We start from the raw sequence: 540,000 nt of genomic DNA, 5'->3' as shown, positions 1-540,000 counted from the left end.
TAGGTCAACACTCAACCATTGAGCCACACCAGCCGGGCTCAAATCAATTTTAAAACTCATGGTATGCATATATGTATAACCCATGGACACAGACAATAGGGTGCTGAAGGCCAGGGAAGGCGGGGAACAGGGTTGGGCTGGAGGGGCCAATGGGAGGAAAAAGGGGACATATGTAATACTTTTGACAATAAAGAATTACTTTAAAAAATAAAACTTGTGGAAATAAAAATTAATATTTTAAGGATGTAGGTTTCCCAGTTATTAGAAAATATTTTAAGCTACAGAAATTAAAACAATGTGTTATTAAGACAGGAATAGATAATAGACCAAGGTAACAGAATGGAGTCCAAAAGTAGAGACAAGTGTATTTGGGAATGTAGCTAAATAAAAGTTAAAATCAGTGGGGAAAAGATGAATTGTTCAATAAATGCTATTGGAACAAATGGCTAACTATTTAGGAAAAAATAAAGCTAGACCCATACCGCTCAGTTTATACCAAAATGAATTCCAGATGGATTAAAGAATTAAATGCAGAAGAATGGAATCATGAGAGTTCTAGAAGGAAAACAGGATAGCACATTTTATAATCCTGGGGTAATGGGAGATTTTTATAGGCTTGACATGAAGTCTTGGAACCCAAAAGGAAAAGATTGATAGATTTGACCATACACACAAAACACACAAATGAAAGCAACTTCTGTATGTTCTGCATGGCAAAAATTACTATAAACAAGGTTGAAAGACAATTAACAAATTGGGAAAATATTTGCTACTCATGATAAATAACTAACTTCTTAAATATACAAAGTACTTTTACAAGTTAATAAGAGAAAACTAATTACTTCATGGAAATAAGAATGAATAATTTATAAAAGAAAGACTGAATGGTCAATAGACATATGAGAATATGTTTAATCTCATTAGTAATCAAAGAAATACAAATGAAGCCAACAAGGAGATAGTATTATTGATTACTAAATTAATAAAGAAAAAATTATGACACCCAGAATATGGATCCTCTTACACCTCTGGTAAAGGTATAAAATGGTATAACTTTTCTGAAAGGCATTTTTGTCTCATGGATCAACATATTAAATGGACTTACTCTTCAATACAGAAATCCCACTATTATGACTTTGTCCTTAAGAGTTAATAAGAGAAGTGAACAAAATATAATGGGTGAAAATTGGGGGGAAACCTAAATGTTAATCAATAGAGGATTGATTCATACTACTGAAATACTATGTAGTCATTTAAAATAGTGTATACTTTGAGAGATGTACCATGATATATTGTTAGTTGAAAAAAGTAAGTTGTAGAATCACATTACACTATACTATAACCTCATTTTTATAAAAAAATTAAAAGCTATAATTGATTATTTTTGTTTGTATTAAAAGTAAAAAAAGTCTGGAAGGATTCATATCAAACTATTAATAGTAGATATTCCTAGAAGGGAGTGGGAAGATGAGGGGAAGAAAAATTTTAGTTTGTACATTTCTATAGTGTTTTAAAGCAAGCATGTATTACTTTTATAGTCAAATAAAATAAATTTTAGGATTTATTATAAGTTATAGAACATTTGCATAAGAAAACACTTCAAAGAAATATAGATAGATAGACCTAGATCTACATAAAATATTGTCTGGTGAAATATTGTCTGTTTCACAGTGTGTCTCCCATCTCTTTTATAACATCATCCTTGAACTTGTTAAACATGCAAATTCTGGGGCCACACCCCAGATTTATTCAACCGGAAGATATATATATGTGTGTGTGTGTGTGTGTGTGTGTGTGTGTGCGTGTGTGTGTGTATGCATACATATATATATAGAGAGAGAGAGAGAATGAAAGACAGTGAGAAAAACGTATTCTTATATATTATGCTCTCCTTCCTATAAAAAAACTGATGTAAACCCAGGATAGTAGCTTCTAAATTTATGGATAAATATCTAATTACTTGTCAAGAAATCTGATCTACATGATGCCAAAACCATCTAGATGAAAAATGAAAATTTTTGCAAATAAAATATTTGGTGCTATGTAAACTTAAAAATGTTAGTTTTGAAAACTTATATTTTATCTCTTAAAAAAAACCCCACAGTATTCATGTAGTTCCACATGCCTCACATTTTACTGATCATTTTCAAAAGACCTCAGTACTATTCTGGCTAGCAGGAAATTATCTCAATGATGGACGATTATGATAGTGGTTACATGAGCAGATAATTGTTAAAAGAATATGATGCCTTACTACAGACTTAAAAACAAAGTGACTGTGATGTTATAAATGTCAATTTCTTCAGGAGGCAGCAAATTCTAGAGTCAGCTCTGGCACCCCCAGCTCTGTGATCTGGACTTCTCTGAAGTTTTTCATGTGTACATTTAAGGATTGGGTGAAATGATCCTCAAGGGCCCTTTCAGATCTAATATTATGCAATTCTGTGGTTCTAGTAATTTGAATTTTGCTATATTCTATTTTGTGAGAAAGAAAAATGATAAACAAAGCTTTCAGGAAGTAATTTTAATTATATATTGTTAACTGAGTCCAGTCTCATCTCATCTGTAGCTCCAGTGCTGTACAATTAAGAATTCAGAATCTATCCTGAGGGCACTGTAAGAGACTGAATCAAAAAGTTTATCCTGGCCAGTGTGGCTCAATGGATTGAGCATCATCCCATGCACCAAGAGGTTGACTCCCTGTCAGGGTACATGCCTGGATTATGGGCTCGATACCCAACAGGGGGCATGCAGGAGGCAGCCGATTGATGATGTTTCTCATCGCTGTTTCTATCTATCCCTCTGCCTTCCTCTCTCCCTAAAAATCAATTTAAAAACTGCTTATGTTATGGTTATCATAATTCTACTATTGGGTATTTTATTCTTTCCTAATTACATAAATACTTGCTGATATTTACATGGTATATAACAACTTCCATTTAACCAACATATGGAATACATTGGAATACTTCATTTCTTGCTCATTCTGATTAAGTGGGAGTTCAATCAATCTCTCTCTCGTTTGAGGAATTCAACAAGTTTTTATTTTTGGCAGTTCATTAACATTACTCAATCTTTGAGGCTAGAGTTTATCGTCTTTAGGTGATAGATGGGGATGTGGAATCAGAACAATTTAGAGTTGGAACTTTAAAGGTTGACTAATTAGACCCTTTATTTACAGATGAGAAAAGTAAAACCCAGAGAAGACAAAGGCCAGAAATTTGGAGATTGTCTGGACAAGAGCTGGAATAAAACATTAGGCCACTCGATCTTCAGCTTATTTTCCAATGGGAACCTCCCAATAGATTTCCCTCTTGATGCCCAATATTTTACGATGTGCTACATATTAAAAGCCAGGCTGTTTAGGGCTTACCTATGTGATAGGTGGTTCCTGTCTCTTCCCAACCCCAGCCTAGGGCCTAAATTCAACTCAACTATAGAATCTAAGGAAAGAGTTCTTAAATGAATAGAGATGTAAGACCCTTCCTTAACTTTGACAATGAAGTGTGGTTGAAATGGGGAGCAATAACTCTCAGTGAGTCCACTTTTAATCATTGATATTTACATCTTAATAGTGTTCAAGGAGCTTGCTTACAAAGTAGTTCATATTAGAAAGTTATATAGTCCTAAATATAATCAGTAGAGCAAGGAAGAAAGGATGAAGAAGGTGATGTGCATAGGGTGGGACTGGGAGTGGGGATGGGATTGGGCGGGAGGGTGGGGGCGCGGGGTTGAGAACTCCAGACTAGTGCAATCTATTAAGAAGTGATGCCACCAAGGCCGGTTTGGCTCAGTGGATAGAGCATCAGCCTGCGGACTGAGGGGTCCCAGGTTCAATTCCGGTCAGGGGCATGTAGCTTGGTTGTGGGCACATCCCCAGTGGGAGGTGTGCAAGAGGCAGCTGATCGATGTTTCTAACTCTCTATCCCTCTTCCTTCCTCTCTGTAAAAAATGAATAAAATATATTTTAAAAAGAAGAAGAAGAAGTGATGTCATGGGTAGAAGGAGCATGTTAGGAGGGAAAGTCATAAAGAACACTATTGCCAAGAACTGTTATCAATTAACATTCTGGAAACCACAGCCATACTTCTCTTCTTTGAGATCCTATAAAATGAGACCATAAAGATTCATTGAGCCAACAAGGCTCTGGCTGCGGGTGGTAAGAAATAAGGATCAAGAGGCTCACAAAGGAATCCAGACGTCTGCTTCACTGGAGTGGAAAAACCATAATATGTGGCAGGACAAGTTGCTTAGAAGCCAACTAAACTAGCTGAGAGTAGGCATAAGGTGTGGAGAGAGAGAGAGTGTGTGTGTGTGTTTTAATTCAAGGTGTGGTGCTGAGTTGGAAAGAAACAGCCAGCCCTAAACCATAGAACAGCCAGCTCTAAATCATAGGCTCACCGCTCAATCTGATGGAAATGCCAGTCCTGGGTTCTCTTGTCCTCTGAGAAGGAAGGCCCTACCTTTGGAGAAAGAAGCTATTGAACATCTCTGTTCCCTTTTGCTGGATCCATAAGTTCCTTGTGCAGTTCTAGGAAAACAAGAACATTTTGGGCTCACCTCTTTGTAGGTTAAATAATGCATTAGGTCAAATTTTTTAACCCCAAAATACTACTAATATTTGGGCAAGCAGTTGGGCCTAAAAGCTACGTAAAGGTTAGGAACAAAGAGTAGGAGCACGTTAAAAGTAGAATAAAAAAAAAAAAAAAAAAAAAAAAAAAAAAAAGTAGGATCCCCTCCCAGGGAGTATGTGGCAGCTGACAGTCTGGAACTTTTTCTGCAAAGGGCCAAATAGTAAATATTTTAGACTGTAGACCATGGGGCCCTTGTCACTTTTCTGCCATTGTATAGCAAAAGCAACCATAGACAATACATAAATAAATGAGTTTGCTCATATTCCAATAAAAGCTTATTTATGAACAACAAAACTTAAATTTCATATAATTTTCATATATAATGGAATATCATTCTTTTGTAGAAAAAATATTTTCAACCATTTAAAAATTTAAACTATTCTTAGCTCATGGACCATATAAAAATAGTTAGTAGGCCAGCCCTAGCCAGTGTGGCTCAGTTGGTTGAGCATTATCCAGTGCACCAAAAGGTCACCGGTTCGATTCCTGGTCAGAGCACATGCCCAGGTTTCAGGTTTGGCCCTTGTTGGGATGCATATGGGAGGCAACTGAACAATATTTCTTGGGAGGCAACAGATTGATGTTTCTCTCAATAAAAACATATATATTTTTTTAAAATATATTTTTATTGATTTCAGAGAAGAAGGGAGAGGGAGAAAGAGATAGAAACATCAATGATGAGAGAGAATCATTGATTGGCTGCCTCCTGCACACCCCTTACTGGGGATGGAACCTGCAAGTTGGGCATGTGCCCTGACCGGGAATCGAACCATGACCTCTTGGTTCATAGGTCAACACTCAACCACTGAGCCATGCTGGCTGGGCAAAATGTATTTTTTTAAAAAACAGTCAGTAGGCCAGGTCTGGCCTACAGACTATAGTTTGCAGACTCATGGTCTAGAATAATGCTGTCCACTAGAAATATAATGAGAGCCACATATGTGACTTACCATCTTCTAGTAACCTCTTGCAACTATTAAAAAGAGAAACGGGTAAAGTTAATTTTAATAATATACTTTATTTAACCCAGTATATTCAAAATATTATAATTTCAATATATAATCAATATTAAAATTACTAATGAGATATTTTACACTCTTTTTTCATACTAAGTCTTCAAAATCCAGAGTGTATTTTACACTTATAGCATATCTTAATACATTCTAGCCATATTCCAGGAACTCAATAGTTATGTATGGATGGAGGCTACCTTGTAGGACAGTGCAGGTCTAGAACACTATTTTCAAACTTCAGCTTGCATCAGAATCACCTGGAGGGCTGTTAAATTATAGATTATTGGGCCCCACCCCCAGAATTTTTCATTTAGTAGTTTTGGGCAAGGCCCCAAAACTTGCATTTTTAACAAGTTTCTAGGTGGTTTTGATGTTGTTGGTCTGGGGACCATGCTCTGAGAACCACTTATCTATAAGGTGGGGTAGAAAGAAAAGTAGAGAAGCAATTAGGAGCCAGGAATGCATAAAAGCATGAGGTAAAAAATGAATACTGAACAATGAGATACCATTATACACCTAATAGAATAGCCAAAATTAAAAACACTGATGACACTAAATGCTGAATGTGAAGCAACAGGGACTCTCATTCACTGCTGGTGGGAATGCAAAATGATATAGGCACTTTGGAAGACAGGTTGGCAGTTTCCTATAAAACTAATCATACAATTCAGCACTCCTTGGTATTTACCCAAATGAGTTGAAGACATGTTTATACAAAAAGCTGCATATGGGTATTTATAGCAGCTTTGTTCATAATTGCCAAAAGTTAGAAGCAACCAAGATGTCCTTCAGTAGGTAAATTGATAAATAAACTGTGGTACAGCCAGACATGAAATATTATTCAGTCCTAAAAATAAATGAGCTATGAAACCATGAAAAGACATGGAGGGACCTTAAGTGCATATTACTAAGTGAAAGATGCCAATATGAAAAGGTAAAATATGCAGACAGTAAAAAGACCAGTGGTTACCAAGGATTAGGAGGTGAGGGAGGAATGAATAGGTGGAACATAGGGGATTTTTAGGGCAGTGAAACTATACTGTATGATATTATAGTGGTTGATACATGTAATTATATATTTGTCAAAACCTATAGAATGTACACCACCAAGAATGAACCCTCATGTAAACTATGGACTTTGGGTGATAATGATGTCTGAATGCAGGTTCATTGATTGTAACAAATATACCATCTGCTGCAGGATGCTGATATTGGGGTAGGCTGTACATATATGTATAAGAGGAACTCTGCATTTTCCACTTAATTTTGTTGTGAACATAAAAATGCTCTAAAAAATAGTTTATTAAAGAGAAAGAGATAGAGTACAGAGAACCAGATTATTAAGTCAGAAAAACATTAGGATTCCAGTGGTAAAAGACCTTGAAACAGAGGTTGGGCCTTCCAACTGGGGAAACCTCCCTACTCTGCCTCCAAAGCAGGAATCAAGGAAGTTGCTTCTCCAGATTTCAATTCTGTAGGTGTCCTGGGAAAGGACAGGGCTGGAGAAACCTGCCTAATTAGGGGCCAGCTCAGAATGTGAGCCATTTTTAGAAGCAATGAAACAACTATCTCCTAGCTCTGACAAACTCCAATATAGATACCCAAGCCTCTTATTTAACACAGTGATTTACAAAACAAACCAACTTCCGGATTGAACCTATAAGTAGGTCCTGTCACAGAAAGTGAGACAGGCAGCTTCAGGGGTGTCTAGGAGTCAGCAATATGGCAGAAGACAACAAGATCAAAATCAAGAACTACCAGACTGCCCCTTTTGACAGCCTCTTCCCCAACCAGAACCAGACCAGGAACTGTTGGCAGAACTACCTGGACTTCCACCCACTGTGAGAAGGCAATGACTGCTAAACGGGTGATGTCTCTTTGTGCAAATGGTAACAGCATGTGTACAAGTAAGTCCCTTTGCCCCATATCCTAGATGTCAGCCTGGGATAACCATTGGGCAGAAGGCATGTCTACTGGGAAGATCTGAACTGGCTGGATTCCACTTGTCTTCTGTCCTCCATCCTTCTCCCATGGAAGTAAAGGGGGACCTGGGTATATCCCACCCTAGGATCCTGAATCATAGTTTAACTAATAATAAATACTTGATGTGCCCTAGCCAGTTTGGCTCAGTGGCTTCTGGGCAAACTTTTTGACTCGAGGGCCACAATGGGTTCTTAAACTGGACTGGAGGGCCGGAACAAAAGCATGGATGGAGTGTTTGTGTGAACAAATATAAATTCAAAGTAAAGGAGCGGAGGGGAGAGCAAGAGAACCCTCCGCTCTTTCGGCTCTGCGGGCCGGATAGAACAGCTGAACGGGTCGGATCCGGCCCGCGGGCCGTAGTTTGCCCACGGCTGGGCTAGAGCATTGGCCTGCGGACTGAAGGGTCCCGGGTTCAATTCCAGTCAAGGGCACATGCCCGGGTTGCAAGCTCGATCCCCAGTAGGAAGCATGCAAGAAGCAGCCCATCAATGATTCTCTCTCATCATTGATGTTCCTATCTCCCTCTCCCACCCTCTCTGAAATCAATAAAGAAATACAATAAATAAATAAATACTTGTTGAAAAAGTGTAAAAAAAAAGTGAGACAAAATAATAGAGAAATTGGGGCTGCTCAAAAATTGCAACTATTAGGTGGGCTGTGCATTTTCAGGAAGATTCTATAAATCCAGAATCTATTTTGCACCATAAGAGTATATAATCATCCAATTTGGAAACCACATCTTTCATGAATGTCCTTTGATTACCCTTTGGTAGAAAGCTTGCTTGCTGTGATATATTACAATGTGCAAAGCTTTCATGGGCCTTTAAAAATAGGTCTCCTCATAAGTCCTTGAACTTTGTGACCTAAATTAAAACTCTGGATCATAATTTTTAATTGGTAAAATATTCATAGTAGTTTATTAAAATTATGAAGCACTTTAATATCTATACAGGTATATCTTTATTAACTTTTTAAATTTTTTTAAAAATATATTTTATTGATTTTTTACAGAGAGGAAGGGAGAGGGATAGAGAGCTAGAAACATCGATGAGAGAGAAACATCGATCAGCTGCCTCCTGCACACCCCCCACTGGGGATGTGCCCGCAACCAAGGTACATGCCCTTGACCGGAATCGAACCCGGGACCCTTCAGTCTGCAGGCCGACGCTCTATCCACTTAGCCAAACCGGTTTCGGCAACTTTTTAAATTTTTTAAAGAAGCTGTTTTCTGGTCCATTTATGTCAGAAAACCCCAAATATAGTTTGGGAATCTCTCAAATTCAGGAGAAACTTAAAGGCCTAAAGAAAATTACTTGTAGACATTTTTCTATGGTGCCTTTTTCTGGTGGCACTGCTATGAACCTTTTCTAACATCTGGTTCCAATCAACACTGAGAAATAGAAACTCAGTTTTGGAGGGCAATGAAACAGATATTCAGAACTCTTAATTTACAAAAAAAACCCTAGTTCAATGTCTAATTCTTTGTTTAAATATCAAATACAACCCCATAAAAATTAATTCAATAAATGCTATATTTAGAAAAATATCACCCAACCGGCGTGACTCGGTGGTTGAGCATCGATCTATGAACTAAGAAAGAGGCCATAGTTCAATTGCTGGTCAGGGCACATGGGTGTGGACTCCATCCCCAGTAGGGGACATGAAGGAGGCAGCCTATCAGTGATTCTCTCTCATTGATGTTCCTCTCTCTCTCTCTCCCTTCCTCTCTGAAATCAATAAAAATATTTTTTTTAAAGAAAAATATCACACACCCCCAACCTTGCAGGGGCCTGAACCCTCAACCCGTCTGAGGGAGGTCCCCTGCCCCAATGGCTGCTTTGCTTCCCACGCCCAGCTCAGATCGGGACACAGGTGACAGACAGTGACTTGGCCCAGCTCAGATTGGGACTCAGGTAACAGACAGAGACTTGGCCGACAGTATCTGCCCTATCTCTAAATCCAGCCTAGCACCAGGAATGCTCAGGGCTACTCAAGAATGCAAATAATTCTTTCCACTAATATTTACAGGGTAAACTAAGATTGTTGGTAGAGTATTAAATTTGACAGTAAAATAATAATCAAGTTTTCAGATTAATTTAAATAGGCTAATTGAAATAAGTGAATATTCAAAAACATTTAATTGTACTGGACAAAAAACTGTTCCTAAAGTGTTAACTAAAATTTCTATTGGTAGTTTATCTCATGGTAAAATTCCTGAACATGCAATGAAACTAAAGCAGTCATATTTTTGTGCAAAAAATTAAAATTTAAAGTTATCAAGACTGCATTATAAAATTTACAAAAGCCTCCATTAATAAAAAAAAAGGGGGGGGGATAGTAGGGTAATATCATGTAAGGAAAAATATCCTATAAGTAAATTATACCTAGAAAATTTTTACTTTACAAAATTAATTTTCATTTGTAATGCTAACAGCAAGACACCCATGAAAAACACACATGGTGTCTAAATAAGACAAAGGAAAATCGTTTGGGCAAAAATAAAAAGGATCCCAAATCAATTATATAGAAAAGATTCCTTTATTAACTTTTGGTCGAGAATATGTTTGCATATTTTCAGAAAACAACTCCAAGACCATGTGGATTCATGCAACAGAGAGGAATTGACAGGTCTGCTCCAACCACGAAGACAAGAGGAGAAACAGTCCAGAGATGGAAGACGCTGATGACGCCTTGCCACGCTAGCAGTCAGCAGCTGTGCGTCGCAGCAGGTTGCCTACGACCAAACCAGAGAGGGTCGGACCTGCATTGCCACCATGTGCCCACCATCCAGATATCATTGCTGACATGTACACATAAGGAACTGTTTGACATTGAAACGGGGACTCAGAACTGTTGGACATTGAAATTGGGACTCAAACATTTTTTGTTATTATATGTTTATTTCTAGTCTGCAGAGGCAAGATTTTTCAAAGGAAAGAAATGGGGAAAAAATAGATACAGAGGCAAAGAAGCATTGAACAGACTGTCAAACTACAGCGGGAGGCAGGGGCGGTTGTGGGGGGGGGGGGCTGTAAGAGATCAACCGAAGGACTTGTACGCATGCATATAAGCATAACCAATGGATACAAGACACTGAGGGTGGGGCAGGTAAAGGCATGTACTGGGGCGTAGGGAAGGCCGGGTGGGAGGTCAATGGGGAAAAAAAAAAAAAGGAGACATATGTACTACTATTTGTAATACTTCAAACAATGAAAAAAAATAAATAAAAGCAATGAAGATTAAAAAAATTTTTTTTAAAGAAAAGAAAATATCAAAATATAAAAAGATAAGAAAGAACATTAATTCTGGCCTTTAAAGAGATGATTTTATCATAGGAAAAGCACAATAATATCTCCAATAAATATTAATCAACTTAAGTATCTTCCCCCACTCCAAGCAGAAAAACTTACTCAGCAAAGATAAATGCATAAATCTTTCAGGATCTCATCTCAAACTATGTAGAAACCTACAAGTTTCCTGGAACACAGATTAGAGACAGTAACCTGGAACCCCATCCAACCAGAAGGGAAAAAGCAGAAACAAGTTTACTTCCTACAAAGGAAGAAACTATAAAAATAATTCAAGAGGACCAGAAAAACACTAATTTGAGTATCTAAAAAGGGAGAAGTAGTTGCAAATAACTCTAAAAGGAGTATTTTGTAAATCTCCCAACAAACTATTAGAGGTTGAGAAACCATGTCTGGCAGCCCAGTTAATTTCAGAAAGAATAATGAAAGGAATTTAGTCCCTTGAGTCAGAGAAGTCTGAGAAGAATCCTAAGTTTGAATCACAGCAGGTTTGCAGCCCATTTAAGTCATTGGACCACTAGTCCCTTAGGAAACTGGAAAAAAACTTTTTTAAAATACAGATGTGAACATATATAATAATCCTGCAGAGATTTAGTTGTATACTGCCTTGGAATTATATGATTGCTTTCTATGGAGGATTAATTCAGTTCTCTCTTTGGCACTGAGGTTATGCCCACAGTACACTAACCTTTCAAAAATAAACGCTTTATTTAAATTTAAAGTTTTATTTGGAAGAATAATGAAATTATATTTATTTTATCACTCAAAACTGTAAAAATATAAAAAGGACTTCATTAATGTAACTAAAGAAGTACCACATTGTACATTGTCTTCCAGAGTTGCAAAAGAACAAGGAGGGCCCTGCCAGTGTGGATCAGTGGATAGAGCATCGGCCTGCAGTCCAAAGGGTCCCGGGTTCGATTCCTGTCAAGGGCACGTACCTTGGTTGCAGGTTCCTCCTCGACCCCAGCCCTGGTCGGGGCTCGTGCAGGAGGCAACCAATTGATGTGTTTCTCTCTCATTGATGTTTCTCTCTGTGTTTCCCTTTCTCTTCCACTCTCCCCAAAAATCAATGGAAAAATATCTTCAGGCGAGGATTAACAACAATAAATAGATAAATAAAGGTATTTCTCATTTAAAAAAAAAAAAAAAACAAGGAGGAAGAGGAGGAGGAGAAGGCAGCCTTTAAATATATTTTGGAGGTGAAAGTCTGTCTTCTGCACTAAGTTTTCAGGATTAAATAGGTTTAAATTGTTCCCAGTTCTATCAAAGAATGTTCTTAAATAAATATCTTTTTTAAAAATCCAATCATAAATTCAGATTAATTTAATTATCCCCAAAATAGCAAGAAAATAAATGGGTTTGTTACTAAAGGATACCATCATTCTGAGTTGAATCAAGGCTACTGAAATGTGATCTACCAGGGGTCCTCAAACTACGGCCCTCGGGCCACATGCGGCCCGCCGAGGACATTTATCCGGCCCGCCGGGTGCCGCTGCCTGTCCTGCCTAGCAGCCGACTTGTCCCGGGCCGCAGTGCGCATAGGAATTTGTTCACAGTTTTTTTTTTTTAAACTATAGTCCGGCCCTCCAACGGTCTGAGGGACAGTGAACTGGCCCCCTGTTTAAAAAGTTTGAGGACCCCTGAATTCTTATCTATAACAATAAAAGCACAATATGCCAATTAGACCAGTCAGCCAAATGACCTTCCAGACGACCTTCCGAGCAAAGCCGGGGCTGCAAGGGCCAAGCCCCTTGCACGAATTTCATGCATCGAGCCTCTGGTTATATATAAAAATCTTTCATTATTGCTCCTATATAGGGACATTCAAGAAATGGAGAAATTTAATTCTGATAAAGGCAAGGAAGATATAAAATAGCTATTTGAGGGGGTTTTGTGTGTGTGTGTGTGTGTGTGTGTGTGTGTGTGTGTGTGTGTGTTTTGTTGTTGTTAATCCTCACCCGAGGACATTTTTCCCATAGATTTTTAGAAAAAGTGAAAGGGAGGGAGGGAGGGAGGAAGAGGGAGAGAGAGAAAAAGAGAGAGAGAAAGAGAAATGTGAGAGAGACAAATCGAAAGGTTGCCTCCCACACACACCTTGACCTGCAACCCAGATACATACCCTTGACTAAGCATTGGACCAGAGACCCTCTGATTGGGCCGACGCTCTAATCACTGAGCATTGCTGGTCAGAGCTATTTGAGTATTTCTAATGCCTTCTCACTTTAATCTGAGATTTGTCTATATCTTCGGGTAAGATTGTGAAACCAATTCCAATCACTTCTCAAAATACATGTTCAACAGTAGAGAACTTCCAAAAAAGAAATATAAGAGCTGGCCCTAACTGGTTTGGCTCAGTGGATAGAGCGTCAGCCTGCAGACTGAAGGGTCCCAGGTTCGATTCCGGTCAAGGGCATGTACCTTGGTTGCATGCACATCCCCAGTAGGAGGTGTGCAAGAGGCAGCTGATCGATGTTTATCTCTCATTGATGTCATTGATGTTTCTGGCTCTCTAGCTCTCTCCCTTCCTTTCTGTAAAAAATCAATAAAATATATTTTTAAAAAAAGAAATATAAGAGCTGAAAGAAAAAGCTAACTATATACTAAATACTTGCTCCATAACACAAATATTCCCTTTACTAATGTAGTCACATGAGTTCAATATTTTGTTAAATTGTGCTATAATGTTCATTTCCAAAACAACCATACCAATAGTAAACAAAACAGTATAAATGAACAAAGGACTTGAATAGTTCTCAAAGATGATATACAAATGGCCAATAAGCACATAAAAAGATGCTCAACATCATTAGCTATAGGGAAATGCAAATCAAAACCACAGAGATACTGCATCACACCCTCTTGAATGTTTGTGTTTGTTGTTTTTTTAGCATCTTAGGTGGGGTTTTTATTTATTTATATCAGACAGAGAAAGGGAGAGGAAGAGAGAGATAGAAACATCAATACATCAATTTGCTGCTTCCTGCACATCCCCTACTGAGGATCAAGCCAGAAACTTGGGCATGTGCCCTGACAGGGAATTGAATGGGCAACCTCCCATTGAGGTACATGGGATGATGCTCAACCAACAGCCACACTGGCCAGGCTATTTTTTTTTTTTTTTATGAAATTAAGTGTTGGTGAGGATATGGAGAAATTGAAACACTGGCACATTGTGGTGGCAATGTAAAATGATTCGGGTGCTGTGAAAAATAGTTAGGTGCTCCTCAAAATGTTAAACAGAATCACCATATGACCCAGCAATTCCACTCTTAGGTATATGTCCAAAATAATTGCGGGATAAGAGAATATCAAACAAATATTTGAACACTAATGTTCATAAGCAGCATTAATCACAAGAGTGAAAAGGTGAAAACAATCCAAGTGTCCATCAACAGATGAATGAATAAACAAAATGTGTTATACACATATAGTGAATATTATTCAACTATAAAAAGGAATGAAGTTCTGACACATGCATGAACCTTGATATTATGCAAATGAAATAAGACAGTCACAAAAGGACAAATATTGTCTGATTACACTTATATGAGGTACCTAGAATAGGCAAGTTCATAGTGACTAGAGGTTACCAGGGGTTGGGGGTAGAGGAATTGGGGAATTATTGCTAATTGGCTACGGAGTTTCTGTTTGGGATAATAAAAAAATTTATGGATGCCCAGTCAGTATGGCTCCGTGGTTGAGCATTGACCCATGAACCAGGAGGTCATAGTTGGATTCTGGGTCAGGACACATGCCAGGGTTTCCCGCTCCATCCCCAGTAAGGGGGCATGCAGAAGGTAACTGATCAATGACTCTTTCTCATCATTGATGTTTCTATCTCTTTCACCCCCTTCCTTCCTCTCTCTGAAATAAATAAAAAGATTTTTTTAAATTTTTATGGAAATGGATAGTGGTAATAGTTGCACAACATTGTGAATGTACTATGTGCCAATGAATTATATTCTTGAAAAGGATTAAAATGGTAAATCATATGTATATTTTATTACAGTAAAAATACATTAAAAGATTTGTAGTTTTTCAAACTTTTGTGGGTACTATGAGAGAGAGAGACAGGCAGAGAGAACAGTAATTTCTCAATGCAAGGAGGGGAAATGAGTTTCACGTCAGTAATTTTAAGGGTGAGGTAGGAAAAGCCAGGTCACCTGGTCCACTTTCTAAAATCAAACTGAGTAGAGATCCAAAATAACTATCAGGTCAATATGAGCCAATAAAACTTGTCCCTTTTCTATTTCTAATTTGTGCCTGAGTTAAAAGAACATCCTCCACTTAACTGCTTCTCAAGTTTTTTGGTTGTTTTTTTCTTAATTTATTTCTTATTTATTGATTTTTTTTTTTTTTTTTTTTGGAGAGAGAGAGAGAGAGACTGATTTGTTGTTCCACTATTTTATGCATTAATTGATTGGTTCTTTTTAAATTTTGTTGTTGTTATTGATTTCAGAGAGGGAGAGGGAGAGAGAGAAACATCAATGATGAGAAGCATTGATCAGCCACCTCCTGCACGCCCTCTACTGGGGATGGAGCCCGCAACCTGGCATGTGCCCTTGACAGGAATCCAACCTGGGATCCTTCAGTCCGCAGGCTGACGCTCTATCCACTGAGCCAAACCGGCTAGGTCCTAGGACAATTAGCTGGTTCTTGTGTATGCCCTGACCAGGGATTGACCCCGCAACCCTGGCGTATGGGGACCGTGCTCTAACCGAGTTGAGCGACGCGGCCAGCGTTCAAGTTTTCGTTTTAAATCTAAACACCCTAAAATGTGCTTATTGTGTTTACTTTTATCATCTTCAATATTTCAACGCACACCAATTTTTTTCAGCATTGTCTCGGAACAAAAACTTGTTTTTCTCTGAGATACCACATCTCTAAACGGGACTGCCCAATGGCTTGTCCGGTGCATATAGAAATGAACTTTGTTCAAAAGTTAACACCAAAATGCCTTCACCCCTCACTTCCTGGGACCTAGGACCGAGGGCGGCTCTCCCTTGGGAGTTTCCCAACAACACCCAATTCCATAAGGGTTTTCTCACCCTCTGTAAACGGGCATAGGTCTATTATTCTCCAGGCGGCTCCAAAGGATTCTGGGAGTTGGGGGAGGGGCTTGAGGGACAAAAAATTAAATGTTGGCAACAGATGGGCAGTGGATAGGTTTACGATTATCAGCCAGTTGCTGAGCGATTTCTCAAATCTTTCGACCAGTTCCCTCACTTGTCTCACCCGGTAAGCTCGCGTTCTTTCCCTTCCACGCCCCGCCCCTCAACTGCCCCATTAGCCAATCATCGGGCTGGTGCTTGCCAGTCCGGGCCAATCCCTAACCCGTTTCCTCTGAGCGGGAAAAGCTCAGAAGCTGCGAGAGAACGAGGTCGGCTAACCGCCCTCTCTCAGCCTTGTCTCTGGGGGGTGGAAGGTAACGGGCCCTGGAGGCAGTTGCCCATTGGCTAGGCAGCGGGCCAATGAAGGGGGTGCAAAGCGAGGGGCGGGTCTCACAGAAGGGGGCGGGCCGGGGCGGTTCGGTGCCGGGTCGCGAGGCGGGGGTCGGCAATATAACGGCCTCTCCCCCCCGACCCTCCTTCCCCGCTCCGAGCCCCCCACCCACGGACCCGCTCCAGGCAGCGCCCGGGGCGGCGGCGGCGGCAGCGGCGGGGTGCGGGCTGAGGGAGCCGGGCCTCGACGCCCCCCCTCACCCCGGTGCCCCAGAAGCTGTAACGAGTCCCGGAGGGGCTGAGGGTCCCATGGAGGTGAGAGGCGGACACCCCTGGCAGCTCCCTCACCCTCCAGGCCTAAGGGAGGGACTTGAGGTAACCTGTGGGGATGGTCAGGGTCTGGGTGGCGACCGGACTTGGAGGATGGCGACCGTGAGAAGAGGCTGAGGAGAAGGCGCGTCCCTAGACGCTATTCTCTGAGGAAGTCGCCTCAGGGCAGGAGAGGGCAGGTCGCTATTGAAGAGCCTCGACGGGGCGCCCAGGCCGCGCCGCGGGAAGGGGCTGAGGGCGCGGCGACAGGTCGAGCGGCGGGCGTGGGGTTCGCGGCGCGGCTGACAGGACTGGCCGGGAGGCCGCGACGCCCGGGCTGCCGCTGCGGCCTCCACATCGGGCGGCGGCGGCGCTGAGGCGATGGTTGGCGGTGTAGGCCAGTCAGGGCAGGCGACTGCCGCGCCACGGACGGCTAGAGGACTGGGAGGGAATCTGAGGGACGCAAGCCCGGGCCCCAAGTTAGTGTCCTCGTCGGGGATTTGGAATTAAGTTAGGCTGTTAGGGGAACGGCCGAGGTGAACAGTAATGCCATTTCAGCCATGGCTTCGCACTGCGTGATGTCTCTCTCTGGTTTCCTATTCCTGCTCGTGCAGCCCAAGGTGGCGTTCCGCGGAGGTGCGAATCGCTGCTGGAACCTCAGTGCCGACACCAGCGGTAGACTAACGGATGTGTTCAGCGGCGTGATGTCCGGCTCCTCTTCCTTCTATGATTGCTACAAAGCGCAGGTGCATTAATCAGCTCTGCCCTGTGTTAGAGGATTTATTCTAATGAGATTCATTTACCTGAGCCGATTCATAGGGGTGTTTAAATTGCTCCAAGTTTAAGACCAGAAAGCCATAACAACATTTCACAGACAAATTTGCAGAATACGTACTTTGCTTTGAAAACAAGTTAAGGAATAAGATTTTTAACTGATTGTTGTTTTCGTCTTGTCTTCAATGATGTCAGAAATGTACGAAAATACATATTTATTTAGTAAGACCTTAAAAATACTTTTCCCCTCAAGCATTTATTGTAAATCCGTACAAACATACTTTTGATAATTTAAAGATGAAATTTTTGTCACTTCTTTATTCTCTGGCTTCAACAGTGTCTTTCAATACTATCTTTTACCTCACCTAAAACATTTAAATTTTGTTAGTCATATTAAATTGGTCTTAGGATAATGTAAGTCATTTTCATTTGAAATTATTTAACCAGGACACCAATGTTGATGTTGTTATACTTTGAATTATAACAATATCCTGAAATAAATTATTTAATCTACACATAGCCTTACAAAGTGTTATGCCCACTGTACAGATTGAGAAACTGAGGCTCAGAAAGCTTAATTTGTGTCCACAGTGACAAAGCCCAAGTGGAACCCAGGTCTTTTCACTGCCAAGACCAGCATTCCACTGCTCTCTATAATGTTGACATCGCTACTAAAATGTACTTGAATTTATTTTTAGTTATCTTAAGTATATCAAGTATATAGCCCTGACCAGCTTGGCTCCGTGGATGGAGCAGTGGCCTGCGGACTGAGGGGTCCCAGGTTCAATTCCGGCCAAGGGCACATGCCTGGGTTGCTGGCTCAATCTCCCGTCGGGGTCGTGCAGGAAGCAGCTGATCAGTGATTCTCTGTCATCATTGATGTTTCTCTCTCTCTCTCATTCTCCCTTCCTCTCTGAAATCAATAAAGAAATATATTTTTTTAAAAAGAAGAATATAAATGGTAAATTTTGTAGTTACCTGGATCTAATTAATATGCCAGCCTCAAGTATTTGCATATTTAATTTCTGTAAATGTTTTAACTGAAAGGGATCCATATATTTAAAGTATAATTATGTTTGAATTCACCACATTACTTTAGTTGCTTGTTTTATCCTGTAATATAAAATTTAAATCAATCTTTAAAAGATTTAACTTTTCTAATACTTAAAATTTATTTTAAAATATGAAATGTACTTGAAAGAATTCCCAAAATATATTTGGTTTCCAGTACTCTTTACCTCATTTGATATTTGAATATGAAAATGCTCTTTTTGTTTAAGCAACTATTTAAAAATTATGAACAGCCCTGGCCCATGCGATCAATGATTAGAGCAACTGCCTGTGCACCCTAAGTTCTCGGGTTCTCCTGTTTGCTTCCCAGTCAAGGGCAAGTACCTGGGTTGCAGGTTTGATCCCTACCCCTTGTGCTGGAGACAACCAATTGATGCTGATGCGTCTCTCTCACATCATGTCTCTCGCCCTCCCCCCTCCCTTTCACTCTCTGTATCAATGGAAAAATATCCTCCATTAAAAAAAAAAGATGGACAATTACTTATGGCACTTTGGATACTTCACACCTGAAAAAGAGTTAAGGTGGGCCTATGATAAAAACTTCAGAACTAAAGGAATAAAGTTATGAAAGGTTCTAAAGATAAAAGTTACTAACATCTAGAAAGATAGTTTTTAGTGGCACTCTTAGCAAAATGGTTGTAAAATATTTGAGATTCTTGAAGATGGATAATTGGGAGGTATTTTCATATTTTATTAAAGTATAAACTCAGTATTGTATGTTTAAAATTATTTCAATTATGTCTATAAAAACAATTTAGGAATAGAGGAATGCTTTATGTCTTCTCTTTTTATGTAAATTTTTTTCAAATAGGTTTTTATTGATTTGAGAGAGAGAGAGAGGAAGGGAGAAAGGAGAGAGACAGAAAAATGATGAGAGAACCATTAATTGGCCTCCTATACAAGCCTGGTGACCTCTGGGTTCATGGGACATGCCCAACCACCTGAGCCACACTGGCCAGAGCAATGTAAATTTTGCTTAAGAGAGTAAAAGCAGCCCTGGTTGCCCTAGCCAGTTGCTCAGTGATTAGAACATCCACCTTCGGACTGAAGGGTCATGGGTTCAATTTCCAGTCAAGGGCAGTACCTCAGTTGCAGGTTCCCCAGCCCAGTAAGGGCGCATGGAGGAGACAACCAATCAATGTTTCTTTTTCTCTCCCCCTCCTCCCTCCCACACTCTCTAGAAATCAATGGGGAAAATATCCTAAAATATATCCCTGGGTGAGGATTTTTAAAAAAAGGGAATAAAAGCAATTAGAAAATAATTTTAGTCAGGATTATATTCTTCTGTATTTGTAAGTACAGAGTGGGACAAAAGTAGGTTTACAGTTGTTTATATGGAAAATAATATAATAATAATACAAGAATAAACTCTGTGTTTTGCATACTCACAACGGTAAACCTACATTTGCCCCAGCTTGTATAAAAAAATCATTTCTACTGTGTTATACCTGGATATTTGTAGTCATTATATCTCAGGTTTTATTAGTTCCTTATTTGGAGAGTTAAAAATTGTGAACCTATACTTTCAGACTTCTTTAAAGCAGCATTTTCTAGAATAAAATGCATCTAAGTGTTTAATCTTTGCCCTAGCCAGTTTGCTCAGTGGATAGAGCCTCGGCCTGTGGACCAAAGGGTCCCGGGTTTGATTCCGGTCAAGGGCACATACCTCGGTTGCAGGCTCCTCCGGGCTCATGCAGGAGACAATCAATGTATTTCTCTCACATGGTTTTTTCTCTCTGTCTTTTCCTCTCTCTTCCACTCTCTCTAAAAATCAATGGAAAAATATCCTCGGGTGAGGATATATATATATACATATATATATATGTTTAATCTTTTATTATTATATTCATTCTATAATACTATTTCAAATATTTTAAATTATTTTTACTGCTCAATTGTTTTTGGAAGGAGACAGGATTTTAAATCATTAAAATCTTAAAATTTAAACTTTCACCTCATTTACTCAGAGTTCATTATAGAAATGTTCACGCAAAAAAGAAAAATTAACTGCCATTTTTCTCCTAATTGTAGTAATATCTAAATTTTCTAAAGAGATCATAATATTTTATATATCATCACATTTTTATAATATCTCTTAGAAATAAAAACGAGACTGAAAATTAAAGATACTGTTTTAAAATGCCCTAGAGCCAGTTTTCTCAATGGGTAGAGCATCGGTCTGTGGACTGAAGGGTCCTGGGTTCAATTCCATGTTCAGGAGGCAACAAATTGATGTGTGTCTTTCACATCAATGTTTCTCTGTCTCTTTCTCTACCCCTCCCTTCCACTCTCTCTAAAAATCACTGGGAAAATATCCTTGGGTGAGTTTAACCAAAAAGAAAATAAAAAAGAAAATGCCCTAGAATAAGAGTAAGAAGGCCTTGAGTTTAGGTTTTAGTTTTGTCACCTTGGGCTCGGTAACTTGTAGCCTCAGTTTTCTTATTTTTCTATTTTAATAGAATACCCATGTCACAGGATTGACTGAATACAAGAATATATATGAAGTTTGTTTGAAATTCTATATAAATGTACATTAACTTTTTTAAAAAATTGGGAACATTAAGACTTTTGTAAGTGATATGTGAAATATAACATTGCTAGTGTCCACATTATGTCCAACAAATTAAAACTACAATAATTATAGGTGTTTTAGACTAGGTATAAGCAACAAGTACCCCCAGGGGTCAGATTAGAACTGCCAAGTGCCTGTTTTTTGTTTTAAAAAAACAACAACATTTATTGGAATACAGCTGTGTGCATTTGCTTTCATGTTGTCTATCTATCGTTGTTTCCTTTGTTCTTTCCTTCTTTTTTTTTTTTTTTTTTTTTTTTTTTGTAACCCTCATCCACAGATATTGTTTTTCCCCATTGATTTTTAGAGAGATTGGGAGGGGGAGAGAGACAGACAGACAGCCAGCCCTGGGATCGAACCTGCAATCTATGTACCTGCCCTTGACCAGGAATTGAACCTGCAAACCAGCCAGGGCTATCTATGGTTGCTTAAAGAGACCTTAACAGTCAGTAAACCCTAGTACTTATTATCTGGCTCTTTACAGAAAAAAAATTTGCCAATCCCTAGTATAAAGTAAGCTTAAATGGCTAAGTCTAGACTTGATTTTGTCTCCCAACTCTTATGCATGTGTTATTTCCTCCTATTTCTTACTATACCACTAATATTCTGTAATAAATGTAGTTTTAATATGGCTGATACATAAGCATTTCTTTAAAATTTCAGAGTGAAGACAATGTTGACCTAAGGCAGACCTATACTCCACTTTCTTCATCAACTGAATATGCAAGTTCTGTAGATTCTTCAGTTTTCTATGCACCGTGGTCTACTTATGGAGATGATATTAAGCAGCCTTCTAATTCTCAGATTAATGTAAAGAACAGGTAAATTAATTGTATTTTTCAGGCTAAATAAAGTGTTTAAGTTTGATTACATGGGAACCCAATTGTATTAGCTCTTTGTTCCCTATATCAGCATTTTAATTTTATGTTATTAATTTTTGTTATGACATAATTTTGTGTTTATCAAACTTTTAGGAAACCCTAAACTGGCCAGTTATCTTATACTAGAGGCCTGGTGCACAAAATTCGTACATGGGGGGGGGTGTCCCTCAGCCCAGCCTGCACCCTCTCCAATCTGGGACCCCTTGAGTGATGTCCGACCATCCGTTTAGGCCTGATCCGGCTGGGATTGGGCCTAAACAGGCAGTTGGACCTCCCTCTCACAATCCAGGGCTGCTGGCTCCCAACTGCTTGCCTGCCTCTGCCTGATTGCCCCTAACCACTTCTGCCTGCCAGCCTGATCACCCCCTAACTACTCCACTGCCAGCCTGATCAACGCCTAACTGCTCCCCAACCGGCCCGATTGCCCCTAACTGCCCTCCCCTGCCGGCCTGGTCACCCCTAACTGCCCTCCCCTGCCGGCCTGGTCACCCCTAACTGCCCTCCCCTGCTGGCCTGGTCACCCCTGACTGCCCTCTCCTGCAGGCCTATCCCCCCCCGACTGCCCTCCCCTGCTGGCCTGGTCCCCCCAACTGCCCTCCCCTGCAGTCCTGGGTCCCCCCGAACTGCCCTCCCTTGCTGGCCTGGTCTCCCACAACTGCCCTCCCCTGCAGGCCTGGGTCCCCCCAAACTGCCCTCCCTTGCTGGCCTGGTCTCCCACAACTGCCCTCCCCTGCCAGCCATCTTGTGGTGGCCATCTTGTGTCCACATGGGGGCAGCCATCTTGTGTCTTGGAGTGATGGTCAATTTGCATATCACTCTTTTATTAGATAGGATAATAAAAGCCCAGCAACCATAACAGCAGAACAACCACTCGGCCAATCACTATGAGGTGCACTGACCACCTCTTGGTCCCTTTCCCCAGCTGGCCGGCAGGCTCCCATTGCCTGGTGGCGAATGGGGAACTGGGGTGGGTGGTGGGGGTGGGGGTGGTGGTGGGGGGGGACTGGTGAGTAAGTGGAACAGCCGGCCTCTTGATCCCTCCCCCTGGCCAGCAGGCTCCAATCTCTCGATGGCGAATGGTGACCTCAGGGGTGGGTGGCGGGGGATACGGGTAGCGCCAGGCCAAGGCCCCAGCCCCGCCAGTAGCCCCACACACAGAGGGCGACCCACAGCAGGGGCAGGGCCACGGCCATGATCAGGTGGGACCAGCAGACCTCTTGGTCCCTCCCCCATTTCCTCCCCCCAAGCCATCAGGTTCTGATCACCCAATGGCAAACTGGGAACCTGGGGTGGCTGCTGACAACTGGGGGAGATGGCCCTGATCACAGGCTAGGCCTAGGGATGGTACCCATGCACAAATTTCATGGGCTGGGCCTCTAGTGTATATATAATTTTAGCTTATTGCTATTTTGTATTCATTAGAGGCAATCTTTAGTGACTAGATCTTAAGTTCCTCTTTTGAAAGATATATAAATGAATTACAATTTTTAGATCTGTTTTTTTATCCATTCTAAATTTTCAGTAATTTCTTCCTTCACAAGTACTCAATAAACAAGATTTTTATCCAATATAAGAGACTTTTAAATTTTTTTATCCTCACCCGAGGATATGTTTATTGATTTTAGAGAAAGAGGAAGGAAGACAGAGAAACATCCTTGGGTTGCCTCCCAGTGCACCCTGACCAGGGATCAAACCCGAAACCTAAGTATGTGCCTTACCCAGGAATAAAACCCTCAACCTTTTGATTTATGAGATGATGCTCCAATCACTGGGCCACCTGGCCAGGGCTTAATTATTTTTCTATGCAATTCCACAAATAAGGGCCTACTCTGTGCCTGATTCTTTCCCAGTGGAGATATTAGCATTAACATGGCAAATATTTATCCCTGCCTTTATACATTTTACAATACTGATGATAACTTGACAGGCACTACAAGTATAGTGAGGTTAAAAAGAGAAAGTATAGGATATTATAGGAGCCTAATGCAAAGAGAAGCCTAGGTGGAGTGACATCTACCTTTATTTTAATTACATATAGGGGAGCAGTTGATAGAAAATGATGCATCTTTAGTTTAAGCAGAAAATAATTATTTTTTCAATAATATTAGTTAAAAAATTATTAAAATTTTTAAATATGTGGTAAGTTCTCTATAAAATAGTGATTTTATTAGAAAGATTATATAATTTATAATTCTATCAAAACATTTTTAACTTGATATGTGTTCATTAAAAAAATTAAAACTTTACAAAAATATATAAAGAAAATCAGAAATCCACCTTAACCCTGTCTTCACACCTCCCAATAACAACTATTAATAGTTTATTATATATTACATTGAATATTTTTAGATATATACTAATACATTATTATATAAAAAGCTTTATATTGAATATTTGTGAAACAACATGATATAGTGGAAAAAGACCATTTGTTTAGCAAGTAGAAGTTTGGCAAGTCATAAATCCTTGCAAAATAGGTTTCTTTTTTCATTTTTTCTTTTCTTCATATATGTTTATTGATTTCAGAGAGGAAGGGAGAGGGAGAGAGAGAAACATCAATAATGAGAGAGAATCATGGATTGGCTGCCTCCTGCACACCCCACACTGTGGATTGAGCCTGCAACCTGGACATGTGCCCTTGACTGGAATCAAATCCAGGATCCTGAATCAAATCCAGGATCTGGAATCGAACACAGTACAGTACCAAGCATCATAAGTCGATCTGCAGGCCGACGCTCTATCCACTGAACCAAACTGGCTAGAGCTGTTTCTTTTTTAAAAATATGTTTTTATTGATTTGAGACAGAGAGGAAGGGAGAAGGATAGAGAGATAGAAACATCAATGAGAGAGAAATATAATCCATCTGCTGCCTCCTGCACTCCCCCTACTGGGGATTAAGCCCTGACTGGGAATCAAACCAGTGACCTCTAATACACTTTTCTTTTAATATATTTTTATTTATTTCAGAAAGGAAGGGAGAGGGAGAGAGAGATAGAAACATCAATGATGAGAGAGAATCATTGATCGGCCGCCTCCTGCACGCCCCCTACTGGGGATCGAGCCCACAACCTGGGCATGTGCCCTGATCAGAATGGAACCAGAGGACCCCTCAATCTGCAGACTGACGCTCTATCCACTGAGCCAAACTGGCTAGGGCTAATACAAGTTTCTTAATATCTCAAATGATCATTCATTCAACAGCTGAATGATTATTAGTACTTGCCCATCTTATGTTAAGAAGATCAATGAAATGTTTTGAGTGTTATGAAAATATAAGGTATTTTTATTTTTAAAATGCCCTAATACTATTAAATGTTAGAAACAAAATATGAGAAAACAAGAAGTTACAATTTAAAAAAACATATTACTGCCGAAACCAGTTTGGCTCAGTGAATAGAGCATCGGTCTGCGGACTGAAAGGTCCCAGGTTCGATTCCGGTCAAGGGCACGTACCTTGGTTGCGGGCACATCCCCAGTAGGGAGTGTGCAGGAGGCAGCTGATCGATGTTTCTCTCTCATCGATGTTTCTAGCTCTCTATCCCTCTCCTCTCTCTTCCTTTCTGTAAAAAAAATTAATAAAATATATTTAAAAAAAAAAGATTTTAAAAAACATATTACTTCTAGGAACAAATTACCCAAAATCCATAGAGGGTAAAAATGCACCAATTTTTCATCTACTTATGGTTTTTACATTTTGTATTATTTTATTTTATTTTATTTTTAAAAATATATATATTTTATTGATTTTTTACAGAGAGGAAGGAAGAGGGATAGAGAGTTAGAAACATCGATGAGAGAGAAACATCGATCAGCTGCCTCCTGCACACCTCCTACTGGGGATGTGCCCGCAACCAAGTTACGTGCCCTTGACCGGAATCGAACCCGGGACTCCTCGGTCCACAGGCTGACGCTCTATCCACTGAGCCAAACCGGTTTTGGCACATTTTGTATTATTTAGACAGTGTTGGTCACCAGGTAGCATTTCAGGTACATGGAACTCTAGTCACTTCTTTGGCAAGGATTTAGAGATAGCCCCCAAGTTTGTTACATTTAAGGGACAAGTGCAATAGTGCTGTGTTATCTAGGATGACCATATCACATTTTACTTTATATTCCAATATAAAGAGACACAAAAATCAAGCAACAGGTTCACATGGTTTTCAAATTACAAATGAAAAGTCTGAGTAAGTGTTGATGGGAAGGATGTATAATAGGATCGAATATGCTTTCAGGAGCAGCCACAGTACAGTACCAAGCATCATAAGTCAGAGATTTGTATTTTGGTCACCTAAAATGAATTGTGTTTTGGAGAAATAAGAGGTAAGCATACATTGTGAACTAGACATAGGATTTGAAATGAAGGAGAAATATTTATGTAACATAGTAAGCTAAAGTGGAAATTATTCTTGAGTTCTTGTTTCTTCTTTATTTAAAATTATGGTATAGATTCAATTGAAATATTTTATAGAAAATAATGGTAGGATAAATCTAGAAATAGAAATAAATATATTTCAGTGTGAGTAAAATTTGTCGTGTAATATTTATTTTTTAGGATTCAAACAGAAAGAAATGACTATGGCAGTGAAACAGACTTATATGGACTTGTATCTAACATTTTGGAAGAACAAGATAAGTCACAGCCATATTTTGCTGACGGGTTAGTATATCATATAAACTATACATTGTATAGTGAGCTTTTAAATTCACATAGAAGATGGCGCAAAAGTAGATTTACAGTTGTGAGTACACGAAACATGGTTTATTCTTGCTATTATTAATTATTGTATTATTTTCCATGCAAACAACTGTAAACCTGTACACTAGATTATCCTATTAACTATTTTTAGTTAATAGAGGATCATCTAAGAGTAGACTTCTTAATTCACATACTTGTTTTTAGGAATTGATTTTGCTGAGATCGTTGCATACAATTAAAAGTTTCAATCTAAGGTTTAATTTGCTATTAAGAACTTTCATTTGGAAAATTATTCTTGCATAATTGAGCTATTTCCCTTGAGTTCATGAGCTAAAGTGTAGCTTAAAGAATATAAATTCCAAGGTATATATATATATATCTCAAAGAATAAAACTAGCATTTCTCCTGTGCAGAAATGCATATAGATTTTATTCATTTGGTAAAAATTTTTTAAATATACATTGTTTTATTTGGGTATGGAAGCCATATTACCCAAATGCTTTATTTCATAAATAGGGAAATATGCAGCACATATGTAAACAAATAAAATATTTTAATTTCAATAATAGTTTCAACAAAACACATCCTTTTTCATTGAAAAAACTGTGGTCAACAACACTTTGTATTATGTAATAACCTAATTAAAGGAAAAACTTAACTTTGTTTTCTGTTTACTATAGATAAAATATTATGTAAGACTATGCAGTCATCAGCCTCAGGCCTTAGTTAATGCCTCTTGGAAAAGATATATTAAGATTAAAATACATATTTATATAGCACATTTCAAGCAATAGAGAATTATTTGAATGTAATGGTAGCATATAAGACAAAGTTGAAAAGGATTGGAGAACGGGGAGGTGGGCGAGATAAATGTTTTTGAAAACCTTTCCTACCTTTTCCACTAAGGACATAAAATCTTTTAAAGTCTAAATTGTAATTAAATATATTTACTTGTTCTAGGACCTGCTCCTCCAATTTAAAGTCAGTTTGGCCAGTGAACACAAGCAGATTTGCAGATCACCATGACCTGTTAACAGAAACCAAAAGGCCAATAGATACAGCCATCTCTCAGCAAGCTTTTTATACTGGTGAATCTGTGTCAGCAGTGGAAAAGCAATACCTGCATAATAGTAATCTCACACCACAACAAAAAATAGATGAACTTTATCATGGATTTACTGGTTTAGACCTTGAAGAACAATGGATGTACCCCTCACGAAGTGATCATTCTAATTGTTACAATATTCAGACAAATGATACAGCTAAGACAACATTCCAAGAATATCCATTTGTCAAAAACTGTTTTACACCACAAGCTGGCCTCTCTGAGGTCATGAAAGAATCAGGAGCTGATACTTACCCTTATGGAAGAGAGAAAATGTGTGTTAAAAGTCTTGAAGCGCCATTACAGCAAAAAAGAGCAGAGATATTTCTTTCCCAGTTTAATAGATACAATGAAAGTGCAGATTATTGTAGATACCCAGAATATGCTCATCCTAATAAGGCTAAACTTACTAAGTGTTCGAATTTTAGTGTCCAAGATAGTAAAAAATTAGCCAATGGCACACCTGAAACACCAACTGTAGAAGCAGACAGCTACACAAAGTTATTCCAGGTTAAACCAGCAAATCAGAAAAAAATGGAAGAGACAATACCTGACCAGCAGAATTTCACATTTCCAAAAACTACACCACACCTGACAGAAAAACAGTTTGCAAAGGAAGCAGCGTTCACTGCTGATTTTGGCTTAAAATCAGAATATGGACTAAAACCTCATACAGTTTGTCCAGCTAATGATTTTGCTAATGTCACAGAAAAGCAACAGTTTGCTAAAGCTGACCCCCCAAATTCTGAGTATTTTAAATCAGTTACTTTATTGTCAAACTCAGCAACATCTTCAGGAGGTATCAACTTAAATAGGCCAACTTGGATGAATGTCCACACAAAAAGTAACACTCCTATTCCTTATCGAAATCAAGGTAACTTGATGAAATTAAATAGTCATTTAAATGCAGCTTCAAAAGGTTCTAACCATTCTTCAGATTTCCCCCAACTATCATCCACAAATTTAACTCCAAATAGCAATTTGTTTCAGAAGTATTGCCAAGAAAACGCTTCAGCATTTTCTAGTTTTGATTTCAATTATAATGGTGCAGAAAGAATTCAATCTGTCAATCACATGGAAGGACTGACAAAGACTGCAGAAGAAAATCTCTTTGAATTGGTTACAGATAAAAAAATAAAGCAGCCAAATGGATTTTGTGATAATTACTCAGTTCAGCAATTTGGGATCATTGAAAATGTAAACAAACATAATTTTCAAACTAAGCCTCAGAGTGGACATTATGATCCTGAGGAAGGTGCAAAGCATTTAGATGGATTATCTCAAAATACATATCAAGATCTGTTGGAGGCACAGAGTCATTTTAATAGCCACAGACAGGGAAGTGGAGATAACAATATTAATAGCCGTGTAAATCGCACACAGGCGTCATGCTTTTCTAATTATATGATGGGAGATTTAAGACATAATCAGAGTTTTCAACAACTTGGTTCAAATGGGTTTCCCCTAAGATCCACCCACCCATTTGGCCATTCAGTTGTTCCACTCTTGGATTCCTATGATTTGTTTTCTTATGATGACTTAAGCCACTTATACCCTTATTTTAATGATATGATGTATGGTGATAATTCCTTTTCTGGTTTTGTGCCAACTTTTGGATTTCCAAGACCAATTAAAACCCGTAGTGGACCAGCCAGTGAACTTCATATTCGTCTGGAAGAATGCTATGAACAATGGAGAGCATTAGAAAAGGAGAGAAAAAAGGTAACACAAAGCTATCCAGTTAGGAGTAACTTAGTATGTCCCCTACATCTTTTGTTTATCTTAGTGTGCTTTGAGTACTTGCTTTATTTCTAAGCTGAATTCTTCTCTAATGGGTAGTATTTGTTAAATCCATGACTATAAGGAATTAAGTGATTTAAAGACAAAAAAGTTGGGAGTGGGAGGAATGGAGACATCTGTAATAGTGACGCCAATAAAAATAAAGCTTAAAATAAATATGTAAAGAATAAAAATTAAAAAGTTTGGGGTTAAAAAGAATTGTTACTTATGTAAAGTTTATTTTGCCAATGAAGTAGACTTTCTTCTTAATGGGTTAAAAGTTAATTTCTTTTAATTTTTAAAGTATTAAACTGTTGGAGTATCCAGGTATTTTATTTGTATTAAGTATGACAGAAAAATACTGTGGTTTGTATTTGTTGCCTTTTGATACCGAAACGAATTATTTAAAGGAGTAATTTTCAGTTTTTTGCTTAGGCCTAAGAAAAATATTACTATTGAATCATATTTGGGAAATTCATCATCTAAAAATTACATAACTTTTTTACAGACTGAATTGGCCCTTGCCAAGAATTACCCAGGAAAAAAAGTATCCAGTACTAACAATACTCCAATTCCAAGGCTGACTTCCAACCCATCTAGAGTTGATCGCTTAATTGTGGATGAACTTCGAGAACAAGCCAGGGTAAGTTATAAAAACTTCCAATAGTATACTTTTAAATTGCTTGATAAATTCTTATAACATTTCAGTAAGTTAGAATTCTAAAGGATTTTTAAATCACACTTATGTGTAACTCTCTGAAGTATATTCTTTTCCATGTTTGGTCCTAGAACTGATTAATATTTAGGAAAGGGAAAATAGCCCCACTCAATTATTTAAAGCTAGTTTTAATAACTTAAATGGTTCCTCTTCAAACCCAAACTGGCAGTGGAGCTAATCAACAGAAAGAATTTTTTAAAAACAAAACCATTTTGAATATTATTTACAGGGAAAGTCCCATTTCTTAGTCACAAACATTTGTTTTCTAGCTTGATGAACAAGCTGTGCTTGCATTATACAGGATGATAAATTAATAGGGAATTACCATATTTCATTTCTTAAACCTGTATTAAGTTATTCAACAAATAAGTATACACAGCAGTGTATTAAATACTGATAAACTGATGTATGTAGGTATGCATACTTTTATACATTAGCCTTGTTTGGGGAAAGTAGTATGTCACTTCAAATAAAATGTATAAAATACTGATATTAAGTCCTTTTGTAATTTAAGAAATGATTGTTCCTATTATCTCTTGTAATTTCAGGATTTTCTAATCAACTTTACTAGAGTAAGATAATTTTTTTTCTTTTTTGATATTCCTCTCTTTAAAAGTCTCAGCTTTCTAAGTAAAATCTGATGAAGATTCCTGAGAAAAAGCATGCAAGGAAATAGGTTGCTTCTATGATTGAGTGAAAGCCACTTTAGGAATTAGAAAAATCAACATAAGCCTGTTTTATTGAACATCAGCTTCTTACTTTGTACCATGCTGCCTTTAAAATATAGATATGAACTATTTCAGTGGAAAATATTGATTTTTACCTAGCTTTCAGCCTAGGTCAGTTGAGATTCTTTTATCAAATTTGTAAATTTGGCCCTAGCCAGTTTGGCTCAGTGTATAGAGCACCGGCCTTCGGACTGAAGGGTCCCAGGTTCAATTCTGGTCAAGGGCACATGCCCAGGTTGTGGGCTCAATCCCCAGTGGGGGGCATGCAGGAGGCAGCCAATCAATGATTCTCTTATCACTGATGTTTCTATCTCTCTCTCCCTCTTCCTTCCTCTCTGAAATCAATAAAAAATATATATTTTTTAAAATTCATACAATGGAATTTATCAATGTGTATAGTCAAATACTGACATGGATTACAGCCAGATGTTAATAAAAACTTCAGTCTTTTATTATATTTTCTTAATACCATTCCAAGTTAAAACTCCTTTTTCTCAGTAATACATTTCTCAGCAATAAATCAAAGGATTACAAACTGTGGTTGTTAAGAAATATACTTTTACCAGCTTTTTTAAAAAATATATATATTTTAAATTGATTTCAGAGAGGAAGGGAGAGGGAAAGAGAGATAGAAACATCAATAATGAAAGTCCCCCACTGGGGACTGAGCCCACAATCCAGGCATGTGCCATTGACCAGAATTGAACCCAGGATCCTTCAGTCCACAGGCCGACGCTCCATCCATTAAGCCAAACCAGCTAGGGCTTACCAGCTTTGGTAATGTGTCACATTAAGTTAGAAGGTTATGTTTATAGCTGCCATAATTTTTTTATCTATATTTAGCAACATCCAATCTAATAAAGAGAGTAATATGCAAATTGACCATCATTCCCACACACAAGATGGCTGCCCCCATGTGGTCAAAGATGCCTGCCCCCATGTGGACACAAGATGGCCACCACAAGATGGCCAGCAGGGGAGGGCAGTTGGGAGGGACCAGGCCTGCAGGGGAGGGCAGTGGGGGGTGATCAAGCCTGAGGGGAGGGCAGTTAGGGGTGACCAGGCCTGCAGGGGAGGGCAGTTGGGGCAAACAGGCTGGCAGGGGAGCAGGTAGGCATCAATCAGGCTGGCAGGAGAGTGGTTAGGGGGTGATCAGGCTGGCAGGCAGAAGCGGTTAGGGGCAATCAGGAAGGCAGGCAGGTGAGCAGTTGGGAGCCAGCAGTCCTGGATTGTGAGAGGGATGTCCAACTGCCCATTTAGGCCCAGGCCTAAATGAGCAGTCGGACATCCCTTGAGGGGTCCCAGATTGGAGAGGGTGCAGGCTGGGCTGAGGAACACACACCCCCCCCGTGCACGAATTTTGTGCACCGGGCCTCTAGTTAGAGCAATAATATACAAAGGGAAAAAATATTTTCACATGTACTATTTTCTAGTATGCTAGTTTTATAGAATTCTGAAAATAAATCTTTTTAAAGTTTATTAAAAATCACCAGTGCAAATTTCTTTTTTACATTTATCACTTATTCAAAGTGATTGTCTTATTTAAAAAATATGTAATTGAAAGTTCATTGGAATATTTTATATTAAGAAACTTGATAGGAATGTGAGGGTAGAGGCATTGATTTAGGTGCCTTCAGCTTCTTGAGAGGTATTTTACTACTCTTCCCAATCACTGAACACCAAGTGCTTATGTGAATTTTAAAGATTTTTAAAATTGATTTTTGGAAAGAGTAAGGGAGAGGGAGAGAAACATCGACTGGCTGCCTCCTGCACGCCCCTCATCGGGATCAAACCTGCAACCCTGGGCTTGTGCCCTGACTGGAAAACAAACCTGTAATCCTTCCGTGTACAGGACAACACCCAACCAACAGCCACACTGGCCAAGGCAGTTTTAAATCATTTAGTTCCCAAGGGCAGTTATTCAAAAAGTTCTCTTTCCTCACACCTTCCAAGGTTAGAATTTGGCAAAGAAGTTAGGAATATGAAACATACTCCCCTTACTGATCTAATATACCAGTGCCCTTTTAAAAGTGTAATTAACCACGCCGAAACTGGTTTGGCTCAGTGGATAGAGCGTCGGCCTGCGGACTGAAAGGTCCCAGGTTCGATTCTGGTCAAGGGCATGTACCTTGGTTGTGGGCATGTCCCCAGTAGGGGGTGTGCAGGAGGCAGCTGATCGATGTTTCTAACTCTCTATCCCTCTCCCTTCCTCTCTGTAAAAAATCAATAAAATATATTTTAAAAAAATAAATAAAAATAAAATAAAAGTGTAATTAACCACAAGATTGAGAAATTTCCTAATTTTTCTTAGCAGTTCTGATAATTATAAGATTTTTTTTTATTATTTCAATATAATTTAAGTCAACATTTTCTGGATTATGGATTCTTTAAAACTGCCACTAGCTCAGTACCATTATCTGAATGTTTCTGATTTCCAAAAGGAGAACACTGGAGGCCCATAAAGGACTTGAAGTGAGGATTAATCAGTCTAGGATTTCTCCCTTTTAGCTTATTTTTTTCCCCTTTAGATTACAGTACCTCCTAATAACACTATTTGCCAAAAACAGTGTTGGATCATGTATTTGCACTTCCTGTTAATGACATGGGAATGTTATAAGATTTGACTTTTCCACTGTTTATTCCCATTAACTGATTACCTAAAAAGCTTTTACAATTAACAAATACAAGTAGGCACAAAAGACAGACTTTCCATCTTTGTTACCCCCAATATGGTGTCAGGACATAATAAGCATTCAATTATTTATTGAATGACTATTATTACTCTCATGTCTATTCTGTTTTTTTGAAGATTTGTTTTTAAGTTAATGACAGGGCAATGTGGTTACATGCCTTATCAAAATTTAAAATCTTTCCCTCAGGTTGTAACTTTACTAGGCAAGATGGAACGTCTTCGAAGCTCTCCCCTTCATGCCAATATCTCTACTGCTCTTGATAGACACTTGGAGTCCATTCACATTGTACAGTCACGTAGAAAGGATGAAATTGTTAATGCTTCAAATCGTCAAAAGCAAGGAGTTCCTAGATGCCAAGATGACAGAGGTACAAATATTAATGCATATTATTTTGATAAGGCAATGAGATCATTTGAATGTTAATAGAATTCTGACCTTTAACCTTAGAATCTGATTTTAAGATTTCACTTATCTAAAGAATAAATTGGTAAAGATGCCCACATAATCTACTCCAAAAGTACCTTGATCTGTTTTGTTAACTTGATCCACTTAATTATAATTCCATCAAAGTCTGTGTTCTACCAAAAGCATAGTCATCATACAAGTAAGAATAAAGTGTCAACACTTTTAAGTACGTATTAAGTCAAGAACTTGGGTTAACTCAGTCAACAGAGTGGTTTGCCGCTCTGTTGACTGAGTTTGCTGACCACTGACCTAGACTCTCAATTCCAATAATTACAGGCTGTTGTTGTTCCTTGTGATTAAGCCCCTATCCCAGTGGTTGGCAAACTCATTAGTCAACAGAGCAGCAAACCGCGGCTCGGCTCACAAGCCACTGTTTGCTGACCACTGACTTAGTCAATACCTACCCTTCTTTTATAAAAATTACTAGAAGCCCAGTGCATGAAATTTGTGCACAGCTAGGGTCCCTAAGCCTGGCCAGTGATCAAGGCCGATCGGGGCCTTCCTTGTTCCACGCCGCACCCTGGTGGTCAGCACACATCATAGCGAGTGATCAAACTCCCGAGGGGACACTCTGCATATTAGCCTTTTATATATATAGATGATGTTTGATCATGTAGTAGCTCAGCACTGGGCTTTAAGAGGTAAGGGAAACTTAAAATGGTATCTAATGTGAACTGACTCTAAATGTTTCTTTTACAGATGTTTTTGCCCTTGCTGCAGCAATTAAAGAGATGTGTGTGGCTACTCGGAAGGCACGCACTACTTTGTGGTGTGCACTGCAGATGACCTTGCCTAAAACAGCCAATACAACTGGCCAAACAGATGTGGAAAAGGCTTTACAAGATATAGTAAACTGTGAAGATAAAGTCCATGAAAGCATAAATAGTAGCAATCCAATGAATCAGAGAGGTGACACAAATAAACATTAAGGAAATCCCAGCAGAAATAAAAAGCTAATAAGTAAATGTATCAAGACATGCTCAACAATTGTAATGAACTTGTCAAACTTGAAAATTTCAATGCATTTTTTCAGACTTAGAGTTTAATACCTTAATGAAGTCTAACTTCAATTTAAAAATCTATTTGGAATGAATCAAATATATTTTAAAGTGAACTCAAAGGGAAAGTTGACTACTCAGAATTCTGAGTAGTCGAAGATGAGTTTAAGTAAATTAAATATTTCCTAACAGCTAAAATATTGCTTAAACCTATTCTGCAGTACAGGTAAATGCAAATGTGAAATTCTTCTAGAAGATAAGTTTCATTTAGGTCTGCCTTAGTAAGTATAATTCCAAATAATGAATCTAAATGACTGTAACCCAATTATGGCTACAGTCTAGTAACCAAGACAAGTTTTGATTGTGATTTAAGTGTTTTCCTTACAAAACTGGATAATACCTAGGAAACAGAGGAAAACAAGAATGAACCCAATATTCATGTAAAATTTTAATATTTAAACTACTACCATATTTATAATTTGAAATCTTAGTACCTAAGTATATGGAGGGAAATGCATCTGATTCTCCTAAATTAGTGATAAAAGTGCCAGTGTAAAAACCATGCAAGTTACTGAATATAAAATCTGTTCAAATCATTTGTGTATATTCTTAAAATTTAATTATACTATCAATTATTAAATATTTCCAATTTTAAAGTATTTACATTGAATCGAAACAAAACATTTCCTTTACCTGGATCTTTTAGATTTGATGCACAGTAACTAAAATAATGACTATTGTTTTAATACCCTTAGTTGCTGCCTTTTATGAGGGTATCACGAAGTTTTAAAATGTATTTTTTTAAGGTTAGCCTTTAACTAGTTTAGTTTGCAATTGGTTAGTGTATATTTTGTGTAGTTGTGTTCATAAGTTTGCTTCTGTATTTTTTAAGAGCTCTTGAAAGCTTGGCTTTTGCTGTTTCTCATCACTTAATATCTTTGTATGGAACCCAAGTAATTTATTCATTAATATGAAATGTTGATATTATGTGACTCAGATCTTGGGTTTTAACATTTCTAGCATGAGTTAAACTATGATATAATGTACTGATGAAATTTAATTGAACTATCCTTGACTAGAAACACTGATGTTTTAAATGTTGGTGTTTTTCCTAGTTTTAGAAATCCTGGTATAAAAAGAGTGTAATCACACCACATAAATTTTCTTTAGATGATGTGCGGAAGAAACTGATTGAGAGAATTCAGGAGTAACTGTGGGGAGAAACATTTTGATCACTGATATGCCTTAGAACTACCAAATTAATTACATTGAAGGTAGTCAAATAAAATAGATCACCCACCACAGTCACTGCATAGAAAGTGGTTAAGTTTGACATAAGACATGTTGGATGTTATAATAACAAATATTGTACTAATTTAGTCTCTCAGGAAAATAAATTATTTTGTTGAAAATATTTCGTTTTATTTTTTACATTTGTATTAGTTTCTAACTTGAAGAGTCACTCATGTCAGAAAACCAAATTTAATTTAACTGATAAAAACTGGTGCTAAATTTTCAATTTCATTACAATTAACACATAAGTAAAAATGTTGGTAGATAAATCAATACCATTCAGATACCTTTGCATCTAACCTTACCTCCTTCAAGATGAAACTTCTGCTCCCACTTTATGCTGATCCAGGCAAACTAGGGTAAAAATTCTGGGGAAGCTTTGACATGACAGTGGTCAAAATGAAACATTAGTCAATTAACAAAAACCAAACATAAAAATTATTTGAAATTTCGTTTATCATGTCACCCTGTAGATAATTCTCAAATTAGTTGGTTGTCCCTTTCTAATGGATGGCTCTTATGCATTGTACTTCTGAATTAACAACCTATGAAAACCTTATAAACTTAGTATCACACAAGACTTGTAGTGAAACTGATAAAACTGATGCTCCCATCATTTCTAACCCAAAAGAATTTGGCATATACTCAATTTAAACAAAAAAATAGAAAAAGCGACATAGACACATGGAACAGACTGTCAAACCTCAGAGGGAAGGTGGGGAAGGGTAGGTGAGTGGGAAGAGATCAACCAAAGAACTTGTATGCATATATGCATAACCCATGGACACAGACAATAGGGTGGTGAAGGCCTGGGGTAGGGGGTAGGGACAGGCTAGAAGAGGTCAATGAGGGAAAAGGGGGGACATATGAATATTTTCAATAAAGATTTTTTATTTTTTTTAAATATATATATTTTTTAAATATATTTTATTAATATTTTACAGAGAGGAAGGGAGAGGGATAGAGAGCTAGAAACATCGATGAGAGAGAAACATCGATCAGCTGCCTCCTACATACCTCCCACTGGGGATGTGCCCGCAACCAAGGTACATGCCCTTGACCGGAATCGAACCCGGTACCCTTCAGTCCGCAGGCCGACGCTCTATCCACTGAGCCAAACCGGTTTTGGCTATAAAGATTTTTTAAAAATAGAAAACGCACTTTTTATAAAGGTGGTTGAAAACTACCTTGAATTATATCAGTGTTCTTCCCATTTGAATGGGAATTAATATTACGATTGAAATCCCAAATGTGGCTTTAAAGTATCAATCATACCATGTGATATTGTTTAAAAGTTGTCCTTTGCAATAATGAACATTTTAGACGTAAAGATTTATTAGCTCTTGAGTTAAATGAATAAACTTAAAGCCTAATGAACTAAAAAAAGAAAAAATAAAAATAAAAGCTTAATGAGCTGATCTTTTTTCTGTTTAAACATTAGTTCAAGTGTACACTTAACATACATTGAGCCAAAAGACATTAACGGGTTCCAAAAATTGCCAGCGCTGGGGCTCTAATCAAAAACCATGGAAGAGCCCTGACCAGTTTGGCTCAGTGGATAGAGCATCGGCCTGCAGACTGAAGGATACCGGGTTCGATTCCAGTCAAGGGCATGTACCTTGGTTGCGGGCACATCCCCGGTGGCAGGTGTGCAGGAGGCAGCTGATCGATGTTTCTCTCTCATCGATGTTTCTAACTCTCTATCCCTCTCCCTCCCTTTCTGTAAAAATCAATAAAATATATTAAAAAAAAAAAAAAAACCATGGAAGATTCTGCTTAATTCCACACAAAGAACCCAAAGAGCAACATGCCATAGTCTAAATGGGCTTGTGCCATACCACTTTAAAAGAGTAGATATGAGCTAGCAAACGACAAAAAGACTGGCCATGCTAATGCATACATAATAACATCCCAGAAGAAAGAATTAACTGCTGTTATAGCAGATTGAAACAAGTACCCTTCAGGGGTCCATGGATATAACCCAACACTGCTTTAGAGACCCAATCAAGGTGAGAATCAACCAAAAATAAGAATTTACTAAATTAAAATACTCTCATACGCTATCTGTAGACACAGGCTATTGCTACTGTCACATAAAGCTCTAAGATTACAACAATACTTCAAAGCCAATTTACTGACTTTCCAAAACACAAGGTAATCTTTCTGATCTCCCAATACCCAACCTCACAGAAAGGAAAACTGAGGCAGAGAATTTATGGATTTCAGGAAGTTCTACTTGTAGAAGAAGTTATTAGGGCTAAGCATAAGGTAAAATTCAACACATTCCTAAGCACAGAATTCATCTCCATAGGTAGCTGAAAAGAATCAGAATAAATCAGAAGACACTGCTTTAAATAAAATTTATTTTTTAAAAAGGTTATTATTTTTTTTAATTTTGCGAATGCCACGGTTATAGAAGTGTATAATGGTAACACATCTTTTCCTTAACCATGCTTCTTTTAACCTTCTGCACAAAGGTAAAAACTTTTGTTAATCTCAATGGTATAAAACAGAGGTCAGCAAACTTTTTCTCTGAAGGTTCAGATAGTAAATATTTTAGGCTTTACAAGCCACATAAGGTCTCTGTCATATATTCTTTATCAACCCTTTAAAAACAAAATCCATTGTTAGCTTGCACCATACAAAAACAGACTAGGCCAACTTTGTCTTGCAGGCAATAATTTGCTGACCCCTGGTATAAAATATCTACTGTTTTGTTGGAGAAATTGTTCTCTTCAGACTTCTTGACAATCTTGCCTGAAGGAGAAAGGCCTGATTTAAAATTGAATGTAATTTGTGACAAAAGTAGAAATAGAGAGTTCCTGCTCACTTTTGACTCTCCCAAGCAATTTTACCACTCACTCATTCAATTAATTTGTTGAGCACCTACTATGTACACTCTTAAATATCTGTGTGTTAATAGAGATTTCCAGTGTTTCTTCCTGAAAAGGCAGTTCCTCTAAACCAGTAATTATCAGGTCTTTATACTCATGTTTTAGGGCAAATCAGGACTAAAATCTCTACTAGCAATCAAGAGGAATCTAGCTAACAATGATATTCTTGCACACAATACTGACACACCCTTCTTAAAATCACAACCTAGGAAAATTATAACTATTGTTACTTTAAAAAGATACTTCCTTTCCTCCCATAGGGTAAATTTGTATTTTAATTCTCAAATCTAGAACATCCATCAAATAATTTCTTCTCATTTTCCTAGTTTGTTGCCATGCAACATAAGGTCTGACTTCATTAGCTTTCTATTTGAGTCTTAATATATTTAGGAGTGAATAGTACTTCTGAAGCAAATTACACTCCCACATTTCATCTCAGGGAAGGAGTGGTCATGATTCTGCTCCTTCAGGATAAAAACTGTAACTGTCAACTTTCTGAATATTCCTGCTGTTTAACCAAGGTGAGGGAAGACTTTTAAAAGTGGCCAAAAGGAGCACAGGACTTCGGTACTAAAATATAAAGGTTGCCCCCACTCCAGATCTTTGGTACTGATATCAACTACAACAATCTGAATACTCACACCACAGAAACATGGCACATTTTGTAATTAGAAGTGTTTGTGATTTTCCTTTTGACCATGTAAACAAAAGGGGAAATGCCTTGAGAAACCACTCTGCATGTTCTCTCATTTCTCTTAAATTACACATGTGCACAACCAGTTCTCCCTTTGATCAGTTCACGAGGAGAAAGAATAGAGTTGACCAAGGTTATCGCTTTCGTTCCCCTTTTTGTGTCCTTTTCTTTTCCTTTTCCTTGCGCTCCTGCTTGGCTAATTTGTCCTTCTCCCTCTGCAGCTTGTCCTGTTCCTTCTTCCTTTGGGACTCATCTCGAAGCGAGTCTCGCTCCAGTTTTCGGGCATTGAGGACATCTTCCACATTGGTATTTCGGAACAGAACTACAATGAGTTAAGGCAGTGGTCAGCAAACTCATTAGTCAACAGAGCGGCAAACCGCGGCTCGCATGTGGCTCGCGAGCCGCGGTTTGCCAACCACTGAGTTAAGGCATGAGGGTAGAGGTCACACAGGCCCAGCTACTGCTCTCTCTCTTCATTCTTGCTGTTTACTCTATATGCTGAGTCTTGAATACTTTCTACCTATTCCCAGTTGTTTGTTTGTTTTTTTAACATATTTTATTGATTTTTCCCAGAGAGGAAGGGAGAGGGATAGAGAGTTAGAAACATCGATGAGAGAGAAACATCGATCAGCTGCCTCCTGCACACTCCCCACTGGGGATGTGCCCGCAACCAAGGTATATGCCCTTGACCAGAATCAAACCTGGTACCCTTGAGTCCGCAGGCCGACACTCTATCCACTGAGCCAAACCGGCTAGGGCAGTTGTTTGTTTGCTTTTTCTTAATTCTTTTGTTTATCTTTGGTCTAATGGGAAATCCTATAACTATCATTACAAAAGTTAAAAACTAACCCTCAGAATAAAAATCTATTTCAGACTTATCTAAATCTAAATATTTTATGAAAATAAAATTTTATTCTAGAATAAGTACCTATATCATTCAATGGCAGGATACTGTTGTAATACCTATGCTAGTTTTAGTGAACAGGGTATTAATATAAATGGCAAAATATGTACTTGGCACTGTTAAAATGCTTGAAGAGTAAAATAAGTTGTTTAATCTTATTATATCAATTTGTTTTCCTAGACCACTAAAGCATTAATGAAACCATGTTCTATTAACTACAAACTCTGAATTTATAAAATAGTAAGTTTAGCCACAGTTAGAAAATACCCAGCCAAAAACTTTACCTTTCATTTCTTATGAATTTAAAAACATAACCTGTTACTACCAGACAAGCTCCTCTCTACTCTTAAAACATAACTTTCCTGCCCTAACCAGTGTGGATCCATGTTTAGAGTGTTGGCCCATACACTGAAGGATCTTGGGTTCGATTCCCAGTCAAGGGCACGTACCTAGGCTGCAGGTTCAATCCCTAGCCCTGGTGGGGGCACATGCAGGAGGCAACCAACTGATGTGTCTCTCTCACATCAATTTTCTCTCTCTCTCCTCCTCTCTCTGTCTACCCCCCACTTCTTTCCACTCTCTCTAAAATCAATGGAGAAAATATCCTTGGGTGAGGGTTAACCAAAAAAAAACAAAACTTTTTCTGCTTTAGTGCTTTAAAGTAAATGTCTCCTTAAAATACCCAGGTCCCCCAGATAATCCACCATATTTCTCACCTTTATGAAGGGGGATTTCTAAATCCACGTTCTCTGGGAAGCTTCTCATAAGTGATTCTGCTCTTAGGGACTTTCCTTAGCACATATGTCTCAATCTGTCCATATTGGGTTGGGGAAAGTAGGTTAACAATTGTAATACTAATAAATAATAATACAAGAATAAACTGTCCCAGCCAATATAGCTCAGTGGTTGAGCCTGGACCCGTGCCCCAAGAGGTCACCGGTTCAATTCCTGGTCAGGGCACATTCCTGGGTTTCCAGCTCTATCCCCAGCAGGGGGCATGCAGAAGGCAGCCAATCAATGTTTCTCTCTCATCAACGTTTCTGTCTCACTCTCCCTTCCTCTCTCTCTAAAAATTAATAAAAATGTATTTTAAAATAAATAAATAAACTCTGGCCATGGCCGGTGTGGCTCAGTTGGTTGAAGCATCATCCCATAACCAAAAGGTCTTGGGTTCAATTCCTGGTCATGGCATATACCGGTTGTAGGTTCAATCCCAGATTGAGGGACATACAGGAGGCAACTGGTCAATGTTTCTCTCTCACATTGATGTTTCTTTCCCTCCCTTCCTCTCTAAAATCAATAAAAACATACCCATGGGTGAGGATTAAAAAAAAGAATAAACTCTGTGTTTTGAGTACTCACAACTGTAAAGCTACTTTTGCCCACCCATGTTTTTAGCTTAAAAGCATTTGGTATTTATGCTCTCTTTCCAACAAATAAGATCTTTGAGGACAAAGATCAAAACTTCAATGTTATTTTAACTGCTTCCACAGTGCTGGGAAACCAGTGCTATATCCAGAGAGTACAGATTTTGATTTTCCCTTAGAAATCCTCCCTCTAAGCTAACCCCTCACAGTACATGTTAACATGTCTTCTTTGGGGCAAGTTCTTGCTAAATTGACCACTTAGAGCTGTACTAGAAATGGGGCTCACAATGCTGACCTGACATGAGTGCCCCCAGCAATGACAGCAAAATAAAAATTGAACCTCAAGAGGCATCTGTGGAGAAGCACATGGGTATGGACACAGAGAAGGATACGTTTGTCAGAACCGATGTTCATTGTGGTGGCACCTGAATCATCCTTCTCATCTGCTTCGGTAAGTGATGTTAAGGAAAATCGGATGGAAAACAAAGGTTAGCACATCCCAGCCCAACATGAGAAAACATTCAATAAACTGATGGGTAGGAAAGGCACAGTGAATGGAAGGACACTGTCGGGGATGTGGTAGTAACTCAGGGGAGTCATCTTTAGAAGTCTCAACTTAGGGAGGATTGTTCAGAGCTTCCATAAGATCCTTCTCTTGGAGGCTGAAGAGAAACTTAAGCTGGTGTGGGTGACTGCCACATCACCTGGAAGCCAGAGGATGAAGAGATGACCTCTAAAACAGTGCTCAAAACTCCCTGGAAGCTTGGTAGGAATACACATTCTCGGACCTGATTCCAAGAAAAATCATGAGGAAAAACTAGAAGAGAAGTTGGCCCAAAAGAGCCTAAGAATTCTTTCCTAAACTCATGCTTAGGTGGCTGACATTTCTGGTATGATGTCCACTCCATTCAAGAGGGCTCAGTAAACAAGCTTTTCCTACACAAATGTCAAAGTCACAGGGAGCCAAATCTGCTCCTACCAGCAACACTTCCTTTTCATGCAGTAGCTATTCAAATCCCAGGTTTCTCCTGGTGTTACTCGGGGGTTCAGTCTCACTTTCAACTATGTGGTCACTGGAATTTTTTGTTTAAGATTCAAATGAAACTGCTCCAGCCGAAACCGGTTTGGCTCGGTGGATAGAGCATCGGCCTGCGGACTGAGGGGTCCCGGGTTGGATTCCGGTCAAGGGCATGTACCTTGGTTGCGGGCACATCCCCAGTAGGGGGTGTGCAGGAGGCAGCTGATCGATGTTTCTCTCTCATCGATGTTTCTGACTCTCTATCTCTCTCCCTTCCTCTCTGTAAAAAATAAATAAAATATATTAAAAAAAAAAAAAATGAAACTGCTCCAAATTTGGGAATCCTTTACCCCAAAATATCCAGGTTCTAGTCCTGGTTTTACCACTAACTACATGAATGTCTCTGATCAGCCATCCATCTGTTGGGCATCAGTTTCCTTATCAACTGTGAAAGAAATCCTATCTAATAAAGACGGAATATGCAAATTGACCATAACTCCTCGACAAAATTGGTGGCGCCCACAGCCAATAAGGAGGGGATATGCAAATTGACGCAACAAGGTGAGAGGTGGAAGGCAGCTCTGGCCAGAGCGAAGGCAGAAAGTACTCTGGCCAGAGAGAAGGCGGTGCCGGCAGCCAGGGGAAGGAAGGCCTATTCTTGCACGAATCGTCATGTATCGGGCCTCTAGTAAAGACTATAAAGTGATGTGTAACTTTCTGTGCAGTAAGTTACATGGTACTGCACAGAGAAGTAAAGAACCACAGCTATATCTTATTTTCTAATAACACAATATAAATGGTCCATTACTAAGGCATTATTTGTTTTACACTGAAGTTTTCAGAAACATACTTAACTATGTGATAAAATATGTAAGTCTGGTGTCAGCTATTCCAACTTCATTCCTCACACCCACACAAGGCCACAGATCACGGCCATTTCAGAGAAAATTAAGCTACAGAGGGGGATTGGCAGCCTCCCAAAGCTCATAATAAACCAGCAAATGCTTCTGGTTTGAGCCACAGGAAATGGTGCTGAGACTCCAAAAAGGATATTCTTCTTCATCTGTCACATCAGCATACTGGGCCAGGAGGGCAGCTTTCCTCTGCTTCTCCTCTTCTGACACCATCCTGGGCTTTACCACAATCTGTGCCTGTTTCTCAATTAGGGTAGCAATGGCCTGTACCTCGTCTGGGAGGTGGTGGAAGGGGAGAGAGGGACAACAAGGTTGTATGTGAGAAAAAACAAGCTCACCGAGCCACTAGTCCACCCAGGTAGTGCTTGGAGTAAAGGCAATGGCATCTGCTGACTCCTTAGAGCCCTGGGGTTCAAAGGAGGTGTCGATGAGAAAGGCAAGGAAAGGCCATGCAGGCCAGGCTTTAGGTCTTGTATCTGTCTTCAATCAGAGCAGCCCTGCTTTTACTTGTTTTCTATATTGAAGTTCTGCTGCTTTAAAAAAAAAGAGGTTGAAAAGCACTACATTAAAACCATAGGAAATTAAGCCTCTAAACATGCATCTTTCTCCCCTCTCAACCCAGAAACCTCAGAAGGATCTAGAATCAACTTAAGCTCGTCCCTTCCAGGATGATAATTATGCCAGGTGAGGTTCTTGGATTATTTTAAATGAAAATCAACTGTTATGTTCTCCATTCTCAAAGAAGGAGGAATGGGTATCAAGTAGTGGTTCTCATGCTTGGCTACATATTAGAATCATCTGGGTGGAACTGGAGAGCCTTATGCTAAGCGAAACAAGCCACTCGGAGAAAGATAAATATCACATGATCTCACTCATATGTGGGATATAATGATGAACGAAAATATATCCAGAGACAAATGGTGGAGGGGAGTGGCGGTTAAAGAGCAACCAAAGGACTTGTGGACTTATATGCATGCATATTAGCATAACCAATGGACACAGACACTGGGGTGGTGGGGGCTTGCCCTTGGGGGTGGGAATGGCTGGAGGGGGGGCGTCAATCGGGGGAAAAGGAGACATATGTAAAACTTTAGACAATAAAAAAAAAAAAAAAAAGAATCATCTGGGGAAACTTTTAAAAAAATACCAACACGTGAGACTCAACACCAAAGATGTTTATATAATTGGTTCATGGTGTGGAGCAGGCACCAGCATTTTTAAAAGTAAATCAAGTGATGCTAAAATACAGCCAAGACTGAGAACTACTAGTGTAGAGAGTTTAGAATAGATTCTCTTTACTAGTAAGTTTGGCTTTAATTATTTGAGTTTTCTGCATCCTAATGCTAAGTAAATTCACTCACTTCTTTTTTCATTTTAAAGGGTTAAGGGTTTAGCTGAATAAAGCAAAAGACCAATTATAATTTGTGTTATGAAATGAGAATATAAAAAAGGTGATCCTATGCCTGCAATGCAAATCCGTAAGGGGCAGTGGAAAGAGAATTAAAAAGAAAAAAAGAATAAACTACAATGAAGATAACTGTGGTCAGCTGAAGTGAAAAATTAGGAAAGGGAAAAGGGAACCAATATTCAGTTAAAAAGTTAAAGCGGTTTGCCAGGTTAAACTACCTTAGGGAAAATGAGTCTTCAATGGAGAAAACTAAAAACTCTCTCCCTGACAGCTGTATAGTAAAGGTTATTGGAAAACGCAATAGAGGCTAGACATCAGAACTACCTTCTTTTTTCACTTTGGTGACAACATTCTGAGTTTCTGACCATCGTTCCACAATCTCCTTGCATATGTTAAGAAGGGAATCTTCTTCCTGGGTGGAAAAGTAGACGGATTAATTAATTTCCTAGAGAACCCTCAACCTGAACAAAGCCTATGCAGAGGGCACAGCTGGTGATGAGAAGAAACCACGAAGAGGGTTTGGGAACCACAGAACAGAGTATGTTTCTCTTTCGAGGCTCTGGATGCAGAAGTAATCCTGTGTGTGAGTCCCAGAATCCACACCTGCCAGGTCAAGGGTGCCCACTTCATCCTGCCAAGACCCAGAGGAAAGGATTCCCACCAGCTCAGGGCAGTCTTCCTCGTGCTTTTGGAGCAAAAACCTGTTGCCTAAGTCAAAACCTTTCTCCTCTGTGAAATCTTCTTTGGCCAATATATCCAACTCAGTACCTTCTCCAAGGTTTATTACTTTCATGCCAAGAGACTGTTAATAGTCTAAGGCAAATTCATGCCTGTCTTTACCAGCAGACATACAGCTCCAAATAATGACACCACGAAGATCAAGAAGTTGGTACCAGTGGGTACCCAAGTTACTTCAACTTCTTTTTCACAGAGTCTTTAGAAACTTCCCAGCTGGAAATAAAAACTAACTTAAATTGCTTACCCCCTACTCCTTCCCTCTACAACCTATAATGTCAGGGTCCAAGAAAAGAATTTATTCTACTGTGTTGTATTTCCACTGAACTTATGAGCTGCATCACAAGCTGTGTTAAGGCTTTCCCAAAAATAAGTCAGTCTCACCAGAGCATGCTCTGGGGCCCTTGCCAGAAGGTCCCGGGACAGCTGCTTTAGTGTTATATTTCAACCATGTACCTAATCCATACACTACCCTTTCACCAAGTAAGTGTTAGTAGAGATGAAGGCAGCAGAAATGATCAGGAAAAGCAGACAATTTGGTGACTACTTAAACAGAGCTTAAAGCACACACTTCTGAATTCTTGAATCTGCCTCTAAGAGGCTACATGCCAAGTTTATCTTTCTTTTTTAAAACTCTGATCTTTTATTCCAACTCCAACTCACTCCCCCACCCCACCCCCAAAAACAATAATGAATATTGCATTTGTAAATTTATAAAGGATAAAGCACAATATTTGTTTCAGTTTTGCCTAGGCATGAAAAGACCGCTACCGCGAGCTTACCTTTTTTGGACTCCTACCTCCAAAATAGGAACCGAGACAGGCTTTTGTCATGGGACAGTCCTGGGCACTGCCTCTTAAAGGACAGACACCCCAGAGCACTTTTTTCCTCCCCACAGACCCTCTGCACACTGTCAACGGATGGGAATGAAACTGGTCGTTAGGCGTTTATGGTAAAACTCCGATTTAGGCATTTCAACGCCTTCCGAATACTCACCCACAGGCATCCGAGAGAGCCTTGTCCCCAGGAATAAGGGAAAGCCATTCCTCTCTCTAAGGACCTATAACCTTCCTGGTTCCCCAAACCCTGGATAGGGAATAGCCCCCTTCCCCGAACTCAAGAAGAGTATTCCTCTCCCAGGTAACACCCACCAATCCTCTGGGATACTGGGTAGGGGAACGGGGATACAAAGTACCGACAGGGGCTGGCCAGAAATGAGTTGGGGCTTCTCACCAGGAAAGCAGAGAGGATACCCTGCAGAGCGTCCAGCTTCTCTTCTTCCTCCTCCTCCTGCAGCACACCCAGGATGTAGGCGCCGTAAACAGCTCGGTCCACTCCCAGCGACTCCAATCGTCCATCTAGCCAGGATCCGAAACAGCAGCCCTCACCATTGCCTTGGCCGGAGGCAGGTGCGTCCACTTCACTGGGCGCCGCCATCTTGGGGTCAGGGTCCTGCCAACCCCTAGGGCGCCTACCGCAGTGCCTGACGGGCCGCGCCGCGGGCGCACTGCGCATGCTCACAAAGGAAACTCACGCTCCTGCGTCTGGAGCTTAGAACCCCGTAGTTTCATAGTGACTCGCCTGGGCGTTTTGTAACTTCTAAATAGAGCGCACCTTGGCGAACAGTGTCGGGTGGTCTCTCCAGAACCCTGGCAGGTGGGTGTTCTTAACAGACTTTTTCACCTTTGGGGAAGTTCAGAGAGATTCAGTATCTTGGCCAAAGTCAAGCAGCTTATAACTAAACAGGATGGAACTCAACTTCGATTCCAGCGCTTCGGCCCACCTCACACTCCCACGCAGCTTTCAAGCAGGAACCTGCTGACTGTGTCCAGAATACCCACCTTTCCAAGCTGCTTCCCTAACAATACTCAGATTTCAGGAAACCTTCCTGATTCCGTGCCACCTGTTTTAAGACCACCACTCCAGTGTGTTGGGATTGCTTCTCTGCACTTAACATGGTGTATTTACCGCAGACCCCGACATATGGTGGGTGCTCAATAAATGAACAGGTAACCTCAAGTCATTTCTGTCAGTCATTCAACACTTTATCCTTTGCCAGACACTGTGCTAAGAGCTTTGGATGCATTATCTCTTGTAGTCCGTCCTTCCAACAACCCTGAGGAGATGCTTTCATTGTCCACTAATTGAAGATAAGGAAACTGAGACACAGAGTCACAACCACAGGAAATCTCACCAGAGACAAGAGCTTGAGAACAGCAGCCAGAGCCCTGCTGACTCTGCAAAACACCGGGCTCTGGGCTGAAGTGAATTACCCCAGAACCTGGGTTGGCTTTCCCTGAACTACTGGCAGGTCACTGACCTGACTCCTTTATTGAGTGAATGATTCCCCACAGCATGTTACTGCTCTTAGGCACTGAGAATATTAAAATGAATGTCACAAAGTCTCTGCTCTCAAAGGATCTCCAATCCAGTGGGAATAGACATGTTCAAACTAATAATGACAATATAGTGAGATAAATATGTTAATGGAGCTTTTTCTAATGGAGGTTGCAGTATGATGCCTGGGAGAAGATTAGATTAAATTTGCCTGTTGGAATAGGGTTGAAAGCTGTGAAAGTGGGGAGTCCAGAAAGCTTGCTAGTGGAGATGGGACTTACACTTTTTGAAGAATATGAGTTCTTTAGACAAAAAGACTGGAAGAGAAAAGAAACAGATCCATATACAGGAAGCTGTGTTCAAAGATTTTTTTAGGTGGCCTCCAGAGAATCATGCATGGCTTGGGCAACAGAGTTCAGATAGAAGATGTTCAGGGGATGGCAAGGAAAAAAAAGGGAGGGGCTCGTCTACCTCGCAAAGGGCCTCTTGAGAGAGTTCTCTACTGGTATTATCATTGTTATAATATAAATAGACATGGAACCCTACAACTCAGTAGAAATATAGGAGGGAGCATTTAATTTCTTGCTTCCTGGCATTGTTAGTTTTGGCTCAAATAAACTCTTAGAAAAATTCTCTAATCAAAGAAAGAAAAGACAAGAATTACAGGATAGGGTGAAATTAGCCCCATGACTTCTTGTGCTTAGAGTTAGAATGTGACAGTAATAGAGTTAGAAGCCAGAGTCAGACCCCAAAGACTTGCTCCTGTTTCAAGTCTTCAAACTACTAATGCGGTGGCTGTCTCACAGGTGGGGCTTGTCAGTTGACAGGCCTGAGAACCATCACAGCACAAGGATCATAGCTGAGGTCAGGTCATAGCCCCCACAACCATAAAAGTTGCAAAAAATTTTAGTTGTTTTTTTTTTACTCTTTATTTTGAAATAATTACAGACTCACTGGAAGCTGCAAAAAGAGTACATAGAGGCCTGTGCACGTTCACCTAGTTTTCCTCAGTGGTAATATCTTACATAACTATAGTTCAATATCAGAATCAGGACATTGACATTGCTACAATGCACAAAGGTTTTTTGAAGGCATCACAGGCTTCTCACAAACCTAAGTGAAGGCTCTCCAGCCCCTGCATTTAAAAAAAATCCTCATTGGCTATTTTATTACAAAAGTAATTGCTCAGTGGTTCAAACATTTTCATACAACTGGACAAATGACAGAACGCTTACAGAAAAATCAAAATGGCTTTTTACACTATAAAAAAGGTGCTGTCGCATTTATAATTTTTAAAATATGCAAATTAACTTCTGATGAGATACTATGTTTGCTTCTTAGCTCAAAATTTTATAGGGAAAATGTTGGAACAGGAAGTAAATTGATACAATCCTGTTGGAGAGCAATTTGAAAAGACCCAGCATTTCTACCTCTGTGAATTTATTATAACACATATGTCTGTGCGGAATGATATATTTATAAGGATATTCATTGCAGTGATGCTTATTATAGTGAAAGGACAGAAACAGTCTACATTCTATCTATAGGAGACTGGCTCAAAAAGCCACAGAAAGTACATATTGTGAGGTTATAAAAATGGAGGAACTCCTTATGTACTGCTGCATAACAAAATGTAAAATACATTGTTAAGGAAAAAAGTGAGCTTCAGAACAGTATGTAATTTCTGCTGCCATTTGTATTTCAAAAGATGAGGCAAGGTGGGGGAGATACATATATTTATGTGTCCTCGAATGTGCATAAAATATCTCTGGAAAGATACACTAGGGATGTGAAGGTGATTGTCACTGAAGAGGAGAACTCAGGGAGACTAGTTTTAAAACATTTTGTTTTAAAATTATGAGCTGTTTATTTACCTTGCATTTTGTTTTAAAGAAATAAAACCTACTTGAAACCTTTCCTCCAATCTCATTTTCTCCTCTCTCTCCCTGGAGGTGAATTTGGTGTTTATCTTTCTCTTGAATATTTTGAAATATAATACATATTGTACATATGTAATACATATTACAACATATGTATATGTATGTATTCATCTATGTGTATGTATCCATAAGCAATATCTCACACTGTTTTGCATGTTGGACTTTTCATTCTGCAGTATGCTTTCTTTTCCACTTAATATTATTTAAAATATTTACCCATGTTGATACACATGTAGCTCTTATCCATTCATTTAAACCACTTGTTATATTCCATTGCTAAGTTCCATTTGATCCTTCCCTCTGCTGATGGACATTTAAGTTTTTCCCCAGTTTTCTAAACAGTGCTTTAATTCACATTCTTATGTGTTTCCTTGCCACCTAATCTTAGCAGTAAAAACATTTTCACCATACTGCCCTAACGTATGAATATGCATTTGTGAATTACATATGTGGACCAATATAGCACATTAGTATTCCATCATTAGGCATACAGAAAGATAACTATACAAAGAGCAATTAAAAAGAGAAGTAAGCCCAGCCGGCGTGGCTTAGTGGTTGAGCATCAACCTATGAACCAGGAGGTCACGGTTGGATTCTCGGTCAGGGCACAGGCCCTGCTTTCTGACTGGATCCCCAGTAAGGGTCGTACAGGAGGCAGCCAATCAATGATTCTCTGTCATCATTGATGGTTCTATCTCTCTCTCCCTCTCCTCTCCTCTCTGGAATTAATAAAAAATATATTTTTAATGTTAAAAGAACATTCTGACTGTGCATGAAGAATGGATTATATTGGGGAGAGATCGGAATCTACTCAAGAATATAAGTAATGTTAGAAATTGATCCAGTACTTTGGACAAGAAATGATAGTGGCCTGGACTAGGGTATAGCAGTGGTCTAAAGATGTCCTTTGGAGTTGATAGAACTTGTTTTTAGAGTGGGGGTGGGAATAAGGGAAAGTACTAAAAGATAACCTCTAGGTTTGGGGTTTGAGCAACTGAGTGTAATATTTACAGAGATGGGGAAGACTGGGAAGGGGCAGTGGAAAAAATGTTCTGTTTTGAACATGTTAAGAATGAGATGCCTATTAGGTATCCACGGGGAAATGTCCAATAGACACTTGAATATATACGACTAGAGATCAGGGGAGAGGTCAGAACTTGGGATAGAAATTCTGCAGGCATTAGCATAGGGCTGAATTGTAAAGCCATGGAGTTGTATGAAGTCATCTAGACAGTGTTAATGGGGAAGAGAAGAGGGCCCAGGGCTAATGGCTAAGGGCTAAAGCCTTGGCTACTCCAATTTTTCTAGGTGAAACAGTACCTTTGGATCCAGCAATGGAAATTGAGGAGGAGCCACTAAAGTAAGGTGAAAAAGGTAGAAATGGAAGCAAAAAGAAGAAAGTGTTCAAGAAGGAGGAGGAGTCTGTTTTAGTGTTCTAAAAGTCGGGTAAGATGAGAACACCAAAATAACCATATAATTTGGGACCATGGAAGTCACAGTTGACCTGCATAAGTATAGTTTTATAGGAGAGGTGAGGATCAAAGTCTAATTCGATGAGTTGGGGAAAAGATGGGTGGTGAGAAATGGAGACACCTCTTCTGAGAAATTTTTGGTTGGATGGGTAGGTAGAGAAAGGGAGGGAGTCAAAGATGTGAAGGTTAAATGTGTATGAGAAATCTTCATTTAAACTCTACATGCTCGGTACGTGTTAGGCTTCTTTTATTATTTATCATCGAACTCCTAAGGATTTCAAAGTAGCTTGTGGGAAAAATCCAGCTAGAGCCCAGCTTGCTGGCTATTAAGGCTCGGAGTATCTCCAGCCAATGATCAGACCAGAGAGAAAGCGGAAGAAAAACGAAGGGAGCTGGGAAGAAGTTACAGAGATAAGGTTGTCCTCCCAGGGCCACCGTAGGGCAGTCTCAGCGCTATTATATTGTTCTAGGGGCGGAGCCGAGAGGAAATTTAAAACGAAGCGGCGGCGGAGGCGCCTGGAGAATGGTACCTGCTGTAGTCGCAGGTCCACGCTGGGGCTCGGGGGCTGGAATGAGCTCATGGAGCCCGCGATGGCAATAGAGCAACCTTGAAGAAGGAGCACGGAGGCCGAGAAAAGCCGAATATTTGGGGGACCCGGGAAAGGGTACGGATGCCGGGTAAGGGAGAAGGGGTAAGAAGGAAAGCAAAAAGGGGTCAAAAGAGTTGTAGAGAGGCCCCACCAGCGTGGTTCCGTGGTTGGGAGTCCACCTATGAACCAGGAGGTCACCGTTCGATTCCTGGTCAGGGCACATGCCCGGGTTGTGGGCTTGATCCCAGTAGGGGGCGTGCAAGAGGCAGCCGATGGATGATTCTCATCATTGATGTTTCTATCTCTCCCTCTCTTTTCCTCTCTGAAATCAATTTAAAAACGTATTTAAAAAAAAAAAAGAGTTGTAGAGAGGATAACGGGTCGGAAAGTGGAGCGGACAGATGCAGAAGCTGGGAAGGTAGTGGGGCCAGGAGGGGTCACAGGAGTTGAGTGGACAGAGATCTAAAGGAGTCGGAGGAACTGAGGTTACCATTGCCTGCAAGGTGTCTCCGGAGTTGAAATGGAATGTGGGTAGGGATGCAGTTGAGTCTTGCTATTCCTGGTACCCACTTTGGGGATTGTGGGGGTTTGGGAGGTGAGGTGGGGATGGGAGGGAGGGGATTGTGGGGGTTTGGGAGGTGAGGTGGGGATGGGGGGAGGGGATGGTGGAAGGTCGTAGGCTAGTGAAGGTGATTCAGCTGGGTTTTTGTTTGTTTGTTTTTAAACATTTTTATTGATTTTTTATTCTTTTTAGAGCGAGAGGAGGGGAGAGGGTGAAAGGAAGGAAACAACGATGTGAGCGGAAGGAACATCGATGGGCTGCCTCCTGCACGCCCCCTACCGGGGATCGAGCCGGCAACCTGGGCGTGTGCCCTGACTGGGAACCACCAGCGACCTCTCCGTGCACCAAAGGACACCCGACCTACTGAGCCACACAGGCCAGGGCTGCTTCAGCCGTTTTGTCCTTCTTTTTCAGGGACCATTGCCTTGAGCTGGAGAGTTCAATGGCTGAGAGTAGGCTCTGGGCTCCGGACCTAGGTAGGTAACAGGTTAGAACTAGGGATGCAAGGTCAAATGTGCTACTTCTGCCCCAGAGCCTCTTGGGAGGAAAAAGTCGAGAGATGTTAGCCCTGTTGGGGTTTTTTAATGATTAGTGGGTTTGTGTGTGAGTGTTGTACGTGTTAATGGATGTCATGGATCATTTAGGAATTTGGGAAGAGGTCAAACAAGAGCTTTCAGTCTGATATTATGAACAAGATTGGCAGACAGATGGGGAGTCATGGTTGAACAATCACGAATATTTAAACCCATATTCACGGTAGTTTTTATCATAAAATAGTAAGTTTATCTTAAACACCCTCCAGTCGGTTATCTAACTCTTTTAGCACCTACCTAGTCACTTCCCTCAGTACTCTCCTCACCTCTCTTTTAGTATCATCTAGTTTTAGTGCTGGGATGTTACAGATACGCTGTTCGGTTTTTGCCTTTTAAACAGTAATACACCACACAGAGGCTGTCGGTGAGAGCGGCTTGACTTACAGGACTCTCTCTTAGCTCAAGCTTCTCACTTTGTTCTTCTTTGTTGTTGTTTCCTAGGGGCTCAGCTGGGGGTTTCCAGTTGTCTGAAAAAATGCCAGAAGAGCTCGCCAGATGCTAGGAGGCAGCAGCCCTTTTCTGGAAAGTCCTTTTACTTGGATCTGCCTGCTGGCAAGACTCTCCAGTTTTTGACGGAGGCAATCCAGCAGCTGGGTGGGGTATGCCAAGTGCTTCTCTCCTGGGATCCCTGGGTTGTAGGGCAGGAGCCGGAGAAGGATTATACCTGTCTTCCAGGTATCTTCAGTGGTATTGCTACATTTTCCCAAAGCAATTTTTAGTATAAGCCACTTTTTAAAATAAAGCTATTATTTTTCTTCTAATTAGGGGGAAAAATAATCTGCTCCTTCTAGAAATGTTAGAGAACATGGAACTGCTGCAAGTGACAACCATCATTTTGATGTATTTATTTTTTCCTGGAGTCTTTTTCTCTTTCTTTCATTTTCTTTCACAACTTTATTGAGATACAGTTCACCCATTTAAAGTGAATAATTCAGTGGGTTTTGGTGTGTTTTTTTTTTTGTATAGTCACAGAGATGGCCAAGTGTGATTATACAGTCAATTTTAGAATATTTTCATCACCCTAAAAAAGAAACTCAGACCATGTCAGTCACTCCCCATTTCCTCTCAATACTCCCAACCCTGAGTAACCTTTTATCTACTTCTGTAGTCTATCCTTTTTTTTTAATGCTTATTTTCTGTGTAGCTATGATCATAAATACATTTTCATTACCAACTTTTTGTTGGTACTTTCCTTAAAACATTAGCACTTTCCTATCATTATTGTCCCTCATATGCATTATTTGTAATGAGAATATAATATTCTTTTGAGTAGATTGTTAATTTACTTAACTTACCCTATGGCCATTTAGATTATTTCTAAATCTGAGCTCTTACAAATAACACTGTGGTGAACAACTTTGGGTAAAGAGCATTTGCTGTGTTTGAGTCCTTTAAAATCTTTTTAAAGCAGATATATGTCATGTGGTACTTTTATTTTTTTTTATTTTTTTTTTTAAATATATTTTATTGATATTTTTACAGAGAGGAAGGGAGAGGGATAGAAAGCTAGAAACATCGATGAGAGAAACATCGATCAGCTGCCTCCTGCACGCCCCCTACTGGGGATGTGCCCGCAGCCAAGGTACATGCCCTTGACCGGAATCGAACCCGGGACCCTTCAGTCCGCAGGCCGACGCTCTATCCACTGAGCCAAACCGGTTTCGGCTGTCATGTGGTACTTTTAGTCAGGGTGGGCATGGACAGCTCTTGTGTTTAGAAGATAGGATGATAGTGCTTGGCCCAAGAGCAGTGGGTCACTGGGGAATGCAGAGACTCTTTGCTGTCAATCTAACAGAAACTCAGGGATGTAGAGACTCAGCAGCAGGGATGGACTGAATGACCATCATACACCCAAACTGGCCCCAAAGTACATTTTGAACTTTTAGTCTTCCCTATTATTTAGCCTTTGCTATACAACAAACAAACAAACAAAAACACCCCAGGATTTGGCCTTAACACAAGTTATTTCTCACTATTCTCTGGGTTGGCATGGTGGTTTCTCTTGCAGCTACATTTGGCTGGAGGGTCAGCTGGGCTGGAAGGACCAAGGTGACCTCACGCACACTTCTGGCAGTTGGTGCGGGCTGCCTCTGTGGCTTCTCATGCATATGAGAAGCTTCTTACATGCATTGTATGAATGTATACTATCATGTGCATATACAGTAAGCTAGACCAGCCTGTGGTCTCAGGGTCTTTCCAGAAGGTGAAGGGAGAAGCTACAAGGCCTCTTCTGTGGCCGAGGCTCTAGAACCCACACATATTATTTACGCCATTGTATTCGACAACAGGAATCCTATCCAAGGGGATGAAGAATAGGCCTCTCCCTCCTGATAGAAAGAACAGCAAAGTCAGATTGCAAATGAGTTGGGAGGAATGTACAGCCATTAAACTGTCCATCAGCCCTGGCCGGTTTGGCTCAGTGGATACAGTGTTGACCTGCGGACTGAAGGGTCCCGGGTTCAATTCCAGTCAAGGGCACGTACCTTAGTTGCAGGTTCCCTGGCTCTGGTTGGGGTTCGACATCGATGTTTCTCTCTCTCCCTCTCCCTTCCACTCTCTCTAAAAATCAATAGAAAAATATCCTCGGGTGAGGATTAACAAAAAATAAATAAAGTCTGGTACAAGCATTGCTACCCCAGATTTTATATTTCAGGACTATGTCTACTTGGGGGCCCAGTGCAGAACTGCGCTTGGTCTATTTATTTTTATTTTTATTTATTTCTTTAAAAATATATTTTTATTTATTTCAGAGAGGAAGGGAGAAGAAGAGAGCGATAGAAACATCAATGATGATGCCCTGACTGGTTTGGCTTAGTGGATAGAGCGTCGGCCTGCGGACTGAAACTGAAGGGTTCCAGGTTTGATTCCGGTCAAGGGCGTGTACCTTGGTTGCGGGCACATCCCCAGTGGGGGGTGTGCAAGAGGCAGCTGATTGATGTTTCTCTCCCATCGATATTTCTGACTCTCTATCCCTCTCCCTTCCTCTCTGTAAAAAATCAATAAAATATATTTTTAAAAAAAAAGAAACATCAATAATGAGAGAGTATCATTGATTGGCTGCCTCCTGCACGCCCCACAATGGGGACCGAGCCCGCAACCCAGGCATGTGCCTTTGACCGGAATCAAACCTGGAACCCTTCAGTCCGCAGGCCAACGCTCTTTCCACTGAACCAAACTGGCTAGGGCTATTTATTTTTATTTTTTAAAAATATATTTTATTGATTTTTTACAGAGAGGAACGGAGAGGGATAGAGAGTTAGAAACATCAGTGAGAGAGAAACATCGATCAGCTGCCTCCTGCACACTCCCTACTGGGCATGTGCCTGCAACCAAGGTACATGCCCCTGGCTGGAATCGAACCTGGGACCCTTGAGTCTGCAGGCCGATGCTCTATCCACTGAGCCAAACCAGTTAGGGCGCATTTGGTCTATTTAAAGACATTGATTCTGGAACTTCTAGCAGCCAAGATTTCCTCTCCAGCCTCTCAGTATCGATGATTCCACATCTGCCTTTGGTTTTCAGCCACCTCTGTGATCTGGTTTCAGGTAATTGAGGGTTTTCTGAGCAAAGAAGTAAGTTACATCGTGTCCAGCCGCAGGGAGGCGAAGGCAGAGAGCAGTGGGACAAGCCACAGAGGCTGCTCCAGCTCCAGCCCCAGCGAGGTCAGAGTGGAAACACCGTCCATGGCCGATCCAAAGGGCAGCCACACCAGGCCTTCACAGAAACCGGTAGACTTGGTAAGAACCTCGTGGAGCCCTAGCCAGTTTTTCTCAATGGGTAGAGCATTGGCCCCGCGGATTGAAGTGTTGCAGGTTCAATTCTGGTCAAGGGCATGTACCTCAGTTGCAGGCTCGGTCCCCGGCACCGGTGGGAGGCAACCAATAGATGTGTCTCTCTTACATATATATATAGGATAATCATTGCCCCACTCCATGGCTCTAGCATTTGTTTTTGCCATATAACAGAAGGTAGACAGAGGTACTCCTTCAAGCCATAACTTTTAAGATGTTTTAAAATTGTGGTAAAGTGTATATAAAAATATGCCATTTTAACCATTTTTAAGTGTATAGTTCATTGGCATTAATTATATTCACACTGTGGTGTAACCATCACCACTTTTTTGTTTCCAAAACATCACCCCAAACAGAAACTCTATAACCATTAAGCAATAGCTTCCCATTTCCCTTCCCTACAATTCCTTTCTGTCTCTATGAATTTGCCTCTTTTAGATACCTCATATCAGTGGAATCACTGATATTTCTCCTTTTGTTTGTGGCTTATTTCACTTAGCATGTTTTCAAGGTTCATCCATGTTGTAGCATGATTAAAATGGCAGCTCTTGTGTTGAGTGTCTGCCCCCTGGTGGTCAGTGTGCATCATAGCGGACGGTTGGACACTTAGCATAGTAGCCTTTTAGATAGATAGATGATAGATAGATAGATAGATAGATAGATAGTCCCTTTTTATGGGATTGCAGAGTCAGGGGTTCAGAAACAATAGGAGGGTCCTCTGAACCAGAGGGGGCTTGTTCGAATTGGCCTACACTTATCTGTGGAGAGTGCAGAGACCCTTAAAGGGAAGTCTTAGAACATTTGTAACACTTTGACCTCTGGTGAATTCAAAATGTCCTTCTCCACCAGGGTCCAGGCCTCAGCTACCCATGGATTATCTGAACTTGGGTGTGGCTCTACCTTTACCTCCAAAAGGTTCTAGGCTCTCATTTCGGCCACTTCTGAGCTGTGGTTGCTCCCAGTTTTCCAAGACATGTCTCCTGGCCAGCACCTGTGTAAATACCTATTTCTGCACAGGTGGTTTATATAACATCTCTCATTGCTCTTCCTGTCAGGTACCTCTGAGCAGAGGGAAGGAGCTACTGCAGAAGGCCATCAGAAATCAGGTGAGCTGAGGGTCCCACGGTTCTTCTGAAGTACACATGACCCTCAAACAACACAGGCTTGAACTGTACAGATCCACTTATATGTAGGCTTTTTTTTTTTTTCCCCAGTAAATACCTGTAATGTTTTTGATCCATGGGTGGGAGTGCGCAGGTGTGAATGGCCAACTGTATTCATTGATCTATGCCGTTTTATATAGGGTACTTGAGTACCAATGGATTTTGGTATCTGTGGGAAGTCATGGAACCAATCCCCAATGAATACCAAGGGACAAGTTTTGTGTGGATTTTCAGCTACACAGGGGTCAGAACCCCTTATTGCTGCATTGTTCAAGGGTCAACTCTACTAACACAAAACACCCAACCTATGAGATGTATTGTTGTTTTCTTCTTAGAAATGAAGAATTGGAGCTCAGAGAAGTTAAGTAATTTGTCTAGAGTCACCTAGGGCTGTGGTCGGCAAACTGCGGCTCGCGAGCCACATGCGGATCTTTGGCCCCTTGAGTGTGGCTCTTCCACAAAATACCACGGCCTGGGCGAGTCTATTTTGAAGAAGTGGCGTTAGAAGAAGTTTAAAAAATTAGGCTCTCAAAAGAAATGTCAATCGTTGTACTGTTGATATTTGGCTCTGTTGACTAATGAGTTTGCCGACCACTGGTCTAGGATGTCAGTGGTATAGCCAGGATTTGACTCCTTGATTTTTCCGACTCAGTGTCTACCAAGAGAATCTTGGAGGGATGCTGTGGGATGTGAAGCTAGACTTTGTAAACCTATTTTCTTAAAGATTTTTAAAATTTATTTATTGACTTGAGAGAGAGAGAGGAAGGGTGGGAAGGCAAGAGAGAAACAAACATCAATTTGTTGTTCCACTTATTGATGCATTCATTGGTTGATTCTTGTATGTGCCCTGGCCAGCGATCGAACCCACAACCTTGGCATATCGAGACAATGCTTTAACGAACTGAGCTACCCAGCCAGGGCCAGACCGTAAACCTTTTACAAAGTAGCTGTTTATACCTTTTGTGAGAACCCAGAACCATTCAAGTTAAGTGGCAGGAGAGGAATTAATTAACGTGATCTTGTGAGAGGAGTCATTAAAGTGACATGAGGATGGATGCATTGGCTGTGATGAGGGAGGGTGATGTCAGATTTGGGCAGCAGGGCAGGAAAAGTGTGGCCAGCATAGCTTCCTACTGGATGATGGTGATTGTCACCGGTATTCATTACTTACTGTGAGCTTTCTTCACAGAGGCCCTCCCAACAAGCAGCTCTCTTACAAGCATGTGTTCCTTCCTGGTCACAAGGTGGCCGGAGCAGGGTGTGCAGGTAGACCAGCACTCCATCCCGTCCAGATGTGGCCAGCCCACATGGAAGGCTGGTGTCCAGAGCTCACAGAAGCCAGGACAACGTGTCCCCGTAGTGTTCAGGCCCTGTGGCGGCTCCTGCTCCTGCTCCTGCCTGACTCTGCTTCGTCTTTCCAGGGGAGCAGCAGCGGAGGAGGCAGCGGGAGCCCCAGCAGCCTCCTGACCAATGCCCGCTCCTGGGGAGTGAAGATTCTGCATGTGGACGGTACCATTTCTGCCCAGGGCTCCTACGGAGGGCAGAGTTGGTGACTGACTGGGAATGTCTGCTTTTAGAGGGATCGGAGTTGTAAGCTGGCTGGAAGCCAGGCATGCTCAGTTACCGTGTTGATCCACAAAGGTGGGAGGGTGTGGAGATCAGCTGTAACAACAGCAGAGTGTATGTACTAGAAGGTGCTATCCTGTTTAACCCACTCAACAGCATGCCTCAAGCTAACGTAGTAATCTTGTTTTACAAATAAGGAAATAACCCTAATATCCATGACCACTTACCGGGTATTTACTCCGTGCTAGGAATTACCTCTTTTAATCCTCACCACAGTCCTCTGCCTAGTGCACTGATTCGAAGATTGAGCCTTAGGGGGATTAAGTACATTATCCATAGTCTCACCAGGAATGAGTAGTGTGATCCACATTCCAGCCTGGTTTGGCCCAATTAAACCCCATGTTCTCTCTTTTTCATGGGGTTGCCTCACACCCGTTTGCAGGTTGTAATAAGTTTGCAGCAGAACAGCTGTCCTGAGTGGGCTGGCAGTGACCGGCCCTCATATCCAGCTCCATTATGTATTGGCTTTCCTCTGATCCTTGAAGGGGACTGGTCCAGATCCAGCCTGAGATCTGCCAGAGAGATAGAAAATCAATCAACTGCCCTGGCCAGTTGCTCAGTGGTTAGAGCGTCGGCCCACAGACCAAAGAGCCACGGGTTTGATTATGGGTCAAGGGCATATACCTTGGTTGCAGGCTGGATCCCTGGCCCCAGTTGGGGCATATGCAGGAGGCGACCAATCAATGTGTCTCTCTCACAGAGATGTTTCTCTATCTTCCCCTTCCCCCTGCTTCACCCTCTAAAAAATAAAAAATAAAATCAATAAACATATCCTCCTCAGATGAGGATTTTAAGAAAAGGAGCTGTACTCAGTGCTACCAAAGAGCATGAAGCCATGCTAGGTTAGGTCCTTTTCCAGGGATAGAGGACCCAGCCATTTCTTTTATCAGCAGGTGCAAAGGTGACATGTAGCCAGAAGGTGGCAGGCAAGGCTGGTGTGATCCAATGTGCCAGGCCTGGTGAGACTAGTCCCCAGGAAGGGGCTTCGCCGGGGAAATGAGGAGTGGAAACCTTTAGCCACGGCCCTCTGTTTTCTCCACAGAAATGATGATGCAGGTGCAGCAGCTCTCTCTAGATGCTTTATGTGTGAAGAAACAAGGGCCAAAGAAGCCAGAGGTAGGTCATCCTGCTGAAATGGACGGTTTGCAAGCTGTTTGCAGCTTTAGTAAATCTATGGCCCACCCAAGCCCTCTGTCCCTGGCCATTCTGGGAAAGTAGGAGGAGTGCAGCCTCTGGGTTAGCTCATCCCTGGGGTGCTTAGCCTGCAGATCCCCTGTGACACACCAGGCATTCAGTGCCGCCTGGCCTCGGGTAGTCCTGGCCTACAGAAAACAAATGCCCACGGCTTCCTGGCCAGCCTGCCTTTTTGGGGACATCTCTTAGCCTGGGCATGAGCCTACAGATAGCATGGGTGGGGGCAGGGGTGGCAGGTGTGGTTTGAAATAGCTGCCACAGTCCAAATTCTGGTTTGGCTTTTCCTTCCTTTGCTGCAGTTAGAACTGTGTGTATCGTATCCAGAGAGTCCAGACTAACTTAAAGCCACAGAGCTTTCACCGACCAGAATCGGAGGAAGGACTAAGCCCTGCAGGTCCACTCAGGGCCTGGCACCTAGGAGCAGGACCAAGAGCTGTAGGAAACCACATGCACCCCCAGTGGAGCACTCAGCCTCAGCGCCCCTTGCCCTGCACCCTCTGGTCTAGGCATCTGTGGGAAGCAAAATAGATGGTCAATAGATTTGTGTTGTCGTAATTGGAAAAGGTATATGGTGAAAGTCTCTCCAACTTCTGTTCCCCAGCCACCGCCCTCCTTGAGATAAGCAGTGTGAACAGTTCGCCAGGTGTCCTTCCAGGACTCTGTGCATGTGCAGCAAAAATTCTCCCCTTTGCCCTAACTGGTTTGGGCAAAATAGAGCGTCGGCCTGCGGACTGAAGGGTCCCAGGTTCGATTCCAGTCAAGGGCATGTACCTTGGTTGTGGGCACATCCCCAGTAGGGGGTGTGCAGGAGGCAGCTGATCGATGTTTCTAACTCTCTATCCCTCTCCCTTCCTCTCTGTAAAAAATCAATAAAATATATTTTTTTTAATTCTCCCTTTCGTGCAAATGCACAGTATTTTTACTTGGCTCTGTCCACTTAATAATCTGTTGTGTAGATGCTTGGGAGTCTTTTGGAGTGAGTTCTGGGTACAGTCTGCTGATATATGAGGGGATGTGGAAGGCTACTGTGGGTGTCTTTGCCCCGGATGTGTGGCCTGTAGGAGGTTTTGCAGTCATGGATTGACTGGCTCTCGAATCTTGCCCCATCCCCAACCCTAAATGATTTCTTATTTTTTTCCATTTAGTTTTTAATATTAGCTTTGTTTGACTTTGGCCTAAATGTTGGTTTTGACCACCAGTTGGGTGGCACAGGAAAGCAAAAGGCATTGTCTTCACCCTTGTCCTGGAAGCTGACCTGGGATGGCAGCATGCCTGGATGGCCTGGATTTACCTACCAGCTGCCATTTATTTTTTATTTATTTTATTTTATTTTTTAATTTCAGAGAGGAAGGGAAAGAGAGATAGAAACATCAATGATGAGAGAGAATCATTGATTGGCTACCTCCTGCACGCCCCCTACTGGGGATCGAGCCCACAACCCAGGCATGTGCCCTGACCAGGAATTGAACCAGGATGTCCTGTCCTGGTTCATAGGTTGGTGCTTAAGCACTGAGCCACACCGGCTGGGCAGCTGTTTATTGAGCACCTACCTGTGTCAGGTCTGTTACCTGCCCCTGCCCATTTGTGCCACATCCAAGGAGGTGGTGCATGCTCCTCACATCACAGGCCTGTGGGGCTCCACAGCGCTTGCTGTTGCTCCAGCCTGCATTCCCTCCACAAAGCCAGCTTGAGATTCGCACACAATGCTCACCACTCATTGTGTTCCTGGGGAGGCGGAGGGAGCCATTGTACTCAGGTCAGTTCTAGCTCAGAACCCAGCTGACAACAGGAAGCAAAGTGGGGCAGACTCACAGCGACTCAGCTCACCAGCCCGGTTCCCCGACCCCCTTAACCTATTTTCCCTTTCCATTTAGGGAACGTGTCCCGCAGAGTCAAGAACACGGAAAGGTCAGTGTGGGAGCTGTTCCCTCATCTAATTGCAGTCCCTCCCTTCCTAAACGCTTCCCTGCAACTCCCTCTGTGGCAGCATCTGCTCACTTTTCTGCGGCAGGAAGCAAGTCCAGGTTGTGTTGTCCCATCGTGTTTCCAGGGCCTGGGCTTGGGAGAGGACACTGGCAGAAGAGGGGCATCCATGAGCAAATCTAGAGCTGCTGGGCTGGGGCTTCTCCTGAGAGCCAAGACCCCATGCGGTCACGCTGGCTCCTGCGTCCTCTGGCTGTTCCTGGCCATCCGCTGAAGTTCCACATCCTTTTCCTTCTGATTCAGTTTGGAGTGGGCAGTTGAACAGCTGCCTACCACTTTCAGAAATGCCAACTCCCTGAAATTGACAAACAGGCAGATTGACAGGCCCGGCTCCCAGCTCCTCTTGGACAGCAGGAGAGTTTCTCCTCCTGGATGTTTCTCCCAAAGATGCTCTTTAAGTGGCATTTATTCGTGCACAAGCAGGAGCTAAGAAAAGTCACTTGGCACCTCTCGTGCTCGAAATTCAAGGAAACCTGTGGGGGAATTGATTTTAATAACTGTCTCAGTTAATTAGACAAGGACTCGCCCCGAAAGAAGTAATTACTGGGAGAAAGGAAGCTTTTTTTTTCGCTTGGGCGCTGGTGGCCTCTTCGAACGGGTCTAGAAGCTGTGAGGTGCCAGCCTCTTTGGAGATTTGGTGGCTGTTAGTTCTGCCCAGGCTTCCAGCCCTTTTGACAGGACTTCTGGTCACCGTGGGAGGGTAGAACTGGTTTGCCTACGAGATTTGGTGCCCTGTGAGGCTAACTAGCCAGGCGGGGGTGAATCTCTTGATTAACTGACTCCAAATTTGTCCTCCCAGAACCCCTTTGCCCTATTTTGTTCATGAACCAGATTTCACCTTTGATGTTTTTTTTACCATCCTTCTGCTAAGATCTCTAAACACTCTTTAGTTCTCTCCCTCACTGCTCCTCCCCGCCCCCTCCCCCGCCCCAAAATAAACCAGGGTCCTCATGGGAATGCTGGGAGTGTCCGCAGGCCCCTCAGGATTCTGACCCTGGGAGGAAAGGTCTGGGAAGCAGCTTTTAGCAGAAAGCAGCAGGGGCTGGATCTCCCGCTCAGCTCGGTTTCTGGTGGTCAGTTACAGTCTCCAGGACCCACATGCAGGAGGCTCCTCTATCCTGCGGACGGAGGGCATGCCTGGGACCCCGGGCACCCTGCAGCCTCTGCCCCAATAATGGAACTCTTTCTCCCGGGGCGGAGGCGGGAAAAGGTGGGAGTGGCCGCCTCACGTCTCCCACATGGAAAGGCGCACCTTGGGGCAGCACGTGTTCCAGCTCTGAGAGGCCCTTAGGCTTTGGCAGGGCCATGCCTCTCAGCACTTCCTGTGTGTGCCGCGCGGGCCCTGCACTGGAGCAGACAGATGGCTAATGTGTGCACTCTTCCTTTCCAGTGGCCAGACTGAAGGCACCGTTCCTCAAAATTGAAGATGAGAGCAGGTAAGTGGGGCCTCCCCCCTCTCCCCTCACCCCCACCAGGCCCACACGGAGGCCGGGTCCCACGCTGACGTGGGGTCATGGAGCCCCTCAGCCCTGCACCCGTGTCTTCCCAGAAGCCACATTTCTCCCGTCGTGAAGTCTCACATAGACCAGGGGGGACCTCTGAGGGCGCACTGCACAGCTGGCACTCCTCTTGGTATGAGTCAGAGGTCAATGATCCCGTGTGTGAATTACCTCCTCCTAACGCTCTGCTTTTATGGTCTCATTTACTCCTAGGTGTGTGCTGACACTCCTATCCAATGGTGGTTAGACCCAGTGCAGGGCTAGCGCAGTCGTCTTGGCGGAGGTCAGGGTGCTGGGGGTGGTGCTGCGATTCCCTTGCACTTGAAACCCTTCTGTTTTGCTGTGCAGGGCCCTCTCCTGGCACGTGCCATCTCACGACGGCTCTCAGTGGGAGAGTCCATCCTCTTCCTAGTGGGGAAACTGAGGTCAAGGAAGGAAGGACTTGCACATACCCACTTCACTAGCTGAGGCTAGACTCCAGGTGTCCTAACTGTCCCATCCGGCACCCTTCCACTCTGCCCTGTCCACCATTGGGGCCCCTTTTTACCTGGAGCAGGAGAGTCCATTGATGTTAACCTGACGAGCTGTTAGCCACCTGGGTTATCGCTGACTCTTCAGTAAGTACTAGATCAAAGTCCATGTGAATCTATAATTCTCTCAAAAGAAAGGGTTTTGAAAAAAGAAAAAGCTCATCTGGACCTGGGACCAGAATTTTCTGGGCCTCTCAGCCCCATGCAGAGCAGCTAGAGACCCAGCCCTGTGAGCCTGGCATGCCTGCCCATCCTCCAGGTGGGCCTGAATTCCCTTCTCAGCCGCTGCACACAGTGCAGACGTGGCTTTGGTGGCCCAGAAATGAGTGGAGAGAACGTAGGGTTGGCAATGAGGTGCTATTTTGTCTAGTTCCAGTGGGATGGGGTCCATGTCTGTCAATCCCAGCCCCTTCACAAGCAGTTAAATATAAGTCGTCATGACTCATATTCGGCAGCTGAGAGATACTGTCAATGCCTCAGGATCTCTCCCCGCACATGGCAGGCACAGGTGATGCCACTGTCGCTGGAGGGGGTACACGTACTTGTGTGCCCCTAGCATCATAGGCAACAGAGGAGATCCAGGCGGAGCTGAGGTTTCTTGTGATTCTTCTTTCTTTTTTTTTTTTATTGATTTTTTACAGAGAGGAAGGGAGAGGGATAGTTAGAAACATCGATGAGAGAGAAACATCGATCAGCTGCCTCCTGCACACCCCCTACTGGGGATGTGCCTGCAACCAAGGTACATGCCCTTGACCAGAATCGAACCTGGGACCCTTCAGTCCGCAGGCCGATGCTCTATCCACCGAGCCAAACCGGCTAGGGCTCTTGTGATTCTTTTTATGTGCCGTTCTGAATCAGGTGCTCTTCAAAGCCTGGTAACCTTTCCAACCTCAGCATCCCAGCCTCCTAAGCAGGAACAAAACAACTTTGAAGAGAAAGAAATGGGGTACCAGGGCTGTGGAGGGCACCCTTTTCCCTTTAAGGGTCCAAGGAATCTGTTCACTCCTGAGGCCACAGGGCTCTCACTGGACCACCCAGGAAACCATGGCCTGCACTGGCCCTGGAGCACAGGCCAGGGCACCAAACACAGGGTGCCCACAGTTATGTCACGGGGTTTGCTGAGTGTCCACACATGATCCGAGCTGGAATGTGGGCAACCTGAGGCAGACCACCAAACCACCCAGTGTGGGTCTGACACTCCGGAACCTGCACTGGGCCTGCTTTCTGTTCGGAACTCTCCCCTGCAGAGGGTGCCGAGGACCAGCCCAGAGCAAGTGTTGCTCTTAGTGGAGCAGGGACATCACTGCTGTGGTTCAGACATCCTTCCATTTAGATTCTGTGAGGCTAGAGTCTCCCAAGATTGTTCTAGGGTCGAGGAACAAAATGGAAGGGTCGGGAGATGTGACTTCGGGTCTGATGTTGACCACATACTGGCTGTGAGGTTTTGGGCGAGTTCCCGAACCTTTTGTGCTTCATCTACCCCACTTGTTCCCTCAGCTCAGAGCTCAGGGGGTGGCTGTAGCATTCAGCTGAGTCAGTAGAAAGTAGACAGGGAGAGCATAAGTAATTTCACCCACTAAGGCTGATGAGAATTTTGTTCTAGAACCTAAAAGATGTGCGGGTGAGAGTCCACTTTATCAGGATTGGAACTCTAGGGAGTTGGCTGGCACCCCTTCCTCACCCTTTCTTTCCCACTATAGTCAACGTGGAAGTTTTCTGTGTTTCAGGAAGTTTCGTCCTTTCCACCATCAGTTTAAATCCTTTCCTGAAATTTCTTTTCTGGGACCCAAAGATGCAAGTCCCTTTGAGGCCCTGACAATGCCGAGCAGCTCGCGCCATACCAGGTGGGTCTTTCTGGTTCCTGATTAACAAGGGCTGGTGACAGGCCAAGGTCCCTCCCCTCGGGGGCCTGCTGCTCAGGTTTGGGAATGGCCATGTGTCAGCTCCTTAGGCGAAGTCTATTCTGGGAACTTAGCCCAGAGAAGAGAGACACAAGGAGTGTTCACCCGTTTTATTTGGTGTTCTCCAAATAAATTCTTCCTACTGAAGGATTTGACTGGTGTCCAGAGGACAATAGGCTGGTTTCTGAAACTCAAATCTATAGACCACCTTCAATCAGAGTTCCCTGAGGTCCCATTAAAAATGGTTTCTGGACCCCACTTCACACCTACAGAATCACGGTCTCTGATTATGGAGCCCCAAAAGCTGCATCCTCGCAAGCTCCCTGGGCGATTTGATACATCGAAGCGGCTTACAGGCCCATTGGTATTCCTGCTCTGCAGATGTGTGACGTGAGCCTCACTGACCAAAGTGCAGAAGGAATGCGGCTTGGTGCCTGGACTAGGTGCCTTCTCAGACCCTTTTAATTTCTGGGCCACAGAGTCATTAGTTCATAGACCAGGAGAACAGGACAAAGTAGACTCGGGCCGAGGAGAGCCTGCATGTCCCACCAGCACACAAAGGAAGTAGTGCAAATGGGAGGAAAAACAGAACGGAATGTGGCAGTAGGCAGAGGGGAGGAAGAAAAGAAGGAGCTGAGGTGAAGTTCAGATGCCCTTCACATCTTTCCTAGAAGGCGCAAGGGATACCCGAGAGAGCCAGCTAGGGGGCTGCGGGCTGGGGCTGGTAGGTGGTGCTAGACCTGAGGTGGCCTGGGAATCGCAGAGCAGCCGAGAGATTGTAAAAGGAAGATGGTGAAACAATGAAGCTTTGGTACCTGCACGTGAGAAACAGAGGGAGGGCTTTGGCCAGGGTTCCGTGTGTGTGTGTGTGTGTGTGTGTGTGTGTGTGTGTGTGTGTGTGTGTGAAATCTGGGAGGAAATGTTTGATTTTTTTAATTTAAAAATGATTGTTTTGGCCTTGGCCAGGTGGCTCAGTTGATTGGAATACCATCCTAGACACCAAAAGGCTGCAGGTTCCATTCCCAATCAGGGCACGTACGGGAGGCAACCAATTAATCTCTCTCTCTCTCTCTCTCTCTAAACATATCCTTAGGTGAAGATTAAAAAATAAAAGATTATTTTGGTTCAAAATTCAAGCATTACAAAGGGTTTAGAGTAAAAAGTCTCCCCCAACCGTCCTCTAATCTCCAGACTGTGGGTCTCTCTCCAGAGATGGCCTCCGTACACAGAGGTACATCGTGTCCTTTGTTCCCTCGTCTTACCTAAGGAGCAGCATAGTATTTGCTGTGCTGTCTTGCTTTGGCCACTTACTGTATCTTAGATTAATTTCCTATTAGTACTGAAACAGCATCCTTATTCCCTTTAAGGCTGTAGTGAATAGCCTTGTTAAAGAAAAGTTGATTGTTTAAGTATATTTGCAGAATAAATTCCTAAAAGTGGAAATGCTGGGTCAAAGGGTACTGCATTTATAATTTTGATAAATGCGGCCAAATTGCTTTACATGGAGATGATGCCAGTAACCGCTCTGACGCCCACCCGCCTTGGAGAGAGCCTGTTTCCACATCCCCGTGGCTAATACTGAGAGCTGTCAGGCTTGTTGGCTTACACCAACCTGATAGATTAAAGACTGTTATCTCGGTGTGATTAGAATTTTCATTTTTTCTCATTATGAATGAGGTTCAATCTGTTTTGTTGGATCATTTGAATTTCTTGATGTGCATCTTCTGCATATCATTTGTCCATTTCTCTATTCAGTTATTAATCACTTACGGATTTGTAAGGAGCCCTTCATGTAGCAGGGAAATGAGCCCTTTGCTATATTGTTAGTTATAAATAACACGGCCCCCACACCCCCCAGTTTGTGGGTTGTCTTTTAACTTTGCTTGTTTTCTGCCGTGCCTATATTTTTTAAAACTTGCATGTAGTTAAATTTATCAGGTTTTTTTTCCTATTTTTTCCTATGTTTCCTGGGTTTTGTGTCATACTTACTTGTCCCAGCTGTGCAAGGGACAAGTAAGCATGAGGGACAGACGGAGTCAGGGGACATTTAAGGTGGAGGAGGTCAAAGGCAGTACAGCCCCCTTGTTACTGTTGGGGCCTGTCCCCTTTCATTTTTAGGTCAAATGAACGAGGGTTTGGGTATGAGCACAGAGCTGGAATTGTTCTTCCAAGAGTTCTCGCTGTCAGCCGCCACCACCAATTCTCTCCAGTGGTTTGAGATGTGTGGGCGGAGAAAGGACAGAGCTAGGACAGGGTGCCCATGGGAGGTCTCATCTTCCTCGTCGCCTCTCCTGCCATCCTTGGACAAGTGGTGCTAAGTGTAGGCAGGCCTGCCTGCACCTGCTCAGCTCCATGGCGGTTTCAGTTCATCTCTCTGGCCTGGGCTCCAGGCCCTGGAGCAACAGTTTCGCTCTGAGGGCTCCAGCAGTGACCACTTGCCCCCCTGTACCCTCCCCAGAGGACCCAAGGACCGAGAGCCACGCCCACGATCAGCCACCCGCACCATGCCCAGGAGGAGGAAAGGCTACTGCGAGTGTTGCCAGGAAGCCTTTGAGGAGCTCCATGCGGTGAGCCCCTTCCCACTAAGCAGTTGCTTCCCAGACTGTTCTGAGAGGGCCATTCCTGCCCAGTCTCTCCCTGGTGCGGCGGGGAGGTGTGCTGGCATCCTGCTCCTGTCTAATGCCTTGTGCCTCCTCTCACCGCCGGACAGCATCTCCAGGGTGCCCAGCACCAGGGCTTTGCCCTAAAAGCCCACCTGTATGCAGAAGTCGATCGTATCATCACCCAGCTCAGCCACAGCTTTGCGGAGATCCCCTTCCCCGCCAGCCTCCCCAGGTGAGCACCGCGCTGCCGCCCTGCCAGGGGCCGGGGGGGGGCATGGCTCCGCCCTCACTCCTCTGCTGCTGCCTCTCCAGGTGGGAAGGAACCTCAGTTGGTGACAGCATGGGCCAGGCTATGCTGTTTTTCTCTTTCCTCACCTTTCTTTCCAATCATCTTCTATTTTGTTTACTTTAGAAGTGAGTGGGTGGGAAAGACCTCCATGTGTGTTGAGCCAGTTGGGTTGGAGCCAGACCAGAGTGCGGCCAGACAGGCACATGACCAGGAGTGTACCTGTCTGGCCTTCTAGAAGTGTGGAGGGGGGACTCTGGGTAGGTGAAGAGCAAGGTCTTTCTGCCTCTAGAAGTTACCCCCAGAAAGGGATTGCAGGCGGTTCAGTGGAATTCCAGGGTTCTCTGAGCTTCCACCAGGGAAGCTCAGCCCAAGTCTCCACCTCAGCCTCACTTCCCGGGCCCAGCTTGGACGGCCAGGCTCTGTGCTGCCTCCTCCAGCCGCCAAAGGGCACAGCCTCCTCTGGGAAGTTATTAAATGGAACGGCCTCTAACTTCAGGCCATCCCTGACCACAGGCCACAGAGCCAAGACAGGTGCAAACAGCACTGGCCACTGCTGCCGGTCAAACCCAAGGAGAGAGCGTTTCACGGGGACCCCAAGTAGGCAGGTCTCTTCAGCACCCTAAACCCCAGCAGGGTAGCATGATGCATGCCCCGCCCTGCCCTCAGCCGGCCCGAGAGGACCCCAGCTTACTGCCTGCTTTGGAATTGAGCCTGTGGCCCACAGGGTATGTCTGTCCCCACAGGCAGCCAGGCTCCCCGGCTTCGGATCGTGACCCTCTGTCTCCTGAGACTGTGCCTCCCGGTCAGCCCTCCTATGGCGGGGCAGCATCTCCCAGGAGGAGGAAGGAAGACGACCACCAGGCCCCTAGCATCCACGAACAGGATGGGCTGGTGGGCAGCAGGAAGTCACCAGCTGAACGCGTGGGGGCTGGTGAGATGCTCGGACCAGCAGCAAGCTGCCAAGACCTGGGGGGCTCAGTTGATGTTGGGGACCCCCCAGGGACAGTGCTGTCCAGAAGCCCTACTTCCCGGTGCCTCCTGACCAGCTCTGACTTGGCGGACCTCTCCTCTGGCCCAGACCCGACACGTATCGGCCACAAGCGGAAGGTTCGGTCCCCCAGTGGCAATGCCGAGAAGAGGCCAGGGGTCTCCTGGCCACAAGCCTCACTCTCTGTCTCAAGAGCCCTCAGCCCCTGTGGCACCAGGACAACTGATGGCAGACATCTCTTCTCCCTTCCCCTCCCAGGCCCTGAGTCCAGGCCTCTGACCTCCCCCCTGCCCTTGTGCGACCCACAGACCAGCCTCTCCCTCCCAGACCCCTTCCCCTGGCAGCCCTCAGACAGGCCAGCAGAGCTCTGGGCCACCCAGCACCCCTGGCCTGGGAGAGGATATTCCCCAGGATCTGAGGGTTCTGAGTGTGCAGCCCCTGGCCCTAGCTCTCAGCAGACTGACCGACTTTCCAGCTGCTCGGCAGCTCCGGGCCAGCTGTCAGCCCACCTGCACTCAGCTGCAGGCACATAACCCCCAGGGGGGCCTGCAGAGAGCCAGGCTACCTCCCCCTCCCTCAGCCTGCCAGTGGGGGAGCCAGCCTCTCCAGCCCCTGCCTCCCTGTGTCCCAGCACCAGCAGCAAACTGCTCCTGTGAGACCCCAGGGGCACGCAGCTCTTCATGAGGCCGGACAGCTCCCAGCTCGAGGGCCAGGAGCACAGATATAAGTTATACCTCTGCTGACTGCTGCTCACCCAGCCAGGGCAGCCCACACACACCGAGGAGCAGCGCCCCAGGGCCTCACTGATGGAGCCAGAGGAGCCCGAAGCCTGGCCTTTGAAGTCCAGGTGAACAGCTGTTGTCATGGCCAAGTGTAGGGTGGACAGATCGAGTCCTCCCACCCACCAGGTCTTCAGGTAGAACCAAGCGAGTCAGCTTGAGGGCTGCCCTCTTACCCAGATCTCCAACCACGTTCCTGACTGGGCAGTGATCTGTGATGGGCTAGTCTGGCCATAGCCAGCTGCCCACTTGCCAGGAGGCAGAGGCAAGGTTGGCACAGGAAGGGATCACAAAGAAGCTGGAGCAGCAGGAACCCTGGCCTGGCTTCCTGCCCCTCCGCAGAGCCCAGGGTAGGTGTTCCCCACCCCCACCCGCCCCTCCTTTCTCACAAGCATGTGGCTCGCTCCTGCTTTCCAAAATGCCTGTTTGTGTCCCCTCCCCCGGCACCCCACGCTGTGCACACAGATCTCAGGAACATATGAAGCAGAGGAGGGGCTCGCTGCTGCACTCACAGAGCTCCCTCCCTGCACTCAGAGTGGGCCCAGCGCTGACCTTTCCCCTGAGCCCAAGATATGGCCAGATGCCCCTCTGGGGACAGACCCCTCTTGGCTCTGCCCTGCCTCAGTCTGGGCTCCCCACCCGGGGTTCTGCTCCAGGGTCAGTGGTTCACCTGCCAACTTCTCCATCACCTACTTTCCTCCCTCCCCAAGGACCTCCCCCATTTCTTTTCAGCCAAGCCATTAATCTGGAGATGGGGATGAGTTTGCTATCGATTTTTTGGCCACATTTTTTTTATTACGTTTTGTACTGTGGTTCTTCTCACCCTTCTCTGCTTCTGTGTGTTTGTCTCTTTAAATGTTGGAGCTACCAGAAGCCTGGTGCTGTTCTGTTCTCATTTTGGAGGAAGAAGTGGGGGCCTAGCTGCGGGTGAGGACCTGAGTTGTTAGTTTGGAAATAGAGCAAGTGTGTGTACAACCCTCACAGAGGTCATGTTGGGCCTTTTTATGCCATTCCTGTTAAATCTCACAATCTTGATTCAGGAACTGTAAATAAATTTTTAAATAACAAATAGCTAAGAGATGGGGCTGGAGAACAGTGTTGGGCTGTCCTCTGCCCTCCAGTGACCTGAGGCAGGGCTGAGGGCCCAGCTGATGGGGACAGAGTAACTGGCTAGCAGGACAGGAGCCTCCTGCAATGAGAGCCTGTGAGTGCCACCCTCCCCAGAGGCCTAGCCCCTAAGGGCTGAGGGCAGGTGGCCCTGCGTCTTGGGGTCACTCACTTGGCTCTGCTGTTCTCGGAGTGGCGGCCTGTAGAGGGCATGCTCAGCACCCCCTCCCAGGGAACCTTTGCTCTGCCAAGGACCCTGCTAAGGGCCCTTTCCCCTTCCCCGGGGCCTGGACAACAGCTTCCTCTGGTTCCTGATGTGACACATGGGGATGCCTCGTCCCCCACGATACAGCCACCCTGGGTGAGAGGTTCCCCCACCTCTTTCTCAGACCATACGTCCACGTGCTGCTTATTCCAGGACACCAGGTTCTGACACCCTTGTCACCATCTGCCCAGGGCCTCACATCCAACTGTGTGACTTTCCCCTTCCATCTCACCGCTTGTGACCTTGGATATCACATCTCAACCAGGTCAAGCCCCAGGGCTACATCTCACCGTAGCTGTGTCTCTGTTCCGGCCTCCAGGATATAAATGTAGAGGGGACCCAGGACAGAAGGGTGCTACTTGACATATTGGACCCCTCAGTGGCTCCTTGACATGGAGACTTAAAGCCTCCTACCCCCTCCCTCTCAACCAGTGATGTTAACTCGCACTCAGCAGGCTCTGCCTCATCCTACTCTCAGTCCCTCTTCAACATCTGACTCAGAGGAAGCAGTGTCCCTCCCCCCAACCCCCAAGTCAGGCCAACCCTGAGTCCACCCCAGCCCTGCTGGCCTTGTCCATTTCCTCCTCGGATTCCCCAGCTCGCCTTCCCTCCCCCTGAAAGCTCCAGCCTGGAAAACACTCGCATTGATCCAGTAGCTCGAGGAAGGAGTGCTCCCTCCTGTTCTCTGGCTACTTCCTTGGTCTATAGCCATAGCCTCCTCCTCTCACCCCCCTCCCCCGCCAGACCTTCATCATGGAAGCACCGCTGGGATTGTCCATTCCAAGGTCACTGGATAACCTGCTAATTACCAAAGTCGGGTTTCTTTTCTCCTTTCCCATTTTCTTGAAACCTCGCTCCCCCATTCCTAGCAGCCCCAGATTAGCCAGGTCGCCCTTTCTCTCCAGCCTCCCCCTCTTTACTAAGTGCACCCATTCAGCCTAGGCTGAGATGTCTGCCCTGAGTCACTCAGCTCTAATGAGCCCTCCAGCCCTCACTGCTGCCCCAGAGGAGGGTCTGGGATCCTTGTCCTTAACCTGTAGACACAGGTTCTTTCACTTGAAGTTATGACCTGAATGGGTAGCTCTGGCCTTGACCTCCTGAATTCTCATCTTCACCTGGGCTGGGTGGGAAGGCAGATCTTGCCAACACCCCAACCCACACTGACTGGGCAAGTTCCTTCACTATGATCCTGTTTCCTTATCTAAGAAAGGGGCTTGGAGGACATGATTTCAAGGGTCCTTCCTTCCAGTCCCTCACACCCTTCCCATCCTGCTGCCAACAGACCACTTACCTGGTAACTCAGTCCTGGTCCTAGACTGGCTCCCCTTCCCGCTGCCCTAGCTTTCCTGGCATTCGCTAACACCTGCCCCCTGGCCAGCCACTCCAACCAATCCCACGTCCTCCTATTCACTCTCTGCTGACTGTCCTCACACCCACCCAGCGTCCTGGTATTCTCTGCCATGCCTCCTCTCCCTCCGCCCGGACCCCATCCAGGCAGGCTGATCCGCTTGTGTCTGACCATAGTGAGTCTTTTGCTCTTGGTCTCTGACCTGGAATGCCCCTCTCTTCAAATTTATATTCCATATTCTCTATGAACCCTGTAGTGTAAGCCTTCAGGCCACACAGTTCTGAGTTCAAATTTGGATCCCCACTTTGTGACCTTTGGCAAACTCCTGAAACTCAGTTTTCTTAATTGGGAAATGGAGGTAATAGTTGCTGCCTCACTAGGAAGTCACAAGAATTAAATCAGATGTTTGTGAGGTACTGGGCCAGAGCTTGGCACACTGCGAACACTCAGTAAACTAACATTACCACCACCTACACACACACACACACACACACACACACGTACGCACACACCTGTGACCTCCTAGACATTTCAATAGAGTTCATTTTCACTAATCTCCCACCTTGGATGGCTCTCTGACTCGCATCCTCATCTCCAGGGTAAATCTGTAGATGAAGCTGCTTAGGGCTCTGTGAGTCACCTCCTACCTGGGTCCCCACTTTCTGATGGGTGGTTTCCCAGAACTCTAGGAGGATCCCTGAGGTGGGAGAGGAAACCTGCACACCCTCCCCATAGCACGTCAGGCCCTCAGGGGCATGATTACCTTTGTGCCACTACGAAGCTCTCAAAGGATGGGTATCCCCCCAGGATTTTGGCACCCTGGATGCCTCCAACTCCCTGAGGCAAGAGCTACAGAGACTAAAGAAGGGGGCCAGTCAGAAAACAGGGCGGGGGGTGGGGGCATGAGGCTCCCTCAGAGGAATATTCAATCACAAGAGTGGTCCTCCACTGGTGGAAAGGGCAGACACTGCTGGGATCTGGGTGAAAACAATGAATTCCCTGTCCCAATACTGTGGGCATTTCTGCTGCTCTCCACCCACCAGTACCACGTCACCAGGCATAGTCTCTCCATGCTCTGGGTAGAGAGGGCCCCTAGGTCCCCAAGCCATAAAGGAGTCCCTTGGGTCCTGGACTTTCTCCCTGGCACCTCAAGGTCAACATGGAGCCCCTTCTGTGCACCAGGCACTAGAGGATAAATTAATCCCATAGCTCGAGTTCGAGTCCCCCAGCCTCTCTGAGGCTCATCAGTTCGCTGTGAAGGAGGGCTTTTCATAGATAAGGAAATTGAGACTCAAAGAGGTTGGGGGACTTGCTCAATGTCACACAGCCATTAACCAGGATTAGAATCCCAGCCCCCTCACCTGGTGTAATCTCTGCTATAGGCCCCACAGACTGGGCTCAGGGCATGAACATCCTCCGTGGGCAGGAATCACCAACCATCACTTTGCCCCAGGACTGAGGCAGCTGAATCCCCACCGCCACCCCTTCCCTGCAGCTGCTAGACTAGCTAGGTGTTGGCTTCACATCAACCCAACATGGCCCCTGTGCAGAAAAACTGGAGGGAAGAATCGGCTATAGGGCAGGAAGAACTAGGAGAAGGAGGCCCCAGAACTCCTCGTAGCGGGGCCTAATGGAGGTCGGGACCAGAGCCTAACAGCTTCCTCAGCAGGAGTGACCCTGGGGGTGACAGCAGACAAACAGTGACCACCAGCCTCTACTTTCCGGAGTTCCCAAGGCCTTCTCTTGGGAGAAACAGGCAGTGGGGCAGAGGGACCAAAGGAGCCCGCCATCGCGGTGGGGTTGGGTTGGGATCCCCCCAGGACCCCTGGTTTGGTGCGTGAGGGAGTTGCAACAGGCTTCCAGCTAAGGAGAGGCATGTGCCTGTGGCAGAGGTGACATGGAAGACAAGATGGGGGGCCTCGGGCTGAGGAATGGGATGTGGTCAGATGAGGGCCAAGATGCCCAGTGGACCTGCTTAGAGCTGGGAACTCAGGAAGATAAGGAACTCTCGGGGGCCAAGGACCATAAGATTGAGCCTCCACTGGAGCTGGCCCAGAATGCCAGAGAGAAGACCTTCTTGAAGGTCTCCCCAACAAGAAGGTCAAGAAACCCGGGACACAAATGGTAGGAATGTGCCTCAGTCTTGGAGGCCCAGGCCACAGATTGGGCTTGCTGTGTGGTCCTGGGCATGTTGGAGGAGGGGATCCAGACTCCCCCATGCCCAGGGTCCTCCATTGTGAAATGACAAACCCACCTATCCTTTTGGGAGCCACATCGGATCAGGGCTTACTGACTTAGCCCTGGAACATGGCACAGGTGGGGCAGGACTGATCCACCCTGGTGCTGTGTGTGGGGAGAAGGGGAAGAGATGGACCAGAGGGACCAGTCTCCTCTAGATCCAAGATAAAAGGCAGAGGTGGGGATAGAGGGGGCCAGAGAGGAGTGGGGCCCTGCAGTATGGAATGCACCTCTCTGACCAGCTAGTTATATGACTTTGGGAAGCTCCAGCAGCCTCTTGGAGCCTCAGTTTCCCCATCTGTAAAATGAGGAACACAATCTCTCCCTCCTGGGTAATTGTCAGGGAATGTCACATAGTAGGTCCTCATCTCTGAGAGCCCCCTCACCCCTAAGAGGTTCCCAGAGTGAAGGAACAATTGTCTCAGCTTTCCTGAGCACCTGGGTCTGGAGTGGCAGGTGGTTGGAAGGGGAGTCACCCGTTCCCAGCATTGATGTCAGTGCCGCCCTCCTGGGAAATCGCCTTCTCACATCTCCTGAGCCTAAAATAGAATGAGGGGGGGCTGTCACCAGCCGCAGGCAGCTCCCCCATTCCTGGTGGAGGCCCTGGGTCCTCAGGAAAGCAGAGGACCCAGGAAGGGGTTCCCTGCCTCCACTCCTATTCCTCGGTGTCCTGTGGTTTCCCAGGGTGGGTTCAAGGAGCCTCTGGCTTTGGGCACAAGGTCAGAGCGGGGGGCCTCACCAGGGGTACCCACTTCCACCACCACTACCTCATCTCAGTCTCTGGCTCCTGGGATCCCTAGCAGTGGTCAGAGATCCCAGCCCCCAGTCAGGGACCCATGTTGCCCAGGGACCCAGTAGCTGGGCTGGGGTGCAGGGCAGTTCCAGTGGTAGGTTGGTAGGGCAGGTGGTTTGCAGGCGAGGCAACCTGGTCTGGCTAGAGAAGGAAAGCTGGGGGGCTCCACAGGTATCTTCTGCTCCTCAAAGATTTGGGCTGACAAGGGAGGAGCAGAAATGGGGCATGATAGCAGCATGTGAATGGCCTGGCTACTTAATAGGATGTTTAGGGGGAAGGATTGCAACGCCCTGTGAGGGAGGCCAGGGGCAGGGAGGGGGGCAATCTGTCCTCGTGGCTCAGTGACAGCAAATCCTGAAGCCCTCCTGGAGGCCGGGTCATCTTTGACCAGGAAAAGACGCCTGTGGGTGGGAAGGGATCAGGACCGAGGGTGGGGAGGACTTCACAGCGACCTGCTTCTCCAGGTGGTCGAGAGATCTTAGAGGCTGCAGCGGGACGTTAGCCAAATGAGCCTCTGCCCTTCAGTCGAGTCCCCCCTGGCCCCAAACCTTTCCAGCTCCAAAAGCCTTCTGTCGGTCGACTGGGGATTTGGGGGTTTTCCGGGCTGGTCCCTCCTAGGTATAAAACGCCCCGGGGGGGAGGGGGGAACCTGGGCCGGAGACAGCCACGCCCCCGCATCTCGATCTCACAGGTTCCCAGACCGGTCACCAGGTCAGAGCCCAGGGGTTCCTGTGTACCCTGCCTCCTTCCCCCTAAAAATCTGCCGGTCCTCGGAGCTCCCCTAGCAAGAGATTGATCGCCGAGGAGGGGGTCGCGAGATGGGAACCGGTGCGCCCAGCCCCGCACCTGCCGAGGAAGGCCGGGGTGGTGCGGGAAGGCCGGCCCCGGGGCGGCGCCTCTTTTGTCCTCCCATCGCGGTGGCCCGAGCCCTGCCGGGCTGGGGGGGCCCGGGGGGCGGGGGCGGGCCCTCCGCTCACGTGCTCGCCGCTCCGCTCTTAACCCGGTCCGCCGCCCCGCCGGGATGGCCGCGGCCGGAGCGCACTGAGCCGGACGCCCTCCCTGCCGCCGCCGGCCTCGCCCCCCGTCCAGCCGGCGCCCCCGCCCGCGGCTCCGCAGCCCGCGCCCCCGCCCGCGTCCCGCCTCCGCCCGCGCCGAGCCGCTCCGCCGCAGCCCCCGGACCAGGAGGATTATGAACGAGCCATGAGGCGGCTGCGGCGCTGGGCGATCGCGGCGCTGCTGCTGCTGCCGCTGCTACCCACGCCCGGTGAGTGACCCCCGCCCGCCCGGCCCGCGCCCCCTCCCTGCCCCCGCCCCGGGTTTTGCGGCGGTTTCTGCTGCAGCCACATTTCCCTGCAGTGCTGGGGATGACAACCGGTCCAGAGCGCGGGAGGGTGGGGGCGGGGGAGGAGGGAGGACGCGGACACCCACCTGTCCCCATCTGGCCCGCCCCACCGCGGCCATCCCCCTGCCTTTGGCCAGCGGGTTCTGTAGGTCTCTGCGGGCTGGGCTGGACTGGGGGGGGGCAGTCGTGACAATTGGACAGGAGTGAAGCTCCCGGCCCCCTCCCCATCCCTTCGGACTCTCCTTCTGCAGAGCAGCGTATCTTCTCCCCCAGGCCGCCCAGGGCAATGCCAGAGTGGAGGGTGGGGGTGCCCAACCCATTCCCAAGTCTCTTGCCCCACGGTGGGCATCTGCCTATAGCTATGGCCTTGTCTCCCCAGGTCTTGGGACCTGGGGTCCTGCTGGAGTTCTGCGTTGGAGGGTCGCACCTCAGTTGTGGGGCCCAGAAGTGCCTGAGGTCACAGAGCCCAGCCGTCTGGTGGGGGAGAGCTCGGGGGGAGAAGTCCGAAAGCAGCAGTTGGACACCAGAGTCCGCCAGGAGCCACCCGGTGGCCCAGTGAGTGGGGCTGAGTGGGGAGGCCAGGGGGCTGGAGCAGGCCTTAGAGCCCAAGGGAGGCCAGGGGTGGCCAAGGTTTGGGTGCCTCCCAGGCAGCTGGCTCCGGATGCTTCCCTTTTGTACAATGGACACCATGGAGCCCACTAGTGGGAGCACCCACCTGCCCCGCTCCCGGCCTCTCCATCATCATGGGGATCCCCTGCCCTCAGCGGACTGAAATGCCAGGGCTCAGTCCAGTCTTGGTCAGCCTTCTGCCAGCCCCCACTCCTCTCCTGCCAGAGCAAGTGGTTCTATTCCAAACGGGCCTTGGGTAGGGCAGGAAGGGCAGGAAGAAGCAGCTAAGAGCCTGGGATCAGGGTTCCTGGGTTCTTGCCACAGCCACTCGTAGTGGGATTTTTCGGAACAGCTTAGTGCTTGCTCCTGCCTCAGTTTCCCCCTTGCGCTGATAGGCATGTTGTTCTCCTTCCTGCCCTCGCTGAGGGTGGGGCCTTGGAAAAAGGTTCCAGGCCCCAAGCACACCCACAAATGCCACCACCCCCTGTCCCTTTCAGTTGCCAGGCCCCTCCTGCCTCCCAGAGGAAGGTTAGGAATGAAGGAGATTAATTGCAATTAATAATTAATTAATATCATGTGAATAATAATCACCCAGATGGAATATTCATTCAGCACGACTTGCCTCAGCTCTCCAGGAGCTCAAAGCTGAAAGTTAGCCAGGCCTACGGGGGCGGGCGGAGGGCGGGATGGGATGGTGAAGGGCTGGCAGAAATAGAAGGAGACTCAGAGGAGGCTTGGAAGTTTGGGCAACTGAAGTCTTGGAGTGGTGGGAGGTCATTGGGCTGGCAGAGGGAGGAAGGAGGGAAACGGAGGCTAACACTGTGGACATCTGTCAGACTGGCATCTGGCCCTGCCTAATGTACTTGGTTAAAAGCCCTTAGCGGGGGGTGGAGGGGGCTGTGGGGGTGCAGGGGCGGCACTCGGGAAATGGAATGGAGCAGGAAGGCAGCATGCATAATAGATGGACCATCACTCAGGGCAGTGCAGAGTGGGGGAAGGGGGATTAATGGTCCTGAGCAGGCAGGCCTGGGGGAGATGGGGGGTGGGAGGGAAAGAGGTGGAGGCTGCCTTCAGCGCCTACCAAGGCTCCCTGGGAGGTGGTAGATGGGCAGTAGGCATGGTCCCAAAGCCAGGGATGGGGTGTCCTGGCTGGGTGTGGCCATTAGTCTGACTCTCTGCCCTAGTGTACCCCCACCTGTGAACTGTACACCCCACAGCTATGTTGGCCAGGAGTTGACTGCTGGGCCTGAGTGCCAGGACTCTTGTCTGGTGCTTTGGGGGATGTCCAAATAGGACAATGGGTGATACTGCAGGTGGGGTCAGAGGACAAAGGGAGAGAAAGCATAGGACTAAGTAGGGAGGAAGAGTGGGTGCTCCTTCAGCATAGTCCACCAGAAAGGGGGGCTGTTCTGGGGGATGGTGGTGCCTGTGAGTGTGGGGAGAGCTGGGTGGGCCCAGCTGGACTGAATGGATGGGTACGCAGAGGAGGAAGAGTCTCTTCGGGTGTCGCTTTGCTGGTGAGTGACATGTGTGATGTGTGTATGCGTGACCAAGTCTGCACACGCCCCAGGGGTTTTCTGAGGAGGAGGGGGTGGAGGGTTCTGTGGATCTGTGAGGCAGTGGTCACCTCCAGTGGGGGAGAGTCTCTCTGGGATTCAGCCTTCACAGTTACCCCACGGCAGCCTCCCCAGGGAACTTACTCAGAGGCTGGCCTCAGTTTCCCCTTAGGTGGGATTCTTACAAGTCTGTAAGGCAGGTGACTTTTGTCTGCCCGTTTTGCAGATCAGCAAACTGTGGCTCAGACAAGTGAAAATAACTTGCCCAAAGTCAATCAGACCCTAGAAAAACAAACAAACAAGCAAAAGAAACAAAGTCAATCAGATCTTAAGAAGCAGAGTCCTTTTCTCAAGACCAGCTACTGCCCACTGCCCCCAGGGACTCTGGACTTTGGCACTGAGGGCAGGTCCCCAGCCCCACCCAATGCAAGGGGGAAGGCCAGGGGAGACAAAAGGACATGGCCGGAGTATTTCCCCCTGACCAGAAGGAGACGTTGCAAACCCCCTGTCTCCCACCTGGCGTCTCTCCCTGGAGCACTTGTGGCCTCAACCTCGGGGCTGATGGTGGAGACAGTGCAACCTTGAGCCCGAGTGTCCCAGCAGGAATGCCCCACCCTGGCGCCCTTGGGCTTTGTCCGAAGTTCCTGCGGTGGTTTAGGACCTCAGGCCAAGCAAGGCGATGGGTCAGCAGCAAGATCCCCATCTGCTTTGGGTCATGTGGGGAGTGTGGAGGCACGTGCTGGCTGGCAGGGCCAGCATGGTGGGGCCTGGAGTGCTAACCAGCTCTGGCCTTGGGCTGCTCCTGGCCCCTTTCTGAGCCCATGGTAAAATCAGGACGACGATGATGATAATCTCAGCCCACCCCCCACCAGGAACTGGTGACAGGGAAGGGTCTGGTGTGCGAGGACTCCTGCTTTGGTGAGGGGGGACTGCGAGGAGGGAAGGTGACCAGGCAGGAATTAGAAGCTAGAGAAGTTACAATGCACTGGGAACTTACTGGGGCAGGCACTCTTCTGCCTTTATGTGTATTAATTTTTTAAATTAATTTTTAAAAATATTTTTATTGATATTTTTAGAGAAAGAGGAAGGGAGAAGGAGAGAGAGAGAAACATCAATGGGTTATCTCCCTTATGGACCCCGACCTGACAGGACCAAACCCCCTACCTGGGCATGTTCCCTGACCAGGAATCAAACCCAGTGAGCTTTGGGTGCATGGGGCAATGCTCAACCAACTGAGCCACACCGGCCAGGGCTACGTTTATTAATTTATTTCATCATCACAACTCCAGGAGATGATGCTATTACTGTTCCCGTTCCACAGATAGGGAAACAGGCACAGAGAAGTGAAGTAACTACCCCAGGTCACACAGCACTTAAGTAGCAGAGTCAAGATGGATACCCAGAGAAGCACTCTTTTTTTTTTTTTTAATACAATTTTATTGATTTCAGAGAGGGAGAGAGAAGCATCAGTAATAAAAGAGAATCATCGATTGACTGCCTCCTGCACTCCCCTTACTGCGGACCGAGCCCACAACCCAGGCATGTGCCCTGACTGGGAACTGAACGGTGACCTCCTGGTTCACAGCTTGCCCAGGCTATGCAGTCAGAAGCAAGGCACCTGGGACCCACTGAGGCTCAACCTCTAAGCCACACCGGCTGGGCTCCAGAGAAGCACTCTTAACTAGTGCACTGTCTGCTTCTCGTTCAGGGGTATAGGGAAGAGGGGCATAGGGGACCCATTTTCCTCTTTTTTTAAAAAAAAAAATATTTTATTGATTTTTTACAGAGAGGAAGGGAGAGGGAGAGAGAGTTAGAAACATCGATGAGAGAGAAACATCAATCAGCTGCCTCCTGCACACACACACCCCCCCCCCGGGGATGTGCCCGCAACCAAGGTACATGCCCTTGACCGGAATCGAACCCGGGACCCTTGAGTCCACAGGCCGACGCTCTATCCACTGAGCCAAACCGGTTAGGGCCCATTTTCCTCTTTGCAGCTGCTCTCAGCACCTCACTTCCGTCCAGAGATGTAGGGTTCTGGACGTGCAGAAACCTGTGGTCACAGGGAGCCTGCCGCTGAGGGGTGAGGCAGGAGGACAAGCAGGGCCACAGTGGGCCAGGGGGCTGGTTGTTCGGAGCACAGGGTGCCCGGTCAAGTGGGCTGGATGAAATCAGTGGGCTCGTGAGGCTGCTGCATTCTGAAGGGGACCCTTCCAATCCACACTAAACTGCTGTGCGGGTTGTACTTGCCCCTGGGAAACCCAAACTCCTTCCGAACCAAGGAGCGGGCAGGATGTGGGTAAGAGCACAGGGCTGTTTGAGTGTAGGGTCCCAGGCCCAGGAGACAGACCCTCAGCTGAGCCAGCTGGGGGCAGGACCGCAGTCACTGGGCTGAGCTCCCAGGGGAACTGCGCAGACCAGCACTGACTGGAAATGCCACCCTGCCAGCCTTCCGGCAACGCCTGTGAACTGAGCACTGCCGTGAGGTTGGGCAGAGGGAGAGGTCACGCAGGAGGCTAAACAACTTCTATCGGAAAGGCTGCCCCTGTGGCTTTGGAGCAGGACAGGCTCGGTGAGTCCCAGCTCCCCTGCTTCTGACTGCATGGCCTGGGCAAGCCGCTGATGCCTTCTGAACCCCACCTTCACCACCCATAAAATGGGGATCATCGTCACCTCCACTTTGCCCTGGCTGCTGTGAAGATCAGAGATGATGTGTGTACAGGTGTCCTGCCTAGGTTCCAGCAAGAGCAGATGCTCAACATCTGTGAGGCCTGCCCTCCCTCCCGAGTGTGGGGGCCAGGTGCTGGCATGAGGCCTGGGTGTCAGAAACAGGAGCCAGGGCATTTGGGGGTTACCTGTCAGGCTCTGGGTGGAGTTCAGGGGAGCAACGTGAACAAGAGTCTTGCCTCTCCGGCCAGACTCAGGCCTGTGGGCTTGACCTCCCTGCTGGCTGCCTAGAGGGACCCAGCTGTCCAAAGTCTGTCTTCAGAGGGACTAATGACCTTTAAGGAAGTGACTCTGTCCTCAAAAATGTAGGCCAAATCTGGTTATCAGAAATTCATCCGATTCTTCTATCTGGGACTCTGCTCTGATCATGAGTGGAGCCTCATTGCATCTTGGGGAACTTGAGGGGCGTTGAAGCTGGTGGAGGGGATTTCTCCCAGGTGGGCCCCTGCTTCTCTGGCTCCTCCCCATCTGCCATCAGCTCATGCAGTTTAGCCAGTTCCTCAAAGCCCTGTTCAGCTGGACCATTTACACTTCCTTCTTTTCACTTAGTATTATTACAAATCCTTGTGATAATAACACATTAAAAAGGGCTTTCATGCCCTAGCCCAGCCGTGGGCAAACTACAGCCCGTTCGGCTGTTCTTTCTGGCCCGCGGAGCCGAAAGAGCAAAGGGTTCTCTTGCTCTCCCCTCCGCTCCTTTACTTTGAATTTATATTAGTTCACACAAACACTCCATCCATGCTTTTGTTCCGGCCCTCCGGTCCAATTTAAGAACCCATTGTGGCCCTCGAGTCAAAAAGTTTGCCCACCCCTGCCCTAGCCGCTTTGGCCCAGTGGATAGAGCCCCGGGTGCAGACTGAAGGGTCTGGGTTCGATTCCGGTCAAGGCACACACCCGGGTTGCAGGCTCGATCCTCAGTGGGGGGTGTGCAGGAGCCAGCTGATCAATGACTCTCTCTCATCATTGATGTTTCTATCTCTCCCTTCCTCTTTGAAATCAATAAAAAAATATTTTTAAAAAGGGGCTTTCATTTAATCTTCACAACAACCCTATTTCACTGATGGAGAAACTGAGGCTCAGAGAGGTTAAGCAGCTCACTCAGGCCTTCGGATGCCTTTCTATTCAACGTGAGTGTTGAGTCCGGCGGGGAAAAAGGCAGGTGTAGCCTGTGCTCCAGGGACTAATGGTCACCCAGGTGGAAAGCTGAATGGAGATGGGAAAACTGCCTAACGGCCAGGAGCAGAGGGGCCAGCTTTGGGTGCCCCTGTGGGTTGGCGGGTGCAGCTTTGCAGAAGAGGGTGAGGAGGAGGAGGTCGAGGCAGGAGGTGGAGGTTCTGGAGGAGGATTCAGGGTGACTCTCTGGGGGACAGTGCCTGGATGTTCAAATTTTCTAGGGCGTTAGGGAACCCTAAAGAGCTTTTGTCTCCCCCTTCCCGAGACTGATTCTGTAGATCTGGGGTGGAGGCCTGACCTTCGTATTTGTATTTTGGGATTTCAGCGGGATCTTTGCCTCCTTCCCTCTTCACTCTATGTCTGGTCAGGTCCGACACCGGGTGCAAGCAAGTGTCAGATGGCCGGATGAGCTGGCGACAGGGAAGCCTTGGGGAGGGCATGTCACTCCAGCCAGGTGGCCACAGCTGCCTTGGCACCAACTCCAGCCTAAGAGTGAGACTTGACCCTGTATCTCCCCAGCGTGGCCCTGGGCCAGTCACCTCCAAGTGTCTTTCCCTGAGCCTCAGCCTGGCATTTGTAAGATGAGCACCAGACATCCTGGGCAGGTTGAGATCAAATGAGCCGCAGCACGTGAGAGTCGGATGGCCGGGGAGCAAAGGGAGCAAGAAGCAAGAGCAGGGCATAGGGTCGAGGCCTAGCCGGCCGGTCACCAGCTGTGCTGAGCTGGGCCCAGAGGAGGGAGGGGGACAGGGGACAGGGGAGGCTCCCGAGGAATGATGTGAGGAGTCAGGGGCAGGTCAGGGGCAGGAGGCGGGCCAGGAGCAGTTTGGCTTTGATCGAGCATGGGCCTAAAGCTTGCCTGGGACTCTTAGGACTCTGGTCCAGCAGGAGCCCCCTTCCCAGGTGCCTGGGGTACAGAGAGCTTGGGGACCGAGGTGGGTTTGCCTGGTCTTTCTCATCCTTCTGAGAGGGATAACCCCCTGCGTCTCCCCACCCCCTGTTTGGGTGGGAACAGACAAACCTGCCCAGTTATTTGGTCTCCTCTGGGGTGTGTGTGTGGGGGGGGCTGGGGCAGAGCAGAGATGGTCCAGGCCAGTGGGGAGGAGAGGGAAGCAGTGACTACTTGTCCTTGACTTTCTATTTCAAGTGTGACTGATGCTCTAGGGCAGTGGTCGGCAAACTCATTAGTCAACAGAGCCAAATATCAACAGTACAACGATTGAAATTTCTTTTGAGAGCCAAATTTTTTACACGTAAACTTCTTCTAATGCCACTTCTTCAAAATAGACTCGTCCAGGCCGTGGTATTTTGTGGAAGAGCCACACTCAAGGGGCCAAAGAGCCGCATGTGGCTCGCGAGCCGCAGTTTGCCGACCACTGCTCTAGGGGTTCAGGGTGGAGCTTGGAGCCTCAGTCAGCCTGGGATAGGGTGAGTCAGTGTCCTGAAGGCTCAGAGGGCTGTCTACCCAAGCTCTGGCCCTTTGCCCCCACCACACCCCCTCTCCCAGGGTCTCTCAGGACCCGGGCCATTTCCATCTTACCTCACCTTTGGGGTCAGAAGGCCCTGGACGTTGATTTGCTAGGCTTGAATCCCAGCTCCACCACTTCTTTGTTTTGTTGTTGTTGTTTGTTTTTAAATATAGTTTCATTGATTTCAGAGAGGAAGGGACGGGGAGAGAGAGTTAGAAACACCAGTGATGAGAGAGAATCATTGATCGGCTGCTTCCTGCACACCCCACACTGCAGCCGGGGCAAGTGCTCTGAACAGGAATCAACCCGTGACCTCCTGGTTCATAGGTCGATGCTCGATGCTCGGCCGGGCTCCACCACTTCTTAGATGTATGACCTTGGGCAAGTTAGTAAGCATCTCTGTGGCTGTTTCCCATCTGTCAGATGAGGAAAGCAGTAGTATCTACCCCACTGGGTTGTTGGGAAGATCAAATCTGATAAGACTTGTAAAGCATTTGGAGCAGTGCCAGGCACATAATAACTGCTCAGTAGAAATCTAGGTGGTTGATGAGGAGGCCAGCTAGCATGGGACTATGGGATTTCATGACTCAGGGCTTCCTTCTGTCCTGCAACCTACTCCTCCCAAAAGAAGGGCACAAATTCCTCACCTCTTCATGGCCCAGGGGTGGGACCCTCATGTGGGGCCTGGATTCCAGTCTTCTTAAATGGGCCGGGTAGGAAGAAGGCTCCAGCCTCTCCCGTTCTTCCTGATCTTTGTAGGACCTGAGGCTTGGGGTGGGGATCTAGGGGCTGAGGAGGCCAACTCCCCCTCAAGCCAAACTCTCCTGTCCCTTCTTCTCTTGGGGTGGCTTCCCTCTAGGCACACTAGCTTCAAGTCTGGAGTCTCCAACCCCCACAGTAGCTTGTTCAGGCCTGGTGCGTTGTCATGACAACCTGGAGCCTCCCAGCCCCACTGCAAAGGCCCCTCTGAAAAATTTATCAGGAAAACTTCCGTGTTTAAAAATTAACCATGGGATTGAAATATTAAAGATGAGCTGCTTTGGGCCATGGAATTGGGGTACAGGAGCCAAGTTCTTTTGTCCTGACAGGATGGCATCAGCCCATCGCCCCAGCTTCCAGGGGTCCCGTGACCAACTCCTGCCCACTCCACCCCTGTCTGCAGAGTCCAAGGTTCTCCTCCTTAAACTGAGGCTGGGCCAGAGTAGGGAGGCAGGAAGGAAGGCACCGCTTCAGCAGGTTCCCAGGGTCACACTGCACCCCGTCTCCTGTTTGCCCCTTACCTGTAACACTTCTGAGGGCCTCCCTTTAGTCCACCTGAGGGTGGGGCGGCCCTGCCAACATCGGGGAGGGCCTGGCCTGAGGCAGTGAGCAGGCCAAGCTGCCCTCTCCATCCCGGCTGCTCCCGAGACTGACCCCAGAGAGGGTGGGCTGGCACACTGTGCCCTGACCCAGAGGGCAGAGTGGGCTGTGCCCAGGTGTGCACACTCCCCAGGTAAGGAACAGGGTCTTGTGCAAAGCATCTTCCCCCCAAATCAGTGGTCCCCACAGCTGCTGGACTGGGCCCTCCTTTCCCCAGGGCTACTCCCTGTTCTGGGGTTCCCCTGATTCCCCAATTCCCACCTTCAGGCCTCCCCAGGTTGACCCTCCCTCTGCCCTCTCCCCACCCCCAGCCTGTCCACCTGGCCCAGGTGAGTTTCGTCATTCCAGCCTTCAACTCCAACTTCACTCTGGACCTGGAGCTGAACCAGTGAGTGTGGCCTTGAGCCTGGGAGGAGGGGCTACAGGCGGGTGAGCAAGGCATGGCCTGGCCTTGGCTGGCTGGATGGGTGGGGTAGGGAGACTGAGCTGGGGCAGGGGATCTGGATCTGAGCTGAGGCGGGACCCACGCCTGACCCAGACCCACCAGTGACCCATTCCTTCTTCCTGCCCATTCTGCTCCAGTCACCTTCTCTCCTCCAAATACGTGGAGCGCCATTTCAGCCGCGAGGGGACAACCCAGCATAGCACGGTGCGTGACTCTGGAAGGGGACAGGGCAGGTGGAATGAAAGGACAGGAGGCCATTGAGCTGGGGTCTGGAGTATACTTTACGCCTGGGATGGGCCTGGCCCCTCAGGACCCTCCGTTTCTCCCCACCTTGAGGTTTTGAGGGTTGCAGTCAGGGTGGCATGTCAAAGGGCATGTGGAGCCCTGAGCTCCTCTTGCTCAGCTCCAGAGGCCTGAGCCCAGCCAGCTCTCTGCCCAGCATGGAGGCATTCCAGCACCCTCACTGCTCCACGCCCAGACATTCTGGGAGGGGGCTGTTGGGGAAATGTCCTTTTGCTCAGCACCAAGGCCCTGGGAATCCCTGGCTGCTTGGGATACTAGGGTGCCAGCCCTGGAGGCCCCGGGACCCAGCCAAGATGAATGAGGAGCTATAAATAGCCTCCCCCCCCCCCCCAGCCTGTTCAGTAACTGGAGCACAAGTAATTCTGCAGGAAGCAGGGGGAGGGGCTGCTGGTCCCCTCTGACCCACGAGCCAGGCCAGGAGGACACATGCTGCTCACAGTTCCTCAGACACAGACCAGGTGTCCAGGGGTGGTCCACGGAGGCAATGGCATCTGTGAACACACTATGTGTGAAATTGTGTGGCACATAGTAGGTGCTGTGTGAATGCTGTTCTTCTCAAAGGAGTCTGGGGTCCCTGCATCAGCCCTAAAAATGGTTAAGAACCACAGATGTAGTCCAACTTCCTCATTTTGTAGGCGAGGTGAAGGAGGCCCAAAGAGGGCTAGGAAACTGCCCAGGGTGAAACAGCCCGTTAGGAGTAGAGCCAGGCGTGAAACCCAGGTGTACCCAGGCCGCAGCCACCTGCACACGGGGCACCTCCAGCGGCCCTCACCTGTCCTCCCGCCTTCATGCCGGGGCAGGGGGCATGTCCACTTATGCTCTGCTGCTCCTCCAGGGGGCTGGAGACCACTGCTATTACCAGGGGAGGCTCCGAGGGAACCCCCACTCCTTTGCTGCTCTCTCCACCTGCCAAGGGCTGCAGTGAGTAAGGGGAGGGGCTGGGCGGCCCGGAAACGCCTCCAGCCCGGCCTGGGGACGGTGGGGAGCTGCGCCTCTCTCTCTGCAGTGGGGTCTTCTCAGACGGGAACTTCACCTACATCATGGAGCCCAAAGAGATGGCCAGGCCTCGGGAAGCCCCCCAGGTGAGCCATCACTGTTCCCTCTGATAGCCCTGCCATGCTCATCCTGATGGCTGTCCCTGTCCCCTCCTCCTCCCTTGGTAACTTCAGCCTCACTGCCCTCGGTGACCCCAGCTCTGATTCCCTTCCCCTGCCCCCAGCTCCAATGTCCCCCCTGTCCTCCAAGTAACCTTCCATTGGGATCCAGTGTCCTTTGCCCCTATCTCTCAGGGCGCCCCCAGGTCTTGACCCGGGAATCTGAGCATCTGGGAGATCAGATCTGACATGGGAGCTCTGGCCAGTTCTGGGTCACTCTGGGGTGGGCTGCGGGGGGTGGGGGGTGGGAGGAAGGGCTGGAGCTGTCCCCCTCCTAGCTGGGCTCAGAGCCGACCTGGTCAGCCTTCTAAGAACTAATCTCCCCTCATTACAGGGACCACATCCCCACCTCATTTACCGGACCCCTCTCCTCCCAGCCCCCATTGGATGCAGGGAACCAGGTAAAGGAGGAAAAGTGGGGCTGGAGAGGGGACTGGTTGTGCCCCCCCCTCACCTCTCCCTTCCCCCAGACTGCCTGTTCGCTGCCCCTGCCCATTCTGCTCCTCCGGACCGGCCGAGGCTGAGAAGGAAAAGGCAGGTACGGGGCCCGCACAGACCTCGGGCTGTGGTCCAGAGCAGGAGGACACCCCCAACTATGGCTGGGGCAAAGAGCTCAGACTGATGTGGCTGGGGCCAAGGATCTATCTCTGGGAGGGAGCCCCCCGCCTCATTCCTGTGTCCCCATGGTGGGTTAACAAGGGTTGCCTGCCCTTATATCAAGGCTGGGGAGGAATGGTACCCCTGCCCGTGGGGGCTGGCATTGTCCCTGGATGGAGTCCAGCTCCCTCAGTCTGTCCATGGCTTGGCCATGACGCCAGGCATGGAGGGGACTGATTCCAAGTGCCCACCCACCCCCCAGGTCCGCCGGGGCCACCCTACAGTGCACAGCGAGACCAAGTATGTGGAGCTGATCGTGATCAACGACCACCAGCTGGTAAGTTCCCAGGCTGGGGCGACTCTGGGAGGAGAGGCCAGAAGCAGCCTGGCCCTCCACCCCTCCTCCTCCAGTTTGAGCAGATGCGACAGTCCGTGGTCCTCACCAGCAACTTTGCCAAGTCCGTGGTGAACCTGGCGGATGTGGTGAGCAACAAGCCTTTCCCCTCCCTCTCACCCCAAGCCCCCCAACAGCCACATATATCCTTGGGGTGAGCAATCGAGGGCACTGTCAGCCACTGAACCCCACTTCCTGGAAGCACAGACTGAAGCCCTCCTCTAGCCTTACTCCCCCCACACCCACTCCCACCCTCCAGCTTTCTCCCCATCTTCTCCCATCCGGGCCCAGATGTACAAGGAACAGCTCAATACCCGGATAGTGCTGGTTGCCATGGAAACATGGGCAGATGGGGACAAGATCCAGGTGCAGGATGACCTCCTGGAGACCCTGGCCCGTCTCATGGTCTATCGGCGGGAGGGCCTGCCTGAGCCCAGTGATGCCACCCACCTCTTCTCGTGAGTCCCCCACCCCATGCATCCTGCCAGCCTCTGCCGGTGGCTGCGTGCTCAGGGTTACTGAACCCCTGCTCTGTGCCAGGAGATCGTGCAGGGTCTGGGACTAGTCGGTCTTATCTTGTGCCTGCCCCCAGCCACTTGCAACAGGCCGGGCATCCTCCCCTGCATCTTTAGTTGATGCCCCTTTTCCCTATCCCTGGCCACTTCTGCCCGTCTCCTCCCCTTCATTTGCTCTTCCCTTTTCAGACTGTCCCAGCATCCCTTCCTGGGAGGGAGGGGGAGGATCTGATACAAGGTCCTTGCAATTACCGATGATCTAATGCAGCCGTGGGCAAACTACGGCCCGCGGGCTGGATCCGGCCCGTTCGGCTGTTCTATCCGGCCCGCGGAGCCGAAAGAGCGGAGGGTTCTCTTGCTCTCCCCTCCGCTCCTTTTCTTTGAATTTATATTAGTTCACACAAATACTCCATCCATGCTTTTGTTCCGGCCCTCCGGTCCAGTTTAAGAACCCACTGTGGCCCTCGAGTCAAAAAGTTTGCCCACCCCTGAATGAGAACTTCTCATTTGGCTTATGGGCAAACAAACCCAAAGAGGGGAAAGGGTTTGCCTGAGATCACACAGGCTGGCGTGAAGGGCAATACTGACCTCCCCAAGGAAGGCTCCCTGTCTGCCCCTCCCGCCCATGGGAGCCACTATGGGAAGGGCAGGAGGTTTTGCTGACAACTCTCTCCCTTCCAGGGGCAGGACTTTCCAGAGCACCAGTAGTGGGGCTGCCTACGTGGGAGGCATCTGCTCTCTGTCCAGGGGCGGGGGTGTGAATGAGGTGAGCAGTGTGGGGGCACAGCTGGGGTAGAGGTGGGAGGGCTGAGGGCATGAGCCCTGTGCCTTTTGAAGGGATGTAAACATCTCTGTGCTCCATATTTCTCACCACAAGTACGACAATATGGGGGCCATGGCAGTGACCCTGGCCCAGACGCTGGGGCAAAACCTGGGCATGATGTGGAATAAACACCGGAGCTCAGCAGGTATCAATGAAGACCCATATGGCCCCATAACCAGCCCAGACCCACACCCAGCAGTTCCAGAAGTGAAAAGGGTGCCGGGGGGGAGGGTTGTTATCCACCCTCCTTTATATACACCTGGCTCACCTCTTAGGGGACTGCAAGTGTCCGGACAACTGGCTGGGCTGCATCATGGAGGACACTGGGTGAGTTTTGGGGAACAAATCAGGGGAAGGCTTTGGACGAGGAGAGTCCCAGAAGAGGACTGGGTGACATTCTGGACTTGGTGGCCTCAAGAGGTCCAGCTGTCAGGACCACTCAGGATTCCAAGAAACCCAGTTTTCTGTGGGACACTGCACAGGGAGACCCAGATTCCCCTGCGAGACACCAAAACTAACCAGGCTGTAGTGCCCACTGTCGCCACTAGGCGCCGCCAAAGCCTTGTTCCCTCCTGGCGCTCCAACTTCTGACTCTCGGAGTCCTTGCAGGAAGGGGACAAGAGCGACGTCGCCCAGCCGCTCCCGCTTGACGGGCAGGCAGGATTTCTGTGCAGTCTCCGTGCACACAGATCCTCAGCCTCCGCGACAGGGTGACCGAGGCCCCGGTGCAGCCCATCCCCAATCTGGAGAGGGGCTGAAGAGGGGGCTGGAAGGGAAGGCGCGGGCCGGGACCCAACGGCACCGGCTCCTCATGCCTGCCCAGGTTCTACCTGCCCCGCAAGTTCTCGCGCTGCAGCATCGATGAGTACAACCAGTTTCTGCAGGAGGGCGGCGGGAGCTGCCTCTTCAACAAGCCCCTCAAGGTACCGGCCCAAGGGCGGGGAACGTGGGAGCGAGGCTTGGGTCGGGTCCCAGTCCGACCCCTGACACACCGTCCCCGTCCAGCTACTGGACCCCCCCGAGTGCGGAAACGGCTTCGTGGAGGCAGGGGAGGAGTGTGATTGCGGTTCTGTGCAGGTGAGCGACCTGCGCCTGGTGGCAGCCAGGGAACTCGGGGGTGGGCGCGAGGGAGGATCTAAGTGGGGAGGGTCCGGGCTCGCCGGCCTCCCTCCCCTTCTCCCCGCGTCCCTCAGGAGTGCAGCCGAGCGGGCGGGAACTGTTGCAAGAAGTGCACCCTGACTCACGACGCCATGTGCAGCGACGGGCTCTGCTGTCGCCGCTGCAAGGTGAGGGGAAAGGGGGCGGGACCAGGAGGGACCCCGCTGCTGACGATCGGATCAGGGGTGGGATTAGAGCCGAGGAGCAGCTGGAGGCGGGCAAAACGAATGGGCGGGGCTTGGTGCGAAGAAAGCGCCAATGGGGAAGGAGAAGGGCGGGGCGTGCGGGTCTGTTGCGGGCGGGGCACCTGCCGAGAAGGAGCGGGAGGGGCGGAACCGTGATCGGGCCTGGGAGCGTCTCTGAGTGCGGGCCGGGCGAGAAGAGCCGGGAGGGGTGCGAGTACAGATCTCGGGGCAGGATCATGGGGAGGGGGGCCATCCCTGCCTGAGCCCTGAAACATACCCTTTCTTTCCTTAGTACGAACCGCGGGGTGTGTCCTGTCGAGAGGCCGTGAATGAGTGCGACATCGCGGAGACCTGCACGGGCGACTCTAGTCAGGTCTGCCTGCCCCGGCCGGCCGCCCTGCAGAACCCCGGGGCGAGGCAACCCCTAATCCTATCGTTTGGGCTGTGTCGGGGCGACGACTGTTCTCCGCACCCCTCCGTTCCATTGCTGGCGTCGCCGCCGCTGATGAGCCTCAGTTTCCTCATCTGAGAAAAGCGTTGTTCGTGCCTCCTGGCTTTCCTCTTTCCATTATAACCAGTATTTGTAGTGTGACTGGTGTTCCGGCGCCTGCAGCGGTCCTGGTGTGTGCCAGGGGTTGGAGTGGATGATGACATTAGCGAACATCTCTTAAGTCCTCCTTATGCCCCAGGCATTTCGTTCTCCCGCCCTGGGAAGGAGGGGCAGGACCCAGGGAGCCTGGAGAGCTATGGGACTTGCCACCTGTACCATCTGAGTTCCAATCCAGACCTTTCTTTGTTCTTGACATGGAAGAACCCTGACCATGAGCCCCACTTGGGGGGCATTAGGCCACCCCTTCCCTCCTCCCTGGGGCCAGCCTCACCTCTCAGTCCTGGGACTGCTCTGCTCAGTCCAGTCCCTCTCTCTGCAGTGTCCCCCCAACCTACACAAACTGGACGGTTACTACTGCGATCATGAACAGGTATGATGCTGTGGGGCTCCGCCCCCTTGGAGCTTTGGGCTCAGTACAGTTTGTTGCCTCCACTCTGACCACTCAGTGTGTCAATCCCTTTTGTCTCTTGTAATCCCTTAGGGCCGCTGCTACGGAGGTCGCTGCAAAACCCGGGACCGGCAGTGCCAAGCCCTGTGGGGCCACGGTGGGTCTGGCTGGGAGTAGGAGAGGGGACTCTGGAGAACCCAGAATCAAGAGTCTGAAGAGGGGGCAGGTTCTGGCTAAATATGCCCTCCACCAGCCGAAACCGGTTTGGCTCAGTGGATAGAGCATTGGCCTGCGGACTGAAGGGTCCTGGGTTCGATTCCGGTCAAGGGCATGTACCTTGGTTGCGGGCACATCCCCAGTGGGAGGTGTGCAGGAGGCAGCTGATCGATGTTTCTCTCTCATCGATGTTTCTAGCTCTCTATCCCTCTCCCTTCCTCTCTGTAAAATATCAATAAAATATATTTAAAAATAAATAAATAAATATGCCCTCCACCAAATGTGTGGCTCCCCAGGCTCTCAGGGTCCTAGTCGGACGGGGGGGGGGGGGTCAGCCATAGGGTTGGAGGTGAAGACCTGAGGTGCTGGGGTGGGTTCTGTGACTGGGGTGACATCTCACATCATCTTTTTACAGTGGCTGCTGATCGCTTCTGCTATGAGAAGCTGAACGTGGAGGGGACAGAGCGTGGCAACTGTGGGCGCAAGGGGTCAGGCTGGGTCCAGTGCAATAAACAGTGAGTTGCCAAGGCTCCTGGTTGAGGCTCCCCAGCTCTGGGGCCCGGGGTTATTTTTGTTTGTTTGTCTGTTTTCAGAGATGGAGCAGTAGGTTCTTCTAGGGTATGCCTGTGAGTCCCGATGGATGGGAGAATATGTAAAAAATCAGCGTGTGGGGAGAAGGCAAATCAAGTTGGATCAGAGGTCAGACTTGGGACTCACCGTCTCCACCCCACCCCAACAGGGACGTGCTCTGTGGCTTCCTCCTCTGCGTCAATATCTCTGGAGCTCCTCGGCTGGGGGACCTAGGAGGAGACATCAGCAGTGTCACCTTCTACCACCAGGGCAAGGAGCTAGACTGCAGGTGTTGGCTGGGACCCTGGCTGGGGAAAGGGAGGATGCAGCTGTGATGGGGTAGGGAGCATGTGCGGAGGCTGGCTGTGCTGTTTCCCCAGGGGTGGCCATGTGCAGCTGGCCGATGGCTCAGACCTGAGCTACGTGGAGGATGGCACAGCCTGTGGGCCCAACATGCTGTGCCTGGATCACCGCTGCCTGCCAGCCTCAGCTTTCAACTTCAGCACCTGCCCGGGCAGTGGGGAGCGCCGCATCTGCTCCCACCACGGGGTGGGTGCCTGGAGGCCTGGGATGGCAGGAGAGCCTTCCCAGAGGGCACAGGGCCCTGCTTACCGTGACTGGCCCTACCCCACCTCTAGGTCTGCAGCAACGAAGGCAAATGCATCTGCCAGCCAGACTGGACAGGCAAAGACTGCAGTATTCACAACCCCCTGCCCACATCTCCGCCCACGGGGGAGACGGAGAAATACAAGGGTGAGGCTGGCACTGGCCAAGGTGGGGCTCTATCTTTGCTGTTTGCCATGCCTGTCCCTGCCAACCGAGCCCTGCCTTCCTCCTCAGGTCCCAGCGGCACCAACATCATCATTGGCTCCATCGCCGGGGCTGTCCTGGTTGCAGCCATCGTCCTGGGCGGCACAGGCTGGGGATTTAAGTAAGAGACACCTGCCCCCTTCATCCCCTGTGTCCTGGGGATTATCAGAACCCCAGGCTGTTGGAGCAGAGGGGGCCTCTCTGAGAGATTGGCTAAGTCAGAGCTCATTCATCGTGGTCCAAGCCAGCCACAGGGTCTTGCTTTAACATTTCAAAAGATTAGTTGCTCACGTTTTAAAAACCCAAAGACTTTATGTTAACAATGCTGATTTCCAGCTTCTCTTGAAAATGAGACAATGGGGCCCCACGGTGCCTCAGTGTGTTCCAGCCACAGAGTTGCTGAGCCGCGCTGCCCAAGACAGGGCCTGTGTCCTCCTCTCTAGACCCCACCCAGCCTACGGGGTCCGTGGGCACCTGAGTCAGGGGCTCTGGAGCTGGTCTCACACCCTCAGTGTGCTAAGGAGGGACCTGAGGCCCAGGGCCACGCAGTGCGGGAGTTGCAGAGTCAAGACTCAAACCCGGTCTCTCTCCCTGGGCCTGTCACTGGTGTCCAGCCCCAGGGCCCCTCCCTGAGACGGGGAGAAGGTCGCAAATGGCCTCTTTTCCTTTCTCTCTCTGCCTGTCCTTTCCTTGTCTCCTGAAGAAACATCCGACGAGGAAGGTATGACCCGACCCAGCAGGGGGCAGTGTGACGCTGGCCACGTCATCCCTCCGCTGTCCCTGTCTCCATCTCATTTGTCACCTCGCATTCTGTTGATGGGAGCTAAGGGCCGATTCCCCCACCCCCACTGTCCCTGCTGTCACTGCAGGGGTGGGAGAGGCCCCGCTCAGCTGGGGAGGGAAGTCCTTAGCCTGCCCTTGCCTCTTCCTCTGGCCCAACCACCCCCTCAGGCCCTGGTCCATTTGCTCCTGCTTTTCCTATGGCCACACCACTCTTGGCCAGGGAGACGTGGAGCTGTGCCCACCCCTGCCCCCCCTCCACCCCCACTCTCCGCAGCCCCATCCCCTGGAAGAGAGCTACCTCTGCATCCCATCTGTTTTGTCTTCCATGTCACCGCTGTCTGACCTCCTGCCAGCTCCCCTCCCTGGCCAGCCTTTAACTTGCTGCCCCAGGGCCCGGCTTGGGGCCTGAGGAGTCTCTCTCTGGGCCCTCCTTCACACGATTCCTTCCTGCCCCCTCTCCCTTCCAGGTCCGGAGGTGCCTAATGCCGCCCCCTCCCTCCGAGCCTGGCACCCACATCTCAGCCATGAACTAGGAGGCTGCCTCCACCCAGGGAGGCACCATGCAATGTCTCCCGGGCCCAAGCCTTTCAACTCCTGGCCCCATGGGGTGTGGGTCGGGGGCTGTGGCCCTGCCCTTCACACCATCAGGGTGGACCGTGCCAGGGCCATTTCCCTCACGGTCCCCCACCCCACCTCCTGTGGCTTTGGCCTTGCACACCACCTCCCCCTGTGTGAATGTAGCTTCCATCATCAGATTGCCACAGCTCAGGCGGCGAGGGAGGGCTAGAGGGATGCCCCGGGGGCATGGCCTGGGATGGCCCTTCCTCAAAGCCAGGCAGCTGGGACAGGGTTTTAGCTTTCTGGGACTTAGGGAGAGGGGGCTGAAATCTACTTTAAAAAACAAAACAAAACTGAATCTTAACTGATGAATGTAACTCTGGGGGTGCTGGGGCCAGGGCAGTGGTGGGGATGTTTTGAAACCCGTGGGAGGGACTGGAGGAACTGAGGCATGGCCATCCCCTGGGACGACCACACCTGGATTCTTCTCACTGAACACTGACGTCCCCAAGCCAGGTAGGGGCCGGCATCCTTGCTTGCTCCCTCCTCTCAGCCCTGCTGAGCTCGGAGAGAAGTCTGAGTGCTGATTCAAACCAAAGCTGCCTGTTCCGTGTCCAAGCCTAGATTATGGGCACAGCGACCACATGTCCCAGGTTGTCTTTAATTCTAAAATGACCATCCTGCCGTCCTTGCCAGGATGCATGTATCTGAGGGTCTACAAAATAGTCCCTGGAATAAAATGGCACCTTCCGCCTTTCAAGAAGGGTGATTCTGGGGCTGACTCAGGGTTTAGGTGCCCCCTGGTGTGGCCCAGAGGTCCCAGGCTGGGCCACCTTTTCCTGGGAGGACTCTCCCAAGTAGGGAGGCCAGAGGTGGCCCAGTGCCTGGAGGGTTAGGGGCTCTGCCTGTGATGTGCATAAGGAGGTAGGAAAAGGCAGGTCTCATGTATGATCCTGTTTCTAGAAAATTCCTCAAGGCCCTGTCAAACCCATCCCACTGCTTACCCAATTCCAAGGCCCAGTAGTAAGTTTACAGTTTTCCCCCTGATGTCCTCTGACGCCCCGCCCACTGCAGTGACAGACAGGTGGAGGCCAGGCAGAGTTCCTCAGTCCTCCAAACCACATCCTGCCCATGGCCTTCCCTCATGACCCTCGCTTGGGACAGAGGAGCTCTGGCTCCTTGACTGTTGAAGACCAGCTGGCAGGGGCAAGATGGGGGTCAAACTACCTATGGATGAAAGCCACAAATGAATGGAGCCCCTCTCCCCAAGGATACCCACCCACACTCAGCAGGGATTTCCGAACACCCCCGGGCCTTTGAGCTGCCTGTTTCAGTCCCTCTGCTTCTGGGGCATCTTTGAAGAGGAATCATGGAGGCTCCCTGTTTATCTGCACCCCCCCCTCAGGGCAAACTGGGACTGAGACCCATGGTCCCCCTTCGGGTGGCTGGGTCCTCAGTACTGAGCTTCTGCTGGCACTACCCAAGCAAGGAGGATGTGTGGAGTACCCCTCTAGCCAGTCCTGCTACACCAGCACCCCCAAGCTGGGGCAGGAGGGCGAGGGTTGGGTTTTGCACTATTGCTGCGATACCTTAAGGCGCCCTCTGGTGGTGCACACGTGCGCACAGGTGGCCGATGCATCTGGCACAAGCATTTGGAGCCGCATCTCCGCACAAGTGTGAATACCTCTGCACACATGGACATGACTGTGTGCGTACGTGGGGGTGGGGTGGGGTGGGGTGTGGGGGTGGAGAACTTAAGACTTCCTGTGACCAGTCCTCGTGGCTCCCAGCTGTCTGCATCCTCCTGTCCGGACCCTGGCAGCGCCCAGGGACGATTAGAGGCTGCGTTGGCCTGGGCCTGGAACTGGCTCCATACAGCATCTTGTAAATATGTCATCTGGGGTTCGGGGTGGGGAGGCAGGGACAGAAACATCAATTAAAGATCCTGTCTGGGGCCTCACACCAACCTGTGCCTCTCTCTCCTTTGTGTCAATGACCGCACTGTGACCGGGGGACCCTTCCCTGTCCTTCCTGGCCCTGGAGGGAGGGTGAGGATGATGGAGGGGGTGGGGGATGGACACTGAAGGCAGGAAGTTAGCACCTAGGACTGGGCGCTGGGAGGCCAGGAGGCAGGGCATACTTTTCCATCCACAGCCAGGAAATAGACACAGACTGGGTGGAGGGTCTGGCCCTTCCGCTTCCTCTGCTCTCCTAAGATAACTGCCCTCTGGTTTCAAAGCAGAGCAGCGGGGAAGTGAATTGGGAAGCATCTTGCTAAAAGGTGGGAGACCAGAGAGGCCAGTCCTCACCTCAAGAGATTCCAGAAAGGGGGCTGAGACTGCCGATCTAAGGGCACAGTGCTCTTGGGCCCACAGGGAATTGGTTCTTCTCCCACCTCTGCTGCCTCCTGCTGCACCTGGGGCAGGAAGGAGCTGGGCAAGGCTGAGTGCTCCTCCGGCACTGGGACCCAGTGGGAGCCAGAGGGTATTCTTCTCATCTTTCCCTCCAGACCACGGTGGGCCTGGGGGACTGTGGCTCTGGAGTCCTGCTAGTTCAGGGGAAAGATAAGTGAGAGAGGTGGGGACAGGGACTAGGACTGGAAGGACAGAGAGGAGATACTGGGAGCAAGAAGTAGCGGCCGCAGGCAAGGGCTGGGGAGAGGAGCAGCTGGAAGCTCCCGGATCATAGCCCCACTCCCCGTGGCCAGGACCACATGGCAAGTGCTCAATAGCCACGTGCAGCCGGTGGCTACCATGCTGGATGGCGATAGTATAGACCAGTGGTCGGCAAACTCATTAGTCAACAGAGCCAAATATCAACAGTACAACGATTGAAATTTCTTTTTTTAAAAAAAATATATTTTATTGATTTTTTACAGAGAGGAAGGGAGAGGGATAGAGAGTTAGAAACATTGATGAGAGAAAAACATCAATCAGCTGCCTCCTGCACACCCACTACTGGGGATGTGCCTGCAACCAAGGTACATGCCCTTGACTGGAATCGAAGCTGGGACCCTTCAGTCCCCAGGCCAACGCTCTATCCATTGAGCCAAACCGGTTTCGGCTAAAAAAATATATTTTATTGATTTTTCACAGAGAGGAAGGGAGAGGGATAGAGAGTTAGAAACATCGATGAGAGAGAAACATCAATCAGCTGCCTCCTGCACACCCACTACTGGGGATGTGCCCGCAACCAAGGTACATGCCCTTGACTGGAATCGAAGCTGGGACCCTTCAGTCCCCAGGCCAACGCTCTATCCATTGAGCCAAACCGGTTTCGGCTAAAAAAATATATTTTATTGATTTTTCACAGAGAGGAAGGGAGAGGGATAGAGAGTTAGAAACATCGATGAGAGAGAAACATCAATCAGCTGCCTCCTGCACACCTCCTACTGGGGATGTGCCCGCAACCAAGGTACATGCCCTTGACCGGAATCAAACCTGGGACCCTTAAGTCCCCAGGCCAACGCTCTATCCATTGAGCCAAACCGGTCAGGACTGAAATTTCTTTTGAGAGCCAAATTTTTTAAACTTAAACTTCTTCTAATGCCACTTCTTCAAAATAGACTTGCCCAGGCCGTGGTATTTTGTGAAAGAGCCACACTCAAGGGGCCAAAGAGCTGCATGTGGCTCACGAGCCGCAGTTTGCCGACCACGGGTACAGACAATAACTGATGCTATTAAGTAGCAATAGCTAAACTGAAATAAGGCGGGACAGACGAGAGGGCACAAACTGTAGCAAGAAGGATTTGGATCAGCTGCCACGGACAAGACCTTATTAAAGGCAGAGGGGACCTGTGCGTACTTTCTAGAAGGCAAGCGAGGAGCCAGGACGACTTGGGCAGGATCGGGGAATTGTAACTTGACTTAGTAAGAGACTTAGATGTGCCCCGCCCCGAATGAGGCTCTGTCCCCCCACCCCCACCCCCACCCCGCGCCCCCAGGAACTTGCTGTAGATAAAAGGAGATTTCTATTAACCTTTTCCGAAGGAAAACAGGGGAGGAAGCCCTGGCCCCACAGCTCGGTGCTGAGGAAGCCTCTTCCGGCCTAAAGGACTTTGTGGGCGAGTCAGCAACGGCTTCAGCGTCAACGTTTGGTCTTTGAAGGTGGAGATTCAGTCTCACTTCTTGAGAAACCACAGGTCCATTCACGAGACCTGCATACCACCTCACACATGACCCCGAGGACCTCCCACCAAGCCCAGAACCCCTCGGAGGGAGCCCGCAACTCGGCTCTAGTGTTCCCCGGGGGCGGGGGGGGGGGCTGTTAGGCTTTCTGGGGTTGACAGCGAAGGCAGGACAGAAAGTTGGTGCGTGTTGTGACTCAAGCTGTTGCTATCGCGTCCTTTAGGAGTCCTAGGATATGACAACCCGGAGGTCATCCTTGGTGACAATGCCAGAAAGGCGCCCTGGCAGCCCTTGCAAAGGGCAAAGGCGCTCAGGAGGGCCCCCGGTCCCAGACCTTTGGGAGAGACAGGTCTCGCTGCTTCAGGAGGTGGGCGAGCCCTGGAGGCCATGGAGAATATCCTCCGCGCAGAGCGCTGGCGAGAGCCTTCCACCCTGTCACCCGCTGCATTCCAGCTCGGCTATTTATAAGGGGACAAGGTGCCATCAGCCGCCCCTTAGAACGCCGACACAGCACCCCCAACGCTCACTGCCCCTTGCTCTTCCACAAAGCTCTTCACGTGGTCCATCTGGCCACGAATGGAGACCAAGCCTGACCCACCCCCTGGGGGAGGGGGAGGGGGCAGGACGGCAGTGCCCAGCGCACTCACTGGCTCTGTGCTGTCTCGGGCAACCCTGGCCGTCGCTGCCTTCTTAGGCAACGCTTCGGTTGGGCTCTGTGTCTTCACTGCCCCACCCCCCACCCCGACCCCTCGTGCACAGTCCTGGCCTTCTGCCACCTGAACCCCTGCCCACTTGGCAGCCTACAGGCTTCCTGACAAGTGTCTGACCAGCTGCCAATCTCTATTCTCCTCAAGAACCGTCTGCTTCTCCCTGGCAGCTGTAGTGCCCACTTGGGTTTAAAAATAAACTCTGTCTGCCTCTCTCCAGCCTGACCCCAGGAGCTGCCTCTGAAATAAGGAGCCACCATCCCTCCAGAGGCCCCTGCACGGGATCTGTCCCAGCGCCTCCCCCGAGGACAGACTGTATGAAGTTCATCCCAGGAAACTTCATTGGCCATGAGGCGCCCGTCCCTCCTGTCATCTGAGGGTCATTTCTGGTTGCGGATTTCAGCACAGGAGTGGGGTGGGGGGAGGCAGGGCTGCTATTAGGGGTGAGACTCTCGGGGTTGCCCAGACGGACGTCATTACAGAACGGTAATCTCCAACCTTTCCTGGGCGCTCACAGCAAGGACGCAGGGGCACCTGCTTTTCCTGGTGGGGGTGCCTCCCTCTCCGGCCGTTTAAGTCCACCCTCCTCACTCCACCCCACCTCTGCTCACCCAGATAACTCTCCCTCCCACTCCACTCTCAGTCTGAAAACCCACTCTTAAGGCCACGGGGAGCCCCACTTGCATTCTTACCAGTGCCCTTGGGTCCTCCCCGCAAAGGTCAACCCCTCCCCTTTACATTGAACCCCAGGGCCTCCTACCTTCTGAGGACATCATCCTGCCCCTTACCAACCCTCTCCCCTGCTATCTCCTTCTTCCCATAGCCCTAGACCTTTCCGGCCTCAAAAACAAAAACAAAACCCACCTCTGGCCACCAGCCCCACATCTTTACAGCCACATTTCTTATTTTTTTTCTTTTTTTAAATTCTCACCCCAGGATATTTTCCCATTGATTTTTAGAGAGAGTGGAAGTGAGGGGGAAAGACAGGAGAACTGTAAGTGTGAAAGAAACACATCGATTGGTTGCCTCCTGCAGGTGCCCAACCAGGTTCCGGGGAGGAAGCTGCAACTGAAGTATGTGCCCCTGACTGGAATTGAACCTGGGACCTTCAGTCCGCAGGCTGATGCTTTCTATCCACTGAGCCAAACCGGCTAGAGCACAACCACATTTCTTGATAGAAATGCCTGCGGCCATCACATTTCCTCAGCACTCATTTGTGCCGAGCCGGCACAGCCATGGGAACCTGAACTCAGGCCCCTGTTCCCCATACTCAGCCCCGCTATGGGTGCTATATGTACCGCGCCAGCACAGCCAGGTTCGGTGAGCTGGAGAGGGGGCGGTGAAGGATTAAGAAAAGATTAAGAAAAGACAGGCAAGAGAAGAAAGCGGGGTCTAGGTAGGACGCTGCTTCTCTGATGGAAAGACAGCGCCATGGCCTGCGAGCCGAGTCTTTATTTTACAGCCGGATTCCACGAGGCAAAGTAAGGGCGTGGTCAAGATGTTTACAATGTTCTCGGGGTTTTGAATCTACTCAATTACATGCACCTGATCAAGCTTTGTTTACTTGCTGCACCTCCCACAGCCCATATCACTCAGCCACGTGGGTCCACAGGTTCGGACCATAAGGTCTAGGTTACAACTATAGCCTTTGGCTATAATTGTGCTGGGACTTGCACGTGGCTTTGCCGCAAGAGGTTCGTGCCCTCTCATTAGTCCCAGGCTTGACCCTGTCCAAACGCTGTAGCCGCTCTCCACACTCACCCAGTCCTTGGGGCAAACTCTCAAGGTTGCCACCTCCAAATACATCTCCTTGTCCATCCCATCATCGGGATCCTAGCAACGGTCACGCCGCTCCTCTGGCTGTTCCTCCCCAGTCCCTCCTCACCCTGGAGCTCGGGCTCAACTGTCTGTCCCCTACGTGCCTCTCCAGCTCATTTTGGGCCCATCTTCCCCTTTCGGTTCCAACCTTAGGGATGTCTTTTAGGTCCTTGATGGTTCTCGCCCTTGGACCTTGTCCTCATTTACGACTTCACCCCCACTGTACCTGCTAACATCCTCTAGGTCTCAGCTTATGTCCCTCGGTCCAGGAAGCCAGCCTGGGTTGGGGGTCTCCCCCACAGAGCACTCAGCACCCTTCCTGGTGAGAGCCGCTCTGCCCCCCACAGGCATCGTCAGGGCCATGAAGGGGGCCCTAGGGCTGCCTTTGACAGTGAGTAATCTGGTGCCTGCAACATTCGTGGTGTTTAATGTTAAATGAAACAGCAGTGCCATCCTAGACTACAGCAGGCTGGATGGTTGTATGTTGAGCTAGGAGAGGGGAGAAAGTAAACATAACACTGGGCTGGCTCACAACTGTTCTGTGTAACGAGTTGAATCTGGAATTGGGCTGATTTGGGGGGTGTGGGAACCAGTTTCAGCTGAGACATGCCCCAGGGCATGTGGTCCCTGTGGGAATTTCTTTCCAGCTGCACAATGAGAAGAATCATCCAGAGTTTGGATTATATCCCCAATCCAGCTGGATTCCTTCTCAGCCTTTCTCCATGTATCAGTGGAAGCATCACTCTTCCAGCACCAGCCACCCCATCTATGATGCCTTAGAACTCACACCCTAGTTATGGGGCTTCCCGGGGGCTGGGCACTGACACAGCATCACAGGGGACCCTCACACTCGCCAAGTGTGCCAGGGCTATGACTAGTCCCACTTTACAGGTGAGGAAACGCGGTCTTGGATGTGTCCCCTGAACTGTTTGCTTGGAACACTCACCTGACCATATGTAAAGGCCTTATTTTCTGCAACTACATAATACCACCCAGAGTTTTGCATCCTCCACACGCGGGACCATCTAACACCTCCTTATTGGTGAGGACGCTGATGCAGGCCGTTCTGCGGCCCAGAATGGAGACGCTCTGAGGCAGAACAGGCCAGCTGCTCCAAAACAAGAGCCAACCACCCCTTTGTGAAGGACTTTTATGGGTTCTTCCTGTTCTGAGTATTTAATAAATGTCAGACTTACAGTGTTTACTTACTAAAATACTTGCCCAGACTCTCCAGAGCCTTAGGAGGAAAGAATAAGAGATAAAGAAAAAGCCCTAATAATCAGTGTTGTTGAAAAGGGGATGGAGCCCAGGATCCTGTTCACCCAGACAGAATTGTGGAATCTGAAGAGCAGATCCTAAGAAAGTATCAACATCTCACTTGATTCCTCCTGCAAACCGCCCCCTCCTTGACCTTTGTGTGAATTCCTACAATGATGGGAAACACACCTCAAGCAACAGATTCTTTACCAGAAAATTTAAAATTGGTCCTGGCTGGTGTAGATAAATGGTTAGAGCATCACGCGCCCGCCCCCCCCCCCCACACACACACACACACCCTGAAGGGTCTCAGGTTCGATTCCTGGTCAAGGGCACATACCTGGGTTGCAGGTTTGATCCCCGGTCCATCAGGGCACATGCAGGAAGCAACCAATGTGTCAACGCATCTTTCCTTCCCTCCCTCTCTCCCTTCCACTCTCTTTGCAAGAGAAACATCAATCGGCTGCCTCCTGCATGACCCCTACCAGGGACTGGGCCCAATCCGGGAATGTGCCCCAGCAGGGGTAATCTAAATGGTGACCTCTAGGCGCACAGAATGATGCTCAACCAACTGAGCCACACTGGCCAGGGCTACTTTTAAAATTCAACAAGGATTATCTAGATGAGCATGGAAATTGTGGGCCACTTTTATTTTCTACATACTTTTGTGTTTTTAGATGAATAAATGCATGTGTGCTTTTAAAAGTGACAATGGTAATAATGGCTTTCTAGGGACTGGGCAATTACTGATGTATTTTGCTTTCTATTTTCTGAATTATCCAAGTTGTTTTCTTTTATAAGGAGCATGTAATAATACCTTCAGAACCAGAAATAAAGTCAGAAAAACAGCAGGCAATGATAATTGTGTTTAAAAAAGACACCAAAGTTATTGAATTACACCCTGAAAAAGGGCACATTGTCTGCTAATTACTCCCCGTAATTTTAAGAACTTAGAAAAAGCTGTAGAGCTCTTACATTTCATTTTACGTAGTCTGTTATAGTGCATAAGCAGTTTGTGGAAATTATTTAGTACTGTAATAATAATACTAGCAGTAGACGTTCCTGTCCAATTTCTGTGTTCCCAGTCAAGAAAGTTAAATTTAAGTAAGTTATCTACCTTCGGTGCCTCCAATTTTGGATTTGGGGTCCTGTAGCCTGCTGTTACTAAAGGTAATTTAATTGTTGAATAAATATTTGCTAAGCAAAGAACAGACATGTGTATGTATATCCTTGTATGTGTATAAATGATTCTGGGAAGAAATGTTAAACAGTGATTACCTCTGAGGAGTGGGAATAGAAAGGAATATGAGGAGGACTTTCACTTTTTTATATCCTTTAGTATTGATCAAAATTCTTTTATTATTTTATTTTACTAAGTTTATTATTTTTTAATTGTGGTAAAAAAAAAAAAAATACAGCCGTGGCCAGGTAGCTCGGTTGGTTGGAGCATCATTCCAACATGTCGAGGTTGCGGATTCAATCCCTGGTCAGGGCACCTGCAGGAGTCACTGATGGGCACGTGAATAGGCAGAGAATAGGCCAATGCTTCTTTTTTTTTTTTTTTTAAATACATTTTATTGATTTTTTACAGAGAGGAAGGGAGAGGGATAGAGTGTTAGAAACATCGATGAGAGAGAAACATCGATCAGCTGCCTCCTGCACACCCCTCCACTGGGGATGTGCCTGCAACCAAGGTATATGCCCTTGACCAGAATCGAACCTGGGACCCTTCAGTCCACAGGCCGACGCTCTATCCACTGAGCCAAACCAGTCAGGGCCCAATGCTTCTCTTTCTCTCGCTCTAAAATCATTAAATTAAAAAGTTTAAAAAGAAAACAAAAACCTTCCCTTAAAAAGTCACAAAATTTATCCAGAGTGGGAGAGAGAAAAACGTCACTGATGAGAGAGAAACACTGATCACCTGCCTCCTGCACACCCCCCACCGGGGATCGAGCCCGAAACACAGGCATGTGCCCTGACCAAGAATCAAATCTGTGACCTCTTGGTGCCTAGGACGACGCTCAACCAACAGAGCCACACATTCTAGGCCAGGGTTGCCAGTGATAGCAAATAAAAATACAGGACACTCAGTTAAATTTGAATTTTGGATAAAAAATTTAAAAAAAATATTAGTATGTTCCACACAATATATAAAAATTATTCACTGTTGATCTGAGATTCAAATGTAACCAGGCATCCTGGATGCTGACCTATTCACCTTCTTCAGCAGTGCCTCGCTGTGCTATGGCATTCCATATTCCCACTCACCACCACCACCACCACCACACACACACACACACACGCCCTTACCTTGTATCTATCCTTCCTTCTAGCAACTTCCCAGAATCTTAGCCCACTACTCAGAAGAGCTGGCTTGAATGGCCACACCCAACATTGTCTCTTTTAAGTTAACAAGCCCCCAGAAGCAAACCACTGGAACTGAACAGACACATCACCAGCAGGTCTGTAATCAGGACTGCTCCGACGCTGCAGATCCTCATCCATGGCCACGTCCCATCTGAATGTGAAGCAAACAATCCGCCGACAGTTTGCACTTACCTTGTTCCCAGGGCTTTGCCATTCAAGTTGTCTTAAGGCCTGCCACTGCTCTCAACCGCACCTGGGTACAGGATCGCGCATGTCTCTGCCTGCTGGGCAGGAGCCACAGCTGCAACATGCTTTCGAAGAAAAAAGGGCCACGCCCTGGCTGCTGTTTCTGTGGCGAGAGCATCAGCCTGCACACCAAAGGTCCTCAGGTTTGATTCCTGGCCAAGGGCATGTTCCTGGTTACAGGTTCAATCCCTGCCCTGGTCCAGGCTCATGGAGGCAACCAATTGATGTGTCTCGCTCACATCAATCTTTCTCTCTCCCTTCCACTCTCTAAAAATCAATGAAAAAAAAAAAAAAAAAGTCCTTGAGTGAGGGTTTAAAAAAAAAAAAGCCAGGCCAAAGGATCTCTCTTTCCATCTTTTCCAATGTTCCCAGAGTAAGGTAACATGTCGCTTCCACAGGACTACATAAACTAAAAATAAAACTTTAGAAAGCTTATCTCGTTCTGTACCATTTCCCCCACGGTCAGGTCCCATTCAGGTCACTGGTTATGTGTGCACACAAACCGGTTATGAACAGTTGCTTGGTTCTGCTCTGCCTGGAGCTTAAGGCTGTCAGCCAGCCATGCCCTGTGTGATGGCCCCGAGAGCAGAGTAGACAAGGATACTCGTGGGAGGTTCAGCCGAGGGTGAAGAGGGAATCCGGTCAGTTTTTCCTCGAGGCACCAGCAGCGGGCTTCCTTAGGTTCTCTCACAGTCCCCGCCCGAATCTAGTTTAAAGGCGGCACAGTACGTCAAGGACAGGGCAAGGAAATGCACCATTTCCTCAGGATCGAGGGGGCCAGGAGAGAAAGCCAACTGGTGTCAAATGCTTGTTGCCATGGCATCGTCCATTTTCCCAATTCTGAGTCACTTCCTTATTCCTCAAAGATGTCATTAACGGTAGGGTGGAGGGACCTAACCGGTTTGGTTCAGTGGATAGAGTGTCGGCCTGCGGACTGAAAGGTCCCGGGTTCGATTCCTGTCAAGGGCATGTGCCTTGGTTGCAGGCACATCCCCAGTAGGGAGTGTGCAGGAGGCAGCTGATCGATGTTTCTAACTCTCTATCCCTCTCCCTTCCTCTCTGTAAAAAATCAATAAAATATATTTTTTTAAAAAATAAAGATACGGTGGAGAAATGTCTACGTAATGACACCAACTCGTTTACGTGTAAGGTGCAAAGGTTCCTTTCACCTGGGCTGCGTGACCATAAACCAGAAGTCCTGAATCTACAGTGACGAGTCTGAATCTTCCGTCAGTCATTCTGAGCTGGCAGATGACACCCATTTGTTACATCAGTTCTAAACCTCCTTGAAACAGAGGAAATCATTTAAAACAATACCTCTCCCCCTTTTTAAAAAAATATATTTTTATTGATTTCAGAGAGGGAGAGGGAGAGACAGACATATCAATGATGAGAGAGAATCATTGATCGGCTGCCTCCTGCACACCCATACTGGAGATTGAGTCCAAAACTAGGGCATGTGCCCTGACCAGGAATTCAACCCATGACCTCCTGGTTCATAGGTCAATGCTCAATCAAGCACTGAGCCACGCCGGTTGGGTCCTCTGCCCCTTTTATCTGCAAACCTTAATGGAAGAATTACCGAGAGATAATTTTTGGGTAATGCAATTACTCTCTATCTTCCGGTGATGGTTACTCAACTATACACTGAAAAGGGTTTTTAATCATCTAGAGAGAACTTACTAATTTTGATTATGTAGGTCTGAGATGGGTCCAGGGAACATTTTAATCAGCATTCCTGTTACTTCTTACACAGGTGGTCCAACAGTTACATTCAGAAAAAAGGTTGTAGCACACACCGCCGAAACCGGTTTGGCTCAGTGGATAGAGCGTCAGCCTGCGGACTGAAGGGTCCCGGGTTCGATTCCGGTCAAGGGCATGTACCTTGGTTGTGGGCACATCCCCAGTGGGGAGTGTGCAGGAGGCAGCTGATCGATGTTTCTCTCTCATCGATGTTTCTAACTCTCTATCCCTCTCCCTTCCTCTCTGTAAAAAAATCAGTAAAATATATTTAAAAAAAAAAAAAAAAAGGTTGTAGCACAGCAAGGTCCACCGAGCAAAGACCCACCCCGCCCTCCGTGAGAAAGCCCCAGACAGCTGCCTCTGCACTCACTAGGAAAAGAGCAAAGCACGCTGGACTGAGCACTGGCAATCACTGTGCACACCTGGATTCTGCTCTCAGCTCCGCCTCCCCGTCCCTATTCCTCATGCCCCTATGAAACATGCTTCCAATCTGAGATAACTAAAGGAGGCAAACCCTACAAGTATTGTGTATTAACATAAGCCCTTAAAACTTAGAAATAGTGTTTTAAATCCTATGTAGCAAACACATTTTACCTTTGATGCCAACACCTTTTCCAGGTATCAGTCTCTGTTCTGATGGTAAATCTGACCCAAAAATGCACTTTCAAAACTAGCAGTGACTAACTGCTCCAACAGTTTTCAAGCAGCTCGGAAGTGTATTACCAAATATGGTTGGCTAGCCAGTTTCCAATCTGTGCTGCTGAGGGTGGGCTCCATGCGTGAACTACCAGTCAGCCATTCTGTATCTGGGGGAACAGAGGGCATTATTGCAATAAATTCGACCTCTCCCACATTCTCTTCTCAGGAGGTACATTAGATTTACCAAGACTGGTCTATGTCTGGGGGAGCATCCCTCCCAGAAGGCACTCCTCGGGGAGAAAAGGCCTTGAGAAACAAAGGGAGCCAGAGACAGGGTGTGTTTCTGTGCCTGGACCACCTCGCACACAAGGCCACCTCCCCTCGTCATGATGCCACGAATACACAGACCCATTCAGCCACAGCGATCCCAGCGGAGTGCTAACCAGCTGTGAAGAAAGGCAGATCTTGAGCTCAAACCTCTACTGGGAAAGCTTCCTGCTCACGCATTCCCACTGAGATCGGCTTACAGGTGGACGTAGCAGAAGAGATTTTTGTATCATGTTTTCTGTGTAAACCATTAAGCGCTCGAGTACTATTTTATACAAAGAATGGGGTAAGATCCTCCATATGACATTTCCTGGCAGCTGAGTTTTCAAGTTTGGGAAAAGATGCACAGACCACAAATGAATCTTCTGAACTGTATTTGGAACTGACAGAAATCTTTCTAGAGACAAGGCCCTGAGCACAGAGTCTGTCCCCAACCATGAAGTTTTACATCAACTGTACAAAACAAAATTAGCAACAAGTGATCTTTGGCACTAGAATGGGTACTCCTTAGCTGTTCATACAATATCCAAACTGCATACCACATGATAGGAGATTGCTGGTTAACAGTTGTTTACATTTAAGTTATCTTAAAAAGTTGGAAGTCCTAGCTAAGTTTTTCAGTATCAATACCCTAACCATAGCTAACACTTAGTGCCTGAGGTAGAGACTTCTGTAAGAGATTTATTAGAGAGAACACAATTGAGAGTACAATAAAGAAAAAGATTTCCAATCTTGGAAGCATATATAGCCAAATGTTTTTGCTGATTCAACAAGCCAACCCCGAAATGCACAACTCTTCCTTCCTTTCTTTCTGTAGAGATTTTGCTTGGGAATGGGACTTTCTTTTGTTTGAACTCCTGGATTTTGGAATCTTATGGATTGCTTCTTTAAAAAGTATGGTTATTAACATGAAATGTGCACAACGCAAACTGACTTAACATTATTCAAAACACAACTGCATTAAAGACATGTGAAATCTTGTAAATTCTCCATGATGTGTGGCCAGAATGAGTGAAAAGTATGCAATTCAACCTAATGATTCTACTACTTGATGGTGACTGTGAATTATTACAGACCTATGATATATCGGTGAGTTGCAATTTTGTTTCCAAACTCTGTACTGGATAGGCGAGGGGCTTTATTATTTTCAGGTAGAAAGACTCTTCATGAGATTACATGATTTTATAAGGATCATCTAGAACCGGGAACCTTCCTATTAAAATGACCAGCAACTGGGTAACTTTGACTTCAGGTACTTTTCTTCAGTCAGGAAAGACCTCTCCTTTACAGAAAGGCGTTTCTTTTTCTTTTTTAAAAAAATATATTTTATTGATTTTTATTTTTTAATTTTTATTGATTTCAGAGAGGAAGGGAGAGGGAGAGAGAGATAGAAACATCAGTGATGAAAGAGAATCATTGATTGGCTGCCTCACGCACGCCCTCCACTGGGGATCGAGCCCGCAACCCGGGCATATGCCCTGACCGGGAATCAAACCGGTGACCTCCCGGTTCCCAGTTCCTGGTTCCCGGGTCGACGCTCAACCGCTGAGCTAAACCTGGCTGGGCTATTTTACTGGTTTTTTAGAGAGAGGAAGGGAGAGGGATAGAGAGAAACATCGATGAGAGAGAAACATCGATCAGCTGCCTCCTGCACACTCCTTACTGGATATGTGCCCACAACCAAGGTACCGAACCTGGGAATCGAACCTGGGACCCTTGAGTCCGTAGGCCGACGCTCTATCCACTGAGCCAAACCAGTTAGGGCCAGAAAGGCATTTCTTAAAGTAGGTTCAAGTAAAACATAGTCACCTTCTACTGAAAGCTGGCTGGCTAAAAATTTATCATAAACTAAGGTATTATTTTTAGAAGTATACTGTCTCCCAAGTGAGACAGGAAGCATAAAGATGGATATTCATAAGCTTAAGGGTAGAGCACAGGTATAACGAAGGGAATAACATTTACTTCCATCTTGGTATAAATGGCTTAGAGCAAATATTTTAAGCCATCACTGATTCTGTGATAAAGAGCACTGAAGGACATCTGACTACCATCACAGTTCTTTTCAACTTTTTTTTTTAAGCTCTAAGTTCAGATAAATAGCCAATAACCATAGTTGGTCTTCTGATACCTTTACCACAGGCGCGGTCCAACTACTTCATAACACTTTTGAGAGGTAAGTGGTTCCTGAAACTTGGAAAAGTAAAATGAACTGCCTAATAACATACCGAGAAGAAATGACATAATTAAGGTACCTAAGGATGTTTTTCTTTAAAGATATAGCTGTCCTTTTAAAAGACTATTAGTAGTCCTGACCTCTAGAAACATTTTAGATGACAAAGTTCATTTTTATCAAAGTAATTCTACAGACATTAGACATTCATCAAGGAAAATCCCCAGAAAAACTGACTTTGAATGAGAACACACTTGTGGTTTTAAATGAAATATCGAAACAGGCAAAACTAAGTCATCTAACAAACTTGAAACCACAAAATGAACATTAACATTTCTTTAGGAGAAAATGTTATGAAATCATCCCCTCAAATTTGAACTAAGAAAAAAGCCTGTTCCTTTTACAAATCTCTCTGAATAACAGATTTTAAGGAAGACAGCAAAGGACACGCCACATCTAAATAAATCCAACAGGATGCTAAGGTATATAAACATGATTGTATCCTGATTCTCAGATGTGAAGAACTAAACACTCAACTTCTATCTAGAGTAGCAAATATCCTATGACCGAGCATGTCTTACACGGCAATTCAAAGGAATATGATTCTGACAAGAAAAAATGTGGACACACTTTTCATACAAATTCCTGCAAGTTCCAGAATAGCTGGAATGATATTTTTATAGATTCAATGCAGACCAAATCAATGGATTAACCTAGACTCTGACAGAGCCGTTTTCTTAATGTAGGTTCACAGATGTCATTAGGGGGAAATGGCTTTGGCAAACTCTTATGTTCAAAGGCTGAAAGAAATATACTAAGAAAGCAGTGAGAGTTGAGAAACGCATGTCCCAATTAAAACTTTAGTGATAGAATAAAAATAGATTTTTAAATGTGTATGCACATGTGAATATTTCTCTACCTACTTCAAGAAGGTGAAGAATTATCCAGACACAAAAGGTAACATTCTCATGAGAACAAGCCAAGATGAAACGCTAGGGGCACCATTTGTAGGAACAATAGATACTTCTGGCGCCGAATGTCAGGCCTGGCATTTCCGCCTGACTCCCTCCCTCTCCATCACTTTCAAACCCCCAACCTTTCTGCTGGCAAAGCCATGCTGTTCTTCAGGCTCTGAAGAGACAGATGAGAGTGTGTGCATCTTCCGTCCTTCAATTATGAAGCTCTAGTAACGTAAGAATTAATTGATAGTTCCTTATCTTAGCTAGGCTTCGGTATTTAACATTTTGCCTGCTTTTGTAGAGTAGTTATTTTAATTTCCTTATTATACATTTGGTTTGAAGGAAATTGCATGTCTATTAATTATCCAGGATACATACATGTATAATTTTCCGAAATTTCCCCTTTAGTCTCACCTGAACTTACTTTGTGCTTAAGATGTTTAGAGATCCTGAGGAACTTCTCTAAGTCAAAATTATATATATAAAAGCAGCAAAATGAAAGTAAATGCATGGTTAGAAAATAAGCTTAAATTTTCTACTGAGTTTCTTTTGTTTGGGGGTAGGAGTGGGAGAACTGCAATGGAGACCAACAAAGAAAAAAGAAAAGAAAGAACAGCACAAAGATGCTGTTCTAGGATTCTCGTTTTAAAATTAAGACATAAAAAAATAACACTTTTAAAATTTCAAAGTCAGAGGTGGCTTGTGACAGCTTCCTGTTGGAAAAGAGGACATCTGACTACCATCACAGTTCTTTTCAACTTTTTTTTTTAAGCTCTAAGTTCAGAAAAATGAAATATTCCAAAATGAAATATTCCATAGTGAAGCAAAAGTCCCTCCCTTTAAATCTTTACCAAGCTCTTACTCAGAAGCTCACCAACTATAAGACAAACGATGTGAACCTGACAGGAGAGCAAAGCTCTCCAATATAATACAAGGTTGAAAATGGCAATAAAATACTGCAAAGTATGACTGTTACATGAACATTAATGTTTGTCACTGACAAATTGATATGCCTACAAATACTTTTGTAGGTAATAAATACTGAAATGCTCTTTAGATCTATTTACAGATAAAATCCCTGGTCTGACTGGTCTTCCAGGCAGAAAACGACACTGGCAGAAGTATGCAAATTATAAAAGTTCCATGGTAAATTATAAAAAATAAGGAATTTGGATTTAGGCCTTCCACCATATGCAGCACAAGGAGCTTTGAGTATTCTTAGCTTACAAGGGAATTTTTGTATTTCTAATGTTAACATATAAAGAAACTATCCATCACTGGTTTCTTAAGAAACCAGAGAGAGGCAGGTTTCTGGATAGAGACTTAAGGCAAATCAAACAGGTCCACAACTAAACACCCTATTAGGGCTCATTTTCCAGGCGTGGCTTTGCTTTGTGGTAGAGGAATCTCAGTAACTCTTGACAGTCTCCACACTGCTACAGAACTGGGAGGATCAGCCTTTTGAAAGAACTTAAATGATATATCCATCAAAGCATACACTGGCAATGCTTGATATTTAAAGGAATCCTGCAGTGAATCACGTCTCTCCTTTGAAAATACCAGTAGGTTTTCAAAGACTAGATACAACTCTGGACACATGAATGAGATTCAAAGATTTCTCAAGTTAAGAAGAGATCTCAACCTGCTTCTACTGTGGACTTTCTAAGACTGAAAACTGATTCCTCCTCCTCCTCATATATTTGAAGTTATCCCTGCATCACGAGAGGCACTTTTATTAGGTGTAGCATCTATTAAAACATTAAACCCAGGGTAGAATATGCTGAAGAAAGTAATAACATAGCCTAACAGGCATTGCCTTAGGATTTCCCCCTTTAATATAAAAGTATAACTACAGTGGTCCAATGTACAAGTACAAAAAAAAAGTTCTCATACTAAAAAAAAGAAAAAGTTCCATAATACTGTACATACAAAAATTGTTCAACAAGAATGATTTAAATATATGTTCTTTTCCAGATCTGGAAGACACAAATGTAAAGTCTACAACTGTATTACTGCTGGAACACGTGCCCAGGAACACTATGTTTCCCTTCTTTTTCCTCTGTCCCAGCCCCGCCTTCAGAGTCCCCTGAGCTTGGATCACAAGCCAGCAGCATCCCTGAAGATAACCAGAGCCAAATGTTTACTCAATGGAAGTCATTATTCAGCGAGCCGCTGCTTACCATAAGCTACGAAGAGCACAAGCTTTAAGCCCGGCCAAGATTAAATCCAGACGGAGGTCTTCCCATTCCCTGATTTGCTACTCGTACTGCTTTTGTTGGACCCAGCTTTAGACCCCACTTTGGCTTTTTTCTCCCGGGGAGCAGAGGGGTGGTTTTGGTGATGGTAGGCCTGGATTGCTAGATCCAAGCGTTCCTGAGCCATTCTGATCTCCCGCTGCAGAGTCTCCAGGTCAGCTGGGAGGTGCTCCTCGTGGCTGCCGTACTGTTGTTCCTGGGCAATGTTGGCCTTGTTTTGCTTGTAGGCGATCTTAGCATTAGACAGTTCGGTGTACTGGATTTGATCTGGTTTGACGGCGATGTTATAGCCAGGGGGAGCAGATGGTGTATTCCAAGTGAAAGGATAATTATAAACACCCGGGTCTTCCAGTTCTCTCCTTTTACTGTTTAGTGAGTCTCGAATTGTCCCAAAGCCTAAATGAAGCATCTCCCAAATGTTAAGCAACAGGCAAAGGCCTGTAACACCATACATTATCAGAAGGAAGATGGTCTTTTCAGTTGGTCTAGAAATAAAGCAGTCTATCTTATGAGGGCAAGGAATTCTACTACACACATAAGATGGGTGGACTTGGAAGCCATAGAGAAAATATTGCCCTATCAGAAAACCCACCTCAAACACGGTCCTGGCCAGCAACTGCAGCACATAGATTTTCATGAGACCATCCTCCCGAATCCGCCGTCGGCCATCATGCTTGGGTTTAGGTTGGTTTTGCTCTTTATTTTCTTTTTCACTTTCTAATTCCACTTCTGGATACATCATGGGATCCTCTTCATGGTCCTCTTCTGTTTCTTCCAGAGCCCGATGCTGTTTCCAACGCATGGCATAGGGCTTGCTCCGAGCAGCCTTCTTGTCTGCTTCACCATGCTCCATTTTGGCGATCTTATGAATGGCGTAGCCCAGGTACATCACTGAGGGAGTCGCCACCAAGATGATCTGGAACACCCAGAAGCGCACATGGGAGAGGGGTGCAAAGGCATCATAGCAGACATTCTCGCAGCCTGGCTGCTCTGTGTTGCACACAAATTTGCTCTGCTCGTCGTAATAGATGGACTCTCCTCCGACAGCTGTAAGGACAATCCGGAAGACAATCAAGACCGTGAGCCAGATCTTCCCCACAAACGTGGAATGGTTGTGGATCTCCTCTAGCAGGCGAGTCAAGAAGCTCCAACTCATGGTGATTGAACTGGTTTGCCCTGATAAAAATACCAAAGGAAAAATAATCAGCAAGTATTAAAATCTTAATTTAACTTTTACTGATATCTCTAGGAACTACTTTTCTACCTACTTGAAATCTAACTTCAAGGCTCACACTAGAATGATTGTTAAAATAAACAGCATCTCATCTACTACCCTCAGGTAGGACGTTCACCTCAGACTATGAGCACTTGTTTGTGCCCCCAACCTAAAAGTCTGGTTTGCTTTCATCTTCCCTGGTTTAAAAGGTAAAATTATAGCTATAATTTCAGATGTATTTCTCAGACAAAGTATACTGATTCTTTACATATACTATTATTTCATAAGGCCTTCAGAAGTTTATGAAATATAGATAAGAAATAAACTATTTGGTCCAGGCATGATAAGACCTGGTGACAAAGTATTAAAAATAATTTAAAAGATGGTATGGCTGCAAATAACGGGCAATGATCAAGAACTAATATCAGACAGAAAGGCACTAGGAAAGCTCCCTAGCTAGGATTCTGCATTATGTGTCTGTATCACGTTTATGGTGAAAATGTCTGCAGACTGAATCGTGAGGACATTACATCCAATCAATAGGCAAATCCATTTAAAACAGCACTTTGAAGGATAGTTTTATTTTGAGATTCTTAGAACTATGTCCAGAATCCTGGTAAAACCATCTAAAAAGGGTAATGCATAATATAAAATTCCTAATGCTACCCCAGACACTAAGTACACCTAGCTTTTCTCCTTCTCTTCTTCCCTCTCCCAGTTTACTTCTGCAGATTATAGGTGATTATCCGCATCATCAAAGAAGTTTAAATACACTTTACCTTTTATCCAGAACTCCTGCTATCCAAAATTTTCTTACAGAAATGATGTCTTGCTTACAACTTTTCCAGACTCCCTCTGGAAAGGGGGGGAAAAAAAGAGGTCATAAGCTTCCTCCCACAGAAAACAATGAATCACTAAAATGTGCTTTTCAGGAAGAAATCATCAGGAATCAATCAGCACGAGATGGAAACAAGCTTAAGTTTGAATATTACTGTTTTCTCCTCCCAACAGATGCAGTAGGATAAACTTCATAGCAGTGACCCAAAGAGTCTTAAGTCATTGCAGTCTAAGAAAATATGACAGGAAGATGAGTCATTCATGAAAATCTGAAGTAGAAGAACTTGGGCACCTATAGGAAAAAACCAAGGCAGAAAAATCTCAACAACTTTAAACTGGTCACTGAAGGCCTTGCGAAAGTCCACCAGCATGCTCTCTTCCTGCTCTGTCCTGGAGCAGTCAATACTTCTCACTGGGATCTGAGCTGCCCACTAGGAGCAAGCTGTTTAGTTAAAACGCCCAACAGCTGTCTGTCAGTCACTGGGACACTCCTGTCCCACAGAAGGTGATTTACAGATTCAACTGCTGGCAAACAGCTGCACCTGTAATGTGGTCAACAACAACAACACCCCAAGCCCGGACCCACGTTGCTCAGTGGTTAGAGCATCACACACAGAATGGTCTTGGGTTTAATCCTTGGCCCCGATTGGCAACCAATCGATGTGTCTCTCCCACATCCATGTTTTTCTCTCTGTGTGTCCCCTCCTTTCTCCCTTCCTCTCTAAAAATCAACAGAAAAAATATCCTCTGGTGAAGATTAACAAAAAATGAAACAAACAAAAATCCAAAACAAATTTTTGCTAATTTATCAAGTTCTGCCAAGTTTGAATAGCTATGGCCAAGATTCATTCATTAGGTGCCAACTTTGTTCATTTATTAATTTAATAAATGAAATTTAAACAACTCCTGGGTGTTATATGTTCATAATAGATTAAAAATATTTTGGGGGGAGTTAAATACAGAAAAAAAAATCCCTCAGAACAATTTTCAAAAGGTCAGTGAAAAAGAGAAAAAGAAGTGTAGGCACCTCACATGTAAGTATCAAGATTTAGTACAAAATCTGACCACACAAAGATCTCATCACAGGATTGTGAGGTCTGATCAAATAATTGAATCAATACCTCCTCCCCTGGGAACTGACCTTTAGACCACTTCACAGCCAACATTCCCTTTTGCTTAGACCACATTCCACTTGCTAAGACCATGATCTTCCTCCTCTGGACTTTCCCAGGATTTGGAACCCACAGAGTTCCCCGAAAAAAGCCTGCCTACAGTCCTTTAAAACCTCTGACTCCCCATCCCTGGGTGCTGGTGCCATGGGGGCTCAGCCCATTTGGTCTCCAACATGACCTAATAAATCTTTATCACTCTCGGCCTGTACATACTTCCTTTGGCGACCCTAACAAGGACTTCAAGGACAACTCCCATTTTCAGCCCTGATATTTGACTGAGTTCACCACTTCTCCTCTTACTGAATACATAAACTATAAAACCACAAAACAGGAAGTAATATGCAATCGTCAAATGGTGACGCAAATTAGGTTTCTCCATAATTATTCACACTCACAAGTTCAGACTCAGATATCCCCAAACACCACATCTAAAGCATTTCCCCGAACCTAAAAAAATCAATAATCAACAAATTCTACTTGTTCCAATATGCCAAGATCATGAAAGAGCAATTGTTACTTGCTTAGAAAACTCGTTCTCTACACTTTCATCCATACAAAGATATCTTTTAAAATAATTATTGCTATGAAAGAATTTCAAGGGTTCAGCATTGGCCTTAGCCAGTTTGGCTCAGTGGATAGAGCACTGGCCTGTGGACCAAAGGATCCCAAGTTCAATTCTGCTCAAGGGCATGCACCTTGGTTGCAGGCTCCGCCCTGGCCCTGGTTGGGGCGCATGCAGGAGGCAACCAATTGTGTTTCTCTCACATCAATATTTCTGTCTTTAATCTGTCTTCCACTTTCTCTAAAAATCAATGGAAACATATCCTTGGGTGAGGATTTAAAAAAAAAAAAAAAGAGTCCAGCATCTCATGCAATAATCTAACATTGGGGGGTGGGGGAGGGAAGAAGAAATTGGTGATAAGCTCTTCAAGGTTTATATAAGTTATAAAGCAGCTATTTAAACACACCCAGAAGTACACATTGAATACCAGTTATGCTGTAGGCCTAGAAAATGCTGAAACCTCAGACCCTGATTTTCCATGGCGTTCGTAAGTGCCATAGCTCCCTATTATCCAGATCTTGAGCATAAATGATGTATTTAGGAACTTAGCTCCAGCATAAAATGGGAGGTGGACAACTTTCTTTCTAAAATAACCATGGGTTTCCTAAACTCAGTGGCAGCATCACCAGTTTCTATCTGCTGCGGAGTTAGTGGGTTTTTCTTTGATATTCTTCCCTTTCCTCTCCTTACAGGCATTAAGAAAATGGTTTAAATATCACAGAGTATATTATTCCAATAGGATGGTGGAGGTGAGAGGAGGGGGGTGGGAGAGAGAGGGGGGTAAAAACTGAATGAGACTGGTGGGTTCTGGAATTAACATTTCTAAGCAGAACTGTGTGGTCTCCTAGTGTTCTTGCTCCACTTACATACCGAACCTTTTCTTTTCTGCTCTGCTATCAGAAGCCCAAGATTCAGGACATAGTCTTCTCTGGCTTCCAAACAGACTTGTTATAGAGCAGGGAGAGAAGAGCAAGCAATTAACCTGTAAACTGCTCTCGTGAAAAAATAAAAACCACTTCCATACTCCCATCTATGAATGGAAAACGGTGTGGGAACATGTGACAGGTGCTGGTGAGAAATGGGGGAGTGAGTGCCAAACACTCAAATGTTTAGGAAAGCCCCAACTGATTTATATGTACTTTTATGCTTAATGTCTTCTTGAATGTATCCTTTGAGCTTTGGTTGGGTTTATCTACAAATTCTAGGAAGTGGTATTATTAGGCCCAAGAAATGTAAACCTGCATGGTTCTTGCTTTGTACTGTTATTTGACATCCTAGCCTGGCAACAAATGATGACAGCTTCACCTCAACCTCATCAGCAGTCTGTTATGCTACTGTACTGGGTGCAAAACTATAGAAATTTGTATGTTTTTAATACAACGGACACACATCCTCCATATTGCCCCCTTTGAGGATTAGTTCTACTAGTATACTTTTGCCCATTTATCTGCAGAATGTAGTCTTAATATAGTAAGACATAAACCATTTGACATTTAACATAAACACCTCATTTTACTGTCTTCCTTCAAATTTTATTATTTTTATATAGTCACATCAGTCAATTTCTTTAATAAGAAAAAATTTTTAATGTTTTTATTGATTTTTTAGGGAGAGGAAGGGAGAAGGACAGAGAGATAGAAACATCTCTACTGGGGATCAAGCCTGCAACCTGGGCATATGACCTGACTGGGAATCAAACTGGTGACTTCTTGGTTCATGAGTCAATGCTCAACTGCTGAGCTATATGGCCAGGCTTGAATAAATTAAAAGATGGAAAAGTTCTTCTTTCAAAGAAGGCTTTAAAAATATATTTTTTTATTGATTTCAGAGATGAAGGGAAAGAGAGAGAGATAGAAACATCAGCGATGAGAGAGAATCATTGATCAGCTGCCTCCTGCACACCCCCTACTGGGGATCGAGCTCACAACCCAGGCTTGTGCCCTTGACCAGAATTGAACCCAAGACCCTAGAGCAGGGGTGGGCAAACTTTTTGACTCGAGGGCCAGAATGGGTTCTTAAACTGGACCGGAGGGCCGGAACAAAAGCATGAATGGAGTGTTTGTGTGAACTAATATAAATTCAAAGTAAACATCATTACATAAAAGGGTACGGTCTTTCGGCTCCGCGGGCTGGATAGAACAGCCGAACGGGCCGGATCCGGCCTGCGGGCCGTAGTTTGCCCACGGCTGCCCTAGAGTCTGCAGGCCAATGAGCTATCCACTGAGCAAAACCAGCTAGGGCTAAAAAATTTTTTATTGATTTTAGAGAGAGAGAGGAGAAAGGGGGAGGGAGAGAGAAACATCTATCAGCTGCCTCCTGCACGCCCCCTACTGGGGATCAAATTGGCAACCGGGGTATATGCTCTGACAACGCTCGACCAGCTGAGACACACGGGCCAGGGCGGTAGGATGGTTTTTAAAATAAAGAACATGCAATTCACTGTAGCGCATCATTCAACATACACACAAAACACATACTGAAGAAAATCATGTTTGCTTATATAACATTTATTGGACAGAAACCAACTGTGCTATTTTTAGTCTATTTTCCAAATAACTAAAATTACTATCTGCCTTGTCTTGCACTAGAAAATAGAATTTAAAAATTAATTGGCATCAACATGGTAATAAATTATTTAATTCCCTCCAAAATTCTTTATATTTGAAGACTTTTTCTATCAGTTACATCCTAACAAAACCAAGTCAAAGTTATTGCATTTTTCTGTAAAACAGAACTCATTGGACTTTTGAAGATTAAATGTAAAGCACATTATTTGGATTACCTAATGAGATCGATTATATAATTAGACCCATTTTATCTATTATTATTTTTTGTTTTTTAGAGGAAGGGAGGAAAGGGGGAGGGGAGGAGAGAGGGAGAGAGAGAGAAAAACCTCAATGTGTTGTTCCATTTATTTATGCATTCATTGGTTGACTCGTGTGTGTGTGTGTGTGTGTGTGTGTCCTGATTGGGGATCAAACCCATAACACCTTGGCATATCAGGATGATGTTCTAACCAAATGAGTTACTGGGTGACAGCAAATTAGATCCATTATAAAAATGAATACATGAGGTCCAGAAAGTTTACAAAATTTGCCTAAGATCATCCAATTTTGCCTGTTTTTTGTTAATCCTCAATGTTTTTCCACTGATTTTTAGAGAGAATGGGAGGAGAGAGAGTGAGAGAAACAGTGATGTGAGAGACACATTGATTGGTTGTCTGCTGCATTGACCTAGATCAGGGCCGGGGATTCAGCCTGCAGTAAGGTAGGTGCTCTTGACCTGAATTGAACCAGAGACCTTTCAGTCTTCCAGCCAACTTAGCATAATGTTTTCAAGATTCATCCATGCTGTAGCAGCATGTGTCAGAATTTGCTTCCTTATAAGGCTGGATAATAATCCATTGTATGTAATCTCTCATCAAAGTTTCTATCTCTCTTCCTCTCTCTTTAAAAAAAAAAAAGCAATAAAAATATGTATTTTTTAAAAAGCAATCTGGTAGTTTATAGGAAATTTATACTTTCTAAAAACAACAGTTGTGTTCAAGAGGTATTTAATGTACAATTATATATGCTACGCAACAGAAGACTAGAAGGTAACTGAAATCATCTGTTGAAGTTGAAACATTTTTATAGCATAGCAACTCTACAGGGAAATGTTTTACTTTCCAGTTTATCTGATTCATTTTTTCCAATCCAAAAATATCACTTTCATATATATGTTTGGAAAAGTCTAACAGACTCATGTAAAAAAAAAAAAAAAAAAAACCTCTCAAGAGTTTCAGACCAACAACTAAAAAAACTCCCATAACTTGTCCCGTCAATTTTTATTTTTATTTTTTTTTTCTTCTTTTTTTTTTTTTTTTTTTTTAGAGAGGAAGGGAGAGGGATAGAGAGTTAGAAACATCGATGAGAGAGAAACATTGATCAGCTGCCTCCTGCACACCTCCTACTGGGGATGTGCCCGCAACCCAGGTACGTGCCCTTGACCAGAATCGAACCCGGGACCTTTCAGTCCGCAGGCTGACGCTCTATCCACTGAGCCAAACCGGTTTCGGCGTGTCCCGTCAATTTTTAAAGCTCACTAAATTAAAATCAGGAAATTAAAATTTTCAAAATTAGCGTTATTCTGAATATTTTGCAAATGCAACAACCAAGTCCAAATGGGTCAGAGCCAAATTTTAATTTTCTTCTAATTAAATACACACACAAAACCAACCTAAAACCTACAATAGGTAGACCATATTTTAAAATCTTAATTTCTTTTCTAAATAACAAAATCAAGGATGAACTAAAATCAATATTTTAAAAAGGGATTTCTAACGTTGAATTTTGTGAAATAAACAGAGAAAGCACTGATCTAGGAGTCAAAAGATTCTAAACATGTGCTTCAGGAGTAAGTATTTCCATTTTTTCATTTGTGAAATAAGTGGGGAATATCAGATTAGATGATTTCTAAGGTCCCTTCTATTAATGTTTGAGGAAAATCACTCCACACAGAAAAAAAATCATAAAACAACCAACAAATTATGTATATGGAAATAAGCAAAGTAATGGCAGTGAAATCAAACAACAGCAAAATGTCAAATTTTCAAGAAGGCATTTCCCAAACGTCATCCTAGAAAATCTATGGTTGGACTAAAGAGTCTCAATATTGACTCACCATGATTCTGAAGTATTAACTATCTGGGTCCCCCAGATCATGAGCTGAGCAATCCTCTAAGAATGGTGCTAGTGACTCACACTTCTGAATGAGGCTGCTTTGTATGCAGAGACAAGGAATCAATTAAAGGGTTTATAATGAAGTTTTGTTTCAGTGGAACATTTTAAGTGGAAGTTAATTCTGCATGAGCGATAATAGATGTTTAATAACTAGCTAGTGACAATTTCTAAGCAAAAGCATTATGGCAGCTAACTAGCAAACAGTAATTTATATATTACAAACATGAAAACAACTTGTTTTTCAAAAGAGCTCTTAGCTATGGACAATATTTGAGAAACATAAAATATACTTTATTGTGAATCAAATTATAAAACCTAATGGAAAAAAGTAGCTTAAAATCTTGGCTCTATGAACCAATAAGGAAACAGAATACACTCTTGTGGGTTGAAGTGTCAATTTGTGCTGGCAAAAAGTTACTCTCTTTGAACTTAAGTACCATCAGGAACCAGTTGGAGAAATATGGGGAACCTGGGATAATGCATTCATTCACAATGCATCATGAGTGGTACTGTCTTCATGTAAAAAAAAAACAACACACAAAAACAGTACTGGCACACTTGTCCCAAACTCAGCTTAGATCAAACCAACTGTCTGAACAATGATCAGTCTAGGTCTAGGAAAACAAATATATCTAAGACAAAATAAAAATAAATGTATAATAATTCCATATGACTAGGCTCACAACAAATTTGCAACAAAATAAAGCACTGGCATACAATGATGGCAAGGGTGGTCTGGTAGAATCTTTCTGGAAGATTGTGGTGATAGTTATCAGGAACTTTAGAATGTTTGTGTCCTTTGATCAGTAATTCTGTATCTAGTCACTTATCCTAAATAAATGCCCAATAAAAGAATTTTACATCATTTATGATATAACCTGTATGGTGAAACATTACACAACCATTAGAATCTTGTTTTAGAAGGAAGATCACAAAATTCAAATGTCTATAACTAGATAGAGATCCAAGGTAGATTAGTGGTTACTAGGGATGGGGAGTAATAGGGAATGACTGCTAATAGGTATTAAATCTCTTTTGGGGGGAACAAAAATATAAAATTAGATTGTGGTGAGGGCTACACAACTTGTAGAATACTGAATTATAAATTTTAAATAGGCGAACTGTACGGTATGAATTAAATCTCAATAAAGCTGTTTAAGATGTTTTTTATTTTTTTATTTTTTTAAAATATTTAATTTTTATTTATTTATTTATGTTAATCCTCACCCGAGGATATTTTTCCATTGATTTTAGAGGGAGTGAAGAGAGAGGGAAAGACAGAGAGAAACATCCATGTGAGAGAAACACATTGATGGGTTGCCTCCTGCACAAGCCTGTGGCCAGGGCCCTGGTCCAGAGAGGAGCCTGCAACCAAGGTACGTGCCCTTGACCGGAATCGAACCTGGGACCCTTGGGTCTGCAGGCCAACACTCTATCTACTGTGCCAAACCGGCGAGGGCTAAGATGTTTTTTAAATGTCTAGATACCAGCCGAAACCGGTTTGGCTCAGTGGATAGAGCGTCGGCCTGCGGACTGAAAGGTCCCGGGTTCGATTCCGGTCAAGGGCATGTACCTTGGTTGCGGGCACATCCCCAGTGGGAGGTGTGCAGGAGGCAGCTGATCGATGTTTCTTTCTCATCGATGTTTCTAGCTCTCTATCCCTCTCCCTCCCTCTCTGTGAAATATCAATAAAATATATTTTTAAAAAAATGTCTAGATACCAGTGAGGTGATACAATGTAACTGAACAGGAAAAGGGGGCCTGGAGAACACAAGCACAACTAAAGGGGGTTACTGGCCAGAGCTGTGGGAGTTAACAAACCGTCATATCTTTTCAAAGAAGTCTTCAACCTGGGTTTTTATGTGAAGTCTGATTTTTTGGTAAATTTTTAATCAAAGTCTAAAATACCTAAGGAAATGCACACAAATATAAGTGTGCAGCTCAATGAATTTTCTCAATCAGAACACACCCATGTAACCAGCACTGAAATCAAGAACAAACTATTACTAACAACTCAGAGCCATAATCATGCCCCTTCATATTCAAGAGAAACTACCATCCTCACCTCTAACAGCGTAGTTTATCCCAGGGCCAACTTTGGTACTGTTGGCATTTTGTATAATTCTTCCTTGTGGAAGACTGTCCTATATACTGTAGGATGTTTTGGAGTATCCCTGGCCTCTTCCAGTTGTAACAACCAAAGATATTTGTAGACATTGCCAAGTGTCCTTTGGGGAACAGTATCACACCACACTAAGACCCACCGGTGTAACCTGCTCTTGAACTTTATATAAATGGAATCATACAGAATAGACTCTTATACTGGAATCATAAAAAATACACTCTTTTGTCCTAGCCGGTTTGGCTCAGTGGACAGAGCGTCGGCCTGTGGACCGAAGAGTCCTGGGTTCGATTCCAGTCAAGGGCACGTACCTTGGTTGCTGGCTCCTCCCCGGCCTGGGCCCTGGTTTCTAGTCTATTCATTTGCTTTACTGTATTGCCATTCTGTGAATACATAACAATTTATCTATTCACTGCTGGTTGATAGATTTTGAGCAGTTTCCAGTTGGGGGCAAATATGAATAATGTTACTATGAACATTCCACATATGTCTTCTGGTGAACTTATGTATGCATTTCTGTAGCATACCTAGAAGCAGAATAGCTAGCCATAGGGTATGTATATGTCAGCTTTAGTAAATTAGTCCTCTTCCAAAGAGGGTTATATCAACTTACACTCCTACCTGCAGTCTCCTTTATTTTTTAAGTTGACAATTAATAAAATAAAAAAAATTAAATAATATTGAGAATGCCTGGCTAGAGTGGCTAAGTGGTTGAGCATCGACCTATGAACCAGGAAATCATGGTTCAATTCCCGGTTAGGGCACATGCCCAGGTTGCAGGCTCAATCCCCAGTGTGGGACATGCAGGAGGCAGCTGATCAATGATTTTCTCTCATCACTGGTGTTACTATCTCTCTCTCTCCCTTTCCTTTCCTCTCTGAAATCAATAAAAATATATTTTAAAGTAATCTATATATATAAGAGACTAATATGCTGTGTCTAACCGGTCGCTATGACACGTACTGACCATCAGGGGGCAGACGCTCAACGCAGGAGCTGCCGTGACGCACACTGGCCATTTACAGAGAAATAGCATCATGGACCTGGCGACGACAAAGCAACACTCAGTTTCCCCCAAGTGGGACACAGGCCCGCCACCACCCTGGAGCGACAGCCCACCAAATCGCAGTCAATGCTGCGGAGACTTTATGGCACAAAATGCGGCCCACAGCCCAGCCCAGAAACGGTGGCTGTGGGCTCCAAGTAATGACATCACATAGCAACACCCAGGTTCCTCTCCCTAGCAACTAGCCTCCTTGGAGTTTCTTTAGCCCAGGAACACGACTTGCTTTACAGCCAGGTGGAAACATTTTACACTTTAACCAAATGTCTGTGAAGCTTTTTCCCATGCCTCATCTAATTGATCCTCACAAAAGTCCTGGAGTAGGTAGATAGGAGACTCGGTGGAATCCTATTTTCTTTTCATTAGCTGGAAAACAGAGATTTAGAAAGCTTAGAAACTTGACCCGACTGAAAAGAAGTAAGAAATGGTGGACCCGCCGAAACCGGTTTGGCTCAGTGGATAGAGTGTCGGCCTGCGGACTGAAGGGTCCCGGGTTCGGTTCCGGTCAAGGGCATGTACCTTGGTTGCGGGCACATCCCCAGTGGGGGGTGTGCAGGAAGCAGCTGATTGATGTTTCTCTCTCATCGATGTTTCTGGCTCTCTATCCCTCTCCCTTCCTCTCTGTGAAATATCAATAAAATATATTTAAAAAAAAAAAAAAAAGAAAAAAAGAAATGGTGGACCCTGAAAATGACTTCAGGTTTTCTCACTGTGCAGAATATAGTCAAACACTGCTGCAGTGAAATATTTTACCCTTTGTTCTCCCTGCGTGATCTACAATAATAATCTGCTTCGTGTTGATATTTACTGCTGTGTTGCTGACAATTACCTGAAAGAGAAGTTGGGGTGCTTCACTGAGCTGGAAAAAGTTTAGCTAAATCAGAAAGCAGGTCTAATTAAGTAAGTTTATTCTATATATATAAAAGGCAAAATTGACTCGCACATGCGCAATACATATAAAGCTCTCGTGGGTGCCATTCGCATGCATGTGTTTTGATCTGTCATTGTCAATTGTGAATGTGGTTGACACTTCTATTATAAAGGGCGAATGGCAATATTAAAATATTTCTTCTAATTAATTTCCTTTCAATGTGCATGAATTCGTGCACTGGGCCACTAGTAATAATAATAATAATATTGAGCTAGAGATCTTACCAGCTGAATAAAGCCTGCCAACTTGTGACCTATTTTAAAAAGAATAGTTCATTATTGTGGGAAAATGCTTTTATATAATAAAAAGACAAAAACAAACAAACAAAAAAACCCCAATAAAATAATATGCCTGAGCAGAAATACACCAATATTAACAATGGCTTATGGACAATTTTTCTTTTATTTGCTTTTTAGTATATTATACAAAAAAACATGTAATAATGGAGTTGGCAAAGCTTTACTATGCAGGAAAAGCCCCGAGAGAAATTTAAAAGTAGGCCAGGGTACAAATTTCATAATATTTGCATATATTCATAAAGACCTAGTTAAGTAATGGATACAACACAGAAAAGTGTTAACTATCTCACAGAACCTTTGGTACAATTACACCCACTTGCATAAGGGGATCCAAGACAGAACTTAAAATTCTATTCCAGATTAAAATGTAAAGGGTGACCCTAGAGAGTAATTCTTAATCTGTAAGGATATATCAAAAGATAGTAGTACTCTGTTATGATGTCTTATATAGCAGCTTACTATCATAATGCTGCTCTTCTAATTTCTTTAGAGACTCACTCTCAAATGGTCCAAAAGCAACATAGAAAATTAATATAACTAATATTTATTTGAAATATATCATTGTTGCCTCTGCTACCTGCTAGTTATTTTTTTTTAAATATATTTTATTGATTTTTTTTTACAGAGAGGAAGGGAGAGGGATAGAGAGTTAGAAACATCGATGAGAGAGAAACATCTATCAGCTGCCTCCTGCACAACCCCTACTGGGGATGTGCCCGCAACCAAGGTACATGCCCTTGACCGGAATCGAACCTGGGACCCTTCAGTCCGCAGGCCGACGCTCTATCCACTGAGCCAAACCGGTTTCGGCCCTGCTAGTTATTGAGTGTCTGATATTCAATATTTTGGAAGGAGTTACCTTTATTTGATAAATTGATTATTGAAACAGCCACCAAAAACCTACCATTCTCTGTTACAAGTGAGTTCTATTAAATGTTTACTTGCACCCAGCTGATGTGGCTTACTGGTTGAGCATCAACCCATGAACCAGGAGGTCATAGTTCGATTCCCAGTCAGGGCACATGCCAGGGTTGCAGGCTCAATACCCAGTAAGGGGCATGCAGGAGACAGCTGTTCGATGCTTCTCTCTTCATTGATGTCACCGTCTCTCTATCCTTCTCCCTTCCTCTCTCTGTAAAAAATCAATAACGGGAGGGGGGGCCGCAATGGGGGGATAAGGACACATATGTAATACCTTAATCAATAAAGAAAATAAATTAAAAAAATAGAGAGAGAAAAAAAATCAATAACCAAGGTATATGCCCTTGACTGGAATTGAATCTGGGACGCTTCAGTCCTTGGCCTGATGCTGTATCCACTGAGCCAAACCAGTTAGGGCAATAAAAACATATTTTTAAAAAATAATAAAATAAATGTTTACTTGACATATGAGAATGTTACAAAATTCATACTTCCTGTCCTAATCACTCCACTTCATTTTCTCTCCTTCATATCAAGGGTTCTTCTATTGGGATAAGAATACGTGGCTGCTTAAAATTTCTCATTGAACTAATAACTATAATTAACTGTTAATCAAAATAAATCTATTCAGTAGAACGCTTTGTAAGCTATGTATATAAATTTTCCTCCCATATTCAAATCATAAACATATTTTCCTATTCTCTTTTCTTTCCCAAGTTCAGGTATAATGGAGTGCACAATTCAGTAAGAGAACTGAGACAGCCCATGCGGTTTGGCTCAGTTGGTTGAGTGTTGTCCCATGCACCAAGAGGCTGCTGGTTTGATTTCTGGTTCACAACACATGTCCCAGTTACAGGCTGGATCCCCAGTAGCACAGGAGGCAGCCAATCGATGTTTCTCTCTCTCCCTCTCCTTTCCTCTCTCTCTCTAAAAACCAACAAAAAACGTCTTTTAGATTTTTTTTGAAAAAATAAAAACTGAGACACTCCCCCAATTCCTAATCATTTTTTTCCAAACTCAAAAGAAAGCTTTCCTTTCCAAGCGAATCTGAGAAGAGCACATCTGCTTGAACCGTTCCACCTATAATACAAAGCTTTCACAACGAATAACATGAACTTGTACTACTGAATTGGAATATGAGGTCAAAGCAAGCTATTTGATTTAGACACACAAACAACAAACTCCCTTTCAGAAAGTACTACATTGCCCCTCTCACTAAAACATTTTCTATCTAAGTCTAAATAGTTAATCAGATCTTTTAAAAATAGGTCTCAAGAACTAACATTTCTGACATTATAAGCTTAAAAAGGTCACTATCTTAAGAAAACCCCCAACACCTTTATCATCCAAATCTTCCACAAGCACACTTACAGTTTCAAAAGTTCACACACTGTTAGTTGTAAAAGAAACATTAGCGATTGCCTAGTCCCCAACTTTTAGAGTCTGAGGACCTTTAGGTAAATTGTAAGATTTCTCAAGAGCCCTATATAATAGTAGTTATATGTTTATTATCTGTACTTGGAGAAAACACATAAAGATAAAACTCTATCATAAACTGGTAATGTTTTAAAATAAAACTGCAGGGAGTGTTTTTTAATTTTTCTTTGTTAATCCTCACCTGAGGATATATTTCCATTGATTTTTTTTTTTTTTTTTTAGAGAGAGTGGAAGGGATGGGGAGACACACACACACACACAGAGAGAGAGAGAGAGAGAGAGAGAGAGAGAGAGAGAGAGAGAGAGAGAGAAAGAGAGAGAGAGAGAGAGAAACATCAATGTGAAAGAGACACACCAATTGGTTGCCTCCTGCACACGCCCTGACCAGGCAGGAATCGAGCCTGCAAGTACATGCCCTTGATTGGAATCGAACCCGAACCCGGGACACTTCAGTCCTCAGGCAGATGCGCTGAGTTTATTTACTATAAATAAACTGCATATACATTTGAAAAGGTCACACATACCATTAGTATTAGTTACAGTTCACAGATAAAACTAGGTTATCTTTCAACTACTCTGCCTGCAGTGGCTCATTGTTTGACACCACAATATGAGACTAACATCCTTATTTTACTGAAGAGGATATCAAAGATCATGATGACTTACATACAAATTAGCTGTAAGGTCTAGAATACAACTCAGGACCTAAGGACCTTTTTGCTATACCATGTGGGTTTAGTGTTTTATTTGAAGACTACATAGGCCCTGTCAGGGTAGTTCAGTTGGTTAGAGTGTTGTCCCAATATGCCAAGGTTTCAAGTTCGGTCTCTGAGAATTTCAGTTCTCAATTTTATCTAACAGATATATAAAATAATGTACAGGAATATTACCTGCAGCACTGTTTATAATGGGCTGGAAACAATATAAAAGACTATCAGTAAGGAACTGGGTAAACAAATTATAGCCCAACTATTGACAAAAAGAATAAGACAGCTTGCCCTAGCTGGTATGGCTCAGTGGATAGAGCATCGGCCTGCAGACTGAAGGGTCCCGGGTTCGATTCTGATCAAGGGCACATGCCCGGGTTGCAGGCTCGATCCTCAGTAGGGGGCATGCAGGAGGCAGCCAATCAATGATTCTCTCATCATTGATGTTTCTATCTCTCTCTTCCTCTCCCTTCTTCTCTGAAATCAATAAAACATATATATATATTTTAAATATATTTTACTGATATTTTTACAGAGAGGAAGGGAGAGGGATAGAGTTAGAAACATCGATCAGCTGCCTCCTGCACACCCCCTACTGGGGATGTGCCTGCAACCAAGGTACATGCCCTTGACTGGAATCGAACATGGGACCCTTCAGTCCCCAGGCCAACGCTCTATTCACTGAGCCAAACCGGTTATGGCCAATAAAAATATATTTTTTTTTTAAAAAAAGAATGAGATAGCTCTATCTGTAATGATATGAAACTAAGGTGTATTAGTGAAAAATGCAGGCTGTAGAACAGTGTGTATAGTGTGCTACCACTTATATGTGTGGGGGAATAATAAATATATGGTTCGTTATCTCTAGAATTCACAAAAAAGTTAAACAGTAATTGCTTCCACAGAAAAAAAATGTGTGACTGAACGAAAAGAGAACAATGGAAGACTTATTTTTCACTGTATATCCATTTATACCTTTAGGATTGTGTACTACATTTTATATTACCTATTCCAAAACACATTTTTTTTAAAAAAGTCAATTAAATGGTCAAATACAAAACTGTCAATGTCAGCTTTAATGTATAACTATAATATGTCTGGTTTCTTAGGACATATACTAACCGTTGGCCCAGCAAATGGGAAGAAAATAAAATTAGAACTAGGTGCAGTCTGTCAAGAAAAAAAAAAAACACCTAATCTTCCATTTCTTTTTTTTTTTAATATATATATATATTTTTATTGATTTCAGAAAGAAAGGGAGAGTGAGAGATAGAAACATCAATGATGAGAGGGAATCATTGACTGGCTGCCTCCTGCATGCCCCCTACTGGGGATCGAGCCTGTAACCTGGGCATGTGCCCTTGACCGGAATCGAACCCAGGGCACTTTAGTCCCCAGTCTGACTCTCCATCCACTGAGCCAAATCAGCTAGAGCTAATCTTCCATTCCTTTTTTTTTTTTTTTAAATAAATTTTATTGATTTTTTACAGAGAGGAATGGAGAGGGACAGAGAGTTAGAAACATCGATGAGAGAGAAACATCCATCAGCTGCCTCCTGCACACCCTCCACTGGGGATGTGCCTGCAACCAAGGTACATGCCCTTGACCAGAATCGAACCTGGAACCCTTCAGTCCGCAGGCCAATGCTCTATCCACTGAGCCAAACCGGTTAGGGCTAATCTTCCATTTCTTTATGTCATCTGATAGCCTACTTAAGCCTAGCTGTGATTATCTTCCTGTGAGGCAAGAGTCCCCATTGTGTATACCATACCATGGGTGATCACTGTATTTTGTGGTCTGTTAAAACTGCTAAAAACTGCCCTGACAGGTATGACCCAGCAGTTAGAGTGTCAGCCTAGGGAGTGAAGGTTCTTGGATTCAATTCCCATCAAGGAAATGTACCTGGGTTGCAGGTTCCTTCCCTGGGGTGCATGCTGGAGGCAACCAATCCATGCGTCTCTCTCATTGATGTCTCTCTCTCTCTCTCTCTCCCCCCTCCCCCCTTCTCTCTCCTCCCACTCTCTAAAAGCAATAATGAAAAAAAAGCACACACACACAATAATGAGGCTCCTAGTTAGAACAAAAGCTTTGTCAGAAATTACTATAGTACAATCAGCAACTACAAATAAAGAAATTTTAGTAAGCACTTATATAATTGTTGAATATATAATGAACTATGAGTTAAGTGCTGGGGATACTGGCCTACCCAAGATAGACATTAATACTGACTTTACAGAATATACAGTATAGCCTAATGGTGAAACAGGCATATACAAATAATTAAGACTGTGATAAGTCCTACAAAACAGAAGTGCTCGGTGCTATGAGAGTGTATTTATAGGGTCCCCTAACCTAACTGAGGAGAATCAGAGGTTTCTCTGCAGATGTGCTTACTTAAGCACATTCTGATGAATGAGGAGCTGCCTTCCAGACAGAGGAATTAGCTACAGCATGTACAAAGGCCCTTGGGTGAGCTCTGAACCTTCAAGGAAGAGGAAATACATCGGTATGGCTAGACCATACATAACAAGAAAGTACAAAGAAATGATGCTGGAGCCTGGCCAGGGTGGCTCAGTGGTTGAGCATAGGCCCACAAACCAGGAGGTCACAGTTCAATTCCTGGTCAGGGCACATGCCGGGGTTTCCAGCTCAATCCCCATTAGGGGGCATGCAAGAGACAGCTGATGCATGGATGTTTCTATCTCTCTATCCCTCTCCCTCTAAAACCAATTAAAAATTTTTAATATATTTTATTGATTTTTTTACAGAGTGGAAGGGAGAGGGATAGAGAGTTAGAAACATCGATGAGAGCCGAAACCGGTTTGGCTCAGTGGATAGAGCATCGGCCTGCGGAATGAAGGGTCCCGGGTTCGATTCCGGTCAAGGGCATGTACCTTGGTTGCGGGCACATCCCCAGTAGGGGGTGTGCAGGAGGCAGCTGATCGATGTTTCTCTCTCATCGATGTTTCTAACTCTCTATCCCTCTCCCTTCCTCTCTGTAAAAAATCAATAAAATATATTAAAAAAAAAAAAAAAGAAAAAGAAAAAAAAAGAAACATCGATGAGAGAGAAACATCTATTAGCTGCCTCCTGCACACTCCCCACTGGGTATGTGCCTGCAACCAAGGTACATGCCCTTGACCGGAATCAAACATGGGACCCTTCAGTCCGAAGGCCGACGCTCTATCCACTGAGCCAAACCGGTAGGGCTAAAAAATTTTTTTAAAGAAAGAAATGGAAGGAAGGGAGGGAGGGAGGGAGGGAGGGAGGGAGGGAGGGAGGGAGGGAGGAAGGAAGCTGGAGAAGTAGGCAAGGCCAGATCATAGCTTGTTAAATGAAGATAAAAGAAACAGAAGTTTTCAGATAAGTGACTTGATTAAATTTGTTTTATAAAGCCAATTCTCTCGACTGTGGAAAGAGTAGATGAGGGTACAGCAGGTCCTTGAATAACATGGTTTTGTCAGGGGCCACTGTCGGTGGCGTTTGCACCTTCTCCCCATGTCTGCCTGGATTTTTCTCCAGGTACTCTGGTTTCTTCTCACATCCCAAAGATGTGCACATAAGGCAAATGTGTGTGTCTAAACTGTCCCAGTCTGAGTGTGGGTGTGTGGGAAGGTCATCCTGGTCCAGGGTGAAGCCTGCCCTGAGCTGAGGGTATAGGCTCAGGCCACCCTCGACACTGAACTGGAATAAGCAGGCTGAAAGATGAAAACAATTATCTTATTTGTTTTTATTAATCTTTCTTAAGTGTATGTATAGCTCACAGTTTAATGTTTAATATTAGAAGTGTTTTGAGTATTTAGAAATTTGGTGATGTTTCTGTGACCAGAAATATGTAGGAACTTAACTCTTGTTTATATCAATTAGCCTATGGTAAAATTGGTTTCATTATACTAGTACACTGTTTTGCTTCAAGTTGCAGTTTCCAAGAACCTATTGCTATTAAGTGAGGACTTGTTGTATATGGCTTGAGGTATATACATGATAGTAAAAGATAAAGAAATGCAAGGGAATAATAAGTTCAAGTTGGCAATGACCTCTGATTTTAAAAAGCCTACAAAGGAGGTGGCGGGGAGCATACAATCAGGTGGAAAACACAGAAGACTTCAAGTGTACTGGTAATATTTTATTTCTTAAGCTGCAAGGTAGGTACGCAAGTATTTATTGTGGTATTATTACTTTTTCTGTCTTAAATATTTCATATTACTTTTTCACTCTTTACAAATGTGAACAAGGAACACATTTAGAATTGCCTATAATAGACTTAGGAAAAGGTGGCCTAGACCAAGATGGAGAGACAGTGGTGGAGAGAAATGGCAAGAGTGTGGGCTCCGTAAGCTGTTGACAGAGCCACTTAATAAAACAGGGTACAGTGAAGGTCTAGGTTTGCAGCCAAGATCAAGAGCTCAGTCTGGGGCAACTCAATTTAAAGTACTGAATATCTAAGTGGACATGTTGAACAGACAGCTGGAATCAAAAAAGGGATCTGAACTACAGATAAAAACTGGGGCATATTCAAAATATATACAGTAACTGAAGCCACAGAGATAAAACTAGAGTGGGAAGAGAGGAAGACAAAGAACTTGAGAAAGAACAATTAAATAAACATCTGATAAAAGAGGGCGGAGGGAGCCTGAAGGAACACCCAGAGAGCAAGGAGGGAAAATTAGAACCCAAGAGAACAGAGTTATTTCAGGAGGGACATTTTTGAATCTAAATAAACACCCATTCTGGAGAATGAGTCAAAGAGAATTCCCTAAAAACAGACGTCGAGACCAGATCTACTTTACTCTGAACATTCCCAAAGGAAATGTTAAATCAAAGTAACAACAAATTCAGTTAAAACTGGTAACTCCTACAAAAATAATAATAATCTTTTTAACTATCTGAGACTTGAATACAGTATTAGAGATTGAAGGGTAAGAAGAGAGGTGTGAGAACTTGATTCCATTTTATAGAGATAAAGCATCAAAACTTACTCTTTTATACATTTCTTTTATTTCAAAGATTTTAGATAATTTCCAGACTGCTAACCCTTTTTAGCATGTTAAGCGATAAGCATTTTCAGAACAAAAAAATCACACACACACACACACACACACACACACACACACACACACGCCGCCCCCCCCCCCCCTTTGGGCAACACATTCCACAGGTCTGAACGATAAACCCAAGTGCTGTCAATCAGTGCAATATCTGCAAAACTCAAGGATGTATGTCAGTGCCGTCTGGTCATTCATTCTTGAGAGTTGCAGAAAATAGCAATGCTCAGACCTAACAGAATTGGTCCTTACTTCCACACAAACTAAACTCTGAAAAACAATTGTTGGCACTTAGCTGATATTAACAATTCAAAATGGTTTCTATGTGTAAGTTTCAGGTTAATGATATCAGCTAAAATCTATCTTGTCATATGTATTCTCAAAAGAATGGTCTACAAAAGCAAAAAAAGTAAACCCATCCTTTCTTTGACTTTTTTATCAGATATTCTGGATAGGAGCCATATAATGTTTCTACGCTACAAGAAAAGCATGAGCTGCCTTCGCTGGTGTGCTCCAGGGTTAATGCCTTGGCTGGTGCACCACGGGGCTGTGGTCCCATTCCTGGTCAGAGGCAGTGCCTGGATTGCAGGTTTGATCCCAGACCCAGGTAGGTTGGGGCACATGCGGGAGGCAACCTAACTCTGTGTGTCTCTCACATTGGTGTTACACTGATACTTCTCTCTCTCCTGCTCCCTCCCTTCCACTCTGAGAGTCAATGAAGAAAATATCCTCGGGTGAGAATTGAAAAGGGGAGGGGGAGGAGAAAGCATGAGTTAGAAACAAGAATTAGACCCCCGTTGCATTTAACTATCCAGATTAATAATAATAATAAAAAGAACATATCTAATTTATTTTAAAATGTGAACAAACTTCAAGTAAAAAAAAAACACATGTTGGAACTTATCACTTTACACTTATTTAGGCATGGAACAAACTAGATATTAAGAGAATGAGGCTCTGTATTATGTATTTTGTATTCTAGGATCCCAATTACTGAATTGATAGGTGAGCCTGGGGTGGGGGGGTGGTGCTGATCAGAGACAGATCTTGTGTCCCTTCCTTTGGCTAATTTATATAAATGTGAAATAAGAAAAAATAATCATTAAGGGGTAACAGAATTTGTAAGTAAGATTGTTATGTTCAAGAAATGTTAACTTGTTAAATCCTTTGGATTAGACTAAAACTAAAGTCTACCTTCATGAACTGAATAGAAAGTTACTTTGCTTCTTTTTAAGAAAACTGTAGTAACTACCTAGCATAAGTAGAAAGCCAATTCTAAAGTCACACAACCTAAAAAAAAGTTAAAAGCACTGACTTTTAGAAACGATATTTGAAATGCTTTGGAAAAATGCACAACAGTTTAAGAAAAGTAGTAAATAGTAAACCATTACAAATCAGGACTAATAATAAAAGAACTTCCATAGATTCTGCATATATTCTCTTCAAAATGTCCTTCACCTACAACACTGTTCACAAAGATCTGGCCAACACTAAGACACAGTCTTGCTTACCAGACAGAGCTTATCTTTTACCCAGAAAAGTTATTTCATGTTTTTTAAATTCTGCCATTACATTGCACTTAAAGCAACTATAATACACAACTCTATGCTAAATTCCAAAAAATAAAACCAGAAAACCCCAGCAAACGTAACCACAATTCAAAATATTTTTAGTCAGGAGCCCTGAAATTACGTTTTTTTCTTCTACATTCTTTATGAATATTAATACCTAAACCCTCTGGGGGGAGGGGACAAAAGATTTGACCCCTAAATTACATTATTAACTCCCTTTTCTACAGATATTAATGTACTCCAGATAGGTTACTCTCCTTTATCAGGGAATTAAAAATCCCTTTCATTTGTCGCTTGGTTTTTATAGCGCTTTCCCATGTACTCACTTTACTGTATACACAACGCACAATTTTAGTTACCAGGCATACAAGATAACGCTTACGAGAACTTTAACTTATCCGATTCCAAAGTGTTATCTTGATGCTAACAAAATAAAGCATGAGCACAAAGAAATCTGTAACAATGCCACTTCTCAATGAGCAAAAACTCTTACAAACGGTAAAACCCAACTCACCCATTTCCCAAAGAAAAAGTAATACCAATTTTAGGAAGAATCGCCAAAGAAAGGAAAAAGAACCAGAATTCTAAACCACACATTTACACAAATCTTTTTTCAATTGAAAGCTCCAAACGCTGCGGCCAACCACACAACCGCCCACAATCACAGCGGGAGTGCCTTCTCTTAAATTCTGAATCCGGAGATGGAAGTGGGGAAAAAACACACAAAGCCAACACAGTCGTCCAAAGTTTCCAGAAGTGGGAAGAAACCATTTGAAGTTTGAAAAAAACGTGTTTATCAAGAGGCAACTATCCCATTTCCCCGCCCCCGCTCCCTCCCCCTTCCAGCCTCCGCACCGTCTTCTCTGAAACATCTGCGGGAGGCTGGAGTCCTGGCGCCGAGGTGTTGGAGGGACGAGTCCAACGAACCCGAGCCGCCGGGAGAAACGTCAGGGGCCGGCGGCCGGAGACAAAGACCAGCCCGCGGAGCGCCCGGCGCCCCTAACCGCCCCGCGGAGTTGGGAGCACGGCCGGAGCGCCGCCCAAGTGCGTGTCCAGGGTCCCCCGGGCTCCCCTCCCGCGGCCGCGGCCGGGACCCACCCCTGAGTCGTTTCCCTCCCAATTTGGAAACCGCGCGCCTGGGGACAAAGCGGGAGGGCGCGCCTGCGACGGCGGAGGGCCGCGGGTGCCGACGCCCCTCGGGCTTGGCGGGAACCCCCCGGCGGAGCCCCAGTCCCCCCCCCCAGCCCCTCCTCTTTCCCGGTCCCCCGTCCTCCCAGTACAAGTTCTCCCGTCCCCATCCCACCCCGGGCCCGCCCCTTCTTAGCCGGCCCAGCGGTCGCCCCTCACCGGGCGGCGGGGTCCCCCGGAGCCGCCTCCTCCGCCGGGCCTCGGCCCGTCCCGCCAGCCGCCGCCTCATGTGCCCCGCGTCGCCATCGCCTTCGCCGCCACCCTCGCTTCTCCTCCTCCTTCTCTTTGGCCGCCGCCTCCACCTCAGTCTCCAGCCGAGGCCAAAGCCGCTCCCGCCGCCGCCCGGACCCGCGGGGAGGCGCCTGCGCACTACGCACCGCGATGGGGGCGGGGGCGTCCCGCCGCGGCCTGGGAGAGGGGGCGCGCGGCGCGTGGCGCTCGGGTGAGAGGGGGCGTCCCAGAGCGCGCGGGCGTGGCGCGAGCGCCTAACTTTCTGCGGTCGGGGCCGTGCTCGCTCCCGGGCGGCCCGGGACACGTTGCAGGCGCGTGCAGACCCACCCGCGCGGAGTCTGCACCTGGGATGGAGCTGACCTTTCAGGGCCAATACATCCCTCCGGCTAGATTCCCAGGACGGCCGGCAGGGTCTCCCCTGGAGCGGCGACTAACGGCGCGGTGAGGACGCGCCCTTACCTGGATATTCTGAGTGGGTCTAACCAGTCCCGGAGTTGTCCGAGCGCTCGGCCAAGGCCTTGGTCCTGTGTAACGTAGGATGCTGATGCCACTTTCTAGGTTCTGCTAACTCGGAGCCCTTGGTGAGCTAACCATCCTAGCTCCTTTGAGTCATTGAAGTCCTGGACTTCTAGAGTTAGCGAAACCCTAAAAGGCCATTTCCTCTTAACCCTTTGCATCCCAGCAGCCTAGACTTCCTAAAAGTCTAGGAATCTCCATTCTTTTATAGATAGATAGATAGATATCAGAGAGAAAGAGAGAGAGATAGAAACATCGATAAGAGAGAATCATTGATTGGCTGCCTTCTGCACGACCCTTACTGGGGAATCCACAACCCCAGGCATGTGCCCTTGACTGGGATGGAACCCCGGACCCTTCAATCCACAGGCCAACGCTCTATCCACTGAGCCAAACCAGCTAGGACAGGAATCTCCAGTCTTAAACTGTCAGGAATCTGAAAATTTCTCAAATACTTTTAAGAAGGGTGAGTTAGTGTGAAACAGAAGATGTACTAAGGAGATGGGAAAGTCCTCTGTATAGTGTTTGACAACTTCCAACACCCACACTCCTAAATCTTCTCTTTTGACCATCACTATGCAAAAAGATAGGTGTTAATTTTTCCCTTTTGACCAGAGAGGAAATTAAGCTCTAGCAAGTGAGGTAACTTGCTACAAGTCAACTCCCCACCTCCACCCTGAAAGCCGTGTGGAGCCCTAACAGCTAGTCCAGAGGTTGAAAACTTGAGGGCTAGGCATCTGGCCTACTGACAGTTTTATTTGGCCAGTACGATGTTTTCCCAAAATATGAATGAATCGCCAAATTTTAAAAACCTGTATTTCTGGCTTCCCTATAAAATGTCAAAAAATTTGCTCACTTTGAGCCTCTATTTTCAAGTGGCAGCTACTTCTGAGTAACATCTGTTTATCCAGGGCAGGCACTGTCCCCACTCAGCTCCTTGAACTCTGTAACTTCTCTTCCCTTTGTTCTTGCCATGCCCCAGTTTCCCTCAACCCCCCATGATCACATTACCTCTACACACGTATTGAAAATGACAAGTGTGAAGAATGTACATTTATGAAAACTTGAATAAAGAACATGTTAGCGGAAGTAACACTGGTAACACATCATTGTATATGCTGATTGAAATATTAGACTTCTCACATATTGCTCAACCAAGTATAAATTAGTACAAATCACTTTGGAAAACTGGCAATATCTATTAAAGCTGAACCTGTGCCCTAGCCGGTTTGGCTCAGTGAATAGAGCGTCGGCCTGCGGACTGAAAGGTCCCAGGTTCAATTCCAGTCAAGGGCATGTACCTTGGTTGCGGGCACATCCCCAGTAGGGGGTGTGCAGGAGGTAGCTGAGGGATGTTTCTCTCTCATCGATGTTTCTGGCTCTCTATCCCTCTTCCTTGCTTTCTGTAAAAAAATAAAAATAAAAATCAATAAAATATATTTTTTAAAAAAAGATAAAGCTGAACCTGTGGCTCTACTATGACTGCAATTCCAAGGGAATTCCACAGAAATGTGTATACATGTTCACCAAAATACTTGTACTAGAGTATTAATAGCATCACTATTTGTAAGAGCCAGAAAACTGGAAACTACCCAAAATGCCTATCAATGGTAGATAGATTGTATTATATTCATGCAAGGGTACATTATGCAGCCATGAGAATGAACAATCTACAATTATACACAATAAGACAGGTAAATCTCACAAAACCATTTATATCAAGTTCAAAACAGGCAAAATCAGCCTGTGCTATTAGAAGTAAGGGTAGCAGTTAACTTGAGGGAAGAATAGTTCCTGGAAGGGAACATGGGGGGCTTTTTGGGAGCTAGTCCTATTCTGTTCTTAATCTGGATGCTTGAATACACAGATGTGTTCAGCTGCCACATCTGAGCTATACACTTGTGTGGCATATTAGGAGTTCAATAAAAACCTTTAACATAAGTATTAAAACATTTGATTATATATGTATATATAGCATATACAGAGGCAGCAAAAGTAGGTTTACAGTTGTTCATATGGAAAAATATACAAGAATATACTCTGCCCAGTGTCACCCCAATAAAAAAAAGTAATGAAATGTTACATCGGATTAGGTTTTGTTTTTTTTTTAAAAAAAAGAATAAACTCTTGTGTTTCATGTACTCACAGCTGTAAACCTATTTTTGCCCACCCCTGTATATAAAGAATATATATAAACAAGTATGTACAGGGTGGAGCAAAAAGTAGGTTTACAGTTGTATGTGAAATACAGTTTATTCTTTTTTTTAAATTTATTGATTTGAGAGCGAGGGAGAGAGAGAAATATTGCTCCATTGTTCCACTTATCTATGCTTTCATTGGTTGATTCTTGTATGGGCCCTCCTGACCAGGGATCGAACCTACAACCTTGGTATATCATGAGGACACTCTAACCAACTGAGCTACTCGGCCAGGACCAGTATTTATTCTTGTATTATTGTTTATTAACTATTGTATTATTTTCCATATTAATGACTGTAAATCTAGTCTTGCCCCACCCGGTATTATGTATTATATGTATAAATAATCTATTATCAAATATTTATGAATTACCTTTCTTATCAATTCATGGATGAACCTTCCGGGGAAGGCTTCCCATATCATAGCTTTGCCCATTCATGGCGATTAGGAAGGATACACTTTCTCTATCTGTTACCTTGTTACGGGAAAGGGGCAGTCTGCCTAGGGCTGGCCGACAGTGTGTGGGTTCTTGACTTCCTTTGTGCAGGAAAAAATTTGCAACATGAATCCAGGTGACTATGAGGGAACTTAATAAGCTGGGGACAGTAACACAAAAAAGGACTTAGCATAGAAGAAGCAACAGGAGAGCCTAGCTCTCTGGGAAGTCAGGGAGAAGGGGACATGGGGACAGGCTCAAGGGATTAGTCAGGGATGAGCTGCTGCTGCCCATTTCTCCCCTGGCTGCAAGTCTCTTGGGGTCCTTAGAGTTTAGGAGCTCCATGCCTGTGGGGGAAGGAGGAGGGAGAGGGAATGGCAAGGGCTACTCCCCAAAGGGAGAGCCCGCATTGGACCTTAGTGGTAAGGGGTTTTAAAGGCTGGGCTTTTAAGAAAACAAAGTAAAATAATAATGGCTGGACATTTCGGGGAGGATCTTAATAGAATATTCATCAGTTTTATGCTGAGGTACCAAAATGAGGTTTTTTCTCTCTTTTTAAAAGAATATATTTTTTTATTGATTTCAGAGAGGGAGAGGGAGAGAGAAACATCAATAATGAGAGAGAGTCATTGATCGGCTGCCTCCTGCATGCCCCCCACTGGGGATCAAGCCAGCAACCCAGGCATGTGCCCTGACTGGGAATCGAAATGTGACTTCTGGTTCATAGGTCGATGCACAACCACTGAACCACACCAGCCGGGCCAGGTTTATTCTCTTAACTGCATCTGTCCTCAGGTGTGGTTGGCAAGTGGCATTACTTGGATTTCTGCTGTCTGTCTCCCTAAGTAGGATGATTAAGCTAGTTACCCTCTGGTTGAGGAGAATTGCAAACCATTTACTCTTAAGTGTCCTGTTTAGGGACGATAGGATTTTCTAGATGACTGCAAACTGCTGTATAACTGTCTGTCAGTTTCTCTATTCCACTTGTCCTGGCTGATTAGCCTGTCTCAACCTTACTACTGAAGGGATTCAGAACTAGCCTCCCCAAGATGTGCCACTTTGACATGTGAATTATTTTGACCTGAAGGCAGTCAAAATCCTGGGGTTCAAGAAACTTTTACCTCTCCCTTAAATTTAAATTAGGGCATTACCCATAATAATAATCACCAGAAATACATTTTTATGACCCAAACATAGGGCAGGGCAAACTTTTAATTACTGAATATCTGCTTTTCTCACTGTCCTGCGAATGACCTTCCCTCTGCGTTACTTCATCTTTAGCTCAGAATGCCATATAGACCTAATTTTCCCTTTCTATCTCTCTGAACCTCTCCTGTTTGTGGGATTCCCATATGTACGTACATAATTAAATTTGGCTGCTTTGTTAACCTGTCTCATGTCTATTTGATTATTAGACCGGCTGAAAGAATCTAGAAGAGTCAAGGAAAGTTTCTTCCCTCCCCACACCACCAAGCTTGCAGTCCTGTCTCTCTTCTGGTAAAGCAACCTTTTTAAAGATGGAAATAATGAGACCCAAGGCAGCTAAGTTGTTTTACCTGCAGATGGTTAACCAGAAGTATAACTAAAGGCTCTTGTCTCCTACTCAGGACTCTTCTTTCGCTCCTGTCACCCTGCCAGCTAGTGGCATCCTTAATCCAGTTACAGGTGGGAAACTGAGGCCAGAAACCTAAGCCAGAGGATTTCAGACCAGGCATTCACCAGGGTCCGGAACAAACCAAGGTGTCTGCTAGAATGTGAGCTCCTGGAAGTCAGGGCCACAACATCCAACCCCACTTCTAGTAGATGCTTAGAAAGTATACGCAGTGAATGAGTGAAGGAAGGCTCGCCATTCCTAGCACAGAAAGGCTACTAGAGGGAAGAGAAAGAAAAGCCGGTTTCATACCGGGAAATGGGTCTAGTTTCCAGCCTCTGGCAGGGATTAGCGGAGCTCAGTGCTGTGAGAACATCGCTTTTTATTCACATGGGGCCCAGGCAGGAAAAGATCAAAACCCATTTGAGAACTCCGAGACTCACCCTGGGGCTTTGTGGTTTGGGAACTGTAGGGTCAACTTGAAGACTGCAGTGTGTCACTATTTCCATTGCACATTTTCCAGGGTCTCCACTTGGCTGGTAAACTCAGAGCAGATTCTTCTGTGCTGGGGGATGGGAGCAGAGGCCCGAAGAGGTAGGATTTGAGAAAGTTCCCTATTGGCCACCGGAAGCCCCGCCTGCCCGGCCCATAAAAAGAATTGTTAAAGAAGCTCTTGATGACTCTACTAATGGGGGGAGTGGGGGCGGAGTATTAGTAACGCAGCTCCTCCCCCATAATCCCCAGCAGTTCCAGTTAACCTGTGAGACACATACTGCTTCTCCCTGTCCAAGGGGATGTTGGCTGAAGCAGATTTTTTTGTTGTCAATTTTTTAAAATATATTTTTATTGATTTCAGAGAGGAAGGAAGAGGGAGATAGAAACAGCAATGATGAGTGAGAATCATTGATTGGCTGCCTCCTGCAAGCCCCCCACTGGGGCGGGGGGGGGGGTACCGAGCCCACAACCGGGGCATGTGCCCTTGATCAGAATCGAACCTGGGACCTTTCAGTTCGCAGGCCGACGCTCTATCCATTGAGCAAAACCGGCAAGGGCTCAATTTTCTTTTTTAATAAGTAGCATAGAATGAACAATCAGATGAGCCCCTACCAGTGTTTCCCAGAGCCTGGTTAGCAGTTTCTTGTGTATTAATGCTGACTTTTAAATTAAGATCAATGTACTTGCAAATGAGTAGGGGAAGTCTGTGCTGGAGTTGGGGTGGGAAGAAGGGTGTGGGAGGCCCTGGGTTCAGAAGTCCCTTCTGTCCAGCTGATTGTACTCGTTTACTTATATTTCTGAGATGGTGTGAGAATGAGATGATGAGATGTACACGAAATTACGTTATTAGTTGTTATTGTTAATTTTCTATTGTCAGGTGGTTTATAGTGATTATCATTATTGATTAAACAGCTCAGCATTTACTTGTGTGATCTGGCTAAGTTACTTAACCTCTGAGCTTTGCTTTCCTCATTTGAAAATGGGGATAATGAGATCAACCTGTTGGGACTATTGTAAGGATTAAATGAGTATGTAAAGTATCTAAACCTTGTAGGCTGTTAAGACAGTAGTGTTAGGGTCTGGGAAAGAGGTACTCACGAGGCCAAAAGGGGTAAAGAATTATAAATTTATTAGGTCATCTGGAAAACCAGATGGGCTGAACCCCAAAATGGTGCCAGCACCCACGGACAGGAGTCAGAGATTTTAAAGGACTCTAGGCAAGCCCTGGCCGGTTTGGCTCAGTGGACAGAGCGTTGGCTCAGGGTATGTACTCCAGTTGGAGGCTCCTTCCTGGGCCTGGGCCCTTGTCAGAGCTCCTGCAGGAAGCAATCAATGTGTTTCTCTCACGTCAATGTTTCTCTCTGTCTTTCCCTCTCTCTTCCACACTCTCTAAATCAATGGAAAAATATCCTTGGGTGAGGATTAAAAATAATAATAATTAAAAAAAATAAAGGTCTCTAGGCGGGCTTTTTAGGCGGGGAATTCTCTGGGTGGTCGGATCCTGGGCAAGTCCCAAAGGGAAAGTTACCAGTCCTGCCCTGGCGGGTTTGGCTCAGTGGTTAAAGTGTTGACCTTCGGACCAAAGGGTCATGGGTTTGATTCCCAGCCAAGGGCACATACTTCGGTTGCAGGTTCCATCCCCACCCTGGTCCAGGTGTGAGCAGGAGGCAACCAATCAATGTGTCTCTCTCACATTGATTTCTCTTTCTCTCTCTCTTTCCCCATCTCACCCCTTCCACGCTCTCTAAAAAAATCAAGGGAAAAGATATCCTTGGGTGAGGATTAAAAAATAAATAAAATAAAAATTTTTTTAAGAAAGAAAGTTACTGGTTTTAGCAAATGGAATGTGGTCTTAAGTGAAAGGGAATGTCAGCTGCGAAATGATCTAAAGGTCAGTTTCCCAGGGGAGGGGGTATCGATTCAATTACTTGATCAGACCTAACAAGTAGTCTCTTCCCCTAGTGTGCTTTAGAGGAAGCTGGGTATTTGGGTATTCAAAAGCATCCAACACAAGGACCTTAGCAAAGCATTTCAAATCTCTGCATCATCCATTTGTCATCTGAGAGAGGTCTCTACTGGAGTCTTTTGCAGCTCAGAACTGTTCTTCACAAGACATGATTCTATAACATCAGCATCACCTCAGTCTGATTCAACCTTCTAATTACCATTATCCACACCCTCTTAGAATTTCTTCAAATATGTGAGCAGTCTCCCCAGAGAGGTAGGATTTGAGAAAGCTCCCTGTTGGCCACCGGAAGCCCAGCCTGCCCTGCCGATAGTGGGGACCAAAAATATTTTCCTGGCCCCAGGCCTGTGGCTCTTGGGACTGTCCTTGGACAATTGCTGCAAGGTCCTTGGAACTCAGTGCCCGTGTTTAGAAGGAGGTGCTACCCTCCCCACCTCAGGCACTTTTAGAGGCTGCCTCCTAGCCACATATCTGGAAACTTCCACTGCCCCTGCCTGTTCCCACTCTCTGCCTCTCTGGTCCTTGAGACATTAGTATATAGCCTAATGTTTTCTCCCCTGCAATTCCCCCCGTTGGCCTGGGCTCTTTCCATTCCAACCCCAACTTGGAGCATCCTCTGTTCCTTGTCCAATTCATTCTTCGTCACCCGCACTCACAGCTCTCTGTAGCTCAAGAGCTCAAGGCAAAAGCTGCACGTCCTCCCTTCCCTGTCTAGTCACTCAACTCCCTTGGGCTATATATAGCACAGCTGTGCCTTAGATTGTAGAGCTTCAAGTCCTAGTCTCCCCTTTTCCTCCCCCAACACAACAGGGAGCCTGAAGCTTACAGGCAGTAGGGAAGCCCAGCAAGAGGAGGCAGGGAGGCGTTGGAGAAGGACAAGAAAGGGTGTGCTGCTTTGTGGACCATCCAGAACGTGTAACCTTCCCATCTGTTATCAGGGACTTGCCACTTCTCTCCCAGCCTGCTAGCCATTCCCTGCCACTCTCTCCTCTAGAGAAGGAGGAGCAGGCAGTGTGCTGGGGAATTCTAACAATCATCTTATTTAACCCTTACGATGATCCTATGGGTACCTATTATCTCCATGTCACAGAAGATATAGACTCACGGAAATTGAGTGGCAGAAGACCAAGTATTTTGAGGGTGGTTGGTCAAGCAACTAACTGACCCCACATCTAACTCCGGCCTGCACTCTGGATCCCCTGTCTGTCAGCATCATTCATTGAAAGCCTTGTAAAATAGAATGTCTATCAGTGTGACCTGATCTGGAAGGAAGAAGTTTACTAAGCAAATGACTAATGTAGAAATGCTGAAACCAAAATAATTATTAAAGACTTGGCATATTAACAAAAATGTTATAATTTTATCTTATCTGTGTACTAAAGCAGGATGCTCCAGAAATTCGTTCCTTAAAGATTTCTGTGTGTTCTCAGAAACTTTTGAAAATAAAAAGCACCCCTAACCGGTTTGGCTCAGTGGATAGAGTGTCAGCCTGCGGACTGAAGGGTCCCAGGTTTGATTCCAGTCAAGGGCATGTACCTTGGTTGCAGCTGATCAATGTTTCTCTCTCATCAATGTTTCTAACTCTCTATCTCTCTCCCTTACTCTCTGTAAAAAAATCAATATTATATATAATATAAAGGAAAATAAAAAGCAATTTTTTCTTCTATTTCAGGACTTCCTCTCCACTTTACATTCATTCTCCTGTTAGTCTAGAGTAGTGAGATTTGACTTTAGGAATGGTGAGAAGTCTGGATCTTTTTCTCACTTACTGTGACCTTTGGTAACCCAAGCCTCAGTTTGTTCATCTGTGAAATGGGGAGAATAATAGTAATAGTACTTACTTCATAGTTATTGTAAGGATTAAGTAAAACAACCTACTTAATGCCATTAGCACACTTTTTGGTTCCTAGGTGCTCAGTAAATCATAGCAACTATGGGTATTTGGGTATGCTTGTGGAGCATCAAACATGATTGCAACAGGGAGAAGTTGAACTTCACTCTCTAGAGCTTAGTCCCTGTTCCCTAAAGGGCTTGGAGTTGATCTTGACTCTTGCCGTCTCATCCAGACATTTCCACCCGCCCTCCCCACCTCTGGACAGGATCATCCTCCTCTTGAGAATTCAGGCCACTGTTGGGAGCAGGAAAGGCGGCACGGAAGAGTGTGTGAATGCCTGGGAGGAGAGTTCCCATGGACGCTGGGGATATGTGAAGAAGGCCCAGGGGAGTTGCTGTGACCCTGGGTCTCTTCCTAGAGCAGTGAGTGCTGGGGAGAGAAAGAGACATCAGCTGCTGGACAAATTTCCAGTGCAGAAAAGCCCCGTTAGGACAGGCACACGGGGGCTGAGAGTAATCTAGGGAAGGAACAAAGGCTTGGGATGAAGTGGGACCCTCCAGAGTGCATCCCAATTTTTCTCCATCTGCGTAGCCATCAGGTACTTTTCTTTTCCTAATCAAGGGTGGATGATCAATGAGCATTCCTAAGCTTCCATGTCAATCTGGTGAGGCTTTCAGCTTGGCCAGCCTACTGGAAAGCAGAGTAATTGTCCAGGGATGCCCACTGGAAAGCAATAGGAGTACAGGTTTTGGAGCCAGCCAGACCTGGGTTCAGATCCCAACCCTGCCATTTACTAGTTGTGTACCCTTGGACAAATCCTTTAGCCTTGGGGAAGCTCAGTTCCCTGGTCTGTAAACAAACTGCTACTTACCCTACAGAATAGTAGAGGTTTAAAATGTAAATACCTAGAACAGAGTAGGCACTAATGCTAGTAATTGTCATTTCTGTAACCCCCCAGGCAGTATAAAGAGCTCTGGAGATGAGAGGGAAGCCCCAGTTGCTTCAAACTCCTGAACAAATCTCCTTGGTCCAGAAAGCATCTTTGAAGGTATCAAAACCAAGACCCGAGAGCCTGCCTCCCATAATTGGAGCATTATATTTACATCTCACATTGTTCATAAGGATACTTGAGGCCGTATAATTCAAGGAAGAACCTAGGATTTCTAGCCTTCCTTGCCTCTCTATTTCCATCTCTGATCCAGCCACTTATGTCCATGGGAATTAAAATATTAAACCCAGCTAAGGGGCCTTTTCCATTTGGTCTTTCATTACTCTCCAGTGCCTGGAGTCCATCCTGAAACTCAGCAGATGGGGGGTTAAGACTGATGCCCTGTCCTATCTCCTCCCCTCTCCATTCCTGACTTCAAAGTCTACATAAAGCCCGCTATTGCTTCCCTGACCCCGTAGTGGCAGCTTCAGCATCAGCTCTTGGCCAGTTCAAAACAGACGCTGAGCCCTGGCCCGGCTGCTCACAGTCCACTTTCAGGCCATCTGCTGCGGTAAGCACCAGCATGCTGAGGACCTATAGGGCCAAAGGTTGTTGCTCCTCGGGGAGAGGAGGGACAACTAGGTATAGAAGTTGCCTCAAGCAGGGAGTTTGTTTCATGATTAGACTTAGGAAGCAGCCCACAGGCAGAACCCCTGGTTTAAGGACCAGGACTCTATCTATAAAGTTGTGATCGGAGCAGACATTTACAGGGGTTAGCAGGTAGAACAATAGGGTCACCAGCCCAGGGGTGGAGGCAGGGGGTTGGTATTTGCAAAGAACATGTTAAGAGTTGGACCTGGAAATGGGAGCAGCTCAGGGACGAGCCTTTGTTCCGTCAGTATTGTCTGAAACGTATGCTCAACCATACACAAATCCAGGTCCAATTATTTTCATCTCTGGCTCTGGTGATTGGATAACCATGGTGTAACACTGTCTGGGATGGCTCTGGTTCCCTGGGGCCAGATCCTGCTCTGTAGATCCCTCAGGAGTAACTGTCACAAACTCAAGACCAGGGGAGGGTGGGGGGCCCAAGGCTCAAGGCTTTTGTCCCCACCATCATCTGTGGATTTTTCCAGCTGCTTTTCTTGGCCCAAGGATGATACCCACAGGGATGCAGATGGGGGAAGGGGAAGCAGAGAAAACAGTGAAGTCAGAACGAGCTAGGGAAGAGAGATATTAAGATGGAGAAATGGCGCTAGTAGTCCAGCCATCTGAAACAGGACTTTTTTTTAAGTAGTGACTGTGTAGGGAATGGTGAGAAGGTCTCAGCAAGCAACTTTCTCCTTTCCACCCCAGACTGAGGAGCACTGGAGTCCTGAGTGTGGGGTGCCTCCTTCTAGGACTGGGCTGAAGCCTAGGAACCCTGCTGCCAACATCTGGGGATAGGATCATGTCTGCTAACAAAGGCTGGTGGGTGCCACCCAAAGGTGAAGACAGCGTGTCTGATAAGTTCCTGAGGAAGACCAGGGAGTCTCCACTGGTGCCTATAGGTGAGTGGGGAAAAGAAGGGATGGGGGCAAGAAGGGGCCTTCTCTTAGAGAACATTTCTCCCAGTCCTTTCAAATGAAGCAGAGAACTCAAGTGGTCCTACCCATTGAACAATCAACAGCTAGAGGAGTTACCAATAGCAGAGGGGCCAGAAGACAAAGGGACACCGCCTTAAAATGAAATGAGGGCGTCTGGATGGGTGGAGGTGGAGGCCAACTGAGTGCATGGGACGTAGGGAAACACAATGTCAGGAGGGGAAGGAGCCGTTTGGGGTCCCCTAGGGCTTCCTTCCTCTAGGCCTTGGGAAAGTAGGAAAACAGCTGTATCAGATGTGGGAGCCAACGGGGGTTAGAGAAGGGCCCAGAGCAGACCTAATGGGGGTAGGGGCGTCCTGATGATGGGCTATTTGTATGTGGGGGAAGGGAGTCATTGGAGGGAGGCAGCTACTTGGAAAACGCCATCCAGAGGAAAACTCAGTCGTCTAGTAACCCTCCCACCCCCAGCAAAGCAGCTGTTCATCCGGATGCCCAGTCTTCTTATCATCTCTCATCAAGTGATGAGCTTGGTAGATGAGGTCCAGGGGTCATGTTCTCTGACTACAGGCTTAGGAGGCTGCCTAGTGGTGGCAGCATACAGGATTTACCGGCTGAAGGCTCGTGGTTCCACCAAGATGTCCATACACCTGATTCATACCCGAGTGGCAGCGCAGGCCTGTGCTGTGGGTGCAATCATGCTAGGTGAGTGGCATCACAGAATGAGAGCTGTGAGTTCTGGCAGTTAAGGGACCATGATTTCAGGCCCTATTCCCTATACAAGGCTCCATATCAAGTCCTTGGTGAAACCCCCATACCGAGACATTTTCAGGGTTCCGTTTAATCTTCTGTCCCAGGCCTGTGGGGACAATGTGGTCTGTTTCATGACAGTTTGTCCTAGAGGTGAGAAAAATCACGCAACAAAACAGAGGCTGAATTTCTCTTCCTCTTTGGATCAAAAGGCAGACAGCTACTTACTGGCTGTATGACAGTGGACAAATCCTTCTCTGATCCTTCGTTTCCCCATGTGTAACGTAATAACCACCTCTGGCTTGCCTGTATCACAGGTTGCTGTGAGGTTTCTTAGATAGAAATGCACTTGCAATGCTTTGCAAATTGTCAAAAGGGTTGTTCCCCAGGTTGTGCGGTCGGGTGCTTGTAGCAGCTGCTAAGCCCTAGGGCAGAAAGCTGGACTCTCAAGGGATGGGCTGGAGCCAGACCTCGGGGGCTCTGCAGTTGTTACTCCTCTCTGGGACACCTGGGAATCAGAGGAGGGGTGAAGCTTTCGATGCTAAGGGGTATTTTTCTTTCTCCCTCACACAGGTGCTGTGTACACAATGTACAGAGACTACATCAAGAGAGCAACACAGGATGCGGGGGAGAAGTAGGTTTCTACAGCCAAGGGCAGTCAGACCCTCTCACGTCAATCCCTGGTATGTTCCTAATAAAGGAATTTTGCAGAAAACTGACAGTCTCTTTTTCACCTGGGAGAAGATGAAGGAATTGGCAGTGGCTGGTGGGGGAGCTTAGAGCAAAGGGTTGGAGATCAGAGTTGTGGCCCTGAACTTCAGGACAACAGAAACTCTCAGGGGGGCAGAAAGAGAGGTGTAATAGACCTCCGATCCCAGAAACACAACAGTTCCCAAGCCAGCTCAGGCCCACCTAGAAAAGCATGGTAGACAGGACGCCAGGAATGGAGTGGGGGCATTAATAGCCTCCATGCTCATGGGAACACTGGATTAAAAGGCTGCTTCCCTGCCCTGACCGGTTTGGCTCAGTGGATAGAGCGTCGGGCTGTGGACTGAAAGGTCCCAAGTTCAATTCCAGTGGAGGGAATGTACCTTGGTTGCAGGCTCAATCCCCAGTAGGGGGTGTGCAGGAGGCAGCTGATCAATGTTTCTCTCTCTCATCGATGTTTCTAACTCTCTATCCCTCTCCCTTCCTCTCCGTAAAAAAAAGTCAATAAAAATATATTTTAAAAAAATAAAAGGCTGCTTCCCTGGAGACCCAGGCAGGAAGTAGGCTGCAGCTGGAAGCAGAGGCAGCGAAGCCTCATGGGAGACAACATAGATTTAGAACCCAAGGGCCAGGACTGGACTGTGCTGGAGGAGAGGGGGTGCCGGGGTGGGGATGAAAGCAATAGAGAAAGGCAGAGGTTAGAATGTTCTGTTCACTTATAAACCATGTCTAAGGTCAGACTTGTAAAAAAAATTCCATGTAAATTCTGAGGACAGGGCCTCCTGGGGTTAAACACTTCCATCCCCTCCTCCTTCCCTGAGCCAAACTGCTCTCTGTTCCCTGGGAATGGAGCCAGGCACAGGCCACAGAAGAAACTAGGAGGCCGAATGGGCCTCCTGCACTGGGCTCTGGGTTGGAGGCTCTTGGGTTGTTCAAGACGGCCACAGCAGCTCCCACACTCCGACAACATGGGGTCCAAGTCACATGAGGTCCCAGCTTCCAGTCCAGGGTGCAGCCCACTGCAGGGAGCAGGAGCTGCTGGGAGTCCTGGCATTCACATGGGGTAATTGAGTACAACATCTTGCTTGGCGAGCTCCAGCAACATAGGATCATCGAAGAACTTGCTGATGCTCACGTCTTCACTCAGGCCCTGCAGAGGGTGGGGGCAAATGAAAGAACGAGTCCTGTGTGGTGTCTGAATGAGGTGGGGGCCATCTGAGACCTGTGGTTGAGTAGGAAGCTGGTGGTGGTGGGGGATGGACTGTTAGCCGTGCTGTTTCAGGAGCCCCGCCTTTAGGGCTTTGTCATTGGGGAGCAGGCCTGGCTGCCTGAGGCCTGTACAGACTGCATCTCTAGGTTGTACAGTAAACTGCTTAGTCTTTGGGAGAAAGGTCCAAGAGTAAGAAATGAAGAGAGAGAAAACTCCGGCTGAAACCCCTGGGGGTCGAGGGGTGGTGACAGGTCTGAGGGCACACACACCTTTCTACGACGGGTTTTGATCATGAATTCCCGGGCCAGGTGAGGAGCTGGCTGTGGCTCCAAGGGGCGGATGACAATGCTCTTATCCAGAGGATCCCCAGGAACAATCTGAAAGGCAAAGGGGTTTCAGAGGGTCCAGGCAGACCTCTATTTGGTTCTGGAAGCAGGACTCTCTTTGAGGAGGTTGGAAAATGTCAGTCAGGACTCGGAAGGGAAACAGGTCATAAGGGATTGGCCTTGTACAGGTGGGAGGCCAAGTCGGCCAGCCGGCACCATCTTCTCACCTGCCAATGGTGAAAGACGGACAAGGAAAAGGCCTGCCCCTGGGTGTGAGTCCGCAGATCAGTCTCAAAGCCAAAAGAGTCGATAGCCGGGATGAAAGCTTTGATGGTGTAGAGAGGGGAGCCTGGAATGGGTGCATCCTGAGTCACGTGCCCCCTGAGACAGAACAAAGGCCGAGTCAAAAGCAGAGAAGCAATCTGCCCTCAAATACACCCCAAACCAGAACTACCATAAAAGAAAGAATGACTGTGAATGCACTGCAGGAGACAGAAGGGGCTGGGGTCCTCAGCCTAACACCCAGTGGAGGCCAAAGCGGCAGCAACCTCTGGGCCAGAGTGGGAACGTGGATGCATAAGGTTTTATAGACGTTCCCGCCACGGACACACTGCAGGACTTTCCCCAGGAGCTCTCTGAGGAGGGCTGCCCAATAAGGAATCTCAAATCTTAATCTGCAGGAAAGCGGGGGACTTCCTCATTCCTATTCTTACTTCCTTCTGAAAAAAATCGGCTCATTAGATTTCGGGAGTGGAGAGCGTGGGGAGGCTGGTCCCTCCATGGTAGCCGAGTGACTTCCTGCTCTGCTCGCCCTCTGTGTCTCCCTAACATGCGGGGGCTGCTCACCTGCGCCGGGCCAGGACAGTATAAACTGCGGAGACACAATCTGCAGGGGCCTGGACCTCTACAAAGTAGTAAGGCTCCATCAGGCGAGGAGTGGCCTGCAACAGAGCAACAAGAAGGGTCCTCAGCTTGGGGAAGGCTGAGGACTTAATGCCCTGGAGTAGCAGAGCCCCTCTCACTTACCATGAGGAAGGCAGAATAGACAACTCGCCTGGCTGTGGGGATGATTTGGCCCCCGCCCCGGTGCAGGGGCTCTTGGGCAACCACTGCATCTAGGATCTTAAACTTGACATTTCGAATCACTGAAAAGGAGATGGACAGCTGATTAAGGAGTGGCTCACGGCCAAGCAGCAAGGAGCCTCTTGTAGCTCTACAGCTATCTTGTGGCCACAAAAGAAAAGGTACAAAATTGCCCTACAGATGGGTATTCTGATAGGATACGCAAGGTCTATAGCAAAGAGGTCAGCAGTCAAGCATTACATTTACAGTGTTTGTTTCAGACATCATGAAGTTTCCCAGAAGTTTATGTGCTTCTTCTGCAGACATGTAATTATTTTTTGATATAGAATAAATTCTAGGAATTGCATATTTGTTCCCATTAAGTCCAATCCTGGTCTATAAACCACTCCAATCCCATCCTCCTTTTGATACAGCTCCTCAAACTTACTCCTTCTCAGGAATGAGGAACGAATGTCAACCTAGAAATGACTTCATTTCTAGGATGTACTAAGTGGTAGCAAAGGATAGGGAGGGAGAGGCAGGAAACTGGCTCAGGACATGGCATGGCCCTGCTGCTTCTCCTGCCAGGTCCCAAAGATAAGCCGAGCCCACCTCCTACACCCAGGAGCAAGGGCCCTGGGGCCCTAGAGGACTAAGGTGGGAGAGGTGGAGAAACTGGTAGACTTACACTCATCACAGAGGGGTCCCTCCCTGGTTCCCCACTGGAAACCTTGAACAATGCTGTCCTTCACTGAGCCAAGAAGAGCCTTGTCCACCTGCACAGAACGTAAGGGTTCTTTAGTAGTGATCCTGGCAATAGCCAAAGAGTTTAGAGGGAGGAGAAGGCAGGTACGCTGCTAAGAGGATATTCTCCTTCATCAGAATACACAAAATACTTTCAGGAAAATAAAAAAACTCTTTGTAGTTTCTTCCACTTGAGCTCACAGACCATCACCAGGCTCCCATCAGTTCTCCTGTACCTCAGAGGGCAGGGTATCATCCACCAGGATGTTGGGGCCGGTGGCATCAGGGCCAAAAGCCCAGATGGAACGGGCGGCCAGCAGATCCCAATCGTATTTGGTTTGGAAGAACTCTCCCAGCTTCTTCCTGGGGAAGGAGGAGGAGACAACGGAGGGCTCAGCCAGCTCTGTGATTGCTGGCTCCTAGGGCCACGGATCCTGCATCTCTGGAGACAGTCACCTCACCCCACCCACACTGCGCCCAGGACAATAGCAAAGTCGGAGAAAAAATTACTTCCCAGAAGAATGTGGGGTATTAGAGATCCAGCAGGTAAGTTATGGTGCCCTGCTCTGTCTCCCTTTAGCCCTGGAATGAGAGCTGTGTTCTTGCCTGTTCCACGTGATCTGGACCACCTCATTCTCGATGTCTTCAGCAAGGCCCTTTTCAAGAGGCTCAGCAATCATGGTGATCTTGTTCCTAGTTAGAGAGGAAATGAGAAAGGAGGTGGGTGAGCATGACTAGCAGAGGGTCATTTCTAAGAAAAGGGTGACAAAGGAACAGAGAAGGCAATGACATCAGTGAAAACCACAGGAGTAGAGCCAAAGGAGCTTATCTTTTTTTCTCATTAGAATCTACTTCTCTCTCTCTTTTTAAAAATATATTTTTATTTATTTCAGAGAGGAAGGGAGAGGGAGAGAGAGAGAGAAACATCAATGATGATAATCAATGATTGGCTGCCTCCTGCATGCCCCACACTGGGGATTGAACCCACAACCCGGGCATGTGCCCTTGATCGGAATCGAACCCAGGACCCTTCAGTATGCAGGCCAACGCTCTATCCCCTGAGCCAAATCAGCTAGGGTGAATCTACCACTCTTTATGAAAGTAAGGTTTGGGGCAACATTTATATAGAAAGGAAAAGTGACAATTGCAAGTCATCCTGGCACAGAAAGTCTTATGGCAAAAGGACTCCATAGGATCATGTCCAAAGGTATAATGGATCACAGGCCTGGGCTAAAACTCAAGTATGCTAAGCACCCCATCCCAAGACTGCGGGGTCTCTATTTCCACAGTGTTTGTGATTGTGGTGGAGTTGGTGGGGAGGTGAGAGTGTCAGTCCAAGGACACAATGACCCACAGCTTACTTCTTATTGGGTGTTTCAGCAAAGCACTTGAGAGAGGATGTTTCTACCACAGTCTCACAAAAGGTAACAACAGGGTCAGCCACCTGTTGGGAAACAAGATAAATTATTAGGCAAGGTCTCATTTTGTTGGAAGGATGACCTCCTGCCAAAGGGAATTCCGAGGGCCTCTTGACATCACCTCTGTGAGAAGCCTCCTTCTTAATCAGCATCAGTGACAAATACAATAGCAGGCTAAAAGTCACCATCACTAAGAAGCCTGAGAAAAATTAGTGTAGTGCGGTATGTTCTGGAGTCAAAAGTACATGGGATCAAATCAAGATCTGAATTATGGTCCCCCAAGGTATCCTTCACCATCCATTTGGCCGTCCCTCCACCATTCACTGAAATCACTCCCGCAGGGTCTGTCAGAGCTGGTACTAGAGACCGCCTGGGGAATACCCCTTCTGTTCTCAACCTGGGACTTCTCCCTGAAGCTCCCACTGGCCCTGGCCTGTACCTGGGAAACCCAGCATCTTATATAGCACCAGTCCTGGGCACATCAGTAGAAGAATCTAAGAGGGGTACTTGAGGGTACTCATTCCCATCACCCTAGGGCCTTGGAGAAAATGTGTCTCTCAACTGGGACACTGAGGCCATGAAAGGGCAGTTTAACTGAGGGGCTGTGTCAAGGCTTGACAATGTATCCAGGAGAGCCAGGCCCCACTCTCACCTGAAACCACACACTCTGAGCCTTAATCACCACAGACAAATTAATTGTCCAACTTTTTTTTTTTATTTAAACAAATAACCAAGAATAATTTTGGCTTGGGAGCATTGACTTTAAACACTGAGAATAACCCTGCAAAAGGGGGCAAACCAAATCTCAAATACCTTCCCATTTAGGGAGCAACAGATCATGCTTTTCTGAAACCGATCTCCTCTAGAAGGGTACCCCTCTTCCCTTGGATCTTCCAGGGGAATCTAGGGTTTAGTTGCTTGTAAAATCAGCCTGGAGCTGTGAGCCAAGCCTCCTGGCCAGGCAGGCACTCAAGAAAGAAAGGGGCTGCTGCTTTACCTTGATGTCTATCTCGGAGTACATCTTCCGCAAATCATGCATCACACAGTCCAGGTAGAGCTCTCCAGTCCCCAGAATCACGTGCTCACCAGACTCTTCCACCTGAAACACACAGCCCTACTGCTCACAGCCTGGACTCTATTGTGCCAGCAACAGCAGACAGACACAGAATCAAGGCTGGAACCAAGAAGGGGGTGCCTGAATCCACTATCATACACAGCCACTGCTCACGGTCGCATCCAGCCTCTTCAAGAAGGATCAGTGACCTATGAGTAAGTCCTCAATACTCCCTGACCACCCAGTGCTACTGGATGTGATGAGGTCACCAATACTCCCTGACAGTGCTACTGGATGTGATGAGGTCACCAATTTTACTACCATCTTATAAATTTAGGGAAAACCGTTTCCTATGTCTGTGGACATAAGCTGACCTTTTTTTTTTTTAGCCCTGGCCAACTACTCAGAAAGGTATGCTGGCAGGCTCAAGAGTGTAGAAGGGTCAGAGTGACTCACTCTTTCCTCTCTATTTTCTGGAAAATTAATTCAAAGTGTACTCTACAAGAAACATCTCTTTCCTATCTATACACTTGTGAAAGCTGCACACATACACACACACACGTCCCTTCCCCCCACCCACAAACATGGGTCTCATCCTGCCTTTAAATGACAGCAACAGGCAGCACAGACCACTTAGCTGGGGCAAGTAGGGCTTGGCAGCTGCAGGCCTCCGGCCTACCTTGGTGGTGAGGGACGGATAGCTCTTGTTGACCTTGCGCAGACCGTCCAGCATCTTGGGAAGCTCTGAGGGGTTGACTGGCTCCACAGCAATCTTGATAACAGATGTGGTGTTGAACTTCAAGGGCCGGAAAATCTGAGCCTGAGATCCAAAATGCAGAAGAGTGAGGACACCCGGCCTGAGTAGGCACACAAAGTGTGGACGTAAGAGAAGCTGAGGACCTACTTAGGAAGAGACTCTTCTCCAATCAAGAGCCTCTGGGCTGCCTGCAGGCAACCTGAAGGGCCATTTATTACTGTGTATTTTGGCAGAACAGAGAGAAGGGAAAGAATAAAAGGCATTCCTCCTAATGCCTAGCACCTGAGCAGAGACTCCAGCAGGGTCAGATCTAGAAGGCTGAGCCTGGGCTGAGGCCTGGAACCAGGAAATGGCAGTGACCCTGGGTTAGTTCCCTGCCAGTTCTGCTGCTTACTGCTCACATGTGCCGTGGCCTCTTGAGAAACTTTACCTCCTCATTGCCTCGGGGTTCAGTTATGGTTGCCGTCTTCACGATGGGTTGATCAACACCTTCAATCAGAACCCAGTTGCCAGCAGGAACTCGGTTCACCTCAATGTGGTACCTGGAGCAACATCCAATAAGCAGCGATGACACTTGGGCAGAATATTCATTTCATAAAAGTGTACCCAGTGCCTGCTGTGTGCCAGGCCCTGAGCCAGGAGCAGCGGTCAGCCGAACAGATACTTTCTAGCAGGGAGGGGAGCAATAAACAGTCACATGACCGCACATATATGTAGTTACAAACTGTAAGTGCCATGAAAGGAAAGTACAAGGGACTAAGAGAGGACAAGACAGGAAAACCTAATTCCAGTTTGATGTTGGTGGTAAGCAAGCCACTCTCAAAGGCACGGGATGTAAGGAGACGCCAAAAGCACCACAGAACCTATTGTAGCTGTCCTAGCCCTTCAATTGTCTTCTGCCTTCTAGTGAACGGGGTGGATTTGGAGGAGGGAAAGGGGCCTCGGCGAGGCCCAGCAGCCACATGAGGCACAGGACTGCCCAGTTCTGCTTCCTAGCTGGGATGCTACATTTAGGAGCCGACAAGCTACCCAGAAGCCCAAGCTAAATTTTATTCTGCAGATGAGGACGCTACAAGGAATCCAGCAGTCTCCTCTCTTGGTTAAAGAATAACCAGTGGAGGATGGGAAACAATTCCTTTTGGGAAGAAACGTAACAGTTGTGACTTAAGGAACACAGAAGAGGAAGAGGGGATTAAAATGAGTGAAAACAGAAACGCTGCTACAAAAGTTCATGTACGCCATCCAGACACAAAGGCAAGGCTCTTGGCATTACCCCAACAATAGCTGCCTTCTGGCCTCGCAACGCTGGGTAGTAAGAACTAGAAGTCAATGGATCTGCTGAGGGAGGGTCAACTTAGCCCCTGCTGGAGGGAGCCGGGCAGCAACTGTGTTTCCAGGGAGGACCACCCCTTGCAGCTGCTTGGGGCAGTTCCAATATGGCGGACAAGCAGGCCCCCAGAGGCTCTGGTTAGCAGTACCTGGCCACAGAGATCCAAAGGCGGCCCACGGTGCATATCTGGGAGTCTTCCTCATCCTCCAGAGTGTAGTTCTCCCCCAGCACCTTCACAGGCTGCCCAGCATGGATGGTACCACTTAGCACCCGGCCAAAGGCATGAAACTGAACCCCATCGTCTGTGCTGTACATCTTGGTAGTGTGGCACATCAAGGGACCCTGGAAGAGGGGACAGAGTGCAGCCTCACCCACACACACTCTCTAGGTAAGTATCACTGTTTCCACCTTCCCTCATAGCAATGCCATGAGCTCTGTGAGGTAGTCTAGACCTAGAAGATTTGGCGACCTCCTAGGAAAATTCCAACCACGCTTTTCCCCCTGCTTATTAATAGGTGTCAAAGGCATAAGAGAAAAAAACTATTTTCCTCCCCCCCCCCACCCGGGGAGGTGAGGGCAATAGGGAAAAAAAGCAGGTTTAGGATAGCAGATTGGCACTGTTAACTTGCAAGATTATAAAACGAATTTGCCCCAAATTTCCTCCAAAGATGTAACTCACAATTCTCAATTGTCTGTATGTTTATGCTGAGAAACTAGACTGCTGAAGGAATGGCTGGGAAAGAGCTAGGGCTGATCAGATTAGCAACCATTTGTTGAATCTTTAATAACTGGTAGGCACCATAACATTTTCTTAACCTTACTTAATTCTCATAATGACCACACATATTATTACCCTCATTTCACAGATCAAGACTCTCAGGCTGAGAAAGACTGAATAATGTTGCCAAGATCCTATCATGAGCAGTAGTAACATCAGGCTTTGAATTCAGGTCTGTCTGGGCTCAGGTGGAGGGGCAAGCAAAAAAGGGGGAAGAAGGCATTATTCCTGTAACCAGAAAACACTATCCCTGCACAGGAGGGAAGAGTCAGAGAGTTGGGGAGCCACATGCCCTTACATCAGGGTCACAGTCGCTCATGGCCTCGCCGAGGTCGGAGTCCACACCGCCGGTGTAAGTGTGCTCGATCTTGGGCTTGGCACCCACCTTTGGAGAAGGGATATGCTGCACACACATGTCCACAAAGCCTGTGGAGGAGAGAAGGCCATTACTCTATACCCTCACGGGGGGGGGTGAGCGGTGACGTACTCACCCACTCACTACACTATGATTTTAGGGGGAAGTGATACCCTATTTCCTGGGCGTATGATGCTAAAAGGCTGGAGTCACACTGGTGCCAGGAAGCACAAGCAGCAGGTCTCAGTGATTCCTTGGAACTCAGCTGACAAAGATTTTCCAGTATCTCTAACAATCCATGACCTTTTATTGAATATAAGCACTTACTGCCCACTTACACGAAACAGTAAGCACCCCATCTCTTCCCCTTTGGCAAACATTGCATATGTTTCTGTTCAGTAAGTTATCCTGGTTTTCTAACAGTCAATAAGTCATGCAAAAGAGAAGCTCCATTAGCACCTTGGGGTAGGCATATCTGCTTTTAGTGGTGTCTCCCATGTTAGACTGAGAGCCAGCCCAGAATGACTATTAAAGTTATGCACTCTGCAGCCTCAGACACCTATATCCCACCAGACTCAGACTCAAGAAATGGCTGAGGGGCCTCTTTGCCATCACCTTTTCCTCTCCTTTATTTTACAGATGAGAAATCAGTCAAGAGAATGACTGGCCCAGGGTCATCCTATGGAAGAGCAGGATCAAGATTCAGGTCTTTAGTAACCAGTCCAGGGCCCATTCTGCTATATCACCTGCCTTTCGTGTAACTAAAATACAGAAGAGACAAGCTCAGGGGAAAGAGAAATCTGAGTCTACAAACTGTCTCCCACATCCTGCCTGGTGCTTTTCCCACTATTGCACATCACCGACGAGTCCTCTCTCCTGACTGTCCCCTGGCAAAAATACCAGAACCTCAGTACCTGCTTCCCCATTTCCTTTACTTGCATGTTCCTCTTGGTAGGGAAATGTAATTGCTTTTGCTTCCCAAGACAGAATTCTTGGTACCATCCATTAAGGAAAGCAGCTAGGAAAAACTCAGGTGCTCTGTATCCCGACCTTATTTAAAAGGGCCTCAGATCTTTTACCCACTGTGGGTTAGGAAAAAGTTCCCATGACACATGTGGCAGGACATAATGATAGTGACGTTAAGGGGGCCAGGAGCGCTTTATTACCTGTGAACTCGCCAAAGAACTTTTTGCAGACCAGCCTGAGCAGGGGGCGGATGTTCAGCTTTAGCTCCTCCTTGGTCAGGTGGATGCCAAGCTCGTCCAGGGTCCTCGGGAGGCTGGTGTCCACATCCCCCACAACCTGTGATAATACCAGACACATCAGCTGTAGTGATAGTCCCACTGTGGAGCTATGGAGGAGAAGGGAAGGCCAATGGGCAATCTGAAGGGTAACTGTACTAGGTTCTTGTCTAAAGGGGGAGCTTTTGGCAAGAACAATGTAGTTTCAAGAAAACCTTTGGTACCAACCCTTCAAACCAACCCTGGGTGAAGCAGGCTTGGTTAAATGCCCACACCAGCCAATAAACCTTCAACTCTCAGATGGATTGTTATCAGTGCTGCCCCCTGGTGTCTGAAAAGCAGCATCTCATCCCACTCAGGAAATCCCTTATCCCCCCCATTTAGAGACTTCTCAGATTGAGGATCACTGCACTGGAAGGAACCAAAAAAGGTCACCTAGCATTCCATCGGCTGTCAGGGCAGGGCCAAGCTAAACCATCCTCAGCAGACTCAAGGTCTCTACCAAGACAGACGCTATAAATTTCTTTTATTAATCCATTCCAGCCTGACACAAGATACTAAGTATTTTTAGCGCTAATAAATTTGAATCATGTTATTTTTGTCTTGATGCTATGTTTTACTATTTTAAAGGTGGAATGACCACACACATTTTGTGTATATGCATGTGTTCACTGTGCACAGTACTTATTCAACACTTGCATATTTTATAACTGTCTGTATGAAATTTCTTGTACAAACTTATTACTTTTATTTCTGCCTTTTAGGGAGCAAATTCATACAAACATAACATTATACTCTTTTCGCTGGAGCATCCCATATGTTTAACTGTCTGGTGCCTCCTGTTCAATCTGACAAACATCACATACATATGTGCCCAGAAGAGTCATTAAATCCAAGCCCATGCTGCCATTCTTCTAATGGCTGCAAAATACTTCATTTCAGGGGATGTACCATAATTCATTTAATCAGATTATAACTAAAGAACATTTAACTGATTTCCAGGTTTTAAATTTTTTTCTTACTGTTATAAATAATGCCATAACAAATAAATATATATAAAAACTGGAGGACTTTCACAATTATATCTGTAAGTTAAATCTCCGTAACTGAAATGGTAAGTTCTCAAGTGTCACGTTCTTTTAAGTAGTCAAAATCTTTGCACAAATCTGTTTAGGTCGTGCGTTTTCTTTCTTTCGTACACTGCTCCTTCACTCTCAATTCAACAGCACTTAGAGGACTACAGTGTTCCAGGTCCAGAAGACTGGTGACCAACCACTTTCAGACTTAGTAATACAAAACTGATCAGGTCGAGGGGCCGAAAGAAGTTCAAGTTCACCCTGTGCTTACTAAAGGGCAGACCTAAACCAGGTGGCCCGACACACTTACCTGAGCGAGTATCTTATACAGGGGCTCCAAGATAAACTCCACAAAACTCCTTTGTGAGCTGCTGGTTGGGGCCTTTTTGGTGAACTTTCGCCTAAAGAAAAAAAAAAAAAAAGAGTATGGGTGATCCAGGAAGACGGAGTCACTGACTTCCAGGGTGTATTTCCCAAGTTCTGAGCAGGGCCCAGGGGAAGAAACGTGTGTGAGAGAGCATAACATTTCCAGACTCCTGACAGGGCATATGGATATGACTCTCATGAGCGCCTGCACTGAGCTGTAACAACCTCAAGAGAAACAACCTCTCACCTTGTTAGAGCTCATGAAACCAGCTCTCTTAGAGGAGGAAACATGGTAGCTCACGTCTAAGAAAAAAGTAGGTTTTAATCTTCAGAACTCTGTCTGTCTGTCTGTCCTCACTACTGGGAAATGGATAACCCCTCTAGTGTCACTTCCCACACCCTACTTACGTCTTAGGGTTGAAGTAGATGTCGCCCCAAAGTCTTTTAGCAAATTCCTGGTAGTTAATGTCACCTATGAAGAGAACCATACAATTATAATCTACTTAGCAAAGCAAACTATTTTTCAAAATTTTCTTTCAGGTGCCACAGGTGGTTTGTAGCTGAGGAATTCTAGCACCTTTGTTTCCAAGGTCCAGACATTTCCTTCTACCCAGGCAGGCAGACAAGGACACAGACACAAAGGACAAGGCTGGCCCAGAGTTGACACGGCTGTGCTGGAGCCAAAACGAGCACCCAGGTTGCACTCCATCTCCAGCAAGCACAGCACTGAGCTATAGACAAGGGCACAGTTTTTATTCTTCTTTTGATGGAACAGGATCAACTGCCTATGTTATCCTCTGCCTGCACCTGAACACCCTCCCTTCCAGAAGTGGAGCCCACTGGGTCCCTCATTCTTTCCCGATCCACTGAAGCTCTATTCTGCTGCCAGTGAGGGCAACCTCCCAGCTGCAGGGTCACACTATGGCTCTGACTAGCCCCAAGCCTCCGGAAGGCAGATACCTAGCCATCTGGAGAGAAAACAACAAAGCCAACCTTTGTCTCATCTTTTCTTTTTTTTTAAAATATGTTTTTATTGATTTCAGAGAGGAAAGGAGAGGGAGAGAGAGATACAAACATCAATGATGAGAGAGAATCATTGCTCGAGCTCACAACCTGGGCATGTGCCCTGAATGGGAATTGAACTGTGACCTCCTGGTTCATAGGTTAATGCTCAACCATGAAACCACATCTTTGTCTCATCTTTTTTTTTTTTTTTTTTAACATATTTTATTGATTTTTTTTTTATAGAGAGGAAGAGAGAAGGATAGAGAGTTAGAAACATCGATGAGTGAGAAACATCAATCAGCTGCCTCCTGCACACCCCTTACTGGGAATGTGCCCACAACCAAGGTACATGCCCTTGACCGGATTCGAACCTGGGACCCTTCAGTCTGTAGGCCGACACTCTATCCACTGAGCCAAACCGGTTAGGGCTGTCTCATCTTTTAACAATACCTTTAGTTTGACTGCAACTGCTAATCCTGGTCTGACTGAACCAAGCAACTGTGGCCTTTAAAATTCAAAATTTTCTGAGTCAAGAACTCCTATAACATTCAAATATGTCACTGATATCACCAACTACCTGGTGGATATTTCTACCCAGACATTGTGTTCTCTCACTTGAGATGGCATAAAAGGTATTCATCACCTTTTCCCGAAAGTCCCATTCCCCTTCAGACTTCCCTATTTTCAGTGGGGCTACCACTGGCACTTCATCCAGGCTCAGACCACTTTGTTAATGACCACATTATCAGTGACTAAACTCTCCCTCCTCTGTGAACCACCATGTCTTTTACACACGTCCATAACTGCACTCAGCATATGCTGTATTATAATCTGGACTGAGCTGCTTGAGTACTCACAGGAACTAGGCCTAGTGCCTAACAGAAGTTGAATAAAAGTTGAAAAAATGAGCAAACATCTCTCTAATTAATTTCCTCCTTCTCAATCTCACAGATAACATTAACCCAATATTTACAATCCTGTGCCTGAATATTGGCAAAAAATGTTTAAACAGGTGTCCCTGTTTGCATCCTTTCCTGTGTCTGGTCTATCTTCCATCAACTTTGCACACGTTACCCCACCCCAATCTTTAATATTTAATAGCTCCTAACTGCCTACAGGTAAAGTCTGAAGTCCTTAACTTTACATTCCAAACCCTCCTCAATGTGGTCCCAGCCTAGCCTGCCAGCAGTGTTACTCAAACTCTTCTCCTTGGTCAAAGTGTCCAGTTACTCAACGGCCCAGGCCTTGGCCTAACACCACCTGCCTGTGCACTCCTTTCCCAACCCTGTAAGTCTGGAATTTCTGGCTCCCCTGCTGTCCACTTGTTTAAGCCCCATGTCCTTGAGGCCTTCCCTGACCCCTAGGTCATTGGAGCTGATTCCCTTCTGAATTCCCTACCGCAGCTACCTGGAACTCAGCCCACACCGCCTTACACTGCCATCCAGTACCCACAGGACCAAGTTCCTAGAAGTCAAAGCTATTCATCATGCTTTGCTGTATTCCTAGCAGGAGGACATGGTATCAATTTGGGCAGTATGGGGCGATAGACAGAAAAAGTACCAAAGTAGATTCTAGTTCTGACTCCATCAATAACTTCCGGGCATTGTTTTCCCACATGTAAATGAAGGGGGAAACTCAATGATCTCTGATATTCCTGCCAGTGCTGACTTTCTGAAAGTCTACACATGGCTTTTCATGATAACGTTGGAGCACAGAGATGGCTCCTTCATAATAGTGGCCTCAAAGGATGAGTAATCCGTTCTCCTGAGGCTTTCTCCATTTGCAATCAGAAATTGAATCACTAATACATTATAATTATAGAAAAGGTCTTGGATTTTGCTTTACGTGCTGATACAAAAAACATTCAGAAACATAAACTGGAATCCTGTTCAGATGAATTCACTTATTGTCCATTTATCCTTTTTTGTTTTTTTAAAGAATCATCAGGAAACAATAAAAATATATGTCTAATGATGTGAAAATTGTTAAGTTATAGTACATCTAGACAGTGGGCCAATGGGCAGTCACATAAAATAATTTTATAAATAAACTTCAATAAAACAGGCAAACTATTATGATCTAATGCTGTGTGAATATTTATTCTGTGCTAGTGTATGTAAAATATGACCTCATTTACCTAAGACACTAAACAGAGAAAAAAACTTTTAACAAAATGTGTATAATGGTTATGATAATGAGGCTATGGGTGAATTTTGCTTTCTTGACTAGATTTTACTGTATTTTCCACTTTTCTGCAATGAAAATGTGGTAAATATGTATGCATATATTCAAAAGAAAAAAAAAAAGACCAAGTTTTATTTGCCCATTTTTTTTCACAAGAGCAAGCATATGCACACTCAGTGTGAGGCAGGACAGCTGACTGGCGGGAACAGAAACCCTGGCGCTCCAGCACCTGCCAGCTGTGAGACCTCTAACAGAGAGCCTGTCTCCTCAGCTCTAAAAACAGGATGACAGCCTGGCCACGTGGCTCAGTTGTTTGGAGTGTCGTCCCGTGGAACAAAAGATTGCGGGTTTGATTCCCAGTCAAGGTACATACCCAGGTAGTGGGCTCTACCCACAGTTGGGGCGTGTATGGGAGGAAACTGATTGATGTTTCTCTCTCACACTGATGTTTCTCTACCTTCCTCTCTCTCTAAAAAATCAATGGATACATATTCTCGGGTGAGGATTAAAAATAAAATAAAAACAGGGTGATAATGACCCTTCTAATGAAGTACAGAATTTGACACACGACATAGGATGTGGTGCCTAGTGGAATCTGAAGGAACTGGGGAGGCACAGGTACAGAGGAGTGCAGGAGCCTCTTGAGATGGGAAGCTATAAAATCATTCAACTGGGCATCCCAGCGGAGAATCACCTGCACTGATGCATAGCCATGAGTTCTTAAGTAGGTCTACAAAATTTCTACCTGCCTAGACATGGCTGGAAAGAGGGAGGCTTCACCTTTGAGGAAGAGGTCTGAAAGGGCTTTGTGAGCATAGATAATTCCTCTAGCAGTCTTATTCCCAAAGGAGCTCTTTCTTCATTCTTCCTAGTTACCTTTCTTGTTCTATTGTTTGGAAACCACTGAGCCTAAAGAAAGGGTCTAGGGCCAAAAAGAGCCCGAAATGTGAGAATAACAGTTGATTGAATGCTCCCGCAACAGGGGACTCTGGCATGAAGCCAATTTCTAAACCATTCAGCAGGAAAGGCACACAGGACTCTGGGGAAACTGGCGAGACAGACTGCCAGCCAGGGCTTACCGAACGTGTCAGCATAGATCTTGGCAAAGGAGCCCAGTGTGAAGCAGATGCTGTACTGGGAGCTGGAGAAGCAGACGTTGCCCAGGAGTGGGGACAGGATCAGGTTCTCATCAGTGGAATACATGCTGAAACAGAGACAGCCATGAGTGCACAGCCAGGCTGACACACACCAAGGATCAAGGGCAGAGACTTAGCATCACAGCCTCTCTCCAGCCCTTGCCCTCCGATGGCGCTTACATAACACAGTCAGCTTTGCCAACAGCCTGATCCAAGAAAGTGACATGATGAAGTTGTCCCCTAACTCAGTCACAAGCGGACTTCCCAGAGCTGGGAACACTCTGCACGATCTTGGAGAAGTTCACTGCACCCGACAGACAAGGGAAAACTTGGAGGACAGAGACAAAGGTCTTAGAACACAGGAAATGAGTCTAATGTGATGGGAGAGAAATACATTCTGGAGAAATCTCAATCTTACAAACACAAATAGACATAAACACTAGTATAAATGAATGAATGCATGAGTAAAAGAAAAAGTAACTTTGCTCCCCATTCCCACCACGCTAAAGATCTTTCTTCTGTTTTGTTTGGCTTGTTTTATTTTTTAAATATATTTTTATTGATTTCATAGAGGAAGGGAGAGGGACAGATAGAAACATCAATGATGAGAGAGAATCATTGATTGGCTGCCTCCTGTACGCCCCCCATGTGCCCTTGACTGGAATCAAACCCGGGACCCTTCAGTCTGCAGGCTGATGCTCTATCCACTGAGCCAAACCGGCTAGGGCTTGTTTGGCTTGTTTTAAAAAATTTGTGTTAAAACTTTGTGTCTTATATTCATAACCCATTGACACAAACAATATAGTGTTGAAGGCTTGGGGTGAAGGGGGGGCACTGAAGGGGGCCAATAGGGGAAGAAAGGGGATATATATAATTTCAACAATATTTTAAAAAACTGTGTCTTGAAAAGTCATGCAGAAGCAACAGCATCACAAGTTCACTAATATTTATAACAAAATTAGTTGTACAGGCATCAAATCCACAACCCTAGCTTTACTACACAATGTTTTATGGAGTTTCTTAATTTAGAAATATAAGTATTGTATTTTAAAGAGCATCCCCCACTTCACTCCCAAGTTATGCTCTCCAGAGGCAACTGCTTTCAATTCTTTTAAAGCTGCTTTTAGAGCATTTACCTCCATATTTCTAAATAATGTTTAATATGGCTATTTCTTGTTTAGAAGCCGAGACATGACTTCGTGACTTCCTATTTTGGTTGATCGGGATTTAGTCCTATCTCACCCCATCTCTCTTTTTGAAGAAGTTTATCATTTCATATTTTGGATTCCTGATATTATTTCAGGCTCTAGTCATTCTCAGCCCTCCCAGAGACAGGGAGAGGATGTGCTGGTAGTAATCAGTGCTGCATATTATTTCAGGCTCTAGTCATTCTCAGCCCTCCCAGAGACAGGGAGATGTGCTGGTAGTAATCAGTGCTGCATATTATTTCAGGCTCCAGTCATTCTCAGCCCTCCCAGAGACAGGGAGAGGATGTGCTGATAGTAATCAGTGCTGCATATTATTTCAGGCTCCAGTCATTCTCAGCCCTCCCAGAGTCAGGGAGATGTGCTGGTAGTAATCAGTGCTGCATATTATTTCAGGCTCTAGTCATTCTCAGCCCTCCCAGAGTCAGGGAGAGGATGTACTGGTAGTAATCAGTGCTGCATATTATTTCAGGCTCTAGTCATGCTCAGCCCTCCCAGAGACAGGGAGAGGATGTGCTGGTAGTAATCAGTGCTGCAGCCAGAGAGGCCCCTGAACGTAAGCTGTCTCTGGCCATGTAGGTAGTGCCCGTAATCCTCAACCTCAGGTTACTCTCAGTAGGACCGTCTCTCAGTAGGTGTTCTCTCAGTAGGACCGTCTCTTCTGGGCCCTTTGAGGGGCCTCAAGAAGTCATCCAGTACATTCTTCAGCCTACAGATAACTGTCTTTAAGACACCTTTAACCTACTCCTCAAAGCCACCTTGATACTGTATTCTAAGTCTTCCAACCATCACTCATACTTAGTAATGTAAGCCCTTGTAAACCTATCTCACAAAGCAGCTATATCCAGAAACAAGAGCCAACAGTTCCCTCATTTACTGAGTGTGAATAAGATAATAGCAGCTAGCATTATTCACTGATCAGTTACTGCTAAGCACTGTGCCAAGTGTGTTACATCAGATATCTACTTAATTTCTTATAACATATAATAAGGCAAATATTATTATCCCCTTTTACAGAAGCAGAAACTGAGGCTCTAAAAGCTTAAGTAATTTGCCCAACTTTACATGGCTGGTATGAGGTGAAGATGAGACTGTTTCTAGAGCTCAAGGAACTGACAACACTAAATTGAAGATGTGTGAAGATGTGTGCACAACTGGGTAAGGCAGAAAGTGAAGGAAGCCAGGCTGTGGAGTCAGTCCCAGTAGAGCCATGGAATGAGCTTCTAGCCCCGTCCAATAAGCTCAACACATGCCAAGAAATCCAAGTTGCCTCCAGAGTTCAAGGTTAAGAATTATAAAAAGCAGAGTCCCTGAGGACACTGCCAAGGTCCCTATACCTTATCAATCCATTGACCTCATCCACAATGTGGCGCAGCTTATAATATGCGTCTGTGGGTGGCAGCTTCAGCTCCAGGATCAGCCGGTCGATCTTGTTGATGCACACGGTGACCGCCAGCCTCTCCTGCACCGCATGCTTGATCAGCCGCTCTGTATTCAGCATCACCTGGGAGACACAAGGTGGTAAGAGCAAAGAGGGCAGAAAAGTCCAGAGCAGTCAAAGAAGGCACTAGTTTAAAACAGGAAGCATGAGGAAAAGAGGGCCTGGGGACCTAGACTGTTGGGTGCAATCAGATGGCATCTTGCCCGAAGGCAGACTCGTGAGTAAATACATTGATGATGTTGGGAGCCAGGTTTCTCAGTGCTAGAGAAGGAACAGGAGAATTAGAAAGAAAGAATGTGTGCTGCTAAAACGGAATTGCAGGCATTAGGATAAACTAATTCTTTCTTTCTTTTTTTGTTGTGTCAATGATTTTTTAATATATGAGTAAAAATAGTTATAGATATGTATGATGTATATTAGTTGTGTTCAGTGAAAGGACCAAGAAGCAATGTACCCTAGTAGCAAGGAACATATCCTGATGTTTCTAAATACCAGTCCCCACTATAAAGAGCCAGAGATCCTTGGAGAAATGATTCAAGGATTGGGGCAAGGAAAAGTACAAGATGAGTCTAGAACAGCTGTGGGCAAACTACGGCCCACAGGCCGGATCCGGCTGTTCTATCCGGTTCTCTTGCTCTCCCTCCGCTCCTTTACTTTCAATTTATATTAGTTCACACAAACACTCCATCCATGCTTTTGTTCCGGCCCTCCGGTCCAGTTTAAGAACCCATTGTGGCCAAAACCAGTTTGGCTCAGTGGATAGAGCGTTGGCCTGCGGACTGAAGGGTCCCGGGTTCGATTCCAGTCAAGGGCATGTGCCTTGGTTGCGGGCACATCCCCAGTGGGGGATGTGCAGGAGGCAGCTGATCGATGTTTCTCTCTCATCGATGTTTCTAGCTCTCTATCCCTCTCCCTTCTTCTCTGTAAAAAATCAATAAAATATATTAAAAAAAAAAAAAAGAACCCATTGTGGCCCTCGAGTCAAAAAGTTTGCCTACCGAACATCTTTTTGTGCCTAAAAGTAAGGAAGTACTTTTTTAAAAAAAAGGATGGGACATGTCAAAAGGATAAAGAAGTCTGCCTGAAGGAGCTCTCACTAGCCAAATCTGGGATAACTAGAGTATCAAACATATAAGGATAGCAATGGATTATAACCACAGAGTAAAATAAAAATCCATGTATCCACACTGATAATAAATGAGCAAATCGGGGAGAAGAGAAAGCTCTTCCTTACAACAGAATTCCAACCAATAAATACAGAAGGAATACTAAAAGTTAGATAATCACCACTTGCAACTATTATAAAAACAAGCTAGGAATGATCAATAAATGATAAAAACTGTAGGAATAAAACGTATAACAGACTCAAAGTATCCCTCCACAAATTATGTATTACAAAGGGGAAAATTGTAATTTTACACTGAAGAAAGCTGATAGATCTGTCTTAATCAAGTGATCAAAGTTAACATCACCAATGCGATAAGGTGACATCATGGGCCTCCTGATGGGATGGACTCTAAGAACACAACCATACTTAGGTGGTATTCCTGCCAAAAGTAACCTGAACATATCATCACGAGGAAACATTAGACACACCCAAACAGACATTCTACAAAATAAATGGTGTGTATTCTTCATGTCAATGACATGAAAGACCAGGAAAGGTAACAGAATAGTTCTAACCAATTAAAAGAAACTAAAGAGACATGAAGACTAAATGCTATGCAGCATCATAGACTAGGGAAAATATTTTATAAAAGACATTATGAGACAATAAGTAAGACTATGTTTTGTAGAAAAGGATCTGTACAACAATAATGTATCAAGGTTAAAGTCCCTGATTTTGGTAACTGTACTATGGTTATGTAAATGAATGTCTTTGTTCTTAGGAAATACATTCTGAAATATTTTACTTTCAAATACACACACGTGTATGTGTATACATGTACAGAAAGAATTACAAAGCAAATGAAGGTGAGTTCTTTGTACTTGCAACTTTTCAATAAATCTGAAATTTTTCCAAAACAAAATCAATTTAATAAAGGCAATTCTGGCTCACTCTGCTGGCTATCTCATTAATGACAACATGAATGAGGTTAGCCCAGTGGTTGGCAAACTGCGGCTCGCGAGCCACATGCGGCTTTTTGGCCCCTTGAGTGTGGCTCTTCCACAAAATACCACATGAGGGCGCGCACGTACAGTGCGATTGAAACTTCGTGGCCCATGCGCAGAAGTAGGTTTTCGGCTCTCAAAAGAAATTTCAATCGTTGTACTGTTGATATTTGGCTCTGTTGACTAATGAATTGGCCAACCACTGGGTTAGCCAATTTACCTAATCTTTCAATTTAAAAATATAAGACACTCGCCAAAACCGGTTTGGCTCAGTGGATAGAGCGTCAGCCTGCGGACTGAAAGGTCCCGGGTTCGATTCCGGTCAAGGGCATGTAGCTTGGTTGCGGGCACATCCCCAGTAGGAGGTGTGCAAGAGGCAGCTGATCGATGTTTCTCTCTCATCGATGTTTCTGACTATCTATCCTTCTTCCTTCCTCTCTGTAAAAAATCAATAAAATATATTTAAAAAAAATAATAAATAAAAAAAAATAAAAGTAAAAATATAAGACACTCTGGGTCCTTTAACTCCAATTTCTCTTATGATTAAAAACATTCATTAATATTTAAAATCCATTTTTATGAACATACCTCCCTTCCTTTTATTTACATTTGTCATTTTATCTTTTTTTCTGAGTAGCAATGGGTCCTATCATTCATTTTAAACTTCACTGGACTGAGAACTAATTTTTTTTTTAATTTTTTTTATTATTTTTTTATTATTATTATTTTTTCCCCCTGTGCAACCTGCTTCAGTGCCTGCAGCCTATGGGCAGAGGCTGGGCAATGGTTCGAGGCCACAGCTTGCTCTGGCACGGGGCATATGAGAGACCCAGGGGGACGGGCCTACCATCCATCCAAAGCCGTGCTGAGAACTAATTTTGAACTTCATTTATTTCCTTAATTTTAGAGCAAATATGAGCCTTAATCCCACAGACTCTTATGTTCTTGTTCTCTGGTTCCCAGCTTGCTCAGTGCTCTGGGCATTGTGGGTGGGGCAAACCAAACAGGGAGTAGGGGTCCAGACTCACGCCCTCAGCAGCATCGATGAAAAGCACCACTCCATCTGAGATGCGCAAGCCAGCCGTGACCTCATCAGAAAAATTCACGTGTCCTGTAAAGCAAATACCAACTAAGTCACTAACTAAGTTGCCTCTTGGGTGGTGGCAGGATGAGGCACAATAACTGGTAAGTGGTCTGAGGGGTACTGCAAACTCCCAGTTTCCCTTCCCTTCTCCCCACAGCAATCTGTGGTGAATAAAATTCCACCGTTAGAGTCACATCCTTGGATTAAACTTCTATATAGGAGGTCCCCAAACAAAAAGAAGGACGTGTTTTACCTAGGAAGGCATAACATATTCACATTCACATTAGTCTACTCAGCAGTAAGCAGAGTTCTGTGGAACAGAATACAATTTGGAGGCAGGAGAAAAGGCAAAGGAGGGCCAGGAGCAAGGGAGATAGTACCTGGCAAGATGCTGGTGGGGGGCAGGGCTGACAGGTATTGAGGGCCTTGGACAAGGAAGACCAACCTGTTAAAACTCAAATTTTCCTGTTTAAAACTCTGTCCCACTTGGTCTTCTCCAAAAGATACGGAGTCAGACACGGGCAAGGCACACTGCTATGGTAACCTGCGTGTCCACCAGTAAGCAGTTGGTGTGTTGCTACCATAATCTCCTTCAAAAGATTGAGAGTGCCTGAGGCAGGGAACCATGTCTGACTCACCTTTGTTACCAAAGCATCTAGCATGGGGCCTGAGCAGGCTCAAGTGAATAAATGAATAAAATTTCCTAAAATTTAAATATTCCAGAGAAGAGTAAAGAGAGGAGCAAATGGAAAGCCTGGAGCACAACACTTGCTAATTAACTAGGCAGAAGCAAAGAAGGATCAAGGAATGTCCTACCTGGAGTGTCCATGATATTGAAGAGGTAAGATTTCCCTTTAGTATCTGGCAAAACCACTGTCACAGGAGTGCTTTTGATGCCAACACCTCTCTGAAAGTCACAAAAAGAGAGTGTTCAAGTCTTCTTCCCATACAAGAGGGGTTCATTCTGCTCTTGGGGTTTGCCAGTTGCTAGTAAATTACACCGATTTATCTCTTTGTAGTACGTATGATTTGTATCTAGCCATCCAACCAGAATGACCTTGAAGATGAAATATCCTAATGTTAAACAGCATTTGGGGAGGGGGGTTGGTTCAAATACAAAAAAAATAAAACAAGTTTTATCCTCCTCACACACTGGAAACAAAAATAATAACCAAGCATTAGGTAAGTAAAAAGAAACAATCTGGGGGCATTTTAGGCTAAAAACATTTAAAAAAAAAACTGTAACAGGGACCCTAGCTGGTTTGGGTCAGTGGATAGAGCATTACCCTGCGGACTGAAGGGTCCCAGGTTCAATTCCGGTCAAGGGCACATGCCCAGGTTGTGGGCTTGATCCCCAATGGGGGGCGTGCAGGAGGCAGCCAACCAATGATTCTCTCTCATCATTGATGTTTCTCTTTCTCCCTCCCTCTCCCTTTCTCTCTGAAGTCAATAAAAATATACATATAAAAAAACTATAATAGGGAATAATTATTAAACTCTAGTCAAATAAATATATTAAGAAACAACAGCAGTGTCCAGCTGGTGTCGCTCAGTGGTTCAACATCGACCCATGGACCAAAAGGTTGCCGGTTTGATTCCTGGTTAGGGAACATGCCTGGGTTCCAGGCTTGATCCCCGGTAAGGTTTTTTTAAAAAAAGAAAGAAGCTACTCCTAGAAAGGCATTGTCATATGGGTGAAGTAATCTTACAGATTTTAAGCATGATATAATTTTAAAAATCATGTTGGCTTCTGCATAACTTACCAATGTACATATCTCTTAGTATTTGCCCTATTAGACCACATTAAATCCAGTCAAGGACAGGAGGGTTCCTCCCTTTTATCCTATAGCTTGCCTACCCAGCTCTCTTTCAAGTTATAAATCATGGGATGACTGGTAGGTAGAAACTAGGAGATAAAGAGGTGAGAGCGAGAGAGGGGTTTGCGGTATGGACCAAAGTGTTATCATGAAGACTCCCTACAAAACTATTGCTGGGTCTGGTGTGGGCAACAGTCAGAGTTCCCAAAGCAAACTTACCTCTTGCTCTGTGAAGAGGATGTCAGTGTAGCATAGCTGAAAAAAATAAACTGTTGTTACCAACTGAATTCAGACTCCTCTCCCACACAAACCATCAATCACTTTCCCCCACCACTTCCCAACTCAAGGTTTCTGCCTTGGAAGAAAATACATGAAAAGAGGAGAGACTCCCTACAGAAATTCCAGACAACGAGACCAGTGCCTTCACAGATGGAAAATGCTCCTGGATGTGTGTTTTTGGGGAATGGGGGTGAAGACCAGGTAGAGCTGGAAAACTAAATTATAATCAAATGCACCCAATTCTTGCGTGGTAAAGGGAGACACATCCAGCCTTCATGGAACCCCCACATGCCAAAACAGTCCATCTGGCAGAGAATGAACAATTATTACACTGAGACTCGCAGCAACACTTGGCCTCACTCACAGGCACGTAAATTTATCATGAAAACAACAAAGTCCAATTGTATTATATTTATAGAGGAAGCTTTTAATATTATGACAGGAAAAAAGAGGCTATAGCCGGCCAGTGTAGCTCAGTGGTTGAGCATTGACCCATGAACCAAAAGGTTGCTGGTTCAATTCCCCATCAGGGCATATGACCGGGTTGCAGGCTTGATCCCCAGGGGAATGGAGCAGCGTTGGGGGGGGGGGGGGGTGTATTTGGGGGCAGAGGGACGTGCAGGAGGCAATCGATTGATGATGTTTCTCTCTCATTGATGTTTCTATTTAGCCCTCTGCCTTCCCCTCTCTCTAAAAATCAATAAAAAAATTTTAAAAAAAAGAAAGAGAAAAAGAATTGGCTATAAAAGCCCTAGCTGGTTTCGCTCAGTGGATAGAGCGTCGGCCTGTGGACTGAAAGGTCCTGGTCAAGGGCATGTGCCTAGGTTGCAGGATTGATGCCCAGCCCTGGTCAGGGTGCGTGCAGGAGGCAACCAATCGATGTATCCCTCTCACATTGATGTTTCCCTCTCTGTCTCTCCCCCTCCCTTCCACTCTCTAAAAAAATCAATGGAGAAATATCCTCGAGTAAGGATTAACAACAACAAAAAAAGTCAGAACATATCAGAAGAGAGGAAGGATCCTAAGTGCAGAACAGATCATCCAAAAATACTGCAGATTAATATTCTTTATGCTCCCAAGAAAGTTGTAATTATTTTCTTAAAGGCAATTAATAGAGATTACAACCATAAAGCAGCACTTTGAAGACGTCATTATTGATAGTGAGTGAGAAGGCTGAGGGGAGGGGGAGAGAGAGACACCCTGTATATTCTGAATGGCTTATCCTAAACCCTCAACAGAATTTCTACTTACATCCTGGTCATAGCGCTTTCTGATTTCCGGATGAGTCTGCTCTATTAAACAATCTACAAAACACGTCTGAAAGGAAAAAGGAGGTTAAAACCTGCCAACCACAGAGTAAAATATATTCTACTCTTCCCCCAGCTCCCAATACAACACATCATTTAGGGATAAGGAGAGGAGGGAGAGAACAAGGAGGATTATGGGACAGCAAAGGATCAACATTGAAACCACAGGATTATTTTCAAATGAAAGATGCAATCTTTCTTGGACAAGCATCCCCAGGGAAATAAAGACATATAAAATCAGAGTAAGGCTCATTTTTCCCTTTTCTGTCCAGCTGTAGACACAAGTCTTGGGCATGCAAGCAGCTTACTAATAGGCACCACATGCTGATTAGGAAAAGCTAGAATTTCACATAGAGGTTTCACAATAAGCACAGAGGCCCCCAGAGTCAGGAGGTCCAGCCTTATGGGCTCAAACCCCAACCTATGACTCTGAGGGCTGAAAAAATGAACAGGAACGAAGAGAAATCCTGTTCCAAGTAGCTAACAGTTCTCTCACCTTGCCATGATGGAGATGGCCACAAAGGGTCACATTTCTGATGAGTTCTGAGTTATCCATCAGATCTGCCAAGAAACTGAAAGGAGGAAGGAAATTGGGGAAAGTTTTTAAGTGGGAAGGGGTGCAAAAATGGTATTTTTAGTTGTTCAGGAACTACTTTCAGTCCAACAATGCTCAGAGGCAGATGTGAATTTCTATACCTATATAGTTCTGGCTTTGGGAATGGAACAGACTTATCCATGAGAGTGACACAGTCTGTGAAGTCTCATGAGGATTTCAACAGCAAAATAATAAGATTTAAAAAGCAAGGAAAAAAATACACAAAAACCAATACCAGAACTAACACATATACACAAGTACTATCCCTTTCAAAATCTTCAGACTAATCATTTAGAGATAAGGAGAGGAAGGACTTAAAATAACTTTGGGAGTTTCTTTTTTAAAACTGTCATCAGAGCTACTTAACAAAACAAATACCATCTCACTAACAATGCTGAGCAGAGAACATCCATCTTTACCAAAACCAGCATTGTCTTTCTTGCTTATCACCCACATTATTTATGGCAAGTAGCCTTCAGATGACTTTGGCTCTTTAAAAAGATCAAGTCTGCTTTCAAAGATTGGAGATTTAAAAATAATCACCATTGAGAACAGAAAGGAATATGAAGCAAGTTCTGAAGATAACTGAAAAGTTGCTTCAAAAATGTCTAAATGATGTAGGTGAGCTGAACATTTGATGAGGGACTCCCATTCTTTTGAACATACGAGATGACAACGTGGCTAAAAAAAGCTTCATTATCTAATATTGAGCTACAAACACTTCAATATACGAGGGCCATACAAGTGAATTAATCAGTTTAAATATTTGCAAAAACAGTTTGAAGAGTCTAAATTATTCTATATATACAGGGTTAGGCAAAATTAGGTTTACAGTGTTTGTATGGAAAATAACATAATAATCAATAAATAATAATTCAAGAATAAACTGTTTCTGGGTGAGTGGGAGGTAATGAACCAAAGACCTTGTATGCATATTTGCATAACCCACGGACACAGACAATAGGGTGCTGAAGGCCTGGGGCAAGGATGGGGGGAGGGGAGGGCTGGAGGGGTTAATGGGGGGGAAAAAAGGAAATATACATAATACTTTCAACAATAAAGAATTATATATATAAAAAAAGAGGGAATAAATTGTTTCGAATACTCACAACTATAAACCTACTTTTGCCCCACCCTGTATACCTACCTACTTTTGCCCTCCTTTTCAAAATAGAATCATTATGCTTCCAAACACTTAGCAATTTTGCTGAGTCAAAAGAGGCTCTGGTGGCCCAACACTGACAATTATAATACTTAGTACTCTCTGAGTACTAAGGCTGGCTTTCAATACCAAACTAGAAAATTGGAAGAAGAGAAAACAGCTGAGATATGGATGAGAGCCAAGAGAAAAGTTAAGAATGCAACTAAATATCCCAGAAGCCATATAAACTGAAAGGAAATCTGGGCAAATTGTAGGGAGAGATTTTGCTTTTGAAATTCACTGGCTACTTCAACCACAAATCACTTCCTATACCCCCATGAAATAATGAACCTACACTATTCATGGAGAGAGGCTGAGAGACCTTATAACTTACTCCATTTCATACACCGTGACAGGTAACGTTTGCTCCATCAGAGTGAATTTCTTGGTTTTCACTGGCTTAATAATAGGTTCTAGGGGGAAAAAAAAGTAGTGATGTGCAGGCAGGCAGAAAACATAAAAATACAGAGCTCTATTCCATTAGGCTGGGCTTTCAGAATGTATGATACGTGATATCAAGTTATGTTATTCTCAAGGATCACGCAGATGTTGAGGAAGTTCTGGGAATGCTGTTTTGCACAAGACAGTAAAGGAGAATTGTGGACTGAGTTTGAACTTCAGTTTTGTGGGACACAGGGAGAGGGACTAGATATAGGCTGAGGTCAATGTCAGTTCAAAACCTCTCCTTGCACTTACAGAATGGAACTACTTAGAAAATAAGCATCATGAGGATTGGTTCAAGGAGTTGAGATTATTTGGTGGGAGAACTTAAATACAGTCTTCAAGCACCTAAATAGATATTAGATAAATGAAGAAATAACTCCTATTTCCCTAGAAAAAAAGCTATGAGTTTTATTGAATATTAAAACAGGATTGCCCTAGCCAGTCTGGCTCAGTGGATAGAGCGTTGGCCCATGGACTGAAGGGTCCAGGTTTTATTCCAGTCAAGGGCACGTACCTCGGTTGCAGGCTAGATCTCTGGCCCTGGTCGGGGTTCGGGTGGGAGGCAACCAATTGATGTATCTCTCTCACATAGATGTTTCTCTCTGTCTCTCCCCCTCCCTTCCACTCTCTTTAAAAATCAATAGAAAAGTGCCCTGGCCGGTTTGGCTCAGTGGATAGTGTTGGCCTGCGGACTTAGGGGTCCCGGGTTCGATTCCGGTCAAGGGCATGTGCCTTGGTTGCGGGCACGTCCCCAGTGGGGGGTGTGCAGGAGGCAGCTGATTGATGTTTCTAACTCTCTATCCCTCTCCCTTCCTCTCTGTAAAAAAAATCAATAAAATGTATTTAAAAAAAAAAAATCAATAGAAAAGCATCCTCAGGAGAGGATTAAAACAAACAAACAAAAAACCAGGGTTAAGTGACTCTCAATCCAGAAATAGTACCTGAAGGTAGTAAAGAAAAATTAATCAATTCATTCATTGAATTCTCAAGTTTGCTGATGGCTATGAAATGAAGTGTTCTAGTTTCATTGTTGCCTCTCACAACTCAGTGCCTCCTGACTTACCTGTGAGGGGCTGGGTGTCTTCCTCCTGAACTATGGTCTCCACCTCAGGACCATACACCTCTTCAGCTGTGGGGTAGTACTTTTTGTCTTCATGCAGCACCACCTCCATCCCAGGGTGGTCTTCATCGTGGTCGCCTACATCATCATCATCATCATCATCATCCATCTAAAAGCAAGAGAGGCTGTATGAGGCACACACTTTTCCTGCTCAATAACTGACATTACATGAGTTAAGAGCAATGGTTTCACATGTGTGACAGCCTCTGATTTTGAGTTCTGTGCTAGAGTCAGTGGGGCTGGTTCTACTCTTGCATGATCCTTCACAAAGAGAAGACTATAAAGCTTCTCATTCAAATGAGCTCCTTCCTAAGTGTGAGCCACTGGTCACAAGTGGATCAAGATTGGAGAAAACAAGTGGCTTATCACAACACACCCTTTTAAGGGAAAAAATAATTCCTTCCAAGGGCAGAAACCAGGAAGCAGAGATAGAAACTGGGAATAAGTCCATAACTTTAAGATGCTCACTTAGATTCACTGAACTGTTTTAGAAAAAGACTTTTCTTACAGAAAACAACAGGTGTTAGTGAGGATTCGGAGAAACTGGAACTCTCATATACTGGTGCTAGCGATGTAAAATGGTGCAGCCACTTTGAAAAACTATTTGGCAGCTCCTTAAAATGTTAAACACAGAATTACCATATGACCCAACAATTCCATTCCTAGGTACAAATGAAAACTTATGTTCACACAAAAACATAAACAAATCCTCAGAGCAGCAATGTTCATAATAGTCGAAAAGTGAAAATAACCCAAATGTCAATAAAATGTGGTATATCCACACAATGGAATATTATTTGGCAATAAAAATAAATACTTATACATGCCACAACATTGATAAATCTTGAAAACATTATACTAAGTTAAAGAAACCAAATACAAGGACAATGGTTTTCAACCCAGGGGCAATTTAATAACATCTGAAGATATATTTGGCTGTTATACTGGGTGTGTGGGATCTAGTGGGCAGAGACCAGGGATACCGCTAAATATCCTACAAAGCACAGGACAGCCCCCACAACAAAGAATTTTCTGGCCCCAAATGTCAATGTTGCCGAGGTTGATAAACCTGGCTCCAGTGGTTCTGAGCAGAGGGATAATATGATCAGACTTTTGTTTTAAAAAGAATCACTCTGGTTCCCGTACTGAGAATATACTGGAAGGAGGGAGATTAGCAGGTAGTGAGGGGAGGTTGAATCTGGGTATGTTCTAAAGGTAGAGTCAAAAGTGTATTCTAGCCGAAACCGGTTTGGCTCAGTGGATAGAGCGTCAGCCTGCGGACTGAAAGGTCCCAGGTTCGATTCCGGGCAAGGGCACGTAACTTGGTTACGGGCACATCCCCAGTAGGAGGTGTGCAGTAGGCAGCTGATCGATGTTTCTCTCTCATCGATGTTTCTAACTCTCTATCCCTCTTCCTTCCTCTCTGTAAAAAATCAATAAAATTTATTTTTTTAAAAAAGTGTATTCTAATCACTTCTTGGCCTTTTGGATAAGTTCAAGCACAATATCTGTTCCTGTCAGTTTAATATCTGATATGTCCTCTACCTGAGGACAATAGATATATTACATGGAATGTTGGAGCAGGGAGGTGGAATAGGAGCTTTAAAAAAAAAAGTGCATTCTAATGGTGGGGGGTGGGATAGGGAGGTGGGGAGGCTCAGTATTTAGGTCCTAGATCTGCTAAGTTTGAGATGCCCTATTACAGTGGTCGCCAACCTTTCAGACCTCACGGACCAGACTGCTGCCCAATTATTAGACATCAAGTAGAGAAGCTAAGAAGGAAGTTGGACATACAAACCTGGGGTTCAAGAGAAAGGTCCAGGTTGGAAATATAAATTTGAGAGTCCTCAGTGAATAAAGTATTTGATAGACTGGATGAGATCATTAGGGGACTGAGTAAAGACAGAGAAAAGGTATAAGGAATGGAGCCCTGGGACCTGTTGACAGTTACATGTCAGGGAGATGAGGAGAAACCAGCAGCGAAGACTGAGAAGGACCAGCCAGTGAAGAGAAGGAAAACCTGGGGATTCCCTGGAAGCCAAAGGAAGAGGAAATGATCAACTGGGCTAGTCAGATGCTACAGAAAGGCCTAGTAAGATGAGGACTGGATCCAGAACAGAGGTCACTGGTGACCTTGACCAGAACATTCACACATAGTCTAATGATATGGTTTTGTTGCTCTAAACAGCTTTAGTGGGATAAAATTCACATTTCTCTCAACTCACCAATTTTAAGTGCACAATTTTAATGGTTTTTTTAGTATACTCAGAGTTGTACAATCATCACTGCAATCAGTTTTAGATCCTTCAGCCATCACTTCCCAATTCCATGCCCCAACCTAGACAATCATTAATCATTCTACTTCCTATCTCTACAGACGCCAACCCTTTATTTGGCTTCACTTTGAATGTGATTTCCTTAGATATTTTTCTTGGTCATCGCACCAGGAATAATCTCTCCTTATATCCTATTACCATGTATATAAGTTAATATGTCATAAATGGCACTTGTCCTCCTTCCCTGTCTTATATTAAAAACACTTTTGTATGTACTTCATCTCCCCTGGCAAGCAGTATGCTCCTGGAGGGCAGAGATAATGCTTGGCTCTCCCTGCCTCAAGATTCCTTGCAAATAATAAGTGCTCTATAAATTCTTAATGAATGATTTCTTGGGCTTTATTTAGCCTGCAATTCAAGTTTGTTGGGATCATTTTGAATTTAGATTCTGTTATCCAATAGATTAGTTTATGTGATGTGCAAATTTTATAAACTTCTTTATCTTTACCTAAGTCATTGACAAAAAGGTTGAAAAGGATGGGACCGAGCACAGATGCCTGGGGCATGTCGTAAGAGCTCTGGCAGTGACTCATATCAAAACTCTTTCCGTCCCATTATTCAATGGCTGTGACCTTGTCTCCTCTTATGACCCAGCCCATATACTTTCCACAAGGATGTCATGAGTTACAGTGGTTACTTGGGAAGGGGAGTGAAATGGAATAAGAACCAAAATATACTTTCTATTTGGTTTGAATGAGAATGTGTTCATTAGTTACGTGTATAATATCTCTTTAAAATAATATTTTAAAATATATCTTTAGAAAATCATTGATTGGCTGCCTCCTGCACTACTGGGGATCAAACGTGCAACCCGGGCATGTGCCAACTCCAGGAATCAAACCAGCAACCTTTTCATTCATGGGTCGACGCTCAACCACTGAGCCACTCTGGCCAGGCTAAAGTAATATTTTTAAGAAGAAAATAACTGATTTATAAGAAAAATAAGATATCAGATGCCTTGCTCAAATCAAGATATATAATATCCACAGCATATTCCTGACCTATATCTCAATCTAGTAATTGTATCAAGAGGAAATTTTTATAAAACTCACACGAGCTTTCTAAGTGTTTAAAGTCGTCTGTTTTAAAACTCCTTCAATAATTTTTACCATGCATGCACATCACACTTACTAGCCTGTAGTTTCTGACACGCAGTGCCTTACCTCCATCTCTGAAAAGCAGGACAAGTTGCCTGATTCACTTTCTAGCACCAAAGCCAGTCCTGTTTCTTAAAGATGACCACATGGCTCTCAGCTTACCTCTCCAAGGTCTCCCCCATCCAGGACCTAATGCATCTGGACTTGGAGACTTGAACACATCTAAGGTCCCAAGATGCTCTTTTCACCTCACACATATGGCTTCAATTTTCTTTTCCCAGTGTTTTTTCTATAGTTTCTAGTTTGAAGGACATTTTTCCTGATGGAGAATACAGATGGTAGCCAGGACTGTTATTCTGCTTCTCTGCTGTTTTATTAATGTCACACCTCCATCGATGAGCAGTGGGCCTATCTACTTCTTGTTATGCTAAAACATAAAAGCATCTTCAGTGTCTTTTGCAAGTCTCAGACCACTCTGGACTTCATCCTCCATAGCTCTCCTGAAGGGGAGTCATAGGAAGCTGCACCTTCTCTTTCTACTGCTTTTATTCGTCTTTCGAAACCTGAGATTATGAGGGAGTTCCCAGTGCAGCTGCGTTTGGAAAAGGTGACTACCTTATATTTTCTTTTGGAACTTTAGTAGCTATGTTTTCTTAGGGCAGTATGAGACCCCAGTAGGTCATATTATAATGTACAAAGGTATATTATGGGAGCACAGAGGATTCAGTACTTTATTGTTGTTTTTTTTAAAAAAGAGAGAGAAGAAAAAAGCAATATATTTGTCTTACCTCATCAAGATCTTTGGTCTCTCTGCCCAATTCATCATCATCTTCATCAGAATCTAGCTCTGGTCCAATATAATTCCCAAACTCATCATACAAGTCAGTATCCATGATGCTAAAATTAAAGAAGAGGAGTCAGATTCAGACAAGGTAATCAAGGCCTCCACAACATGGCCCCACATGCAAATTTATAAACTTTATATGTCTAGGCTTATAGTTGACCATATCCCTTCACACATTTCCTTTCCAATTACATCAACTCACAGTCTCTGTTTACATACTCTTCTTCTTTTAATACTAAATAAAAGAAATAACTTAATAACAGAAGGCTTCAAAACTAGTATAAATAACTTTCTTTTTCCTGAATTATTTGAGAACTAGAGGCCCAGTGCATGGGATTCATGCACTGGTGGGGGCGTGGCCTGCAGGGATCAGCCTGCTGTGGGAGTGCCGCTCATCCCAATGAGCCCAGCGGCGATTCCACTGTGGGAGTGCACTGACTACCAGGGGGTAGCTCCTGTGTTGAGTGTCTGCCCCCTGGTGGTCAGTGTGCATCATAGCGATTGGTCGACCGGTCATTCTGGTCGTTCTGCCATTAGGTCGCTGGGCTGTTATTATATAGGATAGGATAGGATAGGATAAGTTGCTGACACAATGCCTCATCCCCACTTGAAAGTTTACTGTAGGAGTTGGCACATTATGGCCTGTGGCCAAATCTGGCATGTTGCCTGATTTTATAAAGCCTCAAGCTAAGAATTTTACATTTTTAAATAGTTGAAAAATCAAAAGAATAATATTTCATGATATGTGAAAATTAATGAAATTCAAATTTCAATGCCTATAAAAACAGCTTTATTGGAACACAGCCATGCACAATCATTTATATTGTCTATGGCTGCTTTCACACTGTAACAGCAGAGCTAAGTAGCTGCAACTGAGCCCATATGGCCCAGAAAGCCTAAAATATTTACTATAGAAAAGGCTTGCCAACTACTGCTTTCGTGTGTGTGATTCCTACAAACAAGAATATTCCCCTACATGATCACAATACAACCATCAACCCCTGGCCGGTGTTGCTCAGCAGTTGGAGTGTCAGCCCTTGCACCGAAGGGTCTCAGGTTCGATTCCAGGTCAAGAGCATGTACCTGGGTTCCAGGTTCAATCCCCATGCGGGAAGCAACCAATCAGGTATCTCTCTCACATCGATGTTTCTCTCTCACTTTTCTCCCTTTCCTCTCTTCCTTCCACTGCTCTAAAGATCAATGGAAAAATATCCCCAAGTGAGAATTAACAAAAACAAAACAAATACAACCATCAAAATCAGAAAATCAGACACATTATTATCATCTAATTCACAGACCCCCAAACTTTCACAAACTGTTCTAACAACGTCCTGCACAGCAAAGGATCCAACCCAGAATTGCATGTTTGCATTTAGCAATCATGTCTTTAGTCTCACTCTGGAACAGTTCCTATCTTTCTTTGACTTTTATGACTTAACACTTTTGAAGATTACAAGCTAGTAAGTTTGTAGAATGTCCCTTAACTTGGGTTTGCCTGATGTTTCCTAATGATTAGAATGAGGTTATGCATTTCTAGCAGGAACATCACAGATGTAATGCTGTGTTCTTTTGTTTTTAAATATATTTTTATTGGTTTCAGAGAGGGAGAGGAGAGAGATAGAAACATCAATGATGAGAGAGAATTAATAATTGGCTGCCTCCTGCACACCCCCTACTGGGGATCGAGGCTGCAACCCAAGCATGTGCCCTTGACTGGTCTCGAACCAGGGACCCTTCAGTCCACAGGCCGATGCTCTATCCACTCTGCAAAACCAGCTAGTAGGGCAATGGTCAGCAAACTCATTAGTCAACAGAGCCAAATATCAACAGTACAACGACTGAAATTTCTTTTGAGAGCCAAATTTTTTAAACTTAAACTACTTCTAATGCCACTTCTTCAAAATAGACTCGCTCAGGCCGTGGTATTTTGTGGAAGAGCCACACTCAAGGGGCCAAAGAGCCGCATGTGGCTCGCAAGCCGCAGTTTGCCGACCACTGGGCAAGGGTGATGCGGTGTTCTTTTTAGTGCATCTCCTATCAGGTGGTATCTGATTTTAATTTGTCCCATTAGTGGTGATATTACCTTAATCACTTGATTACAGTGGTGTGTGCCAGGCTTTTCTATTGTAAAGTTACTTGTTTTCTCTTTTTAATTAATAAGTATTTTGTGGTTTTCTCTACTTCAATTACTGAAATTCTATTCAAAGTACAGTTCAAATGCCACCCCTTTCAAGCTTTTCTGGATCCTCAATATCTCACTCCCCTATGCTGCTATTGTCTTCTGCAGCTTTACCAGCATTTAATTGTTTTGAATGGCAGCTAACTGTACTGATTACCCTCACCAACAACTCTGCAGCTTAGAAGTAATAAGCAACAGATCAGAGCATGGGTTAAGGGCTTGGGCTCTGGAATTGGAAGACTTGGGTGTGAGTCCTAACTTTGTCACTTAATAACTATGTAACTTCAGGTAAGCCACTTCGACTCTAAACCTGTTTCCTTAACTGGAAAATGGAGTGCATAATTTCCATTGCATAAAAGGTTAAGAGAATTAAACAAAATAGTGTGTGTAAAGAATTTATCAGAGTCCCAGACTCAATAAATGGTAGCCAGCATTATTTTTTTGTCTATTTTAAAAATATATTTTTATTGATTTCAGAGAGGAAGGGAGAGTGAAAGATAGAAACATCAATGATGATAGAGGATAACTGACTGGCTGCCTCCTACATACGCCCCCTGCCCGCCCCAATGGGGACCAGGCATATGCCCCGACCAGGAATCGAACCAAGACCGCCTGGTTCATAGGTTGACACTCAACCACTGAGTCATGCCAGCTGGGCTGCTATTCTTTTAAAAAAATTTATCTTTATTGTTAAAAGTATTGCCGAAACCGGTTTGGCTCAGTGGATAGAGCGTCGGCCTGCGGACTGAAGGGTCCCAGGTTCGATTCTGGTCAAGGGCATGTACCTTGGTTGCCGGCACATCCCCAGTGGGGGGTGTGCAGGAGGCAGCTGATCGATGTTTCTCTCTCATTGATGTTTCTAGCTCTCTATCCCTCTCCCTTCCTCTCTGTAAAAATATCAATAAAATATATTTTAAAAAAAGTATTACAGATGACCCCCTTTCCCCCCATTGACCCCTCAATTTTTTGCTTTTTAAAAAACATATTTTTTAATTGATTTCAGAAAGGAAGGGAGAGGGAGAGAGATAGAAACATCAATGATGTGAGAGAAGCATTGATTAGCTGCCTCCTGCACGCCCCCTATTGGGGATCGAGCCCACAACCCGGGCATGTGCCCTGATTAGGAATTGAATGGTGACCTCCTGGTTCATAGGTTGACACTCAACCACTGAGCCATGCCGACTGGGCATTTTTGGCTATTCTTAAATTCAGTAATCCTATGTTCTTTGTGCCTACCTGACAATGCATAAGTAGGCACTGTTAAATATTAAATAAATGCAATGTTTAATTTTGAGAAACTGTTATTTCTTGCAATAGGTTAATCCCTCTACCTCCCTCAATGCAACCTGTTGAGAGTGCTGATTGTAGACAAAATAGAGAAGTAAGAGCCCCAAGGACCAGTAGCTAACATAAACTATTATGATAACTTTAAATATGCATAGAGATTCTTTACATTTCCAAAGAGCTATCACATCTGTGCTCACTTCATTCTCCCAAATCCAAGAAGTGACAGCAGAAATTTTTACATAACGATATTCATGGGACAAACCAAGCTAATTTCTACTTCAGGGCCATTGTACTTGCTACCTCCTCTGAAATGCTCTTCTTTTGGATATTTATACCTTGTTCCTTCATTTCTCTCAGGTCTCTATGAAAATGTCACGTTTTCTGTGAAACCTTCAATTGTCACTCTATAAAAGTCCTCCATACACACTCTGTTTTATTATTATTATTTTTAAAAATATATATATTTTATTGATTTTTTTACAGAGAGGAAGGGAGAGGGACAGAGAGCTAGAAACATCCATGAGAGAGAAACATCGATCAGCTGCCTTCTGCACACCCCCTACTGGGGATGTGCCCGCAACCAAGGTACACGCCCTTGACCGGAATCGAACCTGGGACCCTTCAGTCCGCAGGCCGACGCTCTATCCACTGAGCCAAACCGGTCAGGGCTGTTTTATTATTATTAACATTTATCACTAGCTGAAATATACCTATCTATACATGTGTTTACTGTCATCCCCCAACTACAATTTAAGCAAGGACTCCATTTCACTTAGTGCCTGGCACAATACAGGCACTAAGTATTTGCTGAATGAATGAATGACTCAATAAGTATTTGCTGAATGAATGAATGACTCCAGCAAGGCACAGAGAAGATAGCTGACTTGCCTACAGTTGCACAGAACTAGTAACTTCAGGCATCAAACCTCACTGCAGCTTCCCGCTATAATGCAGGCTCTCAAAGGAACACAGAATAAGCACGGAGAGAGTTTGGCACAGGGGTGAAGATGGCACAGATGGAACCGGAGAGAGGGGACTGAACAGTGAGAGAATGACTCCTGCCTAGGGAAGCGGTTTTACCGGTAGACGGCATTGAAGGAATCCTGGAATCTGGGAGTGTGTGTTGGAAGTCGGGGGGGGGGGGGGCGCGGGGAAGGGGACCTTTCATTCCTTTCCCGTTCCAACCTCAATTTACCCATTTGTAAAGTGAAAAAGGCAGATAGCATATAAAGTCTCTTCCAGATCTGACATTAGTTTCCTTCCCACCCGGAGCAACTTTCCCATCCCGTTGCGCGTCAACTCACCTCCCTCCCGCTCAGCCAAAACCTCCAAGCAGCCCAACGGAGCCCGCGTTTCCGGCCCACGCTGCGGCACTGCCTGCGCCTGCTGTCCCGAAGGACCCCGCAGACGCCGCGGTCGCGTTTCTGCCGCGGACAGCCCTCTGCCTGAGGACTAGCTCGGAGGAATGGCGTCCGCGGACACAGGAACGGGAGAGGTGGAGATGTAGGCCCCCAAACTGAGGCGTGGGCTACTCCAAACAGAGTGAGGCCTGAAGGGGCCTGAATCTGATCAGGCGCCTCGGGACCACACTGAAAGAGGGCCTTCGAGCCGATCACGTGGGCAGGCTGTGGGAGCAGTTGCTAGGCAACCACAGCGGCTGCGTCTGGTCTACACTGAGCTGTTCTGTTCCGGAGTATCTGAGGGCCCCCAGAGAAAGCAAGGGAACCAAGGCGAACCAAGGCTAGGGCTGCTGGGGTGACAGTCAGGCGGGCAGGAGGGTTAGTTCTATTTATTCAATTACCGGGTAGGGCTCAGAACTGGACAGGAGCCAGAACATGAGTTCAATTCCTGGTCAGCCCAGCCCCCTTCTTGGTTGGGGTGGAGAGGGAGGGCTATTGGCTTGGTTGCAGACATCCCACTACCCTGCCCTAGGGCTGTTGATGATGACTCAACCATAACATCTTGCTCAATGCACCGGGAATCTGAGGTTCAAAGAGGTCTCACAACAAGGAAAAGCAAGAGCCAAAACTAGAACCCATATAGGTGATCTTGCTGTAGAGCAGGCCAATCAGCCTCATACGCGGAGGCTACAGAAGTACAGTGGCTGAACTAAAGAGGGCTCCCAAGTACCTAGTCCTCCAGCCCTGGGCTGGACAGAGGAATTTGGGACAGGGATCATTTAAGCCTCTTCCTCTGACACTTCTACTTGATTTCCTGCTCAGTCGTTGCATTTGGTTTGGGTGAAAAGTATTCTTTCTCATTAAAGACATTTAATGATGGATGAAATTTTATCCCTGGGATCAAGAGTAGCTAACAATAGTTCTGCTTTTGTGTGAGGTTCTTCTCACAACAACTTGCTATGTAGAAGAGTGAAGGGACTGAATTCTGAGATCCATATGCTTCCTCATTGAAAGCGCCAATTCTTAGAGGCAGAAAACGAAATTAAGATATGGCTTCAAACTGCAAGTCATTCTATTTTCAGTGACAACAAATCTTAAGCACGTCCTCACTGTGTAACTCTATAAAGTAGAGAACTAGATTTTTGTAAACCCCCCAAATATAAGTGACAGGATATCCGGCAGTGCTTTTGGGTCATTTTGTGGGCTAGCAAAGAATCCACTTTCCTTCCCCTGTTATTGACCTTCCAATGATGTCCATTCTCTTTTCCTTCCCAGGCACAAGCCATGGAAAGGAATGACATCATTGACTTCAAGGCTTTGGAGAAAGAGTTGCAGGCTGCAGTTACTGCTGATGAGAAGTACCGAAGGGAGAACGCTGCCAAGTTTCGGGCAGTGGAACAGAGGGTGGCTTCCTATGAGGAGTTCAGGTTGGCTTAATGTCATTTTTCTCAGGTCCCCCTGTTATGGGGACTGTAGTGGATAAGAGCACGTGCTTTGGACTCAGACAATTCTGGACTTAGTCCTGGTCCTGTCCTCCGCTACCTGTGTCATCTTGTGCAAGTTATTTAACATCTGTGAGCCTCTATTCCTCATCTGTAAGAGAGAATAACCATTACTATGATCAAATGAGTTATTACATATAAGATTTTTGAGCAGAATGTCTGGGACATGGGAAGTACCTAAAAGCTGTCAGCTATTGTTGCTGTTGTTGTTATTGTTATTGCTGTCATATTGACCTGCCAACAGGTTCAGCCTACATCATGCAAAGTCCAGCCACCTCACACCCACAGACATCATTAGGTCTGTCCCTTAATCTCTGTCCTTTGCCTGCAGGGGTATTGTCCTTGCATCACACCTCAAGCCACTGGAGCGGAAAGACAAGACAGGAGGAAAGAGGACTGTGCCCTGGAACTGTCACACTACCCCAAGGAGGACCACTCAGGACGAAACCACTGAAATCTCCCAGGTAGGTGAGGCCCAGCAGGATTCTCTGCCGTAAAGCTCCAGTCCTGTCTTCTTACAACACATACTTTTTCTTATTTCTCATGTTAAGCCAACAGAGGCAGGTTTCTTCCTCTGATCCCAGGAAGAACCACCATCGGATAGTGAGGGGAGTTAAATTGGGCAGAACAAATCAGAAAGTTGAGCTAGGCAGGTCCCTTTCAGTCAGTCCTTTAACTTGCATTCACAGATCAGGTTGGGGTTGCTCTGGGTTATATGGTGTATACCGTAGTATAATGATCCTATGGCAGTGTTGGGAGGGAGACCTAGCCTGTCAGATCCTTAGCACTCCCCTGGAGTTCTTTCTCTCTTCCTGAGGTTTTCAGTCGTCCCCTCTGCTCTGCTCAGAGCAAAAACCCTTACTGTCACATTCATCAGTAGGAATATCCTGGGACAATTGAGAATCTCAAACCAGGCCTGGGTTCTTGGAGACCCTCTCTCATCTGAAAAGGCGGCCACCATGGACCACAGCCTTTCCAGTGCTCAGAGAGAAGTAGCAGAGTTCAGCTGAGAACCCATAGGCTTCCCTCACTCTCACTGTCATAGAGCAGCTGGAAAAGCTCTGGGTTCCCTTTTCTTCTTTTGCTATCCAGGAGAAAACACTCCTGCAGCCTGAGACCTCAGCAGAGTTCTACCGTGATTGGCGGCGATACTTGCGGAGTGGGCCAGAGCGCTACCAGGCCCTGCTGCAGCTCGGAGGTCCCAAGCTGGGCCACCTCTTCCAGACGGACGTGGGGTTTGGACTTCTAGGGGAGCTGCTGATGGCACTGGCTGATCATGTGAGGCCGGCTGACCGGCTGGTGGTGCTGGGGATCTTGCGCAGCCTGGCCAGTACTGGACGCTTTGCCCTGAACCTGAGCCTGATGAGCCACGCAGAGAGAGAGAGCTGCAGAAGCTTGTTTCAGAAGCTGCAGGCCATGGGCACCCCTAGACCCATGAAGGAGGGGCTCGGCCAGGAGGAGCAGGGTCTGGAGGAGCAGCCTGGTGGGCTCCAGGAGGAGGAAAGTCTCCTACAAGAACTGCTAGGGTTGTACCAAGTGGATTGATGGGGCCAGTTATCTTCAGAGGCCCCCAGTGGTCACGGGCAGCATGTTTTGGTTATCTTGGGGGCTCTGCAGAACTATAATAAGAAGCCCACACCGAATTCCCTCCTCAACATGAAACCTTCAGAGCAAAAGCTAGAATCTAATCTTCCCCTCTTCTCCAGCCCCTCTGTGGCCTCATATTCTGAACTGTGTAGATCCACAGGATGGTCAAGGGCCCAGAAAGTTAAGAGAGCTTTGCTTCCCACCCTCACAGTCTGTCACAGCTGTGACTCCCAGCCCTGAAAGATGCGCGTGTGCCCCACCAAATGCTGGCTACACTAGTAAGGCCTCTACCCAAAAGGGGGAAAAGGAAAATCATTAATCTTCCCTAATAAACCAGTACTGATCTCCATAGCTTTTAACAAGAATATTCATAACGTAAACCCAATGAATGGACATTTAATCAGCAAATGGTCAAATGCTACCTCATTTGAGATGTATTTTTTCCCCAGGGGCTGAGGTCCTGTGCAGGTTGGTTCTGGGAAAGCCCCAAGCCATCCATTTAGGTCTGGCCAACCTCCCAGGCTTCTTCCGATGGCCAGATGTGAAGGAGGTGGGTTTCCTTCGACTCCTGGATTAACCAAAGGGAAGACCTTTCCACCAGTCATCAGGGCAAGGCCTGGGGCAGGGAGGCAGAGATTTCCCTGACTAGCTCCTAGCTTTGCTTCTCATTCCAGTTTCTCCTGACCCATTCTTGGGCGAGTGCCAGGGTTCTAGAAAGCGGGGAGAGGGCCAGGTTCTAGAATGGTTTTTCCTTGAGATCACATGAGAAGGGCCTCTTGTCACATGAGAAGGGCATCCTGTACACTGGCTGGGAGTAAATCGCCTTGCCTTCGGCCACTTCCCCTGCAGATTGTTGCTTCTTTTCTTGGCTGCTTCATCCTTTCCTCCAGCAGTGAATCCCAGCAGCCTCACAGGCCTTTGGTGCCTTGGTTTCCCCCCTCTGACCCTTCCCCCCTTCAGGCATGAACCTGTCACACATCACTGTGCTCCTGTGGGCATGGGGGAGTCTCCAGGCCTTTGAAATTGTGGAGAAGGAGAACATTTTTCAGAGGACCCCCTGCCCTGCTTTCCTGATGTTTGATAATGCAGCCTACCTGGCCGACATGAGCTTCGAGCTGCCCTGCCACTGTAAGCCCGAGGAGGTGTCTGCTGTAGTCTGGTACTATCAAGAGCACCTGGGCAGCAGCCACACCAAGGTGCTGACGGACTTTGATGGGCAGGTGCTGACAGCGGCATCCCACATACGGGTGGGCAGTGACCTGCTGGTCCGCTTCAGCATCCGCATGTTCAGCCTGTTGGTCTTCCGGGCCCAGCCTGAGGACTCAGGCTTGTATTTCTGTGGCACCCGCAAGGGGGACTACTTCTATGCCTATGATGTGGACATCCAGAGCAGTGAGGGAATGGTGGCCGCCTTCAAGGACCTGGGCCAGGAGCCCTTTGCCGACGAGTACCGTGGGAGCCTCCATGTCTTCACCACCTTCTGGGAGTGGACCCCCTGTGACCGCTGCGGGGTCCGCGGGGAGCAGTGGCGCATTGGCCTCTGCTATCTGCAGAGTCCAGACCTCTCCCCACGCTACCGCAAGACAATGCCGGACGTGGTGTCCTGTGGTTCACGGGCTGTGCCAAGGAAGCTTCAGGCCAAGGCCAGGGACCACACACCCGAGCTGCTGGTTCAGAGCTGCATGGTGCCCTGCAAGAATACAACGAAGATCCGGGGGAAGTTGATGGCCATTTTAAACTATGTGTCCAAAGTGGGCAGACGGCCCTGGCTGCCCCAGGTGCCCATTCAGTATCACCAGCAGAGGCTGAGTCATGGGCTCATCATCTCCTGTCCTGGGGCCCGGCCAGAGCAGGCCGTGGCCTGGGACAAGGACCGCCAGCACTTGTACCGCACACAGTACTTGAAGGGCACCAATAGGTCCATGAGGGTGTTCATCGACCATGGCAACCATCTCCACATCCGCTTCACTCAGCTGGACGACAGGGGCATCTACTATTGCTGGCGGCAGGGCGAGCGGGTCGCTGGGTTCCGGCTGGGTGTGGCCTCTCAAGGGCGCTACAAGGTCTCATTCTCAGACCCCGAGGTCCGCTCCGCCCTGGAGCTCACCCTGATAGGGTACCTGCTCATCACAGCAGTCTTCGTCACCGTTCGCCTTTGTCATTGCTGCTGTTACGTATTTCGCTGTTATCCCAGCTTTTCTCACTAGGTTCTCTCTCCACGCTCTCTGAAGACCAGTGGTGCTCCAATGTGTTTGTTAAATGATTCCAGATGCTTCTAGGTGGGCACCCTGGGCCGGGACGTGTGGCAAGGGAGTGCGAACAAGTTTGTTAGTTACATCCTGCTCCCTATTTTCGTGGGCACATCTGGGACCTGATCTGGGAAGTGGAGAAACCTGAGGCAGGTGGGACATGGGGACAGAGGCTATGATGGAAGTAGCCGAGGTGTACATGTCTTCTAACTTCATCAGGTTAGAGAAGGAAGAAGGGAACCTCATATTTATTAAATGGCCTATTCAGTATTGAACAGTGTTTGAGGTGCTTTCTTTTCTTGCCTTTGAGGACTGCCAAGTGGGTGCTGGTTAAATTGGGGGTATCATGGAGATGAAGGAAGAAGAGAGTGGGGGAGCCACGTATATGTCCTCTCTGCCTTCCTCCCAGCCTTGTCCTGGGACCGGCTGGTAGAAAGGTAAAGACTAGGACAGGGGAAATGGGTGAGGAAAATGGAGGTCAAATTCAGGGCTTTCCTGAGAGACTGCACCCATGCTGGAGACTGGGGGTGAGAAGAGGTGCTGGGAGCAAAGGCGGGGTGGGGGCAGGACTGTTAAGGCAGAGCAGGGTTGGAGGTGGGATCTGTCATGTGGCCGCTGCTATGGGGGGTGTTGAGCTCTGGAGATGATGAGTGACAAGAAGCAAGTTGGGTCTTGTGCAAGGTTCCTTGCTGCTCCCTTCCCCCAGCCCCAGCTTCTCCTGAACAGATCAGAGTCCACTCGGAGGGAGGCCACAGCAGTTGGCTTTATTTACCTCAGTAACTAAAGGCATCAGTGGGTGGCAGGAGGGAGTCAGAGAAAGGGCACCAAGTCTTGGAAAGAGATTCCCATCTCTCCCTCCCATTAGCCTTAGAGGGAAGAGGGGGACCCTGGAGTGGGTCCTCTCAGTCCCATTTCTGGGCACAGATAATCCCATGCTCCCCACAGTCCTCCTGTGGAAAGCAGAGTAGATGCTCTGGGTGGAAGTGTGTGCCCCCTCTCCAGGCTGTAGCAACTCAAACCAGGGTCTTCACTCTGCTCATATCTCCATTTCCTGAATTATAAAATAGAGTGCTACCTAGAATACTGGGTACATTTTGCATTTGAGTAAGAGGGGACCGCAGGGCCCTTAGTTTAGGGGAAAGCATCAGGTCCCTGTGGGGCGCAGACAGGCAGAGGGGTTGCAATGGCTTCACCCAGCAGTATTTGCTGGGTTGGGAGGCAGCAGCTGCAGGGGCTCAGAGGCTTTGGGTGGACAGGGATTATGCAGCAAGGAAGGGGCCCTTAGACCTGGAACAAAGTGTGCCCTGCCCCTGTGGACAACAGCCCCCTTTTCTCTTATTTCGGTATCTTCAAGAGGATGCATCACTTCCTTAATCCCCACGACCCAGAGGCCAAGTATAGCTGGTCATCCACAACCCCAACTCTGATGTCTAGCATCATCCTACTCCCTCCTCCATCTCTGCCCGCCTCCCTCCCCCAGCCTATATGGGGGAAGTCCTCCTGGGCTTGACCTCTATGAACTGACACCTAGGGGCCAAGCAGCCCCCTCTCCTCCTTCCCAGCACCACTGCCCTCTCTACGTAGACTAAGATCCCCTAGTGCTGAGAATCAAGCTCCCACCTGCCCACATGGCAGCTCAGTGAGGCTGAGACACTTGAATCAACACTGACTCCTCATTCCCTCTGGAATCTGGGCAGGCCAGGCATTCTGTCTGCTGAGGACGCCAGGTGGCAGGATACCCCCGCCTACTATCAGACTGGCCAGGGTCGGTCTAGATTAAGAATGAGCTGCTGGCCAGGGCTACCTTGTCTGTGAGGACTTCCCCTTCCTGTCTCAGAGTCTCGATTTTCCTCCAGCAGCCCGAGGAAACTCCGAGGCCCATTTCCCAGATAGCCCAGAGACCTCCAGCTCTGACAACGGTTGCCATGACAACAGGGATTAGACTACGGAGAGTGATTTATTAGGTCTCTAGGCCCTCCCCAACTTTTTTCTTCCCTTCCAATTCTAACTCAAGCTTCTGGCCATGCCCCTCCAGGCTGCCCCTTTGGGGTGAGTGCCCTTTTAGATGGAGTTGCTGGGAGTGGGGTGGGTGCTATCTGGTGGGCCTACTGCTGATGGAGCCTAGAGCAGAAGCTGGCATAGAGACATAGTGGGGAGCAGCTGCAGTGGGGTGGTGGGAACCCAGGTCTGGGGAAATTAGCTATCAGAGGAGGGGCAACTATTCTGTTTACTGCTGCAGGCCCCTCCCGATATGGGACAGGGGCCTCCAGATGGTTCCCGCCTCACATCACGTCCTTGTGCTCCTGCTTGGACTCCTTAATGACCTGCAGGGGACAGAGAAGGTGCACAGTGCCACCGTTAGGAGCTCACACAGACCCTGGGCCCACCACTGCCAGGCTATGTGACCTTGGGCAAGTCCCCAGACTCCCTGGGTCTTTCCTTCCTATGGTAGGAACCAGAACTCCCTCATGCAGCAGTCGGAGGGAGGATGAGATCACACCGGTAAATCACTTAGCACCATGCCAGGCACATGGTGAGTTGATGGTGTGAAATTAACTAGTGCTGTTGTTGGTGTGCTGGGGAGTGGGTTATGCCAAATCCCCTTTTCCCATTCCTCTAGAAGGTTCCTTTAACCAAGCTGGAAATGGAAAGTTGGTAGTGAAAAGTGCTAACTTCTTTAATTTTCTTTCTCTCTGCCCCAGGCCTGGCGCTGGGGATACCTGAGTTAGGGTGAGAAAGGGAGAAAGCCCAAGTCAGGACCCATCCTGTGGGCTAGGGCAGTGGTCGGCAAACTGCGGCTCGCGAGCCACTTGCGGCTCTTTGGCCCCTTGAGTGTGGCTCTTCCACAAAATACCACGTGCGGGCGCGCACGTCCAGTGCGATTGAAACTTTGTGGCCCATGCGCAGAAGTCGGTTTTCGGCTCTCAAAAGAAATTTCAATCATTGTGCTGTTGATATTTGGCTTTGTTGACTAATGAGTTTGCCGACCACCGGTCTAGGGCCTCCCCTTAGAACTGCCAGCGGAGGGGTGGGGAATTTAATGACATCCAGGTTCCTTTTCCTCTTTCAGAGCCTCCCTGGAGAGCCCTTGTGAGTTATCAAGAACCTTCTATGTGCCAGTTTGGGCTTCATTCCAGAGCCTGGCCTCAAAAATTCCTGGGGGCAGCCAGAGCCTGATGGGGCCAGAATCTCAGAGCTGCTGTCCTCACCTCTCCATCCCGCATCTCCACAGTCTTCACCACGATGTTTCTCTTGAGATGGCCTTCTGACACGGACTTGGTGTCCAGGCTGGTTTCTGTGGATGTGAGGAGAGGAGGCCTCCTGGGGGCTCTCGGGGCGCTAGACATCCTCTGCCGCCCCTGGCTCCCTGCCACACCCAGAGCATGAGTACGGAAGCCTACCCAACCAGGCAGGGAGGGCCGAGGCTCTTCCAAAGGGGCTGGCGACTCCCAAGTCCCCACTGTGTTGGGCAAGTCCTGGCTACTCTGTCCACTGCCCTGCTGGCTCTCCTTGCCTGGCTGCGTTTCAGTCCCTCTGTAAGCCCTTGCCCGGGACCTGGCTTTCTGACAACACAACACTGTGTCGAGGAAGGAGCACATGGGCTTTGCAATCAAGGCAGGCCAGAGCTCGAGTCCCAGCTCAGCCACTAACCAGCCACACAACTGTGGGCACGTTCATTTACCTCTCCCAGCCTCAGTTTCCTCATCTGTAAAATAGGGACATGGTGCCTACTTCTCTAGGTGGGAGTGAGAAGTCAGTTAGCTGAAATAATGTATGTTAAGTGATTGGCTCAGTACATGTAGGTCCCTTTCCTGTCCCTCTTCCCCTTTCCTACTTCTCTCTGCCACTTCTCTGGGCCCTAATGGCCCTTTACTGTCTGGGACTTGGCAGTATTACCTCTAGGTGGTTCTTTCCCCCCGCCCCCCCCCCCCACCGCCCCAGTTAACTTTTCTGATGCTGAACTAAGTCCTGGGACACATATCTGCTTCCTAAATGTCTAGCCCAGAAGAAGACTCCCCCCCCCTCCCCGCTGTCCCCGTAGCTGAGAATCATCTGAGGGCCACATACAAGTAAGAAGTAATTTAGCTTTTCCCCTCAGAGAGAAAAATATAACACTAATATTTAAAATTAAGAGCAGGGAATGTAAAACTTTATTCACTACAAGGGCAGCAGTCCAGGGGGAAATAATCCTTTGGGTTGAATCAGCATTGAGCTGAGCAACGGAGCCTCGGGGACAGACGAATCAAGCAGAGAGCTTGCCACTGGGCACAGAGAGACCCTAGGGGCCCTCTCAGATGGGTAAGGAGTGAGGCAGAGGCTGGCATTTGCTCAGAGGCCCCAGAGCATCTCCTCTGAGCACCTGAGGACATATCACCCCGAACACCAGCCAGTATGCTAGTTTAACCTACATTTACCCTGTGCCAGGTCCTGAGCTGGGCACTGAGGTTGCTGGGAAGATGGCATAGGCTGGCCCTTTAGGGAAACCTGGGAGGAGGGAGCCCAAGAGGACGGAGAACATGGACTTGGTGAGGCTCCCTCCCTGCCAAGTGGAGAAAAGCACCGTGTCTGAGAGGCAGGCAGCTAACCGAGAGCCGGCGGGGCTCCGTTTACAATCTGGTGAGCCTGAATTGGTATAACTTGTACTGTGAGGCTTTTGAGATGTCTTGTGACCTTGTGACTTTCCCCTTCTCTGGTGCCTTTGCCCCCTGTAGTGACAAGCAGTTGAAAAAACAAAAACATAAATCACTCAGATGGGCAGAGGATCTGCAAGTGTTCAGGGATCTGCAGACAGGACAGAGGTTGAGACCCTCACCCAATTCTGTAGGGAATGGGGTGCAGGGATGAAAGCGGACACAGGGCAGAGCAGGACAGGAGTGGCTGCAAGCCCCACCTGAAATGCCCTGGGATGGTGTGTTCTGGCCAGAAACTCCACAATGAATCATGAAGGTCCTCAAGGGGAGCCCCGGACCCTTTTACCCAGGTTCTCAGCCCCAGGCCAGAGCAGCAGCCCATAGGCCTGGGGGAGGGGCCATTAACCCAAGACCCGGGCCACTCGGCCCTGCTCTACTGACCTCGGATCTGCAGGTTGGAGAAGGTCTGCACAGGAATGGTGATGCTGAAAGACAGCAGAGGGAGAGCAGTGACCAGGCCATCCCAGGCCAGGTCCTGCCTCAGGGTTATCATGACAGCCTCAAGGAGCGCCTTTCCTAATTTCCCTCAGCAGCCAACGTGCTCCATGGAGCTCCAAGAGTCTGCAAGGGGCTTGGATGTTATCTGTGAACATCTCCATTCGATGGAGGATGCGGACTTGGAGGATGGCAGAGGGGAGGGCAAAGACAGTTCCGAGGAGGCACAAAAGATAGGTCAGGGGAAAAGAAGTCCAATTATTGTTGGGAGGGTGGGGCGATGAGCCTTTTAGTTTAGTCCTTGCCTTGGGACCTAATCAACATCGGTTGAATTGAACCCATTCACTCATTCATCAAACATTTATTGAATGCCTACTGTGTGTTATGGGAGCACTGCGCTGGGCACTGACTGGGTGAGGAGGGGGCTGGACAGGGCTCACCGGTTCTCCTCGCCCTCCAGCAGCTTCCTGTAGGTGGCGATCTCCATGTCCAGGGCCAGCTTGATGTTGAGCAGGTCCTGGTACTCCTGCAGGTGGCGGGCCATCTCGTCTTTGAGGGTCTGCCCCTCCTCCTCCAGCCGGGCCAGCGTCTCCTGGTAACTCGCTACCTCCCGCGCGTGACGCTCCTCCTGCTCCCGCATCTGCCTCTCCAGGGACTGGTTCTGTAGGGTGGAAGCCAGCCGGTCCCTGGAGGCACCGTCTCGCCCTTGGATGGGACCAACTGGGGAGACCTTTGAGGCCCCGCCCCGCCTTCGCTCTGGCCCCGCCCCCAGTCCCGGTCCCACCCTTGGCCCCTCTCCTCTAGCATCCCTGGGGCTGCCATGTCCCCTCCTCCCGCTCGCCAGCCTCAGTTCGCTGCCCCGTCCACCCGCCTCCGGCTCTGCTCACGCTCACCGTGCCACGCAAGGACTCCAGGTCGCAGGTCAAAGCCTGCAGCTGGTGCCGGTAGTCATTGGCCTCATGCTTGGCCCTGCGGAGCAGCTCCGCGTTGCGGGCAGCGGCGTCTGTCAGGTCCGCAAACTAGATGGGGAAGAGGGCCTTATGCTGAAAGGCGGGTTGCAGCCGCCTATGGGGAGCTGTGTGGGCCCGAGGGAAGGCAGGTCTCTGGGAAATCAGGGAGGTGGGCAGGACCCCAGGGTTGTGGTGCAGGTCACTCCAGGACACTGGCCCTGGGTGGGATTATTCCCAGAGACTGTGACCCCTGGGTAGCAGACACAGAAGCCACTGCTACGTCTTCAGCACCTAGCACAATGCCTGGTCAGGGAATGAATGAATGAAAAGGATTGCCACAGAACCCAGAATCTCCTGCACTGGAACCTCCATCTATGGGCCTGAACCCTGTTTCCCCCACCTGGACAGTAATGGGTTCTAACAGGCCTCCCGCCCCCAGCTGGCAGCGAAGCCCTCAGGGCTCCATCAGGCCGCAGTCTGCTCAGAACCATCATTGGCTTCTGCTTCTCTCCTCAGCTCTGCACCCTGGGCCAGCATCTGGGGGCCCCACCTCTCTGTGCCTTCCTGCCTCCAGGCTTCCGCACATGCTCTGTCCTGCACTCAGAATGCCCCTCCCCTCTTCTCTTCATGGCCTGCCAGGCCTGCTTAGGCCAATTACCCTCCCTTCTATGATACCCTCCCTGGTCCCCACATTGTATGTAGATTCTGCCCTGCAGTGTTGTCGATAGACACCATACTTGGGTGCACATCACATCTTCCTGGTCAGACATGTCTCTGTAGCCTGGGCAGTGCCTCAATAATCCAAGACACAGATGGCAGAGGCATCAAGAATGCAGGCTCCCAACTGAGCTGGCTCGGGTTGGAAACCTAGCTCTACCGCTTAGAAGCTGTGTGACTTTGGGCAAATTAGTTAACCTTTCTGGACTTCAGTTTTCTCATCTATCAAAGAACAGTACCTACTTCATAGTAAGATAATCTATCAAAGCACAAGGCCTGACACACAACAGTGTTGTCAAATAATAATAGTAATAGTAGCCATATGTTTTTATTAGAAGTAATATTGACTCTGGGCAAGTCACCTCACTTGTCTGGTGAATGTCAGTCACCCAGAGAGGATCCTCTCTCAGCTTCCTCCACCCTCCTTCCCTGAGTGTCTTGTATGGAGCCAGGAGGACTGCCTGGAGGAGGCAGGCTGGCTCACAATCAGGGTTACCTTGGACCGGTACCACTCCTCTGCCTCGTGCATGTTGCTGGATGCCACTGCCTCATACTGGGTGCGGATCTCCCTCAGGGCTGCTGTGAGGTCTGGCTTGGCCACATCCAGCTCCACGTGGACCTGTTGCCGGGCCAGCTGCCCCTGGAGCTCCCGCACTTCCTGACCCGGTGAGAGAAGGGATAGCAGGGCTCAGAGCCCAGGCCACAATTGGGGTTTCCCGATTGTCTGCCTGTCGGACATCGATGATGGCTAAGGGAAATGGGATAGCCCTAGTCGGAGGAAGTGCATGGCCTAGGCTACAGCTGGGGGGGGGGGGGGGAGAGGGGAGGGGTTGGGGCCTCATGGTGCCTCTCGCAGGCCTGGATAGGCAGGAGCACGGTAAGTGTACCCGTGTCATTATGAGAGAGTGTTTGAGCTCCTGTGCGTGTGTGCCCATGGGTTCCCAGGTTCCATGGGGTCATGGATGCTGAATCCATGATCTGAGGTCAGAGCTAATTAGGATCTGTTTGGTTATGAATGGTTCTCGGTTAAATGGAGACAGATGGAAGAATGAATGGAGTTAGAGAGACTGTGTGATTTTTAGCAAGTTCTTTAACGTCTGGGCTTCAGTGTCCTCTGTGAAAAGGAGATTATACGGAAAGGTCCCATCCCACAGGGCTATAGTGAAGAAAAAAAGAGGTCACAAAGCTTTTGTAATTCTCAATAAGTGGAGTGTGTATCTGTGTGCATTTTACCAGGGGCTGTTGATGCTCTCTTGTCTGTCTCTATTTCTGTCTTCCTCAATTTCTCTTTGTTTTTAATCTCTCTTTTCTTTCTTTTAAAAAAATATTTTATTGATTTTTTTACAGAGAGGAAGGGAGAGGGATAGAGAGTTAGAAACATCGATGAGAGAGAAACATCGATCAGCTGCCTCCTGCACACCCCCTACTGGGGATGTGCCCGCAACCAAGGTACATGCCTTGACCGGAATCGAACCTGTGATTCTTCAGTCCACAGGCTGATGCTCTATCCACTGAGCCAAACCAGCTAGGGCAATCTCTCTCTCTTTCTCTCTCTCTCTTCCAATCTTTGTGTTGGGTTTTACCTCCTCATGGATCTTCCTGAAGAACTGGATTTCCTCCTCCAGAGACTCAATCTTCCTCTCCAGATCCAGACGGGCCAGGGTGGCTTCATCTGCCTCCTAGAGTAGGGAGGAGGCAAAGGGCTACTCTGACCCCAGACGCTTCCTCCCCATTCCCTGGCCTTGTCTGTTCCCCGCTTGGGGGGCTGGGAGAACAGCACATTGCTCAGGAGGGCTGGTGGGGGCCCGTGTTTGGGTGAGCTGTCATCAACCCTTTCCCCCCTCCTGTGCCCTCCCCCCCACCCCCTGACCTGTCGATAGGCAGCCAGGTTGTTCTCAGCCTCCAGCCTCAGGTTGGTTTCATCCTGGAGCCTAGGGTAGGGGGACACATCCCTGGGTCCATGCTCTTCTGAGGACTCTTGGACCCCTGTCCCAATCTCCCTGGAGGTGGCTGCCAGAGAGCACCCCCAACCCAGGACTAATGGAGGGGCCGAAGGAGAGCCTTGGCCAGGAATGTGAACAGAGGAGGGCCTGTGCTTTAACTCATTACTGAGGTGCCTTATCAGGGTTGCTGCACCTGCTCCTGCTCACATAGGTGCTTCCACCAACACACTCACTGCTACTGGCACACACACACACGTCCTCCTGCACTTGAGGGCACACACGTGCCCAGCTGGCTCAGCAAAGCACCAACCCCTGGGGTTCCCCCTGGCTTTTGGAAATGGGTGTTATTAAGATCTCTGCTTCACACCTGTGCAAGTTGAAGCCTTGACTAGGATCATAAGCTGGTGACAGACAAAGTCACCTGTGCTCTGAAGCCAGGCTTTCCTGCTCTTTTCCCCACTCCCTTTTCCCCAAGCCCAATCCTCCTACGGCACACCAACCTTCCCTTCCATTTTCTCCCTTCTATGAACCCAGGCTCAGAATAGGTGTGCTCCCGGCCCACAGTCACAGGGCCCCAGAGTGAATGAAACACACACATCCTGCCTGCTGGGGCCCCTGACTGCTCTAGTACAGACTTCCCCCGGGGGGCAGGTGCTGAGAGTACTCTTTTTCCTGGCAGAAGGTATTGGGGAATCAAATCCCTGAGGCCCTGAGCCTTCTCCCAGTCCCTGCCATCATTTGGGGAGCAAGGATAGCCCTCCCTTCCCAAAAATGTGGACACCAGTGAGCAGGGAGGCAGAGCCCCGGGCCTGAGTCTCTGCAGGCCTGTGGGCACTTCCTCGTGGGGGCTCAGTCCTCTCTGCTCATGAGGCCCCTCTCCCAGGCCCCCTCCTCACTTCTGCCTCAGGGTGCCCAGGTCCTGTGCCAGATTGTCCCTCTCGACCTCGAGCCGGGTGCAGTTGGCGGTGAGGTGATCGAGCCGCAGGCGCAGCTCACGCAGCTCAGCCTGGTAGACGTCAGCCAGCTTGGTGGGCTCCTTGGCCCGCAGCTGGTTCAGCTCCGCAGCCAGTGCCTTGTTCTGCTGCTCCAGGAAGCGCACCTTCTCGATGTAACTGGCGAAGCGGTCATTGAGCTCCATCATCTCTGCCCGCTCGCTGGCCCGTGTCTCCTTGAAGCCAGTGTTGAGTGCCCCGGCTAAGGAGAAGTCCACCCGGGCCGGGAGTGGGGGTGGCATTCGAGCCAGGGAGAAGTGGGTGCCAGGACCCAAGCGGCGGCTGGGAGTCAGGCCCCCCACCACCATCTCCGAGGAGGAAGCATAGGAGCGGCGGGCAGCTGAGGTGACCCGTCTCCTCTCCATCCTGGCCTGGCTCTGCCGGCTCCTAGGATGCGAGGGCTTTATGAAGGAAGGGGCTGTCTTGACACAGCCCAGATTGTCCCTGGAAACACCCCCTGGCATAGTCTGAGGAGGTGGGGCTGGGTTGCAGCCCAGCCATGGGGAGACTTCTTCTCACCCCACTGAGGTCATTGTGCCCAGAGGCAGGGCCTCCTGGGTGTGCCAGCCCCAGCCTGGCCACAGTCAGAGGTACTGGTGGGCAGTGCCTGGGGCCAGATGCTGGGTCTGAGGCCCAATCACTGGGCAAGGAGACCCTCTCTCTAGGAAGGTGGGTTAAGAAAAGGTTGGACCAGGTGACCTTTGACCTGCCTTCTCACTCTTGGATCCCATAACCCAGGCCTTCCCTCACTCAGCACTGCTCCTTCGAGTGCCTGATAGGTGCTGAGAATTTGACAAAGAACAAACCTGTTCCATACCCTTAAGGAACAGTCTATGTTACAGTTTCTTGCCAAGCCAATTCCCAACAGTTTGCTGGAGTCCATTCCTCTGAATACAGGCATCCCACATTCCTGCTTTCTTCCCATTCTCTAGTTCTGGGGCTGTGGACTGAAACTGATCACCGGCCTTTTGTCTGGAGCAGCAATTGCCAAACGGTAGTCTGCAGACCACTGGCGGTCCGTGAGGTCCAAAGGGTTGGTGACCGCTGGTCTGGAGGGTCAATTGAGGCCACTTTCTTCTTCTTTTTTTAAAAATATTTTATTGATTTCTTACAGAGAGGAAAGGGAGAGGATAGTTAGAAACATCGATGAGAGAGAAACATTGATCAGCTGCCTCCTGCATACCTCCCACTGGGGATGTGCCTGCAACCCAGGTACATGCCCTTGACCGGAATCGAACCTGGGACCCTTCAGTCCGCAGGCCGACGCTCTATCCACTGAGCCAAACCGGTCAGGGCAATTGAGGCCTCTTTCTAGCAGTGGGGGATGATGAAAGGAACTTGGGGGTCCTGATAGAGCAAGAGGGGGCAGGCACTGGTCTCTCTGGCCCTTTCCCTGCCTCAGTCTCACAGGGCTCACCCTTCCATGCCCAGCTTCCCTGCACCCCCTCCCAGAGCACAGGCCTTGACAGCTCCACAAAGCAGTTATGAATGAGCTGGCTGTCCCTACTCCCATCTTTGTTCCTGTAATGCCCTGTTTCCCTGGCCACCCCTCACCTCACTCTCACACTGGAGATTTATCTCTTCGAGTTCCCACACATCAGGTTGAGAAGACGGGGATAGGCCTCTAGGGATAGGTGGGTTTGGAAACCCATCAGCCATTGTTTCCAAACTGGGGACCTGGGCCCGGGCCCTGTTGCCCCTTGAGACTTCAAATCCATCTACCCCTTTTACTCTGGTCCCGCAGGGTCAGCACCCCATCCAGGACCCCCACCCATCTGTGTCCTTGGACTTCTGGGAAGTGGGCAGCCTTCTTCTTCCCACCCCCAATCTGCCTGCTGCCCATGCCTGGGCCTCTGATCCCTTTTCCTGGGCACTTGCTGAATGGAGCCTTGTTCTCCGCCGCCGGTGAGGGCGCCGCACAGTGAGGGGCAGCCCGCAGGGGGCTGTGCTGCTTTTATCCCAGGATGTCAGGCTGTTAGGCAGGGTGCAGCCCAAGCCCCTTGCTCAAAGAGCTTCTCAGAAAGCAACTGATGGGGCTGGAGTGGAGCGGGAAGCAGGCTCCGTGCCCACCCCTGACCATTGTGTCTGTGCCAAGGTGAGTCATTCAGTGGGCATGAGGGGAAGGCCCTGGGGGTGGCCAAGCCAGCACTGCCAGGTCTCCAGCTCTGCAGACAAGGCCTGGCTGCTCACCCCCTCCCCAGCTCTTAGAGGCAGCTCAGGCCCCTAAGCTGGGACTCACAGGGGGAAACCCCAGCATGCAGCCCATAACATGCCCCCATGAAAAGCATCTTCCCCAGCATCCTCTGTGTGAGTCCCAGCACAGAGAGAGGAGGGAAGAGTCCCTAAGTCTTAGCCACATCTGACCCCAGGGCTTGAGCAGTTTCATGGTGAGGGAATCCTGAAGGGGGTGCTAGTGACTTTTGATCTTGTCACGGGTGGAGGAGCTGGGGAAGGACAGGGCTCCTTAAAGGAAGAGCAAGACTGGAGACAAAACTTTGTCCCAACTCTCCTCTCTGTAGCTAGGAGTGGCTGCTTCTCCAGCTTGCTGGGCAAGTCACAGTGTGCAGCCGCCTCTTCCTGTGCATGTGAAATCTAGTTGAAATGAGCACGGAGCAGTCCTAAAGGGAAAAGGCCTGACAAGAGCAGGAAGTGCTTGTCAGTGTCGCCCAGTGAATTGTACCTGTGTGTGTGAGACACGGGAGGGTTTCAGCAGCAGCAGTTGGAGGCCCACCTTCACCCCCTTCAGGCACCTCCCTGGGCCCCTGTCATAGGCCCAGGCTTCTTGCTCCATCTTTAACCCCCACCTGATCCTCAGACCCATCCCTGCACTCAGCCCTACCTACCTAAAGATGTCCACACAGAGAACCAGCGAGGGAGACAGACTTGGTCGTGGTTGTGTGTGCAACTTGCATTATTTTTATTGCACATTAAGTGTAGAAAAATCAGAAAACACAGATACTCAAAATAAAAAAAAATTAGCCATAATTTTGCCACCTAGAGATAAATACTACCAGACACGCCCCCCCCCGACACACACATATAAATTCATGTTTTTACAAGTAGGGCTTATGTTGTACAACTTATTCTATAATTTGCTTTTTTCACTCAATGTGCTGTGAACATTTTTTCCATATAAATAAATATGTATCTAGCCTGGCCAATGGTGCTCAGTGGTTGAGCACCTATGAACTAGGAGGTCATGGTTTGATTCCCGGTCAGGGCACATGCCCAGGTTTTAGGCTCAATCCCCAGTAGGGGGCATGCAGGAGGCAGCTGATCAATGATTCTCTCTCATCATTGATGTTTCTCTCTCTCCCTCTCCCTTCCTCTCTCTGAAGTCAATAAAAACATATTTAAAAGTATAAATAAAAAATAATATTTATCCACATCTGAGAAGAGCGGCTACAGCGTTTGGACAGGTTCAAGCCTCAGACTAATGAGAGGGCACGGTCCTCTTGTGGCAAAGCCACGTGCAAGTCGTAGCACAATTGATTTAGCCTTCCCAGCACAATTATAGCCACAGGCTATAGTTGTAAGCTTGACCTTATGGTCCGAACCTGTGGTCCCATGTGGCTGATATGGGCTGCGGGAGGTGCAGCAAGTAAACAAAGCTTGATCAGGTGCATGTAATTGAGTAGATTCGAAACACGGGAGAACATTGTAAACATCTTGACCACGCCCTTACTTTACCTCGTGGAATCTGGCTATAAAATAAAGACTCGGCTTGCAGGCTGTGGTGTTGTCTCTCCATCAGAGAGGGCAGCGTCCCCCCTAGCCCCAGCTTTATTCTCTTGTCTGTCTTCTCCATCCTTCACCACCCCCTCCTCTCAGGTTCACCCATGGCTGTGCTGGCTCGGCACATACATCATCATTTTAAGAGCTGTATGGTTTTCTTCTATATGCATTAATTTAATTAAGTCCTATTGTTAGGCAGTTGTGTTCTCTCTCTCTCTCTCTCTCTCTCTCTCTCTCTCTCTCTCTCTCTCTGTGTGTGTGTGTGTGCGCACACACACACTGTGATGCACATCTGCCCCAGGCAGACACAGCTCCCAGCCTCCACTGCTATTTGCATCCTCCTGGACTGGCTCAGGTCCCATCTACATGGTGTTTCCTCTCCTGCTTCACCAACATGAGGGCCTCAACATCTAAAGCCGCAGGCCAATCCCTAGACCAACTTCTTCACTAGACAGCACAAAGCTGTGGGCCATGGGGAGAGAATGCCCGAATACCCCTCCATACGGCCTTCAGCCAAGCCATGCCCCACTTCAAGTTGAAGTAGATATAAGATGACCTTCTACCCCCTTCACCCCCACCCCTGTGTCATAAATCTGTCAAGATGCCCATCTGCCCACAAGGCCCAAATGTCTCTCAGGACAGGACAACACGACACCTGGCCTCGACCCATACATGAGGTGCCCAGTGTTTTACAGATTTGCCAACCTCTAATTCAAGTGGCTGTTTTGCCACTAGACTGCCGCCCACTGGCTCCGCTTGAGTCCCTGCTGCTCTCCCAGTACCCGCACAGCATGGTAGGCAGCAAGTGTAGGTGGGATGAAGAGAACATGGGTCTCTTCTGGCTGACTCCTTGTGCACCACTCAGTGTATCCATTCCCTGACCCATCTCTGAGGAAGGGAACCGGGCCCTGGTGGCCACTAGATGGCAGTGCTCAGCTTACCAGGTCTGGAGGCAGCGGGGCCGCGGCAGTTCAGAGGCAGAGAAAGGGGGACTCACCCAGAGGCATCACCCCCTTTATTTTCCAGAGCTGCCTCTGATTGCTGCGGCAATGCCCTCTAGGGAAAGAGCAAGGCTGTGGCTACTCAATAGCAGTATGATCTTGGCTGATTTAAGGTCCCGTCTCTGAGTCTCCACTTCCACATCTGTAAAATGGGGACTAGCCATACTTACTTCCAAGGTAGTTGTGAGGATAAAATCAGTGAAAGCTGCATGCAGCAGGTGCTTGATAAATCATCGCTCCCATTTAATAACACCTACTAGGTGATTTATATATCTACATGTTAGCACGTTTGTGATGGGGTGGGCCCAGATTGGAAGCTGGGTCCACGGGGAGAGGGGCTGCCATGTCCTGTTGACTTCATGGTGGGCGGAGCAGGGACAGTGTGTCCCCACCCCCAACACAGGGCAGTTAGTTGGCAGTGTGGACAGGACGCAGGTGGCAGCAGCCAGTGAGGACAGGGTGGGAGTCAGCACTGTTTGCCCCTCGTCCAGCACCGTTTGCCCCTGGCTTTGGGTTTGCCAGGGGACACGTGTAAGCTATCTCCAACTGCCCAGGAGGAACTCAGAGTAGAGGCTGTCTCCCAGTCTTTCTGGCCTCCCTGACTCCTCCATCCTTGCCCTTCCCCAGCCCTGGACTAGAGGTCCCAACTCCATCTAGTTTGAGAAGCTCCTGGTGTGGGGCTGGCTCTTCTGTACCTCAGCCTGCTTCCTAAGGGGAAGGGCCACGTCTTCCCCCATGGATGGGGGCTTCCGAATGCTAGGGCCTGGGATCAGACTGGGATCACCCTAAGGATAAGGTCTGCTTCCCCCTCAGACTAAGGTACCCACAGGACAGGAGCCACCCTTTCCCCTTGGGTGGGAGCTCCCTGATATGAGAACCCATGGTTCACTGTCAGCTGGATGCCCCTTGAGGGTAGAGGTTATCTCCTTCCAGGTGGAGGATGGCTGCCATCCACAGCCTGTGCCCAGCCAGCCTCTGCTGGTGAGAAGCACCCAACTCCTGTGGCTGCAGAAGGAGTCCTGGCTGCATCCCCCCCTTCCCCGGTCTCCTTCCCCTTCCTCTTCCCTGCCTCCTCTCACCACGTCGTCCTCTGAAGCATCATCAATTCACTCACCTGCACAGACCCAGGGGCCAGGCTGCTTCATTGGGGTTAATAAGCTCGAGCTCTTTCTTTCCAGTTTCTCCCCCCTCCCAGCCAGGGCTCACTCCAGCCTCCCCCATCTCTCACCTCTAACCCCGAGACCCACTTTTTAATTGCTTTCTCCCCGATCTGCTCTGCTCCTCGCTCCCCTCCATCTCCCTGCCTGACTGCATCCCTCTGGGAGGGTGAGAGGCGGGGACCAGATGTGTCCCCGGCTGGAGAGGGCTGGCGGGCAGTCTGTTATTTCCAATCCAGTGGTCCTCCAAATGGACAGGATGAACCGGGGACCAGTGGTGGGAGGGCTGCGGTGAGCTGAGGGGAGCCCTTGTGGTGGCTGGAAAACAGTTTACAGGGCCCTCGGGGTGACTCTGGTCCCTTCTACTCCCAAAACCTCCATCCCAACCCTCCTGGGTCCCCCTCCCCAGAAGAACCATGGAGGAAGGGAAGATGGCCATGAACTAGGATGGCCCTGGGAACCGGGATCCCTCCAAACTTAGCAAAGGGTCAGGACATTCCTGGGGGAACCTGGGGGCATAGAAGCGGAAGTCTGGGAGGCAGGACTTCTGTGGGGGCCAAGCAGATGGCTGCGGTGGGCAGGCCTAGAGGAGAAAGCCCAGTCCTCTCCCTTTGACAGGTCTCAACACTGATGCAGGGTTGGCTTACACTCAGGGACAGGAATCAGTGCTATCCTGATGTCCCGAATGAAGGGACCATGTCTTGCTCCCTGTATGAAGCTCCTGGCACTGAGCGGGGTTCTCTGAACTGGATAGGTGTTTGTGCCCCAGAGTGGGGTCCAGACCTGAGCTGCGGGGCCTGAGGTGGGTGGAAGGGCCTGGAAGAGAGTACTTCCAAACTCCCAGAAGTGGAATTAGGGGTTCTGCCCAGATCAACGAGGCGGAAGAGGCAGGGAGAGGGACCTTAGCGCAGGCTGGGCCCGCAGTGGACCGGGGAGCCATCGAATGCCGTGTCTCGGGGTTGACTCTCTTTATGTAAGAACAATCCAATCTTAGACTCTAGTCCCCGCCCACGGAGGTCAGCTGGGAGCTGGCTGTCAGCTCCCTGCTGCCCTCGGCACAGGCCAGCTCCCAGTATACTGGGACCAGCCAGGCTGCCTTCTGGGGAGTGGTCACTCTCAGCCCAACCACCTGTGATTGAGGGCAGGAGCCACATATGCTTAACTCCATCAGCAGAGTCTTTGTACATTTAATGGGCCACCCGAGAGCACATTTTGCACCACGGAGCCACAAATGTTTGCTGAGCGAATGGCCATCTGCAGAACATCCTTGTCTAGAGTGACCTCTTCCACTTGTTTGAGCTGCCCCCAGCCCAGGTGAATTCTGCCTCGTACAGTGGACTCTCCTGGCCCCGATTGCCAGCCGCCTGCCTTGCCCTGTGCCTGCTGCCTCTGCACTTGCAGGGGTGGTGGTGGTGATCAAATGAGATAATATATGTGAGGGCCCCAGGAAATGGGAAGTTATTCAATTTGAATCCAACCAGCACTCAGCAAGGCCTCCTAAGGTCACGGCACCATGCCAGGCTGCTGGGGGCTACAGATGTGAAGCTGTGACTGCTTCTGTGGGAATCATGGTACACAGTGGGGAAAAACTCATTAAGACTAATTGGAGAGGAGAAACCTCAGGCATGCAGAAAAAAATGGTGCCTGTTCACTTCTAAAGGGAAGCAGCTTGGTGCCATGCAAAGGACCAGACTTCAGTTTGAATCCTGACATGCCATTTGGTGCCCAATTCTGGGCATGCTTTTTTTTTCCTTTTAAAAATATATTTTTATTGATTTCAGAGAGAAAGGGACAGCGAGAAAGGTTTACAAATATCAACGATGAGCCCTAGTCGGCTTGGCTCAGTGGATAGAGCATCAGCCTGCGGACTGAAGCATCACGGGTTTGATTCCAGTCAAGGGCACACGCCTGGGTTGCGGGCTCCATCCCCAGTGCGGGTGTGTGCAGGAGGCAGCCAATCAATGCTTCTCTCTCATCATTGATGTTTCTCTCTCTCCCTTCCTCTCTGAAATCAATAAAAATATATTTTTAAAAAATCAATGATGAGAATCACTGATCAGCTGCCTCCTGCATGCCCTCTCCTGGGGATCGAGCCCACATCCTGGGCATATGCCTTGACTGGGAATCTAACCATGACCTCCTGATTCATATAGGTTGACGCTCAACCACGGAGCCACGATGGTCAGGCTGGGCGTGTTTTGTTAGACTTTTTGAGTCTGTCTCATAGGATCTCAAAGTTGTGTGAAGACACCTGCAGCTGGTAGGAACTCAGGGCTCGGCTCGGTGTCCTCTCCACTCCTCCAAAAAGGAGGCAAACCCGAGCAGGGAGAAGCTCACCAGAGTGGAGGCTGCTCTCCCCAAACAGCCAGGACCCATTTGAAGTTAGCAGCATTATTTACACACCACTCACAACGTGTTAAATGCCATTAACATGCTTGTTTTCAGAAGTGGGTTAAACACAGACTCCTGTAATGTTGTTTACTCTATGAACTCATTCAGACAGCCATGTCTTCCCTGAGAGACAGAGGTAAACTTGTGTTGAACTGTCACAATCCAAGTGAGTAAAGAGGAAAGCCACCCATGAGGGTGGGGAGTGGGGCTTTTGGGAGCAAGTGGGAGGAAGGTTGCCCTGGGTTCAAGCCTGTTGGGACTTCGCCTGGAACCTCACCTAAGACCTGGGGACCACTAAGATGCTCTCCCTGACTCTCCTAGCAACCCACACCCACACTGTAGGACAGACCAGGCCTCCAGGTGTAATTGTGTCTTCACCCACTGGGGAGCAGACCTGAGGCTGCAGGAGGAAGCAGAGGGAAAAGTTTTCTATACTCAGTTTCTTGAGGTCTTACAGAGTGTGAAGGTGAGAAAGGGAAGGTGTATTGCCATCCTGAGTGTACAGAGAGAAACGTACATCAAAGATAGAGATGGTTTATTAGTCATTGTAACAAAAATATATCTATATATACATGTATATATGCAGAAATAATGGATCAGAGGATATAAACCCAAGTATTCACAACTTTTATATGTGGTAGTATTAAGGCTGAATTTCCCTTTCTTCTTCTTTTTTTAAAATTTAAATTATTGTTAAAAATATTACACGAGTCTCCTTTCCCCCGCATTGACCTCTCCCTGGCTGCTCCCAACCACCCCCTTCTTCTTTTTTTTTTTAAATTCATTTTTAGAGAGAGAGTAAGAAAGAGTGAAACATCGATTGGCTGCCTCTCGTACTGGGGATCAAACCCACAATCTAGGTATGTGCCCTCACCGGGAATCAAAGCTGCCACCTTTTGGTGTACAGGATGACACTCCAACCCCCTGAGCCACTGGGCCAGGGCTCCCTTTCTTCTTTACACTGCTGTTTACACTGAGTGTGCAGCTGTTTACAATCAGGATAAAACAATGAAGCTGTCTTCATTTGGAAATCAAGGCACCACCAATCTTCTGCATTGTCACCAGGACTGTGGCTTTTGCTCCAGGCTGGGGGGATGGGGCTAAAGATGTCCCTCCCTCAAAACCAGGAAGAGCCAAGCTGGGGCGCCCCACCAGGCCCCCTCCTCCTCGTCATCCCTCCTCCACTGCCGTCATTAGACAGAGCCCTGTGTTAGACTGGGGGTCAGGGAACAAAGCCCTTCAGCCACCTGCCTGCGGGGAGGGTGTTATAAACTGAGGGGGGGGGCGATGGTAGCACCTTTAAAATAGCAACACATTAACACTCACAAATGTATATATACATGCTGAGAAGCTGAATATAACAAGAGATTAATAAGAGCGCGAGTAGCAGAATGAATGACTAGGAGAGGAGTGTTAGTAAAGGAAGAGGGTGTTGGCATTAATTGCTCCAAGCTGAGGAGGCAGGTCAGGGCTCCTGGTGCAGGCTGCTCCAGGATCCAAGAGGGGACAGCGGTCAGGACACCTTGGCAATGCATCTCGCGGCTGACAGCACTTCCCTAACCCTCATCAGTTCCCTCTGGCTCCGAAGGTTGCCAGGGCTGTGGGGACCGGAGGGGGCTCTGCAGGCCAGTGGGTGGGGGAGGCAGGGAGGAAGGAGACAGGTAAGGCTCGGCCCCACTGTTCTCTTCTTCCATCCCATCTCCCATCTCTCATCAGGATTCCTGCGATGCTCGGAAGTACTCCCAGGTCCTCGGGTCTCTGCCCACCTTGTCACTTCCTACTTCTTGTTTTCATCGGTCACGGTGGCTGAGACCATGCCTGTTCCCAATGCTAGTCACCTGGGGCAGTGAGGGACTCCGCTAGCCTCTTCAAGGTGCTGCTGGGGAGGCGGGCAATGCGGCTGCGGCGGGAGATGGAGGAACTGAGGGCAGGAAGGAAGGAGGGAAGGTAGGAAGGTCACAGCTGGACACCAAGCCTTGAGCACCAACAAGTACTTCCCAGGCCAGATCTGAGGGTGTGAGAGGGGTGGGGGCGGGGAGCTTTGCGGGGTTTGGGAGGGAAGTAGAGGTGAGGGGCTGAGTAGTCCATTCCCTGGATTAACCAGTGAACACTAAACGCCTCTCTCATGAAGGGGGGGCCTGAGGCCTTTACCCAAAGAAGGTAGCTACCCTTCATCTCTAGTATAACCCTGTCACAGCAAGGGCCAAGGGAACCTCAGTCAGATCCAGCCGCTGGCCCTGCTCACGGGACTCCTGCTACTGGCTCCAAGGTGTCCAGGCACATGGGGGCCTGCAGTTGGCCCAGGCATCCACCGCCCTGGTGAAAGCTTCTCTCCCCCAACACCTCCCCAACCTCACCTCACAATGCGCCTCTTCTTGCGGGCTGAGGTCTCAGGGAAGGAAGATGCTGGCTTGGGGCCCTTCGTGGTGAACAGGGGCACAGGTCCACTGAGGGAGGGGAAAGATGAAGGGAGGCAGGTCAGGAGGGAAACAGGAAAGGCTGAAGCACCTCCTTCCTCTGGCCCCAGCTTGGGGGGTGGGGAGGTTGGACAGGACGACCTCTGAGGCTTCTTCCTACTAAGCGGTGGATTCTTCTCCCCACCTCTCGGCCTGGGCTGACAGCTGAGTGACAGGCCTGTTCTGGGAGAACATCCAGGTGTCAGTTTCTGGTGTGTCCAGGGAACTGGAGTTCAAACGATTTCACCCTTCCACCTGCCCGCCTGGAGCTTGTTACTGAGAGGTGGTTCGGGCAGTGGGAGAGGTGGGGGTGCGGTGGGCAGCCTGCCGCCCTTGGCCTCAGACATCCAGGTGTCTGCCACTTGTTCTTGCCCTTGGATTGTCCTGAGCTGGTTACTGTCCCCCTACTCTGACATGGGGTAGAAGGTGTGGGTAAGAGCTTCATCTTCTCTAAAAAACGCTGAATAATGTTTTCTGGGGATCCCCCTCCTGGGTTCCACATGCTAGGCTAGACGGTAAAATCTGGGGGCGGCAGCGGCAGATAGAAGTATTTCTCAGGGGCACACAGAACTCCAATCGGGGCAAAGGACCCAAGCGATGTGGAGGAACAGAGAGGGCTGGACTGCCCTCGTGAATTCCTGCTCCCTGCTCACCCTCCCCAGGTGGGGGTCCCATTTGTAGCTACTCATGGCGTGCCACAAACCAGCAGAGCTGGCAGCCTTGAAATAAACAGACAAGGAAGGGCTTCTGAGAGTAGCAATGGCTCCCCGAAGCTGTGTGCTCTGCCCTGCTGGGCCTGGGGAGTGACCTGATCAGACCAAAGGGAAAGAGACAGCAAACGTCTAGGCTCCAAGAGCTGGGCTGTGTTTCACTCCTCCAGGCAGCACCACTGTCCCTCGCCGACCCCTGGCTCCCTGCTGGGAGGGCTGGGAGGAATGCAGGAGGGGACACTCACCTGGGGATGAAGGTCTGATCCAGCCTGTTCTGGGGCACATTTTCCCAGCCAGCACATTCATGGAAACCCAGCTTTGAGGGGGGCTCCTCGGAGAGATCAAAGGTGATGTTGAGGTTCCGAGCAGGCAGGGCCACTGGGGTGGAGCAGTTCTGCAGGGCAGAAGGGCCCAGAGGCACCCGGCTTTTGATGACTGTGGCTGGGCAGAAGCGAGGGGAGTGGCAGGGGGAGGAGACCCTTCCCTTTTTGGGGGTGGTGGGTCCGAGTGAAGGCTGAGTCTCAGGCAGGGACCCCCTTCGCAGGCAGGGCAGGAAGGACTGGTGCTGGCGCTTGGTCCCCAGCCTTGGGGCTTGGTGACTGTCCTGCTCTGAGGGGCTCAGTTTCCTTCTTCTCTTCTTCTCCACGGACTGCAGAGATGCCTGGGCAGAGGTGCAGTCAGGCCCAGGTGGCGCCCCCAGACTGTGCACGAGGCCACTCAGTTGCCTTGCCATGGTCCGGGTCACAGGGCCAGAGTATCTTGGAAGCTCTGAGTATAGAGAAGGAGGGTGTTGAGAGGAAATCAGGGACTAAGCAGAAGAAAGTAAAGTTTCTAGAATTTGGGGAGAGAGACATGGGAGATATGCAGGAGTCCCTAACTCCTCAGTTCTGTCAGGACTCCTGGGGCCTCTCTGCACACCCTATGATCCCAAAGGTCCTTTCCCAGCACCTGAAGCCCCAGCTACCCCTCGGCACCAGCTGGCTTTGGAGACAGCACCAATAGGCAGAGGCAGAGGAGTGGCGAGACTCACTTGACTCTGCACACAGCTCCTGAGCCAGAGGTGCCTCCCTGGCTGGGCCAGGAGTCCTGGAGGCCTCTGTTCCAGGCCCAGGTTTTTCCTCTCGCACCAGCTGCTGCAGGGTCTCAAACTCTGCGATCATGTCAGGGGTCAGGAGGTTGGCTGCTTGGAGCAGGGAGTACTGCCGCTGGGCCAGGCACAGCACCTTCAGCACCAACCTGGAACAGAGAGAAGGGGATGCCCATCCTACTCGGACCAGGCTGGCCAGGATCCTCTCCGCCATGCACCTGGCCCCATTGCTCCAGGTGTGGGGAGGAGCACAGGTAGGCTGCCTGCCCCACCCTCCCAGCCATGGCTCCTGCTATGCCACATCCTTGCTGAAGACCAGGGTTGGCAGAATGGTCACAGGTAATGGTGAGAGGCTTTACCCACCTAAACCTGCCTCCCGACAAAGACAGTGACCTGGGGAATAGGGAAAGGGTGCGAAGTGGCCTTGGACTTAGGAGGTGCAGTGATGTTGAATAAGTTCATTTACCGGAAGGGCAATGAAAGGTAGCGGTGAAGAGCCAGGCTCAAGTCAGACTGCCAACCTGGCAGCTCAAATCCCTGTTCCACACTTCCCACCTGCTGAGCTGGGATCACTGCTTACCCTCAATCTCCACTTCTTTTAAATGGGGATAACCCAACTCATTAGATTCTTGGGAAGATGAAATGAATTATTTTATACAGAGAGTGTTTAAAGAATACTTGGTGCCCAACCGGTGTGGCTCAGTGGTTGAGCATCGACCTAGGAACCAGGAAATCACAGTTTGATTCCCGGTCAGGGCACATGCCCGGGTTGTGGGCTCGATTTCCAGTGTGGAACAAGCAGGAGGCAGCCAATCAATGATTCTCTCGTGTCATTGATGTTTTTCTCTCTCTATCCCTCTCTCTTCCTCTCTGAAATCAACAAAAATAACAACAACAAAAACACACACCTGGCATATGTACTCAAGAGTGAGCACTATAAAGTTAACGAACTATTGTTTCCTGTAAAGTAGAAATAATGCCATCTTGTTAGGGTACGAGGAGATTAAATAAGATAGGCTGTGTGATCTGGGTTCTGAGAGGACCCCTAAAAATGCCTTCAGTCTGTGCTTTCTATTGCATGGCTGAGATGCTGGAAGAGTATGCGTGAATCAATGCATACTTCACATGCACTGAGGGGCTACTTAAGGGAAATTATGAGCGTAATGCTATTATTGATGTTGTAAATTTAGATTCTAATAAAGCAAATTTCCTTTCTGTCAGGCACACCTACGATAAAAGAGAAAACACAATTATCTCGGTGGGGATTATTCATGGCCAATAATTTATCCTCAGGTAGCATAAGCTACTACCTGCCCGGACACCTCTGAGCCTCCTCCTCTGCCCTCAGTGTGTGCTCAGGGAAGCCAGGCTCATTTTCTAAAGCAGCCTCCAGGCCTTTTTGAAAGAAGGCAGGATATAAATTAAAAAGGACACGGCGGAAACTCATTCCATATCCGCCTGAGCCGCACATACTAGTATAAAGATTAGACTACTAAGGAAAGTGGGTGTTTGGGAGAAATGTACTGGCTAGATGTCAGATGAGCAGGTCTGGCCCCATCCCTCTCACTGTAGTTGTGTGGCCCCGGGCAAGCGCCTCAGTACCCCATCTGACAAATGGACACTTGGTCTATGTCAGGGGTTTTCCAATTAGATTGGAAGAAACCCATCTGAGGACATTTTAAATGGAGCAACTCTGCCTTATCCGTTCTCCATATTAGACTTCAGCGTAAGATTTCATTTGAAGGACTCTGCAGCAATAAAAATTCTGAAAACCACTGAACTGGAAAAATCTAAGATTGACTCCGTACCCTGGTGGTCTCAGATCCTAAAGTCTAAAGACAAAGAGAAATTATTTTCGACGATCTGATTGTTACGGTTTTTCCAAGTATGGAGGCGATCAAGAATGTTCTGCAACCCCTAACACTTGGGGTCTTCTGTCACATTTTATTAGCACTTCAGCTCAAAGAAGTAGGGGAGAATCACTAGGGCTATGATCCCCAAATCACAGCCACGACTGAAGCAACTTGTCAGAAGCCACAAGACCAGAAGCATGGCAGAAGTGAGAACCCCGGTGTCCTGGCTCCTCGCAATGGCGGTCACCAGGCAGAGACCCTGAGTTATAAGTAGGAGCCTGCAGTTGTTCCCTGGGCTCTAGGGGACATCGCGCCAGTGCGTCCCTGCCACTGCTGGGCCCCAGGGAGTCAGCAGCAGGAGACAGATAATAAGCTGCTGATTATTCAGGCTGCAGCATTTTTGCTGAGTTGGAAACAGACACTCCCCAACAAGAAATAAAATTAAACAGGCCCTTCTGTCTGAGAGCTTTAAATACATTGCCTAGCATGAAGCATGCTGGGGAGGGCAGAGTGGGGTTGGCAGCAGCAGAGCTAAGTGGCAGGGGATTTATGTTCTGGGGGCCAAGGGAAAAAATATTAGCAGCACCTCTCTATTAAGCACAGAAATAATGGTCTGAAATCTATCTCTCTGGCTTTGGGTGGTGGTTTGTATTTACTTCTGAGAAGAAACAGCTACAGCAGTCTGTGGATGAAGAGACATGGTAAACACCTGACTCGGGAAGGCTGCCCCTCCTCAGCCTGCCACCTGACTTCTCTTGACAGCTCCCTCCTTGCTGAGGACGGGCAGCTTGGCCCTCAGACTGAAAAGCAAAGCACTAACCCGGGGGCCCTGCCCTAACTCGGTGCTTGCCAGCTATCCCGATGGAATTTGGTGTTTTGCTTCCCTTTTGTTGGTCTGCCAGCTATGGGGAGGTGTAAACAGAGAGAGGATAAATAAATAGAATAGGTGATAATATCAAGTTGTTAAAAGCAGATAATGGCCGGCCAGCTTGGCTCAGTGGTTGAGCATCAACCTAGGAACCAGGAGGTCACAGTTTGATTCCCGGTCAAGGCACATGCCTGGGTTGCAGGCTCGATCCCCAGTGTGGGGTGTGCAGGAGGCAGCCAATCAATGATTCTCTCTCATCATTGATGTTTCTCTCTCTTTCTCCCCCTTCCTCTCTGAAATCAATAAAAATTTATTAAATTTTAAAAAAATGCAGATAATGGACATTGCTGAAAAACTTTGACTCTTAACTAGAGCAGAACCAGAGCTTTTGTGACTTAGCATCAACTCCCACCCCAGGAGGCTGGGACCCATCTTCTCCCTCCTTGGACTCCAGAGAAGAGTAAGAGGATACCTACTGCTTAGAACAGTCCCTTTCCAGGTTCTGTGGTGAGAGGTGGCCCACGACTTGCTTGGCCTCCAGGGTCAGGCCAGGGGACTCCAGCAGTGACTGTCGGAGGCTCTGTTTTGACACCTGGATTGGAACCTGAAGAGGAAGGAAGTCATCGGTAGCGGGCCCGTGATGACCTCCCTCCCTATGTACGCAGCTTCTAAAATCTTTCCCCTTCCAAGAGAGGGGATGAGAGCTCCTGGGATGTCCAGTCCTCGTCTGGCTTTTCTTCCTCCCAGTCTCCATCCTCCCTGCCTGCTCTCCTGAGGTAGCACACCCTCCTCATTTCCAGACACACAGGATCCGACAGAATAGCTCTCCTCAGACAGGACCTGAAAGCCTCCAATGACTAACATGTGACCTCCAGGTAGAGAACCTGGGCCTGAAGGGACTCCATGAGTCGGAAAGGCATTTCCTCGAATATCCCACCAGCTCGAAGTCCTACCTCCTTGGCCGGGCCTTTGTCTTTGTCCTCCGAGGGCTGCTCCTGGTCTGAAGAGTTCCCTTCCCTGACCTTCTCCACCTGGGCCTCTGTCCCCAGGCTTTCCTCTTGAAGGACAGCAGACCCTGGGTGGAGCTCTGGGGTGCAGGGCTGGCCGGAAAGATGAGATGGTGGGGAGGAGCTGGAAAGGCTAAGGGGGAAATGAGAGGTTTAGGGGCGGGAAGTAGGGGCAGGTGGGGAAAGCAGGGAGGGGGCAGGTGGTACAGAGCCCATAAGGATGGATGCTTGGGTAACAAGTGAGCAGTAGCTGAGGTGGGCAGAAGGAGCCAGAAATTTTCTGGTTTAGGAAACAATGACACCAACCTCTTAACTGTACCTTCTTTTGAATAGTAGATGCTGCCTATACAGGCTGGGGTATCATTTACTCATTTGACACAGAGCATTCTGGGTGCCAGTCAGTGTGCTGGGCACTGGGCACAGAAGCAAGGAGTCCCTCACCCTCCAGAAGCTGGAGAAGGGGGGTCTTTCCCTGCCGAACTGAAGGATGAGGCAGGTATGGGCCACAGAACTCACGGTGGTTGTGGAGTGCCCGATTTGGGGGGCTGTGGGAGGTCCTGTAGTGGGGCCTGGGCTCCCGCCTCATACATTCGAAGCTTCTCCCTCAGACTGGCCACCTGGAACCCAAACAGCCAGTTCCTCAGAGTCCCAAGTGAGCAAAGGAGGCAAGGGCTGCCCCTTCCCCCTGGCATCGAGTCCTGGCCACACCCCAATGCTCCTGTCTCTCGTTCTCCTGCCCCCCACCCCACCGCGCCAGGGAGCCCTGCCTCCCAGCCATGCTCCCCAGGTGGGCTCCTCACCTCAGCCTGGAGCTGCTGGCAGATAGTGGCGTACTGGCTGATGTGACAGTCCAGGCTGACCACATTGCTCTTCAGCTGAGACGGGGATACAGGGGAGAGATCTGTTTGTTCATTTGAAGTAGCTTTAAGCTACCACTGCAAAAGGCCAGGCATTGCGCCAGGCACCTCACTCATATTCCTGTGACTCACACTCACAACTAGGGAAACAGACTTGGGAAGGTCAGGGGCTTGCCTGAGACCATAGCAGGGGGCAGAGGTTGCCCTTGAACCCAAGACCCCTGACCGCCTGAGTAATGCACTCACCAGGCAGCCCTGGGAGAGCTAGAGCTCCCTGGGGGCGGCAGGGGAAGCAGAGCAGCTCTGCCCTTATCTGTGTTACGTGCTGGTGTTTATGGTGTTTTGCTGCTAAAAGCAAGTCTGAAAAGGATCACTGGCCAACACTCAGCCACGCCCTCCTGTTGCCTCCCTCTTGAGACGATTCTGCCGCAGTCGTCCAATGCCGTATTTTACTCTTTTTTCAAGTCTTGGAGACCATCCTGCCTCTCCCCCACCCGAGGTCTTCCCAAGGACAGGGACTGGGTCACTTCTACCAGTTTCCCCGAAGACAGAGGCTCGGGAATGTCTTCCCTCTGCCTTGTGGGAATCCTTGTTCCACACACCGGAGGAAGCCTGTGGGTCCTGCCCCTCCCTCCTCCCAGCCTGGGGACTCCCCCAGGTCAGGCTGCACGCACCGAAAGTTTGATTTCCTTGGCCCGGTCGGCATACTTGAGGGTGTTGTAAGTGTCCTCATACGTCAGGCTAGAGGGGCTGATGGCAGCAATCATCACTGTGCGGCAGTTGCCCCCAATGGAGTCCTTGAGCAGTCGGGTCAGCTTGCTGTCCCGGTAGGGCACATGAGACTTGCGACCCTGGGGGGCAGCGAGTGGGCCCGGGGTGAGGTGGCTGGACTAGGCAGACCCAGGCTGGGACCTGGCAGCCTCTGGCCCAGGGCTGAAGGGAGGAACCCTTGGCTTTGGGCATCCAGTGGCTGTCCTGTAGGGAACCCTGGGTCTGTGCAGCCTTACCTTTGCATCGGCCAGGGCAGCCTTACCTTTGCATCGGCCAGGGCATTGAGGACATTGATGAGGGCCAGCAGGGAGCGGTTGATGTTGGCACCCTCCCGCAGCCGCTCCCCCTTCGCGTGGGTGCTGGACGCCCGCTCCGAGCCAGCCAGGTCAATCAGGCTCATCTTGGCCACCTGAAGGGCCTGGGTCAGACCTGGAACCCGGTCCTGCTGCTTCACGAAGATCTGGGGGCAGAGGGCAGGGATGAAGGGGGAGCTGGGCGCCAGGAGCCCCGTCTTCAGGCTCCGACCCATGACCCCTCTCACCTGGAAGATGGCATGGGAGCGGGAGGAAGTAGCATTGGCGTCAGTGGGGTGCTGTGTGCGGTTACGGTTCCCCCTGGTCAGCATCTCCAGCAGCTGCTCAGCTGAGGTTGGCTACAGAGGAGATGACCAGGAAGGGAGCTGTGGTTTCCCCCAGCAGGAGGGTTGATCTTCAGAACCCAAGTCACCAGCACCGCCATGGGATACGGGGCACACCCAAACTGCCTGGTGAGGGAACTCTGCAGGACCAATGGGACTGCTCGTGCCACCCAAGCCCAAGGTCACACCTGGTGGAAGGAAAGTCCTTGTACCACCACCCCCTTGTCGGGATCTTCACGGATGGCAAGGGGTCCCTTGGGCTCCAGGAGATCGTGGATCTGCTCATTGTACACCTGAGGAGAAAGGAAGCAAGGGAGAGACCTGAGAGACAGGGCCCCTCCGGAAACCTGTCCCCTAGGGGCTGGGAGGGCTGAGCTTCTGGGCAGGGGAAACATGACCACACACCAGACGGGAGTCACATTTTGCGGGATGGGATGGCGTTAAGTGACAGAGCAGGTTTAGTTCACACGTAGTCTCTCTCTGAGCTGTGTCTGTCCTCTGGGCTCTCCTGGGCCCCCATCTGCCCACTTCCTACCACCCTCTCCCCCACTCCACTCCCTCTTGAGGTGGTTGTGAGAATGAGGGATGGGCCACCCAGTTCCAGGGAGGGGACAGCCCTACCTCCTGGTAGCTGATGAGCACCTCGAATCGCTTCTCCTCCTGGCGGGCCTCCAGCCGCCTATACAGTTCCATGGTGGTCAGGTACATGATGCCGGGGTCCCCCTCTCTTCCCAGCATGGTGTGTGTCTTCCCGGCCCCAGTGGCCCCATAGGCAAACACTGCAGGGGACAGAGTGGGGAGTAGGGTGGTGGCAGGGCCAGACCCACCTTCTCCAGTGGCTCCCCCTGTGCATTTCCACCCAGCTCACCCTTCCCTCCCCAAGCCCCTTCCTTTGCCTTCCACCTGCTTCCAATCACTCACACACCCCCAAGTTTGCACTGCAGCGTGGGATCCCCACATCTAGGTCCTGGCTTTCCTATAGGTCTGCAAATTCTAGGGCAAAGGGGTCTCCATGGTGGGTGTGGCTCCTCCCTTCCTCAGGGATGCCCTCTCCTCTGCTGAAGGCCCAGGGCTCGTTCCCTTCCATCACTTACCTCAGTTTATAACCACACACTTGGAGTGTGATTTTGATTAGTGTCTTCACCCCCCACCCCCCAACTGTAAGTATCAAGAGGACAGGAACCATGTCTGTCTGATCTGCTACTGTATCCCAGGGCCCAGGAGAGTACCTCACACACAGGAGAAGGGTGAATGGGGGAGCCACAGAGAATGCAAGGGCCAGAGCCCTCCTCAGCAAGTGTCCAGCTGAGGGGGAGGGGACCCCTGTCAGAGGCACATAAAACCCTGAGAGGCAAGCAGGGAGGCAAGGCAGCTACCAACCAGGACTCTTCTCCCTCCCTGCCCAGATTCTCACCGGAGCAGTTGTAGCCCTGGAGGAAGCTGTCCAGGATGCTGTGGGTGGTGTGCTGGAAGACATCCTGTTGGGTGGCCGCCTCGCCAAAGACCCGGTCAAAGACAAATGTCAGGTCTTTGCCCTTCTTCTTGGGGCCGTCATGGACGCTGCCCCATTTCAGGCCAAGGAAGCCCCCGTCGGGCTCTTCAGGGTCAAACACCAGCACCCGCTCATCCACCACCTGAATCACAGGCCTCCGCTGGCTCTCTTGCTCCCGTGGGGTGAGGGGTCGAACCCGAACCACAACCTGCACGGCGCTGTCCTCCACTGCCATCACCATGTCAACACCTGGGCAGAGACACAATGGATATGAGGACCAATCCGACCCCAGGCTACAGAGGAGATGACCAGGAAGGGAGGCTTGCCCCCTCAGTCTAGCATTCAAGGCCTCCTTCCACCCCCACCCCGACAGCTGATCTCTGTTTTATACCTCAAGAGAATAAGAATATTGGTGCCAGCACCAATTATTAATAAATATCTCTTTCCCACTTGAAATACCATGTTTGTCATATCCAAATGACTGTGTTTTTTTCAGAGGCCTATTGCTGGGCTTTCTGTAATGTTCCACTAATCTGTTCTTATGCTAACACCACACTGTCTCCATTCCATTCTTTTACAGTATGCTTTTCATCTTCTAAGGCAAGACCACCCTCCCCGTCCACTAGTCTTTCTTTTTCATGATCTTCTTGGCTATAGTCAAACATTTACTGTTCTATTTGACTATAAGAAAATTTTATCAATTCCATCCCCAACCCAGAACACATCCCATTCCCCCCCCCCCACACACAACAACAACAAAAAACACCTTATTGGAATTAAAACTGGAATGGTACTACATTTACATATTTATTTTATATTAAACCTTTTCGTGCAAAAACATGGCTCTTGCCTATTTGTTCAGATATTTTTTTATGTCCCTCAATAAGATTTTATAGTTTTCTTTCTCTTCAGATAGCTCTGTAATTGCCCTTTTAATGTAATTCCCAAGAACTTTATGGACTTAATCACTCTTATGAATGGAACAGCTTCCCCCATCTCTATTTCCAGGTGGCAATTGCTAGTATGGAGAAACACGATTGATTTTTATACATCTGCCTTATAACCACCACCCTCAAACTCTCTTATTAATTTCAATTGTGTGTGTTTTTTTAAATTAGGGTTTTCTGGGTTTTTCAGAGTATGCAATTATATATCAGAAAAGAAAATAATTTTTTTTTACCTTTTTTCTCTATATTTATACCAAATATTTTATTTTCCTTTCTACTGCAATCCCTAGAACTTCCACAACAATGTTGAATAATAATGATGACAATGAGCATCTCTGTCTTGTTTTTTTATTTTAAAGGAAATGGCTTTAGTGCTTCACTACTTAGAAATTATTTTTGGATATATAGTCATTATCATAGTAGTAATTTTTTCTATTCTTATTTTACTTAGAGTGGTTATTAGAAAGGTCTAAAATTTTACCCAGTGCTCTTTCAGCATCTCCTAATATGTCTCTTCTCCTTTATTTTGTTGAAGTAGTAAATTACTTGATAGTATTCCTGGTATCAAACCAACCATGCATTCTTTGAAAAACCCTACCCTGACCGTGCTGAAGCTGTAAATTTTTAAATCATCTAATGTGTCAAATTTTCTTTTATGATTTTGTCATCTTTCAGAAGACATTCCTTCCCCAAGGTAACTATATTTCTATCTAATACATTTTATTTTTAAAATTTAGGTTTTTATAAAGTTGGATTTATTTTTTTGTGAATAATATGTGGTTTCTAGATTTTTTTCCAAATGGTAAGCAATCATCTCAAGATCATTTATTAAAAACTGTACTTTTTGCCCTAACCAGTTTGGCTCAGTGGATAGAGCGTCGGCCTGCGGACTGAAAGGTCCCGGGTTTGATTCCGGTCAAGGGCATGTACCTTGGTTGCAGGCACATCCCCAGTAGGGAGTGTGCAGGAGGCAACTGATCCATGTTTCTCTCTCATCGATGTTTCTAACTCTCTATCCCTCTCCCTTCTTCTCTGTAAAAATCAATAAAATACACTTTAAAAAAATGTTTAAAAACTGTACTTTTTTTTAATTTTAAAGAGGGGGGGGAGAGAGGGAAAGGGAGGGAGGGAGGGAGAGGGAGAGAGAGAGAGAGAGAGAGAGAGAGAGAGAGAGAGACATCGACCTACCACTCCACTAATTTATACATTAATTGTTTGATTCTTGTATGTGTCCTGACCAGAAATTGAACTCGCAACCTTGGTGTATCAGGACAATTCTCTAACCAACTGAGCTGGTTAGATATTTTTTTATGTCCCTCAATAAGATTTTATAATTTTCTTTCTGCCAGGGCTAAATAGTTCATTCTTTCTCTACCAATTTCAAATGCCACATTTAACATAACTAAGTTCTCCTATGAACATGAATTTGTTTGTGAACTCTCTATCCTGTTCTGCTGATGCATCTATTCCTTTCCCAGGAACTCACTGTTGTAATTATTGTGGTTCTATAATATCTCACCTCATTGTTCTTTTTCTGGCTATTCTTAAGCATCTTGTCTGCCATATAATTTTAGAATCAGCTTATAGAATTCTATGAAAAATCCTGCTAAGACTTTAATTGGAGTACTTTGAATTTATAGGTTAATATGAAGAAAATTGGCATCTTCATAATATTAAGTCTTCCCATCTAGGAACATAGTATCTCTTTTCATTATTCACAACTTTATAATCCTCAGTAAAATTTTATAGTTTTCTTCATTTGAGTTTTGTGTATTTCTTGACAGGCTTATTACCAGTTATTGTATAGTCTTTATTATATTGTGAATAGGCTCTTTTAAAAATTGCATTTTCTAATTCGTTTTGCCAGAATATAGGAAAGCAACCGATTTCAGTATGCAGATCTTGTATCTGGCCACATTACTGAACTCCCTTATTAGTTCTAATAGACTGTCATTGATTCTCTTAGGTTTTTCAATTAAATGATGGTATAGTTTGCAAATAATGACAGTGATTTTCTATTTTTAGCTCTTCTATATTTAGTTCCCCACCCTTCACTGTCCATTAGGAATGGGTGTTAAATTTTATCAGATGCTTTTTTGGCACTAGCTGAGATGATCACAGTGTTTCTCCTTTAATTTGTTAATGTAGAGGGTGACATGAACAGATTTCCTAATGTTGACCTGGCAATAATTCCAAACACTTATTTGCTTATTCCCTCTCGTATTCCCCTCGGACCTCTCTCCTTGTTTTTCTCATTTCTCCTTCAAGCCAGCCTACCAAGGGTAGAGATGGAATTTTTGCAATGCAGGAGTCACAGATATCCTGGAAAAGTTCAACCCAACTCTAGGGATATGTTAACAGGAGTAAGGGGCTGTTCCTGGGGAATATGAACAGATGAGTGTTTTTCCAGGTTCCGCTGACAGGACCAAGGTCATTCAGGAAAGAAAACTGGAATTTCTACCTAATACTACAGCAAAGAACTCATGTTTTTTTGTTTTTGTTTTTTGTGGGAGGAGTGGGGGGGAGAATGAGGCTGAATTGAGCTGATTTGAAACTCCTGTCCCACCTCCAAACTTCTTAATTTCTCCCTATACAAATCAAGATATCAGCTAATAATAACATATATATATATATTTTTTCATATACATATATGAAGGGAGGAGATAGAAACATCAATGATGAGAATCATTGATCGGCTGCCTTCTGCACAGCCCCTACTGGGGATTGAGCCTGCAACCCCGGCATGTGCCCTGACCAGGAATTGAACTGTGACCTCCTTGGTTTATGGGTCATCACTCAACCACTGATCCACACCGGCCTGGCCAATAATAATTTTTTTACATGTGTATAATTTTTTTCTTGTTCTAGCAATTGGACTGCAACTGCCTACCCACTAGATGAGGGGCTGTTTAAGCAACTTACAAGTAGAATCTCCTTTCATCTCCATATCAATCCCACAAACAGATACTTTTTTTTTTTTTGCTCCCCGCTCCCTCCCCCCCCCCACCGATACTATTCTTATACTCATTTTTCAATGAGCAAATTGAGACTGAGAGGGGGGGGGGTTAAGCAACTTGCCCAAGATCCCAATCTAGTAATGAAGCCTTGTTCCAACCCAGGCAGTCTTGACTGCAGAGTCTGCATACAGCCTTATAATGAATGCTATTATATATTATGCTTTCCTGATCACATTGTTGTAATAGTCTCTTATGTTTTATAATAATTATAATCTCTTTTATGTAACTAGCATAATGTATTATGCAAACACTTCCAGCTATATGGACTGCACCTAATTTTCAACACTCAGAGAGAATTCCTGTCTCCCATCCTCGCATCTCCATCCCCATAATCACCCTTCACCCAGGGAAGAGAAGGCAGAGGGAGTCTACATTGGCTGCCTTAATGGCAGTCCCAGCTCCCCACAGGGAGGGTTTCAGCTGAGGAGGAGCGACAGAGCAGCCTAACATTCTAAGCAGGAAATTAAAAAGGGCACTGGCAGCGGAGTGCGTGTAACCTTTACAGTTCTCTCCTCTCCGCTTCCTGAGGGCCAGTGAGGCAGACTGTTTGCCTAATGAGATGTTTTCCTTCATTCTGAAACAGCGCTAGGGGCACGGGTTGGGGGTGGGGGTGACACTTGGCATGGCTGCAGCTAGGACACCTGGGTCCTGGTCCTGTGCTCTGCATCTGACTGGTGGGAGGTCTTTCCACCAGCCACATCACATCCATGCTTCCCCGCTTTGAGAGCCAAAGAGAACAGCTACAGATCTGCTCCAGCCCCAGGGGGATGGGGAGATTAATGAGAGAACGTTTGTCAAGTTTGCTTTGATCCTCAGTTGGAAAGAGCATTTCAGCCCAACGTACGAGGGAGATGATTCTTTAATAAGATCTTCAGGGTTCTGAGCCAGCCACAGTCACGTCCTGTTTCTAACCCAGGGCAGCTCATTAAAACCCAGAGGCTAGTTCACTGCCGAGCTGGGAATGGGAAGCCAAGATTCAGTTGTTTTCAGGATAGCTTCCTCTGCCAGCTCCCCACCCCCCCAAAAAAAGCCTCTGGAGAAGAATTTCGGAGGACTTGAGGGGATCCGCCTGCGGACATTGAGAGCTGGGAAGGCAGGCGGTGCCTAGCCCTTGGATATTCTATTTTTATAGGGATTGCTGTAGTCCCCTTCATTGCTCCTTCACAACTCGCATACACTTGTGTTTCTTGTCCTTAAGCTCCAAAAGAGCAGAACCCTCTTCTGATACAATCTGTGCACCCCAGATGCCTAGGCACCAGACCCAGCATGCAGTGAAGGCTGTATAATACCTATCCTATGGGTGAATAAAGGCCAGAGAAGGGCACAATCTGAATCCAAAAGTCTAAAAGTAATTACTATCATAGCAAACATTTATTGAGGGCTTACTATGTATCAGGCCCTATGCTAAATGCCTTACAAAGGGTGTCATTTAACTTTCACAACACTCTCATTCTGTAGTTACATCCCAACTCTACAAAGAAAACGTAGGCTCAGCAAGGAATTTGTCACATGGATGATAAATAGCAAGGTCAGAACTTGACCTTGTTCACACTGTCAGCAGAGGCAATCAATACTCTGTACCAGACCATTCTGCCCTGTAGCTGTGCTTTTGTGGCTTCTGCCTCCCCTCACCCTAGTACCTACAGGGCAACGTCCAAAGACCACTGGTTCTTTCTATGGCCGGTTGTGAAGAGAAGAGCCGTGTTCTTTTGTGTGTGTGTGTGTGTGTGTGTGTGTGTGTGTGTGTGTGTGTGTGTGTTTAATAAGCAATCATAAGGCGTAACTGATGACAATTTTGCTTGTTCCTAATTTTATTTTTATTTATTTCTCTTGTCTTATAGTTATGGCTAGGATCTCTGGTACACTATTGAATAGAGGCAACAAGGGTGAACAATCTTGTCTCTTTGCTGATTTTATAAGGAATGCTCCTACTATTCCACTTGTTGTTGGTTTAAGAAAATTTACCTCTATTTCTAGCTTACCAAATTAAAAAAAAATCATGAATGGGTGTTGAATTTTAGTGAATTCTATTTCTGTGCCTAATAGAATATATTTTCTCCTTTAATCTATAGTTATGTAAATTTTTAGTAGGTTTTCTAGTGTTAAACCATTCTTATATTCCTGGGATAAACCCAATTTGGTCAGAATGTATTTTTTTAATACACATTGCTGGCTTCTGATTGTTAATATTTAAGACTTTTTTACAACTACATTTATAAAAGAGATTGGCTTATCATTTTCTTTGTCTTATTTTTAGTATCACAAAATAGACTGGAAATGTTTTCTTGGTTTTTATTTTGGGGTGGGGTAGTTTGTATAAGATTAGAATAATTTCTTCTAATTGCTTGTAAACTTCTAGTTGAGTTTGGTAGGTTGCTTTTTTTTTTTTTTTTTTTTAAATATATATTTTATTGATTTTTTACAGAGAGGAAGGGAGAGGGATAGAGAGTCAGAAACATCGATGAGAGAGAAACATCGATCAGCTGCCTCCTGCACACCCCCCACTGGGGATATGCCCGCAACCAAGGCACATGCCCTTGACCGGAATCGAACCCGGGACCCTTCAGTCCGCAGGCCGACGCTCTATCCACTGAGCCAAACCGGTTTCGGCAGTAGGTTGCTTTTTTGTTTGTTTGTTTTCTGTTAATTCTAACCCAAGGATTTTTTTTTTCATGATTTTTAGAGAGCGTGGGAGGGGGAGAAGGGGAGAGAGAAAGAAGAGAGAGAAACATAGATGTGAGAGAGACACATCATTTGGTTGCCTCCCACACGCACCCCGACTGGGGCAGGGAATTGGACCTAAAACCCAGATATATGCCCTTGACCAGAATCAAACCCAAGACCCTCCAGTGCACAGGCCAATGCTCTAACCACTGAGCAAAACAGGCCAGGGTGGTAGGGTTTGTTGTTGTTGATTTCCGAGAGGAAGAGAGAGGGAGAAAGAGATAGAAACATCAATTATTAGAGAGAGTCATTGGTCAGCTGCCTCTTGCACACCCCATACTGGGGATTGAGCCCACAACCCGGGTATGTACCCTGACAGGGAATCGAACTGTGATCTTCTGGTTCATAGGTCGACACTCAACCACTGAGCCACGTGGGCCGGCTGTTGTCTTTGATGGGTGTGTTAGTACATTTTAAACTAATTTAATTTCCTCAATGGCCCTAAGTTTGTTCAACATTTTCAGAGCTTCTTAAATCAGTTTTGGTAGGTTGTTTTTTTTCCTAGAAAACCATCCAAAAGCATTGTTAAAAAGGGTATTCCAGCCGAAACCGGTTTGGCTCAGTGGATAGAGCGTCGGCCTGCGGACTGAAGGGTCCCGGGTTCGATTCCGGTCAAGGGCATGTACCTTGGTTGCGGGCACATCCCCAGTGGGAGGTGTGCAGGAGGCAGCTGATCGATGTTTCTCTCTCATCGATGTTTCTGACTCTCTATCCCTCTCCCTTCCTCTCTGTAAAAAATCAATAAAATATATTTAAAAAAACAAAAAACAAAAACCTTTATAAAAAAAAAATAAAAAAATAAAAAGGGTATTCCATTAAACTTGTTCTCTCTCTTTTAATTTCTCAGTAACTGAAGTTATGTTTTTATTTTCATGCTTAAGAACATTTTTCTATGTTTCTTTATTGCTAGAGGTTTGGCTTTTTTTATTAGTCTTTTTAAAGATGCAGATTTTGGCTAAGTTAAACCTCTCTATTATGTAATAAAATACTACTTCATTAATTTCTGCTCTTAACTCCTTTTTATTTCCTACACATTTATTATATTGTTCTATCTTATTAAAGTTGTGTATTTGCCTCACTAACTTTCAGCTTTTAAGAAAAGTTGAAATGTAAACACTTAAGACTATAAACTACCTTAGAAACATTGCTTTAACTGTATCCCACATGTTTTGTAAATAGTATTTTCACTGTTCCATACTAATTATCTTTTAATTACAATTATGATATCCCATTTAACTGAGTTAAGTGGGTTTTTAAAAAAGATCTAAAATGTGGGTTTGTTTTAATTTCTCTTTTTAACTAATTGCTTGTGGAAAGAGAATATGATTTGAACTCTGATAATTGTTTAGACTTGTTTTGTGGCCAAATAGAGGCAATTTTTCTGAATACTTCTAAATACACCACTTGTATACTCCTTTTGAAAAAAAAGTATAAATGGAGCTGGGTTGGATAATATAAAGACCAACAAATTGAGATACCTTAATTCCATAATGAAATAGGTAGAGAAGGACTGGACACATTGGTAGTTGAAACATGGGATGTGGTGAGGCAGAGAAAATAGAATTGGGACAAGACTGGAGAAAACAGTGTAACATGGAGGAGAAGCTCATTCAGAAAAACGTTGTAGACTTTCTCCTCTGAGCTAGGCTCAACTTCTCAATAAAATGTAATATTATTTACATTTTACAGTTTCCCAATCTGTAAAATGTAAGTAATATTAGCATATATCCAATAGAGTTTTCGTGAGAATTAACTAAGTTCATTCAAACATGGTAAGTGCTAAAAAATGTTAGCCATTATTTTCAGGATTAACATGACAAACAACATTTTCCCATGATGCCAAAAGTACTGTCTTCAGTAAAAGCCCCTGTGTCCCGTGGCAGAGACGAGGCTTTATCTTTTCCAAGTTACTTTACTACCTTGAAGAGTCAACGCTCAGGGAAGGCATCCTAGGAGCAGTAGCAGAAAGCATGGTCTTCTAGCATACAGATGTTCTTTCATTCATTCCTTCATTCAAACGTCACCTCTATAACTAAGTAACTCATTAACTAATTTACGGCCACTGGCAAAGCTCTGCAATCAGTTCTCCCGCAAAGATGTGTGCAGAGGGTGTTAGCTACTCCACACAGATGCGCAGGGGGTCCCAGGTCTCCAGATCTAGTGTCCAGGAAGACCCAATTCTTTCTCACACACGAACAGGAGGACCTTTCACAGAGCGGATGTACAGAGGGCCGGGCCCAGTGCAGATGTGCGGACACATCTAGGTCCCGTACAAATGAGCAGAGGAGTCGCGATCTCCTGCGCAGATGTGTAAGGAAGCGCCATGCTCCCTGCACCGACCCTGCCCTGTTGCCTGGAGACTATACAGACCCTTCTTAGTCTCCACGCTGCACCTTGGTATCTCGCTCTAAAGAGGGCGGGCTGGGGCTGCCTGCCGCCTTCGGCATCTGGGGCTGAGCGTCCCAGACCTGAGCGCAGGAGGCCGCGGGAGCGCTTACCCTTCGTCGGTTCCCTGCCGCTGGTGTTGCCGCTCGCTACCGGGTCCCTCGGCCGCAAACCGGAGGCCGGGGCCACGGGACAACGCGCCCCACACTCACCCCTTCCCCCAAGAAAACCACCGCCCGCGCCGCGCTTTCAAATCAGCCGGGTCGGTTCATCCGCGCTTCCCATTGGTCAACGCCCGGGTCGCTGATTGGCTGTTTCCTAAGTAACAAAGTACCGGCGCTGCCAACAGTGCGCTTGCGCACTTCCCGTAACTGCCGGCTGGATGGTTGAGGCAGTCTCCGAGGCTGGACGGATTACACCGACCAGCAGCAATCAGCACGGAAATGAGATCCCGGGCTGGGGGTAGTGGGGCACACGGCCAGTCTCTGTCGTCCCTGGGGACTGGATTCATCACCAATTGCAGCAACGAGACATCAAACCCGTTTTCAAACCTGCTTTTTCTGTGGGCATCCGCTTATCCAAGCCACTGTCCAGGGTTTCTTCCCGCCCCTCGACGATCCCAAGAATGAATTTCGAGAGCAGCCTTGATGAGGAAAAGCTGGCGGAGGCAGAGAATGACGATTTCACCCGCTTGGCTCTGACAGTGTTAGGAGTGTCACGGACTGATTGTTGAATGAGGGTTGACGCCTTAGGCAGTGGTCGGCAAACTGCGGCTCGCGAGCCGCCGCGGTTTGCCGCTCTGTTGACTAATGAGTTTGCCCACCACTGACTCGATTCCAATAATTACAGGCTGTTGTTGTTCCTTGTGATTAAGCCCCTATAGCCCCGTCTCCATCCTCCACAGCCACTTGCTGCTTGGATTCTGGTGGGCTAACCTCATGCTGATACCCATCACCCGAGGTTGTGGGGGTCAAAGAGAGTTTTGCCTGATTCCAATCACTAGTGGTTGAGAGTCAGTTTACTAACCTATAAAATGGGGCAAATATCGTGCCGTTCCTACTGACCTAGAAAACCATGGATGAGACAGTCCTCCAACCCCCCTGCCTATGTAAAGAGATAGCTTTCTATGACTGATTAGGGTGAAATGGGTGATGGCTGCCAGCGGCCAGTTGCTCACCACTTTCATTAAATTGATCTGAGGCATGCAAGAAAACAAGAAGCAAAATTCCCTCAGTGGACCTGCCATCAAGATAATAGAGTCACAGCCCAGCCGGTTTGGCTCAGTGGATAGAGCATCAGCCTGTGCACTGAAGGGTCCGGGGTTGGATTCCCATCAAGGGCGTGTGCCTCAGTTGCAGGCTTGATCCCTGGCCCTGACGCACGTGGGAGACAACCAATCAATGTGTGTCTCTTACATCCATGTTTCTCTCTTTGTCTCTCCCCCTCCCACTCTCTCTAAAAATTAATGGAAAAATATCCCTGGATGAGGATTAACAAAAATAAATAAATAAATAAATAAATAAATAAATAAATAAATAAATAAATAAATAAATAAATAAAATAGTAGAGTCACAGCAGCCCTAGCCACAAAACTCAGATCGTCTAGATATGTCAAGATTATGAGTTCCAGCATAGCTCAGATCTTCCAGATACGCCAAGATTGTGAGTTCCATCCCCAGTCCCTCCCCCCCCGCCCCGCTTCCTCTCTTTCTCTAAAATCAATAAAAAAATTTAAAAAGATACTAGAATCACTATTTACTAGTATACTTGGTTGATTTGGCCCAAACTCTTCATTAACCTACCTAGACCTCAATTGCCCTCTCTGTATAATGGGATAGCACTGTAGGTTTGGTGAGAATAAAATGAGAAAACTATGCAAAGGTTATTGTAAAGCTACAAGAAGACTAAGGTGTTCTTGCCATCTCTACTACCCAAGAGAAACGGAACTGTTAAAGAATGGCTTCCAGAGGTTTGGGACTGTGGTGGAGGGCTTGTGGGATTGTGGTTGGGGTCTTTCGGAGCCTCCTGGTCCAGTTCTGGTTTGAACAATTAGCTGGGAAAGGTGAGGTGAGTCAGGGTGAGGCAAGGAGCCGAGACTGATTCTGCTCTCAGAAGGACGTGACATGCAAGTTGAGGTCTGAAGGAGGAGTGGAGCTTGTTTGGCAAAGGGAGCTGTTCCTTGGCTCTCAGAAGTCAAAGGAAAAGAATTTTTCCGGTGAGTCAACCGAGCCCATGATGCTGAGAGGCCTTGGTAGGGCCTGGCCAAGCCTGCTTTAGTAGACACAAATGGAAAACCCTTGGGCTCTACACCACAGGTGCTGATCAGAGGAGACTGATCTGGCACTGGCCCCAAAAGAATTTCAAGACCTAAAACCCAGACGTGAGGACCAGGTGCAGAATTTTTGCCTTTTATGGTGGCCAAAGAGTTTCTGGGCTGATATGAGTGGGGGTGTGAAAAGCAACAGGCTCTATGCTCTTGTGAGCTGTGTGGATATAATCACTATTTGTAACAGGCAAGACCACTAACCCTACGTGCTCAAAGGAGACAGAGAGGAGGCACATCCTTTTACCCACACCCTTATCACTGCACACACTTTGCACCTAGGTATGGCATTAGCTGGTTCAGATATAGACGAATTTTAAAAGGTCCTTGAACCAAATCCAAGACATCATTCTTGCCATCCTTAAACGTGAGCCAGCCTTTAAGATCTGGCCTAGCACAGAAGCCAAGCTCTATGAAGACGAAAAAGTGTTTACTCAGTTGGTCAACAAGGAGGTCACAGGTGTCCTTGGCAGAAGCATTTTCAGAGGAGTGGCCGTAGCCAGATCACAGCAGGAAGTGAGAAAATAGTAACAACTCTTTTAAGACATCTGGCTGTCAAAGGGAGCAGAGAAAGGAGGTGGTAGCTGGAAGGGCATGTGAGGTTAAGGGGGGATTTTTTTTGTTAATTCTCACCTGAGGATATTTTTCCATTGATTTTTTTAGGGAGAGTGGAAGAGAGGGGGAGAGACAGAGAGAAACATCGATGTGAGAGAGGCACATCGATTGGTTGCACCTCAACCAGGGCCAGGGATCGAGCTTGCAACTGAGGTATATGCCCTTGACTGGAATCGAACCCGGGACCCTTCAGTCTGCAGTCCAATGCTCTATCCACTGAGCAAAACCGTCTTAGGGCTCAAGGGAGGATTTTTAAGAATAGGAGAGATTTAAATACTGATGGGAAGGAGCTGACACGGAGCAAGCAGTTGACGATGAATAGAGAGGTGTGATTAACAATTAAATGAAGTCCCCCAAGAAGATGACAGATAGAGTGGTCAACAATCTCACTTTGCCCAGCTGGGTTTACCAGAATGTGGGACTTTCAGTTTAAAAACCTGGACAGTCCTGAGCAAACAAGGATAGATTGGTCATACTGGTGAGAGAGCGTGGACGTAGAACACATTGGCAGGCTGGACCCGGGAAGGGCACAGCTCCTCCATGGAGGCAAAAAGAAGGAGGAGAGGCGGGGCATAGATGCAGGGAAGTTTGTGGATTTTATGGTGGAAGCTGATGGAGTCTCCTTGGTGCTTCTGACTTCTCTGAGAGGTAGGAGATATGATCACCTATTGGACAGTTAACTTCACACTCCATCTGCTGCCTTTGTTGCTGGGCTGAAACATAATAGGTACTCGATAAAATTGGCCGAAGGAATCAATAAATGAGTGAGACTGGGGGTAGATGTTGCAGGTTGGGTACTCTTAGGAGCAGACTCCGAGATAGAGATCAGTGTGCAGGATGTTTATTGGAGAATACTCTTAGAATTAACACCTGTGGAGGAGAAGGAAAGGAAGCAGGATTAGGCATAGCAGGGAGCTGGGAGCTCTGAAGCTGGGAAGATTCTTCCACATTGTCCTGAGTTTAAACCCGCATGTTGATCAGTCATTGGAAACAAGCTGTCTGAGAAAGAAGTAGGACGTTGAGCAAGGCAGCTCACATCAGCAGAGACAATCCCTGGTGGGGCTGGTAGCCAAGAGCCATCTGCTGGCGGCACTGCCAGCAGCTGGGAGAATAGATCCTCAGTCCTGGAAGAGACCTGGGCAGTGCATCACAGCATCCATCACAGGCGGTGGAAGTTTATGGAGAGGGAGAGAAGTTTGTAGTAGCTGCTATTATGGTGGTAGAGTGGTTAGTGTGGCAGGCACATGTTAGGTACTGAGCAAGCTATTGTCCTACTTAGAGGAAGCTCTCAGTGTGGCCTTGAAGACAGGTGGGTAGATGACTGCTGGGGGAGTCCAGGAAGGCTTCTTGGAAGAGGAGACAAGGGACCCGGGCTTGTATATGAGCAGGTGTTCTGCAGGCTAGGGCCTAGCAGAACCATCCCTGGCTCTGGGCAGGCAGGGAGAAGTTTGTAACTCTCCTGGCCTAGGCAGTTGTCATAGTCCAGACTGGGGCTCTTCACTCAAGGAACAAAGGGGCCTGTTGCATGGGGCCCGGGAAGAAACCCTTGAATTTGCTCTTCACCATCTGGGAAAAGTCAGGCGCCCCACCCCTGCACCAGCTGTCCATGCAGCAGGCATTGTAGGAAGGGGTGTGTCTGGCGATTTAGGGGAGGAAAGACTGCTCAGGCTGGGAAGTAGTGAGATTCAACCCTTCCCCTACTCTAGGGAATGGCCAGTCAAGAGGGCTGTTCTCAGAAAGGGTAAGCCGTGTGATCTTGGGTAAATTAATTCACCTCTGTATCTCAGTTTTCTCATCCAAAACATGGGTGTGACAATAGTAACTACCTTGTGGGATCATTGTGAGGCTTAAGTGGAATAGCCACAGTACAAAAGCTACTGTTATAACTTAGCTGTTGATACAGAGATGAGCATACATGGGTTTCCTCCAGCTCCATATTCCCCAGGCCCTTGGACAAGAGGAGAGAAAACCCTCAGCTGCCAGGGTTCTACCACCCACCACATCCCCAACGGGGTCGTTTCAGTGACAACATGGGGGTGGGGTTTGAGGGGGCTCCTGTTTTGGATGGATATATGCTTGTTGTCAAACCTTTTCAAACATTATAGAAGTAAAAAATATAAGCCGCCACTTAGTCCAACTCCCTGAGAAATAACCCCTCTTAACAGTTTGGGAAGTCTCCCCTGCCCCTCTCATAGGAGGTCCTGGATGTATCTGTGTGATCCTTGTGAGTGTCTTGAAGCTCTGGGTGGTTTCTCATCCATCTCTGGATCCTCCATGCCAAGCTAGAGCCTGGTGTGTTGGATGTGTTCAGTAACATGAAATGAAATAGAGCAAGTAGAAATAGGAACTGATGGGTCGGCCAGGGCCTCAGGGGTATCCCTGAGCTCTCACTCCAAATTGGAGGCCACAGAGCAGAAGGGTGAGGGAATCCACATTGGAGACCGGACTTGGGGCACTCTATTCTCAATACTTAGCTCCACATCCTGGGTACCCCAAACCAACCCCTCTCCTAGTGCCCCACATTTACTTTGGAGTTACCGGGGTAGAACAACCTGATGTCTTCATCTTCTATGATGATGATTATCACCATCCCAGGCATTGAAGTGCAGCCAAAGAATTTTAAGTCATGGGACTCAGGAGACTTGGGTTGTAATCATAAAAATGCATTTGCATTTTGCTTCATAACTCACAAGCAGGTTCTCACCCGTGCATCACAACAGCCTTCACATAAATATTTTTTTTATTATCTAGCCCCGTTTTACAGGTGGAGAAACTGAGGCTCAGAGAAGTGAAGTGTCTTTCTCTGAAACACTGAGCATGGCCAGGACCCGAGTCCAGTGCTCCTGTCTCTACTTGCCGCACGTCTAGTGGGTCCTGCTGTCTCTGGGTCTAGCTACCCTGAACCGACAGGAGCAAATCTGACTTCCTCTCTGGGTCTCAGTTTTTCCAGCTGTGCAATGGGGGTCACCCATTCTATGGCTCTCGTTCTCAATTTTGGTGGATGGGGCAAATGGTTAGCATGTAGACAGTATGGGGGCGGGTAGCCCTCTGGCCCTTTTTCCTCCAGCCCCCAGCTGCACCTCTCCGTAGCCCTGCCACCCCTCCCAGTTCCAAGCATGTGTAGACTTCTCACTTCCACTTTATTATCACCTCATTTGTAGGATTTTAAGATTTGTTACCTGAAAGGGGGTGAAGAGCTCACACTTCCAGTTCCGCTTTTCAAATATACCTTCATTGCTTGTGAAAATAACCTTATTAACAGCATCTAACCTGCTGTGGCTTATGGGGGCACCCAGATAAATAAATGCAGAAGGAGCCAGGGCAGGAAACAGCACTGCCCGCTGGGGGAGTGCATCCTCTGGACCCCTCTGATTTTCTCTCAGCCCTTGGTGATCCTGGAGCTGTTGTCAGTCAGGGTCAGTAGGACATGGGTGAGGCCCAGAGTAGTCTTGAGCAATTGGCCGCCTTCTCTGGGTCCTTGCCTTCTGCCTCCTCTTCTGATGCTCAGAGATCCTCCTAGAAACAGCTCCCGTGCCTCCGCAGCTCCCCTGCCTCCTGGACGCTTGTCCGGGATTGATTCTCTGGGCAGCTCCCCCTCTGAGCAGTAAATGAAATATTGGTTACCAGGAGTGAGGCAGGAGGCAATTAACCCCTAGACCTCACCATGGTAGATGTGTTTGTAGCAAGCTGAAGAGGGGAGAGCTGAGCGCACCTGCCCCGCTTTCCTGCAAAGTCATCCAATTAGGGCAGTCCCCATCGGTGGGCTCCCACACCCCTCTGGTCTCCAGGACCCCAGAAACCAGGGCAGCACCAGCCCCTAGGGCTGGCAACTGCCTGAGCGCAGGATGGCCTGACAACCTTTGTGTGGGTGAGCTCCAGGGGCACCCCCATCCTCACACACCCCTGGAAGAGACATTATCCATTAAATAACCACACATCTTCCTAAAATGGAGGCAATCTGGGGAGGCTTCTTCCTTCCTTCCTCCATTCTGCCTGACCAACCTCCTTTCTGCCTTCCAGGTAGCCCTGTGCTCTAGAATGTTCCTGTGCCAGCAAAGCCCCTGGCTGAGGAGCAGGGGAGACACAGGCCCTGCTTTCAGGGAACTTCCTGTGTGAGAGGGAGACACAGCTCCTGCACTCAGAGAGCCCCCAGTTGGACTAGGAGACAGCTCTGTCCTTTGAGGACCCTGCAGTCCCAGAGTCTGGTCTCAGAAAGCCCTAGTTTAATAGAAAAAGTACAATGTCTACCTCCAGAGCCACTGAGAGGAACCACAGTCTCTGCATCCAGGAAGGCCCCACCCCCCTAGTCTCAGTGGAGATATTCACCTTGCCCTCAACTCACTCAAAACACTGTCCTCGAGGATTCCCAGTCTGATGGAGGAGACACAGGTCTTGCCTTCAGGAAGCTTCCCATTCTGATGGTGGAAACACAGTCCTTGACCTTGGGCATCCCAAGTCTGTGGAGAAAAACCAGACTTTGCCCTTGGAGAGCCCCTGTCTGATGGGGAAGACATCTCCCCAACAGGTTCCTTTGCAGCTGGGATGCTGCCCGAGTGACAAGTAGCTGACGGCTGGCACTTCCTGGTGCCCCACAAAGAAAGACACAGTCCTTGGTTTCAGTCCAGGCCCAGCTGATCACAAACTTGCTGCATGACCATGGGCAAGTCACGAATTTTCTTCAGACTATGATTTCCTCATCTGCAAACTGGAGACTTCAAGCTCATCTCTCAAAATGACATGAGGATTGTCCAGTCACCAGAAAGAAAAGAAAGCTAGCCAGCCAGCCAGACACTCCCTGCAGAAATGATTACCATGCTTTTTATTGTAGCAGAGGTCCTAGACCAGTCCCTGTGGTCTCTGGGGAGGAGTGGGGTGCCCCCAGGTGTGGTGGCTGGGTAATTGTGGGCCAATGTGGCCATTAAAAAAATCACAGGGGGCTGTGGACAGAATTGGGGGCCGGGTGGGGAGGAGTGCTGTCTAATCTAATCACTCTTCCCAAGGAAACTCTCATTCCAGCCAGATCTGCCAGGGGTTTTATTGGGTTTGTGGGACCTGCAGATTTCAATCTCCAGACCCCACAGGGAAGGAACAAGTATTAAGCTAATTTTATTAAATGGCCACAGCTGGGAAGCAAGGGCGTGAAGGGAGGATAAAGAAAGTCATTCAAGTCTGCCAGCTATGACAAGGGTCTATACATGGGACCTGACTGGAAGGGAGCCCACTCCCTCCTTCCTGTCTCTCCAGCTGAGCCAGTGGGATGGGGGGTGGGAGAGGCCAGATGGGACCTTTCCCTCAATGTAGAGCCTTGGGATTCTCCAGAAAGCTTACCCCATGACTGCTGCCCAGGACAAATGCTTGTAAATACACCAAGCTTCTGCAGGGCAGGGGCAGCGGGAATGGAAGGACTGAACATGAGGGGAGGGAGGCTGAGCTGCCTCAATGTCATCCTTCCTCAGTTTTGCTTTGGAAATCCCAGATCTTTGTGAAATATGGTGTACCAGGTAAGAGCATGGTCTTTGGTTCAGATACTGGCATTTGCTTCTTCCTAGCTCTGCGACTTTAGCACATTATTTAGCCTCTCTGAGCCTTAGTTTCCTCATCATTTCAGAAAAAATAACATTTATTAAAGGGCATGAGAGCATTTCCTGATCATCCACTCCCCCTCCCCACCACCACCACCACCACTACCACACACACACACACACACAAGATATGCATACAGTTCCTATATGGTGTCTGATACAGAGTGGGTGCTCTCTAAATATTAGCTATTATTATTCAGAAATGCCCTAACTGTGTGACTGCCGTGGCCCATTACAGGAAGTGAAGGAGGTAGTGACAGGGTGAAGAGACTTGGTGTGTTGTCTCCAAGGTGCAGGGCTTCTTAGATTCAAGTGCGACCGCAGAACTTAGTGACTATCACAATAAGCAAGCTATTTAACCTCGCTGGAAGAATAATTACATCTACTCACCCAGCCTCCCAGGGCTCTTGGGAGACCTGAGTGACATACCTGGAAGCATTGCTGCGAACTTTAAAGTGATGTATAAATAATAAAAACTAAGTTTCTCAGTCAAGTGAGGGAGGTCACCTACATTTCAAAGATGAGAAAACTGAGGCCCAGAGGTGAAGTGCTCGGGCCAAGGTCAACCACCTTTTAGTGCGAAGGTGGTCACTAACCCAGAACCGAGGCAGAGAGGAGGGACTTGCCCAGGATCACCTGTGGAGGCACTGGATGAGAACCTAGGTTTCCCGGTTTAAACCTTGCTGTGCCTTTGGAATGCGGATGCCACTTTCAAGGATGAAAAATGGAACTTATCCACCGTGGAGGAGGATGATATAATCCGGTGGCTTCCCATTGCGGCTGCTCAGGTCCATTGCGGTGGGCACTGGCCCCTTGGCCCACCTCCTCTGACTCTGGCACCTGTCTTCCCCCAGATCCAGGGGCCGCTTCCAGCAGACCCCTTCCCAGTGTGGAGGAGGACAGGGTCATAATCTCCTCCTGCAACTCCTCCCCAGGGCACAGACGGAAATCCAACGGGGTGGAAGTGTTTTTATTATAGCTTTGGTCAGACGGGGAGCGACTGGGGGTAGGGCTTTAAAGGGTGCTGGGAAGCTATCCAGTCCCCATCCCACCCCTTCCCCAGGTGGCACCACCCTGGGAGCCAGAGCCAGCAGGAGGGCAGCGCATCTGAACTCAGGAAGCGACTCTGCGGGACCAGACCGGTCCCCAGGCTTGGGCGGGCTGGCGGGAAGGGTGGGCAATAAACAGTCCTATTGTACAAATATACAGAGCGGGCTGCAGCCAGGACGGGGCGCACAGCCGGGTTGGGCAGCAAAGAGGTGGACAGGGGACGGGTCATCCATCGCCCAGCAGGACAAGGAGCCCGGGGGGTAATCAGGGACTCGGGGAGCTTAATCAGAGTAGATGATGAAGCCGGAGAACGTGCTGTATTTGTTGCTGTTGCCGCCATGCGCTTTGCCCCCGTCGAGTTTGATGAAGACCTCATCGCCGGCGTCCAGGTGCAGGATCACGCTGTTGCTGGCGTAGTCATAGTTCTGGTCTGCATCCTGGGCAATGGCACTGGCCCGCACCTGAGGGGGGTGGGAGAGTAGGGGTGTGTGCCAGAGGGGAGGAAGGAGAGAAGTGGGGTCAAGGATGGGGGGACTGTCAGAGGTAAAGCGGCCACATCAGACGGTCTGGAGGCCCTAAAAGCTCCACTTCCAGCCCCATCAGGGCTCTGAGCCTGCTTCTCTCCCATCATCCCTACCCCCCTTTCCAATCATAACGTGTGTTTTGGGTGATTACAGAGGAGCCCGGGATTTCCAGGGGCTGGTGTAATCTGGGTCTGAACTGGGAGTCAAGGTAAAGTCTGCTTCCTTCACTTCTCTAGGGCTTATCATGTGGCCTGCTGAGAACCTCAACCATGCCTCCAGGACCGCCCAACCTGGAACTCCCTCTTGCAGAGAGGAATTCTCTGGACCCCCAAAGATAGAGGGCCCTTCTCTCTCATTATTCCTTCATCTCTGCTTTATTTGTAATAAAGATTGCCTTCTTTTTCAGCCACATCCACCTGTTCTCATGTCGGAGGATGGACACAGTGCACACCTTGGCCCCATACAAGCAACCAGGACCTGCTATTCGGACTCCTTGTCTGAAGTTCATTCTGGAATCTGTCACACCAGAGCCGTGGGATAGAAGGTCTGGTAATTATTTCCCCTCCCAAGGCTCAGATCGGGCCTGCACACCTGCCTCCAAGGAGCTGTAGCTAGACCTGTGATTATTACCCCACTCAAAAAGGATTTCCTTTTTATTATTATTTTTTAATCCTCACCTGAGGATATGTACCCGGGGATATATTTTTATTGATTTTAGAGAGAGGCAGGGAGAGGGAGAGAGAGAGAAAAAAATCAATGTGAGAGAAACATCAATTGGTTGCATCCCAAATCCACAACCTGGGTCAGTGCCCTGGCCAGGAATGGAACCCATGACCCTTGGGTGCACAAGACAACGCTCCAACCAACCGAGCCACACCAGCCAGGGCTCAAAGAGGATTTCGGACTCTGTTTCACCCCATAGTGGGAGAAAGGAAGTAGGCGGAAAGCAGGGAATCCTTCCATCACTCTGTGATCCTCAGGCTGATCTGATATACTTGCTGGTTCTTGTTTTGATGGAGGAGGGGAGGAATGGTAGGACAATGAGGCAAGGGAGCACCGGCATTTGGGTTTGAAGCCTGCCACCATCACTTTTGCAGGCTCTGACTGTAATCATAAAATACGGAGGGTGGGAGGTGGTGGAAAAATTCCCTCCAGACATACCTTTTCCACAGCTGAGGCCACAGCAAGGCCTGAACCACAGGACCTGGGGCCTCTCCAGGACGTCCTGGGTGACCAATGGGAAGAGAAGAACTATCTCCAAGGTTCTGGCTTGTACTAGGGGGAGGCTGCGCTGAGAGGGTTCACTTAGCCAGGCTCCTCAGCAGCCCCACTCCATCCTGCCCTTTCCTGAAAGCAGCTCCCCCGTGGCTGACAGTCCAGGCTGGACCAACCCAAATTAGGGGAGGAGCCCATCCTTCTGGGTGGGAGGCAGGACTTTGAGTCAGCTGTGCTAAAGCTGCTGCCTCAGCAGCAGTGCTGCAACAGGAGGACCCATCATATTTGCACGCAGACTGCCCTTTAAAGCCCAGATCCTTCCAGCCATCTTCTCCCCGCTCAACCTCTTCTTCCCCAACCTGGGAAGGAATAGTTTGGGGATCTTGCTGGAAAAACTCACGGTCCACCTAAAGGTGGGGCAAATCAAATAAGGGGGAGACCTTGTTTGTCAAAAAGCTCAGTTTCTCTGTTTAGAAAATAGATGAGAAAATCCTGCCTCACCACTGCCCCCTTTATAAAAAAGCCTGATGATGGTAAAAAAAAAATTTTTTTAATCTTGTTGGGGCTTTGAGCTACTAGGGAAGAGCTCAAAGCAAGCAGCCAACTTCCGTATTGTTCCCTGGGCCCTAATCCTGGTAGTATTTATTATTATGCATGCATTTCATTATCTTTGCTAATAAATTACTACTAATAACAATTATTTTTATTACCCAGATTAATTTAGCCTTAACTCATTAAAACAGTGTGCTTGTTAATAGCAAAATCCATTAGAATACAGTCATCTGTCATCAGGAATCTCCTGATGATGTGTCAGGCATCAGAACTGTTATGCTTATATTTATTATTTATTCATCACCATGATTGTTGCTGTGATTATCCTAATTATCCATGGACGCAGGGAGAATTTATGCCCTTCCATGCCTAGATGGTGAGGGATCCCAGAGCGGAACCCAGGGGTCCTGAAACAGTGGAGGCATATAGCTCCTCCTGGGGGCCAAGGGAAAGTTTGGGGAATTGAGGTTGCCATGGAAGCAGAAAAGCAAGTCTGTGACTTGTCAGGAGGGGGCGCTATATAATCACCTCTTCAAGGGCTGCCAGGAAGGGAAACTGAGGCGGTGGTTTGACCAGGGGCCTGGAAAGTGCGGGGTGGTGGGAGGAGAGAACCCAGGAAATATGTCCTTGTCCCCAGGTCAGTGCTGGGAGGTGTGCCTCCCATTGATAGTTAGCCTTGCCTGCAGGAGACACACATTGATTGGGTCCCTACTGTGCCAGCCACTGTGCTCTGTGCTGTCTGAAAGGCATTAGAAGCCATAGAGGATAGCTAGGGGCCCCTCTCCCATCATCAGCCAAGAGGTGGATCTCCAGTTAGGTCTTTATAACACAGCCCTCAATTTATATACCCTACCACCTCTCACCTCAGGCTCTAATCCAAGGCCCTGCTCATTTGGAATACTCACCTTCCCCAGCCTGTCCCCACACAGCCCCATCTCCCCCATCCCAGTTTATCAACTTCATGTTCTCCTTGACTCCTATGATCTTAGAGGCAGCTGCAAAGAGCTCACCTCACCCAGGGTACCAGCTCCAACCTAGAGCCTCTTTCTCAGGCTCCTCAGGTCCCCATGTCCTAATGACCAGGGCTTGGTGCCATCAGGCTATGAAGTGGAGACTCAAAGCTACCCCTGGGGAGAGGGGCCAGCGGGGCTTAGACAAGGACAGATAGGCAGCTTCAGCACCAGGCAGGAAAGTGGTGACTTCCCTCCTCTCCATCTTGCCCAGGGAAGGGCCACGGCCTAGATGCAGCTCTGCCTTCCTGAAGAAATTCTGAAAATCTCTGTGTAGAGAGAAAGCCAGAAAGAAAAGAATAGAGCCCGTGGTTGCCCCTGGTCTTAAAGGCACAGGGGGTGCAAGCTCCCCTCTTCTGTTCCCTTCCATTGACCAGCCCCATCATATTTTCCTCGGCTCACTTGAATATCCTCTTCCATCTCTGAGTCATTCCCTACACTTGACGTTTTTATTTTCTCTCTAGCCATGTCCCTTCACCTTGGGGACCCAGGTTCACCATCCTCTCCTCCAACCAGGTTGGTCTGAACTGGGTCTCAGGTACTACTGAATCACTCCCACCAGCCAAGACATTTTGGGACAGGAGCTCCCAGCCCTCCTCTAACACAGTAATCACTGGGGTATGTTACTGTGTGGTTACTACTGTCTTCCCTGCACAGACCAGGAGGTTTTGGAGGGCAAGCACATTGAACCCCTGGAACCAAGCCTCAAACCTGGCTCCTAGTAGGGGCTCAAAACTAATACTACATGGGATAATTAGTGAGATTAAATGAGTCTCTTGGATAATCTGGAAGGAGAGTTCACCAAGAATGTGCCCCACTATTTGTCTTGTTTTGGGAGGTGGGTTAGTAAATGGTCTGAGTAATTGTTAAAATGCTGGGTCTTTGAAATTCCTAGTTAAAGCCACCTCCTTTCTTCTACTAGTTTATGGTCCCACCTCCTTGTCAGGCTCTGCCAATCCCCTGTCCCGGGTGGAGGTGAAAGAAGAGACTTTTGAGTCCGTTTCACCTCCCAATTAGTTTCTTTTTTCTTGTTTTGCTTTTTTTGTTAATCCTCACCCAAGGATATTTTTCCCATTGATTTTTAGAGGGAGGAAGAGACAGAGAGACACATCAATGTGAGAGAGACACATCAATTGGTTGCCTCTGCACGCACCCCAACCAGGGCCGGGGAATCTGCAACTGAGGTACATGCCCTTGAATCAAACCCAGGACCCTTTAGTCCGAGGACTGACATTCTATCCACTGAGTCAAACCTGCTGGGGCTCACCTCCCAATCACTGAACCAAGTCCCCCTGGCCCAAGCACACACTGTCTTTGGGGCCTCTTCTTGCCTCATTGAAGGGCTCTGCTGCAACCTCCTGAGGTGGTGCAGGGTCTAGGGACCACTTGTGGTCTGGTGACCACTTCCCTTTCCAGATAAGTTGGGCCCCAACCCCTCTGAAACCTTAGCTTGGTGCCAGCCCAAACTTTCTTTGGGAAAGGGAGAAATTCCATTGATGAAGGTGACATTGCTGCATCCCTTATTGGTGATTAATAAGGGGAATCGTGGAGCTGTCTGCAGAATGAGCCCTCACAAGATACCGGGGCCTCCCTTTTGGTTAGGAACCAAGGACAAAGAGGAGAGACACAGGGAGCCTGACAGACACAAGCAGGAGAGAGACTCCCAAAGAATAGAGAAGGGGCGTGGAGTTAAACCCAGGAGAGGGAGGCCAGGAACCCAGGGAGAGACAGATAGGACTGGTAGACAAGACAGAGAAAGGCACAAGAGACAGAGAGATAGAAGAAAGAGGCAGGAAGAGGCGGAAACCGGAAAGAGAAGCAGGCAGTGAGGAGAGAAGAGTGTGTGTGTGTGTGTGTGTGTGTGTAGTGGGGGGACTACTTACAAGCACCTGGCCTGTCAGCTTTCGGCCAACTCCTACCCCCAAGCCAGGGTCTTCCTCAGGACAGTGCTGTAGTGGGAGGGGTTCCAATAGTCTTGGGTCTCAGTTGAAGGAGAGTCCTTCCCAACTCCCACTAGCCTAGCTTTAGTTCTGACCTAAGCAGGTCCCCTTCTCTTACAAAAATGTTTGGCCTGACCACCCCCAGAGACCCCAAGCCACTGTAATCTGGAAGCACTGGGAAGAGAGGGGCTATCAAAAGGGAAGGGAAATCAGCAAAACTGTTGCCCTGGGGCAGCAGTCCCAAGAAGAGCACCATGAAGGGCAGGTCCAAAGACTCTGCATGCTTGATGCCTGCCAGCTCCGATCTTTGGGATGGGGACAGGGAACGAAGAGAACCCCCCCCCCCACACACACACATACATACACTCCAGGAATCAGGAGTTGCAGCTGGGAGACTAAGAGGAGGGGGAGTTTCCACCTTTTCGCTCCGCCTCCCCCCTCTTCTTCCCCTCCCCCCCACTTTCATGCCCCGGTAACTCTTAAACAGTGCCAAGGGGCCGCACAGTCCCGCGTTTTGCAAAGGGTGTCAGATCGGCCCTGTGGGCCCTTCCCAAGGGCCGGGGATTTATTGCAGTTAAAGCTTTGCGCGCCTGGCTCCCTTTGCCTTAGTGCCCGAAACATCTACAGCTCGCCTTCTAGTGCGCATAGCTGTGCACCTGGGAGCCCGCAGGCGCTCCCATCCTGCCCTCCACTAATCACCCGCTGGTGTCAACCAGACTCCCAGCTCTCAGATGCCGCTTCCCAAGGGCCAGTCCTCGTGCCCGGGAGCCCTGCGCTCCCCACTAGTTCGATTTATCTCCCCCCATTTCCATGCCGCAGGTGCCCAGCAGCGTCTGCCTTGGAATCAGCGCCCAGGAATTGAGGAGTTAGAGGCACCAGCCAGGGGCAACCGTCCTCCGCAGGCAATGCCTTAAGCCGGGCCACTGTTGTGTTTTCACCTGCGCCCAACAACTCCGACCGGATACCCATATGCCCCAGGCTCCTAGCGTTCCCTGTTCCAAGGCCAACCCCGTGTCCCCGCCAAGCCCACCTGGCCGTTCTTGCAGAGGTCAGCCCACATACTGGTGCCGTCGCCGCCGCGCATGAGGACATGGTAGGTGAAAAAGTAGGTGCCGGGAATGTTGCACGTAAACTTGCCGCTGGTCGCATCGTAGTTGTTGCCTAGGTTGGTGACCACGTCGTCGAACTTGAGCACCTCGTAACCCTCGTGAGGGTTCTTGAGGCCGGCGTAGAAGGCCACGCGCGGCACCGTGGTGTAGGTGGCGGTGCTGATGGCGCCACTGCCCCCCGCGCCCGGCAACCCGGGAGGGCCGGTCTTGCCCGGCTCACCCTTCTCCCCGGGCGGCCCTACGGGGCCTGGAGGACCCGGGTCTCCGGGAGGCCCGGGCGGTCCAGGCTTGCCTGTGCGGCCCGGCTTCCCCTGGGGGCCCTGCACCAGCGTGGAGGGCGGGGGCGCGCCGCTCTGTTCGCTCAGGGCGTCTCCGCCGTCGGGCCGCGCGCGGGCGCCGGGGCCCCGCCCGGGGTAGGGGTCGCACACCATGCGGCAGGTTCCGAGCATCTCATAGTGGCCGTCAGGGCCGCCCGAGCTCACCAGCACGGGGATGAGCACCACCAGCACCAGCAGCATCACCACGCCCGCGGCGGCCGCCAGCAGCGTCTTCCGGCCGGCGCGGAGCCTGGGGAGCGCCGGGCCACCCGGCCGCGCCGTCGGGGCAATGGTGCCGGCGGACGGGGGGCGCGGGCGGGGCGCCCGCGCTCAAGGGCGGTCCGGCGGGGCTGCGGGCATGGGGCCGGACCCGGACCCGGGGCACCGCGCTGCGCTGGAGGCGCCGCAGAGCCTAGCCGCCGGGTCCTGCCTCGCGCCTCCCTCCCGCTGAGCGGCCGAACTGAGAGCGGCGGCCGCAGCCTCCAGCCTCGCTCCTCCCGCCTCCTCGCGCAGGGGCCACCGCCCCCTCCGCCCCGCCCCACTCCACCCCCTTCGCAGTACTCGGCTCCAGCGATGGGTGGGGCTTAAGGCGGGACCGGCGCCTAATTGGGCCGCGGGCGGGAGGGCTCCGCCCACCTTGAGGGGGCGGTGCCGCGGGGGGCGGAATGGAGCCTGGAGAGGAAGGGAGAGTCTAGGGGAGCCAGATGAGGAGGGGGTGAGGGTGTGGGAAGAGGCTCCCACAGGGAAGGGGAGAGTAAGGACCAAAGGGCGAATGGAAGAATGGGCCACTGGGAGAGTTAGAGAGAACCGAGGGGGACTGAGAGAGGAGAGGCCCCGAGGGTCGGTTACGAGGAAAATCGAGAGACCGAAAGAGGCGAGAGGGGCCACGGACTGCAGGGGGCGGAGGCAAGGGGGGGAGGTACGGGTCTATAGGGGCAAAGAAAGAAATTGAAGGGAGGACGGAGCGGGGAACAGAAGGGACAAGAAAGAGAGTTATGTGGGGGGAGAAGATGAGGATGGGGAGGGGGCCATCCGGCACTCAGGATCCGAACACCACCCATCCGGGAGATCTGGGAGATCCTGGGGAAATTGGGTGCCTGTCAGGGTACCCAGCGGGATCCTGAGTGCTGCCAGCAACCGCCCCTCCTCTTTCCTGGCCCCTGGCCGATCCCGGACCCGCCTTCACCTGGGAGGGGCAAACTCTTTCACCCACTCCTCCCCTCCTCTGACCCTTCCTCACTGGCCTCCAGGCCAGACCAGGCTGCTTTATCCTGGGGGAGAGGGGCGCCTTTATCTTCTTCTGATCATTTTCCTTATCTTTTTAGACAGGAAGGACTGGGGGCCCTACATTACTTCTCCATTCTGACCAGTACAAATATGTTCCTGGGTAGCGGCCCCCTTTTCCAGCGTTCAAGAGAAAAGGTTGAGCTCACCCAGCCCCTCAGCTCCTCCTCCCCACCCAAGCCTTCTCAGCAGCCCCCTAACTCTTCTCCCCATCAGGTTGTATGAGACAATCCTCTTCCTCGAGAGCAGTAAAGTGTTTAGGTTGCATAAACTGAAATGTGTCTGCTTCCATAAAAACATTTGTCACATTATTTGAGGCCCAGTTTGTGCTGTTCCACCTCTCCTCCTTCCCCCTGCTTTATCCAGCCCACCAGGGAGGCTCTGCTAAAGGATGACTCCCCAGCCTCTTTCTTCTCTCCTGCAAGTTCCCTTCCCAGTCCATACTCTCCCCCTGCTGACCTGTCACCGGGTCCTTAGGGTGCCCTGGCTTTCTCTACACAAGGCTGAGATTGCTTAACCCCGCCCAGAGCTGGGTGGGTGAAAGGGACTGCAGGATGCCAAGTGGGGACTGTGAAAGAGGACCTTCCAAGCACTGATGGTTGATCCCAGGTGAGAGTGACACCCACGGCAAAGAACAATTCAATCAATAACATGTGTGTGCCAGGCCGTGTGCTGAATGCTTTAGGCATGTGGCCACACTTGGTCCTCACACCAATCCACAGAGGTAAAACCCATCCTCATTCCCATTTTACAGAAACTCTGGCAAGTTAAGAGATGTGCCCAAAGTCACACAACTAATAAGTGGTAGAGTCGGGATTCAAACCCGCAGCCTGGCTCCACGCTCTTCCAACCTCCACGCCATTAAGTCTATTCACTGCCCAAAGGGAGGAAGGTGTCAGGTGCAGGTGGAGGGGTGCTCCAAGCAGCTAGTGCTCCCCAGGCTCAGGAAGAGGAGTCCTTAGCTCGAGGCTATCATTCCGGCCTCCTGTCCCACCGCGGTCTCCCCCAGCATGACTCTCCGAAGAGCTACCCGGCTGGTGATTCGCGGGACAAGTGCTCGGCCATTAGCGTATGATTTGTATACCCCGCAACCCCCTCCCCCACGTTCGCCAGTTCGCACGCAAACGGGTCCCTCCTCCGTTTTGCGGCTGGGGCTCGTTGGCCCCCCGCAGCCCTCCCAGAACCCGCCTGGGGAACTGTGGCCGAGGAGGGGCGGGAGCGCCCACCGCCCGCGCCCGCCCACGCGTCCGAGGCGGCCCATTCCCCCCCCCCCACGCCCCGCCACCCCCAAAGGACGCCCGCTCCCCTGGCGCGCGGTGGCGTCTCTGTCAGCCCAGCCGGATTCTCCCCGCTTCGCTGGAGTGGAAAATAACGGCTTCAAACTTTGCAGAGGAGCTAGTGCCAGCACTTTAATTAACAGCCATCTTGGCCTGTGAGCCTGGGCCACCGGCCCGCGTCTCCCACCGGCTCGCCAGGCCCCGCCCGGGCCCCGCGCGCGTCCCGAAGGAGGCGAACCCCTGCGCCGGCGCCCAGTGCCCCTTTTCTGGAGGAGATGAGGACCTGGCTGATGGGGGCGGGGGCGAGCCTCTCCCAGCTTAATACCGGAGGACCCCAGCACTGGCACCCTACCCACCCACCCCCAAATTCTCTGAATGTGGCGCTGAAGATTCAGGAATCAGAGACCTAATTGTATATACCAATCCCAGCCGGTGATTTTAGGCTGGTCAGCTAACCTGCAGCACCGCGAGTCCTCTGGAGAAAGGGTTGTGAGGATAAAATGAGATGTACCGAATGGAAAGCGCTGGATTCGGAATCTGACCCTTGAAATGTACCCAGTAAATGGTGGCTAAGAAAATCATTCCACGTCAAGGCCAAGACGGCTCTTCCACCACCTCAGGCCTTGCCTCTCCTGGCCCTGCCTTCTTCTTACAGACTGCTGTGCTTGGCACCAGCAGAGGAGGGCAATGGTCTGCTTCAGAGATGGGACTAGATGAGTGAGGAAGGAACCCTGGAGTTCTGGCTCCCAAGCCTCTTCCTCACCCACCTGCCAAGACTGGGGGTCCAGGTCTTCAGAAAGGGAAAGAGGTGAGCCCTGGGAAGGGAGGGCAGCACTGTCTGTAGCTGGGATGCACCAGTGCTGGGCGCTGAAGGCCCAGCTTTGCTGTCCCTCCTGAGTGGCAGCTCCCTCCCTCCTACAGCCCCACCATTCGAGGGCGGTTGGTCATTTCGGTGGTGTGTGGAGGGTGCAAGAAAGTGGGTGAGTTCTGCGTTTATGCATGGCTGATTTTAGGAAACTGGGTGGCTGCTCCGTGGTATTTTGGGGTTCTTTGAATGAACGTGAGTGGGTGCGAATGTAGTAGAGACTGTGTTTGTGTTGGTGTTGTGTGTCTGGGTTTGTGAATGATGAAAGGGGGTGCTGTGCCCTGACTCATCAGCTGGCCAATCTGCATTCATTTGTTCATTCAGTAAACATTTACTGAAAACATCTAGCGAGGCATTGCCAGGTGGTAGTGGTGAAGTGTCCAAAAATAAGTTAGACGTAAGCAGTATCTCTTTGGCAGGGATCACAGGAAGGAAGAAATGATAAAAGCTATGATAATTATTGCAGCTAATACTTTTTGAGCACTTACTAAGAGCAAGATATTGTGCTAAAGCACTTTATGTGGATTATCTCATTTAAATGTAACAACTTATTATTAGCATGGACTTAAAACGATTACATGGCTTCTGTCATTTAATGTCAATAACTCCATGAGGTAGGTACACTTATTATCCCAATATATAGTGAGGACACTAAGACTTGGGTAGAGGTTTGTACTAGGTGTTATGAAGCACAGATGAAAACCTCCCTGCCTGAAGGGCTCCAGGAAGACTTCACAGGGGAGGTGTCATTCTTCCATCTACCTATTCACTCATTCATCCATCTTCCACCCATTCTAGAAACCCATAGTACGGTAAGTGACTGTCCACCATACGCTTACTATCACAGGACACAGTGATGATCATGAAAAGACTTGTGACCTCCTGTGGCTTACAGTGTAAGGCAGGAAGCTGGACAATTAAACAAGCAATTGCTATCTAGGTTGACAGGTAAGCTGCCTGGGAATGTGTGGGGTGCTATAGGGGCACGCAGCTGTGTCGCCTACATTCATCTGGAGGTGGGGTGTCATGGGAAGCTTTCCGGAAGAGGTAACGTTTAAGTTAAGCCCTGATAAAAGGATGGCAAGGTGAGGATGGCCACCAGAGGTGGAGGAGAGAGGGAAGGAAGGGAGATTATTTCAGGCAGAGGGAACAGCATGTGCTAAAGACTAGCTTGCAATGACTTATGGGCTGTGACAAGGAATGTATAATTTATCCCGAAGGCAATTAGAAACTACTGAAGGGTGTTGAGTGAGTGATATAATCAGATTCTTCAGATTAGAAAGATCAGTCTGGCTACTGTGGGGAGCAGGGATTAAAATAGAGAGTGTCATGAGGAGATTAGGTAGAAGGCAGTGGCAGTGGTCCAGGTGAGAGCTGACAGTGTTCTGATCTGGATGGGATAAGGGTGGGGTGTGGACTTTCGGGTTCCTGGAAAGATCTTGAAATATTTATGAAATGAATTAAGGAAGGATGAATGTTGTTGCTCTTACCTGGGTACCGATATGTGCCAGGCACTTTATATACTCTATTTTATTTAATCCTCACTGGAAGTCAAAGGAATAAGCATTGTCATTTCCATGTTGGAGATGAGGATGCTGAGGCTCAGAGAAGTTAAGTAACTTGCCCAGATCACACAGCTGGTAAGAGGGAGAGTCAGGTTCAGCCGGCATGGCTCAGTGGTTGAGCGTCGACCTATGAACCAGAAGGTTATGGGTTCGATTCCAGGCTAGGGTACATGCCCGGGTTGCAGGCTCAATCCCCACCCAGTGTGGGACTTATAGGAGGCAGCTGATAAAGGATCCTCTTTCATCATTAATGTTTCTATCTCTCACTTCCTCTCCCTTCCTCTCTAAAATCAATAAAAATATATTTTTTTTAAAAAGAGGGAGAGTCAGGATTCAATATTAGGCCTGTTTGACCCCAGGCTTGGGCACTTGGCCCAGCAGGTACATACCTGGTGGGGAGAACAAGGAAAGGCACTTTAGGGAGAAAGAATCGTTTGAGTCAAGGCCCAAGTAGTATAAAAGGCATATTTTATTTTTATTTTTTGTTGAAGACACTGGTCTATAGTCCTGGCTTGGTCAGAATGAGGAGCTGGGTACACCAAGAGGCAGAGACAGGCTCTCAAAACTCAGTGAGGCCACCAACTTACCATGTATGTTTGGGGACGCTCATCACACTGAAGGGCTTCTATTTCTTTCTCTAGGCTGGAGAATTGTCCAGGGCAGCTCTGAAAGGCTGTGATTTCGTGTTAAAGAAAACTCTCCATGGACCCATTAAAATATTTTAAATCCCTTCATGGCATTTAAACTCAGACACTTCCAGATCCTCCATGGGAAAAGCGTCCATAATTTCAGCCCCCTTTAGGGGAGGGGTATTTGGACAGAAAGTGTGGGAGAATGGAAGTTGTGTTGTGAATTGGCTTGGGGGGAGGGGGAATGGAACACACCTTAGTGACCTGTACCAGGTTGGGACTCAGAAGCCCTGAGTCTGACCAGGTCTTGAGATTGGGGAGGGACCTTCTTCAGGAGCCCCTCCTCCAGCCCCATATCCTAAGGAGGGGAGTGGGATTAAGGGGGCAGAGGCCAAGTACCAGGTCATAAGCAGGTTTTCTCCTGCTCCCTCACCAGAGAACTCTGAGCCTCGTGTGTCTGGGGGTTCCAGGGTGATGCCAGCTCTGAGCCTCCTCCTCCCCACCACCTCTGACCTGCAGCTGCCTGCCACCCCTCCCAAATCCAGCTCCAGGGAGGCAGCTCCAGAAAGGCCCCTGCTGTGGGAGGGGAGACCTCATCGAAGGGGCTTTCTCCCTTCAGCCAAGCCTGCATCTCCCAGCTGCATGTATAAGTAATGAGGCTCTGCAGTCCCAACAGGAACCAATATAATGGCAGGCGTGCGGGGGTCAGCCTGTGAGACAGATAGCGGGACGCAGTAGTGACAAGCAGTGCAATTATGCTGAGCCTCCTGCAAAGGCGAAAAGAGAAGGCCCGCCTGGCCAGCGTGGTTGAATGCTCCCCAGCCCCCTCCACAGGCCTTGAGTCTTCCAGACCCCTAGTCCCCAGCCCCAACGTCTAAGCAAGGTGGTGGGAGGCAGGGAGGCAGGAGGAGGAGAGGGGAGAGGGCAGTGGAGGAGGGACTGGGGTTGGTGGGTAGCAGCCAGTTTTCCTGGTTTCTGGGAATACACCTCCTGATCTGAGGATGGGGGCGTAAGGGAGAAAGCCTCCTTTCCCCCAGGATGACTGAGGAAGGCTTTTTTCTTTCTTGGAAGCCTTGATCTTTTTAGGAAAGACCTTTTCTTGCATTCCCACCGCAGCAGACCTCCAACTTAGGGTCTGGAAAGGTCTTAGAGACCCCTCCTCTGACAGTCAGGGAACTGAGGCTCAGAGAGGGCAAATTGCTTGTCTAAGGTCATAGGCCTATCTGAGGTAGAGCCAGATGGCAGCTCTTGGGGCTCTTTTTAGGACCCCACTAATGGGGTCAGGGGCCAGAGGAGGAGGAGCTGATTGCTCACCCCTGTGTTAGGTGGTCTCCACACACCCCCTGAGGTGGTAGTGGAGGGTGGGCTCAGGGAGGTCTCACAGCCGGGTGTGGGGGCTGGAGCGCTGGCGGCAGCAGTATCCTGGGAGAGTTCACATCAACCAGGGTTGCAGGTGGCCCAGCCCCCTTCTGTGTTCAGAGAGAGGTCTGTGAGCATTTTATCTCCATACATTTGAGGACAGGAGTGACTGAGAGATGGTCTCTGAGGTGACAGAGCCAGTACACTGGTGGTGCTTAGGAAATGTTCCCCTGAACAGGGCCCGCTTCAGGGATGTGCAGCCTGTGCAGTGGGCAAAGGTCCCACCCTCAGAAGGGATCTGCACTTGGTTTACTACTCTTTTGTCATTGCCTTGAAACTCTTAGCTGTTCTCGAACAAAGGACTTCACCCTTTCATTTCACCCCGGGCCCCATAAATGATGTAGTTGGTCCTGCTTCTGAACCAGAGATAAGGGCTGTTCTTTGAGGGGCTCCCTTGGTCCCTGCCTGGCCCAACCCCATCCCAAGATGCCCCAAGTGGAGGGGAACACAGAGCTAGGAGAAGCTGGCATTTAGTGGGCTCCCTGGGGGGTCCCCATCCTACCATGGGTGACTGTGGACAGTGTCTGGGGTTGGGAGAGCTTGGCTGCTCCTTCCTGTCAGCCTCGATCTCATCCGCAGGGCTACACTTTGCCTGTCTGTCCATCTGTGTGCTTTTCACTGCCCTAGGCCAGGAGTGTGTGTGGAGGGGGCTGCCAGGCCACAGGACTCCTGGTCCCAGCTGGACTGCCCTGCCCCTGGGAGACATGGCCCTTTTGGTTACTCGTGTCCACCCCCTCCCCTGCTAGGGCAGGAGGGGCTGGTGCAGGGGTGGGGTGGAAGGCTTAATTAGCAGCCCTAGCCAGGCAGCAGGCGGTGGGCACAGAGCAGGCTGACTTTTCCCTGCTATAGATCTGCGCTCCAGGAGAGGCACTAGCCGGCTGGCTTAGGCTTTGGCTGGGCTATTTTAGGAATATTCTTAACTCTTCCCGCGCCGCTGCCATCACCGGACCTCTCTTCCAGAGCCCATGCCAGCTTCAGACTGTCCTCCTCCGGAGCCCTCCTCCCAGGCCCTGCTCTTCCTTTCTGGCAGCTGAGAAGGTCACAGTTTTCTCAGGGGCCAGTTGCCTTTCACCAAGGAAAGTTCCCATCTCAGGTCTTCCAAGCCCCCTTTTTGGCCCTGCTCTGGGCCCTTTGCATCCCCGCCTCGTTAGAGCTCTGAACCAAGGAGAGTAGCGGATTTGAGCATCGCCCAAAGCCCCTTCCTCTCATCTTATGGAATTGGGAAATTTCCCAGAAGGAGATGGAAAGCCACAGTCCTGGGTCCACCCTCTGGCAGAGCATCGGCCCTTGCCTGCCTGACTTTGATGTCCACTCAAGCAGCCAGAGTCCCACAGTGTCATGGGTTCCTGCTCTCTGTGTCTGGCTTCTCAGACAAATCTATGCCAGGATAGAGGCATTGCCTGTGCAAGGCCAAGGGGAGTTCCACTGGGGGCTGGGAGGATCCAGCATGAATAAATCTGAAACTCTAGGCAAGATGGGAGAAGAGATCTCAGCTCACTTGGTGTCAGGGGTTCCTATGTCCGTGCTGGGCCTGCTTGAGCTGGGAGGTCCAGGGCACCCAGGACTTGCCTTCTGGGACTACAATTGGAAGTTGCCACCAAGTACTATTGGGAAACTTGACTTGGAGATCCAGGCATAGGGCCGATGACTCTACACAAATGCCCAAGGGCTGGTGGTGTGCCTGACACTGAGCTGGGCACCTGGTATAGAGGACCAATAATCAATACTTAATCTCTGTCTGAGAAGGTCACCAGGGTGGCCTGGGCCATGGTGTTGATGGACTGGGACAAGTGAGTCCTCCCCACAGGTCCCACCTAACTCCCCTTCCTCCAGATCCCCACAACCAGCCCAACTCCAGAAGTGACAGGGCTGGCTGGGAGTGAGGGTGAAGCCAGATGAAAATGCTTTAGTTCCCCTCAGGGGCTATGGAGGGGGCTCTTGCGGTGGTGGGGAGGGGGGGTCACTGAGCTGCAAGTCCTCCAGCCTCCAATATGGAAAGATCCAGATGGATTTAGCAAGGTGTCCTGGGGAAGATTTTGAGTTCAGAGACACAATACCCTCTAGGGACTCAGGGAGAATTCTCTGTGTCTTTTTAAAAGTTAAGAAGACCCTCCCCTAACCCTAATTGAGAGACATGAATAGGAGTCAGGAGGTTGCTGTGAAGGGGGCCCCCTCTCCATCAGGTAGGGATGGATGAGGAGATTTCTGGCTCCACAGTTTCCACGAGGACACACTGGGGAACATAGGCTAACCTTTGACAAAACCTAGGAGCCAAACCCAGGAGTCCTGGCACCTGCCTGGCCAAGGCAGCGCCCCCCTTCCTCCCCCATATTCCCTCCCCATCAGCTTCCAGGCCGGGAGCCCCAGCTGGCGGAGGATGTCTTGCTCTTCGGCAGCTGGGATTTGTAAATATTTATAGGAACATGGAACAGATCAGTGGCTGACAGGCCCAAGGAGCGGGCAGGGGCCCTACCCAGAGCTCAGTAGCTTTACTCTCCCTTCCCCACACCCTGACCTGACTTGAGGGAGCCCAGGATGACAGCGATGGGGGTAATCAAGCAGGGCATGGGGCTGGCAGCTTCCACTTTCAGAAACACAAGCTCAAAGGATGCATGTGTCCACTGCTCTGCTTCCACACGCAGTCACGCGCATCCTTCCACCCTCACCCACCTCACGCGTGTGCTCACACCCAATGCCACACTGATCCCCCCCTCACACACATCCTTTCCACACTCATGTACATTCACTATCACACTCATGTGTGTAGACATATGTTTTCTAACTTCCACATCGATGCTCACTCTCATGCTCACATCTTTGCACACACGCCAGCTCACTCACAAACCCTTTGGAGCCCCAGATCCCAGCCACGCCCCACAGGTCTTAATCACAGGTGTTGGGAGGGAACCTCCCTGTTTCCTGTCTGAGGTGGTGGTGGTGGTGGCGGTGGTGGTGTGTGTGTGTGTAAGGAGCATCAGGGAGTAGGCCCTGAGGTCAGGGGGTGAGGAAGAAGGGGAGGAAGGAGTGGATAGAGGTATGGACCAAGAGCATTCAAAGCTGATATCAGCTCAGAAGGGAAGCAAGACAGAGACAAAGGCAAGCCGAGGAAATGGAGACTGACAAGAGTCAAGGCAGATAGAGCAGGATCTGGGGACCGAGCCCCCCCCTCCCCGAGAAGCTGTCACATTGCTGCTCCACTGGCCTGTGAGACCAGCAGCACCCCCCCCAGCTGAAGCCTCTCCCCTCTGGATCTTGTCACTGTGGCTTTGCTTTGCCGCTTGGGCAGCCGGGAGTGGTGACAAGCAGGGAAGACAATGCCCAGGGCAGCCGAGTGGGAGACAGTGCTCAGGGCAGCTGGCTGTGCCTCTCTGGCCCGGCTGCTAACTCACCCATCAGTGCCCATCTCATCACCCACAGGGCCCAGATGAGCCCAGTGACTGGCCTGGCTGCCCTTACCTCACAGCAGGGGGAGAGAGGCAACTGGACTACCCTCCGGAAAGGTGGGCAGTGCTAGCCAGATCTTGCCCAGACCCCTGGCTTCTGGAGCTGGGCTTGGAAACGATGGGTTAACTCTTTGCTCCCGGGCACCCAGGACCCACCAGACATGGAGCAGAACCAGTGCATGAGGCAGGGCTTGGGGAAGAAAGCCGCTATGAGAAACCAAACAGATTTGGGCATAAACTTTCTCTTTCAACCCTTTACTGTGCACAAGAATGATGTCCCCACACCCTGTATCCCTGGATGCTGTGTTAAATAATTGCCCTTCTCGCCTGGGGTCTGTCTCAGGGTATTCATTCTGGGGTGACAGTCAGTTTGTGCTCTGCAATTTGAAAACAACCATTTCTATAAAATCAGAAAGGCAAACAAATAATAATAAGAAGAAGAAGAAGGGAAAATTGCATTGTCAGCTGTTTTCTTGTTAGTTTTTTATCCTCAGTGCAGCGTTCCACCCTGTCCTGATTGATTCATGCTTTCACAGGTTCATTCATGTATTTACTCAACCATTACTCAGCCAGGTGCCTGGCCCTGTGCTGTGTCCCAGGATCCAGTGCAAAAGCCATACAAGGTTCTTACCTACACTGTGTTTATTTATTATTATTTAAAAATATTCTTATTGATTTCAGAAAAGAAGGGAGAGAGAGAAACATCAATGATGAGAGAGAATCACTGGTGGGCTGCCTCCTGCACGCCCCTTACTGGGGTTAGAGCCTGCAACCTGGGCATGTGCCCTGACTGGGAATTGAACCGTGACCTCCTGGTTCATAGGTTGATGCTTAACCACTGAGCAACACTGTCTGGGCTGCACTGTGTTTAGAGTTGATGGAAGAAGAAGACAAACAAATGCACAACACAGCATGATGCCCCCAAGGGGCCAGGGAAGCACTGTCTGGGTGCCCTGCCTGGGGACCCAGATCCCCTGCTCTTCCAAATGAATGCTCAAAAATGACACAGAATCTCTCTTTCATCCCAGGAGAGACAACATTTCCTTCTCACCCCTCTCCTGCCTCTGCAGGTCTGCCCTCCTGGGCAACCAGGCCATCTGAGAATGGTAGATTCTGAAATCTCAGCTTGGACACTCACTGGCTGGTGACCTCAGGCAAATCATCTCTCCAAGTCGCAGTTTCCTTCTCTGTTAAAATGCAGTAACTAATACCCATCACTAGTACCATCAGCATCAAATGAGGTTAAGTATATAAAGATGGTGCCTGGCACAGAGCAGGGCCTCAACTCATGCTGGCCCTTTCCCTGCCCCTTTGCCAGGGGTACACACTGAATCACTTCTCACTGGCAGGGGGAGGAAGCTTGGAGGGAGTTTGGAGGTGCAGGAGGTCCTAGCATGCCATACACCATGCATCTATGCTTCATGTCATCCTACCAAGAAGTCTGGTTTTGTTCCACAGGGACTCTTACTTGGGGGACTCTTACTTTGCCTCCTGGGCCACCTGGACATTCCAGAGAAACATCCCTTTTCTTCACCATTTTCCTTCCCTGTGACTTTCAAGTTTACAAAAGCAATATTGTGTTGAAACCAGTATGGCTTTGTGAATCAATGTCACCACAATAAATTCAACAACAAAAAAAATAAATAAAAATTAAAAAGAACATTATTGTATGTGTGATGGTCATGAGATAGCGGTGATGGTGATGATAGTGGTGGTAATGGAGGTGATGATGGAGGTGGTGATGGTATTGGTGGTGATGGAGGTGGTAATGGTGGAGGCGGTGGTGATGATGATGGTGGTGGTGATAGAGATGATAATGAACGTGATGATGGTGGTAGAAACTCATTGCAGAGTTTGAGCACTAGAAGAGAGCTCAGTTCCAGCTAATCTGTTGAGGGCCTTCTGTACGATGTGACCTCTGATGCTCACTTTATTTCCACAGCAATTCACAGAAATTAATGTTTCCTTTTGCAGGTAAGGACACTGAGGCCAGAGATAGCAAGTGACCTGGCTACCGGCTCAAGCTAGTAAGACATGGAGGTACTTAAACCCTGGTTCCTTTGACTCCTAGCCCCATGCTCCTTCTCTATGCCATCATGAGGCCACCCACATTTCACAGTAGGGGACATGGAGACCCAGGACAGTTAATTGATTTGCCCAAGGCCATGCAGCAGTTTGAAGGAAGCAGGGGCTGGCTGTTTTCTCTGCACTTCTAGGTCTCAGCAGCCTGCCCATCACCAAGGGCTGGTCTCACTGAGGAGCACACCAGTGCATTACCCCTCACAGCCCTGACATAGGTCCAGAGCCCAGACCTCCTCAGGCCCCTGGGACAGGCTCGGTATCTGCTGTCCTCCTGACCCTGGACACTGTCAACTCTAGTCTCCTCCTCCAGCCTCAGAGTAAGAGTGACAGATACCCAGCTACTGCCTGACCAATTATACTTGACATCCCCTCCCCCAGATCTGACCATGGGCCTCCTTTGGCCTGTGCATGATGCTGCAGCAGCTCTGACTGGCATTGAGGAGGGGGGACAGGGGCTGCTGACACCCTCTACACTCACCCCTGACTGAGCTCTGAGGTAGTGAGCTTGGGAGTCAGGGCATCTTGCTCTCTTCATCCTTTTCTGGTCCTGGACCTTAGTCTCTTACTCAAAACAATGGTTAGTCCCTCCCCCGCCCCTTCCCCGTCCCCTGGAGTTACTGAAAAAGGGAAGAGGAGAGAAAGAATTGGACCCAGGCTTCATGTTGTCTATAGACTTCCCCCCCCCTCGCCCCCCAGGAAGCCTTCTGGACTCATCTCACACAGTTCCACTCTCTCTGAGCCCTCTGACCATCCCTTCAATCTCAAACTGTGTGTCTGGCTCTAAGTCTCAGTCATCGCCGAAACCGGTTTGGCTCAGTGGATAGAGCGTTGGCCTGCAGACTGAAAGGTCCCGGGCTCGATTCCGGTCAAGGGCATGTACCTTGGTTGCGGGCACATCCCCAGTGGGAGGTGTGCAGGAGGCAGCTGATCGATGTTTCTCTCTCATGGATGTTTCTAGCTCTCTATCCCTCTCCCTTCCTCTCTGTGAAATATCAATAAAATATATTTAAAAAAAAAATAAGTCTCAGTCATGGTGGCGATGAGGGTGGAGGTGGTGATGGTAGTAGTGATGATGGTGGAGGTGGTTCAGGTGATGGTAATGATCGTGAAGGTAGTAGTAATGGAGACGATGGTGATGCTGATGCTGGTGGGGATGGTAGTGAGGGTGGTGGGGATGTTATCTCTTGGGTGATCAGAGTGAGGTAGGGCCTCCTGGCGGAAAGAAGGTTGATTGGTCACTACCTTCCTCTACTTCTTCTTCCACCTCTTTAATAGTAGCTACTCTTTATTGTCACCCATAAAACAGGTGCATGCTCAGTGCTTTATAATTAACAATTCATTTAACCCTCCCAACAATCCTGTGAGGCAGGTACTAATGTTTTAGAGGTGAGACAGCTGAGGCACAGAGAGGTTAAGTCACCTGCCCAAGGTCATACACGTAACAAATAGCAGAGGCTAGACTCAGCCACATCCCCACACCAGAGTCTTGACTCCTGCCCTCTACTTTTGCCACCTGAACAGAGCTCTACACTTGGAGGGCAGCTGTCCGGTAAGTGTGTGGGGGGTCTGGAGGTCGGGGGGGTTTTGGTGGACCCCACTATCACGGGGTTTTCATGGCCAGGCTGTGCCATTCTATCTTCTTGCCTCCACCTTGCTTAGGAGTTCTGACAAAGGAGAGGAGGATTGTGGATGTGGGGAAAGGACTAGGTTCCACCAGATGATGGTCACTGAATTGGGGGCTGTGGGGGCGCTCTGCCTGGCCCATGCGGGGCACTCACTCCAGCCCCTGCTAGGTCTCCTGCCCTTGGGAGTTCCCTCCTGCCAGCCTCCCTCCCAGGATCTCATTATACCTCTAAGAGAAACTGACAGCCTCAATATCTTACTTTGCAAATATAGTTTATTCCTTCAATAAAGCCGCCTGCGCAGGGGAATGTTTAAGCCCTGCTCTCCCCCGAGAGCCTCATTTGAATTTCTAAAGTCTTTAGTCGGCTCCTCCAATGGGGCAGCTGAGTAATGAACATGCCGCGGTAGAGCAGGGGATTCATTTCCTGTCCGGTCTGATCTGCCAGCGACAATGGACTGGCCCATGGAAAGAAGAACTACTGGCTACCTGGATGCTGGGGTTGGGGGCAGGGAGGTCTCGGGCCTCCCTGAGCACCCAGGGACCCACAGGTTCTCTATGCCCAGGGGCCCCTAGACAGCATCTCTTAGACCAGGTGCTCCCCCAGAGGCCCAGCCCACCATTACCTGGAGAGGAGGCCTCCTCTCCAATTGGACCCCCTCACTCCAGGGCAGCCCCTATTACCACCCCCATGGGAGTCTCTAATTAAAGGACTGGCACGCCCCTTGGGGACTCATTAGGCCCGCTGTGCAGAGAACATTTAATCATTGCTCAGAGCATCGATTGGAAAATCAATTTCTTTGTCTCTCCGCACGCGCGCTGGAGAAGTGGGGGGAGCGCTGACCTCCTTCTGCTGCCATGTAAAGTGCTGCACATTTAATCAGGGAACAGAAATCAATTAGCCACTTACGAGGTTGGCTTTAGTTACCGAGTCGGCAGGGCCCGTGCCCCAGCTCAGCCGCTGACAGAAGCGAATCTCCGCGTACCCTGCCTGGCAGCCTGCTCCCAGGCTTCCCACCAGCTCTCCGGGGGTCCCCTCCCCACGCTGGGCCCCTGTCAGCCAGACAGAACCCCTAAGAATCTCAGTGACATCCTAGGAAAGCTCCCCACATCTCAAGTTCACAGTCACAGCCTCCCTAGATGTCCCCCTTCCACACGAACCCAGACCTGAGAAGCCACCTGGAGACCCAACAGAGGCCCATTGGAACCTCAGCTTGGCCTCCTGTTGAGTTCTGTGATGTGTGGGAGGTTTCTTCACCACAAAATGGGAATAATAACAGTACCTATCTCACCAGAATGGGGTGCAAATTCAGTGACATCATCCAAAGTGCCCAGGAAAGAGTTGAAGCTCAGGGAAGAGAACTTGGCACTCACACCAGAGGGGTGGTCCTTCCAGCCCCACGGTCAGCCAGGCCAGACAAGGGACCGTGTGGCTGTGAGCTGGCGGGCTCTGGCCACTTGCTCCCTCCCCGCTCATAGCAGGGAAGGTGGGCCCACTGCCCCTTCACTTCTCCCATTTCCCTATCACCTCCTGGGAGCTTGACTCTGAGTTAGCTCAGCACCCATTCTCCCCTCCAATCTGTGCGCCCCCACCCAGCCGCCCCACCCAGCTGCTCCCTCACCTGTGAGGACGTGCCTCCCTCACCCCTATACCCACCCCACACAGCTCTGGGGGTACAAGCTTCCCAATGACGTCTCACGCACCCAGAGTTATACACACCCAATTACACAGAGTTGTACACAGTCTGCATGCCCCATTACACACAGCCGCGCGGAGTTCCTCCCGCAGTGGCAGTCACAGGGCGCCAGGTCCTCTCGAGCACTTGCATACACCGCCTTCTTCATACACACACAGCCGCCCCCGCTGCTCACGCACGCAAGCACCCTGCCCCGTGTCTCACACACATGCGGGTTCACACAGGCTCACCCTTCGACCCCCACCCTGCAGAGTTGCATCCTGGAGGCACACGCACTCACACGCACACACACGCACATGCACACGCATTCTGTAATAATATTAGACATGCCATTTCTTTTTCATGACAGTTCCAGTGGAGATGCTCAGAGCTGTCACTTGGATGAAAAATAATGCATAATCCTCGTCTTCCTTCCTTCCTTCCCTTCCCTTTCTTTCTTCCCTGTTTAATGAGATCCTAAAAATATTCCTTGCTGTCTCGCCGAGGCTGTGGGCTAAGTGTGAGTCAAGCCTCCCTCCCCCCTCCCACCCCGTTCCTTCCCTCGGCCCCTGAGTGGGCCGCAGGATGAAGGGTCACAGTCAGTGTCAGGGCTTGGTGATGCCAGGTCAGGCACAAGCGCTCTCCCTCGGGCCTTTGAAGATCTCTGACTCCTGCTCCTCCCCTGCCCTGGCTAGCCACCTGAGCTAGGGATGAGAGAGGCAGGTGAGGCACCCGTGGGAGCGGAAAGAAAGGCAGAATCCTTTCAAGTTCCTGACCACCCTTGGCAATCCCTCCTCAACTCCTGATCACTTTCACAGGAACCACCCCATCTATCGTCCCTCCAACCTCAGGAGGGAGTTAGCCAAGGTCCCTTCATCACTTTGCACACCTGCGTCATTCTGCCTCCCAGAACTCAGAGAAGGAGGAAGGGTCCCCCTAAGTCCCCCAGCTTTTACTAACACCTGAGCCTGGCTCTGCTGGGAAAACTGCGATGCTCACAGCTTCCTCCAATTCATCCTTCAAGCTCCAGATCAGAGTCACCTCCTTCCTGACGCTCCCTAATTCACACAGAAGTAGCTATTTGTTCACTGTACATAGTGACACCTTTTAATGATATTAAATTTACTGAGGAGAGGCAATCGCATGTCGTGCCTGATGGGACCTTTGTCTCTCCGTGGGACGCTCCACCCTGTGTTTTGTTTCCTTGTTTACGTGTCACTCCCACCATATCTGAGTTCCTTCAGGCTGGGAACCTGGCTTGCTTCCTTGAATGAATGGATGAAATGCATGGATGGGTGGATGTGAGGTGATACAAAGGGAAGAACTCAGGGTCATGAGTCAGGGGCCTAAATGTTTACTCAGTTTCTATGACATTCACTGTGACATTGGGAAAGCCAAAAGCCCTCTCTGGGCCTCAGTTTCCCCATCTGTAAAATGGGAGAGCTGGGCCAGGTGGTGTCTGGGATCTGTTGCAGCTCCCTCTGGCAATCTTCTTTCTACCATTTTCTAGTGTCATATGGAATAAACCTGTCCATAGCCCTTAATGTTCCCTCCTACTGTGGGTGAAGGGCTGGGGTACCGTGATGAACATGGCACAGAGCTCTCAACACAGCAATCTGGGGCTTTATTTTCCCAAGCTTTCCTTTGCCTCCACCTCTCCCATATCTATCACTTTGCTCCAGTCTTCTTAATTCCTCTTCCGTGTCTTCCTTTTATTCTCTGTCCCTTCTCTTGCTTTTTCTGGCCTGCATTCTACCAGTTAGTAGCTCAGAGCAAGTCCCCTCCCCACTTCCCTTCCTTGACCTTCCCTTCCTCCCACCCTACTTACTTCAGGAGCCCCCCCTCCCCACAGGCCTCCCCATCTCATCCCAACAGCTCCAGTCCCGAAAGGTTAAGCTAATAGCAGCTTCTTTCCCATCAGCTGCTCTTGTTTGCTCTACATAATTGCAGGAAAGGGGGCTGGGAGAGGGCCCACTGAATGGTAGCGGGTATATAGGGAGGGGCTGTGCAGTCTGGTCCCTGGGAGGGGGGCCTGGAGGAAGGTGGCACAGAAATGGGATGGTAGGCTGTGTGGGAGCTGATCATAGGGGACAATAATTGGGCAGGAGGCCCAGCTTGGCAGAGTTGCCCAAAGAAGGGGGCGTAGGGTCTGGAGAAGAGCTATCAGAGACATTCCTACTCCTGGGAAGAAAATAATAACAATAATAGCCAGGAATAACATTTTTCAAGCATGTAGCATGTGCCAGATCCTGTACCAACACTTTACTGGCTTTATTTCATGATCTTCACAACAGCCCTAGGATGCAGGTTTAGCCCTTGTGCCCATTTTATAGAAAACTGAGGCCCCAGGAAGTTAGAGTTGTCTGAGGTCACATGTGGTTAAATGGAAGAGTCTGTTCTTATTCATTCCTTAGGCTCAGAGATGAGCGTTTGCAAGGACCTGGGAGGCTATTGGGTCCAACCCATTCGTTGCCCAGAGGGACAGAGGGGAAGGGACTTGTCCCAAGCCACAGAGTAAGTGACTGCCACATCTGGGCTGAGGACTCAGGTCTGATGCAGAGGGTTTTGCTCCCCTTCTTAGCCTCAGTCCCCTTCGAGACTCTCTGTGCGTGGGGTGCTTGAGTGAGGGGTGACAAGGTAGACAAGACAGGGGATGAGCTGAGTGGGCATGTGTTCACAATGGAGGGGTAACAATGCCCCTTCTCTGCCAGGGAGCCGCAGCTCTGGCCTCCTGCTGGTGTGAGTATCTTCAATAATTTATCAGGGACAGAGCGGAGCCCGAAGCAGCGATCAGAAGCTGAGGTGGGGAATGTCACGGCCAGTGGCAGTGAATTTAGGCCAGCGCCAGGAAGTTGGAGATGGGACGTCAGCATGCCTAGGTCCTCAGACCAAGCCCTCTCAGCTGCACACATGGGGCCATGCTGGCCTCCACATTCCTGCCTCCCCTCTCAGGCCTGGGGCACCGGATATCTGCTCCAATCAGGACAACCTGCCTCTTGTTTTCCTCCCAAGGGATGGTTACTCTTGGGGAAGGCACTGTTTCCCCCCTTAGACCCGGGGGCTCCCCAAGGCAGAGACTGTGCCTTTAGATCAGACTGGGGCTCCCAGGGCAGAGCTTGAGTCTCTCCCATCAGATCACTCCCCCCTCCAGCCTCTGCCCTGTAATCACATGGTCACAGCAGCTCTAACATTGGCTCCATCCTAACCCATTCCCAGCCCCACCTCACATCCATGAATAACTCTGTCCCTTCCTGGCTCCTGCCTGGGTACCCACCAGACTTTCCTTGCAGCGACCTGCTAGGATGGATGCAGTTCTTTGCCCAAGCTGGCACTCTTCCTCCTGCCTGGCCCCTTAGTCAGCACAGCAGCTCCTCCCCTTTCCCTTCATGGTAAGCATCCATGAGCCCCTGGCTGGTGATAGCCATTTCCCACCACTAATTCACACCATTAATGGAACCCCTGATAACAATATGGGGCAGGCTTGGTGAGAGGGGGTGACTGAGAGGCCACCTTTCTTGAGAGGGGGGTCTTCCAAACTCTGCTTGGGCACTTCCAGTCCAGGGCACTCAGTGTCTCTGGAAGTAGGGACTCTCTCTCTTGTGGAAAATGACCTGCTTTCTGGAGAAACCATCCTCACTGGAAGCCAAAATTCTTCTTCTGTGACTGCCCCGTGCAAACCTGATGCTCTCTGCACATTTACCTGCAAGTCTGCAGCTTGCTCAGAGCTGGGGTGCTCCAATCAAGAGCTGCAGCCCACAACCTACCATGGGTTCCCCAACACCCACATCTGCAGCTCATTGCATGCCTGGGTGCATGCTCCCACCTCTCATCAGCACTGGAGGGGGCTGCTGTGAAGGGCTAGGTGAACAGATGGTCTCATTTGTATTCTGAGTGGCCAGGCTGGACCATAGCTTTCTCCGTGAAACCCCATCCTCTCCCCAGCTCCATCTTTCGAAACTTCTCCAAGCAGCATCAATAATGGGAATCGATTGATCAATGAGTATTTTGGCCTTGTGGCCCACAGCCCCTGTGAAGCTTTGCTGCATCCCTAAGCACTTCAGCGCCCTGCCCGCTCCACCCCCCAAGCCCCATGCATCACTTCTGGGGACCTGGTCCTGTCTTCCCATCTGCCACCATCCCAAAAGACCGTGCTCCAGGACAGCTTTGTTTTGACTGACTAGGGAGTGTAGCCTGGGGCAGGGAAACAAGGATTGATTCTGAGCTCAGAATTGCTTGAGTCTTATGAGGCACCATGCAGAGTGGGTGAAGGGATACCATGCCTTCAGGGTGTGGGAACTGATCACTTTATCCCAAACTCCAAATACTGATGACTCACCATCTTCCTCTTAGCACTGACTAGCCAAGTGACCATTCCCAGCAGTACTGACCACCCATTAACCCAGCTCCAACCTCCCAACATTGATGGCCCATGCCCAACCAACTATTAAATGTCAACAATCACCCTAGCTGGTTTGGTTCAGTGGACAGAGCGTCGGCCCTCGGACTGAAGGGTCTTGGGTTTGATTTCAGTCAAGGGCACGTACCTCGGTTGCAGGCTTGATCCCTGACCCTGGTTGGAGCTCGTGTGGGAAGGAACCAATCAATGTGTCTCTCTCACATCGATGTTTCTCTCTCTCTGTCTCTCCCCATCCCTTTCACTCTCTGTAAAAATAATAGAAAAATATCTTTGGGTGAGGATTAACAACGCAACAAAATGGCAACAATCCATCACTGACCAGCCACCCTTGATAGCCCAATAAAGATATGCTAATACTTCCTCTCAATACTCGTCAACCATCATCAAATCTCTACCCCAACATATAGTAATGACCCTCATTACTTATCTCCCCAAACTGACCATCCCAAAGTAACCACCCCAAATCACTCTCCATTGGCCATCTAAGATTCTACCCAACAAGGACACCTCCCCCCAATCACTATCACCTATTGGTTTCTGCTGGGCCCTGTGCAAGTCTTCAGCTGTCTGCTGGTCACAGCTGGGCTGCTCTGACCCTGACTGGGCACCAATCTGAACTTCCACCAGCTCCTGTGACCCTGTGACCTGTCTGGTCAGCCAGTGGTGAAGCTGTTGACTCTCCAGTCTCATCCCTCTCCATCTGACCAGGCCCTAATGACTCCTCCTAGCTGGCACTGACCAGCTGAATGGAGTTTGAGTGGGAAGGGTCTTACTCACTGTCTTAGGGCTGTCCTCAGAGAAGTCTGACTGATGCTTGCTTGACACCTCTATCACCCCTCTCTGACCCCCAAGCCAGGGTGTTAGTTGCTAGCAGTGACAATTATGAAGGGTCATGGCTCTGGGCTGGGCTGATCTCATGGGGAAGCCCTAAGATTGCTGTCTTTGATGTGAGCAGTAGGTGGAAGGAGGCACCTCTTCCTGCCTAATCGCCTCCAGGAGCCAGGGTTCAAGGTAAAGGACTTAAGGAAAGGCTCTGAGAGGGGGCAGAGGATAGGATAGGATAGGATAGGATAGGATAGGATAGGATAGGATGGACTGGATCTAGAGGCTGAGTGACAAGAGATTACTCTGTCCCTGGAAGTTCTGGCCCAGCCCTGGCCTAGGGGTTGGAGGCTCTGTCCAACTCATTCTCTGTGAAGCCCATCCAGGGACCTTCATGTGCCAGCTGTGATCTCTTGCCTGCTGCCAACCTTGAAGCCAGACCCCGTACCCCAGGTCAGAAACTGGCTCCTGGATTTGACTCCATCACTAGAACTTTCTGAGCTGGTGGGAAGGAGACAAGATGTTGCTTCGGTTCCTTCCAGTTGCAGGAGTCGCAGAGGCATGGGTCTAAGGCTGACCAGGCAGCAACCATGTGATGTGCTATCTACTGTGGGGGTGGGGATGATGGAGATGGTTAAGACATGTCTTCTGATGGCTGAGCCCTTACTGTCCAGTGGAGGAGATGGGATTCTCACCCAAGAAATCATAGGACATTTGGAGCATTCACTGAGCCTCCACATGTAGACATTCACACACACATTCTCTCTCTCTCTCTCTCTCTCTCTCTGAATGTGGTTTCATATTGGACAGACCACAGGAGGTCAAGAAGGAAGAACCCCAGAAGGCTGTCGACAGGAAGGTTTCAGGGGGAGACGGGAGTTAGTCTGGAGCTTCAGGATTGCATAGGCCATGGATTCATAGAGAGGAGATGGAGAAAGCATTTCAGGCAGAGGGAACAGCCTGTGCAAAGCCGTGGGGGGATGTGGGGGCATGGGAAGTATGTGTCAATTCCAAGGAGCCTAGAGTGCAGGCAGAATGGGAAAGAAACTGAAGAGGAATGGTTAGGGACCTTTTGAGTGCTCATTCAAAGCATAAAGGTTATGTTCTGAGCCCCAAATATGAGTATGTGGTGTGATTGGTTGTGTGTGCTTAAGGGACTGATGGGGCAGGATGGTTGAAATCTGGGTCACCTCGGAAAAGCAGATATTTTGGGTAGTGCGACCTTTTCCCCTTGCGTTTTTTCCCACCCCTTTCCCAGGTGCAGGTCATACCAGGTAGATTCTGGGATCATCTTCCAGGAACCTGCATCCCCAGGGGCAGATGGATTGAGGGTGCTACTTCCCCAGGACCTCAGTCCAGGCCCTGGTACCTCTGAGGCACAGCAGCCCTGGTGTCCTGCCTCCTGATTTTGCCCTTCTGCCCTAGGCTCTAGTTAAATCCCAACCCCATTCCTGCTGGTCCCAGGGCTCCCCTCAACAGGACAGAAATCAATGTGCAATTTGCTGCTATTTGTAGATCTCCTTTCCATGCTGGCCCCCGACCCCAGCGGGTCCTGACCAAGTTCAGCCCTGCCTCTGTCCTCAGGCAGATGAACTGGCACTCTGCCCAGCCACGTGGAGCCTGGTCCTGGTTACCTGGCGGTAGGGGGGCGGAGAAGGGGGGTATGTGTCATAGCCCAGAGGCAGAGGCCAGGGCTGATCCTCTATCTGGGTAAACTCCTGAGAATCGAGGGGAAATAAGGACAAAGCAAAGCAATGGCCCAGGAATCTGTATTTCTAAGAAAGCCCTCCAAGGGATTCAAAGGCGGTTGGTGCAAGTATTGCTGGGAAACTCACAGCATTAGCTGCTGTCAGCCTTCCTTCTACCTGCTAGCGATGTGGCCTTATTTATCGTCTCTGCCTCAGCATCCTCATCTGTAAAATGAAGGCAGTAATAGCTTTGGCCTCCTATGGGTTGTCCAGAGGATTAACAGAGAAAATGCAGGCATGGGGCTTAACTCAAAGCCCAGCACTGGATAGGCACTCAATACATGATTGATGATCACAGCAAGTGAGACTGAGGGCTCCGAGCACCAGCACACTGGCCTTCCCTGGGGGTCTGTGGGTGGGTACCTGCCCCAGAGCAGAGTGCCCATGCCCCCTCGCACTGCACTCTGGAGGCCTGTTACTTATCTCCTGGCTGGTAAGTGAGAGAGGCTTCTCAGGAGGATGTGCAGGTGTGGGCTTGACCCCCAGGGGTGGAGAAAAACAAAACTTTGATTCCCTGGGGGTATCTGACCTGCCAGTCAGGATGCTGCTTGAGGAAGTGATAAGATGCTTTCCTTTAAAGGGGTCTGGGAGGGGCCCCAGCAGGAGCTTAGACACCCCCAGGTGGTCAGTTCCTCCTGTTACTGGGAAAGCCACAGAGAGTCTGGGGCAATAGGGGGAGGGGGACAATAAGGCAGAGGAAAGCTGGTGGGGCGGGTAATCCACTTTAGAACCGCAGCCTGTCTCTTCCTCAAAGGTGCTCCAAGCCCACTACTCACCTGCCACTCGAGAGACACAGGGCATAAGTAGTAACAGGTGTGGATTTCAGCTCGGCTTACCTGGGTTTCTTTTTTCAACTTTATTGAAGTATAATTTACATACAACAAAATGCACACATGTTAAGTGTTCAGTTTGATGAGTTTTGACACATTTACACACACACATAGCCACCACTACAGTCAGGGTACAGAACATTTTCATCATTCCAAAAGGTTCCCATGTGCCCCTCCCCAGTCGATCCCCACCCTTTCCCCAGCCCCAGGCAACACTGATCTGCCTTTTGTCACTATAGATTAGATTTGTCTGTTCTAGAGTTTCATATAAATGGAATTATGTAATGTGTACTCTTGGTGTCTGGCTGCTCTTCACTTTTCATAAAGTGATTCATCCATGTTGTTGTTTTGTCAGTTTACAACTTTTTATTGCTGAGTAGGATCCCATTGTATGAATATATGACAGTTTGGCTGCCTGCTGATAGACATTTGTCTTCTTTCCCGGTTTGGGCTGTAGTGAATAAAGCTGCTATGAATATGTGTGTACAGGTCTTTGTGTGCACACGTTTTCATTTTTCGTGTGTAAATAGCTAAGAATGGGTCCTCAGGTAATTGTATGTTTAATTGACAAGCTATTTTCTAAAGTAGGTGTATCATTGTACCAGTACATTTGTCCTATCGGTGTATGAGAGTTCCAGTTGCTCCCCAACCTCACCAACACTTAGCTTGGTCAGTCTAATGAATGTGGCTTTAATTTGCATTCCAAATGAATGATGCTGAGTATCTTTTTCATGTGCATATTGGCCATTCTATGTATATATATATATTTTACCATTTTAAAGGTGGAGTGTTTGTCTTCTTATTGAGTTGTAAGAGTTTGCTGGATACAAGTCTTTTTTTTTTTAATATATATTTTATTGATTTTTTTACAGAGAGGAAGGGAGAGGGACAGAAAGTTAGAAACATCGATGAGAGAGAAACATCAATCAGCAGCCTTCTGCACACCCCCTACTGGGGATGTGCCCACAACCAAGGCACATGCCCTTGACTGGAATTGAACCCGGGACCCTTCAGTCCGCAGGCTGACGCTCCATCCACTGAGCCAAACCAGTCAGCTGGATACAAGTCTTTTGTCAGACATATGTATTGTAAATATTTTCTCCCAGGCCGAACCTTGCCTTGTTATTTTCTTAGCTGCCTAAATCTTGATTTTGTTAGTTCCATGTGTGCAATCTTGAGCAAGTTACTTAGTCTTTCTGACTCTTAGTTTCCTCATCAATAAATAGTAGGTACCACACAGAAGTATTAACTCAGTTCATCTATGTAAAATGTATGTAAAGTGCCTAAACTCAGAGGAGGCCCTCAACTCATGGTGGCCAGTACTACTGTTAGTCTCAGGCTGTTAATGGCTTCTCCTTTTTTTTTTTTTTTAAATATATTTTATTGATTTTTACAGAGAGGAAGGGAGAGGGATAGAGAGTTAGAAACATCGATCAGCTGCCTCCTGCACGCCTCCTACTGGGGATATGCCTGCAACCAAGGTACATGCCCTTGACCGGAATCGAACCTGGGACCTTTCAGTCCGCAGGCCGACGCTCTATCCACTGAGCCAAACCTGTTAGGGCAATGGCTTCTCCTTTACCTCCCTGCATCTGGCCCTGATGGAGCAGTATCTCTTTTCTGTTCATCTGGCTCCAGAGGATCCCATGGGCAGCCAAGGCAGGGGCAGGATTGGGGCAGGATGACTAATGTCATCATTCCATGTGAAGCTGGGCCTCTGTCTGTCCTGGCTGTTGGCCAGACACACAGATTTAGGGACCACAGGGCCTGGGCTCCAGAGTCCACCATGCTGAAGCTTTAGAGGGTGAAAAAGTGTCTCTGGACCCTTAATTGTTGCACACCCACAATCCCTTAGTCTCAAAATCTGCACAAGCACATGCATGCAACCCCATCACAGTCCTTTTGGCACTTGCACAAACTCGGACACTTACACCAAAAGCGAAACACAGTGATCACCTACTCCCAACCTCCATCGCCACTGATCAGGAGTGGCAGGCTCACTGGCCAGACCATGTATAATTCAGAGATTTTGCCCAAAATAGTTCTATTCGAGCTCAGCCTCCTGGATAGGGGAGGAGGAGTAGCAAGAACAGCAAAGGGAGTGGGGACAGTGCCCTCAGCCCTGGTGAAGACCTTAGCGGCTGCCTCTAGCTGCAGGAAGCTGGGCAGAGCCTGGGAGCGGGGAGCTTGAAGAGCCCTCCACAAAGCTTCCTTCCCAAATTGAGGGGAACCTTTTTCTCCTTTCCCTACTCCTACCCCCACATCCTCCAACCTGAAGAGACAGGGTCCCCCAGGAGCCGCTGGGAGAGCAATCTGGTGAGCTGCACCGCCCACATGGGGCCACTCACACCTGCTAGGCCCGCATGTCTCTGGCTCCCTGACACTTCCCAGGGCCCAGTGTCAGAGGGACACTGCTCAGTTCTCAGGCATCTTTTCCCAGGCCTCCTGACTCCACTCACCAATCAATCAGTTAAGTCCTCAAATATTTACTGAGCACTCGCCCAAGCAAGGCTGTGTCCTAGGACATCGGAGGGCACCAGGGCTGTGTGGAGAGAGGCTCACAACTTGCTGAGGAGGCAGGACATTCACAGATAGGACAAGGATCAGTCCAGGAGCGACAGGCCACAGGGGTCAGGGACAGGGGCTACAGGAAGGCTTCCAGCTGAAGGCCTGCCTTGATCTGGGCCTGCCTGGATGGAGGGTGTTATTCAGGGAGATGGATAGGCAGGAGGGAGTGGTGTGAGCTGGGCTGGAAGAGCCAGGCTATCTGGATGTTAATAAGAGTGGCTGATGGAAGAGGGGGTCATGAGAGGATGTCACGGGGCTGGCCTGATATGTCCTTCAACCTTCCATAGTCAGCAAGGACAGGGACGGCACCATATTCAATCCCTTGGGGATTCCCCCCAAGATTCTGTCACATGGTTTTAACTACGTTGCCTTGGAGTCAGCTGCTTGGGTTCAAATCCAGGCATCACTACTTCATTCCCCATGACCTTGGCAAGTGACTTAACTGTACCTGTTTCGTTGGCTGCTAAGTGGGGGTAATAATAGTCACTACCTCATTGTGTTGTTGAAGAGATACATGAGGAATGCATATGTGGTCCTTAGCCTGGCAGCCATCCGGATGGCCGCATCTCCCATGTTCTCCCCACCTGCACACAGAGAGAAGCAGCAGTACAGAAGGTCTTCAGGACCCACGTGGCCGGTGGGAGAGAGTGCCCCTGCCCAGGGGTAAAGAGCTGGTGCTGCAAGATAGAAAACAAGAGGGCTTCCTGGCAAAGGAAGCCTTTGAGGCATAATTTGATTCCAGGTATCTGACCCCAGAACACCCAGTGGCAAAGGGGACTAGTGGGCTCAGTGGTATGGAGGCTGCTCTGGGAGTCCCAGGGGCTTTGATTTTGCTTTGCTGCGTTTTCTCCCTGAACAGAGTCAGCTGTGGGTTGCATTGACCCTAAGTTCTGGTGGTTCCCTCCCTCCTTTCTGTCTCAGTCTCCGTTCATCTCTTTGGGCCTCTGGCTCAGTCTCTCCATCACGCTCTGTCTCCACCCCTCTTAGTTTCGCTAATTTTGTCCTTTCCCTGAGTCTCATCCGCCCTTCCTCCTCCCTCCTTCCTAGTCTCTTTCAAGCTCTGATTCCATCTTCCCTATCTCTCCTCTGCTCTCCAGGGACCTCCCTAAAACTCCACACTCTCTTCCTGGGACTGGAGGCACTTTGGCAGGGGGAGAAGGTCCCTGCCTCGGAGGGGCCCAGCTCAGGCCAGCCATATCGATTAGGGTTTTCTTCAGCGGGAGGGAGACATCAATGACTCTGCTCCAAGCCTCAACAGCGCTGCTAATATTAGCCCAGGAAGGCAGCTCACTGATGGATTAGAAGAAATTAAGAATTCAAAATCTGTAATTTGAATTGGAGGGCTCTGCTTGCTGACAGCTAATACTACCCCAGATATTAATGAGTGAAGGAGGGATGGCAGCACTGGTTTTCCTCTTTGACAATATAATTTTCCTCATGATCTGTGCCTTTGAAACTCCCACCCCCAAGCAGGCACTTGCCTGGAGGGCCAGGGTCCTGTTTGTCTCAGATCTTATTCCCAGATCCTCCTGTAAATTCCTGGGCTCTCCTCCTAATGCCCAACGGAGCTCCGGGCTCTTGCCTGCTGGTGCTCCCACTCAGGGAGAGGTGAGGTGAGCTGGGGAAGACAGGCTGTGGGTGGGACACAGGCAAACCTTGCTTTCTGTCCCTCCTGGCTGTGTGTGGCCCTGGCAAGTGCCCGAACCTATCATCTCAGGACTCCAATGTCTAAAATGGAGATGATAACCATTCCCACCCTTGTGGGGGGGTGGGGGGGCGAGGTGTTGTGGGGTCCAAGATGCAAATGATGGTTACCTTCTTTCTCTGTCCTTCCCTGCCTCTTCTCCCTGTGCAACTCGGCTGTGTGGTCCTTCAGAAGGCCCAGCAATCTGCCCACAGCCAAACCATGCCTAGACCTCCTTCCTGCAAGAAGTCCACCAGGGCTTTGTCCTATTGAGACCGATGGCTCCTGAGTCTGCAGGGCCTCATTTCTTCACCATCTTTTCTGCCAAGTCTTGAAGTTCCAGGTTATTCCAGAAAGGGGGGTCCTGTCTCCCAGACCAGATTGTCACCTTCCCAAGGCCATACTGGCCCCAACCCAGGCACCCAGTAGGTGCTCAATAACTAGTGACTGAATGTAATCAACACTTTCTATTTATTCCCTTTGTGCCTACCTCACTGTCCCTCCACCCATGCTCACCAAGTGCCTGATAAATGCTTGGTGATGACTGGCAGATGCTGGAGTCTGCCAGGGCCTGGCCACTTCCCCTTGCGGTCCCAGTGCCCCTGTCTTGGTGGGAAGGTGCAGGGGACACATTCACTCCTGCTATGGGTAGCTCCCCAGAGCACATTCTCCAAAATTGCAGCTTTTAAGCAATTTTCTGAAAAGTGTTGTCATTGGGTTTGTTAAGATGATGGGGGAAAGTCTTAGGGAAGGCCAGCGGTGGGTCTTTCACTGTACCCTTCCTCTTGACCCTTCCTCTCTCTACCTGGCACCTGGCTGAGCTCTGGCTGGTCAGACAGGCTCTGCAAGGCTTGGAGCCCACAGGTCCCCAGAGGATCGTCCACCAAGTAGTTGGGGTTGGACTTCTCCAGCCTCAGGGGAGCCAGGGCACACGAGGAATCCCTCGTATGGCTTCCCTCCAAGCTGGGAGAGGCCTGTCACTTAGGACCAACTCTCTCAGTGACAGTTGGGGAAACGGAGGCTTCGAAAGATGAGTATGCAGTCAAATCCCAGCAATTTGTCTAAAAGGGAGAAAGTTGGCAAGGTGATCCCCAGAGCAGATAACACCAAATCCCTCTAGAAGGCTCTGCAGGATTCTGGAAAATCAGATGTTCTTTCCAATTCTGCTTCCTCAGGCTAGTCATGTTTGAGCAAAGGTTTCCTCCCAGGTGGGCTGGGGCTGGGGGCAGAGAGGGAGACTGGCAGAAAAACAGTGTTTTAAGTGACTGGGAGCAGCTTTGGGCAGGATACACGGCTACTGGAATCCTGTCCCCACATCTCTCTTCCCCCACCTGCTCGCCTGGAAGCCACCCCAATCAATTTTCCTCTTCCTGCTGAGGTGCCCCCAGATCCAAGAGGAATGTCAGGGAGGGGGTGTGGCCCGAGGGGAGCGGCCTGGAAGCAGCTACTGCCCTTCAAGGCTCAGGGGCTAGCGGGCTCCAGCCTGGCATTCCCATGCTGCTCCTGCAGCCCAAGGGCCCTCTGGTGCCCAAATCGCCTTTTCCCAGATTCAATTAAAACGGTGTTTGGAACAAGGCTGAAATAATCACATAATCATTTTCTCCAGTAAAGTTACTAGCTGGAGCTCAATTGGAAAGCCGAGCTGGAAATTGAACCTGAGGGGCAGTGACAGCAAAGGCACTGGAATGGTGGGGGCTCTTCATGGGGATCAAAGGTTCCTGTCTGTGATCTTCTCTCTCACTGCAGGCATGGGGGTGTTACCACCCCCACTCCTACTGTCCGGTACCATCTCCCTCCCTCCCTCAGGTCACAGATGTCTCTTAGGGCTGCAGGGCTCCCAGACCACCGGAAGACAGCAGGCCCAGAGCCCCTGTCATCAGACTTTCTCAATTCACAGGCCTCACTAGGGAGGCCACATGCCCAAGTCACCCAGAGAGGTTGAGCAAAGCTAAGACTCCAACTAGGTCTTAAGTCTCCAACCAGAGCTCTGTCTCCACCCCAGGTTTCCCATCTCCCCATGTAGGAAGCCCCAGTACCCACAGCTACTCCCTCCCCACCCACCCTCTCCTGCCCTGTCCGCCACCCCCATCTCCCATGGTTCCCTGGGTGGGTCCCCCCACATTCTCTGCAGAGGGGAAGGGAAGGGCTTATCTGCTTGCTGTCTGGCCCAACGGACCGTGCATGCAGTGGAACCCCTGGGCACCCACACATGAAAAATGCCTGCACTGGGTTGCCCTGTCCTTTCCAGTGTCCTCCCGCCCAGCACGAGACTGGGAAACAGAATATCGGCCGCTTGTGGTGGCTCACTCACTCCTTCCTTCTTCCCTGCCTTCAGCAAATATTCCTTAAGTCCTTATTCCACGTGAGGCCCGAGCTGGGTGCCAGGGATGAGTAGGAACAGGCAGAGCAGCAGCTGCCCTCAGGTCCCAGTGGCAGATGGGAACAAATGAACAACTATGACAATAGACTAGGCAGGCCCTTACCTGCATCTGGGGAGTCAGAGGGCTTTCTGGCGGAAGTGAACTCTAAGCTGAGGCCTCAGAGCTGCAGAGGAGTGTGTTTTCCCAGGATGAACTCGAAGGCTAGGAAGCAAGACACAACCAGGAGTGATCTTGGGCAAGTTGAAGTCTCAGTTTCCTCATCTCTAGAATGGACTCCCTGCTCTGTTTGCCTCACGGGATTCCGGAGAAGAATGGATACGGTTGTACTTTGTGAGATGGAAAATTCCATTCAACTGAGTATTGTTGTTAATGGGGGGCATTGGTCCTCCACCCCAGACAAGGGGACAGAGTCGGAGGGAGGAGTGAGTTGGCAGTCAGGGTGGGTGGGGGAGGCTGGAGGTGGGAAGAACAGGAATTCTGGATTTGCTCTGCAGAGCCCTTGTGGTTCCTTGGGATTGGGAGCCAGTGACTGGCATGGGGAGTGCCTTGGCCACAGGACTGGGAGCTGTGGGCATGGGAGAAACTACAGAGTTGGCAGTTGCTGGCAGGGCTAAGCCCTGTGCCCGTGCTCAGGGTCCGGCTTCCACATAACAGTACCTTCTGGGCCTTGGACACTCTAGGCCCTGAGAGTCAAGGTGAGATTCTGAGGGGATCTAGTCCCCTCCTGCACCTCTCAGCCCATCACTACCTGCTCCGCCCTCCTTGCCTTCAGCAGGGTTTGTGCTAGATGTGCCGTTCTGGAACTGACTGGCTGGCCAAGAGAGCCACCCTTCTCCCAACCCTACAGAACACTCCTCCTCCCAAGAGGGCTCTGGAGGAGACCCAACCATGGGCAAGCTTTGTGCCTCCCTTACCAGTGGCACCAACCACTGGGCATCCTGTCCCGTGGATCCTCCTAAGGCCATGCCTGTGGCCCTAGGGCCCTTGCTGCACAGCTGGCCTGGTCAGCAGCTGCAGGGGTGAGTCACAGCTCTCATTAGAGCTTAATTAATCAATTGAGTTAATCAGACAGCTGGGATGTGCTGTGGTTGCAGATGGGGGCAGGAGAGAGAGAGAGCCAAAGCACAAAGGGCTGGTTCGGGTGAGCTGGGGCTGCCAGGGCCAAGGTTGGCGGTGGAGCTTGATAGGATGGCGAGGGAGGAGGGTGCTGGCCAAGTCCATCCGAGGTCTCTGGAAAGGAGGATGAATGGGCTCAGCAGAGACCGTGATGGGCCATTCTGAAAGTGCCCTTTGCTGGGTGCCAGAGATAGAGCCTCAGGGAGGAGAATGCAGAACCTCTCTCACCCCTGGCTTCCTCTCTCATTTTTTATCTGGTCACGTGTGTCTCTGAAAGATGTTTGAAACCCTTATTTGAATGGAGTGGGGAAATGAAAGAAAAAAAAAAAAAAAAAAGGTAGGTCCTCACATTCCCAGTGATTCCAGGAATGGGGGAGACCAGATGTCTACTGGGACCGCAGACAGAGATCCAGACTCAGAGACAGAGAGACGCTGGTCTCCCTGGTTGAGCGGCTCAGACTCTGGACATCTGGACTGAGGGGGTGGGAAGGGGCCAGAGGGACCAGAGCCAAGGTTGGGCGGGAGTCCAGGAAGAATATTGGTAGGAGGGGAGCACTGGAACGGAGTTTGCATCGTGATTTGCAAAATGTTGTTTCATCTGTTTTTCCCCACATCTGACCTTGGAATTACTTTGGGGGCAGGGGAGTGAACAGGAAGTGTGATGGTGAGAAATGGATTCAGAGAGGACTCATGGACACCCCCCACAGACCCTGCCTTCCAAGGGCTTACACTTTCCACAGGGTAACAAGCTAAGTGCAGTCTCGGATGGCCCAGAGTCTAAGGCTGTGAGAGATAAGGGTCCAGGGCCTACACATGCAAAGGACTATGGGAGATGGATTCAAGGAGGGCAGGCATTTCTGATGAGGCTGTGAAAGGCTTCACAGAAGGGGTGGCATGTGAGCCAGGCCTTGCAGATGGGTGGGATTTAGGAAGTAGAAGTGGGCAGGGAGAGGAAGGGTGCAAAGGCAGGGAGGGTGGACTGCACACAGCATGGTTAGTCCCGCAAGTTGGGCTGTTCCTGTTTGTGTGTCAGGAGGAGAGGGCTTTATGGCACAGGGCTCTTTGAATACCAAGCTCAGGAGTCTGAAACTGAATTTGGTAGTCACGGGGAGTCACTGTAAGTCTCTAATGCGGACACCAGAGCATTGTCTTCTTTCCAAAGCGATTTGGCCTTGCAGTCGATGTTGATGGTTGATCTGGATCAACCCATGATTTTGTGCGTCTGGGATTCTCAAAATAAATCCACTTTTCATCGCCAGTCACAATTTGATGCAAAAAAGACTCTTTTGTGCCACTGAAGCAACATTTTAGTGATGACTTCTCGGTTTTCCATTTGTCTTTCATTCAGTTGATGTGGCACCCATTTTCCTTCCTTTAAAATCTTCCCCATTGCTTGTAAACGATCGGAAATTGTTTGCTGAGCAACGTTTAATCTTTTTGCAAGTTGTTTTTGAGTTTGACACACATCTTTATCCAATAATGCTTGTAATTGTTGCTCTTCGAACTTTTTCAGTTGACCTGGACGTTTTTTGTCTTTCACATCGAAATCCTCACTTTTAAAGCGTTTAAACCAGTGTTCACAAGTATCTTGAGATGGAGTATGTTCACCATAAGCTTCCCGAAGTATATGATAACTTTCAGCAGCACTTTTCTTCAAAATAAAGTAATGAATTAAAACTTCCCGCAAATGCTCTTTTTTTGGCACGAAATTTGACATTTTTAAGTGTAAAAATATCTATGATGTTAACATCTTCAGAAAATTTGACACATGAAGTTTTGAAGCTTGTTGTCAATACAACAAAATAGCATACATACCAAATTGCATATATATCAAAATTGCATATATATCAACATATGTGTAACTCCATTTAGTGAAAAAAAATCCACATTATTAACCGGTACCCCTAGTATGTGTGAGTATATGGGTGTGTATATGTGTGTGTATTTGTGAGTGTGTTTGTGTCTAGAGCAGTGGTTCTTACTCGTTAAGAAGTCACAGATGCTTTTAAGTTTTGACAAAAGCTCAGACCCTTAGCTTAGAAAAACGCACATACTCAAGGGGGATGATGCCTTCAACCATGGAGGACAGGCGGTGTGTTAACAGAGCTCCTGAAGCCCATTTGCTGGACCTTCTAGGGCTTAGATCCCCTAAAACCCCAGCTCTCCCCCTTAGTTGAACATGCCCAGCAGTAGCCACCAAGGAAGGGGTGGCTTTGGAAGAGGCTTCCCTGCCCGCCCTCCCTCCTCCTTTCTCTTGTTCACACATGCTCACAGCCTCCAAAGCGTACACGATCTGTGTAAGAAGCCCTTCCCCTGTGGGCTTCTTATTCCAGATCTCTGCTGGTCCAATATGATAGCCACGTACCACACACAGCAACTGAGCACTTAGAATGTGACTAGGTAACATTTGTAACATACTGATGGAATGAAAAATAGAATTCAAATTAATTTCCCTTGGGGTTTTTTTTGTACTTTTCCTTTTTTGATATGTATTTATTAAATTGATTGGGGTGACATTTGTCAACATGAACAAATGCGTGGGTTTCCATGTTACAAGATCTGTATATTGCACCGTTTATTATGTGGCTACCAGAACACTTAAAAACACATATGTGGCTTGCACTATATTTCTATTGGACGGTGCAACTCTAGATAGCAACAGCCCCTCTACAGTGTTTTGTGTAATTTTATTAAAAACCTGTGAGATGATTTGAATGTCAAGTACAATTGAAAAATAAATAAAAATGTTTAACTCTGTGAGATGAGAGGAGTGGGGGTTACAAGCCTTCATTTTACAGGTAAGGAAGGTGGGACTCTGTGAGGTCAAATGACTGGTCAAGGTCATATAGCCAGGAAGGGTGGAGGCCAGGTTTTCCTGATTTTGGAACTGAGACCACTTTCTTTCTTTCTTTTTTTTATGTATTTTTATTGATTTCAGAGAGGAAGGGAGAGGGAGGGAGAGATAGAAACATCAATGATGAGGGAGAATCATTGATCAGCTGTCTCCTGCACACCCCCTACTGGGATCCAGCCAACAACCCGGGCGTGTGCCCTGACCAGGAATCGAATTGTGACCTCCTGGTTCATAGGTCGATGCTCAACCACTGAGCCACACCAGCTGGTCCTGAGACCACTTTCCAAGACAATCCAGAAATGCCCCTTTCTCCACATTGGTACTGAGCCACTCACTTCCCCCAGTCCCTGCCGAAGCCCTTTCCCCCTTCCCACACTCTGGGAACCTCCTGCTGAAACCATCCCCCTGCCAACCCCATTAAGACACGCCTCCACTGAAGCCAGAGTCTAATCAAAGCTGGTGCCTTGGCCCTGTCTTTAAAAGCATGCTCCTTTGTGTCGGCCTGGGAACTGAAGGGTCCCAGGTTCGATTCCGGTTAAGGGTACATGCCGGGGTTACCGGCTTGGTCCCCAGTAAGGGGCGTGCAGGAGGCAGCCGATCAATGGTTCTCTCTCATCATTGATGTTTCTATCTCTCCCTCTCCCTTCCTCTCTGAATAAATAAAAATATATTTATAAAAATAAAATCATGCTCCTTTGTACCTGCTGTCATCCTCATAAGTGCCCCAGGGCAAAAGAAGCTATGGCCACGGCTCCCTGGGACACACCCTCTTTCCTTGCATTCTCAGCTGGCCCCCTCCACCTGGGTTCCACCCCTTCTGCCTCCTGCTTGGAGGGGAGCATATTCAATGAGGCTATGGAACTGTTTCTTTAACTTCCCCCCCGCACCCCCTGTCCATAGTCCCTGGAACATGATAAAAATACCCAGCATTGATCTTTTTTTCCTTCACTTCTGCCGGGGTAATGTTTACCCAGGTGTCAATCAGGAGAAGAATTTGGCTTCCTAATTTCTCTTCTCCTCCCTGGGGGCTGCGTGTCTCCCCGCCTCACACGGACACTGAGCTGGAATCAAGGTTACTAATAATCCCCCAGCACACACAGACACTGAGAGCACATATATTAAAGTCACATATTGATTTATATTTTCGGGTCCCTCTGCCTCTCTGCCCAGCCCCAGCCTTTCTCTCTGCCAAGGAGGAAAAAGAATTACACAGCTATATTTATCACCAAGATGTTTAGTGTAAAGAGCATTGTGTCCGAAGGTAATTCCCACCCCCGCTGCCCTCTTTGGGGATATTTTTTAAAAATAGTGTGGCATCGCCTATTCATAAGCATTTATCTTTTGTTGTCCATTCTTTACATTTCCCCTGAAGGAAGTGGTGAGAGATTTAAGGTAGACCATTGGAAGGACTTCCTGAGTTGACAAATGGTTCCTGCCATCCCCAAGGAGGCTGGTGGGGTTGTCTTGCTAACAGAGATAATCCTGTTGGTGGTGGGGGTAAGGGTGGATAGGAGCCTGTGTGGAAGGTGGGGCAATGGACTCAGTCACTTCTAGGGGTCACCCACCACTCCAGATAGCATCTCATAATTACTGGCTCACCACCTATGGCCCCATTCCACAGCTGGGAAAATCCAAAGGCTGAAAAGTGAGTTTACTCCCTATTGGGGCTCTGAACTTCATGTCAGCCTTGGCCTCCCATCTAGACCCTCAGCTTGATGGGATAAAAGCTTTCCTCCAGGCCTGGGTGGCTCCTGCCCGGAGGAGTGGAGGTGGGGCATAGGGGTCGGCTGGAGAGAGGTGGCGGTGGTGGAAGCCAGGAGGAGGACAATGTGGAGATCCTTACTCTTTAAGGTGAGATGGGGGAAGGAAGGGCTCCTGGAGCTCCAAACGCAGACGCCCATCACTCTGTCTGGTGGAGCAGCCATTTAAAAATGCCAAACCCTAGCTGGTCTGGCTCAGTGGATAGAGCGTTGGCCTGCGGACTGAAGGGTCCCGGGTTCGATTCCGGTCAAGGGCATGTACCTTGGTTGCGGGCATATCCCCAGTAGGGGTGTGCAGGAGGCAGCTGATCGGTGTTTCTCTCTCATTGATGTTTCTAACTATCTCTCTCACTTCCTCTCTGTAAAAAATCAATAAAATATTTTAAAAAATTAAAAAAAATAAAAATGCCAAACTATTTGACTTTTAGCTCCTTCAAGAGGCTCTTGGAATGGAAGCAAGGTTGTGCATGGGAACTCACACGCCAACTCTCACCATCTTCTTTTTTTTTTATAATATATTTTATTGATTTTTTACAGAGAGGAAGGGAGAGGGATAGAGAGAAACATCAATGAGAGAGAAACATTGATCAGCTGCCTCCTGCACACCTCCCACTGGGGATGTGCCCGCAACCAAAGTACATGCCCTTGACCAGAATCGAACCTGGGACCCTTCAGTCCACAGGCCGACGCTCTATCCACTGAGCCAAACCGGTCAGGGCTCTCACCATCTTGTTAATGCCTGGAGGTGAGTTTCCTTCTTGCTTATATACATCATCTCCTTAGGGAGAGGTGTCTGTCCCATTTTACACACAGGAAAACTGAGGTTCACCAACTTGCCCAGCATCCTACAGCTGGGACAAGGTGAGTTTCAACTACTACCCGGTTTCCTAATTCTTCTGCAGGCTCACCCACTCAGGTGTAGCCTATGGTGACCTTCAGATCCCTCCAGCCTCCTTCCCGGGCCCAGCCTTTGGGTCATGGCTCTCAGCCCACCTCCAGGCCCAGTTAACTCCCCACCCTTGGTCCCAAAGTTCCTCTTCTGGTTGTGCTCGGATACACCTGGGCTGGAGGTCAACACTTGCTCTAGTGGATCCTGACCCCATCCCACTGTCTGCCCAGCCTCTACCAGGGACTGGGAAGGGGGGAGGAGGGGCGGAGTTAGAGGGGGCTGGCTGCCCCCCTGCTTTCCCTTTGGCATTGTCCAGCAGCTTGATTGAGTTCCTTCCAACCAGTGTCCCTCACTTCATTCTGGGACTTATTTTACCCCTGGCAGGACTGAGCACTAGTGTCTGTGGAGTGCCTCTATGTGCCAGCCCAGTGCAGGGCCCTGTTCCCCTAGTTGACCCCACAACAACCCTGCAAGGTGAAGGTAGAGCCCCATATTACAGATGAGGAAACCGAGGCTGGGGAGCACAAGTATCTTCCAGGTCACCCAGAGGGTAAGCGGTGTTGGTGGGATTGGGTCAAGTCCGTGTGACCCTAAGTCCTGGCTTTGGAGTTCACTCTTCAGCTCACTCCTGCCGGGCTATCCCCATCAGACAGCGCTGGTGAGGGCGGCTGGGCCAGACGCGCAGGGCGCGGCAGGAATCAGCAACGAGGACCCTCCAGGATAAGTTTTCCCATTGAAAATCTGTTCCCCTCGCGGCCACGGGTGATGTATGGCTGCAGCTGATGAGAAACGTGGGGAGGAATGGAGGCAGGCAGCGCAGGCGGCATGGCATTGAGATTCCGCGGGGCGCGGGGCGCGCGGCGAGGGGGGCGGGGCGGAGGCGCAGGCCCTGACGCGGGCCGGGTAATTGATCTGGAGGTGCCAATTTGCAGCAACTAAATATTTGGTTTCTGCCTCTGCCCGCTCCTCACTCTGCTCAAACAAATTTCAATTAAAAGTGAAAAGCGAGGGGCAGGGTGGGGGCGTCGCGCCGGGTCCCCGAGGCCCAATCAATGGTGCGGAGCCTGCGCCAGGCGCAGGCGGGAGGAGTCGTGGACCAGGGTGGAGAGGGGGCTTGCGGGGCGGGCACCCTGTTCTGGATGCTGGCTCTAGCGAGGCAACGCTTGGAGCTTGGAGCAGCGGCTTAACCTTAACTGGTAGAGCAGAGGGTGCCCTCTATGTATGGAGCTGGGGACGCAAATAGGGCTAGCTTGACAACCCCAACCCCCACGTCCAAGCCTGTGTACTTGGACAGGAAGCCGGGGAGAAGCCCCAGGGCGCGGAACCCCTCCCAGTGCACCCACCACAGGAACTTTATGGCCTCGCTGGCCAACAGCATTCACTGAGTGCTTCCTGAGTGCTGCAGGGTGCCTGGGGCACTGGGTGTGGGGGTCCATCCCCTCTGGCTTGTCCGCCCACCTGTCTACACTTGGGTTGGGAGAAGTGAGGAGGGTGAATCCAACCCAGGCTCCACCCCTAGTGGGGTCTGAAGGAGAGGGCTTGGGGTTGGGGAGCAGTGAGATGCTGGGAACTGGGAAGAGGGCTGGGGAGGTGGCCACAGCCAGGAGCAGGGGAAGGGATCACTGGGTCACGGTTGCCTCTTTTTGGGGCACAAGACAAACATAGCGACATAGTCATTCACTGGGTAGAGTTAATCCATAGGGAAGTTTCTGTGCCTCGAGGATCTTCCAGTACTCTGTGGGAGTGACCCCAGGACGGGGAAGGGGAGCTAGTCGTTGGTGCTGGGAAGCGGGGCATCCCAGGGTCTGCTGGATGGTCTGCTGGCGGGTAGTTGAGACAGTTCTGGGAAAGATCTGATGAAGGGTGGGGGTGGAGTTGGCAAAGAGGTACCCAGGTCCAGAGGTATGGGCCGATGTAGACAGATGGAAAGTGGAGGGAATTCGGGTCCTTTCACGTGAGTGAAAGGTTCTTGAGGGCCGAAGTTGGGAAACAGGGCTGAGGTGCTGGGAAAATAAATGAGGAGGCCATTGTCCCCTCCCACATTTCTGTGCCCACCTTCTGGAGTGAAAGGATTGCTTCCACACTTACCCCTTCACTGAGTGACACTGCTGCTAGTCCAATCAGCTGCAGACAGAAGACCCTTTCCTTCCCTCTCCCTCTGCCCCCCACCCCCACCCATAGTCTTGGTCCATGGCTGGGTGTGGAAGTACAGGTCCTGCCCATGTGGGCCCCAGCTTCTAGGTAATCAGATGGCCCTGTAGGACTCTGGACCAGGGAGGCCTGAGTGCCATCCCCATTCCCAAACACAAACACAGGGCCCCCTCCCCGCCGTCCCCCTTCTACTCCAAGCAGTTGCCTTACCCCCCTCCCCCAACCCTGCTCATCAGCCCTCAGCCTCCAGTTCTCTCCTATCACAGGGGAGCTGAATCCATAAGCCTCCCCGTACACCACCACTTTCCCTCCCAGCTCCTGCCAGCGGCTGCCACATTCCCTGCCTCAAGCCCCTTCCCAGCCTGTGAGCTGGGTGCCCACTCCCTCACATTCTCTCCCTCCACCCGCCCGCCTTCTCCCTGGGTGCTGAGCTGTGGAGCAGAATGATTTCCTGTAATTGGCCAGCAATCCGGCTGCCCGACTTGTTCTATCGACATGCTGGTTAGCTGGAAATTGTATTGGAATCTGAGCGACAGGGAGGGCAGGGGAGCGCCGAGAGGAGGCTCCTTGGGCCCCAGCTCAGTGCAGCCTCAGCTCTGTGGGTGGGATAGAGGAGCCACCAGCCACATCTCCCCTTTATGGGAAGGAGCAGGAATGCAACCCACAGGGCTTCCCCACCTCCTTCATTTTGCTCCTTCTCTCTGGCCGTCTCTGGGGGTCTCCCCTGCCCACCTACCTCCATGTGCCCCTGTGGCCTCAGGTCATCATTGCCACCCCATTCCCTCTCCTGCTCCTACCACCAGTTCCTCCTGGCCTAAAGGTCTTAGCAAGAACTAGGGGTGCCCAGCAGACATGGCTATCCCTCTCATCCAATTTCCAGCCATGGAGGCTCATCATGGAGTACCCGACCCGTCCCCTGCCCCTCCCCAAGCACAGAGAGGCTAAACATCAGAACTGACAACAACTCCTAGATAAAGAGCCAAGGTATCGTTAATGGGGGCAATGCAGGTAGTGAGAGGAGCACTGTTTGGGAGCCCAGAAATTTGGCCTTTATGCCAGTTGGTTTTTGTACTGCGTGGCTCAACCTCGGAGCCTCTGGGAAATTCTAGCCTGGCCTCCTTCACAGAATCGGGAGATTTCAAGGAGATAACCACAGGAACTGCTTTGTAAAGTGTAAAGCTTTGCGAATTAGAATTACCCGAGGGCCAGCCCGACTGGTGGGATGGGGCCTGTCTGTCCCCTTCATCCCCCAAGAGGCAGGTGCGTGTGCTGCCCTCCCTGGTGTCCTCATTGCTCCGTGCCAGGGTGGTAAGGCCCCAAGCGGGGAACGGAGTGCAGTGCCCAAGCCCAGCTGAAGGGTGGGAGCCCGGGGGCTCTTGCCCTCGGAAGGGTGGGTAGGGCAGGATGGGGACACAACACAGCTTCTTTTTATTTTTAATATATATTTTTATTGATTTCAGAGAGGAAGGGACAGGGAGAGTTAGAAACATCAATGGTGAGAAAGAATCATTGACAGGCTGCCTCCTGCAGGCCCCACACTGGGGATCGAACCTGCAATCTGGCCGGGTATTGAACCCTGATCTTCTGGTTCATAGGTCGACGGTCAACCACTGAACCACCCTAGCTGGGCCCAACACAGCTTCTTAATTAGCGCCCAGGACCCGGGGGGCGTGCCTCTGCCCCCCTCCCCACCTTGTCTCCTCCCTACAGCCCCTGCAGCAGCTTGGTGCTTGGTGGAGGCGGCCCTGCAGGGAGGGAAGGCAAGAATGCCACTGGGAGAAAGTTAGTAACTTCTTCGCCAGGGCCCACTGCAGAGGTCGGACCCCAACCCGGGCGGGTGCTGCCACCTGCCGGCCGGAGGGGATGCTGCCCGCTGGGGGTGAAGGGCTGGGGCTCCAGGTGGCCTGGCTCTGGCTGTTTCTAGGCTGTTCCCAATCTGTCCCAGGGCCTTCGGAGCCCCATACGTGGCCTAACCATGTCGTCACGCCCCTCGGGAAAGTAGGCCTTTTTCTAAGGCTACCTTGGGTGTGAGGAGGTGGTGAGGAGGGAGGCGTGAGGACAGGAAGTGGGGGTTGTGGCGTGACCAGGGCACTGGGGAGGACCTTCCAGGTTGGCCATCCTCTGACATTCTTGCATTAAACTCAACAGACAGGGTCACAGAAGAAAGTAATTCTTCAGAATTTGACAGTCTGCAAAGGGTTTTCACGGTCATTCATTAGGTCCTTTGACCTAAGCATCATGCCCACCTGATAGATACACAAGGGCCAGGAGGCCACATAAATAGGAGACAAGACCACGTCATAATCCCAGATCTGCTCCTCGTGGAGGAGGCTCAGGGTACAGTGGGCAGAATCCTGACGCTTGGCTGCAACCCGAATCAGATCCCTCCACTTCTCTGGGCCTGGAATCGGAATAATCAATGTTATGTCACCTCTAGAGTGCTGCACATCTAGCAAAGTCTAACACATTACAGGCATTCACGGAGAGTCATTTTCTCAATGGCTGGGGTAATAGGACACTTTGTTACCTCAATGCGGGGTCCATACCTTTTCTCCCTTTACCCCTCCTGCCAGGTCCCACTAAACCCAGGAAGCAGCTGCTTTCTGCCTTTCTCATCCTGCCCGGGCCCCACCCCGAAGCTCAGCATCTCCTGGCCCAGGCTTTGCCCCTGGGGGTTTGCGGTGAGTTAATAAGCTGGTCTCCAAGGTATGAGCAGCTCTGGGAAATGGGGCACTAAATATGGCCACCAGAGCATTCACATTTGTCATACTCATTTCTGGCCTTAATAGGCTGCTGGCCGCAGGATCACATCAGCAGGTCTGCCAGCGCTGGCCAGGGAAAGCTGATGTCTACACTGGTCTAATTGGCTTGGGGAAGGAAGATGGAGTAAGGGGGTGTGATGCTGCCCCAGCACCTCCACCTACCTCTCCCAGGGGCACACAGGGACCTAGCTGGAATCCTCCTGGGGCCCCAGGAGAAGGCAGGGGGCTACTGTACCTTCTGGGGCCCAGGCTTCCGTGTAGGAGGAGGCCAAGTGGTATCAGCCAAGTCTGGGCACCTTAGCTGGTCCATGGTGCTAGCTAGGGGAACAATGGCAGTGCAGGGTATTTCAGATCAACACACTTTATTAAGCACCAACAGCAAGGCAGGCTCTGCACCAGGAACAGAGATGAATAAGACAGTCCCTGCCCTCAAAGGGCTCACAATCTAGTAGAGGGACCAACCAGCTTTGGGCTGATTACTACATTATGGATTCAGATAAAACATGATAATGGTATCACAGAGCACCTAACCCAGCCTGGGGCTTCAGACAGCCTGAGCTGGGAGCCAGTTATAGGGGAAAAACCACATACACAATTCCAGGTGGGGGAATAGCACAGCGAAGGCACAGAGGTCAGAAACAGCCTGGCGCACGTGGACTCCCAAGAGTTCAGGGCTAGGAGTACAGGGAATGAAAGGTAGAGTGGGGGGAGGTGGTGAGCAGGGTAAGGGGAGTGCTGGACAAATGCCCAAGTGGGAGAGTGGGTCATCCCAGAAGAGGCCTGGCCTCTGCCAACTGCCGCGTTACCCACAGGGAATCCTCACAGCATCCTGTCCAAGGCACCAGCCTAAGGGAGAGCCCTGTTTGAAGATGGTAGTCCTTGGTCCAAAATGATTTGCCATGGTCCATGAAGGAGGTTTTGGCCACAATGGAGCATGGGCTCAGTTCCTTGGGCCATGTCCAAGCCCAGGGAACCTCCCAGCTTTAAACACTGCTGGGCCACAGGGATAGTGCTCCTCACCCCCACCCACAAGAAATTGGTAATAGTCTCCCACGGTTGCTTTCATGTCCCATGAAACAGGAGACAAGACCAGGTCCCAATCGCAGATCTGCTCCTCCTGGAGGAGGCTCAGGGGTACAGTGGGCAGAATCCTGAAGCTTGGCTGCAACCCTAATCAGATCCCTCCACTTCTCTGGGAAATGGGGCACTAAATATGGCCACCAGAGCATTCACATTTGTGGACACTGTAAGTGGTTCTAGAGGGAGGAGCCCTAGGGAAGGTAGGAAGGAATATCTACAGACAGGGATGTTTCTTTCCTCAGACAGAATGTACCCCAAAGAAGGAGCAGGGCTCCAGCATATATATATATATATATATATATATATATATATATGGAGAGAGAGAGAGAGAGAGAGAGAGAGAGAGAGAGAGGCAGCGCTGAAGAGGCTGAGAGGAAACAGGATGCATTCGTTACCTAGCTTCCGAGGAGATCCAGGCCTGTGGCTTCCTGCCTTGGAGTGCCCAGCTAGGGGGAAGGCAGGAGGTAGCGGGTGAGCAAGTAGAGGAGGCTAACAATGCCAGCCAGACCTGTGAGGACCCCGAGCCTCAGGGGCAGGTACTCTAGGGAGCGCTCCAGCTCGGCGTGCAGAAGGATGACCTGGCGTTTGGTGATGCTCCACTCGCCCGAGTTGTCTAGAACGTGGCGGGCCATGCGGGCTTTGTCCTTCAGGGGCAGCTGAGCATTGACCCGAGCCTCTGCGTCCTCGAGGTTCAGGTTGTTCCGTCGCATCAGGCGTGCCAGCTGCGTGTCCCGATCGCTATGGACAGGGCAAAAGGACTGATCAGGCTTTGTAGGCCCCAGCCTCCCTCCCCACCAGCAAGTTAAAGGGGTGGGCAGCCCCTTCTCTCAAATCAATTTAGGGTCCCACAGCCAGGGAAGGGGGCCTGGCAGCTCACAGGCTCCCCCCACCTCACCCTACTCTGTGAGGACTCTGGTAGCATGGTGGGCTTAATATAAACAAGGGGAAAGGCTGCAAACGATGCTTTCTGCCATCTGGGGCCAATCTACTTTACCACCAGACCTGAGATTTCCTAGTTATAAGACGGGAGGATTTGATCTCCTACATCGGTGACCTTTACTGGAAGGCCTGTGCCTGCAAGCTCAATGCTTTCTGCACTTCCCCTGGGGGCCGGGCCTGCTGCATCAAAAATAGCTTCCTGGGCCACCACGAAGACCCTCTCCCTGCTGCCCCACTCCCACTCCCACTCCCACATATTTAGAGCAAAGGACCCTGCCAGAAATGGTGGCTGCTGTGCTTGATGCCACCTGTGAAGAGGGACGGGCAAGACCCAAGATGCTTCTAGTGGAGCAAAGACTTGCAGATTGGATGCCCCCTGTCCTTGGGACAGGACACAGCACTGCACGTTAAGCTGAACAGCCCCCAGTTTCCCCACTCCAAAGGAAATTCAAAGGATACTTCTTTGGCCCACTATGGTATTACCTGGGTCCTTCCTCAGGAAACTCCTTGTCCTGCCTATGACTACACAGGAACTGCCTGCTGTGCTCTGGAACAGGATAATCTCTAACGCCCCTCTGGCTCTGTGACCACCTAAGCCCATGGATGGGAACAAGGAAAAGGGCCATAGCAGCTGCTTTCTGCCATTGGGGCCTCTCTGCTTTGCCACTAGGCCTGAGATTTCCCCATTATAAGATAGGATGATAGATCACTATAATTTGGTCCTCTCTCAGGTCTGGCCTATACCAGAAGGCCTCCTGGGATGTGAAGACAGACCTAAGGACAGATATGACCTGAACACTAGCCAGTTCTGTTCCGATTCCACTCAAAATGCAAAACAAAATGCTGCAGAAAGTCATTTCTGGCTGGATGATCAGGGAGACCTTTCAGAAGAGATGGCATTAGTAATGGCCTTGAAAAGTAAGTAGGACTCTGGTTTCCTTTGTTATGGGGACAGCGTGCTGCCAAGGTCATGGGGCCAATCCCTGCCCGCTGCCTGGCTGAGAACCAGAACTATATCCAACCTTAGAACTATATCGAACAAGAATATCCCCGGTCTAGGGCTGGGAAAATTGGGGTGAGAAAATGGAGATGGCTTAGGGACCCCTGAGTGCACATCCTTTGGAAGGTGTGGCCTAGACCAGAGGGCCTCTTAGAATGTGACCCAGAAATAATCCCATGTGGATAGTTTAAGGATTAATGCTATTTGTAGTAATGAGATTTTTACCAAACACTTATTCCACAATCATGCTTCAGTAAATGCCCCATACTATTTCAAACGCATCAGGATTAGTGTGACAGGTAAAGGAATCCATAAGGGAAACCTCATTTGTAAATTTACATTGTAAAGTGTAGATCCCTTTTATGAAAAGCAAATAATTACACTCATTTATTCATATCTCTGGCATCTCTTTTGAGCCAGACACCCACATGTGCCAAAATTGGGGCATGAACAGCATCCAGGACTTTGGCAAAGGTTCCTTGGCTGGTAAGTGGGGCTGGGGGATCTCCAGGAGAACGGGAAGAATCTACAAAGCCCCATTTATCTGCCAGGAGCCATAGCTCTCTCTGCCGTTAGCCAACAGACCCACCTCGAAGGCAGTGCAGAAAGAGGAAGGCAGCAAGGGTAGGTGATTGCAGATGCAATCTGTTTTCTCACCTGCATTCAAGATCCTTTGTATTTGGATCCCTTGGTACAAAGTTCCAATTGTATTAAGACTCCAAGGCAAGAGAATTCCAAGTCTTGGTGGAGTTTGCTTGGCCTCAGTTGATAGTCTTTCAAAAACGGGACCAAGAACCCTGAGAGGTTGCAGGTTTACAGGGGGAGACATGGGACCAAGCGGGAGCTATGAGGAACCAGGCTCAGCAGACTCAGACGAGGTTATAGATGACAGTCTATGGTGGGGAGCTGGGGGGCAGTGGGGAGGGCGGGCAGGGTGATGCTCAGGGCATTGAGCCCTCTAGGCCCCATTTCTAGTGTTCCAGAAACCTTTCAAGCATTAGTCTCCTGAGAGCCACTCAGTGCCCAAGTGCCCACTCTGTGTCTGCTTTACTTGTGGGCGGCATCCAGGAAGTTTCTGGGAGACAGAGACACTCATCTGTTCTCTCACCCCCCCACCCCCCGGGACTATGACTCATTTTTTTCTGACAGTTTGATCCTCCTCTGTTTGTCAAACCTGGATTCGGGTTTGCTTCATATCCTGGGGGACTCTGAGAACAAAGCTCCTTCCTTAGCTGGGCTCTGACAGTTCGCTCTCTGCAACTTTCCATCCAAAGGTGTTGCCAGTGGGAGACCTTGGACAAATTCTGTTACCTCTCCCCATGTACCACACACACACAAACACACACACACACACACACACACACACACACGTTTTCTCTTCTATGCTCAGAAGTATCAACCTGAATACTTCACGTTGAAAAGTAAATTGGGTGAAGTAGTAAATGTGGGAGCTGTTTGGAAAGTTGAGAAGTGCTGGAGGAGGGAGAAGGGATTCAGTGAATAACAACATGGTAGCCCAAGGCAAGGCTTGCAATCTGGGCTGAAGTGCCTCCAGAAGCCAGCAGGGGGAGCCCTTCCCAAGCACTAGAGAAGCCTGGGGGCCCATCCCTTCCTACACCTGCGGGGGGAGGGGGGGTGGGGGGGGCATATCTTGGTCAGACACAGAGGTTGGTTTCTGTAGGCTCTGGGCACTGCTGCCCCTACCCCCTGTGCTTCCTGGCCGCCCTGTGGGGAAAGGGCACAGTGATGTAGGCCATTTCTCAGGTACATGCCTTACTCAGGGATCCTCCTTTCTAGCCTCAGTTAGGCCAGGCAATGCCACACACTCACCAGTATACCACCACTGTGTGCTTCATGTACTTGAGCAGTTTCTTGGTCTCAAACAACAGAGGGATATCCAGAATCACGTAGCGGTATCCTGGAGAAAAGATGGGAAAGCCACAAGGTCAAGTCTGCAAGCACACACTGAGGACTTACTATGTGTTAGGTGTGGGAACTGAGTTCGCCACTGCCTCCTACCATTGAAAGCTCCCCAAAGAGGGGAAGGCCTTCCAAGGATAGGCATAACCTGACAGCTAGCCAGTTCCATTCAGAACAGAATGCTGCACAAAGTTGTTTTTGACTGGATGAGCAGGTAAGACCTTGTAGAAGGAATGGCGTTTGTACTGGCCTTGCAAGGCATGTAGGACTTCTGATACCTGAAAATGAATAGGTGAAAGTGAGGGTTCCAGGAATGGGGAACAGCAAATCACAAGGAAAGCAAGGTCCTATTGCTCTGGCTGAGGCGGAGGCCTGGAGCAGTGTGAGGCAAAACTGACGAGGTGGTCAGGCAGGAACACAAAGCATTGAGTTCACCTTGAACTTGAATCCAAAGAGTTATTTCTGAGGAGGGAAATGACATAGCCAAAATTGTAGGAGACTGGGGAGAGTTTCCAGGAGTGACTGGGTCCTTTCTGCCCTGCTTCACCCACCTTGGTTTAAAAAAAAAAAAAAGTTTTTCCCCATCAGCCAGGTCCAAGCCTGGCACCCTGCTGAAGAGTCCCGTATGACTATCTCTACCAATTCTCCATGAGAGACTCACATGGGGGTGGCAGCAGCAGCCCCGACCGGAAAGAGGCTGCTTCTTAGGGTCAGAGGCAGACCTCCAGCCTGGGAATGCAGGGGTGGGTCTGGAGGTGCTACGGCGGTTATGGCTAAGACTAAACCAACTCCAGTGGGACAAAGGCACTGGCTGGCCCTCCTACTACAAGCCAAGGCCAGTCAATGGTGGCACCCTCACCCACTGGGAGCGGGCACATCCCTGGGCTGCCCACCCAGTGATACTGTGGGCTCCACTCTTAGTTCTCTTTATGCCAGTGACCCCGGTGTAGGTGTAACAAAGCTGGCGGGGGTCCAGGAGCAGTAAGAGGAAGGAACAGGCACTGCTCTGCCTAGAGACCCCTGCCTGGCTTGGATGGTGTCCCACTGCAAACACTTACCAGACACACATCACGCACCAATTCCACGGGTGCCAAGGGTGACGCAGGGGACAGTGACAACACAAGCTGCTGGGTTTCTGCTCCCTGGGATCTATGGCTCAGGAAACCTTCTACTCAATGAGCGGTTCAAAGAATGGGCTCCGATAACATGCCTGGGTTTGAAGCGCCCCGCTTTCTTACCATGTCACTTTGGGCCCCTTAATAAACCTCATCTGTGTAAATGAATGAAAAGACTACCTACTTCACAAGAAGATGAGAAGGATTAAATGAAGGAAGTCATGTAGACCACACCGCACCCCCTCACCCAGACCCTCATTAAGTGCTCCATAAATGATGGTTATTATTACTACTCTTCTCTAAAGAGGGGAGGCCTGCAGTACTGGCTCCCCCGCGGCCTCTCTCCCCTCCGCCCCCCCCCCCCCCCACTCAGAACAAGAGCCAGGGCCAGATCCTCTCTGGGCCTCTTATCTCTCTTTCCTGCTCTGCTCCCATCCCTTCCTCTCCCCGCACTGCCCTTTCTCCTCAGCCCCTCTCGGGAGCTCGTGGCCAGTTCTTTGGTTCACCGGCAAAAGGGCTTTTCAGCTGTCACATCCCGCCTGCTTGATAAGCTCTGGAAACTATCCTGACTCTATTAAGACATCCGCCTGCCTACACAGAGACCTCCCCAACAGCTGGTGATCTTATCTGACGTTTGATTATACCAACTCTGACAGTTGTATTTGTTACAGTCATCAGGGAAAAGCTGGGACTGTGGAAGCCACAGCTGTCGTCCCCATTTTTCACCTTATCGAGCTAAAAAGAGCTTTCTGGCTTTTATTTAAGTGGTGGTGGTTGGCGAGAGGGGAGGCTGAGTGGATGACACTGCGGGAGGACTTTGGAGCAGGTGACATTATCCGACGCTTAATTTCATAAGGGGAAAGCCACTGTTCTCTCAAAGCCCTGCAGATGTACTTGCAACTGGCCTGGGAGTGAACGCAAAAGGGCACAAATGAAAGGCAGAAGGCTTCGTGCCTGGGTGGGGGCAAGAGGGGATCCTGGCACAGACACAAGAGGCAGAACAAAAAAAGAATCTAGAGACTCTCCTTGAGGAGGGAGGGAGGGAGGGGGGAGGGAGGGGGAAAGGAGGGAGGGAGGACGGGAGGCAGGCCTGCGGCAAGGTACTGAGATGCAGGGCAAACGCTGGTCCAGCAGGGAGGATGTACCATGGATGTCTGTGAAGTCATCCCTTTCCTTCTGGAGAAAGGTTCTGGCCAGACAGGGGTGGGGTTCCCCACTCTGTACATGAGAACTTGATGCCTGAGAAAGTAAGGGATTTGGCCACGATCACAGAGCAAAAGCTAGAAGGAAACCTAGAAGCCTCGCTCATACCCTCTAGGAAGGAAAGTCTCGGCATCATGACTGGGGAGACACGCAGCCAGGCCTTCAACACTGAGACGCAGACTGGAGGCCACATATGCCAGAGGCTACAGGGGCCCTGGGCTAGCCTCTCGCCTGAACCCAAGTCACTGCTCTCTGCTCACCCACTTCTCCTGGTGACCGACTCCATCGTGGACAGTAAGTATTAGGTCACCCTGCCCCACACCGTCCTGAAGAACAGGACCTGAACTGTGGCCTCTGGTTGGGGAAAGGTTAGCAACATCTGCGCAAGGTTCCTGCCAACTGACCACAGACCCCTGCTTTTCAAACACTCCTCTTCTTTCAGTCCAGCAAGGCACCTGGCTGCCGCTGCACATGCCAGGCTAACTCCACTGAGCCCTGGCCTCAAAGGCTCATCCTCCACTCAGAACCCCTCCACCACCCGCCCTGGCCATCCTGGGTCCTCTCCAATTTCCTGTCTGCTAACTCACTTTCCCAGGAGGCTTGACCAGCACCAAATCCGACTCTGACTGTGGTTTCTATTTGTGGTGTGATGGACAGTCACTGACGTGGGCTCTTAGTCACCCTAATAGCTCTGCAAGGTTGGCATTATGAGTCTCACGATGCAGATGAGGAAACAGGCAGAGGGGTTGGCTCATGGACAAAGCCAAACAGCTAGAAACTGTGAGGGCCAGGCCTTAAACTCAGGTCTTATGACCCCATTACTCATCAGCTGTTATTACTCCCATCCCTGCTAGAAAAATCAACTTACTTCCTGGGGATCATGGCTCAAAAGGGTCTCTTCTCCTTAAATTGTCAACCTCCTTAAGAGCTGAGGGGCACGTGCTTCTTTCCTCTGGGACTGGTACGGGGCTCTGCATGGGGGGGTGCCAATAGTGTGAACTCTACAGCCTGGATATCCAGCCTCCCCAACCCCCGCCGACCTTTCTGCAGAGGAGAAGGGCCCTAGCCCTGGCCCTAGCAGGAGAGGGCTTAGCCCACACCTGTCCCAGGCCCTGGGTCTTACCCCGAAGGAAGTACTTGAAGGTCTCCTTCATCATTTCCTTGCGGATCTCAGGGTGAGTGATGGTGTTGAGCAGATGCCGCCGGTCGGGCTGGTTAAATATCAGGTCCCCCAGGACCTTGCGATTGATGTCCCCATTCTCCAACAAGACCTCAGTGCCAAAAGCTTCCACGATGCGCCGGTGGGCGGGGTATCCTGGCTGGACAACTGTGGCAAGAGAGGAAGGCTGGGTCACTCTTAATAACTAGAGGCAAAATGATGGGGGGAACCAGGGTTGCTCCTTTCAATAGAAGCAAAAATGAAATGAGGGGAAGGAAGAGAGCAAAGTGCACAGAGTCCCTCAAGTTGGTCATGGGGTGCAGTGAAGGCGGGGAGACATCTAACGAGATGAATAAAGAGAAAAGCGAGAGGACAAGTATGAGGCAGGGAGCAGGACGTCAGACAGGGTCAAAAGGAAAGTCTTTCCCAACTCTGCGGCCTTGGAAGGGCTTATAAAAACTGCCATGTATAATCCCACAACTTGACCCCTCCAACTCACCATGTCGGGCGATGACATCAACATCAATCACTGCACAGCCCAGCTGCTGGAACACCTGGAGCACCGAGCTCTTGCCTGAGGCAATGCCCCCCGTCAGGCCCACCAGGAACATCTTCCCGGGAAAAAGGCGGTCAGTGAGGCTAGAGTCCCAGAAGTTGGACAATCACTGGAGTAGGAGTAGGGCAAGCTCAGCCAATCAGGATGAGCCCCCACAGGATGCCAGAGGACCTGCCTGTGGGACAAGAGCAGGCCTGATCAGTGCTGGGAGAGGAAGGCAAAGGCAGGGGAGGGAGACACAGCCTGGCTGGGCAGTCAAGCCCAGAGCTTGGGGAGCTCTGGGTCCATCCTGAAGCAGAAAACCCTTTCAGGAAAGGCCCCCAGTATTATTTTAAAAACACTCATAAAGAAGGCAAACTAACACAGTCTAAATTTAGCAAAGTGCTGAGGAGGCAGAACAAGGTCAGGTGCTGTTAAGCAAAAAGCAAAGTGTGCTTTCTGAGGTGGCAGTAACTGACGTAGGCACACTTCCCATAGGAAGGGGACACCTGTGAACCCAAGGCACTTCCCCACAGAGCAACTCTCCCTCCCCAGCCTCCACTTTGTTTTAAATTTATTTGAGGGAGAGAGAGGGGGAGAGGGAGGAAGGGGAGAGAGGTGGGGGAGGGGGAGGAAGGGAGAGAGAGAGAAAGAGAGAGAGAGAGAGAGAAAAACATCTATGTGAAAGAGAAACACTGATCGGCTGCTACCTGCAAGTACCCTGATGGGGGATCGAGCCCGCAACCTGGGCATGTGCCCTGACCAGGAATGGAACCAGCAACCTCTTGGTGCACAGGAAGACAATCAGTCAACTGAGCCACACCAGCCAGGACCCCAGCCTGCACTTTCTAGCCTGGCACACCTAGGCTCTCAGAAAGAAAGGGCCTGCCTGCCTCACCCTAACACCAGCAGTAGGACTATCTGGGTGGCTATTCTAGACCAAGATGAGTAATCCCTCCTCCTCAGCCAAGAAGTGGGCCAGATGAAAACCTTAACGGCAAGCAGTGGTTCGGTGGCCACTAAGTCTGAGGTTTAGAGAGGTATGGGTCGTGCCAAAAAGGAGTGCGAGGAAGGGATGACAGGCTTGGGTGGGGATAACTTTGAGCTTGGTCAGACTGAGCAGCAGCATACAGCACAAAGGTTAGGAGCATGGACCTCTTCAAATCCAGTTCCTCGCTTACATGTTGTGCAACCCCAGGCCAGTCACTTGCCTCTCTGAATCTCAGTTTTCTCATCCATAAAATGGGGATGATAGAACCTGTCTCAGAGGCTGTTGTGCAGATTGCATGAGAAAATGTTTATGAAACTCTTGGTACACTGCCTGATACCGTAAAGGATGGTGATGTGGGGTGGAAAGTGGGGGTTAGTCAGATTGCAAGGGAAAAAAAGTTTTCATTCCTGCAGCCTCAAGACTATCTAACAATAGATTAGACATCGTCCTGATACCCTAAGTTGCAGGTTCGATCTTCAGTCAGGGCACATACAAGAATCAACCAATGAATACATGAATAAGGTGAACACAAGTTGATGTTTCTCTCTCTCTCTCTCTCTCAAAAAAAAAAAAAAAAAAAAAAAAAGTCATGTTGCATTATCTGAAGTACACAGGGTTACCATGTCTTGAACTTTGTTGCCAGACTGAAATAAATTTAGTTGAAGGTCAGGTCTTCCCACCCTTCCTTCACCGTCAAATCACGTCTCCAGAACCTTGAAATCTGTCATGACTTTTTGTTGTTGTTGTTAAAGAGCAGATTTACTGTCCTAATTACATTTTGCTTGAGCTTATACTGAAAGGAGTTTGCTCCCTGAGGACACACCAAATGACAGGGGAGGCAGCTGCTCAGATGAGGGCTGAGTGCGTGGGTGGCTTGGAGCAGCATGGGGACCAACCTAAAAGTTTAAATCTACCCAAGCTCGTTCTCCCCCAGGGAAGCCAGGACGGAGAGAGGGAAATACCCACCAGCTTCATCATCCAAATGGAGAGCTCTAAGCTATTAGACCATTTACAAAGCATTTTCTTCTCAATCTGAGACTGGAGTCATCTGCAGGTGGTCTCCCTCCAGCTCACAAAAAGGAGTGAAGGATAGGTTCCGTTGTAAAAAAAAAAAAAAATGTTCATCTACTCAGTTGAAGTTGGACAGCATTTTTAATCCCAACTTTGTCCTGTTGTCTCTAAATCAATGAGTCTGCCACTCTTCTGTTGAAGACCCATCTGGAACAATGGGAATGGGACTTGAGAATAGGTGGTGGCTGAGCGAAAAGGCAAAAGCTAGTTCTCCACAGGGTCCTGACATCTCAACAGGGAAAGCAAGCCACTGTCTCGGATCAGTGGGGCTTTGCCAGAGTTGGTTGAAAGGGCCTGAAAGGCCATGTGGCTGAGACTACCTCCTGCCGGTCCACAGAACCAGGACCCTGTCGAAATTGACTGAGTCTGAATCCTGGGTACGGCGGTGCCCCGGCAGTTCCTCTGCATAACAGGGCTTGGGATAGACTCTGACTCTTCACTTACAGCAGCAGAGATGGAGGATCAGAGAGGGGAAGGGCCTGGTCCAGAGCCACAGCTGTTCGTGGAGGCTGGATAGAATTCAAGGCTCCTAACTCTGAGTCTAGACTCCTGCTTTTCTGTACTCAGGAAACGAAAATTAATTTACCTTTAGACTAGGGCATAATAAGGATGGTGAATCTGTCTGCAGGCAAATCAATTCAGAGCCAAAGAAAAATGATTTCTTGATCATATTGGTGTTTTCCCTCAGCAGAATAAGGGTGGGGTCTGATGGACAGCAAACAGGGCACAGATGTGAATTCCAGGCTCAGCTCAGCCCAGGCTCCTGGGGTAACCTAATGAATATCTGCCATTCTCCGTGCCTTGGACCATCTGCGGAAACAGACCAACAGCTGCTCGGAAGGCCAAGGGGATGGTCGAGCACAGGCCTGGCCCCTGGGCTTAAAGGGGCTGGACTAATAACAGCTGTTCCTGTCCAGCAAACCCCTCCGTACTCATCCTTCACCAACCACTGACTGAGCTCCCTGGGCTTTGCATCATGATGCCAGGCACTCTCAGGCAACCAAAGGAAAACACAGGTCTTGCCCCTCAGGAAAACCAGAGAGACAGACAATAACCAAGGCAACCTGCTGACAAGCAAGAGTGGTCACGTGGTACTCACCCTGGGCCTGGATCTGTGTGCATGTGTGTGTGGACACACTCACAGGTTTGCTCAGAAATCTGCCCGGGAGGGAGCTGCAACCAACAAGAGCCCACTGTCCCTCAAGGCTTACCAAGAAGAACATGAAAGCTTAGGTTCTGCCCTAACCGGTTTGGCTCAGTGGATTGAGCGTCAGCCTGCGGACTGAAGGGTCCCAGGTTCGATTCCGGTCAAGGGCATGTACCTTGGTTGTGGGCACATACCCGGTGGGGAGTGTGCAGGAGGCAGCTGATCGATGTTTCTCTCTCATCGATGTTTCTAACTCTCTATCCCTCTCCCTTCCTCTCTGTAAAAAATCAATAAAATATACTTTAAAAAAAAAAAAAAAGCTTAGGTTCCAAGCTGCCTTTAAGTCCCACCCAAACATTTCCCCACAGCTCCTGTCCAGGCACCATGGAGAAGTGACCGCCTCTGGTAACCTTTGGTGACCCTCTTCCTGCTCCGGCTCAAGTCCATGCTCCAGAATCTGCTCATTTCTCCTTATTCCATGGCCATCTACATGGAGGAACTCCTAAAGCTGGTTCTGATCTGAATCCCCTCGGAAACGTTAGAAAAGGTACAGAAACCCACGCTCCACCCCAGTCCATTGAATCTAGGGTGGGACTTAGCATCCCAGCCAGCCAGGCACCAGAGCCACTGCTAAAATGCAAAGTTGTGGGCTGGAAGTGGGGAGGCCTGGGTCCCAGTCTCTGAACTCTGCCACAAAACTACCTGTATGACTGCAGGAATCCTTCTTACCAGCCTGGCCCTCGGGCTGTAAGTTTGGGGTAAGCTGAGCCCCAAACATCTGCCCTTCTCTGAATCTTGGTTTCCACACCTGTAAATGACAGAACTGGACTTCCATCGCTAATACCAGCATCAGCTCCTGGGGGAAGGCACTCTGGTGCCTTCTTTCTCTGAAAGCGCTCTTCCCAGAGCAGCCAATAAATGCTCTACCGAATACCCAAAGAATGGCATGACCTTGGGGCCTGGGAATCTTCCCCCTCAACGCCCACAGTTGTTCACAGAAGTACTTTGTACCTTTATTTGTTTCACTATTTCCAGCACATTAGATAAAATAAGCTCCATGACGCCGCAAGCTATGTCCATTTTGCACCCTCTGTCCCCAGCATCTAGCATAGTGTCTAATGTCTGTCTGTGACTTACCAGGTGAGTGATATTGGTCAAGTTACTTAACCTTTCTTCGATTCATCTGCAAAATCGAGCTAATGGCACCTACTCTCAGTTGCTGTGAAGAAGAAATGAGTTAACACATGTAAAGTGCCTAGAATAGTACCTGGCACACATTAAGCACACAACCAATGTTCTTTATTAGTTATGAGAGAGTGTTTGATTAACTATTTATAGAATGAATGACTGAATGACCAGGAAAGGGGAGGGGAAATACTTGGGGTCACATTCTCCTGTCATTGCCAAAGGGGAGGCTGAAACCAAACTCCCAGCCTATTCCTTTTTCCATCACGATGTGCTGCTTGCTGCTAGTAAATCCCTCTGGGGAAAAAAATGGAAATAAACAAAACACCCAATGGGTTAAACAGAATAAGGAATTGATAACTGAATGAATCCTCTTCCTTTCCTCCCTTGGGAGAACTGAGGGCTTACGTTGGAAGTGAGTTCTTTGCTTTGCATCTCCCAAACAACAACCCAGACCTGCTTGTGCTGGGGCAGGACCTGGCTTCCTCATTAGCTGGCAGCTTCATTTCTTCCTCCTTTTGTGGCCTCTCAGGATCTCATACTGGGCATGACTGACCAGCCATGAATGACTCTTCAAAGGTTATGTATCCATTTTGCTCCAATGATCAATATAATCATCCATGAATATGAGTCACTACCTGTCTAGGGACCCAATTATTTTCTCGTGGAAGCAGTGGTTGCAAAAATATATTGTTTTCCAGTTAACTAGTAAGTGCTATTTTTATCTATGGTTTCCCCATTGCTCATCTTGTATGATTGGTGAGACGATGCTGTTTAAACCTGAGTCCAAGTTCCCTTGCCTGCTAGGTCTGTTTCGTTACCACCTTCTCCAGGCTGCCAATTATTTGAAGGGGGCCCCAAGACAAGGGGTTGGCAGTCAGTATTCCTCTTCCTTCTCCCCTTGCCAACACCAAGGGAAGGGCAGAACAGGTCTCTCTTCTTGAGCAAACCATCACTCCAGAGAGCTTGTATGGGTGAGCAGGGAGGCTGTTTGAACTGGACTACTATGCTGGCATTTAGGCAGAAAAAGGATCAAAGGGACTGTCACCTCTCAGGAACTTCAAAGCCACAGGGACCTTCGCTGACATCTCAATTCTGTCCCTTAAGCCAGCCATGTGGCCTTGGGCAATACGCCAGCATCGTGGAATTCTGCTAACTTGCTTATAAAAAAGGATTCATAATGACTACTCACGGGGGTTTTGTCAGGATTCAATGAGGTAACATATGTCACGGTCACCTCATCTTCCACACTCAGTGTGCGACATGTCACTGAAGTCTACTCTATTTCCCTAAAGGGCACCTTCATCCTTTCAATTGCTTAGGCCCCAAACCCAAGTGTCCTCCTGGCTCCTGGCTTACAATTTCTAACCAGCCCATCAGTGCCCCTCCTCCCACCTTCACAACCAGGCCAAACACCCCCTTCCCATCTACCACCATCATCTTGCTCCCAGGTTACCGTGGTAGCCTTTGAGTGATTTCCACGTTCCACCTTTGTTCTCCAACAATCTCTTCATAATACAGCAGCTAAGCCAGTGTGTCCCTTTAAAAATGCAAGTCTGATGACATGACCACTATGCTCAAAATCCTCCAATGGCTCTCATCTCAGAGTGCAAATCAAATCCTGATTCAGGTAGATGCTCAACACTGAGCCACACAGGCCAGATATGAACCAACTTTATTTCTTTTTTTAATATATTTTTATTGATTTCAGAGGGGAAGGGAGAGGGAGAGAGACAGAATGATCAATGATGAGAATCATTGATCAGTTGCCTCCTGCACGCCCCCTACTGGGAATCAAGCTCACAACCCAGGCATGTGCCCTTGACCAGAATTAAACCAGGACCCTTCAGTCCGCAGGTGGACACTCTATCCACTGAGCCAAACCAGCGAGGGCTGAACCAACTTTTTCAATGCTTATAGCCATGGAATAAAAAAGTTGTGCTCGCCCTAACCGGTTTGGCTCAGTGGATAGAGTGTCGGCCTGTGGACTCAAGGGTCCCAGGTTCGATTCCAGTCAAGGGCATGTATCTTGGTTGCGGGCACATCCCCAGTAGGAGGTGTGCAGGAGGCAGCTGATTGATGTTTCTCTCTCATCAGTGTTTCTAACTCTCTGTCCCTCTCCCTTCCTCTCTGTAAAAAATCAATAAAATATATTTTTAAAAAAAAGTTGTGCTCATTCTAGCAATTATGCACGGATGAATGCATGAACTAGAACAAGTACTTCCACTCAGCTTGTGAAAAGAAGCATTTCAAAGAAAACTTTCTTTAACAATTATCAAAACTAGTAATATATTTATGTTTTTGACCAATTGTATATTTTAAATTGTAAAAACTCAATCTCAAGGAAAATGTTTAATATTATGACCAACACAATTTGCAAAAATGTTTTAATTTTTGTTGCAGAGAAGTAGGATGACAAACCAAAGGCTTTCAAGCATAAAATCTATTATACTAGAAAAAAAAAATTCTGTGGAGAAAATAAAATAGAAATATGAGTTCAAGAATGAAAAAGGAATGATGCAAAATTTCAACTGTTAAATAAAAACTGGTTCGTGTATTTTTTCCCCCCAAAGGATGAAGGAAATCAAATCGCTACGGCATTTAGATTCCACTGAAGATTTAAATTCCTGATGTTTTATTTTTTAATGTACATGTTTATAATTAACTATAAATTATATCCTTTGCAACTACTGAAACTTTCAGAGAAAAATTTCGGCTACCTAAAAATGTGCAAGTGTATTATGAATAGACTGTAGCAAAACAAAGCTAAGCTCACGGTGTGCCTGCCTTTGGCTATCAGCCCTCGTCTTTTCTCCTGAAGGCACAGGCAAGGAAGACTCTGAACCCTTTACGTTTTATCCAGGGCAGATTCTGACTGCTCAAGATGAAAGCAGATTTGGTGGGAATTTAGGGCCCTGCTAGGAAAAAACCACCCAACTGGCCTGGCCACTTTCTATTCCTCAGCCAGCTCGCTCGCCCTCTAGCATTTCACTGTTTTCCAGACCTTGGTTTGCACCCCGCCAAATCAATCTGATTTACTCAGGTAAAAATCACCAGCCCATATTCAAAAGCTCCCATTTCCTCAACTTTAGGACTTAGTCAAAGTTAATTTGGGTGAAAATTTTCCCGTAAGTAAGGGAGAGAGAAAAATCTTTGAAAACTTCATAAGCAAACTCAACGTCAAAGGTGCCAACGCCTCTATTTGGGGAGCTGGGAAAGGAAGATAAGGCAGGCGGTCCAGCCGCCCTCTAACCATGCGCCAAGGGGGTTTTCACTAAAACTTGACAACACGTCTAGCCTCCTGGGGAAGAGAGCTGTTTGAAAAGCGAAAATGATCACTCAGAAAAACAGTTCCCAGCACAAAACTTTCCATCCACCCTGACGTAGGTATCATTCCCATGTTTTCAGATGAGCACATTGAGAGTCGGAATAGTACCCAAAGTCACAAAATTGGACACGGCAGGGGCTGGATTCAAATATGAATTTTAGGTCTGACCACAAAGTTCTAAAGTGAAGTGGCTTTGGACTGAACCTGGGTTTGAATCCACATTTTCCATCCCTTTCTACTTGTAAACCTTTCTCCACAGCTGTAAAGCAGGAAAAATAACACCTTGCTCAGTAGGGTTGCTGTCAAGGCAGTGAGCCATAGATGTCAAAGCGTTTGATCCGGTGGCTGCTACATAGTATGTGCTCAATAAATTGCAACCAAGGCTTGAAAAAAAGGCGCGTACTCTGCACCACGCAGCACGACTGGGGCCCCTCGGGCGGTGGTTCTGTGCGCCCACAGCCCGGCCCAGCTTGGGACACGGGCCGAGTGGCCCGGAAACTGGATAAAACGAGGCAAGCCCGCCCCATCCCCGGGGGCCCAGCCACCAGCCCCCCCCGCCCACGCGGCATGCTACATACCCAGGGCCTCTGATCCGGCCAGTGCCGCCGCCGCTCGCCCAATCTCGGAGGCGCTTACTGGGTGGTAGGCGGGGCTTCGTCAGCGCGCGCTCGCGAGCCGGAAGTCCAATTAGCGGAAGGGGCGGGACCGAGGGTGGGCACGCTCGGGGGTAGTGGGCGGAGGGAGAGAGAGGCCCCTAGACCTCTGGCCAGGGTGCTACAGGAGAGTAATTCCTCCTTGGGAGCCGGATCCCACGCGGGAGAATGACTCAAAAGCAGGCCTGGCCATCATTGGCTGTGCAGCCTCTGGCAAAGGTAATGATCGCTATGGTTAACTGAGCACCCTTTACCTGACTAGTCTTAAGAGCACACTCACTGAATCTTCAGTCCTTGAGGTGGATGCTGTCACCATCCTCATTTTACACAAGAGGAAACTGATATTTAGAGATCGGTTCCCCCTCTCTTACAAAGAGCCAGTTGGTGCAGAGTTCAAATTCTGTTCATAGAAGCCTAGCAAGTCATTTAGCCTCTCATTCTGGCTCCTCTAAGAAAGTGCAAGCAATCGCTACTGTGTTGCTTGTTGGAAGAAATGGAACCCTCCCTGTATCCGCGGTTTTGTGTCCATGGTTTCAGTTACTCATGCTCTACCTCAGTCTGAGAATATTAAAGGGAAGATTCCAGAATTAATTCATAAGTTTTAAATTGCGTGCATTTGAGTAGTGTGATGAAACCTCACGTGTCCTCCATCCCACCGGATTGTGAATTATCCCTTTACAGCTTATCCACCCTACCCACCTGTAAGTGACTTAGTAACCATCACAGTTATCAGATCAACTATCCCAGTATCAGTCCTTGTGTTCAAGTAACCCATATTATTTTTTTTTCTTTTTTGCAGTGGAGATATATTGGCTGTCCTCCTATCTAATAAAAGAGTAACATGCAAATTGACCATCACTCCAACACACAAGATGGCTGCCCCCAAGTGGTCAAAGATGGCTGCCCCCATGTGGACACAAGATGGCTGCCACAAGATGGCCAGCAGGGGAGGGCAGTTGGGAGGGACCAGGCCTGCAAGGGAGGGCAGTTGGGGGAGATCAGGCCAGCAGGGGAGGGCAGTTGGGAGGGACCAGGCCTGCAAGGGAGGGCAGTTGGGGGTGACCAGGCCAGCAGGGGAGGGCAGTTGGGGGGGGGGACCCAGGCCTGCAGGGGAGAGCAGTTGGGGGGCACCAGGCCTGCAGGGGAGGGCAGTTGGGGGGGGGACCCAGGCCTGCAGGGGAGAGCAGTTGGGGGGGACCAGGCCTGCAGGGGAGGGCAGTTGAGGGCAACCGGGCCTGCAGGGAAGGGCAGTTGGGGGGGGACCAGGCCTGCAGGGGAGGTCAGTTAGGGGTGACCAGGCCTGCAGGGAGGGCAGTTAGGGGTGACCAGGCCTGTAGGGGAGGGCAGTTGGGGCAATCAGGCTGGCAGGGGAGCAATTAGGCATCAATCAGGCTGGCAGGGGAGTGGTTAGGGGGTGATCAGGCTGGTAGGCAGAAGCGGTTAGGGGCAATCAGGAAGGCAGGCAGGAGAGCAGTTGGGAGCCAGCAGTCCTGGATTGTGAGAGGGATGTCCGACTGCCCGTTTAGGCCCTATCCTACCTGGATTGGGCCTAAACGGGCAGTCAGACATCCCTTGAGGGGTCCCAGATTGGAGAGGGTGCAGACTGGGCTGAGGGACACACACCCCTGTGCATGAATTTTGTGCACCGGGCCTCTAGTTTTATTATAAACAACACCACCCAGGAGAACTGGAAGCTAATGCACAAAAACCTGAACTCCCCAATAGTGTATAGGTTACAGATTATATCATAAGGTAAAATCACAAGACACTGGGTTAGAGGATTTAGGATCATGCTGGGAGCTGAATGGTCAGAGGTGAGGTAAGGATAATAAGTCATTTCTTCAGGTACTGAGGACAGTTCTGAGGTCTGTTCCGGTGTCCCTCCTTCTGGTTTCATGGTAAATTAGCCAGGGGTCATTCCTCCTTAGGGCTCAGGAGCTGAAATATAACTTAGGTCAAGGTGTTATCGTTAGCCTGTCATAGTGTGGACCTTGTGACCATTAGTCAGATTCAGGCTAATGTTCTTGCTGATTATCCAGGGAAGGCTATGTTTCTGAGTGTATATATATAAAGAGAGATGATTTCTAGAGCTAAGATTTAAAGCTAAATTTAATCAACATCATAAGGACCTTTGGTTTCAGGTTTGACTCTAGACTAGAGCCTATTTAATACTTGAAATATTTAAAAGATACCACAAGGGTCAGAGCATGAGGAAGCTTAGGTGAAGCCATCAACTAGGACAGGGGTGGTGGTCTATACTGGAATGCCTAAGGATCTCAGCTCTTACTCCATAGCATCCTTACCACTTAGGTTTCTACTATTTAGTTTGCTAGTTTAAATTATATCCTCTGACTCCCACGTACAACCTGTGCACCAATCATTGAGCTTATTCTACATTTCCCCTTTGCTCCCAATTTAAGTTGTATTTCTACATTGTCAGAGAATGCTCTTCAATTCCTATCTCCATATTTTAGTCTTAGATTTATAATTAAACCTATTCAATTTTCATTATCTGTTCTTTTGCCAAACTTTTCCAATCATCTCATAATTAGGTGAAACTTGACCCCTTGTAGAATTGTTAGCAGGAGTTCTTAAATATAAGATTTCTTGAGTTCTGAAAGTTTAAAACTAAAATCCTTGGCTCATACTTTTTATTTGAGTTTTTAAAAATGTTTCTTCACTCTTACTTTCTGTAATCCTGTCATGTAGTGTTCGTTTCCTTTTTTTAAATAATGTTTTATTTTTCAATGACAGTTGATATGCAATATATTAGTTTCAGGTGTACAAACCATATAAATGATTAGACATTTACATAACTTATGAAATGGTCACCCTGATAAATCTAGTACCCATATAACACCATAATATTTTCTAAAAAATTTTTTTATTGATTTCAGAGAGGAAGGGAGAGGGAGAGAGAAACATCAATGATTAGAGAGAATCATTGATTGGCTGCCTCCTGCATGCCCCACACTGGGGATGGAGCCTGAAACCCAGGCATGTGCCCTGACCGGGAGTCAAACTGTGATCTTCTGTTTAATAGGTCAACGCTCAACCACTGAGCCACTTTGGCTGGGCTGTCACCATAATATTTAATAATGGCCCCAAAGCCTAAGAGTAGTGAAGTTGGCAATTTGGTACACCAAAGAGAAGCTATAAAGTTTATTTTAAGTGAAAAGGAATGTATGTATAGGAAAAAACATGATATTCATAGGGTTTGGTACTATCCGCGGTTTCAGTCATTCACTGGGGGGTATTAGAAAGTATCCCCATGGATAAGGGGGGACTACTGTACATAAAAGCATCTAATGGTGCCTTATATAGAGTAGGTGGCCCTTAATTAACTCCTGCTCTGACTCCTTTCCCTCTCCCTAAACTGTACGTCTGTGCTCTGCTTCCTTTAAGGTAGTAATTGTGTCTTTCTTCACCCCTAATATCCCAAGTGCTTAGAATAATACCCAGCATAGCATGGATCCAGTACATTGAGGAATGAAGTACTTCAACATCATTCTCTGATCACTTCAGTCACTGAAACCTTTTTTTGTTAACATCAGTAGCACTGACAACCACCACCCAATAAATAGGATTGTGTTTCATGATCAAAAGAGCCATTTGGTCCAAACATCCTTCCAGAGTTCGAATCTCCTCCACATCATCTCTCCTGCCTATACCTGGATATCTTCAGTGTCAGGGAACTCACTGACTTTTGGAGACAACTTCATGCTGTCTTTGAATTCTAGTCCTGGCAGTTAGAAAGTTCTTCCTTAGATCTTTCCTAGTTCTAATCCATGGGGTCATGCAGAACAATTCTAATACCTATTTCATAAAACCTAATGGCCCAGTCCCCGACCTGGATCAATCAACTTACAAATAACCTAGGTTTGTGGTTTTCAATCTTTTCCCTACTCCAAACATATCAGAGGGATACCCAGACCCATGCCTGGCCATGGCAGTGATAGGGATAGGAACATGCCTGCCCCTCCCTCCAAATCATCAGGCTCTTCCTGGGGCATCTACACTAATACAAGAGAAATAAGCAAATTGACCATACCTCTGCAACACCCACCAGCCAATCAGGAGTGACTATGCAAATTAACACAACAAAGATGGTGGGTTAATTTGCATACACAGGTGCTGAGCGAAGACTGAAGGCTCTGGCCTGAGCGAAGACTGAAGACAACTGAAGACTGAATAGGGCCGAAACCAGTTTGGCTCAGTGGATAGAGCGTCGGCCTGCGGACTGAAGGGTCCCGGGTTCGATTCCGGTCAAGGGCATGTACCTTGGTTGCGGGCACATCCCCAGTGGGAGGTGTTCAGGAGGCAGCTGATCGATGTTTCTCTCTCATCGATGTTTCTAGCTCTCTATCCCTCTCTCTTCCTCTCTTTAAAATATCAATAAAATATATTAAAAAAAAAAAAAAAAAGACTGAAGAGGCTTGGCTTCTCTACTGCGGCCGGAGCGAAGGCCTGGGTCCCAGGTGCCAGAGGAAAACTGGTACTGGCAGCCAGGGGAAGGAAGGCCTATTGCACGAATCTTTGTGCAATGGGCCTCTAGTATTGTTAGGAAACCCCTGCAGATGATTCTGCTTTTCCCAGATACTGCCTCACAGTAATGTGAGCTATTGGTGTACAAATGGGGGCTTTGTCTTCTAAGTAGGCATCCTTGTGGTCTGATTTGTCAACAGCAGCTGCATCTCGCTCTGGGGCAGTCCCAGAGGAAAGGCTGAAGGGCTACTGCAGGGGCTTCATCCCAGGCACCTCCTAGGAACTGAAGTTCTGCCTTCGCAGTTTTGAGGTGATGCCTCAGGGCTTTTTCAGCTCAGACACAAATCCTCCATTATTCGGGATGGCAATAATGATCTTAGCTGGCTCTAGCTGCTCACATGAGCTCTCTCCATCCTGACAATGACCTGCATCTCCGTCACCTCTGTGTCCTTAGCATCTAGCATGATGCCTGGAATATAGCACTGCTCCAAGTTGTGTGTGATGAACAGTCCTCTGAGTCCGCTAGAGGTGACTCCTTTGACTCCTGGCTCTTTGACTCTTGGTCTTAAAATTAAACTTACTTGCTGTGTGTTTATTTTAAATAAATATTAATGTGCAATTAAACTTATACTGTACCTCACAAATACCATTAATATTTATTCTTTATTAAATAACTTTAAAAAGATCCTCCCAACGGTTGTCACCAGCTAGAAGATAAAGTCCAAACGCCTTAGCCTGAAACTTAAGGCCTTCTGTGACTTGGCCCCTGATCACCCCTCCAGACATGTCTCACCATATGTCTCACCAGATGTTCCCCTTTGGGAAAGGCCAAGGAGGATGGTAATTTATTTATTTATTTTTAAATGTTTGGTGGACCATCTGGGGTATTTTGTGTGGCAGTTTTTAAGTTAGTTTTTAAAATGTATTTTATTGATTTTTTGCAGAGAGGAAGGGAGAGGGAGAGAGAGTTAGAAACATCAATGAGAGAGAAACATCGATCAGCTACCTCCTGCACGCCCCCTACTGGGGATGTGCCCGCAACCAAGGTACATGCCCTTGACCGGAATCAAACTCGGGACCCTTCAGTCCCCAGGCCAACGCTCTTTCCACTGAGCCAAACAGGTTAGGGCAAGGATGGTAATTTAGTTATTGCACCAGACTTTGTGTTAAAACACCACGTTCAAGTCTGAACTCATACTAAGAAGCCATGGAACTTCGGGCAAATCACTGAATTTATTGTTTTCTCATGGTAAACCTGCCCTGCTCATTGCACAGGGTCAAACAAGGCAGTTGACGGTAGTGATTAAAAGAGATCATGTATCAGTGCATTTTGTGGGCAATAAAGCACTGTACAAACATAAGGGGTAACAATACTGTGTTCCTGCCTCTGCTCTTTGCTTGTATCATTTCCACACCCTGAAAGCTTTATCCCTTCTTTCTTACCATTCACTCCTGTACTCACGCATACATCCAACAAATATTGATGGATGTAGCAGGAGCCTGAAGTACTGTTTTCTCATTGTAAAACAGGAGTAACACTGTGTGCTGGCCCCGATACATAGGCGAGGAAAATCCAATCTGTTCTCTGCCCTCACAGAACATAGGGTATTGTGGGGGGAAATGGTTACAAACTGAATAATCATACAAACAAAAGTAAAATTGCAGCTGTGACTTAAGCTCAGGAGTTGGGTCCACAGGGCCTGTCCTCAGAAACTATAACAGGGGACCCAGGATTTAAGCTGCCTCCAAGGCCAAGTTCAAAGTCTGCTTTCTCTGGGAAACCTTTTCTAACAGTGCCCCAGAGAGCTGCACCCTTGCCCTGCCCCCATTTCAGTTAACTTCTCTAGCTCATTTCATCATCCCCAGCCAGGCCTTGTTATTTTGTTGTCAAGTGAGCCTGGTTTTCTGGATTTCACTGAAAGTGCCTGCTGGGCAGGGAATGCCTGGCACACTCTCTTATATACCACAACACCAAGCAGAGGCAAACTCCATGTCACATGAGCTCTAGGCTCATGTGTCAGGGATGTCATTTAATAATGGCCCCAAAGCCCAAGAGAAGGGTACCCTTCCTGAGAGTGAGCTCCAGAGGAGACAGGAAGCTGCCTAAGACCACCTCCCCATCCCTTGTTTCATGATTGTGCTACTGGCCCTGTTCTTCAGAGGAGAAAAACGCTCTTCCCTAGAACATCCAGTCGGCTTCCTAGAGTGCCATCTTGCTCCAACAAAAATTGGATCATATCTCTCCCCAGCTAACAATCTTCAGTGGCTCCTGAGTCTTCAGGACAAAGCCCAAACTCCTAAGCATGGCATCCACATCCCTTCATGGTCTGACTCCAGACTAGCTCTCCAGCCTCAACTTCTAAGATGTTCCTCACACTCTAAGCTCCAGTCATATCATTCTTTTACTTTAAAATATTTTTTAAAATATCTTTATTTGGAGGGAAGGTGGGGGAGGGTGGGTGAGTAGGAGGTAATCAACCAAAGACCTTGTATGCATGTATGCATAACCCATGGATGCAGACAGTGGGGGGATGAGGGCCTGGGGCTGGGGGGGGGGTGTGATTGGAGGAGGTTGATGGGGTGGGGGGGGAAAGGGGACATATATAATCTTTACAACAATATTTTAAAAAAAGAAAAATCAAACCTATTTGAAATGCCTAAATAAATAATATATATTTTTATTGATTTCAGAGAGGGAGAGAGATAGAAAAATCAATGATGAAACAGAATCATTGATCGGCATGCCCCACACGGCATCGAGCCCATGACCCGGACATGCGCCTTGACCAGGAATCGAACTGTGACCTCCTGGTTCATAGGTCAATGCTCAACCACTGAGCCATGCCAGCTGGGCCAGTCACATCATTCTTGTTGTACTACCTCAAAAGCACCTTACTCCTAGGCAGCTGGACTTTCACACCTTCAGCCTAGTATACCCACCCATTTGTCTGCCTCCCCTATAAAAACTCAGCTTTTCCTCCAGGATCCCTTTTCCCAGATTGAGAGTCCCTCTTCTAGGCTCCTGCTACACCCCGTGTTCCCCACTCTCTTATACACTATTCTGTAACTGTTAGTCTGTGTACTGACCAACTCATGGAATGAACCCAGGGCACGGACTTCGTTGTTTTATCCCTGATTCCCTAGTTCCTCCCATAGAGCCTAACATGTCATGAGTGCTCCAAGGTACTGAATATATACAACCTGGCTGGTGTCTTCGTAGGCCCATTAGAAGAAAGGGTACCTGATATGTTGGGAGCACAGCAAGGGCCTTGATCTGTGATTGACATTATGAGAAAGTTTTTCTTTGATTATCACAGTAGTCATGCGGACTTTTTGGGAAGGAAAATACTTTATTAGGTGTTGACTGTCCCAGACACTTTACTAAGTGTTTTGTGTGCATTGTCTCATTTTATGGATGAGGGTATTCAGGTTCAGAGACTTGCCTACGGTCACTCACTAGGGAAAGGCAGAGCCAGAACCCAGGGAGGCCCCGGCCAGGTAGCTCCGTTGGTTGGCATGTCATCCCAATACACCAAGGTTGTAGGCTCGATCCCTGGTCAGGGCACATACAAGAAACAACTTCGATGTTTTTCTCTCTCTCCAAGGTGAATTTTTTAAAAAAAAATTAGAATCAGGGAGCCAGACTCTGAAGCCTGTTCTCTTAACCACTATATTCTGTCTCCAGTAACAACCGTGAAGGGATAATGGAGGTATCTATATGAGGAGCAATTTCCGGAATGTGCAGAACTTCACAGGCACATCCCTCAGCCACCCTCTGGGCCCTGCTGCACCCCACTTCCTGCTTATAATGCTCCTGTCAGAACGGGTGAGTAGGAAGAGCCAGCAGAGCTAAATGGGAGAGTCCTGTTATTCCAGTGTGATGAGGTGCTCAGAAAGCCAGGAATGTTTACTTTGAAAAAAATAAGAATTTTAGGAAACCACTATTAATTGTAGCATATGTAACAACTACCTAGGACGACACAGGATTATATGTTTCTGCATAACCCCATCAGGCAGAACTTAGCCAACTTTCCACCAATGAGAGCTCTCTGAAAGAGGAAGGCTGTCTTTTATTGTTATTTTTCAATCCTCACCTGAGGATAAGTTTTCATTGATTTTAGAGAGAAAGGAAGGGAGAGGGAGAGAGAAGAGAAGCATCGATTGGTTGCCTCCCGTATGTGCCCCAACCGGGGATAAAACCCACAACCTGGGTATGTGCCCTGATTGGGAATCGAACCCTTGACCCTTTGGTGTACAGGACAACACTCCAATCAACTGAGCTACACTGGCCAGGGCCAGGAAGGCTGACTTTTATGAGGGAGTGGGAAGGAACAAATATGAACACTCTTGGAACCTCAAGAAAGCATTTATAGAGAGTCCCAATTTAGGAAACCTGACATTGCCCTGTGACTGTAAACTCAAAAGGCACTATAATCACATGTGGTAATATTCAGTTATCAAGTGGTCTTTTTTTTAAGTTACATATACTCCATTTCTTTCTTTTTAAAAAGATGATTTTATTGATTTTTTTAGAAAGAGAGGAAGGGAGAGAGATGGAGAGAGAGAGAAACATCAGTGAGAGAGAAACATCATAGATCGGCTGCCTCCTGCTCATCCCCCACTGGGGATAAAGCCCACAGCCCAGGCATGTGCCCTGACCGGGAATGGAACCTCTTGGTTCCTGGGTTGATGTTCAACCACTGAGTCACACTGGCCAGGCTCAATTTCTTTTTAAAAACATAAGATTAAATTTTATTATTCAGAAATCATGGGTTCTACAAAATCTAAGTGAGGATTCTAACTTGAAAAATCCGAAGAGAGAGGGAGTAAGAGCCTCTCTCAGGTCTCTTCTAATTCTGAAATTCTCAGAGGTGCTGGATTCCAGAATTTTGGATTTGTATTTGCATTCTGAGCTTGGACATGTTCACGCTGCCGGACTACTTCCCAGGAAAGGCTCTCCGCTGAGCAAAAACAGCTGTGTGCAGTAGACTACAAGGCAGCATCTCTTACTTAAGCTCTGAACTGCAAGAGTGGCAATGTCCACAGAAACCAACCAGCTCCTTCATTCACTACCATCACTCTTCCTCGGTCATGTTTCATTAGCCTTCAATTAACCTCTGGGTACCTGTGAGAAAAGAAAATGCAGAGTTGGGAATTGGAATACCTGATGTGGGTTCTGGTTCTGCAACTCGGTATCACTGTGAATTTTTTTTTTCCAAGCACAATTTTCTTCAAGTCCCCTTCCCTCTGTATTTCCCAAGGTCACATAGCTACAACAGGTGAAACTAACACATGTAAAGTTTACTATTATTATCTCTGACCTCCTCCACTCACCTGCAGCTGCAGGTAAGGTGGTGTGTGTTGACAGCAGTCTTGGCCCTGCAGAGATGGGTGTAGGTGACAGCTCTCAGCCTGAGCAGGTGTCTGTGATTGCCTTCCAAAGCCAAATATAAATGATTTAAGATTATCTGATTTGGAAAATATTTACTTCTGCTCTTGTGACTAATATAAAAACGAAGAGTTGCCAAAACCGGTTTGCCTCAGTGGATAGAGCGTCAGCCTGCGGACTGAAGGGTCCCAGGTTCGATTCCGGTCAAGGGCACGTAACTTGGTTGCGGGCACATCCCCAGTAGGAGGTGTGCAAGAGGCAGCTGATCGATGTTTCTCTCTCATCGATGTTTCTAACTCTCTATCCCTCTTCCTTCCTCTCTGTAAAAAATCAATAAAACATATTTTTTTTTTTAAAAAAGAAGAGTTGACAATATTTAGCTCTTTTGTTTCCTTGAATCAGATGGGAACTGTTTCTTCCCATGTTGAGAGTTTCCCAAAGGCAAAGATCACTTTTCTTTTTGGCCAAGGAACTCTTTGGTGTTAAGTTGTCTTTTCCGCCCTAGCCAGTTTGGCTCAATGGATAGAGCGTCGACCTACAGACAAAAGGGTCCCAGGTTCGATTCCGGTCCAGAGCACATGCCTGGGTTGAGGGCTTGATCCCCAGTAGGGGGTGTGCAGGAAGGAGCTGATCAATGATTCTCTCTCATCATTGATGTTTCTCTCTCTCCCTTTCTCTCTGAAATCACTAAAAATATATTTTCAAAAAGAGATGTTGCAGTTACTTTCTAATAACTGATGTCCTTGGGTAAATGTATCAGACAATGGGACTTTTGTAGTTATAAAGAAGATGGCCTAAGGACAAATTAAGATTTATATACTGATTTTGCCATTTAGTAGCTATGTGACTGTAGTTTACCAACCAGTATAGGCCACATTTCTTCCTTCATGAAAAAAAAAAAGGGAATAGAGCCCACATTCTAGGCTTGTTAAAGAATTAAATGAGGCCCTAGCCGGCTTGGCTCAGTGGATAGAGCGTCAGCCTGCGCACTGAAGGTCACGGGTTTGATTCTGGTCAAGGGCACATGCCTGGGTTGCCGGCTTGATCCCCAGTGTGGGGTGTGCAGGAGGCAGCTGATCAATGATTCTCTCATCATTGATGTTTCTATCTCTCTCTCCCTCTCCCTTCCTCTCTGAAATAAAAAAAAATATATTTTTTTAAAAAAAAGAATTAAATGAGAAGTTTGAAAATCTTTACCACAGAGCCTGACATATAAGTGCTCAATAAAGAGTAATTGTGGAGGGTTGCTGCGGAGAATGAAAGGGACACTGCAGGGTGGAGGGGGGAGAGGCCTCAGAGGGGATAAATGGTGATGGAAACAATAAAATAAAACAAAAGAAAGGGACACTGTGTGCGGAAGAGCTTGGTGGAGACTGGCACCTGGAGGTCCTGAAGCAGCAAGGTCTAACCAACCCGGCAGTCAAGTCTCCTGGCTCAGAATCAGTGCTCCGCACACCACAATCCACGGCCCCTCCTGAGGCCTCGATCTATCAACCACCAGAGGCCGCCCAGAGTCCCGAGTAAGGAAGGGGCCAGGAGCCAACCTGGCTTCTTGCAGGAAAGCCCCTCTAAGAAGGCTTGATGCATTCAGGCGTGTCACACACGCGGGCCTCAGACCCTCTTACTTTCTCGGGAATGGTAACGGTCCTTAACGGCAGTCAATAACGGTTCTCCAATAGCCTGGGCACTAGCAAGGGCAGGCTGAGGTCAAACCTTGGATTTTGGAGCCTCCACGCCCGAAACCCTAAACTTACACCGAACTACAATTCCCAGCATGCCACACGGCGACGGCCATCAAAGTGAGGCCCAACGCCCAGTGTTTCTGAGTAGTGCTGGCCCTGGCCTAGGACGGCTTCCCTTCATAATTTCTGGGTATTGTAGTCCACCTTGTTCCGGTTTCCCCGGGAATGAGCCGCGCCCACTTACGTCTCCCTTCGCCACAAAAACTACAAAACCCAGAAGATAGCGCCAGTTCCCCTCGTCCAATAGGAACACCCCATGTAGCGAGGCGCGGAGGCCGGCTCTTGGAACTCAAGATGGCGGACGAGAGTGAGACAGCAGTGAAGTCGCCGGCCCCTGCGCGGCCGCAGATGATGGAAGGGAACGGAAACGGCCATGAGCACTGCAGCGATTGCGAGAACGAGGAGGACAACAGCTGCAACCGGGGGTAACGAGATCCTCGGAGTCCAATTCCTGTCCAGTCTCCCACCACCTGGGTCTCTGGGGTGCGGGGAAGTCACCGGGAGCTTAGTGTAACCCCACCCCCATATTCTTATTGGCTGAGGCATTGAGATTCTGCCTGGTGATTGGTTGCTTTCTTTGTCATTTACTACGGGTGGGTGCTTAGTATATTAAGGGCCGGGGGACATTCAATACTTTTATTATATAAAAGTTCTTCTGTGTGTGCTTCAGACGCGTCCCGGGAAAAGGGTCTGTAGGATGATGGTTTTCGATGGCACAACACAGGTCAACATAATAATACAGTTCAAAGGGAACGTTACTTACAGAGGTGTTGTGTGAACAACGTGATTAGCAATAAATAATAAAACACTTCGCTGCACTTCATCTTCAATGAGGAAGTTAACCAGGCCATACAAACCATAATTATGTTGTAAAATGTCACTACCAGAGAATCTAAAAATATAAACTCACCTTATAAACCCTACACAACTACTGTGTAATAATGTTCTGGTGTTTACGGTGTCTGTTGCTCCAAATAATTCACAAGTTTCCTGAACAATATATAATTAGGTCTTCCAGCATATTGGTTCTGTTAACTTTGCGAAGTCGCCTCAAGCTTCAAGAAATTGAGTGATGATGCTTCTTGGACAGTGTTCGGAAGTGGGTTTAATACTGCGTCTCCTGTACTTTAGGGTCTTACCTACAAGTAACTGCATGTTCCTCGGGCAGAAGAAATGTATCAGGCATTTGAATGTTGAATTCTGTTTCCAAATCAGGTTTCACTCTTGTAAGCCACACCCTGTCATTCCTTTTCACATGGCTACAGTGGCTGGTGCTGATGCGCACTCTGTCTGTTTCTATATTTATATTTATGTAATTTTAATGGAAAGTCATGAAAGACTGTTTTGGATGTATAACTTTGGCCGAATCTGTGGTCTGATTTTCATAGCCATCTTGTCATTTGCAGTATTGATGGTATTGCTGGAGGTAAAGGTAGAAGGTTGATGTCTTTGGATAAACTTTTTAAAAAAATCCCGAGAGAACATAGGATTATTAAAGTGGCTTATAATCCACCTGTGATGAACCCTTAGGTTAAAAGATCTTTCTGTTTCTCAGCCAACATTAAAAATGGGAAGAAGGTAGAGGAAAAGGAAGCTTGTCCGTTCCGTTTTGGTTTCATAAGACTATGTCCTTTTGCTGTATAACTCACAACAGATCTAATGTAATGAAAACCTTGTTTAGAAGTTTGGGATTCCTAAGAATGGAAGAGCTGAGAAAGAGGAATTAGGAGAAACAGAAAGAAGGGAAAGTGCAGCCCTTCTGAATAGAGATCCCACTCGGAGATGAGAGTTGTTGAATTAGAAAGTCGTTTCAGAAGTGAAAGTACAGTTTCTTTGCTCTATGTGTAGTTGCTTTTATTTTATTTTTTTCTGCTAAACTGTTGCTCTGACCAGTGTCTATAGCTCATTAATGGGTTTTGTTCCCTGTAATCTGTGAATCATTTTGCAAAACTGCCCTGGTTTATTAAGGTATAACAAAGTGGCGACCTTAAAAAACTTTGAATGGGTTTCTTTTATTGCTGGTTGTTTGGTTTACAGTTATAGTCTGGGTGAACAAATTCAGTTTATTAGCATCTTGAACCTGGAGGTCTTTATAATAAATGAGTTTGGAGGTGGCAGGTGAAAACCAAAGGACCCCGCCTGGAGGGCAGAGTCTAGTTTTGGCATTGAGATTCTGAGGTAGACTCAACATGTTCCCATTAATTGTCAGAGTAAACGGTTTTGTGAAGAAGCCGTGTGGCACGGTAGGAAAAGCATGCACTTTGGAGTCATTCAAACCTGGGGTCAGCCCTGGCCAGTGTGGCTCATTTGGTTGAGCCTGGTCCTGTGCACTGAAGGGTCTCAGGTTCGATTCTGGGTTAGGGCACATGCCCCAGTTATGGACTCTGTCCCTGGTCGGAGTGCGTATGGGAGGCAACCGATTGATGTTTCTCTCTCTCCCCCTCTCCCTTCCTCTCTCTCTAAAATCAGTAAAAACATTTTAAAACAACAACAAAAACCCTGAGTAAAAACCTGGTTCTGACACTTAATAATCTATGACGTTGGGAAAGTTACTTCACCTTTAGTTGTAGGGATTAAATGACATAGCATTTGGAATGAAGTCTTCCCCCTCCCTCATAGTCTTCAAATCTTCCTTCTCCCAGCTTGCCTGCCTGCCTGCCCTTATCACGTACTATATTTTTTGTAACTTTTATCATAATGTTAGTTCAGCAACATATTTGTCCAGTCTGTGCCTCACCTGACTCTAAGGTGCCTGAGAACGGGGTTCATGTCTTTGAGCTGCCTGGCTCTTAGTGAGCCTTAATGAATATTTGCTGGATGAATGAATGGCAAGTGTTAAAGTTCTTAGCCCAGTGTTTGCGGAGTTTCATTTCTCCTCACTGAGGGGAAGGATGTCAGAGTTTTCTTACATATACACTTTCTGTCCTCAAATAAGTCCCACTGTAAACCTTACTACAGATTTTGTGAAATACCTATGAAAATCAATGATCCCCCAATTTACTGTGGAAGTTTTCCACTGCTTTTTGGCTTCTTGAAAATTTTATTGTCTTTACTTGTATTATTTAAAATGTTTTCAAAAGTGATATAAAAGTTGAAGGGGAATATCTCCCTTTGATGCTAATAATTTTAAAGTATAATATGCAATTAGTTCAAACTAACCCTTATTCTCTTGGGCCTTTCTTTTAGGATGGGCTCACAGTGCTTTATATTAGTGAAATGAGCTACATTCATGCACTGGAATAACAGGATATTCAGTTGTGTTAGTTTCTTATGTTCCTTTGTGTATAAGTTTAGTTCTTGACTTTTCTTGTCATGTATTTCTTCCCTAATTAAACATTTGGTGAGTCTAAATTTCATATGTACACATGTACATATGAATGTATAAGTGCACATGCATACATATACATAGTGTGTGTGTGTATGTATAGATGTATCTGTCTGCAGTTTTTCTGTCAGCTATTTTTTATTTTTTTTTAATTCACTCAACAGAGAAAAGGAGGGCAGTATTTTTACCCTGGTTACTTGCATGACGTAAGTTAATTACCCTCAGCAATCTAGAGGAGGGTCAGACTAAGATCATCTTTATGCCACATCCCCTGGCAATTCATGATTTATCTACATATATGGTTTATTTGCTTGTTTTTCATGAAAGGCTTTCCAAGAAGTATCACTAAAGAATAAACCAGCTGGCAGATTTTGGTAATGTTTGGTACCAAATAGGTAATATTTATCTGGCTGTTTTGGAACAGGAAAGAGCTTTTAAACTCTTTGGTTCCTAGGAGTCTTTGGCATTTATTTTGCAATGTCATCCATACCATTGAGTTGCTGTTAAGCCATGGGTCAAGAACCCTTTAATAAGGGTCTCTTTTCCGTCCTGTTCTCTTACTCCAGGGGGACAGGTTAAGATGGGTTCTGAGAAGCTTTCCTCCTTCCTAATTATGCGTTATTATCCCATATGAAGAAACTTAACAGAAAAGAATGGTCTTTTTTAAAGGAATTCCATAAGCTATCCTTACTTGCTTTTTTTTTCATTTATTCAGATTCTCCAAAGAGTTGTTCTTTCCATATTATTTGATGGCTTATAACTGCATCTAGCTCTTGGAAAGAAGAAATCTTTCAGTTCCTTTTTCTTAATCGTTCCCTTCAGCTTTCGGTTTTTCAAAACTAGAGCAAAACAGAAATGAAAAGAGAAGCCTCATCACTGATATCAAATAAGTGTTCTAATTTTATTTCCCAATTAAGTGGCAATTAAAAAGGAACTAATCAAGAGCTGCTTCAAAGAGAAGAGACTGGAAAGCAGAAGAAATGAAAAATAAACTAGAGCCTATTTCAGGGAGGCTGCTGCTCGTGGCAAACAAGTTTTGCTGATTTTTCACATTGTTTAATGTGCTCACTCCAAAATTTCCCCGCTTTACTAAGTCTGCAGTTAACCCTTTCCCTGTGAAGTTTATCAATTTTAGGACCATAGATTTAGTAACTTGAGGAGGATGCTTCTTTAGCTTTTCCTCTTTAACTGTTTATTTTAAATCTCTACCCTGCTAGCCTCTCTTCTGATTTTTCAAGGAGGGTGCTTTGTAATTGTTGCATTTAGGGCACACAGAACATAGTGTTTTCTATTGAGGGCACATACACACAAAGAAACTAAAATTCTTCAGTGGGGTTAGTCCTTCAAAATTTTTTCTACTACTACTGACTTTGAGAGGCAACTGAGGAGGATTCACTGTTGTTAAGTGTTCAGTAAATGTTATACTTTGTTGTTATTGCTATGTGCTGGGCACTTGGACATCGCTGAGCCCTTTGCATGGATTATCTCAGCTAGCCTTCAGTTATAACTGGTTTAGCTTATGTAATGAGGCGTGGGATTTGCATCTTCACCTCTCCATGTGACACCCTGAAGGACCCATTATGAACTTACAGATTTCTTTTCCCCACTGCATTGACTTCTACATCCTGACTCAGTGAGACTGTGAGTCCTGTCGTTGGATCCATTCAGTAACCCAGGGACTTACCCTAACTAGGAAGCCAATTGGTGATGGAGGTGGCTTAAAGGTGGCCCCTTTAAACTCTCCTTTATGGACCAGAATTTTTTTCAGAGGTCATTCTAGTGTGTGAAATTGCTGCCATTATTGAGTCATTGCTCAGAAAATTACTGAAAATGGTCTCTGAATGGCATTTGACTTGACCTCGGAGTTGCCAGGTTACAGTCTAGCTCACCACAACAACCCAGAGGTTATGGAATTTACATTTCTGTCTCATTCCCATTTTAAGCTATTGAGTATATTAGAGCTTAAAAAAACAAACAAAAACAAAAACCCCACAGTTTTCCTTTATGACAGGAATTGGCTTGTTCATCCTTAAAATTCTGGCTAACTATCCCAGAGAGGGCAGAGGGTGGCAGTAAAAGCAGTATTTTGTAATCCCTTCCCACAACCTGCTGTTTTTCACAGGCCTCCTAGGGTACCTTGATGGCGTACTGAGTGTTTTTTTCTGTCATGCAGGATTCACAAGCAGTTTCTTATATAAATAACCGATTGGTAGAAATTTGCAGAGTTTGCATTACATGATCCTGCAGTCACGGCAGTAGAGAGGATAGGCAGCGATTCCTGATTCATACCATGTGGTTTCTACTTCGGCACTCTTGTAAATGCCACTTTGTTCACCTCTCCTTGAGCCTGCTGAGTACTAAGAGGATTGCTGAACGTATCATACCTCATGAGTAAATTGATCTGCAGAAGGATTTCCTGATGTCTAAAAGTGGAGTCAAGAGGATATTAGAGGCTAGGATTTATCTAGTAAGTTTCTCTGGAAATTTTGAATTTTAGCCCAAAGAATTAATTTCCGGTTTTTAGGGGGAAAAAGTGACTGAAAATTGTGAATTTTATTTTCTGGACTCTTTTTTCCTGTTGATCTCATAATTAAAACTAAACCCGTGGTCTGTGTTTAAGACATTGGAATCCTTTGATGTAGTTATAGTGGAGATTTTTTGTTTTAACTCTTACAGGAATGGGATAGGTCCTAAGGAGAGAGAAGCAACAAATAAGAAAGTTGATCATTTAAAATCTTAACCAGTAGCTCTAATGAGCACAGCATGTCCACTGCTTTCATAGAATATTAATATAGCTGTCCTATGGAAACATTACTAATGATGTTTTCTGACCCTCTTTTAAAGCTCTAGCTTTTCAGAGTTGTATTTTAGTCTGTTATGCCTGGAAAGCATCAGTCAAGCATATATTTGTTGAGTTTTTAGCTGTGTGCTCAGCACAACTAGAACAGCTGTATAAGATGTGGTCACAACACTTAGGAACTTTTTAATTTCATTGGGAAGCCAGGAAGCAGCACATTATTATATATAAAGTATTAAATTGTTTGTGAGATTAGACTCTTAAATCAGGCATCAAGGGGACATATAGTAGGCAGAGGAGGGAGGCTTTCTGTATAAAAACAATGTGATGAAACAGTGTTCTTTTTTTTTAAATTTCTTTATTGATTAAGGTATTACATATGTGTCCTTATTCCCCCATTACCCCCACCTCCCATTCATGCCCCACCCCCCTGTTGTCTGTGTCCATTGATTAGGCTTATATGAATGCATATAAGTCCTTTGGTTGATCTCTCCCCCTTACCCCCACCCTTCCCTACCTTCCCTTAGGTTTGACGTTCTGATTGATGTTTCTCTGTCTCTGGATCTATTTTTGTTCATCTGTTAATGTTGTTCATTATATTCCACAAATGAGTGAGATCATGTGATATTTATCTTTCTCTGCCTGGCTTATTTCACTTAGCATAATGCTCTCCATCTCCATCCATGTTGTCGCAAATGGTAAGAACTCCTTTTTTACCACAGCGTAGTATTCCATTGTGTAGATGTACCACAGTTTTTTAATCCACTCATCTGCTGATGGGCACTTAGGCTATTTCCAAATCTTAGCTATGGTGAATTGTGCTGCTATGAACATAGGGGTGCATATATCCTTTCTGGCTCGTGTTTCTAGTTTCTTGGGATATATTTCTAGAAGTGGGATCACTGGGTCAAATGGGAGCTCCATTTTTAGTTTTTGTTTTGTTTTGTTTTGTTTTTTTAAATATATTTTATTGATTTTTTTACAGAGAGGAAGGGAGAGGGATAGAGAGTTAGAAACATCGATGAGAGAGAAACATCGATCAGCTGCCTCCTACACACCCCCCACTGGGGATGTGCCTGCAACCAAGGTACATGCCCTTGACTGGAATTGAACCTGGGACCCTTGAGTCCGCAGGCCGATGCTCTATCCACTGAGCCAAACCGGTTAGGGCCATTTTTAGTTTTTTGAGGAAACTGCATACTGTTCTCCACAGTGGCTACACCAGCCTGCATTCCCACCAGCTGTGCACAAGGGTTCCTTTTTCTCCGCATCCTCGCCAGCACTTGTCATTTGTTGTTTTGTTGATAATAGCCATTCTGACAGGTGTGAGATGGTACCACATTGTTGTTTTGATTTGTATCTCTCTGATGATTAGTGACTTTGAGCAGGTTTTCATATGTCTCTTGGCCTTCCTTCTGTCTTTCGAAAAGTGTCTATTTAGATCAGTTGCCCATTTTTTTGATTGGGTTGTTTATCTTCTTTTTGCTAAGCTGCATGAGTTCCCTGTAAATGTTGGAGATTAAACCCTTATCGTTGATATCATTGGCAAATATGTTCTCCCATGCAGTGGGCTTTCTTGTTGTTTTATTGATGGTCTCCTTTGCTGTGCAAAAGCTTTTTATTTTGATGTAGTCCCATTTGTTTATTTTCTCTTTAGTTTCCATTGCCCTAGGACAGCCGTGGGCAAACTACAGCCCGCGGGCCGGATCCGCCCGTTCGGCTGTTCTATCCGGCCAGCGGAGCCGAAAGAGCGGAGGGTTCTCTTGCTCTCCCCTCCGCTCCTTTACTTTGAATTTATATTAGTTCACACAAATACTCCATCCATGCTTTTGTTCCGGCCCTCCGGTCCAGTTTAAGAACCCATTGTGGCCCTCGAGTCAAAAAGTTTACCCATCCCTGCCCTAGGAGCAGTATCAGTGAAGAAATTGCTTTGGCATATGTTAGAGATTTTTCTGGCTGTGGATTCCTCTAGTATTTTTATGGTTTCTTATCATATGTTTAAGTCCTTGATCCATTTTGAGTTTATTTTTGTGTATGGTGTAAGTTGGTGGTCTAGTTTCATTTTTTTGCATGTATCTGTCCAATTTTCCCAACACCATTTATTGAAGAGACTGTCTTGACTCCATTGTATGTTCATGCCTCCTTTGTCAAATATTAATTGAGCATAGTGATTTCGGTCGATTTCTGGGTTCTCTATTCTATTCCATTGATCTACCCTGTTTTCCCGAAAATAAGACAGTGTCTTATATTAATTTTTGCTCCCAAAGATGCGCTAGGTCTTATTTTCAGGGGATGTCTTATTTTTCCATGAAGAAGAATACGGTGCACATTTATTGTTAAATGAAAATAAAGGAAATTTATTACCTGTATATGGTACAGTAGTACAGTAGTTGTCAACACAAACCAGACAAACTGTGAATCCTACAGTATCAAGAATTTACTCATTTATTCAATGACAATCATGTCGTCATCTTCTGGAACATCATCATAACAATCCAATTCCTGAATTTCCTGGTGAATTTCTTGTGACTCCATTTCTTTCAGAATCAGTGGACCAAATCTCTCATGTTTAGCAATAGCACTGTCTTTAAATGTAATTTAAAGTAATTCTTGTCAAGGTAGCCTGCTCGCAGTGCATTTGCAATGCAACCGTCAGTGATTTTCTCCCATGAATTCTTCACCCAAGTCACAACTTCTTGCAGTTTAGGTTTCACAAAGTTTCCACGCTGATTTCTCTCCATTCTATTTTCAATGTAGTCATTAATTTCCATGCGCAAATTGTCTTTGAATGGCTTGTTTATTGCAATATCAAGAGTCTGGAGATAGGCCGTCATTCCTGCGGGAATCATTATCTGATCTATTTTTCTTTCGTGAAGAAATGTCTTCACGTCTTTAGCGCGGTGAGTGCTGGCTGCATCCCAGACTAGCAGACCTCTTTGGCTCCCTCGCATAACAAGCGGCAGCATTAAATCGACCCACTTCCTTATAACTGCTTGTGTGGCCCAGGCTTTTTCAGTTTCAAGAATAAAAACGCCAAAAACACGTTCAATCTTTTCCTTCTTGTCCTTAGAAATGATTAAAGGTGGGATTTTAGTGCCATCCAGACGAATTGCCAAAATACAGGAAACACGTGCACTTTCGTAAGCAGTGGAGGGAATGTACGCTAAGGAGGCACCCCGCTGTTCAATTGTTGTTTGAGATGATTGGCCCATAAACACTGCAGTTTCATCCATAGCAATCATGTTGGAAAGATTGTATTTAGAGAAGTCAGCATCATCAATAAAGGACTTGAATGCAAGTGCTTGCTTCATAACTTGAGTATCTTCCAACCTAAACAATGTTGTAGATCTTTTTAAAGACAGTTCACTTCGCTGAAGGAAATTATCCAGCCAGTGTTGTGATGCTTTGAAGTCTTCGGGGGCTATGTCAAACTGTGGTGCCATTGCAAGGGCAAATTCTTGAATCTGAGCCCTATTCACAACCAAAGCCTTTGCTTTCCTGTCAACAACCCATTCACAGATCAGGTCTTCCAGCTCGGAAAATAATGGTTGCCGACCTGATCCACACTTGCGCTTTTTAGCATTTCCCTTGTCCACTTGTTCAATGAGGTTACCATACTCTGCTTGCCATTTTCGGACCAATCGGATACTCAACATCTTCTCTTTGCAGAAAGCAGTAAGATTTTGGTCCCAAGAGTCTTCCACGATTCCTTTTTTGTACTCCACGAGTAGCTTTTTCTTTCTGCGCTCATTTCTAGGGGTAAAAAAAAAGGAATTGGGGTATCAAGGTGGGGGGAGGGGGATCACTCAAAATGACATGGGGGATCAGAGGGGGGAATCAAAATGGCACAGGAAAATCAGAGGGGGGATTACCATTTTAGTAACCCCTTTTGATCCTCCTGTGTCATTTTGATTGTCCCCTCTGATCCTCCTGTGTCATTTTGATTGTCCCCTCTGATCCTCCTGTGTCATTTTAAGTGATCCCCCTCCCCCCACCCCTGTGCCACTGAACACCTTCACCAGATATCCCCCCTACCCCTTTATCAGACATTTACCCCCTGGGGCCTGCCTGGGGACTGTTACTGGGCTTGCTGGGGCCTGGATCTGGGCTGGAGCAGGGTCTGCCACTGACTGAGAACCTTCAGTCATCATGAAGGCGGCCGCGAGCATCAGGTAGTGTCACCAGAGACAGACTAGCACTCACCACCTTCGCCACGTCCTGTCCGCTCTAATCCTCCTGTTCTTCTACACGCATCTGCGAAAGTCTCCTCCTCTCTCCCGCCCCGCGCTCACCACTCACTCCGACCTCCACTCCGCCTCCACACAGCAGTGACGTCAGGACTCCGCGTAACGTCACTGGTTGCTAGACCCCAGTCGGGGCGGCCCTAGCGACCAGTTTACGGTAAATTAATTTTCATTCTGAGACAGAGTCTGGGGCCTTATTTTCGGGGGATGCCTTATATTTCACTCAGAAGGAAACCTGTAAGTAGGTCTTATTTTCGGAGGATGTTTTATTTTTGGGGAAACACAGTATATGTCTGTTCTTGTGCCAATACCAGGCAGTTTTGAGAACAGTGGCTTTGTAATACAGCTTGAAAGCTGGTATTGAGATCCTACCTACTTTGTTCTTCTTTCTCAGGATTGCTGTGGCTGTTCGGGGGTCTTTTTTTATTCCAGATGAATTTTTGGAGAGTTCTTTCTAGGTCTGTGAAATATGCTGTTGGTATTTTAATGGGGAGTGCATTGAATCTATAGATTGTTTTGGGTAGTATAGACATTTTAATGATGTTGATTCTCCCATTCCACGAACATGGTATGTTCTTCCATCTGTTTACGTCTTCCTCTATCTCTTTTTTCAGTGTTGTGTAGTTTTCCGTGTATAGGTCTTTTACCTCCTTAGTTAGTTTATTCCTAGGTATCTTAATTTTTTTTGTGCGATGGTAAATGGGATTGCTTTTTTAGTCTCTCTTTCTGTAAGTTCACTATTGGTGTATAGAAATGCCATAGATTTCTTGGCGTTAATTTTGTATCCTGCTACATTGCCGAATTCACTTATTAAGTCTAATAGTTTTTTGATGGAGTCTTTAGGGTTTTTTATGTACAATATCATGTCATCTGCGAATAGGGACAGTTTTACTTCTTCTTTTCTAATTTGGATGCCTTTTATTTCTTCTTCTTGTCTAATTGCAATGGCTAATACTTCCAGTACTGTGTCGAACAGGAGTGGTGAGAGTGGGCATCCCTGTCTTGTTCCTGTTCTTAGGGGAAATGGTTTTAGTTTTTGCCCATTGAGTATGATGTTAGCTGTGGGTTTATCATATATAGCTTTTATTATGTTGAGATATGATCCCTTGTTGAGAGTTTTTATCAAGAAAGGGTGTTGGATTTTGTCAAATGCTTTTTCTGCATCAATTGATATGACTATGTGATTTTTATCTCTCAATTTGTTTATGTGATGTATCACGTTTATTGATTTGCGGATATTGTACCATCCTTGCATTCCTGGGATAAATCCTACTTGGTCATGGTGTATGATCTTCCTGATGTAGTGCTGGATCCGATTTGCTAGAGTTTTGTTGAGGATTTTGGCATCTATGTTCATGAAGGATATTGGCCTGTAATTCTCTTTCATTGTGTTGTCTTTATCTGGTTTTGGTATTAGGGTGATGCTGGCTTCATAGAAGGAGCTTGGAAGTGTTCCCTCCGCTTGAATTTTTTGGAATACTCTGAGGAGGATAGGTTTTAGTTCTTCCTTGGATGTTTGGTAAAACTCCCCTGTGAAGCCGTCTGGCCCCGGGCTTTTGTTTGCTGGAAGCTTTTTGATGACTGCTTCAATTTCTTCCATAGTTATTGGTCTATTAAGATGTTTAGATTCTTCCTGATTGAGTTTTGGAAGGTTATATTTTTCTAGGAATATGTCCATTTCCTCCAGGTTGTCCAGTTTGTTGGAATAGAGTTGTTCATAGTATTTTTTAATAATCCTTTGTATTTTGTTGGAATAGAGTTGTTCATAGTATTTTTTTAAAAATATATTTTATTGATTTTTTACAGAGAGGAAGGGAGAGGGATAGAGAGCTAGAAACATCGATGAGAGAGAAACATCGATCGGCTGCCTCCTGCACACTCCCACTGGGGATGTGCCTGCAACCAAGGTACATGCCCTTGACCAGAATCGAACCCGGGACCCTTCAGTCCGCAGGCCGATGCTCTATCCACTGAGCCAAACCGGTTTCAGCCATAGTATTTTTTAATAATCCTTTGTATTTCGTGGATTATACAATAATCCTGTTGTTATTTCACCTCTTTTATTTCTTATTTTGTTTGTTTGGGTCCTCTCTCTTTGCTTCTTGGTGAACCTGGCTAGAGGTTCATCAATCTTGTTTATCCTTTCAAAGAACCAGCTCTTGGTTTAGTTGATCTTTTGTATTGTTTTTTTTTCGTCTCAATGTCTTTTATCTCTGCTCTGATCTTTATTATTTCCTTCCTTCTGCTTACACTGGGCTTTTCTTGTTGCTCTCTTTCTGACTCTTTGAGTTGTAGGGTTAGGTAATTTATTTCCATTGTTTCTTGTTTTTTTTTTGCAGTAGGCTTGTAGAGCTATGAACTTCCCTCTCAAGACGGCTTTCGCTGTGTCCCATAGATTTTGGATTGTTGTGTTTTCATTGTCATTTGTTGCCATGATATTTTTTATTTCTTCCTTGATCTCTCTGGTAACCCAGTCATTGTTTAATAGCATGCTGTTTAGTCTCCATGTGTTTGATTTTTTTTGGATTGTTTTTATTGTAGTTAATTTTCAGCTTTATGCCACTGTGATCTGAGAAGATGCTTGATATGATTTCTATCTTCTTGAATTTGAAGAGACTTTGCCTATGACCCAACATATGGTCTATCTTTGAGAATGACCCATGTGCACTTGAGAAGAATGTATATTCTGTGGCTTTGGGGTGAAATGTTCTGAAGATGTCAATTAATTCCATTTGGTCTAATGAGTCATTTAGGATTGATACTTCTTTGCTGATTTTTTTAGAGGATTTGTCCACTGGTGATAGTGGGGTATTAAAGTCTCCTACTGATTGTATTGCTGTCAATCTCTCCTTTGATATCCTCCAGGAGTTTTTTTTATGTATTTGGGTGCTCCTGTATTGGGTGCATATATGTTTACCAGAGTTATTTCTTCTTGTTGGATTGCTCCCTTTAGTATTATGAAGTGGCCTTCCTTATCTCTTGTTATGTCCTTCACTTTGAGATCTAATTTGTCAGATATAAGTATTGCTACCCCAGTTTTTTTTGTTTTTTTTTTCATTTCCATTCGCCTGAAAAACCTTTTTCCATCCCTTCAACCTCAGTCTGTGTGTGTCTTTTTTTCTGAGGTGGGTTTCTTGTGGACAGCAGATATATGGGTCGTGTTTTCTTATCCAATCCGTTACCCTGTGTCTTTTGATTGGGGCATTTAATCCATTTACATTTAAAGTTATTATTGATAGGTACTTATTTGTCACCATTTTTATTCTTTAACCCTGTGTTCCTTCTTCGCTTCCTATTTCTTTTTCTTTTTTTTTTACAGCAGACCCTTTAGCATTTCTTGCATTGCTGGTTTGGTGTTAATAAATTCCCTTAGTCCTTTTTTGTCTGTGAATCTCCTGATTTCACCTTCAATTTTGATTGATAACCTTACTGGGTACAGTATTCTTGGATTCAGACCCTTCCTTTGCATGACTTTGTATATTTCATTCCATTCCCTTCTGGTCTGATGAGTTTCTGTTGAGAAATCAGTCGCTAGTCTGATGGGGCTTCCTTTGTAAGTAACCTTCTCTCTCTCTCTGGCCACTTTTAAGATTCTTACTTTGTCGTTGGTGTTTGCCAATTTAATTATAATGTGTCGGTCTTTTGGGGTTCATTTTGCTTGGGACTCTGTGAGCTTCTTGGATTTGTGTGGGTTTTTTCTTCCCTATATCAGGGAAGTTTTCTGTCATTTTCTTCAAACAGGTTTTCTATTCCTTGCTCAGCTTCCTCTCTTTCTGGAACCCCTATTATGCGGATGTTGTTTTGTTTCGTGTTGTCCCAAAGTTCCCTTAGGCTCTCCTCCTGCTTTTTAATTTCTTTTTCTAGAAGCTGCTGTACTTGGGTATTTTTTCCTACCTTGTCTTCTAGCTCACTGATGCGGTCCTCTGCTTCTTCTAGTCTACTCGTGATGCTTTCTATTGAGTTCTTTACAGCAGCAATGTCATTTTTCATTTCTTCTTGGTTCATTTCTTCTTCTTCATTTCCTCTTGGTTCTTACTCATATTGTCGAATTTGTCTACCATTCTTTTCAGCCATCTTATGACCATTTCTCTGAATTCTTTCTCTGGAAGGTTGCTTGCCTCCATTTCGTTTACTTCCTTTTCTGGTGATGCCTGCTTTTCTTTTTTTTCCTTTTTTTTTTTTAATTGTTGTTGTTTTTTTTTTGTTTGTTTGTTTGTTTAATATATTTTATTGATATTTTACAGAGAGGAAGGGAGAGGGATAGAGAGCTAGAAACATCAATGAGAGAGAAACATCGATCAGCTGCCTCCTGCACACCTCCCACTGGAGATGTGCCCGCAACCAAGGTACATGCCCTTGACCGGAATCGAACCCGGGACCCTTCAGTCCGCAGGCCGACGCTCTTTCCACTGAGCCAAACCGGTTTCGGCAATGCCTGCTTTTCTTTCATATGCAGGCTGTTTCTTTGTCTCCCCATGGTCTCTCTTCTCCGGGTGTCTGGTTATGTAGTTCTCTCTCTCCTTTCCGTGGTGGAGTGTAGAGCTCCTCTGAATCCACGTGTTTGTGCCAATTGGGGACCGGTGCTCTGGGGTTCGAATCTGTTCAGTGGGTGCCGCAGTTATAGATTTTCAGGCTTCCGATAACATCCACTTTCCCCTTCAAGATGGCGCGGTCTCCGCGTCCGAGCCGGTGGCTCCAGGAGGGAACCCAGCAGTCCCCCACCTTCTCCTGGAGTATAGCTGTCCCTTAACTCACCAACAGACACTCCCCGTGCGACCCTCAGCTGTTCTTTCTATCTCCTCCGGCACAAGGCTCGGGACACATCAGTCTATTCCACCGCCATTTTTTTTTCCATCAACAGTGTTCTTTTGGCTTTGGAGATTCTCAGGTAAATTCTCACAGGGAATAAGACTAGTGTTGGGGGAGGAATGGGCCAGGTCTTTAGAGATTGGTGGCCTTTCTCTGGGTACTAATTGGTTAGTTGATGACCAATTTGCCTCACATCTTGGGTCTTGGTTTCCTCTCTGTGAACAAGTTAAGTTAGATAGCCCAGAGATTCCTTCCAGCACTGGTGGGTTAGCTCCCACAGTAACAGCTTTCTGTTCCTCAGCCACGCACGTTGGAGTGGATTTTGTCATTCAGTGGGATTGAGAGGAGGTCCAGGTTAAGATGCTTACTACTCATCTTGTCTGGAAGTTTGCTGCTCCTGTTGTTCATCTGTCAGCTTGCCCTTCCCTCCCACCCACTCATAAACCCTGGCACTGCATTCTATTTCTAGAAATAAGTACTGAGGTTCATTTTCCATCTCCTCCCCCAGCCCTAACTTTCTACCACAGCATCCATACGATTTCTTATATGTTTGAATTTAGAATATTTTGGCCTCTGGGTCTGTCATTCTGCTAATTCGTCCCATGTTCGCTAGGTTGTTTGTTAATGACTGGGTTGATCAACTTTACTTTAGAATGTAAATTACAAAAATTTTTTGTGAACTCCCACATCCCTTTCCATTGCAGACACACATCACTCCCCCAACACCCCCCCCCCCCCAAAAAAAGGGCACATTTCACTAATTCTCTGCTCATTATTTTGGAACCAAATGAACCAAAGTTAGATTTTTTTTTTTAAGACTTTTTTTTTATTTTTATTTTTTTTTATTATTGATATTTCACAGAGAGGAAGGGAGAGGGATAGAGAGCTAGAAACATCGATGAGAGAGAAACACCGATCAGCCGCCTCCTGCACACCTCCCACTGAGGATGTGCCCGCAACCAAGGTACATGCCCCTGACCGGAATCGAACCCGGGACCTTTCAGTCCGCAGGCCGACGCTCTGTCCACTGAGCCAAACCGGTTTTGGCCCAAAGTTAGATTTTGATTTTTTTTTTTGTATTCCAAGGTCTGGTCGATCTCTTTGGAGTATGTTAAGGTGACCAGCAGGCTTAGAGAACTCAGAGATTTCTGTGTTAATTTGTAGAATCCCAGCATGCCCTGGGACACCTACCCAGTCCCTATGAACTTCAAGTTCCTTTAAACATGATGCCCAATTCTTAGAGAAGGGCTAGCCTGGCCTCTGTGGGGTTCTCTGGTTTGGTTATCCCCAAATCCAAATTGAGGCCATTCTTCTGTGAAATGATACTGGCTTCCTAATATTTCTTGAAGACCTACTTTCAAGGTCTCTGAGCTTGGTTTCTTGTGAATAATTACAATAACCTTAAAAGCTAACCCTATTGAGCTCCTGGGAAGTCTCTTCTCTGAGTCTATTTGGGATGTTGGCTGTGAGAGCATGGTGAGCTCATAACGTGTTCTCATGGATATGGCTCAGTACCTGGGAGCTCAGTAAAAATGGCTTTTTAAGAAAACTTCGCTTTGTTCTTCAGCTGTCTCTGTAGGCTTGATGTACAAGTTGAAACAGGATTGTTGCTCAGTAGCTGCATGTGCAAAGTCAAGCCAATACAAGGAAATGATTTTAGTTTGGGTCTTGGAGTTTGCCAGCACTAGTATCAATAATGCATAAAACAGAACAGAGTTCAGCCCAAGATCCTGCCACAGAAATGGAGTTGTTGAGGAGATGGCTTCATAGAAGTGTCTCCATTGAAGAGCAAGAGCAAACAAAGGCAGGAAGGTAGTGTTCTAGTGATTCGCACACCGGGAAAGATGTCTGGAGTTGGAGGAAGTAACTTCTCTCTTCCTCATGTGAGGTTGTGTTTAGTAAGTATCCAATTGGTTACTACATAACGGTGATTCACCTTGACCTTTTGATTCTTTTTTCCATAGAATTATATTAAAAAAATTACTCTTAAGGTAATTCATATACAGAGACCAGAGAATTCATTCCATATGCTAAAACAGTGGTCGGCAAACTCATTAGTCAACAGAGCGGCAAAGCCACGGTTTGCCGACCACTGGATGAATAAGGATTTGTAAATTGTATCAACAATGGGATGATGGTTTGTCTCCTAATATCAACCAGTTTTTAAACCTTCTAATGCTGCATATAATCCTGAGATTGAAGTGAGACTGTCTCTGGAATAAGAAAACCACAGAGTTGTCATAGGCTGCAAATGGACCTCTGTGTGGTAACAAAATTGAGTTATTAAAAGAAAAAATTATCGTCAGGGCATAAATGACTTTATGCTTCCTGTTCGTTGCTATGGCCTTGGGGGTTTTGCTGAGCATCTGGTTTTATGGAGTTCATCTTATTCCTCCTCTGAATGTTATCAGTCTTTCTTCCATGATATGCCTTCTTTATCTCATTAATATAATAGGTAGGAGGGTGCACTTGCATGTAACTTCATGACCTTACATTTGGAATAAAGTAACCTCCAGCCTTCACTGGATCTTCCTGATTTCCCAGTCTTTGCATCAGGAACCTGATGAGAGAACATGGCCAGACAGATGGCAGCACAGTTATTCCAGAGCAGGGGGAGGTAAGGGTGGGTGAACAGATGGGCTCTGAGTGTCAATGGCCTAGGGCAGTGGTCGGCAAACTGCGGCTTACAAGCTGCGGTTTGCCGCTCTGTTGACTAATGAATTTGCCGACCACTGACCTAGACTCTCGATTCCAGTAATTACAGGCTGTTGTTCCTTGTGATTAAGCCCCTATCCCAGTGGTCGGCAAACTCATTAGTCAACAAGAGTGGCAAACCGAGGCTCGCGAGCCGCATGTGGCTCACGAGCCGCAGTTTGCCGACCACTGGCCTAGGGAAAAGTTGGGCTTGATACCTTCCAGCATAAGAAGCTGCTGTCACTGTAGGCTTTCAGGCATGGAGGAACACATGGAAAGCCACTTTCACAGCGGCGAGTCCCACAACTGTAAGATTTTAAAATGATGCAGAAAGGTGAAATCAAGGAGATCCAGTAAAGACTGGAGGTAACTTTAGTCCATGTGTAAGGGTGTGAAGTCTGGATTTGAGTGCTCCTACCAGGATTCGGAAGAAGACATTCTACAACAGGAAATGGCAGCATGTGGTTACAGATTGCCTTCTCCCCACACAGTATGAAATTATAATTGATATTCATAATGATCCCAAGGCATTTTAAGACCATGAAGGCTTTCTGAATTATAAAATAAAGCCTAAATGGTATTTACCATAATGTATGGGAAATGTATTTTATACTGTCTTAATTCTTTGAAAGTTGGTTTTCTAGAATATACAGCTAAAACAATATCCTGAGTTTAGCTGATTCTACAGATTAAGGTTTAGTGTACTCTCAGATTGAACTCCTAATTTTGACTTTTTTGTTTTGTTTTCAAATTGTTTTATTACCCATAGAATTGTAAATATTTGTTCAAGAATCTTGATCAGATAATTAATTATGAGAAATTATAAAATATACAGGAGATAATTATGGTTCATAAATCTTATTTGTCAATTAACAGGGTACATCTGAACTTTAAGGAAGAGCTAAAGTTTCTTTCATATAAAGCTTAGCTTTACTTTGAAGTATTTAGGGGTGAAGTGTAATGTCTATAACTTACTATGAAATAGAGTAAATAAGATGGATAAATGAATGGATAGAGAGGGATAGATGGACTAACGTGATAAAATAAAAATAACAAGATTAAAGAATCTAGGTTAAGCTCTAACCGATTTGGCTCAGTGGATAGAGTGCCGGCCTTCGTACTGAAGGGTCCCAGGTTCGATTCTGGTCAAGGGCATGTACCCTGGTTTTGGGCACATCCCCAGCAAGGAGTGTGCAGGAGGCAGCTGAATCGATGTTTCTCTCTCATTGATGTTTCTCTCTATCCTCTTCCTTCCTCTCTGTAAAAAATCAATAAAATATATTTAAAACAAAAACAACCAAAAAAAAAAAGAGAGAGAGAAAATCTAGGTTAATTGGAGAAGCTAAGTGACATGAATGTTTACCACAAAATTCTTTCAACTCTTTTGAATCTTTGAAAAATTTTATAATAAAATGTTGGAGGGGCAGCTCTGCTATTTGTTCTTCAATCTCAGACGATCCTATGAAGCTGATATTAGCCTCATTTTACAATGAGAAAACTGGGTGCAGAAATGTTGAATAATATGCTTAAGGCCACCCAGCTAGAGGGGACTGAGCTGAACCCGGAATCTAAGGCTGCTACTTAAGGAGAGGTTATGTGGTGAAGTAAAAATAACATCCAGTTCCCATTAATAATCATCTTTGGAACCCAAGTGTTCAAAGAAGCAGTCTTTTGTTAAAAGACGTATTTGAGTCACCCAGTACCACTCCTGGCATGCAAACATGTTCAGGCCTACTTACCTCCTTGCTTATTCCTTCAGCAGTTTCTTGTTCTAAAGTAGGACGAGCATATCCAAATGGGTCAGAAAGACTTCTGAATTATTGACTCATTACAGAAAAAAATTAGACTAAAGATACTATGCCTTGATTTCAAATCTAATTACAACTAATTTACTCTTTTTTAAAAAGTCCCTAACATTATGTATTTCCAGGTGCTGTGGCCCAAGAATACATCTTTATTCAAAAGATGTGCCAAAACCGGTTTGGCTCAGTGGTTGGAGCGTCGGCCTGCGGACTGAAGGGTCCCAGGTTCGATTCCGGTCAAGGGCATGTACCTTGGTTGCGGGCATGTCCCCATTGGGGGGTGTGCAGGAGGCAGCTGATGGATGTTTCTCTCTCATCGATGTTTCTAGCTCTCTGTCCCTCTCCCTTCCTCTCTGTAAAAAATCAATAAAATATATTTAAAAAAAAAAAAAGATGTAAAGTCCAGGGAACATGCAGATCTCTGAAGAAGAAAAAAACATTGCAATTACTAATTCATAAAAGTTTTGGGAAATTTTTAAATTCATTAAGCTTAATACTTTTGCACCCTGTGTGCAGAGTGAGCATGAGGCAGGAGAGATCCCCGCCTGAAGCGTTTTTCCTATGACCCCCTCTGGGTCTTTAAGACCAAAAAGTGCCAACAATGGCTTGGTTCCACATGTGTTTCCTTGCCAGATGTTTCACTTGCACTGACTAAAAGGCAGAATCCTTGGATGAGCTTCCCTCAGGTGGGGACAGACCCAGGGTGCCCTCTATTCCAGGGGATTCCCAGAGTGGGTGCCAGCACCTTTAATAGATTTTCTTGTCTAAGGGACCCCATCTCTGAGGACGAGGAGAGATACTGTGAGGTTCGCGGCACAGGGAACAAAGACAGAGAGTCCAGGCCAGTCAAAAGGAAGAGCTTTTAATCTTGCACTCCCGGGCGAGATCCACCGGTCCTGAGGGTAGGGCCAGGCAAGTCGCGCTGGGCGGGAGCTGAGGCACTTTTTTTATACAGTGAGGGCAGAGGACCATGAGCTGAGGGCAGGTGGAATTTCCTCCGCGGGCAGGGGTTCCAGGAATGGAGCCAATATCTGCGCCACTATTTGCCTGGAGCACTGGTCCGTCACGGGTTCCAGGAAGGGACCAGCATTTGTGTCGCCATCTGTCTGGTGCACTAGTCTGTTGCATGCATCGGCTTCTGGAATTCCTCTGACCTAACATCCGGCCTTTTGGTGATAGGGGGCGCCGAAATTGTCCTGGCTACTTCCTGCTGACCAGGGGCGAAGAGGGAGGAGGGTTTTTAAAGGCCAGGCAGAGGCAGATCCGAGGGCAGCCGAGTGTAGGGATGGAGCAGGAGCTGGTTTACAGTCACCCGTGACATCTCCGCGATCCGGGAGGGGATGAATTTGAGGAGGCAGGGGGCTAGGAGAAAAAAGACACAGATGAGAATTAGGGGCCCTACCATGGGTAGGATCCAGGTAGCTAAGGGGCTTTGGAACCAGCCGAAAAGAGAATTGTCCCGGGAGTGTCTTGCACGTAGCTCTTCACTCAGCTTTGTCAGGGTCTGCACGTTCTGTGTTGGAGACCTGGATTTGGGCCTCCTGGGCCAAGACATATTCCCGGGAGATGTAGATGGTCCCTGAAGGGGTCAAGCTCCAACCACTCCCATATAGTTTTCCCATAACGCCCGCAACCCATCGTTGGTCCCAGGGGTCCCGGACCCTGATGTTGAAGGTCCCATTCTTCCAGAAAAAGGGGCCTGACCTGACCTCATTATAGGCATCATGGGTGACACAGTCTGACCAGCGGCAACCCCCATAGGTGTTGACGTCTTGATTACACCTGTCTGGGTTCCGCTGGTCATAAGCAAAACAGACATATGGTCGGCCCCCGTTGGACACTGACCGGAGGTCGACAGCAATCAGGATCTGCGCCTGGCAGCCGACCAGAGGGCAGTCCTGAGATCCCACCTGCCAGGTGTCTTGTGTGCTGTCCTGGTCATAGGTTTCATGGACCTTGAACCTCCACACATAAGCGGGTGGGTGTTGGTTGCCCAGGGCCGGGAGGAGAAGGAGGAGGGGGAGGGCAGATAAGGTGGACCTTAGTGGGGCCCAACACTTCACATTTATAGAAGTCATGCTGCTCCGGGGTCCTTGTGAGTCTGGAGAGGTGGTGCCACGACGGATCGCCAAGTAGTTTGGCCGCGGTGGGGGTTGTGAGGATTACTGTGTGAGGTCCCGTCCACCTGGGCTCCAAGGCCTTGGGATGTAGATTCTTAAGGAGGACTGAGTCCCCTGGCTGGAGGGCTGGTCCTCGGGAGCCTTGGTCGCTGGTTCTGGCCTGGGCAGAAATCTGTCAGCGTGTTCCCGGAGCTGTTGCCTGAGTAAAGACAGGTATGGAAGATAAGTAGACAGGAGAGGAGGGTCAGTAGGGAGACGATGGTTGAGCAAGAAGGGTCTTCCATATAGGAGTTCAAAAGGGCTTAAGAAGGTGGGGCTCCTTGGTGTAGCCCGGATTCTGGTCAGGGCCATGGGCAGGAGGTCCGGCCAGGAGCTGCGAATTTCTAGACAGAGTTTAGTTAGATGGTCTTTAAGGAGGCTGTTGACCCTCTCGACCTTACCCGATGATTGTGGGTGGTAGGGTATGTGCAGTTTCCAGGAGATGCCAAGAGAGGTGCTAACCTGCTGAACGACCCTTGATATAAACGCTGGGCCGTTGTCTGATTGTATGGAGGTGGGGAGACCAAACCTTGGGATTATGTGCGTTATTATGGTCTCAGCCACCACCTCAGCAGTTTCCTTGTGGGTAGGAAAGGAAAGGAGTAGTGGAAGCCAGGGACCTGGATGGTTGGATAAGAGGTTAGACACTGTGAATATTCTGATTTAGCTTAAGAAGTATCCAGCAACCTTGTCCTGCCAGACTTGGAGACTGAAGCCTCACTTTCTTGCTCAGAGTAAAATGGCCCTTTACAATTCTTGTCAACAGTTAATTTAGAACTTCTTTTTTTCTTTTCAACATCTCTTTTCCTTCTCATCACATACACAACCTTCACAAAGTTTACACTTTCCAATTAGCCTTCAAACCTTCCTTCTATGTCCTTCAAAATGCATAACCATGCCTCAGACCTTCCATTAAGTATTTCTAAACATGTCTAGCAATCAATGTTTCAGTATTGTATGCTATTTTAAAATATTTAGAAAAGCCAGGGGGAGGAGAGAGCAGGCCCCGCAGCCTATTCCCAGGCCTCTAGCCGCTTGAATTTTAAACCGCCGCATTTTTCCTAGAGATAATGATCTCAGCTTCTGATAAGCCTGTGCAGTCAAGAAAGTTGTTCTTTGGGAAGGGTGGAGTGGGGAAGAAGCAGGGAGGCTGAAGGGCTCCGAGTGAGCTGCAGAGTGGCCCCTAGTTTGGTGAGGATATCCCATCCTAAATGGGGCATGGAGCACGAAGGCATGACTAGGAACAAATGGGTTATAGGGTTATTGTCGAGGAGACAGGGAAGGGGCCCGGTGGCCAGCGGGCAGGTGGATTTGCCGTCAATACCCATGACCGAGATCGTGGAAGGGAAAAGGGGCCCTGAAAAGGAGGGCAGGACAGAGAAGGAGACTGGCTTACCCGCTACCTTGAGCGTTACCCTGGGCTCGGCGAGGGTGATGGGGGTCATCGAGTCTAGGCATCGTCAGTCTTCGGCCAGTCCCAGCATGGCCAGCGGCGGGCCATGACCTGGACGGGCGGCCCCTCCATGCTGAGACTCAGAGGGCCCGTCACTTTTCCAGAGGCAGTCACTTTTCCAGTGGCCGCTTTGACCGCACGCTGGGCAGGGCTTGGTTGGAGCCCGGGGCCGGGGCCACTGCCTTGCCCAGTGGCCTTCATTTCCACACTTGAAGCATCCTCCAGGTGGCGTTAGTCCTCTCGTTGCACCCCCACCACGCACAGCCCCCTTGGGACCATGCGCGGCTGCCGTCAGCCACAGGGCTGCAACCAGGGCTTGGGTTTGCAGGTTTACCTTCTGTTGAAGGCGGGCTTCCCAATCTGACTCTGCCTGCTCCTCACGGGCATTAAAAACCTTAAAGGCCATGTTCACTAGATCTCGGACCGGGGTCTGAGGGCCATCCTCAGCCTTTTTTAACTTTTTCCAAATATCTGGGGCTGACTGCGAGATGAAGTGGGTAGATAGCTGGGGAAATTCTAAAAGAGAAAGTTGGGTTGGGGAGAATGGGGGGAGGGAGGGAGCGGACGGCGGGGCGGAAGAAGCTGTGGGGAGAAGGCCTGGGTAGGAAGGTGGGTGAGTCGGAGGGGAGGAAAGATTTTTGGGGGGTTCAGATAAGGCGGAAAGTGGAGGGGTGTCGGTAGGTAGGGGAGGTTTCTCGCAAGCAAGGAGAACCTGGGCTGTGGAACAGAAGGAGCAGAGGGAGGGACTGGAGCGCAGATAGAAAAAGGCCTGGACATATGGGACCTCGGGCCACTTCCCGGTTGCCAGCAGAAATTACTGAGGTCAGTAAGGATGTTAAAATCGAAAGTCCCATTCTCGGGCCATTTTGACCTGTTGTCCAGTTCATACTGAGGCCATGCCACGTTACAGAAGTAAATGTGGCGTTTAGGATGCAGATCCTGGGACAGGCCTAGCTTAGCCAGATTGGTGAGCAGGCACCCTAAGGTGTGCTCGGGTCAGGTTTTTAGAATTTTGATTACCCATGCTCAACACCTGAGGTCAGTAGACGAGGCTAAAGGACCAGCGTCCCAGTCGTTCAGACAAGGCTATGGACGGGGACCCAAGGGACGGCAGGGACGTCTCCACCGCCTCCCGGGGTCTGGACGGAGGCCCAAAGGCCGGAGAACCGAGGGGCGGCAGGGACATCTCCGCTACCTCCCAAGGTTCGGAACCCCTCCTGGAGGGGTCCGGAGGGCTATGCCCGGAAGGCAATCTCTGACTTGGGCTGCGGTTTACGGACAGAGACGCCGGACAACCATCAGGGATCGGCACGGACCAGGACTTACCGCTGACGCTGCCGAGCTGGGGGAGAAGCCAGAGGATCCTAGAGAGAGAGGAGGTGGGGGCACCCTGGACCGTGAACGGTCAGATGGAGTGCTCGCACCCTCCCGGGTTTCAGCACCAAATGTGAGGTTCGCAGCACAGGGAACAAAGACAGAGTCCAGGCCAATCAAAAGGAAGAACTTTTAATCTTGCACTCCCGGGCAAGGTTCACTGATCCTGAGGGTAGGGCTGGAGAAGTCATATTGGGCGGGAGCCGAGGCACTTTTTTTATACAGGTGTTCAGTGAGGGCGGAGGACCATGAGCTGAGGGCAGGTGGAATTTACACTGCGGGCAGAGGTTCCAGGAATGGAGCCAATATCTGCGCCAACATTTGCCTGGAGCACTGGCCCGTCACAGGTTCCAGGAAGGGACCAGCATTTGTGTTGCCATCTGTCTGGTGCACTAGTCTGTTATCTGCGTCACCATCGGTTGCATGCATCGGCTTCTGGAATTCCTCAGACCTAACAGATACCTACCAGAATGCTCGAAGGGAGAGAATAATCCAGAAAGAAAAGCCAGTTAGGTGAAACATTTGCCGTGAAGAAATCTCAAGTAGGACTTGGAAGTGGGAGCAGGAACCTCAGAAAATGAGTTCAGATTCCAGCCTTCTTCCAAAGGACCATCTCTGCCCCCCTCACCTCTACTCATTTCCTAACACAGAGCTTTGTTTTCCTTAAGTGCCCCATTTCCTTTCCTTACCCCCCAGACACATAAGCCTTGCCTCTTCTTTTCCACAGAAAGTACTGTAAACGAACTAGGGGATCCTGGCCTCCCAAATCAGGGACTGCCTCGGAAAGCCCACTGCAGGCTGCTGCCACCTTGGGGTCTTGCCAGAGTGACGGACCCGCTGATGGGCTTCCAGGGCATGCTTGTGCTTGAAGCCTTTTCCACACTCAGGCCGCCTGTTAGCGTGGATGTGCTGGCGCCTGAGGGGGAAAGTAGATGATGTGCAGGCCACGGTCAGGGCAGGCATAGGCCTTCTGGCCTGGGTGCGCTGCGCGCCTGTGGATAGCCAAGAGGGAGGATTAGCTGAAGTTGCAGCACAGTCTAGGCAAGAGTAGGGTGGTCTGCGGTGGGAGTGTCTGAGCCAAGGCTCAATGAGAGCTTCACCTAGAGTTCCAGTAAAGCTCTGGGCAGGCAGCTTTGTGATTGGGGCCAGGTGGCAACCACTCCTTGAGAGAGCTCCCATGTTCCATCTCTTTCTTTTGGACTCCTCTTCAGCCCTTCTTTCTCCTCACTCTCATCCCTGGATCCTGCAACCAACCTTTCCCTCGCCTCTGCTGCAAATTGTTGGGCTCTCACCCTCTGGACCCTGGGCCTCCTAGCTCCACGCTTCCACCTCTCCTTCCATCCAAGAAATAAAAATTGGTTTGGGGCCTGAAAATCCAAGGGGGAACCCAGAGGAGAGGTTTGATCCCACAGCATAAGAAACCAGTAGATGATGATTAATTTTGACTTTTTAATGGAAGAATTCCAAGGAGGATGGCAGCGAGATGCTAGGCATTACTCCCAGGCTAGCAATGCCAACATCAATTTAGACATGGCAGAAACCAAACAGTAATTGCGAATGCAAGCTGCAAGGTGAACCTTAAAATTCATCAATAAAATGAAGAAAACCCAGAATCAAAACTATTTCTAAGATCAACAAGAATTGGGAGAAACATTTCAGAGCAAATGAATTGAAAATGTCAGAGGAACAGTATAATATGTGATTTGTGTCTCACTGAAGATATTGAGAGAGAATACAGAAAGTCATAAGAGATGGTAGAAAACCTAAATGTGGCTTAGAAACTGTTTTTGCTGCATTCGTCGGGTGTGTCACAAAGAAGGAAAAGGACATGAGTAAGTCCCCATTACCACGTTCATACTCACACTCAGGCTTCACGTGATCTCTTTGTGCAGGAATGGCTGGTGCTTCACTTTTCCCAAGATCCCCACTACTGGATTTCGACGGTGATGATTTCACCCAGTCTTAACCAGCTGATAGTTGTCCTCAATCCTGCAGGCCTGATTTAGGCATTTTTCATGATTGTGTGACTGTTTTGGTCACAGCAATGTTAAATTACCTTTTTCTTTGTTGCTTCCTTCATTTCCAATACTGCCTTGTGCTTTAGATTCAGCCAGGGAAACTCATTAAAGCTAATGCATTGGGAGGGTAGGAGTGGGGGTGAGGAAGGGTTTCCACAAAGATATTATTGGCTGTCATCCTTTTAAATTTAGGGCTCTTGGTGGTATGAATGCCCTGTTAACAGGTATCATTTGCCTTTGGTGCCAGCAGCCTGACAATCTAAAGAAAATAATCATAGAAAATAAAAACAAGAATAGAAACAGTCCTTTCAAACAAACAGGACATTCCTTGCACAGCACTCCCTCCCTGGGAGCTGATGGGAGTAGGAGGAGAGCTGTGTTTTCTGTTGTCCTCCAAATGCCTCTTCTGGGAACCTGGATGATTCTCTAGTCTGCTCTGAAGCCAAAGGCTTGATTAAGGAAGGTCTGGCTCCACAGAAAGCTCTTTGTCAGTGTAGCCCAAAACTGATGATTTTTAAAAAAACAAAAACCCTGCATTGGTATTTACTTGTTTTACAGTGGTTTGAGTCCAGCCAATGACACTGGAGCCAAAAAGAAGAAAAAGAAACAAAAAAAGAAGAAAGAGAAAGGCAGCGAGACAGATTCAGCCCAGGATCAGCCTGTGAAGGTAACAAGGAGGCTCTGTTTTCTTGCTACTGAGAGTTGATTTTTCAGATGAGAAGGGTTTGGGGTAAATGTGTAGAAGCGATTTAGACTGACAATCTCCACTGGTATTACTTAAAGATGGAGGACTTGGATCCCTCTGCCGCCCTCTGCCACCCTAGACCTAGGTGATGAATCTGCTCTCATACCTTAGACACAGCAGGTTAGACACTGACTCCCAAGCACGGTGTCCTCTGAGGATGCACAGGTACAGAACTGCATGCAGTGCTGTGCAAGGAGCCGGGTGCAGAGTAGTTTCGCTGTGCCAGCCCGTTACCTAGAGCAGTGGTTCTCAGCCTTTTCCATCGAAGTCCCCACCACTGCGGGAATATAAGGCCTGTTCTTTTTAAGGCAGACCTTTATGTATTGCAAGCTTTCTCTTAACCAGTTAACTGCTACGGTATTTTGAATTGAATTTTAAAAGGTCCGCCGCTTATGGCGTACAGATGGTTAGTGCATAATCATTGTAATGAAAATCATGAGCCGCACAGTTTCCCAGTTCCACTAGCTAGAACCACTGGCCTAGAGTTTTCAGCCTAAGACTGGACCCGGAGGTATTAGCAAGGATTGTTTTGTTTTATAAATAAAACAACATTGGAAAAAAAGAAAACCTATTATTTCATGTTAGTACTATCCTCTTTAAATATATTTTTAAAATTTATTTTTAGAGAAAGAGGAAGAGAGAGGGAGAGAGAGAAACATCCATGTGAGAGCTTAACTGGTTGGTTGCCTCCCGTACACACCCCAACCAGGGATGGAACCCGCACCCTGGGTACGTGCCCTGACCAGGAATTGAACCAGTGACCTTTTGTTGTGCAGGATGATACTCAACCAACTGAGCCACACCGGCCAGGGCTAGTCCTATCCTCTTTAGAATAGATCCTGGGGGAAGTTCATAACATACCCATAATTCCTCTTTTAGAATAGCCTCTCAAACAGTTTATAAGCCTCATGAGAAATTTGGTCTCATTCCAGTCTACCTACACTTTGTTTCATGCCTCAAATGTTATACTCCAACTTCAGTCTCCTGTCTTATTGAGATATGACTTCAAGTAATTTTTTACTATTTTCAGTATCAAACCCCCTATGAAAAAAAAAGACCATCATATTGACCACAGCGTTGGCTAGGTTCTTGCCAGGCACTTGAACATCCCTACAAGGTAGGTGGGGGTCTTCCCGTTCTAAAGATGAGAGAGGTCGCCCTAACCGGTTTGGCTCAGTGGATAGAGCGTCGGCCTGCAGACTCAAGGGTCCCAGGTTCGATTCTGGTCAAGGGCATGTACCTTGGTTGTGGGCACATCCCCAGTAGGGGGTGTGCAGGGGGCAGCTGATTGATGTTTCTCTCTCATCGATGTTTCTAACTCTCCCTCTCCCTTCCTCTCTGTAAAAAATCAATAAAATATATTTTAAAAAGATAAATAAAGATGAGAGAGATGGCTTACCTAGGTTTTTCAGTCAGGAATCCTAGCCTAAGCCTATGCTTTGGCTTTAGGATTTTTATTTTTATTTTTGTTTGTCTTGGGATGGGTATTTGGGTGACTCCACGGGGGTGGGGAGTGTGACCTTGAGCCTATATCAAAATGGTTCTCTTTGAAATTAGAAAATATTAATAAAACACCATTTACATAACTCTTCCATTTTCTTCTTTATAAAAGTGAAGTAGTTCATTGTAGAGAATTTAGGGGGGAAATCATAGCAAGAGGAAGAAAACTAAAATCACTTATAATCCTATGGATGAGAAAGGGGCCACATACTAAATCTGACGAGCTCAGGGGAGGCCTGCATGGCAGACCTTACAAGCTCAGAGGCCTAAAGTAACCACATAGGATGGTCTGAAATTAAAACTTTCTAACTGGCCCTAGCCAGTTTGGCTCAGTGGATAGAGCGTCAGCCTGCAGACCAAAGGGTCCCGGTTCAATTCCGTTCGAGGGCACATGCCTGGATTGTGGGCTCAGTCCCCAGTAGGGGGCGTGCAGGAGGCAGCCAATCAGTGTTTCTCATCATTGATGTTTCTATCTCTCCCTCTCCCTTCCTCTCTGAAATCAATAAAAATATATTTAAAAAACAAACACTTTCTATCTGAAAATGAGTCATGGTAGGTAGTCATGTTCTAGGCCAGTATCTTCCCCGATAAATCTTTGCCTTAACTGAGCTTATCTTATGGTCTTTTTGCATCTACATTTATGATAACACACCTTTTGTAATTTCTTTCCTTCCTCCCTCCTTCCCCACTGCACCAGAGCAAAGACCACAAAATCCCTCATTGTTATTATGTTCATTGTTAACTATCGCACAAATGTAAAAGAAGTATGTGTTTATTAGGTTTGCTTTTTATCCAGGCCCAGAAATTTCCCCCACTTCCTCCCTCTTCTCTAATCTGTCACCAGTGGATTTTATGTGACCCCTTACGCTTCTTCCTTTGATTATAATTTATAAAATAAGGCACAAAACTGCCATTCTCTGGAGCATTTTTTCCATTACTTTGAGATTTTGCTTCCTGGCATTTGTCGTCAGTTTAGCTCAAGTAAATTCATAAAAATTCTCTACAGGTTTAAACGTGTCTTATGTTGACAATCCTAACTCCCAAGCAATGTAAACACGTTGGTTTATAGTCTTCCTTTCCTTCACAATCTAAGTGGGGGGAAAATAGTGTTAGAAAAAATTATGCATATTATAATTATAAGCCTGACATAAGAACCAGAAGCCATAAAGAAAAATGACAAATTACAACATATCTATAAAAAGTCAAAAGATAGTTTTTTAAAAAGATAAACAATAAACTGGGAAAATAAATATATGAATCAGTCAATTTAAAATAATGAAATGAGTAGACAGTTCACAAAGAAAAAATGTAAATGGTTAGTCAGTGTATGAAAAGACGATTAAACTCAAAATGAAAGAAATGAAAATTAAAGCAGTATTTTTTTTCTAGATTGGCAGAGATTAAGATTTGGTAAATTTTATTATGAGAATCTGGAGAAACATGTTCTCATAACAATATTTATTGGTTTATTAACCTGTTTTTAGGGGAAAGTTGACAATATATATTATAATTTCAAATGTACATACTTGTTAATCCAGCAAACCTCCTTTCTTAGAATTTATCCTGCAGGAATACATATCCAAATGAGCAAAAATAGACGTACAAGAAAGTTCATTGCAGCATGCTTGTAACACTGAAGAACAAAACCACCAAAATTCCCATTGGTAGGGGGTTGGCTAAATAAACTATGGCTCATGCACAGTAGTTAGAATGGGCAAGTCTGTGTGGCCACATGGGTAGGTCTCTTAGACATAGTGTTTAAAGAAGAGCAGTTTGTAGAATAATACTATATGATCCAATTTTAGTTTTTGAAATTTGGTGTGTGTGTGTTTAGAGCTTGCATGTAAAAAAAGTCTGAAATTATATTTGCCTCTTCTACCTCTCAAATTAAGACTGTTGATGACAAGGATTATACTTGAGGGATGGGATTGTTGGGTTTTTAGTTTCTATATGTATTACACATTCCTGCATTGTTTGGAATTTTACACTGAATATATATTCTGCCATCAAACATCACAAGAAGGGGAGAAACCCTGCAGGAAACACCCACCCATCATATTGCTCAACGTCAACAACTTTCTCCAGTTGTACAATATGTGACCTCTGGGATTGGGATAGAGGAATCATACCACTTCTTTGAGTTGTATCCCTTCAATATATTGTGTTTTTTTAAATTGATGATTTCAGGGAGAGGGAGAGAGAGATAGAAACATCAATGATGAGAATCACTGAACGGTTGCCTCCTACATACCCGCCACCGGGGATCAAGCCCACAACCTGGGCATATGCCCTGACTGGAATCGAACCATGACCTCCTGGTTCATGGGCTGAAGCTCAACCAGTGAGCCACACTGGCCAGGCAAGCTGTACTCCTTTAACTGTTGAGCCTATAATTAATCAAAAGTACTTATTAACATAATGGACCTTTTCTCTCCCTGCCTTTGTCTTGTCTAGATGAACTCTTTGCCAGCAGAGAGGATCCAGGAAATACAGAAGGCCATTGAACTGTTTTCTGTGGGCCAGGGACCTGCCAAAACATTGGAGGAGGCCAGCAAAAGAAGCTACCAGTTCTGGGACACGCAGCCTGTCCCCAAACTGGGTATGTATGTGCCTTCTTCCCCAGTAGAGGGTGGGAGGCAAGGGGTGTGCCTTAGCTGTGCTAAGGGTTCCCTACTTAATTTGTGAGGGCTATATTGTCCTGGAGTGCCTTGGGGGTTATTTTTAGAGGGTAGTCTTGAAAGTGCAGTATAGAAAAGGCTATTGTTCAGGGACCTTATCGTTGCACAGTAGCACACTGAAACCAAATAATGGTTCTTTTAGCCCATCATCATCCAGTACGAATCTACAAAGAAAAACAATGCATTGGCACATGATGAATGGGGATGTCTGCCCATGAGTCTGTCTTCCCACATAGATTTTATAGAGAGACTGTCTTATTTATCTGGGCAAATCTTTAATCCTGGGATGGCGAAATCCTCAGCCTCTTCCCCTTATCTCTTGCAAATGCATTCTTAATAAATACAAAGTAATTTGACATTTTACTTAACGGTGATGGTTCAACAACTGGAGTACCATATGCAGGTTTGGTTGGCACCCCTTAAGAAAGTTGTAATGAACTCTTAAAAGGGTGGGATAGCTAGAAAATGTAAAAGGATTCCAGAAGAGACTGGATATAGCAGTTAGAGATAACGTGCTGAGACCAAGCTACAGCTAAGCTTGATGGCTAACTTCGGAGGATTGCTGTTGACAATAAGTTTCCGGAGTGGTTGCGTCATGATTCTGGGCCCATTGATAGCCCAACTCCTATTTTCCATATGACTGGGAAAGTAAGTCTGTTGGAAAAAAAGTATTTTTCAACACCAAAGTGAATGACCTTCAGGGTGTTCATGTTACTGCTCCTCTCCAGAAACACAGTGTGATTTGACAGTGTGTTTGGTGGAGAGGAGGAGGCGGGCAGGGGCAGGGCCAAGCAGGGCCAAGGACTGGTGAGGGACAGCTGTGCCCGAGGAGATTCGTCTACTCCAGTGGTGGGGAGTACACAGTTCAGAGCCTTGCTGCTCAAACTGGTTCTCAGACCAGCAGAATGGGCATTGCTTAAGGGTGTATAGAATTCAGAATCTCAGGCCCTGCTCCAGACCTTTAGAATCAGAACTGACAGGGGCGTTGTGTCCACTTTGAAAGTTTCAGAAGCTCTGCTCTAAAGCAGATGCAGTTCTTGGGCAATCGAGAAGTAAGCTGAGGTACGCCCCTACAGGCAAAACACTGCTGGATGGTCATGAGCCATGAACCGACAAGGAGGCTCTATTCCAGAACCTGTCCCAACCCATCCACCTTGTCTGTTGTGCTGCCGCAGTCACCTAGGTCCAGGCCCACTGCCTAAGCCCTCGAGCAGGGCTTTGGGTCACAGTAATGCTGTTCCTAGGGCATTACTGGTAACCAGTTCCGGTGACCTCTTCCCCTTCAGCGAGCAGGAAGAATGCAGAGAGCCACATGCTCCGCCTCTGAGTGAAGTGCATGGAGAGACGTGTGGTGACTGCCGGATATCTTGGCTCGTTATCAGATGGGGTTTGGGGTTGATTTTATTTTTCACTGGGAATTTGCAAATGGGTAACTTAACTCCCTTTTTTACAGACAGTGGAACCTGGGGATGAAGCGAATTAAGTAATAGGCTTCTGTTTCTCTTCAGTCCAGTTATTCTTTGTTTTTTTGCCTCAGTTTCTCTACCTGTAATTATAGAAAGTGCTGCATTTTTGTTGTTGTTTGTTTGTTTGTTTTCAGAAAGTTCATGAGAAAGCCACACAGTTGCTCACAGGGGCCCTGATACACTCAGGAAGGTGCAGTGATGCTCAGTGCTGTTTCTTTTGAACATGCCTTTTGTGCAGTGTATGGTGTGGGGCTTTGTGGAAGAGCAGTCGCTCTGAGCATCTGATCAGTCTGCCTTTTAGGTCCATAGCCAGTTAAGTCCTTTGTTTCCGTGAATCAGCCCATAAAGTACCACAGCTGCTCTGCGTGACTGAGGTGCCACCCTCCTTCTCCTTGCGGGTGCCCTTAGTGTTGTGCGATTTCTAGCTAGCTGCCTTTATATTTTCCACTGAATGGGCTAATGATTGTAAAATTCAAGTATTTCAAGTGAGCCGTGTTTTCACCACTCCCTACCTTGTTGGGACGGATACAAATTGTTTTCCACTAAAGAGACCTAGAATTCTTTAGAAGTTTAAAATCACCCTAAATTCCCCATTTAAAGGCCTTCTAAACAGCAAGTGTTTTAGGCTATGTAACAATTCTGTGTGCTCCCAAATAAAATTTTTAATCTCTTTTTCAGATCATATCATTTCATTTTTATTAAAAAAAAAAAGTTGTTTTTTTTAATTTATTGATTTTTAGAGAGGGATGGAGGGAGGGGGAGAGAGAGAGAAAGAAACATCAATTGGTTGTTCTACTTATTCATGCATTCATTAGTCGATTTTTGTATGACCAGGGATCGAATCCGCAACCTTGGCCGTATCAGGACAATGCTCTAACCCAGTGGTCGGCAAACTGCGGCTCGTGAGCCACATGCGGCTCTTTGACCCCTTGAGTGTGGCTCTTCCACAAAATACCACGGCCTGGGCGAATCTATTTTGAAGAATTGGCGTTAGAAGAAGTTTAAGTTTAAAAAATTTGGCTCTCAAAAGAAATTTCAGTCGTTGTACTGTTGACATTTGGCTCTGTTGACTAATGAGTTTGCCGACCACTGCTCTAACCAACTGAGCTACCTGGCCAGGGCTCGTTTTACTTTTTTTAAAAAATATATTTTTATTGATTTCAGAGAGGAAGGGAGAAGGAATGAAAGAAACATCAATGATGAGAGAGAATCATTGATCGGCTGCCTCCTGCAGGCCCCACACTGGGGATGGAGCCTGCAACCCGGGCATGTGCTCTGACTGGGAATTGAACTGTGACCTCCTGGTTCACAGGTCAATGCTCAACCCCTGAGCCACGCCGGCTAAGCACTTTTTAAAAAAATATATTTTTTATTGATTTCAGAGAGGAAGGGAGAAGGAGAGAGAGATAGAAACATCAATGATGAGAAAGAATCATTGATTGGCTGTCTCCTGCACACCCTCCACTGGGGATCGAACCTGCAACCCAGGCATATACCTTTGACCGGAATCGAACCTGGGACTCTTCAGTCCACAGCCAGCGCTCTATCCACTTAGCCAAACCGGCTAGGGCTCATTTTACTTTTTAAAAGTCATCTTTGGCCGAAACGGGTTTGGCTCAGTGGATAGAGCGTCGGCCTGCGGACTGAGGGGTCCCGGGTTTGATTCCGGTCAAGGGCATGTACCTTGGTTGCGGGCACATCTCCAGTGGGAGGCGTGCAGGAGGCAGCTGATCGATGTTTCTCTCTCATCGATGTTTCTAGCTCTCTATCCCTCTCCCTTCCTCTCTGTGAAATATCAATAAAATATATTTAAAAAAAAAAAAGTCATCTTTGTCCATTTCATTTGCCAGCTCTTGCCACAGAACTGGTGCATTCTAAGATTTCATGAACAAGTGGTGAAGGAGTGAATGGAAATGCTTGTTGCACGCAGGACCTAGTAACCAGCCCAAATTAAAAGATTTGGCCTTGAGATTATTATAGTACAGTCATGTGCTGCACAATAATGTTTCAATGAAGAATGGGCCACACAGCCCGGCTGATATGGTTCAGTGGATTAAGCATCGTCCCATGGACCAAGAGGTCCTGGGTTCAGTTTCCGGTTAGGGCACATGGCTGCGTTGTGGGTTCGATCCCCAGTAGGGGGTATGCAAGAGGCAGCCCATCAATGATTCTCTCATTGATGTTTCTAACTCTTTCTCCCTCTCCCTTCCTTTATCTGAAATCAATAAAAATTTATTTTAAAAAAAGAAAAGAATGGACCACATATACAATGGTGGTCCCATAAGACTATAATGGAACTGAAAAAGCCTTATCCCCTAGTGACATTTTAGCACAACACATTGCTCATGTATTTGTGGTGATGTAGGTGTAAATACACCTGCACTGCCAGTTGTGTAAAAGTATAACACAAGTAATTGTGTGTAGTACATAATACTTGATAATAATAACTGACAATGTTACTGATTTGTGTATTTACTAAATTATGCTGTTTATCGTTATTTTAGAGTATACTCTTTCTACTTATAAAATAAGTCGTTTGCTGAAAACAGTATGTGGTATTATGCTGACAGCAGCCGTCTACATCTTGTGTTTACCACATTTCTTGATTCCATCATTTTCTCTTGTGCTTGATTTAATGTCGTGTTGTTTTGTGCAGTATTGTGCTATACAGGCTTGTAGCCTAGGAGCAATGGGCTATATATACAATAGAGCCGAGGTGTGTGGTAGGCTATACCATCTAGGTTTGTCTAATTGCACTCTGTGATGCTCGCGCTAGGAGAAGTCACCTAATGATGCATTTCTCAGAACATGTCCCTGCTGGTAAGGGGTGCATAACTGACTGTACCGTGGGGAAGACCACTGGTATCTTATCTATGAAATCATTTAGGAAAATAATAATAGCAAAAAGATTCTGAAGTTAAATGTATTTTGGAAAAGAAAGTTCAATATAAGGAAAAATAAACTTGCAACTAGATAAGATGAGAGTAGAAATCCTTGGTACTGCCGAAACCGGTTTGGCTCAGTGGATAGAGCGTCAGCCTGCGGACTGAAAGGTCCCAGGTTCGATTCCGGTCAAGGGCATGTACCTTGGTTGCGACACATCCCCAGTAGGAGGTGTGCAGGAGGCAGCTGATCGATGTTTCTCTCTCGTCGATGTTTCTAACTCTCTATCCCTCTCCCTTTCTCTCTGTAAAATATCAATAAAATATATTAAAAAAAAAAAAAAAGAAAGAAATCCTTGGTACTTTCCAAGGATCTGGCCCTTGGCTTTGTACACTCAGATTTTATATGGCAGTAAATTGGAAGTGGATTGACTTATATTGAACTACTTCACAAGGGCCACTTTATGAATAAACCAAAAGGCCAGTTTCTAAACTAAGGAAGAAAAATATCAGCTCTCTCCTAAACAAACCTGCTGGGGAGCCAGATTGTAAATAGGTAGCCGGCTGCTTCTCTACTATGTAATCCTCCCAGTGTTGCCTGTAGTTTCCAGTTTGTGACCCTTAGCATGTTGGTAATGTTTCATTTCTTGAATATTTTCCCAGAAGGTGGTACATCTTGTAGAGTCGGGGACCTTGTCTTTTCCTGGCTATATCCTAGTGCATGATGTCTGATGCACATTGGTGTTCAGTAAATGTGAGTGAAAGAGTTGGATGGTTAGTGCTGAAGGTGTCCTCAACTCATAGCCATAGCTTCCCATTTCTACTTCACCTGCCCCACAGATATGCTACTGGGCGGGTCGAGAGCTGCCTGTTACACATTAGAATGATCTATTCGGACAGGAGTCTGAAAGTCAGTAAAAGCATGAAGTGAGTGTCTACAGTGTCCTATGCTAGAAGCAAACAGTGTACTGAGTGGGTTCCTTTTGAAGACTCAGTTTTCAAAATGTACTAAACGCTGCATTCTTCCGGGTGTGAACATAAGTAAGCTCTGAATTGTAGAAACTAAATAGCTCCAACAGCCAAATTTGTGTGTTTGATGTCCAACATATATCAAATGACTGATTGGGCTGTGGGTTGGAATCGGAGCTGTATCTCCTCAGCACCCCCAAGCACTCCCTACACATTCCACAGAGGAGCGGTGTCTGTCCAGGGTGGGGGTGTTGTGTCAGAGCCTAACTTCCCGGCAGCGTTGTGTGGACTCGGTGATTCAGCCTAAAGGCCCTCGCAGGACTCTGTAAACCCTGAGGACCCGAGTTGGCAGCAGCCGTTAACTGGCCACATTGCTAAAAGCTAAGGCTGGCAGGGCCAAGATCCAGCCTGGCGCCTAGATGCCATCATCTGGCTCAGGAATGGGCCCAGTACATTGTTGTTGCTGTTGTCACAAAAGCAGCTTTGTTACAACTTCTTCTAAATTCATCGAGGTTGATGGGCCAGGGCCATGACAGCACTCTCTGCACCAACCAGGAGGCAGGCAGCCAAATTAGTCAAGATTAATGTTTGTCACTCAGTAACCAGAGGGAGATACGAAAGGATTTCCAAAAAACCAACCACCTTGGATCCCAGTGATTGTTCTGAAGTTTTGCCATGAATTGGCCCTTAGTTAGGGACCAAGGGAAGCTGGAGAGATGTTCTGCAGTTGCCAAGCACAGAGTGTTCTTCAGATGGGGGGCTCCTGGGGACAGGAGGAACTTGTTCTGGTTGATTTTTGAACTGAGCTCCTTCCCTCCCCCAGGAGGCAGAGGGTAAGGCTCATGGCTGTGCTCTTCTTCTAGGAGAAGTAGTAAACACCCATGGTCCTGTGGAGCCTGACAAAGACAACATCCGCCAGGAGCCCTACACCCTGCCCCAGGGCTTCACCTGGGATGCCTTGGACCTGGGGGACCGTGGTGTGGTGAGTAGTCCCTGGCAGGCCACAGGTGTGGATTGGGCACTTTCACGGAGAGCCCTGCAGTCATATGGAGACAGCTTCTACTCAAGCCTTCAAGGACTCTCTTAAGAGCTGAGCCAAACAGGTCTGAGCAGACCCCCCCCCCCCCCCCACATCTATTGCCTCTGGGGCCTGCCCAACACCACAGAAATAGCACTTGGCTTCTCTGGCAGGTTGAGAGTTTACCTCTATAGCTCTTGAAAGTGGCTATCCTTTTTTCAAGCTTTCATTTTTTTTTAAATTGGTTTTAGAGAGAGAGAGGAATGGGAGGAGAGAGATGGGGCGGGGAGGGGAGGAAAACCGAGGGAAACATCTGTCGGTTGCCTCCCGGATTCAGGGCACATGCCAAACCCAGATCCTAGGCATGTGCCCTGACTGGGAATCGAACCGGCGACCCTTCGGTGCATGGGATAGTGCCCACCCAACTGAGCCACTCTGGCCAGGGCCACATTTTGCTTGTTCGTCATTCATTCATTCATTCCCTTGTCTTAACGAGGAGGTGTTGGTTAGTTGGATGACATTCTTGGTTGTCTGTCACTTTATTACTTAAGTGTGCCACTCTACCCCTGTGGCTCAGTTTTCTATTACAACTGCGGTGCTCGTGTGCTCATTTCAAAAGAGTCCCTGCCATGCCTGGGATGGAAAGGATTTGTGAGATTAAATAGTTTTTGGTAGTTTGCCTTGTCCTTCTGAAAAGCTTGGAGCCCCAGGGTATCAGAGTTGGCCCCCATCTGGCAGAATACCTCTAAGACAGCACCTGTTTCTCTACAGCTGAAAGAATTATACACCCTTCTGAATGAGAATTACGTGGAAGATGATGACAACATGTTCCGATTTGATTATTCCCCGGAATTTCTTTTATGGTGAGTTTAAGGGCTTTCTTACAGTTCTGGGACAAGCCAGAGAGCAGAACCACCACAGAGCCTCAGATTTTTCATCTCCACTGAGCCAGCCTTTGAATGGCAAGTTAGTGTGTAACTCCTGAGTTCCTGCATCTGAAGGAGACTTGCTTCTAGTGGAGCTTAGCATCGAAACCTTATTTAAGATAGAATGACTGGATGAGGGAGACTTTGTGGAATTGTTACCCAGAAGAAAAGATCATCTACTTTATGGGGACTTTATGTAAGAAGGGGAAGAGCAATGAAAGCTATTGATATTTAAAAAATTAAAAAGGGATCATTTTCTGAGTACGCTCGGTTGTATGAAAATGGCCTTGTGTGGCTGAACCATCCATCATCCTGGGCCACATTTAACATCCAGGAAGGTAGAGGAATGAGGCTGAAGTGTAGAGGGGCTGGAATGTAGAGGGGATGGAGGAGGGAAAGGAAGACCGGCAAGCAGAAAGAGGGGAGTGATGGGGCCCGGAGGGCAGATGCAGACCAGTGCTTCAGGGGCTCCATGATGGGCTCCCAACCATGGGACCCACTGGACTCAGAGCCAAGGAGGCCAGTTCTCTGGCTTAAGCTGTCAGAGTGAGTGAATACAAAGAAGTTGGATCGGATATAAAAACTCAGTATGACAGCCTTGGGTTGGGTGGGTAAGTAGGCCAAGTGGGCTGAGCAGCAAGAAGGGACTATGACTCAATTCCATTGTGTCCAGGAGGGCTTGGCCCTAAAGGGAATTTAGGTGCTAACCCCCAGGGATGTGGTAGCAGAAGGTTAGAACCAAACTCAACTGTGGACCCCAAACAGCCCGCCCTGCCTGCTGGCGAGCAGCACCACAGCCCCTGTCTCTTCTAGGGCTCTCCGGCCGCCTGGCTGGCTCCCCCAGTGGCACTGTGGGGTTCGAGTGGTCTCAAGTCGAAAACTGGTTGGGTTCATCAGCGCCATCCCAGCAAACATCCACATCTATGACACGTAAGCACCAGCGCCATCCCCCAACTCCCACATCCCTACCATCCTGCTCGGTCTGGGAGGGAGAGGAAGAAAAACAGGTACACATACCTTCCACAAAAGAAAGAGGGAAGGTCCCGTGAAGGGAGGGAACTCAGGCCCTGGGACTAGAAATTCATAGTAAGAACTGTCTATTTTACTCTCAACTGTTGCTGATTCTCTTGTCGGGGACCTAGGCTGGACGAGGGCCTCCCTGAGGGCCAGTGCATGACCTGACCAGGAGCTCAGTGTTTGCACTTGAATTAGCACATGTTGATGAACTTGAGCAGGTTCAGCAATAGGCAGGAGCCAGGGGGCTCTCATTCAGATAGTCATGGAGCCTTCATTCTCCCTGGAAATGTCAGAACCGTCTGCCATCGTCTTCTAGACTTATGGGTTGTGGATTCTTGTTGGTGTCAAAACCCTTGCAATCCTAGAATACCCTTGACTTACTCTGTGAGCTTTTCTACCTGCTGAAGGTGGGGCTCCCCCAGCCTGCCACTGCAGATCCATCAGGGAGATGCTGGCAGTGCCTTCAAATAAAGCAGTTTGCTTGAGTCCCACTTAACCTCTGGAAGTAGAGTCTGGGTTGTGGTGAGAGCGGCTCCTTGCCTGGTGCAGCAGCGCCGTGGGAAAGAGTCCAAATACCGACTGCTGAGCCTGGTGGTGGCAGAGCACGTGCCTGTGCTGTAGGCCCGGTCCCTGCAGGGGTGGCTTAGGGATTGCCTTACCTGTTCAAAGCCTTGTCACATTTTTTCTCCCTTTAGAGAGAAGAAGATGGTGGAGATCAACTTCTTGTGTGTCCACAAGAAGCTGCGTTCCAAGAGGGTGGCTCCTGTCCTGATCCGGGAGATAACCCGGCGGGTTCACCTGGAGGGCATTTTCCAAGCTGTTTACACTGCTGGGGTGGTATTACCAAAGCCTGTCGGCACCTGCAGGTAACAGTTTTCCTGCAGGCCCTGGAAATACTGGCATGTCCGCTGTAGTTGAGCTGTGTCACCGGCGGTCCCAACTCTGCCTCAGCCCAGTGCTTGCCCGAGAACATCTTGCTTCTCTGGTGTCTGATAAGAGGGGTTGTGGGTACCCACAGGAGCAGGTAGGAAGCATGGAGGAGTGCAGTTAGGAAGGGCAGACTGGAAAGTACATCATGCCCTTTCCAAAGGGATTAGCCATTCTCAGCTCCTGTTCATTCCTGCCATTTGGAAATAAGAGGTCAATCTGCTGTGGTTTTGTTTTGGTTTTTAAGGACAAGCCCAGATCTGGATTTTTATGGTAAATGTCCGCAAGTTTTAAATGGTTGGCTCAGTTTTGTTTTGAATATTGTGTGGGCCAAAGAGAGCATGTCTGATCCCCGTGTGACCCAAAGAGAACCTCTGACTCAGAAAGTTGTTTGAAACAATCACAGTCTGTGCCTTGAGAACTTCAAAAGTGAAAGCACCAGGCAACTGCAGTAGAGGAGGGAGGAGGCGGCTAAACGTTTGTAGAGAACTGTAAGTCCTTTATGTCTTCTCCATTGACTTGATTCCAGGAGTGGGGCATGCTCTTCCCAGACAGCTACTGTAACAGGAGTTGCTTTTGAAATTGAGAAAGAAAAACGGGGAGAAAGAGAATCCAGGAAGAGCTCTGGCAGCTCCACGTTCACTGCAAGGTGGAGGGTGTTGGAGAGCAGGGCAAGGCCACTGGCTCAAGAGATGTGTGTCTCTTATGCCACCTGCTGGCCATCTGGGGATCTCCATGCCATTGTCTTTTTTTTTTTTTTTTTGGTACTTTGCCATTTTATTTTTTTAATTTACCTTTTTTATATATATATATATTTCTTTATTGATTTCAGAGAGGAAGGGAGAGGGATAGAAAGATAGAAACATCAATGATGAGAGAGAATCATTGATCGGCTGCCTCCTGCATGCCCCCCATTGGGGATCAAGCCCACAACCCGGGCATGTGCCCTTGGCCGGAATCGAACCTGGGACCCTTTAGTCCACAGGCTGACGTTCTATCCACTGAGCCAAACCAGCTAGGGCTTAAATTTATCTTTATTGTTAAAAATAGTCATTGTTCTCTTAATGGGACTTGCCAGAATCCACTGAGGACAGGACATTTGTGTCCCCACAGGTACTGGCATCGTTCCCTAAACCCACGGAAGCTGATTGAAGTGAAGTTCTCCCACTTGAGCAGAAACATGACCATGCAGCGAACCATGAAGCTCTACCGACTGCCAGAGGCCAGTGGTGCTCCAGGGCGCTGGGCAGGGGGCAAGAGAGAGCCGAGGAGCCTGGTCCTCAGCAGGAGAGGAGCAAGGCTTTGGGTTGGGGGAGGGGTCAGAAAACGGACTCAACCCATAGTTTCCAGATTCCTGACTTTCCATTTCCGTTGTTTTCCATCGCCTATAGCAAGGGCTTTATTTTGACTTCCTCAGTTCCCCTGCACCTGGGCTAGCTTCTCTGTTGATGGGCTCAGAGAACACCTCTTTTCTGCAATTTTAGCCTAAATGTGCCTAAATAGAAAGACGAGTCCACTCACTGAACTGCACTGCCTCCCAGAGCCCAGTGTAACTAAGCCATAGGGTGTCTGCTGCCCCCTCTGCCAAGTCAGAGGACGGATGACCTGTGCTTTGAGGGAAGCCCAGATTTCTAACTCCAATGCCTCCATCCAGACTTTGCCGTCAAAGGATGGGCAACCCGGAGGGAGCTGGTTTTCTGTTCTGGACCTCAATTTGCCTAGTTTCCCAGCAAAACAAGTGTTCCATGCTCTCCAGGTGCATCTGGCTTCAAGGTCCTAATGGATCTTCAGATCGCTCCTGTCCCTCAGGCCTCTTCAGGCAGCGTCACAGTTATTGGGTGTTGGTTTCTGAGAGGGCTGCCTGTCTGGACTGGGTTAAGCCACTCAGCTGGATTAGTCACTCTGGGATCAAGCTAACCCATCACTGGATTGGGGTCATTCGTGTCCCATTTTGAGGGACTGCTGCAGTGGTTAGACACTGTCCAAAAGAAGCAGATTCGGGGGGCCGTGTTTCGGTTATTATGACAGAGTTGTCCTGATTTCTAGGTCATCAGAGAGCATTCTTAAGGTATGTAGCAACCAAAGAATGCCTCTGGGTCTCCCCGCCTTGGCTGAGGAACCTCGGCATGACTGCTTTAGTGTCATTGTGGGAGCTGCCTTGTAGAAACAAGTCAGTCACTGTTCCCTAGCAGCAAGGAATTTTAGCAGCGACAAGTCCTAAAACTGCTATTTTAAAAGCAGTGCCTACACTGGGAAGCAATTACATCAGGCAGTGCCTGAGGTATATACATTATAACTCCACCCTGTTTTCAGATCTGGCTGACCCCACCTTTACAAATTGAGTCTTGGGGAATATTCTCTCAGCCCCAGTATTAACTTCAGAGCATCACAGGGCCTCATTCCACTGAAGCCTTTTTTTCTGTTTGAGGGTAAATTCCGGAATTTAGTGCTTTTCTTCTGAATTTAACTTGCATGAGTGTTCTGTTGGGGGACTACTAGTACGGTGGCATCGAAGTGGATAAAACAAGCACCCAGTACAGATCTGGGCCTGGGGTTCCACAGTGCCTACAGCTGAGAGCCCGTCTGTGAGGGGCTCTAAGTCTATAGGAGGGAGACAAGTATAGGACGAGATTCAGTTCAGTGGGAGGAGGTGGTGAGGGCTCAGAGGAGAGGAACCAAGAAAGTCTTCGTAGAAGCCCGGGGGAAGCACTGGGCTGGGCCTACCCCACCACACCCGTCGGGTGGTCAGGGTTTCCTTCCACCTTGGCACCGCTCACATTTTGTGCTGGGTAATTCTTTGTCATGGGGCTGTCCTGGGCAGCATGTAGGATGCTTTAGCAGCATCCCTGGCTTCTGCCCATCAGATGCTAGTAGTACCTCTCCTGCTAGTTGTAACAACCAAAAATGTCTTCAGTGTTGTCACATGTCCTGGCGGGGAGCCAGGGAGGCAGAACTGCTCTGTTGAGAACCACTGAACTAGGACAGAAGGTCAGAACAGCCAGTCGATTCAGGGATAGAAGATCTGTGCTCTCTGTGTTGAGGAGTTGGAACAAGAGAGGGGTCTGGTGGGTTGTGGTTCTTAGGAAGATGGGCCTGGGGCATGTGGATAAGAGGTTGAAGCCACAGCCTTAACTGGAGGGAAAGGGCCAAGAGACGCTGGAGAAGCAAGACTTGTACCTGAGTGGATATGGACAGTGGGAGAGGGCGTTGCCACGGGTGACTGAGGGTTCTGTGTTGAGAGGCTGGGTGGATAGATCCAAAGTCGGGTAACGAGGGAGACTTGACATTTTGGGTGCCTATAGGACCTGAGAGGAGTCAGGATGCTCACAGTCAGCACATCTGATGCTGTTTTGTCTATCTTCCTTCCAGTCTCCCAAAACAGCTGGACTGCGACCAATGGAAAAAAAGGACATTCCCGTAGTTCACCAGCTCCTCACCAGGTACCTGAAGCAGTTTCACCTCACGCCAGTCATGAGCCAGGAGGAGGTGGAACACTGGTTCTACCCCCAGGAGAATATCATTGACACTTTTGTGGTGGAGGTGAGTGGGGAGGGGTGTTCCGGGCCTCTGACCGTTCACAGAGAGGCATCGTCCTCAAGTGGCTAGGTTTCCTGGCCTCAGTGACTGAAGAACCAATTGATGGGCATGTTGGCACCCTAGACTTCCTTGGCCATCCATGCTTGCTCCTCCCTAAAGACAGGAAGTTGTAGTGTGCATTTGCTAAAATGATCCCTCTGGCCTTGCTGTGAGCTCTTCTCCCTCCCACCACCCCTAATCCCCATTGGTGACAAAGAGAACTGAGCCCCTCTTAGGTAAGCCTGCAATCCTTGCCTGTCGTGGCTTGAGGTAGTGCTGGTCAGGCATTGGGGTCACACTTCGGGGGAATGTGAGCCACAAGAAGTCTCTGGGGAAGTGCAGGCCAGGAAAGAGCCGACAGATTCAGCCCACATTCTAGCCTGGATTTTCCTTCTGGCTCTGTCCTCAGGTGCCCCGGCCAGTGTCTTTTCTCCTCCCTGCATATTCTGTTTCAGTTTCCACCCAGTTGTTTAGGGGGGCAGAGCTGCCTGTGGGTGATGTGAGAGCAAGAGAAAACCATTTGTTCCCAGACTGCAGGATTCCCATGCATGTGTGACATTGCCTCCTCTTGCTGTCTTCCCTTCAGAATGCAAATGGTGAGGTGACGGATTTCCTGAGCTTTTATACGCTTCCCTCCACCATCATGAACCATCCAACCCACAAGAGTCTAAAGGCTGCTTATTCTTTCTACAATGTTCACACCCAGACCCCTCTTCTAGACCTCATGAGTGACGCCCTTGTTCTCGCCAAAATGGTGAGGAGCAGACTGGAGGGAGGGTCAGCTCTGTGGGGCAGTGGCAGTGGAATGGTGGTGAGCACAGCTCAGGATGTAGCTGCCCACGGGCCAGGAGCTTTGAGCCTACCTTGTCCTCTTGCTCTGCTTAGGGAAGAGCCCAGCAGTGGTCAACCAGCAGCTAGAAACTAGGAGGGAGCAAGGAGCATCCACATGAAGTGAAGGCATTGAACGCCTCCTGATTTATTTCAGTGAGTTTCGTTCTCACGGGAGGCGCTGCCAAGGAGCCTGAATAGCCAGGCCTGCTCGGGGAGGAGAGGGGTCCTTACGACTTCCCCAGCGCGGGGATGGGGAGAGTGGTCTCTTGTGGTGAGTCATTGGAGCGCTTACTGTAGAGCATGGGGGAGGGGCCCAGAAGTCTTATACCCACGAAGTCGGAAGTCGTCTTCAGTCAGTCCTTCATTATGGGTCTGCCTGCAGGGAGCCCCGCCCACTGTGGGGCAGCTAGACCAGTGGTTGTAACCTTTAAGACCTCACGGACCTCTAGAGGTCCACGGACCACTGGTTGGCGACCACTGAGCTAGACGATGGACAGTCCAGTCCCCGCCCTGGGAGAGCTTCTGGTCAAGGGGGTGAGGTGTAGGAAGTGTCTTCATCACAGTCTCCAAGCAGCACATCAGGTGTTCTGAAACCACAGGGTGTTCACTGAAGGCCCAAGAGTTGAGGGGTCCAGGGAATGAGGGAGCAGTGCAAGTGCTGACAGGAGCTAGCTTCTCCGAGGAAGGGGTTCCGGGCTTGATCTCCAGAGAGGACTGTGGGAGTTACTTGAGTATTTCAGGGCAGTGCTCCCGGAACAATGGGAGCAGTGGCTTGGACACCGAGTACACAGTGTGCTTGGAGGCTCTCTGGGGAGAGGCAGGTAGGATGGCCTCAGTGTCCTGAGAGCCGTCACTGGCGAGCGGGCACTCTCTGGAGTTGGAATTCAACACGGAAGCAGCCAGAGCTTTGAAGGAAGATTGCTCTGTGGCCACCTTGGGATGGTACTGACAGGATAGAAAAGGGTAGGAAGGTGAGGCAGCTTTTACCTCTCCTCACCTATTCTCTTGCTCCTTGCCGCTGTGCAGAAAGGGTTTGACGTGTTCAATGCACTGGATCTCATGGAGAACAAAACCTTCTTGGAGAAGCTAAAGTTTGGCATAGGGGACGGCAACCTGCAGTATTACCTTTACAATTGGAAGTGCCCCAGCATGGGGGCAGAGAAGGTATGTAAGCTCCTGGGCCTGCCCAGGCCAGGGAGTTGGTGGAGCAAAGGCAGGGCATGGGTCTGGGATCCAGCATCGGTCTGGGCCCCTGTTAACTGGTGTTTGGCCCCCTGAAAAGCCCCCTCCCTCGAATGGCCAGACTAGTGTGAGGGTGGCAGAGGGTTGGGCTCCAGAGCCACAGAAGCAGGAAGGTTGTCTCCAGCTTCTCTTCCCACAGGTGAGTCACTTCAGCTGGCTGGGGGCAGGGCATTTGGGACTATCTCAGGGAACCCTGCAAGTGAACTGCCCACTGTTAGCCAGGAAGTCTAGAGTCTGAGGGTTGAGGATTTTTTCCTCTGCTGGGCTGCTGCCCTCATCCCAGCCCTTCTTCCACCCACCTCAGCCCTTCTTCCTCCACCAGCTCCAAAGGGCAGCCCAGGACCATGGTGTGGTCAGCAGTTAACAAAATAAGTGCTGGACAGAGGCCTGCTGACCAGTGCTCCAGATGCTGGCAGCTGCTCTCCTTAAAGGATGTGATCAATGTATAGGTTGAGCGGGAGCCTCGGCTCGCTGTGAGTCTGCTCCCACAGCCAAGCAGCACTGTGGGCTCAGCCATTTGGCACTTCAGGTCCGTGGGGAAGTGGGAGAGGCTTCAAACAACTGTCAACTCAACTCTGCCTCTCCGATTGGCTCTCCTAGGTTGGGCTGGTGTTACAGTAACCAGTTGCCAGTGAGATTCTGGATAAAGCCACTGAGAATTCAAACCAGGAAATGGATTCCCACCACTTGTTGGTCCAATTTTCACAAACGTGAGAATCCCTGGCACAGGGAACAGAAGTGAACCGGCTTAACCAAACCGCCACTGAACTTGACAATTGTTTTGCGATGGCGTAGGCTGCGTGATGTCACCTCTGGCCGTGTCTCTGGTCTCCCTGTTTTCCAGTTAATCACATCCTTATGCAGCCGTGATCAAGGGAATGTAACTGCTGAAAACTAGCTCGTGATTGGCATATTATGGAGTTAACGGGTGAATAATAAAAGTATATATTATATATATATATAAATATTTTAAATATCTTTCATGTTCCAAATGTACAAGGATGTTCGGCCTCTAATGAAAAGCTGAATCCAGATCATTCCTGAAAATTAGAATCCAGGACAGTGCCAGACATACACATTGCCACAGTGAATTGTTCTCGTCTGAAAGCAGGCATTGGCTTTTCTTGGGGGAGCAGGAGAAAGGATGTGGGCAAGTCTATCCAGTTCCCCTTCTGAATTGGCTGGAATGATTGGCTTCCAGAAGGCCGAGTAAGGTGGAGGGACTGTGCCAAGCTTTGGGGAGGGCCTAGATCTCACAGACTGCAGGTGGAGCCCTAGGTGGAGCCAGTCCTACTCAGAGGCTTTCCTGCAGGCCCGGGGCCTTTTCTGCATTCAGAAACAGTGGTGATGATCTGTGGAAGCAGATTTCATTCAGTGAGTCCCTTCTCCATCCGCTTGGCCTGCTCCCTGTTGGAAGTCATCCTGCCAATCTTTAGCCAGCTGTTGCCAATCTTATAGGCATGAGTCCCCCACGAGATTGTTTTTCCATTTCCAGGGATGACTGGCAGTTTGAAGGGGACCTTTGACCTCCTTGTAGCATTTGGGACTTTGTGGAGACCATGTCAGTGCAAGGCTGGTTAGCTTATCTTGGAGCGAAGAGCCAGCACCCTCACGCCCCCAGGGTGGCTGGGTGGGGACGGTGTGAGTTCCCAGGCCCCTGGCCTGTGCCTTCCAACCCATTGGCCATCTCTTGTGCTCCTTTCCAAGACAGCCTGCAAGGAATGGCAAGGGGTGGTGGTTAGACGCCAATCTGAACTTAAATGATTTCATGTTGCCATTGTCTAAGTGTGGTTTTCACTGATGTTGGGTGGATTTTGTGGTGGTGGTGACGATGGTTATTGATGCTGCCAGTTTCCCCACAGTAGTGGGACCTCCGATCACGTGGCTGTCGGTGTAGGCATTCCTATTTCTCACTTGTGCTCAGCCGACTGGCTTAGGGAGGATTTGGCTGTGGAATTGTCAGCAACCCACATCCAGGTTTGTATGTAACTTTTGCTCTAGGAGAAAGGAAGTGGGTGGATAACGTGGTGTGAGGGTTTCCTGGCTGCTTTCACCTCTCGGCTACTTGTAGGGGGAAGGAAGTCTTAGCCAGGAGGCCAGACTCAGTCTGGTCTTACCAACTGCAGCCGTGCTCTCTCTGCGGGCTAGCAGAGCTGTTTGAGGCTGTGGGTTCTGGTGAGGTTGGCCAGAGGGTCATTCTGCAGTCCCCGAAGCTGGAAGAAATTGTGTGCTTGGCATAGGGGCTGTGCCACCTGCTGCAGTGTTGCCTGCTCTTGGTAGACTGGATTGGGATTTCCTCAGGCCTCTAGGGGCCTCCCTTCTCCTGTTGTCCCTGCTCTGCAACCTGCAGGCACCAAGGGTCATGGCTGACCTTTGACTCCTTGACTCCAAGATACCCAGACCAAAGAAGCTGCTGTTCTTAGCAAGATGTTCGCTGCATTCCGCAGACAGGAGTCAGAGAGGTGGAGGCTTGCCTTACAGCTTCTGAGACGTCAGACACAACGCCCTGAGTCCCAGAGCCGCTCGCCCAGGGCAGGCTTCTAAGGATATCAAAGAAGACAGTGCCCAGCTCTTTCCTACCTGGGGCAGGACCTGAAACTTGGAAACACTCCCTGTCTGGGCCAAGTCCTAGCCTGACTGCCTCCGAAATTGGGGTGCACAGCAGCCCCTGGAGTTTGCCTGGGTTGACCCAGGTCATGGAATGGAAACTGTGAGGCCTGTGGCTCCTCTGGAAGAAACAGATCTCCTGGAAAGGCCCCAGTGTCTCCCTTCAAAACCACGTGGCCCCTCCTTGGACTCCACTGTCGTTCATGGTGCGGACCCTGCCCCACCCTCAGCACCACCACCAGGTCTTCGGGAATTGGCTCAGTGGCTGCTGCTGGTCTCCTTTTTGTCCAAACGGTCCCTGGGTTCTTCACCAACCCCTTCCAGGACTTCAGGTCAGAGAACCACTGTTTGGGATTCAGGGCCTCCTCACCAGGCGCTTTGCAGGATGGTGCAGCCATGGCTGGCTAGAACCAAACAAGGGAAGGACCTGGGACCTGCCTCCGGCAGCTGCTATTGGAGAGCCTCCGGGTGTGGCCCTCGTCCTCTGTGCCGCCTCTTCTCCTTGCTGACACTGGGCTTTCGGACACGCGTGTCTCTTATGTTTATCTCCTGCCTTTGGATTGACTCTGCATTTGATCCCTGGCAAATCCCCGTGGCCTCCCTGTCTGTGTCGGGAGAGAGCTGGTTAGAAAAAGAAGCCTCAGTTCTGGATTGAGGTCTGTATAGGGCTTGTTACCCCACACATGCCTGCATTCAAAGACACTAATGTCTGGTTTGAAGGCCGGCCCACACCGAGCCTCTTCAACACGTAGGTTTATGGAAAATGCCAGGACTTCTCTGCACCTCCCTTCTAACTGCCAACACCCCCTTACTTGCTTGTTCACTGAAACCCGAGGGTGGGTGTCCCAGTTGTCTTTAACTCGTTGCTCCAAGGTGACCAGCATTTAACCAACCCAAGGGGTGTCCCAAAGGCCTGGATAGCTTCAGGAAGCTGCAGTCTAGGAGCAGGCGAAGGGCGGTCAGACCAGAGGAGGGGCAGGTTTGTACCTGGTCAGTGCCCACCTGCCCCAGACAGAGGCGGCCCCAGGCTTCGGTTTTGCCCTACTGCGAAGTGAAAGCGGGCCTGCAAACACTGCCCCTGGGGAGGCTTTGTGGGACAGTTCCATTTAATTAAGAAATACGGATGACTGCAGGCGCGGCATCTTGGACAGGGAGGGGGAAGCTTCACCTTTTTGTCTTGGCTTTTCTCTGGGCTTGGGAGAGGCCCCCATTTCCAGGGTGGGGTAAACACCAAATGCATTGTTGCGCTTGATACATCTCACTTGTTTCTAATAAAGGAAGCAGCTGAATAAAACCTTCCGCCCTCCTGGTTTTGCTGTGGATAGCAAGTGGCCGTGGAACTGACGGCAGCCCCAGCTTGGGCTAGAGTGCCCCCTCTCCCCCCGAGTGGCAGTCCCCCCTCCCCCCGAGTGGCAGTGCCCCGCAGAAAAGGCTGTCGTGATCACAGCTCTGGGCAACTTTTGAAGACTCATGGCAAGGCTGCCCCCTTTCAGGGCAAACTTGGCGCCTTCCCCCAGTCCTCTCAGGCGCCAGTGAGGAGCCAGGACTGACCCAGCTTCACTCCATGTAAGAGGAGCAGCTGGGCTCTGTGCCAGCCAGCACCAGGCATCTTGGCCGAGGAGCCAGTGCCAGGCTCCCATAGCTGGGAGCAGTGGGCCCCTTCGGTCTGGGTCAGCAGTGGCTCCTCTGATGGAGGGCGCAGGCACTGCCCTGCCCACTCAGCCCGATGCCACATCGTTCCTTCTGGGCCAGGGGTCTGAGCCACCAGGGGTGCTTTTACCACTACAGGTCACCAGGCCCACTGCCCACCTACTGAGCCAGCTTCTGAGGGGCCTTCCCATCCCTGTTCTCTTCCTGTGGAGCTTTCCATGCATTCCCCAACCCATGCTCCTTTCGGGCCCCCCGTGGCTGGTGCCTCCGCCCTTCCCAGGAAACCTGGGCTCTGAGCTGCCTCCAGGGACTGCTCTCAAGCTCTGCCCTTGCTCGGTGTCACTGCTGTTGCCTGAGTCCACATTTAACCCTAGAAGGCCACCTTTCTGACAGGTTTGCTGTGGTCTCTGTCACCTGTTGCCTCTGCACTCTTGCCTCGCATCTCTAGCCTGGAGCAGCCGCTTGCCTCCAGGCCTTCATCTAAGTCTGGTTGCTGGTGGAAGGTGAGCCCCAAGCCTGGGATTTGTCTACTGAGTAGACAGAGGCCTTGAACCCCGCTGAGCCTGGAAAGTGGGGCGTCTGTCTGGGGTCCCTCAGAGTCCAGTGCCCACCCCCTTTAGGGCCATAACAGTTCTGTTCTGGCAGAAGCTTATCCAGCTGCCTCCCCATTCCAGGCCCCTCCGAGGTCGGTGGGGCAGCTTGTGATTGGTGTCCTCGAGGTCTTTGCCTGCAGCACCCTGACAGACAGACAAATCCAAGCCCTGCTGGGGGAGAGCCCACGGACCCTGCCCCCTCCCTCCTCACGGGCCCCTCAGCCTCACGTGCTGGCGGTGGCAGTGATAAAGGCAGCTTGCTGCTTTATTTTTAAAACAGTCTTGTTCTATGGCCCTCTCAGGGCTCTTCTCTGAAACGAGCTAAAAACCTACTTCTCGGTCCCCAGGGCTCCCGACCTCGCTCTCCCTTCTTTACCAAGGGAAGGGAGCTCAGGATCAAAAGCTGGAGAAGAGCCCAGGAAACCCTGAGGAGGGAGTCTTAGTGGGTGGCCAGTGCCTGGGTGGGGTGCGGCTGTGGCTGGACTCCTTTCAGGGGCAGAGGGGCTGAGGGTCGTATGTCCTGCTCCCCAGGTCTCCTGGCAGTAGCAGACCTGGCTCTTGATAAACACAATGAAAGGTGGCCCGGCTCCTCGAGTCCTTGGCCATCTCAGGTGCAGGGAAAAGATAACCCCCCTGTTCCTTAGGAGGCACTGAGGCAGCCCTCAGCGCCAGGCTGGACGGCGGAACACCACTGCCCTCCACTCCAGAGGAGGCCTCACCACTGCATGCAGCTGAATCCGCAGGGGGTCAGTCCGGCCCTCGGGAGTGCTGGACTCGGATATGGACAAAGATTGTGGCTGGTGACAGTGAGGCCCCATCCTTGGAAAGCAGGTGGATGTGGCGGTACCCTGTGGGGAGGGTAGCCAGGCATCAGATTTGCTGCCCATCACCCTGCCCACATCCCATCTCCGGGGGCTGGGCCCCGCTTGGGCCTCACTCAGGAAGGCGCTGAGGAAAGTCACAGCGCAGGTGAGCGGCATCTGTGGGCCCGGACCTCTCTCCCTTCCCATCCCTGCCCACCTTGCTTCAGGCTGTTGAGAGGCAGTGTAAACTGGCCCACAAAGTCGTTGGGGGACGTGGTGTCATAATCTTCTACCACAAACCGGACCAGCACCAGCTCTGGAGCCCGCAACTGGAACTGCAGGGTCTGCCCCCAGTGGGGGTTGAAGCCTAGGGCACAAACAGGCATGGTGGTCAGAACCAGCTGGCCTCTGCCCTGCACCTCCCTGCACTTTGCTGTCTGCCCCCCCCCACCTCCACCAGCAGGCCCACCCACCATTGTTAAGCACGTAGTTGGTCTCCTTTCGAGCACAGTCCATGGGCACCCCGTGGATCTCAACACGCACCAGGGGGTCCACAATGGAGCTCGGCTTCTCAGCATTCAGCTTGGGCAGCTGCTGTGCTGTCAGCACCTGTGGGGGATGAAGAGCTTCAGCCTGGCCCCGCCGGGGGCCCTGCCTGCCCTGCCCACCACGCAGTCCCCAGGCCTCCACTATCTGCCTCCGCTTCAGGCGGGTGCCCTCGGACTAGCCAGCTCTGAGCCCAGGATAGGGCATGGCCCAGGCTGCTAACCTGGATGGTGAGGGTAGTTCTGGGTGGTCCAGGGCTCTCGGGGTCAAAGTTTGTGTCAGGCTGCCGCAGGCAGGCAGGTTTCAGGACGTAGCCGCACTGCCCGTTGATGAGGAAGCGCCCAGTGTTGAGGTCCATCTCATAGCCTGGCGTCTGGAAGTTCAGGGCCACTGTGGACACAGCGGGGTCAGGACGGGCTCTTAGCGGCCCTCTCCTCACCGCTCAGTTTCAGGGGCCTCACTGCCCTCCCCCCACACAGCCCTGTAGGCACAAGACTAGCTCCTCTCTAAGGGCCCAGATCTGGGTAGTGCTGCTCTGTACCCACCATGACTTGGTGGGGAGGGGGTGGGGGTGTCATGGCAGCCAGGTGATCTAGACTCTATTGTCACCTCGTATCTCTTATTTTTTTATTTTATTGATTTCAGAGAGGAAGGGAGAGGGTAAGAGAGATAGAAACATCAATGATGAGAGAGAATCATTGATGGGCTGCCTCCTGCACACCCCACACTGGGGATCGAGCCCAAAACCCGGCACGTGCCCTGACCAGGAATCAAACCCTGAGTGACCTCCTGGTTCATAGGTCGACGCTCAACCACTGAGCCCCTCCAGCCAGGCAACCTGGTATCTCTTGAGGCTGGAATATGGGGCTGCGGGGGGCATATTAGAGAAGCCTCCACCTGCAGGGCCAGGCCTGGGCCAGAGCTGAGCCCCGAGGTTTCCACACCTACCCCACGCGGACCACACTCCCCTCCCTTGGCGGGCTCAGCATGGGATTGCCAGGGGTATGTGTGCATGTATGTGTCAAGGGGGAACATGGGGGTGGAGATTTCTAACTTCTACCTTCATAAAAAATGTGAGACTTTTGCCAAAACCGGTTTGGCTCAGTGGATAGAGCGTTGGCCTGCGGACTGGGGGGTCCCGGGTTCGATTCCGGTCAAGGGCATGTACCTTGGTTGCGGGCACATCCCCAGTGGGAGGTGTGCAGGAGGCAGCTGGTCGATGTTTCTCTCTCATCGATGTTTCTAACTCTCTATCCCTCTCCCTTCCTCTCTGTGAAAAATCAATAAAAAAAAACAAAACAAAAAAAAACCACTTCTTAAAAAATGTGAGACTTTTACATCGTCAGGAACAAATGAGCCTGGCCAGCGTGGCTCAGCGGTTGAGTGTTGACCCAGGAGCCAAGAGGTCACTGGTTTGATTCCCGGTCAGGGCACATGCCTGGGTTGCTGGCTCTATCCCCAGTGTGGGGCGTGCAGGAGGCAGCTGATCAGATTCTCTCTTTTCATTGATGTTTCTATCTCTCTCTCTTTCCCTTCCTCTCTGAAACCAATAAAAATATATTTTTAAAAAAGAACAAACAAGCCTGATTTGTTTTTCCTCACCCTGCTCAGATGTTTTTAATAAATGTTATTATCAACAAAACACTGTTTTCCACCTTGTAAGCTGTGTGGCCCCATCACTGCTGGGGCCTACTATGACGCCCCAGAGGCCACCCCACGAAGCACCCGGCCCACTCCCAGCTCTGCAGCCACTCACCCAGCTGACAGCCTGAGTTCCACATCTCCTGGGGGCTGTAGTTGGCCGAGTTCATCCGAAGCCCCAGTGGGTAGACACGGGTCAGTTGCCGGGTATTGTGCCTGACAAAGCTGTTCCCTGGTGGGGAGTTGGGTGGTATTGTGACAAGCGCCTGGGGTATCCCTCACCTGGTATCAGGGGCTGTAACCCCAACTCCAGGGACAGGCTGGGAACAGAGGCTGAATTTCCATTCCCACTTCCCCGGCCCCAGCTCCTCTTCTCTCTGACACAGTGGGTGTGGGAACCTCATGAGGAGGTTGCTGAAGTCCAGGGAAGGGCAGGGACCACTCCCACAGCCCTGCACTGCATCCCAGCCCCAAATCCCTACATTCCTGACTCAGCACCTGGAACACCTGGCCCCAGGCTGACATCCTGTGTGTCATCACTCATCCCACACACCCCTCCAGCCACACTGGCTTCCTGGAACCCTTCCTGTATGTCATGCCTCCAGGCCTTGGTGCAACCTGCTCCTCCTGTCTGGACACCCCACCCTTGTCGCCTGGCTGCTTCCTCCTCACCCGTCCACCATGTGTCTTCTCAGGCCTCACCTGTTCAGCAATCTTTCCCTGACCTCACCCCCTTATGCCGGGCTCCTCCAGCCTCTATCATGGCCCAGCTGGTCACCCTGCATCATAATTACCCAGCTCCGTCCGGCCCCTCACTAGGCTGTGCGCCCAGTGAGGGCAGACCGCAGCCCCCTCTTCCCTGGGCCCTCTCCCCGCGTGCCGGGCCTGGTACTGGGCACTCATTCTCTGAGCCCCTCTCTGGGGTCTTCCTGAGCTTTATACCGCCCCCCAAAGCCCTCTCAATCTCCAGACCAACTTCAGGATGCGTCCCCAGGATCCTACAGGCCCCCACTGGCCTCCTGCCCCCAGATGCCAGCTGTCCTGGCTCCTACCTGCCTCTCGAATGAGTTTCTTGGCCTTGCGCTCGCTGAGGGAGCTGACCTGGTAGGGCTGGGGTGGGACGGGGGCAGGGCGCAAGGTCCGAAGGCGCGTGGCACAGCAGTACACAGCCAGGGCCGACAGTTCCGGGCAGATCTGCTTGGCCTAGGAGATGAGCCTCAGAGGGTTCCTCTAGCCACAGCCCCCAGCTCCTCCCTTCCCTCCCTCCCCTCCCTTTGCCACCTGCCCAGTCCACCCCACTCACCTGCCGCTTCTGCTCTGCGGCCTCCACCCTCTCTTCTTCCTCCTCCTCTTCTTCATCCTCCTCCCGGTCCGACAAGATTCGACCATCCTCATTCCGAGCAGCTGGCAGCTTCTTCCCCTTCACCAGGACCCGGCCCTTCAGCTGCTGTAGAGACCAATATGGAAGGGTTAAGCCCTCTCACCCCTGTGTCAGCCGGTTGGTCAGTCATTCAACCACCATTGTGTGAGAGGCTGGGGCGGGGGGTGAGGAGAAGGAAAAGACACACAAGATGAGTGGTTTCTGATAGAAAAACAAACAAAGAGGAAACAAGCCAAGAGGTCATCAACAGGGGATTGGCTAATGCGGTCCCTCCAAACATCAGAACCCTACACAGCAGCCGTAAAAATGAGGGAGGCAGCTCGGGATTGAAAGACAAGCCGCTCTCCAAAAAAGATCTCCCTTGGAAGAAGTAGTGTAGAACAGGAATCACAGGACCCTTGTGTAACATTTGAAAGAGAAGGTAGCTATGGGGAGGGTATATATGCACGGGGAAACGGCTGAAGGTGGTTACTTTGTGTGAAATAGGACAGGGGTGAGCCCCAGTGGGGAAAAACCCATTTTCCATTGTATACACTTGTGTACAGGTCAGTTTTTGTTTACCATATGTATGTTATTTTCATGCTAATAAAAGATCAAGTTACACACACACCAGGGTGAGTCAACATTTTTTGCATATTTGGGGTAGGGAGTAGGAGAAGAGTTTTCTCAAGGAGCCAGAAGAGAGCACATGTCCTGAGGGAGGCAGATAAAATGCTCTGGGATTTGGAAGGAAAGGAGGCAGGGGCACCCCTGGCCAGAATGCTGGGGAAGTTTCTAAGGCCACGGGAAGAGGCAGCTGAAGCTGCACTAGAATTATAAGCAGGTGGCGCTGGGCAAGCGGATGGCTGGGAAGGGAGCTCCAGGTGGAGGCGATGTCAACCAAGACCTTCAAGGTGGGAGCGGCTGAGCTCACAGGGACTCTGTGGGCAGGGAGGCAGAGCAGGGACGTCAGGGCCAGGTCACGGAAGGCTTTAAACGCCAGGAGAGAGGGTGGGGTGGGTCTAGTCCAGTGGTCAGCAAACTGCGGCTTGCGAGCCACATGCGGCTCTTTGGCCCCTTGAGTGTGGCTCTTCCACAAAATACCACGGCCTGGGCGAGTCTATTTTGAAGAAGTGGCGTTAGAAGAAGTTTAAAAAATTTGGCTCTCCAAAGAAATTTCAATCGTACTGTTGATATTTGGCTCTGTTGACTAATGAGTTTGCCGACCACTGGTCTAGTCAAAGATGGACAGCAGGAGGCTGGTAAGACCACTGGGTGGCAGATGGCAGGTGACGGCAGGAGCAGGGGAAGGTGAAGGCAGAGAGAGGTGAGGGGTCCTGAACAGGGAAGTGGCATGAGCAGGGGTGGGTGGTGGAGCCCAGACAGACCCTTCCCCCACCTAAGCTGAGGCTCTGGGATCCTCACCTCTGGGGATGGCAGCTCTTCAGGGTTCTGCGAGTCCAGTGCCTGTGTCACCAGCATGTCCCCCAGGATGGTGCGAAGGTGGCAGGCCATGACAGCCTGCTGTTCCAACCCACAGTGGTTCTCAAGGGATAGGATGACAGGGTATGGGGATAGCTGTAGGGGGAGAGGCAACAGCTCAGAGTCACTCACCCTTCTTCCCTCCTCCCATCCCAACCAGAACCCCTACTACATGCAGCCCCAGCTCCTTCAGGCCAAACCAGGGCTCTGGAAAACCCACTGGGGGTGGGGGGAGACTGAGTCAGTGGGATGTGGGACACATGCTGGGTGGGGCCAGCCTGTACATGGAGGGACAGAGGTCAGATATGGGGCCTCGGAAAGGGGTGGACTGTCTGGGAGGCTGAGGGCAGCTACAGGGATGGTTTTCTTTTATAAATGCTCTTTATATGTTAATGACATTGACCATGTCATTAGTATGCCAACTCCCCCTCCCCCTTCGTCATGTGTTGGTGATAAGATTTGTGTAGCTTGACTGAAATTGTAGTTTTATGTAGACACAATAGTATGCTAAGCTTCTCTCGCTCTCTTTATGGCTTACTCTTTGGCAACAATAATTAAAATGTCCTTCCCTCCGGCAAAGTTTTCTTCTGGAAATTCTGAGATTTTAATACATTTACTAAATATGAGGGTGGGAGAAGGAAGCCCCTCACTCAGCTTTTTCTACCCCACTGGCCGGCTGTCCCAGCAGCACCTGGTCAGGGAGTGATTCTCTGGGCAGGGATTTCTTTCGGAAGGACTGAGGGGGGCTGGGCTCACCGTGAAGGCGTGGTCACGCACAGCCTGGACCACATCTCGGAAAAGGATCTTGGAGGTGAGCGTGTGACCATGGTAGATGACGGGCTCCCCTCCAGACCCCTCCCAGCAGTCCAGCTCCACACAGCGGCATCCCTGGGCGAAGGCTCTGTGGACAGACAGGCAAGGTGTCATGTGGGTGCACAGATCAGGGAAACAGACAGGTGGGCCCCAGGAAGCCCACAGTGGGAGTTGGGCCCCATTTCCCCACCAAACGGGGCTTCCAGAAGTGTTCACTGCCACCTTCCCTCCACCAGGTACCTAACGTAGGCCTCAGTGCTGCTGAGCCCCCCAATCTGGGAGTCGGTCAGATAGGTATTATGGGAGGAGGAGATAAAATAGTGGGCGAGGGGCTGGTCCATGTCCTGGAACATGCACGTGTGGGCCGGGTTCAGGGCATCCCCCTCTGGTGACAAGAGGTACATCATGAAGCCATCCAGTGTCATCAGCTCGTGCTGCTTGGCTGCAGGGAGGGGCAGAAGACAGCATCAGGCCACATAGGGGACCCCCGTCCAGCCCCAAATGCTCCCAAAGCTCACTCCACTTAGTACTGATGAGCTACCGACTGGACTCTACAAAATTATGCCATTTGCCATTTCATCTTCAGCCAAACCTTATGAGGAAAGTACATTACTCTGTCACTTTACTGGTGTGGCAGCTGAGTCTGGAAGTGGCGAGATAACCTACTCAAGATGGCACCCACAGCCAGTAATAGCAGAGCCCACTTATCTGGGAACCCAGATCTATCCAACACCACGACCTGGGCTGTGTTGAGCCCAACTCCTCTGTTAGACCCCCACCTGTCTCATTGAGCTCATAGGTCTGGATGAGCTGCTGGGCGTGGGCCAGCGAGGCGCTGTCTTCGCCCTGGTCCTCCAGGAACTCCAGCAGCTCAGGGGCGCTCAGTACGCGGTCCTCGCCTGAGTACCGATGGAAGATCTCCTCCAACTCCGGGCGTTTCAGCAGTCGCCGAAGAAACTCCTCGATCTCAGTCCCCTCCAGCCGCTCATTGTTGGAGTGGTCACACTCCTAGAAAGCAGAGGGAGAAACTCAGAAGAGGGGACACCTTAAGGAAGCTGGCCTGCACTGACACACCCACCATCTACCATGGCCGGGAAAGCAAACGTCTCCCATTCACAGGCAGAGAAACAGAGCCAGTGAGACTCCAGTCGCGCTCAAGGGCACACAGCTGGTAGCCTGCAGGGCTGATGCTCAGGAATGCCTCTCAGGGTTCAGTGCCTGTCACTCTGGACCATGACCTGCCCTAAGAATCAAGATGTGGGAGGAGCCCTGTTGGTGTGGCTCAGAGGTGGAGGTTCCACCTAAGAACCAGGAGGTCTAAATTCAGGGCACATGCCCCAGTTGCGGACTCAATCCCCACTAGGGGGCGTGCAGGAGGCGGTTGATCACTGAGTCTCATCGTTGATGTTTCTATTTCTCTCCCTCTCCCTTCCTCTTTAAAATCAATAAAAATATGCATTTAAAAAACAAAACAAAAGACGTGGGAGGAAACCAGTGTCCCTGGGGCAGGACTGGACTCCTGTGCTACAATCCCCCTCCCGTTCATTACCATCCTCAGATTCCCACGTTCACACCCACGGTCAGTGAGCAGCAAAGAACTGAGGATCCACATGGAGCTGTCGGGCCAGGGGCACAGGTGCCGCGGTCCTGTCTTTCAGTGTCACAGGCTGGACACTTCGTCAGCATCCACACAGGGGTCTGCCATGTGCTCTGACTGGGCCGTGGATGCAGAGCTCAACCCTGTGCACCCCCATCTGTGCTCCCACAGGTGTGGAGGCGCCACACGTGCCACAGTGGAGGGGGGTGTGCACGTGTGCCCGTGAGCCGACTCCTCCCTTTGCTCCTGTGTGCAAACCACACATGGTCACCTGGGCAAAGGGTTTTAATTTTTAAAAAATGAAAACTACAACTGCGCTGCTCACTTGGGAGTGGTGGGAAGGCCCAAGGTCCTCCCTACCCCTGGGGCCTGCCTGAGGGGGAGGAGGGAAGCCCTGGGCCAGCACTCCCATCCTGGCCCCATAGCCTCGGGGGAGGGTAAGAGGTAAGGAGACCCAGGTGTGGCCTTTCGCTGCAAGAGGCCCCTGTCGCCACAAAAGCTGGATGGAAAGGAAAACGGATGACTCTAATGGTCGGGGAGGACAGAGAGCAGAGGTCAGAGGGTGGCAGGTGCCCACCTTGAAGAGGCGGTAGGCGTACATGTCATTCATGTCCACGTTGACCATTCTGAGCAGGCTCTTGATCTCCTTGAAGCTCATCTTACTGTCCTGGTTGGAGTCCGCCCGGTGCAGATAGGAGTGGATCCAGGTGTGGGTGCTCAGGAAATACCAGCAACAGGTTGGGCACCACCCCCCGCTGGCAGGAACCTGACAGGTTTGTTACCATCACCTGGCCTGTGGGCTCCCTGAGCACAGCAGCGGGCTGTCCTCCATGGGACGGGGCTGCCCAGAGCCAGGAGGCCATGTCCCCACCCTCCGTTTTTAGGACAAGGGGCTAGGGGCTCAGGTTCAGACTGTGGACCCCGAAGGACAGGGCCACCTCCCCCGAGCCGGGGGTTCTCCAGGGACAGGGCCCGCCTCCCTCCACGCACATCCCCACCCCCACATCAGCCCCTGGGGCAGGATATTGATCGAGACGCTCGCGCTGGCTCATGGCCTCCAGGCGGGCGCGCAGCTTGGCCAAGCCGCGCACCCAGCGCTGCGCCTCCTCGGCTGTGGGTGCCGCCAGGTCCAGGTTCTTCCGGCGGCCCTTGAAGGCGATGGTGAGGCAGCGCGCCGGTGCGAAGGCTCCCCCGAAGCGCCGCAGGCCCTCGGACTGATGGCCCTCGCGGACGGCCTCGATGTGCTGCACGAAGACTGCGCGGAGGGATGCCCACGCGCGGCCGGGTCAGCCGGCGGCCGGCTGGGAACTGCCCGGCCCACGCTCTGTCCCTGGCCCACCCGGCGCCCGCCCGCCTGCCCCAACTCACAGATATGCTGCGACGGAGCGTGCGGGATGCGCCGCTGGAACCACACCGTCAGGCCGTCCTCCTGCAGCCGGTACAGCCGCTCCTTCTGCCACGTCCGCGAGCGGATCTTGCAGAGCCGGGAGCCCCGAAGCATGGCGCGCACGTCCTCATCCTCCGTCAGGCCTGCAGGGCGGGAGGCCGGGGTGCACTAGAGCCTCGCCCCACCAGGACCTCCTTCCTCCCTTCTCCCAGCGAGAGCTGTGGCCTCCCTCTCTGAGCCTCTTCAAACCCACACAGGCCTCTCTCTGCGCAGCGGAACATGCCCCCAATACTGGGTTTGACTTGAGGCTTGGTGTGCCTCACCCAGGTCCCCCTGCGAGGTGTGCCAGTAACAGGCCCTTCCGCCCCGCCAAGCAGTGGTCTCTGGAGGCCCTGGAGCAGAACAAGCCCTCGGGCAGGATAGGGACTCAGGCCTCACTGTCACCCTTCCTGCCACTCTCCTCCATCAGGCCCTCCAGCCTTCAAGTCCAGAATCTGTCACCTACAGCCTTTTCCCTTATATGAAACCCTGACAATCAAGAAAGTCGTCTCACTATCTAACCTAAATCTCTCTTGCTGCAACCCCAGCTCCTCACCTCTGCTTTTCCAAAGACAAGGGAGGCCTGCAGAGGCCACTCTGGCTTTAGGGTCACAGATTAAAGCCTCCAGGACCTGCCTTGGCTAACCAGAGGCTGATCTCCAGGCATCTTATGTGTGCTCTGGTGGGGCCCAGCTGAAAACACGGTCTCCTGTGATATTTGGCATTTGCCCAGCCACTATGTCAACCCCATGTCACCCCTCAGCCCACAGGTCCTCTCCTGTTAGTGTCCACCTTCCCTATAAATGTTAGGGGCAAAAATAGAATATTGGGGACTAGCTATGTTTGTGGGAAATAGTAGTCACACCCTGTTAACCGAGATTGCCTTGTTCTGGTTAAAGGACATTTTAACCTGGCTGGGGGTTGTACACCCCCACCCACCCCACCCCACCCTGACCCTGGAACCTGGGAGTCAACCTTGGACCTGGGAGTCAACCTTGGAAATGGGTCCATTCTCATTCAAGAACTGCCTGTTATCATGCCAAGATTAACAACCTTGTTACCCAAATAATGGAGTCCCACCCCAGACTGCATAGCCGACTTCCCCAGGCCTGTAATCCCTACTTCTCCATGTAATCTTTGTCCTCCTACCCAATATAAACAGCTGGCTTATGGGAGGGGAGGTTGCAGAGTAATTTTTGTGGATGACCTGCTGCTCTCCCATATTGTCGGCATTACTGGAATAAACGCTCATATGTGATTCAACCCTTTCCCTGCTGAATTGGCTCCAGTAGTGACAGGCAGCCTGGACCCCTTGGTTGTCCGGTTTCATTAAAACAAAATGTGTACAAAGCACCTACTGCACACACTCCCGACCCTGCTCATGTCTTAACACTCAAGGAAACAAGCTTCAGTCACTGGCCAGAATTCTTTTTTTTTTTTCCACTGGCCGGAATTCTAAGGAAGTGGTGGAAATATTTGCCCTTGGCTATGAACTGAACCTTTCAGCTCCCATTCTCCTCCTTCTTGCCCCGCCCCCACCAATACCTGGGCACAAGAGGTAGGCGAGAGCAGAATTTAATTAGTTGTTTATTTTATATTCAATTTGTTTTTTTGTGTGTTTTTTTAAAATATATTTTATTGATTTTTTACAGAGGGGAAGGAAGAGGGATAGATAGTTAGAAACATCGATGAGAGAGAAACATCGATCAGCTGCCTCCTGCACACCTCCTACTGGGGATGTGCCCGCAACCAAGGTACGTGCCCTTGACTGGAATCGAACCTGGGACCTTTCAGTCTGCAAAGGCTGAAGCTCTATCCACTGAGCCAAACCGGTTTTGGCTCAATTTGTTTTAACTAAAGGAAAGTTCACGCATTTCTCTAAGCCTCAGGGTCTCCATGCATAAAATGGAAATCTCAGTAGTACCTGCTAACAATCCAAAGTTCAGTCAAGAGGCTGCCCATGCTGGTGGAGCCACACCCTGCTTGGATATGCCTCCACAGGGGTCAAAACCAAAGGTTTGTGAGCCAGGGGACAATAGAAGGGTTGGGAGCTAGACAAACAGTAGAGCCCCGCCCTTTGGAAAGGAGGGGGCCAGCCAGAGGTGGATAAGAGCCCAGTTTCCAGAGAACCGGAATCTGGATTTGTATGTGAATCCTCCAGATTTTCCAATGTTGGCAACTAAGTCAAACAAAAACCCCAAAATACTGTGGGCCAAAGGAAACAGGACTGTGGGCTTCTCTTCCTCCCTTTATTTTATTAACAAGCCCCCCAAACCGGGTTTGGCTTTGGGCTTTGTGGCCCCAAGGCCCCTGCTTGCCCACCTGCAAACTCTGACCTAAGGAATCAAGTCTAAATCTCTGGGCTTTCCTCTCACTCTCTCTTGGAGCCTCTGTGCCATCCTCCTTTCTCTTCCTCATTCCAGAATCCTTCAAGGTCCGGCTCAGACATGACCTCCTCTGGAAAGTCTTCCATAATTTGGAGTTCTCCCTCCCTGACCACCAACAGCACTTTTTTTTTTTTTAAATATATTTTATTGATTTTTTACAGAGAGGAAGGGAGAGGGAGTTAGAAACATTGATGAGAGAGAAACATCAATCAGCTGCCTCCTGCATGCCCCCTACTGGGGATATGCCCACAACCAAGGTACATGCCCTTGACGGGAATCAAACCCGGGACCCTTGAGTCCACAGGTCGATGCTCTATCCACTGAGCCAAACCCATCAGGGCAGCACTTTTTACTTTAATTAAAACCAACAAACATCCCACCTACATTGCAATTTCGGTAGACTTTAATAAACCCAAGGGCAGGGATGAGACCAGTCTCCTAACCTCAGTGCTTGTCCTAGAGCCAGATTTGCAGGCAGTTTTCTGAAAGGGGAGGCAGATGGACAGACAGCTCTACCTCCAGCCCTGCCTCTTCTATGCCGAGTTCAGAGCAGAGGCCTTGTGGGTCTGGGTCTCTCAATCCTGGCCGGGCATCAGTGTCACCTGTGGGAGGTTGCACAACCCATGGGCCAGAGATTCTCATCAAGCAGGTGTAGGCGGGAGCCCAGGCATCTGTGTATTAAAAACCGACCCTGTGACTTTGAGGGCAACTGTGACTGAGAATCAGGGTGTCAGGGGCAGGAGGAGAAGCCTGCCATCCTTGGGAGGCTGAGGTCCCCCCTGAGGCCACCCTTGTGGCCCTAATGGCTCCATGGTGTTTCTCAGGGTTTAGACCAGCCGTGGGCAAACTACGGCCCGCGGGCCGGATCCGGCCCGTTCGGCTGTTCTATCTGGCCCGCGGAGCCGAAAGAGCGGAGGGTTCTCTTGCTCTCCCCTCTGCTCCTTTACTTTGAATTTATATTAGTTCACACAAACACTCCATCCATGCTTTTGTTCCAGCCCTCCGGTCCAGTTTAAGAACCCATTGTGGCCCTTGAGTCAAAAAGTTTGCCCACCCCTGGTTTAGACTGTGGCCCTCTGGAAGGGGCAGTGCCCACGTGGTGCCCCCTTGTCTGGAATGAGAGGTGGAAGGTAGCATGTGTCAGGCCAAGAGACTCACCAGACCCTCAGACACCCTATTCCCATATCTGGGCAACCTATGAATGCTCTCATCCTGAGAAACAATGGGATAGGCACAGGACAGTCAGGGAAACCTGCAGGGCCACCACACCAGGGGCAGGACCAACAGAAGTAAAGGGGTGAGGTCAGGAGGAGTCCCCAGGCCCTGGGCAGAGATGCTGGGAGGAGCCTGGCTCTCTGTCCAGCTACCCAGTAAACATTTATAGGTCCGACCAAGCCCAAACCTACAGATGTTTCGCCCACCACATTCCTACCTGCTCGGAGCAGGTGCACAAGCTGCCTGCCTTCTGCAGTTTGGGTGGTTCCCTATCTATCCACGCTGCCTTCAAGCTGAGCTGGGCAGCACCGTGGCTACCTCGACTGAGCAGGTAGGGGAATAACCATGAAATAATAGCAGTGAAAACGAGGACAAACAGTAGCCAAAAGGTGGGAAGGACCCAGGTGGCCGGTGACAGATTCATAGATAAGCTGTGTGGTCATGGGCATGTAGACAGAAGGGTAAGATGCAGAGAGCAGGGTGTGTGGCAGGAGTGCTAGGTCTCCAATGAGGGTGTGTGTAGGTGTGTAGGTGGTGTGTACATACAGGGTGTGTGCACTGGTGTGTGTAGGGGGGGAGGGGTGTATGGGGTTGGTGGGAGGGAGGAAGGTGGATCAGCTTGGGGAGGAAAATAGGCAACATGTGTGTGTGTGTGTGTGTGTGTGTGTGTACGCCAGTGCACACTCAGGAGGGGCACATGAGGCTCCAGAGGAATGTGAGACATGCAGGGAACAGTGACAGCCGACAGCTCCATGCCAATGGCGGGGGGAGGGGCGGGGGCGGGGGAAGGGCAGCTTTTCCTGCTGGCTGCGGTCATGAGGCTCTGGGAGGGGACATACAACTGGCAAGGGTTCCCAAACACCTTCCCACCTGAATCCTCCAGCCAGCAGGCAGCCCCCCAGCATCCCAAAGACCAAACATGTCCCCCTTGTCCCCACTGGCTGCCACACCCAGGGCTGGAGCCCAGCAGAGCTCAGAGCCAGAGCCCATAACATTCCTTGGAGAATCAACAAAGTCAGGAAAGGCAGGAGTGCTTCCCCTGCCCCTGGGCGGGACACGGTGAGGTGAAGGTGGCAGCACCCTTCCTGGCAGGGCGAGAACAGCCATGAAGCCTGTGCAAGGGCAGAGGTTCTGGGAGGTCACTCCCCAGAGCTGAAGAAGGAGAAGAGGCTGGAGAGGGGCATAGCAGCCAGCCCCCCAGTCCTGCCTGGCATGCTCCTGCTTAGCCAGGAGGGCTGCCCTGCCCTCCCCACCACCAGGCCAGGCACCTGCCAGCACTGGGGGCCGCTCTGAAGACCCCCACCCAGGGCAGCCCCACTCACCCCACAGGGGACATCCTGGGCAGGCCATCGGCAGAGCCCTCTTGCCCTGTGGCACCTGGTGGTGTGTGCAGGCTGAGGAGGGCAGGGAGCAGGATTCTGCCCACTCAGTGCTCTGCTCACTGGGCGGATTAGGGACAGGGTGGAGCATTAAAGGCACAGAGTCAGACAGGGGCTCTGGGGAGACAGGGTTGTCAGGTAAAATTCAGGATGCCCAGTTAAACTTGAAATTCAAATAAACAACAATTAATTTGGCCAACTTATACTAAAATATCCTTTGTTGTTTCTGTGGAATTCACATTTCACCGGGCACCCTGTATTTTATTTGGCAAGCCTGTGAGGGCACCCCTGGAAGTTGGCAGGGCCCCTGAGAGGGAAAGGCCCAAACGAAAATCACTCACTTGTTGTGCCCTGAGTTCGGACTCTGAGCCAGGCTGCCTGTGTGCACATCCTCTCTCAGCTACTTCCTAGCTTTGAAACTCCTGAACCTCAGTTTCTTCATTTGCAAGATGAGGTTCAGAGTACCGTCTGCCTCCCGTGATTGTGAGCATTGCGAAATGCCTGGGCATAGTGTTATAAAGGTGCTAATTAGCATTCATTCATTCTGGCAATCAAGACCCATCATTAAAAACCAGCCTTTGGCAGCAGGCAGGCAGAGGCTCTGTGGCCTTGGGCTGGTGACTTCACCCCCTTCCCCTGGAGTTTCTTATCTGTAACGTGAGGACAGCAGCACCTTCCCCTCAGCAGCTCCAGGGATTAAGTAGGATCTGGGCTGATGCAGGCTCAGCCCGGTGATAGCCCATCAGGTGCTCCTCTTCTCACTCTTCAACTATTCCCTGGCTTCCTGGAGGCAGGCCAAGCCAGCAGCCATCCTGGGGCAGGGACAGGAGAGGGACCCCAGGCTTCACCAATGACTCCCATTCAGCGTGGGTGGCTGTTCCTCTCTCCCCCGTCCTGGTCCCCCTCCTCCACCTGGGTCCTAAAGGCCCTTTCTTTTCCTTGGGCCCCTCTGAGCCTTTGACTTCTGAGCCACTCCCTGCTCCAGTCTCTCTCTTGACCTGATCTAAAATAAAACCTGTTCTCTGTTAACATAAGGGGTGTGGCCATGGCCTAGAAGGCCATCTCAGGACGACCCTGAGGGTGCTGACAGCCTGAGGGGCTAGACCCCGTGACACCTGGGTTTCTTCTCCACCCTGTCCCTGGACTCTGAGGCCTGGGGAAGGGGCATTCCCCCCACACGGTACATTCCTCTCCGCAGTTGCTCAGCAGGACAAGGCAGTGGTAAGGAGGAAGGGCAGCCAGATGACATTCTGACACCCACATGGCCCCTGACAGTGTCACTGTGACCGAGTGCCCCTGCAGCCTTACTCAGCCTGGGCTCAGCTGCAATTATCTGTCCACAAGTGCCTGCCATTAACCTGTATGCTCCCTGAGGGTAAGACACGGTGTTATTCATCTCCAGAGCCCTAGCCCCCGCACACAGATCGGGCTGAGCAAACGTGTGTGGAATGAAGAGGCAGACAGGTGTGCAGGGCATCGCCTCTACTTCCCACCGCATCCAGAACCCCTGTGAGTGGCTGACTCCTGTGGCTGTCCCAGTGGCACCTCAACTCCCACAGCGCTACCCCTCTCCCCAAACCATCACAGCTCCTTAGCCCAGAGAATGACACTGTCGCCCATCAGGACACCTTTCCAATCTCACCGACTGCAGAGTCCAGCCCTGTCTACACCCTAGGACAGTGGTCGGCAAACTGCGGCTCGCGAGCCAAGGTTTGCCGCTCTGTTGACTAATGAGTTTGCCGACCACTGCCCTAGGAGGTTCTGGAATCCATCTCTACTACCCCAGCCCAAGTCTGTCTGCCCAAGTGACCCCTCAGCCTCCCTCCTATGAGTCTCCCTGTTTCACCCCTGCCTTCATCCAACCCAACCCTGCTTGGCACAACTCCTGTCCTCCAGAGAAAGTCCCTAACGCTGTAAGGAGGGGCCTTGAAGGTCTGGCCCTCCCTGCCTCTCCCCTTTTGCCTCACTCCAGTCTCTGGCCCTCGCTGGTTGCCCAGCATCTCATTTGTCCCCTCCCTTTCTAGTCTTGCTTCTTTGCTTCACGTCTGACCTCCTTCCTGATGCTCAGCTCTCTAAGGGCCAGGACGGTGTCCTATTCGTTGCTGAATTCCCAGGATACAGCACACTACAGGCACTCGATGAATGTCTGTTGAATGCATGCATGATTGATGCAGGGAGGGCAGAGATCATGTTTTATGTCTGCATAAGGAGGATGCCAGGCATGTTGCTCAGAACATAGTGCTCAATAAATCCAGGTCAAATGAGGGAGCAGAAGTAAGAACAAGGCGGGGGGTAGAGAACAGTGGCAAAGAGAAAGCAAGACTGGCAATTGGGACCCGGAATTCTGCTCCAAGATTCACACAGGTCTCCTGGGTAGCCCTGTCCTTCTGTTCCCTCAACCCCACACCCGATCTCTCCATCATTAACTGTTCTACTAACAGCAGTTCCGAAGATACACCAGTTCCACAGTACTTTACATTTTACAAGATTCTTTCGTACAGACAGCCCTGTTTTTCAAGCCACTCAACCGCCTAGTCAGTCCTACTTTGCCCAGACTCTGAGGGTGCCGGTGGCAATGTGCTGAAGCATAGCCTGCATGCCAACCTTTGCCTTTTTACCACCTGTGTGGTCACAGTCAAATTCCATGACTTTCCAAACCTGTGAAATGGGGATGGTACCATCTACCTGTCAGGAGGTGAAGACTGAATGACACCACATATGTAACTACCCAGGGCTGCCTGTCTCTCAGAGATGCTTAAGAAGTCCCAGTTACACTCCCTTCCCCCAGGGATTTTCCCCAAATCTGAGCTGGGAGTTCCGGCTTTCTGAGACTGAAGACAAAGTTCTCACCCGTGAGACCGTCCTACCAGAGTCCTATTGCTGCTGCAACTCCCGTGGGGCTGCTAGCCTGGGGGGCTGGCCTGCGAGGCCGGTGTCTTCCACAACTCTCATACCCTGCTAAGGGCTTCCAAGAACCCGGGATGCCCTAAAAGGCACGGGGTGTTGGAAAGGTGGGTGAAGGACGCCCCAAGTCTGTCTCCCACTCCACTCTCCGGATTCTTAGGGACCCCCCCGCCCGCCCCATCCACACCCCTCGCCCAAACTCCCACTCCAGCACGCCCCGCGGGCGCCTCCTGGTGGGAAACAAAGACCGTCCTGGGCGCCAAGCTCGGCCCGGGGACCTCGGGTGACCGCAGGTGCGACCCCAGGCTGGAACGGTGCTGGCATCCACACCTCGCCATGCTCTCCCCGCAGCCGGGGAAGCCCACCCACGGTTCCCAGAATACCCCGGCCCTCCCGGCTGCGCCGTGGGGACAGTCCGTGCCCACCGAACAGCCCGCGCCGCGCCCACCCGCACGGCCCCCGCCGGTCACTGACCCATCTTCTTCAGCGCCCGCAGCCCGGGCCTCCTGGTGCCGCCGTCCTGGAGAGCGGGCGGGGGCGGGGGCGCGACCGACGCCGAGACCTGGGCCGGCACCGGGGACTCCCGGCGCCGGCGGCTCCTCCAGCGGCCACACAGCATGCCTCGGGGTGGGGGCCGGGGCCGGGCCCGGTCTGCGCGCGGGGACAGGGCAGCGGGGCGCCGCTCTGGCCCGGCCCCGGCTCTGCGCGGTCGCCAGCGAAGAAACTTAGCGGCGCTGGGAGTAAGTCGGGAGGAGTGAGTGTCGGGAGGAGGGAGAGAGGAAGGGAAGAGGTTCAGGAAAGGAGGGACTCGGGGAAGGAGGGACTCGGGGAAGGAGGGACGCGGAGGGAGGGGGCGGGGCCGAGGACCGCGCAGGGGAGGCGCGAGGCGCTTGCCGAGGGGGTGGTGATTCCAGGCGGGGAGTTGGGCCCTCCCCTAAGTGTGGGGAGGGGGCCGATCCGAGCCCCTCCCTTTTGCCCCCTGTTCGTAAGTCCCTATTCGCCAGACGATCCTCGGATCCCCGCCTCATCAGTAACCTGAGCCTCCACTAGGGCACTGGAGGGGGCGAGGGCTGCCTCCAGCACAAACACCTTTCCCTGGACCCTGAACTCAGTGCGGACTCAGGACCCCACTCCTCCCGCTCCTTCTCCAGTCCCACCGGGAGGCTTCAGATGAGAGCCAGACAGGGGACGGGGTCTGCAGGGGGCTCCTCCCGGGCCAAGGGTACTGGACCCCTTAAAGCCGATAGGGCCCTGGGAGCTGAGCTGGTGGCAGGGCAGCCCGATCCCGAGGAGTGGGGGAGCGGGAAGTGGTGGGTGGATGGGAAGGCTCTTGCTGTGATCTCACAGGGTTAACCCTCCCCGCACCCGGCCAGTGGAGACCCCTCAGTTGTAGAAGTCTCGAAGCTGACTGGTCCGGAGAGGAGGGGGTGGCTCCAAGACTGCAGTTGCCGGCAAAACTAGGTTCTGGGGTTCGAGGCTTGGACGGGTTGGCACCCTCACCTGCTTGATCGTCCCGGAACAGCCCCTGCACGCTGCGTAGATGTCGGTGACATCAACCCGTGAGTTAGCGTGGAGTGCGGTTCTGGTGTCATGTGTTACACTTACTATATATACAACCACCTGCATATGTGTTCATGAAGAGTGGGAGGACAGGTGACTGCATGTGCGTGCACGTTATTTGCTTCAAGTGCCCTGGGTGGGGGCGAAGAGCTGGTGGCACACCGCCACTGGCAGCGGCCAATAGCGTGCCATCGGGACCTAGATTTGCCAACTCCTTGCCCCAGGCTCTCCCCCATTCTCAGATATCCTCCACTCAGAGGTTCCTCATTCTGGGTTGGGTCCTCCCCCCTTTCTGGATATTCTACCCGTTTCTGGATATTTTTCTGAATGTCACGTCTTCACTTCTGCACTTTTTTTTTTTCACTTCTGCACTTTTGATCCTGCAATTTCTTCCTCCAAAATGACCTTCCTCATTATTCTCCTGGCTTACCATCCTTTTTAAAATTTGATTTGAGGGAGAGAGAGAGAGAGAGAGAAATTATTTGTGCAATCACTGGTTGATTGTTTTTTAATCCTCACCGGAGGATATTTTTTCCACTGACTTTTTGAGCGAGTGGAAGGGAGAGAGAGAGAGAAAGAAAGAGAGAAGAGAAATATCCCCCAACATGCCCAACCAGGCTGGGGACCAAACCTGCAACCGAGGTACCTGCCCTTTACTGAGAATCGAACCTGCGACCCTTCTGTCCGCGGGCCAACGCTCTAACCACTGAGCAAAACCAGCCAGGTCCATTGGTTAATTCTTACATGTGCCCAGATGGAATTGGCATATGGGGAGGAAGCTCTAACCAACTGAGCAACCCGGCCAGGGCTCCTGGTTTAGTTCTAAACCTTCCACAACTCAGTTCCGATGCCCCTCCTCCAGAACACCTTACCCCGGACATGACTCCCTGTTTTATTATTTTTTAAAATGTTTGTATTGATTTTAGAAAGAGGGGAATAGAGAGGGAGAGAAACATCAACATGGATCGGTTGCCTCGCCTACGCACCCTGACTGGAACTGAACCCACAACCTGAGCATGTGCCCTGACCAGGAATCCAACCGGCAATCTTTCGGTGCACCGGAGGCCGCTCAACCAATTGAGCCACACGGGCCAGGGCATGACTCCCTATTTTATCTACTACAGTGACTGTCAGGTGTCTGAAGAGACTTGGGTTGAGCTGACAGACGCTGGTTTCCACCAGGGGGCGAGAGGACTCCGTGCTATTTTACTATGTCCACCAGGAGGCGCTTCCGCCCGTCTCTGGCAGTCCAGGATAGGGAAGCCGACCCCCGGATTCACCCCTCCTCATTGGGAGAGGCACAGCTATTTGCATACTCTTGAAAGGGATGCGCTGAGTGGCTAGAGTATAGAAGCCAAATTTGAAACGGGCTCTCTCATTGGCTCAAATTCCACATCGCTCAGCGTCTCCATTCGGGCCCGACGGGCCGGGAGGTCAGTAGGAAGCGTTCGGCTAGTGGCGAGAGAGGACCCAGGTGTCCGGGCAGGGGTCTCCGCAGGGTGAGTGTCAGGCTGCCGGGCCGGGGTGCGGGGGCCCGGATGGGAGGACTGTTCGCCTGCCTGACTCCTCTTGGCTTGCCCTTTCGCCTGTCTAGGAGTTGTAGATGCGCATCTAAAGGGGTACTGCGACCCTAACCACCTGCCTCTCCACCCACCCACCGCGGCCCTCTCCACCTACCCCAGCCGCACCCACACTGCTTGGGGTAGGAAAAGGCCTCTCTTCAGCCACAGCTTCTGACCTCCTCGGGTATCTCACTCAGGTCTCTAAAGAGCTTAGTTTGCCCCTCTGGAAAGTGAATCAGAGTGGTTTGTCGAGGTCTGTGCTGGGGTGGTCCCTGGAGGCCTGCTCACACGGAGGCTTGTTCTTGCAGAGTTGCGCAAAAGTAGGGTCCCAGGGCTCAGAGCAGCTGGAGATGGGTACCGAGAAAGAAATCCCGGGACCGGACTGCCAGAAACAGTTCCAGGCCGCAGTCAGAGTCATTCAGAACCTGCCTAAGAACAACAGTGAGTGAGGGCGGGGGACCTGCATTTGGGGGTCAAGACAGCTGGGGTCTGCCTCCCAGGAGACTCAAATCCCTTTAGTTTTTGCAGACAAGTCTCTGCCTGGGTCACCCGATGGGGCCCCTCTACCTCCTGCCCCTGGTAGACTCCTCACCATCTCTGCCTTCTCCTAGGGTAGTGTACCCCCGCTCCATCCTCTTGGAGCAGGGGGGTGATGCTCTGCTCTCCAATCCCCAACTTCCTGCCCAGGTTATTACCGCCCCTCCTATGAAGAGATGCTTCGATTCTACAGCTACTACAAGCAGGCTACCATGGGGCCCTGCCTGGTTCCCCGGCCTGGGTTCTGGGACCCCATTGGACGATATAAGTGGTGAGCTCCCCACCGGCTGGGCAAACAAGCCTCCATTGTCAACTAGCCTCTCACAACTCTCTGCCCCCAGGGATGCCTGGAACAGCCTGGGCAAGATGAGTAGGGAGGAGGCCATGTTTGCCTACATCACTGAGATGAAGGTGGTGGCACAGAAGGTAGGGATAGGCTGTGGGCCCCTCTCTGTCCCTAAGTTCCCAGCCAGGTGCCTGCCCCCCACCCTTCCATTGTTGCCCCCATTATATTTCCTGCACGTTGACACCCCATGGGAATTACCACCTTCATGCTGTTCCCCCAACCTTGTCTCTGGTCTGAATAGGCACAAGGTGGAGGGTATGACAACAGGAGCAGAGGGGAGGGCCCAGCTCAAAGGGAAAGGAGGGCAGAGATGGAAGGGGCAAGCCATTCCCCAATAAGCCTTATCCCCTACAGGTGATCGACACAGTGCCCCTGGGTGAGGTGGCAGACGACATGTTTGGTTACTTTGAGCCCCTGTACCAGGTGATCCCTGACATGCCGAGACCCCCAGGAACCTTCCTGCGAAGGGTCACAGGTCAGGCCCCCCAGGATGGGAACTCTGCAGGTGCTGAGTCACTTGTCAGGTTCAGGCTGAGGGGGCTGCTTGTTGGAGGGGGCCTTGGGTAGAGGGCTCCAGGTGATGTCCCTGTAAGGACCCCAACTACTGCCCCGATGGGGTGGGTCTCAGGCAGAGTCTGTGGCTAATGGGGAACGAGGTCTGACCTCCGTGGGAGGCGCCAGCCCCACCCCTGGGTGCTATGTCTCTGCAGGTCTTGAAGAGCAGGTACTGAATGGAGATACTGGGACTACCCCAGAGTCTCCCTGCCTTCCCCAGGAACCAGCACCCCCAAGCCCAGGTCAGTGGTTGGGCAGGAGGGGCAGAGGCCAAATACAGGCCAGGGTTGGGGGAGACCTCCTGGTGTGGTGAAGGGGAGAAGGCTGGATGCCCGCTGTGCCTGTCAGACCTCATGCCCACAGACAGACACCTCCTATGCTCCAGGGGAAGCCAGGAGGAGGTTTCTGAGACTTTTGTTCTAGGACCTCACTTCTGGGACCCATCTGTGCCTCTTGTGGCAGTATCTCTGTTGTCCCGTGAACAGGTGCCCCTGCCCAGTTCTGCACTCCTCCCCTCCCTCCATAGCCTTCCTCTGGTCACTAACCTTACCTACACCCTCCCCAGAGTCTCAGCCACCCAGGGACCCAGACCCCGAGGTTTTCTGTGATTCCCTGGAGCAGCTGGAGCCTGAGCTGGTGAGATAACCCCTGTATCTTCCTTCTCCCATCCCACTGTGCCCTGGCTGCTCCCACTGCTCCCTTTGGACCTTGTGACTTTATCCCAGCAGGTTTGGGCAGAGCAGAAGGGCGCCCCTGGAGGAGAGCCTGACACCAGAATCAGCCCTGTGCCCCCAACAGGGAAAGGTGAATCACTGCTTGACCCTTAACCGCCACTGCCTTGCCCATGGTTCTAATGCCCAGGCCTTTCCCTTAACCCCCACTGCCTTGCCCATGGTTCTAATGCCCAGGCCTTTCCCTTAACCCCCACTGCCTTGCCCATGGTTCTAATGCCCAGGCCTTTCCTTTAACCCCCACTGCCTTGCCCATGGTTCTAATGCCCAGGCCTTTCCCTTAACCGCCACTGCCTTGCCCATGGTTCTAATGCCCAGGCCTTTCCCTTAACCCCCACTGCCTTGCCCATGGTTCTAATGCCCAGGCCTTTCCCTGGCTGCCCTCTTGGGGCAGAGATGAAAGTCTAGTTCTGGCAACTGGAGAGAGAAGCCTCTGCCCAGGAAGGGTTGCCAAACAGCCGGACACTGGATGGGCAAAGTCCTTGCCTGGCCTTCTCTCCCTGAAGGCCATCAGGAGCCATCAGGCACTGAGGAAGGGAGCTGGGGCAGGAAGTGCTAGCCCCCCGCATAGCTGCAGCTACATGGCTTTGGAGTCAGACTCTCTCTCTCTCTGGGCCCCCCATTTGGGACTTTCAAATGACAATGAGTGCTGCCCTATCCCCTTCCATAACCGTCAGTGTGCCATGTCCCATAAAGGGCACTTTCATACATATCATCTCCTTTATCCCTCTGAGCCAGCAGCCCCTGAGGGAGATGGTATCTTCTCCTAATCTTCAGATGATAAAATGAGGCTCAGAGAAGTTAGTGACTTGCCCAAAGTCACACAGCTACTCCCGGTAGCCTGTTACTCAGCCATGTGGATGGACTTTACAAGAGTCACACTTGGTACAAGGAATTGTGCCCTGCTCTTACTTTTCCCTGGACCTGCCCCAGCCTGCCCACACCCTGCCCCTGGCTGAGTTGCCTCCTGAGTCCTCTTCCCTCTGTGTCCGTTTTCCACAGAGGCGTTGAGAGGCAGCCTGCCGGGGCCCCAGGAATTGGACTCGTGGCTGGTGGGGACAGTTCGAGCACTGCAGGAGAGCATGCGGGATGTCCAGGGGAGACTGCAAAGCCTGGAGAGCATGCCTGCCCCCCGCAAGGAGGTGAGCCCCCAAGGCCTAGGGCAGGATTGGGACAGAGCTCTGAAGGTCTCTGTCCTAGGCTCTTCACCCAGCCACTTCTTTGTCCCCACATCTCTACCTGCCCACACCTTTGCCTCCTCGACTGGTGAGATTCACATCACAAGCAGGGAATCTGAAGCGCTTCCTCTTTTCCTGCCCTTACCTCCCTTTGCTTGAAGAGACACTGAGCAGGAGGACTAATTCCAACAGTTGGAAGGGCCAGAATGTGTCTGCTCCTTGCATTGGGGCTGGAGGTCCCTGTTGTTCCTCAGTTAGACTTCTGTTCCCAGATTTAGGGTTTACTTCCAAACAATTCAGCCCTTGCATTCCTCACTCCCCGCTGGACTCCAAGATCTGTTTGCCCCTTACACTTCAGCTTCTGCCTTTCCGGAGCCCATCTATGTGCCAAATACCATTAGTTGCATTATCTCAATCCACAAAACAACCCTATGAAATAGGTTTTCATTTCCCTGTTACAGATGAGGAAACTAAGGCTCTGAGAGGTTGAGTAACACAGCCTGGAAGATTCTCAGAGCTGCTGTGAGGATTAGATAATACTTGTAGTTACTGCCCCTGAGCTCAGCACACACAACCACCTCCTAGAATGGAGCTCATTGTTATCAGTATTATTATTAAGTGATGGAGCTGGGAGTGGCCCTAGCTCTGTCTGTCTCCAGAGCTGGCACCCACCATTAACTCTGAGTGGGTCTGTTCTTGAGAAGCCTGGGATGGTGGGGGCAGGCGAGGGCTGAGTTGCTGGATGTGGGCAGTCATTTGGGTGACCCCTAATCCCCTTGGCACAGTGAGTATCAACCAGGGTGGCAGGAATTGCCTCACATTCACAGTGGCTAACATTTCAACACCATCCCCACCACCCTCCGAGGCTTTTTATATTTTGTTTACCTTTTACTAATTTTATTTATTTTTTTAAATATATTTTATTGATTTTTTACAGAGAGGAAGGGAGAAGGATAGAGAGTTAGAAACATTGATGAGAGAGAAACATCCATCAGCTGCCTCCTGCACACCCCCCACTGGGGATGTGCCCGCAACCAAGGTACATGCCCTTGACTGGAATCGAACCTGGAACCTTTCAGTCCGCAGGCCAACGCTCTATCTACCGAGCCAAACCAGTTAGGGCTATCTTTTACTAATTTTATATGCTAAAGATTTTAAAGATTTCCACCCTGAAATACTTGGGTTTGCATCTCTAAAAACAAGAACATTCTATTACCTAATTTTATCACACACAATAATTCCTTCATATCATCAAATGACCAATACAAATTCAAATCTCTCCAGTTGTCCCAAAATTGCCTTTTCCAGCTGCTCTATCTGTCCAGCCCAGGAGTACATGTGGCATCTAGTTGCTCTGTCCTTTTGAGACTCTTTTAACTCAGACCAGTCCCTTTTTCTTGCTACTAACTTGCTAATGAGACTCAGCCAGTGGTCCTGTAGAAATGTTCCATGTTTTGGGTCTATCTGCATCCTGGTAGGTGGTTTACATGACCAGATTTCATCAGAGGTGATGTCCTTCACATCAGGGAGCACATATCCATGTCCCGCCGTTAATGATCCTAACATGGACCACTAGCATGGGGAAAGGGGTGACAGTCTGGTCCCACCATTGTAAAGTCAGCTTTTTCTCTTGGAGCCAGCGAATGTCCAGTATTCTGTCCACCCCATTTGTCACATAGGTTTTATCAACAATTGATAACCCTTGCCTGAATCAATAATTTATATAGTAGTTGCAAAAAGGTTTACTTTTAAATTATATTATTCCTTTAAAATTAGCTATTACTTTTCTGTAGTTTCCTTGATCATCTAGGATTTCCCTGAAATACAGTGCCTTATGCAAAGGCAGCATATGAGCTTATTCTCTTTAATTATTATTATTTTTTTAAAATCCTCACCCAAGGATATTTTTCCATTGATTTTTAGAGTGGGAGAGGGAAAAACAGAGAGAAATATCCATGTGAGAGAAACACATCAATTGGTTGCCTCCTGCATGAGCCCTCACCAGGGCCTGGGGAGGAGCCTGCAGTTGAGGTCCGTGCCCTTGACCGGAATCGAACCCAGGACCCTTTGATCCGCAGGCTGATGCTCTATCCACTGAGCAAACTGGCTAGGAATAGTAATATTTTTAAAGTAAGGAATTTATTTAAGAACCACCTCAGTGGTGACAAATTTCCAGCTTTCTCTTTTTTTGAGTATCAATGTGGACTCATGGGTTTTAAAGATTCAATATTTCCATCAACTGCAATCATTCTTTTTAATGCTCAGATCGTCACAACTTTGGTCAGTGGAGACCCTTTCAAGTCGGGTCCTATCATGACCTCATTAACGCTTAAAAGCTTCCTTACTTTCTGGCATAAGATGTCCCACATTCACCTCTACCTTTCCTGCCCCAGACCTGGAATCGGCCACTTCTCCAAGGAGTCCTGGCTCCTTTTAGCAAAAAATATTTAGAGATTAAAATCTGAGCAGTCTGGGGTCTTCATTTGAAATATGTGGCACATCCTTTACAATATGAGGGCCTTAAGGCCACACCAACAGGGCCATTGCTTCGTGGCCCAGAAGAAACAGCCTAGAAGCCAGTCCCTCCACCTGGCAGCCCTCTTGGCACCTGGCACTGCCCTGGGAGCAGCATGTGGAAGTGAGTTGGAACTCATCTGCCAGGGACACACTAGGAACCCTAGGATCCCTTCCCTTCCAGTGGTGCAGATATGGGGGCAGGGCTTCTCTGCTCCCCTCTCCATCTGAATTAGAAACTCCTACTGAGTCTGGGAGCAGGTTCCTGAGGAGGGCCGGCTGTGCTGAGGCTGGGCTGGCCCCTGACTCCCTCCCTCCTTCTTGGCAGCAGAGGCCCCCCTCCAGTGCTCGGCCTTGGCCCCTCAGGCTCTCAGGTCCCACGCTGCTCTTCTTCCTCCTGTGGCCCTTCATTGTCCAGTGGCTCGTCAGGCAGTTTCGGACCCTGAAGAGGTGATTCTCAGTGGAGGAGTCTGCAGCCAACGGAGGAGGCCATGTGCCCCCAGTCCTAATGTGCCTGGAGCCTTCCCAGGGTTTGGGAGAACAGCATTAACCGCACCCACCACTACTAACAATCAGTGTTTGCCTTGGCACCCCTCCCCTAACGGGGAGCACGGCAAATGAGACCCCACCTTTCCCAGCAGCTTCACGAGGATGCTTCTCCCACCTCCCACCCCTCAAACCACCCAGGTTTCCTTGGAAGGTTGCAGTTTCAGTGCACGTCCTGGGTTCTGGGTTGGCCGGTGACTCGGGGGCGGGGCTGCCGAGTCTCAGCTTCTGCCCTCCCCAACCCCTGGGTCACCTGACTTCTCCCCAACCCAGCCTCTCCCCGTGGAGGCTCAGCTGTTGGGCAGGTTGGGACTTGGGCCGGGTCCTGGGATTGGTTGGCTGGGAGGCTTTGGGAGGGAGGCCCCGCCAAGTTGGGGGAAGGCAGGGAGCAGGCCCCCTGGGAGGGGCGAGAGCTCCGTTTGCTAGCCTTCCTCTCCCCACGCACACTCAGGAGGTCTTCACTGACGATTCACTTACAAATGAATGTTTCACTAAACAAAATAAAACAATCTTTTGCCATCTACGAAGTGAGGCGGAAATCGAGGCCCGAGCGCCCGAGGCACAGTCCCTCCCCTCCTCCCCCATCTATGTCCCTTAGACAACCCGAGAGGCCACTGGGTGATGTTTCTGAGGAAGGTTGTCCCTCCTCCATGGACCAGTGAAGGGAGCACAGAGCCGGGGGTCTCGAAGAAAGACAGAGGGGGGGGGGGAGGGGTGTCCTGGGAGGGGTGAGGCTAAGGCGCGGGGGGGGGGGGGGGGGGGGGGGGAAGAGGCGCGGGCCACACCCACCGCAGGGTAGGGCCAAGGACTCAGCCCTCCCCTCCCTCGTCGGGGGCCCAGAAGGAGACTGGCGTAGCTCCGTCACCCGTAAGACGAGTGGCTGCTCCCTGGGGTGGGCGCGTAGGGCTGGGAAGTACCCACTGCCCGCTTACCCTCAGCTTGTGCCCTCTTCCCGATTCTCTCCCCCTGGGCTTTCCCAGGGAACTTTCTGGAAGGCCAAGACCAAGTGGGAGCCTTTGCCCCGCCCTTAGGCATGGGGGCGGGGACCTGCGCCAGGAGACCCTCTTTGGTGTGGGCCCATGGTCGGCAAACTGCGGCTCGCGAGCCACATGCGGTTCTTTGACCCCTTGAGTGTGGCTCTTCCACAAAATACCACGGCCTGGGCGAGTCTATTTTGAAGAAGTGGCATTAGGAGAAGTTTAAGTTTAAAAAAATTTGGCTCTCAAAAGCAATTTCAATCCTTGTACTGTTGATATTTGCTCTGTTGACTAATGAGTTTGCCGACCACTGGTGTGGGCCAAACGCGGGAATGGCCACAGACCTCCCAGTAACACTGCTGCTGGGGCACTGCATTTCCTTTTCTCACCTCCTAGCAACTTGGGCCTTCCTTGGGTCAGCACCAGCCCTGTCACCCAGGCCGTGTTCGCGCCTCAGAGGCCACTGGCCAAGGTCCCCATCTGTGGAGGGCGGCAGCAGCCTTGAGACCCCTATTGCTGCCACCACCTGGGCCCCAGGACCTTCCTGCCCCTGGACGAGGAAGAGCAGTTCTGAATGCCCCTCCTTGGAGTTACCTGGGTCAACCCCTGGCCTGGCCCACTCTCCCGGGCTCGGCCATCCCTCCTTTATCCTCAGTCCTTTTCTCAGGGCGGTATCGCTCAGAACAGACACATGGGCCCTGCTGCTCCACAGATGGCCCAGGGTTACAAGTAGAGGCCACAGCAGGCAGTGGGAGAGCGACAGAATTGGTGCTGGGGATGCAGGTGTGGAGCGGAAGCCAGCTCCACCACTTGCACACACTAATTGTTGTGACTTGGGCAAGACAAGATCTTTAAAAAATATATATTTATTGATTTTAGAGAAGAAGGGAGAGGGATAGAAACATCAATGATGAGAATCATCACTCTGTTGCCTCCTGCATGCCCCTGACTGGGGATCGAGTCCAGGCATGTGCCCTGATTGGAACTGAACCATGAACTCCTGGTTCATAGATTGATGTTTAACCACTGAGGCACACTGGCCGGGCAAGACAAGATCTTAATTGCTCTGAGCCTGGGTTGTCTTGTTTGTGAAATAAAGATGGTGATCATAAGGCAGTCAGTCCTGGGGTTTACATGACCAGGGTATGTAAAATGCCTGGCCAAGGGTTAAAACTCAGCTAATGGTAAGGTGCCTGGCCTCCCGTTTGATAGCATTCTAGAATTCCACACACGAGTCCACACAGCTGCGCCCTGTCCAGTAAAATGAGGCTGGGCTCAGATGTACCTTCCAAATCCCCTGACTGAGGGTACCCAGGAGTCCTTTGGAGCCTAAAAATGTGGTAACAAACTGGAGGTCTCTAACTCCCTGATAGAAGCAGAGGCCCCAGGGGCGAGGCCTTCCGGCCCCGGGGTTTCCAGGGAGCCCCTGGCACTCACCCAGTGCTCCTAGTGTGAGGGGCAGCACTTGCTCCTGGGGAGCCTCCTGCTTGACTGATGAAGCGGCACAGAAGGCAGGCTTTTCAGATGGACCTGAGCTCTTAGAAGCTCGGGGAAAACAGGCTGGGATGGTCAATTTCAAAACATCTGGCTGTGCCCACAGGCACTCTTGCTCGCCTCTCCCTTTGGCCTGCCATCACCACTTTCTCACAGGACCACTCTGAATTCCCAGACAAATCCTTTCTTTGAACATGATGCTCGCTCTTCATAGAATGCCCTTCTTTATGCCACTCTGCCTGAAAACGATTCATCCTTCAAAGACAGCTAATAAGTCACTTCCCCTTGAAACCTGTACACAATTGTCAACTCCTAAGCAGCTTGGCTCACCAGCTCCTATCTGAATTTTGTCCCCTGCCATTTTGGCTCACTGTGGTTTGATGGCCTCTTTACACAGTCTATGAGCGGCAAGGATGACATGTTATCCATCATCATGCGCTCTTAACAAATCTTTGCTAAATGAACAAGTAAGAGCCTGAATCATGCTGAAATTGTTAGGAATGTAAAGGAACTAAATCTAGAGGGTTGGTTTTTTTTTGGGGGGGGGGGAATTTTTGTGTTTGTGACAAAGAAAAATGGCCCGGGGGTCACAAAGACATTCACACTAGCTGGACTTGCCACTTAGTTGTCATGTGACCTTGGACAAGTCACTTAATTTCTCTGAGTCTTAGAGACTTCCTATCTCTAAAATGGAGACAATAATTTCTATCCTTACTCACTGGGCCGTGGTGGGGTCAAATGGTTCTGCGGTAAAAGCACATTATACGGTAAAAAGCTGTTGGAATGTCAGCCGCTATTGCTATTAAGGGAGAAATAATAAGAATGGGTCATTGGGTGTGTGGTAAGAGGGAGAAGTTAAGGTTAGAATGGATTTAGGCCTAAGTAATTAGGACCAAAGGTTTGAGCTACTCCCAGGCCCGGTCCTTTGGGCAGGTGCTTGGAATCTGGAGAATTTTCTCAAGAGCAAGCCTTCCTCCCTCTCCCCATGAATCTACCCACAGGCCTGGGCCAACCCCCCTGCTCCCGTTTTTGGATAAAGCCTCCTCTGGCTCTGCTTCCCTCCCGGTGCTGCCCAGCACCCACTGATGAGGAAGAGCCTCTGTGGGCGATACCCCCTTCTCTCTCAGAGAGCCAGGGTTGATTACTTAAATTCACTATTAATTTCGAACCCCCTCCCCAACAAGGAGGTTCATCAGCTGGCCCGGACTCCCCTGTCCATCTCAAGAAATGCTCTGAACAGACCACGTCGGCCCCAAGAGGCCATTTTCTTCGATAGAGGCTGAGGCCCCGGGGGCGAGGCCTTCCTACCCCGGGGTTTCCAGGGAGCCCCTGGCGCACACCCCGCGCTTCCCAGATACCGGGCCAGGCAAAGAGGCTGTCTCAGCCCACCATCTTGAAGCGGCGGCATTCCCGGGCCAGCGGCGGCACTGAAGGGCTACAATGGGGCTGGCGCTTGGGCACTTTCCCCCATAGGTCTCGAGGCCAGTCCGAGGGTGGACGTCACTCGGGACTCGAACCTGCCTTCTCATCTTCTGAGGCCTAGTCCGAGGTTGCTGTGCTAACACAGTCACACTGTCCCTTTAAGGCGGCACTTTTTATACTTCATTTGTTTACTTCTTCATGCGCTTTTCATTTTTTACAAAATGTGTCACAATATCCGTCCGCAATCGTCGGCCCTAGGTTCTAGCAACACACTTTTAAACCATTTCTGTAATCTTAAGAATCGAAAGTTACCAGCCATGGGTCCATAGGTCTCTTTATAAGATTTAATTTTTTTTTACACTTTAGGGACTACTTTTTAGGAATAAACCATTTTTTTTGACCCAGTTAACAAATGATTACGACCTTCAGCACCTTTCCACTGAGTACAGAATATGATAACATGCTTTTTGAGACGCACCTTTTCATTAAAATATTCTGTGTGGGCCCTCATAGACCTTCGAATCTTCTCGTATTCCTGAAGCAGAATGGTATGGTCCAGGACCCGCCCCATCGCTCTGCATTGGTTTTCCTCCCTCCGAGAAACGTGTGACTGTTAACCAATGGTCACTCACGTTTTTCCAAAGAGGGACAAGCGGTGGAGGGAGGTGGCCTGGAAGACGCTCCCTACGCGATCAGGCATTGGCTACGTCGCACGGCGCGTGTAGCGGCGGGACCGAAAGATGGGAACTACGAGTCCCAGTGTCCTGCAATGGGGACCTCATCCCGCATGCGCATGGGCGGCGGCCAAGCTTCTATATAAAAGCGGCGCAGAGAGCTGGGAGGCAGCAGTTGGAAGTTGGCAGGTGGAAAGGCAGGTTGGGAGGGGCAGCTGGGGGAGGAGGCGGAAGAGGAGCTGTCGGGAGGGGGAGGAGGGAGGGAGGGAGGAAGAGAGGAGAGGTGAGCAGAGCATTGAGCCAAAGGGGAGATGAGTTTGTCTGTCCTCGGATGAGGCTCCGGCCCGGCCTAAGGAACTGGGAGCTCGGGTTGGAGCGACACCCGTGGAAGTGGGAGGAGGTGGCTCTGGGACCTTAACCCCTTGTGAGCGCTGCGGCAGGGGATTTAACCCTTTGTGGGTCCGGCCCCTCAGAGGCAGCGTCATCGGGTAGTTTTAACCCCTTCGGGGCTGGGTTTAACCCATTGGACTTAACCTCATCTAGCCCACCAATTCCTCCATTGTGGGGGGCGCTCTGCGGGGAGGCTTGAGGCCGACCCCCTTCGTACATTACGTACTGTTCCTGCTGCTGCACCCCTTTGGACCTGCTTAGCTGATCGCGCTGTGGCGCTTAACCCTTTATTGACTTGAGCGCCCCCAAGTTGCAATTGGAGTTTGCTGACAGGACTGGCTAAAGGCATCACTGCAGGAATTACCGAAGTGGAATCTGTTGGACATTTTTTTCTTCAAGAAAAGAAAAACCTCATTTTTCTTCAAGGACTTACAGCCAAAATTCTTCAAACTTTGAAGACTCTTGTTGCCATGGCCGAGCCACTCGTGTCGAAATATCAGCACCAGCCTCAAACTAGCAACTGTGCAGGTGCTGATGCTGTCCAAGAAGAGCGGAACCCCGACCGCCCCCCAGGCGCAGAGGAGCCGGTGCCCGAGGACGACAGTAGGTGGCAATCAAGAGCGTTTCCCCAGCCGGATGGCCGTCCAGGGCAAGAGGGGGAAGAGAGCCTGGAACCCCAGCCGTCTCCTTTGCAAACCCAGGTCTGTCCAGAACCTAGCTGCCTGGAAGCGGACGAAAAGGGCCAGAATGGAGATGACTTGTCCGCTGTCGGAACAGTCCCGCCGCCAGCGGGAGGGGAACAGAGGCCCGAGACTGAACCGCTCACCCAACCGTGTCATGACTCCGAAGCCAACAAGTTGGGGGCTCCTGCCGCTGGAGGCGAGGAGTCGTGGAAACAGCAGCAGAGACAGCTGGGCAAGAAAAAACATAGGCGACGCCCTTCCAAGAAGAAGCGGCATTGGAAGCCGTACTACAAGCTGACTTGGGAGGAGAAGAGAAAGTTCGACGAGAAACAGAGCCTTCGAGCTTCGAGGATTCGAGCCGAGATGTTCGCCAAGGGCCAGCCGGTGGCGCCCTATAACACCACGCAGTTCCTCATGGATGATCATGACCAGGAGGAGCCGGATCTCAAAACCGGCTTCTACCCCAAGCGGGCTGCGGCCAAATCCGACACCAGCGATGAAGAGTTTATGGAAGAGGCGGGTGAGGAGGATGGGGGCAGCGACGGGATGGGAGGAGACGGCAGCGAGTTTCTGCAGCGGGACTTCTCGGAGACTTACGAGCGGTACCACGCGGAAAGCCTCCAGAACATGAGCAAGCAGGAGCTCATCAGGGAGTACCTGGAGCTGGAGAAGTGCCTCTCTCGCATGGAGGACGAGAATAACCGGTTGCGGCTGGAAAGTAAGCGGCTGGGTGGCGGCGACGACGCGCGCGTACGGGAGCTGGAGCTGGAGCTGGACCGGCTGCGCGCCGAGAACCTCCAGCTGCTGACGGAGAACGAACTGCACCGGCAGCAGGAGCGAGCACCGCTGTCCAAGTTTGGAGACTAGACTGAAACTTTTTGGAGGGGAGGGACAAAGGGGACTTTTTACAGTGATGGAATGTAACATTATATACATGTGTATATAAGACAGTGGACCTTTTTATGACACATAATCAGAAGAGAAAAATCCCCCCGGCTTTGGTTGGTTTGGTAAATTTAGCTATGATGTAGCTTGCGTGCTTTTTCCTGTTCTTTAATTATGTGAAACTGAGGGATGCATTACTTTTCTTTAGAAGTTTTTTTTATGTGTAATTTGACCAAGTTACAATGCATTTTCTGTTAAGAATCCTCTTAAACTGATCTATAAGGTGGCCAAATCTGAGAACCATTAAATTCATTCTAGTTATAATAAATTTAATATTTGTAAATGTAACATAGTTTAAGTGTGATTTCTAGAACTAATTCAAAAATAGTACTGATTTATGCGATTGCATTTTGGGGGGGATAAAGAAATTATTAAATTTGTTTGGAAAAAAATCTCTTAATGGGAGAATTTTCAATTTGCTGATTTTCCTCTTGAGTCCTAGTGTGCTACAATATATAGTTCAGGCAAAAATATAAAGATTTAAATAGCTTCTAACTTAAGTGTGCTTGCTTCCTAGTGCCTTGGTTTTCTTTCCCGATGTTGGAGAAATAAACCAGTATTGGGTGTTTGAGTAGAGAAAGTGGCTACAATTGGAAGATTAAAATTTAATTCTGCTCATTAGCCATTCAAAAGTCTATTAACAAAAATATAAATCTTATTTGGCAGTTAGACACCTGACAGCATCATTTCATTCCTACAAGTAGGTTTTTCATAATCTCCATCCCACCCGACTCCTCTCCCCTCCCCTTTGAGGCTGGGAGTTCGTTCCTAAATACCTGGAAGAGGCTCTTAGTAAACCTATTGCTTAATGCAAGCAATGGCTGGATAACCTTACGGGCCAGCTCTTTATGTTAAGATGTTTAGAGATGGGGATATTGGATTTATGAAGGAAAGAGCTGTTTGGAGCATTCCAGGGACTTGCCCTACTTGTCGAATACTTAGGTGCTCCCTATACCAAAAAAAAAAAGGAATAGGAGCTGCCCACCTTTCTGAGCGTAGAACTGAAATTATAAATGCCCCCCCCCCTCACTGCAAATCAAATATAAAGCTTCTGGTTAAAGAGCTAAATTAACTCCTTGGGGGCTGAGCGGGAACCCTGCACATATTTCCTGTACAGCCGCTATTCTCAGTCTCCTAAACTGCATTGATAGCAATTCTTGAATAGTTCTGCTCTTGAAAGTGCAGTGAGACCCTGGGAATTTCTGCCCGCAACTCAAAATAATAAGAAATTAGGACTGTCCCCTCCTGCCCATCACCTTCAGCTGCCCTGTTTCCTCGGGGTAATTGCACTACTCAAATCACTGGCACAGGGGTTCCTTAACTTGGGGCCTTAGAAACCATAGGGAGCCTTGGGGTCCACAAACCCAAATAAAATTATATGTAGACTTGTGTTATATGTACATTTTCCCAGGGAAAGGGTTCAAGAGAATGAGATTGTCAAACTTGTTGAAGGTTTAAAAACTTCAGGGAAAGGGGAAAAAGCCTCCCACTACGAAGATCCTTTTGCAGACAAATAGTGGAGGTGATGGAATTCAAGAGTGAAATGCACCTTATGATGCATAAGAAGCATACACAAATCAATGAGTCAAAGGAAATTATGCTGGTCAAGACTGACTCAAGGCCCTCAAAGCTGGACTGAGCTGGCCTCTGGCCCTATTCTGGTAATGGCCCATGGGAGACAATGCATAATCAGTTTTTCCTTTGGCCTAAAATTTACATTAAATGTCTAATTTGAAATAGTTTTCTTCGTGTTTTTTTTTTTTAAATATATTTTTTTATTGATTTTTTACAGAGAGGAAGGGAGAGGGATAGAGAGTTAGAAACATCGATGAGAGAGAAACATCGACCAGCTGCCTTCTGCACACTCCCCACTGGGGATGTGCCCGCAACCAAGGTACATGCCCTTGACTGGAATCGAACCTGGGACCCTTCAGTCCGCAGGCCGACGCTCTATCCACTGAGCCAAACCGGCTAGGGCTTCTTCGTGTTTTTAATATTTCTTCTACTATGACATCATGCAGCAGTCCCAGAAACCCCGCTGCTTGATGGAAGGGCAGCAACACTGCCCTCTGGCTTTTTAGTGCAGAGCAGAAGCCTCATTTTGATTGCACAAGGATGCATTGCAGCAGCGATAACCTCTAATTTCAGAACTTCTTAAGATTGATGTAAAAGAAGCTTGTTTCCCCTACTATTAGTCTTGGAGAGACTTTACAAGTACCTTTATCAGGGAAAAAACAAACACCTGTTTTACTCTTAGACAAATGCAGTCCCATTTTTAAAAATACATTTAGTTTTAAGTAACTCATAAATTTGCTATCTTGAGCTATACAACTTTCTGAATTCTGCTTTCAAAGGCACTGGTATTTTACTATATTGCATTTATATTCTTAGAATGATGAGCTGTGTGTGAAATATGAGTTTCTATCAATGCTTTCTACATTGAAACACTTGACTAGTCTATTGCTCTCAGGGCAGAAGACTGAATTACCTATATTAATGGGGGGTTGTGATGACAAATGATCCTCAAATCCACTCTACCCTTTCACTGAAGTATATGTCCTGCCAAACATTTCCACTGAGCTGCACAAAAGACTATGCTTACACATTAGCAATTTCAGTTTCTAACACTGGGACCTGGATATCTAGCCAGGGCAAAGCACTACCTAAACTTTGAGACAGCTGGCTGGACAGCTTAATCCTCCTCTGAGTAAGGAAAACTTTTCTTAGGCTAGCCTAGAACATAAAAGAGGCTCTCAGGAGACAAGTACCTTCAGATTTCAGTTTGAGGAGAAAAAGCCAGGGAGTTCGATTGGTTTATTTATGAAAAACAGACTAGGTAACCCTAAAGAGAGGAAAATGGTAAAAATTAGACCAGACTGGAAGTCGAAGAACCCGGGTTCCAGTCATACCTTTGACATATATTTACTAGCAATGCAATCCTAGACACATCTCTCAACCTCTCTGAGCCTCATTCTTCATCAGCAAAAGAGGGCTATGGCTACTTTACAGAACTGTTAAAAGTATTAAATGAGTAGTATGAAAATGTTTTACACATGCATTTAGCAATTGCCCATTTGATTTTTTTTTTCCTCATCCGATTTTTTTTTTTTTTTTTTTTTTTTTTACTTTAGAGAGAGAGGAAGGGAGAGAGGGAGAGAAACATGGATCAGTTGCCTCCCATACGTGCCCAACTAGGGATCAAACCCACAACCTGACCGGTATTTTTTTTTCACTTCATCCAGGATTTATAAAAATATAAGTTTTATATAAATATAAAAATCCTTTGTTTGGGGAAATGTAAATAAACATACTTTATCCTAGTGACTTCAAAAATTAGAGAAACCAAAGAGTGAATCCAAGAAATTAAAAAAAAAAAAATCCAGCCGAAACCGGTTTGGCTCAGTGGATAGAGCGTCGGCCTGAGGACTGAAGGGTCCCAGGTTCGATTCCGGTCAAGGGCATGTACCTTGGTTGCGGGCACATCCTCAGTGGGAGGTGTGCAGGAGGCAGCTGATCGATGTTTCTCTCTCATCGATGTTTCTAACTCTCTATCCCTCTCCCTTCCTCTCTGTGAAATATCAATAAAAAAATATTAAAAAAAAATCCATAACCCAAGTTTACCTTCAAAAAATCAAGAACTGGCTATATTTGGTCAAACATTAGGTAATACACTACAGGTGTGTCCCCCTGGCCACTTACACCCAGAATTGCTGGCAACAAATATTCACAACAGTGTGATGGAAAAGTTGGCTGGAGTAAGGATGGTACCTATACCTAACTAGATACACTTGTGTATGGTTTTTTCTTATTATCTTTTCACATTTGACAAGATCAATGGAATAAAATTCCACTTTACTATTCTTTCCCACATGAAGTGTATATCATTGAAGCTAGAATGAAAAGTGATTTTTAAGAGAAAATATCAAATTTAGGACCTGAACACAGTGGAGTCTGCTGACCAAAGTGTAATAGTCACACTTTGCAAATGGGACCAAATCTATGGTCTAGGAGGGAAAGAGTCAATCTTTGGCCAAGTTTTGCCAGTTATCTTTGAATACTGGAAAGCTTACAACCTCTTTCCATCTCTTGTTGAAAAAACAAAGGCTGGGTTTAGACAAATCAATGCTGTAGCTTTTACAAATCTTCCGGAATAAACTTTTTTTCTTTTTTTCTTAGAGTTGGTTCAATTATCAAAATTCTTTTAAATGGTTGAGATGCTACAGAAAACTGTTGGTAAGTCTTTTGAAATAGTGTCATCTTTTATTTATTTATTTTTTTAATATATATTTTATTGATTTTTTACAGAGAGGAAGGGAGAGGGACAGAGAGTTAGAAACACTGATGAGAGAGAAACATCGATCAGCCGCCTCCTGCACACCTCCCACTGGGATGTGCCCGCAACCAAGGTACATGCCCTTGACCGGAATCGAACCCGGGACCCCTCAGTTCACAGGCCGACGCTCTATCCACTAAGCCAAACCAGTCAGGGCTGAAATAGTGTCATCTTTTAATACAGCAGCACCAACAACAGTTACATTGGCTTACACATTTTTTCCCCCCAAGAACCAACATTCAGAACGGAATTGCAAACACTCCTCTGAGGTAATATTCTACATTCACTGACTTTGTGTGAAGTGTTAAAAAGCCCTGGCTCTGCAGTGAGCAAAAGAATATTCCTGAAGAGAAATATTCCTGAAGGGAAATATTCCTGAAGCTTTAGAGTGCTCCATGCAAAAGAATTGGAGAAAATGATAGCATCCCTGCTCTTATAAACTACTCAGCAGAACTTGTCCTAACCTCCACAGAGTCATAAAAAGAGGTTAATTTGAAACTCTGAAACCTGCTCTAAACATGTAATTCTGCATATCTGGATAACTCCAGTACAATTTTCAGGCAAAGGCAGAAGACCAAACTGGAGGATGGAAGTGAATGTGTAAGAGGTTAGTTCTACCTTCCTTTCTAGTTATTACTAAAAATGTACTTAACAGAACAGCAAACATTTGAACAGCTTAGAAAGACAGAAAAGAGAATGGTGAGAGCTAAACACAAAGAATAGCCCAGCCAGCGTGGCTCAGTAGTTGAGCACTGATCTATAAACCAGGAGGAAATGGTTGATTCCCAGTCAGGGCACATGCATGGGTGGTGTGCTTGATCCCCAGAGTAGGGCATGCGGGAGGCAACTGATCATCAGTGATGCTCTCTTATCATTGATGTTTCTATCTTTCCCTTCCTCTTTGAAATCAATAAAAATATATCTAAAAAATAAACACAAAGAATGACACTGGATTAACTGTAGAAATCAAATAGTTCAGAAGCAAGTATCTTCATCCTGAAGAGGACTGCTGCCAAGAACCAATGAGCCCTAGCTGGTTTGGCTCAGCGGATAGAGCACTGGCCTGTGGACTGAAGGGTCCCAGGTTTGATTCCAGGCAAGGGCACATGCCCAGGTTGTGGGCTCGATCCCCAGTAGGGGGCCTCCAAAAAGGCAGTCAATCAATGATTCTCTCAACATTGATGTTTCTCAATAAAAATATATTTAAAAAAAATCAATGAATCCTGCTCACACATAGCCACTTAGTCCCCAAAAGTTGGACATCAGGCAAATGTACAACATCCAGGACTTTGTGGCAACAACTGCTTGGTACCCTGAGAGACTGACCCTCGCTCAGCCCATTTGGATGGGCACCCTTTGTACTGCCCATGGGCGCATTTCAGTAAGGCAGACCTCCCAACTACTCCAAATAACCTTCAAAGCAGAAGTGCTCATGTTCCCAAATAAGGAAGTTATAGCAAGTAAATGTTTAGACAGATGGCTACTGAAGAAGAGTTATTTCTCAAATATTTAAGAGGTAGCATTAATACCATTTTCAAATTAGGAAACAGGCACACCCAATAAATTCAATAAAAAATAAAAATTTAAAAAAGGAAACTGAGGCATATACAAAAGAGTCTATTGTAGAATTTGTCGTAAACTCCAAAGCAACTCATCTGAAAGGAGAGAGCTGAGAAGGAAGTCGAAGGTTTGATTGAACATTAGATGAGTAGACTCGGCAACAAAACAGTGTGGCCTAATCTTCAGGATTTGGCCTCTAGCCAATCCAACCAAGTCAGTGGTAGCACACAGAAATAGAACCTGGAGTTCCTAATTTCCAGTCCTGTTTTGTTCAGTAGATAACCAAGCTAGTTTTATTTCCAACTTTTCTTATCAAGGAATGGAAAAGCTTACAGGTCAATCTGAAAGAGGATAAGCTTTCATTTTTATAAATGAGTAACAAAGTTCTGTACTGGGTATTCTCCACTCAGAAACATCCAAAGGTTTACCTAGATTACTTCAAAATGGAGGATGAATCACTCCTCCATTAAATTCCTGACAGAAGAACCACAAAGGTAATCTTCAGAACCCCTTTCAGCTTCTATGACTATTTAACTTTTTTTTTTTTTTTTACTATTTAACTCCTATCAAGTTAGTGTCAGCTTTTCCTAACTAGTCTTTTCTTGATCTGAATTACAGTGTAAAATGAACATGACATAAGCCAAAAGTCAACCTACAGTATGAATCGAGTGTATCGAAGCTTCATTTAGGATTAAGTGGTTCAAATTTTCGATTAAGAACTGAAATCAATGTGATCACATCTCTGCAATGCAGTTGTAAGACTTTCTCTGAGAAGAGCTCGGGGGGTAGAGGTAAGTTAAGGCTGTGGAACTGTCACTCTCACAACTTTTTAAAACTTACTTTATAAAGAGGAGCAGGCATTCAGTTTCTTGCTATTAAGGCCAAAGACTTAGAAAGGATTTGACCATCTCTGACTGGCAATGAGACTCAGCAAAAGGTAACCTCAAAGAGGAAGTCACTGCCCAGTCACTCCCCTACTTCAGCATCTACCTAGGCATAATTTTAACGGACATTTTAGCAAAAAGAATTATTAAAATATCCCTGAGCTATAAACCTCCCTGCATTTAGATTTCCAGCAGTAGGAAACGACAGTTTAATCCGCAATTCCACAAAAGAATTTCACATTAAACTTCAACCTTTAAGAAGCTACTACAGCTGTAATGTAAGGCTGAGTTGGTGCTTGTTTTTCAGAGTAGGTGTCCCCTATCTCCCAAACTCCATGTATGTGAAGTAGCTCCCAACTGCAAATTCTATTTTAGTAACATCTAGGATCTATAGAAGAGATTTTCAATTACTTGGCATTTCAAAATAGAGGTTCCCTAGTAACAATGCACCAGCGGCAAAACACTCCCCCGTTTAGTTGGTGGGAGAAAAGTCCTTTAAACTGAAAAGAATTTGTAGTCTTATAAAGATTACATTGGAATTCGTGCGTTTTTTCCTCTAGGGCAGACATTTCTCCAAGTTTTGGTATAAGTTATGGCTCAGATTTCAAAATGCAAACAGATGTTCCTGAAGCATCCGATATGGGCCACTCCCCTTTTATTTCCACAGTCCTGGCGACTCTAAGTTTATTTTGTGTCCCAAGTCTGTAAAGGGCAAAAACCATACCCCTTGGATATAAACTTTCACGAAAAGTGGAAAAAACACTTTTGGAGTTTCCCAAAGTGGCTGGCGACGTACGAGGTCAGGTCGTTCCGAGAATGGGCGCTGGTTAGGATAAACCTTGAGGACAAGAGCGTTCAGAGATTTCCACGCATTGGGTTCCTGAAGGTTCCTACATGCTCCTACCTAGCTGGTCCCAGGGGGGTTAGGGTTGGACTGTCACAGTAGGAAGTAGCCCGGGCCGCGGATGGCCTTGGTGTACGGGGGTGGGGAGCAGTGGGTGCACCGGCCTCTCGGACCTCGGAGCCTCCAGCTAGCTGACTGCCAGGCCGGAGGGACGCGCGGCCGGTGCTTCAACCTCCACCCTCCCCGGCGGCGCCAGTCTTTGGAATCTGGCGTCTTCGCCACTTCGCCCGTCGAAGTGGGGGGTGGGGGTGGGGGTCGCCGCCATACCCAGGCCGAATGGGGCTGGGAAAAGAACTTGACAGAGGTCGGCCGCATGATCTGCGCCCTCGTGGAAGGACAGCAGAAGAGATTCGTTTCACCCGATCTCTCCCCAACCTGGGGTCTCGGGAAACACGCGGTAATTACCCAAGAACCCCGCCCTCTGTGAGAGGAGAGGCTGCGAGGCTGCCGGGACGGTTTGAGGACCAGGCCCGGCTGGGAAGACTCCAACCTTCACCTCCCAGGTCCCCGATCCCACTTCCCGCCGTCTCCCGGCGTCGCCACTTCAGGCAGCCCACTGGGCCCGGTCGCTCCCCACGCCCGGACCGCCCCCCAGGGGGTGCTCTCACTGTGCAGCGAGTCCCTCCGCTGCCTCCTCCCAGCCCAAAATGGCGGCGGCGGCGGCGGCCACCGATCCTTCTCGTCGCCTTCCTCTAGGACCGGGGATCCCTCCGCGCCCACAGCCCCTCCCCTCTCAGCCGGGTCTATTTTCTGCCTAGTAAAGATTAACGCCATCAATGAACTCTTTAATTGAGCTTGGAAGGCGAATCCGGTTGTGCTTCCGCACGGCAAACGTTGACATATTGACAGGCGAGTTGACCAATAAAAGAAGACAGAGGAGAGCGCGGGATGACTCCCGCGCAAGGGTAGATGGGTTTTGGAGTTCTCGGGGTAGCTGTTGACGTGACAGTATCTTGGGTCGCCTTCCAAGGCTAGAAGAACTACAATCCCCAGCAGGCACCGCGCTGTAAAGGCTGTTCCCTTCCTCCCCGCCCCCCAACCTTAGTGCCTGAGCGGCTTGACCGGAGAGAGCTGCTGCAACTGCAGCAAGAGATAGGGCTGAGGCGCTGGGAATTGCAGACCCGCGATTGCACAAAAAGACAACAGATGTAGTCGGTGTGCATAGCCCTTGCCCTTGACAACAAATAGGTCAGTTCCGCCTTTGCAAAACCTCTTTCCCCGACCATTTCCTCTCCTAAAGAATCCATCCTTATCACATTTGGGTTTCCTTCCCGGCTCCCTATAATGTGAAGCCCCTTTCCTCTGTTTCCCACCCTGAGAGGAAGTAGGGAGGCAGGCCATGCCCTGTAAATGAAAAGGCCTCAGTCCCAGACTCAGCTCAGGCCCCAGACGTGTTTCTTGAGGCATTGACTTCTGGAGCCCAGCCTGGGTAGGGGTTGGGGGGCTGCAGTTAAGACTGAGGCCTCTGGAAAGGACTCCCTCTTGTTGGAGCCACAACCCAATCCACTCCGAGTCTCTCCAGGTCATTGCTGTGTGTATAGTGGCGTCCCCAGGCAGTCTTCTTTCCCACTTTGGTTGTTGGGGAAACAAAGCTTAGTCCTGCCTTACTAGTTGCCAGCCTGGTCCTCAGTGACTTCTAGGTGAGCAGTATAGGATGTAAGCCTGGCCCTGAGGCCTGAGAAACAGGACTGGGAAGATGGTTTCTTTATCCCCATTTGGCCCCTTGCTGGCTGCAGGTGTGAAAAACAGGGTGGAGGCCGCCTTCCGGGCCTTCATTTGAAAATGAGGTTGTGCAGGTCTGGTGCTACAAAATGGCTGCTGTTGCCTTGGTAAAAAAAACTCCTGGGCTGCCAGTCTTCCTGAGAATTCTCCTTCAGGACTTGGGTTTCTGTTGTTGTTTAAGGCAGGTGTAACTAGTTAAAGGCATCTGCTGAGAGATTTGGAACAGAAGAAGGTGGCCCCTCTGAACCAGACCAACTGTAATACAGAGTGATCAGCAGCCATGGAGGAGGCCAAGGTAAGCCTCACCCTCCCAATCCCCAGAATGCCCTGAACATGGATTGTGCCGTCTGGGATCCTGGTTTCCTGTCTCAGGTGTGTTGGCAGATTTGGAAAAATCAATATTTAAATGAGTTCCTACTATGTGCTGAGTAATATGCCAGATGCTAAATCTGTGCTATCTCATGACATCCTAGGAGCCCTTCAGGATAGGACTTATTATTTCCATTTCACAGAAGCTAAGGTTCTTTTTAAAAAATATATTTTTTCTTAACCAGTTTGGCTCAGTGGATAGAGCGTTGGCCTGGGGACTGAAGGTTTCCAGGTTCGATTCTGGTCAAGGGCACATACCGGGTTTGTGGGCTCGATCCCCAGTGGGGGGTGTGCAAGAGGCAGCCGATCAATGATTCTCTCTCATCATTGATGTTTCTATAGCTCCCTCTCCCTCCCTGTCTGAAATCAATAAAAAAAACACATATAAAAACTATACATATTTTTATTGATTTCAGAGAGGGAGAGATGAGAGAGCATCAATGATGAGAGAGAATCATTGATTGGAGGAAGGGAGAAGGAGAGAGAGAGATAGAAACATCAATGATGAGAGAGAATCTTGATCGGCTGCCTCCTGCACACCCCACTCTGGGGATGGAGCCTGCAATCCGGGCATGTTCCCTGACTTGAATCAAACTGTGGCCTCCTGGCTCATAGGTCGACCGACGCTCAACCCCTGAGCCGTGCCAGCTGGGCCACAGAAGTTAAGGTTCTAAGAGCTGAAATACCTTTTCTGGAATCATGCCATCAGCAAGCAATTGATCCAGGGTTTAAACTTGGGGCCTTCTGACAACAGAACCCTGCCTTGTCCAGGCTGAGAGCCAAGTCTAAAGCAGGGGAAAGAGTTTGAGCAATTGGTTCATAATTTGGGATGTGTTGGGGGATAAGATACCACCCAGGAGAGACGGAGGGACAGATTGTATGAAGCCCTTCCAGCCGTGGGCAAACTACGGCCCGCGGGCCGGATCCGGCTGTTCTATCTGGTTCTCTTGCTCTCCCCTCCGCTCCTTTACTTTGAATTTATATTAGTTCACACAAACACTCCATCCATGCTTTTGTTCCGGCCCTCCGGTCCAGTTTAAGAACCCATTGTGGCCCTCGAGTCAAAAAGTTTGCCCACCCCTGCCTTAGACTGTCACCTGATCTGGCAACAGGAGCCCAAACCCTCCCAGACCGTGCTCTCTCTCTCTCACTGCCTCCACCTTGCCCATTCTTCTCCCCTAGTCCACAACTCCTTATAGCTGAGAAGAGAACTCAGCTCCTCTGACTCACCCTATCTAGCCACTTCCAGTGTTTCCTGGATTTCTCTAATTTGGACTTCATGACATGCCAGGGCTAGAAGGTTCAGAGAGGGCAAATGACTCACCCAGGTCACACAGCTTACTTGCAATAGTGGTAATAGTAGTAGAGGAACAAGCCTTTGGAGGGAGGAAGCATGTGGGGCTGAGGGGCAGGGCTGATTTGGGTGAGGGGGAAGATCCTTAGGGAGCTTTGGCTGAGGGGTGGGGGGGCAGACTGGGGGAGGTAGGTGTTTTGTTTTATGCACACGAAAACAAGCCACCCTGCCTTAAGAGTTCCCAGCGGACTGCCTCTTTCAGGGTGGGGCAGAGCTCTGTCTCATTGACCTAAAACACTGATGAAGACAGGGCAGTCACTCTTTTTTTATTTTTATTGATTTCAGAGAGGAAGGGAGAGAGAGATAGAAACATCAATGATGACAGAGAATCATTGATCGGCTGCCTCCTGCATGCCCCACACTGGGGATCGAGCCTGCAAACCAGGCATGTGCCCTGACCGGGAATCGAACCGTGACCTCCTGGTTCATAGGTCGACGCTCAACCACTGAGCCACACCGGGGCAGGGCAGTCACTCTTAATTGACCTCCCTGCAGGTGAATTAACAATACAATACAACACGTGCATGCACACACACACTCCAACATACCTCATTTTCCCTGACATTCTCTTTAGGGCAGGGGTCCTCAAACTACGGCCCGCGGGCCACATGCGGCCCGCCGAGGACATTTATCCGGCCCGCCGGGTGCCGCTGCCTGTCCTGCTTAGCAGCCGACTCGTCCTGGGCCCACAGTGCGCATAGGAATTTGTTCATAGTTGTTTTTTTTTAAACTATAGTCCGGCCCTCCAACGGTCTGAGGGACAGTGAACTGGCTCCCTGTTTAAAAAGTTTGAGGACCTGCTGAAACCGGTTTGGCTCAGTGGATAGAGCGTCGGCCTGCGGACTGAAGGGTCCCGGGTTCGATTCCGGTCAAGGGCATGTATCTTGGTTGCGGGCACATCCCCAGTGGGAGGTGTGCAGGAGGCAGCTGATCGATGTTTCTCTCTCATTGATGTTTCTAGCTCTCTATCCATCTCCCTTCCTCTCTGTAAAATATCAATAAAATATATTTTAAAAAAAAGTAAAAGTTTGAGGACCCCTGCTTTAGGGTCTCCCAAATGACATGTAACACACCTTCAGCTCTTACAGGGCTGCATACATCCCCCAATACATACCCTATGCTTCTATGGAGCCATGCCCAGAAGTCTCTGAACTATGTTGTACATTATAAAACGACATCCCACTGGTAGTATTATTAGAATTCCCCAAACCACAAACTTAGAGCAACTCATTCCCCAATCCCCACTCAGTACTCCCACCCTCACCATGACAGAGATAACCAGATGCCCTGAACACACACTCTCATGACGGAATCCTTTGCGCATCTTAGATAAGTTCTAGAATTCTCTCAGCTGCAGACCAGAGTTTGACCTTTCCTCTCCCTGGTTAGGATCTCTTTCCTGCCCCTCATGTGGATGAATGCCAACTTCTGCCTGGAATAAATGCACTCCATCTTCTTCACCCAACAATGACAGAAAAGAGAATCTTGTGTCCCAGTATCTTTTGGATCCCCCTCTTATGGGCTTTATGTCATTTAACATACATTTATTAAGTGCTTACCTTGGGCCATACACAGGAACACAGAGGTGAACCGAACAGACAAGTCACATGCTTACAGGAGGAAGACAGATGGTAACGTGCTAAACGTGATGTAGGATGTTAACTGTCACGTGATAGGGAGTTAGTAGGAAGGGGAGATGAGAGGGCTACTTTAGATAGGCTGGTCAGGAACGGCCTCTCTGAAGAGGTGACGTTGGAACAAAGCCCTAAATAAAGGATGAAAAAGAGTCAGCTGTCTGCCCTAGCCAGTTTTGCTCAGTGGCTAGAGTTTCGGCCTGCAGACTGAAGGGGCCCGGGTTCAATTTTGGTCAAGGGCACGTACCTCGATTGCAGGCTCCTCCCTGGCCCGGGCCCTGGCCCTGGTTGGGGCTTGTGCAGGAGGCAACCAATCGATGGGTTTCTCTCACATCGATATTTCTGTCTTTCCCTTTCTCTTCCACTCTCTCTAAAAAATCAATGGAAAAATATCCTCGAGTGAGGATTAAAACAAAACAAAAAAGAGTCAGCTATCCAAATACCCGGAAGCAGGATCAGTGACATCATTTGTGCAGCTCAGTGCAAAGGGCTCTTTATTAAAAAATCAGTAAGAAGGCCCTGGCTAGTGTGGCTCAGTTGGTTGTAGGGTCCTCTCCTACACCAAAAGTTTGTGGGTTCAATTCCCAGTTGGAGCAGGTACCTAGCTTGTGGGTTCAATCCTGGGTTGGGGCTGGTACGGAAGGTAACGAATTGATGCTCTCTCTCACATCAGTGTTCCCCCCTCCCCTTCCTCTCTCTAAAACCCATAAGCATATCCTTGTGTAAGGGTTTAAAAAAAATATTAAGAAGTTCAAGGCAGCCGAAACCGGTTTGGCTCAGTGGATAGAGCGTCGGCCTGCGGACTCAAGGGTCCCGGGTTCGATTCCGGTCAAGGGCATGTACCTTGGTTGCGGGCACATCCCCAGTAGGAGGTGTGCAGGAGGCAGCTGATCGATGTTTCTCTCTCATCGATGTTTCTAACTCTCTATTCCTCTCCCTTCCTCTCTGTAAAAAATCAATAAAATATATTTTAAAAAAAAAAAAGAAGAAGTTCAAGGCAGTGACAGCAGAGCATTAAGCAAAGCATGGGGCATTTTTGATGGGAGGCATTGAAATTGCAGCGTGAAATACACCTGTGAAATTCCTGCTCTAGCCTCGTTTGCTTAGGGCCCATTGGGGGCAGACAGGAGACAGGTAAGCCATAAACAAACAAATGGTTGCAGAAGGCTGTGAGCTACAGGAGGGGGTGAAGAGGCAGGAAAGGATTCCAGGCACAGACTGGCTGTGACCCATCCTCCTCATGTTCTCTCTTTAGGTCTCTGACTCTTCTAGGAGCCCAGAAACACCTCCTGAACCTCATGACCCTGCTGGTTCCCTGTCCCTGACACCCCAGATGGAGAGCCACTCAGAAGAGGAAGATCCTTCCGGGGCTGGCGGTGGCCTGGGCTGCAATAGTAGGGGTCCCCGGACCCAGAACCCCAGGGGCTACTCCGTGGAGGCGGTGCTGGGCCGCAAGAAGCACCGCCGGCGGCCCTCAAAGCGCAAGCGGCACTGGCGGCCCTACCTGGAGCTGAGCTGGGATGAGAAGCAGCAGCGGGATGAGAGGCAGAGCCAGAGGGCCTCCCGGCTCCGAGAGGAGATGTTCGCCAAGGGCCAAGCCGTGGCGCCCTACAACACCACCCAGTTCCTGATGAATGACCGAAACCCGGAGGAGCCTGACCTGGATGTGCCCCAGGGGGCCTCCCACCCAGGCTCCAGTGAAGAGAGTGAGGCAGAGGACAGCGGCGGGCCCGTCCAAGCTCCTGGCGAGTTCCAGCAGAGGGACTTCTCGGAGACCTATGAGCGCTTCCACACGGAGAGCCTGCAGGGCCGCAGCAAGCAGGAGCTGGTGCAAGACTACCTGGATCTGGAGCGGAGGCTGTCGCTGGCTGAGGAGGAGACCAGGAGGCTGCAGCAGCTGCAGGGGCGCACCAGCCGCCAGTCCTGTCGCCAGGTGGAGGAACTGGCTGCTGAGGTGGAGAGGCTCCGGACAGAGAACCAGCGACTTCGGCAGGAGAATGAGATGTGGAATCAAGAGGGCAGCCTTGGCAATGGGGAGCCAGGCACCTAGGGGTGCCCCCGTACCAGTTTAGCCCAAAGAGACAGTTCCATTTCATACACATGTAGGCCAGCTGGGTCTCAAGGTGGCAGGTGGTGGATGAAAATCCCTCCCAGCACCCCTGTGCCCCCTGAGAACAGCTTGACTTCCACCTTGTCGTTTCCACAATTTGTTCTTTGGTGGCTTTTTTTTTTATTTTATTTTATTTTATTTCAGAGAGGAAGGGAGATGGAGAAAGAGATAGAAACATCAATGATGAGAATCATTGATCGGCTGCTTCCTGTACGCCCCCTACTGGGGATGGAGCTCACAACCCGGGCCTGTGCCCCTGACCCGAATCGAACCCGGGACCATTCAGACCACAGGCCGATGCTCTATCCACTGAGCCAGCCCGGCTAGGGTGATGGCGTCTTATTTTTCACAGAGAAAATAAACGGTTTTGGTGAAATCAAATGCAGTGGCTGGGACTGGTTTCACTAGGGCTCTGAGACTGAAGGCACATTCATGCCAGAAAAGCTTGGGACTTGGGGTCCTAATGCCCCCTTGCCCTAGCCTGGGAGGACAGCAGACTTCTGCATTGGGGTCCTATCAAGATCTCCAGGATGCCTGAATTCTGCTCTGTGTGTTGGGGAGCAGTCAGACTGCTCTGAAGGGTTCATAGAGGGGGGTGTAGAGGTGGGAGGGGGCTCAGTCAGGAGCCCCTGGGTTAAGCCAGAACGTGACTTAAGATGCCAGATCGCTGCGAGGAGCTGGGAGCTTCCCCAGAGGAGAGAGGGCTGGGATCTTGGAGAAGGCCCAAGTCCAGGGGTTCCTTCAGGGTGTGTTCCCAGGTTCCCCGTGTTCTCCCTGTCTTCCCCACAGTTCAGAGGGCTGGGCTAGATGAGCTATGGGTGCCTGTGTCTCCTTGTCCTTGATAGCCCCCCCGCCCCCAATCTGGCAGCCAGGGGAAGGGCACGTACAAGTAAGCATGCAAGGGACGTTCTCTCCTCGTGGAAAATCAGCCCAAGCGGCAGAGCAGGACAGTGGATCGATCCTAGCGGAGCTGTGGCTTGGCTTTCCTGGGGCGCTCTGCAGCTGTGCACCCTGCTCCTCTAAGCCCAGTCACCCGCATGGTTAATTCCCGCTGAGGGGAGCCCCTCACCTATCTGCACATAATAGACAGCTGAGTCAGCCTGGATGATGCAGATACCTCCACCATGCCAGCAGTATTGGGCTCTGAAGCGAGCTCATACACCCCTGCTAGATGGAAACGTAGATGAACCCTGTATGTTGCCAGGACAACTTTCATTTCTGCCCTGCCACACCCAGGCCTCACCAGAACCTTCTACAATGAAGCAAGGCACGAGAACAGATTCTAGGAAGGGATGGGATTCAAGAGAATAGAATAAAATCTCCCTTCCCTGTGGGGTCTGTCCCTGGAACTCTGGCCAAGGGTGTTAGCCCCCTTCCGTATGCCTGTCAGGGCCAGAGGAATGACTGTCCCACTTTGCAGATGGGAAACCCAAACCTTAGAGTGTGACTTTTGGGACTCTAAGAATGCTGACCCGAGGCCTGCCTTCCCCTTTGGGTTACCAGCCAGGGACCCATAGGCCCCTGGGCAGACTGGGCAGCCTCTCTGCTGCTGCATTCCTCAGCGTGGAGCCTGAGGGAGGGAGAGGGGAGGGGCAAGGCCATGGGCCAGGACGAGGATGTGTACCTGGAGGGGGTGTGTGTGTGTGTTAGTAACTAGGAGGGAAGAGAAGATGCCAGAGGGCTGCTGGAGTGTGTGGGGGATGGTGTGGGTGCTGGGGGATGGGTGTGGAGGTGTGTCAGGAGATGGCTTGGGCCAGCTGTCCCTGAGTAGGCAAGATCTTCTCACAGGGGAGGGGCAGGTGAGAAGTTCAGCCCTTCTTGGCCCAGAGCTGAGGAGCTGGGAGACAGGAAAGCTGCCAGCTGGCCCTCTCTACCCCCAACACACACAGACATACACTGACACACACACAGACATTCCCCGCTCCCCCAAACACACACTTGGTCAGGACTGTACCTAGGTGGGTTAATATTCCCAAGGTGGCCCTGGACTGTGTGACTCTGTTGGTTGGGCATAATCCTGTGCACTGAAAGGTTGCCAGTTCAATTCCCGGTCAGGGCACATGCCCGGGTTGCACACTCCATCAATGTTTCTCTCTCAATCAATAAAAATATTTTTTTAAAAAAAGGTGTGTGTGGGGGGGCAGGATGGGGCAAGGTGAAAACGAAGAAAAGGGTGTGAGCTGGGAAAGTGTCAGGAGGAGCTGAAAGGGATTAGTGAAGAGGGCAATGTCACCCCCTTCCCCCATCTGGTTCCCTGACCTCAGTGCCCTCCCACCCAGTGGAGCTGGGGGTCTCCAGGCTCAGCTCTGGGGAGAGGCAGCTCAGCTACAGCTGGTGGCCAGGCACAGGTTCATTTTGCCTCCCCCCTTTCCCTCTCCACTGCTCCTGAGGCCTGAGCTTCTCCCTACCCACCACAATGATGTAAGCTCCAATTTACAGCCCCCATCTCCAACACCACCCCCACCCCCCTTCAGCTGGGAAGATGAGCTTGGACACACTCCCTTCTCTTCCTCCGGCCTTTCCAGAGCAAATGCCCAGTGCCTTTCTCATGTCCATTTGCTTTCCAGGACCTTCTTGGTCACCTGGGCCAGGGGAGGGAGGCCCAGAAGGCAGATGTTTCATAAGAGTGATTGCAGAAGCTTCCCACCACTCATACCCTGGCCTGGGATCCTCATTTCTTCCCCACCCAAGACCCCCACCTCAGGTGGAAACTCCTGTGTTCAGTGGACAGACCTTGTCTGCAATAGGGTCAGTGGATGAGGAAAGGTAGTGAGGTGGACAAAGGAGCTGAGGGGGCAGGAAGAAGCTGCCAGGAAGTAGGGAAGGGGTCGAGGTGAAGTAATTCAGTTCATGAGGAAAGAGGGTGGCCAGGTCCCATTGCCTCTATTGGGTGCAGGCAAGGACGGCGCTGTCCCTTTAAGTGGGGGTGCCAGTCAATGCCTCCCCCAGCCAACCCAATTCCTGGGCACACTGAGCATGTGCAGGTGCTGTGCAAGTAGAGGGGAGGGAAGCGGAGGGATAGATTACGGAGGGAACTCCTCACCCCCCTACTTCCTGTAGCTGCCCCACTTTCCTTCCTGGGTCTGACAAAGGGGCCATGGTGCTCCCCCAGGTTCTCCCCACATCCCCTTCTCCCATCCCAGACCCCAGTGGGTGCTGCCTGCAAGAGTGTGATGGGCAGGCCCTCTGTCCTGGGAATTCTCAGGCAGCTCCCCTGCTGCCCAGAGGTGGCACACACACTTAGCCCAGTGACATCCTCACTTCCCTGGTGTAGGCGGTGGATAATCTTCCTATTGCTTCACGTGTTTGCTTTCATTCCACTGGTGCCAGAGGTTTTAAAAGATCCATATACCCGTGATGACGCTCTGCTCTGAAAATTAAAAATAGCTAAAAGGATGAGGTCCCTGCCCCCACCCCCAGGAGCTTCCAGTCTAAAGTCTGAGGGAAAGCAAACAGCTCAGAGGCTGAGTGAAGACTGCCAAGTCCTTCCTGCCTCATACCTCAGCCCCTCCTTCACCTTCCCTCCACCTGGGACTTGCCCACTCCTCTTATTCCTTTAATCTCTTAGCTACAGGTACTTTATTATTATTACTATCATGTAATTTATTGATTTGAAGAAGGGAGGAACATCGATTTGTTTTTCCACTTATTTATGCATTCATTGGTAGATTCTTGTACGTATCCTGACCAGGATGGAAACCTGCAACCTTGGTGTATCAGGACGATGCTCCAACCAACTGAGTTACCCGGCCAGGACCTGTACCCTTATTTTTAGTTGAGGTGAAATTCACCTAACATGAAATTCACCATTTTAAAGCAAATAATTCTGTGGCATTTAGTACATTGACAGTGTGTACAACTGCCACCTCTATCTAGTTCCAACAATATCACCCCAAAAGGAAACCCATACCTATTAAGCAGTTACTCCCCATTCCCGCCTTTCTCCAGCCCAGGCAACCACTGATCTGCTGCCCTTTGTCTCTATGGATTTATTTATTCGACATATTCTGGTGGTCCGGCCAAGAGGGAAAGACTAGTCTCCTGGGGCCTGTGTCAGAAAAACACAGGTCCCCTGAGGGCCTATGTGGAGGTCACACTAGACTGGTAGACCAGCAGTCTGGAGACCTGAGATCTATCCCAGCTCTGCTGCTAATTCAGGGGCCTCCTCTCCTCCTTTGTTCAAAGGATGGGGGCTTCAGGCCAGTCCAGGATCCTGAGCTCTCCAGGGCCTGTTCCTGGCCAGGGGGCTTCTGTCTGGGATTGTGTTACCTGGCCTGAAAAATAATATAACACCTCCTTGATCCTCTTGGCTCCTCCCTGCTAGGTCCAGGAAGTCAAGGTGGCCCCAGGGGACATACTGTGGAGTCTGGGGTCAGAGGCCTGGGATGAAGAAACTTCTGCTTGGAGAGGTTAAGAAACTTGCCCAAGGCCTCACAATGCCTGTAGCAACCGGTTCTGATTGTATTTCAGCGCTTGCCCATTGTTCCTGCCTATCTTCAAAGAGATAGGTAAGTTAAGGACTTAGCATCAGCTGTATAGGAGGTGCTCTCACATGGAAGCAGCCATAAATTTTACTACTTTTAAAAATATATATGTATATTTTTTTATTTCAGAGAGGAAGGAAGAGGGAGAGAGAAACATCAATGATGAGAAAGAATCATTGACTGTCTGCCTCCTGCATGCTACCCACTGGGGGATGGAGCCCGAAACCCAGACATGTGCCCTGACCAGGAATCAAACCAGGACCTCTTGGTTCATAGTGGACACTCAGCCACTGAGCCACACCAGCCGGCTTTACTACTTTTTAAAATATATATATATTTTATTGATTTCAGAGAGGAAGGGAGAGGGAGAGAGAGAGAAACATCAATGATGAGAGAGAATCATAGATTGTCTGCCTCCTGCCTGCACCACACTGGATTGAGCTCACAACCCAGGCATGTGCCCTGACTGGGAATTAAACCGTGACCTCCTGGTTCCTAGGTTGATGCTCAACCACTGAGTCACGCCCGCCGGGTGCTTTACTACTTTCTTTCTTTTTCTTTTTTTTTTTTTAATATATTTTATTGATATTTTACAGAGAGGAAAGGAGAGGGATAGAGAGCTAGAAACATCGATCAGCTGCCTCCTGCACACCTCCCACTGGGGATGTGCCCGCAACCAAGGTACATGCCCTTGACCGGAATCGAACCCGGGACCCTTCAGTCCGCAGGCCGACGCTCTATCCACTGAGCCAAACCGGTCAGGGCTGCTTTACTACTTTCTTAACTGTGAAGTGACTAGCTTCATTCCAAGGCAGTTTGTGGGAGTTCCTCTCACCCCACCTTCCCTTATCTTTTTTTTTTTTTAATATATTTTTATTGATTTCAGAGAGGAAGGGAGAAGGAGAGAGAGATAGAAACATCAATAATGAGAGAGAATCATTGATCAGCTGCCTCCTGCACACCCGCCACTGGGGATCTAGCCCCAACCTGGGCATGTGCCCATGACCGGAATCGAACCTGGGACCCTTTAGTCTGCAGGCCGACGCTCTATCCATTGAGCCAAACCAGCTAGGGCTCCCTTATCTTTTGAAAGGGTTTACACTTTGCCTTCTCTACTGGCCTTCCTAGAATGACAGCTTTTGTAGGGGCAAAGGGGCTGCCTGGACCTGAACCATTAGAACAGGTGGGTGTGGAAAGTGTGGCTGCTCTCCCCCAAAGGAGATGTTATTTGTTGCCTTCACCTGGGGCTCAGTTCTCCCACTTCTCCATGGCTGAATGTTCACTCCTGCCCCCCAAACAGAAAGGCCTTTGTGGACCAGGGCATGGAGGGGACTGAACAGGCTTTGCCTGGCGGGGGCACAGGCTGAGCAGCTGCTCCCAGCTGGCCAGTGTGAACTGGCTGCCTGTGCGCATGGACATTCCAGAAACCACCTGTCCCAGAGATCCTCCCTGGACTCCATCCAAGGTGGGCGGCCCAGATCAGCACTCAGGGCATCTGCCATGTCCTGCCTCCGGACAACCAGGAGGGGCCCCCCTCCCCTGCTCTGTCCTCGCCCCAGTGGCTCTGAGAGGAAGTTCCCAAGGAAACTAAGTTGTGAGGACATTATGAGCCACATGGACATGCAGAGGCCACCTCTGCTACAGCCCATCACCCCACAAAGAAGGAAGGAAAAGGGGTCTCCTGTGGCTCTTATTCCTCCCAGCTCCCTCCACGGGGTTCTCCTCAGGCCCACACACCCCAGTCAGCCATTCGGACTCCTTTATCACGGTGTGAGGACACGGGAAGCTGCAAACGCCCTCACAACAGCACCTGGACCCAAGGCCTGTGGCTGTCCAGCCAGCGGCTCCCTCTCTTACCACTGGGTTCTCAGGCCCCCCTGTCCTTTCTATCTAGATCTTCCTTCCTTTTCTTCTCAGTCCCAGCCATTTCTCTCTTGGGCTTTTGAAAAAGAGGATCTTTTTTCTCTGGGCCCCTGGTCCAATTGTCCTCACTTGTAATTCACATTTGTAGCCACAGGCATTGCCCCTCCTTGGACTCACCCCACCCCCAAGATCCCCCCTGGACAACTTTGGCTTCCCTGGCCTCCCTGGGCAATGCTCTTCAGCGCCTCTCCTCCCTGGGCTCCAGATGCTTGAGGACTTTTTTTGTAGTCCCCCAAATGGCTACACAAATGTGGTCCTGACACTGTTGAAAAATTCTTTTTGCTATGATTTAGACTTCCATGTTTATGATAAACTGCCTTCATATATACATTTGTGAGTTTTCTATTCCACCAGTTAGTTCTCTATCTCATTTATTGATAGATCAATCACATTTTAAAAATTACTGCCCTGGCTGGTTGCTTAATGGTTAGAACGTCAGCCTGTGGACCAAAGGGTCATGGGTTTGATGCCTGGTCAAGGGTGCATATCTCGATTGCAGGTTCCCCAGCCCCTGTAGGGGCACGTGCAAGAGGCAACCAATCGATGTGTCTCTCTCACGTCAATGTTTCTCTCTCTCTCTCTCTCTCTCTCTGTCCCCCTTTTCCCTCCATTCCACTCTCTCTAGAAATCAATGGAAAAAATATCCTCAGGTGAGGATTTAAAAAATTATTATAGCTGCATAACATGCTTTAATATCTGATAGCTCTATTCTTGCTCATGGAGTCCAGGTTCCTGCTCTTTGCAGAAATCTTTGTCCAATAAATTATTCTTGCTCATAACCTTTTACTAAAGTTTACTGGATAGTCTTAGATTAAAAAAATTTTCTAGAGCCCTAACCAGTTTGGCTCGGTGGATAAAGCCTCGGCCTTCGGACTGAAGGGTCCCGGGTTCAATTCCGGTCAAGGGCATGTACCTTGGTTGCAGGCACATACCCACTGGGAGGTGTGCAGGAGGCAGCTGATCGATGTTTCTCTCTCATCGATGTTTCTAACTCGCTATCCCTCTCCCTTCCTCTCTGTAAAAAAATCAATAAAATATATTTTTAAAAAAACAACTGTTAAAAAATTTTCTAGAGTCCATTTAAAAGCAGCTTGTCTAGATCCTCTCCCCAAAGCATAACTTTATGTCTTTATACGTGTACGTGCCGTTGAGTCAGCGATGACTCCTTCGACTCTGTAAATGAGTGATGTCCACAATGTCCTGAACGCAGCAGCCCAGCTCAGCTCCTGTAGACTCACTCATGCCTGTGGCTCTTTTTATGGAACAATCCACCTCAGAGTTGGTCTTCCTCTTTTCCTGCTGCCTTATCTCCCCTCCCCCTCCCTCCCGCATTATCTTCTTTTCTAAAGAACCCTGCCTTCTCACAATGTGCCCAAACTAGGACAGCTTCAGTTTTGTCATTTTTGCCCCCAGCGATGTTTCAGGCCTAACTTGCTCTCTAGACCTAATGGTTTGTCTTTCTGTTACCTAATTCACTATCCTGTCTTGAGGTTGGATTAAATATCTTTCTACGTCTGTGACTCTGTCTCATATTCTTTAACCATTTTTTAATTGTTATTTTTAAGATAAATTTTTATTGATTTCAGAGAGGAGGGGAGGGGGAGAGAGAGATAGAAACATCAATGATGAGAGAGAATTGTTGATCGGCTGCCTCCTGCACGCCCCACACTGGGGATCGAGCTAGCAACCCCGGCATGTGCCCTGACCGGGAATCAAACCGTGACCTCCTGATTCATAGGTCGACGCTCAACCACTGAGCCACACCAGCTGTGCTCTTTGTGCACAGTTGAATGGCATTAAGTACATTCACATTGTTGTACACCTATTACCACCATCCACGTTCAGAACCTTTTCTTTTCATCTTCCCAAACTGAGACTCTGGACCCATTAAACAATAATTCCCCACTCCCCCTCCCCCAAGTCCCTGGCAGCTACCATTCTTCTTTTCAAGAAGCCTTTTGATATGATTGCTTTCCTGCTGTGTTCCAACCAGCTGGAGTCCAGGTTCCCGCTCTTTGCAGAAATCCTTTGTCCAATAAATTATTGTTTCTCAACTTGACTGCTTATTGGAATCACCTAGGAAATATGTTTAAAGTTTGGATATCTGGGTGCCACCCCTAGAAATTCTGATTTAATTCTTCTGGAGCCTGGGCAGTGGAATTTTTAAGGCTCCCCAAGGAATGCTCCTGAGTAGCCAGGGCTGAGAGGCAGAGTTCTAAGAGCTCCAAATGTTCTCTCTGCCCAGCGTGTGTGGCCCGGAGTCCCACACGTGGGTGCCTGTCCTCTGCCCACATCCCCAGGAGGATTCCTATATGGCATGACCTCTAGCGTGCAGATGCCAGACAAGGAGTCAGGGTGTTCCGTGAGCCTTAGTGGCCAGGCCAGGGGATGGGCAGAGGTCAGGTTAAAGAAGGAAGAATTGCCCCGCCAGCATGGCTCAGTGCTTGAGTGTAGACCTACGAACCAGGAGGTCACGGTTTGATTCCCAGTCAGGGAACATGCCCAGTAGGGGGCGTGCAGGAGGCAATCAATGATTCTCTCTCATCATTGGTGTTTTTTTTGTTTTTTGTTTTTTTTTTTAAATATATTTTATTGATTTTTTCAAGAGAGGAAGGAAGAGGGATAGAGAGTTTGAAACATCGATGAGAGAGAAACATCGATCAGCTGCCTCCTGCACATCCCCTCCTGAGGATGTGCCCGCAACCAAGGTACATGCCCTTGCCCGGGATCGAACCTGGGACCCTTGAGTCCACAGGCCGACGCTCTATCCACTGAGCCAAACCAGTTAGGGCTCATCATTGGTGTTTTTATCTCTCTCTGCCACTCCCTTCTTCTCTGAAATCAATAAAATTATGTATTTTTTTTAAAAAAGAAGGAGAATTTCTACCAATCAGCTCGGAGTCAAGCTATCTCTGCAGACCCTGACCTGGTTGTACCAGGGCCCGTGAGGAAGGGCAGGAGGTGAGACCAGAAAAATGCTGAGGGCCTCTCCCGCAACCAGATTCTGAAATTCTGCCTGGCAAAGAGCTGCGGCTTCATTGCTACAGCGGCGCCCCCACCCGCACGCAGTGTATGTGTGTGTGATGACGTCTGCCCATCTGGGCAGGGGGCTTCCAGCTGGGGGTTTACCCAGGCCTCCTGCCACGGGCATCCGTCTGTGTGCAAACGCTGGGTGTGTGAGTCTGCGAGGAGTTTCAGAAGCAAAGGCTATTTTTGCTTCCCTTTTCAGTGCCTTCTTGATTGTCCTCTGCCCATTTCTTCTCACTCACCCAGAGAGGAGATTAGGGAGGGAGGAAACCCCTTACAGGCCAGGGCAGGGAGAGTGCGCCAGAGCCATCTGGGCTTCTCCAGAGTGGAGGCTGAGAGCACAGATTCTGGCAATGGACTACCCAGGTTCAAAGCCTGCCTGCTTATTTCTGCCCACTGCTGCTCCCCACCTACGCAGAACAGGACAGGCCCTTCCCCATTGCCTGCCTGGACACACATATCCAAGCAGTGCAAGCTTCACACACTTCATCTCATTTGCCTCCCACAAGCATTTTCCAGGATGAGGAAATTGAAGTTGCCCAATGTTGTGGGGCTAATAAAAGATTGCATGGAGACTTGAACCCAGATGTCCCAATTCCAGCATCTATGCTCTTTGCCACCACCATATGGCTCACTACAGGTAGACATAGCCTTGTGCGTTCTTTTTTTTTTGTTTTTTTGTGTTTTTTTTTTTTTTTGCTGCTTTCAGGTCTACACCAGAAAGACCAACCTGATTACTCAATGAGCCCTCCAGGCCCAGCAGAGAGCCACCTCTTTGTTCTACTTCGTCCAACTTCTCTAAAGCTCCTTCTCCCATCCTTCTTCCTTCCTGTCTCTCTCACTCAGGACAGAGTTGCTCTTTCAAATGTTGAATTTATTCTATAATATTATAGACATAAAACAAGCACCCATGTACCCACCACCCAGTTTATGACATAGCAACACTGTTGTTATTGTTAAAGACCCAGCATCATGCCCAGCCGGCATGGCTCAGTGGTTGAGTATCGACCTATGAACCAGGAGGTCCCTGGTTCAATTCCTGGTCAGGGCACATGCCTGGGTTGCAGGCTTGATCCCCAGTAGGGGGCGTGCAGGAGGCAGCCGGTCAATGATTCTCTCTCATCATTGATGTTTCTATCTCTCTCCCTCTCCCTTCCTCTTTGAAATCAATACAAAAATATATTTTTAAAAAACCCCAGCATCATATCATTCCCCAATTGCATTTCTCACCTTAGACGGAACCAGGATACTACGTAGATTGGTGACAACCATTTCCATGCATCTTTAGAGACACAGTAAGGAATTTTTGAGCTTAATTTAAAAAAAAAAAAATCCTCACCTGAGGATATGTTTTATCCTGATTTCTGAGAGAGAGAGAGAGAGAGAGAGAGAGAGAGAGAGAGAGAGACATTGATTGGTTGCCTCCCACGGTGCCCTGGGGATAGAACCTGTCACTCTTCACTGCTCCAACCAACGGAGCCACACTGGCCAGGGCTTGATTCCTGACAAGGAAAGGTAGCAGGAGCCAGGGAGCAAGGTGGAGGAGTAACGTGAATTGAATCTATTTTGAAAATGTATTATGATGAAATATTTCAGACACAGAAAGGCATCCAGAATAAGGGAATGAATTTCCTGCTTAGGACATAAAACATTAAAAATAATCCCCATTTAAAAAAATCCCCAGGGTTTTCCTCCCTGATCGCATCCTCACAGGTGAACCACCCACCTGAATTGGGGACTTCTCATTTTGAGATGAATCTTGGGGGAGGAGCAGGAATTTGCAATCAGGTGGAGGTGGAAAAAGGTGTCACTGACAGATCAGCAGGGCAGAGTCAGAGGAATCAGTTTGGGCAGCATGTTTTGGGCATGGATGGCAACCGGGGACCTGTGGGGGAGTTTGGGGCAGTGGATAAGCAGCCAGCCCCGCTCTCCCTGGGGGCCTAGCGTCTCTATTTCCCCCTATCATTGCCCTAATCACGTGGAATCATAATTTTTGTTGGTTGACTCTGAGATCCTAAAGGGAGGGACCATCTCCGTCATCTTTGTTAGCTGAACATCTAATACAGTGGCTGGCACAAATGGGCTTTATTCAATATTAAATTGGTAAATGAGGGAACGAATAACTAATTGATTTCAACCTCCCTTGGTGGGAGTGGGATGCTGGTGGCAAGAGGAATGGAAAGTCTGATCGAAAGTGTTTTTGAAGAGAATTGTCATTGTATTATCACAAGGTACAGTACACCACTACCTCCATCAGTGTTGCCACACAGAGACCTTACCTTAATATGTGTCAGGAAGGGTGAGAAGCTGCTGTGTAGACAGGCGTGGAGTGATGGGATGGATGACCAGAGGGCTTCTACCAGCTTCAGCCACCACCAGTGTCATTCAGTAGTGTCCCTGGCTCTGATGGGAGGTATGCAAATAATCAGCTTCCCACAGAAGCAGGGCCCAATCCTCTTCCTTAAAAACAATCCCCAGACCTAACCAGTTTGGCTCAGTAGATAGAGCATCCGTCTGCGGACTGAAAGGTCCCAGGTTCGATTCCAGTTAAGGGCATGTACCTTGGTTGCGGGCACATCCCCAGTAGGAGGTGTGCAGGAAGCAGCTGATAAATGTTTCTCTCTCATCGATGTTTCTAACTCCCTATCCCTCTCCCTTCCTCTCTGTAAAAAATCAATAAAATATATTAAAAAAAAAATCAATAAAATATATTAGAAACAAAACAAAACAAAAACAATCCCCAAAACCCTGACCAGGTGACTCATTTGGTTGGAGCATCATCTTGATATGCCAAGGTTTCAGGTTCTATCCCCAGTCAGGGCACAGACAAGAACTGACCAAGGAATGCGTAAATAAGTGGAACAAAGAATCTATGTCTCTCTCTCTTCCTCTAAGATCAATAAAATAAAATAAAAGTCCTCAGAGCCTATGCATCCCCTCCCATGTGTTCATTATTTGGCTAACTCTGCTTATGGCTACAAAGGTGGCCCCTCATTTGCACCCCTAGAAGCCCTGAGAGGGGCTGGGCGTGCTCCTGTGGGTTCTGAGTGGTGAGAAGAGCTGTTCTCAGACGCTGCATTCCACATGGGCCTAACTCACAGATAAAAGGCGTCTGCAATTAGTGGCATCTCTTTGCACACAAAGAATTAATAGGCTGACGGCTGTTTATTCTCTTGTACCAGTCAAACATGCGCTGCAATCCTGTTTTGACTGAACCCCAGAACTCCCTGAGCCTCGAAGTGGCAGCTCGTTCTTTTTTCAGCGCAATACGGTATTCCATTGCATGAACATACTCACATGCATTAATCCGTTCTGCCGCTGGACTTTTCAGATGTTTCCGGTTTGGGGTTATTATGGTTAGTGCTGCTATGGAAATCATTTTACGTGGCTTTTGGTGCACATGTGCGCACATTCCTCTTGGGCATATATCTAGGAGTGAAATTGCTGGGTCATCATGTATGTATATATTCAGCTTTTTATAAAAAAATATATTTTATTGATTTTTTGCAGAGAAGAAAGGAGAGGGAGAGAGAGTTAGAAACATCGATGAGAGAGAAATATCAATCAGCTGCCTCCTGCACACTCCCTACTGGGGATATGCCCGCAACCAAGGTACATGCCCTTGACCGGAATCGAACCCGGGACACTTCAGTCCCCAGGCCAACACTCTATCCACTGAGCCAAACCCGTTAGGGCTATATTCAGCTTTAATAGGAACTACTCAATGGTTTTCCCCTCTCCCAACTGAATATGAGAGTTCCTTTGCTCCACATCCTTGGCCAACACTTGGTTTTACATTATTATTTTCATTTTAGCCATTCTGGTGGGGATGAGCTTCCTTTTTTAAAGTTAAATTTACTGTGCTAAGCACTTTATGTGCATCTTCTTATTTTACCATCACGTAATCTCATGAGGAGGGTATTTCTCATTACAGATGAGAAAATTGAACTTGAAGAAGTGAAGGCACTTCCTCAAGGCCACACAGGGGGGACAAGAGCAGGGCCCCCAGGCTTCACTGTCCCCACTCGCTGGGGTCTGGGGCCCAGTCTGGTAGGGGTGGGAGACCCAGGAAGACAAATCACTGGAAGCTGGTGAGATAAATGCAGTACCTGAGCCATCGTGTGAGGTGCGGTGGTGGCCCCAAAGCTGAGTGACACCAAGCCCAGTGGGTGAATCGGGAGGAGTCACAGAGGAGCACTGGATTGAACTGGATCTTTGGACAAGTCAACTTTGAGTAATAACACCCGTTTCCAATGGTCCTAGTGAGGATTTAAGGTGCTGGCATTAGGTAAAGCTCCCGGTACCTTACACAGAGCTGGTGCTCAGTGAAGGGTTGTTGAAGGAATTAGTGAACATACAGGAATGGCAGGACTTTGGTTATGGTCCTTCCTGGAGCCAGGGGGATGGACAAAGTCACCTCTCTAGGTCCTTTTTCATCCTGAGCCTGGGAGGGCCATGAGAGCTGCGGTCAAGGCCCAGCTCCCAGGGAAGAAGACCCCACCCCCCACCCCAGTCCACTCTACCGCAGAGGGGCTGTGAGACCAACTCCTTTCTACACAGGAAGAAATAACATCACTCCCTACCCCCATCAACACACTCGCCACCCTCCCCATCTCCATCCTGATCCTTGAACCCAGCGGAAAGGACTAGTCTGGGAGCAGCAACTCTTGGAGAAAGGCCCAGGCAGGCTGGGGATGGGCGAAGGAGGTGTGTGTGTTTGTTTTGAAAGCCTGGTGCAGCTCCAGAGGAGAAAGAGGAGGAGGGAAGGAGGGGGAGGAGTAGGAGGGGAGGGGGGGAAGAGAGGGGAAGGAGGAGGAGGAGGAGTAAAAGGAGACGGGGAGAAAAGGGGATAATTAATGTATTATTCAGACTCCAGGGCCAAGAACTGAAGCCTCTTCCTGCTTAGCCTGTCCCCTCCTCCACCAGCGTCAGACGTGGGAGTTGCCTTGGGGTATCCAAGGTGGGGGAGGGAGTGCGGGGAAGCTGGGAGCCTGGGAGTGGGAAGCTAGACCCGGAGCGGACAGGGATGAGAGAGGTTGCTTACAGACTGCGGTGGGCTGGGTTCTCGAAGACACCCCACGGGCGGGCTGACCAGTCCCAGGTCCGGCTGAGCCTCAGCCAAGCGCTGCCAGAGCTGGCTCAACAGCGGCACCTGCTGGCCAGCGCCCTCCCTGCGGGGCGGGGCGCCCCCTCCGCCAGGAGCCCAGCGGGTGAATCACTCCTGCGGCTGCTCCAGCTGTCAGATCAGAAAATGTCGGGGCCCCCGGGGCGAGGAATGTCTCCAAGCGACGGGTCTCAGCCCTTCCAGTCGCCACCTGTTTTCCTAATTTTGCCCTGTACACCCAGGACACCAGTTCGGGACCAGCGGTGGGGGAAAAGAGAATAAAGGTCCCCCAACTTCAGGAGGTTCCTGGTCTGGGTAGTTATTTTGTTTGTTTTTTAAAACTTTATTTGGAAAAAAATTATAGGTTGCAGAAGAGGTACAATAACGATGCAATCATGCTCCATATACCCCTTACCTAGATTCACCACTGGTTAAATAAAAATATATAAATATATTATTTTCCTGAACGGAGAGGAGGTGGCAACCATCATGCCCATTTACGCCTTCAGAGGGTGTTTTCTAAGAGCAAGGACATTCTCTTGCATAATCACAGTAGACTTTGCAAATTGGGGGAATTTAACATTGATACAATACATTTATTTATTTATTTATTTATGTACTTTTAATCCTCACCTGAGGATATTTTTCCCATTGATTTCTAGAGAGAGTGGAAGGGAGGGAGCCGGGTGGGAGATAGGGAGAGAGAGAGAGAGAGAGAGAGAGAGAGAGAGAGAGAGAACCATCCATCCATGTGAGAGAGACACATCACATGGATTAGTTGCCTCCCTCTTGAGCCCCATCCAGGGATTGAACCTGCAATCAGGGTACTTGCCTTTGACTGGGAATCGAACCCAAGACCCCTCGGTCCAACGCTGTAACTACTGAGCCAAACCAGCCAGGGCCATATTTCAGTTATATCAGTTGATTCAATAAGGGTCCTTTTCCCTCTAGTGTAGGATTCAGACCAGGATCACACCTTGAACTTGTCATGTTTCTTTAGGCTTCTTTAATCTGGAGCGATTTCTCATCTGTATCATCTTTCTTGACTTTTTTTTTCAGAGTAGAGACCCCCTTTCTTCCTTTAACCGAGTGCTCCTCCTTTGGGTTTGCTTGGTGTTTCCTTACGCATAGATTCAGGCTGCACATCCCTGGTGGGGATATTACATAAAGTGATATTATGTTCTTGGGGTGGGATTCTCCACCTTAAGGGTTCATGACACTCCTGAACCTCTAAGGATTAATCCCCGAGTTATCTGTAAAAACTTTAATCATATTTTCAACACAGGTGATAAACAGCACCATTAATTACATGGGTGTTTTCTCTGTTGATGTCTGGCTGAGGCTCTGCCCCTCAGTTCCTCCCCTTCTCTCCCTTCTGCCACCAAACTTGCCATTGAAACTCAGCAGTTCCTGTTGAAAGCATTATTCTTTTTTGAAGGCCACCAGGGATACCCTAATTGCCCAACTCAGTGGTCTTCAGAGTGCTTACCCTTTTGACCTACTTCCAGAGCCTGGGACTGGCCCTCCTCCCTGAAACCTCCCACCTGCACGCTGGCTTCCCTAGTCTCCGCCCATCCTCCCTCCCCCGCAAATGGCTGGTGCCTGCAGACTGCCCTGGGAGTGGCCCTGCTGGAGTTGGTTTATGGGGGGGCGGGGGGAAATCTGCAGGTCCGGGTCTTTCTTGTGCCCTCCCACACCCAAGTGGAGACATCCTCCCAGTTCCTGCGGTCAGATGGGTCTCTGGACTCGTTCAGCCTTCTAGTGGCTTCAACATCCCTTCTCTTCTTCGCCAAGTTAGGAGAGTAGTCCTGAATCTCCAACCCTCCTGTCTGGACTGGTCCAGTGGATGCCCCTCAGATTCCAGTAATCAATGGAACTGTTTACTTCTCTCTCAATCTGTAGCTCTTCCTTCGTCCTTGTCCCATTGTGACTCACCATCTCTCTGTCATCTGCACTCCAAATAGGAGCTATTTTTCACCCTTACATCAAAGCCATGCCTTCCCTTTCAAAGATCTCGACCTTACCTCCCTCTGCTTCTCTTTCCTGATCTGTGTTTTGTTTTGAAATCCCTAAATGGTCTTCAGTTCTTCCTTCTCTTTCTAATGCCCTCAACTGATCATGTTCCTCCTGCCCCGCCCCGCCCCTCACCCTGTCAGTCACCAGGCTCAAGTCTCATATACTTAACATGTCCCCCAGGTCCTTGAGAATTGGATATGTGGATTCTTCCAGACTCCCACCCTCCCCATCTAGTCACATGCCCTTCATTCCAGTCATTTTGAGTGCCTAGTGGCTAGTGGCTACCATACTGAACAGCACAGATAGAGAACATTTCCATCATTGCAGAAAGTTCTATTGGATGTTGGTTTCACTGACCCCCTATATCCAGACACCTGGTTTATTTCCAGTCTTCCAGCAGTTCAGTGGTGATGAGGCCCATCCCTGGGATGCAGGAGAGCTGAGTGTGAGCTGTCCTGGGAATGCTCAGTCTTCAACCTCAGGTCTCCAAGTCTGGAAGGCTCCTGCAAGAGAAGGGCTTTGGGCTTTGGGGCTGAGGTTTGATCAGGAAACAAGAGTGGCCCTTAAGCACAGGCTTCGTGCTCAAACCCAACCCTCTACTCTCCCTCCTCCAGGCCTGCCAAAATGCAGTCCTGGTCTCTTTCACTCAATACTGAAGTCCTATGCTGGGGATGCAGGGACGGAAAAGACTGCACAGTCTCTGCCTTGGAGAAAGAAAGAGACAGATCATCACCTGCCTTGTGACAAAGACTTTCAAAGAGGCCTCGCCAAAGATCAAAAGGCCTGCTAGTGCCCTCTGTTAGTGGGGATGAGGGGAAACCAGCAATCTCATCCATGGCTGGGGGTCGAAAATTGGCGAAAACTTTTTTGGAGGGCAATTCCATGAAAATTTATCTCAAATTTAAAAGTTCATAAGCTTTGACCCAGCAATGTCATATTTATACATTTGTCTTACAGATACACACATAACTGCAGTGTACTAAGATATATCCTGCAGGCAGACACAACCTAAATATCCACTAAGAGAAGAATAATGAAATAAATTGTGACACACCAATATGATGGGAGACTGTAGATTTGGCAAAGGCAGATATATTTTTATTGTTACTTATTTATTTTTAATATATTTTGTTGATTTTTTTTTTTTTTTACAGAGAGGAAGGGAGAAGGATAGAGAGTTAGAAACATCGATGAGAGAGAAACATCGATCAGCTGCTTCCTGCACACCTCCTACTGGGGATGTGCCCACAACCAAGGTACATGCCCTTGACTGGAATCAAACCTGGGACCTTTCAGTCCGCAGGCCGATGCTCTATCCACTGAGCCAAACCAGTTAGGGCGCAGATATATTTTTAAATGAAAATAGCAAGGTGCTGAACAGTGTGGAATGTGTACTATCATTTGTGTCAAACACACACACACAGACTGCTTGTATACACCCAAATTATCTCTGGAAAGATACATTAAAACTGTTTTTCTTTTTAACTATGCGCATGTATTACCTTTTATTTTTATTTTTGAAGAGGCACCAGCTGAGTAATGGTGAGCGGGGGCGGGGGGTAAGAGGGAGTGAGGAAATTCCTGGAGAAATCTGCTCAGTCACCTACTCAGTGAATCCAGTGGCTGCATAACCCCTGCCTTGGAGGTGACAAGGCGACAGTCCAGAAATGTCACCCACGCTGTGACTCAATCTTCATCACCCCCGGAGGCCTCGCCCTATGTTGGCTGCCATACGGCCTGTGCCCAGTAGGGGGAAGCACAGACTCACCAAAGCATTGGTCCCAAACTTGAAGCATCCCTTCTAGGATTTCCTCCTCTGTGGACCATGATTGGAAAGACAGTGCTGCCAAGCCGACCACAGTTTATTAGGTAATAATCGACTAAATTCTTCCCCCCTTAGTTTTTGGTTCCTCTCAGTTGTGATCAGCACAAGAGAGAGTCATCGTAAGCTTGCGGGGCTACTTATCTTCCACACAAGAGGTTCTACTCAGCGCAGCCTGATTTCCACCACACCAGGAGTGACGGGTGGTTGGCAATGGTGTTGAGGGCACAGGCCGGCAACGACTGCCTTTGAGGCTCCCCCCCCCCCCCCGCCCCACCACCCGCTTGGGTTTTCAGCTGCAGGCACAACTTCTGTCCTTATCCTACTTGCTCAAAGAAGTAGTTCCGGGCAAGAGGAAGGAAGTGTGAACACCTGGCACTGCTGGCGTGGCTGGTGGCAGCCACTGTCCCGCATGGGTGTGTGTCCCTCGCTAGGCTACGAGCGGCCAGAGAACAGGGACCCCTCTCCTCTGCCACAGAGCCTCCAGGAGTGAGCGCAGCGCTGGGCACACCGATGGTGCTCAGTGAAAGCTTGCTGTGAAATGGGTAGAGATAGTTCATGGAGGAGATCTGGGACTAAGTTCTTTAAAAAGAAATAAAGAAGGTGGGGGGAGAAGAAAAAAGAAAGAAAGAGGTCTGAGCTAATCTCAAGGGCAAGAATCCCTTTCATCTGGTCTGTTCTAGGCTGGAGGTGAGGGCAGTGGGTACAGAATGGATCACCTTCTTAGCACGCCCAAGATAAACCCTGCTGTGTCTTCCCTGCTGGGTCCCTGGCTAGGACAGGAAATAAGTGATACATCTCCCACCCACCTGAGGACCTGAGGTGCTGATGACCTTGGCAGAAGGAAGGTTTACATCAGGAAAACCTGGGAGGAGGGGCTGACTCATTCCAGGGCCCTCCTTAAGATTAGATAGCTAATTTCTCAGCTCCTGTTTCCATTCTTGCCAGAGCCCTAACTGGTTTGGCTCAGTGGATAGAGCGCCGGCCTGCAGACTGAAAAGTCCCAGGTTCGATTCTGGTCAAGGGCATGTACCTTAGTTGCAGGCACATCCCCAGTAGGAGGTGTGCAGGAGCAGCTGATCGATGTTTCTAACTCTCTATCCCTCTCCCTTCCTGTCTGTAAAACAATCAATAAAATATTTTAAAAAATAAATTCTTGTCAGATTTTGTTTGTTTGTTTGTTAATTTAAAAGGGAGGGCAGAAGGAAGGGGAAACGATGGCCTGGCCTGGAGAAAATTCTGGGCTCCTTAATGGGCCCTCCTTCCTCAGTGCCTTGGTAGTGCAAGAAGGGACCACTTGGGGATCCCCACAAACTAGATGGGGAGCAACAGAAAGAAAAGCTTCAAATTCAGGCTGGAGATGGTGCCCAGACCTGGGGTTCTACGCCCCTCAATCCTCTCTCATCCTCTGGTCCATCCTGGAGGAGAGGGGCGTGAGGCGCCGGGACAGCACCTCCAAGGCAGTGTAGGTTTTGAGGGTACACACAGAGGAGGCCTGTTTCTGCTTTATATGAGCCGCGTGCCCTTGGACAACTCAACCTCTATGAGCCTCAGTTTCCCCATCTCTAAAAGTAGGGTGTCAATATCTATACTGCCTTCCCCGGTCATTGTCGGGATACATGAAAGAAGACCTCTGAAGTGTTCCTGTCATTGCCAGACACCAGGGATTGTTATTCTCCAAGATGAGAAGCTACCTTAGGTCCCCGGTGACAGCGTCAAGGAGATTCATTTCCCCTCTGCAGTGCCTGCTCCTTTCCCAGCCCGGATGCAAGCTTTGATCCTCCATTCCCAACCCTCACGCTTCTCCTTCACCAGTCGCCTGGGTGGTCCCCAGATTCTGGAATTCTGCCCTTTTCCATGGGCGCTCGCATTCTGAAACCACTGGGGATGCCGGCACAGGCGCAGAGAGTTGGTCCAGGGTGGGACAGGTCGCGGGGAGGGGTCTCCGTTGGACTGGGTCTGCGCTCCCCGCCCCCGCCCTTCTTTGGGGTTCTCATTTGCAGATGGTTCCCTCTTGTCCTCAGCTCTTCTCTGGGCTAAACAGAGGAGAGAAACAAGGCCTGGAAGGGGGATCCCACCTTCTCGGTCGGGAACCGGAGAGGGGGACGCAGCCCTTGCGCCCCAACGCTGCCCCATTATGGGTCTCCAAGCCGCACTCGCAGTTGCTGACAATCATCCGCTGGAGGTTTGCCCACTCCGGCCCCCAGCAGTGATCCCATGCCCCCGGACCCCGCCAATTCCCGGCTCGGAGAGAGGCAGCCTGCGGTTCTAGGACCCGGGGGCGCTGCCTTGCGCGCCACCGCCTCTGCCTGGCCTCGGTCTCCTCCCGCTCTGGCAGGTGAAGCGGCACCGGCCGCCCCCTCTGCGGCAGGTGAACCGGGTCGGCAGCCCCCTCCCCGCCGCGCCATGGCAGCAGCGGACCCCTGGCCGGCACCCCGCGCCCGCCCCCTCCCTCCAGCCCGCCCCCCTGGGGCTGGGTGCTTAGCGGTGGCGGCGAAACGCGGTTTGCGCGCACGGGGAGCGATAGCAGAAGTTAGAGACTCGCCGAGGGGGGAGCCCGCGCCGCAGCTTCCTGCCCCCGGCCCAACCCTCTGGCCCCGGCGGCCTGCAGCCTGACTTCCTCCCCCCACCCCGCAGCTAGCTGCCCTGCGCCTCGGACGGGGCCGCCGCGATGGGACGCCGCGCCCGGGCCCCTGCGCGCCGCTGAGCCGAGCTCCCGCGTCGCCGAGCCCCCCGTGACCGCTGCCAGCTGCTGCTCACCTCGTCCCCCAGGCCGGGAGCCTCGTCCCCCGCCCCCCCGGAAAGCTGGATTTCCGAGGCTGGAGGCGCCTGGCCGGCTGGGTGGGGACCACCATGGGCAACGCGGCCGGCAGCGCAGAGCAGCCCGCGGGCCTGGCCGCACCGTCACCCAAGCAGCCCGCGGCACCCAAGCAGCCGATGCCCGCGGCAGGAGAGCTGGAAGAAAGGTTTAACCGCGTTCTGGTGAGTAGGACCTGCCACGCACAGGGCGCGGGCGGGGTGTGTGGGTGGGGGGGGGGGGCGGGAGGGGCGGCAGGAGCTGGGCACGCGTCCCCGCCCCCCGGGGGCTCAGGTACCGCTTGGAGATCCCAGGGACCGACAGTGGCTTCTTTCAGTGACTTAGCACTCTCCCCCCAAAACTTTCTTCCTCAATCACCCAGTCTCCCTCCCCAAGACACCCCATCCCCCAGTGCTCTTGGATCTAAAGGTATAAGCAAAAATGTCCCGTGAGCAAGTTGGGAGTGGAGCCCGGAAAGGGGTTCGCGGGACACCCCCTTCGCCACTGCACACAGGCCCAGACACCAGGCACGGGTCTGGAGCATCCGCTTGTGTCTCAGGGTCAAAGATGGAAGGGGTGACATTTAACCTCCTGGGAGCTGGAGACCCAGTTGAGGTGTTTGGTCCCCATTTGCTGGTGCCTAGGCTGCTGGCAGCTGGTTGTCAGATCGTGCAGAGGGGGTGTCTGTGTTCCTCACCCCCTATATCCGGGAGAGGTTGCTGCGGGTGCTTATCTTGGGCACCCCTTCCCCCCACTGCAGGGATTAAGGTTGGGAAGGGTGACCTCAGGAAGAGTTGCTCACTCTGGCTTGGTGTGGAGCAAAAGTCTGGACACACCCACGCTGCCACTGTCACCTGCTCCCCGGGATTTGGGGATTTGGCCACTGGGGAGGGAGCCATCAGCTCAGGCTGAGCCTAGAGGCAGCGAGGGTGTATTTGGTGGGTGGGGGCTCCCTGAGACCTGGTGAGAGGCAGAAGTAAGGAGAAAGGGTCACTCATTCTCACTTCCCTTTCCCCACCTCAGCCCTGCCCCAGGCTCCCTTCTCTAAGTGCCTGGCGGGCTGTCCCCTGTCAGCTCCCTTGCTGGACACTGGGTGACAGGCGCATAAGGCCCTGCCTTTCCCCAGAGGCACTCCCGGGTGTGAGCAGCCTGGCACTGCAGGTCTGAGGGGGGTGGGGGGGCCAGGGAGGCGCAGGCACAGAGCAGTGCTGGCTGGTGGCGGTCTCAGTGCTTATCCCCTCTACCTCCCTGACATCATTTCCCTTCCCCTGGCTCTTAGGCCGCACTTGCCAGATCCTCTGCGTGGCCCCTCCTAACAGTTCCTGGAAATCTTGGCTGCTGCCCCCTCCCAGGAGAAAGGCTAGGAGGGTTTGGAGGAGCTATAGGGTGGGGTCTGGTCTATCCTTGAGAAGCATCTTGCTTGATTATGGGACAGGGAGGGACTCTGAGGGACACCTCACACCAGGCTAGGCCCTGATTACCCCATCCCTACACCTGTTCCTCCTTCCCCAAACCCATGTCCTGGCAAAGCTGAGCTGAGCTGAGCTGAGCAGATGGGGAGGGGGGAGAATGAAGAGAGACAGTTTCTGGGGCCATCTGGGGAGCCTGAGTTGCTGGTGGATCCCTGGACTGCTGCCAGCTTGACTCGGGAACCCAGGTCTCACCTCTCCCCAGCCCCCCGAATGTGTGTCTATGGATGAGGATTGGACTAGCTCTCAGGGAGAGGTCCAGGCCCCAATTCCTTCTCTGTTACATGCACGAATGAGGAGGAGCCATGTGAATAATTCAGACCAGTGGAAAGTCCAGAAGTCAAGTGGTTGAGGTTCTGATGCATGTGTAGGACTTGATTGCTCTGCTGGCGTTTTGGCCTTTGCTCAGATTGGCTGAGTCTGACACTAAATGCCATTGGGAGTCCCTAAGTACCAGGGTGTGGAGGGTGGAGGCCCCAAGATGGGCCTTAAAGGGTGTCCTGGTGGGGAAGAGGGTGGTGGCTGGGTAGAAATCTAGGGCAGCACCACCCGGCCCCTGGGAGCTTCAGTGTGTTTGTTTACACCTCATCTTCCTGGGGACAGATCAGCCTGTCCCTCATCCTGTATAGACAGAATGCACTCAACCCAAGGTTACTTGGCTAAGAACTTGGCTCTTCTCACTCCTCACCAGCAGGGGCATGAACTCCACCCTGGGGTGGCAGTCTTGGCCCCTGCCTGAGGCTGCTCAGGACTAAGGCTTTGGCTAAACCCACGGGCCTGGCAATGGGTATTGTAGGGCATGCCTTCATCTGAGCATGGCCTCCACGGCCAGAGCTGAGTCCTGCCCTTCGTGAATGTCCAAGAGAAGAACCTAAGATGGCTGAGAGTGATGGGCCACCTCCCCCAGAGACCCCTAGTCTTTTTTTTTTTTAATTAATTTATTTTTTTAATTAAATTTTTACAGAGAGGAAGGGAGAGAGATAGAGAGTTAGAAACTTGACCGGAATCGAACCTCGGACCTTTCAGTCCGCAGGCTGAGGCTCTATCCACTGAGCCAAACCGGTTTCGGCGAGACCCCCAGTCTTGATGGGAGAAACACAGCCCTCCCCTTGGGATCGAGTCACTTGGCCCCAGGGAACCTCTTTCTTTCATTTAAGCTCCGCCCTTTCATTCTTGGTAGGGAGCAGGATCCTGAAACCCCAAACCACTCCTTGGCTCCTGGCTGTGGGACCCATCTTGTAGGTGAGGGGTGGTGCCCCCACCATGGCCCACAGCCAAAAAGGAGACGAGGGAGCTTGCTCTTCCTTTCCCCCTGGGCAGCCTTTCTCCCATGCAAGGATGGGTGGTGGGCCTACTTTTCCGAGAGAAGGCTGTACGAGAGAGGGGTGCCCCTGCTTAAAATGGGGGTGGGGAGAAAGGGCAGGTTGAGCCAGGATTTCCGCCTGCTGCCTTAGCAACAGTGGAGGAGCGATGCTGCCCAGCGACATGGGCCTGCTGCAGTGGTGGGAAACCAGCCCGCCGGCTCTGCACTCCCGCCTCTCCTATGCCATGCCCACGGCTGGGTGTCTTCCACCCCTTCAGGCCTTCCCCTGCCAGGGTTAGGGTTTGGGATGGCAAGACACTCTTTCCAGGCCTGCCAGAAGTGCCATGCTTATAGTCCGGCATAGGGCACCCTGATCTGGGCAGGGGGGAGCCTGTAATCTTAGGGCAACAGGATCCAGGGAAGGTGATTGGGATGTGGTGCTTGAGGCTGAGAGTGATGCTGGCATCCACAAGGAGGCTGGACCACTTAGAGAAGAATTTGCCTGATGGGGCCTAGCTACCAGGGAGTGCCCTTAGCCTGTGCCCAGAGTCATGGGCACTTGGCGAGGCTGTGTGGAGCGGTCAGAACAGCCCCAAGCAGGGTGTGGGTGCTGGGATCCTGCTTTCAGCTGGACCCCTCCCCTGCTGGGGCTGGTGTAAAGAGCAGAGGTGATATCTCCATTCTGTAGGCCTGTCCGGGAGGCGCTGTCTTCTTGACCAGCTCCCTTCCTGGGGTGGGGCAGATGAAGTATGGGGGCACGTAGCTGTGGGGTAGCTCAGGCCCTGTGCCTCCTGTCTCTGGGGTGTCTCACACAGAGGATCCCAGTGGAGTGATGGCCATGTGGTCAGATGCTGGGCTGGGCAGAGGCTGTGGGTTGACATTCCCAGCAGGCAGGGTGGGCACATGCTGACCCTGGCACCCAGGGATGCGGTGGGCATGATTCACAGTGACATCTGGGGCCAGTTGGCAAAGAGCTGGGTGCGATGGGCAGGAGCAGGTGGGGCTGCCCTGAGGGCCACCTCTGCATTTTCCCCAGAAACATGGAGCCCCGGAAAGTGGCTTGGGCCTCCTGCCTCTGAGAGGGGCAGGGGTTACTCATGGGAAAGGCAGAGTAGATTCCTGGGCTTTGGGGTCATGAAACTGGGGTGTTGAATTTTGTCTTTGCCACTTTGTGACCTTGAGCAAGTTATCTTACCCCCTCTGAGCTTTAGTTTTCCTCATGGGTAAAAAGAGGATAGTAATGGTACATGCCGACCTCCTAGGACTGTTGGAGGGATTAAATAGAGTTGAGGGACCCGTCCTGTGTGGCTCAGTGGTTGAGCATCGACCCATGAACCAAGAGGTCAATTCCTAATCAGGGCACATGCCTGGGTTGTGGGCTTGATCCCCAGTGGGGGGCGTGCAGGAGGCAGCTGCTTGATGATGTTTCTCTCATTGATGTTTCTATCTCTATCCTTCTCCCTTCCTCTCTCTCTAAAAAAATCAATTAAAATATTAAAAAATAAATAGAGTTGAGGGGATTCAGTAGAGGGCTTAGCACAGTGCCTGCCACCGAGCAAGTGCTCAGTAAACACTGCACTGTGAGGCAGGGGATGACGGTGGGGTCGGCCTGGTCCTTCCCATCTTGGAGCCCTTCTAGGTGACAGAGCCCTCTTGTGCCTCTCCCCTGCCCCGCCCCCATTACCAAGACCAACCAAGGTTGCGGTCTTTAGCCATCACTGGCCAGGCTGCCCTCCCTGCCATCATGCAGGTTGGCAACCATAGGGCCTACGCTGAAACCTGCCTGGCGGCCGGAAACCACGAGAGGGAGGGCCCACCTCTCTTGGAGGGTGGGGCAGCCGTGGTGCTAACGGTAGCTGGTTAACTGTATGCACATGTGGAAGGGGGTAGGGAGGCCTCCACTTCCCTCTGAGAGAGGGTGCGCTGGTGGGGGGGGGGGGTTCCCCAGTGAGTAAGAGCTCGGTGTGGGCAACAACAGGAAGCGTAGGGTGCTGGGTGGCAGGAAATGGGGCTGGCTGTTCCTGGTTCCTCAGACGGGAGACGGGGCCAGGCTGTCTGCAGAAGACCCTGGGGGGCCAGGACCCACATGTTTCATAGTCCTCAGTGCTCCTTCTTTAGAGGAAACGGAATCGTCTTACCCACTTGCCAGCCAGGTCACCTTGGGCAAGCGACTTAATCTCTCCGTGCCTCAGTTTCTCATTTGTGAAATGGGGATTGAAATAGTATCAATCTCGTAGGCTTGTTGTTGAGGTTTAAATGAATTAAAGCATTTAGAATGGAACCTCGAACAGAATGTTTTGGGAGTATTTATTATTATTATTAAAATATAATTTTCATTGATTTTAGGGAGGAAGGGAGAGGGAGAGAGAGAGATAGAAACATCAATGATGAGAGAGCTACCTCCTGCATGCCTTCTACTTGGGATCGAGCCCGCGTCCCAGGCTTGTGCCCTGACCGGGAATTGAACTGTGACCTCTTGATTCAGACATCCACACTCAACCACTGAGCCACACCAGCCAGGCTGGGATTATTTATTATTATTGTTGTTGTTCTCCTACCAACTTGGCTTTATGGGCAGTGCCTGCTGCCCTGGCTCCCGCCCTGCTTGTCCTTGTCCCTGCTGTGGGAATCCTTGAACCGTGATGGGAGAAACTGTTAACTTTCTGGGGTTCTCAGTACTTGATCCTCGGCTTGGGTAACCCCACAACCCTCTCCTATAAGCCTGGATTGCTTGCCCTAAGGGCCCCAGAAAATCTATATGTTGGATTTTTTTTTTTAAGTGGATAAAATTGATTGTTTTTGGAGATATGCTGAGAGCTCGAAAACCAAGGTTGAGGCCAGATAGAGATGGGTGGGGGAGATAGATGGAGAAGTGGGGGCTGGGGGACAGGGCCACTTCTAGGCTCATTAGTCTGTGGAACCCCTGCAGGGCTGGTCTGAGACTGGGGTTGGTGCCCAAGCTCAAGGGCATCCTGGGGCTCCAAGGGCGTGCCTCAAGGGGAGAGGGTGGGCAGGTGGGTTGGAATCAGTCTCAGCTCAAATGAAAGTGAAACTGGAGGGTGTGGCTATGTCCAGATGTAGCTGGAGCCCCTCAGTCTCCAGGGACGCCTCCTGATGTCAGCATTGGGGGGGCGCAGTAAAGACCTGCAAGGGACTGGTCTTGGGTGAGCAAGGCTGGAGGACCCTCTGGCACTCAGAGAGGTGGGAGTAGGGAAGGAGGAGACTGATCTCCACACATTTAAAAAAATATATATTTTTATTGATTTCAGAAAGGCAAGGAGGGGAGAGAGAGACAGAAACATCAATGAAGAGAGAGAATCATTGATTGGCAGCCTCCTGCACACCCCACACTGGGGATCGAGCCCACAACCCAGGCATGTGCCCTGACCAGGAATCGAACTGTGACCTCTAGTTCATAGGTTGACGCTCAGTCACTGAGCCATGCCGGCCAGGCTGATCTCCACACATTCTAATAGAAAAAAAGAAATATTGGGAAATCAGCTCCTTTTCTTGGCTATACCCCAGGAGATGAATCCTATCTCCTTCTCCCTCTGGCCCAAAGCATAAAGGGAGCAGGGGAAGGGTGCTGAAGGGTCAGGTCATTTTTGGCCAAGCCTTGGAGACAGGTTTGTTTTACCTGGATGTTTTCACTAACTTCTGCTCACCGCACGCTCCCTCACCTTGGGATCACAGACCCACTTCCCCATCCCCCAGTCTGAAGTGCCTCTTCATCGTGGTGCATCACCGAAGAGTGTTATCGCCACACAGCACACAGCTCCGCGCGGGTGTTCCTAGGAGCTCCGTGGGTCTGCGAGGCAGGAGGGAAGTGTGCCCATTTTTTTAATTTTTTTTTTTAAATATAGTTTTATTGCTTTCAGAGAGGGAGAGAGAGATAGAAACATCAATGATGAGAGAGAATCATTGATCGGCTGCCTCCTGCACGCCTCCCACTGGGGATGCAGCCTGAAACCCAGGCATGTGCCCTGACCGGGAATGGAACCGTGACCTCCTGGTTCATAGGTCGATGCTCAACCACTGAGCCACACCGGCCAGGCAAGTGTGCCCATTTTATGGAGGAGGAAGTTGAGGAACAAAGAAGTGATAGGGCTGGTGGGCCCGGAGCTGCCCCGCCCCAGGAGGCAAGTCACACACCGCTGGATTTCCCTGTCCTCTCCTGGTCCACGTGAGCTGTCAGCCAGACTTCTGTGTGTCTCCCAGGGCTCAGCCCCACCATGCTGCCTCCTGGCTGAGGGCCCTGGGTCTGGGGGTCTATTCTCATTTTTCAGGGTGGCCTCACCCCACTCAGAGTGAATGGCATCCACTGGCCCCTCTCCCGTTCCCTAGGGTGCCCATCTCCTCGGTGGGCACAGCCAAGGAACAGCTGCTAATTAGTGCTCAGCGCTGTCAGAGCTATTTCTGATCTCAGAGCCTAAATTTAGCCTGTCTGGCAGGCTGGCATGTGGGCCTGCGAGCCTGAGGGGGGCCAGGTGGGGAAGGGGCAGAGGGGAGAGGGTGGGCAGAGGCTGTGGGTCAGGACAGGTATGCCAGCTCCAGCAGAGGCCTCCTCCTCCCCACTGATAACCCTGGTACTGTCCTGGGGGACGGGCCAGGGCGCTGGTGCAGAGTTAGTTCTGGGCTCAGAGCCCACCCAGCTCCCCTCTTACTGGCTTTGTAACCTGGGGCCGGTCCCTCATCTGTGCTTGCACCTGTAAGGTGGGCTAATCATGGTGCCAGTGATGGGGTGAGAGTGGACGGCGGGCATCTCCGTGCAGGGCTCAGAGCATGCCCAGCTCGGTAAGCTTTCAGGCAAAGCCGGCCCCCACGATTGTTGGTGCCGCGAGGACCATTCCAGGCACAAACAGGTCCCGGGTTGGGTGAGGGCCCGGAAAGACCCATGTTGGGAAGTGGCTGTCTCCTCTAAGGCCCAGCTGCCCCTCACCGCCCCCCGCCCCCCCCCCCCCCCCCCCGCCACCCCGCCACTGCCTCCTCTCTGGTTCTGGCTGCTGCTCTGGTTTCCTTGTTATTGCCTGTCCTCTCTCACTGCTTCTTCCTTCCCCTCAGCCTTGCCCCATCACTTTAGCCCTGCCCCGCCCTGGGTCTCTGTGGGGTGGGGATGGATGAGAGAGAGAAAGAGAGAGAGAGAGAAAAAAAGAGAGAGAGAGAGAGAGCAGGGAGGCCTCGCTGGCCCAGTAGGACCCTCCCAAGAGCTCTTTGGGGCAGCCCCTCCCCAAGGGCAGGAGCCGCTCTGGCTGTGGTCACGGTTGGGTTGGAGGAGGTGGCGGATGAGACAGCAGCAGTTTCCTCAGTCGGGGCTCACTTTCACAAGTGGGGTGAGGAATGACGCATCCCCATGCCCAGCCGGCCTGGGGGGCCGGTGGAAGGGCAGTTTCACCTTTCAACTCGGGGTCGAGACAGAAAGCTTAGGCAACGGGGGCTGAGAGCACAGCTTCCGTGGTCTGGGGCTGACCGAGGGCAGTGATTTTGGGGATGAAGTCTGGGCAGAGCCCTAGCACTAGGCCCAACACCCCCGAGAGGAACCTGGCTGGGGGGCCTCGTGGGTGTGGCCCCCTCTCAGTTCCAGCTGTGGCCTCCTGTCAGGGCGACGACGTGAGGTGGGGACAGGGGCTTCCTCTCATATCACCCGAGGAGACTTGGAGCTCCTGGAGGGCAAGAACAGTTTCTTGGGGTCTGACACATAGTAGACACTCAATAAACCCGAGGTTTACTGCATTGGGGTGAATTGGCATAGTCTTCTGGGTCTATTAGGAAGACATGCTAAGTCTTGGGGATCCAGGAGCCCTGAGTGCTGGCAACACCCGGTGACTCCACAGCCCCAGCAGGACCCTATGCCTGCCCTGTGGGGGAGGGGCTTGACAGGGACACCACACCCATGACATCCTTGCTGGGGAGGACCCAGGCAGAGCACTGCTGAGGTTTCCTTAGCTCCCGAGGGGAGTCCCAGCCTGGGCCACCGGTACCACACACCTAGCGTGCTGTCTGCTCCCCAGGACCTGTGGCTGGGTGACCTTCCCCTGGAATCCCCACTCCCACCCCCGCAGCCATGATGCACCTGCTTGGAACTCCCTGACCTTCTGACCTCAGCTCCCTCAGCCTGTCTCCATCTCCTTCCTTCCACAAGTGACGAGGTGGGAGGGGCTGGAGAGGGATGGGGAAGAAGGCTGCTGTCTGCAAAAAATTATTGCAAGATTTTTTGGTGTTGCCCTAGCCCAGTGGTCGGCAAACTCATTGGTCAACAGAGCCAAATATCAACAGTGCAAGGATTGAAATTTCTTTTGAGAGCCAAATTTTTTAAACTTAAACTTCTTCTAACGCCACTTCTTCAAAATAGACTCGCCCAGGCCGTGGTATTTTGTGGAAGAGCCACACTCAAGGGGCCAAAGAGCCGCATGTGCCTCGCGAGCCGCAGTTTGCCGACCACGGCCCTAGCTGATTCGGCTCAGTGGATAGAGTGTTGGCCCTCGGACTGAAAGGTCCCGGGTTCAATTCTGGTCAAGGGTCAAGGGCATGTACCTTGGTTGCAGGCTTGATCCCTGGCCCTGGTTGGAGCACGTGTGGGAGGCAACCAATCGATGTGTCTCTCTCACATTGATGTTTCTATCTCTCTGTCTCTCCCCCTCCCTTCCACTCTCTCTAAAAACCAATGGAAAAATATGCTCGGGTGAGGGTCAACAACAAAGTTTTTCTGGTATTTGTGAGACACTGGTGCCCTGGGCTGGGCGTGTGGTGTCTGGTGGTGTGTGGCCACACTTGAGCCTGGCTGTAGATGGCTCTCCTGTTAGCTTCTCACCCACTGGAGAAGGGATGATACCTTCTTATTGCACACTAGAGGCCTGGTGCACAGGGGGCAGGGATGTCCCTCAGCATGGCCTGCACCCTCTCCAATCTGGGATCTGATTGGGCCTAAACCGGCAGTCAGACATCCCTCTCGCAATCCAGGACCACTGGCTCCTAACTGCTTGCCTGCCTGCCTGCCTGATCGCCCCTAACTGCCCTCCCCTGCCGGCCTGATCGCCCCTAACTGTCTCTGCCTCAGCCCCTGCCACTGTGGATTTGTCCAGAAGGACGTCCGGAAGATGTCCAGTCTAATTAGCATATTACCCTTTTATTAGTAGAGATGGGGAGATGAGCCCAGAGGTGTTTGAGGACCCAGGAAGTTAGGCTGAGAATCTGCACTCCTGCCTGCATGCCGCGTGTGCCAGGGAGTTGGTGTGGGGCGACAGAGCTCAGGCCCTGGGTCAGGCAGACCCCTATTCAAATCTCAATGTCACTTTCTAGCTGTTGGGCCTAGGGCAGGGCGCTCCACCTCTGTGCCTCAGTTTCCTCATTGGCTAATGTTACTTGTCTCCTGGGTGACAGGGATTCATGTGTATGACAGACCTCTAGGGAGCTGGTCCCTAGTGGGTTCCCTGAAAATGCCCATGCTCCCTCCCTTCCTGCTGGGCCCCAGGCTCAGGGTCTTTATCTTGTCCTCCCCCTCCCAGAACTGCATGAACTTGCCCCCGGACAAGGTCCAGCTGCTGAGCCAGTATGACAACGAGAAGAAGTGGGAGCTCATCTGTGACCAGGTGGGTACCAGGACCCTTCTGCCACGGGATGCCCTGCCCTGGCCAGGCTGGGGCTGGCTGGAGAGGAGGCACTGCCATGCTGCCCAAAGGGCCAAGACCCTACCCAGAGGCCAGTGTAGCATGCATGTGGGGAGGTGCTGGGGTGCTGGCGGCATCTGCAGGACTCCGGAATCTCCCTCTCTTGGACATGGGCCTCCCCGGAGACCTATGAGTCATGAGCAGGGCTGGGTCTGTCCTCTGAAGAGCTGGCGGGGCTAGTCCATGAGCTAACCAGTTCAGCTGGGGCTGTGTCACCACCCCCCTGCTCAGCTTCCTGGAGCAGCCTCTGTCCACCCTCCAGCTCTGGTCGGGGGAAGCAAGGGAATCCCCCAGGGTTGGACATCTTTGACGCCAGGGGAAGTGGGCAGGATCCCTGTTCTCCTTTTACCTTGGGTCCAGACGAGCTGCCGTCCACCACGCAGCTCCCCAAAGGTCCCTGGTTACTAAGTGGTGGAGCAGGGACTAGAGCCCCTGCCTCGTTTTGGGCAGTCAGGAGCCTGGGCTGCCACCTTCAAGGCTCCCTGGCTGCCCTGGCCCTTCCAGCTTCTAGGGCTGCTGTCCATGGTAGCAGGAGGACCCCTCCCACAGCTGCGACGGGGCGGGGTCTTGTTGCTGCAGTGATTTTAGTGAACAGGGAGGCCGCCTGTGGCCTGGAGGCTGAGGGTGGGGAGAGGGGAGCAGGAGTCTCCCCTGGGAGCCAGGGCTAGGCCTTCTGCTGCTGCTAATGGATGGGAGGAGCTGGCAGGGCAGGAGTCTGGGGATGGGGGTGGGGAAAGGGCTAGGCCTTGGGAAGGGGGTGGAGAGCTACCACCAGAGGCTCTGAGGATGTAGTAGGGGGTCCCTGCCGCTGGGCCTGGCATCTCAGGCTCAAAGGCCTGGGAGAGGTGGAAGGTGGAGGGCTGGGCAGATGTGAAGGGCCTGGGGTGGGAAGGATGGGAGCTCCTCGGGTAGAGGGCCTTTGATATGCCACCACCTCTTTGTGGGAGTGGCTACTGGAGCACGGGTGGGGCGGGGGAGTCAGGAGCATAGGAGATGAGCACACACAGGTACCCAACATCCCAGGTGACTGGACAGCTGGGGTAGTGTCCTGGGGGAGGGGCCCTCAGCCTGCGGAGGACCTGGGCCCTTTCCTAAGGTCCCTCCAGAGTGTTTCTCTTCCCGGCATGCCCAAATGTGGGCTGGGTGTGGGCCAGGGCAGCGGGGCTGGGAGGGTGCCCCCTACTGGGGGGTCTGAGTCCCCTCCTCCCAGGTGGGGTGTATGGCAGGACTGACCCCTCCATACTCCACCCCCAGGCTGTGCTAGGGCCACAGTGGGAAGGAAAGGCTAGGCCCAGGCCTGGGGTCTTTGGAAGTGGCCTAGCTGATGGTTTGGTTAGGCCTTTGGTATTTCACAGGAACCTGGGGTCAAAGCTGAGAATGGGATGCTGGGACAAAGGCTGGTCACTTGCCCTGGCTGGCTCCTGTACACCCTATTCCATCTCCCCAGGAGCGGTTTCAAGTCAAGAACCCCCCCACAGCCTATATCCAGAAGCTGAAGAGCTACCTGGAAACTGGTGGGGTCAGCCGAAAGGTAGCATCGGATTGGATGTCCAACCTGGGGGTACATGTCTCCCCCCTTTTCTCTGTTCCTTTTCCCCTGCACTTCCAAGCTCTGGGCAGCTGGAGTAACTGTGTGTATAAACTTTCCTGTGGTTGTGTGGGTGCATGTGTGAGTGTGTGTTCACAGGGCCTGAGTGCCCTGGGCAGGCACTTGCACAGGTTCCTCTGCATATCCTGTGTGTGCTTACACTGCACACGTGTGTGTACTTGTATAGGCGTGTGCGCCCCATGCGTCTGTGCATGGATGTGATGTGTGTACTTTTGTATTCATATATGGATATGTGTGTACCTTTTTAAAAAAATATATATTTTTATTGATTCCAGAGAGGAAGGGAGAGGGAGAGATAGAAACATCAATGATGAGAGATCATTCATCGGCTGCCTCCTGCACACCTCTCACCGGGGATGGAGCCTGCAACCCAGGCATGTGCCCTGACCGGGAATCGAACTGTGACCTCCTGGTTTATAGGTCAACACTCAACCACTGAGCCACACCAGCCGGGCTGTGTGGACCTTTGAGTCCATGTACAGGGTGTGTGTGTGTACCCCATGTGTCTGTGTGTAGATGTGGAGGTACCTTATATCTGTGTCTGGATGTGCATGTGTGTGTGTACCTGGGGTATTCATGTTTGAATGTGTGTGTGCCCTGTGTCCCGGGTGTGTGTGTGCTGTATGTCTGTGTATGGAGGTCTGTGTGTGCACCCTGCGAGTCTGTGCATGGGGGAGTATGTGTAGCCTGAGAATGCTTTTTCTGTTGGGCAGGTGTGAGGAGGTGGAGGGGGAGGCTGAACGTGAAAGGCCAGTTATGGGGGAAGGGCTGGCTGCCGCTGCAGGGCCTGTGGGAGGCAGGGCTCCACCCACTAGACTCCCCTGTTCTTGGCCCCCAGTTTAAGAGGCGAGTCCAGGAGTCCACTCAGGTGCTGCGGGAGCTGGAGATCTCCCTGAGGACAAACCACATTGGGTGAGCCAGGGCTCAGCTTTCCCTCAGGAGGGCCTGGAAGAGCTCTGCCTCCAGGCAGCCCCCGGGGCTTCCCTTGCTGAATCCCCCTCCTACCCCTCCTCTCCCTATGGGCCACCTCCGGGGTAGGTGTCCGGGACAGCTTCTCTGCCTCTTCTACTCATGCTCTACTCGCCCCTCGAGGCGTGGCCAGGCCGTGGGTCCTGCCTGAGCCCCTGAGCCCCTGAGCATCCCTGGGGAAAGTGCGCCCCAGGGGCCCGTGCCTGTTCTGTGTGCCCACCTGGGCAGGACCGTCTTCCTGCCGGCCCTTAAGGAGCCCTGTGTCCGCAGGTGGGTGCAGGAGTTCCTCAACGAGGAGAACCGTGGCCTGGATGTGCTCCTCGATTACCTGGCCTTCGCCCAGTGCTCTGTCACGTAAGCCCTGCCCTTGCCCTCATGCTGCTCCTGAGAGTTGACCCATGCTTTTCTGTACCTTGCCGCTCCGCTGGTCACTTCCACACGGTGCAGCCCTAGCCTACCCTGAAACCTGCACTTGGCCTTGAGCAATGCCTCTTCCTGAAGGCCTGCCATGGGTAGGGCGGGATGTATCTTGGGGAGCCCAGCTGGGACCTGGTGTCTTCCTCTTCTGTTCCACTGTTCCCTCTCCCCCTACTGAACCCAACACAGTGCCAAGAACACAGCCTCCTCCTGCCCACTAGTCTCTCCGCAGGACTGTCTCTCCCTCAATCCCCGCCCCCCCCCCCCCCCCCCCCGCAACTCCTCTCTTAAGTTCCCCTGCAGTGCTGGCCTCCGACCCCACTCTGACCCTCAGGTATGACATGGAGAGCACAGACAATGGGGCCCCAAGCTCGGAGAAGAGCAAGCCCCTGGAGCAGTCCGTGGAAGACCTCAGCAAGGGCCCACCCGCATCCTCGGCGCCACAGCCCAGGAGTCGCCACCTGACCGTCAAGTACGTGGGCCCCATGGCGGGGTGATGGGGAGAAAGAATTCACCCCTAGATCTCTGCATACAGCCAGCCTCACTCTGGGACATCAGGGATGGTGGGAGGGGTAGCCTGGCATTGGGATCAGAGTAAGGACCTCAAACAGAGCTCGGGGCAGGGATGGGCATCTGAGTGGGTCTGGAATAAGGAGGTGGTTTCTGGGTGAATGGGACCCCTCTTGTATCCATCTAACGCCCTGTTTTCTTCCATGCGGCCTCCAGGTGCCCCCCTTCTCCCCGGTATGTAGCTGCCTGGGGGCAGGTGCATGCATGCCTGGTGGTCTCCTGGGTGGTGGTGGGTGGGGTGAGGCATTTAACTGATGCCCTTGGGTTCAGCTGCTGTAGATAGGTCACCCCACCCTAACTTAGGGCATCCTGCTGGGAGGTGGGGGGAGGGAAGAAGGTGGCCCTGGAGCCTCATGTGGATGCCCATGTTCCTCTCTTCCTACTTTGGGTAGGAAGAGGACTAACTTCATGTTAAGACCCAAAAGCTCACAACACACTTCATTCATTCATTCATTCATTCATTCATTGAACAAATAGTTTTTGGCATTTACTATGTATCAGTCATGGTAGCAGGAGCTCAGGAGACAGATTACCCTGCCCTTGGGAGTCCTTGGTCTGGTAGGGGACAATGTGTGACAGTCTGTCATGGTGGTGTGACTGTGAGCGCTGACAAGGGAGGCGGTCACCTGGGCATCAGGAAGGCTTCCCAGAAGAGGTGGTACTGGAACTGTGTCTTACAATGATATGGGCTTTACCGGCAGTGATGGGGACAGGGAAAGGTATTTCAGGCAGAAGGAACAGCATGAGCAAGAGGCATAGTTTTGCAATGATGAGAGAAGGGTAATGGGGCAGGCAGAAGGGTAAGGTGGGGCCTCCCAGTGTTGTTGGATATGTGATAGAACTGTCAAGAAGAACTGATGTGGAAGTAACAATTGGCAAGATCTGCAACAATGAAAAAAAATCACGTTTTTTTAGCAAAGAGTTACTAAGCACACTCATATAGCATTTACACATATGCCAGGCACTGTTCTGAGCTCATTTCATAGTCCCAACAGCCCCATCAGAGAGGTGCTATTATTATCATTCCTGTTTTACGAACGAGGAAACTGAGGCACGGGGAGACTAAGTAACTTGCACAGTAAGTGGTGAACTGGGATTTGAAACAAGGCCTTCTGAATTCAGACGCCGCCTCTCAATATGGAAGATAAGCCCATGTGGCCAGAAGCGCCCCCTTGTGGAGAGCATTTCCATGGCGGTTTCCAAGCTTTGTCTTTTCTCATAGGCTCTCCATCTCCACAGCATAGTAACCCGTCTTTTCTTCTTCTTCTTCTTCAAAATATGTTTTTATTAATTTCAGAGAGGAAGGGGGAGGGAGAGAGATAGAAACATAAATGATGAGAGAGAATCATTGATCAGCTGCCTCCTGCACAGCTCCCACCGGGATGGAGCCCACAACCCGGGCATGTGCCCCGACCGAGAATCGAACCTTGACCTCCTGGCTCCTAGGTCGATGCTCAACCACTGAGTCACACTGGCTGGGTCACAGCAACCCTTCTTAATGCCAAGTTGCTGTTAAGGGTCTTTGTTTTCCTGACCGCCCCCCTCCACGTCCTCCCCAGCATGTCAGGCCCCAGGCCTAGGGACTGAGGGGAACTTCCTGTCCTCAGCCACCCTCTTTGGTTGGGTACATGTGCCCCCCTTGTAGTGTTGGGGGTTTGGCCAGGAAGCTGGGTTTGGGACGCTGACCCCTGCTGCCTCCTCCGCACCCCACCCAGGCTGACCCCAGCCCACAGCAGGAAGACCCTGCGGAACTCCCGCATCGTCAGCCAGAAGGATGACGTCCACGTCTGCATTATGTGCTTGCGTGCCATCATGAACTACCAGGTTGGTCAGCCAGGCCAGTTCTTACCAGGGGCTGCCTAAGCTGCTGAGGTGCTGGGACTGACTGTGCCCCCACCCTGTCCTCCACTGGAGGGATCTGGGCTGTTGGCTCAGGGTCTTGAGGTTGGCCATCTTCTGCTCCTTCTTGGTCAGGTCCCCTAGAGTACCCTGGGCATGGGTATGTCTCACATGGGGGGACTTAGGCATACCCACCCAGAAAGGCTGGTCTCCAGACCCATGGGGAGAGCAGCTCTGGGTTATTTCATTGGGAGGAGTGTTAAGTGAAGCCGGTCCTCCCTCACTCAGCCGGCCTTTGAGGACTCACTGTCCAAGGTGCTGAGTCCTGACACTGACTTTTGAGCAGACAAAGGTATTTAAAAAGAGGGACCAGGCTTTGGCTGCCTCAGAAGAGGCTGTGGTTAGATATAAAGAACTTTCTACGCTCAAGGGCAGTGGTATGGCCCTGGCAATCCCAGAAGTGCTGGCAGTCCTGGGGGTCTGCCCGGAGGAGCTGACCTCTTCTCTCTCCCCAGTCTGGCTTCAGCCTCGTCATGAGCCACCCAGCCTGTGTCAATGAGATTGCTCTGAGCCTCAACAACAAGAACCCCAGGTGAGGTCCAGGCCCCTAGCCTTTCTCTATCTAGATTCTTCTGCTCCTTAACCCTTGTCTACTTTGTCCCCCCATTCCCAGGACTACTGCTCAGGCTCATTCCACCCCACTCATCAGCTTCCCTGTCTGCCATGAGCCAGGCCCCTATCCACCTTTGCGTTGGGCCTGCTGTTCTTAAGGGAGAACCTGACCTCTCTCCCCAGAACCAAGGCTCTGGTGCTGGAGCTGCTGGCAGCTGTGTGCCTGGTGCGGGGAGGACACGACATCATCCTTGCAGCCTTTGACAACTTCAAGGAGGTACCGGAGGCCCCCCCACCCCAAAGGTGTACTGTCCTCTAGTGTTGCTTAGAGCCTTGCTGGCAGTTGTGGCCTCTGTTGGGGGAAGTTGGGGATGTGAGGTGGACATTTGGGGAACACAGGGTGGGACAATCTGGGATGGGGAAGTTCTGAAGAGAAGGTGTAGAGTCACGTAGGGGCACTGCCTTGGGGTGACAGGGACAACTATGAGCATCTGCTGACCCTCTGACCCTCAGCCTTGCCATGTCCAAATTGGACTTGATCCGTACATCTCAGAGTTGCTGACTCTGGTTAACTGGCTCATGAGAAGTGAATGCTTGAGAATATGATGCAGAAGTCGGCACATGGCATTCATACCTTTAAGGAATACTTATTGAGCACCTACTATGTGTCAGACACAGAGTGGGCACTCGAGATATATTAGTGATCAGTTAACAAAAGAAATATGGCAGGGAAAGGCAGATAATAAACAACATAATAAATAAGCAAATCACATAGTGTGTTAGAAAATGGTAAGTGCTATGGGGGAAACGTGAGGGATGCTGTAAGGGTTGGGGGAGCTGGTTGCGGGTGGTCAGGGAGGCCTCAATGAGAAGGTGGGATTTGATCAGAGCTGAGAGCGAAGTGAGGGACCTGGCGTGGCGGCTATCTCAAGTAAGAGCACACCAGACAGATGGATCAGCAAGTGCAAGTGCCCTGAGGTGGGAATGTGCCTGGATGCCAGTGTGGCCCGAGAAAAGTGAGTGAGGGGGAGGGTTTTGAGGGATCGAGGGGGAGTGGAGGTTTTGAGCAGAAGAGTATCAGCCTGACTTAGATTGAACTTGAGAGGAGCCTGTAGGGGCACAAGGGTAGCAGCTGGAAGATGGCTTAGGAGGTGTAGCATTGGGGCCTCAGTGACAGCCATTGTCCCCACCCAGGTGTGTGGGGAGCAGCACCGCTTTGAAAAGCTGATGGAGTATTTCCGGCATGAAGACAGCAACATCGACTTCATGGTGAGCTCAGGAGCCCAGCTTGGGCTCGGCCACTCTCCGATGCAAGGTGTAGCCAGGGGCCTGGGTATCTGCCCTGCAAAGTATGAGGATTGATGGTTTGCGGGGGGGCGGGGGGGGGAGGGTTAGATTAGAGAGGGGGAGGCGGGAGGGAGGGGACATGGGGAGAAATATGGGTAGGGACAGAGCTGGGTTAGTGGAGTGATAAATGAGGGAGGCAGACTTGGGGGGTAAGTGGGGGGCAGAAGGCACTGAGAACCCCTCACCCAGAGGATCACAGACCTGTTCATGTCCCCCACCCCCCCCAGGTGGCCTGCATGCAATTCATCAACATCGTGGTACACTCAGTGGAGAACATGAACTTCCGAGTCTTCCTGCAATATGAGTTTACCCACCTGGGCCTGGACCTGTACTTGGAGGTGAGCCCTGCACTCTCCCCCGGACTTAACTGTTTGCCCGGAGTATGGCTCAGTGGTTGGCAGCATGGATGTTGGGGTCAGGCAGGCTTGGGTTCAAATCCTGGCTCTCAATGTGACCTTGGCTAGGTCTCTTCTCTCTGAGTTTCAGTTTTCCCATCTGTAAAATAGGATAATCTTCGCGATAATAATGACTCTCAACAGGATGGTGTCTGCCACATAATAGACACCCAATCCATGGAGCTAGGCACTAGAACAGGCTGTAGGTGGCCCTGGGTCTGGCTCTGGGGGCACATAATGGGGAGGGCAGAGATACTGGGCCAAAGTGAGAGCTGGCGCACCTGGATGGGCCCAGGTCACGGCAGCTCCTTTCCCTGGGGAAGGTGGACAGGGGGCTTGGCGCTTCCTGGCCTGAGCAGAGAAGCTGCAGCTTTCTTCTCGGATTCCTTGGGAGGCTTCCTGGGAGAGGGCCTTTGGGGTTGGATTGATTAAGCCATGACTGGCAGGCTAGGGTGCTATTTCTACAAGGGAATATTATTCAGCCACAAAAGGAATGAAATACTGATCATGCTACAACAGAGCCTCGGACACGTTACGATAAGTGAAAGAAGTCAGACACAAAACACCACATAGTGTATGATTCTTTTATAGAAAATGTCCAGAATAGGTAAGTCCATAGAGATAGAAAGTGGATTGGTGGTTGGCGGGGGCTGGGGGAGAAGAGAATGGGGAGTGGCTGCTAATGGGGACAGGGTTCTGGAATTAGATAGCAATAATGGTTGCACAACCTTGTGAATATACTAAGAACTACTGAGCTGCACAGTTTAAAATAGTGAATTAAATCTCAATAAAGAATAAAGGAGCCCGGCCAGTGTGGCTCAGTGGTTGAGCATCGACCCATGAACCAAGAGCTCACCAGTTTGATTCCTGGTCAGGGCACATGCCGGGGTTGTAGGCTCGATCCCCAGTGGTTGGCGTGCAGGAGGCAGCTGCTCAATGATGTTTCTCTCTTATTGATGTTTCTATCTCTACCCCTCTCTCTTTCTATCTTAAAAGAAAAAAAATCAAAAGAAAAGAGAATAAAGGGAAAAAAGCAGGCTAGGGCTCCAGCCCCTTCCTTTGGGCTCTGGTGGTGATGGGGGTATTGGAAAGACCCCTCACACCAGGCCTCACCCACCCTTCCCTCTGGGAGACAGAGGCTTCGGCTCACAGAGAGCGACAAGCTGCAGGTGCAGATCCAGGCGTACCTGGACAACGTGTTTGATGTGGGCGTGCTGCTGGAGGACACCGAGACCAAGAATGCTGTGCTGGAGCACATGGAGGAGCTGCAGGAGCAGGTGACCCTGGTGAGAGCCGCTCCTGAACTTGGCCCGGAACATAGTCGGCCCACAGGTCCCCACACCGGCATCAGGCACCGGGCTTAACACTGGTTCTAGGAGTGAATTGGGCATGGCTGCCTGGCTCCTGAGTTTTTACCTGAACCTACATCCTAAATCCTCTGGGTGTCTCTCTCCGTGGGTGTTCATGGAGCTCCTACACTGTGCGGGGCCTCTGGGGACCACAGGCCCCCTCCTCTCCCAGGGCCTAGACCCCAGGCCCTGACTTGGGGGGACCGTCCAGCCTAAGGCCCCTCCCAGCTCAGTTTCCTCTTCACCTACCTCCCCCATTAGTGGGGCCTTGGATTCCCCTTCTGAGAGAACTTCAGCGCCCTCAGTGCCTCACCCACTTGGGTTCAAGTGCCAGGCTCAGCCCACCCAACACCTTGGGCTGTGCGGCAGGAAGCCGCCCCCAGCTCTCCAGACAGCCATGCCTGATGCCGCCCCCTCGCCGGTGGTGCCAGTGCCTGGCAGCGGGTGGGAACTCACCATGTGCCACTGCCGCAGCTGACAGAGCGGCTTCGGGACGCGGAGAACGAATCCATGGCTAAGATCGCGGAGCTGGAAAAGCAGCTAAGCCAGGCCCGGAAGGAGCTGGAGACGATGCGGGTGAGGTTGGGGTCCTGGGCCGGGCCAGGGGGAGTCTGGGTTCCCAAGAACAGACCAGTGGGGTTTCTAGACTTTATACCTCCCTCGCCCTGGCAAGAGGATGGGGCTCAGTGACCGGCCCGCTGGTGGGCACTGACCCCTCCCCTGGGGCTTGCAGGAGCGCTTCAGCGATTCCACTGCCATGGGCGTCCCCAGGCGGCCACCGGAGCCTGAGAAAGTGCCTGCCCCTGCCTCGGCAAGGCCCTCGGCTCTAGAGCTGAAGGTGGAGGAGCTGGAGGAGAAGGGGCTAATCCGTATCCTGCGGGGACCCGGGGATGCTGTCTCTATCGAGATCCTCCCAGTCGCTGTGGCAACTCCAAGCGGCGGTGATGCCCCGACTCTGGGAGTGCCCACCAGTTCCCCCAGCCCAGGTGCGCAGGATCTCCAAGCTGGGTGGGGTAGGGTGGGGGGACCAGGGCCTGGAGAGGGAGTCTAAGGACACCTGCCGGAAGAGCGGGGAGAGGTAGGTTTTGGTTGTGGGTGCAGCTCAGGCAGATGCGGGTGGGTGGGAAATGGGACGGGTGCGCATGCGTACGGCGGGGAGGCGGAGACCGGACCACTCCAGCCGAGACAGAGATACCTTCCTCTCCCCTTCCTTATTCTCGGTTCTCTCTCCCACCGTCTGCAGAGCCGGTTCCCGGAGCAGCAGCCCCGCCCCCACCGCCCCCGCTGCCCGGCCTCCCCTCCCAGCAGGAAACCCCGCTCGTGGAGCCCCCCCTGGCCCCGCCCCTCCCCGGCAGCGCGGAGCCCCCGCCACCGCCTCCCCCACTGCCCGGAGTCCTACCGCCCCCTCCGCCGCCGCCACCACCGCCTCCTGGCCCAGGTGGACTGGTGCCTCCGCCACCCCCACCGCCTCCCGGAGGTCTCTCTGATGCCCTTGGAGAGCCTGGCCCAGAGATGGGCCCAGGTAAGTGGGCCACCCAGGGCTGGGGCAGCTGGAGGGTGGGGCCTTGGCCTCAGTGTCCTCCAAGCACCTCTCCTACTGCCTCCTGCTGCCCTGTCAGGCCTCGCTGAACCCTGGTTCCCTCTAGCCACCCCACCCTCTATGGCCCCCAGTACTCACCATTCCCTCCCTGTCCCAGGAGTGAAGGCCAAGAAACCCATCCAGACCAAGTTCAGAATGCCCCTCTTAAACTGGGTAGCCCTGAAACCCAGCCAGATCACGGGTACTGTCTTCACTGAGCTCAATGATGAGAAGGTGCTGCAGGTGAGTGTGGCCTCGCTTGCTGCCAGTGTGGGCACCAGAGAAGGAAGGGACTTGCCTGGATCATGCTGGGCTCTAGGAGTGGTCATCTCCACCCATTTTACAGATGAGGACATGGAGGCCCAGGGATGGGCATTCAGCCAAACTGGATTAGTGACTCTAGTAGGCAGTGTATCCTTACTCCCCTGGAGGCATTCCCTTCCATCCCTGAAGAAGGGCACAGCCCTCCCCCAAGTCTGGCCTCTCTCCCCTCTTTTGAGACCCCTCCCCACCACCTTCCCACAAACAACCAGGGCTTCAGTCCTTCCAATTCCACTTTCAGTGTGTTTTTTTAAAAAATATATTTTTTTATTGATTTCAGAGAGGAAGGGAGAAGGTGAGAGAGATGGAAACATCAATAATGAGAGAGAATCATTACTAGGCTGCCTCCTGCATGCCCCCTACTGGGGATCAAGCTCACAACCACAACCCGGGCACGTGTCCTGCTTGGGAATCGAACCGGCAACCTCCTGGTTCATAGGTCGACGCTCAACCACTGAGCCGTGCCGGCCAGGTCCACTTTCAGTTTTTCAAAAGGCTTGTGTTCTCTGGCCTCCAGGCCATTGCTCAAGCTGTTCCTTATGCCTGGAATGCCCTTCCTTTCCCCTTGGCCAATTCAGCTCTTCCTTCATCTATAACTTCTTGGAGTCTGGGTTCCCTGGGTTGGGTACTGCTCCCCCTCTTTCTCCTCAGTGCTCCCTGAGCTTCCCCTGTACCCCCCATCAGGGCCTCTGGACGAGTTGAACTACTGGCTTGTTTCTTTCTCGGCCAGTGGCCAGGCCAGGGCCGGATAGGTGGCTCAAGCAATGAGCACGGTGCTCAGTCAGGAATGTAGCCCACCCAGCCCACCTCTTCTCCCTGTGCCCTCAGGAACTGGACATGAGTGACTTTGAGGAGCAGTTCAAGACTAAGTCCCAAGGTCCCAGCCTGGACCTCAATGCTCTCAAGGGTAAAGCAGCCCAGAAGGCCCCCAGCAAGTCCACACTCATTGAGGCCAACCGGGCCAAGAACCTGGCCATCACCCTGCGCAAGGGCAACCTGGGGGCGGACCGCATCTGCCAGGCCATCGAGACGTGAGTACCTCTGCCTTGGGCTGTGGGCATCCCAGCCCTTCTCCCAGGCCAGTGCTTAGGCAGATCCTAGTAAAAGAACCCCAACTATGGGATAGAGCCCATCAAGCTTCATATCAACCCTAGTCAGGTAGTAGGGGGGCGGGAAACCTTCTTCCCATTTTCAGATCGAGAAACTAAGGCCGTACTGTGAGTTCATGCCCTGATTGAGATGTTCCCATTTCCCCTACTACCCCCCCCCCCGCCCCACCTCCTTGCCCAGCTATGGGCACTCAGGCTCAGGCATTTGCAGCTGAACATCTGCCACTGATGTATGATGGGGACCCCAGGCTTTCCAGCTGCCAACTTCCCTTGACTTCTACCTCTTGTTCCCTGAAGCTGTTGGCAAATAGCAAATACTGAAGTTCATTTATTCAATCAAGGGGAGGGGAGGGGATAGTCCTGCTCTCAAGAACTGGTGGGTATGGAGCAATGCCTACCCCTCTGCCTCCAGGTACGACCTCCAGGCCCTTAGCCTGGACTTCCTGGAGCTGCTGACCCGCTTCCTGCCCACGGAGTATGAGCGCACCCTCATCGCCCGCTTTGAGCGGGAGCAGCGGCCCATGGAGGAGCTGTCAGAGGAGGACCAATTCATGCTGCGCTTCAGCCGCATCCCGCGCCTGCCAGAGCGCATGGCCGCGCTAACCTTCATGGGCAACTTCCCGGATACTGTCCAGCTGCTCATGCCGGTGTGGGCGGGGCAGGCAGAGTGGTGTGGGTGTGGCCTGGGTTGAGGATGGGGTGAGGGCCTCCCCAAGCCTGGGCTCCAAGAGGACATTTGAGAGTACTTGAGCCTCCTGTGGGCTTGCCCCCACCTAGCCCCAATTTACCTTGTCTCTCCATTCCATCCCCAGCAACTGAATGCCATCATTGCAGCCTCAATGTCCATTAAGTCGTCCGACAAACTCCGCCAGATCCTGGAGGTAAGATGCCAGGGCAAGGGCCTGGGGGGTAGGGTCCACCCTTGACTCCTTGCCTGTTCTAGGTCTTATTAGAGGGAGACTCAGGCCCTGCCCTGCACACCTAGGATGCAACAAATATAATATTCCTACCTCTCACATACAGGCTCGGGGTGAGAGTGAGGACCATGTACAGGATGGGGCAAAAGAATAAACTCTCAGAGTTTATACTTAAAATATGTTTTTATTGATTTCAGAGAGGAAGGGAGAGGGAGGGATAGAAACATCAATGATGAGAGAGAATCATTTATCATCTGCCTCATGCACGCCTCCTACTGGGGATGGAGCCTGCAACCTGAGCATGTGCAGGAATCGAACCATGACTTCCTGGTTCATAGGTTGATGCTCAACCACTGAGCCACACCAGCCGGGCTATTCTTGTATTATTATTTATTAATTATTGTATTCAAAAGTGGATATAACTGTAAACCTACTTTTGCCCCCCCTATACAGCATCACACCTCAGACCCTGCCTGGGGTTACTGTGTGATTAGCAGAACGCACATCTGCTCAGTGGAGTCCAGAGAAGCAGTAGAAATGGCTGTTAGAAAGGTGGCGACTCCACAACTTAGAAAGAGAGGTTGGCAGCACAGTTTTGGGTAGAAATGACAGAGGACAAAATTGGGTGTTGCCATGGTGTTAGCCGTGCACATGTGTCAAACATGTCCACATGCATGTCCATGTACCATGGACCTGAGGGGTCCATGCAGGACTGGGCTAAGTGTGGGGCTTGCTCTTTGCCACTTTTCCTTGTGACATTTATGCTTCCGGGGCTTCCTCAGCTCATTACCCTGCCGAGCTCTCCTGTCTCTCCTAGATCGTCCTGGCCTTCGGCAACTACATGAACAGCAGCAAGCGTGGAGCAGCCTATGGCTTCCGGCTCCAGAGTCTGGATGCGGTGAGGGGCGAGAGGAGGGGTCCCCTGGACTGGGAGAGCGGGGAGGGCTGGTGGCCTGTGGCTTACAACAGGCCATTGCAGCTGCTGGAGATGAAGTCGACTGACCGAAAGCAGACACTGCTGCACTACCTGGTGAAGGTCATTGCTGAGAAGTATCCACAGCTCACAGGCTTCCACAGTGACCTGCACTTCCTGGACAAGGCGGGCTCAGGTATGGGTGGGCAGTACCTCCATCCTTGGGTTGGGGGAGCGGCTCAGCCCTGGAGATGGATATGGGTTGAGAGAGAACAAGGCGATCACTGGATGTAATTGGACAGGAATGCTGCCTCTCTGAGTCCCTGCTTCTCTACTGCCCCATCCCCCAGTGTCCCTGGACAGCATCCTAGGGGATGTGCGCTCCCTGCAGCGAGGCCTGGAGTTGGCCCAGCGGGAGTTTGTGCGGCAGGATGACTGCGTGGTGCTCAAGGAGTTCCTGAGGGCCAACTCACCCACCATGGATAAGCTGCTGGCAGACAGCAAGACAGCTCAGGTGGGCTGGGGCTGGCCAGGCCCTGGAGATGGGGAGGGTGGGCAGGGAGTAAGCAGGGCTACCTAGGTGGGGTCGAGTAGCCAAGGCTTGGACGGGAGTGGACACCTTGGGGGATGGAGTAGGAGTGAGGGGCCACCTGCCAGGAGGAGCAGAGTTGAAGTCGCTGGTGTTTTAATGGGGGTGGGGGGGCGGGGTACAGAGCCGTGGTCAGGCTTCGAGGGGTCCACACTGATGGGGCTGACAGGCTGTGTCTGCAGGAGGCCTACGACTCTGTGGTGGAATACTTCGGAGAAAACCCCAAGACCACGTCCCCCTCCATGTTCTTTACCCTCTTCAGTCGCTTCGTCAAGGCCTACAAGGTATGTGTTTCTGGTAGGCAAGCTGGGACCACTGCAGCCTTTCCGTGTGGGCTGCTTCTGTTGGGGGGCGGGATCGGTGAGGGAGACCTCTCAGCTCATGGAGACCAACCTTGGCCCCTCAGAAAGCTGAGCAGGAGGTGGAACAGTGGAAGAAAGAAGCGGCTGCGCAGGAGGCAGGCGCGGAAACGCCAGGCAAAGGGGAATCCCCAGCACTCAAGGTAGGCAGCTGCCCCTGAGCGTGGCCTGGGATGCAGGGATGCTTAGGGTCCTCATCCCAAAGACCCGGCCCTCCTCCACACCCTCATTGTTACGGATGGACCCTGTGAGTAGCCTGGGATGGGATTGGGTTCCTTCTCCAGCCAGCAGTGCGGGCTTGCTGGGGGCAGGAGGGCACCAAACAGGGTGTGGTGGTGTCAGGGGGGAGGGGATCCTGGAACTGGAGCTACATACCCTCCCCCTCCCCCCAGTCCCCACCCAAGGTTCGGAGGCCACAGATGGACCTCATCTCCGAGCTGAAACGGAAGCAGCAGAAGGAGCCACTCATCTATGAGAGTGACCGTGATGGGGCCATTGAAGATATCATCACAGGTGAGGGCTTGGCCAGGCCTGTCTCATCCTCCGTCTGTCCTTCTATGCTGTCCTCCATCCACCGCCCACCCTGGGGGTCTGGCTGCCTCACTGCCTCTTTGCTACTTTTTTCTGTCCTTTTCCTTTTTCCTTTCTCTCCCCACGCCTCCCTCCTAACCCTCAGTGCTCAAGACGGTGCCCTTCACGGCCCGCACTGGCAAGCGGACATCCAGGCTCCTCTGTGAGGCCAGCCTGGGCGAGGAGATCCCCCTCTAGCTCTCAGGTACCTCCAATGGCCTGGCCTCCGATTCCTGTGGCTGCCCATAGCCCTGGGGGCCCTTGGGGGAATGAGTGCTGCTGCCCTCTCCTGGCACCTGCATGCTGGGATGTGTTTGAGGGGGTCTGGTAAACATAAACAGGCCCCTTCCCACGTGTGTACCACCTGGGTCCCTAGGAGGGCAAGGCCTGGGCCCCAGTCAGACTCCTGAAGGGTAAATGCGTCTGTCTCCTCTCTGCTAGACCTGCGGAACCAGCCCTACATCCGCACAGACACAGGCCGCCGCAGCGCTCGCCGGAGACCCCCGGGACCCCCCCTGCAGGTCACCTCGGACCTCTCGCTGTAGCCCCTGTTTCCGCAGATGGACTCTGGGGGTGGGGGAGAGGGGGCAAGACGGGGCTCAAGGAAGGTGGTCCTCAGCTCGGCTGGGCCGGGCAGCCCTTCTGCCGCTGTCCCCAGCCAGGGGCTCACCCAAATGGGCAGGCGCACTCTCATCTTGCTACAGGGGTCAGTATCGCCGGCCCCTCCCCCCCAAATGCTGCTTGCAGCACCCTTCTCCCCCCAATAGCCATACTGTACTTAGCCTCAGCGGGAGCCTGGCCGGTAACTTATAAAGTGCAACCTCGCCCCTCCCCCCATCCGGGGACTCTCCATGGACCTTATTTTTATACAAGATTAATAAAGATGTTTGCAAAAGGTCTGCATCCGCTCCGTGCCCCCCACCACACAGCAGCCTGTCTCGTTCAGGAAACGCTTTACTTGTACAAGTCCTTCACAGCAGGAGTCTGCAGACCGGCTCGAGGAGGGGAAAGGGTGGCTTCTTTCTGCACTAGGTTGGCGGGGCGGGGCCCAGCGTCGAGGGGTGAATGCGCTCTAGTGGTTGGTCTGAGAATCCTGCGGAAGGCAGAGGGTGCGGGCGGAGGGTCCGGCCCGCAGCTCGTTAGGGTTAGAGACATTGAATTAACTCCCCCTCTATCCACCTTTGTGCCTGCCCCATCCCATTTCCCATTTCCACCAGTCCTACTTCCTAGCTGGGTACCCTGCCGCATCCTTAGTCACCTCTCTGAGTGACCTCAGATTGCATCTCAGCCTATCGGGCCTCCATCTCCGCCAGCCCTGTCCCCATTTCTAGGACTCCTGCTCCGGCTCTGCTTTGCCTGCTCCTCCCCTCCCCGCTGGTCACATCCCACCTGTCCGCCCCGCCCCTCGCATGCCCCGCCCCTTATCTGCATGGCCACCCCCCACCCGCCGGCCCCACCCCCTTCCCAGGCTCTTGCCTTGGCTGCTTGGCCCCTGCTTAGTCCCGAGCTGGGGATGGCTGGAGGGGTAGGACTTGGGAAGTCGGACTTAGGAACTCGGGGCCAGGTTCCGCATCTTGTGTTAGGAATCTGAGAGTAGGGGCTGCGCGAACCTGGGGTGGGGAAGCAGGAGGAGGAAAAGGAGGGGCCAGTCCTGAGAGCGGGTCCTGGGTGAGAGTGCCTCCCCCGCTTTGTGCGGTCTGCACGAACGTGCCAGCTTGGAGTTGGAAAGGCCGCTGAGCCCGGCAGAAAAGGGGAGGCCCTGGTGACGCAGCGCCATGCAGCCGGGGCCGCAGGACCGGCCCTTGCAGCCTGGGTTCAGCCGCAGAGCCCCGCTGCTTCTCAGGGGAGTAGCTGGAAGGAGAAAAGTGGAGCAGCGCCTCAGACACCGCCTCCCCTCCTCCCATCTCACAGGGGAAACCAAAACTGGACAGGAAGCCACTTGTCTTTGGCCTGGGGCGGGTTGGGGCCCAGGAAACAGGCCCAAAATTTAGGGCTCCCGTCTCTGGGGCAGTCTCCTCCGCCCCATCCTGGGCCCCGAAGCTGGATACAGTTGTGCCCACGTCATCACCTCCTGCACTAACTTGTAGGGCACAAAGCCCTGCCTCACCAGCTCGAACAGGATCTCTAGGAACAGGGTCTGCAGGCCTTGGGCATCACAGCCCCTGCTGTTTCTCACCTGGCCTGGCGTCAAGGAACACAGGGGAGGGTGAGGAGGGGCCTCCCTCAGCCAGGCCCATCTTGTCCACCAGCCCTGCCACTCGCCCAAGCACTGAGCTAGGGGGCGCCTGTCCGCGGAGATACCCAGGAAGTCTTAGAAGCTTACAATTCCATCACCTGGGAAGAGACAGGAGGGGGCGCTCCATGGGCCTGTCCTTGCAGGCCTCCCCTGGGGAAGCGTTAGGGGCTTGCCAGAAGTTCCAGGCATTAGAGAAGCCAAGTGTTAACCCTGGATGATGAGTGGAGGAGAAACAGCCCTTGCCCTGGGGAAGCACCAAGTAAGGATGAGGATTAACACAGCAGAAATGTTTAGAGGCTATGGGATAGGCATGTTGATCAGGGCAGGCTTCCGGGAAGAGGAAACTTTAAAATAGGACCAGGCCAGGGATCCTGTGGGTTAGAGGTGGGAGAGAATGAGAGGGCAGAGATGGGGGCACCTACCATCCAAGTCTGCCTGCTGCACAGCCTCCCACTCCTCCTGCGGGCTTAGCTGGATACCCACGGCGCACAGGGTGGCTTTCATGCTGCGCACGTCCACAGTGCCGCTGGGCTGGGCAGTTAGAAGATATTCTGGAATACTGGGGGCAGGTGGAGGGGAAGGCAGCAAGGTGAACCACACACAGGATATAGAGAACAGTGGCTGCTGTGTGTTGGCACTTGTTTAGTGCCCATTCAGTTCTCGTGTCCAAAACTCACGTTTGGACGAGTTTGTATGAAGAACAGTAAAAACTCATGTCCAAGGCCACGCCACCAGTAGGGACAATGCTGGGCGTTGGACTCCGGCAGTCTGGCTCTGGAGCTACAATGCACTGAGGCTGCAGGAGCCCTGCTGGCACCTGGCATGTAGCAGGCACAGCAAATTATTGATGAATAAAATGATTCTGTTTTGAGGGACCTCTGCCAATATCGAGCCATGATCTTTGGGGGGCAACAGGGTCCCCAAATTGTGAAAGGGGTTTCTTTTACCCCAATTTCCACAGCCCCAGGTTCCGGGGTGGGGGGAGATAGGGGACTTTTTTCCAATTGTTTCTCCCAATATCCTTCCTCTCTTCCTTCTTCCATCCTGTTCATCCATCCATCCATCAATCCAACCATCCCAATACCTTCCTATCCACCAATTCATCTTACACTCCCCCCCCCCCCACACACACACCCCAGTGAGCGCCCTGGGGTTGAAGAGATGGCACGGAGAGAAGGGTACAATACAATCACTATTTCTCGCAGTGACCTATGACCTAGCCTCTGGGCAGGCAACCCCTTGTAGTTCTGCTCTGAGCATCCCTTGCTTTTTCTCCCTGCTCCCAGCCAAGGGCCCTCACCTGACCGTTGCCGGGAAGTCAGTGGTAGCAGGTCCTCGTCTGCAAAGCTGCCTCGGGGACAGAGGTTGGCAAGTCCTTTGCACCTGCTGCAGAGAGGTGACAGGGCCAGGCAGGCCTTATCCCAAACCCAGCACCCCACTCCCGGACCTCACCTCTGAGACCCCGCACCTGGGCCTGACGACACTACTAAACGGGTAGCTGCTAGGCCCCTGAACTCTTTGGCCCTGTGGGAGGCCTGCTCAGCCCCGGTGGCCATGGTTGCTAGGGGCTCCCTCTGGGTCAGCAAGGCAATGTGCCGCTGCAGCCTCCCCTTCCCGGTCTTGCGTGAGCAGTCTTCGAGGCTTCCGTGGAGGCCTTGGAGGTGGGAAGAGGACACTCCCCATTGGACTGCTGAGACTCCAGGGGACCCAGGACCAGGCCTGTGGGTACACAGCTCCACCTTCTCCCAGGAAACCCCATACCAGCCATGTGCACGCACAGCCCTCTACCCAGGGGGCTCGGGATAGTGGCTTGGAGGAGCAGGGGGACCCTCTCCTAGCCCTACTCACCTGCATGTTCTCTGTGCCCTTGGGGGTCTCTTGGTCTTCTGCCCGCTGCTGCCAGAAAGGCAGGATCACAGGCGCTAGGCTGGTCTAGCGCCCCAGGCCCGAAGCTCCCAGATGGCTTCGGGGGGATTTTAACATCTTTTGGCAGGGGTGTACTCTCTCCCTCACCACAGGCCTGCTCCTCTCTGCGGGGAACCTGCTGCTTTATTCTTTTGAGTTTCTGCCTCTCCTAAGGCACCTGAATTCACAACTCCACTCTGGAAGCTAATGCAGGAGGCAGAAACCCCGGAGGGAAAGAAAGGAGCCCAGAGCCCTGAAGTCAGGGCGTGGGTGGGTGGGGTCCAGGCCAAGGTGGGGCTGTGGCCTATCTTATCCCAGCTCCCCTTGGAGGGAAGCATCCCCTTCTCCAAACAATGCAAATCCACAAACCACGCGGAAAAAAATATTCCGGGAAGATTGGTCCCAGCAGCTGAATGACACCCCTGGCCAGCCCTTCCCAGACACCTCTGCATCCTTTCTTCATCCCTCCTTCCCATCTCCTGCCCCCTTTCTCCGCTGGCCCCCAGCCCATCCTTAACTGCTGGCCCCGCCCTAATCCCATTCTCCCAGACCTTGGGTGCCTCCCTTCTCAGCCTCCTCTCCCAGTGGGCCAGGCCCTTGAGGATCTGCAAGGCTGGGCTTTCACTTGATAGGGAACCTTGGTCCCGAGTGGGTCTTGGTCCAGGCTGACCAGAGCCCATGTCATGGCACTGCCTCCCCTCTTATCTCTCTCCCTGACTTCCCTCTTCACACCCATGTCCATCCCCACACTCAGAATTCCGTTCCCTCATTTGTTGCCATTTCTCTCCTTTTCCAGAGCCTTTCCCATATTGCCCACCTTCCCCTAACGTGGGGAGGCTTGTGCATTTGTGTGTATATCTAGTACATGTCTGTGCGGATGCGCTTGTGTGCATGGCATGTGTGGAGCGTGCTTCCTCTGTCTTTGTGTGGATGTGTTATGTGAGTGCCTGTCTGTATGATGTGCTGGTCAGCTGACAGTGTGTGTGTGCGTGTGTGTGTGTCTGGGTTGCATGCACTATTACACATGGCTCCCCTCTACATTTTGGGGTATCTCTAACTCAAGGTTGTGGGCTCCCGGAGGGCCACTCCTCCAGCTTCATTATTTCCCTCCTTCCAGCCCCAGGACACCATCCTTCCTCATGGAGAGAAGCAGGAAGAAAGAACTCCCTTCAGAGTCACCTTCTTGCCGCTCAGCCCGCACCCCCCTCCCCCGAGACTCTCTCCTTAGATGTCCCCGATGTGTCCCTGGCTTCAGGCCAAGGGGAAGCCCCATTTTATGATCTAAGGACCTGAGTCTCAGAGAGGGCACTGAGGCCTCCCCAAGACTAGTCATGAGTCTCTGTTGATGATATGGAGGCTAGAGGGGTGCAGGTAAAGTGGAACTACCTGTGGGGAGTGAGCAGGGACAAATAGGGCTGGTAGAGCCCTCAGGGGGCAGGGGGACCTGGGGTAGTTAAAAAATGGTGGTGGCATCCCTAAAAAATCGAGACAAGGACTTCGCAGCCAGGTGAGTTCACTGGTTTAGGAGCTTCTGCAGAACAAGTCTGAGCTGGGGCCAGCACTGGAGGCTTTATTGGTTTTGTTTAGCGATATCTCTGGGGGAAGAAGTGGGCAACAGCTTAAAATGGATTTTCAGCATTAATGGATTCTCTTTCTTGGTTCCCGGCACTGAGCTGCAATGCAAAAGAGAGGGTGTCACTTGGGCTCCAGTGAGAGGGGCAAGGGAGAGGGATGAGCCCAGAGGCTGCTCTGAGGAGGGCCCTGGGGACAAGAGGACCTATTCTTGCTCACACTGATGGGCAGCTGACATTGCACCGTATCCATGCGTCACTAGAAAGCAAGGGGTGCTGGAGAACCCTTTTCCCTCACTGGCCACTCGATGGAAGGATCCTGGGCCCAGGGCTGGAGCCATCAGGTGCTTGGCATGGAAGACATTAGCCTGAGCATTTCTGATGAGGGACAGGTCATCTGCCCACTGGGTGAGAAGCTTCCTAATGCTAGAATGGCCCTTCCCATGTTGAACCCAGGTCCCTGGCGAGCCCTGCAGTGCTCCCTCTCCGAGGTCCCCAGGCCTCCTCCAGCTCTGGCCTTGGCACTGTACCCACTCCTTTCTCCACCCAGCCCCTCATTCCACTGTTCCCTGTCCTCATGAAACTGTGAGGAGCGGGCCCACCCACACATCCTCGCACAGCCTCCTCTGTGCCAGCCTCACTTACTCTTTCCTGTCTCCGTTCAGTGAAGAGGACCTGACCGGGCCCCGGATAAACTTGATTTTCCCTTTAAAGGCGGTCCTTTGGGGCTCCGGCTTGCTAAAGTCAAAGTAAGGGCGAAGGGTCTTGTCTTCCTGCTTGGAAGATTCCTGTGGCTCTCCGGCTTCCAGCGACTTCTCGGGTGACCTCTCTTGCAAGTCAGAGAGCTTTTCCTGCTCTGGCTCCTCCTTGGCAGGCAGGGTGGTACTCTCTACCATGGGCACCGTAGGAGGCTCCACGGCCTTCTGGGGTGGAGGTTTCAATATGTCCTCCAAATTGGGCAAGTCCCTGTTGCTGGAGGAGGCTATGGCCAGGGAAGATGCGAAGTTGACCAGATCTTGTAAGTTGATAGCTGGTGTGAGACTGGAGGAGGCCAAGTGGGTGCTTGACGGCTGCTGGCTGCCTGGTTCTGAAAGCTCTGACTGGGTGCTTGTTTCCTGGAGCTGCTTTATGGGGCCCGGCATGGGGACTGACTTCTGGTTCAGGTGGCTGGCGGTCTTCTCTATGCTCTTCTCGCCACGCTGCATGCCGGTCTCCATTTGCAGGTTGTATTCTGAGGCCTGGGTATCTTTGTCTGCCCAGAAGAGGTGCTTGGAAGTCTGCACAAAGATGGAGCGATGGGTGCTGTTCACTTGTTCTTCGTCCGTGATACTCGGGTATGAGATGCAGCTCGACCTCATATTCCATTGTTGGGTGTCCTGCTGTGTTAGCGCCCCCTTGAGGGCCTGGAGGGATTCTGCCCTGTACCTCTGTTCCTCCAGGTCTTCATTGCAGACCTTCAAGCTGGAGTCCAGCTTGGCCTCAGGCTTAAGCATGGGTGCCGGGCAAATGTCCAATGGCGGGCCACACTCCAACGGCGGCACAGCTTTGGCCTCCTGCTTCAGTTCTGTGTCTTGTTCCAGGTCCTCTTTAGGTGGGAGATTCAAGTCTAGCAATTCATCTTCCTTCTGAAAAGTTTCAACTGAAAGCTGAGGAGGCCCCTGCACCTCGGGTCCTCCCTTGCACCAATTCCCTGCCCTGTTCCCCCGACCCCAACCCTCGCACACAGGGGCGCGCACGCACACACACACACTGTTCACTTCCTCCCCACGCTTGCCTCTTTGCAGAGACCTCCTGGGGAAGGGAGGTGGTGTGAGCAGGTCAATATCGGTTTGGTACTAGGGTCCCAGGATTGTCAAGGCTAGGGGCTGGTTAGAATTTAGGGAAGATGGGCCTTGTCTACCACCTCTCCATAAGAGGTGACCCTGCCCACTGTTACCTCTTTCCCATCTTCCTCCTGTGCAGGCTGGAGCTCCTCTTGTACAGGCTGGACTTCCTCTTGTACAAGCTGGAGCTCCTCCTCTGTAGGCTGGAGCTCCTCCTCTGTAGGCTGGAGCTCCTCCTCTGTAGGCCAGAGCTCCTCCTCTGTAGGCTGGAGCTCCTCCTCTGTAGGCTGGAGTTCATCTTGTACAAGCTGGAGCTCCTCCTCTGTAGGCTGGAGCTGGTGTTGGTTTAAGTCAATCCTAAGACAGAAGGAGACAGATTGGGTGACAGGGCTCCACGGGGTCGGTGGGATGGTTTTAGGGGGCAGGGGGAGCCTTCTACAGGGGCTGGCAAGATGCCCCCAGCTTATCCACTCCTCTGGCTGTCCCCACTCCCACTAAGAATTCTGGAGTTGTAGTCTCAAACTTTAATTAGAGTTTAGAAAGTGTCTGGAGAGCTTGCCAAGTGGTCTCCCTGGCCCCCCACAAGGAGGGACCCAACTGGTTGGAGGCGAGGCCCAGGAATCTGCATTTTAATCAAGCATCTCAGTCAGCTGATGCGGCTCACTTGGAGAACCAGTGCCCAGGAAGTGGCTCCTCATAGAAGGAAAAGCCCAGAGCACTGCCTTTCCCCAGCCTGCTCAGTTCCAGCTCGGCAGATGTGAAGAGCAGAGGTGTGTGTACGCGTAGGGTTCCCTCAGTCTTGTCGGCCATGTGCTGGCATCTTGGCCCCTTGCCTTCAGTGCTCAGCCATGTGACCCCCTCTCCTTCCTTAGGCACCTGCCCAACCCCAACTCGGACAGCTCTGTCCTCAGAGCAAGGTGGATCTGAGGGGTCAGGTCCCATCCACGTCCCTGGGTATGACCCACTACCCCTTAGTCCTCCTCCAAGATCAGAGACTGGAGACAGAAACAGGAGGGGGTGCTACCCATACTCCCCGCCCCCTGCCCTCCCATGGCCTTTTGGCCTGGATACTATCCTTGGGGAGATTTTGAAAATAGATGGAGGGAGATGCTGGGTTGGGGGGGGGGGTACATGAAAACTTGGCAGTGGTGGCAAGTGGGGGTAAGGGTTGGTGGTCTTGGAAGGTTGGGGAGAGGGCCTCCAATTATGGGGGACTGGTTCTCACTGTGTTTCCACTATGTCCACCGAATCCTTGCTACAGCAGGGAAATCCATTGGCACCTGGAAGAAAGAAGCTGGTGAGGGGTTCTGGAACATGGGCTGTTGGTGATGCTTCAGCCATCCTCTCCATCTCTCTCTGTTCCTCACCTTAACCCCTTTGCCATTCCCTCTCCCATCTTAATCCTTGTTTCCTCCCTCTTCCTAGCCAGTGTCAGCAGACATGAAGACCTATCCTTCATGACTGCTCCCCTCCACTTTCCATGCTGGTCCTCCGTAAGGGTGAATGCTAGCAGTACTCAGTTTCATTTACTGAGAACTACTAACCAAGGCATTATGTTGAGCACTTTCTGTGCTTTATCTCATTGATTCAACAAAAAAGAGGTTCATTTGCCCAAAGTCCTTCAGCTGATCATTCAGGAAGTCAGCACGTGAATGCAGATTGGACTCAGGAAACTCAAGTGCCCTGTCCTGCATGCTGTCCTACCCAGGAGCCTGGAACTGTGTGGGGTTCACCTTCTTGTCCACATGAACCTTCCTCATCTCCTTCCATTCCTGTCCCTCTGTCCTTTTCTCCACTCTCTTCTGGCCAGGCTTCAGATCTGCCACTCAACCTACCCCTGTCCCTCCTATCCCAAAGTCCATCCTCTCTTTCCCTGGCTTCTGACCCCATCACATCCTGGGTCATCCACCCGCAACTCTGGGCCCAGGTTCTCAACCCAGGTGATGCTGACGCGGATCTGATTATTTAGGAGCTCTGATAACCCTCCACAGAGCTCCTTGGGGGAGGTCTTCCCACTCAGGTTTTTGGCCACATTAGATCCCTCCCTGGAGATTTATGTCTTTTACTGCAAAAGCTTTTCTTTTAAATCTCTGGGGGTGGGAGGCAGCAGGCTGTCCCATTCCTTTATCCCCAGGGTAGTGGGTAGGGGTTAATGGTGAAGTCATCATGGCAATGGGCAAGCTGGGTTCCCATGAGCCTGGAGTGTGGCAGGAAGTGACAACCCTGGCTCTGGTTGAGAACTGCTCCCAGGATTATATCAAAAGGATCAGGATGTGCTGTGGCTCTTCCTAGAGATGTAGAGGCTGCGGAGGGTCCTTGCCTGGCTGGTCCTGGGACTGGGATTTGGGCACTTCGGGGTTCAGCCAGGGCTGTGGGATCCTGGATCAAATGGGCTAGAAATCTGCAAGTGGACAGGTAAGTGGTCTCTTCAGAACTCTTCACCTCCTCGACCATGATGCTCCCTGGCTTCCTCCCCACCTCTCTCATCATCTTCAACTTCACCTGCTCCTCCCAGGCCTCTGACCTCACAGCCTTCCTCGCTGGTTTACCAAGTTTCCCCACCTATTGAATCAACATCCCGCAGCCTTAATCCTTCCATGAACAGCAACTGGATGTGGATGGGAGGAAAAATGATTATAGTGTGGACCTCATAGCAGCACTGGGGGTTGGAAACAAAAGTCTGAGTTTGACTCAACTCGGGACTTCTGTGACGTTCTGTAGTATGCGAAATAATTTCAATTTCTAATTGCCGATTGCTAGTAAATAGAAATGTGTTGATCTTGCAACTGTCCGAAAATCCTACAAGTTCTAGTTTTATTTTTTAATGGATTCATAGGTTTTCTACATAAATAATAATGTGTGTGATTCAAGACAGTCTTACTTCTTCCTTTCCAATCTAGGTGTCTCTTTATTTCCTTTTCTTGCCTTAATGCACTGAGAACAATCTCCAATTAATGCTGAATGAAGTGTAGAGTGGACATCCTTGCTTTGTTCCTGAGCTTAGGGAGAAAGCATTCAGTAGATCACTGCTAAGTATGATGTTGGTTGTAGTTTTTCTTTTAAAAAAATGTTTTTATTGATTTCAGAGAGGAAGGGGAAGGGAGAGATAGAAACATCAATGATGAGGGAGAATCATTGATTAGCTGCCTCCTGCACGCCCCACACTGGGGATTGAGCCTGCAACCCAGGCATGTGCCCTTGACTGGAATCGAACCTGGGACCCTTCAGTCCGCAGGCTGACGCTCTATCCACTGAGCTACGCCAGCCAGGCTGGCTGTAGTTTTTCTTATAGATGCCTTTTATTGGGTTGACAATGTTCCCTTCTATTCCTGGTTTACTTAGTGTTTAGTTAGGAAGGGATATTAGATTTTGTCTGATGCTTTCTTTAAATTATTGAGATGATCATATAGTTTTTCTTTTATATTCAATTAACACAGTGGTCGGCAAACTCATTAGTCAACAGAGTGGCAAACCACGGCTCGCGAGCTGCAGTTTACCGATCACTGAGTTAACATATTGTTATATACAGCATGTTACATGTTAACATGAATACTATTATATATTTTCTGTTAATAATTCATTTTATGGTGAAATACACTGATCAAAATTTTTAAAAAATTAATCTTGCATTCCTGGAATAAACCTCATTTCGTCATAACGTATTATCTTTTCATACACTCTTGAATCTGATTTGCTATTTTTCTTTTTTAGAATTTTCACATATACACTGAGTGGCCAGATAATTATGATCTCTGAACACATAATAATCTGGCCACTCAGTGTATATCCTATATAATAAAAGGCTAATATACAAATTGTCCCCACGACCAGGAGTTTGACCAGCAGGCAGGCTGGCCAACCGCTCATGTCTCCTCCCCCTGGCCAGGCTGGCCAGACCTTACCCATGCACGAATTCATGCACCAGGACTCTAAAACACACACACACACACACACACACACACACACACACACACACATATGCATATTTATATATATATCTCTCTTATCTAATAAAAGAGTAATATTCAAATTAACCATCACTCAGCTACACCCACAAGCCACGCCCACAAGTCAATCAGGAGCGAGTATGCAAATTAACCCAACCAAGATGGCTGCAGCCACGGAGAGAGCAGGAGGGAGGCTTGGGTTTCCCCGGCAATGGAGGAAGCCAAGCTTTCCACACACCCTGGCCAGCCCAGGTCTCCACTTAAGGCTACAAAGTTTCAAATCCCAACAAAAATGGCAGCAGCCATGGAGCTGGAGAGAGCAGGAGGCTAGGGTTGCCCTTGGCGATGGAGGAAGCCAAGCTTCTGCAGCCCTGGCCTGCTTTGGCCTCCGCTTAAGGCTACAAAGTTTCAATTATAGAAGATAAATAAATCCTAACAGAAATGGCTGCCGCCATGGAGCAAGCAGAAGGCTTGGCTCCGCTCCAGGCTACAAAGTTTCAATTGTAGAAGATAAATAAATCCCAGGTACCAGGGCCTCCGCTTGGGTTGCTGGACGGTGTGGCCGGCCTGCAAACCACCACAGGCCCCTCGCCCAGGCCGCCCCACGCCCCAAGGGAACCTCCACCCTGATCCGGGACACCCTTCAGGGTAAACCAGCTGGCCCCCACCCATGCACCAGGCCTCTATCCTATCTAATAAAAGAGTAATATGCAGATTGACCATCACTCCAACACACAAGATGGCTGCCCCCATGAGGTTAAAGATCCTGCCCCCATGTGGACACAAGATGGCTAGGACAAGATGGCCAGCAGGGGAGGGCAGTTGGGAGGGACCAGGCCTGTAAGGGAGGGCAGTTGTGGGCGATCAGGCCAGCAGGGGAGGGCAGTTGGGAGGGATCAGGCCTGCAAGGGAGGGCAGTTGGGGGTGACCAGGCCAGCAGAGGAGGGAAGTTGTGGGCAAACAGGCTGGCAGGGGAGCAGTTAGACATCAATCAGGCTGGCAGGGGAGTGGTTAGGGGGTGATTAGGCTGGCAGGCAGAAGTGGTTAAGGGCAATCAGGAAGGCAGGCAGGCAAGCAGTTGGGAGCCAGCAGTCCTGGATTGTGAGAGGGATGTCCAACTGCCCGTTTAGGCCCGATCCCACCGGACATCCCTTGAGGGGTCCCAGATTGGAGATGGTGCAGGCTGGGCTGAGGGATAACCATCCCCCCTCTCCCCCCGCCGTGCACGAATTTCATGCACCGGGCCTCTAGTATATATATAATTAGTGGCCAGATTATTATGCGTTCAGAGATCATAATAATCTGGCCACTCAGTGTATGATCATGAGTTATACTAGTGTGTAATTTTCTTTTCTTATAATGTCTTTGTCAGGTTTTGATATTAGAGTAATACTGGCCTCAGAGAATGAGTTGAGAAGTATTCCCTCTTCAATTTTCTGAGTTTGTGTAAAATTGGTATTATTTCTTCTTTAAGTTTGATAGAATTACTGAGGCTGTCAAGAGCAGGATTTTCCCTTCATCTCCACTTTCTTCTACTTCTTCACCCACATTCATAACACTTAGATGCACTATCAAATAGTTTTGTTTTCAGACAAACTCAGCTGCTCTTCCATTACCAATAGCAACGCTTGCTTTTATCACTACCAAATAACTTTGTTGTTCATTGCCCTGGCACAGTTTTGTGCACAGTCTTTATAAAAAAATAAAATAGCCCTAACCGGTTTGGCTCAGTGGATAGAGCGTCAGCCTGCAGACTCAAGGGTCCCAGGTTCGATTCCGGTCAAGGGCATGTACCTTGGTTGCAGGCACATACCCAGTAGGGAGTGTGCAGGAGGCAGCTGATCGATGTTTCTCTCTCATCGATGTTTCTAACTCTCTATCCCTCTCCCTTCCTCTCTGTAAAAAATCAATAAAACATATTTAAAAAATAAAATAAAATAAAATAAAATAAAATAAAATAAAATAAAATAAAATAAAATAAATGCAATGCCTTTACTCTTCCTGGTGTCTTTAACTATCATTATAGTGACCTTTACAATTTTTGCCGTACTTAGAAAATATCCAGTGTGTCATTGTTGGTCAGGGAAAATGGCAAGTTGGATACATACACTGTGCTTTTACTTGGGGCCAATCCACCTCTCATTTCTTTAGGTGGGGCGGGCCAGTAGATCTGAAGAGCGTGAATGAGCCTGCAGCTCAGTTGGGGTTCAGCCCTGGACTATCCCTTGCCCTTCGCAGTGGCCTTGGCATCATGGGTACTGGGAAGGGTCAGGCGCCGCAGATGAGAAGGTGCTGTAGCCTGTCCATGGCTCTCCTTAGACCCAGAGCTGGAGGTGTGCCCAGAGGGGGGCTGCATCAGACTCATGCCTACTTAGCATAAGAATAACCGCTGAAGGGGGTGTAATAAATGTTGCAGGAGTGACTTAAAATGTCTGCATAAATTTGTCACCCCACAAATTTGGGAAAGGGGATAAGCTGCTCTCTGGTTGTTGGTTTTTGGCGCATTTTATTTATTTAAAAATTATTTTATTGATTTTTTACAGAAAGGAAGGGAGAGAGATAGAGTTAGAAACATCGATGAGAGAAACATCAATCAGCTGCCTTCTACACACCTCCTACTGGGGATGTGCCCACAACCAAGGTACATGCCCTTGACTGGAATCGAACTTGGGACCCTTGAGTCTGCAGGCCGATGCTCTACCCACTGAGCCAAACCAGTTAGGGCTTTTTTGGCGCATTTTAAAATGCTGGCCCATGTATGTTTCCAGGGAGAGAAGGTCCTGAGGGAAAAGCCCTCATTCCAGTGGGGGTCTGAGCCCCCATTATCAGAAACTGGGGAGACCCAGGGCCCTGAGGGCAAACATCTTTGCTCACTGGCACAGAGAAGAGTGCAGAGCACGAAGGAGGTGCTCATAAACAGCTGTTAAAGCGGACTGCTTTTTGCTTTCTGCAAACGTTCCACGCATCAGTCAGGGACAACCAAACAGGATTTGAGAGGTTGTCTGCAGTTTGGATAATTCATGAGTTGTTTTCTGGGCACAAGGCTGTTCTTAGAACCTCTGGGCAAGAACCCTCCGAATCTGCGGCCTTAACCCCAAGGTGTACATGCCTGCCCGTGCACACGCAGGCTACTGCACCCGCACAGGGCCTAGGCCTTGGGAGTTGGGGGCCCCCCCGCCCCCCCCCGCCCACCGCCGCGAGGATGGCCAGGGCTTTGGCTGGAGTCACCTTTCCTCCGGTGCACACCCCCACCCCCTTCCCGCCTTGAGGAGCAGGGGCAGGAGGAGCGCGGGACCAGGACCCTGCCCCCTCCGCGCCCTGCCCCTCACTTTCACTTTTCCCGCCCACTCCACGCCGAGCAGTCCCTTCGCACCCCGCCCACCCCGCGGCGCCCGCCCGCTCCCACCTGTCATCCCCATGCAGACCGAGTAGGCGACCAGGAGGCTCTGTCGGGGAGGCGGGGAGGGATGGTGGCTGCTGCCCCTCCGCCTCCACTGTGCTCTTTGGTTGGGGGGGGGGGGGGGGTGGAGATGCTGTGGGCGCCGGTGCCTGTGATGTCGCTGCCTCTGTGACGTCCCGGCGAGTCCCGTGGGCAGGGAACAGCGCTCAGGATTTCCGGCGCGTGGGTGGGAGCGGCCTTTAAGGGGCGGACTCCGAGGAGGCCCCACCCACTCGTTCAGCCGCGGAGCCCCAGTCTGGAGACCAGGCAGCTCTGCTCCTCACAGCAGGCCCAGGGCAGAGAGGAGGGCTGGGCATGGGTAAGCCTGGGGTCTCCCGGACTGGCCTTTGCACCTGTTCTGGCACAAGGCCGCTGCCCTGTGTACCCAGGACCCCTCCAAGAACCCATGGAACCTTCGACCTTTACCCCAAGGTGGCGAGTATGCCCCTGCGCGGACACACACACACACTCTCTCTCACTTGTGCACAGCTTCAGGGGGTGTGGAACCAGATGAGACAAGGCACCCTGTGTGCTGGTGGCATCCACCCTCAGGCAGGCCCCTGCCATCTGGGTCCCCACTCTGAGAAGTCACCTCTGATCACAGGCAGGCCTCAGGAGGTGGCTGGAAGGGCTGGGAGTCCAGGTCCCCCCCTCCCACGCCCAGTTCAGTTCCCAGGAGCCTGGCCTCAGGACAGGAGCTGTAGGTGGGGCAGCCTTTGTTCTGGGCATGCAGTATGCCCCACTATCCATGCCTGGTCAGTGCCCAGGCCTTTTCTTCTTCGTTGTCCTCCTCCCTTCGGCCTGGCAGAGTTTGGCAGGGACTTCCCTGCTGCCACCGGTAGGGCATCTTGCCAAACTGGTCTGATGGGGGACTGGAAGCACCTACTGGGAGTGGTGGGAAAAGCAGCCCCATCCCAAGGTTGAAAACCGTCCTTGCCCCAAACTTAGGGCACACTTGACAAGATCCCACCATGAAGGCAAAGGGAAGCAGCTGTTAGGATCCGAGTCTTTGAAGCAGGCGGCGCGTGGAGAGAGCCATGGTCTGAATACGTGTCATCACTCCAAACTTTATTGCTCACAGAGTTCCCCACAACTCAAACTCTGCAGTTCTTCATGTACTGGGGGCCGGGGTCTCTCCCTGGGGAGCGGATGGCTCCTTGTAGATAGCTGGACAGAGGGCACCTTGGCAAGACTTGGGGATAAGATTCCCGAAGGAGAAATCTCAGGGGATTGATACCCCCTCATCCCCAGGGGCTGAGACTAGCAGGCCCCCCAACTCCCAATGATTCACAGTTGATTAATGCTACATGAGTCCTGATCAGCTTCCCCCCTGAAGAGGCTGGACTGGGGCAATGAAGAGGAATTGGGGGAGGGGGGGGCTCATCGTAAATCTGGAGGTTTGAAGGGATCACATGTGTGGAGACAGGTCAAGACTTGAGTCCCTTCACCCCATCTCCTAGTCTGCTTGTGCTAGTGACCTGCCCTCTTGGAGGGCAGCCGTGAAAGTGCTTTGAGGTCATCAGAGTGCAAAGTGCAGCTGGCAGTGCCCCCATACCCTGGGGCAGGGCAGGGTCAGTGTGGGCATGATGCCTGAGCTGTGTCTTGGAAAGCTGGTGTGCAAGATGTTGAAAGCCGTGGCTCGGGTAACAGTAGCGCCTACATCTGCTGCTTTCTTTTCCGTCTATCATGCCGTATCCCCAGGCATTTCATGTCAGGGAGGTCTCATGCCAGTCACCTTCACCTTTACAGATGAGGGGACTGAGTGCCAGCTAGCCAGGGCTGTGCTGGGCCTGCGGTTGGGGCCCAGCGCCTGCTGCTCTGGGGAAGACGTGGCCAGCAGCCAAGGGGCACGTACGTGCGGTCTGAGAACCACATCACTGAAACACCTTCTTTGGTCCTTGGCTGAAGCCGAGTTTAGCACAGGACCCGCGATGCAATACCCTGAAGAACGTGGTGCATTCTCCCAGGGAGACTTCCCAGTCAGGCCTTCCTCCCTCCCTCCCTCTCTGTCTGAAGAGTGGCCAGGCCAGGCCAGGCCAGAGGGTCAGAAGGTCGCGTTTACCCAAGGCTGGGCACACCTGCCACCTGGCCCTGTGCTGGCCCTGGGTATGCGTCTTTAGGCACTTGACACCCTCCTTCCTGCATAGAGGCTGAGGGGCTCACCCACTGGCTGGTCCCCGACTGGGCCCCAAACTGCTCTCCCCTGACAAGGGGTCACTGATCCGAAGGGCCAGGCCAGCTCGTTTGAACCAGGGCAGAGAAGAGCCTCTCTGTTCCCTGTGGGAAGAGGCCTCTTGACTTCCTCCTCCTCCTCATGTGGGCACGGGTGTTCTCTTGGTGGGTCAGGCAGGATGCAAGTGGGAAACCTAGGAGGCATTTTGCTGGTGCCCCCTTTGCCTGGTCCCACTGCTGAGATCCCTGAGAGCAGCCTGAGCCTGGCTCAGCGGCAGCATCGAGCACCGAGAAGGAAGGCTACTCTGGCTGAGTGGAGCCGGTGGCGGAGGCTGGGTTACGGCCTGTTCTCCAGCTGCCCGTGTTTGACCCTCCAACTCCAGGCGAAGCTGCCATCTGGGGCCAGGGTACACTGCAGGTCGATGCCCGAGTCTGGCACCTCCATGTCGTAGCGCACAGGCTGCCCATCCTTGGTCACCAAGCTGAAGGCTGCAGCTGGGATCTGGGGCAGAGCAAAGCAGTGGGCCTGAGACAGTGGCCTCGGCCTCAGAAGCTACCTAGAAGTATAAAGCCGCTGGTCTCCTCTCCCCCAGCCCCGGGAGCTACCTCCCTCCAGCCAAGCAGTGCACCTGAGGGCACGACCTGCCTTTCACCTGGTCCAAGTGTGGGTCCTGAGAACCCCTCAGTCACCACTGCCGGCCTTGCCCTGAGACCCTGGGGGACATCCAAGGCCAACAATTCTCTACAGGCCATTTCTACTTATTCAGAAGCCATCCGCTGCCCCTGAGCGTGTGCCTGCCCCTTACCTGGCTGCTGATGCCAGTTGCAATGTCTCCCACCTTGACCCGGTGGAACTCCCGGATGTGCAGGTGTTCGCCATTGAGAGACTGTATTTGGACTTTCACCCCTAGAATGCAAGCAAGGTGACTGTCAGGAAAGCGACTGCTGGCTCCCTAAGGAGCCCTAAGTAGAGGGAAGCAGGCTGGCTAAGAGGAAGCTGCATAGGTGATATTTAGCCTGGAATAGCCCTAAGGTTATACACTTGCTAGGTCTTCCTGGCCATTTTCTGTCAATACCAGAATTTGCGCTGCACAGAGCCAAGAGCTAAGGGTGGCTTCCATGGGGCCGTAGTATTCCAGCGCGCACACAAAGCGGAAAACTGGCAACAAAGATTCCTGAGTTAGACTGCAGGCAACTTAGATTGTAATGTTCCCTGAGCGGAAGAGGCCTCTGGCCCGGCAGTGCAGGCTTGCTAACCATGAGTCACACTGGCCCTGGCGAGGGCCAGGGACTGTGAGCTGATGAAACCCTAGTTCTACTGAAATCACAACATAATTTATGCAACCAAGCTTGAAAAAAAGTTCTAAAATTTCTCTGCAATTCTGACTTCAGATCCCAGAGGAGGATCCCAGCAACCTTGTTCAGAGACAGTCATTGCTCAGTTTCTTGATTCTAGGCCAAGGCTCTTGACTCTTGACTTCTGAGACTCTACCCACCGCCCACGAGGGGCAACGGTCCCTCTGCCCCAGCAGGAAGGGGCGAGCAGGGCCTTTGCTCTAAATGGATTTAATGCCAAGTACTTCAAGTTCTGGGTGCCGGGAGCCTTCCTCTCCCTTCGCCATGTGCCAGAGGAAGGGAGACAAAGCTCTCAGGCTCCCTAGTCCCAGGTAGGTCAAGTGCTGGGGGCTGATGAGCAGGTGGGTGTTGTACCATTGAAATAGCTTGGCGTGTCCGTGGGCCGCCCCCGGGCCAGCACCATGTTCCAGCTGGAGCTGCGAGCCTCGGCCTGGCTGCCCCACGAGTGCACGCCGGAACTCAGGGTGTCCCGCGAGCTCTGAGAGGTCTTGGACGGGTTCTGAAACAACAAGGGCGGGGGGATGCAGACTCAGGGTCCTGGGCTCAGGCAACCGTCTGGCCTTGGTCTGCTTGGGGCAAAGGGGACCTGGGCCCGCCCCTGCAGTGAGGAATTGCTCTTGTTCTAGGTTGGTGTACGGCTCCACTGGGCACTTTTGGGGCTCAGTAGGAGGCTGAGGTCATGAGGGCCCCTGAGCTGGAAGAGGGTGAGGACCTTTTCTATGGGGACCAAGACCCAAGCCTCCTTCCCCACCATCCCCAGTGGCCAACCATTCCCTAATGTCCGGCGGTGCTGGCTGGAGATGGATTGTCTCACTGAGAAACCAAGGCCCCCTGCTCCAGTGAAGACCCCTCCCAGCAGGAAGAGGTGACCCCATCACGCTCCCTTTCTTTCCCCACTACTTGCACACAGCCCATTCACCAGCTGGACACAAAGCCACCTGCTCTGTGCCCTGGAGCCTGGTTCACAGCCGACTCACCTTTTCGCTGTCATCTGATAGGGAGAGGCTGTCGACGCTGAGGCACGAGAGAATCTGCTCCTGTTCCTCCAGAGAAAATGGCTGGGACAGGCTGTTCAGAAATAATTCTGCAAAACGAAGCAGAAGAAGGCTGTGAAAGACTGGGAGGGGTCCGTCCGGCTGTGTGGCCAGGGGTCTTCCTGCACAGACTGTAGGGGCCGATCCATGGGGAAGGGGCTGGAAGAGAACCCACGCTGGCTGGAAAGAGGAAGCCTGGGGACCCAGAGGCCGTACCTATTTCTAGCTGCTGCAGTTCCTGCTCCGGGAAGGTGGCCTTCCGCTCTGGTGAGCTGGGGTTTTTGGTGGGGGCTGGGTCCAGGGAGGACAGAGGCAAGGGTTCCCACATCCCAGACTCCTCCTTGCCCCAGTTAAGGCTTGGGCACTTGTTTCGCTCTGGGGGATCTGGAGGTAGAGGAGGTTGGAGCTTGGGGGCCCCGCCTGTGGTGTCCTCGGCCGGCTGGGGCCCCGGGGCCCCCGGTGAGAGCTCCCCGGGCTGGGCTTGAAGGGTCTGGTGAGAGTGGGCCGGGTGTGGTGGCGGATGTGCTTGGAGTGCCAGCGGCAGATGTCTTGGCTCTTTGTACTCTCCCCTCCAAGGGCTCTTCAGACCTCCCACTACAAAACAGAGAGCACGCGTGGTGAGGTGGCCCGGGCCAGCACCGAGCAGTGGGGAGGCTCTGGCCTCACTAAGGGACCCACTGCAGGAGGGCAGCGTGTGCTCCGTCGGAGGCCTCTTCCATCGATGGCCTCCTACAACGGGAAGAGGACAGTATTTCTGATTTTTATTCAGTTTCTTCCTAGGTCACAGCAGCAAGTTGAGAAAGGACAGAATTGGCTCCAGACAGGGACTTGGTTAATATTAATAGTCAAGAGAAGATTTAAAAGCCGTTCTGGGGTAACACCAACTCAGAGTTCCCAGCTAAACTGGCCTCCCTGACCCCCTCTCTCTTACTCCTCCCTTTCCCACAGGCTTCCCCAGGGCACCATTTCTCTCGAGTGTGTGTGTGGGGGGGTAGTTCAGCCCCTGAGCCATCCTAACAACATCTATGTTGGGGTTGGGGTCTACATAAGGTCCCTCTCCTGTTTTATTTATTCCCTTTTCATTCCCATAACCACTGCCTTTCTCCTGCCAACCTCCCAGGTAACATTCCATTATGTTCAATGTGCCAATTTGGGTTTGATCTCATTCTTGCAAAGTGTTTGTGGTTTTTATTTATCGATTTTTTAATTTTACCAAAAAGGCATTGGGTTGTAGGCCTCGCTCAGCTGGTCCTCTTTCCACCCAGCACTATGGTTTTAAGCAGCCCAGTTGCTCTGTGAACATGGAGTTGCTTTAACTGCTGTGTGTTGCTCTGTGAGGCATCCCCCACCCTTGGCCTCTCTACTCTCCCAGGGAAGGACACCCCACTGCACCCAATTCCCCTCCCGCAAACGATGCTGCAGTGCCGTCCTCAGCGTGTCCCTTAGGGATTTGGTGAGAATCCCTTTGGCAGCGTGCCCCCGAGTGGAGGGTGGCTCACAGGTCTGCAGGTGTCTGCCTGAGTGCTGATCAAGGCTCTGGCAGGGGCCCTCAGCAGAGCCTGAGGCCTCCTGTCCCACATCCCCACGGGTACTTGGTGCTGCCAACTTTCAGGCTCTCCCGCTCAAATGGCTGAAGAGTGATAGCTGGCTTTGTTGCACATTCTCTGATGACTAATGAGCTTGGGCCCCCTTTAGATGTTGTCACCCCCTCCCCCCATCTCTTGAGCACTGCCTCTGCACAGTACTATGCATTTTTATCCACATCACCTCAGTCTTACCAACAACCCTGAAGTTCTCCATGGGGAAACCAAGGCTCCGGCAGGCCGAGGGCCTTGCTCCTGACCGCTCCGCTAGCCGCAGCCTCTCTTGCCCTCCAGCCGCACAGGGTTCTTACCTTGCTGCAGCGCCAGGGTGACTTTCCCCCCCAGCTCTAGCGCAGATGCTCGCTGGACAGGCTCTTTCCTCAGCCCCTCCTCGATGGCCTGGGCTGTGAGAGGGGTGCAGGAAGGCGGGATCTCCCTCACAGGTGGAGGCTCACTGGCAATCTGGGGGGTCAAAAAGCAACATGTGAGGCCTGGGTGGCATGGCTCCGCGGTTGAGCGCTGACCTATGAACCAGGAGGTCACGGTTCGATCCCCAGTGTGGGGTGTGTAGGAGGCTGCTGCTCAATGATTCTCATCATTGATGTTTCCATCTCTCTCTCACTCTCCCTTTCTCTCTGAAATAAACAAAAATATATTTATAAAACAAAAAGCAACATGTGAGGCCTGCCTCCCCCTCATTTCCCAGCACCCAGCTTTCTCTTCTTGCTTCTCTCCACTCTCCCCACCCTGCTGTGCTAGGGGGTTGGTCATAAGGACTGGAGTGGCCTGGGGTAGACTTTTCCAAGAAAAGGGAAAAAAGAGGGGCAAGTTGAATAGGTCAGAGGCAGGCAGCAAGATGCCCAGGACCTCCGGGCCCAGCCTGTCAGGAGGCAGGCAGAGGGGGCCCAGAGTGTAGACCGAGGAGAGCTCTGACCTGTGAGGAACTCAAGGAGATCCCTCCCCTAGAGTCTCAGACGCCTTGGGCCCTCAGATTTGGGGGGACGTGTATTTTAGTCAGGATCCCACATTTATGAGGCCTCTTCCTGTTCCCTGCTCCCATCTGCCACTGCAGAGCAGCTGAAATGCAAGGCCACCTCAAGCCTGCAGCCAGAGCCCCGTGGCCCTGCTGGCTGTCCCTCCTGGCTGTCTCAGGTGCTGTCACTGACCTTGAGGCAGAGCGGCCCTCGGAAGTACTGGGTCCAAGGGTGGCAGCCGTTGAGCATATGCAGCATCATGCAACAGCTGCTCCACACGTCCACCTTGGCATCACAGGGCTTGCCCATCACCACCTCTGGAGCCATGTGGGTCTCTGTGCCAGGGATGTAGTCCCCTGAGGAGGCGAGGGAGACAGAAGTCACCTGTGACCTCTGATAGGCAAGAGCTTCGGCAATGACCACCCCAGTCCATTCCTGAGATGCCTTGAACTTGTCTCTGTTAAAGTGCTTTAAACAGAGATGAAGCCTTCAGATCAAACCTGCTGGGGATGAGCTAAGTCAGGGGTTCTGCTGGGACTGGTACAAAGAATACATCATCCAAATATGGATGCTGCCCTTTGGACCAAATCCTTAAAGTGCTTTTTAAAAATGGGGAGGGGCCTGGACATTGAAAATTAGGTTGTGGAAGACTAATGAATGGTATCATATTCCTGAAATTTTAGTAAGTGAAAAAAACATACTAACTTATGTTCATAAAGGCTAGAAGGATTGATACCAGATGTAAACAGCATTTTTTTTTGTTCTGGTGACCTATAGTTTTTATTTTTGCTTAGCTCTAGTTCCTGCAAATACATTAGAAAAGAAATTATTTTTGTAATAAAAAAAACCCCAAGTTATTTTAGAGTGGAGGGCAGGTGTCCATGTTCAATTTACATCTTCAGAATCACAATCACAATCCTTTAACAACAAGTAAGCACTTTTTCCCAAAAGGTTGTTTTTCCTTTGGTCAAAATGAAACCATTTTATGCTTAATGGTATAAATGAAAAAAAGCAAGGCACAGAATTGGGTTATAATGGCCTTAACTATGTACAGAAAAAAACCCCAAAATACCTGGAAGGAATTATCTAAAATTTCATGATTATCTTCCTGAGAAAGAAAAATGGTGAGAATTCCTTTTTTCCTCCCCTTCTATATCATTTAACTCTGTAGTTGCAAAATATCTTACAATGGGTGTAGATTACTTTAACAATCAGAAAAATATAAGTTAAAAGCAGATATTTCTCCAGCTACACAGCTCAGGCCTTTGTGCCTCCAGAAACTGCTCTCAAAGGCGCAGGAAGACTGAGGTCACAGGCTGGGAGCACAGCTCCCCAGGAAGGCCAGACAAGAGGGATGGAGCCATGGAAGCTTCTGGGAGAAGACCTGAGACCTAGGGTCAGGCACGCAGCCTTTCCATTCTCCTCTGTGTAAAGGGAAATCAGAAATGAGCAGCTGACATGTGTTATTGCATTTAAGTCTGACAACAAAAGCCTTATAATTCTCTAGGGCCGCTGTGGGGCTGAGGCATGTTGGTGGACATAAGTGCTCCCATCTCTGATTCCATTATGGAAGGTACAGGAGGACAGGGCTAATACTGAGGCTACTGGCGGGGGATAGGCGGGGGGCGGGGGGTGGGGGTGGGGAGGGAGGGCATGGGCTTACCTGTGAGCAAGGAATTCCCCAGGCCATCAGGTCGCAGGCACACAGCATGGCCAAAGTCACAGAGGGCTGCCCGGCTCCCATCCTTGGACAGGAGCACGTTGTCAGCTGCCAGGCCGCCCCGGGGAAGAAGAGGAACAGGTGAGTCACGTCGGGCCCGGCCCACCCTGGACCTCCAGTGAGGCAATTTTCTGGCTGACCCTCCATGGCAGCTGCTGCTTTTGATTAGGCTCATTCGTCATGGAGGAAGGGAGGAGGGTATCAGTTCAGGCTCAAGGCAGGCAGCAGGCAGGCGTTCCAAGAGTGAGGGGACAGGAGTAGAGTTTACTCAGCTCTGCGGCCTCTCTCCCCCCAGTGGTCACCAGTGTGTAGGAGCTCGATCGGGGGCTCTCTGTGGGCACCACCCACTGAGGGCTTAGAGAACACTTCCCATTCCCACCGGCACAGCCCTGTCAGCCTGGCCCCGGCCCTGCCCCTGGAGATGACCAGGGAGCTCAGCAGACTGGGGAAGAAATCAGCAGGACGGGAGAGGAGGAAGCCCGCTGGGACCAGGGCCTCACCTTTGACATCGCCGTGTAGAATCCTGCGGGTGTGGAGGTATTCCAGCCCTTCCAGGGCCTGGCCCAGGTAGTAAAGGGCTCGGTCCTCTGGCAGACGGCCCATCTGCTTGATGAGCTGGCCCAGGGAGCCACCTAGGAGACCAATGGCCAGTCTTTACATGCGGCTCTGCCAGGCCTCCAAGCCAAGGTCTAGGGCAGGTGGTGGAAAAGCAGGCCTTTCCCGCCAATGCATCAGGGTCAATAGGTTAAAAACGGATGGACTGGGGACCAAGGTGAACCTGGGTAAGACTCGGGGAAAACCCTCGGCTCTGAATTTTGAGGGAGAAGGGGTGGGACCTAGCTCCTTACCTTCCAGCAGTTCCATGAAGATGTTGACCCAAGGACCTTCCTTCACTGCTCCATACAAAGGGACAATTCTGGGCGAAGTCAGCCCTGCACACGACATCAACTCCTCTGCCCGAAACATATCCACTCGCACCTGAAAGGGCCCGGAGGTGGCTGTGAGTCAGGGTGAGGGGCCAGGGCGGGCTTCCTGTCACCCTGTCAGGACCCGGATGCTCCCCACACAGAGCCTGCTGATGTGCCCAGTGATGATTCTGAGGCCAGGCAGGGCCCTTCAGAAACTAAACTGTATACCCCTGGGGTCAGGGCAACTCCCAGGACTTGATTAAAGTTCTGAGGGGCTGACGTGTGTGAACACACAAAAACTTGCAATCCTTATCCAGGCTCCGGGCAGGCTGCCCATCCTCAAATCTGCCAAACACAGAACATTTCTTTTTTAACCCCAGCACAAATGACTGGGCAATTTCTAGGACACAGGACCTCTCCTCTATCAACACCCACAATGACTTCAGATGCTGGGCTTCTGAATCATATCAAGACTTTGATTCTGGCCCTAACTGGTTTGGCTCAGTGGATAGAGTGTTGGCCTGCGGACTGAAGGGTCCCAGGTTCGATTCTGGTCAAGGGCATGTACCATGTACCAGTGGGGGGTGTGCAGAAGGCAGCTGATCGATGTTTCTCTCTCATTGATGTTTCTAACTCTCTATCCCTCTCCCTTCCTCTCTGTAAAAAATCAATAAAATATATATTTTTAAAAAAAGACTCTGACTCTGTCAGTGCCTCTGAATCCTCAGCACGCTTCTCACGCTCATGCTGGTCTTTTTCCTCCCAGGGCTACAACGTCCATGTGGACTGCACAGTGCTATTTGCTCTGTTTGCAGCTGTTTCCCTAGCATCTGGGCACAGAAGGCTTCTGGGGAGGGGTTTGGCCCAGGACCCTCCCGCTGGGGACTGGCCTGGCCGGCCTGAGAACACCCCCTCCTTTCCGCAGGGACCAGCATGGGGTGGCAGGAAGAACCAGGCCCTCATACAAGCACCCTGGGCAGAGACCCTCGCTCAGCCACTTCGAAAGGTAGATCAATCCCCCAAACCCTGTTTCCATAAGTGTAAGGTGGGGACAGTGCCTCTGCTCCTGGGGAGAGTGAGGATTTGGAGGGATGATAACCAGCACGGGGCCTGGCAACCAGTGGTGCTCAGGAAATGCTCGCTTCCCACCTCCTCCTCCAGCTCAAGTGAGAGTAGCTTAGGAAATGCTTAGGCTTCCTGAAGAGACTTTCCTTCCCGCTCCTGGGGGTTCTCATGTTCGCCTAGAGAGGTACCACCAGGGGGCGCCAGGGGTAGCAGAACCGGCCTGGAAAAAATCAGTCAGGACCTGGCAGTTTTCTTTGGAGGGAGACGTGCTGACTTGGCAAACAGCTCTGACGATTTGGGGTTTTGGACTTTTGCCTATCAGTGGAAAATGTCTCTCTTCTGGTTACATACAGAATATCTGGTTTTGATAATGAACTTGCATGAACTTTGACTCTTTGTCAGTGTTTCCAGCCCTGAACCTGATGGAGCTAACGCACCAAGGGGGCTTGTTTTAGCAAATGTCTGTAAACTCAGTGCTCCCAAACTGCTAGTCGAAGCACCTTGGGGCATCACCAAGAACTGAGAAGGGCACGCCAGAGTATTTCACTTTTGGGGCAACAGCCACGATGTACATTTATGGGACACCGAGTAAACTGCTGGCTTGAGATAGTTCACTTTCAACACTAGGTTGCAAAGCATTCCTTTTGATGATAGATCTTTATGAAACTAGGATTTTGGAGGTTGCTGTGATCCGTACTTCAGGGGGAGCACGTGGAGCAGGAAACGAAGGTGATGGTGTCCAATCTGATTTCAGAGTGTGAGAAGTTGTGCAATGCCCAGCAGTGAGTGCATCCCAGTAGTAATTATGGTTAAGAACAGAAGAAAAATTTTCTTTCAATTTCTATGTATTGTTTATCAAATGGCTACTAAGTTGTTAGGATAAAGACATTATTGGACCTAATTCCTTCATAAGTGGAACTGTTAGGCACTTGTTTTGGCCTCGGATGCCATGAAAATATTACTGAGACATTAAGAGCTGTGAAAGAAAGTCTGGGGACCTCTGCTTTAACTTTTAAGAGATCCATAATTCCCTCTAGAGTGGCCCGGCCATGTTAAGAGCATTCCCACCCACACAACCAAAGGGGGGTCGAAGGAGACTCTTCAGAACACAAGGTGGTTTAGAAATCTGTGCCAGCTCAGGGAGAGCAGGCTGGCAGGGCAGTCCCGAGGGAGCCAGGTGGGGAGAACACAGGCTGTGCAGCCCAGGCCAGCTGCCCATCTGGCCCCCATCCCCGCTCTGGACTTCAGTGTCCTCATCCAGAAAGTGAGGGATGTTAATGAGAACTAATATTTAATACACACGTAACATATGCCAGGTACTATTCTACACGAATCACTGGTTATTTACATCTTACAATAGCCTGTGAGCTGATATTCTCATTATCTCCACAGAGCAGGTGCTTGGCAGCAGCTGGCTTTACTTGGCCAAGGCCACGCTATCCCAGATCAGTGGCAGAGTCAAAAGGAGGCTCCCAGAACTCCATGCTTGAGCCAGATGTCCTCAAATGAATGGTTCCTAACCCTCTTTGGGCCACAGATTCCTTTGAAAATCTGACAAATAGCCTTAACCGGTTTGGCTCAGTGGATAGAGCGTCGGCCTGTGGACTGAAGGGTCCCAGGTTCGATTCCAGTCAAGGACATGTACCTTGGTTGCGGGCACATCCCTAGTGGGGGGTGTGCAGGAGGCAGCTGATCGATGTTTCTCTCTCATTGATGTTTCTAACTCTCTATCCCTCTCCCTTCCTCTCTGTAAAAAAATCAATAAAATATATTTTAAAAAAAAGAAAATCTGATAAATAACACAGACCCTTCCCCATAAAAATGTGTGTGCATCCATACATCAAGAGCGCGCGCGCGCATGCACACACACACACACACACACACACACACACACACACAGAGGAGTTCATGGACCTTATGAATTCATCCGCTGTTAGGATGAAAATTTATACACTGGCAGTTAAAAGCACCAGCGCAAATGCGTATGTACCAGTAAGGAAATCTGCCCATGACATATTATTACATGAAGAAAACATGGTACCGAACAATCTCTAGGGTACAATCTCATTTTAATAAAGGCAACAACTACATGTTTATATATGCAAAACAAGTCTAAAATGATTTATGTCAAAGAATAGTTACCTCTGAGAATGGGATCAGGGAATAGGGAGACTTTTGCTTTTTGGGTATCATTTGAATTCTTTTATAATGAGCCTATATTTATTTGCAATTAAAAAGTAAGATCAGCCCCAGCTGGTTTGGTTCAGTGGAGAGAGCGTTGGCCTGAGGACTGAAAGGTCGATTTCGGTCAAGGGCACATGCCTGGGTTGTGGGCTCGATCCCCAGAAGGGGGTGTGTAGGAGGCAGCTGATTAATGATTCATCACTGATGTTTCTATCTCTCTCTCCCTCTCCCTTCCTTTCTGAAATCAATAAAAACATATTTTTTAAAAAAGTAAGATCATAAAAAACCTTAAAAACCAAAAACTCTACATTAAACCCCAGACTCATGACCAATCAGCATTTGACCTGGGGTCATGGATGTTCTAGAAGGAGGACCAAGGAAGTGTTGTCCTCACCGTGTGCTGGATCCTCCCCAGGGAGCATTAGACAGTGCATGACTTGCTCTGACCCTATGTGCAGTCTGACCTCTGACCCTGTCCCCCCATCGTACCCCCTCAGCAGGGAACAGCTTCTCAGATCTTCCAGATGAACATCCTAAAGAACCCCATTGCCTGCCCTATCTCCTCCCCTTGAGAGAAAGGAGAGAGGGAGGGGCTGTCTGCCCAGCCAAGGGCAGCTGCGTGGGCTGCCAACAAGCCGTCCTCACTGAGACCTTGGACAGCAGGAGGAGAGTTGGGAGAGTGGATGCTCCAGCGGAAGCGCTGAGTGGACGGGTGGGAAGCCGAGTGGTGCTTGGAGCGTTCCTCACTGCCTTGATGAGAAATGGAGGATTTGTCCTCTTCTACTATATTCGGGTTGTTTACCTTGTTGCCTGGGACTCTGACAACCTCATCAGGGGAACAGCTGAGAAGCCCAGTGACTAAGCCCCCAGCACTGACCATTCATCTCTAGGACACTTCACACCCTCTCAGGAGGGACAGCTGCGCCTTCTCCGATGGCCTGGGGAGGGAGCTGCTGCTGAAGAGGTCAGGCACGTGGCCTTGGCATCCCAGGGGAAGATGACCCACGCTGGCAAGAACTCCGCACATGTTTTGGTCAGTGGGGGTTGGCCAGGGCAGAGCTTGCTTATTTGACACAGTATGTCTGAAGTTTGGGGTAATACCTACGGAGAGTCCCCTCACTTGTCCTGTCGCCCTGAGGCTCCAACTCTAGAGCTCTAACACCCTGGCCCAGGTACAAGCCAGGGAAGCCAGGTGTATTAACATCACCATTTGTATCTTCACCCCTTAAAGCCACAGGCATCCATGACAGCGGCAGAGTTGATGTCCACTCTGCACAGGCCCTGGTCTGGCTACTTGGTTTCTTTCCATTTAGGGACCAGAGTGACCTTGACAAAAGCCACTTGAAAACAAGGTCCATCTCTCAGCTAGTCTATTTCACCTTGCCAACGGGCCAAGGAAATGCCCACAGAAATGTTTCTGATTTCTGGCGTCAGAGGTCCTGGACGCTGGCCTTGGGCCAGGGACAAAGTGGCTTCCAGTCAAGGTGAGCCGAGAGCCAGAGGGAGGAGAAAAGGTGGCAGAAGGGGAGCAGGGTTGACACCTTCCAGGTCTGTGGATGTGCGGCTGGTGGGCCTGTGTGTGATTTGACAGAAGGAGGCCTCAGTTTCAGGCCCAGCTGTGTGGCTTTGGGCAAGGCACGTGACTCTCTGGGCTCCAGTTCTAACATGGTGAGATGAAAGAGTGGAGAGGTGATTCATGCCTGTGTCTCTAGTTGAAATCCTAGGACCACAAGTCCTTCTCCCCACCCTCCTTGAAAAGTGTTTCAGAGGCAGACTCAAGTCAGACAAGCCTGGGTCTCTTGCTAAGTCTCATTTCCTCATAATGTCCATCACCCAGGACCAAACTCAAACCAGATCTGACTCCCCCCCATGCACAGACGCCTCTAGGAGGCACCTGTTAGGTGGAGGTATTGCTCTTGTAATTGCCTTATGGCCCAAGTGTGGTGGCCCCACTGTGTGGTTAGTGGTTTCAGCCTCACATGAATGTCATGGTGATCCGCCCGTCTTCCAGGGTTACCTGCCCCTGGCATGGCGTCAGGAGTGGCCCAGGCTGCTTGCACACTCTCACATCCCCTCTCACTTGCACGCATAACAAGTCCAGCTCCCAAACTGAGCCAGGGCAGCCAGGAGAGCCGGGCTCCATTAGCAAGTTAGACCCACGCCACCCTGGGCCTACCTCGAAGGAAAGCGGAGGGAGTGCAACCGGAGCCCTGGCCTCCCTCTCCAGCCCCTGGAGCTCTGGAACATTTCTGGGGCCTACCTTTTTGACAGCACACTGGAAGCCGGTCTGCTTGTCCTCCATCCTGTGTACCTCTCCGAAGGAGCCTCTCCCCAGGCAGGGCTGGCGCGTGGCCCAGTGGACCTCCTCTCGGTACTCATAATCCACCGGCTTCAGTTTCTGGAGTTGGCAGGAGAGAGGCCAGTTTCAGTGGCCAGGCCACAGGGGGACGAGGCGTTACAGTTAGGAAGGCTCTCTAGCTGGCAGTCCTGGTCAGGCTGCCAGCTGGGGCTGAGCCCTCACTACCAAAGACATCACCGAGCTGGGGGTTGGGAGGGCAGGACCCAGAGAGGGGGTTATGGGAATTAGGTGAAGGCAAATGAGTGCCTCACGTGCTGCCGGAGGCAAGCTGGTCCTTGTAATGAAAAGTCTCCCAGACTGTGGTTGTGGGACAGAAATGGACATTGTCGCAATGTTGACAATGAGAAAATATAACGCAGGAGCTAAAAGGTAGAAGAAAGGGAAGGACAGGGAAGGGGGCAGGGGCCGAGGGATAATGTCAAAGATGGATGGAATAAAGCCCAGAAATGTAAGCGAGGAAAATCATTTAGGGTTACAAAATTATCTAGTAAGAGAATTAGAGGACACGGGGAAGATGGGGAGTAGTGACGAAGGGCAAATCCTCATGTTTCACATCGGGGGTCCTGGGTAACTTCTGAAGTTGATATTTGCTTATTCCCATTTCTCAGCATATGTATTATTCATATAACACACGCACACGATTCAGCAGTTATGAGGCAACCAATCAGACTAAAAACAGAAGTAGCTAAAAAGAGGGAAAAGGGAGCCTGGAGGTTGAGTGGGAGACTATGCTTTTCATCAGCGGTAAGCAATTTGCTATGATTTCATCTTTTTATCACATGCCTGAGTGATTTTGATAAAGAGAAAAACACCATCCCCCTAAAGCAGTGGTCAGCAAACCGCGGCTCGTGAGCCACATGCGACTCGCAAGCCGCGGTTTGCCGCTCTGTTGACTAATGAGTTTGCCGACCACTGCCCTAAAGGGCGGGCACTTGATAGTGGGTCTGGCAGGTTCCCAGCGACGCCCCTTCTTCCATAGCAGGTCCCCCTGATTCCCAGCTGCTATCCTTGACCCTGGACTTGGTGGTGGTGGGAGAGGTATGGGTGTGTGTTTGGGGGATTAGTTACCTCAGTAAGCAGGACTCCCTCGCTGTCCTCAGTTTTGGGGCTGGGCTTCTGGGGCCTGGAGCCCCTCGCCGACCAGGTCTTGGCCAGGCTGGCTAGGCTGTGGGCCTGGCCGGAGCTCACGCTTCCTTGCAGGGCGTGCACCAGGTACTCCTCCACAGAAAACTTCTCATGAGTGCCACAAGGTGGGCAGCTGGGCTCCAGGGGTGGGCCAGGCAGGGGCTTCTGACGGTCTCTATAGGCTAGTTTGCTCAGGGGTGGGCCAGGCAGGGGCTGATGGCTGTCTACACAGGCCAGTTTGCCCAGGAAGGACTCTAGGGGGTGCGGTTTCCAGGGCTGGAGCGGGTGGAATGGGAAGGGATGGGGCAGTCTGCCGTAGGGGAAGGGGTGAGCAGGCTGGGGCAGGGGCCCTACATCCTGGGGGTGGTGGAGTTTCCACACGTGGTTTAGGCATTGCAAGGGGCTGATCAGTTTGTGGAGTTCCGATCGAGGCAGTGCTGGCCGTAGGCCTTCCCCAAGTTTCTTAAAATAGAGTTGGCCAAGGCCTGGCTCCTTCAGAGGCTTGGTGAACTGGAGGGCATTGCTAATATATGGGGTGCCAAGCGGGGACTCGTCCTCCTGTGGGGAAAATACAGGTGTTAGGACACAGGGCCAGGCCAAGGCTCAGGCGCTGTGCCAAGGGCCCGTGAGCCGGTTCTGGGGATGACAGTGGGGCTCACCTGCACAGGGACTGTGCAGCTCTCCTGCTCGGGGGTTCTGGGGAGGGGTCTGGCCACGGTCACTCCCGCCTGAGCCAGGGACTTCGAGCTCTTCTTCTTGCGTTTCTTCCGGGCTTTGCTGCGACGCTTCCCCTTCCAACACACGCGGGCCATTTTGCCCTCAGTTGCGTGGGCCACATTGTTGGGGATCTGATCAAGGCTCTCAGACTGGCTGTCAAAAAGGGGACAGATATGCATTTTGAACGTGAGGAGGCAGGAAGACATAGGCAAATCCCAGCTCACTTGGTACTTAAGTGAACGTGGGAACATTCTCAAGCCCCCAGGAACCTCAGTTTTCTCATTTATAAAATGGGGGTAGTATTTCTGCAGGTGGAGAGGTGTAAAGAAACAGCTCATTGCCCAGCCAGCGTGGCTCAGTGGTTGACCTAGGAACCAGGAGGTCACGGTTCCATTCCCGTTCAGGGCACATGCCCAGGTTTCGGGCTCCATCCCCAGTGTGGGGCATGCAGGAGGCAGCCAATCAATGATTCTCTCTCATCGTTAAAGTTTCTCTCTCTCTCTCCCTCTCCCTTCCTCTCTGAAATCAATAAAGATATATTAAAAAAAAAAAAAAAAAAAGAAACATCTCATTTAAAAAAGCCTATCTCAGTGCCTGGCCCCAAAGGCAAGTTTTCAATAAACTATTATTATTGGGACAGGGTGTTCAGGGCACACGCTTCTCTCCCTGCTCTCCAAGGGGGAGAGTCCCTGGAGGGCTCAGAAGGTGGCCTGTGACTCTGAGGGTCACTCCAGGGTGGGCATTAACTCTAACTGACAAGAGTTTGTTTCTGTCACCTCCAGAAGAAGGGACAGTTGAGGTCGGTCAACTCTGATCCCTGGTGGCCGTAGGAATGTGAGGAGCCACAGAAACAAGAAATCTTGCCTGGGCAGGTGACCAGGGACCAGGGGAGCCTGGCTTTCTCTGATGGCCTCCCCACCACCATGGATCTCACTGGCTCTTTCCCCTGCCAGGTATTAAGGCACTGGCAACAGTTTCTGAAAGGATGGCTGCCAAACAGCTGTGGACAGACCGCGGCCTTAGCCACCCTCGCACAAAGGAGGCAGACTCACCCCAGTCCTGGGGGCTGCAGAGGCCTACACGCTTCTCTCCGGGAGCTGAAAGAAGTGGGTCCCTCAGAAACCCCTTCCCTGGGCAAAAGGCATGAGGGGCAGTGTAAGGAATTTGACCAAACACTGAGCATTTATGGGTTTCAGGGCAGCGGCCCTCCCCACAACCTTTTTTGTTTTTTGAAAAATATATTTTTATTGATTTCAGAGAGGAAGAGAGAGGGAGAGATAGATAGAAACATCAATGATGAGAGAGAATCACTGATTGGCTGCCTCTTGCACACCCCCGCTGGGGACTGAGCCCGAAATTGGGGCATGTGCCCTTGACCGGAATTGAACTCGGGACCCTTCAGTCAGCAGGCTCTATCCACTAAGCCAAACCGGCTAGGGCCCCACAACCTTTTATCACTAGCAGTTTCCATATTGCAATGATAAAAAATCTGCCTGGTGGTAGAGGAGGAAGTTGTTTCCAGGTTTAACTTTCAGTTGCCAAAATTCATCTTTGGGGATGGGGAGCCTGGGAACAGACTGAGCCTCGCTTGGCCTCCTTCCTCCAAGGCCACGGAGCTGTGAGTCTGCCTGCCTGCTTCCAAACCCTCATCCCTCCCGGGTGTGTCTCACAGGAGAAAAGACACTGCAGGTTTCTCCCACAGTCAGGGTGGCCCCTCGGGCCTGCACCAATGGTCACACACCAGCGAAAAAGTGATTTCTGTTCCCAGCGCCCTCCCTATTGATGGGAAATGAGGGGGAGCAGCAAGGACTCTGAGGAGAATAAAAATAAAACGTCAAGCTGATGCGACCCAGAGGCAGTCATCCACACGCTGTGAAAGGCTTTTGAAAAGCTTATTTGGCTGAGAGAGCAGCTCAGCCAGGAAAGCCTGGGCGGGTTCCAAGGGCTGCACCGCAGGTGCTGAAGGAGGGAGCCAGGGGTCACTGGGGAGCGGCCGGGCGAGCAGCTGGGGGAGGGAGGACGCTGGCTTAGTTCCCTGTGTCCCACTCAAGCTCACCTCCTTACCTGTACTGTTTTGACCCAGCGATGAAAATCCGTTCTGAAAAGGTGGGGCTGAACTCTTGGCTATTCTCACCTTTTGGACAAGCAGAAGGGAGAAGACAAGGAACAGGAATTCAGCACTTAGGAGAGAGGCATTTTAGAGACACCCTCTGGACCACTCCCCCTCCTCCTCTGCAGACCACCTCTGTCTGTCTGGTGGCTCACCTCCTATGCATGCCAGCTCCTCTCACTGACTGTTTCACCCATCCTCCCAGTTTAAGGGTCAAGAGCAGAGGGCATACCTATAATATGGGGTCATAGGGTGCCCACCTCACTACGCTTATGTGAAGCTTAAGTGAGATGATCTATACAAAATCCTCAACAAAGTGCTTGGCACATATCACAGCTCAATAAATATAAGCTATTATATACTTACACATATGTGTATGTGTGTGTTTATGTGTATATTATTACATTATGTCACTCACTCCACTTCAATTTTTATTCTCTCATCTCTCCTCAAAAACCAGATAGAAGGCAGTGGAAGATGAGGGGAAGGATGTGTATGTGGGAAAATGCCATCACGAGCTGTCTGCCTGCCCCAGAAACCTCCCAGAGGGTGGGTGGGGGAGAGAGGAGACTCCTGGCCCCACCCAGCCCTCCTGGGAGTTCCTCAGGCTCCTGTGGCAGCCATCATTCCAAGTCATTTTGAGGTACTGTAAGTGGAAGCAGAAAGGACCAGGCCAGGCCTCACCCTGCAGCAGCCTGCGGCCATCAACTTGCCCAGCAGGCCCAAGAGCAGGTGTTCATTCTTTGGGGTGGGGCCACCTTGAGATGGAAGAGAATCAAGCCCCACAGGGGCTTTCCAGGAGACCTGGCCTTTCCTGTCTGGGGCCTCTCCAGAGGTGCTCCGGCTGCCCAAGGTCAGGACAGAAGGCTAAGGGCCTGCTTGACGATCCTGCAGAGTCCCCAGGACCTGTGGAGCCCACGGTGTCCTGCCTCCCAGCTCTCTTCCCTGCTCTGGTTACAGCGGGAAAAAGCCTCCATTTGCCACTTCTCCCTCCTTCTGTCTCACTCCCCAGCACAGTTATAACTCCAACTTCACTCTCAGTCTTGGCTTAACCCCCAATCCCCCCAGTTGTATCTTGTGAGAATCACAGAGAGTGGTCACCATGACCTCCCTCTTCCATAGGAGACCCCAAACCTCACCTGTGCCAGCCACCCTTGCGTAAGAGCTGCACCCACCTGCAGGCCCACCCTCTCTGCCAGTACCCTCCCAGCCCGGGGCCCTCACATTCAGCCTGGGCAATGATGGAGATGGCGGCCGGCCCTCCCTCGGAGCCTTCCTTGGCTGTGCCTTTGGTAATCACGTCGTTCAGGATTTCCCACTTCCCGCAGAACACGGGGCTCTTCTCCACGGCCTCGAGCTTGTTGATGGAGCTTTGCATCTTCTCCATTGCCTGTGTCTTCTCCTTGGCTTTGGCGAGCTCCTTCTGCTGCCCGACCGCCGAGCCAGGAGCGCCTGGGCAGGCCACTTCCATCACTGCCATCTCCCAGGCTCACGCTCACCCTGAGGGGAGACCAAACCAGAGCAGGTCACTCACAGACCCCAAGGGGCCCAGGTCAGGTGTGGGATGGAGGAGAAAAGCAGGGGAAATGGGGCTCTGCCTCTTTATGCCCAGGCATTTATCCTCCAAATCAGGGGTCCTCAAACTTTTTAAACAGGGGGCCAGTTCACTGTCCCTCAGACGGTTGGAGGGCCGGACTATAGTTAAAAAAAAAACTAAGAACAAATTCCTATGCGCACTGCGGGCCCGGGATGAGTCGGCTGCTAAGCAGGACAGGCAGCGGCACCCGGCGGGCCGGATACATGTCCTCGGCGGGCCGCATGTGGCCCGCGGGCCGTAGTTTGAGGACTCCTGCTCCAAATGTTCCCAAAGGCAAAGAAGTCCACCTCTCAGCATCTACACTGGCCCCAGGAGCAGTGAGTCCCCAGCCCTACCAGCACACCACCATCAACAGATGCCTCCACTCTGCCCAACAAGGAGGCTTCCAGCCACTTCCTCCAGACACCATGGCACAAACGTCTGGGTTGGTTCTTTCTTCCCTTCATAAATAATGGCAGAATCTCCTGCTGTTTGTTTCATGGCAAACGTTGCTTCCCCAGAACAGGGTGGTGGATCCTATATTCCAAAACCATGAGTCACCGCACTGACTGCTCAAGCCTTGTCTTCTTAGAGGACATGTCTGCACCGTCCACATGGCTCTTCTCCAACAGGAGGGAATAAAGGTTTTGCTCCCTGGCAGGGGTAGATATCTGTGTGCATAGGCGTGTATGTATACACATATCTTACGAAGTCTAAAAATCACCATGCAAACGGCAGCACCAGCACCTGGCTCCTGTCCAAGAAGCATCTGTTTGTGGCTCTCCAGAGGAACTGACACACTTCCTTCTGTAACGTCCAAACTCATTTGCTGAAAACCTCTCCTAGGAATCATCTTGCTTTCAGGCAACATCAGCAGTGGAGTTTATATTAGAGCCTCCAACACCCACCTACACCTCTGGAAATATGAGGGCAAAGCACAAGAATTCAATCTCCAGCAGCCCCGGGTGTTCCAGGAAGCTGCAGGGTGAGCCCTGTGTGGTGACAGCCGTGCAAATAGCCTGTGGGCTAGAACTGCCATGAAACAGAACCGTACCACCTGAGGCTGTGACCACCTGGGAACCCTTTTCAAGACTGGGGCTGTGAACTCCCACAGAGCAGGGTCTTGACTTGCTATAGACAAAGCCTGAGAAGGCACCAGATGCAAACAGGCCCTATTTATTTATTTATTTATTTATTATTTATTTATTTATTTATTTGGTGTTAATCCTCACCTGAGGATATTTTTCCATGGATTTTTAGAGAGTGGAAGGGAGCGGGGGAGAGACACACCGAGAGAAATATCCATGTGAGAGAGACACATTGATTGGTTGCCTCCACACGCCCCCATCAGGAACCTGCAACCAGGTACAAGCCCTTGACTGGAATCGAACCCGGGACCCTTCAGTCCCCGCAGGCTGATGCTGTATCGACTGAGCCAAACTGCCTAGGGCGCAAACAGGTCTTTAATGAGTGCTCTCTGGTGGCAGCGTGGTCTTAAAGGTGTCACTATCAGATGTAGTCTTCCCCGCTGGAACTCCACTCATCCCGGATCATGCCTCAGTTTGCTCTCTGGGCAGAAAGGCAGACCCTGTGGATGATGCCAAAGCTGTAACGCCTCTGGCCTTTTGCCCTGTCAAGCTAAAACGAGACAGTCAGAAGCTGGGAGACATTAGGCTCAAACCTTCCTACTGAGTCGGCCTCACCACAAAGACTATGAAAGACGGTGCCGGTCTGACTGGGGTGGGGGATGGGTGTGTTGGTCACTAATTCGATCCTCACATCTGGGCCTTCAAGGGCCTCCTCGCTTTGAACTCAGAGTGGCTCCAGCTTTCAGCTTGAACGCCTGGGTTTGGTCCTGAAGGCTAGACGCCGAGGAGGCTGAATGGGTGACCTCATCGTTACTTGATGACTTTCAGAAGTCCAGGGGGTGTTCTGACTTCAATTAGGCGAAAGCCCTCCAAGCAGGCTGTTTTCCTTGTAAGGCCCTTAGCCTTCTGTCCCAGCCCACACTTACTTCCCAACCCACACCTCCTCAACCCCTAACCTCCCAAAAGGAATTGATCTGGGGCCTAGAGCACCTCCTACCGTCCTCAGATTCTTTACCAGGGGAACTGAGATCTTAAAAACAACCCAAAACCTCCGAACCTAACAGCCATAGAGTTCTGCTTACAGGGACCTCCACAGTACTTTAACCTCCTCATTTTCTTTTTTGATATATATTTTTATTGATTTCAGAGAAGAAGGGAAAGGGAAAGAGAAACATCAATGGTGAGAGAGAATCACTGATCGGCTGCCTCCTGCACACTCCTTACTGGGGACTGAGCCAACAGCGCAGCCATGGGCCCTGACTGGGAATGGAACTGTGACCTCCTGGCTCACAGGTCAAAGCTCAACCACTGAGCAACACCCGCAGGGCGCAACCTCCTCTTTTTTTTTTTTTTTCTTCTCTTCTTTTTTTAATCCTCACCCGAGAATATTTTTCCATTGATTTTTAGACAGAGTGGAAGAGAGAGGGAAAGACAGAGAGAAATATATCACATCAATTGGTTGCCTCCTGCATGAGCCCAGATCTGGGCCCGGGCCAGGGAGGAGCCTGCAACCGAGGTACATGCCCTTGACTGGAATCTAACCCAGGATCCTTCGGTCCACAGGCCAACCTTCTATCCACTGAGCCAAACTGCCTAGGGCAGCGGTCCTCAAACTTTTTAAACAGGGGGCCAATTCACTGTCCCTCAGACTGTTGGAGGGCCGGACTATAGTTTAAAAAAAAAACTGTGAACAAATTCCTATGCGCACTGCGGGCCCGGGACGAGTCGGCCGCTAAGCAGGACAGGCAGCGGCAACCGGCGGGCCAGACAAATGTCCTCGGCGGGCCGCATGTGGCCCGTGGCCGTAGTTTGAGGACGCCTGGCTAGGGCCTCCTCATTTTCACTTGAAGAAACTGAGGCTTGATTTGGCAGTGACTTGCCCAAGGTCACCCAGACTGTGTGGCATGGCAGGGCCAGGACCTAGAACCCCAGGCTCTCGGCTGCGCTGCCTACTCCCTTAGTCTCCTGGGTTATAGGCAGACACAAGGGGGAACTCGCTGGTCAGAAGGCTCCTGAGGGAAGAGATGGTGCCCTCAGTGTACGGCACAGTGAGGCACAGACGAGACAATCGATGTTGGCTGAATGAGGGAATCAAAGGATGATCTCCAGAGACAGGATGATCCTGAGCATGGGGGATGAAGAGAGGATTCCATCCGACCAGTGAGAGAAATGAGGCCGCATGCTCAACGTCTATTCTGAGGGCACCCAGCTGTTTGAGATCTAGATGTGTGGGGCTCACAGAACCCACCTCTGCCTCACGTGGCTCACCCTGTGACATGCCTCCACTGGAGAGGCTATGGGGACCTCCCCCCTCTCCCCGCCACGCCATCCTTTCACCTTGGTGGTCAGGAGGGCCGCTGGCCATGCGCCCTGATCTTCCCTCCATGAGCATGTCAGGCTCCCCCACCCGGGAGAAGCTGAGGCGGAGGCAGCCAAGCTCAGGGCCTGTGCAGTTCCCTGGTGACTCATCCACCAGCCTGGCAGGCGGAGAGGAACAAGAAGGCTGTTGAGAAGCTAGCCCAGCAGCTGGCAGCTGAACCTGTGAAGGGCACGGGGAAAACAGGCTGACCCTCACCTCGCAGGGGCATGAAATCATGGCCTGGGAACTGCACAGCTTCTCCTGTGGCTGGCTTTCCTGGGCCACATGACCATGACTCAGGCCCTCACTGACAGACTCCAAGTTCAAGAGTCTATTCTCGGGACACTTTGCCTGACAGCAGCTCTTTTACACACAAACACACACACACAGACACACACACACACAGACACACACACACACAGACACACACACACACACACACACACGCGCGCGCGCGCTCCCACTCCTTCCCGCCTTCCCCACTTCTGTACTGGTTCTGGTCTACAAAAACAGGTTCTGCATTAATCCTGGGACTGCTAGCCAGGTGGCCTTCCAGCCCCAGGTTTTGGTCCCTGGCTAGTCACCCCAGCTCACAGCCCCTCAGCTCTGCTGCCCCTTCTCTCTCCTGCAGCTTGTGGAGAGTGAGGACTAAGTGGGAGCCAGTTATGTCTCTGCCTTTGAAGGCAGGTCAAAATCCTGACCCATTACTCAGCCTGGACTCTCTTCCCAGCTCCACTCACGCCTCAAATGCAATCAGGCCTCTGCTCTGTCAGAGCTGAGCTGAGGATGTATGCGAGCTGTAGCAATAGCCAAATGCACCCAGCTCACCCAAGGCCATGAAAACAAAAGTGGAAGGGAAAGGGGTGGAGTTCAGTCAGTATTCTTTCAGGGCCTGATGCATGTACACTGCCTATTCTCTCTTCTGCGGTGCCTTGATGAGCCCCTGGAAGTCTGGGGGTAGGAATGACTGGGATGGTACCAGATCAACCCTTGGGCAGACCCGTATGACAGGTTTGTTGTGGACAAGACTCCCAGACCCTAAGGCTCAAACTTGGCTCCCTTACCAGGTGGTAAAGGCTCCCGTGCAAGGTGACGAGTGGGTTCAAGGATGGCTTCAGGATGGCATGTGAAAATATAGTGTGTGCTTTTTCCAGGGAAGAGGTCCATAGCTTCTATCACATTCTCCAAGGGTCTCACATTCCCCAGAAGGTTGCTGTAATCTCGCAGATCAAGGCCAGGGCTGAGTGCCTGATGCTGGCTCTGCTCTCTCACCCTAAGGAAGAGGGCACCCGGCTAATGCAGCAATTTCCAACCTGACTGCAGGCGAGAATAACCAGATGAGTTCTGAAAATGCACTCACCCTACACTTACTGAATCAGTCCCTGGGCATTAGGCCCAGAATCTGTACTTTTGACAACTTCTCTGGATGATTCTGATGCCAAGGGGTCAGGGACTGTCATTTCAGCCCCTCTCTATACTGTAAGGCTGTGCTGTCCAATATGGTGGCCACTAGCGATTTAAATGAATTGAAATTAAATAAAATTTAAAAATCAGTTCCTCAGTTTCACTAGCTGCTATGTTGGACAGTGCAGCTAGAGAACACTCCCACCATTGCAGAAAGTTCCACGGGACAGTTCTGGTCTAAAGCTATGATAGCGATGTTGACTCAACAGCTAAAGTTGTTCCTAGGATTCTGAGACAGGAATGTAGTTTAGGTTAAATGAATTTTTTTTTATTAACTGGAGGGTACAAAAATAATGTTTAAAATTTTATCTTCAGTGTTGATAACATCTCTAAAATGTATCATATTTCACTTCCCTGTTTTAGTAAGTATGGTGAAAACACCAGACTAGGAACCAGAAGATAAGGGCTTTAGCCTTGGCAACTTAAACAAAAAAAAAAAAAAGCCATGGGACCATTTTTGTCAAATGAAATCATACCTTAACTCCCAATATATAAAAGAGCTAGAAGCATGCAACTGATATGTAACTCACATTGGAAACAGCTTCTCTGGCCCTGCTGTTGTGGCTCAGTGGTTGAGCGTCGACCTATGAACCAAGAGGTCACGGTTTGATTCCCAGTCATGGCACATGCCTGAGTTGCAGGCTCGATCCCCAGTTGGAGGTGTGCAGGAGGCAGCCAATCGAGGATTCTCTCTCATCATTGATGTTCCTGTCTCTCTCTCCTTCTCCCTTCCTCTCTCAAATCAATGAAGACATATTAAAAAAAATAAAAGTTACACAGTCACAGGTTGCAGAGGTGAGGCTTGCTGCCTAAAGCTTAAGCCGGCTGCCCAGTTTCTTCTCTTAGTGTCTTTGGAGTTATTTTGAGGACTGAATGAGGTAGAGTACAGAAATGCCAATTGGTTTGCTTGGCCAATAGAAGATACTAAATGAAAGTTCACTTCCCTACCCTTCATCAGGCCCATAAATGCTGCCACTGAGACAATGGTACTTCTCTGTTTCAACACCATATAGTCAAGATGTCGAGCCTTACTTAAGCCATACATGAGCCTTGGTTCTCTGAATATAAAGGAAATAAAAATCTCCATCTTATAGGGTCATCTTGAAAATGTCCACTGAGTGGCCAGGGCAGACCAGGGCAAATCCCTCTCATGACTATTTCATCTGGAAGTAAAATCTGTCCTTCTCTGAATGCCCAGAGGGGACAAATAGCAGAAGTAGAATGACTCAACTTCCTTAGTAAGATATTAGTTGAAAAACCAATCTTATTCTGATGCTTCCTCTTTTAAGCTCCAGCTTGCCTGGCCAGTAGGCCACACTGGGCCAGCCTGTGCCTATCAAGAACGAGGGGCTGTGCAGGAAGGGGAAACAAGGGCCCGCGTCAAGCAGAGCAAGCTGGCCTGGCAAAAGTCATCTGGCGAGGCAGACACAGTGATCCACATGCACGCTCAGCCCTGGCTCCCTTTCTGCCCTGCCTATTCCCCCCTCCCCCAAACCCCTAGTCCAGCTTCTGTTCCAGCCAGACTCCTTTCACTGGCCCCAACAGAGCAGCAATGGGTGAGCTTCAGATTTTTTTCCTTTTGCTCACCTTGTGGCTCCTATAGAGAATGTCTTCTTTCTTTATTAATATCTGTCCAGACTTCACCTATCCTTTATAACGTATCTCTTCAATGAAGCCTTTTGTGTTAGGCTCCTGCATTCATTCAATAAGTGTTCAATGAGTGTCTCCTAAGGGCCAGGGACTGTAATAACCACAACCAGTCATCAGACGTCTTCAATGTACTGGGCATGTACTAGGTGCTTTATCTATATTACTGATGAACCTCCCAGCAACCGGCAAGGTTGGTTAATACTGTTCCATTTTACAGATGAAGAAACTAAGTTTTCAAGATATGTTACCTGCAGAAACAATGAGGCCAATTTATACAACTAGAGCATCTAACGTGGGGTTTAGGGCTAAAGCTAGGACACGCCTGGCCCTTTCTCCTGGGACTCAAGGATCCTCAGTTCCTTTTTAGGATAAAAGTTTGTTGACAGAGGTACCTGGAACAACCAGGAATTGAGCAGTATTACTACCCATGTGGATATCACTACCCTTATTTTACCCACAGGCTCTATCCACTGTTGGTAATAATTTCTTAGCCTGTGGAGGCATAAGAATGAAAAAATGAGCCCTAACCGGTTTGGCTCAGTGGATAGAGCGTTGGCCTGTGGACTGAAAGGTCCCAGGTTCGATTCCAGTCAAGGGCATGTACCGTGGTTGCGGGCACATCCCCAGTGGGGAGTGTGCAGGAGGCAGCTGATCAATGTTTCTCTCTCATTGATGTTTCTAACTCTCTATCCCTCTTCCTTCCTCTCTGTAAAAATTAATAAAATGTATTTAAAAAAAAACAAACTAAAAAATACAGCAACGAATAAAAGTTCAGTGAATAAACTCAAAGGGAACAGAGAAAATAATCAGTAAATTGGATATAAAAAAAAAAAAGAATGAAAAAATGAGAGATCTCATCAATAAGAGCTGAAAAATTGGTCAGCAAAAAAATTGGTCAGATTTTTAGTTGACTTATATTATTAGTACATGTTCCTGGGGATTCTGATTTTTAACTTGATTAACGTTAACAGTCAGTTCATTTTCTTTAAAGAGTTAAAAAGAAACTCACACACAATACACAAACAAGAGTTCTAGGAAAGATGGTGCTACCTTCATTGAAAGAACCACTTACTGAAAAGGTCAACCTAATAAATTCAATAAAGAAGTAAAAAAAAAACAAAAAACACTGAAGGCAAGCAGAAAAGTAAAAACAGAGAAAAAATGGGATGCAAGAAATGATGGTAGGCACAGGAATCAATATGATATGCTGGTCAATTTAATTAACAATTGAATGTTAAAGAAATTAGTTTAAAACATTCAAATACATTCAGTTCTAGACAATATAAATAAGGAAGAAGGGTTGAGTGGGCGGTTCCATGGGTAAAAAGTGATAAAAGCCTTGCCTTTAATGGAATTTACGTCAAAATGTTTACACTTCTTTAGAAAAAATAATAGTTATATAGGCATGTTAAAATCTAAGAATCCTATATAATAAAAGAGTAATATGCAAATAAACCATCACTCCCCTACACCCACAAGCCACGCCCACCAGCCAATCAGGAGCTAATATGCAAATAAACCCAACCAAGATGGCTATGGCCACAGAGAGCAGGAGGGAGGCTTGGGTTTCCCCAGCAATGGAGGAAGCCAAGCTTTCTGCCTGCCCTTGCCGGCCCAGGCCTCCACTCAAGGCTACAAAGTTTCAATGATAGAAGATACATAAACCCAAACAGAAATGGCAGCAGTCATGTACCTGGAAAGAGCAGGAAGCTAGGGTTGCCCCAGGCGATGGAGGAAGCCAAGCTTTCTGCATACCCTGGCCAGCCCAGGCCTTGCTTAAGGCTACAAAGTTTCAATTATAGAAGATACATAAATCCCAACAGAAATGGCTGCCGCCATGGAGCAAGCAGAAGGCTTGGCTCTGCTCCAGGCTACAAAGTTTCAATTGTAGAAGATAAATAAACCCCAGATACCAGGGCCTCCGCTTGGGTCGCCAGGGGGTGTGGCCAGCCTGCAAACCACCACAGGCCCTTCGCCCAGGCCGCCTCATGCCCCAAGGGAGCCCCCACCCTGATCCAGGACACCCTTCAGGGCAAACCAGCTGGCCCCCACCCATGCACCAGGCCTCTATCCTATCTAATAAAAGAGTAATATGCAGATTGACCACCACTCCAACACACAAGATGGCTGCCCCCATGTGGTCAAAGATCCTGCCCCCATGTGGACACAAGATGGCCACCACAAGATGGCCAGCAAGGGAGGGCAGTTGGGAGGGACCAGGCCTGCAAGGGAGGGCAGTTGGGGGCGATCAAGCCTGCAGGGGAGGGCAGTTAGGGGTGACCAAGCTGGCAGAGGAGGGAAGTTGGGGGCGACCAGGCCTGCAGGGAAAGGCAGTTGGGAGGGACCCAGGCCTGCAGGGGAGGGCAATTAGGGGCAAACAGGCTGGCAGGGGAATGGTTAGGGGGTGATCAGGCTGGCAGGCAGAAGCGGTTAGGGGCAATCAGGAAGGCAGGCAGGCAAGCAGTTGGGAGCCAGCAGTCCTGGATTGTGAGATGGGATTGGGCTTAAACGGGCAGTCGGACATCCCTCGAGGGGTCCCAGATTGGAGAGGGTGCAGGCTGGGCTGAGGGACACCCCTCTCCCCCGTGCACGAATTTTGTGCACCGGGCCTCTAGTAACTAACTATGAGAATAGAAATACAATTCAGAGTTTCCAAACCAGAAGGATAAAAAAGTAAAAACAGAAAACTTCATTGCTCTAACGAAAGGTAAGGAGAAGAAGGAAAAAGGACAGTAGGTATAAAATGAAACACAAGTTAAGGGGGCAGAGATAAGTTGAAATGTTACTATATCAATAATCACAATAGACATAAATAGATTAAGCACATCAATTAAAACACAGCCAATCAGATAGGTTTTTAAAAGATCCAGCTAGATAGTAACTAAAACGAACAAAACAAAATTATACAGAAAGTTTGAAAATAAAGGATGGAAAGAGATATCCAGGTCAATACAGAACCAAGTAATATTAATACCAGACAAAATACTTAAGACAAAACGATATAACAATCACTTATATGCACACCCAATAAAAAGCCTCAAAATCCCGAACTGGTGGCAGGCTGAGGCTTTATAGGTGAGTAAAGTCTTGGCTTCAAAGTGTCCTGTCACGCTGCAGAGAAGTGCAGGCTCTTACAACAGCATTCTTTGAGCATACATTGGGTCTGCTGGGTGTTGGGCCCTGTGCCCAGCACTGAGGAAGAAGACATAGTCCCTTGAGGAGCTTACAGTCTACTGGGGGGAAAGAGACAAGCAGTCAGAAAAACAATACAACACAGCGATGCAACGACAGACAGACACACAGCAGTGGCAATGAGAACACACGGAGGGACATCTAGCCCAGCCTGGTGGGCGTCAGGAAAGGCATCCTGAGCAGGTGCTGCCCACACTGAGTCTCAATGGTGAGCAAACACTTGCCAAGAAAAAGGAGAGGGTATTTCAGGTAGAGAGAATGGCTGAAGTTAAGGCACAGAGTGAGTCTATATAGGAATCACAAACAGCTCCAAGTTGCTGCTGGGCAACTTAGGTCAGGAAGCCGAAGGCAGGAGATGAGGCCGCCGGTGGAGTTCAGGTACCAGATAATGGAAATGTGCTTGGTCCTGATATACCTCCAGAGGTTAAATTCTCAGAAGAGAGAGAGGCAGAGCATTCAGGGGTAGAGTTCCAGATGGAGGAACCTACGGGGCAGGGGCAAATGGTGGGTGCTGGGCATGAAATGAAAACCGTGTCATTCCCCCACCTCCTTGGCCTAGGCTGACAATATTACAAGTTATAGGCATCTGGGAGGCTTCATTCTTCCCCTTAGGTGGAGAGCCCGAGTAGGCACTGGGACCTAGAAGCAGATATCTGAGGAAGGAGGAAGGAGTACTCTGATGAAACGCAGCTGGAAGAATCTCCAAACCTGCCTCACTTGCCAGCTTGAGTTCTGCTTCCCAGGAGAGCAATTTCTGCGTAAGCATTTCCCATTAAGTAGGCTATGAAATGTGAATGTACATTAATCATTAAAACCTCACAGATCAATTATAAATAAGAAACCTACCATGCCCACAAAAAGGCAGTCTTGCTGCCAATTCCATAGGTCAAACTGCCCGATAAATGAAATGCATGGAATAAAATTTATGATTGTCCTTCAATTCCCACCACATGCAGGAACATTGCTGTCGACAGGCTCCTTCACATGTTTAAGGCAATCACCTGATACCTATTCTATTTTTTTAAAAATATATATTTTATTGATTTTTTACAGAGAGGAAGGGGGAGGGATAGAGAGTTAGAAACATCGATGAGAGAGAAACATCGATCAGCTGCCTCCTGCACACTCCCCACTGGGTATGTGCCTGCAACCAAGGTACATGCCCTTGACCGGAATCGAACCTGGGACCCTTGAGTCCGCAGGCTGACGCTCTATCCACTGAGCCAAACCGGTTAGGGCTGATACCTATTCTATTAGCATAGGTCTTACCCACGTCTGCTTCTCCCTGACCCCCTCCCATCCCACCCTGATGCCGAGCTAAACTTAAAACCTCATGTCCTTAAGATAACCTCAAGCTCAAAGACATCTATTGGCTCTGCACTGCTTTTGGGCCCAGGCCCAACTCTGTGGTCCATAATCTGTCTGACCACTATTTCCCTAAACACAAGGTTTGGCTCTGGCCAGTCTGATCTCTCCACACCCTGCTAGTTGCTCGAATCTACAGGTCTCTAGAGGAGTGTGGCACGTCCTTGTGTGGGCCGCCCTGCACATCCTGCTTGTCCTTCACAGGTGAAGTTCAGCCTTCCACCTCCAGGAAGTCCCTCCCGTCAGCTCCCCTGCATGGCCTCCTTTTCCGACTGCTTTCAGCACTGGGTCTCCTCGTTTTTTTCACCCTCACCCTGGCCCTTAACCACACCCTTACTCCCTTTAGTCATCAAATGAAATAACGTAGATGAAAGAACTCTGGAAACAATACAGCATTATGCCAAGAGAAGACAGACATTTCTGTGTGTACAACTCAGATTTGCAATCTAGGTATGGGGCAAACAGTAATACAGATAAAGATGCACAAAGAGGTTCAGTGTATTTTTATAATAGTAAAAAACTGGGGAAAAGTCTAAGTACAGGGGAAGGATAATTATGAAATAAATCCTGCTACATCCATTAAAATTGCTTATAAATAATTTTTAACTATACGGAGAAATGCTAACAGGATACATTTATAAAAATGCACACCTAGCACAGACATACAGCGATGTTTCTTCCTTGGAGGTGTTTAATATTCTTTATACTTTTCTAATGTTTCCACTTTTTTTTCAGTGAGCATGTATTCCTCTTCTCAGTGTTCATTTTCTCACAGACGGTTCCAAGTGGTTAAAAAAAGACCGAAAGGATATACAGTGACAAGTGCAAGTCCTTTCCACCCTCCCCCCACCCCTCTGAGGGGATCCCTGTTACCAGTTTCTTGTGTATTCCTCCAGAGAGGTTCTCTTGGTCTGGGGTGAGAACTGAGGAGATGTCTGGTCCACCTTTGTGTGCGGGACTTAATAAGCAGGTGATGACCGTCTTCCCTTCTCCCCCGCCCCCTTGTGCGCACACACCACTCACACAGGAAGCCTCACCTTATTCTCTGTGTCTGGCAATGAGTTCTGGCAGCAGGGCCACTAACGCAGAAGGCTGGAGATGGGCAAGCTCATTCCTCCCGGTTTTGGTTTTCATTTCACTCCCCTTTTTGTTCTCTTCTGGGGACTGTGGGTTTTATCAGTTATGACTCAAGAAGTAGGAAGATGCTCAAAGATGGCTCTGCCAGCTGTCCTCACTTCTGATGGCCACCGCTTCCCTGCTTTTATTTGTAATTATCCACTGCCAAGTATACACAGTGGTCACACGCCTGAATAAGAAATGCTCATGGGCACGGGTGGCCCCATAGAGTGGGAAACAGCAGAACTGGACCTGAGAGAAAACCACCAGTTCCTCCCTCGCTGCTTATGTCAAGGGGTGGGATCTGAGGGCTGGTCCCAATCCGGGAAACCCGAGAGAGGCAAGTTTTCTGGCTAGTCTCTCCTACCTTCCTTATATAATATATGACCTTGCTTTATTTTGTTTTCAATCACAAAGATCATACTTGTTCATTGTAAACATTTAAACAATACAAAAGTGGACAGAGAAAGAAATCCTTGTACCACTCCCTCCTCCCCACAACGTAAGACATACTTAAGTTTAGCATAAATCTTTTTTGTTCCATTACTATACATATACAAGCATATAATTTGGGACTATTTTAAAAATAAGCATGAGCTTATCCTATATAATAAAAGTCTAATATGCAAATTGACTGAACGGCAGAACACTCAATGCAGGAGCTGCCCCCAGCCCGCAGGCCCCAGGCCAGCCAAGGTGGGTGCCAGCGGGGGGCCCCTCGATCGCCCTACTGGTCACCCCACAGATCAGCTCTGATCACTGGCCAGGCCTAGGGACCCTACCTGTGCATGAATTTCATGCATCAGGCCTCTAGTACATACATAATATTCCATAGTTCTAGGTCCGTGGTCAGCAAACTGCGGCTCGCGAGCCACATGTGGCTCTTTGGCCCCTTGAGTGTGGCTCTTCCACAAAATACCACGGCCTGGGCGAGTCTATTTTGAAGAAGTGGCGTTAGAAGAAGCTTAAGTTTAAAAAATTTGGCTCTCAAAAGAAATCTCAATCGTTGTACTGTTGATATTTGGCTCTGTTGACTAATGAGTTTGCCGACCACTGTTCTGGGTGATAAATTCCTGGAATTGGAATTTCTGGGTGACCCTTTTCTCATTGGGCTCTCTCTTCTCTCTTGTTTCTATGTGTCAGGGAAGTAGGCAGCATCCATCAGTCAAGAACAGGTGGTTCCCAAATATGATATTCGTTATTTGCTAGAAAGATATCCTTGCCCTCAAGGTGCTTACAATCCATTTGGGGAAAATGGGTGGATGGATAAATAAATGATAAAGGAATCACAAAATGATCTTGGGATCAGAAGGGCCTTAGAAGTAATTTATTCCAACATATCACTTAATAATTCTGAGGGAGGGTCATCTAGCTACGTAATAGGTTGGCCTTGGAATCAAAAGACCTCATTCTTGCCTGGCTGGCATGGCTCAGTGGTTGAACATCTACCTATGAATGCGGAGGTCATGGTCCAATTCCCAGTCAGGCCATAGGCCCAGGTTGTGGGCTCGATCCCCAGTGTGGGGTATGCAGGAGGCAGATGATCAATGATTCTCTCTCATCACTGATGTTTCTATCCCTCTCCCTCTCCCTTCTTCTCTGAAATCAATAAAAATGTATTAAAAAAACAAACGTTCAAATCTTAGCCTCTTAGCACTCTGGTGTGTGACCATGGGCAGGTCACTAATCTGATAGTCAACTATCTCATCTGTTAAACAGGGATCTGAAACCTACATAAAAAGATTTTATGGGATAATTAAATGTAAGAAACGATGTTTATATGCCCAATACAGTGCCTGGCACCTAGCGGGTGCTCTATGAACAGCAGAACCTCCAGTGAGATGGAAGCTGTTATAAGATGAGCAGTCCTTTCCATGTCTGCCAGTGCCAGTTCTTCGAAAGTCCTTGCCTATGCAAAGCTGACACCCACCTCCCACAGCTTCCAGCCAGCTGCCCTAGTGTCAGAAGGAAGATCTGGAACAAACACGATCAAAGGCAGAGGGGAGAAACCCAAGAGCAGAGGGACAGAAGTGGTCAGGAAGAAAAGGGCAATCCATGAAGGAGAATGTTCTTTGCACACGCCATCCCACTTCTCTCTCTCTGCTGGCAGTGCCTCAGCTCTAATGGGCTGAGGAATGACTGGCTAGTGCATGAACCAGGACCCAGAATTCCTTGGCAGCTAGAACTGAAATTAATTGTCTTGTGGACATCTTGGGTGTTTTCAACCATCTGCTGCTCTCTGTATACACAATTACATGCTGGTTGTCAATAAAAATAATAATGACAGTTATTATTGGTTGTTACAAATTAGGTAATAGATGCATTATTTTTCTTATTTTTTAAAATTCTCACTGGAGGATATGTTTATGGATTTTATTTATTTATTTATTTATTTACAAAAGGTGCCTCTGTAGCTTTTTTTTAAAATATATTTTATTGATTTGTTTATTGATTTTAAAGAGAGAGAAAGATAGAGAGAGAAACATTGATGTGAGAGAAAGATTGGTTGCCTCCTGTATGCACCCAAACTGGGATTGAGCCTGCAACCTAGGTATGTGCCCTGACTGGGAATCAAATCCATAACCTTTTGGTGTACAGGACGACGCTCCAATCAACTGAGCTACCCGGCCAGGGCAGCATTATTTCTTGCATCCTCAAAATAACTCGGTGGGCATGGCACTAATATTACTCCCTTTATACAGAGGAAAAATCTGAGGCTTAGTAGGTCAAGTAATATGTCCAAGATCACATAGCAAGGAAGTGCTAGAAGCAGGATTGGCACAAGGGACTCTTTTATGTCAACCACCATACTCTCAGCCACGACACTGTATCCAATTTCAAATTACCAAAGTTTTAAAAATTGGGACCCAAATGCAGAAGCTGCCATAAGCCAAAGGTTTATTAGTGAGAAACCCAGGAGGAAGCATCTCAATTAGGAAGCATAAACGCAGCCAGCCTATGTTCTGGGAAAAGCAACATTAGAATGGAGAGCAAAGCCTCCAGGCTGGACATGTATGTGGCAGGCCTGTGTTCCATGCTCTGGCTGTCCAGCACAGCTGGCCCATACCAGGGACCAATTCTATGACAAACTTCAAATTTGCCTTTCATGTTATAAAACCTGGTTCCAGGCTTTTTGAGCCTTTTTTGTTTGTTTTTGAATTTTGGTTTTTATAGCAAAACTTTGTTTATCTTTGCTATCTTCATAAATGTGGCCAGTACTTTGTCTCCAGGCCCCTGACTTGGGCATTGTATAAGCTGTAAAAGGAACGTGTGACAATAGCATTTTCAATTTAACTTTCAAATCCTTTGTATGAGGAGAGCCAATGGCATATAGAAAAGTTGCCATTGGGGCATCATTGATACACAGACACAATTATGCAATTGTTATGCAGGAGGAAGGGGGAGAAAGTAGTATTAGGAAAAAACTCAACCACACACATACTGCAATTTATACAATAAGCAACAAGGAATTTTTAATGTATGTTATATAAAAATATTAAGTGTCACTGAAATTGATAGGTTGGATATTTTGTGTAACTGAATATTCTGGGCTGCAGTATATATTGGTCGGTCAATAATGACCAATTTCCAAAGATTACAGTGCCATAACTGCCCTAAGCATGACATAAAGTCAGGCAAGACACAACCAGCTTTCTTTGATGAGTCAAAATGCACTTCTGGATCTTGCCAGCCTGAGGTCATCATTACAAGCAATGTTTGGTTGTGAAAAACTGCTCTCCTTATGTAACCTTCCGGACTGGATTCTGAGCAGGAGCAGTTCCCTGGGCCAGTGGTCGGCAAACTGCGGCTCACGAGCCACATGCGGCTCGTGAGCCGCGGTTTGCTGCTCTGTTGACTAATGAGTTTGCCGACCACTGCCCTGGGCTATGGTTAATCCACTGTAATAAACCACTCCCCTCCTCTCTCGGTTTGTAACTCTGGATTTCCCATGTGGGACTGGCTGAAAGCAGGGTCTACCTGTATTCAAAGAAGATGGAGAAAGACAGGCCCAGCCTTCCTGTAAGGGAGGAGGCTTTAAGTTCATTGTAGTCACCGGTGACTGGTTCTGAAATTGAGGAACTAGTTTGAGGAACTGCAGAACAAACAACAAAAAAAGAACCCCAAACACTGGCTTTCCACAGAAAGCATGGAGGCACACGGTGCAGCTCTGCCCTTTGGCAGTGGAACCCTGACCATGGCCTTGTTTCAGATGCTGCCCAGCACACCCTGTGACAGACTGGCCTTGAATGATCAGCTTGAGGATGTGAGCAGTAGGGATGCATTTGACATGTCCCTTTACAACAGAGGTTCACATTCTTGTCTCCCCCAGAAGGGAGAAAGGGCTTGGGACCTGTGGTATGACGGAATATTCACAGAGGATCGCAGACCAATTCCTTGTTAAAGGAGGGGAACCATGAAACAGCCTGTGGTTCTCTCATCCTCTCTCAGGCCAGCAGGGCCTAGAAGGAGTGTGGATTCTGGTCTTGTACTTTCACTCAATAACAAATACTTAGACAGGGGCTACCATGCTCTAGGTACTGTGCTGATCAGAGAGATGCGATGGTGACCAGGACAGACAAAGTCCTTGCCTCCACGGAGCTTGCACCCTCGTAATCCTGGAAAGGCCTTCCTGGAGTGCTGAACCCAGTTACTAAGAAGCACTGTTGCCCAGCCAGCATGGCTCAGTGATTGAGCATTGACCTATGAACCAGGAGGTCACAGTTTGATTCCCGGTCAGGGCACATGCCTGGGTTGCAGGCTCGATCCCCAGCGTGGGGTGTGCAGGCGGCAGCTGATCAATGAGTCTCTCTCATCATTGATGTTTCTCTCTCTCTCTCTCTCTCCTTCTCTCTTCCTTCCTGAAATCAATAGAAATATATATTTTTAAAGAGAAGCACTGCCATGGATCAGGCCACAGACCATTTGCCTATGGATCTGTCTCAGAGTGGCACCAAGCACATGGGATTTGCTAGTCTGGTCACTGCCCTCTCAAAACCAGCCTGGAAGGCCAGGATAAGTCTGCCATGTCTTTAATAGTTGGCTACTCACTGTTTACGTGCCTACACCTCTGCAAATGACGCCTTTCCCCAGAGTGCTGAAGTTTCCAGATTGTTCTCAAGCTCTTATTCCAAGCTAAACAAGCAGTACAAAGCCCCAAGATGAAAGAAATGCTGAGAGCGTTCCTGCCCAGACACCTGCAGAATGGGGAGGGGTGCTCTTCCCCTCTGAGGAGCTCTGTGTGTGAGTTAGAGCTGGGTCAGGCTGGCAAAGGAGGGCCATGGCGCGTGGTGCCTTCCTCGCTCCTCTCCAGCTCCCACAGTCGCGGTTCATGATTCAGCACCTGTAATGTGTCTGCTTCCATGTCCATCTTTCCTCTCCATGACCAGCTCCTTGGGGGCAGGACCTCAGTTGTCCTCATTTTTATATTCTAGCACCTAGCAGAGCCTGCCACATTTGATACACTTGACAAGTGTTAACCGAAGGAAAGAATGACTGACACACTGAGGAATAAATGAGTGCCGTGGGCTCTGAGAGCCTGAGGTCTAAGTATCCAGTCTGTCCAAGCACCCGGAGAGCTGGAGGGGATGAAGCCAGCTCCCTGCACAAGGTATCAGCATGATGTATTGTGACTGCACCCCAGCAAGAAGGTATCATGCAAGCTGGCTCCTGAGCCACCCTTGTCATCCCCTTTTCTAAATGCTGACCTAGAGACCCAGTTATTTCCACTTCCTTGAGAAATGACCCGTCTGAACTGAACAATATCCATCTGGGCTTGGATTTGGGTATACATGCTAACTAGGAGGTGATACACAAATCTTTGCCTTTGACATTTATCTCTAAGGCTATTTCTACTGCTCAAAGTTCAGCATTTACCATCGGGACTGTTGAGCATGGTCTCAAGGACACTGATTCATCCAACTAACTTCCTGGGTCAAATGAATCTATTTCTAATCTTCATTAGCAATAACATCCTCATTAGAGGCTGGCTAAGCTCTCCTTTCTTCCCAAGCCTCCCAGCTGTCCCTGATATTGACCAGTAGTCTGATTCTGGCCCAGTGAGAGAAAATGTCAATGTCAGCAGGTGGGTGGGTGGTGGACCTAGGATACAACAGCTCTTTGTAGTTGCAGGGGCCACCATCCAGATGTGACATCATGCTTTGCCCACAGGAAGAGCCTCTTCACTGAGAGGATCTGGATGGATCCAGAGGGATGACGCTAACTATTCTGGCTCTTCTAGCCACCTGCATGCCACTAGCAATGTGTCTCTTCTTCACAGGACAAAGATAGAGCAAAGATAAGAGCTTCTTGGTGCCCAGTGGGTTTGTGCCCTTACAATCAATCATTCATAGTAACTGAACGCCCACTTTAGGTAAGATACTGCTTGGCGAGGTAGGCAAGTGCCCTACAGGTGTAGGCAACCTTTGAGACTTCCTGGTAACCTTGCCCAGAATTGTATTTTCTTATCAACCTTGACCTTCTTTTGGTTACATGAACTTCATGGTACAAGAGAGTGTCAATGAAATAGCTTTCTGTTTACTTTTCCTTAGACCCAGAGCAGCTGCGGCTCTGGCTCCACCCTTCCCAGGTCTGCCAGAGCTTGCAGAAAGGCTGAGGGTGATGGGGTTGGGGTGGGGGAACAAAGCATGAACAAAATACAATTCCTGCCTCAGGAGTAGTTCCTTTGTTCAGTGGCAGCGCAGCACAGTGTAAAGAGCCTGGACTTCAGTCAGTTTCAGTCATTAACTAGCTGTGTGGCTTTGGGCAACTCACTCAGCTCCCTTCCATTTACTCTTTTGTAAAAAAAAAAAAAAAAAAAAAAAAGGAGTGAGCAATGGTTATGATCATTTCCAGCCCATAATTCTTTTCTTTTTTTAAACCTCACCTGAGGATATTTTTCCTTTTTTTTTTTTTTTTTTTTTTTAGAGAGAGTGGAAGAGAGAGGGAAAGACAAGAGAGAAATATCGATGTGAGAGAAACACATCGATTGGTTGCCTCCTGCATGAGCCCTGATCAGGGCCCAGCTGGGGAGGAACCTGCAACCAAGGTAGGCGCCCTTGACTGGAATCAAACCCAGGCCCCTTGGGTCCACAGGCTGCTGCTTTATCCACTGAGCCAAACCAGCTAGGGCTCCAGTCTGTAATTCTAATAGCACTTTCTTGACAGAGCAGTTAAGGCCTACGGTCACAGCCATGCCCACCCAAAGTGACTGCTGGTTAGCCCAGATTGATGGCTTGTGCACCGGGGGCTGGGAAAAGCTTGTGACCACTTGCAAGGTAATACTAGTCCTTTCCCTGTGCTTTCCATAAAGTCAAGGCCATTTTGTGGGTGACCCTAGACATTGGTTACAGACATCCCTGACCACCAGCAGTCAAGCTCAACAACGACTGCACAGATCTACAACAGAGCCTGAACAAACTCTTTGACTGAATGGACACCTAGTCATGGATTTAGTGGTAAGAGGGTCATCAGAAGCCATAGCAACCAGACATGTGTGGAAGGGATAGCTCAGGAGTTCCTCTGCTGCTTCTTTCTGAGTTCATATAGTGGCTCTAGAAGTGTAGACAACCTAGGTGGTGGCAGGCTTGGAATTCCAGCTGCCGGAAATGCAGGATTCAATCTAGCCTTTCCAATCACTGGAACTCATCAGAGCCTCCAACTCAGGTGGTGAAAAGCAAGGCAGGTAGAAAAGCGTTCCCCAAAAGGTCTTTCACACCAAAGAATGGGTTATATCTCTCTGCTCTTTGCCAAGGGGTTTCCCAGCTCCAAGCAGCCAAAGCTCCCCTCCTGCTTCTTTGCTGACTGTCACTGGAAGCTGGCCATTTTTTACCCGCAAGGTGTCTGGACTCACTGCTGATCTGACTCTGTGCCCTATTCACATGACCTCATGCCAGGGGATCCATGTCTCTTTCAGTCAGCCAGCCCGGGGAGCCTCTCTTTGCTTCTGTATCCCTACCTCCAAAACCCTTGGGCTGAAATGAACCTGATCGTTGGCGGAGGGCTTCTCCACCCAGGCCAGTCAAGACTTCCTCTGCAACTGTGTTGGGTGGATCAATCGCCTGTCACCTACACCCCTGCATGGGTGACTCACCTTCCAGAGAAAGTGCTTTGCTCACCTAAGCAAAGCTGCCTGGAAAATGACGAAGGGGCCTATCAAATGCACTCTGTGGGGCCAACCAGCTGCTGAGCTGGGTCCAGACACACTCCACCTCTCACCTCCAGACTGAAGTCAAGTGTGGAGCTGCCACTCCAGGCCTGCTGGTTTCATTTTCATCTGAACATGATGCTTGACATCCGGTGATCTATTTTTTCTAAAAACTAGGTTCACTTTAGAAATGACTCTTTGGCCATCGAGACAGCTTCCCCAGGAGAAAACAAATTGTTATTTAAAGGGAACAGCAGCCTGGTGGGAGCCTATATTTTTGTTTTGTGTTAAAAAGAGGGGAAAAAGAATTTAGAATGTAATGTGAAACTTTTTTTCCCCTTTGGGTGATTTAAAGGGAACTCTGCAAGTCTGTGACTACAGATCCAGGGCCCTCATATTATATGCCAGGCACTGAGTTTGCCTGAGGTCACACAGATAGTAGCAGATATATTTATAAGAGGAAGGAAGGGTGAGCTGGGGGGTGCATGTAGTGGTGGGAACCCTAACGTACAGAACCAAAATTTTCCTCCTAGTCCCCTGAACAAAGAGGAACAAGTCCTGCCCTGCCGGCTTGGCTCAGTAGTTGAGTGTCGACCGATGAACCAGGGGATCATGGTCCAATTCCTGGTCAAGGCACATGCCTGGGTTCTGGGCTCGATCCCCAGTGTGGGGCATCCAGGAGGCAGCCGATCAATGATTCTCTCTCATCATTGATGTTTCTATCTCTCTCTCCCTTTCCCTTCCTCTCTGAGATCAATTAAATATATATATATATATTTTATATATATATAAAAATATATTTTATATATAAATATATTTTATATAAAAATAAATAAATAAATATTATGCAAGAGGAACAAATCCTTGCTGACTTATCTTCTACACAGTATTTTCCCTTTTCACCTCCAGAGTTAAGGTTGGGACCCACTCCACCACATGGAGGACACAGAAAGCCCTAGAAAGGCCCAGCTGTGCCCCTTGCTCAGAGTCCTGGGAGGGCGAAGGGAACCCATGGTTTAGAATCACTGACTCTGACCAGGTAGAGCCGGGCCTTTTAGGCTCATTGGGAGGGTGGTGAGGGCATGGTTTAGTGTAAGGCAGGGACAACTTGACAGCTAGAACCTCCTGACAAGAAATGTCGCCCTGGAGGTCCTACTGGGAAAATGACTCGGCCCTGTCAGGCAGTCTGACCCGTCCTGACATCATCTTACAGAAAACAGGTCTAGTCAATGTGGTAATTGGCAACTACTGCTACTGCTATTACTACTACTCTATCACCAACAACATTTACAGCCAAACAATACCTTTTACAGCTGTCGTATTCTGTGGCTTATTATATGCCAGGCACTGAGTTTGCCTGAGGTCACACAGATAGTAGCAGACCTGGATCTGACCCAAGTCTGTCTGACCTGACAGCCTAAACCCCTACATTTGACACAGAGACACCATGGACTTGCTATATTGCTCTGGATATATCACTTCACCACTCTGCCTTAATTTCTGCATCTGTAAAATGGGGCTGAGCATAGGATATATGCTATTCATCTGTTAGTCTTTTAATAATAATAATTATGAATAATTGATATTGATTAATAATTGTTAATGACATATTAATATTAATACTTTTTAATATATACAGCTAGATAAATAAAGAAGCTACCCTGGTTTAGTTACATTCAAAATTGACATGGGGGGGGGGGGCGCAGAAACAATTTATCCTTTCATGAGTAAGTTAGTAGAAAAGGCCGTGAACTTGATATCAAGAAATAAGGGTTTAGATTTTGGGCATGATACTGATTTCCTGAGTAATCTCATCCACTTTATTTCTCCTTATGAGATTTTACTTTCCTGACCTTTGTTCATGTCTCTCTTTATAAGAGTATTGTGAGAAAAACACAAAAAATAGCTACTAAGTACCATTATTCTTGATGCCATATAATTTCAAGGGATTTCTATCAGGAGGAAACGGGAGTAAAGGATATAAAATAGCAAGAAGGGAAGAGAATCACTTAAATTAAAATACAAAGAAGGGCACACAGGTCACTGAGGAAAAAGGACTTTTCTCTGCATTCAGGTCACTCAGGTAGTAAGACAAGCCCACAACTAAGGACCCTTAACCCAACACACTGCAATGTCTTGCTCAGCTCAACTGAAATGTCTTACTGCAGGATTTGCCCTGCGTGTGGCCTTCCATTTCTAAGCTACTGCTTTCAACATTTCAGTCAGCATCACCAAGCACATGCAAAGCTTTCACACACGCATCACTTTGAGTGCTCGCCCTCTCCCTTAAAGATGCTCACCCCCACTTTTCCCTTCCTGGGGATCTGGGCGTGCAGAGGCCAGAGGGGCTGGCTGATCTTTAGAGTCCCCCAAATCCACTGACATGGAATTGACCCCCTCCCCGCTCATTTCACTCCATGCCCTGAAAAGGGCCCGTAATGTTCACATGTTTCCAGTTTAACTGAAATACTAAAATGGGGCAAACAGGAAGCATCAGACACAACTGCGGTAGTGACTTATTAATCACGAAAGCAGAATTTTAGTTGCCTTTTAACCTTTTGCCGGGGGTGGGGGGGGACAGCTTTGAGAGGATGGAAGCCATTGGTAGAATATGCTGCCTAGATGTGTTACCAAGCTGACTTTTACTTTTAATTTAGGACTGAATTTGGTTTTCAGATTTCTTAACCCTCCACCTAGAAAGAACATCCATAAGTCAAGCAGCATGAATCTGTCAGCTCTTGATCACTGCGGGCAGACCTGTTAGGAAAGCTCATGTGCTATCCATTGAGACAGGAAAAAAATAGGAAATTCAGAGTGACTTCACAGGCCAGAGTGATAAGACATTGTTGAGGGTGCCAACAATGAAGAAAACAACCTGGGAGGAAGCTTTACCTCATCCACATCTCCACAGATCTCTCAGCAGACCCCGGCCAAGATGAACTATTATCACGCACCAAAAAATATCACAGCAGTTGCCTGGAGTTGGACAATCTATCAGGACAAGCTTGCTTCTCAACAGTCAATGATATACAAACACTCCAAGAATATCACAAAGAAGTCAGTGTTCAACAGGAGAACCAAAATGAGGAAGCAAACCTCCATCTGTTGAGGGGCAACGGCCAACCAGACATTTTTGTGTAATAGATGAAGGCTCATTTGGCAAGGTCTCTTGTCTGTGGCGCCACTCCCACAAGCTCTAACAGACAATACTAGGGGCAAACCCCCCCTTCAAAACGGCTCCTTACATTCTGAAAACAGAAGATGACCTAAAGTTTGGCAGCGTATTGCCTGATTTCATAAAAAGTGCTAGGACATATACCTGGATACATATTTCTAAAATTAAAGTCAGAGACGGTTAGGTTTATTTTGAGACCTTCTGAGAAGTCACCACGCCCTTCAAAATAAATGAGGATGTCCTAAAGGTGTCTGAGAAATGCAGAGGTCTGGCATCGCTGCACCAAAGGAACTGACTTTGACATCACTTAAAAAACACCAAGAGTAAATCCAAACACATCATAAGCAAGACAAGCACCTGTCCACCTGTCCTCTCGTGTTAAGAGCATAATACCACACCAAACACTTCTCCCTCCTTTCTGCATCTCAATCCCAGAATGTGGTCCTGGTCCAGGGTGACGAGCTGGAGAAGATTCTAGCGTCCTAGGCTTGAGTCCTCACCCTAATCCTAGCTACTACTAGGCTTTAGGCATTTATATATACCCCCTGCCCCCTCAGGTGCCTCACCTATAAGAGACAATGTTATCTATCTTATCACACAGGTCTAAAGGAAAAAAGGAGGTTACAGGTATGAAGATACGAAGTAAAAAAACACGTCACTAATGTTAAGACATTATCTCCTTCTAATCTTTCAGAACCACCATGTTTCTAGTCAAGGGGTTTTCAACATTCTTCCTGGAATAAACTTCAGACTGCTATTTTGCATTAGGCCCCACCTCTCATCATTTCATTTTACTTGCTTTTAGAGTTCCTAATCAAGTCCCTGGTGTTCACTGTCTCTCCATTTACCAAAAACTGAATTCTGTTACCTTTACTCCATTCATCCTCTTCCCGACCCTCCCCATACTCATTGCCCAGTCCATCCTTTAGGACGGAGAGCAACATTTTAACTTTAATAAGGAAGGTACCTATTTTTTCTGGTTACCCAGCATCAAGGAGGCTCCTGGACAGGTACAGGGACTCTCTGTACAAGTGGCCTCTTTCTGCCTAGTGACAGTGGCTGCAGGTTTCCAGGGGCCACAATGGGCTTCCGAGATGGAAATACTATATTTGAGCCGACAGATAAAGTCGCCAGGAGTCAGGGGAAGCAGGAGGATGCTGCGAGTGGCCAGCAAGCTCCGCTGAACGCCAAGGGCAGGTTCTGCTCCTTCTCCCCGCCTGGGGTGTGTGATCCGAGAACTTCCCAGGGAAGGCCAGAGGGTTTCACTGACAGGGCAGAGAGGAGGCAACGCGGACAGGGAGCACTTGTGCATTAGACACCTCCCGCCCATGTCTAGGCGAGTCCCCATCCTACGGAGCACCCCGGGGACTGGGCAGCAGGGGCAGGCCTGGCGGTGGGGATAGCTGAGCACAGGGGAATCCGGGTGTTGGGAAAGGGAAGCAGGGCGCCCGCGCGCGCTTCGGGAGAGCGTGTCGCCTGCGGGGATGCGGGGCGAGCACGGCGTGCGACCGTGGCCCTAGAAGCGTGGTGAGGCGCACCGACGACGAGACCCCAGGGCCGAGGGCCCGCACGCGAGTGGACTCGTCCGATCGGCCGCACCGCTGACCCCCACTATTCTAGGGCGGCGGGCCCGGCCGCATCCCGGTCCCGGGCTGAGGGGCGACCCATCCCCGGTGTTCCCCGCTCCGAGCCCTTGGGACCATCCCCAGTCACCTACCGGCCGAGCGCCGATCTCCCCAAGCAGCGACTGTCGCGCTCCCCACGCCCTCGATCTCCCGCCGCCAGCTGCCTACCGCTGTTCTCGGGGCCCACGGTCGCCCCGCCCCACGGTCGCCCCGCCCCCGCTTCGGGCCCCACCCCCTGGTCGCCTTCCCGGTCGCCCCCGGGGCCACGCCTCCCCCGGCGGCGGCAAATTTGCCTTGGTTCGCACCTCCTACTCTGGCCGCACCTCGACCCTTGGTCCCGCCCACTCCGCCAATCTAACCAATGAGATGGCGCGTCTCGGCTAGTCCTTCGTACTGCCTCTAGCAACGATTGGTAGCGAGGGCTCGTTTCCAGAAATGGGCACTATTTCCGGACCATGTTTATAGTGAAGACGTCGGTGGGCGGATGGATTGACAGAAGGCGGAGGCGGCGGGAGTTTGGTCTAACCACACATGCGCTCTCGGCTTCTGGCATTTTTTTTTTTTCACGGGTTGCGTTCTTCAGAAGGTTACGGGAAGTAAGAGTGAATATGCGCATGCGTGGGCACTCCCTGCCTGGGACTTCGGTTACCTTGGAGACGACGAGGCGCTCTCCCTACTTGGCCAAGTTCTGCTTCCTCTGCTCGAGGTCTTGACTGCTGAGGCCGGTCGGGGCGGGGTGTGCGCGTGTGGTGGTGCTGCTGGTTGGAAACATTTTTATTGAGCACTTACTCTGTTCAGGGCTGTCGAGTTCCCTAGCACTAGGAAGACAGGTTCTAGTTCCTGCCCTCGAAGAGCTTGGGGAGCCAAAGGTCTACACTGGTCAGACCTGTGTGTTGAAACCCAGGCCTGATGAGAGTGGGTGGATGGCCTGGTGCAACCCCATGCCACAGCCAGAGAAGCAACGTGGTGCGAACGCTGCGCGAAGCATCTCCTTCGTGGGTTTACAGGTTACAGAACCAGGAAGACGACTATACCTTGACCTATGCAAAAAAGGACCTAGGTGTCAACGGTGCTTCTTTCCGAATGTGAGGGTTAGGTGGGCAGGAGGCATTTGGGGGCGGTTAAGGATATTTTTTTCTTTTCGCATATTTGCTTATCTGTATTTTCATTGATCTTGTATTTTGTATGTAATAAAGGAAAAAAATCCCAAACTTTGAAAGTTTGCAAAATGGAAAAGATAATGTCTCTACCTGGGCACCCTACCTACCCCCATCAGTGGTCCACAGCAGGCAGGTGTGGTTCCTGACGCTAATAGGCCCTGTTCAAAGCTGTTTCGGGAATAAGGATCATCTCATCGCTGGAAGTGTTGGAGCAAAGACCTGCTCAAGACCACTTTTCAGACATTCCTTGGTAGTTCAAAGCCTATTTCTGGTGATCTATACCCAACAGACATCTCCCTTGTTGGGGTGTAGGAAAGACCATTCATTTAGGCAAGGGTCAAAAACTCACAACCTAAGGGCCTTACCAACTCAGTCATGCCATAAATATACTTTGTTTGGCTAGCCCAGTGTGTGTGTGTGTGTTTAAATTTGAATTTGAATTTGAATGCCTTAGGGTAGAGCCTGCAGTTTCTCACAGCCCCTGCCCTTAGGTCTGACACCCAACCATTTAACCTTATGTCATCTGTCTGGATCCTGAAGCATTCCAGATTGTGGCCCTGATAGAGCCTTGCTTTGGAGCTGAACAGTCTCTGGTGCATAAACTGGCTGTGCCACTGACCAGCTTGCAAGATGGTGGGCAAGAAGAAAGCGGGTAGCTCCTAAAGCTCCTTTGAACACCTGCGTTTTTTCATTTCAGTGACTCAGGGAGAGGCGGAGCTTGGCCAGATGGTGGGTTACAGGTTGGTATCAGCAAACCTGGGTGCAGAGCTTGCCGCTCTCACCACCTGTTTGCCTCTGGGCATACCACTTCTCAGGAAAGACGTGGGCACAGGCCCAGATCTGCAGATGCTCCCTGGCTCGCCCTTTGCATTATCCTTTATCACCATTCCTTCTTTAGGATACCCAGGGCCCACATACTTTCCTGACACTTCTTTGGGTCCCTGCCTGCCCACATCCACTCTATCATGATTATCTGCCTTTACATCTATCCATTAACACTAATGTGTATTAGTGGAAGATAGTGAGCATGTTGACTCAAATATGCATTTCCCAAGAAGGGATTTCTCAGCAGGCTGCCGAGGAACAAACCACTAGAGACTCGTGAGGAAGGTGATATGGGATAAGAAGGGTCTCAGAATTTCAGCTATTTTTCTCAGGCCTTGCCAAACCCCACCATGTATGGGGTGAGGTGAGAAACAGCACTACACCCACTCTGAGTGAGCAACCTTGAAATGCTTGCACCTTCTGGATGGAGAGCTTCAGGGCAAAATTACTTCCTCCCAGTCCAGCCAGTTAAGTCACAACAACCTGAGAAGGCTTCTAGCCCTGAGTCACTTGTGCAGCCTCAGCTCTGCTTTAATAAAAATAAACCAACATTTACTGGGTGACTCACACCTGGAGCAGTGAGCCAGGTTCTCAGCACTAAAGGATTTCCAACTCCCACCCCAACGGTTCACGTCTGGAAACAGAAGGGTAAGATTGTGTCCTTCCAAAAAGAAGAGCAGCTTCTGTTTTTTTGAGAGTTTACAAAAAATAAATCAGACACTTCTAAGTGCTTTGTGTGCTTAACGTCTGAATATTCACTCTAGTCCAGGGTTTCCTAAGCTGGCACTCTTGACATTTTGGATTGGATGGGTTTTTGTGGGGGTGGGGGGTGAGGGTGAGGAGGTGAGAGGGACTGTGATATATACTGTAGGATGGTTAAGAGCTTTCCTGGATTCTGCTCACTAGATGCCAGTAACATCATCCCCCTCACCCCCCCAACCCAGTTGTGACAACAAAAAATGTCTCTAGACATTAACAAATGTCCCCAAGGGAGCAAAATTGCCCCCAGTTGAGAACTCTTGCAATCTAACCCCATAGAGTTGGTACTATTATTATTCCCATTTCTGAGGCTCAGAGAGAACTAATTTGCCAAAGGTCATTTTACTATAACAGAAGACCTGGATTCAAACCAGGTGTGACCCCCGGGTCCCTGCTCTCCTGCGTATAGAACTCTACAAAAGGACTTTGGACTTTAAGGAGTCCATTGCCCATCAGTTCTATACAAGAGTAATGAAAGGTGAACGGATTTTGTGCATCAGTGAGAGAATGTTATCCTTTGATCATTTTCCCTTTTCTGCTTGCAAGAAAGGAAATTATATTCTGGTTTTTACTGCCTTAGTCAGCACAGTTCATGGTGTCCAGCCATGTTTAGTGAGAAACTAGTTAATGAATCATCTGAATGTCTGTGGACCTGAGGCCCCAAATTCCTGTGAGATCCTAGAATTACACTTGAGAAGAACTCAGATGTGAGCTCAGAGATGATGTCACTGCCCTCCCTGGCTTGGACCTGCCCCATTGCTGCCACCCAGTCTGGAGTTATTTGGAGGGGCAAGGAGGCAGGAGAGGAAGTGGATGTAGGCAGTGGCATGCTGGAGCTCTCTTCCTACTCTGTAGTCAGTGGCAATTTCATGTTGGTAGCTTGAAATCAGAAATGACAGGAGTATTTACACCATGGAAGTTGGCAAACAGTATAAATCAGGACTACCCACCCTCAACCTGTTAAACATTTACCAGAATACCATTGCATGCAGATTCTGGTCTCTGACTGCCCTCCTCCAATTCTGTCCTCCCCCCCCCCCCCCCATGGGGGAACATGGTAAACTGTAGAACTATCAAAGAAGAGAAGGAGCCATGTGATGTGGGTGAGGAGAAGAGGTGCCAATCTCTTTAAAGGATGGAGTTGCCAGGGTGGTGGCCTCCATGAAGGCACTTGGAAGAAAATACCTTACTAAGATCAGGTCCTGGACTTACCTTTCTGAGACCCCTCCCAACTTTGAAGCCTTCTTAGGGAGCCCTGGGTTAAGACGTGACTCAAATTCTTCTCACTTCCTCGTGGGTTATCCCTTCCAGTCTCCTCTCCACATCATCCTCAAGCCTTCTGGTGGATTTATTCCTCCTAAGAGACCACTTGGGTGCTGTGTTCTGCCCCATTGTCCTCATAACTTCGCCCCTTTAGCGTCTTCCTCTCAATCTCCAAATGTGATCAAGTCTCTGCAGCCTAAAAACAGACAAATAAAGAAAAAAAATGAAGAGACTGTACAAAAATCATACACCTATGGATGAGGACAGTGGGGGGGGGGGAGGTAAGGGCAGAAGGTGGGGTGGGAAATGGGTGGAGGGGAGCTATGGGGGGAAAAAGGAGAAATAATTGTAATAATCTGAATAAAGATTTATTTAAAAAATAAATACATTAAAAAAAAAGAAAAAGAAAAAAAACCCTTCCTCTGTCCTGGCTTTTCCTTACACGGCTGGCCCAACCTTTCCTCCCCTCTCAGTTCCCAAGTCTCTTGGTCCTCCTTGCATCTGTTTCAATTGCCACTTGCATGTACCCCTTGCAGTCTGGTTTCTGGCCACCACTCCGTCTCTCCACGGACTCCCACTAAATGCCTCCTAGTCAGATAACCTCATCTCAGCTCTCATCTGCAGTCAGCCACAAACGTGATGCTCTGAGCACCTACGATGTCAGGCACTGGGGAGTGTGGAATTTCAGACCAGTTCCTGCCTTTAGGGAGCTTCCAGTGTAGTGGGTGGTAGACCTTGAACAAGTGACTACTGATGAGGACTTCATAAGTCATTCCAGTTGATGACGGTGATGAGAGAATGGGTCGTGTGTACTGGATCAGGCAGGGCCCAACCAGGGAAGCAGAACTCACTCGGAGTTTTTAGACATGGAATTGAATGCAAGGGTTGGTCACACAGATGATGGAAGAGTTGAGAAGCCCAGTAGGAGGAGATGGTGAAGTAAACAGGAATCCACTACTACCCCTGGGGTGGAGGGACTTTAGGGGGAAGCAGTGTAGTCAGTGGCTGGAGGCCGGGGTCACTGAAAGAAGTTGGAACTACAGAGGAGACACAGTCATTTTCACAGACACCACTCAAGACTGAGAGGGGTGAAGATTCTCCTTTCCTTCCACCCTCTGGCCTCCTGTCAGAGCTTCTCAGTGCAGGGGTACAAAGCAGAGCAGAGAAAGGGAGGACCAACCCAGGACTAGCACAGGTATGGGATTGGGAAAGGATAATGGAGGAATGGGGGACTAACTTAGTGGAGGGGCTCAGAGAAGGCCTGAAAGGTGAAGGGGAGAGTTGGAGGGAAAAATATTCTCAGCAATCACTGGCATTTTAAAAAATTGAATTGATTAGGGGTTACATTGGTTAACAAAGTTATATAGGTTTCAAGTATACAATTCTATAAATCATCATCTGTATATTGTATTGTGTTTTTTAAAAAATATATAGTTTATTGATTTTTTTACAGAGAGGAAGGGAGAGGGAGAGAGAGTTAGAAACATCGATGAGAGAGAAACATCAATCAGCTGCTTCCTGCAAGAAACATCCATCAGCTGCTTCCTGCACACCCCCTACTGGGGATGTGCCCACAACCAAGGTACATGCCCTTGACCCGAATCGAACCTGGAACCTTTGAGTCTGCAGGCCGACGCTCTATCCACTGAGCCAAACTGGTTAGGGCGTATTGTGTGTGTTTTTTAAAGATTATTTTTTAGAGCAGATTTAGGTTCCCAGAAAAACTGAGCAGAAGGTACAGAGATTCCCCACATACTCTCTTATCCCCTCACATGCATAGCCTCTCCCACTGTCAACATCTCCACCAGAGTGATACCTTTGTTACAAGTGAGGAATCTACATTAACACCTTATAATCACCCAAAGCCCATCGTTTACATCAGGGCTCACTCTTGGTGGTGTACATTCTATGGCTTTGGACAAATGTGTGATGGCATGCACCCATCATTATAGTATCATACAGAGTATTTTCACTGCCCTAAAAATTCTCTGTGTTCTGCCTGTTCTTTCCTCCTTCTCAGCCCCTGGCAACCAATGATCTTTTTACTGTCTCCATAGTGATAAATAAATAAATTGTGATCCATCCAGACAATGAAATGTTATTCAGTGCTAAAAAGAAATGAGCTATTAAGCTATGAAAAGACATGGAAGAAAACTTAGCTGCACATTACCAAGTGAAAGAAGGCAATCTGAAAAGGCTCCGTACTGTATGGTTCCAACTATACGATGTTCTGGGAAAGGCAAAACTATGGAGACAATAAAAAGACCACGGACATTTGGGGCCAATCCTCTTCTTGAGGCTTTGGAGATCCTGCGTTTTCTTTATTATTATTATTTTTTTTTAGTTGCTATCTCTGCTTTTTCTCTTATTCTTTTTAAAAAAATACATTTTATTGATTTTTAGAGAGGAAGGGAGAGGGATAGAGAGCCAGAAACATCGATGAGAGAGAAACATCGATCAGCTGCCTCCTGCACACCCCCAACCGGGGATGTGCCGGCAACCAAGGTTACATGCCCTTGACCAGAATCAAACCCAGGACCCTTCAGTTTGCAGGCCGACACTCTACCCACTGAGCCAAACCGGCTAGGGCTTTTCTCTCATTCTTAAAGAGTGAAGCACTCCACAATTTTAGTCCTAAGCCCCTCACTTCTCTATACATTCTCCTGGGAGTTCTCATTCACCCTTGATTTCATTTAATTGTTCAACATACATTAATTGAATACCTATTATGTGCCAGGTATTTGACAGAGAGAGATGAATGAGTCATGATGCCTGCCAGCGACAAAGAGATGCCTGCCCTCAAGGAAGGGGATAAACAAGGTTTCAGTACAATGTGGAAGATAGAAGGAAGCCCTGGGTGAGGTAAGACCACATAAAAGGCTGCCAGAGGAGGTGATGCTCAAGCTGATTGCTGACAGGCACACTAGCAGTAAGCCAGGTGAATGAGGCAGGAAGAATTCTTGCAGAAGAAGTAACATGTGAAAAATGCATGGAGGCAAGGGACATACCAGGTATTGGTACCTTTAGGGAACTGGGTGTGGGATACAAGGGACAAGATAAGAGAGATCCTCAGGCTGGCCCTGCAGGCGTGATCTGGATTGTGGATTGTGGATTGTGGTTGGGCTGGGGAAAAGACAAAGAACCTTTCTAGAACAGAATTTTAGAGACCTTTCTCTACAGTGTGGAAGGGTTGTGTGTTAGGACAGGGCGGTAGGCTACAGACTAGGAAGACAATTGGGGGCTTTGCAGACCTGGTGAGAGGTGATGGAGGCTGGGCTAGGGCAGTGCAGGGGGATGGGGCACCAGGATAGATTAGCAAAATACAGAGAGATTCAGAAATGAGCAAATAATTTGACAGGGCATGAATGGAGGCTAGGAGAGTGAGTATAGGCCAGAGGTTGGCAAACTGCGGCTCGCGAGCCACATGCAGCTCTTTGGCCCCTTGAGTGTGGCTCTTCCACAAAATACCACGGCCTGGGCGAGTCTATTTTGAAGAAATGGCGTTAGAAGAAGTTTAAGTTTAAAAAATTTGGCTCTCAAAAGAAATTTCGATCATTGTACTGTTGATATTTGGCTCTGTTGACTAATGAGTTTGCCGACCACTGGTATAGGCTGCTACTGCTGAGGTCAGGTGCCATAGAAAGAGAGAGATTTGGGAAGAGGAGTGTCAGCTTTGAACATAGTGTAACATTATGGACCCCAAGTTAATATCTTCATCTCTAACCTTGATTCTGAGTCCTGGACTAGAATTTCCAGGGGCCCATAAAACATTTCCACTCTAGCCCTAACCGGTTTGGCTCAGTGGATAGAGCGTCGGCCTGTGGACTGAAGGGTCCCAGGTTTGATTCCGGTCAAGGGCATGTACCTTGGTTGCAGGCACATCCCCAGTAGGGAGTGTGCAGGAGGCAGCTGATCGATGTTTCTAACTCTCTATCCCTCTTCCTTCCTCTCTGTAAAAAATCAATAAAATTAGAAGAAAAAAAAACATTTCCAATCTAACCACCTGTCATCTCCAGCTCTACATAGTCCCCCAAGCTCTACCGAGGTGTTCCTCGCCCACCTCTCTGTGTTAATGACATCACCAGTCCCAGGGGTCTTCATTGCCTCCTCAAGCCATGTTGATTCTACCCCATAAGGCCCTTTGTGGAGGTGGTCTCTTGTGTCTCCCCTTTCTGCCAGTGCCTCAGGGTCTCTCGCTTGTTTCTTCTTGCTTCCTATCATTTCCATTCCAGTCCTTCCTCTTCTCTGTCACTCCCTCACTCAAAACTTTCAGTGGCTCCCTACTGCCTATTGATAAGTACAAGCTGGTTGTCTGGCTCTCAAGGTCCTCACAGTCCAACATCGACCTACTTTTTGCTCTTACTTTTCTAAATTTCCCTACAGACACCCTTCTGTACTGCTTACTTACCATTGCCCCAAACCACTGTGTATTGTGCATTCAGACCACAGGCTGTTCTGCAGACTGAAATGTACCCCTCTGCCTCTGTCTGTCAAAGCGCACCCATCCCTCAAGGCCCTCATTATATGCTTCCTCTCCAAACATCACATGTCTCAGTTAACTGCCTGCCTTCTCTCTCTTAACAGGCAGTAGGCACCTTGAGGGCAACGTAAAATCACAACGTGAGTGAGTTGGTGCTCAATAAATGGGTGTTGAACTGAATTGGCTAAAAAACCATCCATTCCTCAGATCACGTACCTGCAGAAGCCTGTTTCATCTTAGGTATCTGACCTTACTCTCCCACTAACCACCTGTCTTTCCTTTCCTTACTATCAGGTGGATGAGCTGTGCATACAAATAGCTAATTTAAATTCTGCAATATCTTTCACTCATAGGTTATCCTGCCTTTCCTTTAAGATAGGAAGTCTAATGTTATTCATAGTGGTAACCTGCACAGTTTAAAAAATTTTACTTTAATCCTCACCCAAGGATATGTTTGTTTTGTTTTTAATATATTTTATTGATTTTTTACAGAGAGGAAGGAAGAGGGATAGAGAGTTAGAAACATCGATGAGAGAGAAACATCGATCAGCTGCCTCCTGCACACCTCCTACTGGGGATGTGCCCGCAACCAAGTTACATGCCCTTAACCAGAATCAAACCTGGGACCTTTCAGTCCGCAGGCTGACGCTCTATCCACTGAGCCAAAATGGTTTTGGCAAGGATATGTTTTTTAAAATTTATTTTAGAGAGAGAGGAAGGGAGAGGTAGAGAGGGCGAAACATCGATGTGAGAGAGAAACTTTGATTGGATGCCTCCCGAATGCACCCCTACAGGGGATGGAATCTGCAACCTAGGTATGTGCCCAACCGGGAATTGAATCTGCAACCTTTTGGTGTGCGGGCCATGCTCCAACCTACTGAGCCTACCCAGTCTGGGCAACCTGCACAGTTTTAAATGCTTCCTCAGACTCCCTTGCAGCTAGGGTGGCTGTGTGACAAAATTCTGGCCAGTGAGATGTACATGGAAGTCCCTGGCTGGGGCTTCGGAGAAACTTGCTAACGGGGACCAAACCCAGCTGGCATGGGCCCTTCTGTCTTATCATTCTTCTTCGTGTGGAATGTGGACCCACTGCCAGGAGGTGTAGCAGCCAGTGTTTGAGCATTAGGATTATAACCTTGCTCTGGCTGGTGTGGCTCAGTTGGTTGAGCTTCATCTTAATACACCAAAAGTTTGTCTGTTTCAATCCCGGTTGGGCAGGTACCTGGGTTGCGGGTTCAGTTACCAGGAGGGAGCATGTAGGAGGCAGCTGAT

At 49.0% G+C, this 540,000-nt stretch overlaps 21 protein-coding genes across 53 annotated transcripts; 11 read left to right on the top strand and 10 right to left on the bottom strand.

Moving 5' to 3' along the window:
- Positions 1-16,691: 16,691 nt before the first annotated feature.
- On the top strand, positions 16,692-35,103 carry MEIOC (meiosis specific with coiled-coil domain; the record flags this gene model as incomplete). Its single annotated transcript, XM_080682536.1, has 8 exons — positions 16,692-16,757; positions 17,306-17,437; positions 21,772-21,929; positions 26,543-26,647; positions 27,647-29,513; positions 30,079-30,213; positions 33,896-34,076; positions 34,874-35,103. The coding sequence occupies 8 exons, from the start codon at positions 16,692-16,694 to the stop codon at positions 35,101-35,103; spliced, it is 2,874 nt and encodes a 957-aa protein (XP_080538662.1).
- Positions 35,104-38,811: 3,708 nt separating this feature from the next.
- CCDC43 (coiled-coil domain containing 43) lies at positions 38,812-47,867 on the bottom strand. The gene is made up of 5 exons (XM_080682578.1): positions 47,633-47,867; positions 45,989-46,076; positions 44,396-44,531; positions 42,717-42,775; positions 38,812-40,375 (listed from the first exon to the last, which is right to left on the bottom strand). Exons 1-5 carry the CDS (start codon positions 47,834-47,836, stop codon positions 40,188-40,190), a joined length of 675 nt encoding a protein of 224 aa, XP_080538704.1. The 5' UTR covers positions 47,837-47,867; the 3' UTR covers positions 38,812-40,187.
- A 5,802-nt stretch (positions 47,868-53,669) lies between these two features.
- DBF4B (DBF4B-CDC7 kinase regulatory subunit) lies at positions 53,670-71,993 on the top strand (the record flags this gene model as incomplete). The annotated part of the gene is made up of 12 exons (XM_080682546.1): positions 53,670-53,776; positions 54,335-54,492; positions 57,439-57,630; positions 58,740-58,790; positions 60,269-60,356; positions 61,516-61,589; positions 63,542-63,575; positions 65,041-65,086; positions 67,392-67,523; positions 70,039-70,147; positions 70,291-70,415; positions 71,216-71,993. Exons 1-12 carry the CDS (start codon positions 53,743-53,745, stop codon positions 71,991-71,993), a joined length of 1,821 nt encoding a protein of 606 aa, XP_080538672.1. The 5' UTR covers positions 53,670-53,742.
- A 6,778-nt stretch (positions 71,994-78,771) lies between these two features.
- On the top strand, positions 78,772-99,700 carry ADAM11 (ADAM metallopeptidase domain 11; the record flags this gene model as incomplete). Of its 3 annotated transcripts, XM_080682538.1 has the most annotated exons (27): positions 78,779-79,254; positions 79,712-79,887; positions 88,537-88,613; positions 88,808-88,874; positions 89,809-89,894; positions 89,980-90,055; positions 90,462-90,528; positions 90,598-90,665; positions 90,987-91,061; positions 91,136-91,207; positions 91,410-91,576; positions 92,315-92,399; positions 92,511-92,601; positions 92,732-92,783; positions 93,280-93,379; positions 93,462-93,533; positions 93,650-93,742; positions 94,092-94,172; positions 94,729-94,779; positions 94,891-94,954; positions 95,429-95,528; positions 95,753-95,872; positions 95,964-96,132; positions 96,222-96,336; positions 96,424-96,514; positions 97,097-97,114; positions 97,644-99,700. In XM_080682538.1, the coding sequence occupies exons 1-27, from the start codon at positions 79,191-79,193 to the stop codon at positions 97,657-97,659; spliced, it is 2,313 nt and encodes a 770-aa protein (XP_080538664.1). In that variant the 5' UTR covers positions 78,779-79,190. The 3 variants fall into 3 exon arrangements, with proteins under 3 accessions (XP_080538663.1, XP_080538664.1, XP_080538665.1); XM_080682537.1 differs by lacking the exon at positions 97,644-99,700 and having other exon boundaries at positions 78,772-79,254; positions 97,097-97,373; XM_080682539.1 differs by lacking the exons at positions 97,097-97,114; positions 97,644-99,700 and having other exon boundaries at positions 79,175-79,254; positions 90,598-90,661; positions 96,424-96,518.
- An 11,629-nt stretch (positions 99,701-111,329) lies between these two features.
- GJC1 (gap junction protein gamma 1) lies at positions 111,330-140,491 on the bottom strand. 2 transcript variants are annotated; one of them, XM_080682556.1, is made up of 3 exons: positions 139,809-140,007; positions 118,345-118,420; positions 111,330-117,525 (listed from the first exon to the last, which is right to left on the bottom strand). In XM_080682556.1, exon 3 carries the CDS (start codon positions 117,503-117,505, stop codon positions 116,315-116,317), a length of 1,191 nt encoding a protein of 396 aa, XP_080538682.1. In that variant the 5' UTR covers positions 117,506-117,525; positions 118,345-118,420; positions 139,809-140,007; the 3' UTR covers positions 111,330-116,314. The 2 variants fall into 2 exon arrangements, with proteins under 2 accessions (XP_080538682.1, XP_080538681.1); XM_080682555.1 differs by lacking the exon at positions 139,809-140,007 and adding an exon at positions 140,301-140,491 and having other exon boundaries at positions 115,909-117,525.
- Positions 140,492-149,833: 9,342 nt separating this feature from the next.
- Positions 149,834-153,378, top strand: HIGD1B (HIG1 hypoxia inducible domain family member 1B). Of its 3 annotated transcripts, XM_080682585.1 has the most exons (5): positions 149,834-150,007; positions 150,368-150,457; positions 151,694-151,887; positions 152,488-152,622; positions 153,241-153,378. In XM_080682585.1, exons 3-5 carry the CDS (start codon positions 151,788-151,790, stop codon positions 153,303-153,305), a joined length of 300 nt encoding a protein of 99 aa, XP_080538711.1. In that variant the 5' UTR covers positions 149,834-150,007; positions 150,368-150,457; positions 151,694-151,787; the 3' UTR covers positions 153,306-153,378. The 3 variants fall into 3 exon arrangements, with proteins under 3 accessions (XP_080538711.1, XP_080538712.1, XP_080538710.1); XM_080682586.1 differs by lacking the exons at positions 149,834-150,007; positions 150,368-150,457 and adding an exon at positions 150,815-150,908; XM_080682584.1 differs by lacking the exons at positions 149,834-150,007; positions 150,368-150,457 and having other exon boundaries at positions 151,373-151,887.
- EFTUD2 (elongation factor Tu GTP binding domain containing 2) lies at positions 152,850-191,156 on the bottom strand. Its single transcript, XM_080682535.1, has 28 exons — positions 191,070-191,156; positions 186,244-186,352; positions 181,966-182,131; positions 180,793-180,871; positions 179,159-179,234; positions 178,607-178,672; positions 177,296-177,331; positions 176,076-176,166; positions 175,204-175,286; positions 171,960-172,126; positions 169,361-169,485; positions 165,501-165,564; positions 165,037-165,127; positions 163,576-163,711; positions 162,353-162,480; positions 161,425-161,618; positions 160,377-160,488; positions 159,869-160,009; positions 159,133-159,234; positions 158,079-158,161; positions 157,324-157,410; positions 156,954-157,080; positions 156,662-156,749; positions 155,938-156,056; positions 155,758-155,852; positions 155,139-155,292; positions 154,855-154,962; positions 152,850-154,525 (listed from the first exon to the last, which is right to left on the bottom strand). Exons 2-28 carry the CDS (start codon positions 186,346-186,348, stop codon positions 154,430-154,432), a joined length of 2,919 nt encoding a protein of 972 aa, XP_080538661.1. The 5' UTR covers positions 186,349-186,352; positions 191,070-191,156; the 3' UTR covers positions 152,850-154,429.
- A 259-nt stretch (positions 191,157-191,415) lies between these two features.
- DNAAF19 (dynein axonemal assembly factor 19) lies at positions 191,416-194,630 on the top strand. Of its 2 annotated transcripts, none has more exons than XM_080682579.1 (4): positions 191,416-191,543; positions 192,441-192,592; positions 192,999-193,131; positions 193,760-194,630. In XM_080682579.1, the coding sequence occupies exons 2-4, from the start codon at positions 192,450-192,452 to the stop codon at positions 194,210-194,212; spliced, it is 729 nt and encodes a 242-aa protein (XP_080538705.1). In that variant the 5' UTR covers positions 191,416-191,543; positions 192,441-192,449; the 3' UTR covers positions 194,213-194,630. The 2 variants fall into 2 exon arrangements, with proteins under 2 accessions (XP_080538705.1, XP_080538706.1); XM_080682580.1 differs by lacking the exon at positions 191,416-191,543 and adding an exon at positions 191,682-191,808.
- A 586-nt stretch (positions 194,631-195,216) lies between these two features.
- On the top strand, positions 195,217-196,531 carry FAM187A (family with sequence similarity 187 member A; the record flags this gene model as incomplete). The annotated part of the gene is made up of 1 exon (XM_080682554.1): positions 195,217-196,531. The coding sequence occupies one exon, from the start codon at positions 195,217-195,219 to the stop codon at positions 196,459-196,461; it is 1,245 nt and encodes a 414-aa protein (XP_080538680.1). The 3' UTR covers positions 196,462-196,531.
- A 717-nt stretch (positions 196,532-197,248) lies between these two features.
- GFAP (glial fibrillary acidic protein) lies at positions 197,249-206,624 on the bottom strand. 3 transcript variants are annotated; one of them, XM_080682548.1, is made up of 10 exons: positions 206,136-206,624; positions 205,167-205,227; positions 204,880-204,975; positions 203,793-203,954; positions 202,523-202,648; positions 202,070-202,290; positions 201,576-201,619; positions 201,090-201,209; positions 199,713-199,798; positions 197,249-198,827 (listed from the first exon to the last, which is right to left on the bottom strand). In XM_080682548.1, the coding sequence occupies exons 1-10, from the start codon at positions 206,594-206,596 to the stop codon at positions 198,786-198,788; spliced, it is 1,419 nt and encodes a 472-aa protein (XP_080538674.1). In that variant the 5' UTR covers positions 206,597-206,624; the 3' UTR covers positions 197,249-198,785. The 3 variants fall into 3 exon arrangements, with proteins under 3 accessions (XP_080538674.1, XP_080538676.1, XP_080538675.1); XM_080682550.1 differs by lacking the exon at positions 201,090-201,209; XM_080682549.1 differs by lacking the exons at positions 197,249-198,827; positions 199,713-199,798 and adding an exon at positions 200,673-200,988.
- A 9,721-nt stretch (positions 206,625-216,345) lies between these two features.
- KIF18B (kinesin family member 18B) lies at positions 216,346-226,494 on the bottom strand (the record flags this gene model as incomplete). Its single annotated transcript, XM_080681543.1, is given in 15 exon segments — positions 216,346-216,436; positions 216,873-216,962; positions 217,927-218,462; positions 218,464-218,489; positions 218,712-218,917; positions 221,966-222,093; positions 222,443-222,629; positions 223,013-223,113; positions 223,297-223,371; positions 224,028-224,204; positions 224,387-224,584; positions 224,666-224,776; positions 224,950-225,054; positions 225,383-225,540; positions 226,176-226,494. Coding segments are annotated over 15 exon segments (2,508 nt in total).
- An 18,305-nt stretch (positions 226,495-244,799) lies between these two features.
- C1QL1 (complement C1q like 1) lies at positions 244,800-252,065 on the bottom strand. The gene is made up of 2 exons (XM_080682577.1): positions 251,168-252,065; positions 244,800-245,357 (listed from the first exon to the last, which is right to left on the bottom strand). The coding sequence occupies exons 1-2, from the start codon at positions 251,762-251,764 to the stop codon at positions 245,178-245,180; spliced, it is 777 nt and encodes a 258-aa protein (XP_080538703.1). The 5' UTR covers positions 251,765-252,065; the 3' UTR covers positions 244,800-245,177.
- A 42,738-nt stretch (positions 252,066-294,803) lies between these two features.
- On the bottom strand, positions 294,804-310,732 carry DCAKD (dephospho-CoA kinase domain containing). The gene is made up of 5 exons (XM_080682583.1): positions 310,658-310,732; positions 302,322-302,553; positions 301,787-301,990; positions 298,256-298,343; positions 294,804-295,224 (listed from the first exon to the last, which is right to left on the bottom strand). Exons 2-5 carry the CDS (start codon positions 302,431-302,433, stop codon positions 294,933-294,935), a joined length of 696 nt encoding a protein of 231 aa, XP_080538709.1. The 5' UTR covers positions 302,434-302,553; positions 310,658-310,732; the 3' UTR covers positions 294,804-294,932.
- An 11,892-nt stretch (positions 310,733-322,624) lies between these two features.
- NMT1 (N-myristoyltransferase 1) lies at positions 322,625-369,757 on the top strand. Its single transcript, XM_080682547.1, has 12 exons — positions 322,625-322,773; positions 349,582-349,690; positions 353,723-353,867; positions 360,127-360,245; positions 361,053-361,144; positions 362,021-362,137; positions 362,920-363,090; positions 364,265-364,373; positions 366,521-366,691; positions 367,314-367,481; positions 368,585-368,722; positions 369,401-369,757. The coding sequence occupies exons 1-12, from the start codon at positions 322,643-322,645 to the stop codon at positions 369,419-369,421; spliced, it is 1,491 nt and encodes a 496-aa protein (XP_080538673.1). The 5' UTR covers positions 322,625-322,642; the 3' UTR covers positions 369,422-369,757.
- Positions 369,758-369,911: 154 nt separating this feature from the next.
- PLCD3 (phospholipase C delta 3) lies at positions 369,912-435,880 on the bottom strand. 5 transcript variants are annotated; one of them, XM_080682544.1, is made up of 16 exons: positions 435,731-435,880; positions 433,901-434,024; positions 383,261-383,422; positions 382,919-383,147; positions 382,470-382,599; positions 381,075-381,303; positions 380,536-380,737; positions 380,239-380,383; positions 379,426-379,578; positions 377,944-378,087; positions 377,693-377,843; positions 376,756-376,872; positions 375,223-375,389; positions 374,927-375,062; positions 374,671-374,820; positions 369,912-374,498 (listed from the first exon to the last, which is right to left on the bottom strand). In XM_080682544.1, the coding sequence occupies exons 3-16, from the start codon at positions 383,391-383,393 to the stop codon at positions 374,398-374,400; spliced, it is 2,187 nt and encodes a 728-aa protein (XP_080538670.1). In that variant the 5' UTR covers positions 383,394-383,422; positions 433,901-434,024; positions 435,731-435,880; the 3' UTR covers positions 369,912-374,397. The 5 variants fall into 5 exon arrangements, with proteins under 5 accessions (XP_080538670.1, XP_080538667.1, XP_080538669.1 ...); XM_080682541.1 differs by lacking the exons at positions 433,901-434,024; positions 435,731-435,880 and adding an exon at positions 391,678-391,945 and having other exon boundaries at positions 369,912-372,675; positions 374,370-374,498; XM_080682543.1 differs by lacking the exons at positions 433,901-434,024; positions 435,731-435,880 and adding an exon at positions 415,607-415,692.
- ACBD4 (acyl-CoA binding domain containing 4) lies at positions 394,161-401,256 on the top strand. 13 transcript variants are annotated; one of them, XM_080682561.1, is made up of 11 exons: positions 394,161-394,262; positions 394,358-394,522; positions 394,634-394,766; positions 395,013-395,133; positions 395,204-395,288; positions 395,563-395,683; positions 395,919-396,005; positions 396,329-396,399; positions 396,492-396,567; positions 397,497-397,636; positions 400,518-401,254. In XM_080682561.1, the coding sequence occupies exons 3-11, from the start codon at positions 394,676-394,678 to the stop codon at positions 400,638-400,640; spliced, it is 915 nt and encodes a 304-aa protein (XP_080538687.1). In that variant the 5' UTR covers positions 394,161-394,262; positions 394,358-394,522; positions 394,634-394,675; the 3' UTR covers positions 400,641-401,254. The 13 variants fall into 13 exon arrangements, with proteins under 13 accessions (XP_080538687.1, XP_080538693.1, XP_080538696.1 ...); XM_080682567.1 differs by having other exon boundaries at positions 400,515-401,254; XM_080682570.1 differs by having other exon boundaries at positions 396,489-396,567.
- Positions 405,476-407,605, top strand: HEXIM1 (HEXIM P-TEFb complex subunit 1). The gene has a single exon (XM_080682559.1). The coding sequence runs from the start codon at positions 406,160-406,162 to the stop codon at positions 407,237-407,239; it is 1,080 nt and encodes a 359-aa protein (XP_080538685.1). The 5' UTR covers positions 405,476-406,159; the 3' UTR covers positions 407,240-407,605.
- On the top strand, positions 410,975-424,305 carry HEXIM2 (HEXIM P-TEFb complex subunit 2). Of its 4 annotated transcripts, none has more exons than XM_080682575.1 (3): positions 410,975-415,395; positions 416,902-417,015; positions 421,333-422,560. In XM_080682575.1, the coding sequence occupies exons 2-3, from the start codon at positions 417,001-417,003 to the stop codon at positions 422,125-422,127; spliced, it is 810 nt and encodes a 269-aa protein (XP_080538701.1). In that variant the 5' UTR covers positions 410,975-415,395; positions 416,902-417,000; the 3' UTR covers positions 422,128-422,560. The 4 variants fall into 4 exon arrangements, with proteins under 4 accessions (XP_080538701.1, XP_080538700.1, XP_080538699.1 ...); XM_080682574.1 differs by lacking the exon at positions 410,975-415,395 and adding an exon at positions 416,042-416,186 and having other exon boundaries at positions 421,333-424,305; XM_080682573.1 differs by lacking the exon at positions 410,975-415,395 and adding an exon at positions 416,042-416,186 and having other exon boundaries at positions 416,906-417,015.
- Positions 435,881-442,893: 7,013 nt separating the features above from the next.
- On the top strand, positions 442,894-470,607 carry FMNL1 (formin like 1). 4 transcript variants are annotated; one of them, XM_080682532.1, is made up of 28 exons: positions 442,894-443,545; positions 453,635-453,718; positions 455,244-455,357; positions 456,244-456,317; positions 456,645-456,728; positions 457,126-457,263; positions 457,518-457,535; positions 459,077-459,185; positions 459,716-459,792; positions 459,996-460,089; positions 461,007-461,081; positions 461,387-461,497; positions 462,691-462,840; positions 463,378-463,479; positions 463,637-463,889; positions 464,147-464,425; positions 464,601-464,725; positions 465,632-465,834; positions 466,325-466,559; positions 466,725-466,793; positions 467,647-467,727; positions 467,809-467,938; positions 468,093-468,256; positions 468,514-468,615; positions 468,738-468,833; positions 469,083-469,203; positions 469,367-469,465; positions 469,702-470,607. In XM_080682532.1, the coding sequence occupies exons 1-27, from the start codon at positions 443,417-443,419 to the stop codon at positions 469,456-469,458; spliced, it is 3,309 nt and encodes a 1,102-aa protein (XP_080538658.1). In that variant the 5' UTR covers positions 442,894-443,416; the 3' UTR covers positions 469,459-469,465; positions 469,702-470,607. The 4 variants fall into 4 exon arrangements, with proteins under 4 accessions (XP_080538658.1, XP_080538660.1, XP_080538657.1 ...); XM_080682534.1 differs by lacking the exon at positions 457,518-457,535; XM_080682531.1 differs by lacking the exon at positions 469,367-469,465.
- On the bottom strand, positions 467,865-484,324 carry SPATA32 (spermatogenesis associated 32). Of its 3 annotated transcripts, XM_080682553.1 has the most exons (8): positions 484,149-484,324; positions 478,021-478,075; positions 476,909-477,152; positions 475,618-476,597; positions 473,345-475,074; positions 472,797-472,882; positions 471,919-472,055; positions 467,865-467,987 (listed from the first exon to the last, which is right to left on the bottom strand). In XM_080682553.1, exons 1-5 carry the CDS (start codon positions 484,159-484,161, stop codon positions 474,972-474,974), a joined length of 1,395 nt encoding a protein of 464 aa, XP_080538679.1. In that variant the 5' UTR covers positions 484,162-484,324; the 3' UTR covers positions 467,865-467,987; positions 471,919-472,055; positions 472,797-472,882; positions 473,345-474,971. The 3 variants fall into 3 exon arrangements, with proteins under 3 accessions (XP_080538679.1, XP_080538677.1, XP_080538678.1); XM_080682551.1 differs by having other exon boundaries at positions 472,797-475,074; XM_080682552.1 differs by lacking the exon at positions 467,865-467,987 and adding an exon at positions 470,752-470,870 and having other exon boundaries at positions 472,797-475,074.
- Positions 484,325-485,229: 905 nt separating this feature from the next.
- MAP3K14 (mitogen-activated protein kinase kinase kinase 14) lies at positions 485,230-530,437 on the bottom strand. Its single transcript, XM_080680114.1, has 16 exons — positions 530,334-530,437; positions 504,713-504,988; positions 503,443-503,512; positions 501,321-501,531; positions 500,605-501,219; positions 499,438-499,575; positions 493,869-493,998; positions 493,521-493,652; positions 492,964-493,068; positions 491,493-491,656; positions 490,638-490,788; positions 488,960-489,337; positions 488,687-488,793; positions 488,064-488,208; positions 487,160-487,260; positions 485,230-486,855 (listed from the first exon to the last, which is right to left on the bottom strand). Exons 2-16 carry the CDS (start codon positions 504,966-504,968, stop codon positions 486,691-486,693), a joined length of 2,868 nt encoding a protein of 955 aa, XP_080536240.1. The 5' UTR covers positions 504,969-504,988; positions 530,334-530,437; the 3' UTR covers positions 485,230-486,690.
- Between the last annotated feature and the right edge of the window lie 9,563 nt (positions 530,438-540,000).

This window comes from Plecotus auritus, assembly GCF_963455305.1.
Source record: "Plecotus auritus genome assembly, chromosome: 7".
In the NCBI taxonomy this organism is placed as follows: Eukaryota; Metazoa; Chordata; class Mammalia; order Chiroptera; family Vespertilionidae; genus Plecotus; species Plecotus auritus.
The sequence above is the reverse complement of the archived record's forward strand: the minus strand, read 5'-3'. Positions and strand labels throughout refer to the sequence as shown.

Excerpts from the sequence above, each read along its gene's own strand:
- GFAP (XM_080682548.1), bottom strand. The coding sequence starts at position 206,596 with ATGGAGAGGAGACGGGTCACCTCAGCTGCCCGCCGCTCCTATGCTTCC. Across the intron at positions 202,649-203,792 it reads AGGAGTGGTACCGGTCCAAG|TTTGCGGACCTGACAGACGC; the intron begins GTAACCCTGATT and ends TTCCCCATCTAG. Across the intron at positions 201,210-201,575 it reads CTCCAACCTGCAGATCCGAG|GGGGCAAAGGCACCAGAGAA; the intron begins GTCAGTAGAGCA and ends TTGTCACTACAG.
- C1QL1 (XM_080682577.1), bottom strand. The coding sequence starts at position 251,764 with ATGCTGCTGGTGCTGGTGGTGCTCATCCCCGTGCTGGTGAGCTCGGGC. Across the intron at positions 245,358-251,167 it reads ACCTCTGCAAGAACGGCCAG|GTGCGGGCCAGTGCCATTGC; the intron begins GTGGGCTTGGCG and ends CACCCCCCTCAG.
- MAP3K14 (XM_080680114.1), bottom strand. The coding sequence starts at position 504,968 with ATGGCAGTGATGGAAGTGGCCTGCCCAGGCGCTCCTGGCTCGGCGGTC. Across the intron at positions 501,220-501,320 it reads GCTGCACAGTCCCTGTGCAG|GAGGACGAGTCCCCGCTTGG; the intron begins GTGAGCCCCACT and ends TTTTCCCCACAG. Across the intron at positions 489,338-490,637 it reads CACCCTGGCGCTGCAGCAAG|TGGGAGGTCTGAAGAGCCCT; the intron begins GTAAGAACCCTG and ends TCTGTTTTGTAG.
- EFTUD2 (XM_080682535.1), bottom strand. The coding sequence starts at position 186,348 with ATGGATACTGACTTGTATGATGAGTTTGGGAATTATATTGGACCAGAG. Across the intron at positions 176,167-177,295 it reads TCCTCTTCACAGAGCAAGAG|AGAGGTGTTGGCATCAAAAG; the intron begins GTAAGTTTGCTT and ends TGTGACTTTCAG. Across the intron at positions 169,486-171,959 it reads GAGGTCAATGGATTGATAAG|CATGTATTCCACTGATGAGA; the intron begins GTATAGGGACCT and ends TCTCTGTTTCAG.
- FMNL1 (XM_080682531.1), top strand. The coding sequence starts at position 443,417 with ATGGGCAACGCGGCCGGCAGCGCAGAGCAGCCCGCGGGCCTGGCCGCA. Across the intron at positions 459,793-459,995 it reads CTCAACAACAAGAACCCCAG|AACCAAGGCTCTGGTGCTGG; the intron begins GTGAGGTCCAGG and ends CTCTCTCCCCAG. Across the intron at positions 468,616-468,737 it reads GCTTCGTCAAGGCCTACAAG|AAAGCTGAGCAGGAGGTGGA; the intron begins GTATGTGTTTCT and ends TTGGCCCCTCAG.
- NMT1 (XM_080682547.1), top strand. The coding sequence starts at position 322,643 with ATGGCGGACGAGAGTGAGACAGCAGTGAAGTCGCCGGCCCCTGCGCGG. Across the intron at positions 349,691-353,722 it reads CCCAGGATCAGCCTGTGAAG|ATGAACTCTTTGCCAGCAGA; the intron begins GTAACAAGGAGG and ends TGTCTTGTCTAG. Across the intron at positions 368,723-369,400 it reads CCAGCATGGGGGCAGAGAAG|GTTGGGCTGGTGTTACAGTA; the intron begins GTATGTAAGCTC and ends TGGCTCTCCTAG.
- DNAAF19 (XM_080682579.1), top strand. The coding sequence starts at position 192,450 with ATGGAAAGGAATGACATCATTGACTTCAAGGCTTTGGAGAAAGAGTTG. Across the intron at positions 192,593-192,998 it reads GCTTCCTATGAGGAGTTCAG|GGGTATTGTCCTTGCATCAC; the intron begins GTTGGCTTAATG and ends CTTTGCCTGCAG. Across the intron at positions 193,132-193,759 it reads AAACCACTGAAATCTCCCAG|GAGAAAACACTCCTGCAGCC; the intron begins GTAGGTGAGGCC and ends TTTGCTATCCAG.
- SPATA32 (XM_080682551.1), bottom strand. Across the intron at positions 476,598-476,908 it reads AGGAGGAAGATGGGAAAGAG|AAGGAAGATGAATTGCTAGA; the intron begins GTAACAGTGGGC and ends GAAACTTTTCAG. Across the intron at positions 475,075-475,617 it reads CTGAACGGAGACAGGAAAGA|CTCAGTGCCGGGAACCAAGA; the intron begins GTAAGTGAGGCT and ends TTTGCATTGCAG.
- HEXIM1 (XM_080682559.1), top strand. The coding sequence starts at position 406,160 with ATGGCCGAGCCACTCGTGTCGAAATATCAGCACCAGCCTCAAACTAGC.
- DCAKD (XM_080682583.1), bottom strand. The coding sequence starts at position 302,433 with ATGTTCCTGGTGGGCCTGACGGGGGGCATTGCCTCAGGCAAGAGCTCG. Across the intron at positions 301,991-302,321 it reads TGATGTCATCGCCCGACATG|TTGTCCAGCCAGGATACCCC; the intron begins GTGAGTTGGAGG and ends CTCTTGCCACAG. Across the intron at positions 295,225-298,255 it reads CACACAGTGGTGGTATACTG|CGATCGGGACACGCAGCTGG; the intron begins GTGAGTGTGTGG and ends CCCTGTCCATAG.
- HIGD1B (XM_080682585.1), top strand. The coding sequence starts at position 151,788 with ATGTCTGCTAACAAAGGCTGGTGGGTGCCACCCAAAGGTGAAGACAGC. Across the intron at positions 151,888-152,487 it reads GTCTCCACTGGTGCCTATAG|GCTTAGGAGGCTGCCTAGTG; the intron begins GTGAGTGGGGAA and ends CTCTGACTACAG. Across the intron at positions 152,623-153,240 it reads TGTGGGTGCAATCATGCTAG|GTGCTGTGTACACAATGTAC; the intron begins GTGAGTGGCATC and ends TCCCTCACACAG.
- CCDC43 (XM_080682578.1), bottom strand. The coding sequence starts at position 47,836 with ATGGCGGCGCCCAGTGAAGTGGACGCACCTGCCTCCGGCCAAGGCAAT. Across the intron at positions 46,077-47,632 it reads GTATCCTCTCTGCTTTCCTG|GAAGAAGATTCCCTTCTTAA; the intron begins GTGAGAAGCCCC and ends TTTTCCACCCAG. Across the intron at positions 40,376-42,716 it reads GAACATCGGTTCTGACAAAC|TTCTGTTCCGAAATACCAAT; the intron begins GTATCCTTCTCT and ends AACTCATTGTAG.
- GJC1 (XM_080682555.1), bottom strand. The coding sequence starts at position 117,505 with ATGAGTTGGAGCTTCTTGACTCGCCTGCTAGAGGAGATCCACAACCAT.
- PLCD3 (XM_080682540.1), bottom strand. The coding sequence starts at position 391,822 with ATGCTGTGTGGCCGCTGGAGGAGCCGCCGGCGCCGGGAGTCCCCGGTG. Across the intron at positions 379,579-380,238 it reads TGCGTGACCACGCCTTCACG|CTATCCCCATACCCTGTCAT; the intron begins GTGAGCCCAGCC and ends CTCCCCCTACAG. Across the intron at positions 375,063-375,222 it reads GAACTACCCTCACCATCCAG|GTGCTGACAGCACAGCAGCT; the intron begins GTTAGCAGCCTG and ends CATCCCCCACAG.
- ACBD4 (XM_080682560.1), top strand. The coding sequence starts at position 394,676 with ATGGGTACCGAGAAAGAAATCCCGGGACCGGACTGCCAGAAACAGTTC. Across the intron at positions 394,767-395,012 it reads GAACCTGCCTAAGAACAACA|GTTATTACCGCCCCTCCTAT; the intron begins GTGAGTGAGGGC and ends CTTCCTGCCCAG. Across the intron at positions 395,684-395,918 it reads CTTCCTGCGAAGGGTCACAG|GTCTTGAAGAGCAGGTACTG; the intron begins GTCAGGCCCCCC and ends ATGTCTCTGCAG.